The 532738-nt window shown below is 39.9% G+C and overlaps 19 protein-coding genes, 1 long non-coding RNA gene and 5 pseudogenes across 34 annotated transcripts; 15 read left to right on the top strand and 10 right to left on the bottom strand.

Annotated features, from left to right (window-relative positions):
- Positions 1-54924: 54924 nt before the first annotated feature.
- LOC148349569 (enkurin-like) lies at positions 54925-65735 on the top strand. Its single transcript, XM_088321828.1, has 5 exons — positions 54925-55151; positions 57142-57248; positions 57318-57538; positions 58713-58859; positions 65212-65735. Exons 1-5 carry the CDS (start codon positions 55078-55080, stop codon positions 65371-65373), a joined length of 711 nt encoding a protein of 236 aa, XP_088177954.1. The 5' UTR covers positions 54925-55077; the 3' UTR covers positions 65374-65735.
- An 8207-nt stretch (positions 65736-73942) lies between these two features.
- Positions 73943-74251, bottom strand: LOC148349568 (chromobox protein homolog 3 pseudogene; annotated as a pseudogene).
- A 293-nt stretch (positions 74252-74544) lies between these two features.
- On the top strand, positions 74545-82430 carry LOC148349567 (enkurin-like). The gene is made up of 5 exons (XM_088321827.1): positions 74545-74795; positions 74928-75070; positions 77855-78072; positions 78543-78689; positions 80719-82430. Exons 1-5 carry the CDS (start codon positions 74719-74721, stop codon positions 80887-80889), a joined length of 756 nt encoding a protein of 251 aa, XP_088177953.1. The 5' UTR covers positions 74545-74718; the 3' UTR covers positions 80890-82430.
- Positions 82431-90342: 7912 nt separating this feature from the next.
- On the top strand, positions 90343-110586 carry gusb (glucuronidase, beta). Its single transcript, XM_088321369.1, has 12 exons — positions 90343-90582; positions 95509-95694; positions 95773-95954; positions 97092-97234; positions 98324-98511; positions 98574-98726; positions 99513-99691; positions 103435-103581; positions 106822-106906; positions 108780-108956; positions 109040-109175; positions 110171-110586. The coding sequence occupies exons 1-12, from the start codon at positions 90373-90375 to the stop codon at positions 110320-110322; spliced, it is 1938 nt and encodes a 645-aa protein (XP_088177495.1). The 5' UTR covers positions 90343-90372; the 3' UTR covers positions 110323-110586.
- A 5687-nt stretch (positions 110587-116273) lies between these two features.
- On the bottom strand, positions 116274-129918 carry vkorc1l1 (vitamin K epoxide reductase complex, subunit 1L1). Of its 3 annotated transcripts, none has more exons than XM_088320917.1 (5): positions 129592-129918; positions 120455-120564; positions 118073-118202; positions 117560-117729; positions 116274-117463 (listed from the first exon to the last, which is right to left on the bottom strand). In XM_088320917.1, exons 1-4 carry the CDS (start codon positions 129780-129782, stop codon positions 117564-117566), a joined length of 597 nt encoding a protein of 198 aa, XP_088177043.1. In that variant the 5' UTR covers positions 129783-129918; the 3' UTR covers positions 116274-117463; positions 117560-117563. The 3 variants fall into 3 exon arrangements, with proteins under 3 accessions (XP_088177043.1, XP_088177044.1, XP_088177042.1); XM_088320918.1 differs by having other exon boundaries at positions 116274-116412; XM_088320916.1 differs by having other exon boundaries at positions 116274-117729.
- Positions 129919-136461: 6543 nt separating this feature from the next.
- On the top strand, positions 136462-141306 carry LOC148349564 (nuclear protein 1 pseudogene; annotated as a pseudogene). The gene is made up of 2 exons (XR_015847207.1): positions 136462-136790; positions 140748-141306. The product of XR_015847207.1 is annotated as a nuclear protein 1 pseudogene (transcript).
- A 2417-nt stretch (positions 141307-143723) lies between these two features.
- znhit3 (zinc finger, HIT-type containing 3) lies at positions 143724-149391 on the top strand. Of its 3 annotated transcripts, none has more exons than XM_088320550.1 (5): positions 143724-143877; positions 146540-146571; positions 146640-146699; positions 146834-146911; positions 148872-149391. In XM_088320550.1, exons 1-5 carry the CDS (start codon positions 143810-143812, stop codon positions 149072-149074), a joined length of 441 nt encoding a protein of 146 aa, XP_088176676.1. In that variant the 5' UTR covers positions 143724-143809; the 3' UTR covers positions 149075-149391. The 3 variants fall into 3 exon arrangements, with proteins under 3 accessions (XP_088176676.1, XP_088176675.1, XP_088176674.1); XM_088320549.1 differs by having other exon boundaries at positions 146810-146911; XM_088320548.1 differs by having other exon boundaries at positions 146795-146911.
- Positions 149115-168847, bottom strand: myo19 (myosin XIX). Its single transcript, XM_088320547.1, has 24 exons — positions 168649-168847; positions 166600-166747; positions 166258-166406; positions 164489-164602; positions 163663-163792; positions 163501-163570; positions 163303-163405; positions 162012-162108; positions 161849-161925; positions 161674-161764; positions 160553-160718; positions 160320-160393; positions 160104-160225; positions 158945-159058; positions 158685-158861; positions 156393-156530; positions 155840-155947; positions 155701-155771; positions 155573-155640; positions 154967-155106; positions 154752-154881; positions 152823-152908; positions 152433-152759; positions 149115-151237 (listed from the first exon to the last, which is right to left on the bottom strand). The coding sequence occupies exons 1-24, from the start codon at positions 168700-168702 to the stop codon at positions 151124-151126; spliced, it is 2868 nt and encodes a 955-aa protein (XP_088176673.1). The 5' UTR covers positions 168703-168847; the 3' UTR covers positions 149115-151123.
- A 2380-nt stretch (positions 168848-171227) lies between these two features.
- On the top strand, positions 171228-172667 carry LOC148349561 (glucosaminyl-phosphatidylinositol-acyltransferase PIGW-like). The gene has a single exon (XM_088321568.1). It carries the CDS (start codon positions 171228-171230, stop codon positions 172665-172667), a length of 1440 nt encoding a protein of 479 aa, XP_088177694.1.
- Positions 172668-182201: 9534 nt separating this feature from the next.
- LOC148349559 (glucosaminyl-phosphatidylinositol-acyltransferase PIGW-like) lies at positions 182202-187644 on the top strand. 2 transcript variants are annotated; one of them, XM_088321767.1, is made up of 3 exons: positions 182202-182331; positions 183645-183711; positions 186165-187644. In XM_088321767.1, exon 3 carries the CDS (start codon positions 186168-186170, stop codon positions 187623-187625), a length of 1458 nt encoding a protein of 485 aa, XP_088177893.1. In that variant the 5' UTR covers positions 182202-182331; positions 183645-183711; positions 186165-186167; the 3' UTR covers positions 187626-187644. The 2 variants fall into 2 exon arrangements, with proteins under 2 accessions (XP_088177893.1, XP_088177892.1); XM_088321766.1 differs by lacking the exon at positions 183645-183711.
- On the bottom strand, positions 184241-184702 carry LOC148349560 (small ribosomal subunit protein uS8 pseudogene; annotated as a pseudogene).
- Positions 186010-191135, bottom strand: LOC148349558 (uncharacterized). The gene is made up of 3 exons (XR_015847446.1): positions 191087-191135; positions 190846-190974; positions 186010-187393 (listed from the first exon to the last, which is right to left on the bottom strand). It is a non-coding gene; the product is annotated as an uncharacterized LOC148349558 (long non-coding RNA).
- A 900-nt stretch (positions 191136-192035) lies between these two features.
- LOC148349557 (U2 spliceosomal RNA) lies at positions 192036-192155 on the top strand (annotated as a pseudogene).
- A 1524-nt stretch (positions 192156-193679) lies between these two features.
- ggnbp2 (gametogenetin binding protein 2) lies at positions 193680-201081 on the top strand. 4 transcript variants are annotated; one of them, XM_088321764.1, is made up of 13 exons: positions 193680-193698; positions 194723-194849; positions 195069-195149; positions 195233-195486; positions 195661-195759; positions 196052-196165; positions 196228-196452; positions 196536-196704; positions 196806-196991; positions 198824-199136; positions 199237-199376; positions 200191-200370; positions 200448-201081. In XM_088321764.1, exons 2-13 carry the CDS (start codon positions 194757-194759, stop codon positions 200646-200648), a joined length of 2055 nt encoding a protein of 684 aa, XP_088177890.1. In that variant the 5' UTR covers positions 193680-193698; positions 194723-194756; the 3' UTR covers positions 200649-201081. The 4 variants fall into 4 exon arrangements, with proteins under 4 accessions (XP_088177890.1, XP_088177888.1, XP_088177891.1 ...); XM_088321762.1 differs by lacking the exon at positions 193680-193698 and adding an exon at positions 193750-194045; XM_088321765.1 differs by lacking the exon at positions 193680-193698 and adding an exon at positions 193751-194045 and having other exon boundaries at positions 196243-196452.
- Positions 201082-204344: 3263 nt separating this feature from the next.
- Positions 204345-243796, top strand: dhrs11a (dehydrogenase/reductase 11a). Its single transcript, XM_088320535.1, has 7 exons — positions 204345-204784; positions 230612-230821; positions 233537-233631; positions 236194-236323; positions 238176-238268; positions 238348-238413; positions 239254-243796. The coding sequence occupies exons 1-7, from the start codon at positions 204653-204655 to the stop codon at positions 239293-239295; spliced, it is 768 nt and encodes a 255-aa protein (XP_088176661.1). The 5' UTR covers positions 204345-204652; the 3' UTR covers positions 239296-243796.
- Positions 243797-245992: 2196 nt separating this feature from the next.
- Positions 245993-270943, bottom strand: LOC148349554 (sodium- and chloride-dependent GABA transporter ine). Its single transcript, XM_088320534.1, has 13 exons — positions 270599-270943; positions 265040-265174; positions 260698-260902; positions 258679-258811; positions 258463-258597; positions 256447-256550; positions 256236-256360; positions 255994-256106; positions 253428-253568; positions 253257-253356; positions 249538-249638; positions 249292-249459; positions 245993-247810 (listed from the first exon to the last, which is right to left on the bottom strand). The coding sequence occupies exons 1-13, from the start codon at positions 270723-270725 to the stop codon at positions 247658-247660; spliced, it is 1740 nt and encodes a 579-aa protein (XP_088176660.1). The 5' UTR covers positions 270726-270943; the 3' UTR covers positions 245993-247657.
- A 10358-nt stretch (positions 270944-281301) lies between these two features.
- Positions 281302-316428, top strand: LOC148349553 (flotillin-2a). 2 transcript variants are annotated; one of them, XM_088320395.1, is made up of 11 exons: positions 281302-281509; positions 291152-291233; positions 296685-296775; positions 300988-301111; positions 302878-302996; positions 303143-303256; positions 303345-303464; positions 305093-305307; positions 305413-305596; positions 308536-308685; positions 309654-316428. In XM_088320395.1, the coding sequence occupies exons 1-11, from the start codon at positions 281461-281463 to the stop codon at positions 309693-309695; spliced, it is 1290 nt and encodes a 429-aa protein (XP_088176521.1). In that variant the 5' UTR covers positions 281302-281460; the 3' UTR covers positions 309696-316428. The 2 variants fall into 2 exon arrangements, with proteins under 2 accessions (XP_088176521.1, XP_088176520.1); XM_088320394.1 differs by lacking the exon at positions 296685-296775 and adding an exon at positions 297260-297350 and having other exon boundaries at positions 281305-281509.
- Positions 316429-336074: 19646 nt separating this feature from the next.
- eral1 (Era-like 12S mitochondrial rRNA chaperone 1) lies at positions 336075-367811 on the bottom strand. Of its 2 annotated transcripts, none has more exons than XM_088321549.1 (11): positions 367791-367811; positions 346836-346991; positions 346629-346756; positions 345196-345273; positions 345075-345121; positions 344951-345012; positions 344765-344877; positions 342876-343133; positions 338310-338459; positions 338140-338220; positions 336075-337007 (listed from the first exon to the last, which is right to left on the bottom strand). In XM_088321549.1, the coding sequence occupies exons 3-11, from the start codon at positions 346746-346748 to the stop codon at positions 336873-336875; spliced, it is 1044 nt and encodes a 347-aa protein (XP_088177675.1). In that variant the 5' UTR covers positions 346749-346756; positions 346836-346991; positions 367791-367811; the 3' UTR covers positions 336075-336872. The 2 variants fall into 2 exon arrangements, with proteins under 2 accessions (XP_088177675.1, XP_088177674.1); XM_088321548.1 differs by lacking the exon at positions 367791-367811 and adding an exon at positions 350825-351071.
- A 4520-nt stretch (positions 367812-372331) lies between these two features.
- Positions 372332-438727, top strand: fam222ba (family with sequence similarity 222 member Ba). Of its 4 annotated transcripts, none has more exons than XM_088321061.1 (3): positions 372332-372465; positions 423307-423434; positions 436115-438727. In XM_088321061.1, the coding sequence occupies exons 2-3, from the start codon at positions 423353-423355 to the stop codon at positions 437617-437619; spliced, it is 1587 nt and encodes a 528-aa protein (XP_088177187.1). In that variant the 5' UTR covers positions 372332-372465; positions 423307-423352; the 3' UTR covers positions 437620-438727. The 4 variants fall into 4 exon arrangements, with proteins under 4 accessions (XP_088177187.1, XP_088177188.1, XP_088177189.1 ...); XM_088321062.1 differs by lacking the exon at positions 372332-372465 and adding an exon at positions 387781-387857; XM_088321063.1 differs by lacking the exon at positions 372332-372465 and adding an exon at positions 408530-408655.
- A 6293-nt stretch (positions 438728-445020) lies between these two features.
- Positions 445021-473822, bottom strand: trpv1 (transient receptor potential cation channel, subfamily V, member 1). The gene is made up of 15 exons (XM_088321347.1): positions 473588-473822; positions 471913-472058; positions 469653-469805; positions 467197-467334; positions 462388-462689; positions 459611-459787; positions 458258-458413; positions 456496-456591; positions 456343-456413; positions 455124-455289; positions 454870-454936; positions 453730-454052; positions 451965-452086; positions 449097-449221; positions 445021-446267 (listed from the first exon to the last, which is right to left on the bottom strand). Exons 1-15 carry the CDS (start codon positions 473794-473796, stop codon positions 446179-446181), a joined length of 2340 nt encoding a protein of 779 aa, XP_088177473.1. The 5' UTR covers positions 473797-473822; the 3' UTR covers positions 445021-446178.
- Positions 473823-483023: 9201 nt separating this feature from the next.
- shpk (sedoheptulokinase) lies at positions 483024-497736 on the bottom strand. The gene is made up of 7 exons (XM_088321562.1): positions 497565-497736; positions 497354-497495; positions 490214-490370; positions 488889-489041; positions 485522-485697; positions 484044-484244; positions 483024-483906 (listed from the first exon to the last, which is right to left on the bottom strand). The coding sequence occupies exons 1-7, from the start codon at positions 497700-497702 to the stop codon at positions 483479-483481; spliced, it is 1395 nt and encodes a 464-aa protein (XP_088177688.1). The 5' UTR covers positions 497703-497736; the 3' UTR covers positions 483024-483478.
- Positions 497737-499980: 2244 nt separating this feature from the next.
- Positions 499981-504562, top strand: emc6 (ER membrane protein complex subunit 6). The gene is made up of 2 exons (XM_088321697.1): positions 499981-500213; positions 503009-504562. Exon 2 carries the CDS (start codon positions 503033-503035, stop codon positions 503363-503365), a length of 333 nt encoding a protein of 110 aa, XP_088177823.1. The 5' UTR covers positions 499981-500213; positions 503009-503032; the 3' UTR covers positions 503366-504562.
- p2rx5 (purinergic receptor P2X, ligand-gated ion channel, 5) lies at positions 504558-526568 on the bottom strand. The gene is made up of 13 exons (XM_088321691.1): positions 526363-526568; positions 524710-524948; positions 521705-521855; positions 520486-520557; positions 519180-519255; positions 517545-517629; positions 517318-517398; positions 514320-514461; positions 512419-512552; positions 512261-512354; positions 512104-512169; positions 511185-511273; positions 504558-507282 (listed from the first exon to the last, which is right to left on the bottom strand). Exons 2-13 carry the CDS (start codon positions 524838-524840, stop codon positions 507042-507044), a joined length of 1362 nt encoding a protein of 453 aa, XP_088177817.1. The 5' UTR covers positions 524841-524948; positions 526363-526568; the 3' UTR covers positions 504558-507041.
- LOC148349547 (U2 spliceosomal RNA) lies at positions 508865-509022 on the top strand (annotated as a pseudogene).
- Positions 526569-526864: 296 nt separating the features above from the next.
- On the top strand, positions 526865-528993 carry LOC148349545 (polyubiquitin-C-like). The gene is made up of 2 exons (XM_088321690.1): positions 526865-527024; positions 527491-528993. Exon 2 carries the CDS (start codon positions 527499-527501, stop codon positions 528879-528881), a length of 1383 nt encoding a protein of 460 aa, XP_088177816.1. The 5' UTR covers positions 526865-527024; positions 527491-527498; the 3' UTR covers positions 528882-528993.
- The last annotated feature ends 3745 nt before the right edge of the window (positions 528994-532738 follow it).

Here is a 532738-nt window from a genome sequence, read left to right as displayed (position 1 = left end):
TCAGTATATAACCAACAATAATTTAATGCAGAAAATGAATTAATAATTTGAGTAAGAAAATGTATTATTCTACTTAATTATATTTGCATGTATTTTTTCTTTCCATATATAATAAACCTCATTCATGTCGAGCAACTCAGTGTCTCACAACAAAATGTTCATTAACAATATATATGATATAAGGAAACACATGTACAACATAACATGTTAAGCTACATTTGGGGTGGCAGTAGCTCAGGAGGTAGAGCGGTTGTCTTGGGATCAAGGGATCCCAGTTCGAACCCCGGCTTGTCCGTGTTACATGTCGAAGTGTCCTTGGGTAAGACACTGAACCCCTAATACCCCCAATAAGAAGGTTAGCGCCTTACATGGCTGCAAGGCCGCTATTGGGAAATGTGGAGCACATTGCAAAGCGCTTTGGGAAGTCATTGACTTGAAAAGCGCTATAGAAATGCAGATCATTTCATTTCATACAGAAATAAACATGTTTTTAAAAAGAAAATATTTTTTTGTATTTTTTAAGGGAAAATACGACAGTTTGTAAGGGCATGGAGCACACTAAATTTTAGGGACCCATAGATCTCTGTTGGGACCCATAGATTTTTGAGCATGCGAGTCCCGGGACCCATCACTTTTCAGAGGTAAAATGAACACTGTATCGGTTTGGTAATTCCGGAGCATTTTGCTCGTTAGTGTTGAATGAAACTAATAACAAATAAGACATAGACACCCATTCACCCTTTGACCGCCAATGACGTCTAAAGTCGTCACCGGCAGTCAGTTAGTAAATTGTAAGCCTTTGTTGACCCAAATTGAAGTGCTTTCCTGGTGTCTCAAACAGTTAACACCCCATTTAATTCATTACACTGAATAAACAGTGTTCCAGAAATCCCAACACCTTCCAGGTAATTAATTGCGCCGTGCTTCCTTTCTTTTGTTCTTGGCGGCCATTAAAAGAAAAAGGTTTGAGAGCTTTTGTGACGCCGAGACGCAGAAGAGACAAAAAGATGAAGGAAAGCTTCCTGTTCGTCCCGACACTTTTGAGTGCGGAATCAAAGCCGAGGATGTTTAAAACCCAGCAGAAGCTACTTGACTCAGATGTCCCCGAGACCAGCGCATTCCGGCCATAAATGTCACAAAAGACGGCTTTCATTTTGGAGAGGAAATCGAAATACTTTCTTTTTTACCCAGACGAACATCGACTCGGGGACTCTTCCTGAAAAGGAGTTCATCGCGAGGATTCTTTGTAATTTTTAAAGGGCTCCTGAAATATTGTAGTTTCGTATTCACCGAATCGGATGGGGTACTCACACGGAGAGACAACTAGTGAAAAATAAAGAAGGATAGAGAAAGAGAGAAATAAAAGAGTCATAGAAAGAAAGAGAAAGGAAAGAAAAAAAGAGTGAGAAAGAGAGAAAACAGTGAGAGAAAAAGAAATGGAGCGAGAGATAAAGAGATAAAGAATGCAGGAAAGGGAGATAGAAAGAGAAAGATGGAGAGGAAGAGAGAGAGAGGGAGAGAGAAAGAGAGAGAGAGAGTGAGAGAAAAACAAAATGAAAGACAACAAGTGGAAAAAGAAAGATAATGAGAGAAATAAAGAGAAAAAGAGGCCAGAAAGAGGGAACACAGTGAGAGAAAAAGAAAGAGAGCGAGATACAAAGATATAGAAAATGCAGTAAGAGAGAAAGAGAGATAGAAAGAGAGAGACAAAAAGGGATAAAGAGAGAAAACAGAAAAAGAAATAGAGCGAGAGATGAAGAGATAAATAATGCAGGGAAGGGATAAAAAAGCAAAAGAGAGACAGAGAGAGAAAGAGAGAGCGAGGGTGAGTGAGAGAAAGAGAAAATGACAGACAACAAGTGGAAAAAGAGAGCGATAGAGAAATAGAGAAATAAAAAGAGAGAGAGTGAGAAAAGGGAGAAAAAGAGCAAGAAAGAGGGAACACAGTGACAGAAAAAGAAAGAGAGCGACAGATAAAGAGATAAAGAATGCGGGGAAGAGAGCGCGAGAGAGAAAGAGAGAGAGAAAATGAGAGAACAAGAAAGAAAAAGTGAGACACAGAGAGAGGGAGGGAGGGAGGAAGAGATATAAAAAAGGAAACATAGAGAGAAAGAGAAAGAGAAAGAGAGAGAAAAAGAGGGAAAGAGTGAGAGAGAAAAGAAAAGACAACAAGTTAAAAAAAAAGAAAGTTAGAGAAAGAGAAAAATAAAAAGAGAGATGGAGAGAGTGAGAAAAGGGAGAAAAAGAGCAAGAAAGAGGGAACACAGTGACAGAAAAAGAGAGAGAGCGACTAAAGCGTTCTAATGGCAGACACTTGATCTTTGTTGTCACTGTTTTCCCCTTCTCCCCATCAGAGAAAGGAAATAAAACGACCAAAATCACAACAAAATGAAACGTGGTCCCTCTCAAACGCTATCGGCGCTGCGCTAATTGACCGAACAGGAAGAAGAGATGAAACCATCTACTGTTAAGGAGAGTACCATCTGTTTTTTTTCTCCTTCTTAACATTGTTTCGCCAGAAAAATGGCCCGTGAAGCGACCCACTTTTGGGTCCCGACCCACCACTTGAGAAACCCTGTTCTAAATTTGCATGAAGCAGATGACCATCAGGAACTTGAAGCCTTCTGATCTTTCAGGCCGGAACAAAGACTTGGAACCGGGAGCCGCTCGACCCTTTCACGGGCCCTTAGGCACCAATGGCGGAAGGGGTCAAAGGTCAGCGAGGTCAGGATCTAAACCGGGGTCATGTGATCTCCAGTTGACCTTTGAGCGCTATCGTCGTTCCAGTTTTGTTAGTTTGAAATAGGAACAGGCCGCAAAAATGGGATCTAACAGTTGAGACTGCAAACATCCGAGTAGGATGTCATTTTAATTGTGTCGTGCCTAGGCATAAAAGGTGCGGCCCGCGGCCCGGGTAAGGCCCGCCAATGGTTTGAATGCGTTGAGAGAAACAGAAGAGAAAGAAGACTTGCAGTTTGAAATATTCCCACACGATGCCGCCAAAGCCACGCCACCCCCCACAAAACGACTGGAGCTTAATGTCTTTTTCTTTCTCTCTTTCTGTGTTTCTTTATCCTGTTCTCACTCTGTTTCTCTTTTTTTTTTGCTCTTTCTCACTCTTTTTTCCTTGCTCTTTCCCTGTTTTTTATCATTCTATCCCTCCCCGTATTTCTTTTTTCTCTCTCACTTGCTCTCTATCTCTTCTCATTCTCTTTCTGTCTCTCCATCTCTGTCTTTTGTTTCCTCTTTTTCTCTCTCAGTCTTCTACAATTCTCTTTGTCTTTTTTTTGTATTCCTTCAACTCTCTCTCTTTGTCTCTCTCTTTCTATAGGAAACAAAGCAAGACAAAAAAGGAAAAGAGAAAATGAAAAAAAGGAAAATGAGTAGAAAAAAAGAAAAAATAATAAATAGGTCAAAAAAGAAAAAAGGCAAATCATGAAAAAAGTATGGCAAAATGGAAGTTAAAAAAGGTAATAAAGCATGAAAAGAAAATTGAAAATAGGGGAAAATAAAGAATCAAGGATGGAAAAGAAAAACAAGACCCCAAAAAAGAAAATGAAGAAAAAGGAAAAGATAAAAAGAACAAAAGAAGAAAGTAAAATGAGGATAATAGAAAGAAAAAAGAAAAGAAAATGAAAAAAGGAAAACACCCAAGAAAATGGTAGCAATACAAAAGAAGAGGAAAAAGAATAAATCAGGGAAAACGCAAGAAAAAGACGAAAAAAGGAAAAAAAACAAAAATGAAAAAGAAGACAACTGGGAAGAGAAAAACAAATGAGGGCAAAAAGAGAAAAAGAGCAGAAAAAAGGAAAGGAACAGGAAAGGAAATAAAAAAAGGAAGGAAAAAATGGCTACCTTTTGCAGCTATATAGCAGACAAAAATGTTAACTCCCTCTAGCTTCCATCCATCCATCCATCCATTTTCTGCACCACTTATCCTCAGTAGGGTCACGGGGGTGCTGGAGCCCATCCCAGCTATCCTCTGGGAGTGGGAAACCCATGCAAGCACGGGGAAAACATGCAAACTCCACACGGGGAGGTAGCTGGACTTAAACCCTGAACCTCTGCATGCTAACCACTCATCCGCTGTGCCGCCTCATGTCAGCCTCATGTTATGTATTATTAAAATCGGGGTTTTTTGTTATCACTAGGGGGCGCTGAGTAATACACCCTGCCCCTTTATTTTGTTAAAGGCACGGCGTCCCGACCGTGTTCGGAGCAGGACTGATTCGTGAGGGGATATCAGGCAAGGATACCATTAGGGGCTCCGTTTTTTCAATATATGAATGATTGAAGTGCATAAAAAGACATTCCGAAAGTGAGACTACTTTGAAAACTTTTTCACGTGCGGCGAAAAAGGAAGATGAATAATTGCAAACTCATTTGAAAAAAAACTCTCTCGGGGGCCGAACTAATGGATTAAAGAGAGAAAATTGAAAAGTGAGCGTGAGAGTTAGAGAGGGGGAGAGAGAGAAATAAAAAAAGACAGAAATAAAATAAGAAAGAGAGAAACAAAGACAGATGGAAAATAGGAAAGAAAGAACAAGGAAATGTGAGAGAAAGTGAGAGAAAGAGAGAACAGCAAGAGTGAAACAATAGAGAGAGAAAGAGAAAAAAAGAAAATAAGAAAAAGAACAAGAAAACAAGAGAGAAAGAGAGAAAGAACACAGGGAATGAGAGAACCTCAAAAAGAGAGGCAGAGATAACAAAGATAGAAAAAAACAGAGAGAGAGAGAGAGAGAGAGAGAGAGAGAGAGAGGGAGAGAGGGGGAGAAAGAAAGTACGAAAGAAAATAAGACAGAGAGAAACAGACCAGCAAAAAATAGGAAAGAGAGAGTGAACAAAAAATGTGAGAGAAAGAGTGAACAGAGAAAGAGAGAACAGAGAAGGCAAGAGAAAAATATAACAGAGTAACAGCAAACTTGAGAGAGAGAGAGAGAGAGTGAGAAAGAGAGGTATAAAAAGACAGAATGGAAAAGAGAGGGTCAGAGAAAGAAAAAGAGAAACAAGAGAGAGACAGAGAGAGATAGAGATGGAAGAAAGAGAAAAAGAACATAGGGAAAGGGATTGAGAAAGAGAAAGAAAAGGAGAAGGGGGATAGTGAAAGAGAGGAAAAATAAGAAATAGTAATTAAGAGACAAGGGGGTGTTGATATGTAATGTCCCTCTCCTCTAGGAGAGTGGAATGTCTGAGAAAAATGTTGAATCAACAAAACCAGTTTGCCTTTGGGGCATTTTTCACATCTAAGGTTACCTACTTGACTGCCTGTAGAAGTCAATTTTTAATGTCTTTCTATTCTAGGAGAGTAGAATGTCTTTCTGAGAAAAATATTGAATCAACAAAACCATTTAGCTTTTGGGGCATTTTTTTCACATCTAGGGTAACCTACCTGACTGCCTGTAAAACACGGTGTTGATATTCAATGTCGTTCCTAGTAGGAGAGTGGAATGTCTTTTTCAGAAAAATGATGAATCAACAAAACCAGATAAAGTACTAAGTGAATTATTTTTGCATTTTTCACATCTAGGGTAACCTACTTTCCTGCCTTCAAAAGAATGGTGTTGATATTCTGTTTTTCTGTTTTGGGGAGAGTGGAAGGGGAAAATAAAGTATCCATTATCTGCACCGCTTATCCTCAGTAGGGTCGCGGGGGTGCTGGAGCCCATCCCAGCCATCTTTGGGCAGTGGGCAGGGGACACCCTGAACTGGTTGCCAGCCAATCGCAGGGCACACAGGGACAGACAATTCGCTCGCTCATTCGCACCTAGGGACCATTTTGACCAGCCAATTAACCTGACATGCATGTTATTTGGAATGTGGGAGGAAACCGGAGTGCCCGGAGGAAACCCACGCAAGCATGGGGAGAACATGCAAACTCCGCACAGGAAGGTTGGTAGCTGGATTTGGACCCATGACCTCAGAACTGTGCCGCACAAGCGCTAACCACTGCGCCGCCGTACATTGAACCTAAAGTACTAAGTGAATTATTTTTGCATTTTTCACATCTAGTGTAACCTACCTGACTGCCTGTAAAAGAATGGTGTTGATATTCAATGTTATTCGGTTCTGGGAGAGTGATGTGAAATATTTTGCATTTTTCACATCTAGGGTAATCTACACGAATTCCTGTAAAAATGGTGGTTAGTCTAAACTCTTATCCCCCTTTTCTCAGGTTCACAAGCACACATACACAGAAAAATAGACAAACACATCAGTAAAGATATATACATACTCAGATCTTAAACAAAAACATTAAATCAATTTTATTTGGAAAGCACATTTCAGGCAAAAAAAATGTCCCTCAAAGTGCTGTAAAAACATTTAGAGTACAACAGGACAATAAACTATCCCCCACCCCGACAACCCAAAACCCCTCATACACATACACACGTAATGCTTAGAAAACAATACAAATAAATAAGTAATGATAGAGATAAAATATGATGACGGCAAGGCACAGAGTAACCATGTGAGGAAAGGGACCTGAGTGTGGCTTATCCACCACTATCACTTTGCGCACAGGGGATAACTACAAGCCTCTTACAGTTGGAATGGACTTACCACAATTTATCAATTGTAGTAGAAAATAAAAAAATTAAAATAAAAAAAACACAAAGACCCCCCACCACCCTGCTCTTTGATGATTGGGATCCTCATTATATTAAGTCATGGGACACTCCTTCAATATATACTTGTGCTTGGTGTGCAATCAGAGTGGTTTTACTTCTCCAAGACACGCTTCTGTCTTTGAAAATCTTCATGCCTGCGGGCACAAAGACACAAGCAGCCCGATAATCGGACCGGGCACACGTCGGACGCTATCGCTGCTATGTAAGTTTGCGTCGCGCTAAATCAAAGTGAGTCAAATAAGAACCAAATTCCAAACCTGCACTAACAAAGTAAAACACTTAAAGGGACAGTGTTTAATATTTAGTGCCTCCTAGTGGTAAAAAAAATACATTGATTTGAATGATGGGTAGGAGATAGCGTCGGAAAACCGGGCTATCTCGTCTTCATTTATTACACACTGGGGCTTTAAGGCTAAAAAAATGAACAAGTATTAAAAATGTCCCTGCTTTTGCATCAGTTTTTGTGTCGTTTGAGCACCTAGATCAGGGGTGTGCACGGGGCCACATAATAGAAAAAACTCACGGGACCTGACTAGAAAATTAGAGAGAAAGGAAAAGTGTGAAAAAGAATGAAACAAAGATAAATAGAGAAACAAAAAGAGAGAAGGGAAAAATATAAGAAAAACATGAAAGAAAAAAGAGAGAGAAAAGAGAAAGAGAGAGACAGAAAGGGGGGGGACAGAAAGAGACAGAAAAAGAAAAAGAAGGGGGAAGAGAAAACAAAAGAGAGAAAGGGAGAAAGAAGAGAGTGAAGGAGAAAAATAGAGAAGGGAAAAAGAGAGGGAGGGAAAGAAAAAGTGTGAAAAAGAAGATAAAAAAGGATACAGAGAGAGTGAAAATATATAGAAAGAGATAGAAAGGGAGGGGAAGAGAGAGAAAAAGACAGACAAAGGAAGAAAGAGAGGGAGAAATAAAGACAAAAAGAGAAGGAAAATGAGAGAACAGAGAAAGATACATAAGTACAAAGAGAGAATGGAAAAAATAAGAAGAAAGGGAAAGAATGGAAGAGAGGGAAAAGAAAAAAGAGAGAGACCAAAAAGGGGGAGAAAGAAAGAAACAGAAAAAGAAAAACAGGAGGAAGGGAGAACATAAAAGAGAGAAAGAAGAGAGAACAAGAAAGAGAAAAATGAAAAAGAGACAGAAAGAAAGAGAGACCAAGAGAGAAAAGGAGGGAAAAGAGAAAGAGGGAGAGAAAAAAGAGAAAGGAAAAAAGAGGGGAAACAAAAGAAGTGTGAAAAAGATTGAAACAAAGAAAGGGAAATCGAGAGTGATCGAGAAGGGAAAGAAAAAAAGAGAGAGAGAGAGAAAGGGAGGAGTAGAGAGAAAAAGACAAAAAAGGGAGAATGAGAAGCCATGTCACGTGGGTGAAATTTGGGAGTACCTTTAAAAAGATGGTTGGAGCAGAAGATCTTGGGACGAGGGGGGAAATGAAAAAGAAGGTCTAGGAGGAGAAGTTTAAAATGTCCAAAGGTAGATTTGGTAGTACCTTTAAAAAGATTGTTGGAGCAGAAGATCTTTCCGGTATCTTGCTCGTGTCACCAGTATCCGGTATCGATCCCGTCTGTCCCGTCCTGTCTGGTATCATACTGTTGTATCCAGTATCTGGTATTGATCCTGTCTGTCCCGTCCTGACTGGTACCTTACTCCAGTATCCGGTATCGATCGCGTCTATCGCGTCCTATCCGGTATTTTGCTCGTGTAACCAGTTTTCCGTATTGATCCCGTCTGTCCGGTCCTGTCCAGTATCTTGCTCTTTTATCCGGTATCTATCCTGTCTGTCCCTTCCTGTCCGGTATCTTGCTCCAGTATCCAGTATCGATCCCGTCTGTCCCATCCTGCCCGGTATCTTGCTCCAGTATCCGGTTTTGATCCCGTCCGTCCCGTCCTGTCCGGAATCTTACTCAAGTATCCAGTATCGATCCCGTCCGTCCCGTCCTGTCCGGTATCGGCTCGTTTATCCGGTATCTGGTATCGATCCCGTCTGTCCTGTCCGGTTTCGATCTCGTCTGCCTCTGTCTTCCTGATTTTCCGCGCCTGACTTCTCTGTCTCACTTCTTCAGCCCAGCGATCACCGAATAACTGGCATTTGTGTTGTGTTTGTGTTGTTGCATGACTTCCCCATTTCCATGAAATAAAGCTTGTGTGTGAAAACGCTACGCGTCTGGGTCTTCCGTCTGTTCGGGTTCTGACAGACTGCAGAGGGTGATAACACAGCACAGAGGATCATCGGCCGGCCCCTACTACTCCTGTCCACCATCTATAACTCATGATGCCTGGAAATGCAAGATTGAGGATAACCTGCCAAAATTTGTAATAGTTTGGGACAATATGAGTTTCTACCACTCCAACATACAGTAATAAGAGAATGGTTATCAACACATAATTCAATGGTAATGGAGTAATGGAGATGGTAAGTTTTTTATCACCTGCCTCACACTGAGATGACACTGCTGGATGTCATGGATGCAGCATGCAGTGGCATCAAAGCAGATGTCTGCAGAGGCATTCGAGAAGATTCTTACCACGGCGTAAAGCAAGAGAGGACATCCGTTGCAACAAGGAACGAATGAATGAAAACTTGAATGAATGAAAACTTTGTTTCGAACATTGAAATAAAAACAGAACAAAAACAATAACTCAACAACAAAATAATGCTACATAACATGTTCGAAAAGGGGTAGTAAGAAGCAGATGCTTATATTCCCTACCCCTTTAAATACACCAATGATAATAACAACAATAGTGATAATATTAATAATAACAGTTATGATATAACAATAGCATCAATAACAACATAGTTAACCATAGTTATAGACGCATTATTCCCAATCTCTCGTATCGCTCAAACACCATTTTCTTCATCTCTGTATTCCGCCAGTAATGTTTTTTTGTATTTGAATTGGAACGTGAATAGTAGGACATTGTTTGATCTCCTCTTGTAAATTGTTACAAAGTTTGACTCCACACACAGACACACACATACTTTTCCTGGTTGTTCTCACCTTTGGGATTAGGAACTTACAACAGCCCCTTGAATTATAATTTCCCTCTCTACGTGGGTAAAAATTTGTGGCCCAACAAAGAGAAACGTGAAGATTTGTAGAATGGGGGTAGGGGTATCTCGACAACACTCCAAATATAGTTGTGCCAATGGTCTTATGTTCACATTCATATTTTCTTTTTTTTGTTTTGATATTCCGTGTTGTCGTTTGATTTATGTATTGCAATGACATGGTCTGTCATAAATGGTAAGAACAGTAAGTGGATAGACTAAAACATTTGCACAAAAACCTAGCTTTTGCAGGTAAGCCATATTCTTGTTTGCTTCTTGTTGATGTGTTTTGTAAAATGACAAACTGTTTTGAGACTTTCAAGCCTGATCTGAAAGATGAGCCAAAGCTATTGAGAAAAACTGTAATGAGATGTTGAAAGGCAGCCTTGCGGAGCCTCTGTAGTCATAAAGATCTGGGTCCTTGCCTGGTTGTCATGGAAACAAAATCTAGATTCGCCATGAGGGGGAATGAGAAGTAGCTGATTTGCACGAAACAGAGAGGAAGTATTTTCACGTACGGCTGGAACCATGTTAATAGGACACCTGAATTATAAAAAAAAGCGCAGGGACCTTCCAAAAGGTCACCCTTATACGTTAGTACGCCAACTTTCCCACGAGAATTGTACAAAGTGCTCATTAGGTGCACACTTAACACAACCTGACTTCAGACATCCTTCCAAAACAGGAAGGTAAAAAGGAGCAGCTTCCATCTTTGTTTTCGCTGTTAATGGCATCTCAGCATGTTGTCATTAGTTCTACTGCAGCGACCTGTTTGAACAGCAGGCAGGAGTCTTGCTCACAGGTACACACGTTTGCTCTGCTGACATTGAAAGGTCCACTGAGCATCACCTGTGACCAAAACGTTTTTTCCATGATGCTCCTGAAGTAATCATTTAATGGTGGAATTTATGAAACCTTCCAATGGTTTGATGGTCAAAACATGAATGAATGGATGGATGGATGAGCATGTAGATGGACGGATGGATAGAAGGATGGATGGGTGGATGTATGTATGGATGTATGGATGGATGTATGTATGTATGGATGGATGGATTTGCAAAAAGATGGATAGATGGATAGAAGGGTGAATGGATGGATGGATGGATGGATGGATGGATGGATGGATGGATGGATGGATGGATGGATGGATGGATGGATGGATGGATGGATGGATGGATGCATGGCTTGATGGATGGATGGATGGATGGATGGCTGAATGGCTGGATGGATGGATGGATGGATGGATGGATGGATGATGGATGGGCAAATTCATGGATGGATGGATGGAAGCATGGATTTGCAAATAGATGGACAGATGGATAGAAGGGTGGATGGATGGATGGATGGATGGATGGATGGATGGATGGATGGATGGATGGATGGATGGATGGATGGATGGATGGACGGACGGATCGGTGGGTGGGTGGATGGATGGATAGATGGATGCATGGATTTTCAAATAGATGGACAGATGGATAGAAGGGTGGATAGCTGGATGGATGGATGGATGGATGGATGGATGGATGGATGGATGGATGGATGGATGGATGGATGGATGGATGGATGGATGGATGGATTGATGGATGGATGGATGGATGGATGGATGGATGGGGAAATTCATGGATGGATGGATGGACGCATGGATTTGCAAATAGATGAACAGATGGCTGGATGAATGGCTGGATGGATGGATCATTGGACGGACAAAGGGTGGATGGATGGGATGGACAGACGGACACAGAGATGACTACATGAGCAAGTGTAGATTGATAAATGACAGCAAAACAACACGATGACTCTTCGACAGTCAGCACAGACAAAATCAAAATAATAGTAAAAAGAAGAAGAATCAGACAATAACACAAAAATAAGGATTACATGTAAAAATAAAAAACAGTAACACTATAAAGAACATCTGAAAATATATATATTTTAAAAAAATCTCCAAATGATTTAGGCAAGTCATTTCCACTTTCTTTTTAACACGGTATAACAATGACTCATATTCCTCACACACACACACATCAGCAGAGCTGAGCGAGGCTCACTGGTCCCAGCCTTCCTCTCAAATGTCAGCGTATTCGTCATTCAGCTGTTTTCCTGCGCCAGGGGGCTTCTTTCTCCTTCTGCTGAATTTGTGCTGATTTGTAGAGTTACAATAAAAAAAACTTTGCTGCTTCAGGGTTGCATGACCCTGAAAAAAACACCCAAAAAGAGTAATTCAACAAACTATCGTTGCAATGTACTGTATGTACATGTGGTGAATGTAATTATTTGGGCTCTAATATATTTAATAACTTACCGAGTATATGTACAGTGGAACCTCGGTTCTCGACCATAATCCGTTCCAGAACCCTGTTCGAAAACAGATTTGTTCGATCACCTAAATCATTTTTCCCATTAAAAATAATGTAAATCGTTTTAATCCGTTCCAACACCCTGAACGTTTACCATGAACGTAAACATGAAGCTAACCCAGGCTAATCGTACGTTCGCGTTACCGTAATCTTCCGTACGAAAGATAACGCTAACATGAACGTGTAAAAATAAAAAAAAAGGATAAAGAAAAGAATTATGAATAGGATTTCTTACCTTTGTGGTGGTCAGCAGAAGGCGCAGGCAAGATCAGCAATAGTTGTACGCACTACTTTTCTTTTTTCACCTATAGCAACTTTGCTGCTTGCACTGACTTTCTTCGGAGGCATAATTAGGGGCTAAAACACGTCGTATACCTATATTAAAAGCGAAAGCAAAACGAAGCACGTCCGCACGCAATAACAGTTGGTCACAAAAGAGCGATCTACACCCGTACGCCGCTCAGCATCGCACCCTAGCGTACGTACTCACGCATTACTGGCGTTCGAACTCCGATTTTTTGACCGAACAGCGAAGCAAGAATTTCTCGAAATTTTTGGTCGGACTCCGTTTTGTCCGAACTGAAGGGCCTTCGAAAACAGAGGTTCCACTGTACTTACACATTGCTACCAGGGGGACGTCTTTCTCTTCCAATGTTGCGCTTACCCATATTCCCATCATGGGGTCTTACAACACAGAACACCAAAATACAGCACACTTTTACCATAAAGTCCGTGATCACGTTTGCCTCGTTGATTTCACTATTAAATTGTTGTTCCTGCATTAACCGTGCCCCCCTCATCACGCACTGCCTACCATTCACCACTGGTGACACACCATTAAATATGAGCATAAAAGCTGACACCCTCGATTTCAGTATTTTATACTATAGCAGGGTCAACTCTGAAAAGTTGCCTGCCCCATTTTTCACAACTTGAAACACAATAAGACGACTCATCGCAAAATAACCCATTGTTGCAAAGAATTAAGGATTGATAATCAGAATATATAACAGAACAACACTTAAAAAATAAATTCATTATAAATCTACTTATAACATTCATTGCATGGATATGACATGGCTGTTTTCCATCTGCCTTCAGTATGTATCTGTATTTACTCATCTTCATTCCTCCAATGTTTGCGTTGCGTCGTCTGCTAAAAACCACGTGAGCTCCTATTTCCACGATGCTTTTAAAGTACATTTACGTTTTGTAGCATCATCAATTTTGTTAGCTTCTTTTGAATATTTCTTCTGGGGCTGAGGTTTTGGCTTGATTCCTAACCACTTCTCCATTTTTCCTGTGTTCTCTGTGCGTCTACTTCTAAAATTGATATGCAAATGCACGACCTTATAACGCTCGGGAAAGTCCGGAAGCACGAAGTTTTTCGATGCAGTCTTCTGATCGGCTGCCGAGTATGGAAATTCCTTAACGATCCAAAATTCCGAAATTTCCAAACTGACCAAAGATTTCGAAATCGAAATAAAGCTAATGTTTGTTTTGAAAAAAAAAAAAAATCTTTCGGGTTTTTTTTTGTCTTGAAAAAGTTGTCGGCCACCTGGGCAGAGACGTTTTGTAAGTTACGCCCGACGTAAAAAATGCATGCCCCAGGTGTCCCTGCAGACGTTATTTCAGACACTGATTATTGTCATGGTTGCCATGGCGCCCACTTGGCTGCACCCGTGTGTGTCATGGTTGCCATGGCGCTCAAGTGGCTGCGCCTGTGTGTCACGGTTGCCATAGTGTCCAATTGGCCCCGCCCGTGTGTGTCACAGTTGCCATGGTGCCAAATTGGCCCGCCCGTCTGGCGCAGCTGCGGCTCCTTGAGAGATTGACTTTCTGTGTATATAAAGCTCAACGCTCTCTTGCTTGAGTGTCAGCTCGTCAAAGAACTTCTGCCCCACAAGACGTGGGTTCTGTCCGGTTTCCCTGTGATATCTGCAGTCGGGTACTGTTCCCTTTTATTTTTGTACTGTTTAATTTCGGGTTCCAGTTTTGTTGTCCGTCTATTCTTGTCCTGTTGGTTAGTTTCTCCAGTTTTGGTTCTCGATGAGTTTTTCCTGTTTATTTTTGTTACCCCTGATTCGTTATCGATCTCGTCGATCTCTGGCGCCCCTGTCACGCGATTGGGTCCTGTATCTGTTCTGGTTCTGACAGATTATAGTTGTAAATTGCCGTAAAGTCGTGAAAAAAACGGTTCATAGCCGAGATCTCTAAATTGTGATCAACACAACATAAAGCATCTCTGAAAATCTCAAGCGTTTTACAACTGCACAATAACAACTTTGAAAGATGCACCATTTGTTTTGTTTGTTCAAAGATTGAAAAGAATGAAAATTTGTCAAAGCTTGACTTGCTACTTCCATATCTTTCAGATTTAATTTCCCGCTATGTACAGGATACAGGATGCACGAGCAAGATTTTGTTCGGCCCACCACCACTCTTTTTTCTGTAAAATTAACACAGAACAGCGTGAATGGGTCAGGTACAATGGAGGGCAGAAGGGTGCCGGTAGAGCTGAAAAAGCCGGGAAAAGAAACGTGTTAAAAGGTTTCGCATTTATTTCCCATGACTTGAAAAGCGCTATATAAATGCAGATCGTTTCATTCATTTCATTTCATCTTGCACTTTTTTGCCTGTCATCTGTGGGTCCCTGGGTGTGCATGTTTGCAGAATTTAGCTATTTACTGCCTTTACCGGGTAGTTTCTCTCACTCAAATAAATGGGAACTGCATCTCTTTTACGAGAAGCGTCTCTTTCGGCTCAGCTAACTAAGAAGAGCGGGCTTTTCTAGCTCCAAGCCTCTTTAGATTGTTTATGTTGCTTTTATCCATATATTCGAAATATTATGGAACATTATATACAAATGACTTTTGGGGGACGAATAAAGCTGAAAAAAAGAAACAATGAAAAAAGAAACAACAGACAAATGAAATAAATGCAAGAATAGAAAAAAAAAGAAGAAACAATAATAAAGGAAGAAATCAATTGTCATGATTGCTGATTCAGGGCACCTGTGACAGCCCAATTGGCGCCAACAGCCTTGACCGCTGATTGGTTCAAACACTCTTTTTAAACCCCCGGCTTCCAAAAGGAAGCCGTCAGACCGTTTGCGAACCTATGCTCCCAGCTAGGCAAGCTCATACCTTTTCCTGCCCTGTTTTCTCCTGATTGATACCTGTTGCCGACCTGTTTCTGGACCCGTTTCTGCCCCGCTCTGCCATCCCGACCACCAACCTGTTTTTCCCTGTTTCCTGCCTGATACCTGTTGCCGACCTCTTTTCTGGACTCAATACCTCCCTTGCTCTCTCGTCCCGGCTAGTGACCAGTATCCCTGCTGCCTACGATTATCCTCGCTCGACACGGAAGTGCCACTTCCGCGTTCCGGGCCACCTGCTACCCGTGTCCGTCGATCATCGGATCGTGGAAGCAAGCACTGCTCTCTCTATTTATCAATATATGGGTCCTGTCTCCATTTCTGGCTTGTGACAATAAATAAGTAAAAGGCTAGAAGAATCAAAAGAATACATTGAAAATTAGAAAAAGAGGGAGAATGATAGAAAAATAAACTTGGGAAAAAAGAAACAAAAGAAGAAAGAGAAATGAAAAAGAAGAAAATATCAGGTCCTCTCTCAAAATAACCTTCTCACAGAAGCTTACCATGTCATTGGGCTAGCATAGCAAGTTCCTGTTGCCCCTTTCCTGTACTTTGGTCGCATGTGAGCGTGGCTTCTCTGCTTTGAATTGTGTGAAATCTATACTAAGAATCTTATTGTCTCAAGAACCTTTAGATGCTTTCATACTGATGTTCACAGAAAGGGAAAGGGTTTTCTCTTAACTTATCAACATATACTTGAATTTCTTCCCAATAAAATGCATCTTATCAGTTTGCTGCTGTTCCATTCATTCCAATTTCTCCTCCATAACTAAGTGGGTGCCTAAACTCATGGCCTGAAAAGGGGTCCCATTCCGGCCCTGTGCCCGACTGTATTGCCACTATTTATATTACTGTATAACATTAGTTTACTGTTGGAGTTGAGTTCAGCCCAATATTTGATTACAATACTGAAGGGAAAACTCTATTGTTATTATTTTTGCTAAGATTAAAAGAAAAGGCACAACAGAACACACGCACACATAAACACATCCCCTATATACACTGATTAAAATTTAATGAAAAGGCTTACATTCAGTTTTTAGCAGAGTATATTATCTATTCATAGGCTTTGCTATGAAGTGAATTCACTTCTCTACGTACACACAAAAGATGAAAACAAAACAAACAGATTAAATGTATTTTTATTTCTGATATCAATCGAATAAATATCCACGTTCGTTTCCCCATATTGTTATTCCCACGGCCCCGCATGCATTTTTGGAAACTTGTTTGGGTTTTCTTCCCCACCAGATGAGCGACTCTCAAAACATTAGCCCCGTGGATTATTAATATTTATCATTCAAACATCCTGCCCTCGATTATTCTCCACGACGGCTTGAGATTTTGTCTCGAACTGGAGAAAATAAAAAGCATTGTTTATTTGGGGAAACGGGGCGTCATTCAATGAGGTATTTTTTGAATTAAACAAAGATGATTGTTTTTTTCATATTATTATTAATTTTATTTTTTGACCCCCACTGCTTCCGCCTTGATCTGGAAGTTGAACTTTCATTCCACGACCGTGATTTGCTGGATCTGTGAGACTTTTTTGGCAGGAATCACGTAAAAAGGACCAAATGCATCTCATTAGCTTTTCTAATAAGATTAGATACAAACTGCAGAAGCAGGTGCAAAATAAAAATGGAGGGAGGGTGTCATCAACCAGTCAGTTATTGTAATGGATTGCGACCAAAGGCTCCCACTGTCAGGTTTGGGAAGATAGACCCAGATGCAGGGAAGGCATGAAGGCAGGTGTGCTCAGAAAAGGATGGTTTTCATTTCAAAAAATTAAAACGAACAAACGAAAATTAACCAGATCTCAAAACAGCTACCAAAGTGTGCAAACCACAAACGCAAACCAAACCTGGCATGATAACAGAAGAAGAAGTGACTCATGGCGTAAAGCACACCGGTGAACAGATACCTAAAAAAGGTTCCTACCCCCATGCAGGGTTGGGTAGGGTTACTTTAACTTGATTACTTTCAATTACTTTTGGATTACTCCAATACCAAATATGCTAATAAAAGACAAAAGAAACTAAATATGAATAAAATTATGACTCACAACACTTTGTAAGCTTTCTCTCCTGGCTTTGATCTCTTTGATCTCAGGCAAAACTAACATAAAATGCGACAGGAACAAAATTAAAATAAACCTTAACAGCTTGCCAACATCATTTTTGCCATTCCATGTGTTCCGTTACTCCCCAAGCCTGCACAAAATTTAGTAACTTTGTTCATATTTAGTTTATTTTGTCTTTTATTAGCATATTTGGTATTGGAGTAATCCAAAAGTAATTGAAAGTAATCCAGTTAAAGTAACCCTACCCAACCCTGCCCTCATGACAACTGTCAGGTTTTCAATGTAAATCTCTTCAATTTCTGTCTCAAGGTAATTAGCTAGTTTTTATATTACTAAATATAAAAACAATGTTTCTCATACACACACACACATAAAGTAACGTTTCAACAATGAGTGTAATTATATCTCTTGTACGTTTATCAATCTTGTATTCTTTTATTTTGAAGTCGTGTTCTTGTCTGTACTGATTCCTCTGACGTAAAATAAACTCCCTCTCTCGGTTTTGACTCCATCCAGAACGGACGTAAGTTCTTTGCTTCCACCATCATGTAGAATTAAACTATATACATGTATTTTATCTGTGCAAATATAGCCACTAAATAGTTTTAATAATGTCAATCCCTGACACAACACACTGCAGCAATTGGTTTTCTACCATGTAGATCAATAAATAAAACGATAGAAATTGGGTTGAACACTTTTCAGGGTAAAATAAAGTTTTCCCACTTATATATGAGGGTATCACACAAACACATCCTGAAGGACTTCTTAATTCCCAGGAACCGCCTTTTCGAACTGGTACTGTAGGGTCGCCAGTTCCGAGCCAAAAGGCCCTAACGAACAGAACTTTGAGCACAAATGGAACACAGTTTTAATTGGAATATATTGGTTGTGTATAGGTTTTATTTTGGATGTGAATACTTTACATTTTTCAGGACCAGAACAGAGACAGGACCCACTCGCGTAACGTTTCTCACAGCTTTATTGGGAAGAAGGGAAAGGAGCGCACTAACGATCCGGAGATCGCTAGTCGCGGGGAGTAGGTTGTTCGGGCGCGGAAGTGGGACTTCCGTGGCGAGCGATGGTGGGGTCGGGAACGGATAAAAGTTGAAAGCCAGGAGAGAAGAGTAGACGTGGTCAAGATAAAAAAAACAGATCGTTATTTGGGGTGGGAGAACAGACGAGGTCGAGATCAAAACAGGTCGTAATTCAGGACAGGAGAGCAGACGTGGTCTAGCTTGAACAGATCGTAGCGGGAGAAAAACAGGAGCAAAAACACAGGACAGGCGAAAAAAGGACTTGCCGTGTAAAAACGGAAATTCGCAGACGGACCGACAAAAAGGGACTGTCAGGACAGCGATTAAATGCTGACAGGGAGCTAATCAGTCAACAGGCTTCAGATGGTTCCCACGGGCGGGGCCAATTGGGCGCCACGGCAACCGTGACAACATTAGAGGTAAATACTTGTTGTTATTAGATTTTAAAATGTAGAATTGCCAACTGGAGTGCAACTCTAATTTCATTGTAGCAACACTAGGATAATAAAGGTGATTCTAATTCTGATTCTGATAAACAGACAAAAGAGAGGATCTGACTCCATTGCATTATATGAAAATGTTTACAGTATACGACCACCAAACACCATTCATGGAGTTTGATGCCAAAGTGAGATGGATGAGTTTTGCGGTCAACAAATGTGGCGATAACCTGACGACCCCAACCCTGAAACCTGGAGCCCATTGTGCAAAACGGGACCGGATCGTCCTCTCATACGGATAACATACGGTAGGCCATGAGGAGGATCCCCATAAGGGACAGGGCGGGGTGGGAGGATGTACAATAGACATTTAGAATCTTGTTTGTTTTCACTTTGAAGGGGACGTTGACGCCATACAGAGCAGGAGATAAAGAAAACAATACATCATGGGATGATTTCAGAATTTCATAACAATATGACGGAAAAGGGATCCCTGAGTGGACTTTTAATTAAAAGCGTGCATTTTTGGGTTGTTGCAAATATGGATGTTGGACCCCAGCGTGTTTATCATAAGTGGTCTGTGTTCACATGTCCAGGATTTTTACAGCTTTCAGGAAACATCTCACATCTATAAGTCAGCGGATGTTAGACCCTGGGTAGGATGTGACTTACCAAACGTAGCTAAAACTGGTTAAAATATAATAATAATCATATTTTAGGAACATAGGTAGCATCTCAGTGAGAATTGTGTAAATAAAATCTTGAAAATTAATAAATTATAATACATGAAATACAATTTTGCAGCACATTTCATACTACTAGTGATCCCAAGAGACAAGAAGAGAACTACTGGTTCAAGAGCGTTCTCCATTCGGGCCCGGAAGTTGCATAACGCTCGGCCCCTGAAATTCGATCTGCAACCTCAGTGGAAATGTTTAAATTTAAGCTTGAAACAAACTTTTACTGTATAGCATATGAACAACCTATATTTTGTGTTGACAATATATGTGCATTATTTGTTATTGCAACTGTCAGAGCCAGAACAGAATCAGGACCCAATCGCGTGGCGTTCTAACACAAGCCTTTATTTTATGGGAAATGGGGAGTTAGGTATCCAGTCTGGCGTGGAAAGACCGGAAGCCAGAGACCGACGAGACCAATTCCAATTGCCTGAGTTGATATCGGACAGATGGGGTCGGTACCGGACAGGAAGTGACAAACAGAATAGATAACGGATCAGGATATCGAAAATTAACAGGAGAAACTGGACGGGAACGAAAACTGGAGAAAATAATAAACAGGACAAAAACAGACGGAAACTAAACTGGAACCCAAAATTAAACAGGACAGCAATAAACGGGATCCATACCGGACTTGAGATATCACAGGAAAACAGGACCGAGTCAGAACCCAGGTCTTCATTTGACGGGCTGACACCCGAAGCGAGAGAGTGCTGAGCTTTATATAGACAGAAATCCAATCTCTCAATGAGCGGCAGCTGGCGCCCCACGGGCGGAGCCAATTGCGCACCATGGCAACCGTGACACAAAAAAGCGAGGCCAATTGGGCACCATGGCAACCGTGACACACACAGGTGCTGCCAATCGGGCGCCATGGCAACCATGACAGCAACATTCGTTGCAGCCTGGTCATCCTGGAATGGGGATTACCTCATGTGCGGTCCCTTCTCAAGGTTTCTTCATTTTCCTAATGTTGAGGTTTTTGAGTTTTTCCTTGCCCTAGGTTTTAGATCAGGGAATGGTGTCATAATGTTGTTTGCAATAATCTGTAGTCCGTGCAGCCCTTTGAGACTCCTTGTGATTTAAGGGCACTACAAGTAACCCCGACTTGACTTGACTTGACCTGACTAAAACTGTCTGGAGCAGGGGTTGCCAAAACAAAAGATTGAAATAGCCACATTGGAAATACTGCATATTTAAAATGTATATATTTAGATAAGAGGTACCTTTTTGAGCCCAGACTTAAGATATCAATCATTAAGTCAGGCCCCAACTGCCTTTCATCATCCCTGGCCTTTATATTCGCTGTTTTGTATGTCAGGTTATTGCTGTTGTCCTGGTTTGGTTTTAGTTTCTTGTTTCTGGTTCAGGCATTTTGTTAGTTGTCACTTGTTTGTTTCTTACTTTGGGTTTGTTATCAAAAGTCATCTTTTTTGGGCACACCTGCCTTGGTTCTTAGTTCCCCACATATTGGGTCCACCCAATTCCAAACCTCACTTTCCCCCTATTGAATGCTTTCCGTGTTTTTGTCCGGTATAATGTGTTAATTTCCACACTGCGCGGAAGAACATGGGAACTGAGCAGCCACGAGAGAATCGAAGATCAATGAATCAATGGTTCGTAAGTAGAGGAAGCTGAAAAACAAACTCCGACAAGTTTTTATCTGTGTGTTTTACCTTGTAATCAATACTTGAATAAACCACAACAAAACTCAGTTTTGCTAGCGCTTTATTTTCTAAATACACACACTTGTATGCTTGTCTGTGGTGCAGAAAAATGCCCCATGTCCCCTCTGCATGAAATGTCTCTCTTCGCGGAAACATTACTTAAACGTCTTTGTATCCAACTCTTGGTTGAATGTAATAGAACAGTAAAGCAGGGAGCATTTGTATGCAGAAGGGGGAAATTTCATGCAGGGGTCATTTCTCAGCACAACAGCCCCAGCAGGGGGCACCCTATCGTGCGGTGCGCCCTGTGTGTAGTTGAATACAGAAATAGAACCAGCTTCGGTGAAAATGCGGTATTCCATAATTTGGAAGCTTTTTAAGAAATGCACACTTGCTTTCACTAATGATTTAGCAGGATTTCAAATTGTTGTTTTTGGGGTGGCAGTAGCTCAGGAGGTAGAGCGCTCGTCTTGGGATTAAGAGATCGCAGTTCGAATCCTGTGTTACGTGTCGAAGTGTCCTTGGGTAAGACACTGAACCCCTAATGCCCCCAATAAGCAGGTTGGCGCCTTGCATGGCTGCACGACCGCTATTGGTGTGTGAGTGTGTGAATGGGTAAAGAAATGTGAAGCACATTGTAAAGCGCTTTGGGAAGTCTTCATTGACTTGAAAAGCGCTATATAAATGCAGATCATTTCATTTCATTTCATTTAGATGGTAAAGTTTCTGAATCAATTTGATTTATTGCCCGAATGAGGTCAAAACTAATGTTTAGAAAATAAAATAAAGTGGCACTAGGATGGATCCGTGGGGTACACCTCTTACTGGCTGTCTGACGAAAGTGATCCAAAAAAAAATATTTTTAGGAAGTTATTTTTAACTTTCATTTTTCACAAAGCTGTACTAGTAACCCAGTGAACCATTTCTGTGTAGCTTTTACAAAATGATCAAGGATAGATGTCGTTTATCATCTTCTAGGACAACATCTCAACCCACGCCATGGAATTTAGTAACACAGTATTGGGTTGACCGGTTTTACTTGAATTCCCGACTTCAAAAAAGAGTCCCGAAACAAGATGTATCGAAAACAGAAATACGTAAACATGAAGCGGGCTATAAATACCTTACACATTCCTATAGTAAACATTTCCTACAATGTTCAAGGTGAACACAAACAATGAGGATCAACTTGTCTCGCAAGATAAGAGCACAGGAGTCTGAAAGTTTATCACACACACAGAGTAATGGTCTGTTTCGAGGAATACAAACAAAAGTGTTTTGATCATGTTTTCTCTACATAGAGTGCCTGCAACCTCAGTGGAAATGTTTAAATCGAAGCTTAAAACACACTTACTGTATATTCTATAGCTTATGAATGACCTATATTTCATGTAGACAATATCTGTGTATTATTTGTTATTGCAACATCCGTTGCAGCCTGGTCATCCTGAAAAGGTTTTTTTGAGTTTTTCTTTGCCCTCATGTAGGTTTTTAGATCAGAAAATGGTGCAATAATAGTCTGTAGTCTATGCAACCATTTGAGACTTCTTGTAATTAAAGGCTATACAAATAAACTTGACTTGACATGACTTAAAAAGTAAGTGTAGCAAAATATTGCCCGCTAGTTCTCTCAGCCTGGTCTCAGTCTGGAGGGCAGGTTGATAGCTTGCGATAATGCAACTGAGCCATCAACATTATGAAGGACTCTTCTCATCACGCCCACCACCTTCTTGACCTGCTATCCTCTGGCAAGCGATACTGGTCCCTTAAAATAAGGACTAACAGGCTCTGAGACAGTTTATTCCCCAGAGCCATTATGACCAGTGTTTCGTGTGTTACTGAAAGAAATGATAAGATACAGTTACTAGTTAACTCATTCAACAAGTAATTGTGTTACCCCCCAGATTAATGGTTCACGATTAATGAAACTTCCTGTGGTGTCTTGGGCAAGTACAGCCTGGTGGCGCCCTTAACGTTTAACTGAAATGACAGATTAGGGTCAAATGTCACTCTGGGTGATTTTACCTTTGTCAAGGTTGAGAGCAGTGTTTGAGAGCAAGTCACCGCATTGAGATGGACCAATATTTATAATTTCAGTTTATTCAGGGTTGAGGTGCAAGAAGTTAAGTGACATCCATCTTTTGATCTCAGATCAAATTTCCACAACACAATGAATCATTTTCCTCCATTAGCAGATACAGTTGAGTGTCATCTGCATAGTAATGCAAACTAATATTATACTTACAAATAATATCACCTAATTGGAAGCATATAAATACTGAAAAGAAGGGGACCTAGTACTGAGTCCTGCGGAACGCCATGGGTGACTCTAAAAGGCTTAGCGGTCATACCACACAATGCATCCTATCTGAAAGGAAAGATAAACCATGAGAAGACAGTTACTGAAAGACCAATCCATTTTTTCCGGATGATTTAGTAAAATATTGTGGTCCACAGTGTCAATGTCTATTCTATTCTATTCTATTCTAGCCTAGCCTAGTCTAGTCTAGTCTAGTCTAGTCTAGTCTAGTTTAGTTTAGTTTAGTCTAGTCTAGTCTAGTCCAGTCTAGTATAGACTAGTCTAGTCTAGTCTAGTCTAGTCTAGTCTAGGCTCGTCTCGTCTTGTCTCATCTAGTCTATTTTTCTTTTTTAAGTCTTTATTAAATGTTTATCACGGAATGTCACGTTCATTTTGTTGCAAACAACATTCACAATGTTACTATCAATGACAATAAGGACAATTCTAGTTCTGCAGGTCATCTTCCTTACGGGATTCATGGAGCCAGTTCCAGGACTCGGGAGGAACTGCTAGGAAATCGGCGTAATTTCTTTGAGTAGAATGTGAACCTCACCTATGGACTTTCCCAGAAGGTCATCAGGTGACTAACCGCCTAAGTGATTCTTCCATTATTTGATATCGTAAAGTGGATGCTTGGCTCTCTTAAAAAAAAACAGGAAATGCGTCTAGATGTAGCTTGTATGGCACAGCCTCCTAAAATGACCAAAAGGAAGAGGTAGAGACGTTGTGTTCACTCATGGACAATGGGAACAAACCTGTGTCGCGTCACGGCGCAACCATTCATAGAACGCTGCGGTTTGGCAGGGGGGAAGGGGTGGAGGATTAAGGTCACGCTAGTTTAGCACAGGTTGCGTAGAAGGTGAGGCGCCCTTTTCAAGCCGTTCCTTGCCGGGCCCTAACTCGACGTCAACGTCCTTTGCTGCATTGTGCCGGCAATACCTGCCCGCCTTTGCTGATAAGATCACGGCACTCCTCAGGTTGCGCTCATTAAAGTTGTCGCTGGCACAAGAAATGAGTGAGAAAATCCCCACGGTAATACCAAGAACAATATCAAAAAAATATCTCATTCTTGCATCTTATATGAAAGATAGGATCACTACTCATTAATGCTCAGACATCTTGATAATTCATCTCTCGCCTTATTTTTGACGTCAATCGTCAACCCAGTTCTAGGAATAGTTTGACCTCATTTTAATGGTAAAATGTCTTTGTGCTGTAACAATAGAAATAGCCGATGTAGTATCGCGTCCACTGCGAGGTGTGCCTTTCGCCCGTACTAGAAAAGGATGCGGCCGTAATGGTAAACATCGTTTACCTGAGAAGACCTCAAAGGAGAAACACTAATAAAAGGAAAAGTGTTTCAACGGAAAAAGCTTGGGTCTTGTTAAAGCTTTGGGGAAACTTCCTTGCAGGTCTCTTTATGGGATTCATCCGGCTACTGTGGGCAGACATATTTCTGTGTACTTGTTAATGTTGAGGGTAAGATTATCTCAGGTGACATTGGCTGAGACCGATCGATGTCAGTAAGGCGAACCAAGAAGTTATCATTTACATGGATATTGAATACACAATCGATCAGTGGTGGGTTGTCAGGGCCTGTAAGGCCTCCTCTGCCGGCCTAAAAAATATCACAATCATCCATCCATCCATCCATCCATTATCCGCACCACTAATCCTTATTTGGGTCGTGTGGGGTGCTGTCTTCGGGCAGTGGGCAGGGGACACCCTGAACCGGTTGCCAGCCAGTCGCAGGGCAGACAGAGACATACAATTCTCGTCCATAATATTTCATTCCAAATTGTCTGTTAGCCCTTTCATTGCTTTCCCCCGGTTTTGCTGCTTCCAGATGTGTGCCTTTATATTCAAACGTTTTTACCAATCACATTTCAGGCATTACTTGTAGCCAGGCTCGAAGATCTGCGTTGCATAAAACAGGTGTCGATAACGCTATTGGTTTAGCTAATGAGATTTGAGTGGACAAAGTGAGGGCCTTCTGGAAGGCCTTGGGAAACATCAGCTAGGGGGCGGTTATGCACCAAAATCTAAAATCTATTATTCTCCTAAATTATGATGGCATATATTTTTCACTCTACAGGGAACTTTTAACTCATTTCAATTTAGAACTTTTTTATACTGCGCGACTTTGTGTCATGATTGCCAAATTGAAGACACCTGGGGCAATCGTTTGGCGCGCAGGAACGCGCTCTCTGATTGGCTGGCACTCTCCTCTTAAGCTGTCAGCGCCCAGAGGAGAGTGTCAGACCGTAATTGTGTCTCCCAGTGTGTTTTGCCAGATTCCAGTACCAAAGACCTTTCCTGTTTGATTCCTGCCTGCCTTCGGTGTCGACCTGTTTCTGTCCCACGCTTACGACCTGCTCTCCTGCCCTGGCCATCGACCTGCCCGCTAAGCCTTATCGATTCTGCCTACCTGTCACGGAACTGCCATTCCGTCCAACGCTGCTAGCGACCGACAATCATCGGCTTCCTAAGCAAGCTCTGTCAGCTCAATCCAATAAAGATTCCTTTAAAACGAACGCAATTGGGTCCGAGATTCCATTCTGGTTCCTGACACTTTGATGCCAAGGTATTTAGAATATCTGTAAAAAACATTGGATTTTTGTGGCAAAACATGTGGTATGTTGTTTTTTTTTCATGTTGATAATTAAAATAATACAATATGAATACATTTGCAAAATACTGAAAAATATAGCCATGATATTTTAATCAATTAACCTTGGCCTTGAGAGCAGAAATGTAAAGGAAAGTTGCTTCATAAAGAATACATTTTTTTATGCTGCGGATTTGGAACCAAGGTCGGTAATAGGTTTGTGCTTGTTATGTCATACGGTAATGTAACACGGTGACTTGTTTTTTTTTTATAAAAAAATAAGCACAATTCATTTATGAGCTTTTAAATTCTTCCAATGACGAATACGCTTGATTGTCAAAAACACTCAATTCAAACTTATTTTAAGCTAGTTAAAAACCAGCTGCTAATAACGTCATGATCGTTCTATCACTTCTCCAATCTTGTCGATGCACTGTCATCTTTTTCGTTTATCTTCTCATTTTAAATACAGGGCTTGAATGTCAACTTGAAACAGATTGAATACCAAACTAAAAAAGAAACTGATGGTACTATTTTTTCAATGCATGGAACGGACCAACAACGTTCAATGTGGTTTCGGTGTGCTCTATTTTTTGAAAATGTAGGTTTTGCAGCAAAAGGGAAAACATATTTGCAGTACTTATTTTTAACATAATATTTGCATTATTTACAATTGATGGGCCGTATGTGGCCAGCAGGTTGTAGTTTGCCCAAGACTGTGCTAAGTGGTGGGACCAAAGTGTTTCAAAAAAACAAGTTCCTGGAACAATTTCACTTTTCTCAGTAACGAGTACTGTAACACGTAATTGATATAACTGTGTAAAACTACTGGAGTAACTAGATGGTGTGTTACTTGTTAAATGCAGATCAATTATCATAACTACCTGTAAATGCTTAACACTCATGCATCTCCCATGTTGTCACATTCAACGTTATCAGAAAGTTGGGCGTGCTTACATTTAAATACAAAGTACAACAGAATAGTTATAGAGGCGCCAATGTCTGAAGCACAGAGTATGAGGACACTGAATTTCTCGTCATGAAGATATTCTCTTTACCAAATATACTTGGTTCCAAACTGGAATGAAATACTCAAATATGGGGGTCGGCTTATACGCGCATATAAAGTTGTGTCACCAGTAGTAAATGTTAGGCAAGGCGTGCGGAAGAGGGCAGGGCTTATACAGGAATGATAGAGCAACAAGATATCAATGGAGCACAGAATTTATGGTAAACGTGCTGATTTTTTGTCTTTTTTTCGGGGGGTTTTTTGTTTTTTGCAAGACATCATACCTGGAGAAAAAAATAAAACGCCTTGGTAAGTATTCACCTATGGAGAAAGATCTTTGAGTGGTATGGTATAGATATGGAGCGACTCGGCTGAATGGTCGTTTGCAAGCCAAGAAATATGAAGGTTTCACTTCTTCCACAGGTTGGTATACACGTTTGATTCTATTTATTTTACTATGTGGCTTTTAAAAAACATGTTCTATGCAAGTGTATACGGTAGTTTGTAACGTGGAACTCTTTGGTGTCAGTAATCCTGCTTCAGTGCTATATTTTGTATGGAATGTATGTTTAAGATTCATAGACGTAAGTTTTAGGCTTGTATAAGTAGACTGTATTGTTTTGTACGGAAAAATAAATTTAATAAAATAATATGCTCTATAAAGATAAATAAGGCGAAGTTTAACTTACTTTTGGAAGATGGGCTTCAAAAGTTAGGCTACTTCCTCATCCGTGATAGAAAGTGGACGGAAAAAGCAATCCAACTATTTTCTCAAGCGCATCAAGCTTTCTTATTCCACTTTCATTTTAAAAGAAATGACTTGCATCTTCCTTACACTTTACACCAACTATTCTGAATGGATGCACAAGACGTTAAACAATAAAAATGTCAAAGTTCTTAGCGCGCTGGAGATACAGTACAGTATGTTTACACACGAAGTAGGACCGTGACAGGAAGAGGAAGCAGATATTTCCACTTCCGGGTGGATGCTGGGTGAGCTCTCACAGCGCCACATGCCGGTAGCGACGGAAAGAAGCACTACAGTAATGTCCTGTACTCGTAAAAAATCTAACTGACAGCATGTCCGGATATTTTTCCACATCCCAGAAAAGGTTTTTGTATGGACGGTTGTTTGTACCTGGAATGCTCCTAAGTAGGGGAGCGTCTGTACTATTTTTCACCTACGCAACCAACACTGACTATGCTAAACCGATAAACGATCATTGATTATACAATTTTTGAAGAACAGGAAGAATATTCATACACATATAAAAATAAATTGACTCAACATCTCTCATTTCGGGGCTGTTTAGCAGTGCGGGGACAGTCTGTTCTAATTGCTAAGGCTCTGACCGACAAGAGGTCCGTTCTCCCAGTGAGGGTCAGCGTCTCTCGGGTCTTCAGCTGACAAAATAAAGCAGCGTTTCCCAATGTCCGAGCCGGCTGACAGATTCCGTCAGTCGCGTTCCCTCACGTGTCCGAATTACAACCAATGAGAAGACCCCAAGATGTTTCACCTACGATGGCACTCGACCAAATCTTATTCTCCACTGACGCATTATGTCATTTGCAGAGTAGTTTGTCGGATAAGGAGTGTTGGGAGTAACACGTACCAAAGGATCGCTTTCCTATGTAATTAACTTTTTTTGTACCGGGTACGCGTTATTAATAAAGTTTTGTAACGCAACTGTCAGTACCACTCGGGGCGTTACTCTTTTTCATTAAACCAGATCGTCAGTATCAAAGTTCTCCGTTTACTGTTATTCCTTCGCTCATGTGATTATAGCAAGTTTATTCCTACAGCGCACTTAAAATAAACCTCATTATAGTTACTGTGTTGTTTTTACGACAACTGTTTTTGTTTATTATGTAAGTTACTGTGCTTAAAATGTACAAGGCTGTCAGTTATTCAAGAAGTGTTCTGCTTAGATGTTTTGTGTTTATAAGAGCTTTGAGTTAAAAAAATATAGTGAAATAATACTACTTCCAGATTTTCCCCCTGTCACTTCCTGCTCTTTGATTTAGTTGTTTTTAGTAGTCACACACAGGCTGACAGGACAAGCGAATGTTCTAATCTGTCTCCATTTATGTTGAAGGACTAACAAAGCAATGTCGTAAGTCAATCAGAGTGTTTATATGAGGTATAAAAAACTATATCTTGTGATAGTTTTGACATATTTTAAGTTTATGTACTTTATTGTTGTTAACTTATTGGCACGTGGACTCATTGCATTCCAATGTACTTTGCAGTTTTCACCATTTAGAGGGAAAATTAAAGCTATAGTTAAACGTCCACTGTGGTAAAGTTCTTTCCTCGGGCTTGGGGTCATATTGATGACATTAAAGTTACAAGGACAGAATACAAGGACACTGAATTTTTCATCATGATATACAGTACTCTCCCGACCATATATACTCGCATTGCAGCTGTATATTCAACTGTTAAATAAAATATTAAGACAAATATTAAGACAAAATATTGAGACATCCTACTGGTCTCAGAGAGCACTAAGAACATTGTTTTGATGGAATTAACAGTGCCATGGGAGGACGGCTTGTAGGAAGTCTACGGAAGAAAGAGGACTAAGTTCGAACCGCCAGTCGTTAACTGTCGGCAGCAAAGTTGGAAGGCAAATGTATGCCCATCGAAATTTGCAGGGAAAGATTTGTAGGGCACTCGCTCCACAAAGCTTTAAGTGCCTTGGACATTACAGAAACAGCAAGAAGCAGAGCCACCAAGAAGACCACCGAAGCAACTAAAAAAGCCTCGAGATGGCTCTGGATTCAGAGAAGGGAATCATAGGGACAGGCAAATGCCACATTGACAAGTTTATTATGTTTCTACTATAGGACAAATTCAACAGCGAGTTCATAGAATGCCAGGTTCTTATTTTGACTCAGTGTTGTCCATTGTTTTTGACTACACTCATCATAAAGTCCACTCCTTCAAACTCCTGGGCGCGCACATCTCCAGCGATCTAGGCCGTGGTGGGGAAGGCCCAGCAGCGACTCGGCTTCCCGAGGGTCTTCAGGAAAAATAACCTGGAACAGAAGTTGCTGGTGTCTTTCTATACAGCTACAGTGGAAAGTATACTGGCATACGGCATCGCTGTGAGGTAGGCAGGGGAGCAGACAGGCAAAACGATCGGAGTGCAATCAATACAGCCCAAAAAATCAGCAGCAGCTCTCAGTATACTCTTGTTCTAATTCCATTATGTTATTATCGCTATCGGCCAATCATGTAGCCGTTCGTTCATTTCCACACCCTTTACGGCTGTTCTGTTTTTTGTAACCTTGAAGTTTTAATAAAAAGAGGGCGCTGGGAGGTCATTAGGAAGAGATGTAATTCTCTTAGCAGAAAGCTTCGCTCCCGGTCATCCTTGCGAGTTCCATTCAGGTTTTCTTGCCTTATTTTGATTGTCTACTAAAGTTTAAACGTAACATTTGGTCCTTCGAGCCGTATATAAACCAGCGACCTAACTCAAGTCGTTGGGTTGATCGCTCACGGATATGTCACCTGGGCGAAGATGTACAACGTTGTGAGACTTGAAACACCTCATTAACCCAAGAAACATTACAGATGATGTGTCCAGGGAATTTATTGTAAAAGTGTGAGGTTTTTTTGGTCTTTTTATTAGAAAAATTACTTTTCCAATACACCATGCCTGGAGGAAGAAAATAAAACGTCTTGGATAGTACCTACAAATGAAAAATGGATGTGGTGTGTCTCTTCTAAGTGTTTGTTTTTTAGAGGTAGGATCCCAGGGTAAAAATCCAGCTCGACCCGTCCTGTGGGTATCAAAGCCTGAGCCCGACCAATAATTTGATATCAGAGATTAAGCCCGAAACAAACCCGAATTTTCATGTTTTATTTTTGAGGAATCAAGAAAAGGGTGATTTGGGCCGACTCCAGGCTGTACTAAAGCAAGACTCAACACAGGGAGGGATATCCCGACAACCCTGTCAGTTAGAGATCTGTGAACCGAATTACTTATTAAATGAAGTAACTAGTAACTGTAACTAAGTCCTTTTCTTTCCGCAACGCGGTCAACAATGCTGATAAGCGAGCAAATGACCGCTAGCACGCCGTCCGACATGTTGCTTCCTCTTCCTGCCGGCCAGCCGATTGAGTCACCGGCGACATGGACGGAGATATTCACGAGCCACGCAAACTTTGAGGATGTTTCCTTTGTCATGGTGCTGTTGTGAACACAAACATACAAACACGCCCGAATTCTTTTGCTGGGAAAAGGCGCACGTCTTTTAATGGAACTAAATTCGGTGCGGTAGAACAATATGGAGAACTGGAAAAAGAATGCACCAAAGAAACAATCAGGATCCTTCCTAAATTCTCCGGATGTGCGACTGTGAATAAAGATGTTTCTTTGTTCATATTAGGAGTCGTCAACCTTTTTGAAGCTGACGGCAACTTCTTTGTCACCGACTAGTGTGAAAGGCTACCAATTTAATATATGCCTTTCTGAAATAAGAATCAATATCATATTAAAACTATACAGTGCCGTGAAAAAGCATCCGACCCCTTCCTGATTTCTGTGTTTTTTGCACATTCATAACTCACAAAGGTTTTAGATCATCAAACCAATTTTAATATACCACAGAGACAACCCAAGGAAATACAAAATGCAGTTTTATGACCTTGGATCAATTTAATAAGGCACAAAAAAAGCAAAACCTTTCTGTCCTTGTGTGAAAAAGTAATTGCCCCCTGAACCTAATAGAGAGTTGGCCCACCTCTGGCAGTGGTAAGAGAAATCAAACGTTTACAGTCATTAGTAATAAGTCTTTCACAATGCTGTTGAAGAATTTGGCCCACTCTCCTTTGAAAATTGTATTTAAATCTTCCATATTGGTTTTATGTAATGGACTGCCTGTTTAAGGTCACAACATATCATCTAAATTGGATTTAAATCCGAGCTTTGAATTGGCCACTCCAGAAGCTTCTATTTGTTTTCTTGAGCCATTCCGAGATGGACTTGCTGGTGTGTTTTGAACCGTTGTCCTGCTGCATGATCCAAGAGTGTTTGAGTTTGAGGGCACAAACTGATGGACGGATGTTCTCCTTTAGGATGTTCTGGTAAACACCACAATTCACAGCAAGTTGACCTGGTCTTGAGTCAGCAAAGAAGCCCCAGACCATCACACTGCCACCACCATGCTTTACCGTTGGCATCATGTTCTTTTTGTCAAATGCTGTGACTTTTTTACGCCAGATATTACTGGCAGCACACCCTCCAAAAAGTTCAATTTTGACTCTTCAGTCTAGAAAATGTTTTTCCAAAAGTCCTGAGGATTATCAAGATGCTTCTTGGCAAATATGAGACAACTCATATTTTGTTTTCTTTTGTGACAGCAGTGGTTTTCACCTGGAAACTCTACTATGGATGCCATTTTTGGCCAGTGTATTTCTTCCAGTGGAGTAATAAACAATGACCTTATCTGAGGCCAGCGAAGGCTGCAGTTCCTTGGTTGTTTTTCAAGGTTCTTTTGTAACTTCCTGGCTGAGCCGTTGCCGCAGTCTTGGAGTATTCTTCGTTGGTTGATCACTCCCGTGAAGGTTTGCAGCTCTCCCGGTTTTATCCATTTGTGGATAATAGCTCGGACAGTGGTTTGCTGGAGGAATACATCCATGGAATTAGCTTTGTGGCCTTTTCTGGACTGATAGATTATTATCAATAGTATTATTTATTTTGAGGATTGGGTAAAAAAAAAACAATAACGGTGCATAATGTGCTCCTTATAGGGGCAGGAAAAAGAGTGCAATAAAATGCAGAATGCATTTATAAAATAGCAACCTTTTGAAAAGGTAAAGTACGGTAAATAAAACAACATTAATACCGTTTAAGTTTGATTGCTGTGCAGTTATTTTACTCTTTTTACATTTTTGGTCCATGGTGGATCTCTCTCAAACACACAAACGTTTATAATTGAACCTGGAGCACAATCCGCATGGGTAAAAAAAGTATGTGCTCTATGAAGATTCTTAATTGAACTGAATTGTTGTTATTTTCATTAATAATCTGTGTTAGGAATAACGCCGTAATAAGTAACAGCGTTGTTTTTTTAAGTAACAGGGTAATCAAATTATTTTTTTCCTCCGTTATAACGCCCTTACTGTGACTGACTGTCAAAAGCGTTACTTTGAATAAAGCGGTTTTCTGCTCTTCTTTGAGTTGTTTACGTCACTTCTTTTCTGATCATGTCAATATAATATTGTGAATGTGCTTAATTGCTGTTGAGATTGTCATGATTGTTTTCTGTTTTTAGTGTCAATAAATTTGTTCAAACCAAAAAAAACAATCAAAAGAGCAACTAGGATATACTTAGATAGCAATTTTGAATGTAGTATCTACTAATACGCCGACAGAATGAGAGGACTGAGTCACGAGAAAAGAGTCACCAGTGCTTTTGACATTCGTGTATCGAGCAGCAACTAACTCGTGTCAATCGCAAACGAAATGGCTCTATGTCGGCTCTTAGAAGTGAAAGAAGGGAGCCAGCTCCCCTCCGAAACGCCTTTTTTTTCTTGTGATTGGTTCATAAAAATTTGTTGAGCATAAAAAAGGTAAAAATTGTTTTGCATTTTATCTCCTTTTTTTGTGGATTTATAAATATCTTAATTAAGCATTGTGTGTCTTTCAATGTTAATATGTTTGTATAAAATGATTCTTTTTTCTTTTATCTCTTTTTTCTTTTGTTATTGTATTGTTTCTTGTGTTTCTATTATTCTATTTTTAACTTTTTTTTTGTCAGTTTTTGTCCAAACCAATCAGAGTACTCTTACGTGCACGTGGTTATTCCAACCTCCAATCAGAATCCATGAAACAGTATAAGAAGGACGCTCACACCTCAGACTAGGGAATTCATCACATGTCAATGTAAGGGTGTCTTTGCCTCGTCTGTTGTGTTTGCTTCTCTTTAATAAATAAGTTTGTTTGTAACTCAAAAGTCTCTGACACTTTTATTCCATTTCTATCTTTTTAAGTCATTCCGTGCATAATGTTAGATAATAATAAAGCGACAAAAACAACCTGAAGGGACCTAAAAGAGCTGGCTCTATTCAACTGACTCAAATACTGCTTAAAGAATTTCAAATTCTTTGACATTCAACTACTTTTTAATGTCAAAAAATTAGCTACTTGCCCCTGGTAACTAGTAACTTTTTCTATAAAATAATTCAGTCACTAACGGAGTTATTTTTTTGAAGAAGTAGTGAGAAACTATAACTAGTTACTTTTTTATCAATAGGTATCATTCCGACAGAGTAGTCACGTCATTCTCAACAGAATGCACTGCATCCAACTTAGTCATTTTAATAGTAGGCTAATAGTGCTAATACAGATGCATACAGCATGTTTTGCGTTCATTATAATGCTTTTCGTTTTTTGCGGCTTCTGACAAATTTGTTTTTTCTTCGGGTTTTTTTTTTTTTTTGGTACAATATGGCTCTTTTGACATTTTGGCTTGCCGGGGCCTGGCCTAGCTTGTTGTTCTGCCTGCAGAGCCTGTAAAAAAAAGTATTTGGGCTTTAAAGGTGCTACTCTTGGTTAATTCATTTTTTGATTTATACTTCTTTCATCATTTATTAAATAAGTCAAGTCGAGTTACGTCATGTTTATTTGTGACGCCCTTAATCACAAAGAGTCTCAAAGGGCTGCACAGACCACAGACTATTGCAAACCACTGACTATTATTACACCATCCCCTGATCTAAAACCTACACAAGGGCAAGGAAAAACTCAAAAACCTCAACATGAACGAGAACGAAGAAACCTTGAGAAAGGAACGCACATGAACTTGAATTCACCTTGACTATGTTGATTCTTTTGTAAAATAAAAGTAATATTTTCTTGATTGGATGGACTTTGACGATTTGTTGATCAGATTAAATGGTTGTTTTTGAAAAAAAAAGGGCATTTGTAAAGTTACTCAGTACTCGAGTACTTTTTGGATGACTACTTCTACTTGAGTCATTATTCTGAAGTAACAATACTTTTACTTGAGTAAAATATATGGCTTACCCTACCTACCAAATAGAGCAGGGGTCAAATAGAGCAGGGTGCCCTCTAAGGGCACTTGAGGTGCCCGCGGACCTTATCTGAAAATAGTTCACTAATGCTGGGGCATCGTGATGTTATAGTCAAATTATTTTTTATTGATTGACTGAGTTGAAGCCTGTTTTTAATAATTAACCTGGTAATGACATAGTAATAACATAGTAGTAACATGATACATTTTTATTTTATAAGTGTAAATTAAAAAAATCCAGCGCATGGACATTAAAAATGTATTAGATTATTGATAATTATTTTTAAGTAAAATGGTCATCTATTCATGTAGTAAACAAATGTATTGATTTATCTTTTTATTGATTTATTTTACAATCTAAATACCAATGTATGGGTTTTCTAAAGCGAATGAGCAAAATCTGCCTTTTTTAGCTAGCATTCTGGCTAACTTTTTAGCTCTGTAGCAAGCTACCTTACTACATTTTAGCTATTTAGCAAGCTATATGGCCTGCTTTTACATGTCATCTAGCTAACATGTATCTGTTTGCTAGTTATTGGGCCTCCGATTTAACTCTTTTATCCAGCTATCTAGCTTACTTATAGTTTTTTACCACTTTACCTTTCTAGCTAACTATAAAATTACTTACTAGCTATTCAGCAAGCCATCTTGCTAAGTTGCTATTTTAGGAATTTATATATAACTGGGTGCCCTTGGCACTCATCAGAAACTAAAATTAGCTCGACGCTCTAAAAAGGTTGGAGACCCCTGAAATAGAGGGTAAAACAATTGCTGACCCCAGCCACTGACCCCAGCCATTGAACTCCATTCCAGGTCAAGGAGATCTTGAGACCGTTCACTGTTTAAGGGGTCGCTTGCCCGCCTACCGCACATTATTCAAGAAATATGACGTTCTTGTGGGCACGGCCTGGTGGACGTCCTGCTTTTTAGCTCTGATGTCTTGGATTTCTATCTTGGCACCGACCTTCCTGCGCCGGGTTTCCTGCATGTTTATGTTTCCTTCCTCATTCCGTGACCCTGCCTGGTAACTTAATTGAAGACACCAATTTGTCTGTTGGCTGACCAGTCCATCTAGTCAATCTTTCACCTAATTTCATCGGTGACAGGTTTCTCTTAGAGTGCGGAATATGCATTTGTTGGAATTTTAATCACGGTATTACCGCTACATACAAATTTCTCTACATACGAAAGTTTTAGGTAACTAACTACCGTAAATTCCGGACTATAAGCCGCGACTTTTTTCCCTAACTTTCAACCCTGCGGCTTATTCAGTGATGCGGCCAATTTATGTAATTTTTTTAACGGCCGCTAGCGGCGCTCGAGTGTTGCTACCATTAACTGCCCTGTCAAAGCTATATTATTATTATTAAAACTTTGAAAACTCTCCCGGTGTACCGTCTTTCTTTGTAAATATGTGTAATCCATGTATAATATGTATTTGCAACTGTATATTTTTGTAATGTATTTATTTGTATTTATTTTAGACACTTATTCTCATATGTTTTGCACGGGTGAACAAAAAATGAGGGGCGGAACAAACGCGGGGTGCCAAGTTTAAGTGGGGACCGCTAAAGGTGAGGGACAGGCAAGGAAAGAAGAGGGGGAAAAAAGTTGGTTAAAGAAAAAGGAGTTGCCTGAGTAAATGTGTTCATCTGATATATTTTTCCCACCCTTACCTTTGGAAATATACACTTTTTTCCTTGGATTACTTTCAACGGGACCTGGACTCTGCAGGTCTGCATCAAACCTTAAGTACCGATATCATTTTCCGTTCATTTTACCGGCTGTGATTTTTGGACTGCGAACTTCAATGAGGGACATTTAGTTTCAATCGCGGGACTTGAAGTCGGGTTTGGGTTAATTTTGTGTTTGTGTTACATGTTTAAATGTGGGCGCATGCGGCTTATATACAGGTGCGGCTTGTGAAGGTACAAAATCTGTTTTCTTTTTAAAATGTGGTGGGTGCGGCTTATAATCAGGTGCGCTCTGTAGTCCGGAATTTACGTTAGCCAAACAGGAAAATATTGCCTCTACTTACAAAGGCGCTTAAGGATACAAAGTCATTTAAATTTACATTCAAAAAGCGTCTCTACTGGCAAAGTATTCAGGTTACGAAGCTACTCCCAAAACTAAATAACTTGGTGAGTTGAGGTACCACTGTACCGAATTTTAAGGACTATAAGGCGCACGTGAAAATCCTGATTTGGGCAGAAATTTGAAAGGTGGAAGTTGTGAATCATTTTCACAATTCTTGGCATATGCAATCTTCAGAGCTTGCAAACAAACTCCTAGGTGAGACACTTATTAATTTTGTCTTGATTTACTTTCCCATTTCCAGGTACTGTAGGTTTTTTTTACTCTCCATGCATGGTTTATCCATCCATCCATTATCTGCACCGCTTATCCTCATTAGGGTTGCGAAGGATGCTGGAGCCCATCCCAGCATTTTTGGGCAGTGGGCAGGGGAAATTCTGAACTGCTTGCCAGCCAGTCACAGGGCACACAGAGACAGACAACTCACTCGCTCATTTGCACCTAGGAAAAATTTGGACCAGCCAAATTAACCTGAAATTGTTTGTAATGTGGCAGGAAACCAACACAAGCACAGGGAGAACATGCAAACTCAGCACAGGAAGGTTTGCCCAAGCATCGCTTATTGTAAAAATAGTTTTACAAATAAAAAGACCAAAACCTTTTACACTAAATTCTGTGCTCACATTTGCCTCTTTGATTTCCCGTGATTTCGGTACTGGTGAAAAACAAGCAAGACAGACAGAAGAGCAGCTTCTATCTATCTCTCTCTCTCTCTCTCTCTCTCTCTCTATCTATCTATCTATCTAAATATGCACGTACAAACTGACCCACTGATTTCAGTATTTTATCTTATAGTTGTAAATAAAGCTCAGATGCCTAAAAATTCCTTATACTCTGTGCCTAAGACAGCGCCACTGTAACTGTATTCAGTTGTACTTTGTAAGTAAATATAGACACACCCGTTTTTTTTTTTATGGTAAAACGAAGGTTGTATTTTAGTTTTCTTGTTACTGAGAAGAGTTACTGTATTTCGGAAATGCTCTGCCTGTGGAGATAAGATCTGCAACTTCAGTGGAAGTTTTTAAATATAGACTCAAGACCCACTTCTACTCAATAGCTTATGATTTATGCCCACCTCATACTTTTGTTTTCCTGTCCTTTTCCGAACTGCCTTCAAGATGAGTCAGCGGACCAGCGTCTGGACCTGAAGCATGTTAACTTCTGCATCGACCAGCTGGCAGTGATGGGAAGCTGGATCTTTGCTGTCAGGGACGTTCCAGACAAATTTTTACATATTACCTTTGTTTTTTTAATTGATGATTACTATGTTTTATGTACTGCTACCCAATGCTAAATCTACTGCACCCTGGTTATCTTCGAAGGGGAATTACCACTTGTGAGGCCCCTGAGGTTTTGGGTTTTTCTTTGCCTGCATGTTGGTTTAAGATCAGGGGAGGCTGCAATTGTAACCTATGCAGTCATTCGAGACATTCTTTGATTAAGGTGAATTGACCTTTTGCACACATATGATCTAACCACGCGACAACACCATGATGGACGGTAGCCGCCCCTTGTAAACAGTGGATGAGGCCAGTAAGCGGTAGACAACAACAACAAAAACAGCCATAGAGTTCAACGCCATTGACAATGGCTAGAAAAACGTTGGGCAGCTGTTGGATGAGGTGGCTCACCTTGTCGGAGATCGCAAGAAGCGCTATTTAGAGAAAATGAGGATAATTTTAGAAAGGTTAAAAAGCGAGTGATGCTGTCCTCCTCCTGACATGTTCACACATCCAAACAACTTGTGTACTCTGCCTGACTTCAGTCCACACCGTCTATAACATTATATTGTAAATGGAGTACCAGTCCTGATCTAAAACCTTAAGAAATTTTGGATACTTACCAGTTCTCTGGAGCAAGTACGTTTTACAAACGCATCCCCGGCATTCCCCTCGCTCCAACTTTACTAAACGACTTTGTATCTAAGTTTTTGGGCAATGTAATAGAACTGTAAAGCATGGGGCATTTGCACCTTGTATAGAAATCCCTTTTGAGCATGTTGAAAATATTTATTTTAAAGAAATTACGTTTCTCTTCTAATGTTCGTCTCTCATTTTATCCATTGATAATTTGGCGGTTCATTTTAGCATGATAAGCTTTGTGTCAGGGACCAGAACAAGCACTCGGATCCAATAGCGTCAGTTTTATAGTTTATTTGGACAAGGTTCGGTGGAGCAGGCTTGAGACGTCAGGTCTTGGTAGCAGAAAGCCTCTTTGGACGGAATGGCAGCTCCGTGGTGAAACGCGTGACGAGCAACGTAGCAGGTAAGTCGGTGGCCGGGGCGGGAGAGTAGATCGTGAACTTGTAACAGAAAAGGGTCAGGCAACGAGAAGCAGGCTTGGAATAGACAAAGGGATCGTGGGTACCTTGAATGTTGGAGGCTCACTCATGGAAACGAGGAGTACACTCGAACGTCCATCTCTGGACGCTGACAGCTTAAGTAGAAAGCTTCCACCAATCAGGAAGCGCAATCCAGCTGATTACCTCAGGTGGCTCCAGTTAGGTAATCACGACACTTTGTGGTAGAGCACATAACAGTTTTTAGTTCAGTGGAACCTCGGTTTTCGAACGCCTCTCGGTTCGGACAAATCGGTGTTCGACCACAAATTTCGAGAAATTCTTGCTTCGCTGTTCACTCCAAAAATCGGAGTTCGAACGCCGGTACCCTAGGATGCGATGCTGAGCGGCGTACGGGTGTTTTAGCCCCTAATTATGCCTCCGAAGAGGGTCGGTGCAAGCAGGACAGGTGAAAAAAGACAAGTTCTTCGTACAACTATTGCCTTTAAGAAAGACATAATAGCTAAATATGAAAGAGGTGTACGAATTTCCGATCTTGCTAGTGAATACAACATGGCTAAATCTACTATCAGTACGATAGTAAAGAATAAGGAGGCTGTGAAATCGAGTGATGCGGCTAAGGAAGTTAGCGCTATAAGCAAGCAACTGCCCCAAGTTTTGGAAGACGTTGAAAAACTTTTGATGATTTTTCTCTCCCCACCGTCCACCACAAAGGTAAGAAATCCTATTCATAATCATTTTTTTCATTTTTACACGTTCCGTACGAAGGATTACGCTAACGCGAACGTACGATTAGCCTGGGTTAGCTTCATGTTTACGTTCATGGTAAACATTCAGGGTGTTGGAACGGATTAAAACGATTTTACATTACTTTTAATGGGAAAAACGATTTCGGTGATTGAACAAATCGGTTTTCGAACAGCGTTCTGGAACGTATTATGGTAGAGAACCGAGGTTCCACTGTACATGTAATATTTGGAAGATGAATGTTTTTTGAATCCCTGGCTAATCACCAAAGTAGTGAGGAATAGCAACGGTAGGACGCTAACAAAGCTAGTTAGCACTAGATAACTTATTATTTTGAGTGTCGTTGGCGTGATTCGTACCTACTTATCATACAATTGCTCGGAAATACATCAAACCTACTTTGTAAAAAATGTTCGCTACGAATCCTGGAAAACTTCAGGGCTGTACCTTTGCACAACTCGAGTCTGATCTTTGATTTCACTGCAATGTTCTTGTCTCTCCAGATGAGTTTAAGTCTGGTTGTGGTTTAAAGATATTCTGTCCATGTTCTTACCCCTCTTCTGATATCGCAGCTCCAAGATATGAAAATTTGGTGACAGGTTCAAACTCTTGGTGGTTGATGTTGATGTTTCTGGTAATACCTTTGGGGTTGTATGTCATTACTTTTGTTACGTTTTCTGTGTTTATTTCTATCCCGTACCGGCTTGATGCTTTGTCCAGGCGACTGACCAGATCTCTGAGTTCCTGTTCTTCTCCTGCCGGTCCGGCAATAATCGAAATGGAGGTGATGTTATCCCCTAATGCTGACTACACCTTCATAATGGTCCAGGGCTTCAGTCATGATCCTCTCGACAAAGATGTTGAATAAAGTTGAAGAGAGAACGCAGTCTTCTCTCACACATACTGTGGTTTGAAACCACACTCCAATGGTAGCACTGATCAGTACCGTTCTGTTGGGCCAGGACTAGTTTTTGCCCCCCAAGGCGGCTTCTTGAAATCCATGAAGACGTGATGAAGGTTTCTCTGATGTTGATTAAATTTTTGCATAGGGTGCCCAGGTTAAAAAAAATATGTTCTTTGTTGCTACTTCTCTCCCTAAAACCTACCTGTTCTTCAGCTAGGATCAAACTTATAAAAAAAACGGAAAAATAAATGATATTTCACTATATGTACCCTCTTTTTTGTTACCTAACTGTAGATCATTAAATACTACAGGTTTATTCAACCTGTACTTTTTCATATAGATGATGGGCGTCCAACATCATTACCAGTGAGATCTTTTGTCTCGCCTCAGGGGTTTCTTGCGTCTTTCCATACATACATGTGAGGTGTATATATAGCATAGCAGTGCCACGCGAGGGGCGTCGCGTGGGAGGATGTAATAGTTACTTTAAACACTGGAAGCGCCAAGAAGAATAACAAGCACACTTGCATATGGATGAGCGCAGATTTTGTGTTCTTGCACCTGTACACACACTGGCATGCATATGCACTCCCACGTGCGTGCACACCCACACAAACACGCACTTTTGGCGGGGTTAACTCAGATGCTCTTTCTTACACCCTGCAGAGTAGTGATGAGAATTCCGACTACTTTTGGAGAAGCGGCTCTTTTGGCTCTGCACACTCGCCCCAACAGCTCTTATGATTGTTTCTTTAAGCTTTTTATGATCGTTTATCATACAACAGTATCTGCAAAATGGTGGGTGTGGGGTGCGGATTAAGGCAAACAATAATGAAAAAAAGGATAACATGAAAAAAAGTAACAAAAAGAAGAAAAAGAAAAAAAGACGAAAAAAAGAAAAAGAAAAAAAGAAGTATAATGCTATGAAAAAAAACAAAAGAAGAAAAAATGGAAGAAAAATGCAGTAAAAAGCCAGAGAAATGAAACAAAAGAAGAAGAAAAGAGAAAAGAAGGAAACAATAAATATAAAGTGGAAAAGGAGTATAAAAAAGCAGAAACAAAGAAAAACAGACTGGGAAAAAGAACCAAAAGGGAAAAAAGGAAAAGGGAAAAAAACTGAAGGAAACCATAAAAAAACCTTTTTTGGGGTCCTTGTTATCAGTATATAATCAATATTAATGTAGCCTAATGCAAAAAGTCAATTATGAATGATTATTGTTTTAAATCTATGCATTGTTTTTGACTCTACAGTCCACAGCCACTCTACCTTTTTATTCCAAAGCTTTAGAGTGAAGTAACTCAGAATCTCTGAAAAACACACTACCCAACAAAATGTGAACTTAAGATATCTACTTTTCTGTCACTGTAGTTTTCGCAAGAGGGCGCCAATGGACAATGTGATTGGACAATCCCCATTCTTGCCTCCAATAAACCACGTCTGACCGCCATTTAGGACCCAGTATAAAATGACTGCACTGACAGCTTCTTTAGTCAGGTCATAATATCAATATCATACTCTTTTCCAGTTCCATCCTGGTTTGGTTTATGTTTCTAATTTAGACATATTGTTGTGTTGTGACCACTTGTTGATTTGTTACTTTGTACTTCCTTTTGTTCTGTAACATTTTTAGTGAAGGAAATAAAATAAAACACGTCTTTTTAAAGAAAAAGAAATAAAGGGCTAATTAAAAAACACATTATCTCTAGAAAACACATGAATTAAAATATTTACCGAGCTACAAAATATATATTAACCCTCTTATTACAATGCCGGTGCCTCTGTTTTATAAGCACTATTTAAATTACCGTAACTCTGCGACGGTTGGCCTGAAGAAAAAATTCATATGGTTCCTGGAAGAAGAGAAGAGAAAATGGGCTTCGTAGCAATCTAAAAAAGAAAAAAAATGAATCAAAGTAATCCCCCACCCACAAGGTGGCAGCTAATTCCCACAATCGTATCTCCTAGGCATCCACATGTGGCAACGGACCAATCACAGGCAAGAAATGACACAGACTGGGTATAATAAGTAATACATGTTGTAAAGCATTGTTTGTTTTTTGTAACAAATTAAAAACATATGAATCCTTTAAACTTTACTTCATCGGGCTTGATTGTCAAAGGGGCAATGAATTGGGCTACTGATGGGTCATGTATATGTGGGTCTCTAGGATTTGCTTTACCATCTACCACACACGCCCAAAAACGCCTGGTCATGTTGAAAAATTGTTGATTGTATATAATCAATAATCTATATATAGAAGTTTGCTGATGACACTGCTATCGTGGGATTTATCAGAAGTGGGCAGGAGGAGGAGTACAGGAAATTGATTCAGGACTTTGTCCAATGGAGCGACGCTAACCACCTGCACCTGAACACCACTAAGACCAGGGAGGTGGTGGTGGACTTCAGGAGAACTAGAACTTACTCGGTTCCTGTAACTATCAAAGGAGAATGTGTAGAATTTGTCCAGACCTAAAAATACCTGGGTGTGCAGCTGGACAATAAACTGGACTGGACTGCCAACACAGAAGCTCTATGCAGGAAAGGTCAAAGCCGACTTTACTTCCTCAGAAGGCTGGCCTCCTTCAACATCTGCAAAAAGCTCCTACAAATGTTCTATGAGACTGTTGTGGCAAGCGCCCTCTTCTATGCGGCAGCGTGTTGGGGAGGCAGCGTCATGAAGAAGGATGCCTCTCGTCTTAATAAACTGGTGAGGAAAGCGGGCTCTGTTGTGGGCACAGAGCTGGACAGCCTGACAACTGTAGCTGAAAAAGCTGCGGTCAAACATGGACAATTCATCACAGCCACTACACAGCATCATCTCCAAACCGAAGAGCAGCTTCAGCAACAGACTGCTGTCACAGTCTTGTTCCACTTACAGACTGAGGAGATCATTTCTTCCTCATGCCATGAGGCTCTTTAACTCCACCCGGGGGAGTAAAAGCCCACATTAAACCACACCCCCACATTGCATATTACCCAATTTTTATTACTGTGTGTATTTTATGTAGCACTATTTAAATACTCTATATCAACCCGCTACATTGGGTATTTATGTATCATATTCCTTTTACTTTATTATTGTTTTATTTTCAACACACGGATACTGCTGGAAGTGTGAATTTACCTACGGGGATGAATAAATTATCTATCTATCTATCCATCTATCCATCTATCTATCTATCTATCTATCTATCTATCTATCTATCTATCTATCTATCTATCTATCTATCTATCTATCTATCTATCTAACCACTCATAACGTGATTTCTGACTCTTTCTCGGCCAAACTAACAAAAAAAATCCAAGTGACCTGTATGACATTTGGTCAATAAAGGGAAAAATAAAAAATATATACTCCACATATATAACAGCAACCTAGATTCCCTAAGGAAAATGCATATTGGCAAAACAGAAAAGAATGAAAAGCGTCTCAAAGGGAGCCGGCTCCCCAAAAATCAGGTGTCTCGTAGAGCCACTTTGTTCGCAAACGCCACCAGACTACTGCAGAGGGAACCCCATTTAGCAGACACGACTCTGCGTGATGCTTCTCTGATGCATTATTTACCTCCTTGAAGCCGATTCCCCTTTTTCTCTTCGCTCCCTTCATAATGGCCTTTGCGCTGATAGAGGGGGGGGACACACAAGCACGTGGGTGTACGCTCTCGCCACTTGTATGATGTAATCCATTCTTGCAGACTCTCTTTTAATATAAATGAAATAGTTTCCATTTTTGTCTTTTTGTGGGGGTCGAAGCACGCAGATAGGGAACTCGCTCAGTGAGGGGGAAGCCCTTATCAGCATGCACGCATTAATTCTTCACCTTTATTCATTATTCGCCTCCCATAAAGCGATAAATTATTCAGCACTCGTATTTCCACATGAGAACGGAGTGAGGATGTGAGGAACGCCGTTTGTGTGAATTCTGCAGGCGGGGATGCATCTCCTAACTCAACGTCACCCACACACTTTTGCACGTTCTCACTGTAGGAACAAATGGGTACAAATTACCCACCCACAATCATTCTTGCTTCAAGGAGGATGATAAAAGTACTCGTTTTTGTGTCTCGGCTGGAAGACATGAGAGTTATTTCAAACGGTAGCTGAAGGGGAAGAAAATCATCCTGGGCATTTTACAATCATCTGCAGAGATAATCATATGTGAACGTGTTCCCACAAATATTGAGCAATTATTGTTTGCATGAATTAAATACATGTTCCTGGTGGATGGGCTCTGGTGCCTTTTCGTGCGTCATCCTCAGTGTTGGGCATGTTACTTTCAGATAGGACGCATTGTGTTAGGTATGGTGATATGACTTGATACGATTATTGTCAATTTATAACGCATTAACTACAAATACTGAGCATTATAGAGACCCTTAGTATTTCCCTTGCTTCGAAGAATTATATCATGCTTTGGGAATGTGAGCTGTTCACAATGATCAACTATTTGCCAGTGGAGTAAAGCTGCATTCGTCTGTTTGATGTTCCCCTGTATACAAATGGAGTGTCCATCTGATCCTTTCCCCAATTTCCTTCCCACAACAATTCTGTGAATAAAAAGGGAGTTGGTGACGTTTTAGGCAGATGAGATCTAAGCCATGAACTGATTAGATTTCCTTCTCGTGAGCTCAAACTAAAGTTTTTAGTCTCTCATTCCGTGTTGATGGACAGACCACTAAACCCTTTACTGTTAGGCGTGGTGTTCCACAGGGCTCAGTACTTGGTCCCCTTTTGTTAGATGTGGTGTTCCACAGGGCTCAGTACTTGGTCCCCTTCTTTTGAGTCCTTATATGCATCTTTAAGATGATAATATTTGCAAGTATAATATCAGAATTGAGTGTCTCCATTCGGGCCCCGGGGCTATGCATGCTCTATACCCTGCCTTTTGAGATTTAATCTGCTACCTCAGGGAAACTGTTTAAGTCTAGGCTTAAAACACATTTATATTCTTTAGCTTATGAATGACCAATATTTCATGTTGATGTTGTCTGTGTATTGTTTGTTGATGCCCTTGCAACATCCATTGCAGCCTGGTCATCCTGGAAGAGTGTTTACCTCACGTGCAGGCCCTTCTAAAGGTTTCTTCATTTTCCTCATCCTGACGTTTTGAGTTTTTCCTTGCCCTCATGTAGGTTTTAGATCAGAGGATGGGGTATTAACAGTCTGTTGTCTGTACAGCCATTTGAGACTTCTTGTGATTAAAGGCTTTACATATAAACATGCCTTGACTGAATTAGTTATAGCTACTCACTACTTCTTCCAAAAAGTAACTAAGTTAGAAACTGAGACCGGCGTGCGATGAGTCATTCAGGCAGGTGGAAAAAGAGGGGCTATCTCTCAGCTGAATCTTTTTATACGGGCCAGTGATGGCTGACCAGATCATGCCTCTATAGGCGTGGTCTTAGATATCTGATACTCGCAGTATCGGGTGACGGTGTTTAAAATTGATAAACTTGTTAGAAAGCCAAAGAAGTAAAATATGGCGTTAAGTTCTGTACTTGAAAATATCCCTCTAATCGACACAATTACGTATGGTGAGAACATTATTTTATCAATCTTAGATGTTTTAATTACATTCAAAACTTCATGTTATCAGATTTCATTATAAATGACACATGGTGAATTGGTATATTCGGGAACTGTCCAAAGGGAGAAGCCATCATTCCACCCATTCCAAAGCAAGGCACCCAAAACAAAGTAGGTGGAAGTCATTTATTTGCTGAGCTTATTTGCTCTACACATCCATACTTAGATCCCAAACAAAAACATTATCACCATCCTTGCTTGTGTTGCAGGTGATAATTAGGAGCAGGAGAGATGAAGGAGGCTCGGGACGACACGCTGAGTCTTGGCAAAGAGACGCGTTGCTACGGCATGCTTTCCAAAATCTCCTCTACTCAGTCGTGCATCTCGCACGCAAGCAATATGCCACAAATTCACACCTGAATTCTCAAACTCACTAAGCAGTTTCGACATGTCCGGAAGAAAACTATTGGACATTATTCTATGCGAACTAACACAATAATTCAGTTTTCTTCTGGAGTCTCGCAGGATAGGACGCTTCTTACACTTGCTCATGGAGTTGTCCTTCTTACCCCCCCTCCGAAATGGTAAAATACTCTAATATATCAAATCATTTTAAATGGGTTAAAAAAACGACAGTTATATTGATGTAAGATATCATTTGTGTATATGATTGATAGAAGAAATGTCCACAGTTATCTAGGGGACGGGTCTCTTAATAATCCTTTGACTTCAATCTGTCATCCCATTTTTCTTTGCAGGTGATTTCTTTATTTTGTGAAATAATGTTAGTTGCGACAACCATCCATCTTTTATCTGCACCACTTATTGTCAGTAGGATCGCAGGGGTGCTGGAGCCCATCGCAGCTATCTCGGGGCAGTGGGCAGGGGACACCCTGAACTGGTTGCCAGCCAGTCGCAAGGCACACAGAGACAGACAACTCACTTGCTCATTCACACCTAGGGACAATTTGGACCGGCTAATTAACCTGCATGCATGTTTGTAGAATGCCGAAGGATACTGGAGTGCCCGGGGAAAACCCACGCTAGCACGGGGAGAAGATGCAAACTCCACACAGGGAGGCTGCGGTAGCTGGACTTGAACCCTGAACCTCTGCACCTTGGGGCTGGGCGCTAACCATCCATCCGCCGTGCCGCCCTTGGTTGCGACAAAAAAAGGAAAAATAAAACGGGAAAAATATACACAAATGACTAAAACTATAACAAATAATAATACAGTATATAAGACAGCTTCTTTCAGAGGGCTATCACCACCCTAAACGAGTTCACAAAACTATGAAAGCATATATCCTGCTACTTATTTATTTATTTATTTATTTTTAATGGCTGAATAATATTGCACAAACCTTTGAAAAACATACACCATGTGATGTGTTTGGGGATTTTTGTTGCTGCTCAGTGTCATTGCAATTCTTCATTTCTCAATTGTTACGATGCACTATTCTTTTCATTATCGCAACATGGGCCAGTATTTAAGTAGTACTTTGTAAATGTTTTTGCCTACTTTCTCTAACAGTCTTGTTTTTTTCTTTATTTTATGTCTTTATCACATAGATTTAATACCCCATTATGTTCCTGTCCAGAGACTTTCTTCTGAAAATGCTGGTCTACTAGTGATCGCAAGAGCCAAGAAGAGATCCGCAGGTTCGAGAGCCTTCTCCATTAGGGCGCCAATGTTTTGGAATGCTCTTCCCCCTGAGATCCGATCTGCAACCTCAGTGAAACTGTTTAAATCTAAGCTTAAAACACACTTCTACTCTATAGCATGTGAATAACCTATATATCCTGTTGACGATATCTGTGTATTATTTGTTATTGCAACATCCATTGCAGCTTGGTCATCCTTGAAGGGGGATTACTTCATGTGCGGTCCCTTCTCAAGGTTTCTTCATTTATCTCATGTTGAGGTTTTTGAGTTTTTCCTTGCCCTCTTGTAGGTTTTAGATCAGGGGGTGGTGTCATAATAGTCTGTGGTTTGCAATAATATACAAATAAAGATGACTTTACTTGACTTGACTATTTACAATGAAGTGGCACGTCTAATCCCGTTGCATACATTGTCTCAATGTTGATATCAATGACAATAAAGACAATTCAATTTAATTTAGTTCAATATAAGTGTCGAGTAGTTGTGAGATGTCATAAAAAAAGCGTTTTTGCGTGTTCTAAAAGACTAGCTTGAAATGATGACAAACCTCTGTCTGCACACTAGTGACACATTTACGCAACTATTCATAATTATCAAGCCAGAATCTAAGATGAGCTATTATTAGACACCTCATTAGGTTGGCTGCCAAATTTGCTCTCAGTGGTGGGTTCGTTATTTTCCCGGTGGGTGAGAATGTGACTTTCACAATAGGTTGATGATTTAACTGATTTTGAAACCTGAGTGACTGAAATGTTCCAAAAAAATTATACTTTTTTTATGCATCCATCCATTTTCTGCGCCGCTTATCCTCAGTACGGTCGCGGGGCTGCTGGAGCCCATCCCAGCTATCTTCGGGCAGTGGGCAGGGGACACCCTGAACTTGTTGCCAGCCAATGAGAGGGCACCCAGAGACGGCCAACTCACTCGCTCATTCACATTCTTTTTTAATTCCCAGCCTTTTTTTTTCTCATCATTAATTTCGAATCCTACTACCGTATCTTCCAGATTATATGGCCCACCTGATTATAAGGCACACTCTCAAAATTTCCCTCTGTGAACTATTTCATATATAAGGCGCACCGGACTCGATAATCATTGAAATAAAACTACCGGGTGACATCAAAGAAAAAAAAAATCATGGAATAAACATATCTAATAGAACACAGATATCAGGCAATCGGATATCACAACTTGATTGGTTCTTAAATGGGTTACTGTATGTAGAAGCATGCTTTCCTGATTTCATTTACTTCATTTCTGGTTTATAAGGCGCACTTGATTATAAGGTATACTTTTTTTGGGAATAAACTCAAACGGGACCTTTAATTTAACAGAAATGTAATCAAGCTACCTCGGTCGATGCGGGTGTCTTGCAGCTGAAGCTATCTGACAGGCCGTTATAGTAGATGTGTATAAAATTATTTCACGGGACGAATATAATTATACGCCGGGCCAGATGTGGCCTGCGGGTTGTGAGTTTGACACCTATGGCCTGGAGGAAACCCATGCAGGCACAGGGAGAACATGCAAACTCCGCATGGGGGAGGCCTCGGAAGCTGGAATTAAACCCTGGATCGTCCCAGCCGCGGTGCTACCCTATACATTTTCTAATTTTTCTTTTTCTTCTGATTAAGATGATCACTTATAATAGGGCTGCAACTAACGATCAATTTCATAAAGCGTTCCAAACATTTTCTCAACCGCATCAAGCTTTCTTATTCCAATTTGAAAAGAAACGTCTCGCCTTTTCTTTCCACTTTACACCAACCATAACGAATGGATGCACGAGATATTAAACAATAAAAATGTCAAAGTTCTTACAGCATAAAATGTTTACACACAAACTAGGAGGAGGAGGCGGATTTTTTCTTTGGTGTGGATATCATGTAACCTCCCACAGCGCCACGCACCAGTAGTGGCGGAAAGAAGCACTACAGTAATGTCAAGTACTCGGAAAAATTTGCACACAATTCAAAATCTAACTTACAGCAATGTCCGGATATTTTTCATCATCCCGAAAAAATGTTCGTATTTACCGTTTTCTGTAAGTCGAATGGTCGTAAATAGGGGAGCGTCTGTAGATGAAAAAAATTATCATAGCTTTCTAATAAAAGCTGTCTTGACGCCCTCTGCTGGATCATAGCGGTACTACAGTTCCCAGCGTAACAACGAATTTGGTGAGCACTCTAATTTGCATTGATTTAACGTTTTTGGTGGCTCATAAGTCTCGTGATACAACGAATGAGTTGCCAAAGATTTTAATCGATTTTGAGTAATATTACTGTTATGCTTATTTAAAAAGAAAACAAATTTACTTTAATCACATAGTAAAATTTGTTGTGTTTGTGTCAAAGTACGCAAAGTTTTGGATTAAAAGCTAGCTTTTCCAGTCGTCCTCTGAAGTGTGTTTTCTCGATCGTTAATTTTCCGATGAATGTCCCTGCGCGAAAAGACGGTTTCCCCCGAGAATTCAACATGACGTCATGGAACGTCGGAATGACGTCAAAATATTGTTTATAACGTCGCGAAAAATAATCCCAAACCACAATATCATCAAAAGTGTCGACTGATGTGAAAGAAAGTTGAAATGGTGCTTTCTGGTGATGGATGTTGCAATTCAATTGAATGCGTATCTAAATCAGGTCTGTGTTTCACACAGAGACAATTTCTTCCAAACAAATCTTGCTGACGTTAATGCAAGGTTAATGGTCTCTTCTTTTTTCATTTCCTGCGTTAAACGATTTCCGAGACCATTTTCCCACCCATTTATTTCAAATGCTTCATAATAAAAGGGATATTTTGAGTGTTTTTCATGAGGTTCCCTTGACATTTATTTCAGCAATTTTCTTGAACAGGATTTTGTTTCAGCGCGTACTTGTTTCAGTGCCTCCTAGTGGTGAAAACAAAAACGTCATTGTTTAAAAAAAGACACAGAATATTGATTTAACTCTTTGAGGGTCAGCCACAAGCCTTTTTTGTAAAAAAAAAAAATCATTGAAGGGACAGTGTGTAATATTTTGTGCCTCTTCGTGGTACATGAAACCTTCATTTAGTAAAGAAAAGAAAGGAGAAAAAAAGAGAGAAAAAAAGAAGGAAAAGGGAGAAAGTAGAGAAAATAGAAAAGAAAGATAAATATGGAGAGAAGGAAGAAAAAATGAAAACATGTAAAAATAAATAAACGAGATGTAAAAAGGGGAAAAGGGAAAAGATATAAAAAAGAAAAAAAAGGGAATAATACAAAATGAAAGAAATAGGGACAGACTCAATGTGACGAAGACGCACCTTATTACTTTGATAAAGGAGAAAAATAGGGAAAAAATAAAATAAAACAGAAAAAGAATAGAAAAAAAGAAAACAAATGTCAAAAGAAAAAAAAAACAGAAGAACGAAGAAAAGGGAATAAGACGAAAAGTAGAATTTAAGAAAAGAAAAAGGAAAAAAAGAAAAAAGAAAAGAAGAGAGAAAATAGCCATTGCTGTGTTCTTTTTGTCTTCGTTACTCTCTTTTTCTCCGTTTTCATTGTTTTGTTTTCTTTTCCCCTACTTATCTTTTTCTTCCCGTTTTCTATTTTGCCCCTTTTCTTATTTTTTATTTCTTTTTTAAAAATCCCCTTCTTTTTGTCTTCCTTCATGAAAGGCAGGATACAAATGTGAAGAAAAAGTCCGTTTTCTCCCTTGGACTCATTTTTAGTTGCACAACACATTACAGCAGCATCTAGTTGGCAAATATCAAACACTGTCTCTTTAAGAATTGCGGAATATTTTTTTATCAGCGCTTTTTGTGTGGAAAATCCTGTTTGGCCCAATTTCACCCAGACCCTAGCTTTAGCAGCCAGCCCCCAACTCAGTTGAGTTTGAGACCCCTGCTCATTTTATGTCAAATAAATCAAAATGTATCCACCTACTAATATTTAAAGAAATACAAATTTCTTCTCATGAGTCAAATCAATATTGTTTTTTTTAGATAAATTGTGGGGTTTTACCACCAGGAGGCGCTGAATAATACACACTGTCCCTTTAAAGGACGTGACTTGAAACGTCGGTGGACGAACGACTGGGTCAGAATTCTAATCCTGAGTCTCAGATCCACTGGCTGTTATTTTAGCTTTGGATTTAGCGCTATCTAGCGTCTAATAAATCGTTATGCAGCGCGGACTTCTTTTACTAGTCATTAGGTGACCTGACTCCCCAATTCCAACACCTAATGAAGCAGAGGCGATAGATGTGAAGTGTTAGTTTTCTTTTTAGCATTTTTTTATTTCAAAACGTATTCTTAAGCAAGATTATTTTGTTAAAACAGAAGAAGTGTCTGCTTCGATGAATAGATAAATATAACCAGGGCCGTAGCCGCGAAACGTACATAACGCGCACTGCGTAGGGCAGGGGTGTCAAACTCGTTTTAACTCAGGGGCCACAAGATAGAACAAACATTCTCCCGGGGGCCGGATTAGTATATTGAGGAGAAACAAAAAAAGAGAGAAGGAAACAAGACAAAGAGAGGGAGAGAAAAAGAGAGTCTGGGACAAGGAAAGAGAGAGAGAGAGAGAGAGAGAGAGAGAGAGAGAGAGAGAGAGAGAGAGAGAGAGAGAGAGAGAGAGAGAGAGAGAGAGAGAGAGAGAGAGAGAGAGAGTTTCCATCGTAGTATGTTTGTCATATTTCTTTAGTATTTTCTTAAAATTCAGTTGTCTTTTTTTAGTATTTTTAGTATTTTGGGAGTAAACAATTCTCTAGTAGTATTTCGTAATAAACTATTACCATAGTCGTATTTTCCTAGTATTTCTGTATTATTACAGTAGTTTTATGATTATAGAATTTTTGTAGTATTACTGCAGTATTATTTGTTTTATATTTTTGTACTATCTATGTTGTATTTAGTAGTATTTGCATTTTAGAATGTTTGTTGTATATCTGTACTACTTCTGTAGTATTTTTGTAGTACAGTGTTACTGTAATTTTATTTTTGTAGTATTTTTGTGATATTTCCATTGGAGATTTTTTGTAGTATCGCTATAGGTGTAATTTGCAGTATTTATGTTTAAACCTCTTATTGTAGTATTTTTGGAGTAATATTTCTTAAGTAGTTTTTTTTCTATTACAGTATTTTGTATTGGAATATCTTTTAGTATTTCAGTACAAGTATAATTGATGTATTTCCAAAGCAGTATTTTAGTAGTATTTTTGTAGATGTTTTTGTAGTATACCCATAGTAGTATTTTTGTCATATTTCTTTAGTATTTTTGTAATGTTCAGTTGTCTTTTTTGTAGTATTTTTTGAGTAAACAATTCTGAAGTAGTATTTCATAATAAACTATTACTAAAGTAGTATTTTTGTCGTAATTGTATATCCTAGTCTTTTAATTTTCAGAATGAAAGCAAACTCATGTGAGGCCCCTGTTTTTAAGCACCATATTTGTTATTCAGTTTTGGAGTTATGTAGTATTTTTGTTGTATTTCTGTAGAAGTATTTTTGAGTGGACACACAGTGACGTTGGGAACAATGTTGGCACTCAAAAAGTTAACTACTCATGAGGGCCACCTAGTGGTTGCGGGGCCCTAAGCAGCCGCTTATCTCGCGTATGCCTTGACGGCTCTGGGTGCTAGTCACGACCAACAGTAACTCTTGTGTGAATGTTTATACAGGCTGTTAATTTGTTATTAAATTGGCAACGAGACTTAATCAGCGACTGAGTGCTTCATTGTTTACATCGAGAGGGAATCGAGCGTAGGGAATATAAGCCCTTTTCGAACATATTTTGTAACAAACATTATTTTGTTGTTGAGTTATTGTTTTTGTTCTGTTATTATTTTAATGTTCAAATAAAGTTTTCATTCATTCATTCATTACAATAATTTGTCACTTCCGGTTTTAAACACGTGCCTGTTGTTTGTTTTTTTAAGATCGTATTTTGCCCGTAGAAAATAAATAGCGATATAACATCTATCACTTTTAAATATTTATAGGTTGAATTGTATGAATCATTTCGTATTTTGTAAAAAAACAGTTTGTAATGCCAAGGAGATTAAATACATTACTTTTTAGTGAACAAATTTATGACAAATACATGTTAATTTCATAACTTTTTGGTTTGAACAATTTTATTCACACTATTAAGAGCAAATAAACACGGTTTGAACAATTTTATCAGCAATTAAGCATATTCACAATTTCGTTATATCTGACAATATGACGTTTTAACAATTTTTTCCCGACATTTTTAACAGCAATTAAACACACAATTTCATTATATCATATCACAACAATATGAGTTTTTATCGACACTTTAAACAACAACACATTAGAAGGTAAATATTTTCGGTTTGAACAAATGTATTGACACTAATAACAGCAAACATATAATGTGAGGTTTGAACAACCCTTCTTGACAATCTTAACAGCAATCAAGCATATTCACAATTTTGTTATGCAACATCTTTGTTGGTGTCAATCGATCCGTCCAGGCCAAAGTCGATTGTTTTTTGGTCTGAACAAATCCAACTTGCAGCCCTTAATACACGTAAACTCACTATGACGTCACGAGGTGGCGCGTCGAGCCTTCATACATAGACGGGACAGTGCGTCGTCAAACGTGATATTGTTTGATTCTGAATTTTGAGATTTTTTTTTTGCGGCCTATACTGTTGGACTGTCTTTGGATCAGAACCGACGAGCTCACTCGCTTGTTCGAGTGCTTGCTTTTGGGGAGTTGAGGTGCATGGGTGAAATGTACCCGCAGGACACAATTCCTAATTTCATCGACAAGAATGTTGTCATGGAGAAGCCAAAGAGGTAAGTTTTGTGCAAAATGCATTCATTCAAATAAGACCAACATGGTTATAATTGTTGTATATTGTCGACAGCAGGGGTCTCAACTAATCGTGTTACTATTGTGTCGTTACTATGTTATTAACAGGTATATTTTTAGAAGTAGGGTTGAATAGACTCATTTATTTACTAAAATATAATAGAAAATCAAAATGACCCAGCACTGGTGAGCTATTTTCAGAACAGGCCCGCAGGAAGGCACCTCAGCTGTCCTTAGTGGGCACCAGGTTAAAGACCTCTGGTCTAAACGGTCGGTCTGGACACATTTTTGGGTTAAAAGATTTTGGTGGAAAATATAAAAATTTTCATTTTTCTACTTTAATAGTGGACTGGCTATTGTTGGGAATTAAACTATTAAAAATGTAGCGTTGACCAAATTGTTCGAATTAGTTACCTGACTCCATTAACCAAACATAACCTTTATTTACCCAACAATGCATGCTCGTTTCTTTTCGGGAAAATATGGGCAAGAGACCGGCATTTCCACACAGGGGCAGATTTAATTTCTTAAATAATAAACTAAGTGAATTCCATCGTAGTAGCCGAATTATTGTCGCTCTTCGTCGAGCCTCTTACTCGATTGTCCCTCGTGATTGATCTCCTGAAGTTCTTCTGCCCACGTCTTTTCACCAGCTGGCGTGCCGGTTCCTCCCATAGGCGTGCTGACTCCTCCCCTGGGCGTGCCGACTCCTCCCATGGGGCGGGCCAGATGCCACCTTCACCAACTCCTCGCCGAAGGGCGTCGTGATGTCTAAAAAACTCATAACAGCAGAGTTTATCAGAACAACTTCTCCAAACAATGTCTCCCCTCCTGCGCCACAGAGGCGCCTCTTGCGTCAGCCCTTGTCCCAGTTTCTGCTGTTTTCTGTTAACATCATTCTCTACTAGGTTACAATGACCTCGCCCCACAGCTCAGCCAGTGAATATCTTTTGCATTTAAAGGTAATTTGTATTTGATCGTAAAAAATCCCTTATAGTCAAAAATATATAAAATCCTTCACTAGTCACCGACTGTTGAAACGATTAGTTGAATAATCAAGTGTCGGGTTAATTTAATTAGGCAGCATATAATAACAAACACAAGAAAATGGTTACCGTGAATAATATATCTTATTGTAAGTCCTGTACTGCAGATTCATACTAAAATTAAAGATCAAAGCACAAAAATCTAAAGACAAATAGGCATTGAACTCGGTCAGTAGAGATGTAAATCCATGTATAAACCCCTGTCCATTTTTCAGAGAGACAGAAAAATAATTAATTATAATCAAGTTTACATTTTTTCAAATGCCTTTAAACCAAGAAGAGGCTCATTAGCAGCAGTAGAACAGTAAATAAACAAATATAATGGCGATTTTGTGAAGTACATTCAGTGTTCAACTTCAAAGTCTGTCACAAGAACTGAACAATTATCAAGAGTTTGAAATAAAACGGTCTTAATTGACCTTTGTTCTTCGGACGGCATGCATTTAATGTAAAATACGTTTGTCAGGTTCTGTCTGGCATAAATGTATTTGGGGTCATTGTCAGGCAGGGACATTGCCCTGTGATCCAGTCTCTGGAGGGAGGGGCTCATTCTCTGCTCCAGTATTTCACTGTACATGCTTGAGTTCATGTTTTCCGCAATGTAATGCAATTCCCCAACTCCAGAAGCACTCATGCAGCTCCAGACCATGACATACCCAACACCATGCTTGACACAAAACTGTACTCCTCTCTTGGTTGCTACCACACATGCTTCAGACCATCTGAGCCAAATTAATTAATATTTGTCTCATTAGACCAGAGGATATCTTTCCAGTAAGCCATGGCCTTTTCATTTTGTCAAAGCAATGTTTCTTCAGTGATGTTCTATTAAACATTATCCTAATAATGTAGAAATGTGTATTCACTTTTGTGACAGACTGTATGGCAGGTTTGGTCCGCTATAATTATGTGTTGTTTCTTTTCCCAGATATGTGTCCAGCTCCAGGCAAAATAACGTTACAACAACAGTAATCGAGCTGAAGCATCCAGCCAACTACTTGACAAAGTACTCCATCGAATCAAAGTTGCCCGATAGTGAGTTGGACCCGCCTTAGGTAGTTCCTCCATGTCTGAATCTTCTCACCGACTCACTCTTTTTTTCAGTCAAACCGCACCTCCGAAATGTTTACTGCACAAGCGGTACCAAGAAACCCAATTTGCCAGCCGGTACGTTTGTGCTGCCTGCCGGCTTACCGCCAAAAAGAATGTTTGCAACCGTGCCGAAAGTGGTCAAGCAGCCCATGTGCATCGTCGACTCGTACAGGGGACACAAAGAGTACCACAACACGCACTCGGGACTTGTGCCTGTGTACGTTAGGAAAAAGGTATTTCCCTGACACGAGTCCATGCAAGAACATTCAGACTTATTTTTTGGCTTGGTTTTTTAAGGGGGCTTGAAATCCATAAAAATGCTTGAATTTTCATGTTTCATTTTCAAGGAGTGAAAAGTGGGTTGTAAATGCTTGAAATCTTTGCCATGTTTCTCAACAAGTGTGCCCTGAAACCGAAGCCGACAGTGCCCTCTGGGGGCTTCACTTTGCTATTGCATTTCTCTTTCCCTCTTGATTAACGACAGCCGGCATTAGTTTGTATGGCATTGTCCTATTAACTCCATCTCCCCCTAAACACGGCACTAAGAATGTGTATAAATGCAAGGATTACATTGCAATTATGGACATTTACTATAGCCCATGCAAAAAAATACCTAGCGTTTCCCAGTGGTAAATTGTAATGGGAGGAAATTCATGCAACTGACAATGGGAGCTACATATTAGCGTAACCACCTATATGGGGAGAGATTTGAAAAACCACATTTGTAAATCGCATGTCAAGAACCGGAACAGGAGGAGAACCCAAATGCTTGACATTTCTCACACAAGCTTTTATTTTATGGGAAATGGGGCCGTCATGCACGTTAATACAAAACGTCAGTCATTCGGCGATCGCTGGGTGAAGGAAGAAAGACTGGCGTGGAACAACAGAAAGCAAGAGACCAACGAGATCGATACCAGTTACACGAGCCGATACGAGAGTGATGATGTCGATACCAGACAGAACGGGATTGAAAGGATTGATAACAGATATAGGAGACTGGAGACAGATATCAGACAGGACGAGAATGACGGGCACGATACCAGACACTGGAGACCGTAGACTAAAATCAAAACAGGACGAAATAGAGTCAAAAACCCACATCTAGGGGGTGCAGAGGTTTGTTGACGGACTGACAAAGGGTGAGTGAGAGCACTGAGCTTAAATAAATGGGAAGCCATTCTGTCAATGAGCCGCAGCTTGCGCCACATGGGCGTGGCCAATTGGGCGCCATGGGCAACCGTGACATCACAGATATATTTTTGGTTTTGCAAAACACATGATTCACACCGGATTTCTATCTTTAATGCTACTCGAGAAATCAAAAATTGGCTTTGAAATTCTTGTAAAAAGTGCTTGAATTTGGCCATGAAAAAGGTGTTCGAACCTTGTTTTTTTAAATTGCAGGATTATGGAGAAGTTCCTGGTTATCTGCTACGACGTAAAGGAAAGCATCCCAAAGCTGCAGGAGAGGAGAGTATTACCGATGAGGTGGAACCGGAAGAGACAGAAATAGAAAACCTGACGAACAGGGATTGTCGGGAAGTTATTGAGGTAAGTGATCACAAAATACTTTTTTTATAACCTATGTTAAAAGAACAGCATACTCACCATTTGATGTATGAGACCATCTCTATTCTCCCCTTATAAACGCATACCGATGCTTGACTTGATACAAGTATTTTAGTCTATTGCTAAACTGCCTCAACAGTCGTATTCGATTTCTGTTTTGCTAACATTTTGCACAAGCACTTGTCTTTTGTTTTTTTATATAGTCTAAATACAGAGTGTGTTTTGAGTGTGACATTGGAGAATATTATATATATATCTGGGCCATATCCCCCTAGTGGGATTGTATATTATAGTGCTCCCTAGTGATAAGAAAAAATACTAAACAAAAGAAGGGCCTGTTTAGTTTGAATTGTTGAAACTTTCAAAATGAGAGAAAAAGACATCAATGGTTTACTAACTTGCATGGCGAAAAGGAAGAAAAGCCTTCTCTAAAGGCCCTCCCATGGATCTATCTATCTATCTATCTATCTATCTATCTATCTATCTATCTATCTATCTATCTATCTATCTATCTATCTATCTATCTATCTATCTATCTATCTATCTATCTATCTATCTATCTATCTATCTCTCTCTCTCTCTCTCTCTCTCTCTCTCTCTCTCTCTCTCTCTCTCTCTCTCTCTATCTATCTATCTATCTATCTATCTATCTATCTATCTACAGGGAGTGCAGAATTATTAGGCAAATGAGTATTTTGACCACATCATCCTCTTTATGCATGTTGTCTTACTCCAAGCTGTATAGGCTCGAAAGCCTACTACCAATTAAGCATATCAGGTGATGTGCATCTCTGTAATGAGAAGGGGTGTGGTCTAATGACATCAACACCCTATATCAGGTGTGCATAATTATTAGGCAACTTCCTTTCCTTTGGCAAAATGGGTCAGAAGAGGGACTTGACAGGCTCTGAAAAGTCAAAAATAGTGAGATATCTTGCAGAGGGATGCAGCACTCTTAAAATTGCCAAGCTTCTGAAGCGTGATCATCGAACAATCAAGCGTTCCATTCAAAATAGTCAACAGGGTCGCAAGAAGCGTGTAGAAAAACCAAGGCGCAAAATAACTGCCCGTGAACTGAGAAAAGTCAAGCGTACAGCTGCCAAGATGCCACTTGCCACCAGTTTTGCCATATTTCAGAGCTGCAACATCACTGGAGTGCCCAAAAGCACAAGGTGTGCAATACTCAGAGACATGGCCAAGGTAAGAAAGGCTGAAAAACGACCACCACTGAACGAGACACACAAGCTGAAACGTCAAGACTGGGCCAAGAAAAATCTCAAGACGGATTTTTCTAAGGTTTTATGGACTGATGAAATGAGAGTGAGTCTTGATGGGCCAGATGGATGGGCCCGTGGCTGGATCGGTAAAGGGCAGAGAGCTCCAGTCCGCCTCAGACGCCAGCAAGGTGGAGGTGGGGTACTGGTATGGGCTGGTATCATCAAAGATGAGCTTGTGGGGCCTTTTCGGGTTGAGGATGGACTCAAGCTCAACTCCCAGTCCTACTGCCAGTTTCTGGAAGACACCTTCTTCAAGCAGTGGTACAGGAAGAAGTCCGCATCCTTCAAGAAAAACATGATTTTCATGCAGGACAACGCTCCATCACACGCATCCAAGTACTCCACAGCGTGGCTGGCAAGAAAGGGTCTAAAAGAAGAAAAACTAATGACATGGCCTCCTTGTTCACCTGATCTGAACCCCATAGAGAACCTGTGGTCCCTCATCAAATGTGAGATTTACAAGGAGGGAAAACAGTACACCTCTCTGAACAGTGTCTGGGAGGCTGTGGTTGCTGCTGCACGCAATGTTGATCGTGAACAGATCAAAGCACTGACAGAATCCATGGATGGCAGGCTTTTGAGTGTCCTTGCAAAGAAAGGTGGCTATATTGGTCACTGATTTGTTTTTGTTTTGTTTTTGAATGTCAGAAATGTATATTTGTGAATGTTGAGCTGTTATATTGGTTTCCCTGATGAAAATAAATAATTGAAATGGGTATACATTTGTTTTTTGTTAAGTTGCCTAATAATTATGCACAGTAATAGTCACCTGCACACACAGATATCCTCCGAAAATAGCTAAAACTAAAAAAGCCCCACTCCAACTTCCAAAATATTCAGCTTTGATATTAATGAGACTTTTGGGTTCATTAAGAACATGGTTGTTGTTCAATAATAAAATTAATCCTCAAAAATACAACTTGCCTAATAATTCTGCACTCCCTGTATATATCCCTTGTGCACATGGCAAAGTGATAGAGAGGAGACCAAGTATTAATACTATCACATAAAATCATTTTTTAACCATTTTTGCCATTTGTTTTGCCTCAATGGTATTTACAAAAAAATGGCAGTGGCGATATAAGAATATATGGATAGGCCTACATCATTTTTGTTTCCTCATTTATTACAAGAGTTTCAATACTGTATCGATGGACGCAACAAATAAAATCAACCCTTTTTTTCCTTCTAGACCTTTTTCCAAATTTTTGAACCCATTGCGGCCAACAACGTAAAAAGACCTTTAGAGGGAACTTACATCATTTTACATTATCTGGCTGCGACGGGTACCCCAATGATACAAATCCTTGCAATAGGCTGGGCAAAAAAAAAAAAAAAAAAATTTCCGACGTAAGGCTAATTTTTTTTTTCCTTTTTCAAATTCATCGTATATACACAAATGTAAATTATCTGCCTTTATATAGCGCTATTCAAGTCAATGAAAACCTCCCAAAGCGCTTTACAATCTACATTGCATATTATCGAATTTTATTGCAATATGTATTCTGTGTTGCACTATTTAGATATTCTATATAACACGCTACAGTGGGCACTTGCACGTCACATTGGGTATTTGTATATTGTATTCTCTTTGCTTTATTATTGTATTGTTCTCAGCTCAGGGATGCTGCTGGAAATGTGAATTTCCCTGTGGGAATGAATAAAGTATCTATCTATCTATCTATCTATCTATCTATCTATCTATCTATCTATCTATCTATCTATCTATCTATCTATCTATCTATCTATCTATCTATCTATCTATCTATCTATCTATCTATCTATCTATCTATCTATCTATCTATCTACAATCTGCTTCACACTTACCCATTCACACATACTCACATCACTTCAGTGTCTTGCCCAAGGACACTTCGACATACTGTATAACATAGAACCTGTGACCTTTTGATCGAGACGAGCGCTTTTTCTCCTGAGATACTGCAGCAGTATATTTAAGGCTATAAGGTGCATTGGACCATATGGCGAACCCCCCAAAAATAGGCTTTTGTGATACATTTTTCATATATAAGGCGCACTGGACTTTGAGGCGCATGGAATTAAAACGACAGTGAGAGGTAGGATTGTAAAATAAATGAATTAATTCAAATGAAATTTATTTATCTCATAAAACAAATTGACATTATGACAATTAATTCATCTCATCTCATCAGCTGCACCGCTTATCCTCAGGCAGTGGGCAGGGGACACCCTGAACTGGTTGCCAGCCAATCGCAAGGCACACAGGGACAGACAACTCGCTCGCTCATTCACACCTAGGGACAATTTGGACCGGCCAATTCACCTGAAATGCATGTCTTTGGAATGTGGGAGGAAACCAGAGTGCCCGGAGGAAACCCACGCAAGCACGGGGAGAACATACAAACTCCGCACAGTAATTCCGGTAGCTGGATTTGAACCCACACAGAAGGTTCCCAAGACCTTAGAACTGTGCCGCACACGCGCTAACCACTGCGCCGCCATGCTGCCCAATTAATTCATAACGTTTATTTTTCTGTCCTTTCTCCAAAGAAACCCCCTTTTCACCAGCTATACGGCTAATGGAGGACATCCCGAATAAGCAGACTTCTTTTCTTTCATTGCTATTTATTCAGACAATGGCCTCAACCATTATCCTTATAATCCAACCATTATATGAAACGCTTATCCTAATTAGGGTCGCGGGGGTGCTGTAGCCCATCCCAGCCATCCCCGGGCAGTGGGCAGGGGACACCCTCAACTGGTTGCCAGTCAGTCGCAGGGCACTTAGAGACAGACGACATTTTACTCGCTCATTCACACCTGGGAACAATTTAGACCAAATGTGGGAGGAAACCGGAGTGCAAGGCACGGGGAGAACATGCAAACTCCACACGGCGAGGCTGCGATAGCTGGACTTGAACCTTTGAACCTCTGCACCGTAACCCGTAAAAGTGTTCACCGTAAAAGCAAAGTACAAAATTGTACAGATATATTCTAAGATAAGACATGCGAACTACAATTTGAACAAGTGTATATAATTTTCCACGCAATGTTACCATAAACAAAAACGAAAAATGATTTGCAATGAGTGGTCGAAAGTTAGCATCTGAGCTGCCCTCCCAGTTTCCTTTTAGCAACAATGAACATGTTATGCCTTGGGCCGGGGTTACATTTTTCACATAGGGCCAGATATGCTTAGATTTCTTTTGTGTCTTAATACATGTAATAGACCTTTAATACTGCATTTTGTATTTCCTTTGATTTTCTCTGTGTGATATTAAAATTGGTTTGATGATCTGAAATTTATATGAAAATGTAAAAGGCGTAGCAGATTGGAGTTTAAGGCGCACTTTTAAAAATCTGCCCAATTGGGGGTTTTAGGTGTGCCTAATAGTCCGTAACATGGTTCTACAATGAAGAAAATAAGTCTTTGAACACCCTGCTATTTGGCTATTTCCCCCTCTTGGAAATCACAGAGGGGTCTGAAATTTTCATTGTAGATGCATGTCCACTGTGAAAGAGAGAAACTAAAAAGAAAAATCCAGAAATCACAATGTACGATTTTTTAACGATTTATTTGTCTGATATAGCTGTAAATAAGTATTTGAACAACTGAGAAAATGAATGTTAATAATTGGTACGGTAGCCTTTGTTTGCTATTACAGAGGTCAAACATTTCCTGTAGTCTTTCACCAGGTTTGCACACACTGCAGGAGGGATCTTGCCCCACTCCTCTACACAGATCTTCTCTAGATCAATCAGGTTTCTGGGATGTCGCTGAGAAACACGGAGTTTGGGCTCCCTCCAAAGATTTTCAATAGGGTTCAGGTCTGGAGACTGGCTGGGCCATGCTAGAACCTTCATATGCTTCTTACAGAGCCACTCCTTGTTTTTTCTGGCTGTGTGCTTCCGGTCGTTGTCGTGTTGGAAGACCCAGCCAAGTCCCATCTTCAATGCTCTGATTGAGGGAAGAAGTTGTTCCCCAAAATCTCACAATACATGCCCCAGTCAACCTCTCTTTAATGCAATGCTCTTCTCCTGTCCCATGTACAGAAAAACACCCCCCAAATCACCCCTGCGCTTCACAGTAACGATGGTGTTCTTCGGATTGTACTCTTCATTCTTCTTCCTCCAAACACCCTTAGTGGAATCATGACCAAAAAGTTATAGTTTGGTCTCATCTGACCACAAAACTTTCTTTCATGAGTCCTCTGTATCATCCAAATGGTCATATGCAAACTTAAGACATGTTCTGATTCAAGCAGGGGAACCTTTAGTGCCATGCATGATTTCAATCCATGTTGTCTTAGTGTATTACCTACAGTAACCTTGGAAACGGTGGTCCCAGCTCTTTTCAGGTCATTGACCAACTCCTGTCGTGTAGTTCCGGGCTGATTCCTCACCTTTCTTAGAATCATTGAGATCCCACGAGATGATATCTTGCATGGGGCTTCACTCCGATTGAGATTGACTGTCATGTTTTGCTTCTTCCATTTTCTAATGATTGCTCCAACAGTGGACCTTTTTTCACCAAGCTCCTTGGCAATTGCTCCGTAGCCCTTTCCAGCTTTGTGGAGGTGTACAATTTTGTCTCTGGTGTCTTTGATCTTCTCCATGTTACAAGTTAAAGTCTTATTCATTGTATGGGGTGGACAGGTGTCTTTATGCAGCTAACCACCTCAAACAGTTGCATCTGAATCAGGATGATACATGGAGTGCAGGTGGACGTCTAATGGGCGGACCATGAGGTCTTTCAGGTCATAATTCTAAATGATACGCAGGTGTTCAAATACTTATTTGCAGCTGTATCACACAAAAATATTGTGAAAAAAATCATGCATTGTGATTTCTGGATTTTTCTTTTTAGTTTATCTCTCTCACAGTGGAGATGCACCTACGATGACAATTTCAGAACCCTCCATGATTTCTAAGTAGGAGAAATGGCAAAATAGGAGGGTGTTCAAATACTTATTTTCTTCACTGTATGTCAAATATCATCTGCCAAAATAGTTACACAGACAAGTCAATGCCCTGTTTTTGATGTTATTTAATATTGATCTCCCCTGCAATGCTAGGATTTGAAGAAGAAACTTAACAAGCTGAACACGGCTTACCTGCGACTCCCGTTTGTCATTGACACGCCACACTTGAAGAACCGCAAGATCCGACTGGAGAAGGAGATGAAACAGGGAGAGAACGACATCCAACTCCTGGAAACCTTACTGCCCGTCAAGTAGCGCCTGAACAATCGCCTTGCCTTTACCCCAAAAACGAGCATATCAGTCTTTTAGAGGCTGGCCTCGATTTGAAGGGCCTCGACATTCCGCTTCGCCTCTGGCCGAATCATGCACTCATTTGCTGTACATGTTTGAAAAGTTAGAACTCCGGGTAATTTGTGCTGCCTGGGTTCGTTTGGGGTGCTTGAAATCCTTGAAAATGCTTGAATTTTACTGTTGTGATTTTATGGTTTGAAAAGTGCTTACATTTTGGGTGCAGTGCTCGTTAATGCTTGAAATTGCTGCCGTGTTTCTCGGCAGTTGGACTCTATATACCGCGCGTTAAATGAAGAAAAATAAAACGTGTCTGCTTAAAAATGAAAGACGAAAAAAGAAGAGTGTGTTCATGTGTCTCTAAGAAATGCACGTACTTGCACACGCGTCTTTAAAGAGCTGACTGAGGCTGCAATGATGACGCAAGCCAGGAGATGGCAGCAGAGTTCCAAATTCCGTACAGCTTCTTTAAACTTTAGAAGAATTGCACCTTAACTCATTCACTACCAATGACAAGTAAAAGGGTCGAAATCAGTTCTGAATAAAATGGAGAATCAACATCTAAAACCCATAATTGGGACTTAATTTAGAACTGATTTCTGACGTCTTTAGTCATCATTAGTAGTGAATGAGTTGAATACATTGTGAGTGTCGGTGGGATCAATAATAATAATGATAACTCATTGTCAGAACCCGAACAAATGGTAGACCCAATCGCGTAACATTTCACACCAAAGATTATTGGGATATCGAGGAAACAAACGCCAGCGATCCGGTGCTCGCTGGACAAGGGAAGCAAGCCGCTCACAGGATTGGAGCATGTTCGGAATGCGGAAGTGATCGTAGCGTGGTCAAACGGGAAAAACGTGTCGATAGCCGTAGCGGGGGGATCAGAGCGTGGTCGGTGGTCAAAAACGGGTCGTTAGCTGGAAACAAACGGGGAATCAGGAACAGACGAGTGGTATACGAATTGAAAAACGGGACAGACGGAAGTCAGAGTCAAAATGCTTGCCTTGCAGAGGTTCACTGACGGACTGACAAAGGGTGAATGAGAGCATTGAGCTTAAATAGGAGGGGCAACCAATAAGGTAACCAGCAGCAGCTGCGCCAAACAAGCGGGCACGGGTGAGTGCAATGAGTAATCATGACACTCATCTTTAATAATTATTGAACAATAACAATATCATGTATAATTTATTAATGGTACTGGAGAAATTTGATAATTGGCTTTAAAAGTCTTAAAAAGTGATTGAATTCGGCCATGAAAAAAATCGTACAAACCTGGGTTGCAGGATGAAAACGATGGATAAAGGGTCACACACAAAGTGCCATTTTAAATATGATTAAGAGCAACGGGTTTGTAATGCGTGTACTAAAATGCCTTATGTCAATACATTTTATTTTTACTGTGTTTGTTTTAATGAAGCATCACAAACTGTCGTTCCCTTTTCCACCCTACTTGCGAGGGGGCATCATCTTCAACCACCCCCTCCTCAACAGATGCATTCCAAAAAAATTGCAAAATGTGAAGCTTGAGAAAATCAGATTTCTTTAAAAGTTCCATTCAGGCCTTCCATGCAATTTGATGTAAATCAGGGGTGTCAAACTCATTTTCAGTAGGGGGCCACACAATAGATAAAACATTCTCTCTGGGGTCGGACTATTAAATTAGAGCGAAAGAGAGAACGAATTTAGAAAAAGAGGGAGAGAGAAAGAGAGAGAAGGTGAGAAATAAGAGATAAAAAGAGAAATAGTGAGAGACTAGGAAAGTAAGAGCGAAAGAAAGAAATCCAAAGAGAAGTAGAAAGAGAGGACAGAAAAGAGAAGTAAAAGAAGCGTAGAAAAAGAAGGGGAAAGCAAGAGAGAGAAAGAAAAGGAAAAAGGAAGAGAGAGCAAAATAAAGTAAAAAGACACAAAGAAAGAGACAAGAGAGTGAAAGAGAAAAAGGGAGGAAAAAAGAAAGTAGTATATAAGTACAGCATCTTTGTGAGAGGCACCTGGCTTTGGCAACATTAAGTGGACATATTTCAACCTGCAGCTCGTTTTTCTCTTGCGCTTCCCTCTGCGTTGTCTCTCGGGCCAGATTCAATCCCTTAGCGGGCCTGATCTTGCCCGTGGGCGCCTGTCTGACACCCCTGATGTAAATGATCATTAGCTCAGAGGTTTTATTTTATTATCAAGCATGAAATGCATCGTTTTGAAGTCAAACGAGTGATCTATGTGAATTATATAGATCAGAAGAGAAAATGTTTTGAGGCGGGGAAGAGGGTGTTGTAAAATTTCCCAGAGTTAATCGGGTGGTGTATTTAAATTAGGGAAGGTGTACTGTGTTCGTGTGTAATTCGCATTCGGTTTTCTCTCATCACATAATTTTATTCATGGTACCAGAGATAAATGTTAGAAAATGGAGAAAACCAAGTCCTGAAAGATATCAATCAATGCAAAAAAAGCACGACGAGTGAAACATCTCTTTTGGTGTATCTGATGATGAATCGGATTTTGAAGGACATTGAATAAATGCATTCTAAATTTCCCATCAGCTGCACCGCTTATCCTCAGTAGGGTCGCGGGGATGCTGGAGCCCATCCTAGCAATCATCGGGCAGTGGGCAGGGGACACCCTGGACTGGTTGCCAGCCAATCGCAGGGCACACGGGGACAGACAACTCACTCGCTCAGTCTCACCTAGGGACAATTTGGACCGGCCAATTCACCTGAAATGCATGTTTTTGGAATGTGGGAGGAAACCGGAGTGCCCGGAGGAAACCCACGCAAGCACGGGGAGAACATACAAACTCCGCACAGTAAGGCCGGGAGCTGGATTTGAACCCACTCAGGAGGTTCCCACGACCTCAGAACTGTGCCGCACACTTCTAAATTTTATGTTGGTTTTATGTTTAAAGTTGTCAATAAATGATAAGAATCATGGCCGCAGGTAATCAATAACGTTTGTCAGTTACAATGCAAAGTTTAAGCTGAGTAAAAGTCAACAAAATCTGATCTTTAATCGAAAATTAGGGGTGTGCGTTATACACAAATACGATATTTCCTCCACACCATTTCCCAAATTTTTAAGCCTTGACCCATTTTCATGCTTGTATTAATATTTCTTTTCTTCGTTATTTTTTTTCTTATCCTCGTTTTCAAATGAATTGATTATTACTGTTATTAATCATTTAATTTACATGTTTGATTATTATTATTATTATTATTATATATCCTAGTTTCTTATTTCATTTATTGACTGAATTATTTTTTTTAGTTTTCTGGATGGTGTGAATGTGTGGCTGAATGTTTTATTTAGGGGGGTATTGGCATATGTACATGCTCAATGTAAGTCCTGTGTCTCCCTCAGTTGTCTGTACCAAATAAAATGTAAATAAAAATATTTGAGAACGCTCGTTTATTGTGGGGGTTAAGTTCCAGAAAGAACCCGTGATAAACAAAATTGTCTTGTTTTTAATGGTCACATTTAAGTCAAGTCGCAATTATTTGAATAGTCCAATATTGATTTGAAGTGGCCTTGGCTGTCACGATTCTGTCACTTGCCCGCTAATTGCCCTCACCTGCGCTCACTCTTTCAGCCCCAACTGCCACTCATTCCCTAATTATCCTTCTCCCTGTTTAAGCACTACTTTCACGGTCACTCTTGGTCAGTCCGTCAGCGAATCTCAGCTCATGCAAGGCAAGCACTTTTTGACTCTGGCTCCCGTTTTGATTCCGACCTGTTCCTGCATCCTGCCTGATTCCGCCCCCTGTTTCCTGTATCGATCCCCTGTTCCTGGCTTACCTATCATCTCCGGTTACCTGACTTGCTTCCGATCCCCGACCACGCTTGCTTCTCCTGTCCCGGCTACCCGACTTGCCACCTGTCACTGGCCGAGAGGGCTTCCTGCTCCCCCTGCCCAGTGAGCACCAGATCCCTGTCTTTTTCCTCTCACCCTGACTTCTCCGATCCCTTAATAAAGCATTGTGTGAAACGTTACGCATTTAGGTCCACTGCTTGTTCGGGTCGTGACATAGGCCTCACCCTAATAAAGATTTTGTGTGTTGAAATGAGGCAGTGTGAACCATTCTCCTTGAATCCATCCACTGATATGATTAGGGTGTAAGTAACTTGCAGTTTCTCCCCCACTCTGCTACCAGCCAGGTAGCCGCAAAGGACAGATAAAAAAGTATGCGGTTGGCATCAACCACAAGCTATCAAATATAAGTGTCCTTTAAGTCTAGATTTAAACACTTCCACTGAGTTTGAAGATTTTATGTCAGAAAACAGCATTCCAAAGCGCCGGGGCTCAAAAGGAGAACGCTTTTGAAACTGCAGATTTTCTCTTTGACAGAACCAGAACAGATGGTAGACCCAAACGCGTAACGTTTCACAACAAACTTTACTGCTGAAGTTGAGAAGTCAGGTACAGGAAAGTAAGCGCCAGCAATCCTGCGATTGCTGAGCAGGAGGAGCAGGTAGATCACGGGATTGGCGCGTGGTCGGAAGGCGGAAACGAGGTGAGTAGCCAGGACGGGTAATCGGAGCATGGTCGATGGGCAGAAACGAGTAGCCAGGACAGGAGAGCAGAGCGTGGTCGGTGGGCAAAGACGGGGCGAGTAGCCAGGGCGGCAGATCGGAGCTTGGTCAAAGGAAGAATAAAGTCGGGGAGCCGGAGACGATCGGGGATCCAGGGGCAGACGAGCAGGATACAGGTAAGGACAGAACAGACGGGAGCCAGAGTCAAATAGTACTTGCCTTGCATGTGCGGAGGTTTGCTGACGGACTGACCAGGAGCGTTGAGTTTAAATAGGTGAACCAATCAGACAACGAGCAGCAGTTGGCGCCAAAGGAGCGGGCAGAGGTGAGGGCAATGGGCAATCATGACATTCTTGACTCTTGAAGTCACGAGTTATTGTTGCTGCCTTGACACAGAACCTAGCTAAAGACACTCAAATGTGTAAATTTTCACGAAAATAGGTTCAGCTGTTTTATAGCCTATAGGTCACGTATGACCACACACACACACACACACACACACGCAATAACGCATGGGGATTTCTCAAGTAGTTTAGATGTAGATACAGATTTAAAAGGAAAAAAACTGAAGTGTTAAAATAGGGCCCCTGTTCTCTCAGCTAAGCCAACTGACTCCAGAAGTTCCCTGATGATTTCTTTGACCTGGCGGGGGAATGGCTTCTTGGCCGTGCTTCTCATTTCCACTATACAGTGTCGACTTTCCCCCCGTAAAATGCCGGTGAACCAGTTTCCTCCAAGCCGTTCAGAAGTTGCCTTCCATGGCCTCGCCAAACTCCTCCCATGCACAAGTTTTTACCCCTGCGACTGTTGAAGCCCCATACCTGCCAGCTGCTTCTGGAGTCCCACAAGCAAGGAAGGCCTGATAAGACTTTGTTTTTCAGCTTGATCGCATCCCTTACTGACAGTGACCACCAACAGGTCTGAGGGTTTCTGACTTTCTCACTCCCAAAGCTCTGATCAGCCGCCTTGACTATGGAGGCACAGAACATGGTCCACTCAGACTCGATGTCCATAGTCTCCCTCGGGACATAGGCGAAAGTCTGCCGCAGTCTTCTAGAAGTTCCCAACAGACCCTCACAACAATCTTAATATCATTCAAAGTAATATTTACTACTGTAAGAGAAACCTGTTTATTTTTGGGCTTTTTATACATTTACACCGTATAATGGTGCATAGAAAAATCAGTCTAAGTATATGGCTCGTTAAAATCACCAAATATAGTTTCCAACGGGAATCGAACCTGGATCGCAGCGATGAGGGACAGAAATATCACCACTACCCCTCCAGTAGTACAGATGTCATATAAAGAGGAACTATCTCATTATCAAACTACGACAAAACAAAATAAACGCACCAATGTGGATGCCGAAAACAATGACGGTAGCGTGTAAGCTGTGCGGAACTCTAAGCAACTTCAGATATCAAAACCAGGAAGCGGCAGCTTCTGCCGAGCAAGTATCAGATACTTTTTGAGAACAAGTCATTTAAGAAAGGGGTGTGCGATACTGAGAATGTTGGTATCAATACTGATCCGATAGCGACACTTTTTGCTTGGGAATGTCATGATCATTGTCAAGAATAGGAAGCCAGAGGCCGACAAGATCGATACCAATTGCCTGAACAGATATTGGACAGATGGGGTCGATACTGGACAGAACGGGACGGACAGGATTGATATCAAAACAGGATATTAAAATTAAACAAGACAAACTAGATGGGAACGAAACTGGAAACTGATATTAAACAACGGGACAGACATGATTGATATCAAAACAGGATATTGAAATTAAACAGGACAAACAGACGGGAACGAAACTGGAAACCGATATTAAACAGGATAAAATAAACGGGAACCATACCGGACAAGAAATACCAACAGGTAACAGGACCGAGTCAAAACCCACGTCTTGTGGGTCAAAGGTTCGTTGACAGACTGACAAAGGAAAAGTGAGAGCACTGAGCTTAAATAGCCCAAAAGCCAATCTGTCAACAAGCCACAGCTGGCGCCACATGGGCGGGGCCAATTGGGAGCCACGGCAACCGTGACAATCATTGAATTATTGAATCCTCCCTTTATGCACTAAAACATTTCACTCTTAAATAAATAACTACTTTTCAAACTTTAACAGTATAAAAATATATTTTTATTACAACTGATTCAGAAAAAAGTCAATTAAAAACAGCAATATAACAAAAATAGAAATATAACAAGGTCAATATGTGATCTCTACCTTTCATTGCACAATATTTTGAAAATAAATTCTTAAAGTGCAAGTAGTGTAAACAGAACAATCTTAAAACCTTTAACAGTATGAAAATAAAATTATCTACAACAATTGTTACGGAGCTTCAGTCAAGTGAGTTGAACCAAAAAAAATCATCAATTAACATAAAAGCCTCAGGAGGTAGAGCGCTCGTCTTGGGATCAAGAGGTCGCAGGTTCGATTCCCGGCTCCTCCGTGTTATATGTCAAAGTGTCCTTGGGCAAGACACTGAATCCCTAATGCCCCCAATAAGCAGGTAAGGGCCTTACATGGCTGACTCCCTATTGGCGTGTAAGTGTGTGTGTGAATAGCTAAGTGTGAAGCACATTGTAAAGCACTTTGGGAGGTCTTCATTGACTTGAAAAGTGCTATATAAATGCAGGCCATTTACCCTTTTGGATCTACTGTCATAGTAACACAAGATTTACAGGTTTTTGTTCAGGAACAGTAACATATTTACATTTTTGTTTGTTTCCTCAATGTTGTTCTTCGCAGAGTGTATTTTTTCATGTTTATGTAAATTTGCGGATCACTTTATCACACAAATGACTCGTGGCTTTGCCATTTTATGTTGTTGATAAAAATAAGTCCACACAGCACGTGCTTCCTGTTCCCCTCTGTCATATTTAGCTTCTGATAAGGGTACGTGTGTAGATTTGGCCCTTTTTTCTGCCTGGTAGGCAAAATACAGCAGCAGACCAGGTAGGGAGAGGTGCTAAGAGTGTGCCTGGCATAAACTTAGAGCAGGGGTGGCAAACCCGGTACTTGAGAGTCTCATATCCTGCATGTTTTGGAGGTTTCCCTGCTCCAGTGCAGGCGATTCAAATCACCGGGAATGTTATTAAGCTCAAACACGGCTTGCTAATGAGACAATCATTTGCATCGGCTAAATTGGAGATGAGAAACCTTCAAAACTTGCAGGTTTTGAGGCTCTTGAGGACCAGGTTGGCCACCCTCATGAAGAGGGTGGCCGTGGGGGGAGAAGGGCTTCCCTATCTACATTGAAAGGCGGCGCTTGAGAAATTTGGTGGAAGGGTGAGGTATTAATTGCAGGACAATAGTATCAATCTGATCCAAGTATTTGCACTGTATTGAAGGATTTTATTTATTTGACTATAAGGGATTTTATCAAATTGTATTCAAGTTACATTTATTGAATGCAATGAAGATTTTTCACAGAGAAGGCTTAAGGTCAATGACAGGTCACGCCGTTCCGAATGCGAATGTTTTGTTTAGTTCTGTTGATAACAGAATTCTGACGCAGGTGCCGGGCGATGTTTGGAGAACGGGCCCTGGTGACGTGAAAGCGCTTGGTGTTGTTTTGAGTTTCTTCAGACATCGAGGCGACGAGGTGGAGCCCACATGGGCGTTCCTGGCCCGCCCATGGGGGTGGCCGACACGCCAGCTTGGGAGGAAGGCTTGGGCAGAGAAAGAACTTCAGAAAATCGATCGCGAGGGACAATAGAAAAGGAGGCTCGATGAAGCCTCGAGCGACAATAATTCAGCTAATTCGATCGAATTCACTTAGTTTATTGTTTAAGCAATTAAATCTGCCCCCGAGTGGAAATGCCGGTCTCTTGCCCATATTTTCCCGAAAAGAAACGAGCATGCATTGTTGGGTGAATGGAGTCAGATAACTAATTTGAACAATTTGGTAAACGCTACTTCTTTATTAGTTTAATTCCCAGCAATTTCAATAATATCGATATTTCCATCAATCCACCCAGCCCAAGTTTCAAGATTAGATGTTAATGTTCACGCCATAGCAGTCTCTCCTCGTAGAAGGCAATGACGATTTGAGGGCATCTGATGTTGGCCTCGCGAGCTGGCACCAAGTCACATTGATCCAATCCTTTCCATTTCATCAGGAACATCAGCTCTCCAGGCGCGTTGGTTGCATTGACGATTTTCTCTGGATGGAGTCTCCTGGCAAAGCCTCTGGGTCCCTCATCTTTTCTCTCGGTTCCCGTTTCAGAGACCGAGGACAACTTTTTCTTCTGAGAAGGCTGTTTCTCCTTGTAATTCTCACCACCCATGAATGAGCTGATGAGGTCCATACAATCCAAGTTCTCCTCAGGCTCTCATGTGTTGGCAGACTCTGCAAATCGTTTCCCCCTGAGGATAAAGCTCCACCTTCTCTGGTCCACCCAACTTCCTCAGGTTCTTTCCCCTACTTGCAAATCCTTCCTATTCTCGATATTCTGCTTTTTGCCGACTCCACTAAAATGTTGAAGGTGCGATGACGTCCTAACGTAAACAGAGTGAAGGCTGACGTCACACGACCGAGCGATGCGTTCACTGGGGAGTGACGTGTCGGAGAAGAGGCAATCACAGCCTTAATATACAGTGACTAAAATTCATGATGTCATCGCTAACATGTCCGTGGGTTTATTACATAGCTTTTACATGTGATACAGGCAAATCATGATCAATTTTTGGATCGGAACCCGTGACACTCAGCTGACACAGACTGGGACCTTCACTGCTGGCTAGCGATTAGCTCCCCTGGTTTAATAACGTAGAAATGGCTGACGAATTGTACCCACTTGAGTCAATTCACAATTTCATTGAGAAGACTGTCATCATCGAGAAGCCGGAAAGGTAACTCGTCAACTTGATCCCGACCGGTGACAACAACAAAAAAGGGAAACTGCTGGATCTAAACAGTTGGATCGTTTGTTTCTTTTAAATCTATACATAAAAAATGTTCCTGTTTCAATTCTGCTTTCCAAGGTATGTCTCCAAGTTCAGGCCAACAGTTCTTGAAGAAACCAAGTCAACAAATTACAAGAGAACGATGGGGCCAACCAGAGTGGATATGCCCACACCGACTAATTACCTGAAAAAGCACTCGAAAGAGCCCAAACTACCCGAAAGTAAGTTGTTTTTGTCATTGTTTGATTGTTGTGACATGTTTACCTCTAAAGCATGGGCTGGGAACCATTTTGAATCGTGAAAGCAAAATATTTAGAATTTTTGGAATAGCCAGGCAATATATTTTAAGACAAAACCACCAAACTAACTCTCTTTACAAAGCTAATTCTTCTGCACATTTTATTTGTGTGATGATTTGATAAAAATCTATTGAATGATTACAATTCCAGAGCCTGTGTCCCATATTACCAAATAAACCACTTAAAATGTGTCTATCTCCCTGAGCTACTTAACCCTTTGACGTATTTTTCCATATTGTCTTTTTAATCCGAACGCAGATTTGTGAAGGAAATTTAATGTTTTTGAGATGAAGTGTTTGAGGAGTATGTTAAGAGTGACAAGATTGGATAAATTGAGAAATGAAATTGTGAGAGACAGAACCTGAGTAGTAGTGGAAATGAGCAAGCGTGTGGATAAGAGAGTACTCGGTTGGTGTGGACACATGGAGAGGATGGATGAGGAGTGAACGTTGAAGAGGATCTACAGAGCAGAAGTTAATGGAAGGAGACCAAGAGAAAGACCGCAATTGACGTGGATGAATGGTGTTATGAGTGCACTGCAGGAAAGAGGTCTAAATATAATGGAAGCTAGAGCTCTTGTTGGTGATAGGAAGGAGTGGAGAGGTGTTGTAAAAGGATCGTGGGATGTTTAGATGTGTTCTAAGGGATGGGCAGGGCACCTGTATGATGCGGCAGGGGTAAACCAGTGTAAGCTGTCGGGCCCTGCTGTTGAACAGAAAGAAGAGTGTGCTGTGTCACTCTGATCCGAGTGACATGGCCGCTTTCTTGTGTCCTGTTTCATCTGGAGGGACGAAAGCATGACCAACTTGGGTGCCGAGGTGCCTAACTTGTTTGGGTGTTTGGGCATTTGGGTTGGCCATGGTCCAAAAATGTTTGTGTGTGTTTTTTTGCTACTTTTGCCCTTTTTTTATTTTCTTTGTTTTTGTATGAGTTTGTCTTGCTGTCGATCACCCCTCTTGAGGGATATGACCAGGATAGATAGTCTTTTTAATTTAATTTAAAATAACATGGAACAAAAACACTACAGAGGGAATACAAAAAATATCTGTGTATGCATAGGTAAGGTCCTCCTGAACATTTTGTGTGACAAGAGTGAAAAAAATGAAATGAAAGTACGAACACCGCAAAGGCGTGGACATTCCATAGTCAAAATACCTTGAGTGTTTATAAAGTTATTTATATCCCCACAGGTCAAGATCATTGAGGCTCATTTTAACTTTCATTTGTGTCGAAAATAACAATTTCAAAACAAGGTGCGAGCAGAGTTCTTTTGTAAAAATGTCACACAATACAGAAATCCCTCGGTTATCGCAGTTGATGGGCATCTGAACCCCCTGCCAAACGGGAAATTCTGCAAAATAGCGTCGCACCTTTATAAAAAAACCCAAGGGATACACTTACCTAGAGATGATGTCCTTTCTGACTGAAGGTATACGATTGTAACAACTATAGGTCTACAGATAAAAACACAGAACACAGAATTGCAGTTGAACAAATGGTCTTTATTGGAATTATACAAAAGTACAACGAAATTCTCTTTCAGTGCAAAAAAGCTTTTTAGAGAGCAGCTGGGTAACTGCACGCTAGCATCAGGGATTGCCGATTGAGCCAGGTCTCCGCAATGATTAAAATACAACCGTTCCGAAGGTAGTGGTTTCCCATGTAGTGTAGGTCCAGGTCATCTTTTTCATGGGTAATGGATCCTGTGTTAAAGAGATACAGGCTCGGCAAGGGTGGCTTAAGAGAGTTATTAGCCTAGGTTTAGCAGTAGGCCGGACCTGCAGCCTCGCTTCTAGCTTCCCTCTCGACGCCGCCTCAGTCATTTCTGAACCCGATAATAACCCATGCTCTTCTGACTTTCCTCACTGTCTGAGTTCATTTAATACATTTCATTTGGCGCTTTGCTGTTCGGCGGGCCCTCTCGGGGGGTTGTTTGAAGGGACGGCCAAAATCACCATTCTTCCTCACAAATAAAATGTGAAAATTCGGGTTTACTTTGGGGCTCAGTCCCTCAAATCAAGTCAATCGGTCGTTCTCGGGCTGGTTTGAGCTTTTATACGCGCAGGCTGGGTTGGGATGGGTTGGCTTTTTTAGGCCCAATCTTGAATCTAATGACAAAGCTATTCAACTGAAAATCTGTGATGCAGTGAAGGCGCGATAACCGAAGCACGAACTAGCGAGAGGTGTCTGGCCTGCAAACGAGAAGGATACGGATGTATCTAGGGGAGTGCGCTACGGTAGCAGAGATCAGCACACACCTACCTCCCACCCAATCAAATTGCCCTCGGTGCTAAGCTGGTATTTTTGGGTGTTTACAGTTTGTTTTTTGGGTTTTCGTCATAAAACATCTCAACAATGCACATAAACTGTATAATGAGCTTCCATGTGAAGGATTCTTACAGACAAAACGGGGTTTGTTGGTCTAACACTGAGAGAGTAAAATGTAGTTGATACATTGCCTTATACATGTTTGACCGAACTGAACACGTTCTGTACTTTGGCTTCACATACTCTAAAATTGTACTGGTATAACAGAAAGTCAGCATGAAAGGAGATATATGGCTCGCGAGTCATATGTTCCTAACCCCTGCTTTAGACATATTCCCCTGGTCCACTTGTGAATTAAAATGTAGATCAGATACTCACCCTATCATTCATGTTTTAAACAAAGGATCCTGTAACATTCACTTTATTTTTGTTGTTTAGTCAAACAGGTCAAGAGTCATTACATTTGTTCAGCAAAGAAACCAGCAGTGCCCACCGGTCCCTTTCTGCCGCCCGTTATTGTCAGCACCCCGACAAAGAGGAAAACAGCCACGCCGAAGGGACCCAAAATGCCCCCGTCTGTCGTGGACACTAACAAGGGACACAAGGAGTCTCATACAAGAAACTCAGGACTCGTCCCTTCATATATAAGGAAAAAGGTAGGTTTTTTTAAGGTACTCAAAGTCTGCTTTGTGTTTCTGTCTGTCTTTCTGGTCTGTCTGTCAGTGTCATTCCGTCGGACTTATAAGTTCATCTAACCATCTACAGCGGGGGTCTCCAACTTTTTCAAGCTGAGAGCTACTATTTGTTACTGATTAGCGCAAACGGCACTTAGTTTGATATGCATTTCTAAAATATCAACTTATCATGTTATTACTATGTTGTTACTATAATATTACCAGGATGGTTAAAAAGATTCAGTCAACCACTCAAAAATAATTTTACTAGAAAATCACAATGACCCAGCGTTGGTGAGCTATTTTCAGAACAAGTCAGGGGGCACCTTAGCTGTCGTTTGGGGGTGCCCAAGTTCCTGCAGGCACCACATGGAGACCCCTTATCTACAGTATATCTAACATTTAAGTAATGGCCCTTTGGAGCTAATGTTTCTTTTGTTACCTTATCACAGGATTATGGAGAAGTACCAAATTATCTGCTGCGCCGGAAAGCAAAGCATGAAAAGGCGCTGGAAGAGTACAACATTAATCTGAAAAAGCAGGAAGAGCACGAAACCATGAAATACCTTTCGGACAAGGAGTGTCAGTCCATCGTTGAGGTATTTACCACAACCGAAAAAAAAGAATACACATTTATTCAAAACATCAATGAGTATGAGTGGTAGGGAATGTCTATGTATTTTTGGTTTAACCACATACAGTGCCTAGTGAAAGTATTGCCTTATTTCAGGCTTCGAATTTATAGCTGAAAACTGAAAACATGTGAGACACAATAGGGAAGTGGAACCAAATTATTTCAAAATTTTGTTTTTTATTTGCAACGAAAAAACTGAAAAGTAGTTGTTGCAAAAATATTGCACCCGCGTTTTCTCAGTTCAGCCAAGTGACTCCCGAAGTTCCCTGATGAATTCAGAACGATCCAACGTCGACCTAAATGACTAACAATGACAGAGTACACATGTGTGTCAATAAGCCTCATTTAAAATGAACCTGCTCTTTGACGGGCTCAGAGGTCTGTGAAAGGAGACACTAGCGATATGAAGACCAAGGAACACGAGGCAGGTCAGGGCTGAAGTTGCAGATAAGTTCTAAGCAGGAATGGGATACAAGAAGATTTTGCAACATTTACACATCTAGAGCACTGTGCGAGCAATATTATCAAAATGGAGAGAGCATAAAACCACTCTTTACCTACCAAAACCTGGCCGTTCCTCTAAACGTTTTGCCTAAACAAGGAGAACTAATCAGGGAAGAGACCTGTTATTACATCGGATGACCTGCAGGCATACACAGCCTAGGTGCAACGATCTGTCCATAAGACAATTAAGAGTCGTACTCTGCCTAAATTGGCCCTTCATGGAAGAATGGCAAGAAGAAAGCCCTTTCTGAAAGTATACCATAAAAAAGCCGTAAGGCGTTTGCAAGAAGCCACAAGGGAGACACAAATAGTGTGTTGAACAAGGTGCTTTGGTCAGATGATACTAAAATTAACCTTTATGGGTTAAACGCAGTGTTACTTTTGGTGTAAGAGTGGCATTGCATATCACCCTGAAAACAACATCCCCACTATCAAACATGGTGATGGCAGCATCACGCTCAGTGGTTGCTTTTCTTAAGGAACTTCAGCTGTTTTGTAAGAAAGAATGAAAAAATAGTTCTGTCTCAATACTTGCAAAACTTAAAAAGATATTCCCCAAAAAAATGTGGCTGTGATAGCAGTAAAAGTAGGAATGAAATGCTTACACAGTGGAACCAGGAAGAAGCATTTAAAGGAAGCTGACAGACAATTTACTCAAAAGGCGTTTGGACAAAGTATTCCTTTTAAAGGGGACAATTATTTTTAAATGTCCACTATTCAATTTTGTATTTATTAACACAATATATAAAGTGTTGACCAAATTTGGTTGTCCTTTCACAATTATCACATCCAGAACAGAAGGTAGACCCAATCGCGTAACGTTTACTCACAAGTTTATTGAAATATATAGAGGAAAGTCAGTGCCAGGGATCCGATGCTCGCTGGACACGGGAAGCAAGCTGCTCACGGGATCGGAGCGTGTTCCAAATGCGGAAGTCGTTCTTCCGGAGCGGGAGTTCGTGGTGTCGAGGACCGAAAAACAGGTCGTAAGCTGGGACAGGAGAGCAAAACGTGGTCAGGGTCAAAAACCAGGTCGTACCCGGAGACAAATGGGGAAATCAGGAACAGACGGGTAGAAAACAAGTGCAAAAAGCGGGAAAGACGGGAGTCAGAGTCAAAGTGCTTGCCTTGTAGAAATAGAGATTCGCAGATAGACTGAACACAGGAGAGTGAAAGGACTAAACTTAAGTAGGACTGGGAACCAATCAGGAAGCCAGCAGTGGCTGGCGTCAAACAAGCGGACATAGGTGAAATTAATCAGTCATCATGACAACAATTGTCTCACTCGTGTTGTTGATTCTGAGAAAAGTTATATATGTATAAATGTGAAGCCTAATGTGAAAAAGTTCTTGGGGCCCAATACTTTTGCAAGGCACTGTATATGTAAAAAGCCCTTTTAATAACAACAGAAATGTTTCCATCTGTTTAGATGTAATGACACCTAAGTTATTGCATTGACTACATCAATTGAAATGTGGTTCTCTTCCCAGGACCTGAAGCAGAAATACAACGAGCTCAATGCCGAATACCTGCGCCTTCCTTTTGTGATCGATACAATTTCCATGAGGAGCCGTAAAACCAATCTGGAGACGGAATTGAAGCAGCTAGAGGACGACATCAAACTCTTGAATCGGTTGGAGTCCATCTGTAAAAACAAGTAACACTCGGACGTGCAAACGAGATGCTCTCAAGTCGACTTGCGGACAATAACCGGAGGATGACTTCAGTGTTTGAGAATCCGAGCCAGGCAATCGGAATATTCAGGTTTTGTACGGGTGCTTGAAATCCTTGAAAATGCTTGCGTTTTGAAGTTGTGTACTCAAGGATTGAAAAGTGCTTGAAATTTGGGTGAAGCTCTTGCAAAGGCTTGAAATTGCTGCCACGTTCCTCAAAAAGTCTGCTTTCTAGTGGCTTCGCTTTGCCGTTGCATTTCTTCCTTCCTGATTAACGGCAGCTGATTTAGTTTGTACGGCATTGTCCTAGGGAATACGCCTAAGAGGACTGGTGAATGCTACATCCAACAGGGCACTGTGAAATGTGTATTAGTGCAAGGATTACATACTGATTGTGGACATTTATTATGGCCAATGCAAAAAAATTAAAGGGACAGTGTGTAATATTTGCTGCCTCCTACTGGTGCAAAAACATTATTGGGTAAAAAAAAATATTTGAATACAATGCAAAAATACATGAACTATTACGCAAATATTAATTTTATAGAATAGAATAGAATAGAATGTACCTTTGTTGTTATTGTTACGAAATGGGTTGAACATATTGGACGTGGCACTCCAGTTTCACATTTAACAGTGAGGATAAAAGAAAACAAAGAAGATAAAGGAACAAAGAATATAAATATAAATATAAATCGTATGTTGAGAAATTTGTCATTCTTTTACAAAGCGGATTCCATACCTGGTTGTTGCCGCCATGTTTTTCTGAATTTTGTTCTCATGAGACAAAAGTTTCATCTAGTGGTCAAATATTACACACTGGGGCTTTAAGCTAGCAAACTTCCTGCAACTGAAAATGTAAGCTACATATTATCGTCATTTTACATACCACCAACATGGGGAGAGATTTATTTCATATTTGCACATGTGGTTTTCTGATCCACAGATAATAATAATCTGCATTCATTTAAGACCTAGAAATCATGTGTCTCCATAAATGCACACGCAAAATATAAAATCACAAAATTGTCCAGATGCAAAATACACACCAAATTTCTACTTTTAACGTTACTGGACAAATTTTAAAAAATGGATTTGAAAGTCCTTAAAAAGTGCTTGAGTTCGGCCATAAATGGTGTACGAAACCGTAAATACATTGCCGGCAAATAATTTTGCTGCCGGCACTCCCAGTCACGATACAAATATTTAGCGTGAATGAAGATGTAATCCCATTTTTTTTGCGTTTTTCTGGAAGTGGCCATGAGCTATTGTTCCTCTTTTGGGGGATGTTGTTATTCTGTTGTCATACAATTAAATCTAAAAAATACAAATGGATGACAGTGAAGCATCCATGCTGGCTTCACAGAGTCTAAGGCAGTTAGATGGTGGAATATTTTATGTTTTTATTTTGCTCCTAACAATGTTGTGTCAATGTTGTGTTTTTATAATTTATATTGTGGTCTTGAACTGTTCTCCCTGTCTGCTGTTTTGATTGACAAAACAGGAATAAAGGAATACCATTTTACCGACCCTTTTTTAAATAATGTCTTACTAAATAAAAAGTGATATCTAAATAGTTTTAACAGACTTCGTTGCGTAGCGCAAAAGTGCAGTGTTTTAACTAACGTCACGGTTGCCCATGGCGCCCAATGTGTCCCGCCCGTTTGGCGCCAGCTGCGGCTCGTTGACTGATTGGCTTCCCTCCTATTTAAGCTCAGTGCTCTCACTCACCTTTTGTCAGTCCGTCAACGAACCTCTGCACCCGCAAGACGTGGGTTTTGACTCCGGTTTCCTGCTTTGGTTTCCTGTCTGGTATTGTTCCCGTCTATTTTGTCCTGTGTAATATCGATCTCCTGTTTCGTTCCCGGCTATTTTGTTCTGTTTGTTATCGATCTCCTGTGTTTGGTAGCGTTCCCGTCTAGTTTGTCCTGTTTAATTTCGGTCTCCAGTGTCTGATATTGTTTCCGTCTATTTCGTCCTGCTTGTTATCGGACTCCAGTCTCCAGTGCCTGATATCAATCCTGTCCGTCCCGTCCTGTCCGTTATCGAACCCATCTGTCCGATATCTGCTCAAGCAATTGGTATCGATCTCGTCAGCCTCTGGCTTCCTGTCATTCTACGCCAGACTGTGTGCTTGTGTGAGAAATGTCACGCATCTCGGTCCTCCCATTCCAGTTCTTGACAGTTCCTCCTCCCGTTCCGGTTCTTGACAAACTAGTGTGCCGTGACAGCTTGTCGACTGTGCTGCTTAGAAATGTCCAGTTTTATCTTTGCAAAAAAAAAGCATGTCATTGTTCATCCATCCATCCATTATCCGAACCGCTTATCCTCAGTGGGGTTGCGGCGGTGCCAGAGTCCATCCCAGCTGTGGGCAGGGGACACCCTGAACTGGTTGCCAGCCATTCACAAGGCTCAAACAGACAGACAACGCACTCGCTCATTCACGCCTAGGGACAATTTGGACAAGCCAATTAACCTGACATAGATGAAGGAGAAAACCAGAGTGCCCAGAGGAAACCCACGCAAGCACGGGGAGAATATGCAAACTCCGCACAGGAAGGCTGGTATCTGGATTTTATCCCATGACCTCAGAACTGTGCCGCGTACATACTAACATCCCCTGTGTCATCCTTGTCATTGTTCAGTGTATTTGTTCTAACTGTTACATTCATGCATATCAGTAGGTGACAGCATAGAAGTATTTTTTCCTTTTTTATATCCAAGGAAAATGGCCCAGTGTTGCCAGGCCGATAGATGATTGGATTAGGCTGTTTGGAGTGGTCAGGTCAGGTGATGCAGTACCCAATTTAACATCATTCATCCATTTATCTGTCTGTTTATTTGTTTATCTATGTATTCATTCATCCATTTATTTTTCTTGCAAAATCTAAATGAGGTCTCTGTCGGACCTGCTTATTGTTAACTCACAGCCGGTAATTTAAACAGCAACTAAAACAACTTAAAAGGTGCTCTCCGAAATTTGAACTTTTTTATTCTTTAACACTATTTTATGGCTTGTGTCGTAATTGCAGCTTTAGTCAGCTGATTTTCGGTGTTCGTGCAAGTACCTGCATTTCTTAGACGCGCTTCAATGAACTCTTCTTTTTTAATCTTTTTGGAGTTTGGTTTGGTGTTTGGATTGCACTTGAAACAAGGCCGTTCTTATTTTTACCATTTTAATGCTTCATGAACAAAACACTGCTGTGATGTGTATAAAATCACCATGATCCCCCTCCCCTTTTCACCTACCTAATGTGTTCTGCGGCCTGGGCAGCTTTGCTAAAAATAAGAAAAGCAGGTAGGCACGGTGGCTTAAGTGTTAGGGCGCCCACCCTCGGACTAAGAGGTCACAGATTCGATCCCAAACACAGTATGGTCACTTGCCACAAGAAGGGTTAAAACTCTAAAACGGTTCTAGGAACTCTATAAGTGGACCGTTTTACAAGCTCTGGTGATGTAGTAAAGTCTTATCTTTAAAAGTACATTATGCAATATTTGACCACTAGGTGTCACTTGTGGAGTGTGACAGGTCCTACAAAGCAGAAGGAAAAACTAACTACAGAGTCTGGTGACCTTGTCCTTTAATTTACAAGGGCATGGGATCAAAGTCCAAAGCAACGAGTAAATACCTATTGTATTCATAATTTTATGTCATTAGAAATAACACTATATTTGGGTCAACATGCAAGTGCGTCATTCAATGTCCTAAAACTAATTAACTTGACCATAAATATAACATTGCAATATTTGTCAATCTCAAGGAACCGTCACAACAAACAATATGAATGAATGTCCTTTATCATCATACAAGTACAGCAAAGTTGAAGGGCTTTGCTTTTTAGTGCATTTAAAACAAAATAAAAACGTAAAAATGTTTAAAAGGGCAAAAAAAAACATTAAAGACACAATGTATTCATGATAAATAATATGTGTCTCTTCACAGTGGTAATTGTATTACACATTAGAATTAGAATCGTCTTCATTGTCATTGATACCAACGTTGTGAAACATTGTATGAAACGAGATTAGACATGGCACTCTGGGGTAAAACATGTAATATAGACTTTGAAGAGAGAAAAGAAAAAAATTAGAATAGGCCAAAAAAGAATAATAATTTCAACATAATGCTTAGAAAACTGGCCTAAGTTTTGAAGAATAGTGCACCGTGACAATAGTGCAATGAAAATAATGTAAGAACCCGAACAGACGGTGGACCCAAACGCGTAGCGTTTTCACAGCAAGCTTCATTTTACGGAAACGGGGCAGTCATGCGCGGGAACACAAACACCAGCAATTCGGCGATCGCTGGGAAGAAGAAATGAGACAGAGAAGTCAGGCGCGGGAAAACAGGAAGCCAGGGGCAGACGAGATCGAAACCGGACAGGACAGACGAGACAGATAGCTGATACAGGATACATGAGCAGATACCGACAGGACGGGACAGACGGGATCGATAACGGATACAGGATGCACAAGAAAAATAACGAACAGGCAAATACTGGATAGACTGGATTGATACCGGATACAGGATGCATGAGCAAGATACCGGACAGGACTGGACAGACAGGATCGATACCGGATACCGGACAGGACGGGACTGACACCGGAGACAGGATGCACAAGCAAGATACTGGACAGGACGGGACAGACGGGGTCGACACCGGACACTGGATACATGAGCTGGATACCGGACGGAACAGACGGGATCGAGACCGGATACTAGATACATGAGCAAGATACAGGACAGGACAGATGGGTTCAATACCGGATACTGGATACATGAGCAAGATACCATACAGGATCGGACAGACGGGATTGATACTGGATACACGAGCAAGATACCAGACAGGACTGGACAGACGAGATCGATACTGGATACATGAGCAGGATACCGGACAGAGTCAAAACACATGCCTTGCAAGTGCAGAGGTTCGTTGACAAACTGACAAGGAGTGAATGAGAGCACCGAGTTTAAATAGGAGGGAAGCCAATCAGGCAATGAGCAACAGCTGGCGCCAAACGAGCGGGCAATACATTATGATTTTTGGCGCCCGTTTACCTGATCCTGTGAATGACATGTAGTATTTGTTCATGTAAATATTCTGCATTGACTGGGTTTCCAAAGTAATTTTGATTAATATCGAAAAACAATTATTTGGTTGTAGAAAAGGGCTGCAGACTTGTTTTTTTTTTTTTTTTTTTTGCAGTGAATAGATGTACTTGTTTAATTTACCTTTTTTTATAACATTCTGAGTGTATATCATATTTAGAGTTAAGAACGCAGTCCATGTCCCCACATGCACCATTCTCACACACACACGCCAACGATTGTCATACAAATTTAAAAATGACTACATTACGTTGTCCAAGATCATGTCTTCATGTAACACAAAAGCAATATCAAGATATAACACCCTGGGTGAAGCTAACGATTAGCTGGAACATTTTAGCTTCGCGAACAAGTACTACAAAGAAAGAAAAAAATGGACTCGGAATAAAGTTGAATAATATTTTCTTCCAAAACGCAAACAAACTATATATATCAGCTTAGTAAAAATAAGTCAAGTGTGGCTGTGGGTCCCATTTATCAGGAGGCATGAAGCTGAAAACATGGCTAGCAGTAGTAGTCGGAAAACAATGCTTAAAGCATGCGTTGAAAAAAACAAAGTCAAGTCATGTTTATTTGTATACCCCTTAATCACAAAGAGTATCAAAGGGCTGCACAGATCACAGCTTATTGCAAATCACAGACTATTATCACACCATCACCTGTTCTAAAACCTACATGAGGGCAAGGGAAAACTCAAAATCTCATGAGGTAAATGAAGAAACCTTGAGAAGGGACCGCACATGAGGTAATCCCCCCTTCAGGATTACCAGACAGCAAAGGATGTTGCAATTACAAATAACACAGAGATATTGTAGTATAGGTTATTTATATGCTATTGAGTAGAAGTGTGTTTTAAGATTAAATTTAAACATTTCCACTGAGGTTGCAGATCGAATCTCAGGGGGAAGAGCATTCCACAGCACCGGGGCCCAAATGGAGAACGCTCTCGAACCTGCGGATCTCTTCTTGGCTCTTGGGATCACTAGTAGACCAGCATTTTCAGAGCGAAAGGCTCTGGGCCGGAACAAAAAGGGAAATCAAATCAGAAAAATTCGAGGGAGCAAGTCTGTGCAACTGTCATGATTATTAATGTAAATCACCTGTGCCCGCTCCTTGGGCGCCAACTGCCTCGGACTCTGATTGGCTCTCTGTCCCTATTTAAACCCACTCCTATCTGTCCCGTGTGGTCAATCCGTCTGCGAACCTCAGTTAACACTAGGCAAGCTTTTTTTTTTTACCCTAACTCCCACCTGTTTTTTGCTTTCGTCTGTCCCCCGGCTTTGACCCGTTTTTGATCCTGACCACGTCTACTCTCTCGTCCTGGCTTTCGACCTCTTTTGTCCCCGACCACGTCTACTCTCCTTTCCTGGCTTACGACTCGCTTATGACCACGACCACATTTTTGCACTCCTGTCCCGGCTACTGACCCGCTTTTCCGTTCCCGACACCGCCATCGCTCGCCACGTAAGATTCACTTCTGTGTTCAGAGCGACCTGCTTCCCGCATCCAGCAACCACTGGATCGTGGACGCAACCCTTTCTCTCTCGTCCAATAAAACTTGTGAGAAACGCAACACAAGTGGGTGCAGTCTCTGTTCTGGTCCTGACATGCAACCTTAAAATCACATGTTAAGCTAACAGGGACCCAATGCAGGTTAGCTGCAATCGGGGTAATGTGATCAAACTTTCTTGTTTTAGTTAAAAGCCTCGCTGCAGCATTTTGTACCAGCTACCGGCTCTTGATTTTGGACTTCGGGAGACCAGAGAGTAATACATAACATAGTAATCGAGACGAGGGGTAACAAACGCATGAATAAGAATCCCCACATCAGACTGAGACAGCGTAGGGCAAATTTTAGCAATGTTGCGAAGATGGAAAAAAGCTGTTCCAGTAATATTCTGTCAAAGAAGTTTCTTCAAAACAACTGTGTCAAGCCTGAGGACTTTAATAAAGTGAATTCAGACCAACCATGATTGTCATTGTCACTCGTGAGGGGGAGCCGAGCAACCCACCCAAATGCCAGCTCCTCAAATGTGCCAAAGTTCTCTCCCCCTCGTAAGCCTTTTATTGCAAAGCAAGTGAAAAAACATCACAATGGAGTTTTACGGAGTTTGCAGACGCAGCTGCATTAACTGTCAGTCTAGTATATTATTTTCTCCAGTTTTTGTTCCCGTCTAGCTTCTCCTGTTAAATTTCGATATCCTCATTCATTATCTATCCTGTCTGTCCTGTCCTGTCCGGTATCGACCGTCTCTAGCTTCCTGTCTTTCCATGCCAGACCACTCCCTAACGTGAATAACTCCCCATTTCCCATATAATAAAAGGCTTCTGTGAGAACGTTGCGCGATTGGGTCCTGATCCTGTTCTGGTTCCTGACAAAATTAGTTAATAAAATATGAAATGAAAAATCTAAAGTATTTTAGAAAAAATGAAAAAAAACTGATATAAGCCAGCAAAGTAAATAAAAAACGATGACAACATTTAGAACAGAAGTAATTAAAAGTTCAAATAAATACAAACCCAAAAAATAGTTCGAGAAGCTTTTGAAAATAAATGTAGAAGTAGAATTAAAGAGCAACCCATTAGATACCTTCTAACTCACATTTCACTTTTTAATTTTTTTTTACTATATTAATGTTCTATTCAATGAATATCTTGTTTCTATTCTCATAATGTTTTGTCTTTCATGTAAATCTGACACAAACGTTTTCAATAAAAGGCCGGTGGAGCAGCTAATCTGAGAGAAAGTGTAGGTGCGTCATGCCGCTCCTCCAGCATGCATAAATCAAGCATGAGTGTCTGTTGTCTTTGTTGTACTGGATTGAACAAAGCCCAAGCAAAATAATTTCGCGGCTCAGCTTTCTCTGCATTGCAATGAATTTCGGATATATGTCTTTTTCATATGATTATCTAGACCAGGGATCAATTGAGTTGGGGGCCGCTGAAGCCAGAATCCGGGTGAAGTTGGGCTTAATGAGCTTTTCCACAAAATATTTTTGCAATATTCTCTGCAGCCCTTTGAGACTTTTTGTGATAAAGGCTATATAAATAAGCATGACTTGACTTGACTAGTATCATTTTCACTAAAGTAAACAGACAACGCCCGCGACCCTACTGAGGATAAGCGGTGCAGCTAATGAGTATGAGTGAATGCAACGTGCTTTGAACATGATAACTCCAATAGTGATGAATTCTTTCACATATTCTTAAGGTGTGATTGGAAGGAAAGATTGGGGTCAAATATGACCCCTAAATTTTTGACTCAGTCACTCTGGGTGATATTGCATTTGTCAATATTCAGACTCCCATATCTCATCTCATCTCATTAGGTGCACCGCTTATCTTCAGTAGGGTCGCAGGGGTGCTGGAGCCCATCCCAGCAATCATCAGGCAGTGGGCAGGGGACACCCTGAACTGGTTGCCAGCCAATCGCAGGGCAGACTCCCATATCTTTTTCCTCAAAACACAAATACCCAATACTTTAAGCGAGGACCCAAAATATTTCTTTGTAGCAGTATCTCCATGTTGCAGACTAATCGCCAAACACATGGAGTTTTGCTCGCGAGACTGCAGACAAACATGGCGACGATTTCTAGACAGGGAAGAAAAAAATTTGATAACATGGTATGGTAGTATCATACCTGACAACCTGTACGATTTTGTCGTACAAAGTACGTTTTTTATGCATTTTAAGACGAGTACGACGTACAAGGAAATCTGTACGGAAAAACGCAAATTTGTCAATCACATGCGTCTGCCGCCTGGGGATTTCCCATCATGCATCATTCAAAAAAAAAAATTAAATATGGTGTATGATTGTTTTGTATTTTGTACGGGAAAATACGACAGTTTGTACGAGCATTGAGCCATGGAGCTTGACAGGTATGTAGTATATCTATTTTTGTTTCGTATTCAAACCAATGTTTTTTTAATTTAATAGATTAAAGTTTTTCTTTACCACTAGGAGGCACTAAATATTACATACTGCCCCTTTCCATCACATTGAAACAACGTAAGCCACCAAGAGCTACCGAAGCTCTCAACAAGTTTAAATAAATAAATGAATACAGCCAAAAACATGTTTTCCTGTGAAATGTTATTCCAGCTTTCCGAGACTCTATAGTAGGGCGTTGAGTGCATTCATAGATGGCAGAATGAGCCGCCATTCTAGTTTTTTTTTCTCAGTCTACACGTACTGAAAAGATTTTGATAGTTTGACCCGACTAGCTTAGGCTCTCGGTGGGCACGCCGATTGAAGGGGCGTGTCTTATCTAGTCTTGGGTACCGTATGGAACCTCAAATTGTGACATCTACCAACGTCACTTCCGGTTTGTAGTCACCTGGTATTTTGCAAGCGTACAATGCTCAATCCAACCTTGCCATGCTGCCTATGTTTTTGTGTGTTATTTTCTTCGTATTTTTGCCTCCCGGGCAAAGGAATGCTTTTCCCCCGGGAGTCGTCTTCTCGGGAGGTGAAAGACCTCAGCGGGTTGTGGAGCTTCAGAGCGGACAAATCGCCGAACAGGAAGCAAGGCTTCGAAAAAGCTTGGTACAAAAGTCGCTTGGCTGAGGTGAGGGCATTGTTACCAAATGTTGAAAAATAGAAAACATTTTGGATAATTAGTTTTTGGGATAAAAAGCAGACGTAGATCTGATTAGACTTAGAACACATGTACAACTGAACACTATGGACATACAGGTGATGAACAAAGGTTCACTTGTTGATGTGCAGGTAATAAAGTATAGTTTAAGTTAAAGCAGGGGGTCTCCATCCTGCCGCCTAAAGACTTCTGAAAATAGCTCACCATTGCTGGGTCAAATTAAGTTCACTAACTACTTCTTTCACTTCCCTCCCCTTTCCTTTCTTTTTTTTTCTGATTTTTTCCTCTCCTTCCCTCTTTCTCTCTTTCTGTCATTCTTTATCTACCTTTTTATCTCCCCCTCTCTTTCCCCTATCTTTCCCCCTATTTTCATCTTTCCCTTCTTATCTGGGGCGGCAGTGGCTCAGGAGGTAGAGCGCTCGTCTTGGGATCAGTTCGAATCACGGCTCCTCTGCGTTACATGTCGAATTGTCCTTGGGTAAGACACTGAACCCTTAATACCCTCAATAAGCAGGTTAGCGCCTTACATGGCTGCACGGCCGCTATTGGGAAATGTGAAGCACGCTGTAAAGCGCTTGGGGAAGTCTTGACTTGCAAAGCGCTATATAAATGCAGTTCATTTTATTTCTTTCCCCACCTTCCTTTCCCGCTTTCTCCCCCCCTCTTTCTTTCTTTTCCCTATTTTTCTCTTTTCCCTCTCATTTCCTCTTTCCCTCCTTTTTTCTCTCCATCTTTCCCTATTTCTTTCTCTACCCCTTTTCTACTTTCTTTCTTTGCCCCCTCTTTCTTCCATTTCCTCTTTCTTTCTCTCTTAGATCAGGGGATGGTGTAATGATAGGTTGTGGTTTGCAATAGTTTGTGGTCTGTGCAGCCCTTTGAGATTCCTTGTGATTAAGGGATATACAAATAAGCATGACTTGACTTGACTCTTTCCCTTTTTCTTTCCCCTACTACCTCTTTCTTTTCCTCCCTATTTCTCACTTTCTTCCCCTCCCTCTTTCTTTTCATTTCCCTCTTTCTTCCCCCCTTCTTTTCCTCCCTCCTTTCCCTCTTTCTTTTCGTCTCTCTGTCTCTATCTGATAATATAACAAAATTCTACACATTTTGTGTGTATCAAATATGTTCACGTGTATCTACAGAGTGGTCCTAAAATGCATACACATTTCAGAAGCAGATAAATCATTTTTTGCAGTCTTTCTCAACAGCCTGAACCCATTGCACTAAGTGATGGCAGCCAGACTTGACTTTGAAGAAAGGGAATGCATTCAAAAAGGCTGCTGCAAGTATGAAAACACAGCAGAAGTGCAAAGACCATCTAAAGTGTTTAACAAAGAACCACCAACACTAGGGTGGTCCTTAATGGGGGTCGAAATTTTTTTGGGGGAAATATTGGGCTCTGACCCCCCGCATATGTTCTTATATCGATAAAAACACACTGTGTGCAATTTTGAACAATTTGGATAATATTTAGAGGTAGCTCAACGACTTTGAAATTTCCCAAAATGATAAAATTTTGGCAATTTTCGAGAAAAAAACGGAAATCTTAACCCTATGTGTACGGCGTTTTAGAACATCCAATTTCAGTCCATTGCTTATAATTGTAACACAAGAAAAGTTACAAGTAAATATAACAATATTGTATTCATTTTTACCTCAACAGCCACCACCCTTTCGAGGTTTCATTCACTGTGCGTGATCGGCATTTCCAAATAACATCCAAATTTGGGCGTCAATAAAATGAACTAAATTTGCAACTTCACCAACACAGATCATGTGCATTATGCAAAACAGTGTGAAAACAAATCTTACAGTTTGATGTACATACAGTACAAAAACAATATGATAAGGGAAAATAGAACCAAGCCAACACCAAACAGTCTACCGAGTAATAGTCGAATAATAATTTCCAAATCACCAGTTCAGAGTTCACATAAAACAGGCCGATTGTCTTTGGAAAAACAATGCGTTTGCTCTCAGTTCAGCAATTACCTCAACGAATCATTAAGTTTATCAGTGTAACAAAGCCTATCATCAAATGTTGTGTATGTTCACAAAGTGTTCATTTCTGTTTCACGATGGTCTGTTTTTGAGTATTCGGGAACCTTTTGCGATGTTCTGCAACCACCAGTAACAGGTACTGTAATTGTTCTTCATTGTGGGTGAGACGACTATTGAAGTTTTGAATCAGTGCGACGCCTCGCTCTGCGTGGTCATTGATGACAGACAATGCTTTCACCTTGACACATGCCTCTCTATAATCAATGCGACCATTCCATGTGGTCGGTTCTGCATCCAAGAAGCTGGTGGAGATCTCGAGAAGCTGCAGCAGCTTGATGGTATAAGTGGTTGCAAAATCTGCGAGTTTCTTGTCATTGACGCACTTCAGATACACCTGGCCTTTAACTTCTGGTTCTTCCGCTCCTGAGGTTGACTTCATGGCACTCGAGATGTCAGTTTTCGTTTCATGCGATACGTCGGGATCAAAAAGGGACAAGCCAACAAGGACTTCAGAAAGATACCAGAGATGAGTTGCAAACTTTTTGCTTGTCGCTTGAGAGATGGCTTTGTTGATGTTCCCATAGTTCACCAGGTCCTTTAGAAAAGCGAGATCATGGCGAGGAGCACTGGCTGCCACAGGACACAGGAACCAAGCCTTAACATATATCCTAGCATAGAAAAGACACACGTCACGAAGACCTTTTTCCTCACGGGCAGTCAGTCGGAACTGGTGTCGAAACATCCACACCTTGAATGAATATATCACCTTGTCCATCCATCTCGCCTGATGCATCGCCCCTGGTGCCATAAACTTCACTTCTCGCTCAGGTATGCCTCAGAGATAGACAAGGACAAGCTCGAGCAACTCCCGGTAGTCGTCTCTTGGTTGGTTCGCTTGAAGGGTTTCAGAAATGAAACCGTTGAGGCTGTCTCTAACATCTGCGATGTTCTGTCTGGTGTACTCATCACTGTTTGCATTCTGAAAGTCACTGGAGTCGATGAAGCTCCATTGCGTTTTAAATCGCTTGAAGATTTGGATTTCTGGACTAGAAGACGATCCCATGCACGTCCAAATAGTTTCTCAACTTTTTTCACCATGTCTTGTGTGTGACGTACAGGAATCCGTGCTCTGAGCCAGAAAGATGTCAATTTCTCTACAGTGGCTGTTGCTGCAACTCTGATAGTCTCTTTGCATTCGATGTGTCGATACAAAAAATAACCCAAAACTTGTTGAATCGAAGGTAGTTTACACCCTGTTATATCCTCTTCATGAGGCAGAAGATATTTTTTTGATCTCTTCGATGAAGCCATCTTGATTTTTGTGACACGTTTGACAATCAGAACTCAGTGTGGTGAATATCTGAAACCACTAAGGCACTGTGATACTAATCGATAATAGAAAGCCAGTCAAAACGAATGCCACAATAATCCCAATCCATTTTGTGACAATTGTTCTCCTTGAAATCCGAAAGACAGTCAAAATTATTTACTGGTGTGGTCAGATAAGTATTTCGTTGACATGTATTTATGCAGTTTTATTATTGAACAATTATTTATTGTGCCAGTAACTTTGTACACTAGGTCTGATATAATGTGCGAAAAATCCTTATTTTTCATACCAAAATTTCAGAGGCCTTGAGCGACCTCTAAATATCCTTTGATTTTGATGAAACTTTGCCTAATTACGTTTTGTATATATTGGAACATATTCAAGGGGTCAGAGCATGAAATTTTAAAAGTCGAAAAATAAGGACCACCCTAACCAACACTAATTCCCATCACTCGAATTAGAGATGTGTTTGAAGCTGATAGAACTGTTAAGGGTCCATAAGAAGCGTTCCAGAAGACTGTGTACATCGACAGCCTCACTAAAGCAAGAGGTTACCAAATGTTTCTACAAAGTCCAAGAAAGTCTTTGCAGCAAGCTACTTGTGAGGTGGGCATTTGAAAATTCTCTTTACATGGCATCATAAAACCTTGTTATTGGAGAAGTTAGATTCCAAGATTAGTCCATGCTCTCAATGATGATGATCCACACCCAAGAGTTCAGAATTGCGAGTTTTCCAGGGTATGATGCAACAGAGTTGAACACTTTCCCACAAAAATGTGCGGAGTGATGAGGACACATTCAAATTGAATTGTTCGATGAACAGACACAGTTGGACTTACCGGGGACCACCAGGTTTTTTTTTTTACCAGGAATGAATCCGTGTTCATACTTCTAGTAATATTTTAGAATACATTTCCTAGCTTCAATGTCAAGTCTGGCTGTCCTCACTCTGTTCAATAGGTTCAGTCTACAAAGAAACCCCTAAACAACTAGTTATGAGCTGCTAAAATGGGTATACAGTTTTTTTGGGGACCTCCTGTATATAATGTCCATAAGGCATCGTAATATTTACAGATACATGAATCTACATCTTACTTAGAGTTAGACATAAATATATAAACTAGAGCTGCACGATAAACCGAAATCTAATCTGTATTAGACACATTTTAACAAATTACAAAGCCCCACTAAGAGCCTGCCCCTTATTCCCTTATTCTTTATTTTCCACTGTGCCTAACTAATTTTATCTTACTTTTAGCAAAGCAGTTCACGGTGGAACACATTAGGTAGGAGGAAATGGAGGGGGCGCTGGTGGTGGAGAAGAATAAAGTTCCTAATTCCATACAGCTTATTTAAAACTGAATAAATATAACTATTAAATCTGTTTTTAATTTTATATTTACATGATGAAGTCTCACATGCCTCCCCCGACTGCACAACACTGAGATATATGTATTTTCCCAGGGAAGCCATCACAAACATTATCACCACCACTTGCCCGCAAAGTCTCTTTTTTTTTTCCTCCCTAATTGTAAATATTCTGTCCCTTAATTTTGTCGGTGCAATAGAGTGGTCCAGTGATGGACATGGCGGTTCCTGCCAGCTTCAACGACATCACGCAAGACCCCACTCTCCGAGATTTCATTGGCTGGGTGTGGTACGAGCGAGAGGTGGTGCTGCCCTCCCGCTGGGTGACAGATAAAGGAACAAGAGTGGTTCTCCGAGTGGGAAGTGCTCACTATTTCTCCGTTATGGTATGCAGTGTGTAAACGGATTAATAGTGTATCATCTCTACAGGGACCATTGACGAATGATCCGTGTTTAATTTCCAGTGGGTCAACGGGGTGAAAGTGAGCGAGCACAACGGCGGCCATCTTCCTTTTGAGGCGGAGATCGGCAGCGTGATCCGAGGGGACCCGACTGGCCCCTGCAGGATCACCATTGCGGTCAACAACACCCTCACTCTGGAGACTCTCCCTCCTGGAACCATCCAGTACTTCAATGACCCCACCAAGTAATCCCATTTCTTTATTTTTGTACTTTTGAATAGTTACTATAACTTGTTATTAATGATGTGCATTTATGATATGATCCTTAGATTGAGTTAGGTAAAAATGCTGAAGTGATTCGATATATATATATATATTTTTTTTTTGCTACAACACTGACAAGTATACAAGTGTGTGTATTTATATACAGTGGCTTGCGAAATTATTTGCCCCCCCTTGAACTTTGTGAACTTTTCCCATATTTCAGACTTCAAACATCAAAATATAAAACTGTAATTTATTGTGAAGAATCAACAATAAGTGGGACACAATCATGAAGTGGAACATTCTTTATTGGATATTTTAAACTGTTTTAACAGATAAAAACGAAAAAGTGGGTGTGCAAAATTATTCAGGCCAATTGAGTTAATACTTTGTAGCGCCACCTTTTGCTGCGATGACAGCTGCAAGTCGCTTGGGGTATGTCTCTCTCAGTTTTGCACATCGAAAAATTTCCAGAATGGTCCTGCATTTCGCTCCATCCATCTTCCCATCAATTTTAACCATCTTCCCTGTGCCTGCTGAAGAAAAGCAGGCCCAAACCATGATGCTGCCACCACCATGTTTCACTGTGGGGATGGTGTGTTCAGGGTGATGAGCTGTGCTGCTTTTACACCAAACATAACATCTTGCATTATTGCCCACTTTTTGTTGATGCTTCACAAGAAATTAAAGTTGTATTTTGTCCCCAAAAATTTGTATTCAAATGAGAGGCCAGGTCAAACTGGCTGGGTTTTTAAACAATTGATTGATCGACACGTGCACCGATCAACTGCAATGCCTTTCCTCCCTCGATATAGGGGAAGCAAGACATTACTTGCTGATTCGTTCATTAGTGATGAACCTTTAGGTGAAAGCTCAGGAAACATGGGTGCCCTCTGATATAAATAACATTTTGCTGTGAAAAAAATAAATGAATAAATTGCACGTATGTCATACATTTCGGTATCACATGATATATTTATATCACATGATTCATTTATTTGTATGGCATGTTTGTGTAGCTATTTATTTATACATTTATTTGTGACAGGATTGGTCCCCTGACAACGTAAGGTTTAAACCTGTAACCCAATTAATTCCTGTAACCCAATTCTGCCTAGGTATCCTGAAGGCTTTTTTGTGCAAAACACCAACTTTGACTTCTTCAACTATGCTGGGATTCATCGTCCTGTATTGCTGTACACTACCCCTAAGGCTTACATAGATGACATCACAGTGGTGACTGATTTCTTGGACAGTACAGGTATTTGTTACCTCCCCAATGCATAGTTTAAATGGTAAACGAACTGCATTTATACAGCGCTTTTTAAGTCACTGAAGACCTCCCGAAGCGCTCTACAATCTGCTTCACACTTACCCATATTGAGAATAAACCAATCAATGTAAAATCATTTACTCAATTATGCATGGTGAATTTGATTGATAAGAATCCCCCTGCATGATATTGGGGTTTGACTAAACTATTGTTGCCAGAGTCATTCTAAAACCCCAATGACAATACAGTAAAGCACTGGGATACGCAACACTGTTTAAAGACATTTTCACTTTACAGTGTGGAATGTTTTTGAACCCTCTTTACAGCATTTTGCTCACTATACCACATGAAAAAACGATTTTTTTTTCACAAGCTCAAAATGTAAAATTCAAGTTTCGCATTGGTTCATATAACAAAGCGCCTATAAGTTTATAAGATGCTTGACTGGTTATTTTTTTATTATTGCAATTGATGGACACAATTATTCTACATAATAGGCAGTTGTACATGGTTTTGTTTTTCTCTCCATTGTAAGGAAAAGATAATAAAAACTTGTGATATTCAATACTCGCAATTATACAATATATTCGATATTCATAAAGAACCAACCTCCCAAGAGTTACAAGCCTCTAAAATACAAAAACTTTAAAATATATATTTATATATTATTAGGCTAGGCGTTCATTACAATTTTAATCTAGATTAATTTCCCTATACTCTATTTCATATTAATATATGTATGAAATCTGTAAAACATCAAGCTGTATATCTATGTTTTAAGTCAAATGCAGCATTTTATTGAAATTGTACGTAAAATGTTTATAAAAATGCAGTTTTGTCACTTTGAGTCTTTGTAGTTTGTATTCTTCCTTGTGCTTTTTGCACGACACAATACTCCCAACAAAAAGTGGTCCAAAAAGACACACTGTCCCTCTAAGTTTTGTGAAAAAAGTGTAATTTTGTGTTTCCTGACAATGCCAAAAAGCCATCGACCCAAATCTATTTTTTCTGATTCTTTTATGAATTTAAAACTTAAGAGGTTAGTAAGACTAAAGTATGGTGGATCATCTGTTCCAGGTGTGGTCACATACAAGATATCGGTCCAAAATGCTGCTGTAACCAGTTTGAAGGTTACGCTGATGGACAAAGATGGACACTGCCTCGCTTCCTCCAGCGAGCTATCCGGAGCGCTCAAAATTGCGGACGTCAAACTCTGGTGGCCGTACTTGATGCACGACGATCCGGCTTACCTTTACTCTTTGGAGGTGGGCGTCGCCGCCCGGCTCGGCGTTCGGCCACGCCCGTCACGCTTTGATTCCGCTCAAAGGTCCGCTTGACGGCGACGGACGAGCGATCGACGTACACGGATGTCTACGCGCTACCGGTCGGTGTCCGCACTGTTCGGGTCACGGGCAGCCAGTTCCTCATCAACAACAAGCCCTTCTATTTCCACGGAGTCAATAAGCACGAGGACTCCGACGTAAGTGCCTTTAGAGAAAGCTGAGAGCTGTTTTGGTCCTGCTTTGCAACTGGAATGCTTACATTTACAACCAAAAGTATGCAGTAAGCAGCCAGGATAGCCGGGATCCAAAAACGAAAAATGGCCTTTGAGTCGAGTAAGTCGTGGTAGCGGGGGCATATGTTTACACCACGATTCGAGCCAGTGCTTTTACATTAAACGCAGCACTTAATCTGCAACACTGTTGAAAGAGCTGCCGACATGAGACGAGTTGGGAAAGATGGAATCATGAATTCCGTATTTTACGGTAGAATCGGCTTTTTCGGCTCGGCTCACTGAAAAGAGCCGGTAATTTTGACTCCGAAATGGGTCTTCTATACCAATAATAATGAAAAATTGTGCACTAGATTAATTACTTTGAAAATGTGTTATCTTAGTATTTCAAAATAGCCTTTATTGTTTCAATATTAAGTGGTCTTTTACCTCATTTAAACTTTGAAATAGTCACGCGCTCGTCTTGGGATCAAGAGGTCACAGGTTCGGTTCCCGGCTCCTCGGTGTTGTATGTCGAAGTGTCCTTGGGCAAAACACTAAATCCCTAATGCCCCCAATAGCAGGTAGGCGCCTTGCATGGCTGTACGGCTGCTATTGGTGAGTGAGTGTGTGTGTGAATGGGTAAGTGTGAGGCATATTGTAAAGTGCTTTGGGAGGTCTTCATTGACTTGAAAAGCACTATATAAATACAGACCATTTACTAGTTATTAGTTTTGAGTGTCCACTGTTCTCTATAACGTCTTTGTATTCTAGATTCGAGGGAAGGGATTTGATTGGCCTCTGATTGTCAAAGACTTTAACTTAATGAAATGGTTGGGAGCCAACTCTTTCCGCACCAGCCACTACCCCTACGCGGAGGAGATCCTACAGATGTGCGATCGCCACGGCATTGTGGTCATAGACGAATGCCCGGGGGTGGGCATCAAAGACATGTAAGGACACTTTTTTTTCTTTTCATCACTTGCCAGGAAGCCAAACGTAGACCTCACCCCATTGTATCCCTTTTCACTTATTTGGTGAGGACAGGGGAACAATCCCTTTAAGAATTGGGAATGCTCTTCCTGCCAATCAAGTCCTCACTTAGGGCCTGGTCACACAGCCGTTTGCGTCCGTATCGCGAGTAAAATTTTGCGTTTTTTTTTTATGCCCGTGGTTGCCCGCGATGGAAAATGCGCAAAATTGGCCAACCCGCTGTTCATCGGTGGTATGCCCGCAAAACAGACGCCGGCGACTGTTCCGCTTCCTCATCGCGTCATTTCTGAGTCATTTTCTCGTGTGGACCACGGGTATAAAAGCTCTCGAGCCGGTGTTGTGCCCAAATCCGACTCCTACGCAAGCCCCCCCCCCCCCCCCCCCCCCCCCCCCCTCGCGTGAACGCGCATTCTGCTGCGATCGCTTTTGTTGGAAGCGTGCATTGACGTTGGTGACTTTTTCATCCGCGTTAACAAACGCATTTTGTAGAATACGATCGCACTTAATTGTTTAAATAAACGCGTTATATAGACTAGGATCTCCCAATTGTTATAATTAGCTCGCTTTATTGTTTTAATAAGCGTTTAATATAGAATACGATCGCTTTTGTTGGAAGCGCAGCAGAATGCGCGTTCACGCGAGGGGGGAGGATTTTATATACGGTGTGCATTACCGTTCGATTACGTTCACAACAAAAACAAAGACGGAATGGTTTAAGTTGTATTACATTCCCAACAAATGCAAGACGAAGTGGTTTTGGTTATATGTTCGCCATTACATTCCCTAAGAGTGATATAAAAGTGAGATAAAACCAGGTAAAAGTGGTTGTAGTAGCGAGGGGATGCAAATCTCGGCAGGGATGCATTTCTCGGCATAACACCGGGCTGTAGAAATCATAACCGCTCAAGACACAGTCCCGTGAAGATCAAGATTTCAAGCTATGGCACCGAAGAAGCCAATATGTTATTGTTGTAATAGTTTTTCATTTTGGTTTTATTATCTTGTTATGAAATGAAAAGAAATGTCAAGAAATAAAAATGGATTAAGACGAGGTCACTACGGTGACGGGGATCCATGTTCACCCCCTTGACGTCTCGAGCACAACTGACGTGTGCTCGGCAAATCGCGCTGTATATACGCGGAGAAAGGCGTTTGACCGTCACACGTGTAACACGCTAATTTCACGTAATAATACCGCGATACAGGCGCAGAACATGCTATGACCATGCTCCACCCACGATTACCCGCTGAAATTTCCCGTCCTACCCATGTGTAACCACGCCCTGGCCGCGGCCAGAGCACGTCGTTCCGCGTCATTACCTCGTGTGCCGCCCGCGGTTAACACGTGATCAAAGTTTTGAGCAGCTCAAAACTTTTTCGCGCGGCCAACCGCGTGTGAATTTCCAACCGCGAGTAAAGCACTGCTGTATCTCGTCTATATGGCGGTCTCAAAGCGCCCAACGGCGTCTGCTTCGCGGCCAGAAATCTCTGGCCGTGATTCAGCCTCGATACGCCCGTGAAAGGCTGTGTACCCGCGTTCTAAAGAATTGAAATAATGACTGCCCCAACGCCCGGGGCGTGCATCCTTTACGTTGGGCGTACAACTTACACAACGTCTCTGCCCGGGTGGCTGTTTCTTTTCTTTTTTTTTTTTTTCATTATTGTTTTTCAAATCAAACGTTTGCTTTATTCCGATTTCGAAATCTTCATTCGGTTTGGAAGTTTCCGAATTTCGGTTCGTTTGGCAATTTGCATTCTCTGCAGCCAATCAGAAGCCTGCATCGAATAACTTCCTGCTTCTGGACTTTCGCGAGCGTTATAAGGTCTTGTATTTGTATATCATTTTCCAAAGTAGACGCACAAAGAACACGAGAAAAACTGATTAGTGGTTAGAATCAAGCCAAAACCTCAGCCCCAGAATATTCAAAAGAAGCTAACAAAATCGATAATACTAAAAAACGTAAACGTACATTAAAAGCATCGTGGAAAGAGGAGTTCACGTGACTTGTCGCAGACGACGCAATGCAAACATTGCATGAATGAAGATGAGTAAATACAGGTACATGGCAGATGGAAAACAGCGATGTCATATATATGCAATGAATGTTATAAGTACATTTATAATGAACTCAATTTTAAAGTGTTGTTCTGTTATCTATTCTGATTAGCAATCCTTAATACTGCAATTAGTCGTCTTATTGTCTTTGAAGTTGTGAAAAATGGGGCAGGCAACTTTATGGCTGGGCAGGCAACGTTTCAGAGTTGTCTGCCCTGGTGTCCGCTAACTTTTTCTCATGTGTTTCAGACACTGCTTAGAGCCCTGCTCGTTATGACCTAACATACGCATATTTTGTCATTTTTGTCTTTTTGCTTGTCCTCCTTCATTAAACAGAAAAAAAACAATCCTAATGTGCGTGTAAACATGCATTTTTAACTCATCCAATGCCAGACATTGTGCCAAATTTGGCTATATTTACTTATTTTTGAAGGCCTACAGAAAATTTAGTTCCGTAGCTAATACAGGCATGGAACATATCAACCCTCATCTTTCATTAGAAAAAGGTATGTTTCTAGCTTTTACCAATAGTCGAGGATTGCGAAGTTTCATTTTCAAGGACAAAACGTCTTTTAGTAAAAGGATGCATTTTAAGCACAACTTTCTCTTCGGTGCTTCATCTTTGCATTTGTGATGCCTCCAACATCTAACCAATTCTTTCCATAAACACAAGGGCACTTTGTTTGCCAAAGAACATTTTATTACAAGAACACTGAATTTATGCATGAACTTTGCAAGAACTTTTCAGCGCCCAGTGTTTAGTAACGTGATCACACGATTTTGGTCATCGTGGTGCTCCCGTTCCGGCAGACTTGCACGGAACGTCGTTCCTCTCTGACCAGACCTTCACAATGGGACTTTGTCATCTTTTTTAGAAGCTCTGTTAAAGCATCTGTCTGTTTTTATCCGTACTTTCGATTTTTTGATCGCACTGCTTCACTACGCCTTCTCGGGGCCACCTACACATTTGCCGGATACAGGAAGCAAAACTAGAAAGTGGGGGTTTCCCCTGTGGCGACACAGATCTGATCGAAGCCACTCCTGCCATGTAATGGGGATTTTTCACACTGAACCCATTCCCAGAGGCTTGATACTTGCCGATGAGCTGCACTAAACCCTTTATAACAGTTTTTTAAAAACAAAATCATTTTTACGTTTTGGCCCTCGGGACAATGCGTCTGAAAACGTCTTTGTAGGTTGTGGCACTGAATGAGTTCAATACTCTTTGGATGAGAAATGTGTATTCATTTTATATTGCATGAGCCTCACTTCTCAAGGCTTCTTACTTTCCTCCATGTTGAGGTTTTGAGTTTTTCCTTGCCTGCATGTCTGTTTCAGATCAGGGCATGGTGTTATTGTGGCCTGTGCTGTCCTTTGAGACATTTTAGGATGTAGGGCTATACAGATAGACGTGAATTGACTTAGAGGAAGGTGAGACACACTTTTTATGCCATTAATTTACTAGTTTGCCCCTCTTGAGGTTTTTCTACCATGTGGCCCCTGAGCTAAAATGAGTCTGAAATTTTGCACAATTCAATTTGGTGTTTAAAGTGCAGATTCAGTACATAAGTTCATTGATAACACTACTGATTTTAATAACTGGAAAGGATTACCTACTCATGAGGTATTATTTTTTTACATCGCCAGCCGCAGTTTTGGCAACACTTCCCTGGCTCATCACCTGGACGTGATGGACGAGCTTGTAAGTCGAGATAAGAATCATCCTTCCGTGGTTATGTGGTCCGTTGCCAACGAGCCAGCGTCGGAGATGCCCCCTGCCGAGTTTTACTTCAAGTGAGTTTTTTTTTTTTTTTTTCATTCTTATTTGTGTTATATATTCAGCCCCCTCATTGAACAATATTTGAGATTTGTTTAACTTGGAGAGAAGATTGCATAGAATGTGAGACGGTTTTTATACTGGTCAACCTTGGGTGACTTAATTGTGTACAGGTCACGCTAAAACATTGAAAAAAAAAAAAATTTTTATTTTAAATGAGTGAAAAAATACTGAGGTGTTCTAAAACTTGTCCCATGGTTGCACACGGGTGAAGCTCATATTCCAAAAGTAAGTTAATATGCTCTATAAAGATAACGAGGTAAGATCATGGGCCCGGGCCCGAAAACCTGACCTAAAAATGTCAATCATTTAAGTCGGCTTCTCTCTCGCAGTTTTGTTCTTTCCCCTTTTGAGGAGGATCTCCACAGCATGCACCTTTCCCCAAGTAATTATTTACATAATGAAAATTGCTTACCACACTATCAGTTTTACTCCAAATCACTAGCTCCAAAGGAATGTTCCTCCTCAGTGTTAGGGTAAAAGACGCGCAGCTTCCTCCTTCCACCTCCCTCACATCAGACGTCATTTTCGCTTCTTAGAAATAGCTTAAGAACTTCACAGGCTTTCATTCTGCTTTTTAGCCAATTTTTTCACTGTTTGCAGCTTGTAATACGCAGAATTTGATTTTCTTTTCTGTGCCAGTTTTGTCCAGTTTCACTCTCGTTCACTGCACGTTGCCGAGATGCGTACTTCGGCGCCAATTTTTTTTTTTTTTTTCGGCGCTGCGCCTGCAGTGTAACCTTGATTTGAGGGACTTGGCCCCAAGCTGCGTAGTTCAGCCGAAACGCACAGTTCAGCGCTGAAGTACGCACAGTCGAAGTAAAGATTCATGTTTACTTTGGCGGTGAATTAAAGCTTCGGGTTTATTTCGGGCTCGTTTATCAAATCAAGTTAATCTGCGGGTTTGGGCGGGTTAGCGTTTATATACAGACGCTGCCCGACTTACAAACAAGTTAGGTTCTGGACAATCGTTCGTAAGTTGAATTTCTTTGTAAGTTGCTTCAGTGCTATATTTTGTATGTTTAAGGTTTGTATAAGTATGTTTAAGGCTTGTGTAAGTAACCTGTATTGTTTTGTACTAAAGAAAGAATAATATGCTCTATAAAGAGTAAGTTTAACTTACCGTATTTTCCGCACTATAAGGCGCATCTAAAGGCCTTTACTTTTTTCAAAAACTGACCATGCGCCTTATAATACAGTGCGCCTTATATATGGATCAATATTAGGCCGCAAAGTCCTGCAACTAAGGCAAGCAGCCGCCGACTAGATTTTTCCTCATAGGCGATGTGGTCCGCGGTGTATGCTGGGATACATATGTCCGCGTTTCATTTCCCAACCAATGTGTCAATCATCATTTGAATCCATCACTATTGGCTAAAGTTATTCGGAGGTAAAGGGAGCGGATCCTTTTTATCATTTGCAGGCTCGCATAGGCTAAAGGGGCAAAACAAAGCCTGCAATTGGCCGAAAAAGATGAATGTGAATAGCAAGTTTGGTTGTCTACGGCATAGGGGAAACATGTTTTACCATTCTGTATTTGTAAATATTTTACTCTCCTGGATTTACTACACTCACGGATATAAGCGGACCATGGTTGCACATTATTATTGAACGCAACAACTTCGGTGAGCTACTCCGGCTATATATTTTCCCAGTATCTTGTTTCAGAGTGATCTAGATGTTTCTGTGATGGGTCTTTTTTTAAATTAAACTCAATTCCAAGTGTTTATTGTCATATGCACAGTAAAGTTGCGAGCGAAAAAGAAAATAGAAACTAAGGAATGGTTGGCATTTCTTGACTTTAACCTTCCGAATGATATTTGGAACGATGCATTTGAGTGACAACGTACGGACACCGCATCCGCACGTGTCTACGACACGTATTTGCTTCTTTGCAAGCTTTGGGAATGTTAAGGGGGTAAGAAGTTTGACTGAACTATCTGACTGTTTTGTCGACGTTCCCATTGTAGCGCCTTATAATCCGGTGCGCCTTACGTATGGAAGCTATAGGACCAAAAACTATTTTTTGGGGGTGCGGCCTATAACCCGGTGCGCCCTATAGTGCGGAAAATACGGTACTTGTGGAAGATGCGCTTCAAGAGTTAGGCTACTTCCTGCTCCGTGGTAGCAAGTGGGCGAAAAAAAGCGATCTAACCATTTTCTCAACCATATCAAGCTTTCTTATTCCACTTTCATTTCAAATGAAACGGCTCGCCTCTTCTCTACACTTTACACCAACCATATTGAACGGATGCACGAGATATTAAACATGAAAAATGACAAAGTTCTTGGCGAGCTGGAAAAGGAAGCCAGATTTCTTCTTCGAGGTGGATGCTGGGTGAACTCTCACAGCGCCACACGCCGGTAGCGATGGAAAGAAGCACTAAATTAATGTCCTGTACTCGGAAAAAGGTGCACACAATACAAAATCTAACTTGGAGCAATGTCCGGATATTTTTCGACATCCCGAAAAAAATGTTTGTATCTACCGTTTATTGTAAGTCAAGTGTTTGTAAGTAGGGGAGCGTCTGTACACCAAACTTAGGTTGGGTCAAGATGAATTGTTTTAGGCCCAATCTTACCTTTAATTGCATGGGTTTTATTTTTTCCTCATAATTGAGGATTATCGATCTATTGGCGTTTTAATCAAAAGGAGCGGCCCGTACACTTCCTTTTTATAAGTTATGGTGAGCCAATTAAACATTACTTCTACATCAGTTTATAGCAAATTTTGAAATTGGCATTTTCTATAAACTACAAATAGAGTAAAAAAAGGCAGGGTTTTTGTAGTTCAGTCTCCTGATCCGCAAAAGGTCCTGGTTTCGAGGCCTGGTGGAAACAAATGTTGGCCTATAGAGAGATGGGCGCCACCGGGCTGTACTTGCCTAAGCACACTACAGCAAATGGTGCTCCTAAGACCCATGTAGTTGAGGGATCCAACCAGTGTTTATCATGCCCTGGTCATTTATGGTGAATCAGTCCCATCTGCTGGACACTTGAAGTAATGGCAAGTTTGATGTGTTGCTCCCTTTAAAGTGAACACTGTCCTAAAACTACTTTAGACATAAAAATGGCCCTCTTAGATTCTACTATGTCTAAATCTCTTTATCTAAAATTTTCAATGTTTGGCATACTTGCATTGATGATTGCGTGTATATTTTGGGAACACTAAAATGCGAAATGTACTTGTTCCATAGGACTTTAATCACGCATACCAAAGAGTTGGACCCGACCCGGCCTGTGACGTATATCACGGATAGTAATTATGCCAGAGACAAAGGGGTAAGTTTTATCCATTTAACTTTTGCGATTATGTGATAAGAGCATGACATTTGACAGTCTCTTCTCGTTGCTTCCGTTGTCCGATTGATTGTTTTGTGAGCACTTGTCACAAGTTGAGAAATATTTTGACGTTACATTCTTATGTCGAGTCTTAAAAACATCACCCAATAGAATGGTAGACTTGGATCACATTGACGGCCATTGAATACAAAGTCATTATGTAACGACTACGTAGCACCTATGCTGTTTGTCAGAGCGGAATGAAAAGCTACTGGACTAGTTCTAGGTTTGATAAGGGGTCAAATTAATAGAGGAAACACCAGAAACCATATTCATTTGGAGCACGCAGTAGTTGTTGTAAGTGATCAGAAACCATCAAAATAAATATTCGAAAATGGATGTGGGAGCTGTATAGAAGAACAATGTTAAGATCCCAAGTTCACTACTAGTGAGCAGGTTGACTCACACTAAACCATTGGGTGAAAAGCCCCGCCCCCTTATTTGAGTAATATTTTGATGTGTAAAAATATAACAAAATAGTTGTTGGAATACACAATAAAAGACAAAATTCTACAAAGTAAATGTTTAAATACACAAGGTACACACCGAAATGTCCTTGGGTAAGAAACTGAACCCCTAATGCCCCTGATATGCAGATAGGTGCTTTGCATGGCTAACTCGTGTGTGTGTGTGAGCATGGGTAAAGTGTGAAGTGTATTGTAAAGCGCTTTGGAGGTCCTCAGTGACTGGTTAAAGTGTTATAGACAGGGTTCCTATGGGTGCTTAATCTTTGAAAATGTTGTGTTAGGGTCAGGAAAAGGCTTTGATTTTGGGTAAAGTGCTTGAAAATGCTTGAAGTTGTTTCCATGTGTCTTGGCAGTTTGACTCTAGACCACGCAATAAATGAAGACATTGTTTTAAAAAGTCTGCGAAACGGACGCTGACACGCCTGCTCTGGTGCCTTATTTTAATGGCGTTGTCAAACGAAGCATCACCGCCCCCTACTGGTCGCACCCAAACGGCTCCTCTGATTTTTTTATTTTTAATGTTACATTATCAATATCAACAAACTGTATGCGCAAAATGTAGTAAAAATGTTTCCTTTGTTTTGCAGAGATTTGCTATTGAAATATTCACAGATTTACAAAAATGTTGTAAAATGTAAAATAATTTTAGCTTTTTATACGCTGAACAGATTTAAAGGTAAACCAAATCACTGGAAAATGCTCAACAATAAAATAATTATGTCAAATATTAAATCTTCAGTGTTTTAAATAAACGATAAAATATGAAAACTTCACTATTTACAATTCTGTTTTCACCAATCTAGAAAGATCCCTTGAAAAACAGGCATCAAAATATAAATGAAAATAAGTAAAACAGCAAAAAGATCAGCAGTCAATTGAAAGAATGAATGAATGCATCATTAAAATGAGTCCAAATTTGGCTCATTTTTTCAGTTTTTATACATATTGTACTTTCTATTTTGTCTTCCAATTGAACTAAGTTATTACCCAAAACCTGTAGAGCCCTTTCCATGTTTGTAAACAAGTGTGACTTAGCCAGGCTGCGCGGGCACTGTTAAGGCCAAACGGCAGAATTCATGTCAGTTCATAGCAGTCCGTTGACACAAAAAGATGGGAACATCTCAAAGTATGTGCTAGCAGCAAGATGGCGACTGGATTTTTGTCATCAGAGTCAACAACAAACAATATGTTGTTTTGGACTGTGCTGGATTTCTTCTTTTGAAGGTACTGAAAAGTGCTTGAATTTGGCCATGAAAAAAGTGTCTGAACCCTGTATATATTTGAGTCCATTGAGCTTTTATCCCCTGGCTGGAGTTGACCCGTTGTCTCCTATCTGTCCAAACGAGGCCCCTTTCGTGGACGTGATCTGCGTCAACAGTTACTTCTCCTGGTACCACGATCCGGGCCACCTGGAAGTCATCCCCATCCAGCTCAACACGCAGTTCGACAACTGGTACGCCAAGTACAAGAAGCCCATCATCCAGAGCGAATACGGAGCCGACGTCGTGCCGGGCCTGCACAGCGTGAGTGAATATTAGAACCCCCTCCTTTCCAAATATAAGGACGCAGGTGATATCGTCCCGGTTGTGTCCCGTTGTCCCCGCAGGACCCTCCTATGATGTTCACCGAAGAGTACCAGAACGCCGTCCTGCGCAGCTATCACAACGTCTTCGACCAGAAGAGGAACAAGTTTGTCGTCGGAGAGCTCATCTGGAACTTTGCCGACTTCATGACCGTCCAAGGTGATGCTCGCCGCATCGGGGTCCGATACGGATTTCAGTTGTTTCGGTCGCTTATTGCTTTCGTAAAATGGCATTATTTGTAGATAGGAGCGATTTTGCATTAAAAACAGCTTTGGACTTTTTTGTACGTTTACTTGCAGTCTACGTACAGAGGCAGGTGAGGAAGGGATTTCTGCCATTTTTCCTGTGGCAAAACTATGTTGATTTTTAAAAAAAACAAATTGGAAATTATATGGGTGAAACCATTTTATTATTAAAAAAAACAAAATACCAAAAATATGAAATAATAACAAAAAACTACCATCTAAAAAAAATCAATAAAATAAAAAAAATACAAAAGTAAAATATAAAAATTTAAATGTATAATTTAAAATAAAATACAAAAAACCTAATTGAAAAAGAATGAAAATTAAAGATTCTGAAAAAGAATTGATAAAATATTTGCAAGTTATTAATATACATAATTAAAAACTAAAATTAGATATAAAAAAACTTTAAAAAAATCCAAATACTAAACAAACAACATATTAATTGCCAGATGAATATAAATACAAAATTAAATATACAGATGATTTATTAAAAATAGCTAAATAAAAAAGCTAAAATAAAAATTAAACTAGATAATCAAACAAAAGTAAAAAATATAAATTAAACATTTTTTCATTTTATTAATAAAAAAACATTTGAATATAATGAAAAATACAATAAAAATATTGAAAATCACTTTTAAAAATGGAAAAACTACAATTAAAAAAATTCTATATATGTATGTATAAAATGTATGTTTTCTTTTAAATGCCTTTTGTAAAACCATTTATTTGCCATCTGTTTTGTGTAATGCAGCTTTCTCTTGTCAGGTGAAGTCAAACATTCTTGATCTCAATTTTTTTTCCAACAAAATCTCATTAAATATAATCGGAGGTAGCATTCTCTGACGTGGTCAGGCAAATACTTTGATTTTTGGAGCCATTCCACAATCCATGCGTTTCCTGCAGGCATAACGCGCGTGGTGGGCAACAAGAAGGGCGTCTTCAGCAGGCAAAGACAACCCAAAGCGGCGGCATTCGTCCTCAGAGACCGATATTGGACTCTGGCAAACCAAACTGGGAAGATTCCTCCTTGGACTAAGTATCCCTGTGGCCTCTGACAGCACATGTCCAGTGGATCCCACTTGTTTACAAAACGCTTCCAATCACCAGCAATGATTGTAGACAATGCACTAATTCTTGGTCAATGCTGCTTCAAAGACCCCAGGCACCTCAATCGGTTCTTATTGTACGGGAATGGTCTCGGGCAATCGTATTACATTGAAGCTTCACTTTCTTCCGCTAATTGTCGTTGTACCAATGTTGTTGCATAAAATTGTCCTGTTGCATCCAAGAGCTTAAATAAAACAGTTTTTGCATTTGTACACCGCATTCCAACTTTGAATGGATCCACACACTCGTGCACATGTATCTTTAGTTCTTGTAACTTGTTTCACTTTAGTGTTTCCCAGCTTTTTGGGTGCCAAGGCTAACTTCATTGAAAAGAATCTTGAGGCACACAGTCCACAGACAGTATTTGAAATTAAATGTTTGTTCAACTTATGAACTGACAGTCTAGAGTTCTTCTAATTTGTAGTCACGGTGGCTTGGAAGTAGTCTGTAGGTACCAAGAAGGATTTTTTTTTTATTTTTTTTTACCTATTTTACTGACACCGGTATATTTCAGACCGATTTAGTCAGCACGGCCTTGTGATTTTTTGAGCTATACAAATAAACATGACTCAGCTTGAAGCGATGTTCTGCCGAAACATCCGACCTCGTTTCTGAAACTCAGAATAATTGCAAATAGAACTTTTACTGATGTCATAAAAAGGGGGTTGGCATGCATTCATATACTGAAAACAGTATTTTGAAGCAGTCAAATATGACTAAATAAAAATTGCAAGCACTCATCGCTTTCAAAGGCACTCGTGATAGGTAGAAAAATGTATACGTTTCCCGGGAAATTACGATCAGTGTGTGTGCGCACGTGGTATTGGTATGACGCCTTGGTGATTAGGAATTTGTCACCCGTTGGATGATTCAATCCAGCCTGCCTTATATTGCTTAGTATTTCCAAAAAGGCAAGTCTCTGGCTCAGGGGTGTCACTCATTTTAACTCGGGGGGCCACACGATAGAACAAACTTTCTCTTGGGGCCGGACTAGTAGATTAGAAAGAAATAAGTGAAAGAGAGGGAGAGAAAATTAGAGAGGGTGGGACTAAGAGGAGAGCGAGAGAAACAAGAGATATAAATAAATGGTGAGAGTGAGAAAGAAATCAATCCAAAGAGAAAGAGAAAGGGGTAACTAAGAGAGAAGCGACAAAGGGAAAAATAAGGTAAAAGGACACAGAGACAAAAAGGAACAAATGAAGAGAGTAAGAAATATAAGTAGAGCGTCTTTGTGAGAGGCACCTGGCTTTGGCAACATCAAGTAGACATATTTCAACCTGCAGCTTGTTTTTATCTTGCGCTCCTTTGAGCGTTGTCCAGCAGGCCTGAATGGCCCGTGGGCCGCCTGTTTGACACCGCATCTCTAGCTCATTTGTAAAGTTTTTTTTTTTTAATAATTAAACTCCCACCGCTAGAGGGCAGTAAAGGTGTAAGAGCTGACAGACTGGTTTTATGTTAAAGACAATATTGTGCAGTATTTACCCAGCCTCATTAGGCCAAGTCTAGTAGTTTGATCTGGTGTTATTTCCCGTTCACTGCTGAAACGCTTAATTTGTATTTATTTCAAAGCAGCATGACAATTGAAATCACCATTTTTCCTATTGCTCCCAATCTAGTTTGGGTTTGCTGTTTATGGTGAGTCGGTTCAGATGTAAAGCTGAATTTACCCAACTGTTAAACATATTCAATGCCAAACAAAATCATTCTTTCCATTATTTGTGAATGTGTTGTGCTTAGAAAAGATCCCTTATTCTAATTTGTATGTCAGGCTACAAATGTCAGCTGAATGAAATCATAGTACTGAAAAAACATCACCAAAGACCATCTAAAATATTCGAAGATGAATTGACTTTCAACGAGTGCATTTCAGAGGGAATGTTTTAATGGTTGATCATTTCCACACGACAGTGCCACAATTTTCAATGTTCTCATCCAGTTTTTCCTTAATTGAGGTTTTCCTGCGCCCTCCTGTTGTAACACTTTTCCGGGTAAGAAAATAGGTTTTCAAAAACACCTTTGGCAATAAAGAAGCAAACCCAGAAGGCTTTCCTCACAGTACACAGAAAACAAAACTTTGATGACATGGTTTCCCAGTAACACACCCATAAACGTTTAAAGGGACACTGTGTAATATTTGACCACTAGATGTCAGTGCATTGTATAGTACGACGGGAAAAAGCACAAGGTAGAACACATACTGTAATACCAAATCCTCAGTGACCCTTTTTTATAAGCCCAGCCTTTTGTGAACAAGATAAAAAAAGAAATGGAAAGAGCAAAAAAGTAAAAAGAACAAAAGGGGAAACTGACTCGAGGAAAAGGAAATGAATAAAAGGAAAGAGGGAAAAAGATAAAACAAAAAAGCAAGAAGGAAAAAACGAAAAAAGTAGAAAGGAAAAGAAAAATAGAATTGAAGAAAAAGGAGAGGAAATTACAAAAAATAAAAGGGAAAAAGACAAGAAATAAGAGGAAAAAACAGCTAAAAAGATAAACGGGGGAAAAGAAATGCAAAAAATGAAATAAAAGATGAAGGATAAAAGGGGGAAAAAAGAATAGAGGATAATAACACCAATGAAAAATAAAAAGGAAGTAATGATAAAGTGCTAAATAATAGACACTGTCCCTTTACGTAAAAAAAATAGACTTAACAGTCAAAACAGCTAAAGGGCCTTTAAAAAAAAATTGATAAATCGTTTTGACAAAACGGATTTTTTTGCCAACAATAAAACCTGACAAAATGTCAACATTTAAAGGAAAATAGGTCAGGGCCATTTCATTATCAGGGCTTTATGCTCATTTGCAGTGTTGGGACATGCACATTTCCTGAAGGGCGATTGTTTACCTCCAAAGTAAGACTAATAATGGTTACAGTGGTGCCGTCTCAAGCACAGAGCACACTGAATTTCCCCTCATGTAGATATTCTCCTTACCGCTTTTACTCGCATCCAAGCTGAATTTACAGTTTATTTGTGCAGATTTGGTTGTGTGTTACCAGTAGCGAATGGTCGGCAGCGCTTGGGGAGGGGGTGTGGCTTATACAGCGACAACAAAATCAATGGGGCAAACGTGAGCAGACTTTACTGTAAAAGTGTGCTAAACAATTTTGGGGGGTAAGATTTTTGCAATACAGAATGCCTGGGGGGAAAAAAAGACCCGGACAATGCCCATAAGTCAGATTTTCCAGTGGTTGGAAACCCTGTGACAAACTGGATATGGAGTAGCCAAGAAATATGAAGGCGAGCGTACACCAGCATTTCAAACATGTGGCCCGTGAGCTGAATTTTGCAGATTTCTGAGCGTGCTTAAAAAAGGCCAGTCTCTCCTTTCGATAAATACAAACCAAACGCTCCTCTACGCCACTAGAGGGCAGTCATGGTGTAAAAGAGCTGACATCCAATCTGGTTTTATGTTAAAGACAATATTGTGCAGTGTTTTTCTCAGCTTCAGTAGGTCAAGCCTAGTAGTTTGATCCGATGTTATTGCCCTTTCACCGCTGAAACACTTATTTTGTATTTCTTTTCGATGTATTTCAAAGGAGAATGACAATTGAGGCTATCATGATTCCGGCCCCTTAGCCCAACTGAGTTTGACATCCCTGTAATAAACGTTTTCTTCCATTTCATCGATGTGGCTAATTTTAAGCAGTTCTACGGGGTCGGCTTTACTCAAGTATTTACAGTAAATTGTACCAACATAGTTATTTTTGAAGTAATATAAATCTTTTTGGTGTCAGTAATCAGGGAGGGTACTCGAGTTACTGATTTAAAGAAGTTACTGGTAACTAATATTTTCGAAGATAAGGTGCCCAACACTGGTTATTTGCAGGCTAATTTAGCCAATTCTGCCTATCTGTTGGTTATTTGAAAGTTTGTCACTTGTTCTAGAAACCTAGTAATGGAACAGAAGGCATTTGCGTTATTCTGGATGTTACGGACTACAACCCGTACCTTTTTTTTCTATATTTTAAACACTGCAGCCTACAATACGATTCGGCTTCTAAGAAGCCGCACAAACAAGGGGGATCAGAGTTCTTAATTCAACCAAGATTTCTGCCAAGTGTTCTGAATGTCACGGTGAAGAAATTTAATGAACCGCATGTAAACGGCGAGAGTAACTATGACCCACTTTGATAGCCAATCATCATTTTGGTAGCCAATCATAATCAACTCGCATCAGCAGTCAATAGTAATTACTTGGGGTTAACGCAGCAGTACAACAAAACATTCTCAAAAAAAAAAAAAAAAGCTCAATGTACTTTACTCACTAAAATTCAGAAGTCCGTAAAATCACAACAGCTATTACATTTGAGGCATATAGTCTTTTTGATGGTTTTGACGAGTTACCCCAAAATAAACATTGAATAAAAACACTCCAAAAAATTTATGTACACGTAGCTAAGGTCCCCCTGAACTTTGAGTGGTTGTTAAAAAATTCTTTGGGGAAATGAAGTTATAACATAGCAAAGGCGTGAACATCCTATGATCACAATACCTCGAGTGTATAGTAACAGTATTTCTAACCCTAAGCGTTAAGCTCTCCCATCCCTTGCATCAAAAAGTCATGATACATACCGACACTAATAACTAAGAAGGGGTACACAATAATTATCAAGCTAAGAGTCCTCTGTAAATAACGGCCTAATATGACTTTCCAGGTTTCAGCCAGGTAGGAAAAATATACCTGCTGATACAAAATATCCAACAAGCAGACACTATTTGTAAGAAATATCCCAAGCATTAGTGTATGATTTCCATATGTAGTAGCGATACTTTGTTCCCTCGCAATCACTTTATGTTGCGTGCAAGGGATGGGAGAGCTTAGGATCAGTTGCGTGGCTCAGCTGTGATCATACGGGCTTGAGAATTTTAGTCAGTACAGCACATTGAAAATGTTTTTGTTGTACTCCTGCGTACATATCGTTTCAGTTTCATCGATATCGACTTCCGTGATAGTTGATTGACAGCATTCCACCAACAAGTGTCTTAATCGCGGCCTGATAAGTTACTTTTATGTACTAAACATTTCCTCACTGATTTCCTTTTTTGGAATTAAGAAATGAACGTGAATACGTTCATTTTTGTGGCCTGCGGCCTAAAATCTGGCGTGACTTGTACAAAAAGTTGAGTTTTTTTTCCTCAGACTTTTATTTTTCTCTGATCAATTAATAAATGCCAAAACAAATAGGTGATACATCCTTTTGAAATGGCAGTAACTGTAAACTAAAAATTGGTTAGGCCTTCATTATCTTTTTCCCAAAGGTATTGGTATATAGGAAAAAGAAAAAACAAACCTTCTCTGTTCTATACGCTTTTAACGAAGTTTCCTTTGGTGAAGGGAAATTGTCCTTTATTCAAATCAAAGTGTCGCTGCTTTTGTTGTCTTTTGTACAAATTACATTCGACTTCAAAACTTTGGAAGAGCATGATCTGTGTAATAAGAAGTACAAACACGGACCACATAGAGACGTTGCAGAGATAACTAGAGTGCCTTAGCGAACTATTTGTTTTCATCAAGAAGATTTAGTTTTAAAAAAAACAATATTAAGTGCATTTTTTAATTCTCATAGGTGGAGAAACGTGAATTTATTTGACATTTTGTTAGCCTCATGTAGAGGAGGTTGACATGTTGGCAATCTTGCTCAAAAGATAGGTCTTCTTTTTTCCTCTTATATTACTTATTTCTTCGTTTGTTTGCTTTATTTTTTTCCTTCCTTATTACTTTCTTTGCAAAAGGCTGGGCTAAACAAAGAAAAAAAACTGCTGTTTTGTCATGGAGTAATGTTGGGCATTTTTGCTTGCATTACCACAATACAGTGAGAGCTAGTAGTCAGTACCATACATTGTCATTTGAATTTAACTCATGGACACTCATGCAAATTGGAAAAAATATCACACAAACATTCATTAAGGTGCTTGATTTAATTTATGTCTCTGCTTTTTATTTTCATGACTTCTTTTTAAATCAATACCATCAAATGTTTTCTGGTTGATAAATGGTAGTCCTCAAATACAGGTAGTTTCTTTGGGACTGGCACCTAGCTGTGGCGACATCAAAAGGAAATATTTAAGACATTGTCATTGTTATGCGGCTCTTTATTCCTGTTCTGCCTCTCAGCATTGACTCGCGGGCCGGATTATATCTGTTAATGGGACTGATCAGGCCCGAGGACTGTATTTATGGTAATTGTAAATCTGTATTTATTCAACTCTTAAACTAAAATTGTTAACACATTCAATGCCAATCATGAAAATCCTTTTTTCCATTTGATTGATAACAAATTTGTCATGCATTGAAGAGATCCCTTATCATCCGTGATTATAATTTGTAGGGTCGGCTACAAATGAAGGCTGGACAATAGGGCAAAATACTAAAAAACAAAGCTTAATATCTTAAATTGATCCACATTTACTGATCCGGCCTACCCGATAACAAAAAGTCTGGATCCGGCCCCCGAACCAAACAGAGTTTGACATGCCTGCTTTAGACATTTTTTTAGTCTATGGCCCAAACACTTCATGGTAGAGATATACTCTGTCAATGTATTACTTGTGGTACGATGGGAAGCATTCAGCTGTTCAAGGATCTTCAACAGCTGCTTTTGCTTCTGCGATCTGACTCAAAAGAACATTCCCCCTGCAACGTTGTCCAGTAATTGAACGGTAACTCGGCCGGGGGGCGTCACTGTTACTTGTTCCTAGGACATTGACACTAGCAGAATCTTCTACCGCGCGAGACTTGAGTAGGAACACTCGACTGGTAATTTACATTACAAAAACGGAGCATAGAAAGAAAAAAAATAAAGCCTCCGACCGTGGATAGGGGCGTCAAAGGCGGCAGGTGATGGGACGCGCCCCCGCTTTTGAATAAAATTCAAAGAATGCTTCAGGCACATTAGTTTGTCTGCAGAAAACGACGACACAGGTGAACCTTTTTTTCCTTTTGTGTCAACTTCCCTCACATGTTTTTTGATCCGTATGTCTCATTTGCTGTGTTCAAGTCAACCAATCTAGCTGGAAATATTGCTCAGCATCTATGTACACAACTGGAAAACAAACTGACCCATCTATACACGTTCATTTTAGTGGTCCTCTGAAAAGGAAATAGCAACAACAACAAAAACATAATACAAAGTGTAAACATGAAGGACGAAAAACATGATTCTGCAATTGTGCCCTCCAAACTCACCATTTCAAGACTCGTCTCTTGGCTGTACCTTGCCACAATTTTGGAATCCACCGATTTTGAGTGCATGTTCTGCCCTTTTTTTTACGATGAGATCCTTCTCGGAGAACTTCCCTCCGGCGTGCTTTTGGGCGGACGCCTCCGCACGCTCGGGCCCATTTCCTTGCCTTTTCCTGACGAGACCATTTAAACAAATTAGAACCGCTTGAAAATAAAAGTACCTCTCACTTGCAAACCCTTGCGCAATCGCGAGGCGTCAGGCCCGACATGTAGGTAAGATTTCTTCATTTTGTTTTTGTGAACACACAGCAGAATAAACATTTGTTTGGAAGCAAGGTCTCCTGGTGGTGAGTCAGATGTCCAGTAAGTCACATTTCCTTTTTGTTTGCGTCACATTTTCCCGCTGCAATAGGACAGCTTTTGTTCTGGACGGCCTGGGGATGCTCCTTCCAGGCCTCGTTCAAGTATACCAGTCGCTTGTAGTTGAGGGTCAAAAGAATAAAGTTCAGTGCGTACGTGGTGATGCAGATGATGCAAAAGTCCTTGAGGACAAAATAAAGGATGTAGACCAGGTAGAGCGAGCCCATCACCGACAAAATGGAGGTCGTCATCAAGATGACGGCCGCCACCGCGCTCACCGTCATTCCTGTGGGGGCAAAAACACAACAGTGGGATTTCTATTGATAGTGGAGAGTTTCGTACTAGGGTTTCAAATAACGACTATTTTAATAGTCAAATAGTCACTGAGTATTGAAAGGATTAGCCAAATTAAATTTTTTTGTTTCTTAAACTTAGCATGAAGTTCGGTTTAATTATGTGGCAAGTTATAATTAACACAAAAAATTGGTACAATGAAAAATACATCTTATTAAAGACTTATTCAGAAATGAGAAAAATTTGGATATGTCATGTGACCTACACGCCGTTGATAGGCGACAGAAGTCACTATTCTGCGTTCAACGAGGCAGGAAGAAGCGGAGAAATAAACAACCATGGCGGACGAAAACAGATAGCATTCAATGGAAGAAAAGCGAGGTTTTGTATTTAATTAAGTTGTACATGTCCGGCCTTTAAAATGGCTAGATACGCTCAGCTGTTAACTTCCATGAGTTCTTCTGCAAACACTGAGCGCATGTGTGATGTGTCCTCTTCTGTGCAGGCAGGACAGCAAGGCATTCACAAGGGACATCACAAGTTGCATTTAATTGCAAATTTGAACAATCTCACCAAAACATCAGATTTCACCCAAAAATCGGAATTGAGCATTAAGCTCGGCAGTGTTAACCTAGCCTAAGTTGGCAGTGCGCATGGGTCTGGCAGGAAAGACAGAGAGTTTGTTTTTCTATTTTTTATTTATTGTTATTTATTTATACATGCACAATAAACAAACGGGAAATCATTTGGGCAAAGATCTACTTTCTGTCTTTTTAGTCGTAATGTTCCTTCTTCGTCTTAGACAGTACCTACAATTGGAGGACATCTTCGAGTGTTTCGACGCCCAGGGACAAAAATTATATGAAGGTTCCCAGCCAGGTGTTTATTAATAAGCGCTTAAGATTGCACAAGCCAAGAAACATGAAGGGTTTGCAGTTTCCACAGGTTTGTGTACATGTTTCCTTCTATTTCTTTTTTTATGCAGTTTGAATGTCAGATTCAATGCGATTATATACGGTAATTCTAAACTAGAAAATTACTTTCAGAGTAACTCACTACTTTTGGGTTGCAGTATTTCAGGGAGGAAACGGAATTACTTTTTAAATGAAGTAACAAAAAACTGTAACCGATGACTTTTTCAGTAACGTGTACAACACTGGAAATGACAATCAGATTGGTTGGCGGAGAGACACATAAAGGTAACGCCTGGAATTCTGGGCAGAGTAACTACCATACAAAAAACATCCACATATCTCTGCTTATGCCAAATCCAATAGGTTAGCAGAGCTGCACTGAGTTGAGTTGGACATGTATGGTTTCCTTTAAGCAGTAGATGGGCACAGACTGGGTCTCGGAATAATGAAACAAACAAGATTGACAAGTGTTTATACAGGTCACTAAAAAAATAATTGCATAAGGCAGGGGAGCACAAACATAAGTCAACTTTAAATTCACGTCCAATCTACTCGAAACATTGTCACCGAAAGAAATGCATGACACGAGGGTTAACATAGCAAGCACTGCGCTCTTTGTTCGGTTCCCTCCATGGTCGCAGTGAAGCATACGTGTGCTTCGCCAAAATTCCTGGTCTTAACTTTTGAGTTCGGAATAATTTTTTTGTTCATCTCTTCCCCCAGTATCTCTCCAACTATCTCCTCGTCCTTGATAAATATTTTTTATGGAGTCACTTGAGGGTCTTCTCTATTTCGTGCCCACACCTCATATTCAATGCTCTTACTCTGTGCTATATGCCATATGGAGGCAAATGTAAACAAAATACTCTGCCAATGAGAGTGACATTGCTCACTTGTGGAGTGGGGTGCAATTGCGCATTAACTTGGCAGTGATAACCTCTTTGTCACTCTAATGTGTGGTATCTGCTGTAATTAAAAGGATCTCTCGTTTAATTTCCGTGCCAGGTGGCGAGAAAAACATGACGAACCAGCAAGGCGGAAAAAGCCTCAGTATGATGATCAGTATACTGACAACAGTATACTAACCATATAAAGGGCTGACAGTCCAAATGGCTCTTCTTAAAAGTGACAAATATTGTTTGATGGTCTGATAAAGTTGACCTTTCCGCTTCATGAGCAAGAACAAATGTCCTGTGTCTCCTAGATTTCATTTAATGATCATGTGAGTCAGGCCTGTGATTTTCAGCACTAACCGTTGAGTTGGCACTATTTGTGAAATGGCTGCTGACAACAAGCAGCAGCATTTATGACACTAATAATGACTTCTTACCTAGTAGGAGTTGGAAAGCATAAAAAACTATTCCATAGACACTGTTTGGTTGGTTCAGTGCACTTTCATTCCCAAATATGGAGCCCAACAGTCCAAATCCTCGACCCCACCTGAAAAACACAGATAAAGAAATTAACAAATCAAATCAGCACATTACGCATTGTCAAAGTTTGTTTTAATTAATATTATGCATATATATACACGGATAATTGCACATACTGTAAAAAAAACCTGCTGCATAATCACATTGAAATTGTTCTTTTGTGTTACAGGAAGGCTGGTGGGTTGAATACATTTGATCGTTGTTTTCAAATGTCGCATGCTTGTCCAATCACACGTGTGTGTAGGGTAGAGCTCCACGATTAACCAAAATCTAGTCGATATCACGACGTGACCTAGTGCGATTGTGTCATACCTGTGTTTTTTAGTTCCAGTTTATGATTTGAGTGATTGAGTGGTGTTAGCTGTCACTCAAAGAAGCCCTTACACAACAGACCACTAAAAAAAACATGACAGCTTGTGGCAAATCGTTGCAGTGAAAAGAAATTCATCAATTGAATTAGAATCTGAAGAAACTCAGGGGAGCACAAACAAATTTTGTTCACTGGGTTCTCCATGGATTGTTATTGTGTCTGGGAATCGACTGAGGCGGCGTCAGAAGGCAAAGCCAACAGCTAGGCTAACAACTCTTAAGCCACCACTGTCGAATGTGGATAGTACCCAACGCCAGATCCATTACCCATGAAATAGATGACCCTGATCTAAAATTTGTAGGGAAACGGCTACATTTGGACTCTTATTTTAATCATCGCGGAGAGTGCCGAGAACTGAAGTCGCTGTTACTAGCGTGCAACTAGCAAGCCATTTTCTAAATTGCTTTCTGGCACTGAAAGGAGAATCCCTCCAATTTTGTCTTACTTTAGTATAATGACTAACAACATCTATTCAACTGCAATTCTGTTTTTATTTGTAGATCTACAATTGATATTTTGTTGACAGTCGTATACTCTTTTTTGGTAATAACCTCATATAAAGGCAAATTTGTATGTAACTTAAAGTTCTCCCCAAAAAATACTAAGCACAGAAATTTCACTTTGCCTTTAAAATAAAAATTGCAATGAAATTGCACTACAGGTCTGAAAATTGCAATTGGATTTTCTAAAATTGTGCAGCCCTAGTTTAGAGTGTTGTTTATTAAAAATGGGGAAGCCAATAAATTGATAAAGCATTGGGTTATACCTTTAGGGTTAAAATATCAGGCCCCATTGTCTATATGAGTTTGGAAAGTAGCCCAGTGATTGTGTGCAATTTCTCCAAGAATTCACTGGTTGCACTCCGATGTAGATATATTTGGACAACTTATCCTGTCATTCTTTTAAGTCTTTAACATTGTTATCCTGGAGTGCCATGTCCAATCTTGTTGCTAGCTACGTTGTCATCAAAAAAGGCAATTCCGATTTTATTGACTAAGACAATACATTTTAAGTAGAGCTGCAACAACGAATCGATAACATCGATTAAAATCGCTGATTGAAAGCAGTGGCAACGCATTTGTTCATCGATAACAGAGCGACGTGGAGTGCCAACTAAGGCGCTATTTTCAAAGGCTACGGTCAATTCAACTCATGAAACATGACGGACACAGAGGAAAGTGTTCGACCGAGGTCCACAGAAGTGTGAGAGCACTCCGAACTTCAAAAAACAAAAAAAGTGATATGGCACCGGAGCATCACGACAGTGAGGTGGCAATCAAAACCAAAACATGGACTCACCGACGAAGATGAAGGGAGCTCATTAGCAGGGTAGGCAAATACATTATTTGTTTTTACTGTATTCGTTCGTTACTTGCGTTTTTAAGTGTGGAAACGTAACCTTTGTCTCTGGTAGCTAGCTGATGTTAGCGTTTCCTTTTTGCTGATTCATAACTGCAAGTGCGTGCGAGATACTTTTTATTTCAATTAAATCATCTTAAGCAGTGTTTAGTTGTACTTCATAAAAAAAACCTCCACTTTCACAAAATGGTGGTAAGATTGAGCATCAAGTTTTAATTTTTTAATTTACTGGCAAAATCTGAGTGATTAAGTGAGGAAATGTAACGTTAGTCTCTGGTCGCTTGCTTGATGTGCTAGCATTTGTTAGCTTAATAGTGACAGCGTGTGTGTGAGCTAGCCACTTTATTTCAGTTAAATAAAATGAGTTTATTTGGGCATGGCCCAAAAAAAAATAAAAAATAAAGTACCAACCACTAACAAGAGGGGAAAAACAAATAATTTGCACCAAACACACAAAACAAAATCAACAAAACAATAGAATATTATTTTTGCTAGGTGTGAATGAGCTTTATAAAAAAAAACAATTGCACACAAAAGGTGTTATAAGTTTAAGCAACAAGTTTTACTTTTCTGGAAAAGTCAGGGTGATTGTTGTGTCCTTGTAAATTGTGCCATAATACTCGTACTATACATTCTTATCTCGATAAAAAAAAGCAAACAATGACAAGCTTCATGATGAGAAAGACATCATGCACGCCACAGCAAGCAGCTGTTGTTACATTGACGTTCATTGACGTGCTTGCATTTTTGCATTGCAATGCAAAGTTCTCACAAGAAGGAAGAGTGAGTGAGTTAGCTAGCAAAGGTGATAGTGGTTACTTTTCTCCTTAAGTTGGAAATCATGTTACTGGGTTTTCACATTTGCATTCATTTCTTGTTCCAAAAGCAAAAGCTTGCGTACCTTTAAACAACAAAAATACCTTTTTATTTGCACCTTTTCACATTAAATTTTAATATTTATACGTGTCACTGGGTTTTCAGATTTGCAATTATTTCTTGTTCCAAACGCTCATGTCTTTAAACAACAAAGATGCATTTTTTTTGGCACTCAATAAAAAAAAAAATATCTGCAAGTGTATAGCATACATTTGTATGCATTTGACAAACACCAATTTATTATTGTTAAATATTGTAGAACATTCTGTTTTGTGCACTATTTTTTTATTTGTCCACAACATTTCATAATGTTTTTTAATCCAAATTATCGAATAATTGAAAAAAATAATCGTCGGAATAATCGATTATCAAAATAATCGTTAGTTGCAGCCCCAGTTTCAAATCCAGATACTAAAGCAGTTTCAATATTGGTCAATTTCTACAACACGAAAACCTATACAAATGCCATCATTTCCCTCTTCCAAAATAAATAGTTTAATAGTTAATATTCATCATGCTGAGGTTTCTTTTATTCATTTTTTTTCTAGGCCTCATGTCGGTTTCATATCAGGGGATGTTGCAATGGTGGTCTGTGCAGCCATGAGACTTTTTGTTGTCGAGAAACTTAAAAAGGATAGTGTGTAATGTGCAGTGAGTCTTAGTGGATACAAAATAACTTTCATCTAGTAACAAAATAGTATTGATTTGAATACTTGGCAAAAAACATGAACTATCATATCAATGTGTTTTTTTTTTGTTTTGTTTTTTAAATCAGAGTTTGAGAAATTTGTATTTCTTTTACACCGTGCAATCCCCACTGAAGTCGGCCCCATGTTAGTTTAGCATCTGTGTGTATTGTCCGCACAGCCTTTTGAGACTTCCTGTAATCAAGTGCTATACAATTAAACGTGACTTGACTTGCCCCCACGTTGTGCCGTGTATCACTGACCCTTCTCTCGTACCAGACAACACAGTACCAAATATTATGGTCAAATATTACACATAGGGGCTTTAAGAAACTGACTTGACTCGAATAGCTATCGATAACATACATCCATAATTATTACCGCTTTGACTGTGACATCAAAGTAGGACAGTATTTTCTTTGTAATGACTTGTATATCACACGTCGGACTATCCTGGCATATACAGAATAATCATGTTGAGGGTGCATGATGTCCGTCATAGGAATGAAACACGTTAAAAAATTGGGAAAAAGATAAGTTAACCAAACGTTAACCAAGCTTATATCTTGCCAAAAACAGCCAACTCCCTGAAAATAATTTGAAAGATGTGTGACAATGTTAAAAAAGTTGCATCTCCTCCCTAAACAAAATTACTTCAATAAAAATAAAAAAAACAAAAGTTCTATTTTATCCTACAGATTGATACAACAGCCGAAAAAGAAAAAATGTAGCCTATAGTTTTTTAAACTTTTGTAAACCTGCAACCTCAAAACTGATAGCTCTAACTGCAATACTGGTTTGTATATGGAGAGACTGAATTTGAGCATTCACGTCAACCTTATGTTTAGTTGCAAGGTCCTGTCAGGTTACATTCCAGCAATATTTGCTAAGCCTACAGATTCATTAAAGTAGTCAACTAGGTGGGGTTTTTTACTTTGTTCCAAGTTGTGCTCTCACTGCGACACACCAACGTGCCGTGGAACCTTGTCTCGTTTGCTGAAGGAAATCGTCCAATTCCACCAAGTTAAGGACAAAAAATTGTTACATTGATTAGTCAAGAACTGCCCAGAAGACATGCGTACTATTGTTGAGGAGCTCAGCTTTGCGGAAGTAGCAATACGAATAAGCTGACATGGCTCAAACTCTTGGTGTTAACTTTTATCTTATGCAAAATTGATGCTGGAAGTAAAAGCCTAGTTTCTTTCTTTCCTTTTTGCAAACAATTGCCGATGGAAAAACCTGATGTATGCCTTTGATAGGGCTGCATGATTAAACAAAATCTAATAGTTATAGGGATGTGACGTGCGATTTTGTAATCGCAAGACGCTGCTGTTTTATCAAGGAGTTATAGTTCCATGTTTGTGAATGATAGTATTAGGTCAACCAGAATTGTCAGAGTTTGGCTTTAAACGGCGACGGACAATCAGAGGCAAGTTTTAACAACAGAGCCATTAAAGGCGAGGCAAAATTAGCGAGCAGTGTATGCGTGACTGATACGCTTGAGTATGCTTTCAATCAAACAGCCAGTGTGGGTATGCACATTGGCCATCAAAACGAGTGACATTGCGATACGACACTTCGTATCCTTCGCAAGCCGTTAGATTGGGAAAAAAACCCCATCAATTAAGGCGGACTCAAAAAGACTGAAGGGCAAAGAAATTCTGGTCACCGGCAAGTGCTCCATGGATTGTTATCGCGTCTGGGAATCGACTAACGCAGCATAAAGAGAGAAACCAATAGCCTTGCTAAGGATAGGCTAAAGACTTTCTAAAGACACCCTTGCAGACGCTGTATTTCACCAACACCCATTCCCCATGAAACAGATAAACTGGAGCAACAACTCATGGGAGAACCACTACAATCGTGACTCTTAATCATCGCAAAGACTTTGCAGAAGTCACGGTTACTTACAGTTAGCCAGCCGTTCTCTAAACAGCTTTCTTATTCTGAAAGGAGAAGCCCTCCAGTTTCGTTATACTTATGTATAATGACAATAAAGACCATTTACTCAACTGCATTTCTGTTTTTATTTGTAGAGTTATAGCTGTTATTCTGTTAAAGTTGAATATTCTCAGTAGGTAACGACGACATCTAGAGGTAAGTTTGCATGTCACTATGATTGACAACAAGAAAACTACCACAGAAAATGCACTTTTCTTTGAGAATCTAATCAAATTTGCAATACAGGTCTGAAAAATCGCAATTAGTTTTTGTCCCAAATCGTGCAGCACTATCCTTTGATATATTTCATTTCTTACCTATTTGTATTTCGCATTTACCTATGATGGCATTAGTCATTAATTTTGAAGCCACTAGATATTCTACGCCACGCTCTCGTGTATGTTTCATGAAACCCCTTTAGAATTTAAGTCATTCATTTTCCAAACACTTGTGTTCATGAGGGTCCCAGGGTGCTGGAGCAGTGAACAGTGAAGCTCTGGACTGCTTGCCAGCCAATGGCGGGGCAAACAGACAAGCATTCACTTAAACCTTCATTCCTAAAGACAAATGTTTGGGGATACAAGAAAAAGCTGGAGTTTCTGGAGAAAAGCCACTTAAACATCTAAACTGAACACAGTGAGATTGGTAGCTAGAACAGAACCCAGGATCTCTGAACTGCAAGGCAGACGTGCTAACCAACGGTCCTATTTAATTCAATTCTGAGTATTTGATATTACTCCCACATTACATATATTGTCATTTAAATGTTATAATGTAAACTACAACTAACAATCTTTAAAATATACTCTAAAGGTGGTGTCCCTCTGGATTCTTTTCCAGTTAAGAAATGCTTCGGGTCAACAAAATTGAAAGACATTCAAGTAACACAATTGTTTTAAAGGGACATCGCGTATTGTTTAGCAGCTCTAAGTGATAAAAAAAAACGTTCAATAATGATTAAAATAATAAGAAAAAATACATCAACTATATAAAACAAGGGTGTCAAACTCATTTTTACTGAGGAGCACAAAATAGCTGTCCTCAAAGGACCTGATGTAACTAAATATAACTAAATGAAATTGAAATATATACAATCAATGTAAGTACTCCATGTTAAATAACTTGATTATTCAAGTCAAAAACATTAGAGTTGGATTTAGAAAGAATGTCGCTACCAGATATACCTTATTTTTCTAACTATAAGGCCACCTCACACATCATAGTCGAGAGTTATTGTGGGAAATTTAGTTTTTGGTCGAAGCACTCTTTCAACCAATTCATTTGTAGACATATTATAAGCTCTCTCATGCCACATAACATAATGTTGCGGGGCACACCTAGAGGGAGCTGACATGATTATCTGCCATCTTGCTGCTATGGGTACCCCCAATAAGTTGTGAAAGACTGGGCAAAAAAAAAATCAAGAAGAAACGTAACCATTTGGTCACTTTGAATCTCAATAGTTAAAATTCTTCCTTGTGCTTTGTAGCACCAGTTTGTACACTGGCTTCATGGCAATATTAAGCCAATTTTAAGGACTTTCAGAGATAATTTTCCAATTTCTCCAGTACCAGTCAAAGATAATACATTATTATACTGTTAATAATTATTCTTATTGATTATTTGTTGGTATGGTTATTATTGATCATACCGACAGACTAACAATGTATTTAAGGTTGGTGCAAGCAAAGAAAAACAATTCTTATAAAGTTGAACTTATGTATTATTTTTTAAATCTACATATTTATTAACTTTATAAAATTGAATAATTTACAGTATAATAAAACAAATGAGTGGGTTTGACTCCTGGCTCCTTTCAGTTAAATGTAAAAGTGTCCCTGGGCATGACACCAAACTCCTAATGCCTCAGATAAGCAGGTAGTGTGTGAAAGGGCAAATGTAAAGCACACTATAAAGCATTTTGGAAGGTTATCATTGATTTGAAAAGCGCTATATAGATGCAGACCATTTATGTGTGAACTAAGCTTCTGTAAATATGAAACGGTCATTGGGCCCACTATTTTTGTCCAATTGCTGGCATTAAAATATATTTTATTCATAACCAAATATGGACCGTTGTATATAAGGCGAATGAGTAGCACCAATGAAAACATCTTTTTTTTTTACCTTGATCACTAAAATAAAGTTGACATCTTGCAGCTTGCACATACGTTGCGCTTATATTATCAATGTTACTCACTGCGATTTTTTTCCCAGGTTCCTACAGCTTAAGGCAAGTTGAATTCAAGACTCATGATGTTTTTTCAGTGCCTTTTGAAATTAAATTGAAAATAAAAAATGGATTACAAACAAAACAAAAAGGACATAATTTAGAGGGCAATTTTAAACAAACGTTTTTAGATCACAATTTGGCCCAGTTGAAAACTTGACATCTGAAAAGTGTAACTTTCTCCAAAGTTTTAGTCATGGAAAACAATAAATAAAAAGGATGTTTACAGTACATTACGGATCATTAGTCAGAACTGGCAGGTAACTAATAATTTCGAATAACTCTTCTGCTACATTCATAAAGCATTTCATCACAATGCATGATCAATTTATTTTTTTTACCAAATCTTTTAAGTTCAAACAAATATAAGCCTTTCGAAAATTGGATTGAAGACAGTTTAATGCCAATTAAGGTCCTGTTTATAGAACAGTGTATTCATTGCCGGCAGCGCAGTGGTTAGCGCGTGTGCGGCACAGTTCTGAGGTCATGATCGAACCTCCTGTGTGGAGTTTACATGTTCTCCCCGTGCTTGCGTGGGTTTCCTCCCACATTCCAAAAACATGCATTTCAGGTGGATTGACCGGTCCATATTGTCCTTAGGTGTTAATGAGCGGTTGAATTGTCTGTCCCTGTGTGCCTGCGACAGGCTGGCAACTAGTTCAGAGTGTCCCCTGCCCAAGGATGGCTGGGATGGGCTCCAGCACCCCCGCGACCCTACTGAGGATAAGCGGTGCAGATAATGGATGGTTGGAATTCAATGCGTTTAAAGACATTTCAAGGATTTGCAGGAACAGTTTTCTTTCCATCAACTGGTATAAAGTGACTTGTTCAGCCTCAAAATTGAGACGGCAGACAGACAAGAAAAATGGCAAGTAATATTCGAGGATTTCACGCACCTGTACGAACCCTGGAGGCACTCGTTTTTAGGTGCACTACAGAATACGGCAACATCCAGTGGTCAAATATTACACACTGTCCCTTTAAGACCTAGCACTGATTCAATGGACTAAGTGCCGGTATGTGTGATTTGTGGCTTGGTAAAATAACCCAAAGCGTTTACTGTGAGGAAATTGTGTTCATAATCTCGTTTTTGAAACATTTTAGATACTTATACCGTCTCGTGAGGTCACCGAAGGGACACTTTAGTAGGCGTGTGGCGACATTAGCTTGGCGGCTAATGACAGCTAACATGAAAGCTATAAAGTTTACACTCATTCATGCCACTGCTCAATATAAGAGACGAATGGCAAGGATTTTTTATTTTTGCTAACAGAATAAGTGTGAAATAGTGAAACCAAATTGAGAAAACACAGAATTTGAGTAGCGACTAATACACAATTAGACTAACCGGGCAGTTAGCTTATAGCACTGCTAGCTTCATCGTGCTATGATAGCTCGGAAAGGCATTAGCCCTCGGTGGGTTTCATTTGGGCGCGCTTATCAAAATGAAGAATACGCTGCAGTGGAGCAAGCCGGGTGGCTAAATAGTACGTTTCTAAAGTAGATTTTAATTCATATTTTCTCCGCAAATTCATTGTGAGAGAAGCGCCATAGTGGCGGAATTTGAATTACCTCGAGCTGAAGACTTTGGAGCAGCTGATGGAGCCGCTGACGTCGCACATAGCCCGGTAAGTCGGATCCCGGGCCTTTTCCCTCTCGACGTTGAAAGCATAGATGGACAAGAGGACGCCCAGTAAGCAAACCAGGAGCCGGGCTATCCTCTCCCAGCGTGGGGTGGACACTCTCAGGACGGGCGCCGCCATCGCTCCCTCGACTAGCCTAGCCGCAGACTGGCAGACATACGCTCGACACAGCTCGGCGGGCTCGCTGGTGGGCTGTGGATACGATTGCGACGTGGAAAGTAGGGAGGGTCGTTCGTGAACGAGACGGCTCTATGAGACTGGTAGTGTGAAGTCAACTGCAAAAGGCGGATTCACATCGATATGTGGCCGACTCCTTTTAAAACGCTCGCTCTCGGTCGCTCGTTCTCTCTCTCTTTCTATATTTCTCTTTCTATCTTTCTCTTTTATTTCTCCTTTACCCCCTCCTCCCTCTCATCTTTCTCATACTCTCACACTTCCTCCTTCTCTCTTTATCTCTCTCATTCGCTTTAGTTTTTTTCCTCTTTTTTTCTCTCTATCCGTCTCTCTCTCTTTCTCCCACTCCCTCACTCTCTTTCTCTCTGTCTCTCGTTCTGTCTTTCTCTCTTTTGATTTTTTTCTTTCCCGTCTCCCCCTTGTCTCTACTTTTCTGTATTTTTTCTTCCTTTACTCTCTTTCACTCTTTTTCCCTCGTTTTTTTACTCTCTGCTTCTGTCTTTCTCTCTCTCTCTTTCTGTGTCTGTCTTATTTCACTGTTTCTCTTTCTTTATCTCTCACTCCATTTTTCCTTCTCATATTCTTGTACATATCTTTCTCTTTCTCTCTGTCTTTCTCTCTGTCTTTTTCTCTCTCTGTCACGCTCGTTCTTGTTTTCTCCGTCTTTCCCTCTATCTATTTCTTTCTTTCTCACTCTTTCTCTCTCTTTTTCTCTCGTTCTTTCTCTCTTGCTCTCTGCCGCTCTCTCTCTTTCACTTTTTTTCCCTCTTTCAGTCTTTCTTTTTCTCTCTCTCTCTCTCGCTCACTCGCTCTACTCTTCCTTCACTCCTTTTCTTTCTTTCTTTATTTAACTCATATGTTTTTTTTCTCTCTGCTTCTGTTTTTTGCTTTCTTTTTCTGTCTTTATTCTTTTCTGTCTCTTTTTCTTTTTCTCTTACTCTTTTTATTTCCCTCTCATGTTCTTATCTCTCTCTCTCTATCTCTCTCTCTATCTCTCTCTCTCTCTATCCCTCTCTCTCTCTAAGCATTTGTGACTGGTCAATATGAGCGGCGTCATCTTTGTGTTGTTTGCTCAATGTAAACAATCTCAAAGTTTAAGTTTGGTTCACTGTGTTGTATTTTGAACAAATAGTCAAGCCCTGTTTATTAATAAAGCTCTTACTCACAAAAAGTCTCAAAGAGCAGCGATAAAGCCTAATATAATATAGTTGCAGCATACATTTTCGAAATGAATTCTTTTGGGAGTTATGGGAGTTGAAGTAACCAACTCTTTTCGGTGAGAGGAGCCGAAAAAGCCGCTTCTCTAAAAAGAGCCGGAGTTCCCATCAGGAGAGAAAAGGCGTGAGGACTGAGGCGGAGGCGAAGGGGCGGGGCACGCTGCCTGTCACCGCCGCCGCCGCTGTGGAGGCTGTGGAAGGTGTGGAAGTGATGGCCCACAACAAAAACACGCCAACCTGTTCAGTCAGTACTGTATTGCAGAAGCGATCCGTTGTACAATAATCCATTAATCTACTTGGTAACTTTTTTGAACAAAGACCATGCCCAATCACTCAAAGTAACGCGCGGATTTCGGTGCCAAACAACTTTTACAATTTCGACTCCTTTTTTGAAGCCCCATGGAACATCTAGTTCTGGAAGCATAGAATGTGTCAAAAAAAAGATGTTTGTTCAAGAAAATTTCTTAGAAAAATGGCTTTTGTCAAAAAATGCATTTCAAGCAACCTACATGCTTTTTTTTTCATTTGTGATACCTCCAACATTTAAACAAGGCTTTCCATAAACACAAGAATACTTTGCTTGCAGAATAGCCTTTAATTGCAAAAACTCTGAACTCATGCAAGAACTTTTATTGCAAAAACTTTTTAGAGCCAGGTGTTTCCTGTGACATGATCACACGATTTCGGTCACCATGATCACGTTTCTGCGGATTTGCACGAAACCTCATCCCTCTCTGCCCTGACGATGTTGAAGATACTTTGTTATCTGTTTTATAAGACTGAAAAAAGCTTGGGTAAAGCGTCTGTCTGTCCTTATCCATACAGTCACTCTTTTCAACACAGTGCTTCACTACACCTACTCGGGGTTGGATACACTAGGAAGTGGGGGCTCCCTCAATGTGTGGACGAAGATCGGATCAAAGCCACTCTTTCCATCTATTGGTGACTTATTATTATACTGAAACCATTCCCAGAGGCTTGATCCTCACTGATGAGATGTGCCAAACCCATTATAATAGTCTCTTTAGATAATTGGACAATTTTGGCACTCAGACACAATGCTTTTAAAAACATATTTAAACGTTATGGCACTGAATTCTTTAAGCCCCCCCCCCCCCCCTGGATGGTAAAAAAACCTCATTCGTTGATTTGAATAATTGGCAAAAAAATACATAAACTATCATATACACATGCATTTTTTTTTAAATACTCGTAGTTCTAGAAATGTGTATTTACTGTATTTAACATAACATGAGGCCTACCTCACCTTTCAACCGCCGCAAATTGCCAACCTTATTATTAATGATCGCAATTCCCCTTATTAAGTAATAATAAACCTTACAACCACAAGGTGGGACCTATATACTCACATAAATATGTACCATATAGAACACTGTGACAATATTAGCAAGATGACGTCATTATCTGCTCGCAGTGACCAAGACGATCCGGATTAGAGCCGAAATGGCCAAGACAGGAACGGCCTAACATAAAAACACGTTTTTAAAATTGATTTTCCCCTTACGAAAATTGTTATATAGCATATCAAATTTGAAATGATTAAAAAAAACTATTTAATACAGAGAAAATTCATAAGTTCACCTGTATGTCATCTAGAGTGTCAAGAACCGGAACAGGAGGAGAACCCAAATGTGTGACGTTTCTCTCACAAGCTTTTGTTTTACGGGATATGGGGCAGTCACTCACGTTAACCCAAACGCCAGTGGTTCGGCATTCGTTGGGCGGAAAACGTAAGGCAGCAGTCTGCCGTGGAATGACAGGAAGCCAGAGGCCGAAGAGATCGATACCAATTGCACAAGCAGATATTGGACGGATGGCGTCGATACCAGACAGGACGGGACATACCGGATTTATATCAAAACTGGATATTGAAATCAAACTGGACAAAACATACGGGAACGAAACTGGAGATCGATATTTAACAGGACAAAATTGACGGGAACTATACCGGAGAGGAAACACAAACAGGCAACCAGACAGAGTCTAAACCCACGTCTTGCGGGTGCAGAGGTTTGTTGACGGACTGACAAAGGGATAGTGAGAGCACTGAGCTTAAATAGAAGGGAAGCCAATCAGTCAACGAGCCGCAGCTGGCGCCACGCGAGTGGGGCCAATTGGGCGCCATGGCAACCGTGACGTAGAGAGAACATACATAATTGTCCGTCATCTTGCTGCTATGGGTACCCTTAACAACCAAAAACCTTGATAAAAGGCTAGGCAAAAAGGAGAAGAGTAATGGTGCGTTATGGTCACTTGAAATCTATGTAGTTTGTATTCTTGCCCTACACCAATTCACAATTTGTATCGCCTATATTGAAAAAACCCACCTCTGCACTATGCAATACAGTGACATCTAGTGGTCAAATATTTCATCACGACTCTTTAAAATTACACTACGCTTTTTGCCCTTAATAGAAGTTTAAAGAAGCTTCAGCGCCATTCGATAACAGATAAGACTATAAAAGTGAACAATTATTTTTTTAAAGGAAAAAGAGGACTTAAATAATTAAAGGTGCGGTGCGTCGTCTGAGGTCTACTCTCAAAGTTAAAAGTGGAATATTTTACTTATTAAATATGTGTTAACAATGCCTAACAGAGTTCAAAGAGCCTTTATTTAAAGAAAAGATAAACTGTGCCCATCTGCTTTTATCTTTCTTCTACCAACGCTGCTCCAGGACTTGCGACACATTGGAAATAGAGGGGTGAGGGGGGGAGTTCTGAGAGGGACTTTATGCCCTTGATTGCAGATTTTTGAAGAAAGTAGTCAAAGTAAGGAAAGGCCTGTTTCAAATAAAGCCCAAATGCCAACCCAAACCCAAAACAGATCATGGGTTTAAGCCAGGAGATGTCCGTCTATTTAAGCTCAGTGCTCTCATTCTTCCTTGGTCAGTCCGTCAACGAACCATTGCCCCGCAAGACGTGGGTTCTGACTCGGTCCTGTTTTCCTGTTGGTATTTCCAGTCCGTTATTGTTCCCGTTTATTGTTGTCCTGTTTAATATCGATTTCCAGTTTCGTTCCCGTTTATTTTTGTCCTGTTTATTATTCTCTCCAGTTTCCGTTCCCGTCTAGTTTGTCCTGTTTATTTTTGATATCCTGTTTCATTATCAATCCTGTCTGTCCGTCCTGTCCGGTATCGACCCCATCTGTCCGATATCTACTCGGGCAGTTGGTATCGATCTCATCGGCCTCTGACTTCCTATCATTTCACGCCAGACTGCTGCCTATCGTGCATGACTCCCCATTTCCCGTAGAGTAAAAGGCTTGTGTGAGAACGTTATGCGTTTGGGTTCTGATCATGTTCTGGTCCATGACAGAAAGAAAAACGAGATAAAGAAAAAAGATGACAAAGGAAAGATGAAAAAGAAGAAAAACAAAAATAAAGACAAAATGTAAAAAGACAGAGTTAAAAACATAAAGGAAGGAAAAAGAAAAAGGCAAGGAATAAAGGAAAAGGAAAAATGTTTTTTGGGGGTGTACTTGTAGGCGAGCCTCATTTAATGTCAAACAAATGCAAATTTCTCAACCTAGTAGATTTGTAGTATTACTGTATTTTTAAAATTATCTTGACAGGAGTATTATTGTAGTATTTTTATTTCTGTAGCAAATTATTATTTGTAGTATTTCCTTGGGAGAATTTTGTATCATATCTGTAATGTTTTTGTTGCGATAATTCTTTAGTAGTATTCTCGTATTATAATTTTATTGTATTGATATTTTCGTTATATTTCTGCAGAAGCATTTATGAAGTATTTCCATAGGAGTATTTTATAGTATTTCTGTGGCATTTCTGTAGTATTTTTATCTCTGCAGCATATGATATATTTTGTAGTATTCCTTTGGAAGATCTTTGTCGTATATCTGTAATATTTTTGTAATACTACTGTGGATGTATTTTTGTAGTATTATTTTTGTATTATAATTATACTCTTCTGATATTTTTGTAGTATTTCTGAAGAAGCATTTATGAAGCATTTCCATATGAGTATTTTGCAGTATTTTTGTAATATTTCTCTACGATAGTAGTATTTTTGAAGTATTTCTATGGTATTTTTTTTTTATTTTCAGAATGAAATAATAACATGTCCTGGTTTTTAAGGCACTAGATTTGATATTTCGTTTTGGAGTAATTTTCTAGTAGGTTTCAGTGTTATTATTGTACTATTTTAGTTGTGACATTTCTGTGGAATATTTTGTATTATAGTTTAACTGTAGTGTAGTGTTTCTGCTAAGATTGACCCCCTATTGGTGTGTGAGTGTGTGTGTCAATGGGTAAGTGTGAAGCACATTGTAAAGCGCTTTAGGAGTTCTTCATTGACTTGAAAAGCGCTATATAAATGCAGACCATTTACCATTTAACCTACGTTAGGTGCAGCGCATAATCCAAACAAAGTCCGATTTTTTTTCACAAAACAAAAAATTCTGCACACACAACTATTGTCAATACTCCAATTTAGAAAAAGCGATAGTCATACCTGTCAACCTGTACGTTTTTGCCGAGCAAAGTACGTTTATTATGCATTTTAAGACGTATACGACGTACAAGAAAATCTGTACGGAAAAACGCAAATTTGTCAATGATGGGTACCATCCGGTAAACACCGACTATCACGAAACGGCAAATCAATCAAGGCAAACGAGTTCGCCGCGGTAGCCTCTATCTCGGTATCGCTTTTTTTCGTTGCAAACGAAGCGAGCGGTATGATGCTACTGTGCGCATGCGTCTGCCGTTGTGTAGTGAAAGGAGGTCCGTCTCTTTTTAGAGAACCGTTTTTTTCGGCTCAACTCATTAAAGAGAGCCGGCTCTCAGACGGCTCACTTTTTTAATGCATTATATTACGAATGATTATGTTGTATAAGAAGTTAAGAAAAAAAGGAAGTATAAAAGGACAAAATGAAAAAAGACAGGTTTGTGGTGATCCCTTTAATCAGTATATTACCAACAATAATTTAATGCAGAAAATGAATTCATAAATTGAATAAGAAAATGTATTATTCTACTTCAATATATTTGCATGGATTTTTTCCTTCTACAGTGAACGTCCAAGCGACTTCATCTTTGAACTTTTTTTATTATAAACCTCATTCATATCGAGCAACTCAGTATCTCACAACAAAATGTTGATTAACAATATGTATGATACAACAAAACACATGTACAATATAACATGTTAAACTACATAAATACGTTTAAAAAATAAATATGGTGTAAGATTATTTTGTATTTTGTAAGGGAAAATACGACAGTTTGTAAGGGCATGGAGCCCTGGAGCTTGACGGGTATGAAAAAGACGTTTTGCCGCAATAGTTAAAACGGACAGTGTCGCTCACGAGACAATAGTATCGATCGGTATCGATATTTGACTCGATGCCCCCACCCGAACGTAAACAATGACGTCACGTGTTGACAAAGTCACAGTCGGATCCCGCAGCGAGGAGAAGTCGACTTTTGAATCCGCACAAATGGCAACCGACGCCGAAGCACTTTTCTCTTTCGAGGAAGCTTACTACGACCAGTACGATTATTACAATTTGGTGGAATACTCTTGTCACGTTGGCGGAAAAGGAAGATCGAAGAAAGAAACGGAGCTCAACACCAATCGCCATTGCCCGGCTGGACACGAGCGAAAGATTGCGATCAAATTCCAAAATAGCGAAATGAAACGCAAGGGAACCAAAAGCTCGTCTTGTTGATGTCGCTTCATCGGTCGAATGCAGGTAAAATTGCCAAATCCAACGAGTTAAGTCAATCTCTCCAAGTAGCGCTGTTGTCAACAACAACTGAATGACGTCATTCGATGATTCCATTTAACACTGGTTTGTTTGTGGCTTTGTATGCAGATGAAGCCCCAAAAACGACACCAAACACTGATTCAAAAAAGGAAACAACCTCGTGTAATTAATACAGTAAAACGACATTGAAACACGTGCCAATATATCCCTAATTCCATCTTTTTTCCTTTTTGGAATCAAAACAAGAAAATAAAACCTTAGACCGCAAAAGGAAAATTACAAAACAAAGAAATAAAATCTCATACTTTCAGTTGTGCGACTGACTCCTAGAATATTTAACACCCAAAGGAATTCCTGATAATCCTCTCTAGCAGTGCTTTACAGCTGGTGGGTTGGGAACCAAAAGTGGGTCACTGACACGTTTTCAGTGGGTCGTGAGCTTTTGCCATGGAAGAGTAATACCAGGAAAAGACAAATACAGTAAATAAAAAACTGAGGGTCAATGACACCCCTTAACGTTAGATGGCGATATTGACCTCCAAATGTGAGTTAACACTCGCATAGTGACCAATAGTTGGTTCTGTGGAGATAAAAAAAGAAAGAAAAAGAGGAAGATGCAAGGAAAAGGAAAAAAGAAAGATAAAAAATACAAGGAAAAGAGTCGAAAAAGTGGGAAAACTGAAAAAAAAAGAAGAATAACACGGGAAAAAAAGAAGAAAAAAAGTCAAAGGAATGGATAGAAAGAAATAAGCAAGAAAATAAATGAAAGGTGGAAACCAGGGGTGTCAAACTCATTTTAGTTTGGACGCCGCAAGATAGAACAAACATTCTCTCGGGGCCGGACGTGTAGATTAGAGAGAAAGAAAGAGAGAAAGAAATAAGAGAAAGAGAGGGAGAGAAAAAGAGAGTGTGGGAAAGAAAAAGAAAGTAGAGAGAGAGAATGTGAGAAACAAAGGAGAAAAAAATATACATATATATATATATATATATATATATATATATATATACATATATATATATATATATATATATATATATATATATACATATATATATATATATATATATATATATATATATATATATATATATATATATATATATATATATATATATATATGTGTATGTGTCTATGTATATACTATGTGTATATATATATGTGTATGTATGTATATACTATGAGTATACGTGTATGTATGTATACTATGTGTATACGTGTATGTATGTATACTATGTTTATACGTGTATTTATGTCTATATATGTATGTATGTGTATGTATATATGTGTATGTTTGTATATACTGTATGTATATATGTGTATGTATAAATGTATGTATGTACTGTAGGTATATATGAAATGAAATGATCTGATATATTCTTATATATATATATATATATGTATCAAACGTATATATATATATATATATATATATATATATATGTAATATTCTATTTTAAGATCATTTTATGTATTGATTATTGATTGATTATTGCTCCAGCGAAGGTCGGGGGGTCCCGTCCCTGTGCGTTGAGCCGACCAGATGAACCAGGTTTTTCCAATGCTGGCGGTCTTGTGCCAGCTGTTTTGCATCCTCTACAGCAACTCCGTGTTGTTGGAGGTCGCCCGCAATGACGTCGAGCCATCGAGTGCGGGGTTTCCCTCGTGGTCGTCTCCAGCCTGCTGCCTTTGGGTCAAACTGGAGAATGGCTCGTGTCGGATGGTCTGGTGGTAGACGAAGGACATGGCCAAACCAGCGGGTGCGGCGTTGTGCGACCAAGGAAGATGCTCGGGGCTGGCACGTGCGGGCTCTGAGCTCTTTATTGGAGACTCGCTGGGGCCACCTGATGTTCTCGATGGTTCTGAGAGCCCTGCTATCAAAACCGTCGATTCTTGTGGCCAGGGTGTCGTTCAGGGGCCATGTTTCTGAGCCATAAAGCAGGATAGAGAGTACGGCGAGGTTGTAAATGCGGAGCTTCGTCTTGCGTGCGATGGTCTGGTGCCGCCAGAGTGGTTTCCAGAGAGACTGCAGAGCAGATGCTGCCAGGGCTCTTCTGCGGAGAATCTCTGATTTTAGGTCCCCATTGTGTGTCACCATGGACCCCAGATACACAAAGCTCTTGACAGGCTCTACGATGTTGCTACCAATTTGGATGGGAGGTGGATCTGGTCCATCACCAACATACATGAACTTGGTTTTCGTCCAACTCACTTGGAGGCCAAGGCGCGCTGCCTCTTCGCTGTAAATGCCCAGAGCGTCTCTCAGCTGGCTGTAGGAAGTGCTGAGCATGATGGTGTCGTCAGCATACTCCAGGTCAGTCAGATGGTAGTTGCCGAAAGACACTCCGGGGATGCGCTCACTAACCCTGAACATCAGATGGTCGATGATGCAATTAAAAAGGTCGGGAGCAGCCACGCAGCCTTGACGAACGCCGCTGGAGATAGTAAACCAGTCGGAGTCAATGCCGTTGATACGGACACAGCTCTCTGCGTTGCTGTAGAGTAGCTTGAACAGGGCTATGATCTTGGGTGGTGCTCCGAGAGCTTGGAGGATGTTCCACAGTGAAGAGTGGCAGACGGTGTCAAAGGCGGCCTTCAGATCAATGAATCCGATATATAGATGGCGATCTTTACGGAATTCACGGGTCTTCTCTATCAGCAAACGGACGGCAGAGATGTGGTCCGTTGTGGAGCGGTTGGGCATAAAGCCAGCCTGCTGGGGACGGCGGCAGCTTCTGATTGCTGGAAGGGCACGGCTGAGCAAGATCCTGGTAAAGACCTTGCTCGGGATGGAGAGTAAGGTTATACCTCTGTGATTTCCACAGACAAGCCTGTCACCCTTGCATTTCCAGAAGGGCATGATGACTCCTCTGGTCCAGTCGGTGGGCAGCTGCTCCGATTCCCACACCTGGTTGAATAGGCAGGTTAGCCACTCCACCATGCCATCACCGCCGGCCTTGAGCATCTCGCCGGTAATGGCACAGATGCCGGGGGCTTTCTTGGTGTTCAGCTTCTTCAGAGCAGCTCTCACTTCCTCGGGTGTTACAGGGTCTGTGCAGCAGGCGTCGCTAGGAGGTGCTGTGTTTGCAGCCACTAGGGGGGTGGGATCAGCCGGGATGGTGCTGTGCTGCAAGAGGAGGCTAAAGTGCTCCTTCCAGCGCGCGAGACAGTTGGCTTCTGTCATGATGAGGTTGCCGTCTGAGTCTTTTACCAGGGCTGTCTTTATGTGTGGGCCGCTACGGGCTTGGCGTAGTAGACTGAATACGTGGCTCATGTTGTTGTTGTTGGCCGCGGACTCAAGCTGTTGGGCTTCTGCCTGCCAAAACCTCTCCCTATCTTCAGCAATGGCCACATTGCGCAGGCGGTTCAGTCTCCGATACTCCGTGAGGTCGCCTCGGAGCCGGGCCTCACGCCGCTGGTCTATGATGTTTAGTGTCCTCTCTGATATCCAGGGCTTTCTCGGGGAGGATCGCGGGCGTCCAAGGACCTTGTGAGCAGACTGGAGGACATTTTATTTTATTTTATGTATTAGTTTTTTATTTTCTCTTTTTCTCATTTTTTTCACATTTACTTCATTTTCTTTCTTTTTTCTGTCTTTTTTTTCCTCAAACGTTTTTATATTTATTCTTGCTTTTTCCCCCCTCCTTAATTTTTCTTTCATATCCCCATTTCTTTAATTTTTTTCTCATTTTTTAAATTTGGCTCCTCTTTTCTTCCCGCAAAAAAAGTGAGGGGAAATAGTGAAGTGTTTAGGTCACTTAGAGACTCTGCAGTTTGTTTTCTTCCTTGTGCATTAAGAGAACGTTTTCGGTTGCACAACACCCTACAGATACATTTATTGGTCAAATATTACACACTGTACCTATAAGTTTTACGGTCATTTCTGCTTGCAATTCCTGTTAATTTTCTGGCTCATGTGATCAATTTTCTCTCTTTCTCGACAGGTTCAGGTCCTGCGCTGGATTCTCAACGTTTGCCCAGTTCCGACCGGAGCGAGAACAAAACCAAGCCCAATCACATGCCACTTTTCTCTCTTATTATATTTTGAAACAGGATCTGAAGATCCCAAGTTACGCTGTACTGAGTTCAAACAGCCCTTTTGCTTTTTTTCACACTCTGTCTATCTGGTTTTATCTTAGTTTTAGCAGAGCTTATTTGTCATTGCAAGATCCATTGCAGCCTGGTCATCCCGGAATGGGGATTACCTCATGTGCGGTCCCTTCTCAAGGTTTCTTCATTTTCCTCATGAGGTTTTTGAGTTTTCCCTTGCCCTCATGTTGGTTTTAGATCAGGGGATGGTGTCATAATAGTCAGTAGTCTGTGCAGCTCTTTGAGACTCCTTGTGATTAATGGCGTCACAAATAAACATGACTTGACTTGTGCAAAACAGTAACTAGGTCCAGCATATGCGCTTAATCTATATGTAAAGATGGATGTGTATTCCTTTGCTGTGGAGAATAAATAAAATTGTGTTTTATTGGAATAAAATGGATGTTGCTCAAACGTGTGAGTGAAAATGTCGATTCATCTCCAGTGCGCTGCGTTACCCGTACAGGTATGTTGCTACTAGACTAGTAAGGTCATGCTTTTTAGTGTAAAGCCAAGGCATTTACTAGTAATGGGACTCCCGGTACGTTTTAAAAATACCAACCCTTTCAGCACGGCTGACTAAAAATTGGCGGTTATTTCAACTCCCAAACGGCTCTTGACATTGTTTTTGTACTTTTAATCCATGTATTACCAATTGTTATGTAATATACCCAAAATGACTTTAAAAAGGGGTGGGGGGGATAAAGCAAAATAATAGACAAAAATAGAGGGGGAAAAAAGTAAAAAATATATTATAAAAAAAGAGAAAAACAAGCAAAAGAAAAAGCCACTGGAAAAAAAAAAACTATACGAAATGAATTTACCTGTACCGGTCTGTCGTGGTGAAGAGGGAGCTGAGCCGAAAGGCAAAGCTCTCGATCTACCGGTCGATCTACGTTCCTACCCTCACCTATGGTCATGAACTTTGGGTCATGACTGAAAGAACTCGATCCCGGATACAAGTGGCCGAAATGAGTTTCCTGCGCAGGGTGGCTGGGTTCTCCCTTAGAGATAAGGTGAGAAGCTCAGTCATCCGGGAGGGACTCGGTGTAGAGCCACTGCTCCTCCGCGTTGAGAGGAGCCAGTTGAGGTGGCTCGGGCATCTAATAAGGATGCCTCCTGGACGTCTCCCTCGGGAGGTGTTCCGGGCATGTCCCACCGGCAGGAGGCCCCGGGGGCGGCCCAGGACACGTTGGAGAGACTATGTCTTTCGGCTGGCTTGGGAACGCCTCGGGGTCCCGTCGGATGAGCTGGAGGAGATGGCTGGGGATAGGGACGTCTGGGCTTCCCTTTTAACGCTGCTGCCCCCGCGACCCGACCTCGGATAAGCGGAAGACAATGGATGGATGGATGGATGGATGAAATGAATTTAAAAAATGAAAAGGTGCACAACAAAAAAAGCAAGTTGAAAAAAATTAAAATGAACCAAAAAGGGAGGAAAAAACAGTAAAAAGCAATGAAAAGTAAAACAAATAGGAAAAAGGGAAAGAAACAAAGGACAAAGAAGGGGGAAGAAAAGTTAAAAAGGATAAAGAGAAAAAGTGTAGGAAAAAAAAGCTAGTTAAAGAAAAAAAGTCAAAAGAAAAAGAGTAAAAAGCAAGAAAAGGTAAGACGTTAGGAAAGGCTAAAAGGTAAACAGGAAAAAAAGGGAAGAAATAAGGGGCACAACGAGACGCTAGTGAAAAAAATGAACACAAATAATAAGAAAGACAGTAAAAAGCTTGGAAAAAAGTAAAAAGTAAAAAAAAGTGGGGGTAAGGGTAAGGAAACAATAAGTAAAAAGGTAGAAAAAGAGAAATAACTGAAAAAAATACATATTTTGGGGGATTTCTTCTAATGGTATATTACCAATAATGTTGTTACATTATGCCCAAAATGAGGTAATAATTTAAAAATATATATTTTACTGTACTAGTTTAACATTTTTTTTACCCAACAGTGAACTTTTAACTCATTTATACTTTGAACTGTTTAATAATAAGCAACTCAGAATATCTGAAAAACACAAAACAAAATGCAAATTAAAGATATTGTCTTTCATTACAACAAATAAACTTTAAAATACAAGAATAAACTTTGCATAAAATTAACACTTAATTGTGTTCCTGAGAAACACAGGAAGTATAAATTCAAATATATAAACATGTACAAAAACAGATAAAATACAAAACAATATCAAACTTTTTATATTTAAAACATTTAAAGTCAACAACACAGAATCAATTCATATATATCATTGACGAAACACAGAAGGAAACCAAAAGTCTCGAAGGGAACAGACTCTTAAGTGGTGGGGAGTCGGCTCATTAATTCATGTCGTTCTTGAACGACACATCACGAATTCACAAAAGTTTTAGATATTCCTTCTTGTATAATTCCACATAAGAATTTAAAAAAATATTAAATAATTCTAGACTAAAATAGGTTTTGGATAAAATTTAGTACGTAATTTGTGGTTTAAAATACGATAACAAATGCTTAGATTAATTCAAACTATAGTCATATCAATTGAAGCCAAAATAAAATCTATATTGTCGATGTTGGTTTCGTCACCATCAAAGTGAATGGTAGAAAGTTCTTTTTCGTTGCCTTTCAATGTGAAGTAAAACAATATATTTTTTAATAAAGCTTTCCCAAAATCAATATTATTTATGAACAGTTTAATTTCTAAAATATATAATTTTTAAATTATTGAATTTTATTTTCTAGCATTACATTTTCTGTACATTTTAGTTGTACTGTTAATGCAACTTGATGTGAAATTTGGTATGTTTTGTTCCTTAAAACAAAAGTAAAAAACATTTATCGTGAAAGGAAATCCAACCGGAAGTTGGAATGGAAAAGTGGTTCCGGGTCATTGTCAGACCGATCCTCAGCGTAAACAACTTTGCGTTTTTCGCTTTGAATTCACGTCAAGATGCTTCTTTGCAAAGTGTGCAGCGACCAAAAGCCCAAATATAGATGCCCAAACTGCCAAATAAGATAGTAAGTAACCAGCTGTTATAAAAAACTATTTTGTTTTGATAAACACGTGGTTGCTACCGTGATCGTTTGGCTTAGTGAAAGTATTGGCCGTCCAAGAACATTGGGTCACAAATTCACAATGCCACATTTCAGGTCTCAACATTAAAGCTAAAAATAAAACCATTTTATAAGAATCAACGAGTGAGTGAAGTGGAACCAAATTATTTCAATATTCCATATTTGCACAACAACAAAACTGAAAATTGTTGAATAAATATCCCTCCGTTATCTCGGCTCAGCCAACTGACTCCAGAAGTTCCGTGATGACTTCTAAATAATCCAATGTCGACCTAAATGGCTAATTTTGCAACATTTACATTTCCCGAATAACTGTATGAACAGTACTATAAAAACTGAGAGAGCATAAACGCACTGCAAACCTACCAAGACCCGGGCGTCACTCTAAAATTTCAACTAGTAAAAGGAGAAAATGATGAATTTCATAGGGGATGAATTGGTCGATTTTTTTTTCTTTTTTTTTTGCTTAATCAATGAATTGGATTTCGTTAACATTTTTAAATTCATCTGTTCTATTTTAGAACTAATGGAAATATCTGTGCCACATATTAGATAATTTGATCATGTAAAACAATAAAAAAAAATCCAAGTGTTGGTCAATTAAATTAACAATAAGCAAAAATTTGCGGACGACACAACAGTGGTGGGCCTCATCAGGGACGACAACGACCTGGCCTACAGAGAGGAGGTGGAGCAGTTGGTGGGCTGGTGCAGGGACAACAGCCTGGTCCTGAATGTTGACAAAACTAAAGAGATCATTATCGACTTCAGGAAAAACCAGCCCAACCATGCCCCACTTCTCATTAACAACAAGGCTGTGGAGGTTGTCAGCAGCATCAAGTTCCTAGGGGTGCACATCGCAAACAAACTCACCTGGTCCGTGAACACTGCATCACTGGTGAAGAGGGCACTGCAGCGCCTGTACTTCCCGCGGATGATGAGGAGAGCCCACATGCCCCCACCCTCCCTCATCACATTCTACAGGGGCACCATAGAGAGTATCCTGACCAGCTGTATCTCTGTGTGGTGTGGAGGCTGCAGCGCTTCCGACTGGGGTAGTGTGAGGAGGGTGACGAGGGCAGCAGAGAAAATCATCGGGACTTCTCTCCCCTCGATTCAGGACATTGGCCAGAAGCGCTGCCTATCCCAAGCTAAGAACATTATCAGGGACCCCTCTCACCCCCATCATGGACTGTTCACTCTGCTAGTCTCTGGGAAGAGGTACTGCAGTGTGCGGTGCAGGACCACCAGGTTCCACAATAGTCTTGTCCCCTTGGCCATTAGACTGTTAAATGGTCAATCAAACACATAGTAAATCTAAACTGCTGCTAAGCTGTACATCTGTTGGTTTTGTTCGACTTTTTTGCACTACTGGCAGTTCTTTATAGCTAGCCACTCCTTGCACATCTGTTTCTCTGCACTATTGTACTTATAGTGTTATTGTTGCAGTGTTATTGTTACTGGATACATTTTGCACATCTGGTTAGCTGTTCCTCTTGCACTATTTGCACTACTGTAAAATACTATACATAGCCATAATTATTTAGTACATTATTAGTACTCAATACTCCAACTCAATACAACATTTTATTTATATGTGTTCATTCAAGGAAACTGTGCGGGTCAGATGTATCGACATTTCGTTCTGTATACACGTGTACTAGAATGACAATAAAGTAGATCTGAATCTGAAAAATACCAAAATTAATCATTTCAAAATATTTTAACAATTTTTGGGGGGTAAAATTCTTTGAATATAATGAACATTCCCAGTCTAAAATGTATATATAAATCTTTGTTTCATGATGAAACGCTCAACAAAAAAGAAAGTTGAAATAGCCATGCCAACATTGTTTGTAATAATGCAATGTTCAATAATTCAAAAAAGAAACGATCACTTTTTTATAAGAATGGTTGTGGCGCCCTCTGATGGGCTTAAGTGGTACGACAAGTCTCTGCGTCATAGCGGACTTGTGTGCACTCTTATTTGTATTGATCAATGTACTTAGTCATTAATAAATATTGTGATACAACTAATCGATCTGATTAGTTGCCAACGCTTTTAATAATCATTTTGAATCTACTTTATCGATTAGTTGTTGCAGCCCTAAAAGAATACCATAAAAAGCCAGAAAACGTTTTTTTATTAATAGTGCCTTTGCTGCAAATAAATTCCTATGCCCGAAACAAAATACCACATTGTTAAAGATCGTGGTAACAATGTATACTTTCAAAATGAAGGACATGGTATTAACAAAACAACAAATGCTGAATTCTCGTGGTTTTCTTTCAAAGAAAATGCTTTTGTATATGTAAAATGGTCTGCATTTATGTAACGCTTTTCAAATCAATGAAGACCTCCCAAAGCGCTTAACAATGTGCTTCACACTTACCTATTCACACACACTCACATACCGATAGCGGCATAAGTCATGCAAGGCAACTACCTGCTTATCGGGGGCATTAGGGAATCAGTGTCTTGCCTAAGGACACTTCGACATAAAACACGGAGGAGCCGGGAATCGAACCTGCGACATCTTGAGTTCACGACGAGCGCTTTACCTCCTGAGCTACTTGTACAACATTTCTCTTTTCTCTTTTTCAGTTGCTCCCTTCCGTGTTTCAAAAGGCATAAAGGTAAGTAGATTGCAAATTTCTTAGCAGTGTTTATTTATTAATGCATCTAATACTTTTTGTATCACCAGACTCGTGTTCTCCTGTTAAAACGCCAAGACCAAATGGAAGGAAGGACTCTGTCAGCACTGGTACGATCTGTTTTCTGAAAATAAATTCATCAAATATTTGACTAGAAGAGCAATCCTATTGGTACAAAACCCAGTTCCTAAGAGGAAATATGCAGTGCCTTATTTTACAGAGAAAATGGCCGCCTCTCCCGCAGACACTTGGAGTTTGGAGGATTTGCTGTCAAAGGATGACATCGCCGATCAAGTACCCCTCCAGAATCTTCAGATGTTGGGTATCGTCATTAATTACTCGTGATATATACCCGTGTGTTGATTCCTCTGTTGTTTGAATTCGGGTTTCACATTAATGTATTTTTAGATTTGAACTCCAAATGGGTCATTTACACGGTGCAATTTATTGGTCTCAACGGGGTCCCCCCCAGAACCAAGTTACTGATTACAGATACATCTCAATGAGTTAAACTTTATGTTAACACTTAAATGCAAAATACTCAACACTACCGGTTTTCTACCATCATCAAGATCCATCACAACACTCACAATTGCCTCGGGAATTGTCTAGTTTTTTTCAAAAGCTGACCATGCGCCTTATAATACAGTGCGCCTTATGTATGGATCAATATTGAGTCGCAAGGTCTAAGGGTAGCAGCCACCGACCCAATTTTTTCCTGTAGAAGTAATTTGAGGTGTATGCTGGGATATATATATACCAGCGTTTCATTTTTTAACCAATGTGTCAATCATCATCATTTGAATCGGTCACTATTGGCTAAAGTTATGCAGAGGTAAAGGAGGCAGGTGCTTTTTAGCATTTACAGGCTCGCTTAGGCTAAAGCGGGGCAAAACAAAGCCTGCGATTGGCCGAAAAAGATGTGAATCACAATTAGGTTGCTTGTCTGCATTATTGCATGTTTGAGGGTGTAAATATTTTACACTGTTTGATTTACTACACTCACGGATGTAAGAGGACCATGGTTGCGTATTATTATTGAACGTGATGGCTGGAAGACGACTTTGGTGAACATCATGTAAAACAATCAAAAAAAATCCAAGTGTTGGTCAATTAAATTAACAATAAGCAAAAATTTGCGGACGACACAACAGTGGTGGGCCTCATCAGGGACGACAACGACCTGGCCTACAGAGAGGAGGTGGAGCAGTTGGTGGGCTGGTGCAGGGACAACAGCCTGGTCCTGAATGTTGACAAAACTAAAGAGAGCTTTATCTTTTCCCAGTATTTTGTTTCAGACTGATCTTGATGTTTCTGTGACGAGTCTATTTTTAAATTCAATTAAATGTGTTTCTTTGTCATATGTACAGTAAAGAATCCAATTCCCTGCACAATGAGATTCTTACTTTGCTGTCCACACAGTTGTCAGCGAAAAAGAAAATAGAAACTAAGAAATGGTTGGCGTTTCTTGAACCCCAAGAGTTTAACCTTCCTAATGATATGTGGATTGACGCATTTGAGTGATTAGTGACACGTATTTTCCTCTTTGTGAGCCGTCGGAATGTTAAGGGGTCAGTACGTTTGACTGAACTGACTGTTTAGTTGAGGTTCTCACTGTAGCGCCTTATAGTCTGGTGCGCCTTATGTATGGAAAATATAGGACACAAAAACTATTTTTGGGCAGTGCGCCTCACAACCCGGTGCGCTTTATAGTCCTGAAAATACGGTAGGTTTCTTTTTACACGTAACAAATTTAAAGTGAAATATAGGATTCAGCTCATTCTGCTACTGCTAGCCAAAGCACTCTGCCTTGGAAACAACAATATCCTTAAAATGAATCAAATATTTGGCTCCTTTTCCTGCTTTGACCAATTTTATTTTTACGTCCTTTTTTGTTTTATTTAAGGTGTATACCCCTGCTCCCGCTGCCCATCGCAAAAAGCAGGCAAAGATGAAGCCACTCAGTAGCTAGAAAGAGCATCTCGAAGGGAGCCAGCTCCAGTTCACTTCAGAGAGCTGGCTCATAGGGATGTTTCAGTTCGCAGATCATTTACATCAAGAGAAATCAAAATTATTTTTATTAACTTCACATTGATATGTTTTTATAAATATTATCTTTTTAAAAATAATACAAGTCGATGCGACTCGTTTAGGACCAATTAAACCCTGGCGGCTTCTGGTATGCGAAACACCGGATTTCACATGAGTGTATTTTGAGATTTTAATCCTGAACGGTTCGTTTTTACCTTGCAAATCATAGGTCTCAAATGTGTTGTCCGCAGGCCAGTCAAAGGAGCTGAAGGATCTTCTTTGCAATCCCCACCTAAGAGAACTGTTAAGGACTATTGACAGTGCAGAGTGCAAGGAAGAAGCCATGAAAGCCGCTATGCAGGAGCCCTTATTTGTTGAGTTTTCGGATCAATGCTTGAGTATTGTTGATGGCGCTGCTCACCCACAGGAGCTCAGTGATGTCACTGACTGGTAAACTGGAAAAGGTTTTAACAAATAAAATGATTCCATAAAGGCATTTTTAAAAAATATTTATAAATCATTTTTAACAAGCTGTACAGACAAGTTACAGCATATATACACATTCTATAAAGCATGCATGAGTTCAAAAGAACAATAAATGGATGAAATGTTCTAAATATTCCACTGGTGTATTTCATTTAAAGCAACAGTGTGAACTGAAGACTTCTCCCTGATTCACCAGTGATTTATTTTGGTATTGCTTGAATGTACAATAACTGCATTGGCTGTGCAAGAAATACATACCCACTTTATAAAGTATACAAAAAAATATGTTTTGGCATTATGTGTCAGTTTTTTTGATTATATAGAAAATCATTAAAAATAACTAAATTGCATTGATAGGCCTGTAGTAAAGCAAGCGTTTTAAGTTGATTTGAAGTACTTAAACTTACAACACATGGTGTTAAATACTTCAAGGCAGCAGTGATAGTACTTTCTCCATTTGGATCCTGGGTCAGTAATGAGCATTTGGCAGTTAACCTTGCAGAACATTTATATGCACTTGTATTTAATTCTAAAACAAAAATAGATTTGAGGCCCTTTAGTTGGTTGAAAACACAGCTCCGAGGTCACCGACCTCTTAGAGGAACCTTGTGCTTAAAGCTACATGGCATAATAGTTAAATGCCAACTATAAAACATCTAGAAAGCAAATGGATCTTAAAAAAAACTTTCCAGGGATTAAAAACACCTTTTGCAAAACAAGTGAAACCCCGAGCTGTTAAGACTTGTGCATTATATAGTTATGTCCCAAAACATGAAGTGTAATTAGATCCCCTGAAAAGATCCAAATATAACTTATATGTCATCCTCCCTCTATTACATTCATAGATGACTTGCTCGTTGTCCAAAAATGATCGGTTCCAGCTCACATACATGCCAACCTTTTGACATCAAACAGTAGCAGATGTTCTCGCGTAATCTATATTCATGCAGGAAACAAAATCTGTCCCGAGAATATTTATTTATAAAAAATATGTGCTTGTTTAAAACCAAAAGAGGCAAACTTATACCAAAACAGAAATCGAATGTGATCGTTTGAGTTTCTTATTTACCCACTTAGACTTGGTCTCACTTCAAAATAAAGCAGATGAAGGCTAAAATACTAGTCTTGAGTCAAGATTTTTTGTTAAATTTAATAAAAGTAGACTTAAAAGAAAAAAAGCGTTAGGCGTTTTAAAGGGGCGAAAAGCAGTAGTCTTAACGCAGTGGTTTTCAACTGGTCTGACTGTGGCACAAGAAAATTGACAAGATAAAATACACAAAGTTTAGGGTAAAAATGAGTAGAAATAAATGAAAACAAAGCACTCAAACTATTGATATTACTGCATATTCCCGTTCAAGCATGGTCACCAGTGTATCCATTTTGCAGTCTTGATAGTGATTATTCCCTTATTGCCGCATTATTTTTCCAAGACAAAAGCCTGCGATCTACTGAAAGCGGGTCTGCGACCACTCTTAGGTACTGACTAACCAGTTAAGAACCACTGGTTCAGTAGACACTCCAAATAAGGAGAGAAGACATGAATTGATTTCCAACTTGCGAGGAGAAAAGGAGAAGTCTGCACAAAACCCTCAGATAAGAAAATTCCAACCGGTTGTAAAAGGTCCTCCCCTGACCCCTCTTTATTCTATTCTAATCCCTGGTTATTATTGCACATCCCTGTTTAACTAGTATTCATGAATTGCAGTTTTGAGAGTGACAGTTGCCTTGTTATAGCATTATGTTGAATCTTAAAATATACTTTAGCGTTATTTTTTCAAGGCAAGAGACCGCGAGCCACGAGTTAAGAACCACTGGTTTTTCACATAAAGCAGAATTGGCAGGTATGCAACTAAGAATACAGTTTTGTTTCAGCACCCAATTTGGCCATTTACCCAATACTCTACCAATACAAATGACACTTGACGTGTCAAAATCAGTTGAAGTTTGTCTCCCAAGTCGCAACTACTTTTCCATGAGAGTGGCTTGTTCATGGTCGTAGTTGGCACTGCTACAGAAGTTAGAGTTTATTCTCAAGTAAGATTTCATTGAAACCAGTCACATTGTTCCTCATCCCAGGTTGCCTGTCTGCATAAAGAAGGGGTGACCGTTGGCAGTGTAGTTTCACAGATCCCTGAAAGGTAGTTGGAAAACACTTATGAGAACCCATTTCGAAAATGCTTCATTGAAGAAATGTCAAAGGTACTCCTAAACAGATTTTTAAATTTAAATAAAACACAATCCTCCCCACAATTATGGAAATAAGTTGCAAAATATCAAAGTTGAACCATCTGGCTTGTTTGCCTATAGAACTGTGACGTCATTGAGAGAACACAACACTTTCAAAATGGCCAATCCCATTAACACAACATGTGAAGCCAGCTCTGAAACAGACAGCAACTGTAGTGAGCAGCAATTGCATACCTCTCCTTTCTGCTGGAGGAAGGCAATTGTGGCTTTTCATTTGTATATTTCGCCACGTGGGTAGTGGTTGGTATAATTTTGTCGAGCTAGCTACCCTTTAACGTTGCGGCTGCTGAGGGCTTTCCGGTTTTGTTTGTTCCCTGTGGCAGGCCACAGTGTGTTCTTTGGCCGCCTAATTTGGCATTTGGGATAGTTTTAACCTGTCCCATAGTGTATTCCCGGACAGCTTCACATTTTTTTTGCTGTAGCACTTGCCACTTTTTGTTGTTGGTTCCCGGTTAACCTGGCTGTTTAAGTTTTTTTTTATCTGCTAGCCTAGCATAAGCGCCGGTTTTCCTGTGTCCCTGGGTTTATTCCCGGCCACCTTCGCATTTATCGCCGTAGCCATTGCTGCTTTTTGTTGTTGGTTCCCGGTTAACTTGGCTTCTCACTGCATGCTTTTTTGGTAGCCCTGCTTCGGGTTTTTCCGCCAAAGCCGGCTTTTGTTGATCAGTCCCAATTAGCCACCCTATTGGTGGCTCTCCATGCGTTTTTTTTGCCAGTTAGCCTTTTTTTAACAGCTCTGCCTTTGTTGTATCATTAGTGGATCTACCTGTGACACAACGCCTAGACAGTCTCACCCAAAAAACTACCTAAACTTTGCTTAAAACACTCACAACCTCTTCGACTAATCACCATGTAAAACAATTTCCGACTGACTTGCTAGGGTGCTGAAATTCCCCCGACGACGTCACAGCTCAGGGAAAAAAAGAAAAGACATGCTGTCTTCAAAAGGCGTTATCTCAGAAAATAGTTTTTAAAAACCGATGAAATATATATATAGATTTTATCCAAAAAACATAAACTAATTGCTCACATTTTGCATGTTAAAGAATTTGAGAATGCCTCTAAGTACACGTCCTCACCTTGGGTGGAGCCCGAATGGAAGTGATCCCTGGCATGTTCTGGTTGGTCTCCAACTTGTACTCTCCTCTTTTGGATGGTAGCGTCAGAGAAGCCACCACAGACATCATCTTGTGAAAGCCTGTAGCTCGCATGGACACAGTGATGGACGGTGGGGAGGGCAGAACCAGCCCCATTGGCCACGCTCGCACCGTGATGGGTTTTTGGATGCTGGACAGAGTCACTGGGCCCCGCTCCCTGATGACGGCGTTTAATTCGGGCACATCTTCCTGCCCCATTAAATTTTCTATATCGTCAAGCTCTGCCTCAGCCAAAGAATTCAGCATTGCCTGACATGAACGAAACAGTCACCAATTATTTCCAGCTCGCGTGAGGTTCAGAACACATCTTACCTTCCACTTCCTCCAGCATCTCTGAATGAGTGCAGCAGCTCTGTTCCATCTACGGACCTGCCTTCTGACGAGCCAGGAACGGATTGCTGCAATAAGCATACAAATCAGATGGAATACATCAAATAAATCCATTTGAGACAATCCCTACCGTAAAAAAGAAATGGATGGTTCCTAATCAAGTGAACTACTTCCTGGAAGAATGAGTGGTGGGGAAGATGTTAGATGGGTATGTTTCTATTGCTGTTTTGTTACACAAAATTTCCAGGCTGCGTTGCGACGATAAATGTTCACAAAATGTCATGTTCTGTAGATTTTGTATTTTTATGGTATTTCCGGTGAAATTATGCTAAAAAGAGTACAAAGAGTAAAATGCAGATGGTTTGCCTGTTGAATAGAAGTTCCGTAAAAAGTTAAAAACTAGTTCAACGGGAGCTTAAGGCTGTATAAATAAATTATGTAATTAAGCATTTCGGGTGTTTGACTTATGTGGAGAGAATCTGAGATAAGTACGCATAGGTGGTAGCTAGCCTTAAGAAGAGAGCCTTGGAATTCCCCTTTAAATGAAGTAACTAGTAAATGTAACTGTGGAAACTAGTGCAGTTTAAAAGAGCTATTTGCACTTGAGGGTGAGCGCAACCACCCTACAACTTCAGTCAATGAAAGCTTCTTCTCTCATTCCCATAATTTCAGTGCAGGAAAGTGATGCCAAAATAATGTCTTTGTAAGAATTAGGAAAAGCTGGAGGTTTAAGCGCACAAGTTATAGAAGCACTGCAGGCGGACTTGTGTAGGGGAATGATGTCAAGTGGATGGCCAATGTTGTGTCTATCAGGGTGATTAGACACCTCCTGCGGATTCCTGTTGGGTCAGACAAGCAGCCAGGACCAAGGAGGCCATTTTTCTTTGCCGAGTCATAAATTCACCTTAGGGTTTGTACGCCTTTTTCATGGGCAAATTCAAGTACTTTTTAGGGACCTTTAAACCCAATTTCCCATTTTTTCCCAGTAGAAGAAATAATACATTATTATATTGTCAATAATAATTATTGAATAATTGTCCTAATCATTATTATTAATCCACCATTAGTAACGATGTATCTAAATTGGGTCCAAGCCAAGGGAAGCAGACTTGGTTTATTTTTCTTCATTTAATGCTCGTGTGTCAAACTTATTTAGCCTGGGGGCCACATGGTAAAAGCAGGGACCAGACTAGTAAATTAATGGCATTAAAAGTGTGCCTTACCTGAAAGGCTGAGGGTCTTTTACGACGTTCACAATTAAATTATCATTCAGGGATTGTAAGATTTGATTATGAAACAATTATTGAGGGTTTCTTTTCTTCAATATTTATTTTCCTCACAAATGATTCAATCTCTTGTAGCGTATATCAACTGTGCATTTGTAAAAAAAGAAAAAAAAGAAAAACAATAATTGAAGACGTTTTCACTACTGTTTATTCAACTCCTATAAACTTCTGCAGAGACACCCACGTGCTATTTTTTCTACTTTTGTACTTTTTGTATTGCCTTAAACAGCACGTCTGTGACTTTTATTTTAAGCAAAATAACAAAATAATGGGTTTCCTCAATGTTCTCTTACTGAGTAAATGCAGCCGGCAAATTCAGGTTTGGGAGTAGCACCAAACTTTGGCGACATCTGGTGGAAATATGTAAAACTTCAAGTAATTGACACTCATTTTTCTCTTGAGCTTCTCTTAGCATTGTCCGATGTGGCAGAAAATTGAGCAAGGGGGCCATGAGTTTGGTTTGATATAATGGGAGGTCTATAGAGTCCGACTGCAGAGAAACGCTGTAACAATTTCAAGCATTTACAAGCACTTCTCCCAAAATGTAAGCCTTTTCCAAACCTTAAAAACACATTAGGATTCAAGGATTTTTAAGGATTTCAAGCACCGTTATGAACCTTATTACCTGCTTGGATAAGAATCGCAGAATGCTGTCGTTGGTGACGTTTGCGGCATTGGTAGCGCATCCAGCCGCACTGAATGCTGAAGGCACACTTGGAAAGGATCTTTTTCCTCTGATCTTCCAGTTTGTCTAACTGCAAAACACAAAACCGATGATATCAGCATCTTAAAATTCGCACATATATATATTTAGAGTAGTAATTGTTTTTAATTACAAACCATTGACTGGGTGAGAAAAACCTTAGTCCGCCCACAGTGAACTAAAGATTTGGGTTCCTTTTCGACATGTGTTGGGTGTTGAAACACCACGTCGAGTAGTGTCTGCACCACTAGATCCATATCCTCGCAATCAGCCTTCACTTTTTACACAGAGAGACGATTTAAAGTCAATTACAGTTAACAAGAAGCATTCATTAATTGTATTGAATCACCACAGACATTGAGGTGTTAAAACATGGATTTTGCCTGCAAGCATGCAAGTGCAATTTAAGAGTGCAGGTGTCAACACAAATTCCTGTCTTTGGGTTATAACGGAAATGAATTCAAGCACCATTAATATCAAACAAAAAAAGCGAAGCAAGCAGACTGCCAGACCATGCATGCATTTACCTGGAAAGTTCAAAAGAAGCTGTATTTTGTTAGACAATCCTGATTATACAAGAGAACTGTCCCTGAGAACTGAAGGCCACATTAACTAAGAGTACTAGTGAGGGAAAAATGAGAATAAACCAGAACACCTAAAGAGAGGAAATATAATTACCATTGGCCGGTAGAAAACATGCCAAATTATTTTCTCTGAACGAATTAGAAAAAGGTCAAACTCACCAAAGTTTTGAGCTTCTGAGTGTTCCAATATGCATCCATAGCGTTGTATGAAACACTTGAATGGAATCCTATGAAAACATAAATATTGAACACATACAATTCGAATCACATGCACACAAAAAAATTACCTCATAGGAAAGCCAGCAGCGCTTATATGTATTGTTTCCACAATCCCACAAGCTTCCAACTGTGAGATCACCTGTAGACACCAACATTATTGACATATTTCCTGAAATCAAAAAAATAATTTTCTATGCGCATATTTACCTCCTCCGTTTTAAAGATAAACGGCTTACAGTCGGAATTGGGTTTGATGCAGCGAGTGTAGTGAGGAGTTGTGGAGTGGAGGATGCTCATTAAGCTCTCCAGAGAGTTCTACAACCACATAAATTGCCTATTGTAATTCTAAATCGCACCAACACAGGCCATTTTATACGGGCAGTGTGCATTATTTGAACACTAGATGTCGCTGTATTGTATAGTGCAACTGAAAACAAGACCTAAAAAAACTACAGAGAAAATGACTACATTGCACCATTTTTCTTATCAGTTTTTCGCACAGCCTTTTGGGAGATTTCAGGTTTTTGGGTACCCGTAGCAGAAAGATGGCAGACAATTATGTCAGTTCCCTCTTAGAGAGGCTAATGCTATATAAAATAAATGCACATTTCTCAACCTACAAGTATTTTAAAATAAAATAGTTAATGCATTTTTTATTATTATTTAAATCCATATTGTTAAGTTTTAATTATTGAAGTTTGTTTCCACCAATAGGTGCTAAATAATACACACTGTCCCTTTAACATCTGAGTTCTTATACCTTGAACTTTGAAACGACTGTGACTTTACTAGACGCTTTGCTAGAGGAGTTTTTGCCTTCCTTTTTTGTGAAGATATGGCGAAGAAGGGGATTATCTGACATCCCAAGGAGTCTAATGATCTCGGGTGCCATTGGATCCTGAAACACAGAAGGACATTAGACCGAGAGTCATCCATTAATGTGATGCACTTAATGTGTATAGCTGATTACATGTATTTATATATACAGAGACCCCGCGCTACTTCGTGCTTCGGTTATCGCTGTTTCACTGTCTTACAGATTTTGAATTGAATTATCTTTATTGTCTCCAACCTTTTTCAAGCTAAGAGCTACTGTTTGTTACTAGTTAGCGCCAAGAGCACCCTAATTGATATGCATTGCTAAAATAACAAGTTAGCATGTTATTAATATGTTGTTAAAATGTAATTACCACATTAATCATTAGAATTAGGGTTAAACAGACCCTGTCAATAACAAAAAAATCATTTTACTGGATAATCACAATGACCCTGCACTGGTGAGCTATTTTTTTAAACAGGTCCGCGGGGCACCTCAGCCGTCTTGGGGGGCACCCTGGTGAATGATGTTGGAGACACCTCCATCCATTATTTGCACCATTTATCACCAGTAAGGTCGCGGGGGTGCTGGAGCCCATTTCAGCTATCTTCGGGCAGTGGGCAAAGCACACCCTGAACCGGTTGCCAGTCAGTCGCAGGGCACACAGAGACAGACAACTCACTCGCTCATTCACACCGAGGGACAATTTGGACCGGCCAATTAACCTAGCATGCATGTTTTTGGAATGTGGGAAGAGACCGGAGTGCCCGGAGGAAACCCACGCAAGCACGGGGGGAACATGCAAACTCCACACGGGAGGTACGATCTCATGACCTCAGAACTGTGCCGTACACGCACTAACCACTGCGCCGCCGTGCTGCCGTTGGAGACACCTGACAGTTGTTGGACGTGACTGTGTGCTTGTGTGCGCGACTGTCATATATTGGTGTATGCTGTCAGTTTAACAACCGGGGTGGGCGGGCACACAAGTCAATGTGTCCACTCAAAGCAAACAGGAAAGCATGGCGACAGCTAGTAGTTTTAGTGGCTTTTTACATCGAAAAGAAATGTATCAATTAAATCGGACCCCGAGGAAAGTCAGAAGAGCGGAAAGAAATGGTGATCACCAACAGGGGTAGTTATCGGGTCCGGGAAGCACCTGAGGCAGTGTCTAGGAGAGGGCAATACTGAGGCTGCATGTTTGGCCAACACTATGGCTAGGCTAACAACTCTCTTGAGCCATCCCTGCCGAGCCTGTATTTCACCAAAAGCAGATCCATTGATCCAACTGCTATATTCCTAACTTTTGTATTTTAATCATCACAGAGACCTGGCTCAATTCGAGGTAACCCGATGCTAACGTGCAGCTAGGCAGCCAGTCTCCAAATAACATTATTGCACTAAAAGATGCCCTCCAATTTAATTTTACATTTGCATATGGACAATAAATACCATTCATTCTACTGCAATTATGTGTTGTTTTTATTAGTAGATCTTTAGTTGTTGTTTTGTTAAAGTCGTATACGCTCAGTCAGTAAGGACGTAATCTTGATGTAAGTTTGACCCTTGTCTTTTATGGAGGTGCGACGCTACTTCGCAGAATTTTACTTTTTGCGAGGTGTTAGATAGATAGATACTTTATTCATCCCCGAAGGGAAATTCACTTTTCCAGCAGCATCCCTAAGCTGAGAACAATCGAAAATAACTGAGAACAATCGAAAATAACACGGGAGCTGATGGTCCCCATTGACCGCAATAACCAAGAAATACAGTATTTAATGTAAAAAGGTAGGAACACATGTGTTGTTGGACAGGTATCTGACCTGTAGGGGCAATGGGTTTTGACCGCTACGCTAGCGCGCGTCTAACTCATTGTTGTCCCTTTGGCTTATTTTTCTTTTGTAATAGGCATATTTTAAAGGACCTTATGTAAAAACAAATGATTGTTTAGTTAACTAGATGAAAGTTATAAGCGTGAAATCAACAGTAAGTAGCTCAAGTAATTTCAGGTAACTACTGGCGCATTTCCCTAGCTCAAACCAGTGTACGGATACTTCAGTAGTTCTGTATTTGACAAAACTCTTTTCACACTTCAAAAAAAAGTTGAAACTTCACTGCATTTAAGATATTTTTAGGTAAATCTCAACTCTTGAACATTATTATATAATTCTAAAACCTAAATCTAGCAACTACTGAAGATGAAAAAATATATCTGTAATCTATCTATTTACACACCTTGTTTTTCTCCACCATGCCTTCTATGTTGTAGTCAACTTTGCCAGCATAATGGGCCACAGTAAAGTGTGGCACCCTGCTGAATTTATCCCAGCTAATGTTGGCGTTCTCAGCGAACTCCTTCTCTAGACGAATTCTCAGGGCGTTGGCATCTGACACTCGATTAAGACGGCTCTCCTGCAGCACACAGGTAGACAAAAACAGTTGAGCTTTAGGGCGAGGGAAAGCAATATGAAAAGCACTAGACTGAAGAAAATGACCTCATCGAGAAGAGAAAAGACACTAATGGGGATCCCTTCAAGGAGGTCCAAACAGCTCTGGTTATCTTGGTATTTGACAAACGACCACTGCAATCCCTCAGAAACATATTCCTCCTGAAAGAAAAAAACATGCATTACATGCCTGTACATATTTTCATTCTAAAAACAAGATAGAAGACCAAAGTCACATGTGTGAAACTCCTGGCCCACGGGCCAAATGAGGCCATCCACATCATTTTATGTGGCCCGCGAGAATGTTGCACAAGAGAAAATCTACTTGCAGTTTTCAATGTGTAAACTCAATGTCGCCAAAGCCAGGCACCGATAAAAAGCACCCACCATAGCTGTATTAACTGACTGCCATTATTCCGATACCAAATTTATTTATATAGCACTTTTCAGACAACAAAATGCAACTCAACGTGCCCTACAAAACTAATGGACAACAGGATAGCACTAGTACATAAAGTTCCCCCTTGTCTGCAAAAATGTTGCGCATATTCTTAATGCAAGATGAAATAACGATACCACTTGTATATAAAATTCCCTTATCCACCACCCTTTTAAGTCAAATCATGTTTATTTGTATGACCCTTAATCACAAAACTGCACAGACTACCATTTCACCATCCCCTGATCTCAAATTTACATGAGGGCAAGAAAAAAACTCAGGGATGAGGAAAACCAAGTTAATCCCCCTTCCACGATGACTATGCTGCAATAAATGTTGCAAGGGCATCAACGAATGATACACAGACCTCAGCAACATGAAATGGATAATAACGCATGTCCAGTTGACAGCTTCCTTTTCCAGAAATCATGACTGATGCAGATCAGGGGTCTTTAACCTTTTTCAAGCTGAGAGCTACTTTAATCAACCAGAGAACATTGAGGAATTTTAATAATCAAATCTTACATCCCAGAATCATTATACAATTGTGAGCCTCCGAGAATACACGCCCCCCACCCCGGCTTCCAGCTAAGGATCACTTTTTATGCCATTAATTTACTCATATGGCTCCCTTAAGAATGTTTTTCTACTATGTGGCCCCCAGGCTAATTGAGTTTTACTCCCCTGACTTAAATGCTAAATATGCATATCAAAACTATCATTATTTTAATAAAAGTAGTTAATTTTACATTTTCCATTGTATAGTACCTGCTGAGCTCGTAGATAATGGGTCACAAAGTGCTGCTGGAGCTTTTCATTGGCATAGTTGATACAAAGTTGCTCCAAATTGTTATTTTGGAAACATTCAAAGCCATAAACGTCTAACACACCTGGATAAGATGCAAAAAAGACATGTAGAGATGATGAATAAGTTCAAGACTTGGGTGAGCACAACATTTTTTGTTGTGAATTCAATACACATACCTATGAAGTTGCACCAAGTGCTTTTATCTGCAAAAATGCTATTGTTGATAAACGTCACCAGCCATTCAAATAATCTGCACAAAAAAACAAGCAACATTCTTACTTAGTGTCTACTGTAAAAGGTGGAATGTTCTGGTTTAACATTTGAGCACCTGATACCAAAATTTTTTTGGCAACAAAGGAAAAACAGCATCTTAGGTGTATTATTCAATGATCCAACTGTTCCTTCTTACTCTGCATAGATGACTTTGGCTAGGCAGTCTCTACGGACGCAGCATTCTAGCTGTGAACACGGTTTGTGCACACGCTGCCTTCCTGCTTTTAATGTCTTCACACTTAGACATGTCTGAAGCTCTTTGACAGAGATTTGCATCAGTTCAGCAGCCCTTTGCAAGGATTCTAAAACACAGAAAATATGGCTGAAAGTAAAATGTATGGTGCAGAAATGTTGCTTTTATGCAATCAATACAAACTTTTAATTTAAATTCAAGTTTTTCTTTCATCCAAACCACGAGGTATTTTACTGTGAGTACCAGGCTGTACTTGCCCTAGGCACACCACAGGAAATGGTCCCCCTAAGTGGTTAAGAGATCCAACCAATCAACCAGTAAAGAAAGATTCCAAAAAATTGCCAGTTGCTGACCCCTACATTACCTGCTTTGTTTTGTTTATCAACTTCCTTCCCCGAATACCTTTTAGAAAATAGGGAACGTACTTCCTGATTAACACATCATCACTGAAAGAACTACAACATAAGTGTCTTCAGGGTTTTTTGTGTTTTGATTTTTTTCGGAGGGGGGGAAATAATTGAATTAGTGAAAAAATAATCAATAACATTATGCGCATTGCTTTTATTGTATTTGATTTTTTTCAGTTCAATCTTAACAGGTTAACAATATGTATCCCTTAACATAAGATTGGCAATGCATCATTACATTATTATTATCATTATCCTAACTTAAGCCAGTTCTGCTAAGCACTATGATGTACTATTTTTTGCCTATTTATTCTTATATTCTTTTATCTCTTTTCTCTTCAAAGTCCCTATATTACATGTTTTAACCTGAAGTGCCATGTCCGATCCCGTTGTATACCAAGTTAAACAATCTTGGTTTCAATGACGATAAATTTCAATCCTACTTCTAAAGCTAACAGCTTCATCAAAAAAAAAAACATTTGAAATACTGTACTGTGAACTACTTCATGAGCTGATGATTAGCATTTTGTATCATGATCAACACTCAAAAAGCATGGTTATCTACTGCCACCCACTTATATGGATAAATGTTAGTTACTAAGCCGATCACTGATTAAAAGCAAAAATATAGACCAAATTCTTACGATTCTGAATTACCTTTGGACTGTTCCTTTATTTCACAATGCTGAGATTCATCTGCTGCAATGCAGAAGTTCACATTTCCCAGATGAAGAATACCAGCTAGTATCTACAATACAAGCAATGGTTGCCATTAAAGAATATTCAGAACAAAATACTGATCAAAACCAGGGAAAATAAATGTTGGCCTCACTCCAAATATATCTCTTTGCCTCTCTTTATTTATTCCGAGATGTTCCATCGCATCAACTGTCTCTCGAAAACAGTCCTCTGCAAGACATTAAATACACACTGGTCACTAGAGGTGGTAAAATGAAAAAATACAAATAAACTAAGAGCAGAAACAAAAGAAATACCCTCAATTGTTTTTTCCGCGTTAGGCAGCCACACAAATTGGTGACCTCGCGGCATGTTCCAATCCTTTCTCTGCTCATTGGTAGCGGATTTCATCATCTGAAAAACATCGGATTTGATCATGAGTTGTCACTACTTGTATATGCATTAATGGCCTGGTTTAATGCATTTTAAATTGGAACTATCAAGAAACTTGGCTTTTAGGATAGTTCTATATAAATAACCACATTATGACAGTAAGAGCTAAGTAAATATTTATTGTGAATTCCCCGATTTCTAAAAATGTCTGAGTGAGCCATTGTGCAATTTTAATCAGTGGGTCAAAAGGTTTAAGAGAAAGACGCTCTAGCTGTCTTGCCCACTATATTGAGAAAAGATGGTACTTAAGTATTTGTGAACTATATTTTAAGTTAGCCTATTTAGCAGACTACGTGGAAATTTGAAAGTGCGCCTTATAACTCGGTGCACCTTCTATACCGCAGAATACGACGGATGAGTTTGGGAATGCATACATCAATTGTAGGTTTGCGTAACCATATCATGTTTTAAGCTAATACCGAATATGAGCAATGATTGATCAAATCAATATACAGCGCAGAACTAAAGTACAAAACAAAACATTTTATGACACAGAAATCCAACTTGAGTAATGGGAGTGAGAGTGCAGATATTACCACTAAACCACCAGTAGTAGAATTGACATACAACATGGCATCAGACGTGTCTGATTATCATACTATTTTTACTCATGGTGCCAGAAAAACTGATTTACATAGGACATTCTGATTAAACAGACTCTCAACCAACAAGTTTTAGAGAATGGAGAAAACAAAATATTTTAACAAAATACTGTACAAACTCTCATACATGCGCATACATATTAAACCTTGATGTTGTTGCCGCACAGGTGAAAAGTGGAGACTGTTTAACCTACCAGAATGCACTATGCAAATCAGTGTTGTGGCACCGTGAGTAAAAATAGTATGATCGTGATAGGTTCTAATGCCATTTCATATGTCATCTGAACCACTGTTGGTCTAACGGTACCGTGTAAGCTCCTCACAGCCACTATTTGGGTTTGAACAGCATTTCAAACAATGCTTTGCGATTTTGGTCAATGACACATTAATGCATTATGTTTAAATACACCAACACTTCAGAAGCTGTTGAGTCAATTTCATGCACCTTATAGTCCTGTGCGTCTTTTTTATAAAAAGTACATGACTAAAGACAATTTTCAAGGGGTGCGTCTTATAATCCGGTGTGGGATATAAGGTACATGTGTGTCACCACCTGGTAAAAGATGTGAAAATTCCTTTCATTTGCTGGTTGGTAGGCAACTCTGGTTTTCTCCAGTAAATAAGTCTGTACGGATGCCCCTACTAAAAGCTGACTCCTACAAATATTAGGAGATAAACAGATTAAAAGGTATACTGAGGTGCCATGCAGATCTCATCTGTCAAAGATTTCTTCTGAAGCAGCTGCAATTACCTGTCAAGTTGAAGCTGAATGTACTTCCCAAAACGACTGCTGTTGTTGTTACGAAGTGTGCACGCGTTGCCTGCATAGAAGATAATATAGTTATTTGTGTACTTACTGTAGCCACCAACAACAAATTTAGGATTTTCAGTAAGAGCGGCTCTGTCGTCTTACCGAAAGCTTCCATGATGGGGTTGGAGTCCAGCACTCGCCTCTCTATCCTCTCAACAGTGTCCTGACTCTGCACCACTGAGGAGGCTGCCACTGTAGCATAGTATTTCATTAGGCACCGAGAAGTCCATGTCTGTAAAGAAACAAAAAAGACTCGAGCCAGGTAAGAAAATTATTTAGTGCTTATACTCTAATGTGCAGTGCTTTGGCAAGTTGGACACTATTTCAGATTGAATTTCCCCCTATGTTCTGGTCCGGAGCCTTCGCTCTGAAAATGCTGTCTACTAGTGATCTCAAGAGCCAAGAACAGAACTGCAGGTTCGAGAGCGTTCTCCATTCGGGCCCCGAAGTTGTGGAATGCTCTTCCCCCTGAGATTTTATCTGCAACCTCAGTGGAACTGTTTAAATTTAGACTTAAAACACATTTATATTCTATAGCTTATGAATGACCTACATTTCCTCGTGATGATATCCGTGTATTAATAGTTATTACAAATTCCATTGCAGCCTGGTCATCCTGGAAGGAGGATTATCTCATGTGCTGCCCCTTCTCAAGGTTTCTCCATTTTCCTCATGTTGAGGATTTGAGTTTTTCCTTGCCCTCATGTAGGTTACACAGTAGATCAGGGGATGGTGTAATAATAGTCTGTGGTTTGCAATAATCTGTGGTCTGTGCAGCCCTTTGAGACTCCTTGAAATTAAGGGCTATTATAAATAAACATGACTTGACTTGACTATATCAGCAGATCTTAACTTAACCAGTAAACAAAAGCAGAATATAACGCCTTAGAAATATCGAGGCAAAAATCATTCATCACAAAAAGTCTACCTTTCCAGCGCCACTCTCTCCACTGACCACCAACGACTGGTCCACTGGCCCCAGCTGGCCTTGAACATTCCTGTAGGCTTCTTCTGCCACAATATAAATATGTGGCTTAGGGTCCTGCAGAAAAACACCCAGATCAGTTCATATATTGAATGTATTTGCTTTACTTTTAAACAGTTTTTACAAACACATGACTTTATTCAACTAAGGTCTGCAAAGATGGTAATACATATAATTGCGTACCTTGCCACTCACAGCAAAGCATTGATTTGTATTAACAGCTGCAACTTGAAGTCAATTAATTTGTGTTTTTTTACAATGACGCGACTTATAGGGGTGGGACAAAAGATCTATTAATGTATATTATTATATTATTGGTGGTTTTGAAAATCACAGTACATTGCTACTGAAATGCTTGCCATTCAATAGTTGACAAACAAATGTTCAGTGACATGCTATACAAGTTGGATAAGCTGTACGACCAACTAGGCTAAATAATTTTAAGTTTACAAGTTCATATTCAAGTTGATGTTAAGTTGATATAGCTTAAGCTTAGCTTATTGTTTTTTTTTTACAGTTTCTATAAGACGCTATGTTTACTTAGTTACATACCTCCTTTTACTTTTTACAATTTTTTGTTTTCAAAGCCTAAGAACTTCAAGAAAAGAGACATTTGTCTGCTGCTGTTAGCTGCATCCACTTTAATTGTGTGTGTGTGTTTAAATTAAAGTAGTTTTTTCTCATCTGTGCAACTAATCTTTGCACTTAATTACTGCAAAGTTGAGTCAAAGACCTTATGACCTGTTACCTCACCTGTGCATTGTTCCTCAAAATGTTTTAACCTAATAGGCTGAAATTGTGCACTGTGACATTTGTTTTAATAAATGAACAAAATATTAGGTTAATAAGTATTTCATGATTAATTCTTGACTTGATTTCTAGACCATTACATTGCTCTTGAATAACCTATATTTTATGTTGACAATTTCTGTGTATTATTTGTTATTGCAACATCCATTGCAGCCTGGTCATCCTGGAAGGGGGATTATCTTATGTGCGGTCCCTTCTCAAGGTTTCTCCATTTTCCTCATGTTGAGGTTTTTGAGTTTTTCCTTGCCCCCATGTAGGTTTTAGATCAGTGGATAGTGTAATAATAGTCTGTAGTTTTCAATAATCTGTGGTCTGTGCAGCCCTTTGAGCCTCCTAGTGTTAAAGAGCTATACAAATAAACATGACTTGACTTCTTGACTAAGGTGTTTAGTATTAATATTAAGCCGATATTATAATCGCATATAATGCAGAGGGGATTTTTTTTGACTGTCTGACAGACTGTTGTTCATTGTTAAACATAAATTATGATTTATTGTCCCAGAAGTGTATGATTTAAGTTGCTTGTTTTACTAGGAAAGAAAATTAAATCACAATAATCGTAGAATTGCAATTCTCGAGAATCGTGATACAAGTCAAATGTGCACCTTAGTATAGTGTTACAATCAAATCGTGACCAAAGCATATCGGCCCACCACTAGCGATTTAAGTGTCGACACGCAATGTGACATTCTGGATTCCTGTTTTTTTTCTGTCATTCATTCCTCGTCCAATAACCTCCTTACGAGGGTGGCTGGAGTTTGGAGCTCATCCCAGCTGACTTTGGGCCTGCCAGCCAATTGTAGACTACAAGTTGTTTTAGTCAAAATAACCATTTGACGCCGTTCACTGATCACAAGCACATGATAGTTACTTCTCTATGCCTTCATCATGACTGAAAATACCTTAAGCTGGCGAGCGAAGTGATACTCTTTCATCACATCCAGAGAGTAAAGGTGAGGAACAGGCTGGAAGGGGTTAAGCGCCACCAAAGTGCAGCCAGCGTGGGTATAAAATACTTTCATGCTGTACCTGGCCTGCAGGCATCTCAGCACTGTGATACAGAAATATTAGAAGCCATTAAACGTAGAAAGTCTGGTTTTGCAGTGCATTACATCATACGAGCAGCAGTAGTGCTGCGCCACAAAGAATAATAAAAAAGTGATGTGAACACTGGCTAAATTGTGGTTAGATTAAAATAGGTGCAAAGACTCTTCAGTGAAAATATACTAGAGCCATAGCATTACCAGTTGTTGGCGTCACAGGGTTGACTTTGGTCAGATCATCATATGAATGCAGTTGGGCTTCACCGTCAAGTAGGAAGTCAAGAATTTCCTCATCCAATGAGTGATTAAGACATGGGTTTGGAAAAACCTTCCGTACGGATCCTTGCACCTGCATAGAGTGAAACAGAACAAAGCAATTTACAACAAATGGAATTTTAGATACCAATACTCCATGGCCTGGATTTTCCTTTTCAGCTTTTCTGTGAGAGTCCATGTCTCGAAACATAGATTGCATGATTTTAATACAATGTTGTTGTCTCCCCACTCTCCAGATGGGCATGTCGGGTTGTGGTTTGAGCTATTCTAGCCATGATTTTTTTCCTATCCCTCTTCTGATATGACAACTCCAAGATATTTAAATTTGGTGACAGGTAAAAGTTCTTGGTGGTTGATGCTGATGTTTGTGTTGATAACTTGCGGGTTTGTTGGCATTACTTTTATTTATTTTTTCTGTGCTGATTTCCATCTCTAAATGGGTTGATGCTTTGTCCAGGCAATTTACCAGATCTCTGAGTTCCTGTTCTTCTTCTGCCAGCCTGGCAATATCATCAACAAAACCTTATGGCATTATGTCCCCCAATGCGGACTGGGCCTTTATGTTGGTCCAGTGTTTTGGCCACGACCCTCTCCAAGAAGCTATTCAATGAGGTTGGAGAGAGAATGCAGCCTAATTCCAAACCGACTGCGGGTTGAAACCATGCTCCATTTGTACCATTGATCAGTAATGCACTGTTTGTATTGGCATATAACTATACAATGGTCTGAAGTAGTTTCTGGCCCATGCAGTACTTACGCATGGTAGCCAACAAGGCGGCTTAACATAATTTGTCAAACGCCTACTTGAAATGCACAAATACAAGATAGAGGTGCCTCTGATTTTGGTGAAACTTCTCGTATAAAATGTATGGATTAAAAATCTCTTGTGTGCCTTCCCTCCCTGAAACCTGCCAGTCCTTTGGCTAGGGTGTGGTTTTAGTCCTTTTTGTAAGACTGATTGCATACCTTTACTTGCATGGCTAATGAGACTGATTCCTCTGTAGTTGGAGCATAGTAGTATGTTTCCTTTCTTTGGTAGCATAATTACTAGTGAGGCAAATGGCCACTGTTCCGTTCACCAAATCTTTTGGCAAATCTTCAAGATGTCTATAGGTAGTTCACCACCAGTTCTGACGGGACGTTGTTGATTCCAGAAGACTTTCCGTGCTTCAGCGAGTTAATTGCTACCTTTACCTCTTCACATAAGATAGGGAAGTCGTCATTTTACCCTGGGTCGGAATTTGTGAGGATATCAGGGCCTCCCTGTGTCGGGTTGTTGTAGAGTTTTGAGCAGTGTTCCGTCCATCTATTTATGATCTCCTTATATTTCCTGCTTCTACCTGAATGGTGCTGACTTTTACCTGTTTGTGTGAGGTTAGAATTACAAACTCTTAACATTCATACAGATGTATGTCAGTGACACTAGTTGGTTGGCTGGCTGCCTCTACTTCTTCTCGGAAGATAGGGAAGACGTGTTCCCCAGGGCAGGAATTTGTAAGGACCTCATGGTCTCCCTGTGTCGGGTGGTCGTAGAGTTTCGAGCAGCATTCTGTCCATATATTCATGATTTCGTTTTCTCCTGTTGGGGTATTCCCTGCTTTATACTAAATGCTGCAGAATTTTGCCTGTTGTGTTTGCGTGAGGTCTTGATTACAGCCTCTTAGAAATAATATTGGTGTACGTCAGTGACACTTGTTGGTGAGATAGGATTATGCAACTCAATGAAGCAGTTGTGATAGAAAATGGCACATTCACAAGCACTGACTTGCTCATGTTTCATTTCTTACTATTGTATCATGTACTGTCAACGAATGTCATATCTCATACACGCTTGAGCTTTTCTCACCTTGTTTTGGAGGGGGGTTCGATATACTGTTTAGCTGTCACACTTTAAGTCATATATCTTAAAATATGTTGGACGAATTTAAGAATATTTTCTTGAAAGTTTTTGAAACCAACTAAGTCGAACCTTACCGTTCCAATTCCATTGCTGTTTCCCGCACTAAGGTGGCCGCTGACAGAATTCATAGATTTGACGGTCTCAGCCAAGAATATGGAGAGTTTGACGATGCTTTTAAATCACTCTTAGTTCCAAGCTGCAATGATTATTAACTTTTTCCATATCAAAAAAATAAAGAGTACTTCAAGGGCAACTCCTGAGCCGAGCTGTACTGTCTGAACATCAATTCCCGCCCCCTTTTCTATGACGTTTCAAATGCGACTAGTTATGAGGCCGGAAGGTAGCCATCTTGCGTTGCCACTGTAGCTGACAACAGTTATTTAGTTTAGTTACGGAGCACAATTAGTGGCGTTCTGTTTCCCTGCATCTGTACCGTTCAATTTGATTACTGGTTGTAAATATGTATAGCTCTTAAGTGATAATAAACCACACAAACACTATATGGCACCTGTTTACTCACGCCAAGACAAAACTATGTAGAATAAAAACACAGATTTTTTTGTAAACAAGTTAATATTATGGACCAATAAACAACAACAAAAAATGTTTACACATCATTCTTAGTTCTTTCCCCATTTGCATTAAATTAAAAAAAATCCTACAAAAATTTGTACTCAATGTCAAAATTAGGATGACAAAAAAACATAAAATACAAAGGAAACATGTAAGTTGAAAGGTGCATATTTTGACCCGAGATGCGTATTTTATTCATGTGTTCATAGCAGTGACGTGCAGTGAGGTTAGTGTCTGGTGAAGCACAGTGAGATTTAAAAATAAATGAACCTAAATCGTTTTCATTATTTCATTAACAGACCGAGAAATAATGTGTACACTATATCATAGAAAAAAAAGCTTTTACTGTCTTTCCTGTTTTACTGTGAAATAGTGAGGCTCTGTCAAGGGAGGCGTGGGCGTGTTAGACTTCAGGGATTTTTAACTTTCCCAGAATAAAGTAAAATTGCATCTTCACTACACTAGGGGGCAGTGGCGTTGTCAGTGGCAGAGTGTTTTGGTTATATTAAGCCTCCACGCAGTACATTAGGCACAGAGTATAAGCAAGCCCTCAAGTGACCCCATGATAAAAATGTTTACATGGATGCATACACAGTCAAAGAGAGTCGGGGTGAAGAGACCAACAAAACTCTCCCCTTGTGGCACTTCACTGTGACCTTGGAGGGAGAAGACCAAAGACCTGTCTGCTTACTAAGTTAAAAATGCTGAAAGATTTAGCACAGACACGTCACGTGTTACCGTCAATATTGAGGAATCTTCGTTTTGTCCCCACCAATATTATGAGATCACCTAATAAAAAGAAAGATTGATCTTAGGGAGGGCGTGAGAGTTTTTCTTCCAAGTGGGGGCGTGATAGAAAATAGTTGAGAAGCATTGACTTAAAGGGACAGTGTGTATCATTTGACCAGTACATGTCGCTGTATTGTGCAGTGCAATTGAAAATGAGTGCTAAAAAGCACAAGAATATAATAAACTAAGGAGACTCAAATGGACCAAACTGCACCATTTTTCTCCATATCTTCTGCCCAGCCTTTATAAAGGTTTTTCGGTACCTGTAGCAGCAAGATGATGGACAATTATGTCAGCTCCCTCTGGGTTGAGGCTCATGTTATGTAAAATGAATGCAAATTTCTCAACCTACGAGTATTTAATAAATGTACATTTATATAATCGTCCATGTATTTTTTCTCATAATAAAAATCAATATTGTTTTTTAAAATTATTAAGGGTTTTTACCACTAGGTGTTCAATAATATACACTATCCCTCTAACTTATAAATGAAGTCCATGCGCTGCTTATTTTTGATAAAAGCATCAATCGAGAGGTAATCCTCCATTATGAAAAAAGTTCATGCCATGAGAAAAAAATTACTGGATGGCTGACTTGCTGTGACCTTGTTAATACTGTTCTATTGTTTTTGACTGAGGTGGGCACCAGATCATAATCATTGGTCTCTTGATTGCCCTCTGCCATGAGGCAAAATAATTGCATGCCTCACCCTGCATCTACAGAAACTCAACACATGGTACCTGTATGTTACCATACATGTCAGCCTGCCGACATTTAACACGCGAAACACAATCCGTCAACAGAATATTAAAATCAGAAAATGGCACTTTTACAAAAACGAATATTTGATGTGATCGATGGAGCGGTTTATTCACACACAAAGAATATGTCACGCTTCAACGAAAAGCAGTTGTAGACTAAAATAAGGATGATTGCGGCTGTGACAGTTATTTATGATGACCTTTTATTGTAAAAGTAAACAAAACATAATTTCTGACATTTTCTCAAGGTGGCAGTCAACATAACACGTCGCCATATATCTTCATACAGTCCTGTGTTGTTTCTTACTTTCATCAAGACTTGTGAGCCAACCAGTCGTGCTGCGAGAAGACCTTTCCGAGCCTGCGTTTCTTTGAAATCATGGTAACAATTATTTTAATGCAGAGTATAATGTCATTATTTTTCTCAATAGAGAAAGATTGCTTTCACATTTCTTTTGAATTGTAGGCTTTTTAAATTGTATTTTTTGTCATGAAACAATTTTATGTTTTCATCTAATGTTCTCAGGTAATGACTCAGGAGCAGGTGAAAGAATTCCTCTACAACCTCAATGGGACCAGTTTGCAGGAAGTGGTTGTCGGCTCATTTCTCGCCCCACTCTGCCTTTTAAACCGAGCGATCGTTTCGATCTTCTACCATCAAGTAATGGGGAGTACACCGCTTCCATTTCCAAAGATTAGTCACCTTGTTCTTGATTTCTTCATGCTGGTCCTTCCCCTCGTACTATCATGCACCGTCCTGAGTGAGCATCTTCTCCAGGTGGTTTTGAGCTTTGCCTTTGTTTTGTTTAGTGTGCTTTGCCATATCTACCGTTGTAACCATCAAGACTCTTTTAGCACGTTCCTCAACAGGTCTGTTCACTTTAAACAGGTTCCCTCAGTGACCTTCTTTAGAGTCATGTTGAATCTGCAAACAGCTATCTGTATTCTGGCAGTAGACTTCAGATCCTTTCCTAGGCGGTATGCCAAAACCGAGACATTTGGAACCGGCGTTATGGACTTTTGTGTTGGAGGGTTCGTCTTTGGAAATGGTCTGGTGTGCCCAGAAGCACGCGACAAGAGTGTTTATAGATGTAAAGCAAAACATATCAGTGAACGGCTCCTGTCCGTATGGCCCCTGGTTGTTCTCGGTGCAGCCAGGCTCATCTTTGTCAAAATGAGCGACTACCAAGAACATGTGACAGAATATGGTGTCCACTGGAATTTTTTCTTCACATTGGGCCTTGTCAGGGTTCTGGCCACCATCCTTTTAGTTGTAGTATCAGCAAGACACTCTGGGATCTTGGCTATTGTATTAAGTTGTGTTTATCAGTTTGCTTTGGAGACAACAGGGCTGAAGGCTTTCATCTTGCACAACAATGACAGAGAAAAAGACTTACTGCATGCTAACAAGGAGGGCATATTCTCAATCGCAGGTTATCTTGCCATTTATATGGCAGGAGTAAAGGTAGGATGTTACATCATGAAGCCAAGATCCCATGTCAGGGATTGGCTCAAAGCGGTGCTTAACCTCCTCATAGGAGCACTTACACTTTTTGCAGCTTTGAGCATGAGTGAGATCTTTGTGGAGCAAGTATCACGCCGCTTAGTCAATCTGCCTTTCTGTCTCTGGAGTGTTGCTCAATCTCTCATGTTTATATCATGTTTTGGTTTTGTTGATTTAATTTTACTCTTTTTTAAAATAATATCAGGTTGTCACTTAGATACATCAGACTCAGGATCCTGCAAAAATAAAGAGATAGATGACTTCTGTCTTGTTTACAGCATCAACCAAAATCACTTGTTGTATTTCCTGCTCTCAAATGTTTTGACGGGATTCACTAACACATTAATCGACACACTTAATTGTAGCTATTTATTTTCTGTGTGTGTCCTGCTGTTATACATGTTCATAAACTGTATGGTTGTATATATTTTATACATCTGTGGTGTCACAATAAAGTGTTGGTAAATACATACCTGTCAACGTATACGTTTCTCCCATATTTTATACTTTTTTGATCCCTTCAGATTGGGTATCACACACGTCACAATTTTTGTACTGAGAAAAAAATGTAAAATATACTGCTACTTATAATATGAAATAATTAATTTACTGCAAGTGAGGAAAGATGCTGAAAGAGTTTTTTTGTTTGCTTTCTAATTAAAATAAACCCATTTACAATCATGATCTTTGTTTTTTTATTCTATTTAGTCTGTATTGTTGTTAGTAAATGGGTGCTGTGTTGGGTTTGTAACGTTTATTATCGCTTGTGAAGGGAAACTGAAGTAATCTATTAGGGCAGCAATCAGATGATGTTGACAGGTATGTAAATACAATGAAAGTAGGACGTTTTTCATGTAAATTGCATGGATAAAATGTACTTTATGTTAAAAATGTCCTAATCAGTAATATTTTACTTTTCAACTGGTAAATTTGTATACTAATCAGGTAACGTTGGTAGTTTGAAAAGTGTAATTAATCTGTGTGATACTTTTGTTGCTTATTCAAAAGCACAGTTATATTATTTTTACATTGCATTTCTACTGCTTTGTGTAGTCTCAGTTTTGTTATCTAGCCTTTGGCGAATAAATGTGGGTATTTTTTTCAAACATTTTTTATTGAAAATGATTGCCAACTAACTACAAAGGAAACTTGTCTCATCTCATTAGCTGCGCCGCTTATCCTCAGTAGGGTCGCGGGCTGCTGGAGACCATCACAGCAATCATCGGGCAGTGGGCAGGGGACACCCTGAACTGGTTGCCAGCTTTGCAGGGCACACAGGGACAGACAACTCGCTCGCTCATTCACACCTAGGGACAATTTGGACCGGCCAATCCACCTGAAATGCATGTCTTTGGAATGTGGGAGGAAACCGGAGTGCCCGGAGGAAACCCACGCAAGCACGGGGAGAACATACAAACTCCGCACAGTAAGTCCAGTAGCTGGATTTGAACCCACACAGGAGGTTCCCAAGACCTTAGAACTGTGCCGCACACGCACTATCCACTGCGCCCAAAGGAAACTTGTGAAATACACATTTTCACTTTTCAAGAGATCATATTACATTTAGACTTATTGTACCAAAAAAGAACGATATTTTATGTATATGTAACGGGTGTAATAATAACTTTTATTTTATTGAAATTCCTGCTAAAATATGTGTATAGTTTTTGGTAAATGTCCTGCAATGCTGAGTCCAACAGTGCCATCTGCTGGTATGGGGTGGGGTTTGGTTTTGGCTTCTAACATGTGACCAGGAGGCGGGGTTTGTTGTCAGTTTTACCAGAGTACTACAAAGGTAAGACATATCTTTTGGTGCTCCACAAAATAAGTTAATTTTAAACATTATAACCCCAGCTGACAAATCTCTCACCATGCATAGTAATGTGATTGATATTGTCAAGCTGTTTTGATTTATTTTCGATTTGTTTCTGTTTTACTAAATCTTAATTCCCCTTGTAGAGATCAAAGAGATCAAACCCAGCAGAAAAAGCTAATGTTGTGACTCATCCATTTGCAGGTAAATTGTACCCATTTTTATACTCATTATTGTTTTTATTCCTATTTTTTCATATACATTAAAAAAGGATGATGTTGGTTAAAATTCAGACTAAAGAAAAACATGTTGAATTCATTGTAAACGTTAAAAATCCACTATACGATCTCTTGTTAAAAGTATCTTGTTAAAATGTAAAGATGTAAAAATGTATTGTGATATTCTAAAATGTATTTTCTGTAAAGTGAAAAGAAAGCTCTTTGATATGCTTTGTTGTCAGTTTTACCAGAGTACTACAAAGAGATCAAACCCAGCAGAAAAATCTAATGTTGTGACTCATCCATTTGCAGAAACTGTAATAATAAAAACCTCATCATCCAGTCCAGCGTGAATGTGGATCTTTGGTGGGACACGTACACCGCGGTTACATTGGTGCCGTGACCCGTGACTTCATTCAAACTCTCCGAACCGAGGACTGTCCTACCTGCCACATCGTTTCATGAAGTCATCAGCTCACAGTATTTAAAATTGCTATACAGTGACGTGTTACTCAGGCTACTGATTTATTTTGGGATTTTGACTCAGTTACATATTCGAAACATGTTTAATCAGAGCACGAGTGACATTTCTGAGGGTGTAGCTGATCAGATGAAAAATATTATTCAGGAGATAGGACATAAATTGGCTGATAGCATATTCTCAAATATTCAGTCACATAATATAGTAGCTCCTAACGCTGCTGCCACACAAGATGTAGCAAACAGATTGAGTCAGGTGGTTACGCAGAGAAAGGTTAAGGAACCGCCGTCATTTATTGGGGATGGCTCAGACTCAATAACAATACATGAGTGGGAAGATCTAATGAGGACATTTATTAAAAGGAGTAATGTGAGACTTGAAGAGCAAGCAGAGGAAATCCTTATACATTTGAGAGGAAAAGCTAAAGATGTAGTTAGGTTTGGCGTTAGAAACAGTAATATAGACGTCTATACCCGCCCTGACATGATTTATAGTCTTCTCAGGAAATACTTTAGCTGTACCAAGTACTCTGCTGTCCCTTTAGCTGACTTTTATTCAACTTTGCCCAAAGACCAGGAAGACCCCTATGACTACTGGCTGAGACTAAACAGAGCAGCTGACCTTGCCTCTGAGTGCTTGAGTGAGCAGGGCAAAACATTTGACAACCCTGAAATAGAGGTTACTCGCATGTTTATTAGGAACTGCCCATGCAAGGAACTGGCACTCACTTACAGATCAAAAACCATCGAAAAGTGGTCAGCATGTGAGGTACCAGAGGTGCTGAATGAATACCACGCTGAGAAGAGCTACAAAGCAAATTCCCTACAACAACCTGCGAATAGAGCGGAAATTGCAGTACACAAAGCTGAGGTGAACCATGGTCCAACCCTCGTGCACGAGCCACCTCAGACTTCGAGCCCACAGTATGTTTCTCTAACGGACGTTATTAGTATGTTGGAGAAAGTTCTGATACGTGTTACCTCGAAGCAGTTTCAAGAGAGAGGGGGAGCTCCAACCAGGCGACCTGGAGCCAGAATCAATGGTTTCACTGCCAAGCCATGTATCATTTGCAAAGAGGTCGAACACAGTGCTCTCTCTCATTGCCGAGACAAAAACCTTTGCTTTCACTGCCATGCCCCAGGACATTCTCGACGTGATTGTCCAGTGACGAAAGTTGTCCCGCTGCCTCAGGGAAACTAACTGATCTGCGCTTAGGGGAGAACAGTGCAGATCAACTGAGTATACCTCCCACCACTAATGTGAAGCCTGACATGCAAGATAATAAATCAATTTATGAGATGTATAGCAACAAGATACCTCCATCGAAGAAGCTGATCTTTCAGGGGTTTCAGAGAATAGCGGAGACTGACGAACTGTTTTACACACCTGTACTTGTGCAAGAAGGCCCCACTTTCAGAGCGCTGTTGGACAGTGGGTCGATGGCTTGTACAGTAAGTGAGGACACGGCCCTCCTGCAGCAATTCCCTGATATGATGAGTTACACGGCCGATGATTATGTCATTGTAGGCTGCGGTGGACACCAAGTTTCTCCCAGAGATATGTACGACATTCACGTCACAGTTTACGGGTGCCAAATGATAATACCAGTAATGGTGGTGCCAGGCCAGACAGAACAGATGATCCTTGGCAGCAATGCCATCAAATATATTTTGACTCAATTGAAAAGTACTGATGGCTATTGGAGATTAGTTTCCACTCCTGACAACGGTCTGTCCGATAACCACAGTCAATTCCTGTCAATGCTTTCCAACACAGAGAGATGGAGAGGTGATTGCATTCCAGACAAGGTAGGGACAGTAAAAATCAAGAGTTGCGTGACGCTGAATCCACGGACCGAGTACGTTATTTGGGGCAAGTTACCTGAGTTGGCCGGGACGTCTGCGGGAAGTACAGTGGTCGTTGAGCCAACCCAATCAAAGGCTGGGCCCAGACAAGTCCTTGTCGGACGAGTTGTTACTCCACTCTGGGGAGATGGATGGGTGCCTGTTAAAGTCTTTAATCCCACGGACAGAGTTGTGGTGCTGAGGAGAAACAGGAAAATTGCAGATGTGTCTCCTTGTATCGCAGCGCAAGACCTGCCCAATGCAGAGGAGGTCAAGTGCAACGTGCAGAGTGTACAGAGCAAAGAGGTCCGACCCAGGTCAGAGGAGGACATGATGCGTACATTGGAAGCTCTGGGACTGCAAGACATTGACCTGAAGTCATGTGAGGTTTCGCTGCAGTGTAAAGACAAGCTCCTTCATATCATCGAACAATTCGAGTCAATCTTTTCTCGCCATAAGATGGACTGTGGAGAGGCCAAAGAGTTTGTACATCGTATCCACCTTGTTGATGATAAGCCGTTCCGTCTACCCTACAGACGTATACCACCAAGTCAGTATGAAAAACTGAGGACAACTCTGAACGAGATGGAAGAGAAAGGAATTATTCAGAAGTCGACTAGCGACTATGCATCTGCGCTTGTTCTCATATGGAAGCGGAATGGAGAACTAAGGGTATGTACTGATTTCAGAAGGCTTAATGCAAGAACCATAAAGGATGCCTACCCACTACCGCATCGAGCTGATGCTTTGGCCGCACTTGGGGGAAATGCCTTTTTCTCCACAATGGATCTGACGTCAGGCTACTACAATGTCCCCTTGCACCCTGACGACAAAAAGTACACGGCATTCTCCTCACCATTCGGGCTTCACGAGTACAACCGGCTCCCTCAGGGACTTTGCAACAGCCCAGCAACATTTATGAGGATGATGATGTCGATATTTGGTGATCAGAATTTCATGAGCCTATTATGTTACCTCGACGATCTGATGGTGTTTGCCCCCACAGAGGAAGTTGCACTCCAACGCCTGCAGATGGTGTTTACTCGCCTCAAGGAACACAACCTCAAGCTCGCACCCAAAAAGTGTTTTTTCCTCAGACGGACTGTGAAATTTCTTGGGCATGTCATCAGTGAGGATGGAATTCGGACTGACCCCGAGAAGGTGAGAGCGATAAATGACGTACAAGTCGCTGATCTAATGGAGTCGGATGGCAAGACGCCATGCCCTAGTAAAATCAGATCTTTTCTAGGCATGGTGATGTATTTCCAAAGCTTCATTGAAGCATGTTTTGCGAAGGCAAAACCTCTGTTCAGGCTCACATCTGAATCTGGTGACAAGCATAAGCGCAAGAGAGCCCGCAAGAAAGGTCAAGTGAAGCTGACGCCTGCAGATTGGTCCGATGCATGCCAGAACGCCTTTGAAACACTGAAGCACGACCTTGTGACAGGTGTCACTCTGGCCCACCCAGATTTTGATGCGCCGTTTATTTTGGCTGTCGACGCATCCTTTGATGGGATTGGAGCAGTCCTGTCACAGCTGCCACCTGGTGGAAAAGTAGCCAGACCAGTCGCCTTTGCAAGTAAGACGCTCTCTCGCTCCCAGCTCAACTACCCTGCACACAGGCTCGAATTTCTTGCCTTGAAATGGGCGGTATGTGATAAATTCAGCCATTGGTTGAAAGGAAGACACTTTACCACGTGGACCGACAATAACCCACTGACATACATTTTGACCAAACCAAGACTTGATGCGTGTGAACAGCGGTGGGTAGCGAAGCTTGCTGCATACAATTTTGACCTGAAGTACATTCCCGGCCCAAAGAACATCGTAGCCGACGCTCTGAGCCGTGAGCCATTTGTACGGTCATGTGTGGGTCATCGCCTTGTTACCGAGCCCTATACTTCGCTCTTGGACCAAGTCAACGGGGTGAACAACAGTACTGTGCAAGAGGTGTTCAGAGTATCCAACAATTGTCACGCTGTTGTAGACGAGAGTGCTGGGACATCAGACGAGTCAGTAAAAAGGGCAATTCCATCAGGCTCCAATGGTTCTGTGACATCAGAAGAAGTTGCTGCTGTCTTCAGTGCTCAGTCCACTGGTGGCGTGGGTCAAGTGATGGGAACAGATGCCAACCTCAATCTTCTGCAGAAGGGAGATCAGTCAACGGCACTCCCACAGAGTCAGCTTGTTGGTTTACAAGAACAGGACAACACAATAAGCAGAACCATGTACTTTGTGCATAGACACAAGAGACCTACCAGGCGTGAGAGAGCTGTCGAGTCGCCTAGTGTGATGAAACTACTGAAACATTGGAGCAGACTTACCATACAGAATGGCATGCTCTACAAAATAAGGAAAGATCCTCACATGGCCAAGAAAATCTTCCAGTTTGTGGTGCCTGATTCATTGAAACAGAAAGTCCTTCAAGGTTTACATGACTCAGCAGGTCACCAAGGCCAGAACCGTACTTTGTCTCTGGTGAGGCAACGATTTTTCTGGAATGGCATGGAACGTGATGTTGTGAATTATGTCAAATCCTGTCAGCGTTGTGTAGTAGGGAAAACACCGGAACCACACAACCGTGCACCGCTCAAGAACATAGTCACCTCTGAGCCTATGGAGTTGGTCTGTATAGACTTTTGGACTGCTGAGCAAGAGAACAAGTCTGTAGATGTCCTGGTCGTAACTGATCATTTCTCCAAGATGGCGCACGCCTTCCCTTGCAGGAATCAAACCGCCAAACAAGTTGCTCGCCGTCTGTGGCACGATTTCTTCCTTGTCTATGGTTTCCCACGGCGTATCCACTCTGATCAGGGAGCTAATTTTGAGAGCAAACTGATCAAAGAGCTTCTAGAGATGGCAGGGGTGCAGAAATCCCATACGACTCCGTACCACCCCATGGGAAATGGTATCGCAGAACGATTCAACCGAACATTGGGAGATATGATCAGAACCCTTCCCCCTCAGCTCAAAGCAAAGTGGCCACAAATGCTGCAGCAGCTCACATTCTGCTATAACTGCACAGAGCATGAGACAACAGGGTTTGCACCGTTTTACCTAGTGTTTGGTAGGATCCCTCGTCTCCCTGTCGATGTCATGTTTCAACATGCTAATACCAATGATGCTGTTGTCAGCTACTCTGACTTTGTACGCCATCTGAAGAAAGATCTACATGAAGCTGCTCAGATTGTACAGAGGAATACTCTCAGAGAACAGACTCGTCATGCCAAGCTGTACAACCGTAGGGCCAAAGGATCACCCCTCGTCGTGGGAGACCGGGTGTTGATCGCCAACAGAGGTGTCCCGGGGAAACGCAAAGTTGCAGACAAGTGGGAGTCGACCCCGTATGAAGTCATATCACTCAAGCCTGATCTCAATGTCTATAGAGTCAAGGATTGTCTGACGGGCAAAGAAAAGGTAGTTCACAGGAATTTGCTGCTCTCTGTTAGCTTCTTGCCCTTAGAGGATGATCTGGCCAGCGAATCTGAACACTCAGAGTCTGACGCTGCTATGCATGGAAGTGATGTATGCCCTGATTTACCTGACGCGGTTGAAGACACTGATGTCCGTACAGTAAACTGGGTGATACAGGCAGGTGAAGAGCAAGTTCATCCAGAGGTAGAGGATAACTCACTAGACAGCAGATCTGATGCCCAGTCCGACTCTCGCAGTGTTGATACATCCAGTCGAGGAAGTCAGCACATCCCCGAACAAGATGTTGACCATACTTCAAGTGACAATACGGAAAGCCCATCACAGTGCTCTGAAAACATGATCCCTTTGGGTATGGGTCTCCCAGACGAGACCCCATTGAACCCTGACCATCCGGACGCAGACTCCCCTGATACTGACTGTTTAGACTTGACTGTCCCAGACCTTCAAGCTCAGGTTAATTGTGCTCAACCTGACCGTTATGGTCTTAGGGTCCGCCAGTCCATCAGGCCTCCTAGTCGTCTAATTTGTCAGATGAATGACCAGTTGGTAGGTGACAATCCTCTGTCTGCAATATCTGCTAGTTCCTAATTTAAGTTCAGTAGAGATACACTTTCAGTTTAAGTAACAAAGCTTGAGTAAGAAACAAGAATTGTGCCTATGTGAGCACTTACAACTACAGGAACAATGTTTGATATTTCAGAGATGTAACAGGCATCTTTGAGTCTGTGCTTAGATAGGAGTTTGATCGCCTCCTTTCTTTTCACACTCCTTTTTTTGGGAGAGTTTTAGAACTGACATGCACTTCAGTTTGTTCCTTGTAATACTGTACCAGTTTTCGTGTCTTTTTCATCAGTATTTGCCGTTTTGGCTGTGATTTTTTTTTCTGTTTAGTGTAGCACTCCCATATTTAGCAGAATTTCAGGGGGGTGTATATAACGGGTGTAATAATAACTTTTATTTTATTGAAATTCCTGCTAAAATATGTGTATAGTTTTTGGTAAATGTCCTGCAATGCTGAGTCCAACAGTGCCATCTGCTGGTATGGGGTGGGGTTTGGTTTTGGCTTCTAACATGTGACCAGGAGGCGGGGTTTGTTGTCAGTTTTACCAGAGTACTACAAAGGTAAGACATATCTTTTGGTGCTCCACAAAATAAGTTAATTTTAAACATTATAACCCCAGCTGACAAATCTCTCACCATGCATAGTAATGTGATTGATATTGTCAAGCTGTTTTGATTTATTTTCGTTTTGTTTCTGTTTTACTAAATCTTAATTCCCCTTGTAGAGATCAAAGAGATCAAACCCAGCAGAAAAAGCTAATGTTGTGACTCATCCATTTGCAGGTAAATTGTACCCATTTTTATACTCATTATTGTTTTTATTCCTATTTTTTCATATACATTAAAAAAGGATGATGTTGGTTAAAATTCAGACTAAAGACAAACATGTTGAATTCATTGTAAACGTTAAAAATCCACTATACGATCTCTTGTTAAAAGTATCTTGTTAAAATGTAAAGATGTAAAAATGTATTGTGATATTCTAAAATGTATTTTCTGTAAAGTGAAAAGAAATCTCTTTGATATGCTTTGTTGTCAGTTTTACCAGAGTACTACAAAGAGATCAAAGAGATCAAACCCAGCAGAAAAAGCTAATGTTGTGACTCATCCATTTGCAGAAACTGTAATAATAAAAACCTCATCATCCAGTCCAGCGTGAATGTGGATCTTTGGTGGGACACGTACACCGCGGTTACATATAGCAAAGTTGTTTATCCAAAAATAAAAAATAAATATCAAAATTGTAAACTCAGAATTCAAAATTGTGTCAATTTTTGTTGTTGTTGAACCTTTAAATATAATATATATTCCTGATGTGCAAATAATAAATAATATGCTTAAGAATCTCCCCCTTGTGTTGAGTTGAACATGCCATGATTATGATTTTCCTTTTATTTTACGATTTTTATTATTACTACTATTACTGCTACTACTACTACTACTACTACTACTACTACTGCTACCATTTAATTTATTATCATTATTTTCCCTGCATTTCTGATGCACTTTACGTTCCTTTGAAAGTTATTCAATTTGTATTGCAGTTTGACGGTTTGCAATGATACAAATTTCTATTAAAAAGCGTTGTACAGGAAAGTTTTACTTGTTTGGTCACGTGACGTTACAAGTGACAATTTAGTCCTATTGTGGCTTCCGTCGAACTCTTTCAGTTCCGTGTTAAAAAAAATCTGATTTTGTATATTTGCTGGATTCTGACCAAGCCTGACAGTCCAGTAATACAACTATATTTTTTAGTCCATCTGTAAAAAAGATCATGGTAAGTTGCGTAGTGGGATTGGTAAAATGATCGTTAAACCCTTGCTAATAGCGTACACATGCATTATTTGGGCAATATTGCCGGGTTCGGACGCAGTAGTAATGAAAGTGAAACTGTAAATTTGGAATTGGGGGATGTAGCTTTCCAACGCATAATATTGAATTCATTTTCATTTGTTTATTATTAAATATAGACGAGATGACGTGACACTGTAAATCATAACAAGGTACATGCATTCGATTTTACCTCCATGCACTGTAACAGTGTGGGAACAACCGTCTCTAAATAAGAAAATGTGATACGAAACAAACAAGATTTTTGACAATAGAAATAAACATTTTTAGGGAAAACAATGTGGACTCGGCGAGCGTCTTAAAGGGATGGATACAATAACATTCACCCTTATTGTGTTGTGAAACCTAAAACCACAACTATAAAGCTCAAAGAATGAGACGCACTACGGAGACCCAAAGTGACCAAACTGCACCCTTTTGCTTCTAATACAGTTTACTTGCCCAGGTGAGGCTCAGTTTATGTAAAGTCCAGTAAATACAAATGTCTTGACCCACGAGTATTAAAAAAAAAAAAAAAGCACGTTTACACCAATGCTCGGCAACCACCGGATCTTGGTAACGGCCTGCACAGAGGAAAAAAATTGCCAAATTTGCTTACACAGTTATATGTTTGTGTATACACGCATTTGCTTTTCACCCCCCTAAGAACCCTTACATTTTGGGTGGGCATTATACCTAAGTTTAAGGTCGTAGATCACCGTTATTGAGCATTGATTGATCAGTTGATAAATATTGCTTACCTCAGCATTGGACACAGCAGGAATAGAACCCGGATCGCTGCAGTGAAAAAGCGAAATCCTAATAATTAGACCACTAGGATTGTAGATGACAAAAGAAAAAAGCGGTAGATTTGATTTCATCAGCACACTATTACTATGCCACATTGTACAATGTTGTAACGAAGCCTTATGGGAAAGAATTCTGCCAAAACAACGTCGTACAATATGGTAGCGTGAGTAAAAACAGCGTGATGATGCGATAAAATCTGATGCATTTTCCTATATCATCTAGATTCCTATTCGACCTGTGATTGCACAGTTGATTTGGGTTTATTATTATTATTGTTGTTATTTTTATTAATATTATTGGGTTGGGCCGCGAGTTTATAGTCCGACATTAAAGAAAAGGTTGCCAACCACTGGTTCTTGTATGTTAGCCTATTATTCAAATCAATGTATACATATATTTTTATTACCAGGAGGGGCTAAATAATACACAATGTCCCTTTACAAATTACAGTTTGTCAGAAGAGTGAACGAAAGGATTTGCAGTTAATGTGACAAGCGAATCAACACATCAGAAAAAAGTAAGCCCGTTTGATGGAGCATCAGTAGTCTAAACATAGTATTGTGATGAATGTTGGCATTTGTAGAATATATAGCACCTGTTTTTCTCTATTTCAGTGGGTGACCATTTATAGACTTGCTGACCACTAAAAAAATGCATCACTTTGGCTAAAAGTTCAGGGAAGAAGTAAAGACTTACTGCTGCAATGTCATTTTAAGTTGATGCATATGGCTGACATTTAAGAAGAATTAAAATTGGTTAATTTTGCTACAAACACAACATTGATCAGAATGCTGTATTTAGGCTAATAGCGGTGCAAACATTGTTGTAAACGGAATAGGTTGATATTATTTTAACCATTAAAGATTTTACATGCGTTATAGGTTTACAGTAATCCCTTGCTTTATCGCGGTTGCACTACTACATGGATTTTCATCGTGCATTGTGTTCTGCATTCTGACTGGCTAAACAGTTCCCCAGCCCTTTTCTGCCTGTGACTGCCTATGTGTCAATAAAGTTGCAGTCAAAGTTGTACAGATATGTCAAACAGCTTAGTTGACATTTTAGAAAAATAATCCAAGGATTTTGCCTCCTGTATGTTTCCGTCTGGCCTCTTCATGGTCCATGATGCCAGCTGAGGTGGTCAGTACAATGTATCCGAACTGTCTTGAAGGCAGAAGGTTGTTCTGCCACTCGTCCAAATCCTTGAGCTGGAGATCAAAACGTGGACTGATCACGCCACACTTGTTCAGCCTTCCTGTGAGATTGACGACTATTTTCCCGGCTCTGTGGTCATCAATGATCTCAAACTCACCAATGTAACCGTGCTTCATCATGTCAGTTAAGAAACGCACTATGACCTTGTTCCTTGGAACATGGCCTGATGAGGACTTGTCGTTTCCCACGCTTCTCAGCATTGTTGATGCTTTTCAATGCATCTGCGAGAACGTTCATGCGCACCATGATGCCGGTTCTGCAATACGGCGGAAAGAGGAGCTTAACCAACTTATGTGAAATATTTTTTTCAATGTCAAATTTCTATAAAAGCAAATGTCAACAAAACACTCTGGACACACTATTGGCAGAGGAAGATGCTTTTATTGCTGACAAAGTTTCACTAAAAGCATTTAGAATGCCACATTTTTGTTTTACCAATTACGTCCACATGATGGCGAAAAAATATCATCTGACGTATCGTTTTGAAACGTTCATAACTAATCTTGAATTATTTTTTTAATGAGGCCTGACCAACAGAAATGGCCCAAATATAAGTATAATGCATCGTCACACCAAAAACATAAGTGCACAACTCAATTTTTGGGGCCAAATTGAGATTTTTGCCTAAATCAGTTTCTCATAGAAAGCGCTTTATCTGCAAAAATGCCCAAGTCGGGTAACCATTCATATTTCAGGTAACCTATCAGTAGTGCTATATAGTAGCAAGATTATTTTCAAAATCTAAATGTTATAGATCATGCATTATTTGTTAAAAAAAAGTTCATTAAGCACAGTAATTCCTTGTTTATCGCGGTTATTGGGGACCAGAACCCCCCCAGTAAATTGAAATTCCGCAAGGTTGCATCTTGCAACACCCCTCTATAAGAGGCCCCAAGGGTCAAACTTATCTCGAGATGACATCCTTACTAAGACGATATGACTAACAAAATACCAACTATGGATCCACAAACAAAAACACATTGATTGTCATTATGCAAAAATACCATGAAATTGGAGGCCTTCTCCTTTTATTGTAAGAAAGCGATAGAGATAGTGGGTGGCTAGTTTCACACGAGCATCAGGTATCTCGATTGATGAATTTTTGTGCAATGAGCTACTAAAAGCTAGCTGTCGCCATGTTTCGCAGTTTGTTTTGGTGGCCACATTGATTTGTGTGCCGGCTCGGCTGTTTGACTTATGGTATACACCAGTCTTTTACAGTCGCGCACACAGGTGGTAATGCCAATCCAACACATACAACCTGCCCATGTAATAGCATTTTGAGTCTGCTGCAGAACACAAGGCACAATACTTTGATATCAATGACCATAATTACAATTCAATTCAAAATCCACAAAGCAGTGGACCAGCAATAACCGAAGCGAAAAGTAACGAGCGATCAATCTACTTAAATTTGTGATTCGAAATGTTTTCATGACACATTTTGTTTCCCTATAACGTCCACATGGTAGCGGCAAAATCTCAAGTAAAGTGAATTGTTGTCTGAATAAGTTGTACAAACTTTTATCTTTAAATATATATTTTGACAGTACAAAAGTTACTTGTAAAAAAAAAAAAAAACATTTATCTGACAAATGTGTGAACCTGAAAATTGGGTTTATTCTTTGGTTTTGAATCTTGTGGGACATTTTTGGAACGCAACGCCACAAAAAAACGAGGGATTACTGTACACAGGTAAAGTTGTCCATTTACATGAGTAAAAGCTAGTCATCAATTATTATGTTGTGTTTGCAGGCCATGTCTCAGAGGGAGTTGAAAGAAGCATTTGTCAGTAATCTGAATGGGACCACTCTGCAAGAAGTGATCTTGGGCTCACTTATTACACCACTTTGCATCCTCAAGCGAGCGCTGATCCTCATTCTCTACCATCAAGTTAGGGGGTATCTCCCTCTGCCTTTTTCAAGGATTTCTCACTTGCTCCTGGATTTCTCAGTGCTAATACTTCCCCTCGTCCTCTCATGTACCATCTTAAGCGACCATCTTCTCCATGTGACCTTGAGCTTTGTTTTTGTTTCGTTTTGTTTGCTATGTCATGTTTCTCGAGGAAGACGACAGGTATCTCTCAGCACATTTCTGAACAGGACTGTTCATTTCAAACAGGTTCCATTTGTCACCATCTTTCGGGTGATGGTGAATGTGCAAACAGCTATCAGTATTCTGGCTGTGGATTTTAGAGTCTTTCCAAGACGGTATGCCAAAACGGAAACCTATGGAACAGGCGTAATGGACTATGGTGTAGGAGTATTCATTTTTGCAAATGGTCTGGTGAGCCCAGAAGCACGCCACAAGGATGCTCACGGATACAAGATGAAACATATTGGCAAACAGCTCATATCTGTGTGGCCCCTGATTGTTCTTGGCACTGCCCGACTTGTCTTTGTCAAAATAGGCGACTACCAAGAACATGTGACGGAATATGGTGTCCACTGGAATTTTTTTTTTACATTGGCCCTCGTTAAAGTTTCGACATCCATCCTTTTGATTGTTTTTCCGGCAAAACAATCTTGGGTTTTGGCACTTCTCATTAGTTGTGTTTATCAGGTTGTTCTGGAGAGAACAGGCTTGAAGGCGTTCATCTTGCACAACAATGACAGAGAAAAAGACTTTCTGCATGCTAACAAGGAGGGCATATTCTCAATCGCAGGTTATGTTGCCATCTATATGGCAGGAGTACAAGTAGGATGTTATGTCATGAAGCCAAGATCCCATGTGAGGGACTGGCTCAAAGCCGTGTTTAACCTCCTCATGGGAACTTTGACTGCCTTTGTCGGTTTGTGCATGTGTCAGACTTTAGTAGAGCCAGTCTCACGCCGCTTATCCAATGTGTCTTTCTGTCTATGGACTGTTGCGCAATCGCTCCTTTTTGTTTCGTGTATTGGCTTAGTGGATTTAATTGTACTGTTTGCCAAAACAGCTTCAGGTTGTCAATTTGTAGCCTCATCATGGAATTCATATTCAGGCTCCTACAAAAAGAAAGATGAAATGGAAGGACTGTGCCTCGTTCAAGCTATTAGCAGGAATCAGCTGTTATATTTCTTACTCTCAAACGTCTTGACAGGACTGACCAACAGCATTATAAACACACTTAACTGCAGTGATCTTTTTGCTGTTTGCATCTTGTTGTTTTACATGTTTACAAACTGCACTGTTATATATATTTTGCATATTTGTGGAATTACAATAAAATTTTGGTAAATAAATGTTTTTACTTATATCAGTAAGATATCTTGATTGGAAACCTCTACAAATGTTGTCTTGGAATTTTCATTTAAAAGGTATTTTTGATTTGGAAGAAAAAGGGTCAAATGGTGTTCATCAAAACCTAGAATCTCTGTGAATGTAACATAAATGATGGAACATAGAGCTTGAGGGTGGTGTCACAACGTTGTCTAGCCTCCTGCATAATTTCTGACCTGACAACCCACAATCCTAGCTTAGCAAAAACCCCAAATCGTCGAAAATAATTTAACTTCTCAAATGAACTGAATGAATGCTAGTTTACAATGGATATCATAGAATATGTTCAAGTTTTTAAGGAAAATAACTAATCAAGTCTTGATTATTTGTATAGCCCTTAATCATAAAGACTCTCAAAGGGCTGCACAGACCACAGAATTTTGCAAACCACAGACTATTATTACACCATCCCCTGATCTAAAACCTACATGAGGGAAGGAAAAACTCAAAAACCTCAACATGAGGAAAATGAAGAAACCTTGAGAAGGGACCGCACATGAGGTAATCCCCCTTCCAGAATGACCAGGCTGCAACATATGTTGCAATAACAAATAATACACAGATATTGTCAACATAAAATGTAGGTTATTCATATGCTATAGAATCGAAGTGTGTTTTAAGCTTGGATTAAAAAAATTCCACTGAGGTTGCAGATCGACTCTCAGGGGGAAGAGCATTCCATAGTACCGGGGCCCGAATGGAGAACGCTCTCGAACCTGTGGATGTTGTCTTGGCTCTTGGGATCACAAGTAGACCAGCATTTTCAGAGCTAAGGCTCCGGACCGGAACATAGGGGGAAATTAAATCTGAGTGATATGAGGGAGCAAGTCCTTGCATGATTTTGTATGCTACCAACAAAACCTTAAAATTACATCTTAAGCTATCAGGGAGCCAATGCAGGTTAGTTAAAATTGGGGTAATGTGATCAAACTTTCTTGTCTTAGTTAAAAGCATTCCTGCAGCATTTTGTACCAGCTGAAGGCTCTTGATTTTGGGTGTAAATGTATTTTATTTATACAGCACTTTACAACAATCCTTTTAGTGTACCAAAGTGCTTTACAGTAATAACAGAAGAGAAATTATTAAAAAACTAAATATTCTATTCTATTCTATTAGTTATTCCAAGAGCCAAGAAGAGAGCTGCAGGTCCGAGAGCGTTCTCCATTCGGGCACCGGTGTTGTGAAATGCTCTTTCCCCTAAGATTCGATCTGCAACCTCAGTGGAACTGTTTAAATCTAGGCTTAAACACACTTATATTCTATAGCTTACGAATGATCTATATTTCATGTTGACAAAGTCGGTGTATTTTTTGTTATTGCAACATCCATTGCAGCCTTCCACATTAACATTGAACTGACTTTTGGGGAATTTATGGGAGAATCTGTCCTGGGGTTTTTTTGCGTGCTTGTTTTCCGTTAGTTTTGATAGCTTCATACCGCACAAAACAAACTTGAGGGTTTGTTCTCCTTTTTCTCAAGATAATAAAATCCATATCTCAAAGTATATGCTGTATATGTGTTTGGCCATATTCAACATGTGTAAAGAATGTTTACTGACTCTTTTGGGGGTTATCATCGTCTACTGTTAAACAATGTATTTGACCCGCATTAAATTATTTTTCTCAGCATTATTTTACCAAGACAAAGGCCCAAAATCCACTAAAAACTGGCCCACAACCTACTTTTGCGCCGCGACACAATAATTGAGAAACACTGCTGTATATGGTGACACTGAGGACCACGATATCTTACAAGATGAGCTGAAAAAATAGATTGGTCTCTCCAGTGGCGCCTCCAGAATTTTTTCATAGGGAAGGCCAGATGGAGCCCCTTAAAACATTGGGATGGCAAAAACAAAACTAAAGCCCATAACTGATGCTACAAAAAGTGGAATGGTCAGTGGGGTGGCCAAAAAAATGTATAGGTGGGAGGTGTGGTATCATGGCCACCCCCTTAAGGTGCCTTTGGGTCTCTCAGGAACAGTCCTCTCATTGTTAACTTACCTCTGTGTAAGATGCATTGTGTTAGATATAGTGATATGAACTCTAACCCTTTCAGTGTTACCCGTGCATTCCGTCGGGCTCAATACTTGGTCCCCTTCTTTAAAGTATTTACCTGCTTCCCTTGTATATTATTCACGAGTACAATATTAGTTTCCATTGTTATACAGATGACACTCAAATGTAAATGAGGAAACTGCTCTGTTATGCATCCATCCATTATCTGCACCGCTTATTCTCAGTCGGGTCGCGGGGGTGCTGAAGCCCATCCAAGTTGTCTTTGGGCATTGGGCAGGGGACACCCTAAACTGGTTGCCAGCCAGTCGCAGGGCACACAGAGACAGACAACTCACTCGCTCATTCACACCAAGAGACAATTTGGACCAGCCAATTAACCTGACATGAATGTTTTTGGAATGTGGGAGGAAATTAGAGTGCCCGGAGAAAACCCACTCAAGCATGGGGAGATCATGCAAACTCCCCACAGGTAGCTGAATTTGAAGCCCTGACCTCAGAACTGTGCTGCAGACACGCTGACCACTCAGCTGCCGTGCCGCCCCACTGTTCCGTTATGTTGTGGAAATTTGGAGGCCTGCCTCACTGAGATAAAACGATGGATGTGCCTTAATTTATTGTGCCTTAACCCTGAAAAAACCTGAAATGTTAATTATGGGTCCAGCTCAATGACGTGACTTGTTCTCACACACTGCTCTGAACTTTGACAAATCACCCAGAGTGACTCGGTCAAAATTTAGGGTTCACATATTGACCATAATCTGATGTTTCAGTTACACAATAATAGTATTACTCATGGCTCACAGATCCCCTAACCACCTGGGTTGTAGAGGCACCACTTCCTGTGGCGTGTCTTGGAACTGGCTCACTGTCAGTATAAAATGTGAATTTAGGGGATGTTGGTGTTTTACAAAATGTTGCATGGACTTGTCCCCTTATATTTTTCCTGAATTAATATCCACCTACAGTATGTTCCTGCTCGGAACCTTTACCAGTCATTCCAAGAGCTAAGAAGAAACAGGCAGATTGGAAAGCGTTTTCCATTTGGCCCCCGGTGCTTTGAAATTCTTGATCCTCTGAGATGTGATCTGTAACTTCATTGAAAGTGATTAAATATATGCTTAAGACACCTTTATAATCAATAGCTTAGGAGTGATGCTGACCTCATGCTCTTGTCTTATCCTTGAGCGAGGGAAGGATGAGCCTGGTTGTTGCACGATGCATGCATTTCAAGCCATCGAACCGGCACTTGAACCTGATACGTGCCATCATCTAGAACAGGGGTCAGGGACCTTTATGACCCAAAGAGACAGAAACGCAAAGATATTTGGAGTTGAGAGAAGCTAAATTCTTCAACACAATCTATTTCACAGTGTGACGTTTGATGGTTTCATAAAATCTCACCTCATCTCATTAGCTGCACCGCTTATCCTCAGTAGGGTCGCGGGGGTGCTGGAGCCCATCCCAGCAATCAGTGGGCAGGGGACACCCTGAACTGGTTGCCAGCCAATCGCAGGGCACACAGGGACAGACAACTCGCTCGCTCATTCACACCTAGGGACAATTTGGACCGGCCATTCCACCTGAAATGCATGTCTTTGGAATGTGGGAGGAAACCGGAGTGCCCGTAGGAAACCCACGAAAGCACAGGGAGTACATACAAACTCCGCACAGGAAGTCCGGTAGCTGGATTTGAACCCAACGGAAGGTTCCCAAGAGCTTAGAACTGTGCCGCACACACGCTAACCACTGCGCCGCCGTGCTGCCTCAATATATACGACTTAAAAATCAACGACCTCCCACAGTTACATAAGAGTGTCATTTTTGTCCTTAAAAGAGGGTTAGAAAGTAAATTATTCCGTAATAATGTCACAAAATACAGCAAACGAGGATACCAACATATTTACCCGTAGTGCAGACGGCTCTGGTAAAAGGAGAAAGAGTGTGTTCGTCCTGTTCTGTATAGCTCTGCCCATTCCTACTGCTCACCCAATCAAATTGCTTTGGGTGCTGTACTAGAGCTTCTGGGTAAAACGGTTGTTTTGGGTTAAAGTTTGTTCTGCTAGTTTTCACCATAAAGTGTCCCAACAATGAACCTAAATTGTTTATTGAGCTTCCATATAAACGATTGTTTAGCGATTTACAGCTCAAACAGGGTCTGCTGGGGTAACAGCCTGACTGTAAACTGTGGTTAAAATTGTGTCACATATATAAGACCGAAAATTCATTGTGATTTCGCACATCTGAATGTTAGCTTTTTATGAAGTGGAATAAGTTTTAACCCAAAAATTTGTGCCATTTATAAATGATATCCTAATTGCTAGGACCTTAAATTGGCCTTGATGTTAGGTCCTTAGCTTGGCCTTAGCCATGATCTTTGATTTTTGCATTCCGGAGATGGAATAAGAGCTTGCTCTGTCCACTCCACGCATCGGCCCGGTATTGCAGTACCTCCGGGAACGGTGCATTCGCAATGATCGCAGCAAGGCTTTAGGGCTAGGACCTTAGCTTGGCCTTTTGGCTGAGAGTAAGTGTCCCGGCTCCTAGGCTTTGTAGCATATAATGAACTGACCGATAACGGATAATGGATAATGAATAACGAAGATAGATCAATAACCCTTAAAAACCCCAAAGAATAGTACAAATTGTGTTTTATCTCTGAGCCATATGTATTCATGAAAATAAGTCAAGTCATGTTTATTTGTATAGCCCTTAATCACAAAGAGTCTCATTTGGCTTCACAGTCCACAGATTATTGCAAACCACAGACTATTATTACACCATCCCCTGATGTAAAACCAAACACACGTTAAGAATATTACTAGAACAGCTTTTTTCCATCTTCGCAACATTGCAAAAATTCGCCCTATGCTGTCTCAGTCAGATGCGGAGATTATAATTCATGAGTATGTTACCTCCCGTCTCGATTACTGTAATGCACTACTCCCCGGTCTCCCGAAGTCCAAAATCAAGAGCCTTCAGCTGGTACAAAATGCTGCCGGAAGGCTTTTAACTAAGACAAGAAAGTTTTATCACATTAGCCCAATTTTAGCTAACCTGCATTGGCTCACTGTTAATTTAAGGTGTGATTTTAAGGTTCTGTTGGTAGTATACAAAATCATGCATGGACTTCCTCCCCCATATCTTTCGGATTTAATCTGGAGGAATCTGCCACACTAAAACTGTGAAAATTTGGAGGCCTGCCTCACTGAGATAAAAGAATGGATGTCACTCAACTTCTTGCGCCTTAACTCTGAAAAGACCGAAATGTTAGTTATAGGTCCATCTAAATGCTGTGACTTGTTCTCAAAAACTGCTCTGAACATTGACAAATGTAATATCACCCAGAGTGACTCAGTCAAAAAATGTGGTGTCATATTTGACCCTGAACCGTATATAGCTCGCGAGCCATAAGTTCCGGCCCCCTGATCTAGAGCCTGCAGCATTGCTCAAGATTTTGGGACAGAAATCAACTGGACAATCGGTTATTATCTATATTTTGTGTCCCTTGGTGTGTTTGGTTTTGTCTGTGAATCCCGTTGCAACATCCATTGCAGCCTGGTCATTCTGGAAGGGAGATTACCTCGTGTACCGCTCCCTCTCAAGATTTCATGTTCCCAATGTTGAGGTTTTTGAGTTTTTCCTTGCTCTTGTGTTGGTTTCAAATCAGAGGATGGTGTAATTGTGGTCCGTGCAGCCCTTTGAGACTTTTTGTGATTAAGGGCTATACGAATAAACATGACTTGACTTGTGGGTATTACTGCCTCGTAAAAACTTACATGTATACTGGAGATTGCTCTCTAAAAATGCTTATTATATAGCCATCTTTGACAAATTTAACAGAGACATGTGAAAAATCTTACTCTTTTAATTAGCAACAGTTAAATTTAACGCAATGCATAGGTGTTCGTCTGCACGACTGCATCCCGACGTGAATGTGACAGCTGCGACGTCAGAGAATGACATAGCTCTGAAAGAGCTCACCAAAGGACACACGTAACTAACAACTATGAGAGGTTTGAGTCAATTACAGCAGTTTTATTTATCAACAGCGGACAAACTAAAAGGTCGAGCCACGTGTCGATGGAGATTGAAGTTCACAGTACTGTCATTTCCCATTTTTTGTTAACTATTTTTGGGGCCATGAAAGCAACAGCTGAAGGCTAACGTCACGTCTCGCAGCCATCTTGAAAATTGACGTCACCGCATGCGATATCCCGCCCGACGTAAAAGAGGCGTTTTGTTCGCTTTCCCCCGCCTTGAAATCGGAAAATCCGACTTTTGGAAGCTACTAGAACGCAGCATCAAGTCACAGCTAGCCGTGGTTACTCAGTTGTGTTCCTAAGTAACTTTGCAAAAGCGGGTGAGTTAAAAGCTATAAATATCCCTCGTAAATAACACTATTAAAACACAAACCATGAACATATACTGCGTTTATCTTGTTGGAAAGGTGAACCAGACGCGAGTTTTGACCGTCTTATGTTGAATTCACGTTAGCGAGCTAGCTCTGGCTAGCGATACTTAGCAGCGACGCTAACAAGTAGGTTGTGAGGTTTCTTTACGTTTTACAGTGACGAACAAGTGACAGCGAAACACGATTTTCATCTGTCTACTAATATTCTGAATATATGGATACCACAAAAGAGGGCTGATTCCTTAATGTTCCCCATAAAACGAACAGTCGCTACACTGCTTCCTGGCCAGCTGGGTGAACGTTACCATAATGTCGCCTCGCAAAAATCACCTGTCTTTACGTCCACTACAAAAATCCCCTCATTTTAAAACAACCAATGATTTTCTAAAAGCCAACTTCCGTCAAGGTTATTCAGGTGAAAGCCTGTTTAAATGTTCAATTCTGAATTTAGATCAGACCAAGAGTGTTGTGACAGCGTTGGAAGCAGCCTTGAAGTTGATCATTTTTTCTTTACGTAAACACAAATACAGTAATAAGCGAAACTGAATTGATGTGTCCTTAACGATGTACGATAGATTTGTCTTACTGTCGATTCATTCACTGATGTGAAACTTCCAAACCTGCAGGTGAACTGTATTGAAAGATTTGAGGGGAAACGCCATGGCACGTCTGGTAGCTACATGCAAGGAAAATGAAGAGGACTACCCTTTTCTTGCCAGACAAATCCCCCTTTATATTGATGACTCCTTGACGGTAGGTCATTTGATGTAAATGTTTCTTTGAAAATCACTTTTTTAATTTAAATTTTATTAAAGACAAATTGCTAGATTAACGAATTCCATTTTAAAGCGATGAGAATATTCTATGAAAGGGGCGGTAATGCACCAAAATGAAGTTGCCAAACACCCCTAAACTCGAAGAGTCTTATGGACAAGGGGTTTTGATGTTGTTTTTTTCCCTTGTTTTTGACAGATGGTGATGGAATTTACCGATAACTTCCTGGACGTCGATAAACAAGCCATTAGTAGTTCCCATTGGAAACAGTTCACAAAGGTTGGTACAATAGGAATCTTGGTGCCACCACCTATTTTTTTGGCATGCCTTTCTTGCTTTAAATTTGTTCCATTTGTGCCCAGGGTCTCTCCAAGTTGACCCAACATGGCTTGGCTGCATCCTTGTCAGTGGTTTCCAGTGAGGTTTGCAAGGCATTATCTCAGCAGGTGCCATGCGTGGGCTGCAGACGAAGCGTGGAGCGTCTGTTTTCCCAGTTATTGGAATCGGGCACCCAAGACTTGGGGCCGCTCACACTCAAGCCTATGGGGATACTCTCAGTCACCAAAGCTTGTTTATCCGACATAAAAAAGCTGTATAACCTGCTTTACATCCAAGGGTAAAAAAAAAATGCTGCTTTTAATGGTCTTTGTACAAACAACAAGTTTAAACATAGATGATTTTTTATCTTATTTCCCAAATTCTTTATATATTTTATCTCCTTTTTCATTTGTGGTCAGTGTCAATCAAGAGTTATGTGAATACATATTAATACACTTTTGTCGAAAAACAGGTCAAAGTTAAACGAAGTAATTGGTGGAATTCCGAAAAGTAAAAAGAGCAACCGATGCCAGTTACACTCGATGGACACAAACAAAGTCCGACCTGTGGGGTAAGAATATTCTTGTGCATGTGCTTTACATTGATAAAACCTCGATGTGTTGCAATACATTTAGTACAAGAGAGAATACTTTCGCTAGGCACTGTACGTTCAGGGGTGACCCAGATTTTCCCTGTTATTCACAAAAACAATAGTCGAAAACATTTGTCTTTTTTGAGGTGCAATTTAAAGTTTTTAACTAATTTTGCATTTTATATAGGCCAAGTTTTCTGAAAATTCATGGTCAATTTTCCACGATGAAGTAGCTCTTCTAACCACACTGTTTTTACATTGTCATTTTCAGGGGATGCTGGATGGATGTGTGGGAGAGGATGTCTAAGGAGTGCAGGGACGAGGTGACGCTTGTTGATACTTCCCGTCTTTTAGAGACACTGGAAACACACGTGGAAAAACACGGGTAACATTTGACAAATGCATGGTTTTTTGGAATATCTGCATGCTATAATAAAGTCTTTAAAGCCATTTTCCTTTCAGGGTGTGCAGTGACTGCAAGGCCAAAGTAATGAGGGCTTACGACATCCTAATTGGGGAAGTCGACAGCAGCGAGGAGAAAGACTATTCCGCCACCCTATACGAGGGTTTGTGCTGTTGCCCCTGCGAGCACCACATCCAGGTGTGCTGCGAGACAGAGTTTATCGCTCGTCTCCTTACCCGAGCAGAGTGCGATTTCGAAACGGGTTTCGAGTAAGTGACAATGTTTGCAGTACAAAAAGCATCATCTGTCTTTTTGAGCCCGTTGTTGGTTCCTAATTAATCCTTTTTTTTAGGATGCGACATACCAAGACAATTGATAATGCACAAGAGGAAGTGCTAACGTGTCTAGGCATTCATCTTTATGAGCGACTGCATAGGATTGGGCAGAAACTACGAGTGGAGGAACAGACATGGCAGATATTGCTCCATGTGGGCATCGATGAGTTGCGGAAAAGCTTTGAGGTACTTTCTTTGATGGCCACTACGTAAGTGAGTTGGTGTTCTGTGAAGCTGAAATTCCTCATGTGATAGCACTCCTAACACTGGAAACATTGTCTCCCTAGACTGCAGTGGAGAACATGCAGGGGATCAGTAGGCTGGAGCAATTAGTCGAAGAGTTGTCTGAGAAGGAGCGGGCAAAGCAGCTTAAGCAGGAGAAAAAGAGGCAAAAGCGGAAAAATCGTCGCCAAAACAAGTGTGGCTTTGACGTCTCTGAACAGGAAACCAGTGTTATGGGGAAGTATGATGAGGTAAGAGTCCCTCCTTTTTTTCTTCTTTGCTTTGTGGATGGGTTGTCAAGATGCAGCACTTCATTTTCAAAAGTCTCATTTTTTATATTTTACTACAAATGTATAGATGATTCCAACCCTTCATTGGAGTTAAATAAAAAGGTACCATTTTTGTTGTAAGGTTGGTATGACCCGACCAGGGTTTGAACCCCTGATCTCTTGTTTTGGGATGGACTCTCTACCCACAAAGCCAAGCTGTGTTAATAACTCGAGGCTAAGTGCCTCATTAATCCAACAGAGATACCCCAATGATCTTTTCAATGTCCTCAAAGTAGTTGTTTTTAACGTTTGTCATTTTGATAATACTTCTACATGTAATTACAAAGGCTGTAACCCAAAATAGAATCGAGACTAAGGTTTTGAAAATCTACTTGATTACATTTGCTTTTATTGAGAATGGATCTTCTTGTGGTCAATTTGTCCAGTCAACCTCCCAAGCATTCCAAAGTATGCACCAGCTGGCTATGGATTGTAATGTTAAACAAATGTAATACATTGGAGTGTACATTTATGTGGGTATTCCTTCTCATGCTCCATTTAAAATGGAACACCATCATCATTGTTATGATCATAACAGAATCACCTAATACAGAATTAAGCCTTCTATTTGGAAGCAAGTGCTACTTTGCAGTTGGCTTTGTCTTTGTGGAAAACAAATACAGGCAAGCAAGGCAGCAAAGTCAGGTTCTGAACTGTAAAACCTTTTTCCCCAAGCAAGCTTCAGAGTCACACAGCTCCTTCTGGCCGGAAGGACGGTGAATTGTATCTCAAACGTATTCAATAGGTCATTTAATGCAATGTGACCAAGGCTTACCGGTAAGCTCCGCTGTCAGCCTATCAAACTCCGAAACAAATTTTTTAGATTTCATCCATTTTGGAATGCCCGCTATCACCCATCACCAGCGTTATTTCCCCGTCCCAACCGGAAACTGTCATGGAAAACAGAATAAATCTCAAACATTTGGCCTGTTATTTTTTCTATTAGGCAGCACGACAGCGCAGTGGTTAGCACGTGTGCGGCACAATTCTGAGGTCATAAGATCGAACTTTCCTCTGTGGAGTTTGCATGTTCTCCCCATGCTAGTGTGGGTTTCCTCCGGGCACTCCGGTTTTCTCCCACATTCCAAAAACATGCATGTCAGGTTAATTGGCCGGTCCAAAACTGTCCCGAGGCGTGAATGAGTGAGTTGTCTGTCTCTGTGTGCCCTGTGACTGGCTGGCAACCAGTTCAGGGTGTCCACTGCCCGAAGGTAGCTGGGATGGGCTCCAGCACCCCCGCGACCCTACTGAGGATAAGCGGTGCAGGTAATGGATGGAAGATGGATGTTTTCTATTGATGCGTTGTGTATGAATACAGCGAACACTCGGGACTAATTTGACGCAATTCTTGGGACCCTTAAAAACAAGCGATAGTTTACTCCTGCAACTGGCTGGCTGACAGGGTCAGTATTCTTACGATTCTTTTGGTTATAATTTAAGCTTCAGCTTTGTATTCTTGGCCCATTCTAAAATTGTATTCAGTGCATCCATTTTTGTAGATTTGGATGTGACCTTGAACTTTATGGTCACAGCAAGGGTATACAGTTCATTTTAAGAGTCGACCATCTTGTTTTACCAACACTAACTGGTAATTGGGAGGGTGTTTATTGCAATTACGCAAAATAAATTATGTCCCAATGCCATGGTTTAGTATAAGGATCTCAAGTAGAAGCATTTTTTTGCCACAAGCATTATACATTTCAGCGATTGCTGCACAGTCACGTGAAATCCCGTCCTTTGCCCCTTCGTTACAGGCTCCACTCGAGGCTGAGGAGGAAAGTTGTACTGCCTGTGTGAACAGCAACAAGGGTCATAATGCATCACCTAAGACGTGCAAGGCATCAAGTTGTCCAGACAAACGAGTTCGAAAGCCACACAAGACGACCGCTGATAGTCCAAAATTCACCATAGCGAGTAAAGGAGGGAAACAAGTTTGTGTCTTTCAACCTTTTTCCATTTCTGCTGGGAGCGATTGCGGCTACTCTTCAAGCATGGACAACAGTGAAAGCAGTTCGCGGGAAGGTTCTGATGTGGCATGCTCCGAGGGACTATGCAACCACGAAGCAGGTCAGATATCTGCTCTGGGTTGACACAGTTTCATCTCGAAACTCAAGACTGGCGCATCCTGAATCGTTTTGGTCATTTGATTTCCATTACTTCTTTAAAGGTCAGTCAATTGAACACGACTGCGCAGAAGACAAAGAGGAAGCAACAGATAGCTGTGTTGACTGTTGGCCACACTCAGCGAAACAGCCTCAGTGCAAGAGTAAAAAGAAAAAGAGAAAAGGAAGTGATTCAAATAAGCAGGTATGCATAGTCTAATATAGGGTTCTCAAACTCTTTATAGCACTGAGGCTACATGGTTGGAACCCATTCTCCCGGGGGCCAGACTAGTAAATTAATGACATAAAAAGTGCCTTTTCTGGAGGGCTTGAGGGTCTTTGAGGCACGCAATCAAGGGATGTTTGAATATTTGGTTATAAAACGATTATTGATGGTTTTTCTTCAATATTTTTTCCTTCGCTACGATTTTCATCGTTTTTTCAACTGTTAGTTTAAAAACAAAAAACACAACGATTGAATATATTTCCACTACTGTTTTTTTTTACCTCAGAAACTCATGCGGATACATACTAACACTAATTTAAATGATTCGTTTTAATGATTTAAGTCTTTCTGCTTTTTATTTTGTATAAAATAGGTTTTACCTGAATATGGGAACTTGGCTGTTTTGATTTCATATCCATTATAGAAAGGATATAAGCTTTGTTAAACTTCTGCAAAGACACCTAGGGACTGTTTAATTAATTCTTGTATTTCTTATATTGCTGGTGACTTAAGTAAATCATATCGTGTTGGGTTTGCTCAATGGTCTCTGGTTGATTAATTGTAGTCTGCAAATACAGCTAGAGTGGGTGCTTCAAGTGACGCCTGGCTTTGGCGACATACAGTGAATATATTTAAAACTCATTTATGCGATGGAGTTCATTTTTCTCTTGTGCTTCTCTCATTATTGTCTCTTTGATGTGGTGGGCTGCAAGTTTTACACCTGTGGTCCGATGATTTCCATTTTTCTCTGGAAGTCAGTCTACTAACACGAGTATTTGAAATATGTTTACAGGGGCACAGTGTTGAAAATCGGAGTGTAAGACCATCCTGTGTTAGCAAAGCCAAAGATCTAAATTCCCCCAAATGTTGTGAAAAGACGGACAATTTTGCAGAAAAGCTACCTTGGGCAGTGCATGGAAAGAACCTTAACTCCAGACCGTCAGAGGCCAAAATGAGTCTAGTGGACCTCCTGGTAAGTGACAATCATCCAACTTAATTTATTACTTTTAAAATTCCATACACGGTATTCAAGTTCCTCTTTTCTTGCAGGATGATTCTGATGCGATTTCAGACGACGATAATTGTCTCACGCAAGCTGAAATTCAATCATTTTTAGAAAGAAACAGGTTGTTCTACAGGAACCGTCACAAGTATCGACAGCTACTGAAAGAGAAATTCACCAGCTATTGCTGTGCATGCGAAAGGAAGAACGTACACGGCTGCCGTTTTGCTGCTGACGGCATTAAATAAGAGCACTCATCTCGTGGAAATTGATAGTTGGCGAGGGTTACTGCAAATGCAGAAGATAGAATTTTGAGTAACAAATGTTTCGGTTGATTCTTTGTCAATTTAATAAGAGATCTGCCTCAAATTTCAAATCTCATGCCTTGATTGTCATTGACCAAGTGTTATCTCAGTGCTTGTTCAAGGGCTTTGAATAGAAGCGCAGAAGGAACATCTATAGTGAAGTTGTGACATGTATACATTGTGTTATTGGAGGGTGTTAGTCACAAGATATGTTCTTCTTCGGGACACTTCAGCATGGCGAAAAGGGTCTCACTGTAGTGTTTTTCAAAAATGTTTTAAAAGATGACATGAATAATTAAACATCCTTATAAAATGAGAATTTGGTCGTGGCAAAGCACATAATGTGAACATTTAATAAAGTATTTATTAATCCACACTCTTGTCACTGATGTTATTTAGAACATTGCTTCGCAACTGGTGTGTAGCTGGCCTATTTTCGAAAAAATAACGCGGGTCAATTATATTTCTTTACAGTAGATAGTGATAATGCCTTGCAAATGTGAGATGACACCTGCCGTTTCACTCTACAGAAAAAGATTGTTTACATAAGTTGATCATGGCCAAACGTAGTTTATTTTTCCCCTCCCTTTTTGGATACCTGTAGCAGCAAGATCGGCAAAAGTTATGGTAGGGCTCACGTTATAGCAAATTAATGAAAATACCCCAAAAGGTTTTATTTTTTGATATTGGACAATGCAAAGTAGACTGAATAGGATGCATGTTAGTTATTTTGACTACTACACCCCGCTGTTTTGACCATTATACAGACGCTGCCCTACTACGAGATGAGTTCCGGACTTTCGTAAGTTGAATTTGTTCGTAAGTTGCTTCAGTGCTATATTTTGTATGGGATGTATGTTTAAGGTTTGTTCTAAGTAACCTGTATTGCTTTGTACTAAAAAATAAACATTTCATAAAATAAAATGCTCTATAAAGATGAATAAATTAAAGTTTAACTTACTCTTGGCAGATAAGCTTCAACAGTTAGGCAACTTCCTCCTCCGAGGTAAAAAGTGGCCGAAAAAAAGCAATCCAACAAATTTCTCAACCGCATCAAGCTTTCTTATTCCACTTTCATGTCAAATGAAACGCCTTGCGTCTTTACACTTTACGCCAATCAAATTGAAGAGATGCATGAGATATTAAACAATAAAAATGTTCGGAAGATACAGTATAGAACCCTTACATACGAACTAAGAAGAGGAAGCAGATTTCTTCTTCGGGGTGGATGCTGGGTGACCTCCCACTGCGCCACACGCAGCAGAAAGAAGCACTACAGTAATGTCCTCAACTCGGAAAAAGGTGCACACAATACAAAATCTAACTTACAGCAATGTCCGGATATTTTTTGACACCCCTAAAAAAATGTATCTGCTGATTTACCAAAGTCGACTGATCGTAAGTAGGGGGGTGTCTGTGCACTTTACTTTTTTATCATTGGCACTATCGGCCCATAATGTTGCTGTTCTTTGATATTCACACCCTTTAGGACGGATCTGCTTTATGTAACCTAGGATATTTAAGAAAGGCTTATGAGACCGATTTGGCGTTTGTCATTGTGAGACAATTTTGAGACTCCCATTCTCCATGCAAGTTCAAAGGTTATTGATGTCCCCTCTCCTTATCGTCTACTAAACTATAAACGTATCAGTAATATAGTACTTCCATTTTTTATGAATTAAGCTTTTGGCTAAATAATACGCACGTCTCTTTAAAGCAGAGGTGTAAAACCCCTTTTTAGATTGGAGCCATACAGTAAAAAGGAACATTCTCTTGGAAGCTGGACTTGATAGCATAAAAAGTACCTTGGCTGGGGGTCTTTCTGGAGGCCCACAAGTAAAATACGATTTATGGATGTTAGATTTGATTAGATAACGGTTATTGAGTGTTTTTCTTTTTCTAAATGTTTTTCTTTCACTAAGAATCTGTTCAACAACTGCATTTTTAAAAAACGTTTTAATTTACTTTACAGTTTAACTCCAGGAAAACTCGTGCAGACTGGAAAGTGACAAAATAGCCTACAAACACTTTTAATTGTATATCTGATTTTCATTTTTTAATGAAAATGTTTACCTTAATATTAGAACTTCACGGTTAGATTTCATATTTATTATGAGCTAAAGTTTCTTTAAACTTCAAAGACACCCAGGTTCTTTTTATGAAGTGTTTTACATATCGCCTTTAATGGCGCGTCTGTGACTTATTTTTATGTAGAATAAAATCTAGCTGAGCTCCCTCAATCTTCTCTAGTTGATCAATGTCGAAGAATAAATACATTTATAGTGGGTGCTTTGCGAGTAGCCCCTGGCTGTGGCAATATCCAGTGGACATATTTAAATCTGCAGATCATTGTGGCTCATTTGTCTCATGTTCTTCTCTCAGCGTTTTCTATTCGGCAACATCAAATAATGTTACATTTGGATGGCAGGCCTCGAGTTTGGCACATATGGTTTATAGGGAATATTTCTTAGTCTTTTGGGATTTGCTGTGTTTTTTTTTTCTTTAGTTGAATGTAATCTATCTCTAGGTTAAACTGCACACTATTTTCAATCAAAGAAGTGGAGTTTTCCTCATTTGGGTCGCAGTTTGTAATTTGGGTGTGAAAGTGAGTCCCGGGGCGATTTTAGGTTCAAAACTTTAAAGGTGCTGAGCACCCAGAGAGTGGAGCTCATTACATTTCTTTCATCTTACAGTACTTCGAGAAGCAGAAGTCCATGCTGGTCCTGGAAGGATGACCACACACATAGCTTACGCAAATACAACAATAAGCTAGGCTGATCATTGTTGCATTCCATTCAATGCAGCTGTAATAAGGAATATTATCTGTTGATGATAACAAGCCAGGGTGGTACGGTAGTTGAGTGGTTAGTGCGTCGGTGGCACAGTTCTGAGGTCATAGGTTCAAATCCAGCTACCAGCCTTCCTGTGCATAGTTTGCATGTTCTCCCTGTGCCTGCGTGGGTTTCCTCTTAGCACTCCGGTTTCCATATTCAAAAAGACATGCATGTCAGGTTAATTGGCCAGTCCCTAGGTATAATTTATCCAGTGAGATGTCTGTCTCTGTATACCCTGTGACTGGCTGGAAACCAGTTTAGGATTGCCCCTGCCCACTGCCCAAAGATAGCTGAGATGGGCTCCAGCACCCCCGCGACCCTACTGAGGATAAGCGATGCAGATAATGGATGGATGGATAGGTGGTAAACTAATCGGGCAACAGAACCACTGTATAATGTACTCTTACCGAAGTACACCGGAGGCTCCACAGACTCCGCCACTATGCTGCAGTGAAGTATTTCGGACGCTTTATTTTGTTTTTAGTTTTTTTTAATAAAAAGGTCTTTTCTTCATCTATTAGCCTATCCTGTCCTTTATTAAGAAAAATGTTACAATTTTGGAGGGTTCTTGGTTGGCTGGTTACACCAATGGAGGGTCCTTTAGCTAGACCAGTTAAAACCACTGATTTAGAGCTTTTTTTAAATCAATATTTTCTGAATTTTGTGAAGGGAAATTGTTTAAAAGAAACACTTTCCACGTTTTCTTGACGAATCAGGAGAGCAGAACGTTGCCGCAGCAGTCGAGTGTCGTAGCAACGTAGTTCTTTTTTTGTAATTCCAGTAGATGTCGCAATATCCGAATTGAGCCGATGTGTGGATAACGAGAAGAAAGTGGGTGGCGCCCTGAATGCAAACAGTTAACGCAGATCGCGGCTTGTGTCATCCGGAGGAGCGCATGGATCTGCCTTTACGCACCAGTGGCGCCGTGCTTTTGGATGCTGCGTACTCCGAGACAGGAGCTTGAAGCATCCGAGGAAAAGGCGAGGGCGGTTTCCGTTGCATCCATTTACGCAACCTTGTCTGTCGGAAGACATCCCTTCGGTAACAACAAAACAAAAAAAAAATCAGACGGTTGGTTCGTAGATTGTGCCGGTGAGGGCTTGCTTATCGGCGATGGAGCGGTGGAAAGGCAGAGTGGCCCTAGTGACCGGAGCTTCGGTGGGCATCGGAGCGGCTGTGGCACGGACACTCGTCCAGCAAGGCATGAAGGTGGTGGGCTGTGCCAGGAGCGTCGACAAAATCGAGGTATTTACTCCAAACTAATACAGTATCATCGGCCATTAATCATCGCGCCCATTGCCTCTCAAGTAGCTCAGTGCAATGCATTATCTAACAGGCTAGCGCACACCTAAATCGCTTGCTAACATTAGCTTCACAACTTTAGCTAACGTTTGGTGACTGGATATTGACGGACACAATTATAATTTATAATTTAAACATCTATTTATAAAAATATTTTCTATCGATATTGAAAGTATTGTCTTGATACTGCGTTCATTTACGTTCGCCTGATGCTCTATCTCTATATGTACGGTGTGTATAAACAGGGAGAAATTTATATCTATCTGCCTAAATTAGCTTTGACGCAATGTTTCCCAACCTTTATTAAGACGAAACAGAAAAATAATCATGTTTCATTTTTGTTTCTGTGTTCTCTAAAGGCCTAGTGGTGTGCATGTATATAAAAAAATCTTAAAGGGAATGTGTAATATCTATTGCTTCATAGTGTTACAGAAAAACTTTCATTCATTAAAAAACATGGGTTTGAATACTAGTCAAAAATACACAACTATCATACCAATGTTAACTTTTATGAAAAGTCACAGGTAGAGAAATGTATTTATTTTGCACTCTAGAATCCCTACTTAGGTCGCTGCCATTTTTGTCCGGCATCTTGCTGCCACGCTGTGCCGCTTATCATCGGCCCTTATTCATACCAGACAACACTGTGCCACCTAGGGGTCAAATATTACACATTGGGGCCTTAATTTCTTAAAAAAACAATATTGATTTCATAATAAGGAAAAATAAATGAACTATCATATAAACGTGCATTTCTTAAATACTCGTGAGTTGAGAAATGTACATTTATTTTACACAACATGAGCCTCAACTTGAGGGAGCTGTTATATTTGTCCACATCTTGCTGCTATTGGTAGCCTACACAAAATACAAAAAAAAAACTTGCTGAAGGCTGGGCAAAAAGACTAGAACAAAAATTGTGCAGTTTGGTCACTTTGAAGCTCTGTATTTTTTTTTCTTTTTGTGTGAAAGCAAAAAGCTCTGTAAAGCTCTGTTGCCCATTTGTCCATGCCTTGGTACTATCACCACACTGCTTCACCATGCCTACTCACCATATGGGGCCGCCTCCACACAATAATTTCACTGGAAAAAGGAAGCAACACTCAGAACTGGGGGAGGCTCCTCGATGTGTGGACAAAGCTGATCCAAGCCATTCCTGCCATCTAATGGTGATTTATCATTCCCAGACAATTGATACTTACTAAGACCCAACCCTTTGTAGTTTTTTTTAAATTCGACAATAAAATCAAATTTTTACGTTTTGACACTCAGGGACAATGCTTTTGAAAACCTATTTATACGTTATGGCATTTTGTTAGTTAACACTCGTTTTCGGTTGCACTGGCGACAGCAACATCTAATGGTAAAAAAAAATCACACTGTTCCTTTAAAGGTTGAATTATAATGTTGCCTAAATTGACAATAAAAGGGAGCTTTTATCATTTGTGGCAACCGTGGCTCATTAGGTAATTAATACAGGCTATTCATTTTGGTCAATAATTTTGTTATTATTTGGGAAACTGGGATATTACCATCTTTTTAATATATATATATATATATATATATGATATATATTTTGTTTTTAGAAGACTGACCAAAAAATACTTAAAACAAGCACAAATTAATTGACGTTCCGACATGTTTCTTGTAAAGTGAGAAAATAATTTGGATTATCATAATTACACTATGTTTAAAAGTTTGTGTTTTGTGTTTTCCATGAGAAAGTCACACTTTTATTTATCATGAGTTGTCCAATGTCTGTGTTCTTTTGCCTTTATTAATATCTTCCTTTTATTGGCCACTTTCAGTTGTGGCTTTTTCTTTGCAACTTTGCCTTGAAGGCCAGCATCTCGGGATGGCCTTTTCAATTTAGACGTTGACACTGGTGATTTGCAGGTACGACAAAATTAAGCTGGTAGTTGAGGACCTGTCAGGGGTCTATTTCTCAAACTAAAGACTCTAATATCATTGTCTTCTTGCTTTGTTGTATCTCACACTACTGTTTCTGCTCTGTTAAAGCCTGTTTGTGCGGTTTTCTAAAGAGAACAGTATACACCGCTACAGGAGATCTTCAGTTTCTTGGAAATTTCTCAAATGGAAAAGTCTTCATTTCTTAAAATATTAATAGACTGTCGCATTTCATATGAAAGGTGATTTTTTTTTCCGGCAATCCAAAACATCAATCACGCGGACAAGTGTGATGCTCCAGTTACTCGACTAGCTCAAAGGAAGGTCTGTTTTAAAGCTTCTCTAACCAGCTAAACTGTGCTAACATAATACACAAGGGTTTTCTAGCTATCCATTAGCCTATCAACGCAATTCCCAAACACAATGCACCATTTGAATACTGGAGCGACAATTGGTGGAAAATGGGCCTCTAAAATAGACATTTGCAGCTGAAAAAGTCATCAACCACATTAACATTTATGGGATGCATTTTTGATGATACTGATATTATTTCTAGAAAACAGCGCTTTTCCTTAAATAAAGGACATTTGTAGGCGACCCCAAACTTCTGAATGGTCGCATACGTGCAATATTCTTACTTTATTTGAATTATTTTACTAATTCTTTCAGTGTCAGGCAACTTTTTAAAACAAAACCGGTTGTTAGAAACACTGGTTGAAAAACACTGGTCAAACGTATAGTATTGTATTTAAAACGTATGTCTGTGTATCTATCTGTCTATCTGGTTTATGCTATTGTGTAACCCTACTCTAAAGAAATTGGGTAAAAAAAGGACAAATTGCATACGGACCCCCCCTTTAAACGCATCTTCATTTAAGTTTGTATCTATAATGGGGTATGTGTACCTTTAGTTTCAGACAAGCATACAAAAAAGCCTTCATATTTACATAATAAAAAAAACTATCATGTTGTCATTTCAGGAAAGTGGTAACTTCTTTAGATAACATAATTTAACAGAAAACGCTACATAATTTAAACCTCCTGTTGTCTTCGGGTCAAAATGAGCCACCATTGTATTGTTCAAAACCCAGAAAAAAAATTCATAAACAATTTTTTGTTTAACTTTAAATGTAATGACTTTTCCTAGATTGGTCCCAACAGTAAAATAAATGAAATATTGTATTTCTTCACATCGTAAGGCAATCTGTATAAAACAGTACAACGACCGCCCTTCAAATGAGGACACCACAAGCGTGAAAAAATATTTACTATGACCTGCTAATGAGGATATATAATGTTGATATAAAATGTACCGAAAAATATGGACCATAGTGCGCACCTGATTATAGGCAGCACCCAGTGCATTTTTAAAGGAAAACTTTTTTTTTGTACATATATAAGCCGCGCCCGACTATAAGTAGCATGTGCCCATATTGAAACATGAGATATTTACAAAGAAATACGGTACGCAGAAAGAGTTTTAATGATATATGGTAACTCAACGTTCCGACGACCCAGTGGTGGGCCGCCGTACCTTGATTAAGTCAAGTCAAGTCATGTTAATTTGGAAAACCCCTAACCTCAAAGAGTCTCAAAGGGCTGCACAGACCACAGACTATTGCAACCTACTTTTACTATTATGACACCATTTTCTGATCTAAAACCTACATGAGGGCAAATAATACACAGATATTGTCAACATAAAATATAGGTTATTCATATGCTATAGAATAGAAGTGTGTTTTAACATTTCCACTGAGGTTGCAGATCAAATCTCAGGGGGAAGAGCATTCCACAGCACCGGGGCCCGAATGGAGAACGCTCTCGAACCCGCGGATCTCTTCTTGGCTCTTGGGATCACTAGTAGACCAGCATTTTCAGAGCGAAGGCTCCGGACCGGAACATAGGGGGAAATTAAATCGGAAAGATGTGAGGGAGACAGTCTATGCATATTTTTGTATACTACCAACAGAACATTAAAATCACATCTTAAGCTATCAGGGAGCCAATGCAGGTTAGCTAAAATTGGGGTAATGTGATCAAACTTTCTTGTCTTAGTTAAAAGCCTCGCTGCAGCAAACAAATACGTGTCGATACAATGTCACCATTTACTGAAAAACGTCGTGCCACATATCATTTGAACGCGCAAACTCTTGAGATTCAAGATCGGATGACAACTTAACATTACGTCCGCTGGCCGTCTTCAACATCTTTGAATGTCTGTGAAAATGGCTTAGTTAAGGACAATTCATAGAATCCAAATATTTACTCCAAAACACACGATAAGTATAAACAGATGAATACAAATCCTCCTAAAATATTTCTGCTACGTTGTAGGTTGCTTCTAGTAATCCGATCGTTTTGCCACATTATTTCAGTTCACAAATAAACACTCTTAAAATTATTCCCAATATGCTCTCCCCTTCCGATTAACACCTTTTCCACTACGAGGGTCGGTTAATGCTAGTTTTATCCATGCTCAAAGCGCTAGTTACATTAAATTTGTGTCTTCCTCGACACATACAGTATATTCCACCTGTCTCACGCTCACCTTTTCTGCTCGGCCGTTAGAATAAACATATAAATTAGCCGCATCCTTGCATAAGCAGCAGGGTTGAAAGCATAGGTGGAAAATTGCGGCTTATAGTTTGAATTTTATGGTACATGCAAACACTTGAAATGCAAAAATCTTCTTCTGGTGGCATAGCATTTTGCAAATTGTATCTAAAATTGTAATTTCATTATACTATGTATAACTTTTTTCCAACCTTTCTCGTAAAACCATACCAAATGAATATATTTGAGACTATTTTGAGTTTTTTCCTAAATACTAAAATTGATAGTTAAATAAGTAAAGAAACAAGAAAAGTAAGTTTAAATGAGTGAAATTACAGACAAGATAAAAAAAGTCAAGATTTTAACTCATTCTTCTTGCTTGCAATTTCTATCGCAGTTGCTGAATCTATTAATCAATTTCTCGCTGTATATGTCAATAGTTTACCTGTAGTAGGTAAAGCTCGCCGCAGTTTGTGCATGCGCCAGCAGGCCCAGGTCATACCTGTAGAGCACCTGTTTTCCGCAGGAAGTTCGTTTTGATCGCATCTCTTTATTTACATTTTGTAGCATCTCCTTTTTGTGACCTTAGCTCTTAGTTCTGGAAAGGTAAACTGCAAGGTGTCTGAGAAAAAAAGGAGAATGGTGACAATTGAAACAAAGCAGGAAACAATAGTAAAACACAATCACGGTGTTCATGTGAGTGACCAAGCCAAGGAGTACAGTGGGAAGCAGCGAGTGCTGCTTACAAAGCCGCAGAAGAATTTACTACAATAATTTCCAAGGGATGTTATATTCCTGTTGCAAAAAACAGCGAAGAGTAAGACGAACACGAGAAGCTGGCCTCTACAAAGAATATTAGAGAGGTGCTGGGGAGGTGGTATGAAGTTGCTGTTTTGTTAAAAAAAACTGTACACTTGCCTTTGAATAGGAGGCAGAGACAAAACCTCCTTGTTTTTGTTAATGTGCAGCCTTCTTTCAAGATTTTTTCATTTTCCTTGCCTTTATGTGGGTTTCAGATCACAGAATTTTGTAATGGTCGTCCGTGCAGCTTTTTGAGACTTTTTGTGATTAGGGCTTTACGAATAAACATGACTTCAAAAGACCTGTAGAAAGTGATAGTGCTGCGAGTCCATCTGAATGAGCAGAATAAAGTGAAGAAGGAAAACAGAAACTGGCAAAAGAATATTGTGCCGTTAAATTTTCTTCACGTTCATTTAAAATTACAGTAACATTAATTTTAAGGGTACAGTTAGTGCCTACAAATTATGAAATGTCGTGTGAGGTCCCCGATCCCCGCCCCCTTCTACCATGCTATGCTGATTCTTTTATGATAAACTTGCATTTTACTTTGTTATTATTGTGTTGTATATCTTATTACTGATTTTTTTAAGCTTAATCACTATTTTAATGCGTTTCAGTGATCAGGAAGATGTGATTTATACCTTTTTTAAAATTCACTTTGATCCTTTTGGGAGGTCGGGAACGTGCCATTCGGTTTTGAATCATTTCATATTGGGGAAATTGACTCGTCAGACGAGCATTTCGAGCTACAAGTATGAGTCTGGAAAGAATTAAGCTCACATGTAGTAGAAATACCCTAGCAAAATGTGGTGGCACCCACTCTCTCTACTAGTATTTGGCACCAGCCTGCTAATGTGTTCAAGTCTTTGTGAGATCGGTTTCTTTTGTGTGACCTTCTGCAGCAAAGTCACGGAGCAGCAGCAGAGCATTGACCACAGCCAGAACACTTTTCATCCTGATCTGTCAGAAGAGGCAATCACGGTTGTCCAATTCCAAGTATTAAAGCAATTGATCACGAGTCTTCAGCAAGAATCAAATGTCCCTCCAAATCAAATCAATTTTTTGGGGATAAGACTTTCTATACGACAAATTACAACTTAAAGTGTTGTTTAAAAACTCTGTTTCTTCTCAACCAAAATCTCCTTTCAACATTCTTAAACCCTTTTCCTCTCATGACTGAACTAAAAAAAAGATCTGAACATTTATGATGTGTATCTACTTTCAGGTTTAATTTAAATAATGAGAAAGTCTATCGAAATTACACCATTTAACGTTATGCTTTTAATGCAAAAGAGGCTATCAACTGTGTCCATAATGTTAGCATTAGGAGTCCACAAAGTTAGCATTTACAAAATAGCTACAAAAGTGATGTTAGTCGCTTATGCAGCAAAAACATTAGATACATCTAGGCCAGGGACTCCCTGAACAGAATAGATTAGGCCAAAGCGATCTAATGATTTTTCTTTTGTTTTTTTTATCACAGTCTGGTTTAAGCCTGAATGTTTTCTTTCTTCTTACGCCAGGTGTTTTCCAGTCACAGCCCATGATCAAACATTTACTGGCCCGCTGACTCTGTCATAAAATTTGTAATATGTGGCCCGCCAGTAATACTGACTGTAGTATAAAATACATTTCTACCAAAAACAAATTCACCATTTCATCAGATAATGGCAGTAGCCCTTTGGCCACCTTGCCCTTGGCTTTCTGTTCGGATTTTAGCCCACCCCATTTAAAACATGGCGACTTTAAATAAAAAGAGAAGTGTACTGTGACGGTCGCCATTTCCAGGACAAGTGCAAATTGGAGCATTTTTTTCCACCGAAATCTAAAACCACTGCGTCTGTCTAATCTGCCAAGAGACAGTGTCTGTTTTCAAAGAATATAATATCAAGAGGCACTTCCAGACAAAACATGCTGACTACAAAAAGCTAACTGAAAATGAACGGCGTGAAAAGGTAAAGCAACTGGAAGTTGTTTTAACGGCATTGCAGCGGTTTTTCTCGAGATCCTGCGAGTCAAATGAAAATGCAACGAAGGCGAGCTACGAGGTCGCGACGCTGATCGGCCAGCACTGAAAACGTTTCACGACGCGTACATTTATTAAAGGATGTTCAAAGAAATCCAGGCTGAATAGTTGACCCTCACACATCTACAGTTTACCAAATCTGGCCAGCTTTCTTAAAAGTTTGGACACCCCTATCTTAAGCTAAAGAATAACATGTATGGACAGGGCGTGGTATGAACAAAGATCTGTTTGACTATGGGATGTAATCCGTCACAAAGTTACTCATCCTAATTTCACGGGTATGTCAGATATGCACACACAGATTTGCTGTTGTATGTATTTATCATGACTTACTACTTGTGAACTTTTAACTTTGCTTATGATTTGTTACATGGAATATTTCAATGTTTGCAGGCAATACAGGTAATGTTTGAAATTTTCACAATAAAATGTATTTTCCAGACTATGAGGTGCACCCAAAAACCCTGAATTTTTCAGAAATTTGAATGTGCGCCTTAATCGGGTGAGCCTTATATGTGGACCTAATTCGAAATGCATTACCTTAATAGTGCAATCATTGAACAGTCGACACATTTTATTGCTGACCCCGGTTGCATATAAGTGGTAGCAATGCTGCTCAAACTGGATAGCAATGGTTCGAGCGCTGATTTTTAATCATCAGGCCGCTACGGATGTGAATGGTTGTTAACAATTGCATAACATTGAATGCAATGGGAATCAAACCTGGATCAGGTTGGGGAGTGTGCCAATTTCTATCCACTAGACCATACAAAAGTCACACAAAAAGGCATTAGGTCTTGTTATACTATTTTTGGTTACGGGACCAGATGATGAAGGTGCTGTAACTGAGTCAGATCAGGGGGCTTCTCCTGCAACTGGTAACCATGAAAAACAGTAGTGGCTGTTTCTTGTGGGGGAAGTAACCCCTACCCCAAAAAATGGCCTGGAGAGGGATGGGCGCCACCAGGCTGTGCCTGCCCAAGTCACACCACAAAAGATGGTACCCCAACAACCCTGGCGGTTAAGGGATCATTAAACCCTAAACCATACATGTTAGAGTGGAGAGAGAATTTTGTTTAACTCTTTCGAAGATCAACTAAGCATCGAAAGTGCGATACATTTTGAATATGTGTGGCCATGCTTTTATTCATATAATTCAGGACGACCAAATTACTTCCCACAATACCAATATCTTCATTGAGCTCAGAACAAAATATTATCTGGCACATATTGCAGTTTGCCGAAACAGCCCGTTCCCATATTCCTGACCGTCTGCCCCATTCGCGCTTATGCTGCAGCATTTGCAGAAATCTGCTTCCGCGACATGTCTATGCTGCTATATGCGCTAGCTCTTACTGTCAGAACGACCAAATTACTTCCCACAATGTGCTTATCGTCATTCACTTCAGAATCTTGTGGTCTTGATAAAGACTTTGCAAGTCGGCTGTACCACGGAACAGTTTAACATCTGACAATATTCTCACGGCCTGGTCCAATAATTACATCAACAGTTTGCTACCGTGACTAAAACCATTGTGATAATGTTTTTTTATGTGTCGTTTGTTTTCCTACTTGGTGTAGTGCTGGGTCTCCAACCTTTTTCAAGCAGAGCGCTAGTTTTTGTTACTAATCAGGGCAAAGGGGCACCCAGCTTGATATGCATTTCTAACACTAAAACATTATCATTTTATTACTATGTTGTAGCTTGTTACTATGTTACTAGATTAACCATTGGATTTAGGGTAAAATAGACTCAGTCAACCATTAAAAATATAATTTTACTAGAAAATAACAATGACCCAGCATTGGTGAGCTATTTTCAAAACAGGTCTGAGGAACCTCAGGTGTCCCAAGCGGGCACCACGTTGGAGACCGCTGGTCTAGTGGGTTGGTTGCATTCCCATTGCATCCAAATCCAAGCAATCAGATGCAATTGATCAGTAATATACGGCTGATCAATCAATGCATAAATATGACAGTTTAAAAAAAAATAAAATTCAGACCTAGTTCATGTAATAGTTTTAATTCCCTGCACCTTATAGTCCGGTGCTCCTTTATATATAAAAACAAATATTGCAAAAGACTATTTTTTTGGGTGGCGCGCCTTACAGGTTATGGTGTGCAAAATACAGTATTTGGTTAATTCTTAACTGAAGATAGGAACATTTCCTCATATCAACATTGTTTGGCACCGTGACACAGACATTCTTGCCTCCTCTAAGGAGGCCGTATGGCTTTGCACCTTTCTTATCTTGTCAGCCAATAATTAAGCCTCCCTCTGTCTCAAATTGTCTTAGCGCTATCAGTGGCACTAGAGGTCAACTCCCTGTACACGAGTTACTCTTTGATGTGCATTTGCTTTTGTAAGCTTGTGACTCGCTTTGCTTGATAGCAGTATTGTATTTTTGGGTCCAAACGAGTAACAAAAGTAAGCATAGACGTGTCCTTTTAAAACAATATACTACACTTAATTTAATATCTTTACAAGGCTTTAAAAGCAGCGGGGGAACCCTGCAATAGGGTCAGATTGCTTTGCAGCCAGATAGTAAAAGTAAGCTACAGTATATTTTCCAATATCATGTGAATCTGTACTGGAAACCCTGTGTGCATTTTAATTTTATACATCCTTATTATTCACATTATGAAAAAAGTAAATAAGTAACGCCTGTTTCTGTAAGAACTACTGTTAACATGCAAACATGTCTCACACCTTAGCAACAAGCACATGCGTACTAGTGAGTGTGACTTAAGCAAACGACTACTTACCGCCACTGTGACTTTGGTCACATGTCCTCTGCTGTCAATAGTTAACTGCAGCAGCCTGTCCAGGCCTCTGTCATGTACTTCTTAAACTTACTAGCAAGTCCACTTATGAGAGGCTGTAAACCATACTTGCTCTCACATATTACACCATACTCTCAATCATGCAGACACAGACATACCCATGCACACATATACTACTATACTCCAGCACACATACTATTGTCCTCTCTCACACACTACTACAGACTCTCACACTATTAAAATTGCTATTACAATAGGGTTTTTTTCACACCTAGTGTAATGATCACCTCAACTCTGTGTGGTTTTACTTTGGGTAGTTTTGGTAACCAAGGTAATGCACACTGATCTGTGAGTATTTGTTGTACAGTTCAACGTCAAACTGGAGTTGCTCCCATTATAGTAGTTTGTGTAGATAGTATTGTAGTGTGTGTGTATGAGAGTATATTGGTATGTGTAAGAGATTGTAGTTGTGTGTTTTAGAGTAGGGTGTAAGAGCGTGTAGTGTGTGTATAAGAGTTAAGCCATAAGTGTGAGAGTGTCTAGTAATGTGTATGAGAGAATAGTAGCATGCATGAAATAGTGTGCGTAAAAGGATATAGTAATGTGTATGGAAGTATAATAGTGTGCGTTAGAGTGTGAGTGTGTGTCTGTTGCTAAGGTGGGAGACATGTTTGCATTTGTTAATTAGTTAGATTTTAGCCAGAGTATCTGTATTGTGCTTGATTGATTAAGAGTTAGGAAAGACTAAAGCACTAAAGATGATACAATAGCAGCCGATTGAAGGATGATACGAGTGATCAGTTGCTCTCTGTCTCATCCATTTTGATGGTAGCTTTGTTCTTGAAATGTTGCAGAGTTGAGATGTGAGACAAAGCCAGTATTGTACACTCTCTGCTATGTAAACTGGACTGTAACGGAGCCAAGAAAGTGGGGGGTGCAAGTGTCTGTCACTGACCAATTGTACCCGACTTCCTTTTGGTGTGCATTTCTTTCACTAATCAAAATAAGGGTGTTCTTGTTCTTTTATTGTTAGGAGGGAGCAGATGGAACCTCTTTTAAATTAGATACTGTGCATTATTTTTTTTATTACATTTAGTGCAAACTCCAAAAGAAAAGTTTAGTTTGGCACTTGTATGGTTGTAGTATTTGTAAAGCTTTTTCCTGCAGGCAGGGGGGGAGTGAGACGTGTGGTCACCATGGGCTTTCAGCAGGAATGGGAGCGATGGGGCCACATCCAAGTAGCAGCAATACACTTAACGTTAACTCTTTTGAGACCGGCAAACAAAATAAAACACAGTTGTACAGCACATTGCGGATGGACAAAACTTTGTGTGTCTTGTGCCTAAAAATAATTTTCTGGTGTTCAAAAGTTGTCCCTACATTTCAATTTTGGCACTGCAAAGTTGCAGTTCAGGACCTGAGTCGCAACCGTTGCACTCTTTGATTGAACTATTTGGTTCAGATTTAAACTGCATTTTTAGATTGGAAACCACAACCAATAACTATTAACATCAATAACTCAGAAAGTTAGGTGAGGGTTTTGAGAGAATAATTTTGATAGCAGGGCTTAAATATGATTTTTTTTTAAATAGTTTGTTTCGTAAAGGAAGTGTTCTTTAAGTACAGGGCATGATGAAACAAGTATTATTCATAAAGGACTGGGTGGATTGGTGGTGTCAGAATGTCTTTTTTGTTACTTCTTTGTTATTATTTTACAGCTTAATTGTTGTTGATTTGTAGTATCTGGGCTGTTAATCCTTTTGATTCTGCAATGAATTAATTTTATTAAGATCAAGAGAACTTTCTAATAGGGTCGGTTCTTTTCGTATATTCATTTCTGCACACAAGAGTCACGTCTGCCACTACTTTGTATTCTATTTTATCACTGAATCAATCGGGACTTTATCAACCAAAGAATAATCAATTATACATCCTTTTGAAGTTGAACATCTACGTTTACAGGAGTAAGTCCACAAGTCCTTGAAAAGTATCTACAAAGGTGTCTACTACAGTACTTTTTGTATTATCTAAATTTGAAGTTGTGTTCATTTAATCTGATGAGGTAAACACAAAGCCAGTCTGGTGACCTCTTTAAGTTATTGTACCACTGATGTGTGCTGTCTTTTATGTGCTTATCACCTTTAAGGTTTAAAATGTACTGGCCTTGACACTCCCAGGTCGGGCCTCCTGTTGCAATAGTTGAGACAATCTCTGTCCCCTCTTGTAGATGTCCACTTTACTTCCAGTATGTGTAAATTTATGTGAGGGAGCATCTTGATTTGAAGAAAAAATAAAAATTGGAACCTACCACAGAGTTTGTGGCAGATACAATGGCTTGACATAAAGCAAAAATGAATCAATAATGTTATGTCATTATATTTTATGTTGTTTTTCTTATGCTGTCATAAACTCTCTCGCTTGCTATAGATAATGTATTCGGACTCGATTAAAAACATCCCAATTGACAAATTGACAGCTTAAGCAATCACAATATTTCATACAAAATTCCAAGTTACCGCAAAGGAACATCTTGGCACTTCAAATGTTTGTTTTTCTTTGCATGTTTGCAAGCAAGCTACTATCCGCTTAATGGAAAACGACATAATACACCGGGATTAAAAAAGGACTGTAGCATGTGCATTCTTGAAAAGGGCGACTGCTCCTTTGTGAACTAATAGTATTAAGAGATGTTAAATATCTGTTCTGAAGTCTGTCATCTTAGCATGTATTTCTAAAAATAAAGTTGTGAGTATCAGAGCTGTGTCTTTTCCAAGACTCATGATTAAATTATGATTCAGGAATGTATTCGATTACAAAACGATTATTTAGGGTTTTGTTCCTGAATATTTCTTTCTTCAGTAAGATTTAATCTTATGTTGTGTTTATCAACTGTGCATTTGTAAAAAATAGAAAATCAAAACAACATTTAAATTAATCTCCACTTCAGTTTACTTAACTCTAGGAAACTTGTGTATAATGGAAAGTGACTAAAATAGCATACAAACACTAATTTCAATGACTGATTTAGTAATATTAAAGCCTGTGTGCCTTCTTTTTTTTTTCTAAATGAAAATTTTTATTTGAATAAGGAAACTTTGTTGTTAGATTTCATATCTATGATACAAGGGAGCTAAAGCTCCTTTAAACTTTGTATTGCCTTTTAAAGCCACACTTGTGACTTTTATTTTAAGTAAAATAACACCGCTATAGTAGGTGCTTTGCAAGCGTCGCCTGACTTGGCACTCATTCAGTGGACATATTTAAACTGCGGGGTCATTGTTTGCTCATTTTTCTCTTGTGCTTCTCTCAGCTGTGCCACCCGGGCCAAATGAAATTATGTGATGGGCCACATCTGGGGCACGGGCCTTGAGTTTGACACATCTGGTGTGAAGTAACAAGTGGATAATTAGTGGGCATCTTTTAAATAAAGGCATTCAGTTTGCTTAGTTTTGAGCATCACTTCAAGTGTCATGGATTCAAAAATCTTTAATTTTTGTGGTTTTACTTGACTGTCCTATAGAACTACGTTACATATACAATGGTCGATATAGTATTTCTATCCGTGAAGTACAAAATGTCAAATAACTTTTAGAGTGACATCCTTCTTTGACCCACTGCTATGAATTACATCAGGAAATAATATGAGAGAATTGTGCACATATGATATGGATAACGTGTGTGTATCTAAAGCATAGGGTTAGATAATTTTGTTTATCTGTACACATTAACTCTGCAAGGATAGGTTGAGGCCTGTGGGATCCCTTTAGAGTTCCGCTTCCATCAGGGAAACGCCTTTACAGGTATATTACATAGTACTTAAGTTCTTCATGTGAAGGTTTGATATTACACACATAATGATTCTGGGTTGGGTGGGAGTAAAGTATAGCAGGCGTCACACAATCATGAAGAGGGAAGGCACTTTCTGAAATTGGGTTAAGTTTTTCAGTCGGTGTTCAATCAGTTTCCCAGATCTTAGTGGGCGTGTTGAGGGCAGAGTCCACCTACCCTGAGTCATCTGGGATAAACTCCAGACCCTTTTATGTTCTCTATCAGGTCAGAAAATGCATGCGGCATTAGAATATTGTCGACAATGATGTACAGTCAAACCTTGTCTTATGAGCTTAACCCGTTCTAATGGCCTGTTAATAACTTGAATTGCTCGGTGAAGACCAAATTTTCCTGATGAATAATAATGAAAAACTAGCGTATTTTCACGACTATAAGCCACACCGGGTTATAAAGCGCAACCCCCCAGAATTTCTTTTTTGTCATATATTTTCCATACATAAGGCGCACCGGACTATAAGCCGCTACAGTGGGAACGTCAACAAAACAGTCAGATAGTTAAGTCAAACTTATTAACCCCTTAACATTCCAACGGCTCTCAAAGAAGCAAATACGTGTCTCAGAAATGTATGAACACGGTGTCTGTACGATGTCCCCAATTACTTAAATGAATCATTCCACATATCATTAGGAAGGTTAAACTCTTGGGATTCAAGAAACGCCAACCATTTCTTAGTTTCTATTTTCTTTTTCGCTAGCAACTGTGGACACCAAAGAAAGAATTTCATTGTGCAGGGAAATGTGGTTCTTTACTGTGCATATGACAAAAAACACTTTGAATTGAATTGAATTGAATTTTTAAATAAAGACTCATCACAGAAACTTCAAGATCAGTCTGAAACAAGATACTGGGAAAATATAAAGCCGGGGTAGCTCACCAAAGTCGTCTTGCAGCCATCATGTTCAATAATAATATGCAACCATGGTCCTCTTACATCCGTGAGTCTAGTAAATCCAACCGTGTAAAATATTTACACACTTCAAAACAGGCAATAATGTCAACAAATAAAAGAAAAATCCGCAGAGAAGTATCTGCATCGATAGACGTCGCTTGTTGCTAGCTGTCTGTTTAGCCCCATAATTCCTGTTTACAAATTCAGACAAGTAAAAAATGTTTTCTCCATGCCGTAGAGCAACCTAACGTGGGATTCACATTCATCTTTTTCGGCGAATTGCAGGCTTTGTTTTGCCCCGCTTTAGCCTATACGAGCCTGTAAATGCTATGAAGGACCCGCCTCCTTTACCCTCGAATAACTTAATAGCCAATAGTGACCGATTCAAATGATGATTGACACACTGGTTAGGAAATATAACGCCGGTATATACTGTATATATACATATATATATATATATATATATATATATATATATATATATATACCAGCATACACCGCGGACTACTTCTCCTACAGGGGGGAAATCTAATCGGCAGCTGCTTGCCTGAGTTGCGAGACCTTTCTACTCGATATTGATCCATATATTAGGCGCACTGTATTATCAGGCTTTTAGGTGCATCTTATAGTCGTGAACATACGGTAATTGGTTTGCTCCTGTCCTCCTAAAAGCATACAAGTGAACCCTATATAACTATTAAATACATCTACCTGAACACCAAAAACCTATTCAAAGAGTGATTAAACCTAAAAAATACAGTTATAAGATAAATAAGATGATCCTAACACAAAAAAGGCGAGTTCTTTATGAGCGCTTTATATGTTTTTTCATCATTTAACATTGTGTATGCCGTAAAAGAAATTTTATACAATCTCGTCTTGCCCATTTTGGCTCTTATCCGGATCGTCTGTCCCGGGCAGCAGACGACAAAGTCATTGTAGATTGCTGATATTGTTGGATTATTCCACATAGTTAGTTTTGCTGTGAATACATAGGTGCCGCATTGTGTTTGTAATGTTTACCATCTCTTAGTGAAGACAGATTAGCAATCATAAATTAGGGAAGCAATTGGCGGAGGTTGACAGGTATGAAATTTAGAGACTATTGATGATACGTAAGCACTTACTGTACACTCAAAATTAAAGTTACTGAAATTCCAAATGAACGTACACTAAATTTTTGTATTTTTTGCCCGTAGTAATTTGCATGTGCAAACTGGGCGAGCTGATGTTCGAGGCAAGCGGTCACGAGCGGTGAGCGGTCTCTAAACATAGCCTCTGGGACTGCTCGTGAACTGGATTTCCTATGTTTAGTGGGAAAGATTTAAAAAAACAAAAACTCAAAATTGGGTGTTTAAAGGTGCTTGTATAAAGAGGTATCACTGTACAGGTCTAAATTTGCAAGTACATCTGCTAATGGCAATATGCCTCAAGAATAAAAAGGACTCACAATCACAACCAATAACAGCAGAAATATCCGAAGCACCTGGGATGGAGAAAGCATGTGATGCGTGCAGAATCACCAGGGTGGACTTCAAGCCTCAGCATGTCTCTACTACAAACAAAAGGAGCATTTTTGTCACATGCTTACCGTGTGAACATACGAATAAAGACTCTCACAGTTGATCCTCCTGCTGACACTAATGTTCCATAGTGCTCTGCCGCCCTGATCACTATGACTTTGTTTGGGGAAATACAACTTCAGGCACCTGTTTACACCTGTTTGTCATATTGCATATACTCCAAGTCCCCTATCTTCTGCGTTCATTTTCTCTACATTTGCTGAATATTCTTTTTTCTTATTTACACGCAAATGGCCTGCCTTTGCTGGAAGATTAGATTGGGCTGCTTGGAATTGTCGGGAGCTGCGCTACCCAATTTTGTCACCAGAGGGCGTTAGAGACCCAAAAAAGCAGACCACATCGAAGTAGATGTTTATCAATTTTGTTGTTTTTTTGTTGTGGGTGCCTTGACACAAAACCTAGCTAAAGACACTTACAGAGGCCTAAAGTACAACTGTGTAAATTTTCACAAAAATCGGATAAGCTGTTTCGGAGCCTATAAGTCGTATACAAACACACACATCAGGATTTATAACATAGTTTTGTTTTTAATTTCATAACAGACAAAGAATCCATATTTGCAGCTACAATGCAATGGTGAAAGACTGCATTTCTATGACCAAAAGCGCACGGTGACGTCATTGTTCCGTTGTGATCCCTATAATTAAAATACTTCACATATGTAAAGGCATTTCAGGGGGGATTTGAGATTTCAAAATACATGTATTTAAAAAAGAGCATCCTTGTTAAAAGGATATACTTTAAGTCAAGTCAAGACATGTTTATTTGTATAGCCCTTAATCACAAGGAGTCTCAAAGGACTTCACAGACCAAAGATTGATGTCATTATATAAAGGAGACGGAATTGAAAATGTATTATTTCACTCAGAACAGCGACACTAAAAACAGTTGGGTCTTGTAATTAGCAGATTTTCCTGACCATAAGGTGCACCATACTAAAAGGGGGAGTCTGAATTGCATGTGCCATTGCTGTATTTGAGTCACTCATAATCGCACCCAATAATAGGAAGCGGAATTTATATACAATCCATGTACCCACACTTCACCGCTAACGTTCTCATGGTGTCCACTACTCCGCGTTACAACAGCAACAACACATATACAAGTATAAATGTGTGCGTATTAAAAAATAGACCAGGAAACAGTGTTTGGTTGTGCTTTATTCAAACAAAACGCCCAGTGACGGTTGGACACCACCTTATGACATCTTCTCCTGGTTGAAAGCTACAGTCACTTTTTTGAGTGACTGTCAAGAGTAGCACTAATTTGTGTATGTCATAACTTGGACAAGTCTGGGTCACCAGTGACTTCCATGAAAGACTGGATGGCAACCAAGGAAGATTGGTGATGCTGGAAAGACAGAAGTCTGGCACAGGTGTGAGGCTATTAACCCAACCCAGAGCACTCGCAAGAGGGCACCAACCATTGCTACAGAACAGGACAATAAGCAATACCCCCAGAGTCTCCCGAGGGGGGGCTGAGGATGAGAGACTCAGGAGGACGGATTCAATGGCAACGGCTATGGCACAAATACAGACGACCAGACGGCTTACCCAAACCACACTACCAGATTCTGTGTTAGAAGCAAAGTGCCACTGCAGGAAAATCAGCAAAAACGCAAGGCGCCTCAAGATACTTCAACCCAGGACTATCTGTGGTAAAGGGGAAAGCAGATGCAGCGCATGGTGGAAACGCTCAGTGAAACGTAGGAGGACTCCAGTCAGGAAGCACCCCACAGTACAGGAGACCTCTCCGCATCTGCCGCACCCCTCGACCACAGAGTCCCATGTTACACAACCCTGGTAGGGTAAGACAGCTCTGGATTAGGAGGGAGATATTAGCTGGGGACCAGGAGAACATGGGCTGTGACTGGCCATCACTGCCGGCCCGCCAACTTGAGGGCGTTTTGTTTCAGGGTCGAAACACCCAGTGACGGTTGGACACCACCTGATGACATCTTCTCCTGGTTGAAAGCTACAGTCACTTTTTTTGGGTGACTGTTAAGAGTGGCACTATTTTGTGTATGGTATAATTTGGAAAAAGTATGAAGAAGTACTAACATTTGTTTTATCATGAATTACTCATCAATAGTCGTGGATATGGTAAGACCCACACTTAAAACAAACAGAAAAATAAAGCGTGAATATGTCCGTAAGAAATAATGCAAGCTAAAAGATGACAGCATGCTGATGCGAAAGATACTATGGAAATTTACTTGCCCTGCACCGGCGCTTTCACTGTCGTTAATGGTGGCTAAAGCCAATTGTTAGTAGTGACCTGGGCATATGGCATCTGGTAAGGCTTGGAAGGTGATTTTTCTCATGTTATTATAGAGGTATCAGATTTAGGACTCTCTATCGGCATATACAAGAAGTGAAATACATCAATCAGGCTCCATGCATATTTTTTTTTCAACCAATGTCGCCGGGGAATCAAAATGTTTGCCCACCCCTGATATAGAATCAACTACCACACATCCCCCTTAACGTTCTCATGGTGTCCTCTGCTACGTCGGCCTTACAACAGCAACATACACACACACACACATATGGTGCACTGTACTACTGTGCTCACTGCCCATTTTGGGGGAAAAAAAAAATCGATTAATTCTATGTGCGCCTTCTGGTCGTGAAAACACGGTATTTAGAATTTGGGTTCATTTTGTGAAAAAAGTCATTTCATAACCTTCACCTCCCCCTCTAAAAAATGTGTCATTTTATTTAAAACACAAAGTGTTCTGTCATTTGTCTAGTTAACACAATTTTTTTAATGTAATTCGCTTAGGACCCCAATCTTTGGGATTGTTTTATTGTCCGAACCTAACCCTCCCCCCCAAAAAACTCTCATTTAATTTGGAGGAACCCAAAATTTGGTCTTTTGTGTTTGTACTTTTGAGAGAAAATATTTCCTAGCAGGCACACAACTAAGAAAATGGTAGACCACTCTTCTAGTTATTCTAAATGTTGAAGTGTTCATTAACCTGGAGTACCAAAAACTATTAAGAACACATACCCACATGGGAGACCAATTTAGCCACATTCTCATCCCATCTAGATTATACTACACTAAGCAAAGTGATTTAAAAACTACAGCCAGGTCCATTATCTGTTTACCATATTTCAGTATGTTTGGGTCACTAGTGGCCTTCTGGTTAGCACTTTCAAAAGTCTGTGGTTTCAATCCTGGGTCTGGCTTTCCTATGTGATGAGTACACATTCTTTCCAAATTCTTTAAGCATTTGCGTTAGGTTTACTGAAGGACATTTTTTGTCCCTAAGTGCTAGTGTCAATATTTGGTTTTCCAAACATGCATTTTTGCACTGGCAATGAATTATATTCCTTTCCATATTTTTGAATCCCCATCTTTTGGTATGCCACTTAACATTTTTGGCCTGCAAACTTAATTATGCAGAAGATGGATTCACATTGATATAATCTCTGAGTTTGTTGCTCTACGTCCTTGTTTTTTCTTAAACCTTTGTCGTAATCACATAAGCGTTTCTTACGCTGATGTTACAAGAGCATTAACGTCTCAAACTAATGATGATTAGAATCCATTGTGGCGGGAACAATGTGTTTGTTTTTGTGGTATTTTGGCTGACCAACTCTATTCTCTCAGACCTTCTCTCCAAAATGGGGTTTAAACCCTCTGAATTAGGAGAGGTCAGTTATTCCCTGCCTGTTCAAGATAAAATACTTTTATTCTCTTGTCCTTGAGGGAGAAGGACGAGCCTGGATGTTTTATGGTGCATGCATTCTGAACCGTCGTACTGACACTTGGAGCTGATCTACACCATCATCTAAAGCCTGCTGCACCGGTTAAGGTTTTGAAACGGGAAGCTGTCAACCAGACTGTTACAATTTTGTTGTTGCTTACATGTTGATGATCACTGTGTATTGTCTGTTGATGCCCTTTCAACGCCCATTACAGCCTGGTTATCCTGGCAGGGGGACTGCTTCATATGCAACACCTTCTCCAGGTTTCTTAATTTTCCCCTGGCCGAAGTCTTTTCAGTTATTCCCTGCCCTCATGTTGGTTTCAGATCAGGGGATTTCGAATAGTGGTCTGTGCAGCCCTTTGATTTTGTTTGTGTTTAAGAGCTATACAAATAAATATGACTTGATTCAAAAGGCATTGCTAGTGATTCTAATCCGACTCACCACTTGAATATGTGATAATGTTATTTCCACTTTTCTTTCAATAAGATATACTCCCCAGTAGTTGTTCAAATTCTTTCCATTCTATTGGAAGTAGTCCACCAATCTGTGCATCTCATAATGGCGAGTTATGACATAGTCAACTTACAACATTCCAACTTATGACCCAATTGGGGTGGCGGTAGCTAAGGAGATAGAGCAGTTGTCTTGGGACCAACAAGATCGCAGGTTAGATTCCCGGCTTGAAATATCTTGGGCAAGACGCTGTACACCTAAGGCCCCCGATAAGCAGGTAGGCGTCTTGCAAGTATGAAGTGTGTTGCAAACGCTTTAGAGGTCCTCGGTGACTGGTAAAGTTCTATATAAATGCAGTTAATTTACCATTCACAACACCAAATTTCATCTTTGTTAGTCGGGACACGATTCATTCCTGCTACATGATTGTCTTTCGTACAAATTGGCACTCTTGTGGTCTTCTTCTGCGCTAAATTATTCGCCTTTGTGTGATTGACCGAGAGAATGACTCAAAGGTACAGACGCTGCACTACTTAGGAACGAGATAGATGGTCGTTCATAAGTTGAATTTGTTCGTAAGTTGCTTCAGTGCTATATTTTGTATGTTTAATGTTTCTATAATTATGGGGCGGCAGTAGCTCAGCACGTAGAGCGCTCGTCTTGGGATCAAGGGATCCCAGTTCGAATCTCGGCTCGTCCGTGTTACATGTCGTGTCCTTGGGTAAAACACTGAACCCCTAATACCCCCAATAAGCAGGTTAGCGTCTTACATGGCTGCAATACAAGGCCGCTATTGGGAAATGTGGAGCACATTGTAAAGCGCTGTTGGAAGTCATTGACTTGAAAAGCGCTACATAAATGCAGATCATTTCATTTGATATAATTATGTTTGAGGCTTGTATACGTAACCTGTATTGTTTGTACTAAAAAATAACATTTTATTAAATAATATGCTCTATAAAGATAAATAAAGTTAAGTTTAACTTACTTTTAGAAGATGAGCTTCAAGAGGTCCTCCTACGTGGTAGAAGTGGCCGAAAAAAAGCTATCCAATGATTTTCTCAACCGCATCAAGCTTTCTTATTCCACTTTCATTTCAAAAGAAATAGCTCGCCTCTTCTTTACACCAACCATATTGAATGGATGTATGAGATATTAAACAATAAATATGTCAAAGTTCTTAGCGTGCTAGTATGTTCACACAAGAACTGAGACTGTGACAGGAAGAAGAAGTCTGTGGATGCTGGGTGACCTCTCACAGCGCCACACGCCAGTAGTGGTGGAAAGAAGCACTAAAGTAATGTCCGGTACTCGGAAAAAGGTTCACACAATACAAAATCTAATCTATAGCATTATTTTTCGACATCCCGAAAAAAATATTCGTATCTGCCGTTTTTCGTAAGTTGAATGGTCATATGTAGGGGAGCGTCTGTATTCCCGACACCATGTTTTGTTTCAATTACGCACAGAACGTGTAGTGTTCCTCCCGCACAATTATGCAAATATGTTGCAAAATATTCCACGTGCCGGGTGACTTAAGAAATTTAGTCTCAACGTTGACCAATCTGGCTTGTTTCCTCTCGAGGAAACGCAACTCTTGCAAAAGGGTGAATCCTGTTTAAAATGTGAGGCAGATATGAAACAATGATTATAACAACCAGTGACTGCATACTACTTATTTCTGCTTAGTGATTGTTTTGTCGAAGTTTCTTGTTTGCCTTCTCCTTCCTTTAAGTAGGCGATTGTGGCTTTTTGTTTGTATATTTTGTCGCGGTTGGTATATTAAGTCTGGATAGCTCCCCGTTAGCCTCAGGGCTGCCAAAGGCTTCCTGTTCTGGCTGCACACAGTGTGTTGTTCGGCGTTGGCGTCGGTTTTTCTGTCACTTGGTTCATTCCCGGACGGTCTCGCGTTTCTCGCCGTAGCTGTTTTTCATTGTTGGGTCCCGGTTTGTCTGGCTGCTAACTGCGTGTTTGTGGTCGGCCAGCCTCGCGTTTTTTGTCCGAGGCTGCAGCCACTGTTTGTTGATCAGCCTTGGATAGCCCCCGTTATGTGTTACGTGTGTTATTTTTGCCAGTTATGCCCCTTTTGGCTGCTCGCCATTTGTTGTACCATTACTGCATCACAACACCGAGGCATTTACCACAAAACTATCAGAACCATTCTTGAAACACTCGTAACCTCTTGGATAAATTAACACATAATCAATATGGTGACTGGCTTGCATGTGTGCCAGTGTTTCTCACATGACGTCCCAGCTCAGGAAGTCAGAGACAAGACAGGTTGTCTTCAAAATGCATAATCTCAGAAAATGATTAGATTAAACCAATGAAACATGTATAATTTCATGCTTAAAACATGTACTTTTTCCTCACATTTAGCTTGATAAAGAATTTGGCATACCTTTAAAACATTTTTATATTTTGCACACTGGTAATTTCATCCTTGACAGATATAACACTAGAAATCACCTGAGGACATTGATTTACAATGGAGATAAGTTATATGTGTGGGTGTTTTCAAAGCTGGTTGCTGCTCTGTAGGACAGCATACTCCAGTGGCCAATCAGAGCCTTGGGTTCCGACCCTTGCCGTGGTTCTTGGTCCTTGCTGTGATTTTTACAGCTTGTGCCCCAGAGTCATGCATGCACACAGTGATTCACAGCTTGAGACTTCCTAGAGTTGGGGCTAGATCAAAGCTGGGTTGCTACTCTACTGAGAGCCTTCTTAAACCCCTCTAACATGACATTTTTTGGCCAGGCCTTTTCTTTTTTCTCTTTCAATTGCGCAGATGTTTGGTTCACTTGTTTTTGGCCTTATGGAGCACAGCACCTATTTAGGGGTCCACTTTCTTCAGAGGCAGAAATCACAAAGTTCTCACTCTTTACAGCCGAAACAAGTGTGTCAGTGTTTTCACGTTTTTACAGATTTGTTGGGCTAATGCCTCCTCTTTGGATAATCCGTTGCTAAACAGCTTAGAGACAGCAAGGGATTCTGTACACTCAAGTGTGAGATGAGGTGCTTAGTTATCAATAATGGTAGCAAAAGTCAATTATTTAGCATTCCAATGCAGGACTTGTTTTGGTGTGTGGTTAGGGGTGTCAAGGTAGATGTCAATGTCCGGATGAACCAATGAGCATTGACCTAAATTTTTCTCTGGCACTTTAAGCTTAGTACAATAAAACATTACTGACTAAACAATAGGTGTCGATCCACGGATTCTCTTTGGGAGGCAAAGCAGGGCTCCAAACTGGGTGAAACATTTCTGGAATGTTTTTGGTAAATTTCAATGGGAAGCTAAGATTTTAAATGTTGGAACTTTGTAGAGATTTAAATACAAATATAAGCAGACATTTATGTAAGATAACTGCATTAAATTGAGGGAAACATTTTATAAAGTGCTTTAGTGGTATTTTTAAGCATTTATTATCACTCGAATAATTGTGTTCATGAATATACCCTCGCTCATCATAATTGTGCATTTACCGTGGTTTCCCCATGTGATTTTCGAGGGTGTGGGGAGGTTCTGCGCAACAATAGCACAACATTATCTCACGTCAGCTAATTTTCTCATTTTTTCAAATCTGGATAGTGGATAGGATAGCTCCAAGTCTTACCTTCATTACAGCCCGATATGATTTCATATGTTGAAACATTCCAGAATAGCATCTTTTTTCGCTATGTGACCATTGGTTTCAAAGGGTCATCCAAATGGCACACTTATGGTTCGCCTGGACCTGTCCTTGGAAAAGCTTGTGTCAATTGTTCTTTTTTTTTCGTTGTAGTGTTGTCGTAAAATGTAAAGTGGAGCTCAGGAAGCCTTTGGGCTGTACCCCTGTTGTGTTATTCAGGCCCAACACCCTGCTACATTCATTTTACAGGCAGATTTTGGAGAAATAAATTAGTTGGAGATTTTGTGTGTGCGTGTATTAAAACTTCCATTATCGTGAACAGATTTTGACTGTAGAGGAAACAACTTCAAAGTGTTATCTACAAAAAAGACCAAAAAAATGCTGATACTTCAAATGGTTCAAGTACGGCTTCAGTTTTACTTTGAGTGCACCTTTTAGGCGTTCAGGTAAAAATACCAGTATCAGTCTTAGGGGTCGGCTCCTAGGGTGAGGACCCGCACCTATGGTGAGGGATCATTTAGCCACTACGGACCTCGCCTATGGAACGGTCTGCTGGAAGACATCTGGTGTGCGGGCACCCACAATAGGAGATTCAAGACCAATTTTTTTAGTATGTCTTTTAATTAATCAATTTTATTTAGTTTTACTGGTTTCACTTCTAACCTTTTACTGAAACATTTATTTGCTTTGTATTTTATATTTTTATGTTTTTCTTGTGTATTTGTTTTTTTCTTTTTATGACTTCGGTATATCCTCATGTGGTAGGGTTTGGTTTTATGGCTGAAAATGTTTTCCTGAGGTCATCTGCTGCCATCCCAATTAATGTGGATGAGGCCCCCTCAGGTCCCTTTCCTCACATGGTCAGCCTGTGCCTTGCCATAATTCTAATTTTATAATTGTATTTGTCTCATTATTATTATTGGTTTTGTTTTTAACCATTGTGTGTGTCTGTATTTGGTGTTCCAGCTTGTTTGGTGGGGGAAAATGAGGGGATTTTATTGTCTTATTTTACACTGAATTATTTTGTACAGCGCTTTTAGTGGCAATTAATTGGATGTGTTTTACAAATACATTTTGATTTGGTTGCTAATGATGGCGGATCAGTGCAAGTAATGGCTAAATGATTGAACGTTGTTCATGAGTGTCATGATACCTAACCTTAGTAGATGACTAATCTGATATTAAGGCTGTAACAAATAATAATTTGATCTTGAAATTTAAAATTTTAATGCTAGTATTATTTCACCAGTCTCTCTTGCACCAGCAGCCAGACATGAGGTGAAACTTTTTCCTGTGAGGGCCGCATAACTTTTCCATTCACTGATAAAGGGCCATGGTCATTTTGTAACAGAAAATGTGTGACGATTGCAGGAGTGCTTAAATGTAAAAAATAATTATTTTCCAGAAAGCCACAATCAAATTACCCTTAAAAAGACAGAAAATAAAAAAAACGACTTCTGTTATAGTTCTGGGGGACAGACCAAAATAGAGAGAGGCTGTAGTTTGGGGACCCCTGCTTTACAACATCCAGTTTTACGTGAATCACATTTCGTTTGCATTTGTGTTTTTTAGAAGCTGGCAGCAGAATGTCAGAGCGCCGGGTACAGCGGCACGCTGATCCCGTACAAGTGCGACCTTTCCAACGAGGAGGAAATCCTCTCCATGTTTTCAGCCATCAAGACGCTCCACAAGGGTGTGGACGTGTGCATCAACAACGCCGGGCTGGCCCACAACGAGCCGCTCCTCAGTGGCAAAACGGAAGGATGGAGGAACATGATTGATGTGGGTGCTTCACACAAAAACATGCGCAACACCCATGCTAAAACAAAACCCAGGACAATTGTCAAGACCTTTTATAACTTGCGGCTTGTTGGATTGTAGTGATTGTTACGTCTGAGAACATACAGCAAGTAAATATGGTCCTTAGTTAGAACAACTTCTGCATTTTAGTTAAAAGAAAACCATCAATTATTCATGTATAAAAGACATTTTTTACCTTAAAAAAACCTAATTTGGGTGCACTTCATACACAAGGTTTTACAGTAGTATATTACTGTATTCGCGCAATGATTGGTCAGCCGAAAAAATAGCTAACCACAATCGCACAACATTGACTGGAACCACCTCTCCCGACCCACAAGACATCTATGGTCTATTTCTAGTAACAACATCCAAATCACTTCCGTAGACGTTCTATAACGCGGCAATGCTCGTGTGCAGATCTGATGCACCTGATTTCTTACCCTGCCTCTCCCACATTGAAACGTGAGTTAAACTTTGTAGTTTTGCGAAATTACCAATATCTTGACTTTTAACGTTTTAATTCAGTCTCTTTTACATGTTGAATGATTTATTGTTGCCTGTTAGATAGAAACCTGGGCCGTAAAGAGGAAACGTTTTGCATATTATGCCTCTTTTAAGCTTAGACTTGCCAATTATGCCGAAATACGAAAAAAATCAAGCAGTTATTCGAAAACTTACTGTACCAAAGAAGAATGTTAGAGAATGTAGAAAACAGAAAGTCTTCCTGAAAGATATTAATCAAAGAAAAAGCAGCATGACAAGGGAAACAACTCTTTGGCTTATCTGATGATGGATTGAACTTTGAAGTACATTAAATAAAAATTGTACATTTGTGTTTTATGGTTTACGTTGTTAAAATGATTTCTATCATGGCCGCACACATTTAATGTGTATCACCTACGATTTTTCGTTTGAGCCGAGATAAAGTGAAACCAATTTTATACCGATTTCTAAAAAAAATGAGGGGAATCTAACAGGATAAATACTGTATTGCAGAAAAAGGATAAGCACCTAATAAAAGTTCTTCTGACTAATAATAACAAGGCTATGGTACGAACGAGAGTTCCCACCGTGGAGTAAAGTTTGGAACAGAGAGGATAACATTTTAAATAAGAATACTGTCCATGAGACCCAGTTCAAGGACAAATAGAAAAAACGGATTGACTTTAGAAAAACGAAGAACACCCCCTCCGAAAAATAAAGACTGGACTTTGAAAATGACTTAATCATGGTAGATATTCCCCAATCCTGCAACGTTTTCCTCTTTGTGGTCTTTGAGTGGGTTGATACACCAGTACGCATTATACACGAATAAATACGAATATTGCCCACTACCGCTAGAAAAAAGCTCAGTTTCAAACAGCAGAATGAAAGAACTTTATTTCTCTTGTCGGACCTAACCGTTGAAGTTCTTGTTATAACATTTCCAGGATCCAGCGTTGTTAATGCTTGTCCATCTGTTGTCATGGCAGCCCAAATGACCGTGCAGTGTCAATGTATTATTTTTAGCCTTAATCTGCATGCTGACCCCATTTGGTCACCTTGCCCGATCTTGCTCCAATGTGAAATTTACCCTCGCACCTATCAGCATTGTTTTAGGTGCAGTAGTACAACATCTTTTTGCTTCACAGAGTAAAGAAAAGCGGACTGATCGACAGTTATGCAAAGTGCCTTAGTAAGATAAAAAGTAGTGATTCAGTGGAACTGACTTGTGTAGTTCAACACTTCGTTTACTAAGATAAGAAGAGAAGCAATAATTACATGAACTGTTGTGAATTCAGGACTACAAGCCGCATCTGATAAAAAGCTCCATGCTCAAATTTAAGAACGAAACTCAGTTTTCTCTTCGTACGAGCTGCCACAGGCTTAAACAATCATAAAAATGGACTAGTTCAAGTCCATTTCTTACATTTTAAGCACAGCGCACACCCGGCACCAACTGCCTAAGGAATTTGGCGTCGAAGCCCTTGGTTGCAGAATGCCAACAGCACCCGTGCCCCTGCGCAGTTGACGTTTTCAGCTGTGTTGTTTTTGAGTGTTTACGGATCATGTAACCATTCAAGATGGTGATTACATATATAAGCACATATTTAATATTGCGCCAAATGAAAGCGCAAATGAGGAGTCCTATATCTTAAGACAACAGCTCCAGGGCAACCATACCGTTGAGAATAGTTGCAGATTGTGACACAGACTCGCAAAGTCATATTTTTGTGTTGTTGTCATTGGTGTTTGCTGCAGTAACAGATCAAATTGCATTTTCTTGTCATCGTTCGCTTAGGATTAAAGGGAACTTTTGCAACCTGACATTAACTTCGATGATACGGAAATAGAAGTGTAGTGCTTATGATAAGTAACTTGAATTACTTTTAATTCGGATGTAGCGATTGAGTACTTGATATGTGGGTGCAAAAGTCGAAATATTGTGTGTATGTTATGAATATTGAATAAAGTATGAATAATGTTGGAAAAAACATGGTGTTGTGTATTCTGAGCACATTTGTCGTGGAATATAGCAACTCGCCGTTTTCTTCGGTGCTGCAACGAAAACAACTAAAAAAAGGCTGCACTGTATTAGGAGCCTTAGTGTTTAAAATGTAGCCAAAAAAGTAGCAACTTGTAGTCTGGAATTTACGGTACTTATTTTTAATCTGCTCACTTTGGTGTTTGTTTTTACACACTCCTGTTCCGTAGGTGAACATTCTTGCTTTGTCCATCTGTACCCGAGAGGCCTACAAATCAATGAAGGAGAGGAATGTGGATGATGGGCACATCATAAATATCAACAGGTTAGTTGGACTAACAACTCTCTACATTTCAAAATTTTACTAGTTGGGTTCATTGAAAAGGTAAAATTGAATCAAGACAATTTCCACTGTTTTTTTAAGTTTTTTTAAGCAAAAATGGAATTCCGTTTAGGTGAGCGTTATACAAAAGGTTTTACGGTAGTAGTATACCGTTTTTGTGAAATTATTCATCATTCGAAAAATATAGCTGACGACAATCGCAAAACATTGGATGCAACGGGAATCAAACTTGGGTCGCGGCAGTGAAGCGCCAATATTAACCGGTCTGTTGGACTATTAGCTTTCTACATTTCAGACATCAACTGGTTCAAATAATTGACAAAGCATAATTGAATCAGGATCCTTTAAACCAGGGGTGTCAAACAGGCGGCCCGTGGGCTGGATCAGGCCCGCTAAGGGATTGAATCTGGCCTGCGAGGCAACGCTCACAGAAGCAAAAGAGAAAAACGAGCTGCAGGTTGAAATATCTCCACTTGATGTTGCCAAAGCCAGGTGCCTCTCACAAACGCTGTACTTGTATTTCTTTTTTTTCCCTCTCTCGCTCTCTATCTCTATCTCTCTTTCTCTTTCACTCTCTCTATCTCTCTCTTTCACTCTCTCTATCTCTCTTTTTCTGTTTCTTTGTTCCTCTTTGTCTCTTTCCTTCTATGTCTTTTTACCTTCTTTTGCTCTCTCATCCTTTCCCCTTCTCACTTTATTCCCGTCTCTCTTTCTCTCCATCTCTTTTCTCTCCTTCTGGCTTTCTGTCTATTTCTCTTTGGATTTCTTTCTTTCTCTCTCTCTTTCTTTTCCCCTCTCTCACTATTTCTCTTTTTGTCTCTTTTGTTTCTCATGCTCTCTCCCGCTTTCTCCCTTTCTCTTTCTCTGTCCCACCCTCTCTAATTTTCTCTTTCTCTTATTTCTTTTTCTCTAATCTACTAGTCTGGCCCCTGAGAGAACGTTGGTTCTATCTTGTGGCCCCCGAGTTAAAATTAGTTTGACACCCCTGATGCTATGTGCTGCAGAGAATGTACCATATTTATTAGTGCGTAACATGCTTTTTTTAAACCCATAAAAGAACTCAAAAGTTTGGGTGAGCGTTATACACAAGGTTTTACGGTGGTTTATTACCGTATTTGTGCAATGATTGATCAGTCGAAGAATATCACTGACGACGATCCTAAAGCACTTGATGCAACAGGAATCAAACCTGGGTCGTAGCAGTTGGAGTACCGAAGCTCAACCTCTAGATCACCAGTGATTTAGATGACATACGATGAGGCATTAGAATTGATCTCATTATCACACTATTTTTATTCACTGGAACTGAGACTTATGTTGGAGAATAGAGACAACAAAGTTGTCCTGAAAGCTATAAATAAACGCAAGACGAGGGATACAACTCTTTCCTGTATCTGATTACGAATTAGACTATGAAGGACTTTAATTAAAGAAATGTAATTATACATTGGGAACATTTGTCGGCCTGGATGGGCTGTCACCAGATAGCACTTGCCCAAGACTCACCAGAGCAAATGTTGCCCCTAGTGGTTAAGGGATCCACCACCACACTGTGTTCATCGTTTACCATGTCAATAAATCATTTTAATCATGGCCGCACGTATTCCACAACGCTTGTCACTTACAATACTTAGTTTGAATATTAATCAAAAATAAGGGTTGCGCGGGTTACACAAACAAATATGGTACATTATTTGGTTTCCTTTTTTATCCATTTTATACCTGCAGGTCGACTGTGGCTCTCTGTCGCATTCATGTTTTTGGAATGTTGGACCAACCAGAGAAATTTCACACCAGTGCAGTGCAATGCTTTCACTCTTTCCGTCTGATTGCTTTCTATATTCGTGCCAAGGAGTTTTAGACTGTGACTTGCTCTAATCGTATCAATAGTATAGCTTATTTTATTTACTTGTTTTTAGGGATGGACCTAAAATAAAATTTTGGCTGAAAACCCAAAATTGAACCAGTAAAATGAGAAAAGTAATAATAATGAATTCTTCAATTCGCACTGTCTTGCTATCAAAGGTACAATACTAAATGATATATATATTTTTTGTTTCACTGGCATAATAATTTATGCTCATTTGAATTTTTTGTTGTTGTTCTTTTTATAGAAAAAGATCGAAACATAGTAAAACTTGAAAAATATTGAGGGATTACTGTATTTTAATTAATGTGTCTTTTTCAGGGATCTCATGTTTGTTTTAGCAATTTTTCACACATTTCAAATTTGAAAGTTTTTTGCTTCATAGTTTATTATGGCACTGAAGTAACATTTTGTTGTGTCATGTGTATTGAGGGATTCTGTGTTGCTTGACTTTAAAATTGCTTAGTTGCTGAATGAGGAATGAAATTCTCTTACCTGAAGGCTCCTCACCCTGTTTCTCCCTAAAAAATCCATTATTGTCTTCTTTTTTAATTTTGAGTGCTTACTAAAGTCCTCAAGCTCAAACTTAACATTATCTTTCTTTAATATGTCATTGCATTTGAGATATTGACGTTTGATATTTCAACCCTAACCTTATGTGACTCCTCCTTTTCCAGTATGTCCGGGCATCGGACGGTTGCGTGCGCAGACTTGCATTTCTACAGTGCAACTAAATATGCGGTGACCGCGATGACTGAAGGAATAAGGCAAGAATTAAGGGAAGAAAACACCCACATCAGAGCCACTGTGAGTGCATATTGCATATCCTATAAAAGTGTCCAATGGAATTAAAATACAAAATAGGTGTCAAATGCTTTTTTTAATTTTTCTGCTTGTATTACTGTACTATTTGCGATTTAAACAATTTTTTTGTATTTTTAGCACCTCTTAATGGTAAAAAACAACAACAACAAAATACCATGATATGAAAATGCATTCATTTTTAAAATTTGTATTTAATTTACATGACATAAGGCTCACCACCTACAGGGTGCGAACATGATTGTCCGCCATCTTGCTGCAACACGAACCGCTGGGGAAAAAGTGCCAAGAAAAATAGTGCAGTTAGGTCACTTTGGTTCTCTGTAGTTGGTATTCTTCCTTGTGTATTGTAGCACTCGTTTTCGGTCGCGTTACTTCAAGGGTCTCCAACAGCTGAGGACAGCTGAGGTGACCACAGAGCTGTTCTATAATAGCTCACCAGTGCTTGTTCATTCAGTTTTTTTTAGTTAAATGATTTTTTTTCATTGGTTTACTGAGTTTATTTAACCCTACTTCCAATAATTAACCGAGACATAACATAGTTTTGGGCAGCACGGCGGCGCAGAGGTTAGCGCTTGTGCGGCACAGTTCATGTCATGGGAACCTGTCGTGGGTTCAAATCCAGCTCTAGACTTTCTGTGCGGAGTTTGTATGTTCTCCCCGTGCTTGCGTGGGTTTCCTGGGCACTCCGGTTTCCTCCCACATTCCAAAAACATGCATTTCAGGTGAATTGGCCGGTCCAAATTGTCCCTAGGTGTGAATGAGCGAATGAGTTGTCTGTCCCCGTGTGCCCTGCGATTGGCTGGCAACCAGTTCAGGGTGTCCCCTGCCCACTGCCCAAAGATGGCTGGGATGGGCTTCAGCCCCCCCGCGACCCTAATGAGGATAAGCGGTACGGCTAATGAGATGAGATGAGATAACATAGTTTTAACATATTAATGACATGATGGGTTATTTTAGAAATGCAAACAGAACAGGGTGCCCTTTGAGGTAATTAGTAACAAAAAAGTAGCTCTCGGCTTGAAAAAGGTTGGAGACCGCTGCACTACACAATACAACAACAGTGGTCAAATATTACCACTTGTTTTAAATTGGCTTTTAATTATATTTCCCAAATACCCAAGCGACTCATACATTGGAAAAGGAAATTCTTGCCAGAAATACCGTTCTGCTTGGAAAAGAAAAAAACTTACACAAGACACTGGGGGTTGTCTTCTTCTACACCTCATGTGCCAAACTTATGGCCCTTGGGCTAAATGTGGCCCGCCACATCATTTGGCCCCTGAGAGCTTGAAATGTCTGATGGTCTAAAAGGTCATAAAAGTGCTTTGACCAAAAAATATATTGCCGACGATGCCTGTTGACTAAGATATCCGTGGAGTGAACACGGTTCAGCACCACTACACGGAAATGTTTTCACATAAATCAAAAAATATGTCCCAAAATATTAATACATTTATTTATTTTCTATTGACTTCTTTTGTTTGGATTGTTTTCCGTTTTTACAGTAAGCATTAGAAAGTTGACGTCTGAGATGCCGTCCAAGTCTGCGCTTCTCTCGTTTCTTTTTAGCAACAATTAACATGCTAACCACAAGAGGGCATTTGAAGATCACGCTATATGTTTCTCAGGCAGAACAGTTACTGTCGCAGTATAATTTTATTGTAATGATCCACTGTATTTTCTGGTACATATGGCTCACCAGATTAGATTATAAAGCATACTGTCAAATTTCTGACCAATTAGGGGTTTCTGGGTGGGTCTTATACTCCGGAAAATACGGCACACATTGGCGGGCTTATGATTTATTTATGATGCTTTTTGTGTGTGTGTCTAGTGTATATCGCCCGGGATCGTGGAAACAGAATTTGCCTTCCGTCTCCACAATAACGATGCAGAGAAAGCAGCTGCAGTGTACGAGAGTATGAAAGTAAGCAACAAAACGTCTTAAAATATGCATTTGGAGCACAATACCTCATCTTTGATTTCTTTACCCCTTCAATTCGCAGTGTTTAAAAGCAGAAGATATTGCAAACGCGGTAACATTTGTCCTCAGTGCCCCTCCTCATGTGCAGGTAATGTTCTTCAGCATGCAGCCCTTACAGTGCTTTGCGAAAGTATTTACAAGGGGTTTGTACGTAAATACAAATTATCAATTAAAAGCCATATTAAAAAATTGGGTCTTGAGCCTCCTCTTAAAAATATCAAGGGCCCCCGCAACTTATATTCTCCGGCAGACTGTTCCATAGACCAAAGTGGCTGAATGCTGCTTCACCATAGGTTTTGGTCCTCAATCTAGGAAACAGTCAATAACTCACTGCCAGAGGACCTCAGGGTCCGCGAGGGCTGATATAATGAAAGCAAATCAGACAGATAGGATGGCCCAATAAATGATATTTATGTTTGTATAATGCGTTTCAAGTTATTGAAGACCCTCCCATAGCGCTTACAATGTTCTTCACACGTACCCATCACCGTCAAGACAATTACAAATTAGTAAAAGCAACTTGAAATTGATACTGAAATGCACAGGGAGTCAATGGAGCGATTTTAAAATTGGTGTAATGGGATCCCTCCCCCCAGCTCCCATAAGCACACGTGCTGCTGAATTTTGTAGTAACTGCAAGCTGGCAATGTTCTTTTTTAGTCTCTTAGTATTTCTGTCGCTTTTTTGTAGTAGTATTTTTTCAGTATTTTTGTACTATTACTGTAGTTGAATTTCTGCAGTATTTCTGTAGTCGTATTTTTTTGTATTGCAGTCGTAGTATTCCTGTAGTATTATTATTGCCATATAACTATTACTGTCCTAGTATTTTGCTTTTTGCTTTTCGGAGGGGGGGGCAAATATTTTTGCACTGTAAGTCAACAACTCACCTGGTAAAACTTCTTTTGATGCTATATTTTCTTGCACACAGATCGGAGATATTCAGATGCGGCCGGTGGAACAAGTGTCCTAGCGGCAAAACCGAGGCCAAACGCTGCAGGAGGAGCCCAAAAGTCAGCCGGCATGCTTGACTCTTACCGACCCCTGCTGGGAGTTGGCCGGAGTTTTAAAAATAATAATAAAAAAAGAGCGACTGCGGTTTGGATAAGGAGGAATCACAAGGAATCACAAAGGGCTTAGAGGTCAGGAGAATTAAGGAAATGGAAGGTGTGGATGAAAACCACAGAGAATACACTACTGAATGCAGCCACCTTTGTTTGTGGAATGAGCAGACTCCAAAGTACAACAGAGCTGCGCTATGTGGTGGTCTTTATGACCGGTGACGTCTGAGGGAAAACTATGCTAGCGACTGCACATTTTTCCCTTTTTCCTTAGGTTATATTACACATCTATTTGATAATAAATACAAATGCTAATTGTGTGTATTAATTCATTTTCTTCCTAGTTTTCAGTTTCCGTAAATTCCGGACTACTGAGCGCAAAAGCCGCATCAGCAAATTTAAGTAAGAAACTCAACTTTGTTTTCGGACAAGCCGCACCGTATGTTAAGCTGCATGCTTAAACAGCCATGAAAATAAATTAATTAATGTCCATTTAAAAAAAATCAGTGGGGAAATGTCTAGTAATTCAATATTAATTGAAGTGGCTTAAACATACACTCAAAAGTCCACAAAAATCATTCTCCCTAAATTCTTGGAATCTTTTTTTAGAAGCAGTATCGGCTGACTGAATATTTTAGTGTGGCAGCAGGTGATTAGTTAATTATCAGGTATATTTTTCCCAAAACTGTGACGTCATATTATGCTGTTATCAGACCAATAACTCTCAGCCTGATAATGATTGTGTACCCCTCCTTCGTTAATAACTAGTGTTAGCATGCATAAAGATTTTTTTTAATGTAGTTGTAGCAATACTTTGTCATGTGTGCAAGGGATGCGAGCGCTTAAGATCAGTCACATGGCTCAGCATGTCTTCATGCTGTTGTGATGTAAAGGCTTTCTAATTTTAGTCGGTACAGGACATTGAGTTTTGTTCTGAGAGTGTTTCTTTCTTGCACGCTTGCGTATTTGTGAATGCCACTTTAATTAATATTGACTGCTGCTCCAGTTGATTCACGGTTGTGGACAAAGTCCGCAAATGAGTGTCATAATCGTGGCCCAATTTTGTACTTTTCTGGACTTTTCCCTGCTGACTCTGCCAAGATTGCTATCTTACTCCTTAGAGACAGTGGGAATCTCGTTCATCCATTCATGCGTGTCCCTAATTCGATGACAAGGCATTTGGCTACTGAAGGGACTTATAGTTACTCCTGCAGTTTACCCACGCTTCATTGAATTTCTTCACTTTGACATTCAGAGCACTGGGCAGAAATCAAATTGTATCATTATTCGTTAACTGATCTCGCAATAGTTTTTTTTATTCAAACAGTTGGATTCCCCTGGTTCATAGTCACCACAGACACCCTTGTGACCATCTGCTTCGTGGAAAAAAGAAAAAGCCGCATCGTATTGTAAGCCACCGTGTTTAAAATGTAAAAAATAAGAAGTGGCTTTTAGTCCGGAATTTACCATATTTACTGAATAATAATTGGCAGATTTGCTGTTATTACAGGTAACCATAGAAAGAACTATGATGTTTTGACATTTTTGTTAAACTATTTTACATTCTCAAGCCTGCAACCCTCCCTTATAAAAAAGACATTCACTTGTTTTCAAATGTAAATATATATCTGCTATTAATGTGCAGTAATGAAAAAAGGACAAATTCAAATAGCAACTAAACCTTTTTTGGGTGCTATTATTGTATAAATATTACCTTGATTTCTTGACTATAGTACACACCTTTACACTTGATCTCTAAAAATGTTAAATAATACACCCCCTACCAAATTGTTTGTTATTAATTTACCGATAGTTAACTTTTTTTGTGTGTGTGTGAAGGGATTTGCAGTGAGAAAATTAAGAGTAAATGGTTGTAGTAGCACTAGAAGCCCAGTAGGACACAAAGGTGCAAGACAGGAATTGATGCTGTTGATGTAATGTATGCAAGGGGAACACTTTCGTTAATTTCACATAGTACACACATTGGTAACAATAATTACACATGTTTTTTTGAGATTGAAGTACACTTTTTATTTCCATTGTGTAGGTACCGGTACATCCAACATTATTAAAGTGCAAGTCAACACAAAGGATTCCCTAACAATACTATAGGGCTCTAACTATTTTAAATGCAGCATTTTTTGTTAGTAAATTATGAGGTAAGAAGTATTCACCTGTTTTAATCCAACTCTGGAGATGACCATTTTGAGACGACATTGAGGGTTGATGTTAATGACCAATCATCAGCGTTTGTACGGATGCTTGAAATCTTTGAAAGTACCTGAATTTTGATGTTTTGTTATTGAGGATTGTAAAGTGCTTGATTTTTAGGTGAGGTGATTGTATATGCTTGCAATTGTTGCCATGGTTCTCAACAGGTCTACTTAAAAAAACACTGGTCTTTAGTGGCCTCGCTTTGCCATCGCGTTTCTTTTCCCCTTCGTAATGAACGGCAACTGGTACTAGTTTCTACGGCATTGTCCCATGAAGCTTCATCGACCTCTACGGCTCCCGCCCAAAAATACTAGATGTATGCTACACCTAAACAGGGAACGTATGAAATGTGTATAAGTGCAAGGATACAAATCAATTATGGACATTTATTATAACTGATACAAAAAAAATAAAGAAGTGTTCCTGTGGTGAATTGTAATGGGAAGAATTTCTTGCAACTATTTATATAAGCGACGTCATTTTTACACAATACCTGTACGGGGAGAGATTTCTGTCAAATCCGACTATATTAGCAATTCACTCAAGATGCACAAGCAAGATTAAATATCGCAGATCTATTTGTGGCGCTGCACAATTCATAATTCACCCCGATTTACCCTTTTACTGGTACTAGGGAAATTGAAAAATTGACTTTGAAAGTCCTTATAAAATCCATGAAGTTGACCATGAAATAGCTGTACAGACTCCGAATCATAGTTCTGCTTCAGAGAGCAGGTGATGGGTTGTAAGCTGTCATCCCTCGACAAAAACTCTCAAAATGGCTTTCTTGAGAGAATGATAAAAAAGGTGAAATTGACTTTGCTTTTAAAGACATTTGTTGAGAAAATAAATACTTGCAACGTGGTACTTTCTGTTTTGCTTTCTCGATTAGCTCTCAATGATATAGCAGTATATAATGCAGAATTCACAAATGGCATAATTGAAAATGTGTACTATATATACAGTGGCTTGTGAAACAATTTGGATCCCTTGAATTTTGACCTTTTGCCACATTTCAAACTTCAAACATATATATATAAAATTAATTGTTGTGAAGCGTCAACAATAAATGGGACACAATTATGAAGTGGAACACACTTTATAGGATATTTTCAACTTTTTAACAGAAGAAAGCCATTTTTTAAAGATATCCATAAAAAGTGTTGTTTAAAGTTTACCACAAGCCACCTGGAAGACACACCAAACATGTGGAAGAAGGTGCTCTGGTCAGATGAGACCAAAATCGAACTTTTTTGCAACAATGCGAGACGTTATGTTTGGCGTAAAAGCAGCACAGCTCATCACCCTCAACATACCATCTTCATCGTCAAACATGGTGGTGGCAGCATCATTGTTTGGGCCTGCTTTTCTTCAGCAGGGACTAGGAAGAGGGATGGAGCCAAATACAGGACCATTCTGGAAAAAAACCTGATGGAGTCTGCAAAAGACCTGAGACTGGGACGGAGATTTGTCTTCCAACAAGACAATGATCCAAAACATAAAGCAAAATCTACAATGGAATGGTTCGCCCAAAAACATATCAAGGTGTTAGAATGGCCTAGTCGAAGTCCAGACCTCAATCCAATTGAGAATCTGTGGAACTCAAAACTGCTGTTCACAAACGCTTTCCATCCAACCTCACTGAGCTCGAGCTGTTTTGCAAGGTGGAATGGGCAAAAATGTCAGAGTCTCGATGTGCAAAACTGATAGAGACATACTCCAAGCAACTTGCAGCTGTAATCGCAGCAAAAGGCAGCGCCACTTAACTCAATGGGGCTGAATCATTTTGCACACCCACTTTTTCGTTTTTTTTTTGTTAATTTTTTTTTAAATATCCTATAAAGTGTGATCCACTTTATGATTGTGTCCCACTTATTGTTGATTCTTCACAAGAAATTACAGTTTTTCTTTTATCTATGTTTGAAGTCTGAAATGTGGCAAAAGGTCACGAAGTTCAAGGGGGCCAAATAGTTATGCAAGCCACTGTATCAGGGGTGGGCAATTCTTTTAAGTTAGTGGCCCTATTTTGTTAAATGTAACCCAGGAGAAAAATGATTAACCGATTTACTGGGTTTTTTTTTTTCTTGGCATCTGCTACTACTTTCGAATGTGATTCAACGGCAATATAAAAAAATATGATGTTAACCTAATCATAATTTTCAATTTGCATTTAAGAATAAATTTACACCTTGGCATCTACATGAACGTGTTGTATTTCATTTGGAATTTGTTTAGAAATGGATTCATTTCATCAAATTGGTTTTGAAACATCCAGAATTATTTTTTTTTCCAAGCACAAAATTCCTTAATATTCATTAAAAAGCTAAAGAATAGCACAGAAAAAATAATACGTGAAATTTGATAAATATCTCAAGAAATAGAATAAATGAGCGAATGAGTTGTCTGTCCCTGTGTGCCCTGCGATTGGCTGGCAACCAGTTTAGGGTGTCCCCTGCCCACTGCCCGGAGATGGCTGGGATGGGCTCCAGCCCCCCGCGACCCTACTGAGGATAAGCGGTACGGCTAATGAGATGAGATTACAAAATAGCACACAAGGTAAAAATGTAGCTCGCTATCTAAAATAAGTACTTAGACCTTTGGCACCCTCTAGGGGCTCCCTTGCATCTTTTTCAAAAATGTTTGATAATTGAAAATATTGTGATTTCTGGATAATGATGACAACATGACACAAACGTTCTTTAGGTTTTCCAATGAATGTAGATATATACAGTATGTGTTGCCTTCCTTTTAGGGTTGATTGGAGCTTTGTTTTTTGCTGCTCCAATAATGGATTTATTTTCTATTTCTTTGGGGTCAAATATGGCTCTTTCAACATTTTGGGTTGCAAACCCCTGTTTGAGACTTAAAAGGAGACCAGACCAAGATGAGTTTTGCCTTTTCCCCATCAGCCCTTTCTACTTTGTCTTTTTTCTTTTGGAATTTATCATAACAGTGTATTTTAGTGAACAGAGGGGGAAAAAACTAAAATATCAATCAATCAATTATGGCCTTGAAAACAGTACACATTAATGCTTCATGAAAAGTATTTTTTATTGGGGGTGAAGACACCCAAAGGGACACTGGGGACAAAACCCAAACATTGTTTTTATGAGTCGTATTTTATCCACCAGTTCAAATAATATTATTTTATACTTTAATCACTTAAGTTTGAAGGGCCAGATTAAAAAAGCATAATAGGCTGCATATGACCCAGGACCGTAGTTTGTAAACCCACCACCCACACCCCCATGTATATGTAAACTAGTTCACACATACACACACACAAAGTACCTGATATCAATTCACTGCAAAATTACTTAAAGGGACTGTGCGTTAAAAATTCTATGCTGTGTACTATTAAAGACAAAGCGATTTTTATCACAAAGATGTACAATTATTTAATATCATCATATCTACTCATTTCTACACAGTAAAAATAACCAATGTGGATTTAACACCTAAAGGGTAAATTTTAACACTTCCCGAGTGAGCATATGTTCCTTTTTACAGAGTGTAAAATGTACGCTGAACGTAGAGTTACATATTCAGAGTTAATTTTACTCTGAACTCAAAAAGGACTCTTAGTCAAGTATTACACTAGGTGAAATTTCACACCCTTCAAGACTGAAGAGTTCCGCTTTGAGAGATAACTTGATTAGTGTAAATCACATAGAACACATTGCTCTTTATTTAATAACTCATGGTTATTAAGTGTATAATCCATATGAATTTTATTTTGTTTTACTAATACGGGAAGTTATTGAGTTTCTCTTACCCTGTCCATTGTTCGAAGAACACCAGAGGAGTTACACACTTTGATAATCCAAATTTAACTCTGGTCAATTTACTCTGTAATGGATCATATTATGTATTTTCCAACTCTCCTTCCACCAGGCCTGTTTGTTTCATCTGCAACATTCTGCTGCTGATACCCGAAGGAAACAAAATTAATGCAATTAATATTTGGTGGTAGGCTCCTTAAGTATGGGATTTCCAACATTCATGCTTGGTTCAGCACTAAATGGCCAAAGTTAGTATGCACTGGCCCTTCAATATTCGTTGCCCAGTTATATTGTATTGATACCAGAGAGTGACAATGCTTTTTAATGTGTTAGAAAAGGCATGTCAAAGATACGGCCCGCGGGCCGGATCCGACCCGTAGGATGATTTCGAAATTTCTATGGATGTCAAAAAAAGAAGCGAGTCTCTGGGTCATTTCTATCAAAAGTCAAGATTTTTTTAAAGTAAATGCTAACAAAATCCACTCTGCGACAAATAGAGGGCAGTGTTGAGTTTGTTTAGCGTGGTGAGTTGGCTCAGATATAAAACTGAATTTACTGAACTGTTAAGATAAACAATTCAATGCCAAACATCTCACAGTTGTTTAAGATTAAATGTGTTTTGTTTAGAAAAAAAATCCTTGTCATGTGTTATTATACTACGTATGTCGGGTTAGTAATTATGAAACATAATACCGAAAAACAGCTACAAATTTTGAGTTGGCGTTCTTTTACTGATCCGGCCTGCCTCGGAACAGAATCCGGATCCGGCCCCAGAGCAAAACCGAGTTTGACATCCCTGCGTTAGACTTTATAACCACTGTACTCTTTATATATGTAAAGACATTTTTATTTACTGTTTACATGCTCCTGCATGATCTGTATGCCCACCGAGAATCAGATTTATGTCATTCTAATGAATATTGCATTTGACATAATAAATGACTTGCCCGCCCTGAATTTGTACACTGCGGTTTATTCATCTTTACAGAAAGGATGTATCAAAATATCAACGTTTTTGTTCATAAAACAATCTGCTCTTGTAAAGCAATTTTGTCTTTCAAAAGACTAACGTAATAGTTAAATACAAAAAAAGTACAGAAGAACTATATACAGTCATCAATTAAGATGCATGAGCCGTAACTTAAGAGGTATTCCCAAATTCTTAAACATGTGAAATGTGAGTAAATAGTACATGGTTTTAGCATGAGATCTGTATATATTTCATCATTATAGAGCAATTATCTTCCGAGATAATGCAATTTAAAAAACAGCCTGTTTCGTCTTTAACTTCCCGAGCTGTGACGTCATCGGAGGAACACCAGCACCCTAGCAAGCCAGTTGCCATATTTTACATGTTAATTAGTCGAAGGGTTACGAGAGTTTCAAGCAAGATTTTGGTAGTTTTTGTGGCGAATGTCTAGGCATTGTGTCACAGGAAATGGTACAACAAAGGGAGAGCAGCCAAAAGAGGGCTAACTGGCAAAAATAACAGATGGAGAGCGTATCACATATACGCAGCTAAAATCGTAGGCCTACCCCCACCCAAACTCTCAGACTTGAATAAGTGGTCCATCAATCGACTGGCAAACACAATACTCCGGAATATCACTCACCCAATACACCAATACTTCATCCCGCTACTGTCAGGGTGCAGATACAAAACAATACGATTTAAGAGGGTCCTCCTCGGGAAAAGCCTGATGCCTTCTGCCATTGCCTTTCAAAAAAACAGGCCCCGCTGACCCATCCAATCAGTCAACCCTCATTGTCCCACAGTCATGCATGTTTGTCATTACGCTGTTTTTCTGTAACGTCTGTTGTTTTCCCCTGTTACAATCTGTGAAAGTGAATTTCCCTAAGGGGACCAATAAATTGAATCCAGTCTAAAAGCCACAATCGCCTACATCCAAGCAGGAATTAGTGGTACGCATTAACTTCAATCACTGTCTGTTACGGAGCTGCTTAACATGTTGTGTTAACGGGATTCGCCATTTTCAACAAGTGCTGTGTTCCTTCAACGATGTCATAACTATTTCAAGTCCCCGGCCCGTGGGATATTTTGAAACATATTTGTATAATTGTGGGAATGAACATTACACATACTGTGCCTTATTGAAAAAATATATGTTCGGGAATACCTTTAAACATTTCAGCTGCCACCTTTGGAGTGGATGCGACACTAGCAGTTTGACACTGACAGCACGGTAAAAATTAGCACTGATTTGCTTAGAACAAGACAAAAAAAAAGACCGTTCCAGTTCTACAAAGGAAATTAATCTTATTGAGTGGCCTCTTCTGACGGTTTATATTGCAGATTGATGTTGGTGCTGATGACAGCCACGGTTGGCTGTCGTTCACTGCCTCCCGTTTCGTAATACGCCATTTTGTATTCCTCATTCAGGGAGTATGGTGTGATGGACAGCTTCAGTTTCTGTGGAGGAATGTAGCAAAATTGCATTCATGTCCTGGCTTTAGTCACAAGGTCGAACGTAAAACAAGCAGAAGCGGAAAAAGTTTAATAAACAGCTCAAAATTGTATAAATTGTGTGTTTTGCCCACACGGAGGTTCAAATTATAATTAATGAAATTAGGCCACAGGTTTTGAATCTTTTGTTAAATGTAACAACAGATTCAAAACAAAGGTACGGCTCTTTGAACCAGCTCTTTGAAGTAAACGAGGGAAGCCGGCTCCCCACCAGTCTAGAGCCAGCTCCATTCGAGAAAGTGATGTGTCATTCGTGAACTTGATGGCTCTATGAACCGGCTCTTTGAAGTGATTGACGGTACAAGACTCCCGCCGACATAGCTCTAGGGGTCATGGAGACGCGCAAAGTGCCCCACCACGATAAGGTGGTGATCCGTCAAGATAGTGACACGTCGTTCGCAAACTTGACGGCTATACGGCCCAAACTTCTATAAACTGGGTCTTCTGCCCACACAGGGGTTCAATTTATAATCAATGAAAAGTTTTGAATGTGCTGTTAAATAGTGATGTGTCGTTCGTGAACGTACGGCTTCATGAACCAGCTCTTTGAAGTAAAAGAGGGAAGCAAGAGCCAGCTCCCTTTGAGATAGCGATGTGTTATTTGTGAACTTGACGGCTTTTCGAACCAGAGCTTTGAAGCGAATGACGGGAGCCAGCACCCCACCAATTGAGAGCTAGCTCTATCCAAGATAGTGATGCGTCGTTTGCGAACTTGACAGCTAAACAGGCCAAACCTCTATAAATTGTGTGATTTTCCCACACAGAGGTTCAAATTATAACAATGAAATTAGGCGACGGGTTATGAATCTGCTGTTAAATAGGTATGTGTCATTCATTAATGTACGGCGCTATGGACCGACTCCCCACCAATCGAGAGCCAGCTCCCTTCCAGATAGTGATGTGTCATTTGTGAACTTGATGGCTCTATGAACCGGCTCTTTGAAGTGAAAGAAGGTAGCCGTCGCCCCACCAATTGAGAGCTGGCTCCCTTCAAGATATTGATGCGTCGTTCACGAACTTGACAGCTAAACAGGCAAAACCTCTATGAATTGTGTGATTTGCCAAGACAGAGGTTCACATTTATAACCAATCAAATAAGGTGAAGGGTTTTGAATCAGTTGTTAAATAGTGATCACAGCTCTATAAACCAGCTTTTTGAGTGAATGACAAGACAGTTGACCGTAGTTTGCCCTGTAAAAATCAATATCATAAGTGCTTCATAAAACCAATTTTCTGTAACTATTTACATTTTAATAAGCAAATCCACTGATTGTTAAGCGAAGTGTCAGCCCCCAAAAATCGAAAGAGCCATATCTGAGCCACAACTGTCTCTTTTGAATAATCCGAGCCAAATGAGCCGGTTGTCTGAAAAGAGCCGGAATTCCCATCACTACTATACTACAGTATACCGAATATATTAACATCACCTGCACAAATGAGCCGGGCAGGACCCACAACGTGTGAATGGTGCCCAGAGGGATCCAAATGATGGAGGCCAAAGCGATCACCCAGCCGACTCCTTGAGCCCAACTAGGGAAGACATAGCCTTCGTAGCGAGCTGGTTTGAACTGAATGACGGAAAAAATGAGGATCACCTGCAAAAAAAAAAGACAAATAAAGTGAGCTTTCATTGAGCCAAGTGTGACATTGTAAAAAAAAACGTACTATCTTACAGTGATGAGAAAAGGAGCAATGATTTTCCAGCACACTCTGAAGAAGATGTTGGGCCTTTTTCCTGTCATCTCTTCCAAGTTATCACACAGCCGACTCACACCTAGATGTAAACCCCAGTCCAAAAACAAGTTACAAATAAATGAATCAAAGGATAACATCTGATAAGAACTTTGCACTTTAGTAAATCCATCCATCCATCCATTATCTGCAGCGCTTATCCTCAGTAGGGTCGCGGGGTTGCTGGAGCCCATCCCAGCTATCTTCGGGCAGTGGGCAGGGGACACCCTGTACTGGTTGCCAGCCAGTCGCAGGGCACACAGGGACAGACAATTCACTCGCTCATTCACACCTAGGGAGAATTTGGACCGGCCAATTAACCTGAAATGCATTTTTTGGGAATGTGGGAGTAAATCCACACAAGCACGGAAGATCATGCAAACTCCACAAGGAAGGTTTGATCCCATGACCTCAGAACTGTTCAGCACTAGCGCTAACCACTGCGCCGCTCCGTATTTTAATCATACAACAATGATTTGTTATTCACTGTTTAACAAAGTTTGCAAAACGAAAAAAAAGACATCATGGTAAACACCAATAGCATGTCTTTCTTCATTGCTTGCTGTGGGCATGCCAGCGTAGTCGATAGAGAGGACCTGCGATTACCAAGAGCAATTGTTAGCAATCACATTTCTTGGAAAACCAGATCTCTGCTTCTCTTCATTTTGACTCCACCCAGGGACAGTATGATTCACAAGGGACGGAAAAACACGTTTGCCCTGTCAGAACCCGAACAGACGGTAGACCCAAATGCGTAACGTTTTCACACCAAGCTTTATTTACGGAAGCGGACCAGTCATGCGCAGGAACACAAACGCCAGCGATTCAGCGATCGTTGGGCAGAGGAAGCGGGGCAGAGAAATCAGGCCCGGGAAAACAGGAAGCCAGCGATTCGCCGATCGTTGGGCAGGAGAAGCAGGAAGCCCACAAGATCGGAGCGTGGTCGGAATGCGGAAACAAGTGGAGTAGCCGGGCGATCGGAGCGTGGTTGATGTGCAAATACGGGTCAAGTAGCCGGAGCGGGAGATCGGAACGTGGTCGATGGACAAAACGTATCAAGTAGCCGGAGACGATCAGGAAGTCAGGGACAGATGAGCAGGATACAGGTGAGGACGGGACAGACGTGATCGATACTTGATACAGGATACTAGATAACGGTGCTTGGATCAGGGATTGATACAGGATTCAGGATACAGAATAGATGGCAGCCAGAGTCAAAATGCTTGCCTTGCAAGTGCGCAGGTTCGTTGACGGACCGACAAGGAGTGAATGAGAGTACTGAGTTTAAATAGGAGGGGAGCCAATCAGACAACGAGCAGGAGCTGGCGCCAACGGGCGGGCCCAAGTGAGGGCAATGGGTAATCGTGACATGCCCAGGTTTCTTTTCCCTCCCGGGAAAATTCCCCGATTCCTTTGGACAATTGGAGATCTCAGTGATCCCAATGACAAGCTACCCAGATCAAGAATCTAACCAGATCTCATTAATCATTAAGCTTCACATCAAGGTCGCGGTAGGATTTGGATTATTCCTTTGCTCTTGACTGTGGACTGCTGAACTACGAGAATCAACATGAATTTTGGATTCCCTGAATTGAAAAAACATCAAAATTGTGTTTCCTTTGCTTGCTTGATAAACCTTCTTGCTATTCATTTATATTTGTATTAAAATTTGAAGTAAATTTTAGTGTGCCTTTAAATTCTAATCCAAACAAAGATTTAGTTTGATTCTAAAATCCTATTGTTGCGTATACAAATACATTTTTCAATTAATAATAAGTTTGAAATTAGAGTAGATGACTGTTTATTATTCTGAAATAGAGATACAACCGGGTTGATAAACTAAGATTAACAAAATGAAGAATTTCTTATTCAACACCTTAAACCAAGTATGAATGTTCCTTTACTATAATTTGCTAAATGCGGACTATTTCCTTGTCCATTGTTCATTAAATTGTTCAAATTATTTTGAATTTGGTATTTCCTTAGTGAGTTCTAGCACTCATCAAACCTAGAACTAGTCCAGTAGCTTCTTCCCTCTGCCCAATAGCACGGTTGCAACATGGACAACTAATTCCAAATTTAAATGCTGACTAAACCCATTAGAGGGTTACAGAAAATTACAGTTGTAGCAATATTTCTACATAAAAGTGCCTACTAGACAGGCATATTTTCATCATATGTATTGTATGTTCAATATAAATAAATAAAATTAAACAGGTTTCGTAACTTCATCAATTCAATGGCCGGTTTACTGCTCTTTGTGGTGCGATGTATAAAACATATTGTAGATTTTAGGTCTGCACAATTATTATTGTCAATTCCGTACTACAAAGCGCACAAGATTAAAACTTTTCGGGGGGGTACATGCTGCACCCAAGTTGACGCCGCAGGCTTAAACAGCCGTAAAAATAAACAAAGTTGCGCCCATTTTTAAATAAAACATTTTAAAAATCAGTGAGGAAATGTTTAGTACAGAAAAGTAACACATTGTGCCGCAATTAAGACGCTAGTTTGTGGACTGTGGCTGCTGCTGTCAATCAACTAGCGCATCAGTCAATGTTAATCCAATTAGCATTTAACATATACGCAGGAGTACGACGAAAACCTTCTCAAAACAAAACTCAATGCATTGTACTGACTATAATTCGGAAGCCTATACTATCACAACAGCCTGTACACATGCTGAGCCATATGACTAATCTTAAGCTCTCCCATCCCTAGCACACATGACAACGTGAGACAGGAGACCAAGTATTGCTACTACTACATTAAAAAAATCGGTTGTAATAATAGTAAAGATAGTAAAAGTTTTAAGGGACATTGTGTTTTATTTAACACCTATTAGTGCTACAAAAAACTTAATTCAGTTGGTCATGGGATCAAATCCAGCTACCAGCCTTCTTGTGCTGAGTTTGCATGTACTCCCCATGGGTTTCCTCTGGGTACTCTGGTTACCTCCCACATTTCGGTCTAAATTGTCCCTAGGTATGAATGAGGGAATCAGTTGTCTGTCTTTGTGTGCCCTGTGACTAGATGGCAACGAGTTCAGGGTGTCCCCTGCCATCTGCCCGAAGACGGCTCGGATGAGCTCCAGCTCCCCCGCGACCCTACTGAGGATAAGCGGTGCAGATAATGGATGGATAACATGAGACTCTCCGCCATCTTGCTGCTATGAGTACCTCCAAAAAACAAAAACCTTGTGAAAAGTTGGGCACATCTATGAGAGAAAGGTTTTTCACGTTTTGGTCACCTCGAGTCTCCATAGTTTTTTATTCTTTTTTGTGCTTTGTAGCACTCATTGTCTGTTGCAGTACACAAACAGTGTCCGTTTCATATGAGTTCAGCCCTTGTGAATCATGGATTCATTTATTAACGATTTTTTTTTCATCCATCCATTCATTTTCTGCCCAGCCATTCCACAGTAGGGAATTTTTTTTATATTTATTGTTAATGTTTTTTTTTATGTTGTCCTTTGTGTTGATTTTTTCTATAAATATATTTGAGAACAGTGGAATATTTCTATCGGACCGTTTTATGGAAAACCGCAGGTGGACCAACCTGGCTCCGGCGGCCCCCAAGTAAATTCAGTTTAAGACCCCTGCTCTTTAGTATTCATGACCAAGCGCACCAAAACGGCAAATGCAATCGCTCTTCGACTCACCATAAAGCCAGCAAATGCCGATAACTTCAAAGAACGCAAGGAACATAATGGACACGATGGCGGTGTAATGATCCATCAGCTGGAAAACATAAACCCCTGCCTGCAAATAGAATCGAACTTTAAAAACTGCATTTGTGAATCCTGCACATAAAGAGTAAGGACATCTTTTACCTGCGTCACATTCGGGATCCCAAGAAGACACGCAATTACACAAACGACCAGAACCAAAATCTCTTTTTTCCTGAAGAACTTCAGCAGACGCTTACTTGGTTGGTCCATCAGAGTGGTCACCATCACTTCCACCATGGCAAACTGGATGAATGCAAAAAAAGAGCATCGCTTGACCATTCCTGATTCCTGCCAAGTGTTTTTTCTAGTGTTGGGCGCATTACTCAAAGATAGTAATTACAATTACTAAAGTAGCTGTGTGGGCGCTGAGTCCTAACAACTAGGCCTTTAGAGTTTTAGATTGACAAAGGAAAAGGCATTAGATTTCATCTTATTATCATTACCATTACCATTTTTACTCATGTTACCACGTTGTACAACGATGGAGCATAATGGGTCATACGATGTGGTACTGTGAGTAAAAATAGTGTGAGGTTGGGGTAATTGCGCAGTGGGTTTGGGCTTATTACTACTATATCTTTATTATTTTTAACGTTATTATTATATAATCAGACATTAAACCCTCCTTTGGTACAGAAAAGGTTGCTGACCACTGGTTGACACTATTTGTACTTTCTGCTGTCTTGTGCAATGGAGGGTATTATATTTGTCATTTTATATTTGTGTTTTAGTTAAATCGCTGTTTTTCTGGAATGACACTCTCCACTTTTGTTCTGAAACGAAAGAAATTGTCATGATTACGGATTTGGATCACCTGTGCCCGCTCATTTGGCGGAAGCCACTGCGGGCTACCTGATTGGTTCCCTGTCCTTTTTTAAGCCCAGTCCTCTCACTCTCCGGTTATCAGTCCGTCTGTGAACCTCTGTTGATAAAAGGCAAGCCTTTTTGACGCTGACTCCCACCTGTCCTGTTTTTGCACCCGTTCCTGATCTCCCCGTTTGTCTTTGGCCACGACCCGTTTTTGATCCCGACCACATCTGCTCTCCCATCCCGGCTTACAACCAGTTTCTGACCTTGACCACGTTTTTGCTCTCCTGTCCAGGCTATCGACCTGTTTTTCCATCCCTGACACCGCCATCGCCTGCTACGGAAGATCCACTTCCGTATGCGTATCACAATCCGATTGTGAGAGCGACTTGCACCGGATCGTGGGCGCAGCCCTTCCTCTTTCTTTCAATAAAACTTGTGGTAAACGTTACGCAATTGGGTCCTGATTACGTTCTGGTCGTGACAGAAATATTTGTATTAATTTGTGTTGTTTATTTAAAAAAGATACAAGATTTTACTGGCTGAAGTCTTTGTGCTGTGTTTATCGTAATTATACAGGGTGTTGCAAAAATTTTTAACATCCCTGTCCCTGCGACTAATAGAAGGACACTTGAAAGCTTCTGGTCTCTACTCTGGGGATGAGAAGGTTCCAGTCCTGGCGACAGGAAGGTCACTTGATCGTTTCCGGCCCTGTTTCCGAGGGTGAGCACATGAACCTTCTGCCGTCCCCTGTTCCGGCGGAGTAGGGTCTGCTGCAGCCTCTGTGATCTTTTTTTTGTTTTTGTTTTGTTTTGTGGTCCATAGGATCTGTCACGTAACCTTCCCCTAAAGGGGCCAAACAGGTTTGGAACTGAACACACGTGCGCCCAATCTCTACCTCTGTCTGTGATTTCCCTGACCCTTTATAAGGACTGTTTGGACAGTAGACTGCGTCAAGTTATTGCCATTGTCATCCTTTTTGCTTATTATTTCTGCTGTTTTTCACTATCATGTCAGGTTTGTAAAAGAATAGTGTGATGTTTTGGACGCGTTCTAAGGGATGGGCAGGGCACCTGTATGATGCTGCAGGGGTAAACCAGTGAAAGCTGTCGGGCCCTGCAGTTGAACAAAAGAGTGTGTTGTGTCACCCTGATCCGTGTCCCTTTTCATCTGGAGGGACGAAAGCTTGATCAACTTAAGATGCCGAGGTGCCTAACTTGTTTGGGTTTGAGGCATTTGGGTTGGCCATGGTCCAAAATGTTTGTGTGTGGTTTTTGCTATTTTTTTTCCCTTTTTAAATTTCTTTGTTATTGTATGTGTTTGTCTTGCTGTCGGTCACCCCTCTTGAGGGATATGACCAAGATAGATAGATAGATAGATAGATAGATAGATAGATAGATAGATAGATAGATAGATAGATAGATAGATAGATAGATAGATAGATAGATAGATAGATAGATAGATAGATAGATAGATAGATAGATAGATAGATAGATAGATAGATAGATAGATAGATAGATAGATAGATAGATAGATAGATAGATAGATAGATAGATAGATAGATAGATAGATAGATAGATAGATAGATAGATAGATGTCAGGTTTGGTTTTGCTTGGATATATTTTTTTGTGGCCACTTGTTTGTTTGTTACTTTGTACCTCCTTTTTGGAATTGAATACCATCCCCCTTTGTTGAGCGTACCTGCTTCCATTCTAGCTTTCCTATACTTGGGCCCACCTCAGCAATCGTGTTGGTTACAACATTTTGATAATAACGCGTTACAGTACTCGTCACTGGAACGCAATTACTTTGTAACACGTTAGTCCCAACACTGCTTATTTCAGTCTCGACTGAGTCTACCTCACTGTCGATTCCCAGGCAAAGCAGCATGCTGAAGAACAACACGGCCCACAGTTGAGGCACTGGCATACTTGCGAAAGCTTGCGGGTAAACAACGTACACAAGTCCCGGACCTAGATGACAAACAAATGTGCATAACAAACACGATCTATATTCGTTGAATATAGATCCATGAAGGATAACGCGAATATTATTCACACATTTAAAAAGCTCATTGCGATGGGATCACTTTCTTGACTTACCGTCTACAGCCAACTCAGCCACTGGAATATCCTGCAGGTGGGACATGTATCCAAAAGCAGAAAATATGACAAAGCCGGACAGAATACTAGTGAGGGAATTGACGATGGAAATAGTCAATGTGTCCCTGAATAGAAGGAGAGAGGTCATCTTTAGACTCTTATGTCTAACACCAGGATGCAGACGGGGTGGCGGTCAAACGCGTCCTTTTACTTGATGATGTTGTTGTTAAAAGAGTTATAGCTGGCCATGGACATGAGAAAACCAAAGCCGATCCCGATGGAGTTGAAGATCTGGGCTGCGGCATTCACCCAAACCTACAAAGAGTATAGCGTAGTGAAGGTTATCAGTTACTCACACTGTTTAACCCTTATCTGGTGTTATGGTCTCCAGTGACCTGTTTCAAGGTCATCATGTCATAACTAATGTGTCTCATGAGCTGTAAAATCCAATTACAATGGGTGTATATGATGATGTTTGTACTATATTGAGGGATACTCCTTTTGTTTTGGAGTTTAGGACTGAGTTAAATCCCGGGTCAAAATTGACCAGTTAACAACGGTTAGTGATGCCAATCCTGGTTGTCAAACATACGACCCACGGGACAGATCAGGCCCACGTAAAGATTTAATCTGGCCCACCTGATGATGTTGAGATCAACAAAAGAAAGAAATGTGCCATCACTTCGCATGAGTTTCCTTAAAGTTAAAGGGGCAGTGTGTGTAATTTAGCATCTCCTAGTGGTAAAAAAACATTATTCATTTGAAAAAAAACAAGAATGATTTAAATAATAAGCAAAATTAACTATTATATAAAACAGAACTTTTCAAAAACACCCTTAGGTTAAGAAATTCCAATTTATTTTGCATAACATAAGCCTCTCTTAGAGCTGACATAATTGTCTGACCTCTTGCTGGTATGGGTACCACAACAAACCAAAAAATATGACAAAAAGCTGGGCAAAGATTCGAGAGGAAATGGTGCGGTTTGGTAGGGTTAAAAGTAAGGGGTTAGTTTGTATTCTCCCCTGTGTTTTGAAACACTCGTTTTTCGGTCGCTCGTTACGATACAGGGACATCCAGTTGGTTAAATAATACAGAATGTCCCTTTAAATTAGGGGTCTCAAACTCACGCCCCCCAGAATGATAGTTTGAGGCTCACGCTTCGATATTAAAAGAATAAATAAAATAAAAATCAAAACAAGGGAAGAAAAGAAAAGAAAGAAAAAGGGGAAAAAGAAAAATGGAAAGAAAAAGGATTAAGAGAACACAAAACTGAATAGAAAAGGGGAAAGAAATAAGAACAGGTGAGAAAAAGAGGAAAAAAAAAGAAAAGAAAAATGAGTAAAAATTAAAAGGGAAAAACGAAAATAAAAGGGGGGAAAGAAATAAAGAAATGAAGCAAAAAATGAAAGAGAAAAGAAAAAATGGAAACAATGAAGGAAAATGAAAAAGGACAAAGAAAAGAGAAGAAAAAAGAGTAAATGAAATGGGTAAGAAAAGGAAAGGAATTTGGGGGCGGCAGTAGCTCGTCTTGGGATCAAGGGATCCCAGTTCGAATCCCGGCTCGTCCGTGTTACATGTCGAAGTGTCCTTGGGTAAGACACTGAACCCCTAATACCCCCAATAAGCAGGTTAGCGCCTTACATGGCTGCAAGGCCGCTATTGGGAAATGTGGAGCACATTGTAAAGCGCTTTGGGAAGTCATTGACTTGAAAAGCGCTATATAAATGCAGATCATTTCATTTCATTTCATTTCAATAAAAGGAAAGGAGAAAAAAAAGGTAGGTTTTGGTCCTGGGGAACCCGTAGCAGCACGATGGCGGAAAATGATGACAACTCCCTCTAAGTGAAATAAATAGAAAATGCACATCTATATGGTAGTTCATGTATTTTGGCTAATCATATATCCACTAATCAATAATCTTTCTTATAATGAATGGCATTTTTTACCACTAGAAGGCAGTGACTAATATACATTTAAGTGCAGCCCTAGAAGATTATGGATTCATTATTACTGATTGATGGATTCTAATATGATTCTTTTAAGCACTCGTTTGCGGTTGCACAACACAGCGACATCTAGTGGTCAAATATTTCACAGTTAATTCACAAGTGAGAGTGTTTCTTCTACCAATGGGCACCTAAGTTAAAATGAGTTTCAAGACTTCAAGTGTAAAGCAAATAAAAAAAGGGAATAAAAGACTAGTAAGAAATTCTTTTTTCTTACTTCCACTGAGAGCAGCTTGTCCCATTCGGGCACGATGAAGAATTTGATCCCCTGCGTGGCTCCGGGAAGCTGGACGTTGTTCACCAATAGCGCAATGAGGATAACGTACGGGAGCAGGGCTGTGAGGTATACCACCTGTCCGTCAACGCAAAAAGAACGATTGAGGACCGGTTGCTATTCGCTTGAATTCCCGTTCTTGTTTATGTTTCCACTCACCTTGCCGGTGGATTTGGTGCCCTTGAAGATGCAAAGATAGATGAGGATCCAAGCCAGAACAAGTATGAGGAAGAGGTCCCATCGTACCACGCCCACCTCCTCAATCCCGCCTGTTTGCTGCAGCATCCTATATCTTACCATCAAAATGCAAATGGGCAGATAAATATAGAATATCTACCTTCCTACCTACCTACCTACTTACATACATACCTACCTACTCGTCTGCCAACCTAACTACTAGCTAGGCAGGAAGGTAGATGGTCGGCCGCAAGGCAGACATTTTCTCGATAGAAAGGTAGGTAGGTAGGTGGGTAAGTAGGTAGGAAGGGTAGATGAGTAGGTAAGATCAAAGAGGTAGATAGGTAGGTAGGTAGGTAGGTAGGTAGGTAAGTAGGTATAAGACAGTTGGCGGCCAGGAGGACATTTTTTCTAGATAGAAAAGCAGTCGGGCAGGCAGGTAGGCGGGCAGGAAGGTAGGCAGGTAGGCTGGCAGACTAGCAGGCTGGCAGACTAGCAGGCTGGCAGGCTAGCAGGTATGTAGGTGGAAACAGTTGGTGGCCAGGCAGACATTTTCTAGATAGAAAGGCAGTTGGGCAGGCAGGTAGGCGGGCAGGCAGGTAGGCAGGTAGGCAGGCAGGCAGGCTGGCAGGTATGTAGGTAGGTAGAAGACAGTTGGCAGCCAGGCAGACATTTTCTAGATAGAAAGGCAGTCAGGCAGGCAGGTAGGCAGGCAGGCTGGCAGGTATGTAGGTAGGTAGGTAGGTAGGTAGGTAGGTAGGTAGGTAGGTAGAAGACAGTTGGCAGCCAGGCAGACATTTCTAGATAGAAAGGCAGTCGGGCAGGCAGGTATGTAGGTAGGAAGTGGTCTTTTATCCTGTGAGCCACAATTGGCCCTGAAGGCGAGTTTGAGACCCCTGCTTTAATTTAACAGAACATTCCTGAAACGCATATAGCTCCAATTGTTTTTCACCCAGAGTGTTTTATCTCCTTTCCCTTTTCACCAACAGCCAGCTACACACATCTTTTAGTCATTAAATATTAATTCAGTCATTTGAATAAAGTAATAAATAAAAACTAAATAATATATCGTGTTCTCAAACAAAACCTGTTTTATTACCAATAATATAAGAATTCAGTAGCGTAGAAATCAGTTTGCTAGAAATCAAATGGAGGCAGTGGAATATTCCTATTCCTTTTTTAATCTAGCACCTTTCTTCCTATTTAAGCCTGTCCAGTCCTTTATTAAGGGAAAGAGAGTGATAAAAATGCTATAATTTCTGGGGGTGCGTGGGTTGAGTTTGGTGGTGCTTAACACCCCCCCAACACAGCCTGGTTACACCCATGTTTCTACAAAAATATTTTGGAAGATTTCTCTGATTCTCATCTCATCTCTCATCTCATTAGCCGTACCGCTTATCCTCAGTAGGGTCGCGGGGGGCTGGAGCCCATCCCAGCAATCATCGGGCAGTGGGCAGGGGACACCCTGAACTGGTTGCCAGCCAATCGCAGGGCACACAGGGACAGACAACGCATTCGCTCATTCACACCTAGGGACAATTTGGACCGGCCAATTCACCTGAAATGCATGTCTTTGGAATGTGGGAGGAAACCGGAGTGCCCGGAGGAAACCCACGCAAGCACGGGGAGAACATACAAACTCCGCACAGAAAGTCTGGAGCTGGATTTGAACCCACGACAGGTTCCCATGACATGAACTGTGCCGCACAAGCGCTAACCACTGCGCCGCCGTGCTGCCCAATTTCATAACCGGTAAAATATATATGTGTATGTATATATATATATATATATATATATATACACACACACGCATAATAATATATTTTTGGGGTCCCAGAGAAATTGGAAAATTCGCTTTGAAGCCCAAAAGAGTGCTTGAATTTGACCATGAAAAGGGTGTAAAAATTCTAAATGTTTTAATTTTTTCTCTGATTAGTCATAAGTATTTCGCATTCTAACAGGAATTGGGTGTCAGACTGAATTGCGTCCAATATTTCCTACTTGAAAAACTCTTGGCTGGCTGTAGAGGAGTGAGTGCCGTTGATGGCCCGATGGGTACAGTTTGCTGTGTTCCAGGTGTTGTTGCAACCTTCCCACGGTAGAGGCGATTGGAAAGAGCTGAACAGGTAGTAGAGGGCCCAAGTGATCACCACGTTGTAGTACGTGCACATGATGAAGGCGATGGCCATCGATGCGATTCCCACACCTGTCACGCAAAATGCAGACCGAAGGATTTTATACATTTGACTATAAAGGATTTTATACAAGTTACATTTATTGAGTTTAATGCTTTAGTTATTTACTGACTGGGCCGTTATTCAATGAGCAGTGAAAGTTCAGGGCACCCTGGTTGGAAATATTCTTTACAGGAATGGCGGGAACGGGACGTAAGGCTGATAAGCTAATCAGCACATCCGATGACGCAGAAAGGCCTTGATGACGGAGGACAGCAGGTAATATTTTGAGAAACGCTCGGTGCTGTTTTGAGTTTTCCAGACATCGCGGCGAGGTGGTGGAGCTCACGGTGGGCTTCATTGGCACACCCATGGGAGGAGCTGGCAGACAAATGTCTGTTTTTAATGCAGTATCTACATAAGTGAATAGAGGCCTGTTTCTACCAATCGGCACTCCAGTCTTCTAATAGTACATTGTGTTTGCTAATTGTGCAAAAAGCTGATGGATGATTAGCTTTGTGCATTTATTTTAGCTGATAACCGTTTAGCTGGTAGGAGAAGGTATAAAAAGAACCCTCCTTTGAGCTGGTCGAGTATCTGGAGTAAGGTTGTCAGACAAGGGGTCGCCAAGCCGCATCAGGTCGCCGGGGGGTTTAATCTGGCCCACGAGACAATGCCAAGAGAAGCGCCAAGAGAAAAATGAGCTGCAGTTTTAATAAATGTCCACTAGATGTCCCCAAAACCAGGGTCTACTCATAAAGCAACTGAGCTTTCTTTCTTTCTTTCTTTCTTCCTTTCTTTGTCTTTCTTCTCTCACTCCCTTTCTTTCTTCTCTCTTTCTTTCCCTTTTTCTTTGTCCCTTTCTTTCTTCCTTTCTCTCATTCTCCCTTTATTTGTCGGTTCTTCTCTCTCTGTCGTTGTCTTTCTTTCTTTGTCGTTCTCCCTTTCTTCCTTTCTCTCTTTTTCTCTGTCTTTGTGCCTCTCTTTTTCTGTCACCCATTCTTTCTTTCTCTCCCTCTCTCTTTCTCTCTATTTCTCTTTCTTTCTCCCTCTTTCTCTCTTTATCTCTCTCTTTTTCTGTCTTTCCTTCTCTTTGTCTCCGTCTTTCTCTCTGTTTTTGTCTCTCTCTTTTTCATCCTCTCTATCTTTCCTTATTTCTCTTTAATCTATTAACCTAACCCCTATGGAAGATTTTTTTTTCCCTCACATGTGGCTCCCGAGCCCAAATGAGTTGGACAACCGTGATCCGGAGCATCACATTTGTAGGTGAGATTAAACCCTCAGAATGGCCAGAAAAAAGATAACTTTCATGTAAAAAATTCTATGCTGGTTGTAAAAAATGAAGGCTATTCCATGCGATAAATTGCCAAGAAACTTAAGATCACCTACAACGGTGTTTACTGCTCTCTTCAGAAAAGCACAAACAGGCTCTAATCAAAGTAAATGGAGAAGTTGGAGGCCCCGCTGCACAACCAAGCAAGAGGTCCTCAACAAGCAGCTTTGTAGAAGAGTAACCGCAAAAACACAATTGTCAACATCTATGGTGAAGAGGCGACTCCGAGATGCTGGTCTCTAAGGCAAGATGGCAAAGAAAAAGGCATATTTGAGACTGGTCAACAAAAGAAAGAGATTCATAAAGGAAAAATAACAAGAAGCGATTTTGAGTTCAGAACTTTGGGGAAGCTGAGTACCCAAGCCAGAGGTGGGCAAACTAAGGCTGGTCTCATGCGGCTCGTCAGGCTTTTTCATCCGGCCCACCAAACTATAATGACAATAAATGTAATAGTGAATACAGTATTACTAATAAAAACGTGTTTTTCTTGGTGGCAACCTTGACCCCATTGTCATTTTGTGTGTCTGCAACAAAACTACTAAGACAGAAATACTACAAAAAAATCTACAAAATGACTACAAAACTGAATCGCAAATTTAGCGCTTGAAAACGGGGACCTGATAAATTATTTGGTCTTCATTCTGATAAGAAAACGATACGACAAAAATACTACTACAGTAATACTGTGATACAAAAATATTACAGGAACATTACAACAGAAATGCTAAAAAAATAGAACAACAGTAAAAACACTAAAGTAATACTACAAAAATACTAGTATGGAAATACTTCAAAAATACTTCTACAGAAATACTACCAAAACACTACAGTAATAGTATGAAAGAAAAATACTGCTACATAAGTATCAAGACAGAAAAACTCCCCAAAATATCTACTTAAGTATCATACAAGAAATGGTACAAAAATATAACTACAGTAATGTAGAAAATTACAAAGAAATACTACAAAGATACTCGTGTGGAAATAGTTCCAAAATACCTCGACAGAAATACTACCAAAACACGACAATAATACTTTAATACAAAAATACTTACTTTCATAAATATAACGACAGAAATACTACAAAAATAATTCTACAGAAGTGTCACGACAGCAATACTACAAAAACACACCTACAGTAATGCTAAAAAAAAGCAATACTACAAAGATACTTGTGTGGAAATACTTCAAAAATACTTCTACAGAAATTCTACAAAAACACCTCAGTAATATTATATTACGGAAATACTGCTAGATAAATATCACAACAGAAATACTCCAAAAATACAACTATAGTAATGTTAAATATAATAAATAAATAAATATAAAATACTAAAGAAATACTACAAAAATACTAGTATGGAAATATTACAAAAACACTACAGTGATACCATAATACAAAAACACAGCTACCTAAATAATATGATAGTAATACAACACGGCGGCGCAGTGGTTAGCGCTTGTGCGGCAAATAGTCTGTGTAATATAGTGTAATAATCTGTGAAGCCCTTTGAGACTCTTCGTGATTTAGGGCTATACGAATAAAGATGACTTGACTTGACTTGACATGTCATGGGAACCTGTCGTGGGTTCAAATCCAGCTCCAGACTTCCTGTGCGGAGTTTGTATGTTCTCCCCGTGCTTGTGTGGGTTTCCTCCGGGCACTCCGGTTTCCTCCCACGTTCCAAAAACATGCATTTCAGGTGAATTGGCCGGTCCAAATTTTCCATAGGTGTGAATGAGCGAATGACTTGTCTGTCCCTGTGTGCCCTGCGATTGGCTGGCAACCAGTTCAGGGTGTCCCCTGCTCACTGCCCGGAGATGGCTGGGATGGGCTCCAGCCCCCCCGCGACCCTAATGAGGATGAGCGGTACGGCTGATGAGATGAGATGAGACAACAAAAACACAACTACAGTAAGGTTAAAAAATACTCAAGAAATACTACAAAAATACTGGTATAGAAATACTTCAAAATACTTCTACACAGATACTACAAAAACACTACAGAAATACTATAATACAAAAATACAGCTACCTAAATATTACGACAGAAATACTACAAAAATACAACTATATTAATGTTAAAAAATACCAAAGAAATATTACAAAAATAGTGGAATCGAAATACTACAAAAACACTACAGTGATACCATAATACAAAAATACAGCTACCTAACTAATACAATAGAAATCCAACAAAATTACAACTACAGTAAGTTTAAAAAATACTCAATAAATACTACAAAATACTAGTAGAGAAATACTTCGAAACACTTCCACACAAACACTACAAAAACACTACAGAAATACTATAATACAAAAATACAGCTACCTAAATATTATGACAGAAATAGTGCAAAAATACAACCACAGTAATGTTAGAAAAATACAAAAGAAATAGTAAAAAATAGAAAAAAATACTAGCATGGAAATGCTTCAAAACTACTTCTACAGAAACACTCCAGTAATACTATAATACAAAAACACTTCTACCTAAATATTACGACAGAGATACTACAAAAATAATTCTACAGAAGTGTTACGACAGAAATACTTCAAAAATACTAGAAAAAATAGAACTAACTAAATATGGAAAGCGGTGCTAGGAATCAAATGGACTGAATCATTTCACGGCAGTGGAGTATTTCCGACGCTGAGTTGTTCATATTTTGTTTTTTTCTTAATTTTTTGGGGGTGCTTGGGTTGAGCCCATGACACAAACATTGCACAATTCATTTAATGACCTAAAACGTGACACCAAAATTGTCTGGGTGACCCCAAGTTTTTGACCGGTAGTGTATCTACACTGTATTTCTCCTGGGACGACCCGTCCTACCTTTTAAAAGAGGACAGAATTGAGCCATAGCGTGGACCGGCCCTCTTTTCGTGAATTGTCCAACAGTCAACTCCATATGGAGGAGGGGGATCCCCAAAACCACCAGCATAAGAAGGTAAGGGACCAGGAATGCACCTGCACACAAATGATAGCATGTCAAACCTTGCACATTCATGCCAAGCAACAAAAAGAGAGGAGCATGAATTTACTCATCGTTTTCAGAAATAACGTCATATTATTTCAATGTATTAGTGAAAGTTACAATGCTGGTAAGTTTTTTTTGCTTCTTTTGTGTTTTACAAATCGGACGCTTGTAAAGAAGATCGCATGGGCTCATCATTTTGACTAGTATTCATCTCTGTTGTTCAATTTATGGACTGTCATGATTGCTGATTCAGGGCACCTGTGACTGCCCAATTGACGCCAACAGCCCTGAGCGCTGATTGGTTCAGAGACTCTTTTTAAACCCCCGGCTTCCAAGAAGAAGCCGTCAGACTGTTTGCAAACCTATGCTCCCAGCTAGGCAAGCTTCCGACACATTCCTGCCCTGTTTTCTCCTGCTTGATACCTGTTGCCGACCTGTTTCTGGACCCGTTTCTGCCCTGATCTGCCATCCCGACCACCAACCTTTTTTGCCCTGTGTCCTGCCTGATACCTGTTGCTGACCTCTTTTCTGAACTCGATACCGCCCTTGCTCTCCCGTCCTGGCTAGTGACCAGTATCCTTGCTGCCTACGATTATCCTCTCTCAACATAGAAGTGCCACTTCCGCGTTCCAGCCACCTGCTACCCGTGTCCGTCGATCATCGGAACGTGGAAGCAAGCACTGCTCTCCCTCTTTATCAATAAAACTGAGTAAACAAACGCTACTGGGTCCTGTCTCTGTTTCTGGCTTGTGACCTGGACTATCATGCACTATCACATCTCTAAGTCAAGGCCTGGGGGCTTGATGTGGTCCAAGAGAAGGTTTTCTACATTATGACCTTTAGGAATCAGTGTATTATGTAGCAGGAATCATCGTTTATTAAGAGCCTGGGTGGGAACATATGTCGGCCTGAAGAGGGATAGGTGCCGCCAGGCTGTACTTGGCCAAGACACACCACATAAAATGGTGCCCCTAAGACTTAAGTGGTTAAGGAATCCAACCAACCAACATTGCTAGAATAGCGTAGCATACTATACTATATATACTACATGATACTATACAGTAGTCTATAGTCTGTAGTCTATACTATAGATGATATAGTATAGTATAATAGACTATTCTATACTATACTATATCGTCTATAGTTTATAGTCTATATTATATAGTATGTATACTACTGGTATATAGTCTATAGTATAAAGTATGTAGGCAGTGGTTAGCGCATGTGCACAGTTCATGTCTTGGGAACCTCCTGCGTGGGTTCAAATCCAGCTCCAGACTTCCTGTGCGGAGTTTGTATGTTCTCCCCGTGCTTGCATGGGTTTCCTCCGGGCACTCCAGTTCCTCCCACATTCCAAAGACATGCATTTCAGGTGGATTGGCCGGTCCAAATTGTCCCTAGGTGTGAATGAGCGAGTGAGTTGTTTGTCCCAGTGGGCCCTGCGATTAGCTGGCAACCAGTTCAGGGTGTCCCCCTGCCCACTGCCCGATGATTGCTGGGATGGGCTCCAGCACCCCCGCGACCCTACCGAGGATAAGCAGTGTAGCTAATGAGATGAGATGAAATAAAGTATGTATACCATACTACAGTGATTTTCAACCACTGTGCTGCGACACACTACTGTGCCGTGAGAAATTATCCAATGTCACTTTTTAAAATCTAGAATTTCATAAAACATTTAGGAATCATTTTCTGCAAATATTATGTCATTGTCAAGTGTCTGTGCTTTAAAAACTGGGGGTATCATAAATTATATTGTAATTAAACATACTGTTCAGTGTCATTTTATAACATTTTTGGTTAGTAGTGTGCCGCAAAATTTCTCCGATGTAAAAAAATGTTGAAAAACACTGCTCTAGCTTATGAATTACCTATATTTCATGTTGCCTATAGTATGTAGTATATATAATATATAACCTATTGTATACTATACAATAATATACTATACATGCTATACTATATACCACACTATATAGCATATACTGTAGTATATACAATACTGTACTATACAGTCCATTGTATATAGTCTATAGCAGTGTTTTTCAACCTTTTTTGAGCCAGGGCATGTTTTTCACATTGGAAAAATGTTGCGGCACACCACTAACCAAAAATTACAATATAATTTTAAAAAGTGACGGCACACCTGACGATCTCTCACGGCACACTAGTGTGTCACGGCACAGTGGTCGAAAATCACTGGTCTGTAGTATATAGACCAGGGGTGGCGAACACGTGGCTATAGATCCGCATGCGGCTCTTGGCCAAAAAGAATGCGTCTCTTTGCCTCATCATATTTCCTATATACTGTGGCTTTTTGCCCCGTTTCATGTTTAGTTTTTTTTTCTTTGTATTGAGGGTGGAATCAACACAAGAACAACACTTGTGTCAGGTCCTACACGGTTGTCATGGCGCCCAGCTGGCCCCGCCCCTTGACACCGGCTGAGACGCATTGGACTGATTGCTCTTGGAGTACTTAAGCGTGCCTTTTGGAACTGCCTGCTGCCAGATCGTTGCTTAACCTTGTTGAAAACCTATTCATGCCTGTTTGATCTGAGTAATGCCTAGTTTGTAATTTCGCCTGCCTTTGAAACTGCTTTGTTTTGTTTTTGGTCCGTTTGTGTGTTGGACAACTTTACTTTCTCAATTAAAGTGACGGATCGTCTACGCAAATGAGTTCCGACTTCTTGCTCCCCGGCCCGTTTCGTGACAACTTGTTTCATTGTAAGGAGAGAAGTGTTTTATGGGAAATAATGTTTTTAATTGTGACGTGTTTGTGTGTGTCTGTCTGTCATGACAGGTCAGTGCATGGTGTGGCTCTTTGACTCTCACAGTTAAAAATTTCGTCTCTTTGTGTCAAACTTGTTCACCACCCCTGCTATAGACTGTATAGTATAGTATAATAGACGATTCTATACTATACTATATCGTCCATAATATATAGTCCATAATATTTAGTATATATATATATATATATACTATAATGTACTATACCATCTATAGTATATAGTATATACTGGACTGTCTCAGAAAATTAGAATATTGTGATAAAGTTCTTTATTTTCTGTAATGCAATTAAAAAAACAAAAATGTCATACATTCTGGATTCATTACACATCAACTGAACTATTTCAAGCCTTTTATTATTTGAATATTGCTGATTTTGGCTTACAGCTGAAAAAAACTCAAAAATCCTATCTCAAAATATTAGAATACTTCCTCAGACCAAGTAAAAAAAATAATTTTATAACAGCAAAACTAAATCAAACATTTGAAAATGTCCATTGATGCACTCAGTACTTGGTTGGGAATCCTTTTGCACGGATTACTGCATCAATCCGGCGTGGCATGGAGGCAATCAGCCTGTGGCATTGCTGAGGTGTTATTGATGCCCAGGATGCTTCGATAGCGGCCTTCAGCTCATTTGCATTTGTAGGTCTGGTGTCTTTCATCTTCTTCTTAACTATACCCCACAAATTCTCGATGGGGTTCAGGTCAGGGGAATTAGCAGGCCAATCAAGGACAGTGATGCCATGGTCAGTGCACCAGTTACTGGTGGTTTTGGCACTGTGGGCAGGTGCCAGATCATGCTGGAAAATGAAATACTCATCTCCATAGAGCTTTTCAGCAGATGGAAGCATGTAGTGCTCTAAAATCTCTTGGTACACAGTTGCATTTACTCTGGACTTGATGAAACACAGTGGACCAACACCAGCAGCTGACATGGCTCCCCAAACCATTGCTGACTGTGGGAACTTCACACTGGATTTCAAGCAACTTGGATTTTGCTCTTCTCCAGCCTTTCTCCAGACTCTGGCGCCTTGACTTCCAAATGAAATTCAAAACTTGCTATCGTCTGAAAAGAGGACTTTGGACCACTCTGCAACTGTCCAGTGCTTCTTCTCCATAGCCCAAGTCAGACGCTTCTTCCGTTGTCTTGAGTTCAGAAGTGGCTTGACCATGGGAATACGGCTATTGTAGCCCATTTCCCGGACACGTCTGTGAACTGTGGCTTTTGATACCTGGACTCCAGCTTCAGCCCACTGTCTTTGAAGCTCCCTCAAATTCTGGAAGCGGCTCTTCTTCACAATTTTGTTAAGGCTGCGGTCATCTCTCTTGGTTGTGCAGCGTTTCCGGCCACATTTTTCCCTTCCAACAGACATTTTGTGGATATGCTTTGAAACTGCACTCTGTGAACAGCCTGCTCTTTGAGAAATTTATTTTTGTGTCTTACCCTCCTGATGGAGGGTATCAATGATGGTCCTCTGGACAGCAGTCAGATCAGCAGTGATTTAGTTTACTGAACCAAGCTGAGTGTTTTTAAGGCTCAGGAAACCCTCGCAAGGTGTTTCGAGTTAATTAGATGATTCAGGTGATTAGTTGAATAGCCTACTTGTATACTTTTTCATGATATTCTAATATTTTGAGATAGGATTTTTGAGTTTTCTTAAGCTGTAAGCCAAATTCAGCAATATTAAAATAATAAAAGGCTTGAAATAGTTCAGTTGATGTGTAATGAATCCAGAATGTATGACATTTTTGTTTTTTTAATTGCATTACAGAAAATAAAAAACTTTATCACAATATTCTAATTTTCTGAGACAGTCCAGTATATACTATATAACCTTTACTATACTATACTATACTATACTATACTATACTATACTATACTATACTATACTATACTATACTATACTATACTATACTATACTATACTATACTATACTATACTATACTATACTATATTATACTATACTATACTATACTATACTATACTATATATACTATACTATACTATACTATACTATACTATACTATACTATACTATACTATACTATACACTGTACTATATAATATATATTGTAGTATATACAATACTATACTATACAATACAATATTGTATATAGTCTATAGTATATAGACTATACCATACTCTATAGTTTATGCTATACTATAAAATATATACTGTAGTACATACAATACACTATACTATACTATTCTTTACTACTTTGAGGTCAATTTTTTTTTAATGAATGAAGTTTTTGTACCAACAATAATACACACTGTCCTTTTAAAACCAGAAGTGCTTAAGTTTGACCAAAATAGAAATCTAATGATATAGTCAAAGCGGTTTATTCATACAAAAAGACTCTCTTTGAAATAAACTAGCCGTCTACTAAAATACTAGTCTCAGGTCAAGATTTTTTGGTTTACTTAAATTTAAGAAGCAGTTGATTTAAAGGGGGGGAAAAGTAGTAGTCCAACATAAAAAACTAGTATTGGTACATATGAAATCGGTGCCCCGTTGTGTTTATAAGGTTTGTTATAGCTTAATAATTGAAATTATTGATAAGGAGAGCAATCGGCTGAAATATGAGGTATGCACAAGCTAGTTCTCCTTCATGGGAAGGACTCACCTCCTCCACTCCTGAAGCAGAGGTAAGGGAACCTCCAGATGTTGCCCAGGCCCACAGCGGAGCCGATGCCCGCTAAAGTGAACTCAATTTGCCGGCTCCAGGTCGGTCTGCTCGCCTGCTTCTCCATTCCCGCTACTAGTGACCAGAACTCACTCCTCTCGAACCCGAATCCAAGGAAAAGGAAGCCAGAGTTTTTATTATCTTTAATGATTAGCCTACAGGATAACCTCGCTCAGGGGGATTACGTGTTACACGTTTGCCATCAAGCTTTCAGAATCTTCCATTTTCTTTAGCAATGATTAAACAAAATATTTTTGCTGTCTCTGTGTCCATTTCAAAGGACGCTCGTAGAATACTTCCACTCACTGTTTTTAAAAACATCGTTTTGTGTACTGATATGTAACATTTGCACAGCGTGATACAAAGTGCATTATGACACGTGAGCAACCGCAAAGGCATCAAGGTGAACACTTGATAAGTAGAACTACTTGATAAGTATCTAACCAACAATGAGATAGGAGCAAGAAGCAAATATTTGATAATGGATTTATACAAATGCACTTGTGGCGAACTCAAGGCCCGCGGTCCAAATGTGGCCCTCTACATCATTTTAAGTGGCTTGCGAGACAATTTTGAGAGAAGCTCTTGAACAGGGGTGTTGAACTCACTAGCGGTCCTAAACCTAGACTTTGAAAAAGCCTTTGATCGAGTCTCGCACCAATACCTCTTCAGGGTATTGCAAAAATGTGGTTTTCCCCAAAAATACATCAAGTGGGTAGGACTGCTATACCGAGACATCTACAGCAAATTCATGATTAACGGGAATTTATCGGAAGCAATCGAGATCAACTGCGGTGTACGTCAAGGTTGCCCTATGTCTCCCCTTCTCTATGTTCTTTGCATTGAACCTTTGGCACAAATGTTAAGAAAAGATAGATTTGTCGAAGGCATCAATATCCCAGGAAGTGGGGGACAAATTACCAAGTGTGTTTTGTACATGGATGATTTTAATATTTTATGTACTGACCGCGCATCTGTTGGAAGAGCCCTTGACTTGACTGACCTGTTTGGGAGGGCGTCTGGGTCAAGGCTAAATAGAGAAAAATCACAAGTGAAGTTTTATGGAATGTGGAAAGAGACAGAAAAGGCAGGACTCCCGCTGACGGTGTTAAAGACAGACCAGAAAATCCTAGGGATAAAATTCAATGTCGATGGAGGAGGCGAGACCAACTGGGATGACGTGACAAGGAAAGTTAAGCAAAAACTTGTTTTTTGGTCACTAAGAAAACTGACAATAGAGGGGAAGGTCCTAATCATCAAAGCGATCATCCTCCCAATGCTTTTGTCAATCAGTTTAATTTTTATGCCTAAAAGAAACGTGCTGTTACAACTGGACCGAGCCATCTTTCGCTTTGTCTGGGGCTCAAAGTGGGAAAGGATAAAAAGAGATACAATGAAAAAGAAAAAGGAAAAAGGGGGGAAAGGAGTGCCTGACCTCCAGCTTTTCCTGGGAAGCAAATATGTCTCTCTCCACTTCCAAAACGCTGTGGGCCCACCCAACAACCCGAAAAGTCAAGCAATGACCCGGTTTTGGATGGGCTCATATTTGCGGAAGCTAAAGCTTGTACCAAACAATCGTTTGATTCCAGTTTCATTTAACTTGCCACCAACACATCTCTTTATTCGGGATTTTTTGAAGAAGTTTGATTTGGAAACACAAGAATGTCACACTTTACAAAACCACAGGGCCCTTATTGCTATTGTGCAAGAGTGCGCAACAGTAAGCCCTGTGCGGGGCTTGCGTTTGGCGAATCCACAACGGTTTGGAGCAACGTCAATCATCCTGCCCTCCCAAACAGACTACGAGACTTGTCATGGATGGTGGCTCATGAAGTTCTCCCAGTCAGAGCCGTAATGCACCACCGAGGAATGTCAGCGACTTCGACGTGCCCTCGACCTGGCTGTGGCACCCAGGAGTCGGTGAGGCACCTTTTTTGTGAGTGCAGCGCTGCCCAGGTCTTGTGGACAATGGCCGAACAACTAGGAAAGTTCCCGGACTTGCCAGCAGGAGAGGTCCCTGATGCACAGTACGTGCTTTACGGGGTGAGTCGGTCGAAGAAGCCTCGGAACGACTTTGCCAGGGACTGGCTCACTCTCGCCGCCATCAAGGACGCCATCTGGACCTCCAGAAACCTGCTGGTATGGAGGTGCAGGCAGATCCCCCCCGTGGCTGTGCTCCAAATGGCTGCAGATACCATACAATCTGCAAGCGGCGGGCCTAGGACGCGGCCATAAAGAAGACTCGTCTGCACCCACCCGGAGGGGGGAGCCGGAGCTACACTGTGGGAGTCCCGGCAGCAACGGCCTGGGTTGTGGAACCCAGAAGGGAGAGGACCCACGCAGAAGGGAGAGGACCCACACAGAGGACTGGAAGAATGCTGCTTGGGAGGGTGGGATGGCAGAGCTATGCCCTTGCACAATAGTATTGCCTTTTACACGCTGGTTAACTACTGTTAAAAGAAAATAACTCTGAAATTGTTTAATTGATGTTGAAAATGTCAGGAAAAAATGTTAAAATGTCATATCGTCACGTCATATTGTCAGATATAAAAAAATTGTGAATATGCTTGATGACTGTGTTTTGCTGCTGTTGGTGTCGGTGGATTTGTTCAGACCGAGGATAATCGACTTTGGCCTGGACGGATCTATTGACACTAACAAAGATGTTATATAATGAAATTGTGAATATGTTTGATTGCTAATAAGATTTTCGAGAAGGTTTGTTCAAACCTCACTTTGTGTTTGCTGTTAAAAACATAATATTGGAATATAATATTGTGAATGTGCTTAATTGCTGTTGAGATTGTCATGATTGTTTTCTGTTTTTAGTGTCAATAAATTTGTTCAAACCAAAAAAAGAGTAATAGAAAAACAATTCTTATGGGGGCCAGAATGGTAAACAAATGGTCAAGACAAGTCAAGTCATGTTTAGTTGTATAGCCCTTAATCACAAAAAGTCTCAAATGTCATGAACCACAAGTGAATCAGGACCCAAACGCGTGACGTTTCTCACACAAGCCTTTTTTCTTTACGGAAATGGGGTGTCATGCACGTTAGGCAGCAGTCTGGCATGAAATGATAGGAAGCCAGAGGCCGACGAGATCGATACCAATTACCCGAGTCGATACCGGACAGATGGGGTCGATACCGGACAGGACAGGACAGACAGAATAGATAATGAAACAAGTCAAGTCAAGTCATGTTTATTTGTATAGCCCTTAATCACAAAGAGTCTCAAAGGGCTGCACAGACCACAGATTATTGCAAACCACGGACTATTATTACACCAAACAGGATATCGAAAATAAAAAGGACAAACTAGACGGGAACGAAAACTGGACAGAATAATAAACAGGACAAAAATAGACAGGAACTAAACTGGAAACCGATATTAAACAGGACAAAAATAAACGGGAACAACACCAAACAGGGAGTACCAACAGGAAACAGGACCGAGTCAATACCCACGTCTTGCGGGGTAGAGGTTCGTTGACGGACTGACATAGGAAGAATGAGAGCACTGAGCTTAAATAGACGCAAAGCCAATCTGTCGATGAGCCGCAGCTGGCGCCACACGGGCGGGGCCAATTGGGCGCCATGGAAACCGTGACATCAAAGGTATGTACAGAAAATACACAGACATAAAATATAGGTAATAACAGAGTTTTTAGAAATCCCTCAAGCTCACAATATTCATAAACATTATCCAATAAGTTGAAACGTTACTACCTTCAAAAAACTCAGGTCAAATAGTGTTGTGGATTGCCCAAGATATACATTTTTATTAACTACAAAGTTAAATTCTCATCAATGTTTGCACATACTTTATTGATATTTTTAAATTACTTTAATATACGGCTATTTTAAAGCAGTTTGATAATGGTACTTATATGCGATGTAGGGATATATGCGGGCATCTACGGTACTTTAAGTCATTTTCGTTTTTTAAAACAAGGGTGAATATAGTCTAATATCTTTGTTTTAAAGGGCACAATCCTTTCCTTGGGTAAATTTGAGAAAGGGAATGACATAATAGTCACGAGGCCCACTATCAAATTATGATTCCGGGATGGAAAATTTGATTATAAAACGATTATTAAGGGTTTTTCCCTTCTTCACTAAGATTTAATCTCTTGTAGTGTTTATCGACTGTGAAGTTGTAAAAATAAAGTAAAAAGCAAAACAACAGTAGAATTCATTTCCACTATAATTTATTTAACCCAGGGAAATTCGTGGAGAATGTATAGAGACAAAAATAGTCAAGTCAGGTCAAGTCATTTTTATTTGTATAGCCCTTAATCACAATGAGTCTCAAAGGGCTGCAAATAAAACACAAACACTAATTTAAAGGATTGACTGATTAAAAGTCTTTCTGTTTTGTATTTTCATCAAATTATCTGCCTGATTATGAGAACTTTGCTGTTAGTGTCAAGAACCAGGACGAACTCTCGGATCCAATAGTGTTAGTTTCAAAAGAGATTTTATCAGAAAGAGTTGTTGGAGCTGGTTTGGGACGCCGGCGCTTGTCGGTCATCAGCCTCTTCGGGCGGAATGGCAGCGGCAGGTAGTTGGAAGGTACAGCTTAGTAGGTAATTGATGGCCAGGGCGGGAGAGCAGGTCGCAAAACGTGGGACGGAAACAGGTCAAAAACTAAAGGCAGGCATGAATCAGGCAAGAGGAGTCGTAGGTACTTTGTAGTCTGGAGAACACACAGGGATACAAAAAGTACAATCCGACGTCCATCTCTGGACGCAGGCCGCTTAAGAGGAGAACGTCAGCCAATCAGGAAGTGCGCTCCAGCGCGCCAAACGATTGCCCCAGGTGACTTCACTTAGGCAATCAGTTGTCTTGCGGGCCGGATTCAATCCCTTAGCGGGCATAAGCCTGTTTGACACCCCTGCACAACGCCAACTTGGCAAGCCAGCAAGCTCTATTTTTGTTTGTTTTTTATTTGTAGGGTATCCCAAACTCGAGGTGAACCTCAAACATGATAAAAGAAATACACATTCCTTAACCTATTATTAATTTTTAAAAATGTACATTTATATGAAGTGTGGGCAAACTACAGCCTGTGGGCCACATACACCCCACCAAGCTTTTTAATCCGGCCCGCCGAAAGATGGTAAAAATATGTCAGTGCATATGAGGGTGAAAAAGTATTATTGTCCCAAGTGCCCTGTTTTTGATTGTGTGGTATTTTATTTATCAAAATATTTCTTAAATGACATGCAAAAAACAAGGTGCACCTTTTAGTCCTGAAACTACGGTAGTGTAAGCCTTTCCAATTTTTATAAATAGATATACATACGAACAACTACAGTTACGTGTATTTCATTTTAGATTTATAAACAAATGCTGGATCTCAGTGCTGCTTTTGATACTGTCGACCAAAACACATTACTTGTTCGTCTGGAATGCATCGGTATCTCGGGAACTGTACTCTCGTGGTTTAGGTCCTACCTGTCAGACAGGATGAAATGTGTTAATTACGGCAATCTAACCTCTAAACACTCTAAAGTCCCCTGTGGTGTTCCACAAGGCTCTGTACTTGGCCCCCTTCTTTTTAGTATTTATATCCTTCCGCTTGGTGACATTATCCGCAAGTAATATTCGTTTCCATTTCTATGCAGACGACACTGAACTGTGTGTGCTACTGGGGACAACTGGACAGTTAAGTTCTAGAAATCTGGAGGCTTTCCTCACTGAGATTCAAAGATGGATGTCACTTAATTTTTTGCGCCTTAACCCAGAAAAAAACTGTAATGTTGACTATTGGTCCAGCTCATTGTTGTTGTTGTTTTCAAACACTGCCCTGAACCTAGGCAAATGTAATATCACCCATAGTGACTCAGTTAAAAATCTAGGTGTTATATTTGATCCTAATCTGTCGTTTCAGTCACATGGGAAAAATATTACTAGAATAGCTTTCTACCACCTCAGTAATATGGCGAAGATTCGTTCGATGCTGTCCAAATCAGATGCAGAGGTTTTGATGTCTAGCATCAAAAGTTTGCAGCTGGTTCAGAATGCGGCAGCTAGTCTTTTGACTAAAACCAAAAAGTTTGAGCATATTACTCCTGTATTGGCCAACTTGCACTGGCTCCCAGTCCACTTAAGATGTGACTTTAAGGTTCTCTTATTAACATAAAAATGTTTGCATGGACTTGCACCCTCTTATCTCTCTGATTTGATTTCCCCCAATGTTCCTGCACGGAGCTTCCGCTCAAAAAATGCCGGTCTACTTGTGACTCCGAGAGCCAAGAAGTCTGCAGGCTCGAGAACGTTCTCCATCCGGGCCCCAGTACAGTGGAATGCTTTGCCTCCGGGGATAAGTTCTTCAACCTCAGTGGAAGTTTTTAAATCTAGACTTAAGACACACTTCTATTCAAAAGCATATGATTGATGCCCACCTCATATTTTGTATTGTCCTGTCTTTTTCCGGCTGCCTGCCTGGTGGTGATACGAAGGAGAAGGATGATTTGAGATGAGTCAGCAGACCAGCGTCTGACCTGGAGCATGTCAACGCCTGCATTGACCAGCTGGCAGAGATGGGAAGCTGCGCCGTTGCCGTCATGGACTTTTTGGACTAGTTTACGGGCTTGAGGAGTCGTTGCTGTCATGCAATTTCCGGACAAACTTCAACATGTTACTGAGTGTTCTCTTTTATTGATGTTTACCATGTTTGTGTACCGTAACTCAATGCTTAATCTATTCCACCCTGGTCATCCTGGAAGGGGGATTACCACCTGTGAGACCGCTTCTCAAGGTTCTTTTTTTCTCACGCTGAAGTTTTGAGTTTTTCCTTGCGTGCATGTTGGTTTAAGATCAGGTAATGGTGTGATTGTAATCTGTGCAGTCCTTTGAGACATTCTTGTGATTAAGGGCTACATAAATAAATGTGACTTGACTTGATAAATTTCATTAAATTGTTTTAAAACACCCAGATTGAAATAAAAGTGTCACAGACCAGAAACGGACACAGGACCCAATAGCGCTCGTTTTCTCAGTTTTTGTTAATAAAGAGGGAGAGCAGGGGTTGCTTCCACGATCCGATGGCTGACGGACAAGGGGAGAGGGCGATGCGGAAGTGGCACTTTTGTGTCTAGTGAGGAGAATCGGAGACAGGCGGGAATTACAAGTCGTTGGCCGAGGCTGGAGAGCAAAGGCGGTGTCAAGTTCGGAAACGAGGTCGTCAACAGGAGGCAGGCAGGTAACAGGGCAAAACAGGTCAGGTAACAGGCAGGCAGATCAGGGCTAAGTCAGGTCCGGAAACAGGTTAGCAACGAAGATCAGGCAGAGAAAAGCAGGGCAGGAACAGAGTCGGACGAAAAGGCTTACTGAGCTGGTGGCAACAGTTCGCATAACAATCTGACGGCTTCCTCTTGGAAGCCGGGGGTTTAAAAGGAGGGCATCAGCCAATCAGCTGTCGAGGCTGTTGGCGCCAATTAAACAGTCGCAGGTGCTCTCAATCTGTAATCATGACAAAAAGTGATGGTAAAAGTGATAGTATGCCCTTTTTAAGGACTTCATTTTACAATATGCAACAAAAAAAACTCAAAATGCAAAACACACATAAACAACGAAAATATATTTGAAATATTCTTGTAAAATACGGGATTACTTTAATTTAAAAAGGAAGAAGTGACATAATTGTGTGAGAGGGAAAATCCCAATAAGAAGCCTCAGAACATCAAAATTCACTGAAATGCAAGCAGGTGTAACTTTCTCAGGCTTGCACAGAATTGTGGTTATAAGATGTTGGAAGAGGTGGGTAGAGTAGACAAAATATTTACTCAAGCAAAAGTACTGTTACATAAGAATACTCTAGTAGAAGTAAAAGTAGTAATCAAATACTTCCCTGAATAAAAGTAAAAAAGTACTCGGTGAAAAAATGACTTAGGTGCTGCGTAACTGTCACAACGTCGTATTTATTATTGTTTTTAAAACAACCAATCAGATCATCAAATTATAAAAGTCCATTTGAACAACAAAAAATACATTTAATTTAAAAGTATATAAAAAATAATCAACGTAAATTTAAGTGCTTTGGTTAATAGTAAAACAAAAATAGTATAAATCAAATAAATAAATTAAGTACATGTGGCACGTCGTATTTATTATTGTTTTCAAAACAACCAATCAGATCATCAAATTATAAAAGTCCATTTGAACAACAAAAAATACATTTAATTTAAAAGTATATAAAATTAATCAACGTAAATTCAAGTGCTTTAGTTAATAGTAAAATAAAAATAGTATAAATCAAATAAATAAATTAAGTACATGTGGCACGTTTATAGCCGCAATACTTATCTTAACAGGCTCTGCAAACAGAACAAGCAGCTAGCTCATTAACTCAAATAAAGAAGACATTGCATATTGTAGCTGGTGTTTTAAGGGGAACATTATTTTAATGGGAGGCCAGCGTGCTCATCCTCTTCTGTGTTTTCATAGTCTGTATTGCTAAGCGACAATTTCCATCCGTTTCATCCGTAAACAAAAATCCCCCCGCTGTAGGTGGATATGGTCACCCGACAAGGCTGCTACGTTTGATTGGTTGAACATGGTGGAGTCTGCCGGAGTTTTTATTCGATTTATGGCTAGAGAAATGTCTGTTTGACAGAAGCAATGAACACAGGATACTGTATTTTTCCTCACCTTTTCCTTGTGATACTTCCGTTATGTTTCCTCACGCCTTCTAGAAGGCCATGGTGTCCCCAACTTGAAATCTAATTGGTTAAACCAACAGGTTTATCCACATTTATGATATTCTTCGGGCTCAGAGAAGTGATTATGAAGGCCTCCAAGGACATTTCTTACCCTGCAGTACCTCCGGGAACGGTGCATTCGCAATGACCGCAGCAAGGCTTTAAGGCTAGGACCTTAGCTTGGCCTTTTGGCTGAGAGTAAGAGTCCCGGCTCCCAGGCTTTGTAGTGTATTATGAAGTGACCGATGACGGATAATGGATAATGAATAAAGAAGATAAAACAATAACCCTTTAAAAATCCCCCCGACCCCACCGTGGCATTAGGTAATGGCTGATTGAGTAATTTGTTCAATGCTTAAATATGAACATGTTATGTTATGTGACATTATTCTGTTGTTGACTCATTGTTTTTGTCCTGTTTTTATTTTTATGTTCTAAATAAAAGTTTTCATTCATTCATTCATTCAAAGTGCACATCTGGAAGGAGCACGATCAGTGGAAAAGCAATTAAGGAAGCTGAAAAACAGTTTAGAAGTGTTCACAGACAAAATGTAATTAACATAACATGATTTAGATGGGGCGGCACGGTAGGTGGATGTTTAGCAAGCAGCACCACAATGTGGAGGTTCAATTCCAGCTACCGTGGCCTCCACGTGAGGAGTTTGCATGTTTTTCCCGTGCCTGCGTGGGTTTCCTCTGAGCATTTTGGTTTTCTCCCACATTCCAAAATCATGCATGTCAGGTTAATTGGCCGGTTTAAAATTGTCCCTAGGTGAGTGAGTTGTCTGTCCATGTGTGCCCTGCGACTGGCTGGCAACGAGTTCAGGGTGTCCCCTGCCCACTGCCCGAAGATAGCTGGGATGGGCTCCAGCACCCCCGCGACGCTACTGAGGATAAGCGGAAAAGAAAATGGATGAATGATTCAGATATGTTCAGGCCAGCAGAGAAGGCCTTGCAGGCCCTGACAGCCCACCACTGTTAGTAATACAGATATAAATATTGACAAATACTGTATATTTCATATAAATAAATGAACACAGAAACGCAAAGCACAACAGCAGTATATGTGATATAAATACAATTCATATATTTATGCATTTTCTCATTTATTTTGTCCTGTATTTTATATCATGCCTTTATTGTGTCACGTGTTTATTTTATTTAATCATACGGCATATATTAGCAGCTATTTATTTATTCGTACATTTATTCCTTGATATGGTAGGATCAATCTTACTTAATAAACAGCTACTTAGAACATAATTCAACCCTGTTTTTATTTAGTTTAATTTCCGTTACTTGATTTGTCTTAGAAAAGACACCGAGTCTTTATCGCTTTACGTCATTTCCCATTTGGGCGTTTTTCATAGCATATCCGGTAACTATATAACAATAGTCGTAAAGTTACCTTGAAACGAAGAACATTGTCTGCAGTAAAATAAAAGTTCAACGTTGACACCAGGCTAAACCACGCGTGCTAATGTTAGTTGGAGCTTTATTTTGAAAGGTCAAAAGAGAAGCGCATTACGCTTTTCCTGAGTGGAAGGGAAAATCGATACAGTGTTCTGCCGAAACTTCCTACCTTGTGGAGACGCCCTACCGTAGGTTAATCTGGCAGCGAATTTAGGTTTCTTTCTTATCAAGTAAAATTAGCAACACTGAAAATCAAAATTATTGAAAAAATAACTTTTATTGAAGTCAAATAACGAGGGTTGACAAGCATTCATACAGTGCCCGATTACCGTAGTCCACAAACACCATGCTACAAAGCTACAACAGAAAAACACGCCAGGCTTTAAAGCTACGTCAGAAAACAGTGTTTTGAAGCTTTAAAAAAGTCAAATAAGTATCAATCAAAACGAAAATTGTTAATACTCTCCGTAGGACATCGCAATCCGCCTTGTGCGCATGCGCACTATGCATTGGTAGGGCGTCTTTACACGGTAGGACATTTCGGCAGAACAACGGTCGTGGGTGTGACTGTATACTCTTGTGTTGTGATGAAATAATTTCGAGGGTTGTGGGGGACCAGGGGGCACGTATTATTTGACATCTTCTTACTTGATTAATTCTGTCTTCATATTCGTCAAAAAAATGGGAAACTGTCACACCGTCGGACCAAACGAAGCACTCGTGGTTTCAGGTAAAACTCGCCTTCGAGTGTATATATATGTGTGTGTGTTCTTTTTCATTTAAAGCTCGGCGGCCTTTTCTTACTTGGAGCTCGACGGAGGGATTTAAGAGGCGGGCCTCGGTGGGCGTTTTCTCTCGATGATTTCTTCTTTAAAATACATATTACAAATACGAAAAACGCACTTGCATTTTCATATAGGTTACCGCGTTAAACCAGTAAACGAGTCGAACAAATATGTTTAAACATCATTCTCATGACCACTGATTACGTAACACCCGTTTGCCACTATATTCAAATGCATACTGTTTGCGGTTTTAGGTCCTGCAAACGTGCTTTGCTTTCAAAGCACTTGTATATTAAAACAGGGTGTTTTTTAAGAGAAGGGTGTCCATCGACCATTGGTTGCAGGAATCGGACGATTTCCTGCCCCGCGTGTGCTCCGAGGAGGACATGGCGGTTGTTCCCTGCAGAGGGAACTACAGTCGATTAAATTAGATTACATGGGAGAGGCCCGTTAAATCCTCGTACTGTTATCAGTGTGGTTGACTGTGCTCGACACATTACGAGAGACGATCAACTGAGGTTTATGCAGATGAGCAGGAATTACCGGTTAACAGAGGACGTTATACACTTCTTCCCATACTAGTGCATTGATACTTTGAAAAAGGTCTAGTTGGGAAATGTAAAAGGCGTTGCATTGGTTAGAACTGAAATACAATTTAAATACTTTACTGTATTTACTGTCTGTGAAATGACAGCTTCGTTTGTCTTTTTTAGAAAATATTGCTACCTTCTTTGGCATGTCAAACATTGACCCAGTCGGTGATTTAAGATGGCTGCTATAAGTTTCCGAGTATGTCAAAAAAAGTGAGTCTCTAGGTTAGTGTCAGTGTCTGAAACTCATAACAACAAGTTACCAAACACCAGCAACTTTTCAGAGTTGTCTGCCCCATTTTTCACTACTTGAAACGCAATAAGACGACTAATCGCAAAAAAAACTCATTGTTGGAAAGTATCAAGGATTCATAATCAGAATATATAACAGAACAATAGTTTAAAATTAAGTTTATTATAAATCCACTTATAACATTCATTGCATGCATGTGACATCGCTGTTTTCCATCTGCCATCAGTATGTACCCATATTTACTCATCTTCATTAATGCAATGTTTGCGTTGCGTCGTCTGCTACAAGCCACTTGGACTCCTCTTTCCTCGATGCTTTTAATGTACATTTACGTTTTGTAGTGTCATCAATTTTGTCAGCTTCTTTTTAAAAATTCTTCTGGGGCTGAGGTTTTGGCTTGATTCCTAACCACTTCTCAATTTTTCTTGTGTTCTCTGTGCGTCTACTTTGGAGAATTATGAGCAAATGCACAACCTTATAACGCTCAGGAGAGTCCGGAAGCATTAAGTTTTTCGATGCAGGCTTCCGATTGGCTGCCGAGTATGCAAATTGCCAAACGAACCAAAATTCCGAAATTTCCAAACCAAACGAAGATTTCGAAAATCGAAATAAAGCTCGTTTCCTTTTTTTTTTTTTCTTGAATAAGTTGTCTGCCACCCGGGCGGAGACGTTTTGTAAGTTGTGCGCCCGACGTAAAAGATGCACGCCCCGGGCGTCCGGGCAGACGTTATTTCAGACACTGGTTAGTGTCCAAACCTTTCGGAAAGCGGGCCAGATTTGGTCAACTCAAAATGTGTGAGGGCCGACTATTCAATCGAGCATTCTTTGAACAATCTTTTATTAATGTATCCCACGTGAATGGTTTGCAGTGCTTGGCGATCAACATCGTGACCTCGTAGCTCGCCTTTTAGCATTTTTGTTTGATTTGCAGGGTCTCGTGAAAAAGTGCTGCTTTGCTGTTAAAGCTGCTTCCAGTTGCTTCATCTTTTCACAGCGTTCGTTTCCAGTTAGCTCAACGTAATCGGCGTGTTTCATTTGGCAGTGCCTCTTCATATGTTTTATTAGAAAACAGACACTTTTTTGACAAATTAGTCTGATGCAGTTGTTTCGGATTTTAGTGAAAAAAAATACTCAAATTTCTACTTGAACTGGAACGGGCGGCCCTCACAGTCACCTTTCATTTTTTTATTTGCAGTCGTCATGTCGGAATTGTGATGGGCTAAAATTCTTACAAAAAGTCACGGGCAAGGTGGCCAAAGGGCTACTGCCATCATCGAGTGAAATGGTAATTTTTTTTGTACAACTGTATTTTAGACTTCTGTCTACATTACTGACAGCCCCCATATTATTAATTTCAACAGAGGCTACCAGTTTTAGCTTTAAGTTGCGGTCAAGGTTGCAATTATCAAGACAGGCTTAACAGCAGTGATTTACAGTTCCTTTAATAAGGATGTAAAACCTAATGCTATAATAATTTGTTGATAATTTCACATATAATTCTCACCGGAGTATTAGTTGCACCCAAACGACGAAGAAACTGCAACTTATTGTCCGCGAATACGGTATTTGACATCACAGTAGATATTTAAAATTAATAAAAATGTTTTACTGTACTTTTATTTGTTAAACAAACAAAATGTGTTGCTCTTTGGTTTCAGTATACAATAAATTATTTAATTGTAAAATAATTGTACAAAAAAAAAATTTATTCCATGGGTTTTACCTATCACGGGGTATTTCAGACCCCTGCAAAAATTGAAAAATTACTATTCTTAAAAAAACACGAACTATCATATAAACATGCATTAAAAAATACTAATAAGTAAAAAAAAAAGCATTTATTTGACATAACATGAGCATCACCTAAAGGAGCTGACATAATCGTCTCCCTTGGTGCTGCAGTTACCCAAAAAAGGAAAAAAAATAGAAGGGAAAGTGTGCGTTTTGATCAATTTGAATCTTTATACTTCATGTTTTTCCTTTTGCTTTTTAGCACTTGTTTTTAGTTGCCCCATTGAACGGCAACCTTTTCTTTACCAAAAAACAGTTTAGTGTCTGATATTATTCTCACGGCCCGGCCCCACCAATACAACGTTCTTAAACGTGGCACCGTAATGAGGTATTATGGGAATTGATTCAGCCAAAGCTACATTGTACAGCGATGGGCCAACCTTCAAGATAAAGGAAAGACAATGTTTTACTGAGAGTAAAAATTGTGTGGTGTTTTGATAAAATTGATTGTTTTTTTCCTAATTAATCAATGCTGCGATCTGGGCTTAATACTGACCTGTGGCAACCATTGCCCAAATACTATAATTTATCACTGTAAGACCTCTCAAGCTGTGAGGAATTGGCATGTATATGTGAATAAATACGGTATAAGCAAGGTGATTGCTGACCACTGCCCTAAACCATAAGGATACATTAATTAGTCAAATAATACACACCATCCCTTTAATTAAACCCTGTGAATAAAACAGCAATGCTCATCTTTTTCAAGGTGACATGAACAAATTTATCAATATTATTCTTGTCTCTTCATGTGAACCTTGGAAAAAAATGTTAACACCAATAAAAATGTCTTTTAATTTTCTTACACAATGATTTATAATTCAGGAACCTGAATTAGCCTTCTTGTTCCCCAAGCGTTTTTGAGAAGCGGCACACTTTATATCGAAAATGTTTATTAATTACCACGTGGCACCTGTTTCATGTTTGTATTTTTAAAGCTTAAAGGTGCGGTTCCTTGAAAAAGTTTCAAGTTTAATATTTCGAATATATCGAATGTTAACAATGCCCAACTGAGTTCAAAGAGCCCTTGTGCTTTATTTCCCACAGCGCAGGTCTACTATCATCTTACTTTTTGCAGAGTCAAGTTATTTCTATGGCCCTTTATCACAAGGAGTCTCAAAGGGCTGCACAGACCAAAGACTATTGCAAACTACAGACTATTATTACACCCTCCCCTGATCTAAAACCTACACGAGGGCAAGGAAACATTCAAAAACCTTAAGTCAAGTCATGTTTATTTGTATAGCCCTTAATCACAAGGAGTCTCAAAGCTGTTGTTTTTATTCTAGTAACAAAGGTAGAGTGTCAAAGAACTTTCATTTTAAATGAATGAACTTTAATCGCTGTTTTTGTTATTTATTTATGAAACTCGGGCAAGTGTTTTAGAATGTCATATCTTTAAAAATAGCTAAAAATGTAAAAATTGTTCTTTTTTTTCATGATTTACCTCGTTTTTTTTCTCAGTTATCGACCTGTAGCTAAAAATAGAACGTTGCGACTCATTTTGGCGGGGAAGGTCACATTTATTGACAGATGCTTGTATTCTATTATTTTTGGTAGCTTGCTACTAAAATAAATATGCCCGTGATGTAGGAATTACTGCTAGGCAACAGACAACTGGTGTGGTTGAGTTTTAGCATTGGTGTTGTCCGTAAGACTTTATGTGAGGTTGTTTTTTTTTCCCACGGCTGTGTTGTTAAGGCGGATTTCCAATTGGTGACTTTGGTTTTCGGAATTTAGTTTCCTCGTTGATCCTCTTTACGCAAAGAAAAAAATTCACATGAATAAGCTTTTGAACTTTACCTTATCGCAACCTAAAGGCAATCTGTGACACACATCTTTATTTGAATAACTGGTCGGTAAGCAAGTTTATACTTGGGAGTGACCCAGCGCCGCCAGTTTTCTCTTTCAATCACGTTTAACGGTGCAGAGACAAACTTTAGATTTGAATCCAAGCCTCCCCGCCCCCACTTTAATACAACAGAGTCAGGAATGTCAGATATGCAAGTGCTAGCCAGACATAAAATGTGTTCCGTATTTTGATTTTATTCTCGTTCTGTTTGCCATTGAAAGGCAGTTTATTTTGAATACAGAGCATGCATAACCCACATCTGTTTAAATAAATACCACAGTAATAAAATGACACTCTTTATCACTTTCATGGTACACTACTTTTTTTTGAACGGCTTCTCTATTTGTTCCAATCGCTCAAAAATCTGTACTTTTTTTCTGTTGGGAGGCAATGAATAAAGTGTGTTTAAAACGTTCATAGGTATAGAACAGAATAGACTCATCTTTATTGTCATTGATATCAACGTTATGAAATCTTGTATGTAACGTGATGAGACCGGGCACTCCAGGGTAAATCATGTAATGTAGAGACTTTAAAGAGAAAAGATAAAGACTAACAGCAGAATGAATAGGCAAAGAAGAAAATAATAACAACGTAGTTCGTTTAAAAACTGGCATAACTTATAATAATAATAATGCAATGAAAATAGTAGTGCAGTTTAGTAATGGTGCAAAATCATTTAGCAGCAGCAATTAAATAAAAAACAATAAATTCACAAGGCACATACACACACACACATATATATATATATATATATATATATTTATTTATTTATTTTTTTCACAGTTTTGTGCAATAGTGTTTATTTTTTCTCAGCTTCCTTCAGCAAAAGTATTTACAACCTATACATTTATTTACAATGACAGATTTTTTTTAGCGACCTTTGTTCCAAAAAGTCAGTGTAGTTTTGCAGTTTTATTGCTCTCAATGAAAATAAAACTCATTTATTTCGTGTGTTAGCTAGTGACAATGTAGTACAAAGCTAAAAGGTTTGCACTGATGTTGTAAGTTTAATCATTGGCATATGAAATCAAAGAATGAGTGTTTTAATTAAAAAAACTACTTTTGTAAAAGGCACCCACCAAAGTTGTCCGTCATTATTGCACAGGGTATTTTAAATCGAGGGTTTGGAATATTTTTGCTTTAAAGGGCCATTAAAGCATAATATTTGATAATTTTTATTTGTTTTCAGTGAGAGCCTCTCTACAAAATTAAAAAAACTGCCAAACTTGATCTCCAGACAAAAACTAATTATTATGTGCATTTTATTTCCCTGAGTGATGTTTGGTAATTTTGTAAAATGTATGAAATAATAATAATGCTGGAACTTGTGCCCTATATCAACAAATATCCTAAATACAATTTATCTCTCTCCCACACTTATTTATTTAAGGTTGTTGACGTTCATTTATTTCATCATTGTTGAAAAATAAGGCTTTCAAAACAGACTGCGAGTTCATGTGTAAAAATGTCACTTAATACCGAAAACGAGAAGGATACGGATGTATGTATTAACCTATGCGATGTGGTCACTCTTCTAACCTCGGTAATCGAGTGGTGATGATTCTTCCTTAATTCCATTTCATCGATACATATCTTTGAAATCTACAAACACTAAAACATAAGCTTGAAGAAATATTCAGAACATGTTGGAGGCGGACAACTCACTCGCATATTTCTTAACTTTTGCAATCTTGGTGCTTCCAAATGAGACACGCCTATCCACTTTTTTTCTCTGGGTGCCAAACCACTTGTAGATCTCCTTTTCCATTTCTGGGCTGGACTGTCCAAAATGTTTTCCTTTTTTTTCCCCAGGCATGGTCGGGAACCTATGGCTCTGCTTATGAGTACATATGGCTCTGAGATAAAATTGACCATGTGCAATTATTTAATATATTGATAAATGCAGGGCAAATTGCAGCACATGCAAAGCCGAGACTATTGATTTAGAGATGGTTCGGTATAGTATATATATGTATATATATGTATACATATGTATACATATCTCTATATCTAGATATAGATATATATGACAATTTTAACTACAGTTTACAGTCAGGGTGTCACTCCAACAGACCCTGTTGTGGCTGTAAATTGCTAAATAATCCTTTACATGTGCACTGATAAAATAATCCATGTTCATTGTTGAGACACTTTATGATGAAAAGTCACAGAATACACTTGGACTCAAAACAAACTTTTACCCTAAAGCTCTTGCAAAGCACCTAGAGTAATTTGATTGGGTGAGGGGTAGAAATAGCCAGAGTCATACACAGGACGTTCGTGGGTATCCTGGTTTGCAGTATTGTTTGACATTTTTAGAAAATAACCTTGCTTGCACCATTTAAAACCATTATTTAGGTCAACGATGGCTATCAAAATGAACCTGAACACGCATAAGTAACTGCAGATGGGAGACTTATTTTTAAGTGGTATACTTGTATTGATAAAGGACACAGGCTCTGGCATTATTATCATTATTTCCTAGTTTTTATTTAATCGTCAAACAGCACACGGTGAAATAGGATTTGCTGAAGAATTATCTTTTGCCTGGAGAGCGGGTTTGGCGGTTTTATTGAGTTTTGTATGGTATGGCTCTAAAGAAAAAAAAGTAATATATTTTTGGTTTTATGGCTCTTTGAGTCAAAAAGGTTCCCGCCCCCTGCTCTTCAGCATTGACCAACCATTTTATATAATTCTCACTTTGCACTTCAATGGAAATGTTAGTTGACTTTGTATTTGTTTCTGCATGATTAAACCGGTTTAAGCTTTGTTGTGTAAACACGAGACATGATTGGGAAATATGGTTGTAATTCAACCTTGCTAAAGTCAATGTTGTACAACTCATAGATTGTTTTTTGGTAAATATAGGCCACACATGTGTATGCATCGGTAAATAGAGCATCTCCTCCCCCATTTACCAGTGACAGCTGAGAATGTCGTCTGAAACGATCAAATTGGAGAGGAACCAGACACAGACAGGCCTGTGCCATGTCTTGCTATGGCAAGCTGCACCGTATTGTTCCCTCGGTTTTACTTTGTTGCTTGAACTCAGTCTTGTTATTTCTAATCTGGAATGTTTCCTGTGCATTCTTACTTTCTCTAGCTACCATTCACTTAGGAATTATAAACAACTGATTATTAGGGCTGCAACAATTTAGTCGACTTTGTCGACAGACTTCAATAGTTAAACCTATTATTGACTATTTTTACTACCAACTTTTGTTGCCAGACACGTTTTCCAACGGAATGAGGCATCTTTACTTGAGTATAATCTTTTGATGAGGGTTGCGAATGTGCAATAGCCAATAGCATCTCTGTCTGGAGTGGTAACATTAACACAAAAATGGCAGCATCAGCATTAACTACGACACCAAAAGTTCTAAAGTTTGGGAGCATTTTAGCCTGGATATGGCCAATTAAAAAACACTTGTAAAGTTTACCAAAAAAACCTTGCTTATCATGGCGGTAGATCAATGTCGCACGAACATTTAAATGTGAACATTGGACTTTTATCGAAAGGAGGCTGGCTCTCATCGGTAAACTTCTAGTAACGTTCAAGTCAATATGGTTTTGATGGACATACATTGAACATTTTATGTGTGTGATATTTATATTTTGCTATAAGCAAGAGCTTGAGCGTTATGCCAAACTGTGCCCAACAGACCTATTTGAAATCAAATGCATGCAGTCCAAAGAACAAACATCAGTTGTTGAAACCTTTGATTTCAAATTGTTGAGAATCATATAGTACTTTTGTTACAAACTTTGCAGTTGACGACAGAATGCACCTTACAAATATACATAATTTTTGTCTTATTTACTTTTCTACTGCTGCTAAGGTGTCTCTTCTTGGTTTACAGGGGGGAAATGTTGACTTGATTTTATTTTATAATTTATTTTATTGCCTCTAAAAATGGACAGAAGTTTGATAGATGATCTAGGTCTATACTGACAGAGTTCTCTGCCTTATTTGTTTTATTTAGATGGGGCATTTTTTTGTACGTGTTTATGTTCAATAAAAGATTTTTAATTGTACTCGCTTTCTTGTGTTTATCATATGCCACTTAATTAAATCAATTTATTGCTAAATTAATAAAATAAAATAATATACCTGATTAAGCATTTCAATAGTTAGTGACTAGTTGACTATTAGAATAGTCGTTAGTTGCAGCCTTACTGTTTATTAAGGATCCACGATATATATTTGGCAGCTAGTTATCAAACCATGATGATTAAATATGACGTCACCGTCGCAGACGCCACATAGAGAAAAACACATGCTTTTTATATTCACCTTCTTTTTTTACTGATATTAACAGTATTTTTATTTTAAAATCAATATTTGGAGCACTTATTTAATGTTTTCAATTGATGTATTTCCACATAATGAACACACCCATTATCATATCCATTTTCACTATTTGCGATATCTACAGGACTGTCTCAAAAATGTGCATTTGTGGTAAAGTTATTGGCTGTAAAGCAATTTAAAAAACAAACAAAAATGTCTTAATTTTTGGATTCATTACAAGTCAACTCAGATGTTTAACGTGTTTTATTGTATCAATATTGGCAATTATGGGAAAAATTCAATATCTCTCCTCAAAATATTAGAATATCATGAAAAAGTGTACTAGTAGCCTGAATGAATCAAGGATGTATGACAGTTTTGTTTGTTGCATTATAGAAAATAAATAACTGTCATTCTATTCACATTTTTCTGAGACAATTCTGTATATGTCAGTTTTATGGAGCTTACAGCAATATAATGCTATTGTAGTCATTGTAGTTATTATTGACAGAAAGTAAGGAATGATTAAGTCGGGCTCCAGTCTCGAATACTACTTTTTACCCCTGTATACCGAAGCTGTATCATGTTATTGTATTTATAAGAAAGGTAAGGACACACACAGAAATAATTGGATTTGGTTTTCTGTGTTGGTTTTTAGAAGGAGTATTTTATCGGTTATCGGTATTGGGAAGTACAAAAACAGTTCTAATCAGTTATCATGCATTTATGTCATCGTCTAAATACGGGTATTTTAGAGTCCCATGTTCACGTTGTTTTCAACTTCTTCTGTCATTGTGTTTGTTTAAGGTGGCTGCTGCGGTTCTGATCAAAAAACGTATGTTGTCGGAGGCTGGGCTTGGGCTTGGTGGCTCATCTCGGACATCCAAAGGTAAGAGCCTTTTTGCAGGTTGTCTCTAAAACGGTACCAGTTGACAAAAAAAACAAAACGATTTTATTACACAAGCGACATGTAATTGTGAACGTCTCTATGCCAGAAAATGGGAACTACTATTTTCCAGGTTTTTGGCTAAAGCATTCAGCGAGGACATTCAAATGTAAATGATGGTGGAGTCATTATTTGGACTGGTCACCCTTTGTTGAGTACCTTGCGATGCTCAATTGCCCCAGTGTTTTAATCACTCTTGATTGATTAGCTCATGAATTCATCCGAATGGCCAATGTGCACGTCACAGCTCATCCGCTCACTGTTTTCCTGTGTATTCCCAGCTGACAATATCCACATTCTATTGTGACTGAAAGGTCTTGTATAAACACACAGTGTGTTTATTCAAATATTTAAACATTCCAGGCCACTTCCCATCGTCACATGGATTCAAGCTCCAGAAAGGAAACGTCAGTGATTACCCTGGAATATCAGTATTGCAAATGGTATAGATCATTTTCAAATAGTTGCAGCAACACCTTAGGAACCACCATTCCAGGAATCTTAGAATTATCAGCATTAGATTTAAATAAGAAGTCATCTAATTACCGTAAATTCTGGACTACAGAACGCACCTGATTAAAGGCCGCACGCTCATATTTAAGAACGCAATTTCGTCTTAGTACAAGCCGCACCAAAATTTAAGTTGCAGGCTTAACTATGTATAAAAATGAAAGAATTCACGTTGCATGTTTTTGGATCATGTGACCATTCAAGATGGCGATTTCAATGACAAGCACATATTTACTACTACGCTGAAAGAAAACGTGAATGAGGGCTGCATCGCTTTAAATGTAAGTCATATATTTCTAGACAACAGCCCCAGGGCAAACATACTGTGGAGAAAAGGGCCACATTGCAACACTGACGTGTGTTTTTTGTTGTTGTCATTGGTGATTACCACAGTAATGGACCAAATTGCATTTGTTTCTAATTGTTCCTCGAAGATTAAAGGAATCTTAGCTGACATTGACATTGATGACACAGAAAGAGAAGTGCAGAATTTATCAAGGAGTTTATTTCTCTGTGAAAAGTAGAAATAACAGGAGTACATTGTAAATTTTCAAAAAAGTAGTTTAACCTCCCTTTGTTCTCTTGTTATGTATTATCTGAATAATGTTGGCAAAAACCTGGACTTATATCTCCTGAAGGGAGTTATAAATATTTCCAGAAATCACAGTGTTTTTTTGTATCCAGAGCGCCTGCATTCTGGCAATGGGCAGCTGGCAGTTCTCCTCTGTGCAGTGCACAATTAGGGAATTTGTGACTATTTTACTATAAGGGAAGTTGTTATGGATAACAAAATTGAGATGGACTTTTATTTTATTGGTCTACTTTCGCTGAGCAAAATGTTTTTTCCTACCATGAAAGAAAAACCCAATAGTCCACACTGAATTAAAAGCCAGGACTTTGTGTTTAGAATGTAGCATAAATGTTGCAGATTTTAGTCCAGGATTTTCAGTACTTATTATCTCTTCTCTTAATTTCCTGACACGAATCAAGTTAAGCATTGGAACTTGTAAACACAACTGACTGCCAGTTTGAACATAGAGTTAACCTTTTACATACTTTGTTGCTGTTGAGTGATTTTGAAAACATTCATTCTTCTCTTCATTCATTATTGATATGTATTCCAAATTCTTAAACATGCAAAATGTGTGGAAATAGTATTTTTTTTTTTTGCATCAAATCTTTTATTTTATCTGTAATTTCCAGTTATTTTTGAGAAAAATGCATTTTGAAGACAGCATGTCTTGTCTTTGTATTCTTAAGTTGTGATGTCATTGGAGAAACACCAGCACCCTAGCAGGCCAGTTGCCATATTGATTGATGTGTTAATTAGTCCAAGAGGTTACAAGTATTTTAAGCAGCATTTTAAAAGTTTTTGTGGAGAATGCCCTAAGTGTTGTGTCATATGTGGATGCAGTAATAGTATAACAAAGGGCAGGCATCCAAAACAGGTCTAACTGGGAGCGATCAACCATACGCGAGGCTGTCCATTAAAAAACACTTTGTTAGCAGCCATCCCACCTGGAAGCCAACAACGATAAACGGCTATGGCAACAAAACGCCACATTGCTGAAAAAAATCTAAGAGAATCGCAAAACCGTCGCTAATGCCAGACTAGCCCGCAAAACAACACATGGTGGACAACTACCAAGAGCCAGCAAGGAGCAAACTAAACAAGAAAGCCCTCGGCATCCCTGGCGCTAACGGGCCCTAGCCGGACAAAATTATACCAACTGCGCCATATGCGGCGAAAAACACATTTGAAAAGCCACAATCATTTACTTAAAAGGAGGCTAAAGCAAGCAAGGAACACGCACTGTAAGGGCAGCAGGTAAACTTACCCCATGATGCTTTTGGAGGTTGAAGCATGCAACTCTGACAAAAGTGTCTCAAGGCCCCCAGTGACAGGGTAAGTAATGTTCCATTTTCTTCAGCAGAAATGAGCTGTATGCAATCGCTGTTCACTACAGTTGCGGTCTGTTTCGGAGCCAGCCTCTTATATTGTGTTATTTGATGCGCCATTTGGAAGGTGGTGTGTTGTTCAATGATGTCGAGCTCTAGAGAAAACACGGCAGATAGGTCAACTTTGATATTAAACTTCTTGAATATCAGAGCGCATGGCATATTTGGCAAAAATTTACATAATTGTTGGGAGGAAAACTACACGTTCTGTGCCTAACTGACAAGAACATTCTGTTTGGAAATACTTTTGAGTGCATGTACTCAAAAAACTTGATTGAGAAAAGTTCATCTGTTATTTTAACTAACGAAATTTAACTTCATATGCTTATGGACAACCTGGTTTGAATGAACTGATGATCTTATGTTTACCTGTCTTAGAGAAGCTTTTTTCCCCTCTTCATGCGCCTCAGTTTGACTGCGTCAGCTTCAGGTTACCCATTGCCAATTAAGAGCCGCGCTTCAGTGTTGCTTGGAGACATAATGCTAGACCACGACAACAGAGTGGAGTCAAAGTATGGATGTGCTTATAAATTGACCAAGGGCTAACCGGTCATTGCTCAGTATTATGGTCTCAGTCTTTTATTTTGCCTTGGGGGACGTAACCAAAAAGAGAAATGACTCACTGGCTCATCTCCAGTCACATGTGCTTGGATTAAAAAGAGTGGCACCTAGTGGGGGAAGGCCCCACCTTCTTCCCGCTTGTGATGCAGCAATCAAGTTAATGTTTGGGCCAATGACTCATTGATCCAGCTCTCCTTGAGAGACGAAGGGGGTGACAATGCCATAAGATGGACAGTCAAATCTTTCTGTAATGTGCATTGGGGTGCAAACATGAATGTCTAAGTTGCCTTTCAAAAACTATCATCGTTTTTTGTGTTTTATTTTAACTAGTAGGGTCAAACGATCATTATTATATGATCCTCCATTATATTATCCTGTTATGATTCATGAACAGATATAATTTAATTTTCTACTTCCTTCATAGATTTATGAGGAAAAAAATATTTTTTAAAACGTGCTTTTCTGTAAGCATATATACTGTATTTAAGTAATTTATACAATAATTAAGGATTTTATGTATTTTTATTATTTAACAAACAAATGATAATATAACAAAAGTAAATTTTACTTATTACTTTCCCAAACTACTCAATGTAGTTTTTTTGTCATATCTTTAAATTAAACTATTGTATTTTCTGGACTGTAAGGTGCACCTTAAAACACTAAATTCGCCAGAAATTTGAAAGTGCGCTTTCTAACCCAGTACACCTTATATTCCACAGAATATGGTTAACAAGATAAGAATTGTGTATGGTATTTAAAGGTGTGAGTTATTACACAAGTTTTTACGGTATACTTCTATATTTGAGCGATGGTTAATTTCATCATTATCATCGCTGACTGAAAATAATCAGCGTAATTCATCGAATGCCTTGAATTATCATATGGTGTAAGTGTATAAAGAACCCATTGGTGGGACAGGAATTAACACTGTAGCTCTAAATGTAGTCTGTTTCTTGTGCCTTATATGAAGTGTATTAAATGGACAGTGTGTATTATTGAGTGGTAAAAATAATCTATTAATAATCTATAATCTGTTAAAAAACAATGTTTTAAATAATAACCAAAATTACAGGAATTATTATATAAACATGCATTTAAAAAAAAATACTTTTAGGCCGGGAAATAAGCAATTATTCTCTGTAACATGAGCCTCACCTAAAGGGTGCTGACACCATTGTCAATTATCCTACTGCTACGGGTAGCCCAAAAAACTCAGAAAGGATGGGCAAAAGAAAAGAAAAGTAAAATGTTGCTGCTTGGTTATTTTGAGTCTACGTAGTTTATATTATTACCCATGCTTTTTTGCATTGTTTTTTCTGTGGCACTACACAATACAGCACATCTAGTGGTCAAATAATACACACTAGATCCAATAACATTAAAGTCAAATTGAAAAACTCTTGAATCGATTTTTAATTTCTAGGAAATCAGTTTCATTACCTACCTCTATAAATAAGTTATACTATATTTTAGCAATGTTCCAAATTAATAAAGATACAACTGTTTTGTATAAAGCATTTTTTTCCTGTAGAGCCCCATCATTTTTCCCTTTTCTGACAAGGGGCTAATGTCAGTTTGTAGCAGAAAAAGTGTGCTGACTGCAGGAGTGCCTAAGTGTAAAAATGTATGTTTTCCAGAAAGCCACAAAAAAACATTTTGCGAATGAAATAAATAATAACCAAAATACCCTCTTTCGAAAAAAGTCCGTGGAACATAAACTTTCTGTTGTGCCATGATGAGTGTTAACAGGTCAGATATCAGCACAACAAAGTTAACATTTGTCCGTGGTAACATGAAATAAAGACGGTGTGAGAATAAGATATCACCCAATGCCTTTTCATATGTAATACATATCCTCTGTAGTCCAGTAGTAAGAGCTCTGTGCTCTCACCGCAGCGACCCGGGTATCACGCTACTACCCAAAATGCGCACCCAGACATCGAGTTCTTTTTTAGGTCTTGTTCAGTGGGGCCGGATCAAATGTGGAGGCAGCCCATATCTGGCCTGTGGATATGTAGTTTGGGGACTACTGATACAAAGCCTAACTTGAAGCCAATTACTGCCAATGATAGCCAGACATGGCAGTAATTGTTGTATATGCGTAAAAGTTGATGGTCACCAAAATCTCAGACTGAAACACTATTGAGAACCATTGGACAGACAACCAGGGAAGGTTAGACACTTTGAAGAGACTTTACAAAAGCAGTAACCCAAATAACACTCGGCGTTATGGCTGAAGCAGGGTGAGCAGGCTTTTTACTAATCTTTTTCTCCTAACCTTGGTGACTGACCTTCCTAACAGCTTTTGTCCAACTTATTGTTTTGCCTCTGCTACTCCGACCCGCCTTGCTGTCTGCGTAGAATGTCTCTGGAGGTTATGACCATCCTCTGTCGCTGTGAGAATATCGAAACTTCGGAGGGTGTTCCCCTGGAAGTGACTGGGGTGGCCCAGGTAACGTATTTTCCAGAGACCCCCCGACCATAATACAAAAAAAACAAAAAACAAACGGCAGCGTCTGGCGTTCAAGACCAAAGGAAGATGCTGGATATTGCATAACTATTATCTATCTAATTAAAAAAGTGTGTGTGTTTGAATGAGAATGCAAGTTCTCGCTTTCCTCGTTTGACGGAGGCAATCAGCAGTCACTAACTTAGCTGTGAATTTACCCTCTGAGCGCTACGCAGTGCTGATTTCTATAGGACCGGTTTGGAAAAAGGTGCAGTTTTAAACCAATATTAAAGACCAACTCGATGTGAAAGTTGGTTCCTGGAAGCATCACATACTCCATTGTTAGTGCTCTGGAGTCCTTGGGTGAATGGTTTCACTTTGTCGTAATTTTTTTTCTTCCTCTTTGTGTTCTGGCCCCTTCCTTCATTTGCTTCCCCTCCGAACATGCCTGTTTTTATTTTATATTTTTTTCCCACATTCTTCACAGGATAACGCTTGAGATTATGACCCTGCAGCCCAAGTGTGAGGATGTAGAGACAGCGGAGGGTGTAGCTATTACTGTCACAGGGGTGGCTCAGGTAAATCACCACACTGTTTGCTTTGGGAATGCCAGTTCGGACTTGCCACGCACTCCTTATTCACCCTGTCTACCCTTCCTTGCATCCCAGCAATTTGTTTTTGGTCTGGCATCACCTCATTATCACGCCAAAAGTAGTTTCATGCAGAGGGGCTCAGGTTATGACACGGGTATTTATTGTTTTGTTTTTCTCCAAGTCGTCAGGTCTGCATGTTTTGGCCAATGGCGTGGTTTTGGCCAAGACCGATATTAGTTCAACAGTAGCGTTTGTGTGTCATATTGTGGTAATTTTTCAGATCTTCGACAATCTAAAAGCCGAAATTAGTCCTTTTGTTGAAAATTACTTCGTAAACCCAAATTTTTATGCTACCGATTCGATGAGTCCTTAAAAGATTTAATTGCCTTACATGCATGCCAATCCCTTACAATCGTCAAATCTGTGTGATTCAATTTGTTTGTACGCTCTTTATTTTTCTTTTGGTAGAAATAGAATCTTATAGAGAAGATGCCATAAAAATACACAGCTTAAAACTGTATTGCAGCTCGACGCACAGGGAATCATTGAAAAACTATAGTTAAAAGAATAAAAGACAACATACATTTATATAAACACATAATGTTATGTTATAAACCAATTCTAAAAAATTGTCAATTTCAATTTTTCTTTTCATTTATGTAAGCTTTTAAGAGCTACTACAAGTCTTATCATGCTATTTTATATAATATTATGTTATCAGAAATGTATATCAATGCACATATTCCTTATGCATTATATCCACCTCAGGGGCCTGATCTGTTTGGCTGCCTGTGGTCAGTTTCGTTTCGTTTTAGGAGCTCCCACAGGTCTTATCATGCTATTTTTGTAATAATGTTCAAAAACTTATATCACTGCACCTATTCTTCATGATTATATCCACCGCAAGGCCAGTATCCCTTTTGCTGCCTGTGGTCACCTTAAATATATCCAAGTTGCCCAGTGCTTAGATCATTTGATAATCAGGTGGGCAACCAAATCTCATTGCAATTGTGGTGTCATCTTCAGATCGATTACAAGTGGCAACGTGGATGAAAACATTAACATTTTGTTGCCTTAATTTATATTACACAAATTATATTTATAAGATGGGCATCAAACAAAATACTATTGTGGAGGAAAAATTAGGTAGACTTCTTACTAAGGACAGGCATGACAAACAACAGCCCCGTTGGATGATTTAATCCAGCTCGTCATAATTTTCTGAGTGTGTCAAAAAAATAAGCTATGTCATTTCAATCAAAAGGAAAGATTTATTTTTTTTAAATCAAAAACAAACTTAATGCTCTCTCCGGCTGTTAGAAAGCAGTGTTGAGTTTTTATAGCGTAGTGAGTTGGTTCAGGTGTAAAACTGCATTCACTCAACTGTTAAAATGAACCGCCTGAGAACAGAAACTGAGTTTGACATCATTGGTTTAGAAGCTACGTTCTGTTCTTCAATTTTTACTGTTATTTTATTTTGTGTGCATGCCCTCTATGTGTCTGAGAGTTGATGGCCCCATTTTCATTCATGTAAGGACTTTTAATTTTGAACCATCCAGTCTTCCTTGCATGTTGACAATGAGCCCACTGTCTCGAACAACCCTTCCCCTCACACTTCATTTGGCACACAATTCCTGTCTAGGTGAAGACAAATTTATAACCGGGCGTCATGGCAACGGATTTACCCCTGAATTATAACTTTTACTTTATTCGGGAATTGTTAAACTAAACCATAGTGAACTTCAGACGTAATAATATAGGACTAGTATGATATTCCCAGCTGTTCTGATTCTGTTGTGCTAAAGGGGAGCTTAAAATGGAGTTAGGTGGGAGATTCGAGATCTGCAATTTGGAGCTACTCTCAGTTTTTCACCATGCTTGTTTTTTTTAGGTTAAGTCTTAGCGCACCTGCCCCTGCTGACTCTTTTTAGGTGGCCTGTCGTGTGGTTTTCATTCATGCACTCTTTATCAGTTTTCATGTGGAATGTCGGTTGCCTCCACCCCCTTTACATTGTGTTTCCTCAGATCCTCTCACGAGTGCATGTTACCGAATCAAAATGGTGTGTGACCACTTGCCTAAGGACCCAGTTCACTTCTCTCTCTTCTGATAAAAGTGGAGTACAGCATTGTCCCCGACTTTTTTTTGTCTTTTCATTTTGTCACCATATGAAGAAGCTCCTACTGATAATCTACCCATTCCCCTTTTTTCTTTCGTGTGCATGGGTAATGAGCATGATATACGACAGAAAAATACATGCAAGAAACCATGCTGTAATATTCCATACAATAAATGTGTTAAGACTCCTGTAATGTGTTTATCAAGAGTTAAACCACAATGACAGAGGCCATGTTCACATTTATGTTTTTAATATTTTTTTCATTTGTGGTTCAAATTTGTTTACAGTAATCCCTTGCTGTATTGCGGTTTTGCTATTTGGCGAATATACATCGTGCTTTTTGTTCTGCATTCTGATTGGCTAAACGGTCGCCCCGCCTCTTTTTTGTGCTTGTTTTTGCCTGTGCTTCAATGATGTTGCAGGCTCAGTTGTACACACATTTAAATCGACTTTCCTACATTTTGTACGAGGAAAAACCTTTTCAAGTTCAAGTTTCTTTAAAAGCCATCATGTCAACAAAACACTCCAGACTGACAAAAGGCAGAGGAAGATGTTTTCTATCACCAACAAAGTTGGACATCTCGACCCGCTAAACTTGCTCCCTAGTGGCTCTGTGGCGTTTTTTTTTCCCTACAATGTTTAATAATGGAAAAGCAAATCCCCAAAATGGAAGTTGGAAACATTCTCAACAATTTCCAATGAATATGCTGTAGATACAGTATTGTTTCTTCCTTATGAGGCTTCTCATTTTTATCGGCTCCAGACAAATATTTATAATTTTTTGGTCCAATATGGACTGCCAACATAAATACAAGTATTGCGTGAAGTAAAGTGGATCGTGTCCTCTATCAATACAGTTGCGCAATATTGTGGAATTTTAAAAAAATTATAATTTGAAGTTATTTGTAAAAAAACATTTTTAAAGTACTTTTGTTTGTTAAACAAATACATTAACCTGTAAACTGGGTTTGTACTTTGGTTTCAATGTATAATGGAGAATGTAATAAATAAATAACTAAATGTTTCTACTTTGCCGATTTTGGCTGTCGTGGAAGTTTTTGAAACGCAACCATTGTGAAAAAGGAGGGATTACTGTTCAATCAGCACAAATGAGAACAACATCATTGGATTCTATTCATAGAGTTTATGATTGGTTGGAATAATGTTACATGTTTCAAATCATTCAAGCCAGTTATCTTTGCATATTAGACTATTATAGATTCTATGTGTCTGGTTCTATGTACATGTGGACATGGCCTTGGTAATAAATGAGATAAAGATTGATAAAAACCAGCAGCTGCTGTTCTCTGTAGTAATGTTCATAATTTTTAATTTGTTTAAAAAGACTAACAAGTACTTTATAGTAAAAAAGAGTAGTTAGGGATCAGCCTTAAAAGAAAAAAAAACACCTTTTTTCTTAACTTTCTAATCTTTAATTGAGTTTGGAGTGTCTATTGACAAGTTGCGTTTGCTCATTTGACAATGTTGTTCCACACCGATGGCAGGTCAAGGTGATGACTGAAAATGAACTGCTGGGTTACGCCTGCGAGCAGTTCCTAGGCAAGTCGGTCGTTGAGATCAAGAGTGTCATCCTGCAGACACTTGAAGGTCACCTTCGCGCCATCCTTGGTAAGTACCAGCTCAGACGGGAAATCCTCCCAAGTTCTCCTTCCTAAAAGTGTTTTCCGATTGCTAAGAAGTGAAATGAAGGCTGTGTTACAAGTTTTCTCTCTCAAAGAAATGTCAACACTGTATTTATCATTTGAATAATGTGTAGCCTTTTTATCTTTAGAAGGAACAGGATTTGTGTGAATGCTTGTAATCCTTAAAAATGCTTGAATTTTAATGTTGTGCTTTCAAGGATTGAAAAGTGCTTGAATTTTGGGTGAATTGCTTAAAAATGACGCCGACACTACTCTTCGATGGCTTCGCCATTGCATTTCTTCCCTCGTGATTAACATCATCTTATTTAGTTCGTATGGCATTGTCTTATGAAGCGTCATCGCCCCCAATGGGTTGTGACTAAGAGGACAGGCGCATGTTACACAGGGAACTATGAAATGTGTATTAGTTCAAGGATTAGGTATCAGTTGTGAACATGAAAAAAATTAAGGTTGCGTTTCCCAGTAGTAAAATGTAAAGAGAACAACTTCCTGCACCTGAAAATGTAAACACAGTCGCCAGCTCCCGGCTTGTGTCATCATTGCAGCCTTAGCTCATTCATGATGGCAAATGCAAGTACGTCGGTACCTCTTTAGCTGAGAACCTCAAAACATCATATAGGAGGTTTTTTTTTTAAAAGAAAGCTACCTCGCCATACAAAGGAAAATCCAGTTCACAAGCAGTCGCCGAGGCCACCACTAGAGACTGCTCACCACTTGTGACTGCTTACCGCCAGCATCAGCTCATCCAGTTTGCCCATGCAAACTACTACAGGAAAAAAAGTAATAAATGTGCCGCAAATTTTTTTTGAGTGCAAGTTCCTTTAAAGTTACAGTAAGTGTAATTTTGAGTGTACAGTAAGTGCTTATGTATTATAAACAGTCTCTCATACCTGTCAACCTCCACCAATTGCTTCTCTTAATAATGATTGCAAATCCTCCTTATTAAACAATAACAAACTTTACATATGAACCCCCATTCTTCCTACCTAATGTGTTTCTCTTCAAACAGTTCTGTTTAATGTAAGATAAAAGAAGATGTGAGCGAGTGAGTTGTCTGTCCCCGTGTGCCCTGCGATTGGCTGGCAACCAGTTCAGGGTGTCCCCCTGCCCACTGCCCTATGATTGCTGGGATGGGCTCCAGCACCCCCGCGACCCTACTGAGGATAAGCTGTGTAGCTAATGAGATGAGATGAGATGAGATGTGCAGTCAAAACTGAAGCATTTTTGACTCATTTGGGCATTGTTAACACCCACTAAATAGAAAAATATTTAACTTTCAACTTGTTTGAGGACACCACAAACAACGCATCCCACCAGGGATCTTGGAATATGTTGGATGAAATAGGAGGAATAAAAAATATACTGAAACCCAGCACCATTCTGCAATTATGCTTTTCTTCTGTGGACTTGTCCTGGAGATAGAAGTATTGCTTTGTTCCTTTAAAGCCTGCTTGTTTCAGACCCAAGGCTGACATGGGTAGGGAGATGGGGTTGGAGAAGAGGCCTTGTCTTTAAAGCGTTTTTATTTTATTGCGCACTTTGCTTGAGCATGTGCGCAAGTGTAGTTCTCTCCAACAGGGGGCATTGGTACTCTTATAAACAAGGGGCAGAGTTCTTTCTTTTTAGACTTCTTGTTTGTCGGTGGTCCAAGTAGCTGAAGGCACCACTCTACAAATGATTAAAGCAATACTCTATAGTCTAAAGAGACCCACATTTGTATTCTTGTAACAGGTACCTTGACTGTGGAGCAGATTTACCAAGACAGAGACAAGTTTGCCACCCTGGTCCGAGAGGTTGCGGCACCTGACGTCGGCCGCATGGGCATCGAGATCCTCAGTTTCACCATCAAGGTGAGGGAATCTGAAAATGTGTGATTGACATTTCCAATGGCTCCTTATTTAGTTTCACCGACCTCTGCCGAGATTTCTCTATATTTTTTTCATATATCTGGTTAAAACACAAAATAAACCAATAAAAAATATGTTTACATTCTTAGGACGTGTATGACAAAGTGGAGTATCTAAGTTCATTGGGCAAAACCCAAACGGCCGCAGTTCAGAGGGATGCTGACATCGGGGTGGCGGAGGCAGAAAGAGACGCTGGCATCAGGGTAAAAAGAACTCCCAAATCATCCAAAAAGCTGATTTCAAGAACAGAACTAAATGTTATGTTTTTTTTGTTGTTTTTTTTTTTAACAGGAAGCTGAGTGCAAGAAAGAAATGATGGATGTCAAGTTCCTGGCAGACACGAAAATGGCGGACTCGAAACGAGAGCTGGAAATGCAGAGAGCGGCTTTCAATCAGGAAGTCAACACGAAGGTATTCATTTGAAATTTGTCTGAATCAATTGGCGTTCTGCTTATGAGGTGACATTTTTAACCATCCTACAATGTATAGATAAATGTATAGAGATGAGTATCAGTGTTTTTCATTTAAGGTACTAAAGGTGCATTCCTGACCAAAAAAAGGTAAGTTTGCAAATAAACAAAATTCAATAAACTATGCTTACACACTTATGGTGGAAGTAAGAAACTACAAACTCTAGTTCTGGTTCCTGATTATCCAAGCAAAGTTACCATTTTGGGCTCCATGGCAGCTTGATTGAACTCCATTCATTTATGTTAGTCAGAAGTTTGTGTTATAAAATTCGTGGATTTAGACATGTCAAACAGAAATCTGTTGTTGAGGTTTTGTAGTACTACTAAAACGGATCTAGTCCTTCCTTGCTCTGCTCTGTCATGAAATCGCCTCTGTAGATGGCACATCCACAAAGGTTGCCCTCTGGTAGGTGCTCCAGATCCCTTAGAACAAGGACTCACAGGCTCAGACAGTTTCTCCCCATGTACATCACCACCCTGCACAAGCACGCAAAACTGTGAGAAATATGTATTATTTCACCAGTTGGGAATTTTTGTGTCTGTTAAATGCTATTGCTCTACTTTTTTGATTGCACTGTTTTTACAACTAAGGCCAGCATACAAGAACTACATTTAAAAGAAGTCTTGCCTATCTATCCTGTCTTTTAGTCTTTATTACGTGTTTATCCTGGATTGCCATGTCTACTAATGTTGCAAACAATTTTCACTACGTTGTTATCAATGTCAAAAAAAAGACTATTCTGATCAATCAATAATAGAAACGCCACAAATTAGTTTTGCTGTAGCTTGGCATAGTTTTATTATCCAACCTTTGATTTTTATTCAGTACATGATTGCTTTTGTCGGGACTCATATTTTGCAATGTTTTCCCAGGATCCTGAGTTTTTGGAAATCTGTCCCCTACAGTGGCTATGTCCATTGACAGAAATGATTTGGAGAACTGTTGGAATTCTTCAAAACCTATAGATAATATCCCAAATTTGTTTTCTGTCAAAACTGTGTTTAGATCTTCCGAATTATTCAATTAGGATATATCTGCTTTGCACCTTTCATACATAACTGATACATTTATAGTTTAGTAAACACTCAAACTAAGGAAGAAGACATCAATGGATTTTGATCATGCAAGGGGAAATGGAGAAAACCCAAATCTCTTATAAGAAGGTCTAACCTGTTTTAAAAGCCCATCCTTGAGCCCTTTCTATTTATGAAATCTCCTAGGTCCCAAAAAGGGTGTGAAAATCAAAGAACAACAGCAGTATTGGCCAATAGTGACAATGATGCAAATAGTCAAAATAACAAAAAACAGTGAGGTATAAGAGTCAAAATAGAGAACTGTCTTCCTATGTAATCACGTTTACTGGTGTAAATAAACTTATAAGAAAATCTAGCTCCCACATCACCATGTATGCTTCAGCCAATAGAAGGTCTCACAGGTTTGGGATTTAACAATACCCCTAAGGCACACACACAAAGGTGTTAAGAGCCCTGGTGCACTGTTTTTTTTTTTTTTATGACAACCTAATTTGGTAGGGAGAAGTCGTTTTAATGAGCATCCCTTCTCTTTAGAAAGCAGAAGCTCAGCTGGCTTATGAGCTGCAAGCAGCCAAAGAACAGCAGAAGATCCGCCTGGAGGAGATCGAGGTGGAGGTTGTGCAGAGAAAGAAACAAATCACCATCGAGGAGAAGGAGATCGATCGTACAGAAAAGGAGCTCATGGCCACCGTCAAGATGCCCGCTAAGGCCGAAGCGTACAAGATGGAGCAGCTGGCTGAGGGCCACAAGTGAGTACCTCCCAACTCTGTCATCTGTAGCACGGTAGAAAGCACTGGCGGGCGCCCATCGAGTCACAAAGTGTATGGGTAAAACTTCGTTTACCCCTACGCCAGGATCAAAAAGGTGCTGACAGCCCAGGCCGAGGCCGATAAGATCCGCTTCATCGGAGAAGTGGAAGCTGCCTGCATCGAGGCCGTGGGCAAAGCGGAGGCTGAGAAAATGAGGCTGAAGGCCGAAGCCTACCAGCAGTATGGCGAGGCCGCCAAGATTGCTTTGGTTCTGGAAGCATTGCCCAAGGTCAGTGGCGTCACGGTTCAACAGTGTTACAATATGTTTCTTTGTATTATGACATTTTTGATTCCCCTCACTGATTTCTGTAAATTCGGGATTACAGAGCATACCTTGATTTAAGAACGAAACTCCATTTTGTCTTTGTACTAAATTTAAAGCCACAGGCCCAGACAGCTAAATAAAATGAACCAATTCACATCTTTTACCTATAAAGCCCAGCACACACCTGGCGCCAACTGCGTGGGGAACTTGGCGTCGATGCCTTTGGGTGCACAAAACCAACAGATGCATTTTTCAGTTCTGCTCCATGTCACATGTATGTCATGTGACCTTTTAAGATGGCAATTTCAAAGAGAAGCAAGATTTACCACTGCGTTGAAAGAAAAAGCCAATGAGGAATGCGTTGCGTAAAACGGGAGCCTGACATTTCCAGACCACAGCGCCACAGCCGCCATACTGTGGAGAATTGTGACCTATTTGCACACAGATCTTGATGTCTTTTAGTGTTGTTATTGATGGTTGCCGTGGTACCGGATTACATCGCATTCGCCTGTTATCTTTCCTCGAGGATTGAAGGAAACCACAGTGACTTGATATTAATGCCGGTGATACGGAAGGAGAAAGTGTTTTTGATCGATTACTTTCACCGCTGTTCAATTCAGATGTATGAATTGAGGACTTTGGCGTTTGCAAAGAAGAGTGACAGAGATCCCATAACTGTCAATCTACACATGTTCTTAATATTTCAAATAATTTTTGATCATTTTGTATTGGTTACGTCGTTTGAAAATAACTAAAAAAAGAGCGACCCCGTTTTGCCCATTTCAGCTCTAATCCGGAACGGCTTGGTCACTGGTAGCAGATGACAACGTTGTCATAGATTGATAATATTGTCGCAGTATTCTACTAAGTTTGTCTTGCTGTGAATAAATAGGTGTTGTGTTTGTAAGCTTTACTATCACTTAATAAGGGGGGCAATTGGCAAAGGTTAACAAGTATAAAGAGATTATATGAAACCACTTACCTTACACTTAAAGTTAAAGTTACTGTAAATTTAATTGAATAAACACAGACATATTTTTTCAACACATTTTACTTTTTGACCTGTAGTAGTTTGTATATGCAAACTGGACGAGCTGATGCTGCTCAAATCACAAGCGGTAAGCGGTCTCCTGTGGTAGCGTCTGGGAATGCTTATGAATTGGATTTTCCTATGTTGACCAAGACTTTTGTCGGGAAAAAAAAAATTGCTATTTAGAAGTGCTGGTATAAAGAGGTACCGCTGTACATTGTAAATATTCAATATAGTACTGTTAAACCTCCTGTTTTGCCCCAGTTATGTTTTAAATAATTATAATGTTGGCAAAAGATTTGAAATGATTAAACTAATTTCTCCTCCAAAAGACAGCGTCATAAATGTTTCCAGACGGGACTGCGGTATCTTGTATTTAGAGTGCATGTGTTTTGGAAAAGAGCAGCTCGCCACTCTCATCAGTGTTGTCACAAAAAAGGGAAAATCCCCACTCTATGTAATGCTGCAGTGTTTTAACTGTAACAAAAAATTAGCGGCTTATAGTCTAGAATTCATGGTCATCGCATTATTCCTGCAGGTGCTTAAAATCTCAGAAAATGCTTCAGTTTTAAAATTGTGTTTTCAATGTCAGGAAAGTGCTTGAAAATGCTGGAAATAATTGCCATGGCCATCTTTTCGGCAGTCTGACTTTATGGACCGCACAATAAGTGAATAAAAATGTTTAGAAAAGTGCGTGAAAATGACTGTGACACGCCTGCTCTGGCAGGTTGTGACGTCGTCATGTGAAGCCGTCATTGCCTCCTACTGGTTGAACCCAAGAGGCCAGCTCTATTAAGAAAACCGACTCTTTAGGATTGGCCCACTGAGAAGAGCCAGCGCTTTCGGCTCTCAAATGACTCCTTAGATTTTTTAAATTTATTTTTTATCATTTATTATATAATAACCTAACATTACGTACCAAAATATTTAGTAATTTGTCATTTCATGTGTCTTGAAGGAATCCCTGAAAAACACATGAAACATAAATTAAGGACTAAGGTTCTTGTAAAATTTGCCTAAAATACCAATCCAAGACATACCTAAACTGTTTTTGGTCTCTTTTGAAAGGTAAAACTTTAAAGTTTTGTCCCAAACTGAAATAGTCATTGCAAGTGCTACTCACATTGAGTAATCTGAGTTGGAACTCACAGTAATAAAAGGTTTGCATTCTTGCCTGATTTTTTTTTTTTTTTTTTTTTTTTAGTTTTGTTTTTTTCAATTACCGTAAATTCCGGACTATAGAGCGCACCTGATTATAAGCCGCACCCACCACATTTTAAGAGGAAAACCGATTTTGTACCTACACAAGCCGCACCTGTATATAAGCCGCATGCGCCCACATTAAAAAATGTAACACAAACCCAAAATTAACCCAAACCCGACTTCAAGCCCCGTGATTGAAACTAAATGTCCTTCATTAAAGTACACAGTCCAAAAATCACAGCCGGCAAAATGAACGGAAAATGATACTGGTACTTAAGGTTTGATGCAGACCTGCAGAGTCCGGGTCCCGTTGAAAGTAATCCAAGGAAAAAAGTGTATATTTCCAAAGGTAAGGGTGGGAAAAATATATATCCACTATTGTCCGCCGCGTCCACAAACAGGTCTCACCTTTACCCCACTTCCCGTCACCCCGCGTTTGTTCCGCCCCTTCTTTTTTATTCGCCTGTGCAAAACATATCAGAATAAGTGTCTCAAATAAATACATTACAAAAAAATCCTAGGTCAAATTTGATCACAATCTGAAAACCTAAACATTGTATTTTAAAAAAAAATTCTAAAGGTATGTCAAAGTGCTTGAATTTTGCCATGAAAAAGCAGTACAAACCCCGGTCCTGATGCGATTGAAACGAGCGTCACTGTTTCACATTAGATCGCCGGCAAAGTGGCTGCCCCATTGGCCAGAACCGACGAGATTGTGATCCTGACTGGCGAGAGCAACCGTGTGACGGGCGAGGTCAACCGTCTGCTAGCCGAACTCCCGGTTTCTATCAACGCCCTCACCGGGGTGGATTTGACCAAGGTAAGACCCTCGCCAACTTCATTTTGCATGTCTTTATTACATGTCGATCTTGTGCCATTTTGCAATCTCATTGCGAATAGGGCAACTACTGAGTAATGAAACTATTAGTCGGATGAATGGATAATTATTGTTTCTTAAACATAGCATGAATTTGATTTAATATGTGGCAAATGGTATGAACAGAATAAAAAATGGGTAAAATGAAAATACATCTTTTATTGAACAATGAAATAAAATCGCCCTATCTAAAACCAATTAGGCACAGTGCTCGGTTTGTAGGGACCTAAATCCATAAATAAACCTCTGTCCATTTTTATGGAGCCATTTAATAATACATTAAAATTAAGTTAACCTTTGTATCCCTGTTAACCAAGAACAGGCTCATTGGCAGCAGAACAGGGTTTACTGTCGTTGGGACACCACGTTTTTAGTGGGTCTTGGGCGAGTACAGCTTGGCAGCACCCATCCTTTTCTTTTGGGGGGATGGGTTTTCAGGCTCTCTTTTTGTAGCAAATACATGCGTATAAAATGTACAATGCATGTCATCAAAACCGCATTAGCACGAATGTTACTTGAATCTGACTGAGGCAAGTCAGACTTTTTTCAACTGTTCGACGGTTCTCTTTGAATGTTAGTGCATCACCATGATACGCAATATCTGCAAACTTTGCTAGAAGTCTTTTTTTTGGGGTCGTATCCAGGCTGAAATGCTCCCAAACTTCTGAAGTTTCGGTATGCGTTATTGATGTTGACCCTGTCAGCACAGATTGTAATCATCTAAGATGCCTCACTCTGTTGGAAAAAACGTGTCTGGCGAGAATAAATGACAACGTGATACAGTATTCCTTTTATCGATTTTTGTCAACATCGCCGACTGATTGTTGCGGCCCAAGTCGCAAACAATCTTGGCTACCTTGTTATCCGTGACAATAAAGACTATTCTAAGTGTATTCGTTGTGTGTCCCCAGCTCCCACTTCTCCAGAAGATGAGCGGCCAAACAGCCATCTGATAAAACGCAACCCCCAGCCAACCCCCTTCGGACATCAACAGTATCTGCCTCAAGCATGACAACACTTTCTCTCGCCTCTTCCCCTTTTATGCAAAACTGCCAGAAAACATGTTGGGTCTTTTATGATTTCGAATTTTTCCAGCAAACTAAAAGAAAAGGAATCGTTGTTTATTTTTCTAGGGGGGTGTTTTATTAGTAATTGCTGATTTCCATTGAGAGTCCCACCACCTAACAATTGATTAGAAATTCTCCCCTCTGTTTCCCCTCTGTTACCATTCACCTACTGTGACTGGAATATGGCTGGCATTTATACAGGTTGTCCCAAAAGATGTTTGCACATTTCAGCAGCCGATTACCCAAATTATTTACTCTTTAAATACTAAACCTATTGAACCAAGTGATGGCAACCAGACTTGGTATTGAAAAGTGGAAATTTGGTCTAAAATACTACTGAAAGTATAAAAACGCAATTTATACCTGGTTACTTAACATTGTGGTCAACCATAACATGTGGATTTTCAGGTCCCTGGTAGGTGCAATTGTGTCTGTTAACGGAGCAATTTCTTTTAAATGTGGCTTCATCACTCCACGCAATCTTTGTGGGAAAGTCTGCATCTTCGTTGCATCGTTTCAAGTACGACTTGCAATACTGTACTTTTGGGACCGGATCTTCATCATTGAGAGCATGGACTGATCTTGGAATCTGACTTCGCCATTGAATTAGTTTCATGATGCAATAGACAAGAGTATCTTCATCTTTAGGGAAATGTTACCCTTAATGCAGACATCAATTGAATTTTGTTAAAATCTGGATACAGGAACTATTCCACTCAAAGAAGTAAGGTGATATTATAAAATAAAACAAAACCGAGGTTACATATTTACAACTAAATAAATGTAGAAGTTAAGTGCATAATCATGACTAAATATGGGCAGGGGCATATTTCGGTATTTCATACTTTTAGCAGCATTTTAGAATACATTTCCTGTCTTCACAGTCAAGTCTGGTTGCCATCACTCAGTTCAATGGTTTCAGTCTTGAAAGAAAGAATAAATAATACTTATCAGCTGCTGATATCTGTACACGTATTTGGTACACAAGCTTGCAGTTCAAGGATGAATAGAATCGAACCACTACTACCCCGTCATGCCCTCGTGTCGACGACGTGCTCGTGACAGTCGGATCATCACTCAAGTGCCCAGAAACCTTTTTGGACAACACCCAGATTCTCTTTCCCCCGGCGTCACGTCCGTCTTTTTACTAACTCGCAATGTTTTTTTTCATTGCGGCCGCGCTGAGGATGGGTCGCCTTAAATGAGCCCCCGGTCACGCGCCAGGCTCACCCATCCTTTGTGTCCTACTTTGCAGGACGTTCAGGGCCGTTCTCGCTCTTCAATATGTTGTCGTTATCCTCCCCACGTGAGCGTATTTCCTTTATTCATTCTTTTAATATCACAGGAATGTTTACACAGTACCACTGTTCTGTTTTCTTTTTTTAACTGATCCCAAAAAAAGAATCGTGCGGTTTGTTTGGAAACAGACCTTTTACTAACAGTAACTAAGATTTTGCTGCATGTGTAATCTCTGACACACTAATTCAGGGATAGGGAACCTTGGTCCTCGAATATGGAGCACAAAAAAAGGCCTGAATGAAAGCGAGAGAGAAAACTTGATCTAAGGGACAGTGTGTATTATTTAAAAGAGTCACATCCAATGCGGTGCCCACCAGTTAGACCTTTAAGAAGACCTGAGTAACCCACGAAAAAGTTCTGAAAATACCGCAGCAGTCATTGCGATTTTCTAGTAAATTTCGATTTCTAACCGACACGATATTTCAGTGGTTCACTTCTGATAATTACAACCTAGTAATAACATAGTAACACTGGAATGGCTGTGCGCCATTAGAGCATTACATGCAATGGGACACAAAACCATTTTGTACCCTCATTTCAAGATTTAAGTCTCTATCTGGACTCAGTCTTTGGGTTTTCCATACTGGCCTGGAAGAGTAGAATGTCCTTCTGGGAAAGCTACTGAGTCAGCTAAGCCAAAAATGCCAAGTCGTTTTTTTTGGTAGTTTTCTTATCTTGGGAAACCTACCTGACTGTCTGTAAAAGACTGTGTTCACATTCAATGTTGTTCTAGCCTGGGAGAGTGGAATGTCTTTCTGGGAAAGCTGCTTAGTCAGCTAAGCCAAAACTTCCAAGTAGGTTTTATGGCAGTTTTCCTTTCTGGGGTAACCTACCTGACTGCCTGTAAAAGATGGTGTTGATATTCAACGTTGTTCTGGCCTGGGAGAGTAAAATGCCTTTCTAGGAAAAATGTCAACAAAACCAAAAGGGCTTAGTCAACTTATTTGATGCTTTTAACATCTAGGTTAACCAACTTAACTGCCTGGGAAAGATGGTTTATTCTAAATTCCTTTTACCTTTTCTTGGGTGGACAGACACACAAACGGATAAACGTATACAATTATATACATATACATACACACAAAAGTAAACATCACCATCTTTGCTTTGCTAGGATGTGATAAACACAAGTTATTTTAGGAATGCGTGTAAAATCTTGTAGCCCTTTAAGCTAATCAGTCACAAAAAATAGCCCTCAGTTTCTAAAAGGTCTATGACCCCTGCACGACACAATACAGTGACATCTAGTGATCAAATATTACACACTGCCCCTTATATCAATGACTAGAAGGCATAATAGTCATAGTCAATGTCCCTTTCATTTCCACGTCTTTCAAAATTTGATTTTTTTGTCATTTATCTGTACTCTTATCTGAATTCCTAACTTTGTTGTCTTCCATATTCGGCAGTCGATGTTTCCTCCTCCATTATAGCTTCAGCTTATTGTAAGCCTAATGTAGATCCTTTCTATCAAAACAGTTGTTCTGGGGAAGGAGACATGGAAAATTTAGCTTTGCTAGCAAAGTTCCCTACCCTTGCACTAATTCCTTTTTAGGAGAGTTAGGTCAAAACTGTTAATAGGCACCGTTCTGTCAGTCTCTCAGATACCGGACTCTCCGGATTATAAAGCGTCAAACTTGTGGTTTTTACGCGCTCCTTATAGTCTGGAATTACGGTGCATTTTCAGTCCGATATCACCATTCACCCATTGACGGTGAACTTCAATATTTGCGTTCCTATCGAAGCGAGCGAATCTCGCCGCATGCGACCCGAGCGGTGCCGGAAACGAGCGCTCTTCCTGTTTTCGTTTTCAGGGTCAGGCGTCATGACCACGCCCGAACCTACATCATTTATTGAGCCGGCTGCTAGCTTAGAAGTGGAGTATATCGATGGTAACATTTCTATTTTTTTTGTACACAGTGCCTTTGTCAAAGAAGAGGTCATGAGTGTGCTGTGCTGATTTCAATCATAAACGTGTAGAGCTCCTCGCGAACCGCTGTCTTGTCTCCGCCTCAGATGGCTATTGTAACCCGTCAGTGTGAAGTTTGTACATGCATTATCTGGTTTGGTTCACTTTTGTACTTGTTTAGCTTCATGTTGTTTATATGAAGGTAGTAACGGCATACATGGGAACAGAGACACGCACTGCTGTTCAAAAGTTTGGTGTCGCGCAGACAATTGTGTGTTTTCATGAAAAAGTCACACTTTTATTTAGCAAATTGTCCAGCGTCTGTGTTCTTTTGCCAGTGTTGCCGTTAATTCTGGACGACGGAGAGCACCCGGTTAAAAGCCCGGCAGGTTGCCTCAGCCAGCCCCTTGAAACTGGTTTAGAACAAGCCCAGACCAGAGGAATCCGACTTTTTATTACAAATAAAGCATTGCGTAGTAACGCGGCGGTTGATGACGTGACTTCTGCCAAGTGCTCTATATGTTAGGGTGAAAAAGTTCAATGAAGCATGGGTAAACGGCGAGAGTAACTGTGGCTCCCTTCGGTAGACAAATGTCATCTAGTTAGATGCATGACATTCAAACCGTCCCTTTGGAGTAAGATCGGACTTGGTATGCCAAAAGGGCCAAAAGGTTCTTGTCATTGATGTGACAGTACGATTTGAAACAGATATGGACACTCTGGAAAAGGCACGATGTGAAAAAGTGAAATACTATGACCCAACAAGGGAGAGCATTGGCAAACTCCTGGGTGCTCAGCACGTCGAGGTTATGGGCTTCCCAATGGGAGCAAGAGGGAAATGGCCCTCAAGTAATTTCGACGCCCTGAAAGCCATAGGGGTCAAAGGAAAGGAACTGGAAAAAGTGGCAATGAACATGAGCAGAAAAACCCTGCTTTTCTCAACCGAGATGGTGAAGTGTTTTTTGAAAGGGAAAACACGATAAAACAAGAATGGAGCATACGAATAATCACCACTCCAAAGAGTCCCAAATTGGTGCGTCAAGATAACGAGTATAGGATGACATAAACAAACGATGCAACATACGGAATGGAAAGTAAGCCCGAGCGGGGTGGGCGGCTTTCCTCCAGAAAAAGGTGGGAACGGGGGCCCGCTCGGGCCGAGAAAAGCAAAGTAATGGCTGCCAAGCGCAGGGGCTGTCCTGAGCGCAAAAGCAGTATAGCTTGCAGGAAAGGTGGGGGGGCCCCCGCCCCACCTATGGGGAACACCCCGAATTAATAAGCGCAAGTAATGGCTGTTTAACGCGAAGACATTCAAACCTTGTGACAAAACAGCTTGCGCCGAAGGTTATGGGTTGGCCCCATCCAATGGGGTGGAAGGATATCCGACCCAAGTCTGACAAACAAAACATCACAAATGGGTACTGGGATAAGTCCCCCCAGAAAAATGACGAAACCATAAGGGTGTAATGCGAAACTGCAGCAAAAGCAAAGAAGCAACTGTCCTGTCCGATCGACCATCTCAATGGGGTCTTATCACTACCTGTCAGAAAAAGAAAAAGGGGGGAACCGAGAATCCAACAATCCCTTGACTAAGGATCGAGCGGGAGTAGGCCCAAAAACGGATGTCAAAGTTGTCAGCCGCTAATTGGTAACGGCCTGCTCCAACGCTCAGGTGTCGTGGTATCAGCCGATCACACTTTGGCAGACTGGGAAAAACCGGTGGGATACACCCGAGGGGGTGGGGTGCCAGTGGGTGCACGACTGGCCTCATCGACGGCGACCTTGTTGGCTCGGCCCACCCGCGCAACCGGTGTGGTAACCGGGTCATGGGTCGACGGCGGTGCGGGGGGCGGGCACACCACGATCGCACTCCCATCGGGCACGACGAGGTAGATAGGTCGCCACCAGCCGGAGCCGACAACACAGTTATTGTGGCTGGGGGGTGTCCCGGGGTTGGTCCGTTCTGGTCCAACAACAAAAACCCCTGATGGCTGGACGGTGGGGTGGGAAGGGTCGGCTGAAGCAACGGGGAAATGTCGAGTACAGAAAAGTAACACTGCAGCAATTAAGACACACGTTTACACAAATTTCAATCTTGATCGATGTTAATTAAATTACATGTACACAAGAGTGTGACAAACAACATTTCAAAACAAAACTCAATGTACTGTACTGACTAAAATTCAGAAACCTGTATGATCACAACAGCCTGTACACTTACTATGCTATGTGACTGATCTTAAGCTCTCTTGTCCCGTGCGCACATGACAAAGTGATAGAGAGGAGACCAAGTATTGCTACTACTACTTAAAAATATATTTCTATATGCAGAAACTAGATTATCGGTCTGACAGTTATTAGACACAACCTAACATGGCGTTACATTTTTTGGCAGGATAGAAAATATATACTGGATGATTCATCACCTGCTGCCGTACTCATTTATTCAACCCTGCGTATGTTAATGCCAATTTAATTCCTATTGACCCCTTTCCTAGTTGATTGAATGTAACAGCTACGGGAAAAAAAAATCGCAAATGAGTGTCTTAAACGTGCCACAATGTGTTTTTTTTTCTTAACTAGACATTTCCCTGCCGATTTTTTTTTTTGGGGGGGGAACAAATGGACGTGGAATACTTCTTTTTTATGGCTGTTTAAGCCTGCAGTCTGAAATCTGGTTTGGCCTTTACAAGAACAAATTTGAGTTTCTTAGTCAAATTATTTTTATCGGGTGCGCTCTGCAGTCTGGAATTTACAGTACTTGTCTTCTTACGCAGTTGTGCAGTGCGGCCTCCACCTTCTTTTCCTACTCTGTGCGGTTTTCTGAAGGGAGTAGTACACACCATTGTAGGAGATCTTCATTTTATTTGCAATTTTATCAGAACAATAATGGACTGTCAAGTTTTTCTTTCTGGCGATTCAGAAAGTGAAACCACACTAAAAAATGTGATGCTCTAGATCAGGGGTCTCAAACTCAATAGATTTGCAGGCTGTAGATATTTTTGTTCAAAAATTGCTTTTCTTTAAAAAATTCTGACATTTATAAGCGACCCCAAACTTTTGAACAGTGGTGTATGGAGCTGCCTGATTTAGACTGTTTCGACATTTCTTGTTTGTATTCGATTCTTTTATGGCTATGGCATCCTAACATTGCAGCTGTTACTCCATGCGGATGAAGACCAAATCTTAGACCGACGCCTTAAAACATCTTTTCGTTTGTATGTCGTAGAAGTTACAAAAAAAAAAAAAACGAGAATAAAAATGAGTTTCTATTATCACTAAGATTTCTATTTACGCTTCTAACTGATGTTTGGACAAACTGATGCAGCATGCCATTTGGAGCACGTGTTCATAATACTCTGTGTTTTGCGTCATCCTCTAATAAAATGTATACATACTATCAAACGGGAACGGCTTCTGTGTATTTGGGATGATTACACAAAGGAACGAGTTGTGGCATTGGGGTTCGTAGAGCAGGGGTGTCAACCATGATACCCGCCGAGTGTTTTAATCAGACGCGAGAGTAAAAGGAGCTGCAGTTTTAAATATGCCCACTGGATGTCGCTGAAGCCAGGCGCCGCTCAGGAAAGCAACTGGAGCGGTATTTTTCTTTCTTTCGGTCTCCCTTTTATACTGTCTCCCTTTCTTTATTCTATCCTTTCTTTCATTCTCTTTCTTTCTGAATTTCTCCTTTCCTCTTCTCTTTCTTTCTGGATTTCTTTCTCCTTTCCTCTTCTTTGTCTCTTTCTCTGTTCCCCTTCTCATTGTCTTCCTTTCTCACTTTCCTCTATTTCTTTCTTTCCTTCCTTCTTTCTTTCCTTTCCTCATTCTGTCTTTCATTCTCCTTTCCTCTTCTCTCTGTCTTTCTTTCTCTGTTCCTCTTCTCTCTGACTTTCTTATGTTCCTCTTCTATTTCTTTCCTTCTTTTTTCTGTCTTTCATTTTCCTTTCCTCTTCTGTCTTTCTTTCTCTGTTCCTTTTCTTTCTGTATTTCATTCTCCTTTCGTCTTCTGTCTTTCTCTGTTCCTCTTCTCTCTGACTTATGTTCCTCTTCTCTTTCTTTCCTTCTTTGTTCTGTCTGTCATTCTTCTTTCCTCTTCTGTCTTTCTTTCTCTGTTCCTCTTTTCTCTGTCTTTCTTTCTTACGTTTCTCTTCTCTTCCTTTCCTTCTTTTTTCAGTATTTCTTTCTTGATTCCTCTTCTTTCTGTATTCCGTACTCCTTTTGTCTTTCTGTCTTTCTTTCTCTGTTCCTCTTCTGTCTTTCTTTCTTACGTTCCTCTTTTCTCTAGCCTCTTTTCTTTTTGTGTTTCTCTTCTCTATCTCTTTTTATGCAGTTCTCTTTTCTCTGTCTCTGTATTACTGTATTTTCCGCACTATAAGGCGCACCGGGTTATAGAGTGCACCCTGAAAAAAATAGTTTTTGGTCCTATTTTTGACATACATAAGACGCACCGGATTATAAGGCGCTACAATGGGAACGTCGACAAAACAGTCAGATAGTTCAGTCAAACTTATTACCCCCTTAACATTCCCAAAGCTTGCAAAGACGCAATTACGTGTCGAGAACACGTGCGGATGCGGTGTCCGTACGATGTCACTCAAATGCATCGTTCCATCATTCGGAAGGTTAAAGTCTTGGGATTCAAGAAATGCCAACCATTCCTTAGTTTCTATTTTCATTTTCGCTCGCAACTTTACTGTGCATATGACAATAAACACTTGGAATTGAGTTTAATTTAAAAATAGACACTCCATTCCATCCATTATCTGCACCGCTTATCACAGAAACATCAAGTTCAGTCTGAAACTAGATATATAGCCGGAGTAGCTCACCGAAGTGGTTGTGTTCATAATAATGTGCAGCCGTGGTCCTCTTATATTCGTGAGTGTAGTAAATCCAGGAGTAAAATATTTACAAATACAGTATAGTAAAAAACTCTTTCTGTATGCCGTCAGCCACGTGCTAGACGCAGTCATCTTTTTTGGCCAATTGCAGGCTTTGTTTTGCCGTTTAAGCCAATGCCAGCCTGTAAATGATAAAAAGGATCCGCCTCTTGACCTCCGACTAACTTTAGCCAATAGTGATCGATTCAAATGATGATTGACACATTGGTTAGCCAATGCAACGCCGGTAAATAAATCCCAGCATACACCGCGGACTACTTGGCGTTCGGGGGAAAATCTAGTTGGCGGCTGCAAGTTAGTTGCAAGACTTTGCGAATTAATATTGATCCATAAATAAGGCGCACTGTATTATAAGGCGCATGGTCAGCTTTTGAAAAAAATAAAGGCTTTTAGGTGCGCCTTATAGTGCGGAAAATACGGTACTCTTCTTTATGTCTCTTTATCTGTCTGCGTTTCTCTTCTGTCTCCTTTTTCCATCTAGATGTGTTGGCATGTGACAATAAGAGCTTGCTCTGTCCACTCCACGCATCGGCCCGGTATTGCAGTACCTCCGGGAACGGTGCATTCGCAATGATCGCAGCAAGGCTTTAGGGCTAGGACCTTAGCTTGGCCTTTTGGCTGAGAGTAAGTGTCCCTGCTCCTGAGCTTTGTAGCGTATTATGAACCGACCGATAACGGATAATGGATAATGAATAAAGAAGATAGAACAACAACCCTTAAAAAAAACACAATTTGTCTTCAGAATGATAAAGACAACAGCATGTGCTTGTTTGGAACCGGAAATGGCAAACTGTTACCGAAACAACTTAATCGCTTCAAAACAAAGCAGATAGGGTAAAGTACTAGTCTTTAGTCTACGTTTTTTGTTGTTGTTATAACTTAAAAAAAAGGGCTTACGTTTTTTTTTTTAAATTTAATCGGTAAACGTTTTTAAGAGGACAAAAACAGTAGTTTGTAGCGGTAATATTATTGAAAATGAGTGCACCCGGAGACGTCCAAGTTTTGAACAAGCAGTTTCTGAAAGAATGAAAAATGGACTTGTATGGTTTGAACAAATTTATTGACACTAAAAACAGAAAACAATCATCACAATCTCAACAGCAATTAAGCACATTCACAATATTATATTCCAATATTACGTTTTTAACAGCAAACACAAAGTGAGGTTTGAACAAAACTTCTCGAAAATCAAACATATTCACAATTTCATTATATAACATCTTTGTTAGTGTCAATAGATCCGTCCAGGCCAAAGTCGATTGTCCTCGGTCTGAACAAATCCACTGACACCAACAGCAGCAAAACACAGCCATCAAGCATATTCACATTTTTTTTTATATCTGACAATATGACGTGACGATATGACGTTTTAACATTTTTTCCTGACATTTTCAACATCAATTAAACAATTTCAGAGTTATTTTCTTTTAACAGTAGTTAACCAGCGTGTAAAAGGCAATACTATTGTGCAAGGGCATAGCTCTGCCATCCCACCCTCCCAAGCAGCATTCTTCCAGTCCTCTGTGTGGGTCCTCTCCCTTCTGCGTGGGTCCTCTCCCTTCTGGGTTCCACAACCCAGGCCGTTGCTGCCGGGACTCCCACAGTGTAGCTCCGGCTCCCCCCTCCGGGTGGGTGCAGACGAGTCTTCTTTATGGCTGCGTCCTAGGCCTGCCGCTCGCAGATTGTATGGTATCTGCAGCCATTTGGAGCACAGCCACGGGGGGGATCTGCCTGCACCTCCATACCAGCAGGTTTCTGGAGGTCCAGATGGCGTCCTTGATGGCGGCGAGAGTGAGCCAGTCCCTGGCAAAGTCGTTCCGAGGCCTCCTCGACCGACTCACCCCGTAAAGCACGTACTGTGCATCAGGGACCTCCCCTGCTGGCAAGTCCGGGAACTTTCCTAGTTGTTCGGCCATTGTCCACAAGACCTGGGCAGCGCTGCACTCACAAAAAAGGTGCCTCACCGACTCCTGGGCGCCACAGCCAGGTCGATGGCACGTCGAAGTCACTGACATTCCTCGGTGGTGCATTACAGCTCTGACTGGGAGAACTTCATGAGCCACCATCCATGACAAGTCTCGTAGTCTGTTTGGGAGGGCAGGATGATTGACGTTGCTCCAAACCGTTGTGGATTCGCCAAACGCAAGCCCCCGCACAGGGCTTACTGTAGCTCGCTCTTGCACAATAGCAATAAGGGCCCTGTGGTTTTGTAAAGTGTGACATTCTTGTGTTTCCAAATCAAACTTCTTCAAAAAATCCCGAATAAAGAGATGTGTTGGTGGCAAGTTAAATGAAACTGGAATCAAACGATTGTTTGGTACAAGCTTTAGCTTCCGCAAATATGAGCCCATCCAAAACCGGGTCATTGCTTGACTTTTCGGGTTGTTGGGTGGGCCCACAGCGTTTTGGAAGTGGAGAGAGACATATTTGCTTCCCAGGAAAAGCTGGAGGTCAGGCACTCCTTTCCCCCCTTTTTCCTTTTTCTTTTTCATTGTATCTCTTTTTATCCTTTCCCACTTTGAGCCCCAGACAAAGCGAAAGATGGCTCGGTCCAGTTGTAACAGCACGTTTCTTTTAGGCATAAAAATTAAACTGATTGACAAAAGCATTGGGAGGATGATAGCTTTGATGATTAGGACCTTCCCCTCTATTGTAAAACAAGTTTTTGCTTGTCACGTCATCACAGTTGGTCTCGCCTCCTCCATCCGCATTGAATTTTATCCCTAGGATTTTCTGGTCTGTCTTTAACACCGTCAGCGGGAGTCCTGCCTTTTCTGTCTCTTTCCACATTCCATAAAACTTCACTTGTGATTTTTCTCTATTTAGCCTTGACCCAGACGCCCTCCCAAACAGGTCAGTCAAGTCAAGGGCTCTTCCAACAGATGCGCGGTCAGTACACAAAATATTAAAATCATCCATGTACAAAACACACTTGGTAATTTGTCCCCCACTTCCTGGGATATTGATGCCTTCGACAAATCTATCTTTTCTTAACATTTGTGCCAAAGGTTCAATGCAAAGAACATAGAGAAGGGGAGACATAGGGCAACCTTGACGTACACCGCAGTTGATCTCGATTGCTTCCGATAAATTCCCGTTAATCATGAATTTGCTGTAGATGTCTCGGTATAGCAGTTCTACCCACTTGATGTATTTTTGGGGAAAACCACATTTTTGCAATACCCTGAAGAGGTATTGGTGCGAGACTCGATCAAAGGCTTTTTCAAAGTCTAGGTTTAGGACCGCTAGTCGCATGTTTCTGTCTCTTGCATAACAAATGGTGTCACGGATCAGCATGAGACTGTCGCTGATCTTCCTTCCCACAATGGCACAGGTTTGGTCTGGATCAACCAAGTCTCCCAAGACAACAGACATTCGTGTTGCTAGAAGCTTGCTGAAAATTTTACAGTCCACGTTTAAAAGCGTTATGGGTCGCCAGTTTTTTAAGTCAATTTTGTCTCCTTTTTTGTGCAATAGAGTAACTATCTCTATTCTGAAACTGTCTGGCATATGGTCTCGACTGGAAAATTCGTTAAAAACAGTTAACAGATCTGGTGCTAAAATATCCCAAAAAGTCCGGTAAAATTCGAGGTTGAGTCCGTCCTCCCCGGGTGATTTGCCTTTTTTCATAGTCTTTATGCAATCATTCAGTTGGTCTTGGGTAAAGTCCGATGTTAAAAAGGGGTCTTGACGCACTGATCTTGAAATATGATCTAATACATGCCCCATTTCATTCTCATATGTTTCTTTCTTTTCAAATAATTTTTTGTAGTAGACTTCGACCAATCTGGTTATTTCACTACTTTCCTTTGTTATTTGCCCGTTTTCGTTTTGAAGTTTAAAAATCCCCTCATTTTTGCCCATAATTTTTTTTAAAAAGTAGCGTGTACATTTTTCCCCTTCTTCTATTTCTCTTTCTCTGCTTCTTATTATGATGCCTTTGCTCTTTATTTCCGCCAAAGCGTTTAGTTCTTGTTTGGTCTCTTTGATTTCATCATTAAAGTCCATCCCCTTTTCTGTTAGGATGAAATAGCGTTGGAGTCTTCTTTGTAGTCCCGACATGCGTTTCATCTCTTTAAGTTTCTTGTTTTTCCCTGCATTTTTAAAAAAGGTCTGTGTTCGTTTCTTTGTCATTTCCCACCATTGTGCTCGTGAATCATACGAGTCTTGAAGGGTCTGCCAGTCTTTGTACAGCTCCCTGTATTGTGCGGCTAGAGCCTCATCCTCCAGCAGGGAGCAGTTTAACTTCCACAAACCCTTCCCAACAGTCATACCTGAAGGAAATGAGAAAGAGCAGGACAGTAGCAAGTGATCCGAAAAAAAAAACTGGAATTAATCTTGCATCACTCTGTGCTAAACCCCTCGTAAATATGTAGTCTATTCGAGAGGCTCTGGCATTGTCACTACTGAACCAGGTGAAGCCCTCCTCTCCTGGATGTATGGATTTGAAACAGTCCACCAGTTTAAATGTCCGGCACATGTCTTGTAATAAAGTTGATGTTTTTATCTACTTTAAACTCCTCATCGTTCCTCTTTCTATCCTTCCTACTTAGGATGCAATTAAAATCTCCTCCCACGATTAGTGGTTGATGGCCTAGCATATGCGACTGGATTTCCTCTAAAAGTTCGTACCTGAGTTGTCTGTCGGCATGGCCGTATATGTTAATGAGGTTAAAATCATTCCCTATATAAGAAAGTCTTGCTAAGATTGCGCGTCCGTCTCTCTTCCAGGCCCTTCCTGATTAATATGTGTTTTCGGAGTGGCAGTTGCTTTTTCTATTCGTTTGTCATGTCCAAATTCAGGTATTTTAAGAGAAATCGAATTAGAATTTCCAGGTTCTTCCTGTTTCAATTCTGATTCTCTGGTCTCTCCTCCAGGGGTTTTGGTAGGTACATCTGTTTTTTCAATTTGTTTGTCTTGTCCAATTTCTTTGTGCATTTCTTGATCAATTTCATTGGGTATTTCCATAACTTTATTCATTTCCTGTTCATCTTCATTGGGTATTTCTATAACTTCATTAATTTCTTGTTCATTTTCATTTTGTATTTCCATGACTTTATTAATTTCATTGTCTTTGTTATCTTTATTCATTTCATTGTCTTTGTGACATTTATTCATTTCATTATCTATGTTGTCTGACATCATTTCATTGTCTTTGTTGTCTTTGTTAACTGCCTTCCTAGCTTTCAATTTGATAGCAAACGAATTCGGGCAGTTTCTAAAGAGGTGATTCGTTTCTCCACAGAGATTGCATTTTCTGCTATTGATACATTCCTCAAAGGAATGTCCAATTGTTCTGCACTTTCCACAAAAAATTCGATCACATACCTCAGCCAGATGCCCATGCTCACCACATTTGCGACAGAGTTTCGGTTGCCCTTGATAAAGCCACGGTTTTCCCCCAGGAATATAGTCGACGGGATTTGTTTCAGTCCCTGAAAGCCCTGAGGATCTTGCCGTAGTTGGACTGGTACCCTCCAGGCACCAGTCCAATAGCCTTTCTCACACCTCACCTTCATAGCCTGGCCTTTTACTGAGCAGTATCTACTCAACCAATAACAGACGTCATCAGCACTGATTATTTCACTAAACATTCTAACAATGACAATCTTGTTAGCATTATCAGTCAGCTTCTCCACTGTAAATCCTGAAAACTGGGACCTCACTCCCTCAAAGCGATTCCAAAACTCTTGATAAAGAGCTGCCGTTTCAAAACTCACATCAAAGCCTTTGCCAGAAGTCATTTTTATGACAGCATGTACCTCCTCCTTTTTAAACTTCAGAATCTTTTCAACAAACTTGTTAATAAAATCCGTCCTTGACATTCCCTCCGCAATTGCCACAACATCTTTGAGCAAGAATCTCACGCAGTTACGTCTCCGCCCGCCGGTATAATGCCCGGCAATGGCAGGACTCGGCTGCTTTACTTCTAACTATGTTAAAATGGTTAGAATTGTAAAATTAATAATTAACAATACTCGTAAAACCGACGCCAATGACAGTATAAACGCATAGAACGAGCAGTGCTAACCTGATGCGTCCACCATCAACACAAGGTAATGTACTACTGTTGCCAGTGCGGGGCGCAAAAACAGTAAATACGAAAGCTGCTGCGTCAGGCCATTATCAGTCATCTCCATTCAACAAAAGAAGGGGTGTCAATTCATTTTAACTCTGGGGCCACGTAACAGAAGAAACATTTTCTCGGGGGCCGGACTAGTCGATTGATAAAAAGGGAGATAAAAAGGGGGTGTGTGAGACAAAGATAGAAAGGGAGGAAAGAGAGAGAGAAAAGAGAGATCGTCAGACAGAGAATGTGAGAAAAAGAAATAGAGAGAGAGGGGGAAAGAAATCTAAAGAGAAATAGCAAGAGAGAGGGAGAGAAAAGAGAAGGGGGAAGCAAGAGAGAGAAAAGGAAAAAAGTAAGAGCGAGCAAAAGAAGTTAAAAAGACAAAGAGGCAAAGAGACAAAGACGAAAAAGAAAGAGAAAGAGAGAGCGTGATAGAGAGTGAGAGAAAAAGAGAGGAAGTGAGAGAGAGAAAGAAATACCACTACAGCGTCTTTGTGAGAGGCACCTGGGTTTGGCAACATCAAGTGGACATTTTTCAACCTGCAGCTCGTTTTTCTCTTGCGCTTCCCTCGGATCCAGCCAGCAGTCCGCCTGTTCGACACCCCCTGAGCCATAACTCAATTTATGTATTTATTAAATGAACATTTGGGAAAAAAACTAAATTCATCATGAGTGCACCTCAGTAAAATCTCATCTCATCTCATTAGCTGCACCGCTTATCCTCAGTAGGGTCGCGGGGGTGCTGGAGCCCGTCCCATCATCGGGCAGTGGGCAGGGGACACCCTGAACTGGTTGCCAGCCAATCGCAGGGCACACAGGGACAGACAACTCGCTCGCTCATTCACACATAGAGACAATTTGGACTGGCCAATCCACCTGAAATGTCTTTGGAATGTGGGAGGAAATCAGAGTGCTCGGAGTAAACCCACGCAAGCACGGGGAGAACATACAAACTCCGCACAGGTAGGCTGGTAGCTGGATTTGAACCCACACAGGAGGTTCCCAAGACCTTAGAACCACTGCGCCGACGTGCTGCCCCCTCAGTAAAATGTATATTGGAAATATAAAGTCAAGTGGAGAAAAAGGAAAGAATAAAGCGCAAAATTAATTTGGGATTCCCTTTTTATTCCCATTAAATGAGAACTGCGAGCGTACGCGTTTCGTTAAAGAGTAAGCAGTACTTCTAAGATTTTGAGATATTATCTTCAAGGGTTTTACTTCTGAAGGACAAATACAAGGAATTGTTATCCTGCTTCGATCAGGGGTCTAAAACATACTGCCCGCGGGCCGAATCAGGCCTGCCGGCAGATTGGATCCACCCCGCATGAGACAACGCCGAGAGAAGCTCAAGAGTAAAAAAAGCCCCAATGGCCTGCAGTTTTAAATATGTCCACTTATGTCACCAAAGCCCAGCTAAGCAGCTCCCAAAGAAACTGTAGCTGTATTTGCTGACTACCATTTATCAACCAGAGAACATTTGAGGTTATTTACCTAAAGCAGGAAACCAATTTTCAATCATTCAATCAATCCTTTCAATTACTTGCACTCAAATTAGTGTTTTGTGCTATCTTTCTCACTTTACAGTTTGCATGAGTTTCCAAGAGTTCAGGTAAATAAAAGATGTATAATATTCGTCCGCTAGATGTCACTGTACTGTATTTTTGTAGTACTTCTGTAGTTTTTCTATAGTACTTCTACAGTATTTTTGTGGTAGCGTTTTCGTCGCAGTATACAGGAAATGGTGCTCTGATGACCCTGGTGGTTAAGGGATCCATGAACCGTCATTTTTGTTGTATTATTTTAGTATTACTCCAGTCGTATTTTTTTCTTTTTCAAAATGAAAGCTAAATAATATATTAGGTCCCTTTTTTAAGTGCTAAATTTTTTATTTAATTTAATAATAATCCGGTAGTATTTCTGTAATAGTATTTCTGTAGTAGACACACAAAAGGACAATGGGGACATGCAATGTTGTATGGGGCATTATGGGAAAGAGTTCAGCCAAAATAATGTTGAACAACGTGGCACCATGAGTAAAAATAGTGTGATAATGAAATAATATGTAGTGTGTTTTAGTATGAGATCTAGATCTCTTATAGTCTAGTGATAACACAACGGATTTAGGCTTATTGTTATGTTATTACGTTATCATTGAGCCAAGCAGTTAGAATATATAAAGACAGTAGAGCGGTTTGTGGTAAAGAAAAGTTTGCTGACCTCTGGTGTAGTGTTTAGGATTTTGCACTCTCACTACCGGGACTCGGGTTTGATTTCCGTTGCATCCAATGTTTTCTAATTGTGATATATTTTGACGGATCAATCAATACACAAATTAATTACTTCTTCCATTTTTCTGCAACCCTAACTAACCCTTCCCATAAGGGGGGTGGGGATTTGCGCCTTATAACCTGGTGCAATTTATAGCGCAGAAAATAAGGTACTAAAAAGTTTTCATTTCATTTCAGAGATGAAAAATAACAGGGGGATCATGTTGGGGAAGGGGAGTTAAGGGCATCTGGCTTATCAAGGCTGATAAGTGAGTAAAAGAGCAAACCACCCTGATAGTCGGACACGTTTCTTTATCAAGAGCAACAGATTCGCGAAAGCAAGTGCCGCGCCCTAACTAGTTTTTGACCCAAGCAACAGCCATGTTCTGCAGTGAGCTGTCGTTCCCGAACATAACGGCTCTTTGAACCGGATCTCCACCAATCAGGAGTCAGCTCCTCTACCAGATCCAAATGAATTTTTATAGCGCTTTTCAGACATCTAAATGCAACAGAAATCATAGGCGTACCCAGTCCATTTTGGGGGGTGCTCAAATTCAACACGATAGAACAAACATTCTGTCAGGGGCCAGACTAGTAGATTTAAGAGAAAGAAAAAGAGACATAAAGAAATAAGAGAAAGAGGGAGGGAAAATGAGAGAAGGCAGGACAAAGAAAGAAAAAGAGAGAGAGAGGGAGAGAGCGTGAGAAACAAAAGATAAAAAGTCACGAGAGAGGGGGAAAGAAAGGGAGAGGAAGAAAGAAATCCAAAGAGAAATAGAAAGACAGAAGGAGAGAAAATAAACTGCGAAGGGTATGAAGAGAGAAAGGGGAAAGAGAGAAAAGGAAAAAAGGAAGTTAGAGCAAAAGAGGTTAAAAAACACAGAGAGAGAAAGAGACAAAGAGCAACAAATGAAGAAAAAAAGAGAGACACAGAGAGTGAAAGAGAGAGAGAGAAATAAATACAAGTACAGTGTCTTTGTGAGAGGCACCTGGCTTTGGCAACATCAAGTTGACATATTTCAACCTGCAGCTTTTTTTTCTCTTGCGCTTCTCTGAGTGTTGTCTCATGGGCCTAATCTGGCCCGCGGGCCGCCTGTTTGACACCTGTGCCCCAAAGGGACAGTGTGTAATATATAGTCCTTCCTAGTGGTACAAAAACAAATTGATTTGAATACTAGGCAAAAAATACATGAATTCTCATACTAATGTTAATTTTGATTAAAAAAATCATTGGTCGAGAAATGTGTTCTTCTTTTACACTGTGGAATCAATCCCCACTTGGATCGGCGCCATGTTTGTCTGGTATCCTGCCCTCGTGCTATCACTATCCCTGGCCTTCGCTCATACCAGACAACACAGTGGCATCTAGTGGTCAAATATTACACATTGGGTCATTAATAAAAGACAGGATAACCTTAAATATGATGGAAGATGCTAGATCAAAAAAAAGAAAAAAGAAAAGAAAAATGTCAACAATGCAGCGTCAGAAATACTCCAAAGCCTTGAAATGGTTCGGTCCATTCGATTGCGGTCTTGAACTCCTCCTTTGCTCGGGTAGTGTGGCTTGTCTTTTGTATAGCCCTTAATCACATGAAGTTTCAAAGGGCTGTACTGACTAGTATTACACCATCCCCTGATCTAAAAACTACATGAGGGAAAGGAAAAACTCAAAAATCTTTGAAGAAACCTTGAGAAGGGACTGCACATGAGGTAATCCCCCTTCCAAGTGTTAGGAATTAAATATATTCAAACGTACCGTTTACCAAATTGTTCGAAATAGTTATCTGACTCCATTAACCAAACACAACCTTCATTCTCCTAACAATGCATGCTCGTTTCTTTATGGGAAAATATGGACAAGAGACCGGCATTTCCACACGGGGGCAGATTTGATTTCTTAAATGATAAACTAAGTGAACTCCATTGAATTAGCCGAATTAGTGTCGCTTGAGTCTCCGTCAAGCCTCCTTTCTCGTTCTCTCTCTCGATCTTCTGAAGTCCCCCCGGCCCACGCCTTTTTCCGCCAGCTGGTGCGCCGGCTCCTCCCATGGCCGTGCCAGGAAGAGCCCCCTCTTGGCCCCACCATCATGGCAGTGAATATCTTTTGCATTTAAATGTAATTTGTATTTGATCGTACAAAAATCCTCTATAGTAAAATGTACAAAATCCTTCACAGGATGACAAGGCTGTTTAAGAAAATACAATGTTTTCCAATTAAGGGAATCCCAAATCCATGAATATCACCTGTTTCTCAAAGTTCATGGGTCCACAGTGAAGATCAAAGAGATACTCCAATTCCTCCCGCGACCTTGATGCAGAGCTGGATGTGAATCAGATCCTGGCTGGATTTTTGGTCCGTGGTAGCGCACCAATCGGATCAGCGAGATTTCGAATCACCCAAATAATTTAGGAATTTTACCGGAAGGGAGAAGAATTGAACTGAACAGTGTTGAATGATCCTTAATTACTTTAAGACAATATGGCTGCCCAGCACCCCCATAGGTTTTAACCTGAAGTCGCCCCTGACTAAAATTAATGAATACTGTAATAGTGATGTGTCGTTAGCAAACAAAACGGCTCTATTGATGTGTTCGATGACAGCGGACTCCCTCACTAATCGAGTTTTCATTTTTTGCTTTTCCCAAATAAAATGTATTTTTACAGTGCTTTTCGCACACGGAAATGTAACGCAAATTGCTGTACACTAATGATGAGTCGTTGGCGAACGAAACGGCTCTATGAGTCGGCCCACCAGCAGTAAGGAGAAGGTTCGCTTCAAGAAGTTTTCTCTCTGGCTGCTTCGCGCTGCTGCTTTGAGTTCAACACGTCGGAACACCCCCAAAAAGGTACTGCATTTAAAAAAGGAGTCCAAGCAAAAAATGATTCAAATTTAGATTCATTTTAATGATATTGATGGTTTCAAAGCAGAGTGGATTGTATAAGTGTATAAAGTATGAATAAAGTCTCTCTCTCTCTATCTCTCTCTCCCTCTTTCTTTCTCTATTTATCTAGCTAGCTAGCTAGCTAGCAGAAGAAGCCCAATCAGTCCCTCAGAGCTGAAGCACTTTCCAAATGCCAAGCTTCATTCAAGACAACCGATCAATTTTGTTTTTGTTTTTTGTGTCTTTTTCATGGGTTCCGTGTCTAAATTGGTTAAACTTTGAATTATACATAGTTATTTTATTGTTTTTAAAGTTCATACCACTGAAGAGTTCATATATTTTATTTATATTTGGTTCTTTTGCATTTTTTTCAGGGATTCTGTGTCATTGTTTGAGTTTAAATCCCTTCAGTGTTTAAAAAGCCAATTCATTTTTGTAGAGCTGTAAATATATTCATTGATATTTCTTGTGTTTTCCAGGGATCCTATATTTCATTTTGATTTTGTTAGCAGTGTAAACAAAACAAAAAACTAAAAGTTGATCCATGTCATACTTTATTGATTGACTTAAAATTAAATATTTTTACTCCACATTTTGTTGTGTTGTGTCTTTGTCAGGGATTGTGTGTTAGTTGACTTTAAAGTTGATTTAGTACAAACCACTTGAAAGTCTAAATCGGGTAAAAGTTCACTGCAGATTGAAACAATAAAGGCTGTTATAATATAGCAGCATATTATATTAAAAAAAATAATTATTAATCAATTTTGTACATAATGTTTCATTATTATTGGTAATATATCATTAATAAAACCAAAACATCTGAAGAGCCATTGCGAGCTGAAAGAGAGATGAGCCGGAAAAAACAGTTCACTAAAAAGAGCTGGAGTTCCAATCACTACTGTATGAAAACATTCAATAATAATAATTGAAAAAAAAAAATACTACAACATTGTAGTATGGCAAATATACAGAAATACATACAAAATGGGGGAATAAATACATAAATAAATGAAAAAAATTAAAAATAACAACCCAATGGCAACACACCAACTATGTGAGGAAAGGTGGCGCATGTTTATGCTAACATGTAGCCGCACTACCCAATAGCATCACTTTGGTAGCTAACATCACTTCAGCCGTTAGCATCACTTTTGAACAGGTTTTCAAACTCATTTTAGCTGGGGGCCACATGCCAGAATAAAAAATCTCACGGGGGCCAAACAAGTAGGTGTAAGAGAAACAAAGAAAAAGAGAGGGAGAGAGAAAAGAGGGAGACAGAGTGAAAGAAAAAGACAGAGTGTGGTAGAGAGAAAATATGTAAAAAGGGATAAAGATAAAAAAGACAGAAAGGTACTGAAAAAGAAATAAATAAAGAGAGAGAAAAAGTGAGAGAGAAAAATCAAAATAATGAGAGAAAACAGAAATAAAGTGAGCATGAAAAAAGAGAAAGTAAGAAAGGGAGCGAGAAATAGATAAAGTGAGAAAAAAACGAAGGAAAGAGTGAAAGAACTGAAAAAATATAGGGCAAATTGGGAATAATGTAACAACATCCAAAATATAGTCAAGTTTATTTGGCTAGCCCTTAATCACAAAGAGTCTCAAAGGGCTGCACAGGTTATTACACAGACTATTTTTCAGACTATTATTACACCATCCCCTGATCTAACACCTACACGAGGGCCAGGAAAAACTTAAAAACCTCAACATGAGGAAAATGAAGAAACCTTGAGAATGGACCGCACATGTGGTAATCCCTCTTTCAGGATGACCAGGCTGCGGTGAAGGTAGCAATAACAAATAATGCACAGACCTTGTCAACATAAAATATAGGTTATTCATATGCTATAGAATAGAAGTGTGTTTTAAGCTTAGATTTAAACAGTTCCACTGAGGTTGCAGATCGAATCTCTGGGGGAAGAGCATTCCACAGTACCGAATGGAGAACGCTTGCGAACCTGCGGATTTCTTCTTGGCTCTTGGGATCACTAGTGGACCAGCATTTTCAAAGCGAATGCTCCATGCAGGAACATAGGGGGAAATTAAATCTGAAAGATACGAGGGAGCAAGTCCATGCATGACTTTGTACACTACCAAACAGAACCTTAAAATCACATCTTAAGCTAAAATCGGGGTAATGTGATCAAACTTTCTTGTCTTAGTTAAAAGCCTCGCAGTAGAATTTTCACCAGCTGCAGGCTCTTGATTTTAGACTTCGGGGGACCGGAGAGTAGTGCATTACAGTAATCGAGATAGGAGATAACAAACGTATGAAATATCATCTCCGCATCCGACTGGGACAGTATAGGGCGAATTTTAGCAATAGCAAAATACAATATATATATATCAATACATACTCAATATATATCGATATATATATATATGAAGAGACAGGAAAATCCAGGAAAAAATAACTAATATGACAAAAACTAAACAAATAAGATTATTTTGCAGTGTATTCTGAAACAGGAAAAAAATGGAAGGACATTTTCCAATGAACTTGTATTTTAATATATTTAAGGGGGGTGGGCTGCCAGTACGCACTGTATTTTTTTCACCAAGGACAGGGCGTGGGCAATGGCAAGCAGGTTAGGACAAGATAAGACAAAAAGAAAAAAAAACAACTCCCATGTCATCACCGTATGCTAATGAGCAGGCAGAAGCCTTCTAATAGAGGCGGAGAATATTTGGGGGGCCCACATGCCAGAAACCAGAACTGTGCAAGAACCCAGATCCACGCAGCCTCCACCAAAACAGTGAGTATTTTCCACCCAATATTTGCTCATCTTCAAAGAAGCTTGTGCCCTGGACAGGATATCATCTTATACTGTAAGTTTAATAAAGAGACACTACAGTATAGATGATGTACTATCCAGGACTTTATTCCGTCCTCGCACTGGGAAACTAGTGGAATCCCAAGAACGGGGATGGCCGTCAAACCGTTACCATTACTGAGTTTCAGTAATGGTAAGGGTTCTACGGCTCTCTCTCATGAGCAGCGGGACCACCAGGAAATCATCCAACCGGAGAGTTTGTGGGTTTCTTTGCCAATAAAGCTTCGAAGGCAACCTGTGTTTTGTGAGTGATTGTTTTTTTCGGTGTGTCAAATAAAGGGACAGAGTGTAATAGTTCAGGACAGTTCTCTTATACCTAGCCACTCCTTTGCACATCTGTTCTCCTCTGCACTTTCGTACTCCAGTGTTATTGTTATTGTATAATGACTTGTTTACCTGACTGCCCATTTTGCACATCTGGTTAGCTGCTCCTCTTGCACTCTTTGCACTACTGTATAATACTATACATAGCTATAAATTATTTAGCATATTATCAGTCTTCAATACTCTAACTCAGTACAACATTTATTTATATCTATTCAAGAAAACTGTGCGGGTCAGATGTATCGACATTTCGTTCTGTATACACGTGTACAAGAATGACAATAAAGTATATCTGAATCTGAATTATTCGATCACTAGATGTCGCTGTAATGTGTAGTGCCATCATAAAATAGAGCCTGATTCCTTAAAATGCCAGGGTAGTTTGTTATTTTGACACATAACTGTCATCCTCAGCCGATTTCTCCCTTAATAATGATAGCACTTCCCTTACTGGGAATTGGGATTAAACCTTACAAACACAACGCGGCACCTATTTACTCACAGCAAGACAGACTATGTAGAACGGGGCCGTTGCCAGACCGTGTTTATGACTACCCCCATTCTTTTGCACAGCACTGTTTCCGGGATTTCTCAGTGATTCGCTTTTTTTTTCAAATGTATAGTTTATTTTTGTATTTTGGAGTTTGTAATTCTCTGTATTTATTGGACGTTTTGTTGTGTCATGCAGGGATTCCAATTTAAAGTTGCTCAGCATAAAACAAGTTTATGAGTTAAAATTTGACAGCAGAGTGAAAAATAATTGCTAATATAGTTTAGTAGAATAATCGATTAAAAAAAAACATATTAATATATTTGTGCAGAATATCACATTGTTATTAGCAATATACTGGACATAGAGACCCTCCAAAAGCGGTATTTTTTGCCCCGGTCTTTTTTCTTCCTTTTTTATTTCCTTTTTCCTTGTTCTTATTTTGTTCCTCCCAACCCCTAGCTGGACCAATTTTTCCCAGCTTTTTGCTCTCCATTTTCCTTTTTTTTAATTCTTTGGGTAGGCAGAGTGCAGCACGGCGGGGCAGTGGTTAGCGCGTGTTCAGCACAGTTCTGAGGTGATGAGATCGAACCTCCTGTGTGGAGTTTGTATGTTCTCCCCATGCTTGTGTGGGTTTCCTCCGGGCACTCCTGTTTCCTCCCACATTCCAAAAACATGCATGTCAGGTTAATTGGCCGGTCCAAATTGTGAGCAAGTGAGTCGTCTGTCTCCGTGTGCCCTTCGACTGGCTGGCAACCAGTTCAGGGTGTCCCCTGCCCTCTGCCTGAAGATAGCTGGGATGGGCTCCAGCACCCCTGTGACCCTACTGACGATAAGCGATGCAGATAATGGATGGATGGGTAGGCAGAATGTGTCCGTATTTGCCTAACCTTCAGCAAAGTTTAAGGGTGTATTTTTGCTTATTTTTTAAATAAATATTGTTTACTGTTACCACTAGGAGGCGCTTAATACGACACACTAGGTCAATCTTCAAGCACTACCTTGTAAATATTTCGTCTATTCATCCTGAAATGATTTTCCTCATTTCAGTCTCTATTACATGTTTGTCTTGGAGTGCCATGTCTAATCTCAATGTAGACAATGTTATCAATGACAATAAAGACAATTGTAGGACTAAAACAATTCTTACCTTAGGCTAAATGGTGAGTTAATGAGACAGCTTATAATAATAATAATAATAATAATAATTTCCTTGTATTGTCATTCTGTGTAACAATGTACACAGAACGAAATGTCGATTGCATCTGACCCGATGCAGCCGCAGCCAAGAGAGGGCGCCGCCGACCACTTTTTAAGTCTTAGGAATGACTCGGCCGGGGCGCGAACCCGAACCTCCCAGTCTCAAAGCGGGCGCCTTACCATCTAGGCTACTATTATTATTATTATTATCATTATTATTATTATATACTAGTGGTGAAAAAAAACTTCATTAGAAGAAAAAAACCCAATATTGATTTAAGAAAATAAAGAAAAACACACAAGATGTGATATAAACGTGCATTTTTTTAAAAAAGTTCGTTGGTTGAGAAGTTTGCAGGGTGCTGACACTCCTGTCTGCAATTTTGCTGCTACGGGTATACAAAAAAACAACCCACAATAGTCAAGGCAATATATTGAGGAATAATGGTGCAGCTAGTCTCCGTAGTTTGTATTCTTTCTTGTGTTTTTAGGCACTCGTTTTTGGTTGGACTACACACTAGTGTCATCTAGTGGTCAAATAATACACACTGGCCGTTGAAAAAGTAAATAATAATTATTCTTACAACTTTTTGGTGAGTTTTATACCTATGATAAATTGTACTTGAAAATCATTGGCATAGCTGATAAAAAAAAATTAGTTTAGTTTAAGAAACTGTCAAAAAAAAAGATATTCCGTTATTTCTAGTGGGAAAAAAAAGCAACTGAATTTATATTTGATCAAAAAAAAAATATTTTAATCATTTCAAAACTGGGAATTAGCCTGGAAACCGTTTTGAGAATTGATGCGTTTAGGTGCGTCTGTGTTTCTGATTATAGTGGGCAGTGCCAAGTCAAGCCTGCTGAAAGTCACTGATAAACCTCATAAAAGCGACCTACGTCGAACATCTCCAACTACTAAACCAAAGCATTTCACCTAAAGACTGCAGTTTGTTTTGAGAGCAGTTTCATGTTTTAGACCTTTGCTCAGTTTAAAATTTAGTAGACACTCAAAATAAGAAGAGAAGACGTCAATTGATTTTGAACTTTCAAAGGGAACAAGGAGCAAAGACTTCAGAATTTCCATCTCTGTTCTGTAGCCACCTGGGGGGGGGGCTTTCTCTTTTTATCAAATATTCAAGGTTATAAAAAACAGATCAGCCCTAAGGGGTTTGAAAATTTTAGGACAGCAACATGATTTCCCAATGGTGACAATGTTATAGTCAAAACAACAAACAACAGTTCACAATAGTCAAAATAAGGAACCGCATTTTATGAAATCTTTTTTGCATTTGTCCATTATTAAAAAGAGAATCAGCCTTCCAATGTTTATATAAGTGGGGTGCAGTCAGGAGAAGAGGCTAGGCTGGAAATATAAAATTCAAAATATATTGAATGAGTATATTTATTCAGTGTTCTTTCTCATTTGACTTCCCAATTTGGGGATTTTCTTCTTCAAAAGAGCTGAATTTTTAGCTTATGAAATGAATATTACTTTTACAATTAGTATGTAACGAATTACCGTGTAGTCTGCAGATGCAGAGTGAGGCACACTATTCTCTTGCTTCGTAGATGATGGCGATAGTGAGACCAAGGTTTCTGATTTGGAACACACATCAGCCGCAAACGACAAAATAAGTGCTACTATAGAGAGCTAACAGCAAGTCTAAGCCATCCAATATTTTTTTTTCATGTTGCATGGACTTTTTTCATAACTGAGAATAATTTCACGGTTCAAAAAATTGCTTGACCACCTGGGTCGCAGGGGCTCCATTTCCCGTGATGTTTCGGCAAAGTACAGCCTGGTGGTGCCCATTCGCACCATTTCCTGTGGTGTGTCTTGGGAAAGTACAGCCTGGTGGTTGTTATCCCTCTCCAAGCCCTTTATCTGTGTAGGGGTTTTGCTCCCTTGCATGAAATAGATTTTTTTGTGGCGGCACCGAGGAAAACGGCAAGCTGCTCTTTTCCACAACGCATGTGCTTCAAATGCAAAACATCGCGGTGACGTCTCGAAACATTTACAACACCGTTTTAGGGGAGAAATGAGGCCATGATTTTGCCAACATTATTCATATGATACATACAAGAGCAAAACAGGTTTAACAGTACTTTATTTAATATTTACTATGTTCAGACACTGACCTACTTTCAGGACGATCGTTCGTAAGTTGGATTTGTTCGTAAGTTGCTTCAATGCTATATTTTGTATGCTAGGTTCTGTCACGGTTGCCACGGCGCCCAGTTGGCCCCGCCCAAGGACACCGGCTGAAACGCACTGACAGATTGCTCCTTGAGAGTACTCAAACGCGGTCCTTTGAGCCGTCAGTTGTCAGAGCGTCTGCAAGACTCCCGTTAAACTCTGTGTGAAATGCCTACTTTTGTGAATTTGACTGCATTTGATCCCGTTTTATTTTCGGCCTGATCTGTTTGATTTTGACCACTCTTTTGTTCGGATTTCAATCCACTTCCGCGACCATCGATCCTACTAATCTCACACTGTCAGGTTGCCCTGGCGCTGTAGTCTAGAAATATAGGGCTCAGATTTTACGTGACATGACCCTTATTGTTTTCTTCCGTCTTTGTAATCGCCATCTTGAACAGTCAATTGATCCCACAGCAAAACTGTAACGGGACACGGCGCCGTTAGCGTTCTGAGGCCAAATGTATAAATGGCTGATTCCCAATGCGGTTAGCGCCAAGCTTAAAATGTAAGAAATGGACATGAATGAGTTTGTTTCTATGGTTATGTAAGCTTGTGGCTATAAATCCAGTGAGGCTCGTACAAAGACAAAATTGAATTTTGTCATTATTTTTGAGGACGTGGCTTTTAATCAGGTGCGCTTTGTAGTCCGGAGTTTACTGTCACTTCATTCCTTTTCTTCATCATCATCATCGTCGTTTTGGCTTTTGAATCTTGACCGAGAGCCTCAGCTTGACCTGTTTGAGGAAGATCCGAGTGAGCTGTTCGCTGGTTTCTTGAGCGATGCGCGAGATCATTTGGCCTGACGTGCCGATCGCCAGCCTCTGCTCGTGCAAAAAAAATGAAAAATCCAATTAGAAAAACGTTTTAAAAACGTTTACACCTGAAATGGCATTGAAAGTGACAATGCCCAACATTCCACGTAAAAAAGTAATCCCTCGTTGTATCGTGAATTACACTTCCCGATTTTGCTATGTTGCTAATTTTCAAAGTGCAATGTGTTCTGCATTACGATTGGCTAACCAGTGACCCCGCCCCTTTTCTTCCCGTGCGCCACAATAACGTTGCTGTAATTGTGCACGTATGTAAAACAGAGTACCCAAATATTTTTCTATGTCGAGTTTGTCTAAAAGCCATCCTGTTGACAAAATGCTCTGGACCCACAAAATCACCAAAAGGCAGCGGAAGATGCTTTCTATTGCCAACAAATCTGCACTTCTCAACATGTTAAAGGAAGATTAAAACATTTTTTATGCCACAATTTTGTTTTCCAACAACCTCCGCATGATGTTGACAAAATATCATCTGAATGAAGGTGGGCAGTTTGAAACCTTCAGAATTCATCTTTAATTTTGTTATGGGACGCCAAACACCAATGGCAGAAATATCATGAAAATATATCACAAGTCCATGACTCACTTCTTTTGGGCCAAACTGAGAATTCTATTCCTAAATCAGGTTCCCATAGTAAGCTGCTTTAGCTGCACAAGTTCAGATCAGTCATATATAACCTACCAATAGTGCAATATAGTCGCAGGCTTATTTTTATCATTATAATTTTACAATATAGAATTGAAAAAAAAAAATCATTAAGAACAATAATTATCTTTGTTTGGAATGTTCTTTTTACGTCACATTTTTGTGGTCCGATAACGTCCAACAAAACATCTGAAGTAAGGTAGCTTGTATCCTGAATAGGTAGTGCAGCAAGATTATTTTTTAAATTATAACTTCACGGTACAGAACAAAAAACAAAAAACATTTATTAAATACATGATTTTTCTGTTAAACAGATACTGAAACCTGTAAATTGGGTTTGTTCTTTGGTTTCAATATATAATTGAGTATTAAAAGGTAAAAGTTTTCTAGTTGACGGTTTTGGACTATCGCGGGACAGTTTTGGAACGCAACCCCGTGCAAACAAAGAGGGATACTATACAAAGACAAGCGACCCACCATGTGAGTTTCTTTCATGGCGTGAAGTTTCACCGAGATGTTGAGCTGTCCGTCCTCATCCTCTTCCCAAAAGTCAAGCGACTGGGAGCGGGAAGAGATTTACGTCCCCACATAAATACTTGGCAAAGGAACTCAAAAGTGCGTAGGAACTGTTGTCGCTCATTTGTCACCTGTTTCATGGAATACGGCACCTCCTGGGGTAGGTACTCTAAAAGCTTCTCTCTAATAATGCTGGTGCAAATTTCCTCTGGGTTTTGGTCCGTCAGCACCTCGCTGTGGTATTGCCACGCCCCCGACTTGGCTGCCGTCATAAGGTAGCACTGCGAACGGATCATAAGAGAAACATTGAGCTACTTTTTAATTTGGGTTTGTCAAACGGCGGTGTTCCTCAAGTGTCCATCCTCAGCTCCCATTTGTTCTTCTTTGACCTTTTTTTCTCTCATTCGTAAATACAACATTCAGTTCAACTGTTACAGAAATTATAATTTTGGAGGAAAAAAACTCAAGTGGCACTGGAGTATAAGATGATTTTTTTTAAAATTCACAGAGGAAGTAACAAAAAAGACGTCAAAGTTGCAAATCTTTGACCAGCTTGTGAAATATTTTGGGTACCCCTCACCAGCGCAAAAGTTTTTGGGTTGGGATTAAAAATAATCCTAATGACAATTCTTCTTACCAGCTGTAAAAGGTAGAGAAGCGCTACAGCTCTCCTGCCGCAAGTGGTAGAAACCCGGTGTTGCACTCCTCGCCACACACACACACAACACATACAAGCGTAATTCGTTTCAGAGTAAGGCTGAGTCCCATTCTTCGCACTTTCACTCGCTATGTGCCCTAGTCACTCGGTTTGCGCGTTCACGTGAAAATGGAGTGTGTCCCGATACTCTCAAGTCCGAGGCAGAAGTGACCTCAAACCATGTCGTAACCACTTCAAGACCGAGGGGGCTCCCTACCTCACTTGGCGGCGAAGTGACTACCCAGAAGGCTTTGCGAATTCTCAATATCAACAAACATGCCCGGAAAGGAACCGCACAAATGTAAGTAGTTTTCCACAACCACGCATGTATTTGCAACAAAATGTATTGAGATATCTTAGTTGGACGTAAATGCAATAGAAAATCGTATTTTCGCGTTAAAACATGAACATTGCAAAATCGCTACTTTACGAAGTGCACAAATCTACCAAGGGAGCTGCCAAAAAATAATCTTCACGCTACAAACTCTAAAGTAGGATAACTGCAGAAAATCACGGTTCAGCCCATCCCTGTTTGTATCTTAAACGAGTCGTGCTTTTACATGTACATGGCCAGTCGCTAAAGGAGCATAGTCAGAATAACGTTCTGGACATACGCGCTTGTTTACTGCACACAATTTCGGGTGTCGTGTTTTATTTACAATATGATTATTTCATGTGAGATCAGAATGCATTAGTTTTCATCATGCATTATGAGTAATGTCTCCAAATTTCACGTGGAAATACAGTTGAAACAAATTACTATCACACAGTCCACTGCCTTCTCTGTAAACACATATTAAGTAAACTAATTACCTTTTCAAAATGTTGTCCAAATGTGGAGACAATTCTAAAGCATATGTGATGCTGGCCAATAGAAGGCTCTTACAGCCATAAGAATAACATGTCAATTTTGTGTATCTATTCACTATCAAATAATTATCCAGAACACATCCTATAATTTCTCACATCAACTTGTTGAGCATCCTATACACAGTTGTTTTTGTGCAATACACAAGCATTAAGTAATTCTTGTTTTTTCCACCCAACCTAAAGGCCAATGTAGAACGTCCCGTGGAAGAGCTGGCCACCATCACAGCTACCACGCCATCCACACCGACGGGCACGTCGTTGGCATCTTCTAATCCGGCGCCAAACCCCAAATCACCCAGAAAAAAAAGGAAGCACGATACACTCCTTGACTTTTTGAAAGCGGAGTCTGCCGGAGTGAGGAAAATGCTCGAGGAAACTGTGGCCAAAACTGAGCGGTTCCCGTCCTTTTTGGGAAGCTCGTGGACAAATTTCCAGAACAGTGACATCCCTGCAATGTTTCCCTTTGTTTTATAAAAGGAAAATATTTTATTTTATTAAGAACTCAATGAAGTTCCAGTTTGTGTTTTCCAGCTTTATGGAAGTATTGGTATATTTTTGTTACAATTTGTGACATATTATTTATTTACTATTATGTATTTCGGCCCAATGTGATTTTGTTTTTCTGAAAGTAAACTATTATTTAAACTGGAGTGATTTGTAGTTGTTTTCTGTCCAACAGTCACATAGTTCACACACAGTATCTCACATCATTACGAAATAAACCACCAAGGTGTTACTCAAAATAAAGATGTTTATTGAATAGTAATGCAGAAAAGCACGGAATGCAAATGTGGGTCTGACTTCCAAAGCCTCAAACATGGCTTTTGGGCAATTTATTCCATATTAACTGTGGACAATTCTGTGTATTGTGGACCTGGGAACCCTGAAGACCCGTGACACCACACGGTAGGACAGACCGTGGGCCAGCCAGTATAGGCCCTCCAGCCATGGCCCTGTTCCCTCTTTTGCAGCTCCTGCAGGGCCCACATGACCTTCTTGCTCAACCTTAAGTCCTGAATGAGTTTTGACTTCACATCGAACCATAAGCACAGGATGGGAACATTCCTGTCCAACCTGTCCACGCTTATGGGACAGCCACTCTGGAACACAATAGATAACAAACAATTTAGACATAAATGTGGGCATAGATGATGTAAGCATCATGAAAAAATGTTGAAATGAGCTTTTTTATATCCAATGACAACTCTTTTGAATTAAATTCCTTATGAACTAAGGTTTTTGGGTCGTACAGGGAAGTTTGGTGACGATATGTCAGCTTAAGGGTCAGGTGGACTGTTCTTGTTTGTTTACTTTTCATCATGTCACACACTAAAGACCCCTACTATATGTCATAAAATGGCATTAAGATACTAATAAGTAGATTGCCATTTATGTCTACACAAACATAAGGTATTATGTGAACGTGCATTGTATGCTAACTTTTACTGTATTTGACCGAACGGGTCATTTTTTTTAATGAGTGTACGTACCTTGTAAAGATGAATCAGCACTACATAGCGCCGAAGCTGTCTTCAGTATAGCACATTTCTCCTCCGTTGATTGGAGACACGGAAAAGATGAAGAGCTTTCAGGCAATCGGTAATAACACAGCTGTAGCGGGCATTTTTAACGTTGCACGAACTCTCCAACTGACACACCACAGGTTGAGACTCGAGTTGTTTACATGTGACGTAGACCAATACGTCACTGAGGTCTACAGCCAATTAATATTACCGCCATCTCCTGGACAGGGGTGGAACCTTGCAAGTCTTGTCCAAACCGTCTCCGCTTTGCACTTCACTCGCGGAGGGCACTCCTCTTCGAGGGACCTCACTGGAGGGTCCTCAGGGCCGAGTGAGAGAAATGGGATTGGGCCTATGACTTTCAATGATGCGTAGGCACTTACTGTACACTTAAAATTAAAGTTACTGTAACTTTAAAGGAATGTTAAGACACACACATTCTTTTACATTATTTTTTGGGGTGGCCTGTTTAAGTTTTCACTTTCTTTTGCCTTTTTAGCTTTCTTTTGAAGGAGAAAAAAATAACTTCCATGTATCCAAGGATACATGTTTTTGCCTCCCCTTTAAAATCTTAGGGAATATTTCAGGCAACAGTCATTAAAGAGATCAGTCGCACAACCAACTACCACTTTTTCTGGATTTTTTTTTTCAAGAAAAGTAGCAACTACCTCCCGCTTAAGCCAGCACCTCTCTAATCTCCCTTTTAGACGCCAGCTTCTCTGGTTCGTACACCTCTTTGCAGTTTTGTTTTTCCAACAAGAATATAAGCTCCCTTGGAAATTATTGTAGTAAAGCACTGCATAAATCCTTCCGCGGCCTTGTGATCGGCACTCGCTGCTTCCCCATTGTACTTTTTGGCTTGGTCACTCACGCGAACACTGCGCTCATATTTTTCTATTACTTCTTGCTTCGTTATAATTGTCATCTTTCACCCTTTTTTATGACACCTTGCTGTATCCCTTTCCGCAACTCACAGCTACAGCACTTAAAAGAGAAGCTATAAAATGTGATTAAAGAGATGCGACCAAAACAAACTTGCAGCGGTACTCTAGAGGTATATCCAAGGGTGCAGAATCAGGTGCCTGACGGAGGCAGGCGTATGCGCAAACCGGATCAAGCTGATGGCGGTGAGTGGTCACAAGCGGTTAGCTGTGTTTAGTGTTAGCCTCTAGAACTGCTTGTGAAATGGATTTTTCTTCGTAAAAAGGACACCATTTTTGTTAAAACTAAAAACTTGTGTATCGAAAGTCTCACGTGTATCGGTGCTTGTATAAAGAGGTACCACTGTACACATTGATAACCAGTTGGAAACGTCGATTACTGTATACTGATAGGTGGACATTGATAAAAGTAAGTGAACGTAAGTAGCATTTTGCGTCACTATTGTTCAAACTTCAGGGCTTCTAAAATGCTCCACAGATGCTTACATGTGAACAAAAAAGTAAGCAATGGCAAGGGGCCATTTCTCGAACACGTGACTGAACCAATGTGATTTCTGCATTCAGCACAGCAGATTTACTCTAAATCAGCTGAAAAAAACAAATTTGTTGTTGACCAGTGTGTATTTGATCTGAGGAAAACAAAGAATGGCTAAATTTTCTACAAACCTTGAGAGTTTCCACATCCTCTCTATCCAGAGAATTCAGCATGAAGACATCTTTGAAGCCAGGCCAACCCTTCTGGCCTCTGTGGGTCTTCAGCACAGACCCGCCCCCATCCTCTGCGTTCTGTTCCTTGGGCTCTTCTACATCCCCATTCGTACTCTTGATCACCGGCTCGTTGCGCAATTTGCGGCCATTTACGATCCCGCAAGTCAGCTCCTCTGTGACATTAAGCAGCTTGTCCTTCATCTTCACGTCGTCAACCTGTGCAGTCGAGAGTGTTTGATGACTGATGTGTTTATTCTGCTTTTAATATTGGACACCTGCAAAGGCGATTGCATAGGATGCCGGTTTGACATTTGACTAAGACTAGAAAAGTTTAGTCTATGTTGTTGACAAAAATCGAAGATTATGGAAATAGTAAACAATTAATTCATTTGTCGACTATTGTCACCAGACACATTTTTACAATCTTTACATGAATAAATTATCTACCAAGTGTCACTTAAGCACAATAGCATCTATCTCGAGTGGTAACACACATAAATGACAGAATTAACATCACGAACACATACCAAAACTTCTAAAGTTTGGGAGTATTTTAGTCTGGATACGCCCTATAAAGAGACTTTTTATTACTTTTTATGCCAAAGCAGACTTTGCGTATCATGGCAGGACCTCAGTGATGCGTTAACATTTAAAGAGAACAGTTGCACTGTTTAACCAAACAGAGTCTGACTCGCCTCAGTAAAATTCAAGTCACATTCAAGCCAATACGGTTTCGATGACATGCATTGTACGATCTCTCACATATATTTCACGATTAAAGTAAACTTGAGTGTAATGCCTGACCGTGTCTGAGAGTATTTGAAATTAAATGCATGCAGTTTAAAGAACAAACGCCAGCTGATAAAATGTTAAAAACGACAAACATCAGTTGTTTAGACTGTTGGATTTTTAAGACTTTGCAGTTGACCACTGAATGTACGTCACAAAATGCACATATTTGTTTTATTTACTGTTCTACAGTTGCTTATAGGGGATTTCTTGGTTTACACTGATAAAAAATGTTTACTTGATTTGAATTTCTATAGTATTTGTCTGCCACTTAATAAAATGGACAGAGGTTTATTTATGGATTTATACAAAAAATGTGTGTTATACACGTATTTGGTAAATCCTGTTCATTCTTTCAATCCGCCTTCTATTTATACATATATTTAAATGTACTTATTTCCTTACTTTACTTCAAATATTATCAAATTCTAGCCTCAATATATCCATTTATCTAGTTTTTATAAAGTCTCTACTGTCTCTCATGTCGCTACTGACTGAGCGCTGTTCCTAATGGGTTTTAGTTAGGACACTTTGATTTAATCTTTGCAAAAATCTGCAATATGTTTAAAAAAACTGTTCATTGTACTCATTTTTTGTGAATTATCGTTTAACATAACTAAAGAAACTTTATGCTAAATCTATGAAAAAATGGATAATCATCCGATTGCTTGACTAGTCGATTAAATAGTCGGTAATAGTCGGCTTGGTTGGGGACCCAATTTTGACTATTATCCCATGCTGTTGTTGATTGTTTTGATCATTTTGCACTGTTTACATCATTGTCACTATCAACCAATCATTCTCTGGTTAGGGTGGATCAGCTTTTGTAAACTAGGAGATTTAAATCAAAAAAGGGCTTAGCAGAAGGCTTTTAGAACAGGTTGGATTTTCTTATCCGATGTCTGTGGTCTCTCCTGTTCTCCTTGCTATGTGAAAACACATTGATGTATTTCCTCCTTATATTGAACGTCTACTAAACTATAATCTTAACAATAATGCATCGAGTGATTTCAGTAATGAGACGAGTGAGCGGAATTTGTCGTTCTACGAGATTCTACCTTATTGAGGACAAGAATGGCTGGGATGCTCGGGTGGCGTGCCAGACATTTGAGCACTTCGATGTCCAATCGTTTACACATCCATAAATCTGACACGTCAACCATGACCACCACTGTGAATCAAAATGTATTGAGGTTAAACTTTGACATCTTGTTAAAAATAAACAAAAGAATGGTAAGTCATACTGAGGTCGGCTTCTGCCACTGTGGTCCAAGGATCCAAAAGCAAAGACTTTTCAAGCTTGTGCCTGTCGGAGTGAATGTGAGCAAACAAAAAACGGCTGACAAGGAATTTTAAAAACAAAGTTACCTTTTAACTTTTGATGGCGTGGTGAGGCCTGGCGTGTCCAGTAAAATCTTAAGTAATATTGAAAACATCTTTTAGCAGTGGGCTTTAATAAATTACATGAGGAATCGATGTTCAGTCTTACAATCTGTGTATCATCTTCTGTTAGGACTCCCAAGGCTCTTTTACGTGTAGTGTGAACTTTCTTGGAGACAGCAAACACCTTCAATACCACAAGATATATGAACGTTAAAGCAGGCATTCTAAACATTTGGCCCGCGAGCGCGATCCGGCCTGTTGGATGATTCATTCAGGCCCGCTATAAATTTCTGAGTTTGTCAAAAAAGAAGAGAGTCCCTAGTTCATTTCAATCAAAAGGTATGTTTTTTTTGAATAAATGCAAACCAAATGCTCTCTCCAGTCGCTTAAGGGCAGTGTTGTGTTTGTATAGGCTGGAGATTTGATTCAAGTATAACTGCATTTATTGTCCATGCATTGCTAAAAAATAAATTTTGGATTTATTTTTGTTATTTAAGCAATAAAACAATTAAGGCAAACGTTACATTATTTTATAGCCTGAAATAATAAAATTAAACTCAAAATGTACATTTTTGGACAATAAGATTAGACTTCATTAGATCAAACTACTTGACTGAGCCGACTGAAGCTGGTAGTTTTGCACACCTTTTTCATAGCCAAATTTAAGCACTTTTTAAGGACTGCCATAGCCAGTTTTCCAATTTCTCCAGTACTATTGTAAAAAAAACAAAAAATCCGATGTGAATCATGTATTTGGCAGAGCTAAAATATATCAGCGATTTTGAATCTTGTGAGCGCACTTATCAAGACAAGATGATCTTTAGATGTTGAGTAAACCACAATATATTTTGTTTTAATGAATAAATAATCATGACACTAATACACATTTCATAGTGCCCTGCTTAGGTGTAGCGAGGACCTGCCCAACTAATGCCATCTGCAGTTAATCAGGAGGGAAAAAGAAATGCAATGGCAAAGCGATGCCACCAGAGAACAATGTCTGCGTAATTTCTAAGCAGACTTGTCAACAATTTTAAGCAATTACAAGCACTTCACCAAAACTTCAAGCACTTTTCAACCTTGAAAACACAACATTATAAATCAAGCATTTTCAAGGACTTCAAGCACCTGTATGAACCCTGTGAGATTATATCCTTTACTGTCCTTTAGCAGCCAGAGGGAGCATTTAGTTTGCGTTTATGTTAAAAATCACAACTTTGGATAAAAATAAACAAAATACTTGCTTCTATCTTTGACATACTCATAAATTTATGGCGGACCAGATTAAATCATCCAATGGGCCAGGCCTGGCTTCCGGGTCGTATTTGGACACTATTGCTTTAGGTTTCTAAATTGATCATGGGGTTTTTCAGACATTTTTTTTACCTGATAAAATTTTAAGACTGCTGTGGTACTCCAAAAGGCGAGCCGAAATTGAGTATAACACAAAATGCAAACTTTAAGTCCCCTTCGATTATTTACCCAAATGATTTATTGACCTCCTAAATTTGCTACAGTGATTAGATGAAACAAAGAGACCTTTCTTCCAAGGAGCTGGTTGGACAACGTGGACTTCCCGGCATTCGGAGCGCCGATGATTGCCACTTTCAAAACTTTAGCGTTCCCTGGTTGATCAGGATGTCTCAGCAGTAATGACATGTGGTCCCCTGTCATGACAACACAAACAATGGATGATAGGAAGATTGCCACTCTCACTGATTGGGATGTTCATTTTGGAGAAATTACCTTTGTCAGGTGGAACGGAGGCAGAGGGAAGATAACGGCTGATGTCTTCCTCCGCAGTGCTGCCTTTTAGCAGGTTGTTTACAAATGTATCGGAGGAAATTGAACAGAATGGTTTGAAGGACGGGTCTATCCTTCTGCAGCTACATGCAGCTTTTCCTGCATAGACACAAGCATCTGCATGATTGCATCAACGAGAAATTAATGTACCTGTAAAGTGACACGCTCTTCTATTTGCACGCTGTGTAAATAGAGCAATTAGTTTACTGTATAGATGAAAATCAAATTGATGGAGTACCACATAATATATTTGGTTACAAGCTTAAAGCCAGACTGATTGAATGTTGAAACATTTTTTAAATTATGCATACACAAACCCAATTGAACTTACTGAAAACCTAACAAAATATATTCCATTACGGTCAAATAGTTAAAGCAATATTCTCTCATGGCTCAGTTAGAAATGCTCAATTTGCTACAGCCACAAATGGATAAGTTTACTTTATATGATAATCCTCATAACAAACATTAAACTTAAAGAAGACGATATATTTCAAGCACCATTAGTCTCTATTTTAGCAAAAGTGGCCAAAATTTACTTCAAACAAAAAAATAATAGCATGATTTACATTATTACATTATTATCATAATTCCAACAATTCCAGGTGTATTATACAATAATGTATTAAGATAAACTCAGGGGGCTGTAGAAAACCTTCAAGCTGGCCTCGACTTTGACCTGAGTTGGGTCTCCAATTGGCACCATGTAGCCCCCTATGACCACCCGAGTAGCCCACGGATTGGTTCTGAAAATATATCTTGAGTAATGTAATTTTCCTGGAAATCATACCCTAGTAATTAACATAATAATAACATGTTACTGTGGCAATGCATCCAAAACTGGTAGACTTTCGCGTTATCAGTAACAAAAAAGTAGCTCTAAGCTTCAAAAAGGTTGGCAACCCTGATATAGATGATACTACACATGAGGGTGCCACAAAACACCAAGCTGTTTGCCGGTGGTTTATGTCTTACTAGTTCCCAGGAACAACACAACACCAAAAGTTGTTGACTGTCATGTAGGCCGAGTGATTATTAAAAAAAAACTAATGTCTATTTTACGTAAACAATTTTTCATCCAATTGTTGTAATGATTATTCCAGTCCTGTATTTTTTATTTTTTTTACAAGGGGTCTTAAAATGGGTTTAAGGTGTCTTCTAGATTATGTTTGAACACACCCATCGCTATGGGCGGGCCATAGAGCTCATGACCACCCCTCACTTGAAACCTGATCTTTTTTTGTGGGTAATAATACTTGTGCCGCCCTCCCATGTATTTGATATAACCCCCTTGAGACTGATTTCTGACAACGTAGTTACCCTTAGGATTACCCTTTTGCAAAACAGCTTATCTTAAAACCTAACTAAAAAGGTTGAACTTCACGACACATATCTGCTGAAAGTATTTTCAGGACCATAAATGGAACTCAGGACAAGGATTTTGTTTCTAGTCCTTATGATTTGAAAGAATATTGTGTTATTACATGATAGCGTTTTAGGTTTTCAGCTGATGGTGAGAGCATTTTTGTCAGTTTTGGCAGCCGGCTTACACAATGCAAAACGGCTCAAAATTGAAAAGTTGAACCTTTTCCAACACGTATCTGCTGAAACTAGATTCAGAACGTGAAATGCAACTTAGAACAGAAAGAATTTTGTTTCCAACCCTTATGATTGGGAGAAAAATGCATTCTTACACGATTGCGTTGAAACCTTTTCAGCTCATGTGGAGAGAGCCCTTTTTAGAAGATTGGAAATCCAGATTACACACTGCAAAACAGCTCAAAACTAAGAAAGGTTCCCATTTTACAACATAGTTGTGCTAAAACTAGCTTCAGGGCGTCAGATGCAACCCGGGGAAGCAATGATTATGGCTCTAACCCTTATGGTTCAGAAGAAAATGCATTATTGCATGATTGCATTTAAGGTTTTGCAGCTCATAGTGAGGGACTTTTTTCCAGTTTTGGCATCTAAGTTACACTATGCAACACAGCTCAGACCTAGAAATGTGCACTTTTTACAACATATTTTCGCTGAAACTAGCTCCAGGGTGTGAAATGCAACCCAGGATGGAAATGATTTGTATTCCAGCCCCTACGGTTTGAGAGACAAAATGTGTGCAAAACAGCTTATCTTAAAACTAATCTAAGAATTGTGAACTTTACAACATATTTCTGCTAGAACGATCTGCAACCTCAGTGGAACTGTTTAAATCTCGGCTTAAAACACACTTCTATTCTCTAGCTTATGAATGACCAATATTTCATGTTGACAATATCTGTGTATTATTTGTTATTGCAATATCCGTTGCAGCTTGGTCATCCAGGAAAAGGGATTACCACATGTGAGGTCCATTCTCAAGGTTTCTTCATTTTCCTCATGTTGAGGTTTTTGAGTTTTTCCTTGCCCTCATGTAGGTTTTAGATCAGGGCATGGTGTAAGTCTGCAGTTTGCAATAATCTGTGGTGCAAGCAAGCCCTTTGAGGCTTGTGATAAAGGGCTATATCAGTGATTTTCAACCACTGTGCTGTGACACACTAGTGTGCCTTGAGAGATCGTCAGGTGTGCCGTGAGAAATTAGCCAATGTCACTTTTAAATTATTTTTTTTTTATAAAATATTTATGAATCATTTTCTTCAAATATGCCATCGTCAAGTGTCTGTGCTCTAAAAACTGGGCATATTATAAATTAGATTGTAATTAAACATACTGTTCAGTGTTATTTTATAACATTTTTGGTTAGTGGTGTGCCGCAAAATTTCTCCAATGTAAAAAATGCTGAAAAACACTGCTCTAGCTTATGAATTACCTATATTTCATGTTGACGATATCTGTGTATTATGTGTTATTGCAATAACCGTTGGAGCCTGGTCATCCTGAAAGAGCGATTACCTTATGTGCGGTCCCTTCTCAAGGTTTCTTCATTTACCTCATGTTAAGGTTTTGAATTTTCCCTTGCCATCATGTAGGTTTTAGATAAGGGGATGGTATAATAATAGTCTGCAGTCTGCAATAATCTGTAGTCCGTGCAGCCCTTTGAAGCTTGTGATAAAGGGCTTATTTTTGACCACTGTGCTGTGACACAGTAGTAGGCGTGAGAGATGGTCAGGTGTGCCGGGAGAAAATATCCTGTCTTTTTTTTTTTTAAATTAAAAATTTTATAAAACGTTTATGAAGCTTTTTTTTGCAAATATGTCATTGTCTGTGCTGTAAAAACCGTGGGTATTATAAATTATATTCTAATTAAACATACTATTCGGTACCATTTTATAACATTTTTGGTTAGTGGTGTGCCGTAAAGTTTTTCCAATGTAAACAACCTGTCCTGGCTCAAAAAATGTTGAAAGACACTGCTCTAGTTTATGAATGACCTATATTTCATGTTGACAATATCTGTGTATTATTTGATATTGCAATATCCGTTGCAGCCTGGTCATCCTGGAAGGGGGATTACCTCATGTGCGTTCTCTTCTCAATGTTTCTTCATTTACCTCATGTTGAGGTTTTGAGTTTTTCCTGGCCTTCATCTAGGTTTTAGATCATGGGATGGTGTAAATCTGCAGTTTGCAATAATCTGTGGTCCGTGTAGCCCTTTGAGATTTGTGATAAAGGGCTGTACAAATAAACTAAAACTAACTCCTGGGTGTGAAATGCAACCCAGAATAGAAATGATTATGATTCCAGCCCCTGTGGTTTGAGAGACAACGTGTGTGCAGAACAGCTTATCTTAAAATTGAACTGAAAATTGTGAACTTTACAAAATATTTCTGCTAAAACTAGCTCCAAGGATGTAAAAACCAAACCAAGATAGAAATAATTTTGGTTCCAGTCTCTATGGTTTGGGGGCCTTTTGGACAGCTTTGGCATCCAGTTAATAGGTTAGTAACAATCTGTATGTCTTCATTCAGAATACAAAAACAAGCAAAAGGGCAAACCTGTGGCGAGAAGCCATTGCGCAGGTTCTTGTCGAGCAGACAGGACGATTCGTCTGTTGAAGGCCAACGAGTGCCTTAAAAAACGCATGCACGCAAGAGCCATAACACGTTTTGACGAATACCTTTTCTATGGAGGTATGAATAATCATGCCATTATTTAAAATTTGAGTTGCTTTTTCTATCACGCTTGAACGTCAACAGGGCACCGCCATGTTTGTTTGACCAAAGAGTCAACGCTTCCGATTTTCAGTAAAAGCTTGTACATTAGTGACACTGCCATCTAGCGAGCCTAAAAAATGAAAAATGGATGGGTTGACTCAAATTCATTAACGGTCGTCGTGGAAGCTTCAGATTCCCTGTGGACCTCAACTTTACATGGGGGATTTTAGGTCTAAAGACATGGGAATTTTATACGTTTTTGATCATTTTTTGTATGACGTATAACAATTTTTTTGTACGGTAAATAAACAAATACACACACACACACACACACACACACACACACACACACACACACACACACACACACACACACACACACACACACACACACACACACACACACACACACACACACACACACATTATTAAATAAATCCATCCATCCATCCATTATCTGCTCCGCTTATCCTCAGTAGGGTCGCAGGGGTGCTGGAGTCCATCCTAGCTGACTTCGAGCAGAGAGCAGGGGACACTCTGAACTGGATGCCAGCCAGTCGCAGGGCACACAGGGATAGACAACTCACTCACTCATTCACACCTAGGGACAATTTGGACCGGCCAATTAACCTGACAGCCATGTTTTTGAAATGTGGGAGGGAACCAGAGTGCTTGGAGGAAACCAACTCATGACCACAGAACTGTGCCGCACACGCGTTAACCACTGCGCCACCATGCTGCCCTATGTGTCATGTCCAGCATGTTCGCCGTGGCGACCGGCTGGCCCCGCCCCCTGGGCACCAGCTGTAGTAGATCATCTAATCTGCGTGTGTGCTTTTTAAGGGCGGGTTGTGGGTTTTGCCGGTGGCTGGTTCATTGCATTTTCTGTTCTGTTTTGCTCTGTCCTGTTTTGTTTGTCTTTGGACAAATCAACATGGCGGCGCGTGGATGCATGCTTGCGGCCCTTTGCTCTCCAGCTAATCTTCTATTTATTGCCGTTCTCTTGTCTTTTTTGCTTTCACTTTTGGACACATGTGTGGCCAAAAACACTTACAGTAGGGACGAACTTATTCGGTTGGGTGGGCGTCTAAATTTCGACTTTTCGGGCACTTTTTATACCGCCTATGATATACCGAGCGAACTTCAAAGAGATCCGGCATCCTTGTGGACCGCTATTCCTCTTAATAAACGACGTCAGCGGCGCCGTAAGGACAGAAAACAGAAGCGTGGTTGCCGTGCAGGTAGATGTGTGAAGCGTGCGAAGTCTAAGCAGCAAGATGGACGCGAGGATGTAATTTATTCCACCATTCATTCCTCGCCGGACAACCGAAGCTTTACACTCAGCGCGCACGAAAAGCAACAACCGCGGCATCTTTCGAAGATCTCGACAAAGACTACAAAGAGCTCAGCTAAGTCAAATGATTCAGCAAAGCTAAAATTTGGTCTGTTAAATATTAGATCGCTTGCTCCAAAAGCTTTACTTGTTGATAACATTATTCGTGATTATAAACTTAACTGTATGGGTCTTTGTGAAACCTGGTAACGCCCGGATGAGTATTTAACGCTAAATTATGCTTCTCCCCCAGACTACGAGAGTAGCCATGTAGCACGCACGTCAAAAAAGGGTGGCGGTGTCGCGCTCATTTCTGAAAAAACGCTCAAATTTAATCCTCGAGCTCTAATAATTACAAGGCGTTTGAGGCTCTTGTGATGCGGTCCTCTCTATTGTCAATTTATGTAATAACTATCTATCGCGCACCTGGGCCGTACACAACTTTCTTAGACGAATTTGCTGAACTTTTGTCTGAACTAGTAACCTATGCAGACAAAATTATAATTATGGGGGACTTTAACATTCATATGAACTCCCCACTCAGTTCACTTACTATTGCGTTTAATTCTCTAATTGATGCATTTGGTTTTAATCAACTGGTTGATTTGCCAACCCATAAAGATGGGAACACGCTAGACTTGATTCTGAGTGACTCGAGGAGTTTTAACCTCAAACATCAACCGTTATCTCGGATCATTATTTAGTTACATTTGAGGTGCTAGCTAAAAGTAGTGTTAAAAAAGCTGAAGGATTTAGCGGACGCAATATAAGCACTGGCACAGTTTCTGAGCTCTTTGAACTACTTCCTGGAGCAGTTGCGTCCTTTCCTTCATACAATGGCCCGATAGACTCACTCATAAATGATTTCAATACCACCCTGACTAGTGTCCTGGATTCAATAGCGCCCATGAAGCTAAAATCACGTCCTAAAAGACGCACGCCTTGGTTTACTGATGAAACTAGAACCCTTAAACAAGAATGCAGGAAATTGGAAAGAAAATGGCGCACTACCAAGCTTGAGGTTTTCCATCAAACATGGTGTGACAGCTTGTTAAAGTATAAAGCGGCCCTTGCCTCTGCAAAATCGGCCTATCTTTCGAAGGTGATTGTGTCTCAAAAGAACAATCCCAAAGCACTTTTTGAAACTGTAGCATCGCTTACAAGGCAACAGACTACTGCAGATAGTTCGACGCACTCTGCTCATGACTTAATGGTCTTCTTTACTAAGAAGATTCAATGCATACAGGAAGAAATTGCTAAAGAAATTATTAATACCACACATACTAAAGGGGCAGCACGGCGGCGCAGTGGTTAGCGCTTGTGCGGCACAGTTCATGTCATGGGAACTTGTTGTGGGTTCAAATCCAGCTCCAGACATCCTGTGCGGAGTTTGTATGTTCTCCCCGTGCTTGCGTGGGTTTCCTCCGGGCACTCCGGTTTCCTCCCACGTTCCAAAAACATGCATTTCAGGTGAATTGGTCGGTCCAAATTGTCCCTAGGTGTGAATGAGCGAATGAGTTGTCTGTCCCTGTGTGCCCTGCGATTGGCTGGCAACCAGTTCAGGGTGTCCCCTGCCCACTGCCCGGAGATGGCTGGGATGGGCTCCAGCCCCCCCGCGACCCTAATGAGGATAAGCGGTACGGCTAATGAGATGAGATGAGATGAGACATACTAAAGGGCTGAAATCTACAGATGCACGACAGGGTGGCTGTCCTGGGAAATTGTCCCGTTTTAGTGAACTGTCACTTGATGATCTCAAACAGGTGGTGAATGCGGCCAAACCGACAACTTGCCAGTTCGACCCGCTCCCAGGTTCACTTATTAAAAGTCTTTTTGGCGTCCTTGGACCTTCAGTTCTAAATATTATAAACATATCACTCTCCTCAGGTGTAGTTCCAGCAGCTTTTAAGTCCGCCGTTATTAAACCCACACTGAAAAGACCCAACCTTGATCCAGAAATCTTAAGTAATTATAGACCTGGGTCAAACCTACCTTTCCTCTCTAAAGTACTTGAAAAAGTAGTGGCACAGCAGCTAAATGTTTTCATATCCGAGAATAACCTTTTTGAATCCATGCAATCAGGATTCAGGGCTAACCACTCTACTGAGACAGCTCTGATCAAGGTAACAAATGATCTCCTACTGGCAATGGATTCTGGCGCTTCATCACTTTTGCTGCTGCTGGATCTTAGTGCTGCTTTTGACACAGTGCGCCACAATTTCCTACTAGAACGGTTGGAAAAATGTATTGGTCTCTCAGGAACCGTCCTCTCGTGGTTCAGATCCTACCTCTCAGATAGGACGCACTGTGTTAAATATGGTGAAATGACATCTGAGCCCTTTAATGTTACCTGCGGTGTTCCGCAGGGTTCAGTGTTTGGCCCCCTTCTTTTCAGTATTTACATGCTTCCATTAGGTGATATTATTCGCAAGTACAATATCAGCTTCCACTGCTACGCAGACGACACTCAACTATATCTTCCGTTGGAGGAATCTCACACACTAAACTGTGGAAATTTGGAGGCCTGCCTCATTGAGATAAAAGAGTGGATGTCACTCAATTTCTTGCGTCTGAACTCTGAAAAGACCGAAATGTTAGTCATTGGTCCATCTAAATGCCGTGACTTATTCTCAAAAACTGCTGTGAACATTGACAAATGTCACATCACACAGAGTGACTCAGTTAAAAATTTAGGTGTCATATTTGACCCTGATCTATCCTTTGAAATGCATGTAAAGAAAACTACTAGAACCGCTTTCTTCCATCTTCGTAACATTGCTAAAATCCGTTCAATACTGTCTCAGTCTGATGCGGAAATTATAATTCATGCGTTTGTCACCTCCCGTCTCGATTACTGTAATGCACTACTCTCTGGCCTCCCGAAGTCTAGAATCAAGTCACTTCAGCTGGTACAAAATGCCGCAGCGAGGCTTTTAACTAGGACAAAAAAGTACGATCACATAACACCGATTTTGGCTAACCTGCATTGGCTCCCAGTTAGCCATAAATGTGATTTCAAGGTTCTCTTAGTATTGTACAAAATCATACATGGACTTGCTCCCTCTTATCTTTCAGATCTGATTTGCCCCTACGTCCCGGTCCGAAGCCTACGATCTGAGAGTGCCGGTCTTCTGGTGATCCCAAGAGCAAAGAAGTGTTCTGCTGGTTCGAGAGCGTTCTCCATCCGGGCACCGGTGCTGTGGAATGCTCTTCCCCCTGAGATCCAATCTGCAACCTCAGTGGAAATGTTTAAATCTAAACTTAAAACTCACTTCTACTCCATAGCATATGAATAACCTACTCTTCTCGTCGGCTGAAAAAATAGTCTGTGTAATATAGTATAATAATCTGTGAAGCCCTTTGTGACTCTTCGTGATTTAGGGCTATACAAATAAATATGACTTGACTTGACTTGACTTGAGAGGAATCCTGTGTTGGCATGTTTTGAGTAAAAGCCTGTTTTGTGAGTATCCCCAGTCTTAGTCCCTGTTTGCCTGTAAGCCTGATTTTGTTTTGTTTTGTCCCTGAGTGTTGGACGACTTTTATTTCCTTAATAAAAGTATCTGATCGTTACCGCGAATGAGTTCTCCCTTCCTGCCTCCTGCCTCCGATCTGGTCCGGTCCTCTTGACACTATGAAATAAATACAGTACATTAAAAGAAACTCTGCTTTTTTTTGGACTGATGTCGTCTTGCCCATTTTGGCTCTAATCCATATCGTCCCGGTCACTTGTAGCGGACGATATTGTCATTAAAGATTGGTAATTGCAAATAAGTTATAATTAAATAAATACAGTTAAGCTAATAATAGTTGATAATAGTAATACATTGATTTTCACTAAAAAGTTCATACCTACCAACACTACCCTGGGCAAAACTCTCACAAAGGGGGCGCGGGTACGTTTTACCTCGGGAATCTTTTCTTTTCTTAACTTTCCCAAAATCAAGTGCAAATGCAACTCCACTACACTAGGGAGCAGTGGCATTCTTATTGGCAGGGTTTTTCCACACTTACCACCACGTCAAGCATATAGCACAGAAAATAATTGAGAAGCACTGGCTTAGAAGAACCCACCCTGTTTTAAACAAAAAACATCTACCACTTTTTAAATTTTGAGACTAGTATGTTGGCAGCAGTGGGCCATCAAGGCCTTCTCTGCTGGCTTAAAATATCGGAACAGTTTGATGTCAATATATTTTGTCCATGAATATTTATCAAATGATTCGAAATCGTCTGTCAGCTTCCTTCCCTTGCATTTCTCCTGGTTTTGCTGCTTTCAGATTTCTGCTTTTAAATTTAAGCATTTAACCAATCACATTTCAGCCATTACTAGTTGCCAGGCTCAGGGCCTTCACAAAGGCTTCTGAAGGCCCTGAGGCTTAACGTCAGTGTTTGATAAGCTGTCGGTTTAGCCAATGTACTTTAGTTTACAGCTGCTTTATTTTGAAGAGTGACTGAGTCTTCACGTGTGAATAAATCGCTCCAACTGTCACATTTCTGTTTTTGTAAGTTTACCACTTCCAGTTTTTAGACAAGGACATGTGTTGATGGTTGTTATTGTGTTTCACACATTTAAATACACAATAAGTGCACAATAAAATCTGGTTGTCGTCCAAATTTGGAAACCTTTTACTCGCCAGCACCATTTTCTGGCTCAAATCATAATTGCAGTCACTGTCAAACTTCTTTTTGTGGTGCATGAAAGTGCGTACATTTCTTTGACATGCTTCACCTTGCCCCTCCTGAAAGGTGAATTAAGCATTGCTGTTTTGTGCAATTACCAATATCTTAAAGTACAAAGTTTTAATTCAGTCTTCATATTTATATAGATATATTTATACCTGTTAGATTGCACCTCGGGCAGTAAAGAGGAAACATCCTGCATAAGAAACCTCTTTCAAGCTGAAATCGAGCAGCTAGCCGAAAATTCACCAGACCAGAGACAAAAATTTGTGAATAAAAAAAAAAAAAAAACGTAAAATAGAACTGAAAGATTTAGATAAAACTAAAAAAGCATAGTTAGGTAAACAATTCTTTGGTGTATCTGATGATGAATCAGATGTTGAAGGACATCATTACAATAATTACTGACCACTTCTTTCCATCATAGTTCCCAAGTGAATGATGATGATTGGCAGACACAATTGTACTTGAACATTTACTGATTTAATTATGCTGCTATTGAGTTTTTATGGTAAAATGTCTTCATTTTTTATTTGTATATTGTGTTATCTGTGGGTATTGGGTTTTCATCTATATTTATTCTAAATATTTATGGATCTTTGTATTTTCTTTTAACAATGAATGGATGACTTGATGCTCCAAAAAGTTTCGTTGTTCTTTGACAATGACAATACATTTTCTGAACTCATTAAATAAATATTGTAAATTGTAATTTGGTAAAGTGTTCATAGTTTACGTTGGAAAGAAATATTTTTGTTTAATCATGGCTGCACCTATTAGAATAGAATAGAATAGACCTTTATTGTCATTGTTACAAAATGGGTTAACATATTGTGACAACAAAATTGGGCATGACACTCCAGTTTTACACATTCACAGTGAGGTATGTGCCAGAAGATAAAGGAACAGAGAAGATAAGGTTATAAAACATGGGGGATAAGGCTATAGTTATAATTTACATGGTATTTACACAAGAAATGTAGGCATGTGGGATGTTACATAGAGTTGTTATCGTGATACCGTTGGTATCGTAAGGGTTGTGCAATATTGCATTTGGTGCAAAAGTCATCATGGTCAAAAAAGTTGTCACCAACAATGCTTAGTTTGTGTCGAGAAAAGGTGAAACCAAATATCATATTGATAAATTAGTGCTGCGCTTTATACATGAGTGCCCGTTATGCTGTTTATTTTATTAAGTTGCTGTTTTAAACCAGTTTTACGGGGTCAGCTTCAATGCGAGTTAATATGGTAATTTCTAATTACAGACGCTCCCCTACTTACGAGCATTCGATTTATTTAAAACAGTAGATACGGAAAAAAAAATTCAGGATGTCGAAAAATATCCGGACATTACTGTAAGTTAGATTTTGTATTGTGTGACCCTTTTTCTGAGTACAGGACATTGCTGTAGTGCTTCTTGACGCCGCTACCGGCGTGTGGCGCTGTGAGAAGTCATCCAGCAGCCACCCGGAAGAAAAACAAATTGCTTTCTATTCTTAATTTGTGTGTAAACATTCTGTCAATAATATCTTCATTAGGCTAAGAAATTTGACAATTTTGTTGTATAACATCTCATGCATCCATTCAAAATGTTTGGTGTAAAGTGTAAAGAAGAGGCAAGCCGTTTCTTTTGAAACGAAAGTGGAATAAGAAAGCTTGATGCAGTTGAAAAATTGGTCATAACGCTTTTTTCCGGCCACTTTTTACCAAGGAGGAGGACCTCTGTTATGATTTGCCAATTGCCCACACCTGCGCTCACTCGTTCAGCCCCAGCTGGCACTCGTTGCCTAATTAGTCCTCCTTCTATTTAAACATGTCATTCTCGTTCATTCCTGGTCTGTCACGGCAACCCGTATCCTGATTCCGTTTCCTGTATCAATCCCTGATCCAAGCTCCGTTCTCCTGTTCCGGTTAGCCATGTCCTGATTCTGTTTCCTGCATCGATCCCCGAGATCCAAGCTCCGTTCTCCTGTCCCGGCCACCCATATCCTGATTCTGTTTTCTGTATCGATCCCCGATCCAAGCGCTGTTCTCCTGTCCCAGCTACCCGTATCCTGATTCTGTTTCCTGTATCAATCCCTGATCCAGGCTCCGTTCTCCTGTTCCGGCTAGCCATATCCTGATTCTGTTTCCTCTATCGCTCCCCAATCCAAGCTCCGTTTTCCTGTCCCGGCCACCCATATCCTGATTCTGTCTTCTGTATCGATCCACGATCCAAGCTCCGTTCTCCTGTCCCGGCCACCCATATCCTGATTCTGTTTTCTGTATTGATCCCCGAGATCCAAGCTCCGTTCTCCTGTCCCGGCCACCCATATCCTGATTCTGTTTTCTGTATCGATCCCCGATCCAAGCGCTGTTCTCCTGTCCCAGCTACCCGTATCCTGATTCTGTTTCCTGTATCAATCCCTGATCCAGGCTCCGTTCTCCTGTTCCAGCTAGCCATATCCTGATTCTGTTTCCTCTATCGCTCCCCAATCCAAGCTCCGTTTTCCTGTCCCGGCCACCCATATCCTGATTCTGTTTTCCGTATCGATCCCCGATCCAAGCTCCATTCTCCTGTCCCGAATACCCGTATCCTGATTCTGTTTCCTCTATCGATCCCCGATCCAAGCTCCGTTCTCCTGTCCCGACTACCCGTATCATTATTCTGTTTCCTGTATCGATATCCGACCACGCTCCGTCTCCCATACCTGTCAACCTCCAGGGCTCCATGCCCTTACAAACTGTCATATTTTCCCTTACAAAATACAAAATAATCTTACACCATATTTTTTTTTTCAAACGTGTTTATTTATGAAGTTTAACATGTTATATTGTACTTGTGTTTCGTTATATCATTTATATTGTTGATTAACATTTTGTTGTGAGATACTGAGTTGCTCGACATGAATGAGGTCTACTACAAAAAAAGTTCAAAAATGAAGTAGCTTGGACGTTCACTGTAGAAGGAAAAATACATGCAAATATAATTAAGTGGAATAATACAATTTCTTATTCAAATTATTAATTCATTTTCTGCATTAAATCATTGTTGGTAACATACTGATTAAAGGTATAACCACAAATTACGTTTATTATGCATTTTAAGACATGTACGACGTACAAGAAAATCTATACGGAGAAATGCAAATTTGTCAATTATGGGTACCATCCGGTAAACACCGACTATCACGAAACGGCAAATCAATCAAGTCTAACGAGTTCGCCGCGGAAACCTCTATCTCGGTATTGTTTTTTCTCGTTGCAAACGAAACGAGCGGTTTGATGCTACTGTGTACATGCGTCTGTTGCCTGGGGATTTCCCATCATGCAACATTCCGAAAAAAAAATATGGTGTACGATTATTTTGTAAGGGAAAATACGACAGTTTGTACGGGCATGGAGCCGTGGAGGTTGACAGGTATGTTGTCCCGGTCGTGACAACCTTTATTTATCTTCATATACAGCATATTATTTTCTGAAAAAATTATTTTTTATTACAAAACAATGCAGGTTACTTATAAAAGCCTTAAAAATACTTATATAAGCCTCAAACACACAAAATATAGCACTTAAACAACTTACGAACATATTACCAAGACTATTATTTCTGTTTCAATCCCTTCCAATTCTGATCCCGGCATCCACATTTAAAATGTTAAATAAATTGATAACAAAATTCCTTTGGCAAAACAAGAAACCTAGAATAAAATACAAAACCCTGTTAGCTCCTAAAGAAAAAGGGGGCCTAGACCTACCCAATATTAAATATTACTATTGGGCGGCTCAAATTAAAGCACTCATCTTGTGGATTACTACAGACAAAGATACGATATGGGTGGACATGGAGCAGCGATCTTGTCCAAATATGCCTTTGGAATCATTACCATACGTATCAGTCACGAGGTGGAAGAAATCAAAAACCCAGAATGAATGGATTAAGGGAACTATTAAAACTTGGTCAACAATACAAAAAAAATTAAAAATATCAAGATCTGTGAATAGGGCTACCAAAATAGCAAAAAACCCAGACTTTAAACCTGGGGTTATGGAGGTAGGGTTTCAAAAATGGGCCCAAAAAGGACTGATGTTGATTATCCAAGTATTGGAAGCACAGGCAATGAAATCATTCGAACAACTCCAACAAGAATTTGACCTACCCAGAAATGATTTTTACAAATATTTGCAACTAAGGCATTACCTCCAGAAACACGAGGAATGGGGGAAAATATGTAAGGAGCCAACTAAGGTAGAGGAATTATTAATATCATATACAAAAGGACAATCAATAAAGGGGGTTATATCAAAACTATATAAAGCCCTGAGAATGGATCTCAGTAATGAGGACATGGCAGTTAAGGAAAAATAGGAACAAGAAACTAATGTAGCGATAAAAGACAACGAATGGGAAAAAACATTGAAAGAGGGACACAAAATAACCAACAGCCCGACATGGAGGGAGTTTGAATGGAAAGTAAAAATGCGATTCTTCTATACACCCTCTATCACTTCAAAATATAAAAATACCTCAAATCTATGTTGGCGTAACTGTGGGGGGGTCGGAGACTTTACGCATATTTTCTGGAATTGCCCTGTAATATTAAATTTTTGGAGAAGTATCCAGAGAGAAATAAAATTAATTACTGGCTGGGAGTTGCGGTTGGACCCAAAGGCTTACGTAATAGGAATTTTGCCAGAAGAATTACTATCAGGTCAACAGAAATATATACTAAGGGTAATGCTTCTGGTAGCAAAGAAAATGATCACAGTGTCCTGGCTGAAACCACAACCTCCTGACATAAAACAATAGAGAGACAAATTAAAGCAAATGTACATTATGGAAAAAATCACTGCAAGACTTCAACTGAAACTTGACCAATTCGAGAAAAGATGGAAGCCTATCACACAAATTTTACTTGATGTCTAAACACCTCCCCCTATTTTTTTTTTTTTTTTTTTTTTTTGGGTGTATATTTTTATTCATTATATTTTCTTATATATATATATATATATATATATATATATACATATATATATGTATATATTTCTTTTTGTATGGATGTATTGTATGAACATTTATTCTTCTTTTCTATTAATAGTATCTTTTCCTCTTTGTTGTTCCTTCTGTTATTTATGAGTGTGTCAAGTGTATATATTTTGTGTTGATGTAAGATGGTGGAATCAAACCTCTGTCAAAATTGGTGTGAGAAATAAAAAGTTAAAAAAAAACTTCAACTTACAAACGGTCTTGTTCGTAAGTAGAGCAGCATCTGTAAAGACATGGGGGAAAAAAAACGTCTTTTTGGTGTCAGTAATCTGGATGTGACTTCTTAAATGAAGTACCTAGTAACTGTGGCTAATTCTTTTTTCCAGTAAGGCGCCCATCACTGTGGGTGACAGAAAGGGGGGGGGAGGCTCTCACCATGTCTCTGACATATCTTGAATAAACCAATGCAAATCCTTTGCCCGGCACAAAGGTTTGCCCTTCAAGTATTCTAATGCGCCTGCAAGATTCCGTCTGCAAGCCTCGCTCTCCACATCAGCGGGTAAAAGAAGGCAAAAACGCGGCATGAAAGCCCAATCACACGCAGCGTTTAAAGTTCAGCAGGTGGGGAAGCTGCAAGAGCAGCGGGCCCATCAAGAAATAATACAAAGTTAATGATGCACAATGGTGCCCTCTCACTCCGCGACACAGAAAACGCCAATACTGGATGTTTAACAGAACGCTGCTCCTTCCCAATTACGCTTTTTATAGTCATCAGTGACATGAGCGATGATTTCAAAGCCAGGCGCTATCGATTCCCTCGGCGGACGGGTCGCATCGATGGGAATTCTTTTCTTGATCTCTCGTGCGGCGAGAAAGATTGTACAATCAGAGAAGGGAGTGAGATCGCACACTTATGTGTTTTTTTTTAGGTGGGGTGAGGGTTCAATTGTATTTTGAATGAGGACAGAGAGGACAGAGCGCTGATTGGGGCCTTGTGGGGAAAGGGAGCACCCGTCGTGCACGTCCATTGTGATGTTGAGCCGTGTCTGATTGATAAGCAGTCCAAACTCACATATCGGTTCATTAATCTTGACACGGGAAGAGTGAAGGCTGTGCGCCTGTCGAGCCTTTCAATGCAATCATCGCCTGATGGATGCCCTGAAGCATCACTGTCTTGCATTTTTTCATGTTTTTTTACACCACCAGTTTTCACTATTAATTTGTCCAGTGTTGGGTGTGTTACTTGAAAACGGTATTTAGTTACAGTTACTTTGAGATAGGTAGAGTAGCCAAAAATTGTACTCAAGTAAAATTACCGTTGCTTCAGAATATTTAAGTAGAAATAAAAGTAGTCATCCAAATACTTTCTTGAGTAAAAGTAAAAATGTACTTGGTGAAAAAAATGACTCAAGTACTGAGTAACTGTAGCAACGTCGTATTTATTGATTTTTTTTTTTAAACAACCAATCAGACCATCAAAGTCCATCCAATCAACAATCAAAAAAACATTTAATTTAAAAGGATATTAAAATAATCAACGTAAATTCAAGTGCTTTAGTTAATAATAGAATAAAAATAGTATAAATCAAATAAATAAATTAAGTACATGTAGCATGTTTAAAGCCCCAATACTTATCTTAACAGGCTCTGCAAGCAGAACAAAAAGCTAGCCCATGATCTCTGAACAAAGGAGACAGTTTCAGGACCAGAACAGGAGGAGGACCTAGATGCGTAACGTTTACTCACAGGTTTATTGAGATTAAGAGGAAAAACAAGCGCCAGCGATCTGGTGCTCGCTGGGCGAAGGAAGCAAGCCGTTCACAGGATCGTAGCGTGTATGAAATGCAGAAGTAGATCTTCCGGAGCGGGAGATCATAGCGAGGTCAAACGGGAAAAAAATGGGTCGTTAGCCGGGACGGGAGATCAGAACGTGGTCGGGGTCAAAAAACGGGTCGTAGCCGGAGACAAAGGGGGAAATAAGGAACAGACGTGTGGGAAATGGGTGACAAAACGGGACAGACTGGAGTCCAAGTCAAAAATGCTTGCCTAGTGTAAACAGAGGTTACCTGACGGACTGACAACGGGCGAGTGAAAGCACTGAGCTCACATAGGAGGGGGAACCAACCACCTCTCTCTCTCTCATATATATATATATATATCAGCACAGTAGCGCGTGTGCGGCACAGTTCTAAGGTCTTGGAAACCTCCTGTGTGGGTACAAATCCAGCTACTGGACTTCCTGTGCGGAGTTTGTATGTTCTCCCCGTACTTGCCAAGGTTTCCTCCGGGCACTCCGGTTTCCTCCCACATTCCAGGTGGATTGGCCGGTCCAAATTGCCCCTAGGTGTGAATGAGCGAGCGAGTTGTCTGTCCCTGTGTGCCCTGCGATTGGCTGGCAACCAGTTCTGCGTATTCCCTGCCCACTGCTTGCTGGGATGGGCTCCAGCACCCCCGCGACCCTACTGAGGATAAGCGGTGCAGCTAATGAGATGACATACATACATACATACATACATACATACATACATACATACATATATATATATATATATATATATATATATATATATATATATATATATACCCGTGTTGAGACGCATAACCATTTCTGGGTGGCATTTCCCTTTTTGGCAGGATCATCCACCTCTAGAGTGACCTACCTGATTGTAAAATATTGTGATTCTGGACAAACCTATTCTTGCCTGAGAGAGTAGAAAGCTGCTTATCGGGAAAGCTGCTGGGTCAGCAAAAATAAAAATTTTGTCAGCTTTTTTGGGCAGTTTTGATATTGCGTGTAACTTATTTGACTGCCAGTAAAAGTTGGTGTTTAAATTATTTTTCATTCTGGCCAGGAGAGTCGAACATCTTTCTGGGAAAAATGCCAAGTAAACAAAATCAAAAGTATTAAGTCAGCTTTTTGTTGGCATTTTTTTTTTACATCCATGGTGGCTTGGATGTGAGTACATGTGATAAGGGGGGAAATCTACATGAGGAGAAATTCAGCGTCTTCGTACTATATGCTTTAGATGGCGTTAACATAACTGTATTCGGTTGTACTTTGTAAGTAGACATAAACATCCCCACCCAATGAATGTGGTGGATTGAGGGTTGTATGTGAGTGATGCAGAATTGTTCAGCAGCCTGAAAACATACTTTTCATTGTTAACTATTCAGAATAATATCAAAAATGTAACAATTAACAATGTGTTACAGTACCTGTTCCCAAGAAAAGAAACTGCGTTTCAGGGACGCGTTTGTCTGTAACCTGGTAGCCCTAACACTGAATATGCCCCTGTGGATCATGTGCTAGTTATTCTGTGAACTTTGTTAATCCTCGTGAGCAGCCAGGTTTTATTAGTTTAGACACTGCGGGTTGTTGGCTCGTGTTAGCACCAGAGTGTTAAATCGGATGCCTGGCGTCACCTGTCACGTCCATCTCATGTCGGTTGTTAATTACATGGCAAAAAGGCCAGCTCAGTGGCCTTGTGGTAGAGTGTCCGTCCCGAAACTGGGAGGTCAGGGGGGGTTTAATCACGGTCATACCAACGACTTACAAATAATGATAAATCATTGCCTTACACTAAAGGTTGGCAAACTAAAATGTTAAAAGAGCCATACTGGATAAAAAAGGAAAGAAAAACAAAACAACATGTTTGGAACCCCCCAAAAATAAAAGCTGTTTGTAAGCCTCATAAGGAGGCAGCACATACTGTACATTTGTGCTGTTTGTATCTACGTTCATTGGAAAACGTTAAAAGGACAGTGTGTGATATTTAGTGCCTCCTAGTGGTACAAAAAAAAAAAAAAACTTCATTCTATATATATATATATATATATACAATACGTACCCAATTGGGTAATGTTGTTTGGATCAGTGTCTTACAACCATTGCATATGGGCACACCAGAATGCTGTGGGAAATTGCCAACTTTGTCAACTACTTACTGTATATTAGGCATATCAAAAATCAAGCCTCAGCATTGCATCCTTGCTTTTTGCAGATGATGTGGTACTGGTGGCTTCCTCAAGCTGTGATCTTCAGCTCTCCCTTGAGCGGTTTGCAGTCGAGTATGACCCGTCCAGAAAAGAGATCTGCACCTCCAACTCCGAGACCATGGTTCAAAGCCGGAAAAGTGGTATGCTTTGTTGGGGTCAGGAATGAGATCCTGCCCCAAGTGGAGGAGAATCTCTTCACGAGTGTGGGTAGGATGGAATGGAAAACCGACAGTTTGGCGTAGCAGACCCGGTACTGGTCAGTCGTGGTGAAGAGGGAGTTGAGCCGAAACGCAAAGCTATCAATTTACAGTTCGATCTACATTTCTATCCTCACCGATAGTCGTGAACTGTGGGTCATGACCAAAAAAAAAAAAAACAATATTCCGGATACAAGCGGCTGAAATAAGTTTCCTTAACAGAGTGGCTGGGTTCTACCTTAGAGATAGTGTAAAGAAATTCGGTCGTCTGGGAGGGACTCAGCTGCTGCTCTTCTGCATTGAGAGGCGGCAGGTGAGGTAGCTAGGATCATGCTGTGAGAAGGTGAATGAACATTTCTAACAGATAGTGTGCCTCAAGATTTTATAATGAAAAACAAATGTGCCGTGGCTCAAAAAAAGTTGAGAAACACCTGTCTAGAGAAACCAAAGAGGAAATGTCATGCTTCCACTCACTTCTACTTGGAGGAATCCGAAAGTGGCTTTTTGTTGGTGGTTTTCATCGTGTATGCGTCATGGACCAGAAACAGAGACAGGACCAAGTAGCGTTCGTTTACTCAGTTTGATGGATGAAGAGGGAGAGTAGGGCTTGCTTCCACGATCCGATGGTTGACGGACAAAGGTAGCAGGTGGCTGGAAACGCGGAAGTGGCACTTCCGTGTCAAGCGAGGATAATCGTAGACTTGCAGGAATACTGGTCGTTAGCCGGGAAGGGAGAGCAAGGGCGATATTGAGTTCAGAAACGAGGTCAGCAACAGGAGTCAGGAAGAAAGCGGGGCAAAACAGGTTGGATGTCGCAGAACAGGGCAGAATCGGGTCCAGAAACAGGTCGGCAACAGGTATCAAGCAGAGGAAAACAGGGCAGGAAAAATGTCTGAAAGTATGAACTTGCCTAGCTGGGAGTATCGGTGTCCACCTGAAAGTGGTTTTAATAAGAGTCTCTCAGCCAATCAGCTCTCAGGGCTGTTGGTGCCAATTGGGCAGTCACAGGTGCCTTGAATCGGCAATCATGACAGTTTGTCATTGTAGGAATACTTTTCCTGTTAGCTCCCCGTTGGCAAGACAATATGCCGACTGGATTGCTAGGGTGCTGGTGTTTCTCTGGTGACAGCTCAGCATGACACAGAAAAGACAAGAGATTTTATGCAAACGATACATATTTTTTTCCTCACATTTTGCATGTTTAAGAATTTGAGATTACCTTTAAAAGGGACTCTTTCGCTTGGTGCTACTGACACCTGGAAACCTCAAAGCTCCGTTTTACCTCGAGCGTTACCGGATGATTTTGTGGACTGCAGACACAGCCATTTTTAGTGAGTGCTCATCGTGAAGGCCAAAGTTAATGCTGTCATAGAGACTTGTCAGATACATGCCCATGTGAAATGGCCATGTGAGGAAAGCCCAGGGGGGAGCAGGTTGAATATTTGTAAGGGAGACGGAAGGAGGCAAAGTGGAAGACGTTTAGGAGGGGAGTTTACTGATCCTCAAATATCCTTTTGGTGTCTGCTTCACTTTGGATCATGCAGTAAAGTGTCAGGTAAAAGCTCAGTTTTTGTCCCGCTTGTCCACGGTCAGAGAGCTTTTAGTGTTTGATGATGACAGATTGGGAGCTACCTGATATCCTTCATCATCCTTCCCTCCTGGAGGTTTGCACTGCAGGAGAAGCAAGCAGCCGGCGTGTTTCGTTGAGGAAGAGACATCTTCTCAGCCTGTCCCTAAGACATGCAGCAAATTAAAAGAGCTTAACTCAATCATGCAGTTTACAAAAACATAAATGTTTCTTTACATTGGATCCCTTGAGCAGCAGAAACTATTTTAATTTTAGAACAATTTAATTTGATTTTGGAGCTAAATCTGGTCTAGTGCATTTTTGACATGATATACTCTAAAAATGGATCTCTAATATTGAGCTGTGTTTATCCTACATTTAGTCAAAAATTATAATCCAAAATGAGTGTTTACCTTGTCAAATATGGTCTGAATTCAGTCTCAAAAAGTCATTTTAAGTTGACTTTTGAACACCTCGAAAAATATGGTATTTCAACTTCCACTTTTCTATTACATACCCTGAATCACTTACATGCGGTAAGGTTAGTGTCTGGCACAGTCAGATTTACAAATGAATGAACCTAAATCTTTTTCATCATTTGATTATCAGAACAAGAAAGCAATATATAAAGGGTAGCATAGAAAAAATATTCTTATTGTTTTACCTTAACTCTTAAGGGAGTAATGTATATACACTGACCCTTTTTAATAAAAGCATCAAAAGTTACTGCTACAAGAAGGAAAATACTGAATGTCTAGACTCACTGTTCGCTTACTAATACTAGCAGTAATTTTATTGTTTGGGGCTAAAATGTGCACCAAACCAGAATCCTTGGTTTCACTATCGCCCTCTGCCTTAAGGCAAAAGAATTGCATGCCTTACTCTGCATTTGCATACGTTAAGTAGAATAATATGTTACATACTAATTGTAATTATATAACGTAAAAATTCTGCAATTTTGAAAGAAAAATAAAAAATGAGGAAGTTTAATTGAGAAAGTTCTTTCTTCATTTTTTTCTTGCGTGATGATGAGATGCATTCAAATTACATAAAATACCTTGCTATAATAATCTGGTTACATGATTTGATCAATATGAAAAGTGTTTGGAATGTCAAGGGGACGGGACCAATATAAGCTCTGTCTTTTTCCATAAGCCTTTTATTTACCTTCTGTTTTCTCAATTGTTTATCAAAGTTGTTGATTTTGAATTGATTGAATTGTAATGCTTGGAAAATTCTGGTCTCCTTGTGACTCCGAGAGCCAAGAAAAAAGCTACAGGCTCGAGAGCGTTCTTCATTCGGGCCCGGGAGATGTGTTTGCTCCCTCCCCTGAAATAAGATCTGCAACCTCAGCAGCAGTGTTTAAATCTAAACTTAACCCATAAAAACCCAGCCCCATTTTTTGTGAAAATGAAAATGATGTGATAAAGTCAGATTTAATGTTTTATGACAAAGAAAATGGGGAGTTTTAAATGTTTGTTAAAATAGCGGCACTGTGGGTTCCTAAGGGGCTAAGACTAACTTATATTCTATAGCTTAAGATAGATGCTGACCTCATACTTTTCCTTCCCTATCGATTCCGGCTACCTCGCTGGTGACAAAGTGAAGAAGGAAGAACCTGGATGAATCGGCGGACCAGAACCAAAACCTGAGACGTGTCATCATTTGGATTGACCAGCTGGCTATGACAGGAAGCTGCGTCGTCGCTGTCTTGGACTTCTTGAACATTTCTTCCTATTACCTATCTACCTATTTAACTATCTACCTACCGATCGAATGTTGAAGAGGATCTACAGAGCGGAGGTAAATGGAAGGAGACCAAGAGGAAGGCCGCGATTGACGTGGATGGATGCTGTTATGAGTGCACTGCAGGAAAGAGGTATAAATATAGTAGAAGCTAGAGCTCCTGTTCGTAATATGAATGAGTGGAGAGGTGTTGTAAAAGGATAGTGGGAAGTTTGGATGCGTTCTAAGGGATGGGCAGGGCACCTGTATGATGCGGCAGGGGTAAACTAGTGAAAGCTGTCGGGCCCTGCTGTTGAACAAAAGAGTGTGTTGTGTCATCCTGACCCGAGTGACATGGCCGCTTTCTTGTGTCCCGTTTCATCTGGAGAGACGAAAGCATGACCAACTTAGGTGCCGAGGGGCCTAACCTGTTTGGGTGTTTGAGCATTTGGGTTGGCCACGGTCCAAGTTTGTCTATGTGTGTTTTTTTGCTATTTTTTCCCTTTTTTCAAATGTTCGATGATATTGTATGTGTTTGTTTTGCTGTCGGTCACTCCTCTTGAGGGATATGACCAAAATAGATAGATGGGTAGACCTATCTTTGTAGTTGACGTTGACTATGTTTTGTGTAGTGTTACCCCAATAACATCTATTGCAGCCTGGTCATCCTGGATAAGGGATTTTCCTCTTCAGTGGCACCTTCTGCAGGTTTCTGATTTTCATCATGCCGAGGTTTTTGAATTTTTCCTTTCCTGCGTGCAGGTTCAAAATCGGGGGATGTTTTAATTGTGGCCTGTGCAGTCCTTGTGATGATTACTGATGCGGGGCACCTGAGTCCGCTCCTTTGGTGCCACCTGCTTCGGACGCTGATTGGCTGCTTATCTCCTTTTAAACCCCCAGTTTCCTGTCACCCGTTGTCAGTCCATCTGCGAACCTCAGCTCCTGCTAGGCAAGCCTTTTCGACCCTGACTTTCCCCTGTCCTGATTCCTGTTTGATTCCCGGCTCCAACCCCTTGTCTGAACTCGATTACGTTCTGTTCCACCGTCCCGGCCATCAATCTCTTCTTCCCCGCTCTCGACACTGCCTTCGCTCGCCACGGAAGTGCCACTTTCACGTTCCGAGCAATCTGCTACCGGTGACGGACGATCACTGGATCGTGGGTTCAAGCCCTTTCCTCCTTCTAAATAAAACTGAGAAAACCGAACGCAAGTGGGTCCTGTCTCTGTTTCTGGTCTTTGACAGTCCTTTGAAACATTTTGTGATTAAGGGCTATAGTACCTTTTACATAGAGTAAAACACTTTCACATTTTAGGAAACACGTATCATCATAAAAAAAAAAAAAGTTTTGGAACAAATGTACATTTCAGAGAACAACGTGACAAGACATAAAACACTTTTACAAATCCCAAAACACTTTTACATCTCAAATTATACCCTGCAACTGGCTGGCAACCAGTTCAGGGTGTCCCGTGCCCACTGCCCGAAGATAGCTGGGATGGGCTCCGGCACCCCCGCGACCCTCCTGAGGATAAGCGGTGCAGATAATGGATGGATGGTAATGTCTGGACTCTAGGGCTCAACCGGAAGTGACGGCGAGAAGCGGCTGATACGAGGAGCTAATGTTGATGGAGCTAATGCTCTCGCTATGATCTGCGACAGTATTTAAAAACTCTAAGGAGCGACCACACCAAAAGCAAAACCGCGTTAAGCGGCTCATGTGTTCAAAACATAACACGTCCATGTCCTCGCGAGTCGTGTTTCACCTTCAACATTAGCTCCTCATATAAGCCGCTTCTCCCCATCACTTCTGGTTGAGCCCTATAGAGTTGGGTCATTCCCTTTCCAGTGAAATTTGAAATGTTTTGAGATTTGTAAAAGTGTTTTGTGTCTTGTCAAGTTGTTCTCTGAAATGTACAGTATATTTGTATCAGTACTTTTGTTTTATGATATGTAAAAGTGGTTCCTAAAATTTAAAAGTGTCAGGACCAGAACAGGGACAGGACCCACTTGCGTTGCGTTTTTTTACAATTTTTATTGGAATAAAGAGAAAGGGTTGTGCCCACGATCCGGGGATTGCTGGATGCGGGAAGCAGGTTGCTCTGAACGCAGAAGTGGATCTTCCGTGGCGAGCGATGGCGGTGTTGGGAACGGAAGAATGGGACAGTAGCCAGGACAGGCGAGCAAAAACGTGGTCGGGGTCAGAAGCGAATCGTAAGCCAGGAAAGGAGAGTAGACGTGGTCGGGGACAAATGAGGTCAAAAGCCAAGATGGGAGAATAGACGTGGTCAGTATCAAAAAACGGGTCGAAGCCGGGGGACAGACAGGAGCAACATCAGGTGGGAGTCAGGGTCGAAAAGGCTTGCCTAGTGTTAACGGAGGTTAGCAGACGGACTGACACAAGGGGACAGGTAGGAGACGGTATAAATAGGAACAGGGAGCCAATCAGAGTCCAAGGGAGTTGGCCCCAAAGGAGCGGGCATAGGTGATTCACATCGGTAATGATGACAAAAAGTGTTTTATACAATGGAAAATTGTTTTCCTCAATGTAAAAGTGTTTTGCACCTCTCGGCCACTCTAAGATCCCAATAAATGTGACTTGACTTGTAACGTTGTATCTGATAAATAGTGGAAAAAACAAAAATGTCAATCAATCAACCATCCATCCATCAGTTATTCGTGTATTTTTTTCTCATTACTAAAACCAATATTGTTTTTTTTTTACTGAAAAAGAAGAAGTTTTTTTAAACCACGAGAAGGCGCTATATAATCCACAATTTCTCCTTAAATTTTCTCCCGGGCGCACTTGTTCCGACATCAACCGGACTGTACCTTTAACTAGTGGAAAGACGTAGCGTGTATACAGCGCATGCGCCGGAAGTTGGCTGCTGCAGACAGCAGCAGCAAGCCAACAAGCCAGCAAGTGTGATTCGGCGGCGAGGAGCGAAGGGGAATAAATCTCCGTTTTCGAGTATGGCGAGCGACTAAATGATGTCCTTTGCAGAGGTCGACGGAGGGTAAGCGACTGTGCCTTCGCTACGCGCCTCCTTGCCCTACTCTCAGTGGCACCTGCGCTACATTTCGCTTGCGCGTAGTCGGGAAAAGCGACTGAGGAGGAGAGGGGCAACAATGGGACTGAACGTTTGAGACGTGCTAGGAGGTTAAGCTAGCCCGGTGCTGGACACTCAGCTTCTTCTTCTTTCTTTCTAGCAACCTGCGGCTTTGTGGTTCCGGCTTGACGATGAGCGATTTACTCACACTCGGTGAATTGAATTGAACCGGTTTTTGTTACCAACACTGGCAAGGTCTTGATGCATAGCTAGTGCTTATGACAACAGTCGCATATTTATACGACAGATCATGATCACAATAATGTCGTTCTCCCAGGGCACATTACGTGGTTCAAGTTGTTAAGGTTTTGTTGATTTGAATTGTCTTTGCCACCCTCCACGCAGGCCAGTAACCGTCAACAGTGGATAAATCTGTCCAGAGTTGCTCCCTTACGGTTGACGGCAATGTTAAGGGTTAATGTGCACGACAAGGGTTTTTAATCATCCTGCAAAAGCAAATGCATACCTGTCAACCTCAGCCAATTTCCCCCCCTTATTAATGATTGCAATTTTCCTTATCAAGCGATAACATACCTTCCAAACACAATGTAGTACCTATTCACTCACTGCAAGATAGACTATGTTGAACGGGGTCTCAAACTTGATTTTCTTGGGGACTGCCGGACCTTGGGGCTGGGTGATCGTATGATCACCCACTGTAAAATATATTCTTAGAAAAAAAAACTTCCTAATTATATACGAAAAATAAAATATTGAGATTGTTAGAATATCATTCAGGAAATACTACATATGTGAGTGTAACAATTTAATTGTTATTCAGATTCTAATGTATGTCTTTAGCCTTTAATTTTCTGAACACTAACTGTTCTGAGGGCAGCATGGCGGCGCAGTGGTTACCGCGTGTGCGGCACAGTTCTGAGGTCATGAGATCAAACCTTCCTGTGTGGAGTTTGCATGTTCTCCCCGAGCTTGCGTGGGTTTCCTCCGGGCACTCTGGTTTCTTCCCACGTTTCAAAAACATGCACTCCAGGTTAATTGGCCGGTCTAAATTGTCCCTAGGTATGAATGAGCGAGTGAGTTGTCTGTGTGTCCCCTGCCCACTGACTGAAGATAGCTGGGATGGGCTCCAGCACCCCCGCGACCCTACTGAGGATAAGAGGTGCAGATAACGGATCGATAACTGTTCTGAACATGGCTTCTCGCTAAATAACAAATCGGAACATTTCACTTCTGTGAAGTAGAATAGAACAAATCATAAACCTCATGCAAAAATTGGGCTACGAATTTTGATATTTATTCTTATATATATTATTTATGATGAAAAAAACACTTTTTAAATACAGTAAAAATGTATAGGTTGAAGGGCAAGGTCTTAATGCCTAGATAGTTCTTGTGACAGCAGTCGCAGATTTCCAACTATTTCTAAGTCAAAGGATCATTATCGTCATAATGTCATTCTTGTTTTTGATTAAAGTTGTTTAAATGTTTATGGTTAATGTGCACGTGAAAGCATTTTTTTAAATTCCACTTGCAAAGGCAAATACTAAAGGTGATTGCTAAAAGTTGACGTCACCAAGTACCGCGTCAGTCACCACAGCGTGCCATGGTTTGTGTCTGGACGAAAGAAGTGTGTCTGATCAAATTTCGGCTATCCTGAGGGCGCACTTAACTAATGGGATGCTATCGATGTTTCTTCCCCCTCTGAGTCTGATCTTTTGCACAGCGGAATGTAAATGCCGCTTCTTGTGTTGTCAAATCTCAAGTCATATTTATTTGGAATGCCCTTAATCGCAGAGTTTCAAAGGGCTGTGCAGACATCAACAGACAATACACGGTCAACATCAGTTTTTTTCATGATTTGAAATGTATGAACTATATACCTGTCAACCAGTTTCTTAATTTTCCTCATGTTGATATTTTTTACTTGCCTTCATGTAAGTTTTAGTTAAGCGAATGTTGTAATTGGTGTCAGTGCAGTCCTTTGAGACTTTTGTGATCAAGGGCTGTGAAAATAAATGTGACTTGACTTAAGTACGGACTGTGACTGCATCGGAATGATCGTCTCATGTTTATAACAGTCATAGAGCGTCAGTAGAGAATTTGAATTTTCTTTAATGTCATTGATAACAACTTGGTGAACATTGTTTCCCAACAAGATTAGTCTAAGCTCAAGGATACACGGTAATTAAGTTTTAAGAGAAAAATAAGATTAAAAGAATGTCAGGATAAATAGGCAAGCTAAGTCGGGATGAAAAGTCTGCAGAAGATGAACGATAAGAAGTTTAATTGCCAATCAGTGCAAGTGCAAGGTCTGATGTTGTTCTTTGCTGCTGTCTTACGTTTTCTTCTTCGTAGATACTTTCATCTTCATCCTCTACTCAGCAGGTAAAACTCATGTGATTAATGGGAGCTATCATGAATTGAGAAATCAAATCGATCTTCAATGGATACAAGTCCAAATTGTTCTCTATGGATATTATGCAAATATCACTTGTAATTTGCAAAAAAACATGGAAATGTAGTTACTGTTTCGTTTGACATATGACGAGCTGGATGTGGTCAGATGGTCATACCTGTCAACCCTGAATGAGCTGAAATCATACAGGTCAAGCTAAAAATGCTTATTTTTTACTTATAAATGACACTTTTTCCTTTTTAAATAACTCCAAAATACTGTAGACTAGCACTAACAGTCATGAAAAACTCCTTCACTTGTTCCATCGCAGGCTTGTCAAGGATAGATGTTTTGGTTCCATTACTTATCTCAAATTTCCAACCAGCACCACAAGGCGCTTGGCAAACTTCATGTTGTTTTGATGACTTTATCATTCCTTTGCACTTATCGCCCCATTTCTCAAGATATTCTCCAGTTTTGTCAAATGTAGATATTGTATACTAGTTTTCTCACTCTTCTTAGCTGCTGTATCTCTTGATGACCAAATTCAGTGCCAGTCATCACACAAACGAACAAATGCACAGGCGAGATTTTGTAAACAATGGGCAAAGAAATGACCTTTGATGAAATCAAATACGTAACACTTAAGATAGGCAAAAAATATATGTTATAAAAAAATCGCATTTCATTACGAATATGACCGGATTGAAATATTGTTGAAAAAAAACTTTCTAAAACAAGATAGTCCGACCTTGCTTGTCCAAAAGCGCATCTTTTTGATGTAGCTTACTTAATTAAATTTTCTGAGCATTTCATCACCCCCCCGACTCAGTGCAATTATCGAGTAGAAAGAAGCCATTTTGCAACTGGGTGCTATGTTTCCCAGTGTAATAAAGATGAATAAAGTCTGGAGCGTAAGCCACCCCCCCTCCTCCTCTACCTTTGAAGTGCACTGACACCTATGCCAGAATAAAGCTAGATTATATTACATACTTGGTATTGTGATGCTAAAAACTTTGTGTAGTAAACGCCACATAATTGCAGCTCATAATTTGCAATTCTGCCTTTTTCCTGTATGTTTTTTTCCCAGCAATTTACAGTTTCAGTTATTTTTAAATTTAGCACCATCTTTTGGCTCAAATAAAATGAGGCAAATAATGAAGTCAGGTCATGTTTATTTGTATAGCCCTTAATCAAAAAGAGTCTCAAAGGGCTGCACAGACCACAGCTTATTGCAAACCATAGACTATTATTACACCATCCCCTGATCTAGAACCTACATGAGGGCAAAGAAAAACTCAAAAACCTCAACATGAGGAAAATGAAGAAACCTTGAGAAGGGACTGCACATGAGGTAATCCCCCTTCCAGGGTGACCAGGATGCAATGGATGTTGCAATAACAAATAATACACAGATATTGTCAACATAAAATATAGGTTATTCATATGCTATAGAATAAATGGTAAATGGTGTGCATTTATAGCGCCCAAAAAATCAAACCGATTTAACACTAGTGCTGCAACGACTATTTGAACAGTCAAATAGCCACTGACTATTCTAAGGATTAGTCGAAAAATCGAATAATTTATTTTTTTCCAGATAAGCACAAACAAATGGGTACAATGAAAATAAAACATCTTTTATTCAACAAATTGTGGAATTGTACAAAAATAAATCCGAAACTAAGAAAGCACAGTGCTCAATCAGTAGAGACTTAGACCCATTAATAAACCCCTGACCATTGTTTTTAAGGACAGGTAAATAAATAATGAACTAAAATTACGTAAAACATTTCTCCCTAAAACCAAGAACATGCTCATTAGCAGCAGTGGAACTGTAAATAAAACAACTATGATGTGCATTTTTTGAAGTACATTCAGTGGTCAACTGCAAAACGTGTAACAAAGGAACCTAACGATTCTCAACAGTTTGAAATCAAATGGTTTTAGCGACCGGAGTGTGTTTGATGTAATGGTCCTAACAACTGCCGTTTGTCTTTTTTAATGTTAAACCAACTGGCGTTTGTTCTTTGGACTGCTGCATTTAATTTCAAAAATGTTTGTCAGGCAAAGTCTGGCATAATGCTCAAGTTCTCTTTACAGTGTAATATATGCATATAAAATGTACAATGCATGTCATCAAAACTTTATTGGCTTGTATATTACTTGAATCTTTCTAAAGCAATTCAGCATCCATTTTGTTCAACTGGCCATGTGTTCTCTTTAAATGTTTGTGCATAACTGATGTACCAAGGTCTGGTTTGCAAATGTTCTAAGTTTTAGTATGTATACTTGATGTTGATGCCGTCATTTCTGTATGTTACCGCACGAGACGCAGACTCAATTGCGCATGAGCGACTCTCAGCAGACATTATTACCCAAGATGCCTCACTCTGACTGAAAAATGTGATTGGCCACAATAGTCGACTATGGTATCTATTGTCCACCGTGATTTATGTTTTCGTTTTTCGACATCCATCTCAAGTCCGAAAACGCTTTGCACGTATGCTTATCATCTGCAAAGCTTGCAGACAAGTCTGAATGTCAGAAGCACCTGGTTCATTTGGTCATGTCATGCTGGTCAGCACACAAGAAAATGAGAACTGTCCACTAAAGGGAAATGCCACTCATTTATGAGTCATGTGCTGACTCTTTGACCTGTCACCACAAACTAAGAGTCTTTGCTTGAGGGCCAAAAAGCAAGTTTGCCTTTCGGCTTTTCTGCCTGCTGCTGATGAATGTGTTGAAATGTATTGATTTACAGCGGAGGCAGAACCAGCCTATTTGCTTTTTAAAGTAAGTGCAATGTCTTGTTTTGTTTTGTTTTTTGGCCTTGACTCCGTTGTGTGTGCGCGCATGCATGACTAGGTAGGGATAAAAAGAAGTATGAGCAGAATGCCAAGGTTTAAAAAACACCATTCAGGCAAGATTTTATCAGCGCCCGAAACTTTTTGTCACCTTGGATCTAAACAAATGTATCTATGATGAACCTTTACCCCCAACTATAGTTATTAAGATAAGTGTCACAACCTGAACTTGGCAGTTTTGGATATGATTTCTAGTGTTTTGTTTTTTTCAAGAGTGTGAGCTTTGGCAGGTAAATGTCATAATATTGAAGATAGCTTTCATATATTATTTAATGCAATTGATGCTTTTTATAGAGAATGACATCAAGTTAAACAATTCTTAGTCTTTCCCTTAAAGGAAATCGGTGATTTATTTGACCACTAGATGTCACCGTATTGTGTCGTGCCACAGAAAACCATAGCTAAAAAACACAAGGGCATAAACTCAAAGTGTCCAAAGCGCACCATTTTTTGGTCGCATTTCTTTGCCAGGACTTTTGCTCAATCAGGCGTGGCCAACCTGGTCCTCCAGAGCTGCATGTCCTGCATGTTTTTGGAGTTACTCTGTTCCAATACAGGCGATTCCAATCACCTGGATCATTATCGAGCTTCCACACTGCCTTCTAAAAGCATTAAAATTGCGTCCCCTGAATTGGAGCAGAGAAACTCAAAAAACTTAAAGGACATCATGCAGCTCTCGAGGGCTGGGTTGGCCAGTCCTGTACACTGTCCCCTTCAAAACATGAGCATTTTACGTATTATTTGTAATACTTCTTATGAAATAAAATGTTGTTTTCTAATTGTAATGTTATAGATTACAGGAGTTACTGATGTAGATCTCATTTGCGTTCCTCACCATTAGTCATATTTTATCGTTAATACCAAATTTAAGTTATTAAAAGGACTGTTACTTTCAGTGCAAACGTGTTTAAATTGATATCATTTTTTATAGTGATACCAGAATCATGACTCAACATTTGAAGTATTGAAAGTTTGTTTTTAGTTGTATTTTGAGTTGGTACCTGATATTTCATGATTCCCTTTTTGAAGATTTCTACCCTTCTAGGTTCTGATTAAAAATAGCTGTGTATAGCAATACCTTAAAGTGACGCTTGGTATTGGCTCAATATTATACTTGGTATTGATAATCCTACCTTGTTTTACAGGCATTATCATATTTAAGGAGATCTTCCCAAATTTTCATTGAAATGTCATTTTAAAAACGGATCTACTAAATACTTCTACTACTAAAATATTATTTTGTATGATGACTTTCACTTGTGCCAGTTGAGAAGGAAGTAGAAGTGCTGGGTGTGCAATGCGAAGCCGCATACACTTAAAGCTTCCCAAATGCTAAATTGACTGGATTAAACTCAGAGCGACCTATGATTGGCCTTGCCAAGTAAAAGCAATTGTTCTTAAGTGGCTCCCGTTGAGGCTAGCATGCTTTATGTTGCAGAATGTCCTGCACTTGTCAGCAGAACAATCTGCTCCTCAACAATAAGACTGAAGCAATAAGAGGATAATATCAAAGCCCTTCTTTATGTCTTGGACGTCACTGCACGGCTGTGATTCAAAGTGGTGAGAACTCGCTAGCACTCTGCGCTCATTAACGCTAATAACGATCCTTTCGTCATCTTCCCTGTAATTGTTGACTAAAAAAACCCTATAACTAGCACATGTTTTTGGGAACGAGCTCCGTTAAAAGTGGTATTTGAATTGGAAATGTGAAAGCCCGGCTCCCGCCTCAAACCTCATTTCCCTGCAGGGCTCAGTGGATGGTAAATCTCCAGCAGGTGTTGCCTGTGAATTTTATGTGCATATATAAGATATTTTCATTTTCCGCATATTGGTAGTTTTTCAAGTGCAGGTTGTCCCCGTATACCCCTTTTTTTTTGCCTGCACGTGATCTCCAGGGTGGAGTGGGGGATAAGAAATGGAGCAGATGCTCTAGTCAGTGGTTTTTACAAAAAAATGTGGCGGGGTTAACAAAAGAGTCAGGAGGAAATGCAGAAAAAGGGTGGCTCGATCTTTGAAAATGAGATGTTGTGGATGCCATGACCCACTTTATGCCTGAGATTAAGAAAATGACCTGCAGGGCTGCGGGTCGTATGGCATTTGCGTTGTTCGAGATATTTAGCCAAATGACTTGAGGCAGCAAGTCTGCTTTGACACTCCATGCCTTGCTTTTTATGCATGTTGTTGCTTTTTTAAATTTTGTTATATTAGAATTGACATCAGGGCCATGATATATGGCACCATTATAGAATATCTGATTTTGTAACAACTGAATGGGTGCAAAGCGAAGATTATATGAAGGGGTGGTGGAACTGACAGTGATCTATAGCTAAAAGCTGTGGGGTTTGAGAGTAAGTGAGGATAATAAGTCAAATGTCTTCGAAATTAGATATTTGCGTGGTATGTATGTACGACTGGATAGGTTAAGGAATGAGGAACTAAGGTGAAGAACTGTTGTGGTGAGAGGGCTTGCTGAAAGGAAAGATGATAATGTTCTGAGATGGTGTGGACATATTGAAATAATGGATGAAGGCCGTTTAACTATAAAGAGTTTGTAATGCAAATGTAGTAGGAAATAAATAAAGAATATGGCCCAAATATGTTTGGATTAATTGGGTTAAACATGCTAGGTCGGTTAATGTAATGGATGCAAGCGTGTGTGCTAGGGATAGATGTGAATGGTGAAGGATAATAAAGAATGACTGATATCAAATCATTTGATCCAGAGGGGGTAAACCAGTGTATGCTGTCGGGCCTCTTTGCTAAAGAAGCGTTGCATGCCACAGCAACTCACCCTTTGTTGTGCTGTGGGCTTAATTTTCGGTCTCAGGTTGGGAAGAGTAATGAATGTTTGGTGAACGTGTTCTTGACTCTTGCCACCTCCCACTAGGGCAGGGGTCGGGAACCTTTTTGACTCAAAGAGCCATAAAAGCAAAAAATATTATTTTATTTTGGGAAAGAGCCACACCTTATATTATGAGACAAATTTACTAAATTGCTAAACCGGCGCCCCAGACAAAAGCTTAGTCTTCAGCACATTTATTTTTGATGATTTGATAAAAATTATGAAAAGAGAATAATGCCAGAGCCCCTGTCCCAAATTCAACAAACAGACCACTTTAAACTTGTCTCTTTCTTGCAATTACTCAAGATCGGTTAAACTCCTTTTGACCCTTTTTTTCATACATTTTTTGGTTTGAACAAATTTATTGACACTAAAAACAGAAAACAATCATGACAAACTCAACAGCAATTAAGCAAATTCACAATATTATATTCCAATATTACGTTTTTAACAGCAAACACAAAGTGAGGTTTGAACAAACCTTCTCGAAAATCAAACATATTCACAATTTCATTATATAACATCTTTGTTAGTGTCAATAGATCCATCCAGGCCAAAGTCGATTGTCCTCGGTCTGAACAAATCCACTGACACCAACAGCAGCAAAACACAGCCATCAAGCATATTCACATTTTTTTTATATTTGACAATATGACGTTTCAAAACCAGATGCAAGCATTTATTTTGTAAAAACGTCACAACATTCTGAGAATAGGGAGCCTTATGTGCTTACCTTTGGCGAGAGATGGGAGGGAATGCTTGTAATGCTTTGCATAGCTCCACCCATCCCTCCCACTCACCCAATCAAATGACTAAGTTCTCTTCCGGTGTTTTGGCGTATTTACAGTTCTGTGGATTCATCATAAAGTATCTGAACACTGAACACAGATTATATAGTGAACTTTTAAATAAAGGATTCTTTAGCGTTGTACAGCCAAAACGAGTTTTTTTCCCCCTTTTTTTTTGTGACACCTTGACTGTAAATTGTAGTGAAAAATGTGCCCTATATATACTGCAAAGTGTTTCCTTTGAATTTAGCTTTGGTTTGGCTTTACGTGTACCTGAATATGATAGACAACTCTGGTTTTGAACAAGATGGAGAAATTTTGCATGCAATCAAATTGGTCTCTGAGCCACAGATACTCATAGAAAGAGCCATATATGGCTCGCGAGCCATAGGTTCCCGACCCCTGCACTAGGGGATATGACTTCGGTATATAGTGCCGATATGTAGATGGTAAGAAAACAATTCAAACTTTTTTTTCTCCAAAATTAAATAGACTATTCAATACAGTTTGGATTTTATATTAATATTTTTCATTTAAAAAAATTCTTCATGAAATTATAATTATTACAAAATGTAAATTGCAATAAATTTATAAAACGCTGCCAAACTACAACAGCCCAAGTAAGAAACTACTCTTATTGAAAAGGTCGGCAACTATCCGATATTTATTTATTCAGATGTATAATATTTTTGTTAGTTAAAAAAAGCTACAACACATTTACTTAATGTGCAACCAACTGCTTTTCATTTTATCTTGTTAACAGTTTACAGACAAAGCAGCATTCACGTCATTGATACTAGCTGCTGATGTTAGCAGTTTCTTTGGCTAAGCTCGATGGTAATGCTAGATGGTGCATCAATGAAGATAGTGGTTTATTCTTGCAATGTAAAGATCGTCACTGAAGCTAGCATCCTTGATAGTTAACAATAACAGCTGTTTTTTTTTCTATTAAGATGTCCATTAGAATAGTTAGTAATAAACTGGTTTTCATTTTTAGTCACCATTATACAGACAAATTCGTCTGTCAGTGACACTAGCTGCTAACTTTAGCGACCGTGTTGGCCAAAGCAAGTTGCCAATGGTAGCTGCTGTGTCAGCAAAGAAACTCATTATTTCCTGTGTTGTCAAAGCTAAGGCTGAATGTTAGTTGCCACAATTGTGAAGATGGTTGCTTATTCTAGCTGTAGGGAAGCTAAGCGCAAAGACTAGTGGCTATATTTGCTCAACACTGCATTGAATCCAGGTTGATTATGGCCCCAAACTCTAAACATATTGTTCTGCAGTGTTGGGACAAACACCTTACTAAGGAACGCATTCCTGGAATGCAATTTTCTCTAACAAGCACCGTAAAAGGTTATTAACTAAATTTTGTAACTCAGCTGTCGTTACAACATGATGCGTTACTCCGCTACCTATTAAAAGCACATCATAAATTACATTGTCCTTTGAATGCCAACTGCTCCTTTGCACACGATGTAATCAATCTGCAAGAAGCATGCTATAAAGGGTACGCGTGTTTATATTTACATACAAAGTATGAATTTACACCTATAAAATATATTAATAAAATCATGGGGTCTGCTTGTACTCACATTTTGTTGTGTGTCATTAGTAGCGTGGGGTAGGCAGCATGTGGGAAGGGGGGGGGGAGTCTGAATTATACAGAACGACTAACAACCTGGTTAACTAAGCAGAGTTTACGGTAAAAGTATGCTGAATTTTGGTCTTTTTATTTTTTAAATTATTTTGGCAATATTCCGTCCCCGGATAAAAAAAGAATACGTCTTGGACCCATAAATGGAGAAGATCCTCGAGTGGTTTGAAGCCCAGAGACAAAATGGATATGTAGTGTTTTAGCTGATTGTTGTTTTGCAAGCCTTCAAGATTGAAGAAGCCAAGAAATGTTAAAGCTTCACAGCTTATATTTTATTATGTCCCTATTTTAGAGCAGTTCTAGGGGGTTGGATTCATATGGTAATTTGTGAATGGTTACTTTCAGAGTAATGCGCTACTTTTGTGTGTCAGTAATATAGGGTAATTGATTTACAGTTACTAATTACTTCATTTAAAATTTAACTACTGTTTTTCAGTAATGCGGCCAACGATGTTTATTGCTTAGTGGTAGCCATGCTGAGCTACAATGAATGCATTTTATCATGTATTAAATCGTCTTGGGGGCAGCACGGCGGTGCAGTGGTTAGCGCGTGTGCGGCACAGTTCTGAGGTCATGGGTTCAAATCCAGCAACCAGACTTCCTGTGCGGGGTTTGTATGTTCTCCCCGTGCTTGCGTGGGTTTCCTCCGGGCACTCCGCTTTCCTCCCACATTCCAAAAACATGCATTTCAGGTGAATTGGCCGGTCCAAATTGTCCCTAGGTGTGAATGAGCGAGTGAGTGGTCTGTCTCTGTGTGCCCTGCGACTGGCTGGCAACCAGTTCAGGGTGTCCCCCTGCCCACTGTCCAGAGATAGCTGGGATGGGCTCCAGCACCCCCGCGACCCTACTGAGGATAAGCGGTGCAGATAATGGATGGATGGATAAATCGTCTTGGTAAAAAAATGAATTCATGAAAAAATAAATTCGATATAATAACAAGGCTCACTCTAATAAGACGCAAAAACGTTTTTGCTTTTCCATGCAGATTGAACGATCACCCAAACTAAAGCCCTAAACCATGCAGCATTGCAAGCACCCGAGACCCGGGAGGGCTTTTTAGCCATTGTTGTGTCTTCATCTGGAGGGCAATCGAGGAAGAATGCACGGCTCACCGTGACATTCACAGCAGAAAGAACAGCAGCAGCAACGGGGGGGGCACCAGGATCTCCGTGCGATCAGCCCTGACAGAGCCACCGGAGACAACAGAGCTGTTTATCCGCCTGCATCAGCAGCAGAGGAGCGGGCCAGATGCGGCGTTCTGTTTATGGCACCAGATAAGGCTGTCTCAATCAGATCACAGGGCATTCTACACCCCCCCCAAAAAAAAAAAAAAAAAAAAAAAACGCTCTCATAGGAGAAGGCAAGGGAAGCAGAGTATAGTATCCTAGGCATTGCTTATAAATGTCATTATGGCGTCTGTGGCTGTAATGTTGCTTCCAATCGCACATATCGGTATCATTAGCTTAAGCAACAGTGCTCGGAGGGTGACCCAGTCCGCCGGGTCACAAACAACCCCGTCGAAAACCAGCCACCGGTGAAGCTTTACATATACGCTCACAGTGAGTTCAATGTGGTATACTTGGAACAAACATTAGATAAAGCTTGCAGGGGAGTTGAAGAAGAAGAGAGGTTGTGGGCTAATTGGGCGTTATTTTTAACATTTCAAACACTTTCTTTTCTCCTCTGTTTGGAATTATTTTTGGGACAGGCCTTACAGGCACGATCACAAATGTTTGCTTGGATCGTCACGAGATTATGGTTTATTAGAATGGAAGGCCACTTTTGTTTGAGCCACTCGTGTGGCTTTGTATAGCTCATCCTTCTTCATTCCTTCAAATGTCATGGCAAAAGGCCCGGGGTGTTAACATGAATTATATTTGTCGCTTATTTTGGGGCTGATTTTTATGGATGATCATTTATGTAGTGCCATCGATATGACACCGAGCTAAACTACCAAAGAAGGACCGTGACCACTGGGGACGTGTAATTAAAGCTTAAATTCCTCCTGATGGTAAAAACTGCAACGGTGCATTACAATGCCTTGAGCTTGTGTTCCAATAACTTCACAAAAAAAGTTTACATCTGATGAAATATTTACAATATATATATAAATCTAATATATACTTACAATATATATATATATCTAATATATACTTTCCCCTGAAATATGCACATTATACACAAGATTTCACAGGTTTTTGCAATGATTGATCAGTCAAAAATACCAGTGACCACAATCATAAAACATCAAACGCAATGGGAATCATAACCGGGTTGCAGTGCTCTCAATGCCAAATCCTCACCAGTGGACAACCAGTGATATAGAGAACATACGAAAAGGCATTCGATTTTATTTTTGTATCGCACACTATTTTTAGTCATGTTATCCGAGCCGAATGTTAGGGAATGGGAAAAACAGGAAGTCATCCTAAAGATATATCACAAAACTCAAAAAATTACGATGTATTGAGAATAAATCAGAATTTGAAATACATTATTTAAATACATTGTAAATATTATGTTGGTATTGTGTTTATAGTTAATGCTCACATTAAATCGTTTATGCACATATTGAACAATGTTTGTCATTTACAATGCTTAGTTCGAGCTGATGAAAAGTGAAACAAAATTTAGGGTTGAGCGTTGTTCACAAGTTGTAAATTATATTTGCGAGCCAAAAGAACTGACGTGTAATTCTTGGTTAAAAAAAAAACAATTGAAAAAGCAGTTAAATCTTCTATTCTAGAGAATTTTGACACTGCAAATTAGTTGACGTAATGTGTGATGTATGAGATATGAGATGCAGTTTGTTCTTAATGCAATATTTAGTGTTGAAAAGCTTGAATTCTGCTGATTCGTACAATTTGTAACCCGACCGACATCGACATGGTTGTTTTCTGAATGACGAATAATTGAAATTAAGTTTTTCTGTTGCTAAATTGTTAACCTGTGGAGGGCTGCATTTTTGGGGGGTAAAAACGATTTGCTTTTTTTAATGTACTATTTCAGTAATCCCTCATTTTTCACGGGGTTGTGTTCCAAAAATGACCTGCAATAATAAAATTCTGTTAAGAAAAAAATATTTATTTTTCAAACACTGTTTTTCGGAATATAAATTGTTCTGGATTATAAATCGCACCAGCCGAAAAATGCATCTTTAAGAAGTAAATAAACATAAGTCATTTTTGGGGAAAATTTATTTGATAAAATCGAATACCAAACTCATACATGTCATGTATGATAGGGGGGCATTTTTCAGCACAACACCGGTAATGTTGAAATTTTTAACACTGGCCTAGAGCACCCGCTAGCTGTTTAGTGTGAAAATAACGTGAAACTATATACCCGTTAATAATTTCACCTGCAAGTCGCACAACTCGGTCAACCACAAAAAAAAAGTGACTTAAAGGCCGAAGAATACGGTACTCCTATTATATATTGAAATCAAGTCAAGTCCTCTTTATTTGTATAACCCTTAATCACAAAGAGTCTCAAAAGGCTGCACAGATCAAAGACTATTGCAAACTACAGACTATTACGACAAAGCTTTTATACAGGGTCAAACATTTCTTTAACAAATAAAAATACTTTATAATTTTTTTTTGTTTTTTTACAATAACATCTGTACCTTCAAATTTTAAAAGTAACCTTGCTGCTATATTGTATTGCACTATAGCGTTAAATGATTTCAGAACAATATCCTTACTTCAGATGATATTTTGTCGCCATCATATGTACATTAATGGGAAAACACAAATCAAACTTTATCCTTGATAGACAGCATCTTCCACTGCCCTTTAATTAATTCATTTATCAATTCTAATGATGCTTTTGTGGGTCTAGAGCAGGGGTGTCAAACAGGCGGCCCGCAGGCCGGGTCAGGCTCGCTAAGGGATTGAATCAACGCTCAGAGAAGCGCAAGAGAAAAATGAGCTGCTGGTTGAAATATGTCCACTTGATGTTGCCAAAGCCAGGTGCCTCTCACAAACACTGTACTTGTATTTCTCTATATCTCTCTTTTCCTCCCTTTTCTCTCCCTCTCTTTTTTTGATTTCTCCTTCTCACCTCGCTTTCTCTTTCTGTTTCTCTCTGGATTTTGTTCTCTCTTTTTTTCGCCTTCTCTCACTATTTCTCTTTTTATCTCTTGTTTCTCATGCTCTCTCCCTCTCTCTCCATTTGTCCCACCCTCTTTACTTTTCTCCACTTCTCTTTCGCTTATTTCTTTCCCTCTTTTTTTTTTTCTTTCTCTCTGCTCTACTAGTCCGGCCCCGAGAGATTGTTTGTTCTATCGTGTGGCCCCTGAGTTAGAATGAGTTTGACACCCCTGGTCTAGAGCGTTTCGTTGACATGATGGCTTTTAGATAAACTAGTAATTGAAATAGATCTGTGCATAAGTATTGTGGTTTGCTCAAGCTGTTTGGGTACAACTTAGACCGCAATACCATTGACGCACATAGAGAAAAGGGGCGGGATGACAGTTTAGCCAATCAGAATGCAGAACACAGTGCAAGATGAAAATCTGCAAAGTAGTAAAACCACAAAAAGAAGACTGTTGTATAACGAGGGATTAATGCTGCCGGAATATGCAGTCTTTGTCCATATTTCACAGTCAAGTATTTTGCTCTGTTTTGCCTTGATATGTTTTTGGATTTGCAGCTTGGTGTGAAGAAAAAAAATACCCATCCAAGTATGTATATTGGATGTATACAATTTGGATTCTCAAAAGGAGGTGACTGGTGGAGGAGGCTGTCTGCCAGGGAGGTGTGCAGGCTCCTTTGACAGGGTTGCAGAGGTGAGGAGTCAGTTGGCCCCTTTCCCTGACCTTTCCCCTGGCCCGTTTGCGTGGGTGTGTTTTTATTTTTCTGAGTGCGTGCAGCACGCCAGAGCGCAGGCGGCACTTAGAATGGAACTCTTTATAACCTCCTCACCCTCTGGTCGTGTTTGCACCCATTGTCGGCCACGGTGAATGGTATCTCCGTGCCTCGAAAAGTAACCAGATGACATTCTTCCTGTTGTTGGAAAGGGCCTGGGGGTCGTGTTGTGAAAAGAAGTTGAAAAGATAGGCTAAGATTGTGACCTTCATGGCCTAATCTCTGGCATGTCATTTACTGGGCTGTTGGGAGCTAATGCAAGCTGGAAACCTAGCAAATCAATATGCAGGTTTAACCTAAAGGAAATATTTTGACGAAGTCAAATATTGTCTTTATGTAGTTTAGGGCTGCAACTACAAAAGAATATTAAAAAGATTACTTGAATAATCGTTAAATTATAATTTTTTTTCTTAAATTTACCATGAAGTTTATTTAATTAAACACAAGAAAAATGGGTACAATGAACAATACAGATTTTGTTGAAATTAAACAATTAAGCACAGTTCTGTCAGTAGAGTCATAAACCCATAAATACACCTCTATCCATTTTTAGGGGCAGTCAAAAGATTAAATATGAAGCCAACATTTTTTATCCCTGTAAACCAAGAACAGACTCAATAGCAACAATAGCACAGTAAGTTAAACAAATATAATGTGCATTTTGCAAATTACGTTTAGTGGTCAACTGCAAATTCTGTAAGAAAAGGACTAAACAATCCCCAACAGTTAGAAAATCAAACTGGTCTAATAACTGCCGTTTGTCAGTTGTAACGTTTTAACAACTGACGTTTGTTTTTTGGACTGCATGCTTTTAATTTCAAATATGTTTGTCAGACAAATTCTTACTTAATGCTCAAGTTATTTTTATAGTGAAATATATGCGTGTAAAATGCACAATGCATGCCATCAAAACCATATTGGCTTGAACGTTACTTAAATCTTACCAATGCAAGTCAGGGTTTGTTTCATTGAACTGTTCGGCATGCTTTCTCTTTAAATGTTGGTGCAACTTCGAGGTACTGCCATGATACGCAATATCTCCTTTACAAGTAGTCTTTTTTTTTTGCTGTCTCCAGGCTAAAAGTCTCCCAAACTTTAAAAGTTTTGGTATGCATACTTGATGTTGACTCTGCACATGAGTGACACTCAACTGAGATGATAATGATTTAAGATGCCTCACTCTGTTGAAAAAGGTGTCCTGAGACGATAGTTGTCCATAGAATTAATTGCTGAATATTTCCATTATCGATTTTTGTCGACACCGTCGATGAATTGCTGCAGCACTAATGTAGTTTGTACTTAGGATAATGAAGTGTGCTCTAATTTCCATCCATCCATTATCTGCACCGCTTATCTTCAGTCGGGTTGCAGGGGTGCTGGAGCCCATCCCAGCTTATCCTTGGGGAGTGGGCAGGGGACACCCTGAGCTGGTTGCCGGCTCACTTGCTCATTCACGAGGGACAATTAACCTGACATGCATGTTTTTGGAATATGGGAGGAAACTGGAGTGCCCGGAGGAAACCCATGCAAGCTCGGGGAGAACATGCAAACTCCGCACAGGAAGGTTCGATCTTATGACCTCAGAACTGTGCGGCACACGCGCTAACCACTTTTCTGCCGTGCTGCTGCTTTTATTTCCAATTTAATACATTTGAAGAAACCAGTAAATCATATATTCTTGATTGGACCAAACTTGCAAGGAATTTGGCCATTCAGCATTCGAACTATCTCTTTGACGTCACCAGCAAGCGTTTTTTATTTAGTTTGAAATGGTATTCAAGACAGGTGATGGGTATGGTCTCATAATTTTCTTGTCAGTCTCCCTAGCATGTCAGTGAGACTAGCAGCATGAGCAGCTCTCCCATCTCAATGCCATCCAGAAATACTAGCACTGCCGTGAACTGAAAAACACTTAGTGATGCTGGGAAGCATCGGTTTGGTCTTTCCACTAGCCCGTTTTGTTTATGTCTTTGCAAGTGTCGTTTCCTGGAATGTGCCACGGCGCAGTTGTCACTCCGCGGGGGGGATTCTGGCTCTAATCACGGTTCATAGTTCAGCTCCTCTTAAAAAGAGATGGACCACACACAGTAGCAGGCTTAACATGATATTCCGCTGCAGGATACAAGCATATAAGGTTCATGAATTCTTGGATGGGCTTCATTGTAGGACTATATCAGGGGTTGGCTAGTCAAAATGTTAAAGGGCCATATTTGGACCCCCAAATACGTTTGGGGCAGCAAAAAAGAAAAGCTTTGTATAAGCCTTATAAGGAAGGCAATGCTTACTGCGTATCTATTTATATATTTTATGTATCTAAATTTATTGTAAGTCATTAAGAATGTTTTCGTCACATTTTCATTCCTGAAAAAACCCCACATCATTTTCCTTTTTTTTTTTTTTTTTTTAAAGGCAAGGGTGCGCTAAAGAGCTGAATATGGCTCCACAGCCCCTTTTTGCTGACCTCCGGCCTGCAGAAGTTATTTTAAAGGAACAGTGTGTATTATTTAAAACCTCCTTATAGTTAAAAAGACCTTAAAAGTACAATACCTAATTGAATAATAAGCAAAAATACATGAACATCTATAAATGTGCATTTTATTAAAGTCTCGTAGGTCGAGAAATATGTATTTATTTTACATAACACGGGGCTCACCTAAAGGGTGCTGATATAATTGTTGCTGCAACTGGTCACCCTAAAAACCTTGTGAAAGCTTGGTAAAAGAAAAAAATGAGGAAATAAAAAGTGTGGTTTGCTCTAGTCGCTATAATTTGTATTCTTGTGCTTTGTAGCACTCGTTTTTAACTACACTAATTAGTTGAGCGACATCTAGTGGTTAAAAATTATAGTGTCCCTTTAGTATATTTATTTAAATCGATACATCGAAGTAGTTGAGAATAAAGGATTTTAATTCCTGTCTTGTCAAACCTACTTTGAATATGTATCGTAGAAAATATAAATCCATCATTATTTTGTTCAGACTTTGCCATTACCACATGGGAAATATGCAAAAAGGCTGAGCATTATTTTCCGAAATAAAAACGTTACTTGTGTCAAGTCAAATCAATTCACTATCAATATCGTCACTTAACAAGACCTAAAAACGGTCGGTAATTCTTAAAAAATTCGTAAAGACAAGCAGCTCAATTACGGGTGTACCAATAATATAATATTTTTGAATAAATGGGAAATTTACCAAATTGTTGGTTCAGTTACAAGGGGAAACATTTGAATGGGATTTACACAAACTTAATTGGTCTTCTGACGCAAAGTACATTTTCAAAAAGTCTGCAAATATTTATATTTGAGAATCTGAAATTCACTTGAATTGGAGAATCCCTTATCCAAGAGGTATCCAAATAATTAAGTGCTTAGACCAGGGGTGGCCAACCCGCGGCTCTCGAGCCGCATGCGGCTCTTGAACTAGTTTCATGCGGCTCTTTAGGAGCTGTTATAAACTTGTTTAATGCGGCTCTTTCGAAGCTGTAACATGACATGCATCAAGAATGTTTAGCCGGCACTGTAATTTGCCTTCCCTACAGCTAGATGGCACTCCGACAATGAATGTCTGTTTTAGTGACGTAAAACGAGCGACGAGAAAATATTTGTTTGACAAAATGTATTGTAATAATAATAATAATAATAATAATAATAATTTCCTTGTATTGTCATTCTGTGTAACAATGTACACAGAACGAAATGTCGATTGCACCTGACCCGTTGTAGCGAGCCGATGCAGCCGCAGCCAACAGAGGGCGCCGCCGACCACTTTTTAAGTCTTAGGAATGACTCGGCCGGGGCGCGAACCACCGACCTCCCAGTCTCAAAGCGGGCGCCTTACCATCTAGGCTACTGAGCTGGTAGTCAATTTATGTGAAATTACCTCTTGAAATGGCAGGTAAAAAGGCACAGCCAAACTAAAATATGAAGAAGAACACAGGACGTTTTTGCCAGAATGGGATAGTTTATATTATTTTATTGAACGTAATGGCAAGCCTATCTGCCTTATACGTAACGCGGCATTAGCACATTCAAAGCTTCAAATCTTCAGCGTCAATTCAGCTCACTCCACCCTAACATCGAACAGGAATTTCCAAAAGGGACTGAACTTAGTAAGAAAAAGTTGTTGACTACGAAAAGCAAAGCAGAAAAACAGTTGCATTTCTTTCAAAAAAATTATGAAACACTCTGAGACCGTAACGCTTGCTTCGTATCAGTTAGCTTGGAACATAGCACGGGCTAAAAAGCTATACAACGAAAGAGAATTCATTAAAAATGCGTCATTGACGCCTTTGAAATCTTGGCTCCTGTAGACAACAAACTAAAACAGAGCAAATCAGATGTTCAACTGTCTCGCCACAGTATGGAACGAAGAATATCCGATATTAATGCAGCTGTTGAATAACAGTTGCACACTGACCTGCAAACAAACTAACTGCAAGAGCTACGGATGGAGCGCCAGCCATCATCGGATCAATGAACGGGCTTGTGGGACTGTACAAAGCTGATCAAACATTTCCAGACTTTTGGGATTTCCACTGCATCATCCACAGGGAGCAACTCGTGTCTAAATCACTCAAATTTGACAACGTCATGAAACCTGTGATGGAAATCGTCAACTTCATCTGCACACATGCGCTTAACCGGAGGATATTCAGGAATATCATCGCTGAACTGGACCAAGGACTTCCAGGTGACCTGCCGCTGCACTGCACTGTGAGGTGGCTGTCAAAAAGCCAGGTACTATCTCGCTTCTTTGAGCTTTTGGATCCAGTGAAACTGTTCATGGAAGAGAAGGACAAGGACTATCCCAAGCTCTCAGACCTCAAGTCGATAATGGATCTGGAACAGTGCTCACAATGTTAACTGTTGAAAATTATTGATATTATCATGTTGGTGTGGTTATTTTCATCAAAACTAGTCGAGTAGAGATTTGTGTATGCGTGCGTACATGATTAAAAGATGTTTATGTGTATAATGTGGCATTTTTAGTAACAAAGAAAAAAAATAATCAACTCGCCCCCGTTAACAACTATGATGTGGCTCTTTGTAGTAACACAGACGAAAAATTGGCTCTTAGTCGCTGAATGGTTGGCCACCCCTGGCTTAGACTTTATATTTCGACTTCATTAAATGGGCCGAACGATGGGAAATTTGGGGAATCATGGATGGCCTAGGAAAAACCACAAAATTAGTAGCAAACAATTTCCTCTTCCTTTTAGACAACAATGCCAATTTTTGTTCATTTGTGATCATAATGTAATGGGATTTTCTCATTCTTGGCTGTTGAAATCCAAGCTGGCTTCCCGTGTTAAGGCCAAGCCCCTTCCATGGGGTTAAGATTTAGGTCAGATCCCTCACAGGACTCTCCGGGGCCCCTTTTTTCATGGCAGAAGGGACTGACGTGGAACATGCCACAGAAAGAAAAGCTGTCAAGTTCTTTACGCTTCTTTTGTCTGACATCTTTCAACGATAAATGATTGGCAAATCTCCTGCCATTTCCCTCTTTTGTTTGCAGCCTTTCAGTTTCAGAGCTGATAATAAAATTGAACGCCATGTGTAATGCCCTCGCTGCCTGCGAACACACAAAACCGTAAGGTTGTTTACAAAAGACGCATTGAGTTAGAAAAAGTAAATGTCAAATTTTATCGAGTCGCTGCGCAACCACTTTGGATTTGTCAGAAAATATCCTCTCAAGTACAATACATTCGTAGAATTGGAAGGGGGTGGTATTGCGGTGGGAACCCAATTTGAAAGAGATTCTTGTAAGTATTCCTGTCTAAGCAGTCCTGGGACAGGTCATGTTGCCGTGTGACAGGCAAGCATGAGTAGCTCACCCCCCTGGGTCTCATTGCGGGGATTTGAGTTTCACCTTTCTGTAGTTAATAGGCAATAGGCCCTGCACCCTATCACAAGACCGGGGCCTGATTAGAGTTGTCAAAAATGGAGATATTGAAAAGCATACACATTGTATCTGACTACAAGACTAATGGTGCATTCCAGAAAAGGGGGAAGTCAGATTTCTCCCACTCTTATGGTACCAGATCCGACATCAAAGCGTTCCAAGTGAATGTAAACAGCAAGGATGGCTGATCACGAAAAGTTGTTCTTTATTTTGTTTATTAAAGGACACTTGGACCTCCAGCAAACTTGCCTTCTCGCAAGCGCTGAGGTCTATAGCACACACTGTAATCGTGTAAATTATTTACCATTCACCATATGTTTGTCCATGGGCATCACCATTTTGTCGAGTGACGTCAGATTGAAGTACTCGATGAAGTCTAGTCATTTTTTTTCTTTGACCTCGAGTGTTATTTTAAGGAGGTTGGAAAATTCCCACTTTTCTGGAATGCAGCATAACTAACAGACTTTGTGCTATGTTGCACAAAAAACAAAACAAAAAAAAAAAACAATCCCTCACTTCTCCAGGTTCCCTTAAAACCTGTAAAACAAGCATCAAAAGGAATTAAATCCACTGAATATTTATTTACACACTGCTTTAAAAACACTGCTAGCTTAATGCTAATACTAAAGTAAAAAAAAAAATCGAATCGATGACATTGATTAAAATTTATTATTAAAAGCGTTAGCAATGAATTTCATTATTGATTCGTTGTGCCGCGCGATTTATGGGCCACTCAGCACGTTAGTTCAATGAAATTAAGAAAGTGCAATTAATTTCTTCTGGATCCGGTGACAAACTTGTATTAGCACTTTGGTCTGGCAGAGGGCGCTTAAGACAAGGGCTGCAACTAACTTATTTTAATAATCAATTAATCTGACGATAATTTTTTCGATTAAGCGATGAATTGGATTAAAAGAAAACATGATTAATTTCCTCTTCTTTATTCAAATATTTAAATTTTGTGGACAGATAAGGAAATAGTGCACAAAACTTAATATTCTACAATTTTAAATAATTTTTAAAAAATCTGTCAAGACGAGCAAAATACATACAAATGTATGTTCTATACCTGAAAATATACTGGACTGTCTCAGAAAATTAGAATATTGTGATAAAGTTCTTTATTTTCTGTAATGCAATTAAAAAAACAAAAATGTCATACATTCTGGATTCATTACACATCAACTGAACTATTTCAAGCCTTTTATTATTTGAATATTGCTGATTTTGGCTTACAGCTGAAAAAAACTCAAAAATCCTATCTCAAAATATTAGAATACTTCCTCAGACCAAGTAAAAAAAATAATTTTATAACAGCAAAACTAAATCAAACATTTGAAAATGTCCATTGATGCACTCAGTACTTGGTTGGGAATCCTTTTGCACGGATTACTGCATCAATCCGGCGTGGCATGGAGGCAATCAGCCTGTGGCATTGCTGAGGTGTTATTGATGCCCAGGATGCTTCGATAGCGGCCTTCAGCTCATTTGCATTTGCAGGTCTGGTGTCTTTCATCTTCTTCTTAACTATACCCCACAAATTCTCGATGGGGTTCAGGTCAGGGGAATTAGCAGGCCAATCAAGGACAGTGATGCCATGGTCAGTGCACCAGTTACTGGTGGTTTTGGCACTGTGGGCAGGTGCCAGATCATGCTGGAAAATGAAATCCTCATCTCCATAGAGCTTTTCAGCAGATGGAAGCATGTAGTGCTCTAAAATCTCTTGGTACACAGTTGCATTTACTCTGGACTTGATGAAACACAGTGGACCAACACCAGCAGCTGACATGGCTCCCCAAACCATTGCTGACTGTGGGAACTTCACACTGGATTTCAAGCAACTTGGATTTTGCTCCTCTCCAGCCTTTCTCCAGACTCTGGCGCCTTGACTTCCAAATGAAATGCAAAACTTGCTTTCGTCTGAAAAGAGGACTTTGGACCACTCTGCAACTGTCCAGTGCTTCTTCTCCATAGCCCAAGTCAGACGCTTCTTCCGTTGTCTTAAGTTCAGAAGTGGCTTGACCATGGGAATACGGCTATTGTAGCCCATTTCCCGGACACGTCTGTGAACTGTGGCTTTTGATACCTGGACTCCAGCTTCAGCCCACTGTCTTTGAAGCTCCCCCAAATTCTGGAAGCGGCTCTTCTTCACAATTTTGTTAAGGCTGCGGTCATCTCTCTTGGTTGTGCAGCGTTTCCGGCCACATTTTTCCCTTCCAACAGACTTTTTGTGGATATGCTTTGAAACTGCACTCTGTGAACACCCTGCTCTTTGAGAAATTTCTTTTTGTGTCTTACCCTCCTGATGGAGGGTATCAATGATGGTCCTCTGGACAGCAGTCAGATCAGCAGTCTTCCCCATACTTGTGATTTAGTTTACTGAACCAAGCTGAGTGTTTTTAAGGCTCAGGAAACCCTCGCAAGGTGTTTCGAGTTAATTAGATGATTCAGGTGATTAGTTGAATAGCCTACTTGTATACTTTTTCATGATATTCTTATATTTTGAGATAGGATTTTTGAGTTTTCTTAAGCTGTAAGCCAAATTCAGCAATATTCAAATAATAAAAGGCTTGAAATAGTTCAGTTGATGTGTAATGAATCCAGAATGTATGACATTTTTGTTTTTTTAATTGCATTACAGAAAATAAAGAACTTTATCACAATATTCTAATTTTCTGAGACAGTCCAGTATACTCGAGTTAAGTTTAAAAAAGGCAGCTTTGTTGTTTAGTGGACAGGAGCTTTTGGAACAAACAATCATTGCAAATCTAAAAACCCAATGACACGTATCAACATTAACATTCCAAGTGTATGTAAAATAACTTGACAATAAATGAAAACACATACAAATCTATGGTATACACCTGCAGATGTGTAAGATAGTCTTTTAAAAAGTGCAGAAAATATGTATTTTTAATGTTTAAAGGGACATGAGCTCTTGGAATGAGAAATAAGTGCAAATGTAAAAACCCAGTAACAAGATTTTCAGCATTGTCAAGCAAAAAGTAACCACTATCACCTTTGCTCACTAACTCATTATCAAAATTAAAAAATTAAAACATGATGCTCAATCTTACCCCCTTTGGGTCAAAGTGTAGGTTTTTTTTTTTTATGAATCACAATTAAACAGTGCTTAAGATGATTTAACTCGAATAAATCACACGCAAACGCGCACACAGTCAATCAGCTAAAAAGCAAATGCTAACATCAGCTAGCTGCCAGAGACGAAAGTCAGGTTTACACTTAAAAACACAGATTTTAAATGAGTTAAAACAAATAATGTAGTGGCTTATCTTTGTCGGTGACTTCATGATTTGGTTTTTGATTGCTGCCTCAACATTACGGTGCTCCCTTGCCATATCACTTTTTTCTTTTGTGCAGTGTGGAGTGCTCCCACACTTTTGCAGACTTCGGTCGAACTGTTATCTTTGTGTCAGTCATGTTTCACAAGATGAATCAACCGAAGCATTTGAAAATGGCACCTTAGTTCGCACTCCACCTCGCTCTGTCCGTTATGCTCGGCAACTCCCGCTGCATGTGACGTCACTTGCTCAGCGACGTGTCGAATGACGCATAAAACCATTTGACACAAGGAATCGTTGACCTAATGTGTTGCCAACGCTTTAAAACATCGATTTTATTGATTCGTTGTTGCAGCTCTACTGAAGACTATGTTTTGATGCACAAGGTCATTTTGATCCTTATCCAAATTTATCTATATAGCACTTTTCAGACACCGAAATGCAAGTAAAACTGCGTATAAAAACATTCCAAGTACTATAAGAAATCATATTTGCAGGTGTATAGCACACATTTCTATGCATTTTTGTTCATTTTTAGGGTATCTGACAAACACTCGGATTTTTTATATTACAGAATATTCTGTTCATCTGTGCACTATTTTTCTATCAATTCAAAAACGTCAATATTTGAATAGAGGAGGAAATTAATAATATTTTTAAAAAATCTGATTCATCGAATAATCAACCTATTCGTCAATTATTAAAACACTAATTAGTTGCAGCCCTTGATCCAATTCAAACTCTAATTGAAAAAAGCATAGTCTTTGGGAGTGTTCATACTTAAATTCATGAAACTTAACACAAATATGTTGTAAGAACCAGCGGTTTAAAATGGCACGTTTCTTTTTTTTTCATAAAGTAGTAGAAATGTTTTTTTGTAGTCGATTATTTGTCACATTGACAATCACTGGGTGCTATTGTTCAGACTCACATTGTATATAAGCCCGGTCCACAGGTGTAGAACTTTCCCAATCTGCAAAACTTTGGCTGAGCAACAACACTTTCAGAATTATTTTGGGTGTTATTTACTCTATCAAGCAATCAATAATGCATGTGTTGTTGTTTTCTTACTGCGGTATAAACATTTGCAGCTATCGGTTCTGACGAATACAACTACCCCACAGGAAAATAGGTGCCCCATTGTACCAGTGATGCAAAATACAGCATTTTTATGAAACTATTCAAAAGAATTATTGCAAACATCTCATTTTCATCTCTGAAGGCCTCCTACAATGCTAAGTGGTTAAAAGACATTTTCTATTTTTCTGCATCTGGGTCTAGGGTTAATGACACATGCACCGTAAAGATAACATCACTCTACTTTGCAATATAGTTGCCTTTTTCTTCATAACTAACTACTCACAGCATTAGTTTTCTCATTTTTAGCATGCACAGCAAATGCCATCCCCAAGAGAACATAAGGCATTAATCCTTCTTTATTTTCTACTCACTTTGTATTTCCTAAAGTTTTTTTTCAACCCCAATGTTATCAAAATTATATCAAGTTTTTTCCAGGGTAGAAATATCAAGTTTAAAATTCTAGATTCCTGACGACCCTTCTTTGTGTACACATCGGCTGACTGTGTAAATAGAAATGCTCAGGCTCGGCACCAAAACAAAGAGCGCTTCAATCATTTCAATGCCATGCTGCATATAGAGAGCTTATTGGTAAAGGATGCGCTTGGCTCAGGCGACTTTGTGTCAAACGCCATTCCTTTTGTGTCCCGTGCTATTTAACAGAGCTCGCGGCTCTTGACAGATTGCCGTCCCGATGGGGAGATTCATCTAGCCAGTACTGCCAAAGGCACTGACACCATCATTAGGCTTTGATCAGCTGCAGTCCGCAAGAGGAAGAGGAGAGTAATATTCTTGATCTAATTACTCTGAGACATTTCAGGCAATGTAATATGTGATTTAACCTCTTCTCAGAGGCTATAAAAGGAAGCTGGGTTAATCTTCCTGGCAACCTCGTTTCCACGCAGGGGAGAGTGCCTTAAATTCCCCTTTCCCATGAAGCTGGTAAAGAGCTACAGTTTGTGCAAGGGAGTGCTTCGGCATTGCATTAGTGTGACCTTTCTCTTAATGTGAACGTCAGAGGGATGTTTTCCAGGGTCTGTTTCCCAGCTCCGTTGTTTCCTCTCCATACAGACTAGCGATGAGCTGCGAATATTTGATCGGACAAATAGATTGCAACTGGAACAAAGGGCTTTTAGTTAATCAGTCAAACATAGTTAAACAATTCCTGGGACATGAAGAGATTAGTCTCGCTTGCCCTGAGCTCATCAGAGGCTTTTTCTCTCCAGTGCTGGCTGGGCTTTTAGGGCCAAAGGGCCACAGGCTGTGGCCTAGCATGGCCTGCTCCATGGAGAACCACACACTCAACTCCACAGCATGCTCCATTGCTTCTCAATGCCCGGCGATTCTGCTCTCCGCCTTTGTAAGCAGGCACAATTGCAGTGATGGATTAGCAAATCAAACACAGACCTTTCCATTCACGGCCACCCTCTTTGCAAAGACTTCTCAGGATGTATCCCACACCCATTTATTCCAATCGTAATAAATGCTTGTATTTTAACTGTACTAAAAAGTATTCAACTGAGTCTTGGACATCATAAAGCTTCTGGCATTTTTTGTGCTCTTCCTGAGATCCCTGACATTTTTTGTGACAAAGCATTGATGACACTGATTGATCATGTGTATGACATGATGATGAGTGACTTCTGCTGGTTTTCTCCCATATGTGACCACACAAAGGAGGTATTATGTGTCTCACTTAGTGGGATCCTGGTTAAGACTAAAAGGGCCTATAAGAATATATAATTTATTAGGAAATTCTCTTGGTTGACTTCAGGAAAAAATGTTAAAACGTCATATCGTCATGTCATATTGTCAGATATAACAAAATTGTGAATATGCTTGATGGCTGTTGAGATTGTCGTGTTTGTTTTGCTGCTGTTGGTGTCGGTGGATTTGTTCAGACCAAAAACAATCGACTTTGGCCTGGATGGATCTATTGACACTAACAAAGATGTTGTATAACGAAATTGTGAATATGCTTGATTGCTATTAAGATTTTCGAGAAGGGTTGTTCAAACCTCACATTGTGTTTGCTGTTAAACGTCATATTGAAATATAATATTGTGAATGTGCTTGATTGCTGTTGAGATTATCAAGAGGGGTTATTCAGACCTCACACTGTTTGTTTTCTGTTATTAGTGTCAATAAATTTGTTCAAACCAAAAAACCCAAGTACATTCCTAAGTAAATCTCTTAACTTTTTAAGCAACAGTCACAAAACAACTCTGGTGGCATGACTTGCATTCTTTGGACTGTATCCTTCACACAAACACTTGACAGTGTTAATCACTGCCTGACCCGTGAATGTGTTTATGGACATGGTATTACAAAGTTAGACATTCATCCTCCTCTTAATAATATTCAACGTTACAAACAGAGAGATAAGCCATTTAGGAAGAACTGCTTACTTCAAATGTTTGCCTGTCATGGGTCGCCATACAGTAAGTGACTTGCACAGTTTATTTCACGCTATGTTCACACTGCATTCTGTTTGTAAACATTCACTTGTTCGTGGGTAATGATTGCCCTCAAACAGGCAACATTTGAGTAAACATTTATAGAACTGCGTTGATATATCTTTTCCTCAGTTTCCTGTACGGCTGCAACTAACGACTATTCTTCAAAGTCGACTGGTCACCGACTTTTGAAACGGTTGGTTCAGTAATCAGATTTTTTTCCCTCCTCAGATTAGCGTAAGCGTTAAGGTATCCTTATGTGGCTAAGGATAATAAACACAAGAAAAATAGGTACAATGAAAATACACATTTTATTGCACATACTGCAGATTCATACAATTGAATATAAACAAAAATGCTTTATCTTAGACCAATTAGGCACAGTGCAGTAGAGACATGAATCAATAATTTTCCGTCCAAACAGGAACAAACAAATAGTGATGATCAATATGCAAGTTTAACCTGAGGGAAACATTTTGACAAAGTCAAGTATTGCTTTTATGTCGTTTAGGGCTGCAAATATGAGAGAATGATTAGTCGACTAATTTTTCTTAAATTTAGCATCAAGTTAATTTAATAAAACACAAGAAAAATGGGTACAACACAAAATGCATATTTTGTTGAAATTACTGTGGATTTGTATAAAGGTTTCTTATCTAAAATCAAGCACAGAGCTCAGTCAGTAGAGATACATCCATAAATAAACCTCTGTCCATTTTTAGGGACAGGCAAATAAATAATAAATATAAAGTCAACATTTTTATTCATGTAAACCAAAAATAGATTCATTAGCATCAATAGAACAGTAAAATCAACAAACATTATGTGCATTTTGTTAAGTACATTCAGTGGTCAACTGCAAAGTATGTAACAAAAGTACTTAACGATTCTCAACAGTTTAAAATCAAATGTTTTTTTAAATTGATGTATGTCATTTTTAACGTTTTAACAACTGACATTTGTTCTTTGGACCGCATGGATTTAATTTTATATATGTTTGTCAGGCACAGTTTGGTGTAACGGTCAAGCTCTATTTTATTGCGAAATATACACGTATAAAATGTACCATGCGTGTCATGTAAACCGTATTGGCCTATATGTTACTTAAATCTTACCGAGGTGAGTAAGGAATTTTGTTCAACTGTCCGATTGTTCTCTTCATATGTTGGTACATAACCGAGGTACCAAGGTTTACTTTGCAAACTTTGCAAGTGGTCTTTTTATTGGAAGTGTCCAGGCTAAAATACTCTCAAACTTTTGAAGTTTTCATATGCTTACTTGATGTTGACACTGTCATTTCTGTATGTTACCACTATAGACAGAGACACAATTGCGCATGGACGACTCTTACCAGATTATAATCATGTAGACTCTATTGAAAAAACATACCTGGTGACCATAGTCGACAATGGAATTAATTGTCCACTATTCATCTTCATCAGTTTTTGTCGACACTTTAACTCATTGTTGCAGTCCTAGTTTCCTGCCTTATTTCCCTTAGGTTTTTTAGCAGGGCACAGGCAAATTCTAACCCTTTCCTTTTCTCTCAGTCCCTCCTCCACGCTTGTTTGGAGGGTCGACCTCTGTGGTCTGAAGAGGCCCCAATTAGTAAGACTAGTGGGCTTCCTGAAGGTCACTCCCAAAGTCTCAGTGTGAGAACAGAAGACTTTTTGATGTTTTAGGATTCGTGAGTTATCCTGAATGACCAAATTTTTTTTCTGCCAGTGTTAAATGCTTTTAAGAATCTGTGTCTTGACTTAGCCAGTGCATTTCTTTTCTGCCCTTATTAGAAGGGCGAAGACGCGATAATATCTACAAGATCCATGTGTCCTCAGCTCCAAAGTCTCCCGCTTTATCACCCCCATATGCGTCGGCTATCTAGTCCTGATTGATGGCGCCTTCCTTATTGCAGAAAACGTGGGTCGATGTCAGAAATTTGCTGCTATGTGCATTAATGCACTGCTCACTGGTGTAGACCTTTGAGCATGCCTCATCAGTCTTGAGTCACTAGATGGCTGCTGGAGATCTCTGTGATGCAAGGAAGTGGGGGGCGTTGTATATGCACTTTTTTTTAATTAGCCTAGCTTCACAAGGGAAAAGGGTTTCATTTGAGATGGGGGCTGATGAAAAAGCTTGACAAATAATTAGTAAGATGTTTCCATGTCCTAGGAAAATAAAATCAAGTTCAATTTATCGGCAAACTGAATTTAAAATCTCAGAGTTAGATTCGAAATTGGAGTTTGGACCTTTTTGACTAAAGGAGCCATGAATTAAAATGTTTAGATTTTCTTTTCAGTGATTGCCACAACATATATTTTAAGACATAATTCAACAGAGCTGCTAAACCTTATCTCTACACAAAAGCCAATTATTTCATATAATAATGGTTGACATTTCATTATTTTATAAAATATATTAAATAGTGACTTCAGATCGTTGATTCATTTTGACTATCATTTTTCCTCAAGTACAGTCTAAATGCCAACCCAAACACAAAGAAAAATGAAAATTTTATTTGAGCGTGTCTAAGATGCACATAATGGACGCGCATGATGACCGAGATAACAGAAGCTGCAATGATGACACAATCCAGGAAATGGCGGCTGCGAGGGAAAAAGTAAAAAATTCTGTACAGTTTCTTTAAAAGTAGAAATTCGCAACAGTGCTCCTGCAAGCTAGTGCTAGCAATGCAGTGTTGCACTCCCGGCCAAAATTTGTTATTTTTATTTCAGAGCCCGATGTTGTCATGAAAAGATCCACACCTGGCTCGCAAGATATTTGTTCCCGACCCCTGGTCTAGATCATGCTGCCGTGAATCTTACGTTTAGGAATTTTTGAATCTGTGTTTGTGAAGAAGTCATCACTATGGCACCATGACAACAGCATTACACAACCAAGTGCTTGTGCAGGCCCAAAGTTCAACAAACTGAGGGCCTTCAGAGCACCAGATGTTCCTATACAGACACGGGGGTGCGATATTTGCCATGCATGGCATGTGTTTGCCTGCTTTTTCTGCAGTCATTAGTTGGCTAACCATTGCATTGCCCCTGCGACCCGCTGACACTTGGCGTAAGAGCTGAGAGCTGGGAGAAGCACCCACAAACAAGCGTGTGGTGAAGGGAAAAACATGTTGTATGATTTGCCAGGGGCAAAGAGAACATTGCTCATATACAGGCGCACTGAAACGTTCTGGGAACTGGTTGGGTCCGGCTATACGCTAGACTGAATGTCAGAGCTGATACAAAAGCAGCTGACATTACAAATCGTTGGTAGGCCCAGTAAAGAGTTTGATCAGCATTTATTGAACACATGGATCAGGATTTTGATTCGGCATAGGCAGATTTGTTCGTCTTTGGCTGCAGGTCCAGGAGCAGCAAGTAATTTTGAAATTGAAATGTAATTTTCAGAAAGCAACAAAAATGAATCCAGCAAAAAATTAAACTCATAAAGTCCTCCCGCACATTAAAGTCAATTAGCACGGGGAATTTGTCATCAACGCCATTGGCAGCCGGCTGCGCTTTTTCAGCTTTTCTTTAAGTTGCCTAGGTCACGTGTTTTTAGATCATGTGACCACTTCGAGTCAAACAGCGATTCCGATGTCAACCACAAATTTACTACTGCACCAAAAAAAAAACCACAAATGAGAGCTATGTCATGTAAAACGACTTGGATGATACGAAATGGAAAATGCTACGTGTTTCGTAGATAACATCCCCTGCTGTTCAATTTGGTTGAGGACTTGATTTGAAGCTAAAATATTTTAAATATGCCGAGTGCGTAATAAATATTGAATAAAGTAATGTCAACCCTCCCGCGTTGCTCATGTTAAGTATTAAATGAATGATGTTGGCAAAAACATAACTTATTTCTCCTGTAGAAAAGCGTCTGAAATAGACTTCACTGCTGTGTTTTGTATTAAGAGTGCATGAATTGTGGAAAAGATCAGCTTGCCGTTTTCCTTTGTGCCCCACACACTTGAGGATTTTTTTGACTAACTCAATCATGTTTGACACTCGAAGCAGGCAGTATTTCGCCGATTTTCTTACAAAAAGTGCCCGTGCTCACCTGACGCCAGAAACAAAATACCGATCGCCAGGGGTAGCGCACGCCAAGGCCAATGGCACCAGGTATCCGCGGTGCTTAAGGGCTCGGAAAATTTGACAAGAGTATTTGATTTTCAACCTTTCATCAGTCACTTATGTTGAAAGATTTGAATCCATCCATCCGTCATCTGCACCGCTTATCCTCAGTAGGGTCGCGGGGGTGCTGGAGCCGATACCAGCTATCTTCGGGCAGGGGACACCCTGAACTGGTTGCCAGCCAGTCGCAGGGCACACAGGGATGGACAATTCGCTTGCTCATTCATACCTAGGGACAATTTAGATCGGCCAATTAACCTGATATGCATGTTTTTGGAATGTGGGAGGGAACTGGAGTGCCCGGAGGAAACCCACGCAAGCACGGGTAGAACATGCCAACTCCACACAGGAGGTTCGATCTCATGACCTCAGAACTGTGCCGCACACACGCTAACCACTGATCCGCCTTTCTGCCCAAGATTCGACTCAAGTTTGAATAATGAACCCCACAGGATACCAGGGCTGCGACTAAGGACTATTTTTTTAACAGCCGACTATTGAAACGATACGTTGAAAAATTGGATAACAATTGATTAAATAAAACAAAAATTACATGCACCCGATCAACTTACTGTTAACACTATCATTTCTGTATGTTGCTGCTCAAGACAGAGATGCTATTGCGCATGAGAGACTTTAAGCAGAGATTTTAATCATATAAGATGTCTCTCACTCTTCCCGTAATAATTTTCAAGCAAAACAAAATTGTCATAGAAGATTGCCATACTACATAATATTGTTAGGAAATTGTTAAGGATTGTTAAGGTTGACTTTAACTTTAAGAAATGTATATGACAAGCTACGTTTATTTTCATTACCCACCCCAGTTAAATAAATGTGCACTCTGATAAGAAACATCTGGAAAGAAAGGTGGTCTTTGTAGTGTCTATCTGTGGATTAGCTAGCTATGGGAAAACGGCAGCTTTGATAGTGTGTTTATAAAGTACTCAAAGGATAGACATAAGCTGTGGGAACACCTGGACAGAGAGGAAATGGTACAGGAGGTATTGGTGGTGTCAGTTCTGCTTTTGGATCTATACCAAGCAAACCACACACGCTTGTGATGTGCAGGCAAACAGAGAATAGCCCTGAATCTCAATCAACAGCACTTAACAAAGAAGTCCTGTTTCTCGCTCTAACCGGAGACTCAATTTGTCACATTCGGTGTTCGATTTCTCATAAGCACTTTGACTGAGCGAGGCGAAGCATGTTGAAGGAGAAACGCAAAACGGATGCGCTTGTTAACCAATTAACTCATTCCCATCATGATTTAGGCCTTCCAAATGGAATGTTTTCATTTTTTATTTCCATTTTGTTTTTGTATTTAGGGCAGGATGGTGGGTACTGAAGTCAGACCAGTTGAGAACCACACTAGTAGACCATACGTCTCATTTTAGTATTTTTCAACAATTGATCAGGTAGGCCCTCAGCTTGTAGCTTATATTTTTATTTGGCCCTTCCACCTGTTTGACTTTGTCACCCCTCTTGCAGAGCATATTTCTGAGAGTTGAATTAACAGCCTGGGGAAATCAATATATTATTATTTTCTCTCCTGGTGGATCCAAAGGCCATGTGCCGTATACGTGTTTGCATGCTATTTCTTTTCTTACACAAACGGACGTGAATTTACTTCGATTTTTTTCCCTTCTGCTCCAACTGCAATTAGGCAATCCATAGAAGCACATTGGAGTTGTAAACAAGTTTATGAAACATCCGTCTGAAGTGCGGTGACTATATCACGCAACACTCCTGTGCACACACTGCAGCATAACATCTGTTCACCGGTGTTGCTGGGAACATGGCCTTACCAAACCCCCTCAGTCCAGCATCTGACACCATGTGACTTGGCTCATTGTTGTTCGTTGTGATGGTCGTTTTGAAGTTGAGACAAAGCAGTTTGCTGTTTACAAAATAACCGGGTTAGAATGTCAAAAGACTGACTAATTGGTATTATAGCTTGCAATGTGTCTAAGAGTAATTGTTATCTAAATAGCTGTCACCAGCTCGTTTTTTTTTTCCTCAGAAATTTATTAACAGGTCAAATTTCCCCTAAAGGGCATTGAAGCTAATCACGGGCGATAGCACCGGTACATTACAGGATGGAGAAAAGTGTTATTGATATGCTTCCACCATGTTTAACGTCATCTTGCAGTAACAATCAGTGAGATGTAAACTGATTGAACTACAAATATTACAGGTTTAGCATGCTAGGACTTTCCTTACTCATGCTTTGTATGTTATCTTGCTTGCTTTATTTATGCATGTTTTCAGGGCTCTTGGTGATGCTTTTTAAGTGCAGTCACTTAAACGCGTATGAATATTTTATTGCCCAAGATGTGTATTTCATTTTGTTTAAAATGTTTTAGACGCCTAAAACTTGGGCCGTTTTCCTAAACCCGTTTCAAATTACTTTTAAATTGACCCCAAACTGTTTTTGTCTACCTTATTAGAGCAACCTTTAAAGTTACGTCGTTTTGTACAAAATTACCTCTAAAAGTGAGTCACATTCCCATAAAAGGTTTTTTTTTTTTTCATTTGTAGGGTAAACCCCCACAAATTGAAAAGAATAACACAAACACTGACATTTAACAAGTTGTATATTTTCAAGCTGTTATATATACACAAACTATTTGCGGGTTAGTGTTATAACCAATGTACCACATTTTGGGTTGATTTGTTTCTAACCACAGAATATATTTTTTGGACAAAAAAAAAATAAAAAGCTAAAAAAAAATTGAACTTGTATGTTTGAGACAACCCCTCCAACATGTATTTATTAAAATAACAATTTGTTTTAATGTCGCACATAGTCACGTACTTGGTTTATACAAACGTAAAAATATGTTTTGTAATGAATAAAACAGCCGTCAGAATAGCTGTACTTTTGCCAAAAAGAATATAAAAAGAAAATATTTTGTTAAATGTATTGTTTTTATCTCACAAAGTCCATTTAGTCAGTCCGTGTTCTTAGTTTATTTTTTCAAGGATTATGGGTCGTAAAATGGACGAGATTCAAAGAGTTAACCTGTGCTTATTCTGGTTTTGCAACATTTTAACTTCATTTACCCTGCTTGACCTAAAGGGATGGGCGATTATCTTTTTCTTCTACACCCAAACCCAACAACCGTTGAATTCCCTCGCCAATTTTCTGGGCTACAATGCATTTTAGTTTTAAAAACGTCTCGTTCTCAGATGGGGTCATCTTGACGACAACGCTAGCACTAAAAAACATCCCTTCTGTCCGTTTGGGACGGGTCATATTCACGTGTCAACACCGAACACTTAACAGACGTAAGCATCTGCATGTGTTTTCACAGATAACCACTTCATTGTTTACATACAAATGAGACACCCCGTTCAGATGTTTGTGCTTTCAGGCTGCAAATGGAATGTCTGTTCAGTCAGTTGTAAACTGACCCTCAGTGTGATGACTGTTGTGTTTAGTTCGGGCTATTCAAACCTGTGACAACTCCCAACTATTTTCAAACACAGAACCTCAGGCGTCAGGAAAGATTCAAAGACTGACTGTCCTTTTCTTTCTTGTCACATTTTTGCTTTTAAAGTGAAGTGTACATTTAATTTAGGGGGACTTCTGCGATCATGCTCGCATTCTGGACATAAAGCAATGAACCTTTTTTCCACTCTTGAGTCTGTCCACCTGACCTTGCCCAGAATGCATTTCTGAGCACACTTCCTTTGCCTTCTACATTTTCAGAAGACATTTGCTCTATTTAAGTGGCGATCATGTAGGCGAGCCAATGTTGAAGAGAACACCACAAATGGCTGTCCAGAAGGGTTGGTCTGAAAGAAAGGGAATAGAAACGTTCAAGAAGGTTTTTACGGTAAGCATTGAGAGCATGGACTGATCTAAAATAGAACTTTTTAACATTTTATTATGTTATGGACATATATTTTTGAAATTCTTACCTCACGACAAGCTTGCAGCAAAGACTATTGGCTGTGCTTGAAACTTTTCCAGTTATCTTTTGAAAGCCTTGTATATGTAAGTGGTCTTCCGGAACACTTCTTATGGACATCCTGAACAATTTAATCAGCTTCACATGTACAGTGGTACCTCCACTTACAAAACTCTTACATACAAAAGTTGCAGGTTACAAATCACCTTAACAGGAAAATATTGCCTCTTGTTACAGATGCGTTTCAGAATACAGTCAAAAATACAGTCCAGTACGCACTGTCATACGCCACTTCCAGACCTTTACCTGGTATTCCGATGCGTATGCGTGAATCCCTGCATGCTGTTCGTTTCCCCTTCCCGCTCTGTAAAAAGTCTACTGTATGGTAGCGCTATGAAGAACTCACTCACAATAGACACCACGAAAGACATGCAGAATAGTGGACAAGGAAAAAATGATTAGCACATTTACATTCAAAAGGCATCTACAGTATACTTATAAATGTTTCAGGTTACAAAGCTACTCCTAGAACGAATTAAATTCGTAAGTAGAGGTACCACTGTATCTCGAATTCAAGTGATGGTAACTTGTGTTGTTCGTTTTTTTTGTTAAACTCCCTCTTAAATTGTTTTATTTTTTAACTTCAACTGCTTTCTCATACTTTCAGTATCATTTTAGAATGAATTCCCTTTCTTCAAAGTCAAGTCTAGTTGCCATCACTCCGTTCAATGGGTTTAGTCTTTATAGAAAGAGGAAAGAAATTGAGTAATCAGCTAGTAAAATGTGTACAGATGTTTTTAGTACACCCTCTATAACTTGTCCTACTCAACTCTTTGCCATTCATCCAAGCTGCACCCCAAAACGCATTTTATCACCACAGTCATTGCTGATCAGCCCCTCCTCTGCACCTATTGATGGCGTAACTGCAAGCCTACGCTCCACAGTGCTCTTGCACACCGTAATAACAACAAAATATACGGAGGGCTTTACGTGAATGTGCCGACAACCTTTATCGATGCAGTTGAGAAGCTGAGAATCACCAGCATTTTTCCCAAAATATTTTTTCCTTGCATTGAACCGAGGTCCTGCAGGAACCATGCTCTCTTGTGTTTTCGGCAATCCCTTGTAATACTTTAATTCGAATTTTTTTTTTAAGTTTTTAAAACTAAAGCGCATTGAGACAAGTTTCCATCAGATATGTTTGGACCTCTCCAAAGTGCATCTTAACGATTTGTTCAGTGATTCTTTATCCTACGTTGTTCCTTGGTTGTAGTTGTTTTGTGAACGGAATTTGTTTTTCAGAGTGGTGATATGCGTAGCAATGACATTTTATCAGGTCGGGACCTGTTAAAATCCAGCAATTTTTTTTTCACCCAAAATTTTTGTAGGATCTCCTAAAGGGATTACAAAAGACTCTTTTTATTCAATTAGGCATCGAACGTTTAGTGTTCCTCCCCATGATAATGCAAATATATTTTTTTTGTGGTTTGAACAAATTTATTGACACTAATAACAGCAAACAAACAATGTGAGGTTTTAACAACCCTTCTCGGCAATCTTAACAGCAATCAAGCATATTCACAATTTCATTATGTAATATCTTTGATAGTGTCAATAGATCCGTCCGGTTTGAACAAATTCATTGAGACTAATAACAGCAAACAAACAATGTGAGGTTTGAACAACCCTTCTCGACAATCTTAACAGCAATCAATATGTTCCAAAATATTACATGTGCCATGGCTCTCAAGAAATTAAATTTCAAAGTAGACAGTTTGACCTCATAGTTCCTAGAGCTGTGATGTCACTTGATGACAAAGAGAATCAAAACAGACAGCAATTGTAGTAATCAGCGAACGCATTTAATTTCCGCTATGAATTATTGGAACTTGCTCTCTGTTTCGCTGGGGGGCTGTTAATTGTCAGAGTTACGCGCTTTCATCCTCAAAGGGTAAGTTTACCTGCCGTCTTGTACAGCGTGGGTACCTTTTATGCCCTCGCCTCCTTTTATGCATGTGATTTTGGTTTTTTTTGGCTGTGTCTTGCAAATAATATAATATTGCCTGGATAGCTCCCCTTTGGCGAGCACGCTCCCTAAGGCTTCCAGTTTTGTTTGGTCTCGGTAAGCACCGTTAGCAGTCAGCTAGCTGGATTGCTTGCCATGCTCATTGTTTTTTTTCTCCCGAAGGGGTTTGTTTTTTTGTTGGTAGTTTGTTTGTTGTTGGCTGGCGGTTATCCTGGCTGCTTACTGCATGTTTTCAGTCAGCCATGATCATTTGGTATATTTACAGCTCAGTTCATCTTTGTTACCGTGGTAGTTTTTTGTTGTTGTTTCCCTGTTATCCTGGCTGCATACTATTGGTCGGCCAGCCTTCCGTTTTTCTGCCAATCTGTCCCGGTTAGCCGTTTTTAGTAGCCAGCTAGCCTGCCGTGTCCCACTTGGTTTAGCCTGTTAGCTCTGTGTTATTTTTGCCAGTTTGCCTTATGATAACATTGCCACCACCTGTGACACAACACCTAGGCATTCTCCCCCCAAAAATACCTGCACTTGGGTTAAAACACTAAAAACCTTTTCCGCTGCTTAACATGTAAACCAATATGGTAACTGGCTTGCTAATTGGTGCTGGTGTTCTTCGCATGGCGTCAAAGCTCAGGAGTTCAAAAAGGAGACACTGTACACAAAATGCGGAAAATAATTAGAATATACCAATGATGTTTATATCTAATTTTATATATATATATATCTCATCTCATCTCATCAGCTGCACCGCTTATCCTCAGTAGGGTCGCGGGGGTGCTGGAGCCCATCCCAGCAATCATCGGGCAGTGGGCAGGGGACACCCTGAACTGGTTGCCAGCCAATCGCAGGGCACACGGGGACGGACAACTCACTCGCTCATTCACACCAAGGGACAATTTGGACCGGCCAATTCACCTGAAATGCATGTTTTTGGAATGTGGGAGGAAACCGGAGTGCCCGGAGGAAACCCACGCATATGTACAGTGCATCCGGAAAGTATTCACAGCGCTTCACTTTTTCCACATTTTGTTATGTTAAAGCCTCATTCCAAATTGTATTAATTTAATCTCTTATCTCAAAATTCTACACAAAATACTCCATTATGACAATGTGAAAAAGGTTTTTTTTTACTTTTTTTGAATTTATTAAAAATGGAAAACTAAGAAATCACATTTACATAAGTATTCACAGCCTTTGCTTAATACTTTGTTGATCCACCTTTGGCAGCAAATAGAGCCTCAAGTATTTTTGAATATGATCCCACAAGTTTAGCACACCTATCTTTAGGCAGTTTTGCCCATTCTTCTTTGCAATAAGTCTCAAGCTCAATCAGGTTGGATGGGAGACGTTTGTGCACAGCCATTTTCAGATCTCTCCAGTCTGGACTCTGGCTGGGCCACTCCAGGACATTCACGGAGTGTTTCTGAAGCCAATCTTTTAAGATCTTGGCTGTGTGCTTTGGGTCGTTGTCCTGCTGAAAAATGAACCTTCGCCCCAGCCTGAGGTCAAGAGCGCTCTGGAGCAGGTTTTCATCCAGGATATCTCTATATATTGCTGAATTCATTTTTCCTTCTATCCTGACTAGTCTGCCAGTTCCTGCTGCTGAAAAACATCCCCACAGCATGATGCTGCCACCACCATGCTTCACTGTAGGGATGTTATTGGCCTGGTGATGAGCGGTGCCTGGTCTCCTCCAAACATGGCGCCTGGCATTCACACCAAAGAGTTCAATCTTTGTCTCACCAGACCAGAGAATTTTGTTTCTCATGGTCTGAGAGTCATTCAGGTGCTTTTTGGCAAATTCCGGACGGGCTTTCATGTTCCTTTTACTAAGGAGTGGCTTTTGTCTGGCCACTCTACCATACAGGCCTGATTGGTGGATTGCTGCAGAGATGGTTTTCCTTCTGGAAGGCTCTCCTCTCTCCACAGAAGAATGCTGGAGCTCTGACAGAGTGACCATCGGGTCCTTGGTCACCTCCCTGACTAAGGCCCTTCTTCCCCGATTGCTCAGTTTAGAAGGCCGGCCAGCTCTAGGAAGAGTCCTGGTGGTTCCAAATGTCTTCCATCTATGAATAATGGAGGCCACTGTGCTCATTGGGACCTTCAAAGCAGCAGAAATTTTTCTGTATCCTTCCCCAGATTTGTGCCTCAAGACAATCTTGTCTCGCAGGTCTACAGACAGTTCTTTTGACTTCATGCTTGGTGTTTGTGCTCTGACATGCACACTCAACTGTGGGACCTTATATAGACAGGTGTGTGCCTTCCAAGTCTTGTCCAATCAACTGAATTTACTGCAGGTGGACTCAAATTAAGCTGTAGAAAGATCTCAAGGATGATCAGTGGAAAAAAAGATGCACCTGAGCTCAATTTTGAGCTTCATGGCAAAGGCTGTGAGCACTTGTGTAAATGTGATTTCTTAGTTTTCTATTTTTAATAATTTCAAAAAAAGTAAAAAAAAAAAAAAACTTATTCACATTGTCATAAAGGAGTATTTTGTGTAGAATTTTGAGATAAGAGATTAAATTAATACAATTTGGAATGAGGCTGTAACATAACAAAATGTGGAAAAAGTGAAGCGCTGTGAATACTTTCCGGATGCACTGTAAATATATATATATATATATATATATGAGAGAGATAGATGGATATATATATTATGCAAAAAACATGTATTTTCTCACATTTTGTATGTTTTAGAATTTGTGTATCACTTTAAAGTTCATCAATACTTGACTGGTGAAGAACGAGATGTAAGTGAATGATTTTGTCTAAGTAGCTGTCAAGGTGGCTTACTTTAGTTCAGGCACTGTTTCTTTGCCTCTAACTTTTTGTCAACAGTTCCTAATCTGCTATTTAATAACTGAAACTTAAATGGTAATTGGTAAATGGTTTGCATTCATATAGCGCTTTTCAAGTCAATGAAGTTAACAGTTTAACAGCATGGTTGTTTGATCACTCTGTATGGTGGAGAAAGTGCCATAATATGATTCCACATTCCCTCATTTTCACATGACTTTTTCAAATTGAATTTAAGTAATTTACAACTTTTTAGATAATCATGCTGTAAGTATAGTTTGAAAGCAAACCTTTAGTCAGGGATATTTTTGAATGTGTGCAAGTCATCAAGTTTTGATTTTTTTTTTTTCCATATTCAGAAAACCCTACCCTGCTTTGCCTTTGACTGGTTTGAAATTTATTTTTAATTACTGCTTGAAAAAGACGACCAAAGCTCATTGTATTGTATTTTTTTAACATACTCCAAATTGCAAGTTATTTCTATTTTGATATAATATTTGAGCGATCTAGGGACAGAAAAAAAAAATCTTGCTCCCTTCCTTTTATTACTATTCACAAAGCAGGCTGGCAAAGAAAAAACTCCAATTTCTTTCTCTGCGCCTGAGAGAATCAACACACTGTAGTTGTATTGAAGTCCTGCTTTTTTCTTGGCTCTTTTTCAGACCTATAACCTGGGGGTAAACATGCAATTAAAATAACATTGGCCTGCTTTCTACCACTCTCTTCTACTGCAGCAGCAGGAGTTAGCACAACCACTGAACATTGTGACCCGGTCCTCTTAATTGCTGGTGCGTTTAATTGGCAAAGATCACCACAAATATTGCTCAGCAGATAACTTCTCCACTTTTAATATCTATTTATATAGCTGTTTGTCTTCTTAGGATAAGGTCCTTTGTTTTTATGTTATTCATAACGGCTGGTGGATTTCATCACTTTGATTTCCTCTAATGAATATCAAAGCTGGTTCCCTACATTTTTTTCGAATCAGCAGTAATTTCCCTTCTTAAATTCGTACCTTTGTTCTTTATTTTGTGAAAATAAGGAAAAATATAGGTCAGCTGCCATGGGAACAATTTGAAACAATACAACATCGTTTCCAAGCCTTGCCTCTCGCATTATTGAAAATGCGAGCCTTAGTTATTCCGGTTTTAAGTAGCCAGTGGCCACTTGCCGAGTCACAGTCCCCTTCTCTCCCTCCTCCAAAATACTCAGAGAACACTTTTGTTTACAGTCTGCATGGTGCTGATAGTGTTGGATGACTGGCTTAATTCCACCAAAACAGGGCCTTCTCTGCCTGGCTGGGACCTGGTCCTCCACAGATGAAGTTCCGTTTGGACACAGGGTAGAGGGAGCTGTGTCCCCCGCATCACAAAGGCTACTGAGCGCCCCCCCACCTCTGTTTGTCTGGAGGGTTTGATGGCAGGAGGCTTCAGAGCAGATAAAGCTCCCTGCCTGGTGGTCAGAGGGCAAAAACAAGACTGCAGTCAAGCCACTCAGATGCTGACTACCACCTGCGGAGTGGTGCCGGTGACGGCTCAGCCCTTGTCTGGGTCATCTGAGGCACATCATTAGGAAACGGGTCTCGCTATAAAACTGATATATTTAGGTGCCACAATAGCCTTTTCTTCACATTCCGGTTCGGCATCTATGATTTACGAGTACACAATGGGTGCCCTAAATGGAAGTTGGGGGGGGGGGGTCATTTTTACTTTCTGTTTGGTTCTAAAACTCACATTAAATGAATGCCAACATGAGCCACGTGTAACACATTTTGTTGCCAATGTGTATGCTCGCTTGTTTACATTAAAACAGGATGAGATGGTGATCTACTAGATTTCCATGCAGTTGTGATCGAAAGAGAAAGGGAAACCCTAATCACCATCAATACCGGTTTACGCTTTAGACTACTGCTTTTCCCCCCTTAAAAACTTCTACCATTTTTTTGTCCACCTCTTTTTTTAAATTTAAACCCCAAAATTTGGAATTGGGACTAGTGTTTTAGAATGCGGCTGCTTTATTTTGAAGCAACATTAAATCTTTTTGCAGATTTCTGTTTCGGTAAAAACTTGCCATTTCGGTTTTAAACCAGCAGATGTTGTCGTTTTATTTTTATTTTTAAAACTCTGGAGAGTGATTGTAAAAATAGAGTGTATGATGAAATCTACCGCTTTTTAACATCAAAAGGTAGACATGTATGAGTATAGAGGTGTATTGAAGTGATGACTGCAACACAAGCGAAAGTAGTCATGATGGTTACACGTAACTGCGGGACTCTTTCCAGATGCTGCTGGATTCTGTTCTTGTCGAGACTGTTTAAAAATGCCCAAATCTCCTTTATTTATCATCATCGGTTGCTCTGTTTAGTTGGGAGGACATTGCCGGCTTCCAATACCGTAAAAGTCTTGTAAAAGACTTCTCTTACCCCGGTCACCACCTTTTTCATCAGTTACCCAGTGGTAGGCATTACAAGCACCTTAAAACAAGGACTACTAGGCTCAGAGTTTTCCTCCAAAGGCCATCACTACCTTAAACAAGCATGCAAGACTGGAAAAAATACATATCTTGCCTGTTGCATTGAAAATTGTCATTCATGTCTTATTTGTTGATTTATTTCGGATTGATGTTTCTTCTAAATGTCTTTTTACTATTTTTTTATTGCACTATTGTTTTGATACAAAGCATTAATTTGTAAATATTTTTACCCATTTATCCCGAGATTGTTTTCTCTTCTCTTTCAATTCTCCATTTCGTGGAGTGTCACGTCTAAACCCGTGAACAATGTTCGTTAAGTTGTTAACAATTACAAGGACAATTTAAATTCTAGTTTGAGCAAGTAATAATTGTTACATTCGCCATTGTACCACAATTGCTGAGAATAAAACAGAAACCAGCCCCCCCACAGGCTGGAACATAGTGACCTGCCACGGAGCAGCATTAAAGCCTGATACTGTGGGCATACTGATTTTTCTGTCCTGTTACTTATATAGCAATGGCTGTTTTGTTTATTTGTAAGTTTTCTTAAACTGAACTGATTTTATTTTGTCTATTTTGTTAACATTGTACGACACCTTAAGACTTAATGCACAAAAGGCTTTTACATGTTGCTAAGTGTAAATCAAAATTAGTTTGTATTTATTGTTGTTTTTGGTATTGCACTACCTCAGATTATGTGCAATGGTCTGTCTTTCGATAACCTCATTTTATCAACTTTTAATTTTGTTTGATAATGCTCATACTGTATTTATAAAATGATGTGTTGTAGTTTGTCATCATGGGTCTTTGTTCTGACAGTAATGATTGGTTAAAGCAGCATTTGCTTTTGTCAACTTTCACTCTTTCATATCGCACTCTTTGACGTCTGCAAGCAGCATGCAATGCCACACACGTGTGAGCAGATAGCAACTCTAACAAAGGTCTTCAGAAGAGAGTGCTGTTTTCTTAAGGTTAAAGCATGCCTCTATCATTAAGTACTCACAACAAACCTTAAATGCGCTCTTCTTTTAAAATTGAAAGTCACAAAGAAACTGCAATACTGGTCTGAAATATTGCAATTAGCTTTTTTTCTAATTCATGCAGTCCTACATACACCCAATACACATATTTGCAATGAGTATATTCATGCCGATTGTGCCAGTTGTAAGAGAACAAAATGCTGCTTGTCCTGTGTCAACGTCACGCTATCTTCGTTGCACCAGCTTACCCTTGACAAGCTCTGGTGCAATGTAAGCCGTTCCAAAGCGTCACCTGGCCTGCTGATTACAGGACGGCTCGGCGCAAACGCGTAAATGCACGAGTTGCTGTGACAGCGGGCGCCGGGACAGATGACCGGCTTCCCTCCTCCCTGCTTACTCGGCGGTGCAAGGCGGGAGTGTCAGCTGGGGCATTACCATAGGCTGACCTTTCGCTCCCCGCTGCAGCGTTTTCTGACATTCAGGGGCGCCGTGGGGGGAGACAGGAAGGGGGCGAACCGATGGCCCGATGGCTGTCTCTCGCTTGTGGTCGGTTAGCTAGTGAGCTGGCATTTTAGCTCCCGCAGCATTCATTAAAACAGTCTCGTTGCCCGTTATGGGATTTTTGCATATTCAGTGTTACCTCTACTTACGAGCTTAATTAGTTTCAGGATCGTACCCGCAACTCGAATTGCGTGTAACGAGAACATTTTCCAATAGGGAAAAATAAAAAAAACAATTTGGTCTGCTTGTGTCCTCCCAAAAGCATACAAGTTAACCCTAAATAGCTATAAAGCACATCTTTGTATTATTGCGGTATTCTTCATAGTCGCTATAAGTAGTTTCTGCATCGTGTTTGCAATAATCTGTGGTATGTGCAGCACTTTGATACTCTTTGTGATGAAGGGTTATACTAATAAACATGAATTGACTTGTAAGGTTTATTATCGTTTAATAGGGGAGATTTGCAATTATAAGGAGAGCAATTTGGCGGGGATTTAGATAAGGAGACTGTTGATGATATGTAACTACTTACTTTACACTTGGAATTGAAGTAGCTGTAATGTAAAAGAACATACACACGAATATTTTACAGCCCCCCTTTTTTTTTTCTTTGCCCATAGTAGTTTGCATGTGTGAGTTTCCTCCCGGCCACTCTGGTTTCCTCCCACATTCCAAAAACATGCATTTCAGGTTAATTGGCCGGTTTAAATGTTCCCTAGGTGTGAATGAGTGAGTGAGTTGTCTGGCTGTGTGTGCCGTGCGATTGGCTGGCAACCAGTTCAGGGTGTCCACTGCCCAGTGCCCGGAGATAACTGGTATTGGCTCCAGCACCCCCGGACCCTACTGAGGACAAGCGGTGCAGATAATTGATGGATAGTTTGCATGCACAAACTGGATGAGTTGATGCTGGCGGTAATCATTCTGTAGTAGTGAACTGTCTCAAGCGGTCTCTAGTTGTAGTCTCTTGGACTGCTTGTGAACTAGAATTTCCTTTGTGTAGCGAGGTAGATTGCTTAAACCCGTTTTTCGTAACGCTCATGTTTAGAGATGCTCATATAAAGAGGTACCACTGCAGATGGTTCTTATCACGTGATCTGCATCCTGACAACCTGAGTACAGGGTTCGTACATGTGCCTGAAATCCTTGAAAATGCTTGCATTTTAATGTTGTGTTTTCAAGGTCAAGTAAATGCTTGAATTGTAGGTGAAGTGCTTGAAAATGCTTGAAAGTGTTGCCATTGCCAGTCCGACTCTAAAGACCATGCACTAAATTAAGAAATGTTTTTAAAAGTTTAGGTACACAGCGCCTTGAAAATGACGCTGACATGCTTGCTCTCAGTCATTACGGCGTTGTCATGTGAAGTGGCTCTGCCCCCTACTGGTCGAATCCAAGAGAACAGCTCTATTTAGAAAACCAGCTCTATTGGCCCCCAATGGCTCCTTAGATTTTCGTATTTTTAATGATGTACTATCAATAATAGTAAAACATTATGCACTAAACTATTTAGTAATGAGTCCCTGAAAAACACATGAATTATCAATTAGAAAAATTCACAGATCTACAAAAACATTGCAAAATACAAAACAATTTTAGCTTTTAACACACTGAACAGATCAAAAGTCGGACAACAACAGAAAATCTAAGATTGAGAGATTGAATGCACTCTCCTTCGTATCAATCAATATCATTGAAATTAGTCCAAATTTGGCTTGTTTTTCTGCTTTTTATGCAAAAAATACTTTCTTTTTTGTCTTCTGTATTGAACTAAATTATTACCCAACACCTATGGCGCCCTTTCTGTGTTTGTAAACAAGTGTGATGTAGCAAAGATGCTCGTGCATTGATGAAGCAAAATTACAGAATTCATATCATTTTATAGCAGCCCATTGACACGAAAAGTTAATCGATAGGAACAGCTCGTATGTGCTAGCAGCAAGATGATAACTTTGTTTTAGTCATCAAAGTCAACAAACAAATGTTGTTTTGCCGCTGGATATTTTCCTTTGAAGTTACTGAAAAAAATTTTAAAAATTGGCTTTGAAAAGTGCTTGAATTTGGCCATGAAAAATAAAAATCTCACAAACCGTGTAGTGGCGGCCATGATGGATGGGTATCCACCCATACATACATACATACATACGGCCTGTGTGAGTTTGAGCCAAAATAATTTTTGTCAAAATCGATTGCTGTTATGTCTGTGAAATTTCAATGTGCTGTTAAATGAGAACTGGAAATAATGCCTCCTGACATCAAGGCGCTGTGCACCTAAACGCCTCATGAGTCTGTCGGAAAAAAGAATAACATACCAGAGAAATTCATGTTGATGCATAGTGACACTGTGAATTCAGAGCAAGGATAGCTGCCATATGGTGGTCCAGGCTGTGAATCACAAATCCAGGGAAAGGGGGTGTGATACAACTTTTTCCTTTTTTTTGTCTCTTAATTCCCTTACAGTGCCCCCACAAAATCCCATGGTCCAATGCTGGCAGGTATCTGTGTAGAAGTGGCAGCTTCATTAAAGCTGTTTTTTCCCCCTTCTACCTCTCGCCAGGAGGATTTAAATGAGCTGTCGCCCTGACCTTTTTGAGCTCCTGCTTTTTAAAGCGGATTCAGACCCCTCCCCCCTCCCAAAACCTGACACATGCCCTTTCTATCTTTCTACCTCTCTGTCTCACTTTGTCACCCTTCCCTATACTTGTCTGTTTTCCCTGCAGGGGGTTGAGACGCCTTCCAGGCATCACAGGCGCACCAAGGCTGTTTTGTGGGTAATTGCTTCCCTCATAGAGTCTGTTTGACTGCAGACACTTGCCACACTCCGCCGACACCACGCAGTAAAATGCGAGAGGGCAGCGGCCCCTTAGACGTAATTTGCTCCCCGACTGTTCTTTAGTGCTGATGAAGCAAGCGTCTGTGTTGTTTTGAATCCAGCTTTAAGCCAAGTGGAGCGCGGCTAACGTTCTCTCCTCCTCGATCACGTCGAGGTTATTGCACTGGGTGGCTGGCATTTATCGGAGCCATCGCCTCATTTATTCGTTTCTTTTCACTTCCAACCCTCTTCTTACGACTGTGAAACAGTCAATAAGAGATTAGCTTGTTAGCAAGTTGTTCTTTGTTAAAGAAGACATCAGCTAGATCAACTATTGGAAGCTTTTGGCCCTTTAAAAAAGCAGTAAAAACGTGTTCTTAATCTTTAACCACTTGCCTGTCAGAATTCCAGCACATTATTTGCTTCAACCAGCACCCCTTTCCTAGTTTTTGAAAACGCCTGGGTTCAAAGAAAAGTGAAAGTGATACGACTAAAGGTGGGGTGTGTTGTTTGATGTGCCCTAAGAAGTTGAAAGAATATTTTTTTCTCTATCAAGTATGTGTTAACAATGCCCAACTGAGTTCAAAGAGCCTTGAAATGTGGTTTTCTACTGCTCGTATCTGCTTTTAACTTTTAGCAACGCTGCTCAGTATTCCTAACACATTTGGAAGCACGGTGGTGATCAGGGAAGTGGTTGGACAGTGATTTCACGCTCGTCTCCACGTTTTTTGTTAGTGTACATGGTGGAAGTAAGAAAAGGTCTATTTCAAATACAGCCCAAATGGCCACCCAAGCGCATCTAAAAGAATGCACATACTTCCATGCGCCACAAAAGGAGCTTGACAGAGGCTGCAAAGATGACTTAAGCCCGAAGATGGTGTCAGTGAGTAGAATATTTCCAATTTCTGGAAAGTGCTTTTAACATTTATCAAATGAAGCTTATTCGAAAATGTTATTTTAAATAAATACTGAAACATCAGATATCTGGAATACAACATGAAAAAAAACATTCAGACGAATTTTGCACGCACCATGCAACGCTGGTGGTTGCTCTTCTTTGAAGAGGTGTTGTTTCATTCTAGTTGAGATTCAACTCTGCTAAAATAGCTTTTATTTTGCAAATTAAGTTGTCACCCTTGCATCTGATGTAAGATATAATTGTATATATGTCTACTGTTTACTTATGTTAGAAAGTGCTTTAAATCAAAATATCTTTGTCTTTTAAAACAGTGGTTCTCAGGACACAACGTCTAGTTGCAAGCAGAGACCCAAATCAAGAAAATATTACTCTCCCTAAATGTATTAAATGAAATATTGTGCAGTTTGAACCAGCGTTAGTAGGATATAGTTAGTTGTGTAAAACAAACAAAAACGCCAGCAAAACCTGAACAATTTTAAGTAATTATATTCCATTGAATGCTCAATTAGCCAATATTAACAGACTCGCCATGCACAAACATAGAATTTACATTGCAATTACTGAGGTTTATATATATTTGAAAATATTTCAAATTATTTTATGAACTTTGCAATGTGATGTTCCACTTGGTAAGATGCAGGGAGTGCCTGTTCTTGATTTAACTCGAAGAAGTAAGGCACTTTTGTAATATCCCCATGTTTTAAAATTGTTTTCTCAAAGAGTTTATTTTTCAGAGACTGTTTTGTTTCCAAAGGCTGCTTCATTTTCACTGCTTAATGCTTTCTTGTGCCAGGACCTCGCTGCACAAAGCCCACTGAGCCTTTTGTCCTTCTTTGTCTTGAAGATGAAAAAAATCACATATATTCTCTGTATTTGCGTTTCTCCATGCTCTACATTCATAAACTCACATTTGCAGGGCATGATCTCTATTCACTGTTAAGGAGTGCAATTGGTGGTCAAGTTATATTTCTTTCCTCAACATTACAGTAATCCGTACTTTTTTGCGGGATTTGCGCTCCAAAAAGGACCCACATTTGTCGAAACCGTCAAGCAGAAACAATCATTTATTATTTTGTCAAATACTTTATTACACATTGAAAATAAAGAATAAACCCGGTTTACAGACTCAAACGTTTGATTTTTACAAATGATTGTACTGTACTTTGTAAACTCTTGTTTTACAGACTTCTGTACTGTCAAATTATATTTTTAGAAATAATCTCGCTTCTACAGTCTACTGTACGGCGCTATACTTAGTCTGTAGTGTTAAATCATTTCAGGACACTGTCCTCCAGATTAAATGTTGTCCCCATCATGTGGATGTCATTGGGAAAACAGAAATGTGGTGTAATAATGCCTTTACTTTCCTTTGCATGAGGATAAGTCTATCTTTGAGGGCGATAGAAAGCATCTTCCCCTAGCTTTTGGTGCTTTTGTTGGTCCAGAGTTTTGGTGACATGATGGCTTTTAGAAAAACTCTAAATTAAAAATGTTTGCGTGTTTGTAGTGTAGGTTTGTTACGCTGTTTGTGTTCAACTTAAACCACAATTTTTTGGGGGTCACACAGTTATACAGGGGTGGGGCAACTGTTTAGTCAATCAGAATACAGAACACAATGCAGGATAAAAATCCGCAATGTAGTAAAACTGAGAAAAGTAGTCTGAAATACACAAAACAATTACTGTATTTTGCCAAGGCAAAGGCCTGTGACCCGATTAAAACAGGTCGGCGCCCCACCAATTAAGGAACACTGCTTTAAAACGCACTGGACTCGTCCATTTTCTAAAGACCATGTTGGGCAAGGTGATGAAGGGACCGCATTTAGAATCGCTTCCTCTCCTCTCCAGCGCATTTTCCTTCAGAGGTTTGATGTTTAATTTAAGTTGTTAACAGCATAGAGTGTCACCTTACCTGACGCTCCAGGTGTGAATCAGTATGTAATTCAACAGACTTCCTAAGGTGTCTGCCTGTGGGGATAAGTTCTTTTAATCAGCGCTGCTTGAGTATTGCTTAGCAACGTAACACCCCTCTCCTACCCCCTGGACACACTGTAATATTTTCTTTTTTGCTTTCTTTCTGCAGTGTGAGGAGAAGCACGTGCCCCATGTTGCATTAACGTCTGTGTGAAATGCTGGCCTGTCTGCCAGGGCCAGGTGACCTCCCCCTCCAACTTCTCCCCCACTCGCAGATGAACACTGGACTTCAGAAATGTAAGTGTAGCGTGCAACCAGCAACTCAAGGCCCACACAGCAAGCCGATCCATTCTGATGGTGCCAAAGCCATAGATTCTCAAAATCCAGATTCTTGTTTGGTCAACATAAGTTGAGCATTTCCCAAGTCATTCCTTCCTGTCAGTTTGTTACAGAAAAAGTGTGACGATTGCAGGAGTGCCTAAATGTAAAAATGGGACGCCATAATTAAATAACCTTTCAAATAACTTCGGCGTCAAGTGTGCGGTTTGGCACCGAAATGCCATCTACAGCTTAAAGTGCATGGCGTGCAGATCCTCCACAAAAAAAAAAAACAACGGCTTGGCCCGACTTAATAATTGACTTAATAATTGACTTAATAATTGACTTAATAATTGACTTAATAATTGACTTAATAATTGACTTAATAATTGACTTAATAATTGACTTAATAATTGACTTAATAATTGACTTAATAATTGACATTTAATGCCCAAACCCGGCCTGGGTCCGGGCCCAACATATTACCTCTACTACTGGCTGATGGTAATAAGGCCTTGTTCACACTGCGGAGCTTAATGCTCAATTCCGATTTTTTGGGTGAAATCCGATATTTTTGTGAGATCGTTTATATTACCAACTAAATGCGACATGATCTTCCCCGGTGAACGCGCCACAACTGTTAGGCATGCGCACAAGAGGACACATGACGTCAACACGCAATGCATTAATGTTTGAGGAAGTACTCATGGATGTAAACCGCAAAGCGCTTTCCCCCAAATATCAATTCATTCCAAAACCCACTCCCCCATTAAATACTGTCGGTGTGTTGGTAATGTAAATATTGTCAACGACCACTGGAAAATATTAACACTTTATGAATGAACCTGAGCGACATGTTGTGACATAATCCGATCTTGGCCATAGCATTAAAGGGTTTAATTTGAGCACGGCAGAACTAATTGCATTTCGTCAAACTACCACCCTTGTTTTCGTGGACATTACCACAGCTTCCAGAAGGCCAATCATCGTGGTCGTGTCGTAGCACGCCGGTGTTTTCAAATCACTCACATAATCATTCGCTTGTCAGACATGAATTACATCTCATGCCGTGCTTTATTCAATCTTAAAAAATACCTCAATTCCCCCCTTCTCCTTGATCTTAAGAATCCAGCATGACCCATTCCAATTGCACTCTTTTTTTTTTTGTTAAAAAAAAAAAAATGCTGTTGCTCATCAGTACTGTAATTTCAGAATGCGAGTAATCAGCCAACCCCCCGGGGAGATCAGCAAGCATGAGGGAGTCCGTTAAGTGCCAGTTTCTGCCCCTCACATGGGCGGGCTTGTCATCAGCAAGACCGTTTCACTCTTTCCTCTTTTGCGCCGCTCACCAAGACCTACAATCTCCCGCGGTTAAAATCCAAGTTGTTGTTTTTTTTTTGGCCTAATTTTATGGAGGCCCAATTCTGCCATACGTAGAAATGAATGGATACTTGAATAAATAAGGTATTTATTCATGTATAACACATTTTTTAAACCTTATAAAGAACTTCGTCTGAGTGTGCGACATACACAAGGTTTTACTGTATCAGTCGGAAAATACTGCTGACCATTAATGACAAAATATTGGATTCAATGAGAATTGAACCTGGGTTGCAGCGATAAGAGCGCCTACTCACTTGTACCACTTGTACAGGAGTTGTATAGACAACATACGAAAAGGATTTTATCTTATCACACTATTTTTATTCACTGTACCAGAGACGAATGTTAGATAATGAAAAAAAATAGAAAGATATGAACACAAAAGAGCACGACGAGAGCAACAACTTTTTACGTGATGATGAATCGGACTTTGGAGGACATTAAATTAATACAATGTAAAGTTTATGTTGATATAGTGTTAATATTTTTGTAGGGGTTTTGCCTGATTTTAATTTATTGCGTTTTAGAATGTAATTTGTGGGCGTTGGTCGGTTTAGCAGGCGGCTTAGGTAGTTTAATAACCAGAGAAAAAGGATGTCTTGGGGGACGATTGGTGACTCGTTTGGGGTTCCTTCTTTTGGACGGACTAGCTGGAAAGGGAGAAGGATGTTATTTGTATTAAGTGGAATAACCCTACAGTTTACCTTGTTAATGAATAATTTTAATCATGACTGCACATATTCAGAGTTTGGCACTTACAATGCTTAGTTTTAGCTGAGAAAAAGTAAAAAATAAACAATTATACAGTTATTTAATCAGAAGTTAGGACTGCAGCTTATACGTGAATGAATATGTAAGGTACAAATAAATGCCATATAAATAATTAAACGTATAAAACTATCAGAACGTTTCACCGACTCTTTAATCAATGAGTGCACTGATCGTTCATCACTGAATAACCAATAGTTGAAAAGTTAAGTCAACTGTGCCGCCACATTTGAATTATGAAATAAATGACAAAATACACGAGGAGATAGGAATAGGAATTTATGATGAAATGCACGACAAAATGCATGACTGAATACAATAAACGAAGTAATACACGGTGAATTGCGCGACAGAATACTCGAAGACATAAGCAAACTGCACGACGAATTGCATGACAAAATAAATAACAGAATGAATACATATAGGAATATTACTACAGAAATACAAAAGAAATTCAACGACAATTATACTACAAATATACAAAAAAAAAACTACAAATAAACTACCACAGTTATATTACAGAAATACTACAAAGAATGCTACAGAAATACTACAAAACAAACTATAACATATGTGAAAACTGGACTTGTTTTATTATTTTGCTTTATAATAAGTTGAAAGTTTAGTAGCCACTAAAATAAGTAGAGAAGACATGAATATATTTTGGACAAGTGACCCCAAACCCTTGATAAGAAATTCCAACCTCTTCTAAATTTTCTCTCCTGAGCCCTTTCTTTTTTTAAAATCTTCTAGATTACGAAAGCAGATCCGCCCTAAAGGATGTGGATATCAAAGAACAGCAACATGATTGTCCAATAGTGACAATAATATAAAAAGTTCATAATGGTCAAAACAACAAACAACAGCGCACACGAATAGTCAAAATAATGAACTGCTGTCCTATGCATTCACTTTTTCTGGTGTCCAATATTAAAAACTGAATAAATGTGTCAGTTTAATTCTGACATTTTAAAAACAATTTGAATTTATCTGAAAATAAATGGAAAAAAATTAACTTGTAGATATCTGCATGTGCATTTTTTTATGAATACAAATTAGAAAAATATGGTAGGCCTTCAGGCCTGGGCCCCTGGCCAAATTTTTAGCAACCTAATGTAGCCCGTGACTCCAAAGGTTTGCCCACGTTTGCCTTAAAGTGATCATCAGATCATGACATTCAATTTTAGAACATCATTCTTGATGTACTTTTTGCACCAGTATACACAAACGGGCACACCATCCTGATGCGTCTATTTCCACCTATCTTATTCTGTTAAGGATCACTTGAGAGCAATAAGCAAACTGCCGTATGAACCATGACTCTGCCATTGCAGACTTAAGTTACACTGTCCCTGTTTCTGAGCAGTTTACACAATAAATTCCTGGCCTGGAACATTTGGTTTAGAGCGAGTTGCTGTGTTAGCCGTCACAAGGAATCAAGTTAATCAGCTGTTATTTCGTTGCCATACAAGCATTCCGCTTGTGTCCTCCAGCAATGTGACAACATGGGTTGAAAATGAGAAAAACATTAAGTCATAAATAAGAAAAAGAAAAACTGTCTTGCAAATTCAAAGTGCCGTAAATTCGGGACTACAGAGCGCACCTGATTAAAAGCCGCATGGTCAGATTAAGGTTGAAACTCAATTTTGGCTTCGTACAGATTTAAAGCCGCCGCTTTCAGTTGCGTCTATTTCGGTTCTGCTCGGAGTTGTTTACGTCCAGTGTTTTCCGTTCATGTGCCCATTCAAGACGGCGATTAAAAAGACGAGCACTTTTTTATAACAGTGGGACCTCGCTACTTCGCGGTTCGACGTTCGCGGCTTCAGAGCTTCGCGGTCTGTAATGGTTTAAAAGAATAAATAAAATTTTAAAAAAATGTTGTTTTTTAAAAAAAAATTTTTTTTTTTGCGGGAATCCCCCTCGGCCGACGACCCTAGCACGGCGCGCCGTTCTCGTTTCCCGTCGCGCAGTTTTGGTGCGGCTTCCGCTTCACCTCCCCCCTAACCCCACAGGTCCCCCCTACCCCTTTCCCCTGTGGCCGCCCGTCCGTCGGCCGGAGCCATCGAGGGTCGTGTAGCGCCATTTAGAGCCATCGCGGCCCGAGCAGGAGACGCCGGGCGCCGGTGTTGTGCCCAAATCCGACTCCCGTACAAAATCCTCCCCCCCTCGCGTGAACGCACATTCTGCTGCGCTTCCGACAGGCCGGCCTCCGCGCGGAGTGCCCGACCTGTTTGGCTTGTCGCGGTGTCATGCGTATCGCGCCCGAAAGTACCCGCGCCTCGGGTTAGGGGCTCGCTTGCGACTCTAAAAAGGATAAGCGATGCAGATAATGAGATGAGATGAGATTTTTTATTTTATTTTTTATTTTTTGAAGGGGCGTCGCTACTTCGCAGATTTTCACTTTTTGCGGGTGGTTTTGGTCCCCATTAACCACGATAACCGAGGTCTTACTGTACTGTGCTGATCTAACCATAAATGAGAGCTGCGTCACGTAAAATATGAGTCCTATATTTCTAGTCGACAGCACCAGGCATACATACTGTGGAGAATGACAGATTGCAACACAGATGTATCATTTTGTGTTGTTGTCATTGGTGGTTGCCACGTCAACAGACCAAATTGAAATCTTTTCTCATCCTTCCTCTGGGATTAAAGGAAACCTTAAGAACCTGACATAAAGAGAAGTGTGGTGTTTTTGATAGATAACTTGCACTTCTGTTCAATTCAGGTGCGTGAATTGAGTTAACAACCTGGATCCTGTAGTTTTCACTGTCTCCTCTTTCTCTTTGCTAAATGCTCCAGACCAGTATGCTAGCCAAGTCTGCGCATAAAGCAAGTCATTTAAAAGTTGTGAGCTTAGCGGGTTGCCGTGAGAAGCATGACTGGAGCGGTTGCTCTGTCATTGAGGAATTGTCGGTGTACAGCTGATCGCTGAAATAGCCGACTGGTGTCTGAGGAATGTCAGGGGCAGATACAACGGGGGTTCCCTGCTAGTTTTGTCCTCAAATCTCAGTATATGGCCCTGCGCCAACATTCTTTCAAACCAGTGGTTCTTAACCCTGTTGGAGCTACCCGACCCCATCAGTTTCATATGTGAGTTCATGGAACCCTACTTTAGTGTAAAACAGAATGTTTTTCTTTTCAAATTAAAGACATTAAAAAAAATTTAGACTGCTGCACAAAATGAAACTTTAAAGAACAAAACTGACAAAGTGCACGAACTCACAAGAATTTACAGAACTGCAAATCCGTCGGATTTCTGCTGTTGATTTTGAGAGACCAGTTCAAGAATGTGTGGCTTCACCTTGGCAACTGCTACTCTCATGTAATTTACACAGCAAAGTATTTTCCTTTTTGTTGTTTTCATGTCCATCTTTCTCGAAAAGGGTTGCTTGCAAAGAACTGTTGTAATTAAAACTCTGAGGCATTCCTGGCTTTAACTGCAGTATTTCATCAATATTGTGTGGCTTGCTATGCTTTGCATCCATGTATGCAACTTTATACAATGCTGTGCGGATCGGTTTAATGGGTTCAAATCCGAGAGCAAACAGTTTGACCTTATCGTCGAATGTGGTTCTTTTTCACTTGGAATTTAGCAAGTGTTTTTGTTCTTATATTCCCCATCTCAGTGCAGCTTCACAAAGTGTTCCTTTAGTTTTGCCAATGTGAGGTTAAAGTTGATAAACTTGTCATTGCAAGCTGTGCAGATAGGATACTGACTCCCATCCTGTTCTGTGATACACGAGAATCCATATTGTACATATTCGTCTGACCGCTTTTTTTCTTTTTCTCGACATAGTATGGATTGAAATATGAAGAACGTAACTATACGACATACTACAATGACATTTGAACATTGGACCACTCCTAAGTGAGCTAAATTCTGCGCAGCACTAATTGGCGAAGCAATGTCATCTGCAGTTAATGATGGCTAAGCAGGGCTTGTCATTGTGTATGTGGTGAGTTTGTGTGTTTTACCTCCGTGGCAGAGGCTCCACAGAACCCCTAAGATTGACTCTCCGAATCCCTAGTTTGATCAAACCCAGGTTATGAACCACTGTTCCAAACTGAACAAATATGGAGCTTGGTGGCGGGTAGGGTTTGTCAGGGTGCTTGAGATTCTTGAAAATGCTTGGATTTTAATGTTGTGTTTTCATGAGTTGAAAAGTGCTGGAATTTCAGGCGAAGTGCTTGTAAGTGCTTGAGATTTTTGCCATTGCCATGTTTCTCAGAAGTCTGACTCGATAAAACCACGCATTGAATGGAGAAAAATAAAACAAGTCTGCTTAAAAATGATGCCGGCTCGCCTTCTCTGGTCCCTACTCGTTACGGTGTTGTCATGTGAAGTACCACAGCCCCTACTGGTTGCATTCAAGAAGAACGGTGCATCAAACCAGTGATAAGAATTCTAGCTCTTTTTAGCGAACTAGCAGTTTCGGCTTGGCTCCCAAACGGCTCCTCAATTGTTTTTGTTTTAATCATATATTAACAATTATCAAGCATTATTCACTAATTTAATTAGTAATTCATTTTAAAATGTTATTATAATATTGATTAATAATATAATCTACTTAATTTGAATTTTTAAGTTGTTTTTACTGAGAAACCTTTAAGTAAAGCAACACAGAATCCTTATAAAACACATCACACAACAAAATATAAAAAAAAGATATCTGCAACAACAATAATGTATGAAATACAAAGATATTTATAATGGGCTATGCAAAAAATTCATGTAGCGTTTCACAGGATAAATTGTAATGGGAACAATTTCCTGCAACTAATAATGTAAGTTACATATCAATTTCATTTTACCGAACATTGATATAGGAAAGATTTTGTTTCAACTACAAATGTATTCGCGATTTACTTAAGATCTAAAAATCATGTCTTGTGGAATGTGCACAATAAACTTATTATTACAATTATTATTACATTAATATTAAAATGGGCATATATAAATCGTAGATATGTTTGTGGCTCTGTAAAATACCTAATCACACTGGATTTATTTTAATGGTACTGGAAAAAATTGGAACTTTGGCTTTAAGTGCCCTAAAAGGGTTACCCAAATTTGAAAATGTAATGAAAAAAAGGACACAAGAAAATAATCATGTTTTTATAAAAAGCAAATAGAACAACGTAAAAGAAAAGAAAATGGGAAAAAAAGAAAAATATTTTTTGTTGTGTTTTGGGTGATAACCATAGCAGCAAGACTGTCGGCTCTTTGTAAAAAATAAATACAAAATTCTTGTTTAAAAAATGCACATTCGCTTATCAGTTAAATCAAAATGTTCTTTTTTAATGAAGTTTTTGTTTACCACTTGGAAGGGCTAAATAATATTCACTGTCTTTTTTTATTTAAATAATTTACTACCGATTGTTTTTCAAATTGAATGTGAATATTATTTTAGACCTTTTTTGTTTATAAAACTTCTGAAAAAGACATTTAAGAATAGCAGATTTTTTTTGATCTGAGGTTTTTCTTGTGGTAACCCGATATGGCCAACCTCAACCAGGTCTAAGCTTACGTGGCCCCCGACTCAATTGAATTTGAGACCCCTGGTCTAATTCCATACTGACGCTTCAGACTCAATTTCCTGCTCCTGAGTGGAAATCTGCAATTCGCAGCAGCATGAGAGAACAAACTCATTCCCCCCAACCCCTTACTCCCGCTGCTTAAAACCATGTTCAATAAAAACAGTAGTTTGAATAAAAGCAGCACTAATGAGAGCCTGCTGACTGCGCACAGCAGCGGCGTAATTAACATGGCCCAAGCGGCCATTCTTTCCCTGCTCTCCTTGCTCTCCGTTGGCGCTGAGGTGGAGATCGTCCACGTTACTCGCAAACTTCACTCATATCCTCATTAACCCCGCTTTCATACGAGCCCTTCAATTAATTCAGGTTTGAGGCGAAGGTTGAATACTAACAAGCTACGTTTGGAGCACACACAAATCGATGGCCTGGCCCTCTCAGGCAGGAAATGCAAAGAAGGGGTAGATGCACTGCCATACAAAATGTATTTGACCCCTTACTGTTTTTTTTTTTTTGTTTTTTTGTTTTTTTTTTACTTTTTGTATGTTTATCTGTTACAAAGGTTTTCAAATTATCAAACCAATTTTTCTATAACACAGGGAAATACAAAATGCAGTTTTGAAATGTTGATTCCATTAAGACACAAAAAAATCAAAACCTATTTGGCCCTATTGGAAAAAGTAATTGCCCACTGAACCTCTTAAAAAGTTGGGCCACTTTTGCAGGCGATAAAGGAAATGCAACATTTACGATAGTCGTAATAAGTCTTTCACCACTCTGTGGAAACATTTTTACCCACTCTTCTTTGCATTTTTTTAAATAAATCTGCCAGATTGGAGAGTTTTCTAGTATAAACTGCCCGGTTAAGGTCACCTCACAGATTTAAATCCAGACTTTGACCTGACCACGCCAGAATTTCCTTTTTTTTTTTTTTTTTTTTTTTTGCTCAAGTGATATGACCGGGGTAGATAGATTGACCACAGGAGTCTGAAAAAGAACGTCCGGCCGTCAGTTTGTGCCCTCAAACTCAAGCATTCTTGAATCATGCAGCAGGACAGCGACCATGAACTGGCAGTTCATGCTAGAACACCCTCCAATCTGGCAGATTTTAAGATTTTCCGAGGAAGAGTGAACAAATTCCTTCTCAGCATTGTAAAAGACTCATCACTGATCAATTATCTTAAACTTTTGATTTATGTTATCGCTGCCAAAGGGGACCCAATTAGCTATTAGGTTCAGGGGGCAATTACTCTTTCACATCGGGGCCAGATAGGTTTTGATTTATTTGTGCCTTAATAAATCGAATCATCATTTCAAAATGTCACAAAAATGACTTTATCTAATTTGGGGAGATTTTACATCTTGCATACCTTGTAGAAATCACTTTGAGCAAGTTGAAAATATTGACTTTGGCATAATGACGACTAAAAGTCACTAAAACGACTCCACTGTTTCTTACCAATTGATGCACACGAAAACGAGATGCTTTTATTGCAATCAACCAGTGATTTAAAACGGTAATCTTTCAAATATAACGTGTAATGGAAATAATTATGTGCTCTACCATGTAGCTTATTATGGTAAAATGTTACTGTATTTTCACACCAATTAGGCGCACTGTTTTAAAGGGCGCACTCAACTTGGTTCGAATTATTTTTTTTTGGCTCATATTAGATGTGAGTGTCACGCGACTGCCTTTAATACCACAAGTGTTCGCATCAAAGAAAAAAGCACCGGGAACAAAACTGAGTTTGATTGTGATAGTTATTTAATAAACTGCAAAGCAAAACACCAGAATACAACAAAATTGTTAAAAAAAGAAAAAAGGCCCAAACAATTTGGTATTCACATTTTTACACAAAGCCCTAAGAACTTCTTATTCCCCAGACATGAAAAGCTGCACCAAAGCTTCATTGTCCGAGCCACTTTTTGTGCCATGTGGTTCTTCGGGAATTATGCCGGCTTTTGAAAACAATTCAACATATGTCCGAGCCGAAACTCATGTTTTTACAATAGTTATGTTACATTTTACAAATCCTAAATATTGAACATTCCATCATTTTTGAACAAAATTGGCATTAAAGTTTCCACTTTGTAGTGTTTGAATGTTTAATTGTGAAACAAAGTTAACAATTTCCATGGGAACAGACAGTCCTGCAGAAATGCAGAGAGAGAAAAAAACTGAAAATAAGTAAATAAAATAAAGTAAAAGAAAATAATGACATGTTTAATTTTACGCAAGGAGCGAATTATTGAGCAGATATAATTTTCATATTAGAAATGTTTATCATATTCAAATTTTACCCTGCCGGCTGAGTGGTTGGAGGCACAGTTCTGAAGTCATGGGATCAAATCCAGGTACTGGAGTTTGCATGTTCTCCCTTTGCCTGCGTGGGTTTCCTCCGGGCACTCCTGTTTCCTCCCACATTCCAAAAACATGCATCTTAGGTTAATTGGCTGGTCCAAATTGTCCCTAGGTGTGAATGAGCGCGCGAGTTGTCTGTCTCTGTGCTCTGCGACTGGCTGGTAACCAGTTCAGGGTGTCTTCTGCCCACTGCCCGAAGATGGCTGGGATGTGTTCCAGCACCCCATCGACCCTACTGAGGATAAGTGGGGCAGATAATAGATGGCTGGATGGAGGTTAGTTTACAAATACACGATAGCGGCAAGGCTTACGATTCAAACGATAGCGGCCCACCATTCAAATTCTCGTGGATAAACCCACACTGCTGTCCTCTGTTACGTCCGCCGAAAAAGGCACGCTGTGTGATCGGGCGCGGCTTACATTTTGAATGAAATCTGAGACTACCAAAGTCAATATTTTCAACTCACTCTAAAGTGTTTTCTACAAGGTATACAAGATGCAAATTCTCCCTACTTTACTGTTCTATTACATTCCCTCAATATTAGATACATAATAGGTTTTAGTCAAGTTTGTGCTAGGGGGGACATCTCATTGCACAACACGGTCCTCATCACCTTCTTCGTCTCCTAAATGTTGCGTTTTCATCACATTAGCACGCCCATTTCCTCCGGTGGTCGGGTGGTAATTAGTTTTAATGAAATCGACTATTGAAAGTTTTATTATTTGTCGAGTCAAAAATGATATTGTGACGATTATTGCTCTAGTTTTATCGCCCAGGCCTAATTCCAAGTACGCGTTCCTTTTATAACAGATTAGTCTTTACACTGATAAGAACACACAGTTTGCTTTTGCTTGTTTTATTTTCCTAACGTTGACATAAAAAAAAATCTGAACAGGTGCATCTGGACAGAAAACAGAAGGTGTCATCAAGTTGTCAAATATTTATATAATTTATTTTCTCCTTTTTTTGCAAAGCGTTTAAAAGGCGCCGAAAAGCGAGCCACCTTCACACTCGGTCGTGCTCACACTGTCACTGTGACAGGTTAAATTTAGTCCGCATGCTTAGCAGGTGGAAGCGACGTCTTCAGGCAAAGACTCCCCGTTGATCACAGCATTCTCAATTCTGATTACTCGTCTGCTGTCACGCAGCGCTCTCCGCATTGTTTTCTTAAGCTTTCTTTAGCCAGACGCGGTTAACAGTAGCCACTTTTTACATCAACCCCCCCCAAAAGATTTTCCGTTGATTGTTTAGTTGCTTCACCACAGGGATGGGCAAACTTTTTGAGTCGTATTATAAGATTTAGAAAATTGAAGACTGAGTAAAGATTTTTAAAACTGATTTTATATTTTTTGTATCTGCTGGCAATACATGAGAGTAAAAGATAATATAGTATGTGCAAGACAGGTGTGTCAAACTAATTTTAGTTCACGGGCCACGTAGTAGAAAAAACACTCTTTTGGGGCCAGACGAGTAAATTGATGGCAAAAGAAGTGTGCCTTATCTGGAGGATTGGGGGTCTTTTTTTGGAGGCTCACAATTAAACTGTAATTCAGGGATGTAAGATTTGATGATAAAACTATTATTCAAGGGTTTTTTTCTCAACATTTTTTCCTTTATTGATATTTGTATCAACCAGTTTAGGATGTCCCTCACCCACTGCCAGAAGATGGCTGGTATGGGCTCCGGCCCATCCGTGACTTTTATTTTAAGTAAAATGACACCAGTATAGGTTTCCTCAATGTTCTCTGGTTGTTTAATGGGAGTAAGTAAATAGAGCTGTAGTGGGTGTTTTGCGAGCGGCACCTGGCTTTGGCGACATCCAGTGGGACATATTTGGACTGCTTGTCATTGTAAGACGCAGTGCTTGCGCTTTTTTCAGAGTGTCTCGCGTGCTACATAAAATTATGTGGCAGATCATATTTATTCCAATATTTTAATTGATTTTAAACAGTAGTATTGTCTGTTTTGAATAATGTGGCAGATCATATGTAGCCCACGGCCATTATTTTACCTCATGTACACTAAAGTAGTGGGCAGCAACCACTGGGCCGTGCGTTGTTTGTTACTAGGCCACACAGAAAGAACCATATTTATTTATGTATACACGCAAATAACTCGGTTTGGGTTTGCGTTATACTCAAGGTTACGGTGGTTCACCACTGTATTTGAGCAATGATTGCTCAGTCAACAAATACTGATGACCACAACAAGAAATAAACCCGAATCGCGGGGGTATCGATAAGTTCCCTATTAATATAGTTGGCATATGAAAGGCCACTAGATTTTATCTCATCATCGCACGATTCCTAATATGGGAACATTATGGTAAAGAGTTCAACTACAATGTGAAAATAAATTGTGTGTTGATGAGATAAATTTGAATGACTTTTCCTATGTCATATAGATCCCTAATTGTCTAGTGATTACACACTGGATCTAGGTTTATCATTATCCTTAGTATTATTAAAATCTTTAAGACAGAGCGGCAAGAATATTATCAGATATTGAACAGGTCCATGGTACTGTAAAGGTTTCGTACAACTGCACTAGAGATGGGACTAAAGAACTTTTTCTTTCACTGACCTCCCTTCATTTTTTCCTTCTTAGGGGACACCACACAAAGGATAAGATCTACTCCTTTCCCAACCCCAGCAGAATTGGATGCTTATGCTAAAAAAGTGGCCAACAACCCGCTCACCATCAAAATATTCCCCAACAGCGTCAAAGTACCGCAGCGGAACCACGTGCGGCGTACTGTCAACGGCTTGGACACGTCAGGCCAGCGCTACAGCCCATACCCACCGTCTCAGGCCAGCACCAAGTCCGGACTCCTCGCCATTGTCAGGGTGCCTGCCGTCAAGGGCATTCTCAAAGACTATGCTGGCTGTCGCGCTCGCTTCCACCATGAAGTCATCATGAGCCACCTGCGGGAGCCAAACAAAGCCACCTCTTCCAGCACTTTAAACCACCGCCTCCCGACCCTGCAGCAGGGCTTAGTGCCCCACGCCCAGAACGCACCTCATACTCTCCAGATGCCGCTGGCTCAGCAGCATGCGAGCCACACCCAGCACTCTCAGGGCCTCGCTAGACCGCAGACCGCCTCTCATCACCCGGCCCTCAGCCACCCTTCGGCGGCACTTCTTCGGCCTCAGCCGGGAGGCTGGAATCCGCTAGAGGCCCCGGAGGCTCCGCCCAATGTGACCGTCTCTACCTCATCCATTCCCCTCCCGATGGCCTTCGGGCTGCAGCACAGTCGCCAGCCTGACCTGAGCACCATCGTGCAGCAGATAAACCAATTCTGCCGGGCCCGAGGCACCGGTTCGGTCTCCACCTGCGAGGGTCAAATCGCCAACCCTAGCCCAATCGGCCGCAACCTGCTTGTCAGCGCTTGTTCCAGGGTGTCCGTGCACAACTTCCCCACGCACAACTGCGACAACGCATCCCTTCCTTTCCTCGGCGTCAGCATGACCCACTTGCCTTCCAGCCACCCGGATCTCAAGCAGCAACAGGGGCAGTTGCAGGTCAACGGGCCACAACCGAAGATGTGTGCGTGGGACCCGCATCCGTTAAACCACGTCCCTCGATGTCCCGAAGGTTCCAAACAGCCAAGCAGGGAAGCCTCCTTCCACTTTAAGGGACCGGGCTACCCTGCAGACATGTGTACGGGCCAGCCGTACATGCTGAAACCCCCCGTGGAGAGGCCCACGCCCTCCCCGCCCCTCAACAACCCAGTTGCACACTACCCCAACAGTCACTACTTCCAGTCCCACATCTGGAACAATGGCATCCTTCCCACACCAAACAGCGACAGCTCGGGCTCTCAAGATGTAGCGATGCCATTCCAGGGGGCGGTTCCGGTAGGGTGCGCTGCACTAGAATGCGGGCCCCTGGGGGTCCCTCATTACAGGCTACAGCCTAGCTCCTCCAACTCCTCTGCTCAGACTAATCTGATGCAAATGGTTGATTACATAGGCGGGGACTTCCAGACGCCCTACTTCCGTGATCAGAATCTCGGCCTAATGGGCAAGATGCACAGGCCCCCCATGAGCAGGGTGGGGCCGGAGCTCATCGATGGTAGAAACGCTCTCATTCAGCATCCAGGGTACAGATAAGCTATGGCCTTGTCTCTGCAAGTTATCAGTCCCAATCCCCCAACCCTTTTTTGTCTTAACAACACATGCACAGAAAAATACCCTTTGTTAGATTAACACTAGTTAAGTGTTTCAACATCCATGACTTTTTAGTTAACACTTTTAAAAGTGCTACAGAGAACCAGGGGTTACCAACCTCTTTAATGCAGAGACTAGCGCCACTGACGCAGCTGCTGGCATTATCGGCTAGCCTTAATGATGCAAACCTTAGCATTAGCGGCTACATGGCAATCAATCGCCTATTGATTGTATTTTGCAGTGGCGTTCGGTGAGGATGGTGTCTGGTGAGGCACAGTCGCATTTACAAATTAATTAACCTTTATCTTATTCAGCATTTGATTGGCAAAGTAAGAAAGCAGTATATAAACTGTTGCATAAAATAAATATATTATTGACTTAACTTATAACATATTTTCAATCCTCCATTGTGAAATGAAGTCCATGACACGAGAAAATAATCATGGATGGCTGTTGGCGTGATAATGCTATCAACTATTCTTCAGAACTAGGGTGTGCGCTAAATCAGTATTCTCTGTCTCACTATCGCCCTCTGACAGGAGGAAAGAGAATTGCAACCTCACTCTGCATCTGCAGACACTCAGCACAGTAACGACTTACATCCTAATTGTATTAATCGAGTTCATAATGTGAAAATTCAGCAATTTTGAAAAAGAAAATCCTAACATTGTGAAATTTATATGAGAAAGTACTTTAAAACTGACCTCACCTGGCTCCCCTGACTCCACGTCACTGGAATATTGGTGAAAAGGGACCTCGTCCTTACTGTTGGAGCACGTAAAAAGGAAACTTGTTGATTAACAATAATGCGTGTTGACAAAACACTTTTTCGATTGTTAATCTAACATTGGCGATTTGGGTGTGAGAACTTGAAAAAACTGATCATCTTAAAGAGGGCGAATGGATATATTTAATTCATGTAGAAAAAAAGTTAAGATTTTTTTTTTAATTGAAAAATCTTGCAAGTGATCAATTGTTTTAATTTGTCGACTTTATGACAAATGCTTCTACTTGGAAGTTTTCAGAATCATGTTCCCAAACGTGTTCGCTACTGTCGTGTCATTCCTGCTTTCGGCGCCAACATCCTTGTGTGTCGCCCAAAATCCTGTGTAAGTTCCTCAACCACTTTTTAAAGGTATTCCCAAATATTTAAGCATGCAAATCGGAGGAAATAGAACATGTTTTCTGCATGAAATTAATATATATTCCATCAGTGTTTTCCAAATATTTCTTCAGTTAATGCATTTTGAAGTCAGCTTCTCTTGTTTTGTTTTTCTCGAGCTGTGACATCATTGGAGGAACACCGGCAGCCTAGCCATCCAGTCGCCATATTGTTTTTGTTAATTATTCGAAGAGGTGGCGAGTGTTTTCGCAAAGTTTTGTGTCGTAGGTGGATTCAGTAATGGTTCAACAAAGTGTGAGAAGCCCAAATGGGACTAACTGGCAAAATAACACAGGAAGAGCTAAGCAACTGAGACCGGTCAACGAAAGGCGGCCTTGGGAAGCCAGCTGTGGATAAACCAACCAAGGAACACGGCAAAACCGGCACTTACACCAGGCTAGCTGATTAAAAAAACAAGCAGTGAGCAGCCAGGCTAACAGTAAGGCAATGATGAAAAGCGGCAATGGCTACGGCAATAAAGGCGAAGTTGGATGGGAATGAACCAAGGGACGGGGCAAACAGGTTTCATACGGGTGCTTGAAATCCTTGAAAATGCTTGAATTTAAACAGTTTGTTTCTAAGGATTTAAACGTGCTTAAATTATAGATGAAGGGCTTGTAAGTGCTTGAAATTTTGTGCTTGTTTCTCAACAATTTGCTTAAAATAAAGCCAACACCTGATCTCTGGTGGCTTTGCTTTGCCATTGCATTTCTTTTGTCATCGAGATTAACAGCTGCGGGCATTAGTCTGTATGGCATTGTTTATGAAGCATCGTCACCACCTGCTGGTTGTGCGCAAGAGGACAGGTGTATGCTAAACCTAAACAGGGCCCTATGAAATGTGTATTATGGTCATTTATTATGGGCCATGCAAAATTTAAAAAGTGCAAAAACCTCAGGCAAGACCAGCCAACAAGATCAAACAAAACAGGAATGCTCTCGGTAGCCTGGACGGGGAGCTAGCTGGACGAAATGTTACCAACAGCGCCACACGTGGTGAAAAGCACAACTGAAAAACTACAATCGCCTACCTCCAACCTGAAATGAACGGGATGCAATCGCTGTTCACAGTATGTGTCTGTTTTGGAGCTCCCCTCACATGTTGTGTTAATGGGATTTGTCATTCTAAAAGTGTTGTGTTCCTAGAATGACTTCACAGCTCTGCAGGACACGAGCCAAATCACTCAACTTTGAGACAAAATGTATTGAGTTTCCCGGTGCGTGGAATATTTTTCAACATAATTCCATAATCGTGGGGAGGAACATAACACGTTCTGTACCTAATTAAAAAAGAAAAATTGTTTGGGAATACCTTTAAGGGTTACTCAGGCCCCGCCCCCTATAAAAAGGGGCAACTTCTTTAGTTGCGTGTCTGGTGAGAAACAAGAAAGACAAGGAAAGACGTTGTGTACGTGTGTTTTTGTGTGTTTGTGCAAAGAGCTTTTACTATTTTGGGATGTGATTATTTATTGTCGCTGTAGGTGGAATGAAACTTGACAAACGCATTCAGGTTGTTTGTACAAAGCGCGGACCACAGCAGGAGATTGTGCGTGTTGCCGTGACAACGTGCTTTGTCCCGCTTCAAATGCTGCAATGAATTCAGGTGAAAAAAGAAAAAAAAACGGGGAAAGCTCTTATTTTGAAACGTTCCGAGTACATGTCATAAACTACAAGATAGATCAGGTAAAATAAATGCATTCTACAGTGCTCAACATAAATGAAATGCCCTTTTTTTGTTATAATTCTTACTATAGCTATAGTGGGGGGAAAGAAATCAACTACCAATTGTGCAAATTCACCCACTTAAAGGGACTGTGTAATATTTAGTTATTTGTAGTGTTAAAAAACATGTATTTTAAAAAGTAATTTGGATAAAAAGCCAAAATACATAAATTACTATATAAATGTGTGTTGTTTTTTTTTTTTTTTTAATTGTAAAATTACCTTTTTTAAATTTTATGAGCCTCATAAAAGGAGCTAACATTATTTTCTGCCATCTTGCTGTTCGGGGTGGCCAATAACTTTAAAAGATCTTGGCAAAAAAAAAAAAAGTAGTAAACTGGTGCCTTTTAGTCAGTTTTGGGTCTTAATAGTTTGAATTATTCCTTGTGCTTTTTAGCACTTGTTTTCAGTTGGACTACACCAAGGGTGGGCAACCAGCAGCTCTGGAGCTGCATGCCACTCTTTAGCGCTTCCTAACAGCGCTTTTTTTTTTTTTTTTTTCAAAAACGTTTGATAAGGGAAAAATATGGCACACATTTTTATGTTTTTAATGAATATGGATGTATGCAGTTTGTGTTGCCTTCCTTATAAAGCTCATATGGCTTTTAAGTTTTTGCGGCTCCAGACAGTTTTTATTTTTTTGGGTCCAATATGGCTCTTTTAACATTATGGGTTGCTAACCCCTGCATTACACCATACAGTGACATCTAATACATAATGTTCCTTTAAATAATAAGGTAAAATACATGAATTATGATGTAAACATATTTTTTTTTAATACTCTGTCAAAAGTTTTATTTTACATAACATGAGGCACACCTAGACATTATTGTCGGGTATCCTGCTGCTACACATACTATAAAAGCCAAAATGTTTGGCAAAACCATTAGAAGAAAAATCGTACAGTTTTGGTCACTTTGAGTCTGCGTAGTTTATATTCTACCTTGTGCTTTTTTGTCCTCGTTTCCAATTGCATTGCACAATTAATTGACACCGTGTAGTCAAATTTTGCCCACGGTCCCTTTAAAAAGATGATTGACTTGTGTGCTGCATAGGTATATGAGAATCAGAAAAAATTAGGGGAATATGACATCAGATTTTTCAATAACATTTAAAAATTATAGCTGAGAATATTTGGTCATCTTAGTACTTTGTTATATACCCTTTGTTGGCAATGACAGGGGTCAACCGTTTTCTGCAAGTTTTTACTGGTTGCTTTCATCTGTTCTGTCCACTCAAAAATTGAACCATACTCTTGGCCAAGATCCATTATCCCACTACATATTGTTGCAAGGAGGGGCCAGTAGAAGCATACCTTTACCGGGCCTGGCGGCTCCTTTATTTTCCGCTGCTTTGATTCAGTCTTAAATGAACTGCACTCATTCGGCCACAATCCATTATCCCACATCCAATATTGCTGAGAGCAAGGACCAGCACAAGGCACTTTTGTCAAGAGTTCTTGCCTGCCCAAAAATGGAATGCAGAGTTGTGGCGACGATCTATTATCCCCTATCAATAATTGCTAAAGCCAGGGTCCAAGTGATCAAATTTGTGTCATGCGCAGCGGCTTTTTATCCACTTCTTACCGCCAAAAATACAGCATCCGTGCAGCCACAATCCATTATCCCAGGTCAAATTAGATTGCAATCTTGAAAACTAAACATAATAATAATAATAATAATTTCCTTTGTATTGTCATTCTTTGTAACAATGTACACAGAACGAAATGTCGATACACCTGACCCGTTGTAGCGAGTCGATGCAGCCGCAGCCAGAGGGCGCCGCCATTATACCAATTAGGTAAACATGGTACTTAATGCATTTTCACGTCTCCGAAATGGCTATTTGGAGACAGTTTCCTGCTGTAAACCTCTGCAACAGTGCATTTTACTTTGGCCATTGTTTAGACAATGTGCAAGAGTTGTAAATGTTTCACTCACATTCCGGTCATGACCTACTAGTTGAAAATGGCTGGACTACACAATACAGTGACATCTAGTGGTCAAATATTGCACAATGTCCTTATGAATTGAAGATCTTGCACTTGTCATGGTTGACTAAATGATTTCCCCTCCCGTGTATGGAGTAAATGCTAGAATAAACATTAAAAACTGCTCGATTAAAAAGGCTTTGTTTCCAAATGTGGCATTTCCATTGTTATTGAGCACTGTAATAAGATGATGTGCCATTTCCCCCCCCCCCAAACCATTTACAAACTTATTACTTGAATGCGGGGATGATTGGCGACAAATTGGATGCTCGCTACCGATCGCCGCGCGAAGACCGGATTGATCACTTGCAAGACATCGCAGATGGTAAGCAAGACGAACATTTGACATTAAAACGGCAAACGCATTGTTCATTTTCTTTTGTACACTGCTTACCTACTAGACTACTGTAACATTTGAAATGAAACGACTACGGCAGTGTGATGACAACGTTTATTTTCACTTATCAACCCCTAAAAAGCCTTAATTGTTTGCTCCTTGGACTTTCTACGAGCATGGTTTTAATAATAACCCCCAGACAATGAGGAAAATGGTAAGGATACACCGTTTTAATGTTTTTTTTGTGTGTGGGGTATTTTACTTAATTTTCAATTAACTTGTACTGACTAGAAAGAGTAATTCTTCATAGATTTATTTTGGGAAGCAAGAACAGGAGTGATAATTATACAGTATTTTAGAAATGTGTAGTTACCGAGTTTCCCATTAGTTTCGAAGCTGCAATTTTGCAGCCGTGGCTATTTATACTTGATTTGTTATTTAAGTTTCTCCCCGCTCCTGTTCTATTTGCTGTGAAAATGAAGAAGGTCCATAGCATCTTTTCTCATCTTTCAAGACTGATAAGAAGCAAGCCCGTGAAAGTTGTGCTACTCTTTTTGTAATATTGTAATAATAAAATAAAATTCTAATTTATGCTTTCAATTGTCTGAGCCACCTTTTGTACTCGTGTCCCTGCTAAAGGTTTCTTCATTTTCCTCGTGTTGAGGTTTTTGAGTTTTTCCTTGCCCTCATGTAGGTTTTAGATCAGGGGATGGTGTAATGATAGTCTGTAGTTTGCAATAGTCCGTGGTCTGTGCAGCCCCCTTGAGACTCCTTGTGAATAAAGGGCAATACAAATAAACATGACTTGACTTCTTTAGGCGAAATACACCGTTTTCATGTCAAGTCAGAAAATTCAAGTTTAGTTAATTCATATTTTTTTTTAAAGATCTGAAACAAATATTTGCAAAATACAAACGGGTCTTGCCTGTGGATTTTTAACATTTTGTTTTTGTTCATATAGATCTAAGGATAAAATGTGGTAGAGATTGTGAGATCTCCTTGAATGAATCAGGTGTTTGAGGTGGTGCGTATATAGTAAAACTAGTGTAGTTTACGTGGGCAGGATTAGTTTTTATTCATGTGCAATGCACATTTTCTCATCACACTGTATTCATGGTACCGGAGATGAATGTTTGAGAATGGAGAAAACGGAATGGTGCCCTAAAAGGTATAATAAACAAATTAAAAAAAAAAAACAGAGGGAAACAAGTGTATATGAAGATGAATTGGACTTTGAAGGACATAAAATAAATACAATGTACATTTTATTTTGGGATCGCGTTCATAGTTGTCAATAAATAAAATCATGGCCACCTGTATTCAACAACGGTTGTCCCTTTTGATGATTAGTTTGAGCTGAGATAATGTCAAACAAAATGTTTCATCAAAAAATTACTTCTTATACACAAAATGCAATATTTCCTTTATACACTTTCCACCTTTAAGCCCTGCCCAAATTTGCCCTTTGTAAACGGGTAAATATATATGCAATAAACCCTTGTTTTTATTGGGGGTCGCTCTCCAAAATAGTCCGGCAATGATCAAAACCTGCGAAGGAGAATTATTTACTTATTAAATATTCTATTATGCATTGAAAGCAAAGAACAAACCCCTACTACCGGAACCATCATTTGTTTAACAAAAAATGTGAATGTCTTTAATAAATAACGTCTGTATTGTTAAATTAAAATCTTGCTGCTTTATTGAACTACTGTACTAAGGACACAATCCAGATATTTGGTCTCCATCATGTGAATGACAAAAAATCTGCCTAGGGAAAAAACAAATTAAAGTACTGTACTTATCTATCTGAATCAGTACAGTTAACTATATATATATATATATATATATATATATAACAATTGTGTATGTATCCCTAACAGTTTACATATGCATCCACAACTCACAATACTTAATCCATGTTGCAGCTTTAATGATGAAAAGATGCTGTTTGCTGATGGTGCATCATGTGCGCTCATATCCATCACAGACACACCCTTCCATTATCATGTCAAGAAAAAATAAACATGAGAAAGGATACATAAAGAACAACATACATTCGCATAATTGAGTTGCTATCGAGCAAAAATGGTGTTGGCAAACATGTATGTGTAAAATGTATTTCAAAATTTAGGTTAGGATTATTCCCTCTATTTTCAGTCTAAATCTGTTCCTTCGTCACCCAAATTAGGTGAATTTGCGCCAAGTAAGAATAATCTACTGTATATCCATCCATCCATCATCTGCACCGCTTATCCTTACTAGGGTTGCAGGGTGCTGGTGCCCATCCCGGCTATCTTTGGGCAGTGGGCAGAGGACACCCTGAACTGGTTGCCAGCCAGTCGCAGGACACACAGACGACTCACTCGCTCATTCACACCTAGGGACAATTTAAACCGGCCAATTAACCTGAAATGCATGTTTTTGGAATGTGGGAGAAAACCAGAGTGGCCCGGAGGAAACTCACACATGCAAACTACTATGGGCAAAAAAAAAAAAGGGCTGTAAAATATTCGTGTGTATGTTCTTTTACATTACAGCTACTTCAATTCCAAGTGTGCCCAAAGGAAACCCACGCGAGCATGGGGAGAACATGCAAACTTCACACGGGGAGGTTGGGGTAGCTGCACTTGAACCCTGAACCTCTGCACCCATCAGCCGTACTGCCCTTGTATATACATAATTAACCATTTTATTGATTTATTTTTAATGGACCCACCTTATTGAATTATTTACAACTTCAAAAATCATTTGTCTTTTGCAAAACACAAGTCCTTTACTGGACAAAAAACATTTTGATCCTTTAATCTGTCAAGAGCTAGGGAATATGAAAGCCACAAGTGATGCGTATTGTACGATTTGCTACACAAAATTCTAGAACAAAATATTTTTTTAGGATTTAGGATCTAGTACGAGTATTGTCACAAGCCGTTGCCAGTCTTTGCTGAAGTCCGGGTGATCTCTGAAGAGCAGGATGACGTTTTACACCGAAGAACAATGATTTCAGTTTCTCATGATACTGGTAACCATGGAAACCAGTAGTATCCTTACCCAAAATAATGGAATGGGCGCCCCCAGACTACTTGCCCACAGCAAGTGATGGCCCAAAAAGCCTACAGTTAATGGAACAACTTAGACTGCAACATTATTGACGCAGTGGTCGAAAAAGGGGTGGGGCGACTGTTAAACCAATCAGAATGCAAAACACAATGCATGATGAAAACATGCACCTTTTGGTCACCAACAATAGATCTGGGTATTTTCTGGATATTGCTAACAAAAAAATCTATTATCAGTCATTTTGTGTGTTCACGCTGGAAAGTTGCTCAGTGGACAGTGTTCCTTTTCGGATTTCAGCAAACAAGCCTCTCCAGCTCCTACCTGTGAACGAGAATTAAATACAGTAGTACATACTTATACAAGCACCTCTAAACACGGGTTTTATTTGCAACAAAGGTTTTGCTCGCCATATGAAGCAAAGTCCAGTTCACAAGCAGTCCCAGAGGCTACCACTAGAGAGGGCTCATGACTGCTTAGAACCAGCAACAACTCGTGCTGTAAATGTTTTTTCTGACTGCGTTCATTTAAAGTTAAAGTAACTTTAATTTGAAGCGTACATTAAGTTCTTAAGTATCTACAACAGTCTATTGATCTCATACCTTTCAACCTCCACCAATTGCTCCCCTTACTAATGTTTTTATTAAGCGATAATAATTCTTACAAATACAACGTGGGACCTATTTACTCACAGCAGGATGGACTATTTAAAAACCGTGACCATATTGGCAGACAATGTTGTTTTTTTTTTAAAAATTTAATTTTTAATTTTTTTTTTTTTTTTTAATTTTTAATTGTTTGGTATCTTGCTACCAGTGACTGAGATGACCCAGATTAGAGCTAAAGGGGCAAGACAAGATCAGTCTCTCTCTCGATCTATATAATTTATATATCTATATAATTTATATATCTATATAATGAATATATATATATATATATATATATATAAAGAGAGAGAGAGAATTAAAAGTACCCTAGCACCCAGCTAGGAAAACCTAGGAGTGGCTCCGTGAGAAACATATCAAGGCTGCTATTTTGCTATTTCTCCCACTTTATCATGGAAATCATGGAGGGGTCTAAAATTTTCATCGTAGGTGCATATCCACTGTGAGAGAGATAAACTAAAAAGAAAATCCAGAAATCACAATTCACGATTTGTTTAACAATGTATTTGTCTGATACAGCTACGAATAAATATTTGAACACCTGTGTATCATCTCGAATTCAGACTCTGAAAGACATTTTAGTCCGCCCATTTGAAGCCCACCTGCACTCCATGTATCATCCTCAATCAGATGCACTTGTTTGAGGTTGGTAGCTGCATAAAGACACCTGTCCACCCCATACAATCAGTAAGACTTTAACTTGTAACATGGCGAAGACCAAAGACACCAGAGACAAAATTGTACACCTCCACAAGGCTAGGAAGGGCTACGGAGCAACTGCTAAGCAGCTTGGTGAAAAAAGGTCCACTGTTGGAGCGATCATTAGAAAATGGAAGAAGTCAAGTCATGTTTATTTGTAACGTCCTTGACCACAAGGAGTCTCAAGGGGCTGCAAAGACCACAGATTATTGCAAACACATATTATTATTACACCATCCCCTGATCTAAAACCTCAAAGAAGCTAAACATGACGGTCAATCTCAATCAGAGTGGAGCCCTACACAATCACCACACGGTGAAAGAAAGGTGAGGAATCAGCCAGGAACTACACGACACGAATTGGTCAATGACCTGAAAAGAGGTGTGACCACCGTTTCCAAGATTACGATAGGTAATACACGAAGACGTCATGGTTTCAAATCATGCGATGGCATGAAAGGTTCCCCTCCTTAAACCAGCACATGTCAAGGACCGTCTTAAGTTTGCATATGACCGTTTGGATGGTACAGATGAATCATGGGAGAAGGTTTTGTGGTCAGATGAGACCAAAATAGAACTATGGTCAATTCAACTAAGCATGTTTGGAGGATGAAGAACACATCCCTACTCAAAAGCATAGGGGTGGTTGCATCATGCCTTATTTTTCTGCACATGGGACAGGACGAGTGCACTGCATTAAAGAAGGATGACTGGGGCCGATATTGTGAGATTTTGGGGAACAACCTTCCTTCAGTCAGAGCATAGAAGATGGGTCATGGGTGGGTCTTCCAACACGACAACTCAAAGCACACAGCTAGGAAAACCAAAGGGGTGGTTCCGTAAGAAGCATATCAATGTTCTAGCATGGCCCAGCCAGTCTCCAAATCTTTGAAGGGAGCTCAAACTCCGTGTTTTTCAGCGACAGCCCAGTAACTTGACTTATCTAGGAAAGATCCGCGTGGAGGAGTGGGCCAAGATCCCTCTTGCAGTGTGGAAAAACTACAGGAAACGTTTGACCTCTGTAATCGCAAACAATGGCTAATCTACCAAATATTAACATTCATTTTCTCAGGTGTTCAAATACTTATTTGCAAATTCATTTTCTGAGGTGTTCAAATACTTATTTGCAGCTGTATCACACACTAAAATCTTTAAAAAATTGTGCATTGTGATTTCTGGATTTTTCTTATTAGTTTATCTCTTTCACAGTAAACATACACCTATGATGAAAATTTCAGACCCCTGTATGTTTTCTAAGTGGGAGAAATAGCAGGGTGTTCAAATAATTATTTTCTTCACTGTAAATATATCTATATATATATATATATATATATATATATATATATATATATATATATATATATATACGGGGAAAAACGTATTAGTTAAAAGGTGTTGATCTCTGTCACGCTTCCTTCTCACCACACGCTTTGTTAAGGCAACTGTTTCTGAAGTAAGTGCTCATAATTTACTTTCAGTTTATTCCGTTAAATCTTATTTATCTTATTACTGTTTTTTTATGTTTAAATACTATTTCAATGTGTTTAAGTGATCCATCAGCAATATGTGTTTGCTTTTAGGGAGGACAGGAGCTCACCAATGAGTTTTTAATAATTTCATACGGGAAAAATGTGCTCGTTACACGAGTAATTCGAGCTGCAAGCATGACTCTGGAACGAATTATGCTTGTATGAAGAGGTACCACTGTAGGTGAAACTATTCATGATCATATGCCAGATCCCACCTCCAAAATATTAATGTACCCATTGAGCGATTTGTTTTTGAGTACCTCTGTTTTCCCGAACCGGCGCATCATCAGTTGAAGTTTTTCGCCGATTCCAGTCCGAGTAGCCCGGCTCTTCGTGGATTTTGCCTAAGTGGACGTTCCATTTGTTCCAGTTGACTTCTTCAACCCTGCCACGAAAGAAGGAAAAATGCTCAGAGTAAGAGGTCACTCATTGTTGCCAATGTCAGAAGATGCAAAATCTCTCCGCAGGGCCGATATTCTGTGTCACTCGTGGCCTGCCACATCAATTCATGTGGCCATCGAGAGCTTAAAAAGTTGGAGCGTCTAAAAGTAATCGAGTCAAAAGACTGAGTTTGTTCTTGAAACTGGTTGAATTTTGTGTTTTCAAGGATTGAAAAGTGCTTGAACTTTGGGTATGGTGCTTCTAAATACTTGCCATGTTTCTGCTTGAAAATTACACTTTGCCATTGCATATATTTCCTCGTGTTTAACGCCAGCTGGTCTTAGTTTGTATCGCATTGTCCAATGAATCATTATTGCTCCCTACACCTAAACAGGGCACAATAAAATGTGTATTAATGCAAAGATTACGAACATTTATTATGGGCTATAAAACACACCTTGCTGATCAATAGAAACACATTTGAATAGAAATTGACCATACAAATACAGTAATGAGATGAATAACATTATATAAAATTAAAGTGGTACTGTTTGGAAATTGTCGTACCTTAGATTTTCTCTCGTATGTCGAACAAAATATTTGCTTAAATAACATCTCATATCTTGAATTTGCTATAGCCTGGATGTAGAGGTATAACTGTATAATTTAGAAATGTGAATTTCCCTGCTGGGATGAATAAAGTATCTATCTATCTATCTAGAAGGGGGCGGTAGTCCGAAGTCAGAAGTATGAACGTTTGACGATTTGTACACAACACGTTAGTGCTGCATGATTAACCGAAATCGAATCGACATCACGATGTGACGTAGTGCGGTTGTGAAACCGCAAAGCACTGCGGTTTTTCAAGGTTTTGTAGTATGTGATGGAGTTTTGGCCAACCACAACTTTTACTGTTTTAAAAGCATCGACCAATCAGAGGCAAGTTTGAATAATAGCATAAGCCAATAAACGCAATTCAAAGTTTGCAAGTACCACATTATGCCACACCCACCGTTTGAGCTCATTGAGTATCATGGCGGACTCCGTAAACACAGTCCCAGAGTCAACAAACGAGAAGGAAACGAAGCTTGCACCAAAGAAGGGCAGTACATCACTAGTTTGGACCTATTTTGGTTTTGACAACGCGGACGTGGAACAGAAGAAAACGCCTGTTGCAGAATTTACTTTTGCATAGTCAGAGGTTCAGAAGTAACACAAGAAATTTGTACCAGAACCTTAAAAAATATCTCATATTAAAATACACGGCATGCAAAAAAGGATTACAAGTAAAGACGAAAAAGGTGCATCTACAATTGGACTGCGAGGTAAACAAACCTCCATCGAAGCGACATTTGCGGCCTTCACAGTGTAGGAAAAAAGTTTGCAAAGGCACAAAGAAATAACCAATGCTGTGACTGTAGCTAAAAATGTCTAATAGTGTCCAACCCCAAAACTGCATTGACGATTAGAGGTAACACCTTTTATTTATGCAAGTTAATAAGTAATATGTTAGAATAAGAGTAATAAATAGTAGTAGCAGTAGTGTTAATACTTTAGCAGGAATAGTGGGTTTAAATTAATACCTTTCTTCCACTGATGAACAAGCTGCAGTAGCACATGGTAAATTTTATATTACACTCATTGCAGACATGTCATGTTTACAGCCTTAAAAGTATGGGGATTTTTTTTGTGTGCAATGTTTACCTTTTTAAATTATTTTTGTTGGTGTTTACTTTGTTTGGTGTGGGTTATTTTAAGTGCGTACATTTTATCTTTCATACTGTGCAAATGTTCTTGATTTTTTAAGAGTTTATTATTTCCTTTTTTTCAAATGTTATTTATGTTAGATATTGACTTTGTTTGGTTATGAAGACATGCCAAAATTAATAATTGGAATGTTATTTTGTGACGGGGGGCTAGGATTTCACTGGAGAGAACTATTGCTTTACATGAAGTAGTTACATGTATTTTACATGCCAATTACATTTAGTTACAATTAAAAGTGACATCAGGCTCTTTGAGGACAGCCATTACGCTCATGTGGCCCTCAGTGAAACTTAGTTTGACACCCCTGGAATATAAAATCAATGCAACCAATCACAACTCTGTAAAAATAAAGTAAGCTCCGATTGGCCAGTTTGAGCAGCTGATGTATTTCTAAGCGACAAAAACTCCCAATAGCTGCATCTGGAGATGTTTTGGTGCTAAACTCATCCAGTGCCATGGACCAGAGAAAGACATTTGCATGTCATCCAACTTTGGTAAAACTGTATTTATTTTTAAACGCAGTAAAACCCTTTTAGCAGCTCACCACAGCTTCAGTTTTAGTATTGCTGCCGAAAAGGAAAAGGTGTGTGATTATTTCTACATAGCTGATCCCAAAAATGGCCCCAATATCTCCCAAAACATTTTAAGGGACATTTTGTATTATTTAACACCTCCTATTGTTAAAAAAAACGTAATAAACAAAACCTTTTGATTTAAATAATACCTAACATAAGGCTCAGGTAGAGGGAGCGAAAATAACTGTCAGCCATCTCTCTACTACTGGTGCTCCAAACAAAAGCCTTTTGAAAGGCCAAGCAAAAAATGAGAAGCAAAATTGTGCAGCGTGATCCCTTTGAGTCCACGTAGTTCGTCATCTTCCTTTTGCTGTGTGGCACTCGTTTTCAGTTCTACTACACAAGACTATGACTTCTAGTGGTCAAACAATAAACACTGTCCCTTTAACAAGAAATAAAACTGACCTGAAACAGCGACGACGGTCTGGTTCCGTGGCCGTGCCCAGATTTTTGTTTATGCCACAGCGGAGCCTCTTCCTGGCGAAAGTCGGAAGCCTCTTTTCCATGTCCAGGATAGTGATGGCCCTCTGTCCAAAAGAAACAAAAACTGCATCGAACTCGCAGAGCGGTTCAGAGCACTGACGGAACGGCCAACCTGTAGCTAGCTAGGGCTGCAACAATTACTCGATGTTGTTAGTAAAAATTGATAACAGAAATAGTCAACAATACATTCTATCGTCGGGTTGCCAGACATGGTTTTTCAACAGAGTGAGGCATCTCTGCACGAGTATAATCTCTTGTGAGAGTTGTTCATGTGCAACAGCGTCTCAGTCTCAAGTGGTAACATACAGAAATAACGCCTTCTGTATAACTATTGGTACCAAAACTTAGCAATTTAACCTGGATACGGACAATGGTAAAACTACCTGCAAAGTTTGCAACACGGATCTAGCATATCATGGCAGTACCTCGGTGAGGCACCAACATTTAAAGAGAACAGTTGGATGGTTGAACAAAATGGAGTCTGACTCGCCTCTGTAATATTCAAAGAACGTTTAAGCCGATATTGGTCTGATGACATGTATTGTACGTTTCATACGAGTATATTTTGCTATAAAAGAGCTTAAGCCTTATGCCAGACTTTTCCTGACATGTTAGTTGGTTGGTTGGATCGCTTAACCACTAGGATCGTAGGGCCACCCAGTGGCCAAATAGTAATAATATGAAACGGGTGCTTGTACTTCTTCAGCATGTAAGAGATACTTGGTTGGTTGGTTATTTTGGTTGGTTTGATCCCTTAACCACTAGAGTTATAGGGGCACCATTTCCTGTGGTGTGTCTTCGGCAAGTACAGCATGGTGGCAGGCATGCAGTCCAAGAAACAAACGTCAGTTAGAAGAAGAATAGAACCAGCTCGGTAGCCTAGATGGTGGGGCGCCCGCTCCGAGACTGGGAGGTCACTGGTTCAAGCCCCGGCCGAGTCATACCTAAGACTTACAACATTGGTACTCATTGCCTCCCTGCTTGGTGCTCGGCATTTAAGGGTTGGAATTGGGGGATTTGGTCACCTAATGACTCCCAACACAGCAAGTTGAGTCTAAAATGGCGGCGCCCTGTTTGGCTGCGGCTGCATCAGCTCGCTACAGTTTAACTGTACGGGTCAGGTGTATCGACATTTCCTTCTGTGTGCATGGTTACAAAGAATGACAATAAAAGTAAATTATATTCTTCTTCTATTTTAATGTATTATATTACGAATGTGCAGTATGTTCGATAAAAGATATTTTTCATTGTTTCCATGTTTCTCATGTTTATTATCATTGACCACATAATAAAACCAATATGCTAAATATGAGATATCGCCTAAATAGTCTATAACTAGTCACCAATTTGAATAGTGTTTAGTTGTATCCTGGCCACAGGGAGGCGGAATGGTTAGCGCGTCTGCGGCACAGTTCTGTGGTCATGGGATCAAATCCAGCTACCAGCCTTCCTGTGCGGAGTTTGCATGTTCTCCCAGTGCGTGTCAGGTAAATTGGCCGGTCCAAATTGTCCCTAGGTGTGAATGAGTGAGTAGTGTGTGTCTGTGTGCCCTATGACTGGCTGGCAACCAGTTCAGGGTGTCCCCTGCCTATTTCCCGAAGATAGCTGGGATGGGCTCCAGCACTCCCGCAACCCTTCTGAGGATAAGCAGTGCAGATAATGGATGGATGGATTCTTGCATCCTTACCTGCAGTTTCCAAATACTGGCGCTCTCCATGGTGATCTTCTCCACGGTGCGGTTCATGAGCGCGATGAGCATGTTGAGCAGCAGGATGTACGTGAGGATGATGTAGAAGATGAGCAGCACGTAAAAGACTTCCTTGTACTGGTAGTGCTCAGTGAACTCCATGTCGCCCATGCCGATGGTGAACTTGAAAAGCTGCAGCGTTGTGTAGGAAATGTTGCGGAAGGTTGGTTTGATGCACTCCACGTCGGCCGACAGGGGTCCGTAAAGGCGACCCCTATTGGTGGTGTTCCGCACGGGGGGCTCGATGAGGAGCGTGACCACGGCTGAGCAAAGTTGAGGATGTTAATAACGATAATGTAACCTCTAGAACTGTAGTATCAAACCTATGGATTTAATCAAATTCCTTTTTTGTAAAGCATTTTAAGGCCATGAATTGCCACTCAAAGTGCAAATCCATATTGAATGGATGCACAAGATATTCAACAATTGAAAATATTTAAGTTCTTAGTGCGCTGGAGATACAGTATATAATGTTTAAGCACGAACTAGGAAGAGAAGGCCGGATTTATTTTTCGGATGTGGATGCTGAGTGACCCCTCACAGCACCACACGCTGGTAGCGGCGGAAAGAACCACTACAGTAATGTCCTGTACTCGGAAAAAGGTGCAGACAATAGAAAATCTAACTTACCCGGATTTTTTCGACATCTTGAAAAAAAATGTTCGTATCTACCATTTTTTGTAACTCAAATGTCCATACGTAGGGGAGCGTCTGTATATTTTTGTTTCTGTGCAACTGTCTTCATTTTCTAGTTTGCATGAGTTCACCGGAGTTAAATGATTTGTAGTGAAAATGAACTAAATTGTTAATTTTCTTTTCTTCTTTTTACAAATGCACTGTTGATAAATGCTACGAGAGATTATCTCTTAGAGATGAAAAACGAAATTGAAGAAAAAAAACGCTCAATAACAGTTTTATAATTGAATCTGACAGCCCACGTAATCTAAATGTGAGCCTCCAAAAGTTCCCCAAACCTACAGCTAAGACACACTCTTGAATATGTTTTTTTCTACCATCTGTCCCCGAGCTAAAATGAGTTTGCTCTAGAAAACCATACACCGAGAAACGTTGCTGGCTTACCTGCTGAAAATCCGAAGAGGAAGACGACGTAGACGAAGAGGAAGCGGAGGATATCACTGAGGATCATCTGCAGGGGGGAAAACAATAGTGATGGGAATTCTGTGTCTTTCTCGAGAACCGGCTTTTTTAGCTCAGCTCACTAAAAAGAGCTGATTCCTTAGGCTCCAGTACGCTTTGTCAGATATTTTTTGTTGCTTTAATCCATATATAACCAATCATTCCCTTCACTATTTTGCAGTATTGATGTGTTATACCTTCTGTATCATTACGCTGTAGATTCCCATGTGTTTGCTTCCCCTGGCAAAGTAGAGCAAGTTGACCCAACTGAGAGCCAAACAAAGTACCAGGAAGCCCAAATACTCCTGGCGACCAAAAACGTAAAGGCCAGCAGAGGCCAGGAACAGGATGGCCTGCAAAAAGCTAGCAAAGGACACACAGTAAGACTTGAAATATCGATATTATCCATACTGAATGAGTACAGGTTCTCCCCTACATACGAATATTCAAGTTATGAAAAACGGTAGATACGCAAAATATAAATTTTGGGGATGTCGAAAAATATTCGGACATTACTGTAAGTTAGATTTTGTATCGTGTGCACCTACAGAACAGTACTGTAGTGCTTCTTTCCGCCGCTACCGGCGTGTGGTGGTGCTGTGGGAGCTCACCCAGCATGCACCCCAAAGAAGAAACCTGCTTCCTCTTCCTAGTTCGTGTTTAAATATTCTATACTGTATCTCCAGCGCGCTAAGAACTTTGACATTTTTATTGTCTAATATCTCGTGCATCCATTCAATATGGTTGGTGTAAAGAAGAGGCGAGCCGTTTCATTTGAAATGAAAGTGGAATAAGAAAGCTTGATGCGGTTGAGAAAATGGTTGGATCGCTTTTTTTCGGCCACTTTCTACCATGGAGGAGGAAGTGGCCTAACTCTTGAAGCTCATCTTCCAAAAGTAAGTTAAGCTAAACTTTATTTATTTTTACAGACCATATTCTTTTAGGAAATGTTTATTTTTTTAGTACAAAACAATAGAGATTACTTATAAAAGCCTTAAACAAACTTAAGTAAACCTTGGACATACAAAATATAGCACTGAAGTAACTTACAAACAAATTCAATTACGAACGATCTCGTTCAAAAGTAGGGCAGCGTCTAAGATCAAATCCGTACTATTGTCTCAGGATCGATAGTATGGATCTGAATAAAATTGTTAAAAGGGATGGGCACTTAAAATCTTCAGCTTCAGCCTTTCCCCTTTGGGTAAATATCAAGTATTGTATTATTGTATTGTACAGCTATTTATGTGCAAATAGTTTTTTTTCTTTTCCTTTTGCTAATTTGATGAACACACTTTACTTTTCTGCCTGAATAAACTTTAATGATTTTTTATTCATATTTTTTAATCAGATTTATTTTCGTTCTTTTTGATCCTCCACAGTATCCCACTAACTCACGCTAACTGCGATACTTACAAAAGAATATCGTAATATCCATCGATCAGCAAGGTCTGCAGCTTGGGTCGCTTCCTCTTCATATCTAATATCTAAGTTTAAAAAATGAAAATTAATAATGGTTGCATGCGCACAATCAAATGATGTTTGAAGCCTGAGTGGAAATTTACGTACCCCCATGAAAAAGAAATAGCAGTTCGCGACTGTTATGAGTATCTGCCCTGAAACGTAAAGGTAACCTGCAGTGTCGTGCTCCAGAGGGAAAGGTGTCTGAAAATGACGGCAACATTTTAAAGTCAGTAAAGAAGGACAGACTTTTCTTCCTCCCCATGTTTAAATCAACATCCAGGTTGCGAGACAATTAAAAATTAGCAGTGGCGGAGTAGTTCTATTGAAATTTTTGTTATAATTAAGCAAATAAAAAATAATATTTTGGGCTTGTGAGATCAGAACGAGACTGTGAAGGTTTCTCAAGTGTGCTGACAAAATGGCTGACCATCATTTACAGTAAATTCTATATGGGCGGGCACTGATGGAAGCGAAGTCAATGGAAAATCCCCAAAGTCATAGCTTCATACCAGTATTTTTGTCTAGACCGTGTCTAAATAGTATTGTTTAATCTTAAAGGAAATTTTCAGTTATTGTTTTTAAATTTACATGGTATTTTATTTTTAATGTAATATCACTAAATGTGCATACTATTGACTTTAGTGCATCATTTTAAACTGTAGTATTTTATCCTGTGAATGTTCTTGCAGATTTTTGTTGTTGTGCATTTTAAATGTTACAACGACAATAAATTATATCCTAACCTACCTTACCCTAACCCTACCAAACCCTACCCTACCCTTTCCTGTCCTAAGTGCACAAGTTATGTTTCATTGCCTGTTTGCGTAAACGGGGATAATTTCTTCCAGTTGATTTTAAAACACCTGAAAAATATAAATAAATTCTTTGAGAAAGTCTATACATACAAAGCTAATAACAACTTTAATCAAATGCAATAGTCAAGTAATATTTAATTTCACTGAAGTGGATCATATGTGTTGAAAAGATCAATGCAATAGGGTTACTTCAGAAGTATTTAGTTTGCATGAGATTTATTTTCTCGATCAATAAAATTTATTTTAAAAAAAAAAGCAAGTATGGAAAAATGCAGCTAGCTATTTGATTGTTGGTGTTAGATTATCAAAATAGGTCACTAAGTATGTTGTCACCTTAACATGAGTTTTCCAGCTATATTAAGTTTATTATTTAATCATCACGGAATTACTTCAATAATAACATTAATTATTTAGTTGTTATAATTGCACTTATGTTCATCCACATATTTGAATTAAGTATTTACTTGCTGAATCCTTTCATATCACTACTAATCTTGTAGAGGGAGTTCTTGTTCATGGCAATGGTCTTTTCACGCAATTTGGAAGATTCAGCTTTTTGCAGTTTTAACTGGTCTCTTGTTCATTAAGATCCTTCCTTTATCTTCTAATGCGAGTTCCCAGGAGAGTCTGATAGTGTTACATTTTCTGAGACTATGGCAGTGCAGGTGCATTTACACAGAGACTTGATTAGACACAGGTGGATTCCATTCATCATTGTTAGTCATTTAGATCAACATTGAATCATTCAGAGATCCTCACTGAACTTCTGGACAGAGTTTGCGGCACTGAAAGTAAAGGGGCTGAATAATTTTGCACACTCGCTTTTTCGTTTTTTATTTGTTAAAAAGGTTTAAAATATCCAATAAAGTATGTTCCACTTCATGATTGTGTCACACTTATTGTTGATGCTTCACAAGAAATTACAGTTTTATATCTTTATGTTTAAAGTCTGATATGTGGCAAAAGTTCACAAGGTTCAAGGGGGGCCAAATAGTTTCGCAAGCCACTGTAGATAACAAAATACTCCACAAAATACATGACCTACTACTTACATTTCCGTCCTTCTTGTTGTAGGCCACCGCAGTGAAAATGAGCAAATACGCGAAGTAGAACAAGAAGTTGACACAAAATATACGGCCGGCGAACCTTTTCCATTTGTCTTCGAGCAGTTGGCGCAAAGGTTCCGTCTGCAGCATCGCGTGCCGATTCTGAAATCAGACGCGTAACTTTTAAAATTGGTCTATTTTTGTTTTCTTCATATTCATCTATAGATGGCAGAAGATTACTATTTTTTCACGTCATATTGTGCCGTAAATTCGGACTACAAAGCGCACCTGGTTAAAAGTCGCATGCGCATTTTTAGGGAAGAAACCCAATTTTGTTTTTGTACAAGCCATAAAAGCTATAAAGGTGAACTAATTCAGGTCCCTATGTTACATTTTAAAAAAGCGGGGAAATGTCTAGTAAAGAAAAGTAACACATTGTGCCACAATTAAGACACCCGTTTTCAGCATTCAATATTAGATGGCATTAACCGTGCGAAAAAAAATTCTCAAAACAAAATTCAATGTACTTTACTGACTAAAATTCAGAAGTCTGTACAATCACAACAGCCTGTACACATGCAAAAACTATCCGACTGATCTTAGGCTCTCCCTTCCCTTGCGCACATGACAAAGTGATAGAGAGGAGACCAAGTATTGCTACTAAGGGTTGGCAGATCACTACAAATATTGATATAATCGAGACTAAGCAAGTACTTTATATTATTATTTTGGGCTTAATACTTTGCTCCTACACCCAATTCCTTCAAGTCCCGCTTCTTTATGTAGAAAGCGCAGCTTCTCTCTCTCTCACCTAGCGCCCTTGGCCACTCCCTATGTGTAGTCCCGAGAGAGTGTTAGACAGGCACACTTTTTGCACCCCTATTATTCATATACTGCACAATAGGTTTGATAGTATTTAAATTCAATATTTACTACATAATCGTGATATTTCAACTTTTTCACCCAAAAATTAAACAAAGTCCGCAATTTATACATTCAAATTGAACAGGAGGGAAAGTCATCTATCCAAAACGCTACACTTCTTTTTCCTGTATCATCGGCATTAAGAAAGGTTGCTGAAGTTTCCTTTAATCCTCAAGGAGCGATGACAAGCAAGAGCAATTTGGTCGTACACCACAGCAACCACCGATGAAAACAACACAAAAGATGACTTATGTCTGTGTTGCAATTTAGCACTGTTCTCCACAGTCTGGTTGCCCTGGGGCTGTCGTTCAGAAATATAGGGCATACATTTTTCGCGGCACAGCCCTCATACGTGTTTTTTTTTCCCAGGACGATAGTAAATATGTGTTTGTCTTCCTTTAAGAACAGGGGAGTGTAAGCAGGACAGGATCTTACTGGGATGTCGCTGCCGTAAACCAGAATTTCCAGGGCGGACTTGCTGTCTGCCGAGTCCACTGAGGCCAAGTCGTACAAGGAGCTCTGGACAGGTCCATAAACCCACTCAGTGAATTTACGAGACAAATGTTTGGTGTGCCTCTCCTGGAACGTGCGCTTCAGAATGTGTGCGAAAAGCTGCAAAGAACCACAAGACATATTTGGGAAAGTGGATACATACAGTATAACATTCATTTAATCATTTCGATATACAACAATGGTCTCAATAAGTTGCTCATTTTGTTATGTTTGCATTGTATGTATTGTATTTATAGACAAAGGTGGGCAAACTACAGCTCGAGGGCCACATGCAGCCCCCAGGTTTTTTAACCCGGCCCGCCAAACGAAGACAATCAAATAATAATGACCATATATATAATAGTAAATAAAGTACTATTAAAAAAATAATAATAATAAAATGTTTTCATGCCAATGCCGTTGTATTTTTACAACAAAACTATGACAAAAATACTATAAAAGTACGACAAACTTACTCCAAAACTAGATATCAAAATTAGTGCTTAGAAACAAAGACCAAGTATATATATATTTTTTTTATTCTGAAAAGAAAATATACCACAGAAATGGTACAAAAATACTGGTGATATAATAATACACAACTATGACTACAGAAATACTACTACAGAAAAACTACAAAAATACTATAGAAATACTACAAATACACCTGTGGGATTATTCTTATAGACTTAAAACACACTTATATTGTTTAGTTTATGAATGACCTATATTTCCTGTTGACGATATCTGTGTATTGATTGTTATTACAACATCCATTGCAACCTGGTCAGCCAGGAAGGGGGGTGACCTCATGTGGGGTCCCTTCTCAAGGTTTCTTCTTTTACCTCATGTTGAGGTTTTGAGGTTTCCCTTGCCCTCATGTAGGTTTTAGATCAGGGGATGGTATAATAATAGTCTGTAGTCTGTACAGCCCTTTGATACTTCTTGTTATTAAGGGCTATATAAATAAACATTACTTGACTAGACTTCTGCTGAAATACAACAAAAATATGACTACGGTAATACTACAATACAAAATACAAATACAAAAATATTGCAACAAAATACTACAAAAATGCAACTACAGTAACATTACAAAATTCTACCATTGGAATACTTTAAAAATACTACATAAATACTACAAACATACTTCAAATATACTACCAACAAAATACTGCAAAAATACAACTCCAGTAATATGGCAAAATACTACAGAAATACTACAAAAATACTCCTATAGAAATACTTTAAAAGTACTTCCAAAAAAAATACTTCAGTAATACTATTATACAAAATACTACCACAGAAATATCACAACAAAAATTCTACAAAAACACTATGGACATTCTACAGAAATTCTACTCAGGAAATATTGTACGTTAAAAATATTACATACATATTGCAGAAATGAAAAAAATAAAAACACTGCAGTAATACTATCAAAAAATACTACAAAAATACAATAAAATAATAAAAAAACAACTATATTATTGCTACAAAACTAATTATCAAATTGAGTGCTTAAAACAGGGACTTAATATATTATTTTTCTTTAATTGTCAGCGTTTCAAAACCAATTTGATGAAAGTAATCTGTTTGAAAACAAATATAAAGAAACATAACATGTAAATGTCTGCATGTATGATTATTAGCAAATGAAAAAAATGGATATGTCTCCAGGATCTGTCCCTTGGCCATATTTTTTAACCCCAACGCAAAACAATTGCCCATCCCTGACATAGAAAAATCAAAACTTGAATTGAAATCGTCGTTGTTTTTATCGATAACAACGTAGTAAACATTGAGTAAAGTACACCGCGATACACTGTGTAATTCATCCATATAATTGTTCACCATTTGCTAATATTCCATCTCACGTATTTACCTACTGTTCAAAAAAGCAACCCATCCTATAAAACAGGGGTGTCAAACTCAATTATACAAAGGGCCAGAACTCAAACCACACCTTTGGTCGCGGGCTGAATAGGATAAATATTTATTGAATACACTTTCCTTTTTTTTTTAAAAAAGAAAAGAAATATGAATTTAAAACAGTCAGGAATATTATTCCAGAATAAACAAACTCAAACATTAAATGAATTAAAAATCGTTGCTTTCCACGAAAATGAAAGTATGAAAAAACGGAAAATATAAATAAAATTTGTGCTTTTCACTTTGGGAATTTGCTTTAGTGAAAAACATCTTCATATTCTTCTTTAACTCTTCAACTTTCTGTATCCTTTCTCCGGATTCAAGGTTTTTCAGCTTACTCTGAAGTTTTGTCTTGTAGTGCCGTTTTACATTTAATTCCTTAATTGCGGCCACAAAATCTCCACAAATAAGACACACGGGTTTACCGGCAATGTCAGTTAACATAATTTTCTCGGCCATTGTGGTTTTTAGTATCCGAGTATAATTTGAAAGTTATAAGGTTTATAATAGATGTATGTAAAAGGATTTCACGCGCCGGATATAATTGTACGCCGGGCCGGATGTGGCCCGCGGGCTGTGAGTTTGACACCTGTGCTATAAAAGATGGACTGTGTGCTCATAAAACCCAATATGAACATTGTTTATTTTCAAATTAGTTTTTACAAACGTCCCCCCGACTCTCGCTGGGTGTCTACCGTAATAACTGGTCTGCTGCGCAGGCCCACTAAATTACCGTATATGACACATCCTGCACCCAATTTCAATCTTTTGGCGTTCTCGATCCTTACCCCGCTTTTCCCGAGCTTGGCAGCCAATTTGAGAGGCGTCAATCCATTGTTGTTCTCCACGTCCTCCAGGTTGAGCTTGGGCCTTAGCCGGGCCGTGGAGGTCAAGATGCGGTCGTACATGCTAGCCACGAACAGCTCGGTGTTTTCTCGCGTGTTGTCTGCAACCAGCACCAAAGCATGCAAAACCGTGTTGCCGTGAGAATCGGGTGCGTTGGGGTAGGCTTGCATGTAATCGTTATCCAGGAGGAAGTCTACCACGGCAGGCTGATTTGTGCAGGCGGCCAGTGACAGCGGAAGCTCACCTGGTGGGGATGGAACAATATGCGAAAGTTACGATAGGATCGTTAGCTGTATCGCTGTTTACTTTTCGCGGTTTTGCTACTTTGCTGATTTTCATTGTGCGGTGTGTTCTGAATTCTGATTGTTCCGCCCCTCCTGTGTCTGCTGTGCGTCTGTAACAGGGGTTGGGAATTCATGGCTCGCGAACAGTATGATTAGTGTTGGGAACAACGTAACAACATTTTGACTATAAAGGATTTTATACGATTGACTCATAATGCAATGAAGATTTTCACCGAGTGGGCTTTAGTTCAATGTACAAGGTCAGGGCAGGCTGTTCGAAATGCAGGATATTTTGTCTAGGGAATTTTGACAACAGGACTTGCGGAGGCGACGTTGTTTTGGGAAGCCAGACATCAAAGCGCTCGTGGAAGAGATTGTGAAGCCCAGGGGGCTTCCTTGGCACGCCCATGAGAGGAGCCGGCACACCATCTTGCGGGAGACGAAAGATGAAGGACTTCAGAAGAGGGCTTCCTACAGACGCCAACGTCACCATTTCCGCCGTCTTCGATGGAGTACGCGTAGTTCTTTATAAATCTGCCCCCGTGTGCAAATGTCGACTTTCCTGTTAATTTTTCTCTCAAGAAACGAGCGCGCATAAATTGTTGGGTGAATGTAAGTTGTGTTTGGTCAATGGAGTCAGATAACTAATTCGAACAATTTGGTTAACGGTACATTTTGATAATTAATTACCGACAAAAGCCATTATAAATAACGTAACACTGTTGTGTTGTTCAGTAGCGGGCTTATATAACTCATGTTAGGTTAAAGGTCTTTATCACGAAACTCATATTGATAATCTGACTCCAAATTATTGAAAATAAATTTACCATTCAAACCGATATTAACCTTACCTTCACCTTTCCTAACAATTATGCACGCTCGTTCTGCAAGAGAGAAGGCCAGGAAATCAGCCGAATCACCCGAGATTTTATTCCTAAAAGCAACAAACGAATACAGTATCAGGGGCTCGGGTCCCTCTCAATACAATCTGTGCTTCCCTGTGGCCATCAGGGAGAGACACTTTCCCCGAGGAGCCCTGAAGAGTTATCTATACAATATTCAAATATTTGTAGATATTAAATATTTTAATTTATGTTTCCTATGTTTTTCAATGTTTACATTTAAGTGTTATTTTTGCTTTGTTGTTCCCCTTTTCATGTCATTCATAATAATACATAGTAAATGGTAATACATGAATTAAACAACAAAAACAACCTGAAGAGATATTTGGAAGCCAAAAGTAAGCCAGGCCAAAAAGGCTGGTTTTCTAAAAAGAGTCGGAATTTCCATCTCTACAACTGACCATTCGAGATCGATTTAATTTCTTCAACTCCTTTTATATTGTTTACTACTGGTTGACATTTTATTAACTGTTTCTTTTTGTTGCTTTTTAAGTGTGGGCTAAATCTGTTGCGGGTTGGGTCCAATAAATATAACAAGGTTCTATCACACAACTACTGTTCTTCTCTATTCAACTGAGTAACACTGCTCAGGAAATTTCAAATTCTTTGATACACAACTCCTGAGCATCTTTCTGACCAACTCCAGATCCATCGCCCACAAAATGGCAAATTCGTCCCCAATCTCGTTGCATACAATGTTTCAGAGCGTCTATATAAGTGACAATTAGGACTATTCTAATTCTAATTTTTGTTTGTTATTTAAAGCAATATAGTTTTTTATTGTTATGAATGACGTATTCTACCACTAGAAGGTGCTAAATAATACAAACTGTCCCTTTAACATCGAGTATTTACTCTTTTCTTTTAACCGTTATTTATGGTGGAGAACCAAAATCAGACATTTTGCTGATATCATTTATTAGTCACAATTTGGTAAAACTTAAAAAGAATCCTTAATATTAGTCAATACAAATATCCTTTTTAAATTATTGAACACTTTGAGGAGGAGTTGATATTTCAGTGGTAATTTATTACAGCCTACATCAGCAAATTGTTTTATTTTGGAAAATATTCCAAACCAGTAACTAAATCCTGTGCAGGTATTTACAAGTGCAGTACTGTATAGTATTTGCTGCCACCTAGTGGCCAAATAGTAATAATCTAAAACGGAGTGCTCGCACTTTTTCAGCATGAGAGATTCTTGGTCGGTTGGTTGGTTGTTTCACTTAATCAGTAGAGTTGTAGGGGCACCATTCCCGTGGTGTGTCATGGGCAAGTACAGCCTGGTGGCGCCCAATCCCTCTCTAGGCCTTACAAAATGATCCATGCAAAATGGGGATGCTGGCTGGCTGGTTAACAATATTCGTAACAAATAATCAAATACAGTACTAAATAAATAATTGACCCCTGTGTTCTCAAACACAAGTTGTTTTATTACAAAAAATCCGTATCAGGAAAAATCTGTATCAATTCATAACTTTCCTTTTTAAATGTAAATAGTTTGAATAGTTTGTGAATAAAGTTATCTCTCTCTCTCTCTCTCTCTCTCTCTCTCTCTCTCTCTCTCTCTCTGTCTGTCTGTCTGTCTGTCTGTCTGTCTGTCTGTCTGTCTGTCTGTCTGTCTGTCTGTCTGTCTATCTATCTAGTTCATAGATAATCCTTCAAAATGTGATGGCAATGTGGTCAATTGATTGAAAATACACAATTCTCAGAATACATCTGAAAATTGATTCTGGATGGGATGTTTATTAGAGAGCAGTGCTAGTAATCAAGTGGACTGAACCATTTCGAGGCAGTGGAATATTTCCAACGCTGCGTTGTTCACATTTTGTTTTTGTTTTCCTTTTTTTGAATCTAGTGTTTTTTTTTTAATCATATTTAAGCCTTTTCTGTCCTTCATTAAGGAAAAAAAGAGTCTTAGAAAATGCTATAATTGGTGGGTGCTTCAGTTGATTTTGGGGGTGCTTGAGCACCCCCTAAATGTGTCTGGTTACGCCCGTGCTATGCACATCAAAAACAAAACAAAAAACATTTAATGATTTACAAGTATGTATTTAGGATTATTTCTTCATTCTTTAATTACACTAAAAACAAACTAATGAATGTAAAGTCATTAGTATTAGCAGAGGTTGGACCGAACCAAGTTTGCCACAAGAAAACAAATAAAACAAATATATTTTTCAAAAAATGATGACACAAAAATAAGATCTAAAAATAAAAATCATCAAGACCTAATATGAAAACAATCAATAAACCACTAAAGGAATCCATAATTTGCGTGTACTGCACATACATCAAAGGGACAGTGTGTATTATTTGATCACCAGTTTTCTCTGTATTGTGCAATTGGCCCCCGGGTAAGTTTCCATGATTCAAACCATTTTTCGACCATGTTTGACCGCTAGATGTCAGCGTGACCCAACAAATACCGAGCACCTGGATCTTAACCAGTTCTACCTCTGCAATTGACTGATAGATCCAGATCGAACTAATGGCCTGAAGGCCTGCAAGGCCTTCTCTGCTGGGTGAACAAATATCTCAATCATGGGATTTATACTTTGTCCATGAATACGAGTTCAATTTTTCCAAATTGTCTGTCAGTTTCCTTTCATTACTTTTTGCCTGGTTGCGCTGCTTCCAGATGCATGCTTTCATATCTAAGCATTTAATCAATCACATCTCGGCCCTCACTTGTTGCCAGGGGTCAAAAATCTATCCGGTGGCCCTGAAGCGTAAAACAAGTGAGCTGTTGGTTTAGTCAATCCGTTTTTGAGTTGGCAACTCCATGGCCTTCTAGCTGGCCCTGGCAAACGTCAGTGTTTTCACAAACTATGATTGGTTAGGGGGCGATAATGCACAAACGTGATCGTGCCAACCGATTGATTTAATAGTGTTTGTCAACTCACAATGGCTGAAGGAAGAAAATAAATTGATTTGGTGGCAGATTTGCTGTCCACAACAAAAAAGTGGGAAAAAAACTAGGGAAATCTTAAAAAGACAGTGTCATTTTTGGGGGGGGAAAGGGAAACTTCTCTCATTGCTGAGAGAGACACAGATTCTCCTATCAAATAAGGAAAGAAGGATGGACTTTGTGAAAAAAATCTAAAGGATTTTTGGTGAGTTATTGCAATTTTATGAGGTTATTATTAATGCTTTTGTAAAATGTGTTGCAGTTGTAGCTGCAGTAAAGGTTTTATAGCCATGAAATAGTTAATGAGGTTTGGTTTCATTCAAACGTAAAACAACTTGAAGCCTAGGTGTGAAATGCACGCCCCGCAACTGCAAACAAGTCAAGTCATGTTTATTTGTCCAGCCCTTAATCACAAAGAGTCTCAAAGGGCTGCACAGACCACAGATTATTGCAAACCACAGACTTTTATCACACCATTCCCTTATCTAAAACCTACACAGGGGCAAGGAAAAACTCAAAATCCTCAACATGAGGAAAATGAAGAAACCTTGAGAAGGGACCGCACTGTACACCTGTACATTAGAACAGGTTCATGAGTTATTGAACACTAGACATTTGAGGAGATGATTTGCCAAGTCGCTTTCATGAACTTACCAAAATAGAAATTGGGGCCTTTATGTGGTCGAAAGAATTTGCCACAAGCCTTGGCATGGACATCGGCTCCTTTGCTCAGCAGAAGCTTCACATAGCTCAGACTCCTCCGCTCAATGGCAATGTGCAGAGCTGTCTGCCCTGTACCAAAGAAAATTTGATATATGTAATTATATACATAAACTGTAGTTCTCTCCGTGCTCTTGTGGGTTCCCTCCACGCACTCCGGTTTCCCCCCACATTCCAAAAACATGCATGTCAGGTTAATTTGCCAGTCCAAATTGTCCCTAGGTGTGAATGAGTGAGTGAGTGGTCTGTCTCTGTGTAACTTGCGACTGGCTGGCAACCAATTAAGGGTGTCCCCTGCCAACTGCCCAAAGTTACTTGGCATGGGTTCCAGCATCCCCACGACCCTACTGAGGATAAGGGTGGATGGATATATACTGTATAAGTGGTGTCTATTTGATCCTCACTCGGGTCTTTTGGGAGTTCGAAGGTTTTGCGCAGTGTCTAGCGTTTCCTAGGACCGTGCGCTTCTAGACAGAAGTGGTTCCTGGGATCTGTTGGAGCCATTTTTCCAGTTTGAGGTTTTCCTGCCCTGGGTGCCCTCACTACTACAGGGACCTAATGGCTTTAAACCTTATACCATCTGTTCCAGGTGCTCTTTCATACCTTACTACTCCAGTTTCTTGTGTTCCTTTTCCAAATGTGGGTGTCAGCTGGGATCACCACATCTATTATCATCACCCTCTTCTGTCTGGTTGGTTAGCCAGGAACTGTTTGTCAGTCTGGAAGCTGAAGTCCCACAGTATCTTGGCTCTGTAGTTTTCGGTGACCTTTTGTGATCATGCACATTTGTATTTGGGTACTTCAATGCCATACTGGTTGCAGATGCTTCTGTGTAGCTACTTGGTTGTACTTCTCCATGTACGCGGATCCAGTTAGCATCTCTTCCCAGCCCTGATGTGCTGGACTGTTTCAGGGATATCTTTGCACAGACTGCATCTTAGGTCGGATCTACTTCCCTGACTAGACTTCAGTGGTGTATAACTAGCAAATGTTCGTTACAATTTGGGACTTTTTAACAATTGGTCAATTCATTTTGAGACGTGTTGCTCTTGCTGCTACGTTGAATGACGGACAACCTTGGCTGGAGGCAAGTTTAATAAAAAACCAGGAGACAATCTTTAAGCACGCATTACCAACATTTTCGCTTTGGTTTGGGGCATTATAGATTTATTGTTGATTTTCCAGATTAGAATTTAGTGTAGCTGCTCTTGTTGGTCTACTCGATGTTCTCTTCAGAGGTTGTTTCAAAGAAAATGAGGTGTGCTATATCAAGCGTCACCTCTCTTGCATGCCGTTTGTTTATATTTGATAAATTTTTTTACGGTATAATTTTAACATAAATTATACTGTAGTTTCCGGAGTGCAATGCGCACTGGATTTTAAAGCGCATTCCCAAAACAGTAGTTTGTAGGATTTTTTTTTTTTTATAAATGAGCCACATGAAATTGAAACTACTGTAAAAGCCAGGGTTGCATTAAAAGAAACTTCAGAAAACTGTCATGAACCGGTACAGGATCAGGACCTAAATGTGTGACATTTCTCACACAAGCCTTTTATTTCACGGTAAATGGGGAGTCATGCAAGTTAGGCAGCAGTCTGGCGTGGAATGATAGGGAGCCAGAGGCCGACGAGATCGATACCAATTGCTCGAGCAGATATTGGACAGACGGGGTCGATACCGGACAGAACGGGACAGACAGGGTTGATATCAAAACAGGATATTGAAATTAAAAAGGACAAACTAGACGGGAATGAAACTGGAAATCGATATTAAACAACGGGACAGGCAGGTTTGATATCAAAACAGGGTATCGAAATTAAACAGGACAAACTAGATGGGAACGAAACTGGAAATCGATATTAAACAGGACAAAATAAACGGGAACCATAACAGACAGGAAATACCAACGGGAAACAGGACCGAGTCAAAACCCACGTCTTGCGGGGCAGAGGTTCATTGACAGACTGACAAAGGAAGAGTGAGAGCACTAAGCTTAAATAGACGGAAAGCCAATCCGTCAATGAGGCGCAGCTGGCGCCATACGGGCGGAGCCAATTGGGCGCCGTGGCAACCGTCACCAAAAACTAGTTACATAGACCATAGTTATAATAAAATCTCGTATCACCACTCCAATTAATTTGGTTTAATGAAATGGTTACCGTATGTAGTAGCAAATCATTAACTATGCATTTACAGTTGTATGCATCGTACATATCGGTCTATAAAGCGCACAAATTATGAAGTGCATCTTGGATTTTTCTGGAAAATTCTACAGGTTATAGATCGGCCTTCTAGTCCGAAAATACAACACCTATTTATTAATATATGTTCCAGTTAGTTTGCCTTTACTGGGGTTGTGCTAATACAGAAAATCCAGGTTTTTCTTTACCTTTATAGTAACTGTCAGTGTAAGCTGCATTGACAAACTCTTTAATGTCGCCAGTCCTCTCCGAAACGTCCAATAGTAACTCAACAGTCGGGTTTTTGCCGTCCCGGAGGTGCAAGAGAGCCTTCATCAGGGCGGTTTTACCGTATGACTGATCTGCAAGAGAAATATCAGAATTTCTTTATGTGTGTAAAAAATGTGGTGTGTCTTAGGCAAACACGGGCTGGCGGTGCCCATCCCTCTCCAGGTTGTGCCTTTGGGTAGAGGGGTGCTCCCCCACACGAAATAGATAGTATTGTTGTCCATGGTTACTGGTAGCAGGTGAAGCCTTCTGATCCTACTCAGATACAGCACCTTCATCATATGGTCACTGTTTGAATGATGCGATACTAAAAATTTCAGAACAAACTTGTTTTTCCCAATGATTCAGGATCAAGTCTCAGTATTGTCACATGCTGCTACCCCAAAATGCCCAATCCACCTTATCTTTGAAAAGCGTGGTGACGCTTTACATTAAAAAAACAAAAACAATGGTGACCAGATGATGAAAGTACTGTATCTGAATCAGAATCATCTATTACACGTGGGGGAGATAACCCCTACTTGAGGAATGGGTGACACCAGACTGCACTTACCCAAGACAGCCCACAAGAACTGGTGTCTGGTTATTAGTGGTACAGTGTTTAATATTTGACCACTATATCTGTCTCTCTCTCTCTCTCTATGATGTTGTGCAAGTGAAAATGAGTGCTAAAAATGACAAGGAGCAATACAAACTATGGAGACTCAAAGTGACCAAAACAGATAAGATATAAAATAAAATAAAAAAAGGTGGAAAAGAGAAAATAATGAAACAACTAAAATAAAAAAGTACAAGAAAAAAGGAAAATGTTTAACAATAAATACGAAAAAATGTAAAGTTAAAGTAAAAAAGACAGAAAAGGGAAAAAAAGAAATATAAAATATAAAAAGAAGTCAAAATGAAAAAAAAGAAAGAAAACATTTAATAAATTCCTAGAATAATAGTTAAAATGAGCAAAAATTGTGTTGAAGTAGAACCATTTTTCTTAAGTTTTAAGTGTTTTATTAATTTTGGGGGTGAAATAATTAAAGCAATCATTAAAACAATGGGACGGGTTTTTGAGGGTAGCCTTGGCAGCAAGATGTCAGCTCCCTCTGGGTGAGGATCATTTTATGTCAAATAAATGCTCATTTCTCGACCTAAGAGTATTTCAAATACAGTGGAACCTCGGTTCTCGCCCATAATCCGTTCCAAAACCCTGTTCAAAAACCGATTTGTTCAATCATTGAAATCGTTTTTCCCATTAAAAGTAATGTAAATCATTTTTAATCCGTTCCAACACCCTGAATGTTTACCATGAACATAAACATGAAGCTAACCACGGCTAATCGTACGTTAGCGTAATCTTCCGTACGAAAGATTACGCTAACATGAGCGTGTAAAAATAAAAAAATCTGGTCGTTTACACGTCATTTAGCACCCGGATCTCCACAACAAGTGGCTAGTGCTTCATTGGAAATGGGGCTCCGTTACAACACCCTGAATGTTTGACGTAAACAAAGCTAACCCAGGCTAATCGTACGTTCGCGTTATCGTAATCTTCCGTACGAAAGATTACGCTAACATGAACGTGTAAAAATAAACAAAGGGTAAAGAAAAGAATTATGAATAGGATTTCTTACCTTTGTGGTGCTCAGCAGAAGCCATGCTGTATGTATAGCAAGATCGGAAACTCGCACACGTTCTTCATATTTTGCTATTATTTCTTTCTTAAATGCAATAGTTGTACGGACAACTTTTCTTTTTTCACCTGTCCTGCATGCACCGACCTTCTTCGGAGGCATAATTAGGGGCTAAAACACTCCGTTTACCGATATTAAAAGCGAAAGCAAAACGAAACACGTCCGCATGTGATAACAGTTCTTCACGAGGGGTGGGGCAATCTACACGATCTACACCCGTAGGCCGCTCAGCATCGCACCCTAGCGTACCGGCGTTCGAACTCCGATTATTTGACCGAACAGCGGAGCAAGAATTTCTCAAAATTTTTGGTCGAGAACCGATTTGTTCGAACTGAGAGGCGTTCGAAAACCGAGGTTCCACTGTATATGTATTTTTGCTTGGGATTTAAATCAATATTGTTTATTACCAGGGAGCGCTAAATAATACACACTGTCCCTTTAAGGGATAGGTAAACCGCGATCGGGAAGAAAGCAGGTGAAGGGAGTGAGTGACACTCACACAGAGAGTCTGTGAGTTTCTTCATGTTTTGGTGCAAGTATGGAGACAGGCCTTCCAACCTGGTGACGTCGCCGCTAGCCGCCGCTTCAAACAATTTGTCGATGTTAAAAGCGGGACGCTCATCCGGTTCCAAGCCTCGGATTCCCCTGGTTGGGTGAGAACAGGGGCGATTATTAGGTCCAGAGCTTAGCCTGTCTCCAGAACTAAACCCAATAAAACATCTTTGGGGTATCCTCAAGCAAAAAGTGGAGAAGCACAAGATCTTAAATATTCCTCAGGTAAGTCATGTTGTCAATGAGTCAAACTGGATTCCAGTGGCAATTTGTGAGGCTCTGGTGAAATCCATGGCCTGGAGGATTAAGATGGTTCTGCAATATGTTATTGGCTACACAAAATATTGAACTTCAGGAACTTTTACATTAGGGTGTACTCACTTTTGTTACCAGGGGTTTAACTATTATCGGCTATATTTTTTTGAGGGGTAAAATATATTTACACCTATATATACCAGTAAGCTTTACACAGCCTACCTTTAATTGTGTCAAAACAATGTTTCTTCAGCTTTGTTAAATTAAACAAAATAATGAAATACCTATAGAAATATGAGGGGCGTACTCACTTTTGTGACATACTGCAGCAGCAAAATAACAACTGAAGTAAAGTGGATGGTTTCGAAAGTTTCAGAATTGATCTTAAATGATGTTTTAAGACGCCCTGCCAAACAAAAATGACAAATATATAAATTTGATAAAAAATAATGTATTAAAATTTCTCAGACTAATAACATAGGTGCATAATTAAGTCTTATGTTCTCATAAAAAGCTGCTTTATCAGCAGAAGTGTCCTAGTCGGTCAACCACTTGTATTCCAGATAACCAATTAATAGTGCTATATATATATATATAATAACAATAATGAAGTATTTAATATATAATAGATAAAATATAATGAATAAATCTTATGTCCATGCATCCATCCATTATCTGCACCGCTTATCCTCAGTAGGGTCGCGGGGGTGCTGGAGCCTATCCCAGCTATCTTCAGGCAGTGGGCAGGGGACACCCTGAACTGGTTGCCAGCCAGTCGCAGGGCTATATAATATGTAAAATAATATAATAAAATAAGGTTTTCCTACCTGACCATTGGTGGAGCTTTTTGGAACGTAAGCTTTTTGAGGTATTTGATCATTTAAGGCCCATTAGTTAAAAGGGACAATGTGTACTATTTGACCAATAGATGTCACTGTGTAATTTTAAAACAAGTGTTTAAAAGCACAAAGAAGAAAACAAACTACGTAGACGCAAAGTGACCAAACCACCCAGACATGCATTTCAGGTGGATTGGCCGGTCCAAATTGTCCCTAGGTGTGAATGAGCGAACGAGTTGTCTGTCCCTGGCAACCAGTTCAGGGTGTCCCCTGCCCACTGCCCGATGATTGCTGGGATGGGCTCCAGCACCCCCGCGACCCTACTGAAGATAAGCGGAGCAGCTAATGAGATGAGATATGATATTTAATGGATTTTTGCTTATTTTTAAAATAATTATTGTTTTTTTTCAAAGAATGACATTTTTTTCCCCACTAGGAGGCGCTCAATAATACGCACAGTCCCTTTGAATCAGTAACAACAGCACAAAATCGAGGGGTAGTGTACTAGAGGATAACGGAAAGTCTCACTTGTCAAAATTGAGGTTGAAGCGTATTTGGGGTTGGAGATCTTCCATTTCCTCCTGGTAGTCCGTGTCCATGGGAGCTTTGGGGGCCTCGTGGCCCACCTTTAAAACCATTTCCAGGACGTCCTGTTGGGCCCCGTTGCGTTTTCCCTTCTCCACGTCCGTCCTGTCGTCGGCCTCCAGAGAAAAGGCCGACTTCTCTGACTTCTTCATCGCTGCGTGTCTTTGGCGACCACAAAAGCAAACGGATTTAGAATGAAGTGTAGAGCGGATCTAAGAGAAAAATATCATGAACAAAACATAGTGAATGTAACGAAATGTTTCTTGGAGCAACAATATGTAGACAATAGTGTCCTCTAGTAGTGAATATATTGAATAAAAGACATGTTCGTCTATGTCACATATCTCAAACTCATGGCCCGCCACATAATTTTATGTGGTCAGCAAGAGCTTAAAATGTCCAGGCGTCTAAAACTCAATTACCGTATTTCCCAGACTATAAACCCCAAACTGGCCAGAGATTTCAAAGTGAGCCTTGTTATGCAGTGCGCCTTATATACCGGAAAATACAGTGGTTACTATTAAATTATATTGCATATGGTAACTGTTCTGCCTTTGAGGAACATATAGCGTGTTCTTTAAATGCTCGCATGTTTTTAGCATGTTAAATGTTTTGCGAAAAGCAAACAAAAGAGGTGCGCAGAACTTGGAAGAAAACTTTCAAACACTTATTAGAAATCGTCTTTTGTTGTTGCTCTGGACAGTAATTGTTCACAAGAATGTGATCACTTGAATGAAGATTTTTATTTATGGTAAGGTTGTCTTACAACATTACATTTAAATTGTGTCATGATGACTGATTGATGACTGCGGGCTACCTGATTGGTTCCCTGTCCTTTTAAAGCCGAGTCCTTTCACTCCCCTGTTGTCAGTCTGTCAGCGAACCTCTGTTTCTACAAGGCAAGCACTTTGACTCTGACTCCCGTCGCATCTCCCTCTTCGGAAGATCCACTTCCGTATTCGGAACACGATCCGATTGTGTGAACGGCTTTTTTTTTATGTTTATAGTTTAGTAGACACTCAAAATAAGGAGAGAATCAACAATGGGTTAAGAACTTGCAAAGAGAACAGGAGAAACCCAAACCTCTGATCAGAAATTCCGACCATTTCTAAAAGCCCTCCATGAGCCCCTTTTCAAATTAAATCTATGTTAGAGCAGATCCTCCCTGAGGTGTGTGGAAATCAAAGAACAATAACATAATTGGCCGAGCGACAATGACGTAAACAGTGAATAATAGTCAGAACAACAGAAAAAAAATGAGATGTAATGGTCATTAACTCGAGTTGGCATCATATACAATCTTCTTTTTGCAGGTGTCCAATATTAAAAACAGAATAAACAAATCAACTACATTCCCTACAATTCCTTTCCCACAATGCCTATCGGATCAGCGCCACTACTCAACAGTGATTCCAAATCAATGTCAAAAAGTAGCATTGAGAAATAAATCATCCCAAAAATGTCCTATATTTTGTGACTTTGATATATTTGATTTATAATGTATATTTTATACGTGGAACACCATTTTATTCAATTTAAATATAATGTGTGGAATGACTTACTTAACATTAAGCAGTAGTTCCTTTACGTAGCATTAAAGTACATTTATTTACACTTATAAGTTACGTCAGGCCATTTGAGGACAGCCACTATGCTGATGTGGCCCTCGGTGAAAATTAGTTTGACACCCTTGGTATATGTGAAATGCTACATTTTTAATATTTTATTGAAATGAAATAGTAAGCTTCTCAAATTAAAGACATAACAGATAAGAAGATGGCACGAAAAGAGTGTAAAAAGTTAAATAGTATGTGTGGAATGTGAGAATAGCGCATTGAAGCGAGCATGACTACAGGGAATCACCTCTGCTGCAGACATGTGATGTTTGCCTGCCGTTGACTAACAAAGAGTTGTTTATGTATTAAAAAAAAGGAAAATATTAGTGGCTGCTGCAGCCTGGATGCAGCCATCTCTATGCAATCGAGCTTGTTAGATTAAAAGGACAGTGTGTATTATTTAGCGCCTCTTAGTGATAATAAACTTAAAAAAAACAATATTGATTCAAATAATCGGCAAAAATACATGTACTATTATAGAACTTTTATGTATGCCATCTTCCAACCATGGGTGGAGTCAGAAACGCCTGACCCCAATCTCCACACACTTGTGCCTATTTAACCCAAGACTTCATATAGACACTTAGACAGCACACTGCGTTGGAACAGGTGACAGGAACAAAAAGCGGCTGAGGGGCAAGGACCTTCAGCCGACCCGTTTCGGAGGAGAAAGGCCCTCAGCAGCTTCTGTTTCCTGTCTCATTGGCGTGAAGAAAGACCCTCGGCTGCTTCTGGTCCCTGTTTTGGCAGAGAGGAGAAAGACCCTCGGCCGCTTTTGGTTCTTTGTCTCCTGTTCCGGCGCAGTTTGCTGTTCAGGCAGTCAATATAAAGGCCTGGTGATGAATAGGCACTCGTGTGTGGAGATTGGGCTCAGTTGTGTCTTGCTCCACACCCGGTTGGGCTGTGGGAAGGTGGCTTGCCCGATCCTGACAGCACGTTTCTCAAAATACTTGTGGGTCGAAAAAATTTGCAGGAGCTGACACAATCATCCGTCAACGTCTCGCTATGGATACCCGAATACCCCCAAAACGGCTGGGCAAAAAAATGTAAAGGAATATTGTGCTATTTGGTCACTTTAAGTCTCTGTGGTTTGTATTCTCTTGTGCTTTAAAGCATTCCTTTTCGGTTATACTACACATTGCAGCGACATCTAGCGGGAAAATGTAAATATACACACTGTCCTTTTAGTGGGGGTAAACAATGCTTCAAATGACTTTGCCTGGTTATATATATTAATGTGTATGTATAAGCCACAAAACATATAGACATACAACAACGGGAAGTACTAGTTCCGTTTTCTTTTTTTAAATAGCTGACTCATCACAAACACTGAAAGATGCATCAGTGGAACAAGAAGGGATTTAATGGAGCAAGCCATTAAACATTGGAGCCAAATTTACACAAGTAATTAAGCATTTATAAACCATAAGTGGTTACGAGCATTTCTGCTTTGCATGACTTGTTGTCTGGGCGGAGGCACTTTGTTTTTTTGCTTTTTCAATCACAACAAAATCACATCAAACATGACTAGTAGCTTTCAGGAGACTGTTGCAAATATTCAATTTACGTTTTTTTCGGGTGCTCCTCACGAAACACATAAACAATGCAATGGAACATGATCAAGACCAGCATCACATGTCTCAATAACAACATAGAAGTGTCACGATTTACGTTGGCAGCTCAATTTAAATATCTTAAAGGGAATTAAATAGCTTCAAAATTGTACTTACCAAGAGAAATGTGAGATTCAGCTTCCAGATGCAAGTTTTTCTGGCATGGGAATGAAACAATGGGATTGTCGGCTGCAGAGATTGTGTCCAGAGATGCCTGCTTAATGGAAGATGGACGAAAGGAGCACGAGGAGGCGGGATGGCGAGTCTGGGAGGAGGGGGTCATCATTGACCCCACCCTGGAGAATAACAGAGCACATTAGCGTGGAGCTGTAAGTGCTTGAAATGAGGATGTGTTTCGCCGCTCTGCCCTTGCCCCACAGATGCACTCACACCATAAAATCATCTGGTGTCAGCTGCCTCCAAGAAAAATGTTAATGTAACGTAAAAAGTAAACCATTTTCAACCTTTTTTAAAGAGACGCTGTGTAAATTTTGATTACCAGATGTCGCTTTATCGTGTAATGCTAAAAAGCACATGGAATAATACAAAATACAGAGATTCGAACAGCACAATTTTTCTTTTTATTTTCTGCCTTTCAAAAGGATTTTGTATTTGAAGGGGGTGGGCAAAATCGCTAGTAATTATGCTATTAAAGAAAGGAAACCTTCAACTACGCTCCAACTACAGAACCATTAGTCTCATCAGCCATGCAAAAAAAGTTATGCTCAAGGTCAATGTTCCCTGTAATTTTCCACGCGTCTGAGCGTTCACACAAAGTCGGTGAGCAACGCTTGAAACAACAGTGAGCAACGGCAATCCCAAGTGTGGCAACTAATCCATTATCAAACATGTCCAAAACATCATGTTACATTTTGCTGAGTTTCCAGCAATGCAAAAAAAAAAAATTCACTTTTGAATGAATTGACTAATGTATTATTGCAAAGGTTGTACGGCCTACAAACGTCATTTGTTTTTACAACAATTCTTTCACAAGATTTCCATTTCTTTTTTTTCCTGGTATCTTTTGTCGCATAATACTAACATTTTTGGGGGCTTATTTAGTGGGTTGCACGATACACTGTATTTAATCACATTTTTGAGTGGAAGTACAATGTTGGCAACAAGATTGACTTCGTATAGTTGAAAATTATTTGAAGGCAACACAAACTTTTTCTTCTTTTTCACAGTTTTTTTTTCTTTTTTTTTTGAATTCCTTAAAAAAAATCTCATTGTGTTTATTTTTTCCTAGCTGTTACTTTTTTTCTTTTTGTTCTATATTTACTTTTCTCCTTTGTTTGTTTCTTTTCTTTTTTTCTGGCTTTTTTTCTGAATTTTTCCTTCTTCTCAACTTTTCACTACTTTTTCATGTTGGTATTTTTTACTTTTTTGTTCTATCCCCCCTTCCTTTAAGTCATTTTGTGCACAATTTTACATAATATTTGGTTGTGTAGGGATTAAAGAAGCAAAAACAACCTGAAGAGCCGTTTGGGACCCGAAAGAGCCGGTTCCTATTTGGTGAGCCCAGCCGAAGAAGCCGGTTCTCGAAACACTCTACTGACTTTACTCAACTCCGTTCTACTCCGGCCTTGACTTCAAAATACCGCATTTAGAAAACAGCGTCAGGGGAACCCGTGTATTTTACCTTCATGCACTGTAAGTTTGACTTAATTAGCTTCTTAATTAGCAATTTTCGAGCCCTGATTTTTGTGAGCTGGCTAGATTTTCTTGTGCGCTGAGAATGTGCGGGCAGTGCGCGATTGCGCACGCGCGCAGCTTAGAGGGAACATTGCTCAAGGTCCTAACGAATAGACTGAAACCACAGGCTGAAAACATCCTCGCCGAAGAACAGGCAGGTTTCAGGGAGGTAAGGAGAACGACAGATTTTTAATCTACGCATCCTATGCAAGACGTTTAGACAACACCAGAGAAACTTCTATCACATCTTCGTGGATTTAAAGAAGGCGTTTGATAGATTATGGTCAGCCGCCTTGTGGGCAACCATGCGAAGTACAACATGGGCCAAAATCTAGTTCAGACCATTGAACAACTGTATGCCAATGCCAGCAGTGAGGTACTGATCAACAGTACCATTGGAGCCTAGTTTCGAACCACATACGGTGTGAGAGAAGGCTGCATTCTTTCTCCAACTTTATTCAACATCTTCCTGGAAAGGATCCTGACTGAAGCCCTGGACCAACAAGGAGGTACAGTCAGCATTGAGGGACACAACATCCCCAAGATGATTTGCTGCCGATATTTCCAAACTGTCAGGAGAGGGACACAAACTCACAGATCTGTTGAATCGCCAAGAAAAAGTATCAACCCAGTATCAGAAAAAAACAAAAGTAATGACCAACAACCCCCGAGGTATCACCACAAACATCAGCATTAACCACCTAGAGCGTGAACCGGTCACCAAATATAAGTGAATACGAGCTTTCATATCAGAAGAGGGTTCAGAACCAGAAATCATGGCCAGGATAGCTCTAACCACAGCCGCAGTTGCCAAAATTCAATCCATCTAGGACAAGAACGTAGCAGTTAAATCAAAGATCAGACAAGCGCTAGTTACAGCCATCTTCCTCTACGCTTGTGAAACATGGACAACCACAGCAAAGCTGGAAAAGAACATCCAGGACACGGAGATGCGATGCTTTAGGGAAGTTCTACGCATCTGCTACTCAGCCCATGTAACAAACGAAACAGTGCGCAACGACATTACAGGGCAGATTGGATCATGTGAAGAACTGTTGTCAACTGTGCCCAGACAAAAACTGCAGTGGTACGGTCACAAGATAATCAGGACTGGCCAAGACAATTCTCCAAGGGACAGTCCAGGGGGGCAGGAGGAAAAGTGTGGAAAGCTGTCCAGAGTTGTGTCCTCAGTAGTGCCCTGACGGCTGAGGCGGATACTAGAGCTGAGAACCATGAACCCTAAGAAAAAAAAGAGGAAAATGACAATTGAAGAAAAGAAGAAAAAAAATGAGAAAAATAAAAATAAAAAAAGGACAGTGTGTAATTCTCAAGAAGAAGGAAAAGAAGAGAATGTAAAAAGAAGAAAACAGAAAAAGGAAAAAAGAAGTAAAAAGTGAGAAAAAAAAGAAAGGTTTTTGTTTTTTTTGGAGGTACCCTTAGCAGCGTGATGGCACCCTCCAGGTGATCATCATGTTATGTAAAGTAAATCGAAATTTCTCCACCTACAATTCATCTCATCTCATCTCATTAGCTGCACCGCTTATCCTCAGTAGGGTCGCAGGGGTGCTGGAGCCCATCCCAGCAATCATCAGGCAGTGGGCAGGGGACACCCTGAACTGGTTGCCAGCCAATCGCAGGGCACACAGGGACAGACAACTCGCTCGCCTATTCACACCTAGGGACAATTTGGACCGGCCAATCCACCTGAAATGCATGTCTTTGGAATGTGGGAGGAAACCGGAGTGCCCGGAGGAAACCCACACAAGCACGGTGAGAACATACAAACATACAAAGTCTGGTAGCTGGATTTGAACCCACACAGGAGGTTCCCAAGACCTTAGAACTGTGCCGCACACGCGCTAACCACAATTTTTTTTTTAAAAATGCCTCTTTATATATAATTAGTTCGTAGATTTTGCATGTAATCAGTGTCTGAAATAATGTCTGCCCGGACGCCCAGGCCATGCATCTTTTATGTCGGGCGTACAACTTACAAAACGTCTCTGCCCGGGTGGCCGACAACTTTTTCAAGAAAGGAGAAAAAAAATTGTTTCCATCCATCCATTATCTGCACCGCTTATCCTCAGCAGGGTCACAGGGGGGTGCTGGAGCCCATCCCATCTTTGGGCAGTGGGCACCCTGAACTGGTTGCCAGCCAGTCGCAGGGCACAAAGAGACAGAGAACTCCCTCGCTCAGTCACACCTAGGAACAATTTGGACCGGCCAATTTACCTGACACGCACTGGGAGAACATGCAAACACCGCACAGGAAGGCTGGTAGCTGGATTTGATCCCATGACCTCAGAACTGTGCCGCAGACGCGCTAACCGCTCCGCCTCCCTGTGGCCAGGATACAACTAAACACTATTCAAATTGGTGACTAGTTATAGACTATTTAGGCGATTTCTCATATTTAGCATATTGGTTTTATTATGTGGTCAATGATAATAAACACGAGAAACAGGCTCCGTCCCCCCTGGCCATTAGACTGTTAAATGGTCAATCTAACATATAGTTAACTTAAATCTAAACGGCTGCTAATCTGACTTTTTGCACTACTGGCAGTTTTTTTTTATAGCTTGCCACTCCTTGCACATTGCTCTCTGCACTATTGTAATTACAGCGTTATTGTTACAGTGTTAATGTTACTGTGTACCTGACTTGTTAACCTGACTGCCCATTTTGCACATCTGGTTAGCTACTCTTCTTGCACTATCGGCACTATGGTAAAATACTATACGTAGCCAAAATACAATACAACATTATTTATATCTGTACATTCAAGGAAACTGTGGAGGTCAGATGCATCGACATTTCGTTCTGTATACACATGTACTAGAATGACAATAAAGTAGATCTGAATCTGAATCTGAATCTGAAACATGGAAACAATGAAAAATATATTTTATTGAACATACTGCACATTCGTAATATAATACATTCAAATCAAGTCAACATTTTTTATCCCTGTAAACCAACAACATGCTCATTAGGTTCGTGCCTCGGCCGAGTCATACCTAAGACTTATAACATTGGTAAAATGGCGGCGCCCTCTGTTGGCTGCGGCTGCATCGGCTCGCTACAACGGGTCAGGTGTATCGACATTTCGTTCTTACAAAGAATGACAATACAAAGGAAATTATTATTATTATTATTAGCAGTAGAACAGTTAATAAAACAAATATGTGCATTCTGTGAAGTATTCTACATTCAGTGGTCAACTGCAGAGTCTTCAGATTCAGATTCAGATCTACTTTATTGTCATTCTAGTACACGTGTATACAGAACGAAATGTCGATACATCTGACCCGCACAGTTTCCTTGAATGTACAGATATAAGTAAAAGTTGTATTGTATTATGGCTACGTATAGTATTTTACCATAGTGCCGATAGTGCAAGAGGAGTAGCTAACCAGATGTGCAAAATGGGCAGTCAGTCAGGTTAACAGGTCAGGTAAACAGTAACATTAACTGCAGAGTCTGTAAGTAGTTCGAAATCAAACGAAAATAATTTAGCTGTATTTTAATAAATTAGCCCTGTAAATGAAAAAAATTAGTTTGTTTCAAGAAATAATATTAAGTTACTCATAAATGATGACAATTTTTGGAGTTGATTAAGAAGTGTTCTACATAGATATTCTGGGTTTATTTGATCCTTAAGTTGAAAAACAGAGTGAAATAATATTACTTCCAGGTTTTCCACGCCAGTTCTGCGATTTGGTTGTCATTAGTAGTTTCACACAATGGCTAACAGGACGGTTGGATGTCCAATTCATCTCTATCCACGTTGACAAATTAACAAGGCAATGCTGTGGGTTACTAAAAGTGTTTATATGATATATAAACAACTATATCTTGTGATAGTTCAAACAGATGTCAAGTTTACAAATTTTTTGTGAACTTATTGTCACTTGGTCTCAATGTGTTGTATGGTACTTTTGCAGTTTTCACCATCCAGAGAAGGGAAAGCTTCAATAACATGTCCCCCTGTGGTCAAGGCCCCTCTTTGGTGGTTTAGCTCGGTGTCATATCGATGATACTACACCAACTTTTTGACATTAAAAGAGGTAGATGTTATCGCGTACTATAGTTTTACGTAAACATAATCCATCTCCAGAACAACAACAACAAACTTGTTTAAAACCGGAGGTGGCAAACTTTTACCAAAACTGATGGCTAATGCAACCGTTGGAGCGGTTTATTAATCTTTGGCCGTAAACATACAATATTCAAAGGGAATATTTTTTAATTTCCAGTTCCTATCTGTTAAGTTTCACTTCAGCGTGTGTGTGATCACTATCCCGTGACTAGCGTGTAATAGTTTCTGCCACTGAATGTGGCAACAGGCTACTTCCTGTCCCGAAATGCCTTCAACACTTTAAGCTAGGACTCCACCAAGTGCGAGGAAGCGACAATAAGTGAGGTGCATGCAAACTCAAAAAAAGAATAGTTACATTTCAGACCAACTGATCCCTTTATTAATTCATTCAGTGCCAAAGACGGATTTTCACAGTTCAAGTCACATTTTTATCGATTCTGCAAATGGTTTTCTCTGTAACAAAACATGTCACATTATTCAATTTTTTGCAGCTACAAAGTTGTTTTTTGGTCCAATATGGCCCCTTTAACATTTTGGGCTGCCGACCCCTTGCCTTGGCATTCTCCACATAAAACACTCGTATCCTCTTTGACTAATTAACAAGTAAAACAACATGGCGACTGGTTTGCAAGGGTGCTGGTGTTCCTCCGATGATGTCACAACTCCGGATAAAAATCCATTATCTTGGAAAATAATGGGAATATACAGATGAAATATAAAACCATGTACTACTGGCTCACATTTGGCATGTTTAAGAATTTGGGATTTACTTTTAAATGTCCTCAGTAATCTTCAGGAAGCAATAAAATTGTCAGTGGACCAAAGACACAACATCACCAGTGGATCGTAGCCGGTCGCAAAGCACCAAAGCGACGCCCACCGCCGAGTCTGCGTTCTGTCCGTAGACCACCGGTAGAGCGAAAACTCTTTCCACTTCTTGTCTGAGCGCCTGATTACGGGCTAAGGCGCTACCGCTGGCTACCACCCTTGAGACCCCGGCCTCCTGCAGGCGCTCGGAAGGCATCATGGAGGCCAAGTTCTCCAGGATGCCGCGGAACAGCGCTCTGGTTACGTGACCAAGAGAGAGATTGTGGGTGGAGATGTTGGTCACCTGAGCCCGGACAAGGGGGTCGTGTCTCTCCCCCAGGATAGTGGGGATCACGGTGAGATCGCTGCTGTCCTGGTTCAGGGCGCAAGCGATCATCTTCTCGTATAAAGATTCCTCGCTCAGGTACACACCTGCATTATAGGGACATCTGGGCAATCAGGTTGTCCTATTTCAAAAACTCATTAGTATTGCCATTGCCTGATATGTGCATCATCACTATTAACTATGATTTCAACGAAAGCCATCCGAAACACAAAAAAGTACATACCTAGTTCTTTCATCCAGCCAGTGAGCATTTCCACAAAAGTGGCTAGCACGTTCCCGCCGTTGAGGGCCGCTGCGACCGCCAAATATGAAGAGCCAAAGTAAGGGAAGAAAGCCACTGAAGATTTTGGTTCAGGAGATTTAGGAGGTTTGAAGTCAGCCGGCATGGCAAAGGTCAACTGGGCCGAAGTGCTTATGTTAAGAACTAGGACGTCAAAGGAATAAAGCATAGCGTCATGATCGTGAAATCGGAATTCAAACAGTTATCTTGTTTTTTTGGACTATAAGGCGTACCCCAATGTGACCAGAAGTTTGAAAGTGTGCTCAATAACCAGAAACACTTTATATCCCGCAAAATATGCCAGATAAGATAGGAAATGCATACATTAATTTCAGTAATTGTGGGTAAGCTTCACCATTCAAGGTTTCATGGCAGCGGTCCCCAAACTACGGCCCGCCTCCACATTTGGTCAGGCCCCCTGAACAATACCAGAAAGCATTTTGATTTTATTTTTTTTTCATATATTTGTATTTGTATTTGATAATAAAGTTGGACTTCTGCAATAAAATTTTCCTTAATTATGAACTATTTTGATTATTAACTATTATTTAGTAACTATTTTATACGGCGCAACAAGGGTTGCTGACTAGTTAAAATGTTATATTTTAGGATTTTGGTGTTGTTTTGTAAAGCAGACAAAGTGAAGTACCAGTATATCACCACTAGATGACATAGTCTCACAGGTCAGAGAAGGGTGTTTGGGGCAAGTCACACGGGACCTCACGTGATTTAATGAAACTTGTTCAATAAATCACTCATAATGGCAACAAGTAAATGGTGTCGTGTGAGACTGACATTTACCATTTATTTTGCAGGTGAGATGTTTATACTGGTAACACACTTAATGTGAGGAGGATAATATGTGAAAATATGTTTGTAAAGGTTGTTTGTGATGTCTGTAAAGCTTACAAAAAGTGAAATAGTACGAGTGAGTCGTCAGTTAGCATAAGCATTGTGGCTTTCTGGAAAACAATAATTTTTTACATTTAGGCTCTCCTGCAATCATCACACTTTTTCTGTTACAAACTGACCCCGGCCCCTAATCAGAGAAGGGAAAAGTTATGTGGCCCTCACAGGAAAAAGTTTGGGGACTCCTGTTTTATGGTAATACCGTATTTAAGCAATGATTGTGCAATGATTAAACAGAAGGGTAAATATTTCTGACCTAAATTGCAAACCATTGTATGCAACGGGAATCAAATTTAAGCAGTGGCAGTGCTGACACATTACCACTAGATCATCAGTGGTACGAATTACACATAACAAGGCATTGGACCTAATCTCATTATCACACTGTAACACTCAAATTTAAGCACCTTATAATCCTGGGCACCTTATAGTCCGGAAAATACGGTATTGTAAAGATTCATTTAAGTTGTATGTGACGGTGCTGATTTAGATTCTAAAAAGTGCGTTTTCACCTGCATCTGTTTCTGCGGTCAAACAAGAATAGACAGCGCATTGGAAGTCTCCCAGGGCGGCCCCTACTGGCGTGCCCGCGGGGATGCCGTGCCAGTCGTAGCGGGTGCGGCCCGCTAACTCCCCCGAGGGGATGCAGCAAGGCAGCAGGTGCACAGGGAAACCAACACTGTTCAAACTGATATGAATAGAATAGAATAGAATAGAATAGAATAGAATAGAATAGAATAGAATAGAATAGAATAGAATAGAATAGAATAGGTCTGTATTGTTATTGATAACAACGTGAACATCGTTTGCAACAAGATTAGACTTTGCACTCTGGAATAAACACGTCACAATTTAGGGTATACTTATAAGTCCAGTAATTAGGTCAGTTCGACCCAAGTTTTAGGATTATTTTACACAAAAAACTAGAAAAAAATTGTCTTTTTTTTTTTTTTTTTTTTTTTTAAAAGAATGAATACAAATTAAAGTTAAGTGATATAGACCAGTGGATTTCCTTAGGAATATACACCTATTAAATACCCATTCAGGAATAGAACCCCAAACCTGATCAAATACTTTTTTGAAGATATTGGAAAAATAATAACCAATACTTACTATATCTAATGTATTAAACGTGGTGGCTTGATGAATAATACGGATAGAGAAAGATAGAGAGCGAGGGGGGTAAAAGAAGCGATAGAACAAACAATAAAGCGAAATATTGATAAAACGATAGAACAAACAATAGTACAACAGAACCAACAATAGACAATAAACAATAAAACAAACAATAGAACAATAAAATGAACAATATAAGAACAATATAACCGTAGAACGATACGACAAACGATAAAACTTACGATAGAACAAACGATAAAACGAACAATAGAACAAACAAAACAATAAGACAATAGATAAAACAAAAAAACTGTAGAATAACAATAGAACAATAAAACGAGAGTAAAATGATTTAGCAATAGAACGAATAATAGAAAAGACAATAGAATGAAAGAATGAACGAAAGAATTATAGAACAATCGATAGAAAGATAGACAAACGGTAGAATGAACGATGGAACAAGCGGTAGAACGACCAATAGAGCAATAGAACGATAAAATGAACAATAAAACAATCAATGACATAGTAGAACAAACGGTAGAACAATAGAACAAACAATAGAATGATAAAACAAACAATAGACGATATAACAATAGACCAAACAAAAGAACGATAGAACGACAGAAAGATAGAAAGATTGAACAAAGAACGGACAATAGAACAAACAGTAGAACAAACAATAGAACGATAGAACTATCGACAGACTGGTAAATGGTCTGCATTTATACAGGGAGTGCAGAATTATTAGGCAAATGAGTATTTTGACCACATCATCCTCTTTATGCATGTTGTTTTACTCCAAGCTGTATAGGCTCGAAAGCCTACTACCAATTAAGCATATCAGGTGATGTGCATCTCTGTAATGAGAAGGGGTGTGGTCTAATGACATCAACACCCTATATCAGGTGTGCATAATTATTAGGCAACTTCCTTTCCTTTGGCAAAATGGGTCAGAAGAGGGACTTGACAGGCTCTGAAAAGTCAAAAATAGTGAGATATCTTGCAGAGGGATGCAGCACTCTTAAAATTGCCAAGCTTCTGAAGCGTGATCATCGAACAATCAAGCGTTACATTCAAAATAGTCAACAGGGTCGCAAGAAGCGTGTAGAAAAACCAAGGCGCAAAATAACTGCCCGTGAACTGAGAAAAGTCAAGCGTACAGCTGCCAAGATGCCACTTGCCACCAGTTTTGCCATATTTCAGAGCTGCAACATCACTGGAGTGCCCAAAAGCACAAGGTGTGCAATACTCAGAGACATGGCCAAGGTAAGAAAGGCTGAAAAACGACCACCACTGAACAAGACACACAAGCTGAAACGTCAAGACTGGGCCAAGAAAAATCTCAAGACGGATTTTTCTAAGGTTTTATGGACTGATGAAATGAGAGTGAGTCTTGATGGGCCAGATGGATGGGCCCGTGGCTGGATCGGTAAAGGGCAGAGAGCTCCAGTCCGCCTCAGACGCCAGCAAGGTGGAGGTGGGGTACTGGTATGGGCTGGTATCATCAAAGATGAGCTTGTGGGGCCTTTTCGGGTTGAGGATGGACTCAAGCTCAACTCCCAGTCCTACTGCCAGTTTCTGGAAGACACCTTCTTCAAGCAGTGGTACAGGAAGAAGTCCGCATCCTTCAAGAAAAACATGATTTTCATGCAGGACAACGCTCCATCACACGCATCCAAGTATTCCACAGCGTGGCTGGCAAGAAAGGGTCTAAAAGAAGAAAAACTAATGACATGGCCTCCTTGTTCACCTGATCTGAACCCCATAGAGAACCTGTGGTCCCTCATCAAATGTGAGATTTACAAGGAGGGAAAACAGTACACCTCTCTGAACAGTGTCTGGGAGGCTGTGGTTGCTGCTGCACGCAATGTTGATCGTGAACAGATCAAAGCACTGACAGAATCCATGGATGGCAGGCTTTTGAGTGTCCTTGCAAAGAAAGGTGGCTATATTGGTCACTGATTTGTTTTTGTTTTGTTTTTGAATGTCAGAAATGTATATTTGTGAATGTTGAGCTGTTATATTGGTTTCCCTGATGAAAATAAATAATTGAAATGGGTATACATTTGTTTTTTGTTAAGTTGCCTAATAATTATGCACAGTAATAGTCACCTGCACACACAGATATCCTCCTAAAATAGCTAAAACTAAAAAAGCCCCACTCCAACTTCCAAAATATTCAGCTTTGATATTAATGAGACTTTTGGGTTCATTAAGAACATGGATGTTGTTCAATAATAAAATTAATCCTCAAAAATACAACTTGCCTAATAATTCTGCACTCCCTGTATAGCGCTTTTCAAGTCAAAGAAGACCTCCCAAAGCGCTTTACAACGTGCTTTACACTTACCCATTCACACACACACACACACACACACACACACACACACACACACACACACACACACACACACACACACACACACACACACACGCAAGGCTGCCGACCTGCTTATTAGGATTCAGTGTCTTGCCCAAGGACACTTCGACATATAACACGGAGGAGCCGGGAATCGAACCTGCGATCTCTTGATCCCAAGACGAGCGCTCTACCTCCTGGGCTAATACAGATAGAATGAACTAGAACTAGCAATATAAACATAGAAGAAACAATAGACCAGTGATAAAAAGGTAGACAGCTAAAATAAACAATAGAACAGACAGAATGAATGATAGAACCTTTTGCCCCTCTTTTAGAGAGCTTAATATTTGCATGCATGGTCACCTTGAGCAGATAAATCCCTCGTAAAAACAATTCCATACATCTCTACGTTCCACTGGCTGGAAGACGTGTTGAAGAAACCCCAGCTGGCTGCATTCTGAGGTGTCATGAGACATCGGTCTAGCCCACACAGCATGGACACCACATAGTCCTGGATGGTGCCGGCCACCTTGAAGTCCTTTAGGAACTCGGGCCTGCAAAAAAAAAAGCATGCTCGTATTCCCACTCGTTCGTTTGTACAGTAATGCCTTGTTTTATGCCGGGGTTACGATCTAAAAAGGTCCCGCAAAAGTCAAAAAATGCGAAGATTTATTTAATAAATACTCTATGAAATACTCACACTAAACCAAAGAACAAACCCAATTTACAAGCTCAAGCAGTTGTTGAAAACATAAAAGTAATGTATTTATGCATATTAAAGCCCGACTCAGCTTGAGCCGAACCAAGTAACTTCATTTTCAGGACGGAGCCTGAAGCAAACCTAAAATTTCACATTTTATTTGTGATATTCGGGAGGAGGAGAAGTGATTTAAGGTAACAAATTAGAGCCTGTTTTAAGTTACAAAACTACATTAAAAAAAGACTGTATAAAAATTCCCATCTTTTCACTATCTGTATCTGCGGAGGTTACTATATTCAACAATTTTCCATCATTGACAAATAAAAAGTTCTTTGACGGGTTGAAAATTGGCCGTAAACCACAGCAGCAGTAGAGAATTTGAAACTTGTTTACTCTCTGTCGCCATCTTCTGGCTTGTGTCAATTACCGCCTCAGCCAGCTGATTCATGATGCACCTGCAAGTACGAGCATTGCCTAGATGCGCTCAAATAAACCCCCTTTTTTTTTATCTTTCTTTGTGTTTGGGTTGGCGTTTAAACTCTACGCAATCCTTTTCTCACAATTTTCATGCTATTCTGACAAAAAGGAAAAAAAACTGCAGGGAAGAGCAGCATGTCACTCTCCAGCACTCTCCTACTTCACAGGACAATGCCATACAAACAAATGCCGTCTGCCGTTAATCAAGAGTGGAATAAAAAAAAGCAAAGGCGAAGAGACGCCACTTGGAAGCAGTGTCGGTGTCATTTTTAAGCAGACTCGTTCAGAAACATGGCAACCATTTTGTGCATTTAACCCAAAATTCAAGCATTTTTCAATCCTTGAAAACACAACATTCAAATTCAAGAATGTTTAAAGATTTCAAGCACCCGTACGAAACACTGAACACTACGTTATTGACGCACAGGCAGACACAGGCAGAAAACAGGCTGTTTTTAACCAATCATGAAATCTGCAGAGAATTGAAACTGCCAAAAGTAAAACAGCGATACAGCAGGGGACTAATGTATTGGTGCGCGTATGGCTAACCTGTACTTGTTGTACCAAAGGATGGTCGCGCAGCCGAATCCTGTTGCTACGCTAAGGTGCGAGTCTGGTCCTGGGAGGGAGGACAGGAAGCTGTCATCGCAGCGGCCATCTTGCCAAGTGATCAGTTGACTGAAGCTGCCTTTGGACCAATCACAACCTTCAAGCAACAAAATGTTCATACTTTAGCATCCATCCCAAGATCCAGTAGTAACTTTTTATACAAGCACCGCTAAACACCAGTTTGGTGTACGAATTTTTTTCAAACAAACCAAGTTCATGAGCAGTCCCAGAGCTACACCTAGAGACCCCTCAAGACCACTCGTGACTACTTAAAGTCAGCATCAGCTTGTCCAGTTGGCACATGCAAACTACTACAGGCACATTGTGTGTAGGTTGATTTAAAGTTACAGTATCTTGAATTTTATACGTACAATAAGTGCTTATGAATCAACATTCTCTTGATCTCGTACCTCTCTACCTCCAACAATTGCTACCCTTATTAATGACTGCAAATCCTCCTTATTAATTGATAATAAACCTTTCAAACACAGCGCGGCACCTATTTATTCACAGCAGGACATACTTTGTAGAATACCTTGACAATATTAGTAATCAATGATGACGTAGTCATCTTCTACGGGTGAGACAGAGGCTCTGGATTAGAGCCGAAATGGGCAAGACAAGATCGGTCTTATTTTTACTCATGTAAAATTGTTATTCGGCATAAACAATGTGAAACGATCGAAAAATGTAAAAAATACAGGATATTTAGCTTATTATTGTCGGTTTTATGTTTAATTACCATTTGAATGTGTTTTAGTGATCACAAAGATGTGCTTTATGTGTTTACTTGGATGTTTTTGGGAGGTCGGGAACGGATCAGTCAGTTTTTAATGATTTCAAATCAGGAAAATTCGCTCAATACACGAGCAATTGGAGATCCAAGCAAAATCCTGGAACAAATGAAACAAGAGGTACGACAGTATTGTGGTTTTCACTGTTGTGTTTATTCAAAACACAGGTATCAAACAGGCATGAAAAAACACATCCCTGCCACTTGTGATTGGTATGATAAGGACAGAACTACAAAATTGTGAAAATAGAATTCGACCTGTACAAACATATTGCACACAGTACTAGATTTTTGGGGGATGTTGGATTTTGGGCTAAATCTAGTCCAGTCTGTTATAGACATAATTCAGTTCAGTGTTTTTCCAGTTTATTCTAATACCTTCATGCATTCCAAGTTGCCAACCATAGAAAAGGTTTTATAATTTGATTTTTGCATCTTGTTAAAATGTAGTGAGGTATATCCAACCGAGCCACCATAAATATTGTAAATCTGCACTATAAATCGCACCGGATTATAAGGCACACCCCCCAAAAATAGTATTTTGTAATATATTTTTCATATATAAGGCGCACTGGACTATAAGGCGCATGGAATTAAAATTACAGTAAGATACCATTGCATAAAATGAAAAACTTAAACTTAAAATTTACTTCATAGAACATAAATCTACATAATGGCATCTACCACTAAAAATAGTTTTGGCAACAATTAACATGTTAACCACAAAAAGGCACTCAAAGACCACTCTATATGTTTCTCAAAGGCAGAACAGTTACCATATGGAGTATAATTTAACAACAATTAAAAAAAAGAATTGTACAAAAGAGTGTTGTACAAAATGGTACCCTAAACAAAAGCATCAAATTACGTTTCATATTTACGAACAATTATTATCGAGAGAAAAAAAAACAGCGCTTGTAAGTTCAAAGTTCTGTGCTTATATTTTGTTTCCTTTAGCAACACAAAATGAACATGTTGTCCAGAGGGTGCTCAAAGGCTACTCTATATTATTCTCAATGTCATGATTACCGATGTGAATCACCTGTGCCCGCTCTTTTGGCGACAATTGCTGCGGGCTCTGATTGGCTTCCTGTCCCTATTTAGAACCCAGTCCTGTCACTCTCCTGTTGTCAGTCCGTCTGCGAACCTGTGTTGACAAAAGCCAAGCCTTTATTGAGCCTGACTCCCGCCTGTCCCGTTTTTTGCTCTCGTTTGTCTCCGGCTACGACCTGTTTTGATCCCGACCACGTCTGCTCTCCCGTTCCGGCTTACGACCCATTTTTTAATCTAAGTCTACTCTCACTTCCTGGCTTACGACTCGTTTCCGACCCTGACGTTTTTGCTCTCCCAGTCCCAGCCACCGACCTGTTTTTCCGTCCCTGACACCGCCATCGCTCGCTACGGAAGATCCTCTTCCGCGTTCAGATCCTCTTCCGCGTTCAGATCACAACCCGAATACGAGAGCGACTTTCTTCCCGCGTCCAGCGAACACCGGATCGTGGGCGCAGCCCTTTTTCTTTCTTTCCATAAAACTTGTGGTAAACGTTACGCAATTGGGTCCTGATTCCATTCTGGTCGTGACACTCAAAGGCAGAACGGTTACTGTATAGAGTATTTCTAAATTGCAACAATGCATTTTATCCACAGTATTTTCTGGTATATAAGGCGCACTGGATTATAAGGCGCACTTTCAAATTTCTCAGCGGGGTTTTTAAATGCGTCTTACAGTCCGGAAAATACGGTACACTTCAGTAGCCTTAATTGAAAATAAACATTTGTTCTAATCAAAGTTTCTCCAAAACAATACATTATTTGTGGTGGCCATAGCTAAAGAGATAGAAGTTTTAGTAACTAACCTTGGTGTATTTCAATTTTTTATTCCTCTATTCTGTATACTATGTTTTAATTCAATGATTATCTTTTTTGAGACAGAAAAAAACATACTTATAATGACCAAATAAAATACCATTTTAACACATTTTTACAATATAACTGGAGTTTGTTTTATCTTGTAAAAAGGAAAATAATGCGCAAATTAGAATTGGACAACATCCTCTGGCACACCAAGTGAGGCACATACAGTATCTGATGAAAAACACTCAAGTAATCGAAAAACAAAAATCTTAAATTTGGTTGTGTTTAGACCATCCATTGTGGACCAAATGTAGTTCCAAAATAATATTTTTGTTGACCCTGTCAAACGTGCTCCAGTTTTAGGAATAAGAAAACCTTTTAATTGTCTTTTCAACAGTTTTTGCTGAGTGGGTTTAGTTTGGAGATTAAACAAAAATGAAAACGGGTTTTGTTTTCAGTTTGATGGGTGAAACTGGTTTGAATTTGCCATGTGATCAGCTTAATCTTTAACTCGTCTGCATGCCCAAAGATCAATTATTGAACGAGTTTGGCCGCATTTCCATTAAGTCAAATGTTATCTTAGTCTAACTATCTTTTTGGAACTACTTAATGTTTTTCCAGTTTGTGAGGCCTGATTATTATGCATTTGTAGGCATTTTCTGACATTTAGTTACAAGATGTAATGGTTCACAGGTATGCATTGGTTTGCATGGTTTTTCAAACTTTTGCTAAAATGTGCTACCACTGAAAGTGAGCGGATTATCCAAATGTCAAGGTTATCGATAATCGGCAAGAACCTGGATCGGATCTATACTATTGTTTAACTATCTCTATAATATTGGAATATTATACATACATTATAAGTTTCAAATTTGATCCAATTGTGTTTTCACTTTAGTGCCAACTTCTGACTATCTTTTCAATTTTTTTTGCAATGGAAGGTATTTTAGTTGTCTTGTGGACATTGAGTATTTGTATTTTTGTTACATAGCTGTTTTTGGGGGGGTCAGCGTATTGACTTTTGTTCCAGAATCCGTTTTTAGTAGAGGGACTGTATTTTAACTTTACAGTGTTACATGTTTGTTTTATATTATATTGTTTACACTATAGCACTTTCTGACCTAATATTTGAAGAATTGTGTAATGTAAGATACTATATTTGTCATGTTGACATTATTATAATTGTACCTTAATGCTAATTTTTGGTTTAAGCCTCTTGACTTTTGTTCTGAAACAGCTGTCATAGAAATATATATACATATATATGTATGGCAGCACGGCGGCGCAGTGGTTAGGGCGTGTGCGGCACAGTTCTGAGGTCATGAGATTGAAACCTTCCTGTGTGGAGTTTGCATGTTCTCCCAGTGCTTGCGTGGGTTTCCTCCGGGCACTCCGGTTTCCTCCCATATTCCAAAAACATGCATGTCTGGTCAATTGGCCGGTCCAAATTGTCCCTAGGTGTGAATGAGCGAGTGAGTTGTCTGTCACTGTGTGCCCTGCGACTGGCTGGCAACCAGTTCAGGGTGTCCCCTGCCCACTGCCCGAACATAGCTGGGATGGGTTCCAGCACCCCCGCGACCCTAGTGAGGATAAGCGGTGCATATAATGGATGGATGGATTGATGGATATATATATATATATATATATATATATATATATATATATATATATATTGTACTGTTAAACTTAGCAGAATAATTATTTAATAAAACTTGCCCAAGACACAACACAGGAAATAGTGCCTCTATGACCCCAGTAGTTAGTGCCCCTTTCACCCTAGTAGTTAAGGGATCCAACCCACCAACCAACTGACCAACCCAAAACATTTTAGTGCCTAAAGTCTTTGTTCTGTGTTTATCGTGATTATAAACTAATGCAAGGGGGGGTCAATTAGTCAATCATCAAGACATTTCCAAGCAAAGAGAACCGTTATCAGATCAGTATCCGATCGATACTACCCTGCATTTACCTAGATCTGATCAATACCTAATTTCCTAGTATCGCCCACTTGCTGTTACCAAATTTGTAACATAATAGTTTCCCAGAAAATGTTTTAGTATTAGAATGAGAAAACAATTCAAGGACATTAAAAATCAACTATGCGACTAAAACGATCGAAAACATTTTTATGACTAAAAATGTCAAATAATTGGCTCAGGAAGCGCTCGTCTTGGGATCAAGAGGTCGCAGGTTCGATTCACAGCTCCTCCGTGTTATATGTCGAAGTGTCCTTGGGCAAGACACCTCAATGCCCCCGATAGTTGACGCTGCTAACGGTTAGTTAGTGTGTAAAAGGGAAAAGTGTGAAGCACATTGTAAAGCGCTTTGGGAGGTCTTCATCGACTTGAAAAGCACTATAAAAATGCAGACCATTTACATTAATAAGCTAAAGTCCACCATCTAATTACAAGAACACTATGGGTCTAGATGATATAGGAAAAGGCATTTGAATTCATATCACCCTCACACTATTTTTACTCACAGTATTAAGTTGTACAACTTTGTTTTCGCGAAACTCTTTCCCATAATGCTTTATTTCATCAGGAAAGGGAGTAAAAATAGACTAGGTCAAATCGAATGCTTTTTCCATTGTTTTCTACAATCCTAATGGCCTAATGGACTAGTGGTTAGGTTTTGGCGCTCTCACCATCGCAATCTGGGTTAGATTTCAGTTGCATTCAATGCTGAGCAAACTAAATCAGCAATGTGTGTTGATTGCTCAATTAAAGTAATATACTACAGTAAGACCTTGTTATAACGCATACCCAAACTTTTGGGGGGTAAAGAAAATGTCGGTATTCACGGATAAATACGGTTCAAGCAAAAAATAAGCCTTTTTTTTCTATCGGATGGTGCCAAAATATCCACGGCTAGATACCGGTTTGTGGAATGGTGGGTAATTTTGACCCGAGGACAACACGAGGGTTAAACAAGCAATGTTGTTGTTTTTTAAACTCATTCAGCATAACGTGTAAATATGTTTTCAGAAAAATTGCCTCTGAGTGCCAAAACGAAAAAAAAAAAAGACTTTTCAGTGTGAATGGGTAAGTGTGAAGCACATTGTAAAGCGCTTTGGGGGGTCTTCAGTGACTTGAAAAGCGCTGTATAAATGCAGATCATTTACCATTTGATGTTTTTTTAATTATTTAATAAACGTTTCTAAAGGCTTTGGCGCTGATGATTAGCATCTGGGAATGGTTTCAGTGTGATAAATCACCACTAGATGGCAGGAATGGCGTTGATCAGATCATTGTCCACACATTGAGGAGCCCCCACTTGTTTGTGTTACTTTGCTTCCTCTATACAGCGATTGAGAGTATGTGGGCTGCCCCTGAAGGGCTAAAATCTTGTGATCATGTCACTGTAACCATTGGCCGCTGAAAAATGATTGCAAAGTTCATGCATCTTTCATGCATAAGATCTGTATGTGCCCTTGTGTTTATGGAAAGTATTGTTTAGATTTTGTAGGTATCACAAGTGCAAAAAAACGAAAACAAATAAACACTGGAGTGAACGTTCTGTTTGAAATGCTGCACCCTTCAACAAAAAGGTGTTTTCTCAGAGGTTTTCTTGAAAACAAGTATAAAGAGACTTTTTACTAAACAATGGTAACTGTTCGAAACATATGTAAGTTGTACCATGACTATAAAGCTATAACTCCAATTTCAGTAGGCCTTCAAAAATGCTTCAAAATGGCTAGAATTGCATACCTGTCAACCTGTACGTTTTTGCCATACAAAGTACGTTTATTATGCATTTTAAGACGTGTACGATGTACAAGAAAATCTGTATGGAAAAACGCAAATTTGTCAATTATGGGTACCATCCAGTATACACAGACTATCACCAAATGGCAAATCAATCAAGTCAGACGAGTTCCATTTGTGTAGTGAAAGAAAGTCCGTCTCTTTTTTGGAGACCGGCTTTTTCGGCTCAACTCATTAATGAAAGCCGGCTCTCAAACGGCTCACTTGCTTTGATGCATTATATTACGAATGATTATGTTGTATAAAGAATTTAAGAAAAACAGTAAGTATAAAAGGAGAAAATGAAAAAAAAGACAGGTTTGTGGTTATCCCTTTAATCAGTATATTATCAACAATAATTTCATGCAGAAAATGAATTCATGATTTGAATAAGAAAGTGTATTATGATATAACGAAACACATGTACAATATAACTTGTTAAACTACATAAATAAACACGTTTGAAAAAAAATATGGTGTAAGATTTTTTTTTTATATTGTAAGGGAAAATACGACAGTTTGCAAGGGCATGGAGCCCTGGAGCTTGACAGGTATGAATTCAACATAAAGATCTGCCATTAAATGAGCTAATATTCTGCAGACAGCTTGTGTTTCGCTTTTTAACGTCAAAGGGTCGGCATGCATGGAAGACATCTAGAAATATGGTACAAAGGGGAAAATGATTACCACTTCCTGCATTCCAAAACAAAACGCCATGCATCTGCCCAGATACCCCGATGCTGCCCACATGTTGCAGTTTCTCTCTGGGTAGCAGCCCGACACACCGCTCCAGAGTGTCCAAGATCCGGGTGGGATCCTGCTCCTTGGCCTGAATATCGAATATCACAATTAAGCATATGTTTTTGGTTTCGCCAGCGGATTCATATCATGCACTCGCCTTTATTCCTTCAACATCGGCTATGTCGGAGGCAGTAGGCAAACTTTGGCTTGCAACAACGCTCCTTGATTGACTTTCTAATAAAATGGCTTTAATGGATGTGGTGCCCACGTCTAACCCCAGAATGAACGTCGACATGACAGCTACTTAACCAAACTTTGCCAGCTCCTGGTCTAATGATGTGTCGTTCGCGAACGAAACGATTATATGAGCTGGCTCTTGGACGTGAACAGCCGTGAAGAGAAACTCTCTTTCTCTTTCTTTCTTTCTTTCTTTCTTTCTTTCTTTCTTTCTTTCTTTCTCTCTTTCTTTCTTTCTTTCTTTATTTCTCTCTTTCTTTCTTTCTTTCTCTCTCTCTCTCTTTCTTTCTTTCTCTCTCTCTTTATTTCTTTCTCTCTTTCTTTCTTTCTTTCTCTCTCTTTCTCTATCTGTCTCAATTTCTCCTTTTCTCTATTTATCTTTCTCTCTTTCTCTCTATATAATTCTATATTTTCTTGTTCTAGTCAAGTCATGTTTATTTGTACAGCCCTTGATCACAAGGAGTCTCAAATGGGCTGCACAGACCACAGATTATTGCAAACCACCAACTATTATTTAACATCCCCTGATCTAAAACATCATGTTCGCTCCCCCTTTGTTTCTCTCTTCATTCTCCTGTCTTTCTCTCGTTCTTTTTTGTTTCTTTGTTCCATTCTTTCTTTCTTTCTTTCTTTCTTTCTTTCTTTCTTTCTTTCTTAGCTTCATTGTTTGTTTGTTTGTTTGTTTCTTTCTGTCTTTCTTTCTTTCTCTGTCTCTATCCATCTCTCTTTCTCTAATTTTCTCTCTTTCTCTCTCAAGCTTCTCCCTCTTTCAGTCACTATCTTCTATCTTACATATTTTTCTCTCTTTCTTTATATTTGAATCTCCTTCTCTCTCGTTCTTTTTTATATTCTGTATAACTCTTTCTCTTTCTCACTTTCTGTCTCTCTCATTCTCTCTTTATCTGCCCCTTTATCTTCCTATATTTATATTTTCCTTTCTCTATTTTAATATTTTTCTCTCTCTCACTTTCCTTTTCTGTATCCAACGGCACTCGTTTTTTTTCAATTTTAAATTAAAACGAATAAAGGCTATTATACTATCGTTGAATAATACAAAATAAAACAAAAACAACCGTTTGGGAGCCGAAAGAACCGGCTCTTTTTAGTAATCCGAGCTGAAAGAGCCGGTTCACTGAAAATATCTCTACTACGGTTAACTTACTCTTCTTCTTTGATGCTTGACAAACCTACAAGGCATTACTGCACTCCTCTGGATGTACTCACTCACTGAAGTCACTGTTGTAGTACTGTACTTTAGCTGTACTTTGTTGTTGATCAGTTTCACATTTTCAATTATTCTTCCCACAGTAAAGAAAAATCCTACATTCCACCTTGGGATGAATTTAAGCTTTCCTGTGACTGGAGTCTGGAGTTGTGGATAGTCATGAGAATTTCGCCTCTTTTGGCTCCTAAAGGGTTCTTTAGAGATTTCTTGTTTGTACTGATAGGTTACAACTAACAATGGAAAAAAACACCAAATATATTTGTTTTAAAAATTGATTATGCTACTATATTACAAAAACATGTATTGTTTCAATATACAGTGGACTTAATATTTATACTAAGCAAAATAACATAGAAAACACGCCACTCATATTGACCTGTCACAATTGACTTCAGAGGAAGAGAGAAAAAGAGAGAGAGAGAGAGAGAGAGAGAGAGAGAGAGAGAGAGAGAAGGAGAGAGAGAGAGAGTAAGAGCTAAAAATAAATATGTAAAAAGAGAAAGGGAAAGAGCGAAACAGAGAAAGAGAGAGAGAAATAAAAGAGAGAGAGAGATAGGGAGAGAGAAAGAGGGCAAAAGAGAGGGAGAGAGAGAAAGAGAAAAAAAAAAAAATATATATATATATATATATATATATATATATATATATATATAGAGAGAGAGAGAGAGAGAGAGAGAGAGAGAAGAGAGAGAGAGAGAGAGAGAGAGAGAGAGAGAGAGGGAAAGACAGAAAGAGAGAAAATGAAAAAAGTGAAAGGAAGGGAAACAGAGATAGGGAGATAGAGCAAGAGCGAGAAGAGAGCGAGAGAGAGTTTGTGAGAGAGAGAGGGGGGTGGGAGAGAGAAAATGAAAAAAGTGAAAGGAAGGGTAACCTAGCTAGGGAGAGAGATGAGAAAGTGGGCGAGAGAGAGAGAGAGAGCAAGAGAGGGAGCATGAAAGAGAGAGAGAGAGAGAGAGAGAGAGAGAGAGAGAGAGAGAGAGAGAGAGAGAGAGAGAGAGAGAGAGAGAGAGAGAGAGAGAGAGAGAGAGAGAGAGAGAGAGAGAGAGAGAGATTTTCAAGTGAGCCGGATAGCGTTGATCAATTCAACGAGCTAGCTTGTAAAGCCGTTTCGTTCTCGAACGGCCCATCACTAGTCATGGGCCCTTTCCCCTGTGTCCCACAATCCATTGCGAAATAGCATGGCTGGTGACTGATCATCATTCAATACTGTTTCCTGACGGATAAAAGAACAAGTGTGTATTTCGTTGCAGCAGCTTCGCGACGCTTACGTTGATTGAACAATAATTTCCGCACGATGTGTCAGTGAATACGCTGCGAAGAGACAAGAAGCCTTTCGTTATCCCGGTAAGTGTCACACTGCAGTTAGCATTAGCACTACACAGAGTTAGCATTACGCAGCGTTAGCACGGTGGGGCTAGCGATGCTTGTGCAGTGCGCGGATGTCGACTATTTTCCTCATCATTTATGATAAATTCGTGCATTTATTTAATATCTTAATGGGAATTTCTACCATTTTTGATGCTCAATATAGATGCATATCCTTTCATGATACTTGTGGATACAAACACACGTATTTAATTTTCACGTATATACTGAATTACAGTCCAAATGAGGTTTAAACTTACCATACATTTACCTGAAATATCAAGGCAGAAAGAAAGTTTTACAGTGTAATTAAAGAAGTCACACAATTACAAATGCCTTTCTTGTGACTAATACAACACGCTAATACAGTCTAAAATTAATTGAAGAGGTTAAGTAAAAATAATTGGTTATAGATCCAAGTGTTAGGTTGTATTAGATATGCCTGCGTTGAGAAGCAAATGCATGCGAATTACACACTCCTCCAAACACGAATTATTTATGCTCAAGTAGTTTTCTGTGTGATTTTTGTGGTCACTCTTGCAGCACAAAGTGCAGAGTGATCATTTAGAATATGGTTTAAAACTCTAACCAAAGAAAAAACAAATCATTATTTGGAGCAAATGTGGCACCATTCTACATTCCCCAAACTGGGCGTCCAGCCAAGATTAGTTAATAAGCAAGAAGAAAACATGCCAGGTAGTAAAATGGAACAAATTGCAGGAGTTTTTCCAAGTGCCGTCAATTCTGGACTCAAGAGTGGACCTGATTGTTTTTGTACAAGCCACATCGACCTTGAAATCCATAAAATTCATATAATTTACGACCATTTCTCAAAGTAAAAACCATCGGGGAAATGTCAAGTACAGATAAGTAACACATTGTGCTGCGATTAAAACGCACGTTTGCGGACTATGTCCTCTGCTGTTAATCTTAATGAACTACCGCAGCAGTCAATCTTAAATAAATTGGCATTGACATATACACAGGAGTGCAACAAAAACGATCTCAAAACAAAACTCAATGTACTGTACTGACAATTTACAAGCCAGTACAATCCTATAGGTTAAGTGAGCTAATGCAACAAAATGAAAAATGTGTTATGACCAAACTAAGATTGAATATCATTGCCATTAGGTATATTTGACACAAACAGAATAAATTCATTATCTGCATTAGGAGGTGTATTGAATTATATGGTGCACCCCTCAAAAATTTGCCTTTCATACATAGGGTGCACCAGACTATAAGGCGCATAGAATTCAAACTGAAGTAAGAGCTTAGGTTGCTGTAAAAATTAACATAGTTTTTGTGCATTGGTTGATCAGTTGTAATTTATCGCTGATCACGATTGCAAAAATTGGATGCAACAGGATTCAAACCCGCATTGTGACGGAGAGAGTGCCTGATCCTATCCACTACACTATTAAGAGATGCAGCAGACACACGAAAAGGTAATGGATTTCATGTCACCCCACACGGGGCTGTTTGAAGCAATGAATTGACTTTTCATTATTGTCATTGGTAGCAATGTTGTGAAACATTGTATGCAATAAGATAAGACATAGCAATCCAGCGTAAAAGATGTATTTAAGACTTTTAAGAGAAAAAAATATAAGACTATCAGGATGAATAGGCAAAAAAAAAATTACAATGTAGTGCTAAGTTATAATAATGAAAAAGAAAAGTGCATCGTAACAATAGTGCAATAACATTTAGCACCAACAGTTAAAAACCACCAAATAAGTCACAAGATATATATTCACAATTTTGTGCAATAATATACATTTCGAGTTTTATTTAGCAACAACAAAAAAGGAAGGGGGGAAAAAAGATGTGTTTTCACATTTTTGTGTGTCTGTTTAGGGTAGTGTTGCCCTTAGAGAAGAGGCTGTCCTTGAGCTTGTTTGTCCCAGTTTTGAAGGACCTGTCGCACCTACCAGAGGGCAACCGGTCCAAGAGATGGTGGCCGGGGGCAGAAAATCTCTTTTCTAATGTTAAAGACTGCTCTGGCTCTTATAGCGTGCTGCTACCAAACTTTGTCTCGCCTTTATCGGCGAGTGCCGTTAAAAATTGGCCAACGCTGATAAATAACCCAAACTGTAACAATTCCTGTTGGCTATACACTCCCATCACTCAAATAATAAAGGGGTAAAAGATCACTAACACAGAACTATAATTCCTAGAAAAAAATGCAGTGTCTTGCGATTACGCAATCACACTACGGCATGTCGCACTCATGATTAGATTTCGGCCAATCATGCAGCCCTACTGCACATATTCAACGTTTGTCACTTACAAAGCTTAGTTTGAGCTGAGAATAATGAGACAAGATTTTTAAAGATTTTTTATTTCTGTTTTCTCATTTCTCTAACGCTTGTTTCTCTACTGTGACAAATGATAGTGTGATGATGTGGTATGTTCTCCTTTTTGCTACGTCATCTATGTTCCTATTGGCTTGGTGGTTGGGACTGTCATTGTCCGGGTTCGATCACCTTTGCCACCAATGTTATGCGGTCGTGGGAGCCGATAAATATCGACTGACCAATAATTGCACATATACAATAATACACCCATTTCCAAATTTTTCTGTAAGGCGCACCAGATTATAAGATCCATTTGGGTTTTTTGCACGCGCCTTAGAGTCTGGAAAATGCTGTCTATCCACTTCAGTGAACATGTACTTGACTATAAAGATTTCAAAGTGTTAAACTCCTCAGCATCCAGTTTTGCATGTATAATCTAAAATTGAAAAATGGATTGTTTGCCGTCTGCAGAATCTTGCCTTGACCAGAACCGAGATGGCAGCCGTGGTCGCTAAACGCGAGGGGCCACAGTTCATCAGCGAAATTGCCGTAAGGGGAAACGCCGCCGTGCTGGACTATTGCCGCACTTCGGTCTCTGCGCTGTCCGGGGCGACCGCCGGTATCCTGGGCCTGACTGGACTCTATGGCTTCATCTTTTACTTTTTGGCCTCGTTCCTTTTGTCTCTGCTGCTCATTCTCAAGGCCGGACGACGATGGAAAAAGTGCTTTAAATCCAGACGACTGCTCTTCACCGGCGGCCTGGTCGGAGGTCTTTTCACCTACGTCCTCTTCTGGACTTTCCTTTATGGAATGGTGCATGTGTACTAGAATGAACCTCAGAACTAATTGTGTTGATGTTTGAGCTGTAGATGAGCCCAAAGTAGGTTTTAATATTGTTCCACTAAGAACTGCTGATGCAATGGTTTCTGTACTCACACAATTGGTAATACTGTATTTTCCGCACTACAAGGCGTACTGGATTATAAGGCACACCACCCAAAAATTATTTTGATATATTTTTTTTTTCATTTCTATGGCTCACTGGACTATAAGGCTCCGGAATTGGAACTGGAGTAAGGGCGAGGGTTGCACTCAAAAAATAAAGTACCAGATTTGTGCACTGACACTTCAGTCGGATGACTGATCACAATTGCATAACACTGGGTGTAACGGGAATCGAACCCGAATTGTGATGGAAGTGCGCCAGATATTATCCACTTGACGCCTAGGGACACGTACGGCACATGAAAAGACATTATGTTGCAATGCCAAATTGTTGAGGTTCATTCAGAGGGCCGCAAGACTCCAGTCCTTTGTACAGAAAAGGTCGGGTACCAGAGAATGAAATTATTGCGTCACTGACTCGCACAAGATTCGGAACTGAATGAAAAGAAACCCACTGTGAAAAGTAATTTTGTTGTTCTGATTTGAATGAAGAGGAATACATTGTGGGAAGTAATTCAGTAGGCTTGAAAAATATAAATACATAGCTTCACCTATTAAAAATGTTTGTCACGATGCTTAGTTTGATAAAGGAACTAATGCCTTTTCATGTGTTGTCTCTATTTCTTATGGTCTAGCGATCCGGGTTCATTTCAAGTTGCAACCACCATCCGTGCCTCTAGCGGCCTGGTAGATAGGATTCCGTGCTCTTAATTTTGATGTCGAGTTCGATTCCAGTTGCTGCATTTTGTTATGCGATTGTGCACAAATATGGAAACGGATTTCAAATTTTTTCCGCATACAAGTCACACGTTAAATTTTCTGGCCACTTTGGGGTTTTCGGGGTGTGCCTTAGTGTCTGGAAAATACGGTACATTTTTATTAACTTGTGTTTTCTCATTTATAATCTCTCCCAGGATTATATTTGGGTTTATTATGTGACAGACTGTAGCACACAAGAACCCCCCCTCCCCCCACCAATAAAAAGGTGTAACTACTTGATGATGCACTTTTACGTGCACTACCTTTAGTCCAATACAACTAAATGTGATTATGTACTAATTTGAATAAATACCTCTTGCATTTACAAGTACTTTATTTTTACTCGCTGTCAAGACGGCATACATTCATTTGCAGCAATAAGACCTTTTTTTTTTTTTTTTTAAATAAATAGGAATACACATCTGAACAGAAGGAAGTAGTACAAGACTTGATGGTTTTATGACAAAAAATGGCGTAATTGAAGTTGATGCTGGGTAAATCTGATTTGTGTCTCAAGGTTTTAAATCAGGCATGTCAAACTCAGTTTGGCTTAGGGGATGGATCAGTAAAACAAATGTCTATCTACCCTGGTCATATTCCTCGAGAAGGGTGACCGACAGCTAGACAAACACATACACAACTAAAGAAGATAAAAAGGGGAAAAGTAGCAAAAAACGCACACAAACATTTTTGGACCATGGCCAACCCAAGTGCCTAAACAAGTTAAGCACCTCGACACCCAAGTTGGTCATGCTTTCGTCACTCCAGATGAAACGGGACACAAGAAAGCGCCCATGTCACTCGGGTCAGGGTGACACAACACACTCTTCAGTTCAACAACTTTCACTGGTTTACCCCTGCCGCATCATACGAGTGGCCTGCCCATCCCCTAGAACGCGTTTAAACATCCCACTATTCTTTTTACAACACATCTCCACCCATTCCTATCACCAACAAGAGCTCTAGCTTCCACTATATTTAGACCTCTTTCCTGCTTTTGTTTTTATCCTGAAACCAGACAAATCTTATTTTTACTGATCTGTATAAACAAATGTGCCATTACACCTTTATCCTCCTTATCTCACTGCATTCTTGCAGACTACTTGCTGCTGCTGGCTTTTGAGACTTTACAATTTCATCAATATAAGGAGTCAGATCCCGAGTAGTAATACATTTAACAATGCCACGTGTTTGTTCCTCAACCTTCAGCGATGCTTTGTGTTATGATTGTTCATCACCGAGAACACCTGTTCACAAAGAAGTCCCAAACATGGATGGAACTTTTGCTCCACCTCAGCTGTTTTACACCTTTACTGCCCTCTAGTGGTAAGGAGGCACATTTGGTTAGTATCTGAATTGATAAAAAAAAAATCACAACCTTTGATAGAAATGAGCTAGGGAGTTGTTTCTTATATTGACATACGCAGAAATTCACGACGGATTAAACCACCGGCCCGTGGGCCATATGTTTGACATGCCTCTTTTAAACAAATTCAATAGTCGTTGTTTGGACAGCAGTTCAAACTAAAAATTCCAAGTAGACCTTCCTGTTATCAGGAACAACTTTATCAAGTCAGTGTGTGTCACTCACCTGAGACATGCTTAGTGTTGCAGTTTGCGTTGCAATGTGGTGCTTTCACTGTAATGCCCCAGTTGTCCGTTCGAGGGTGCCAAAGCCCAATCGTCAATACTAGTATGTGAGCTGGTGCAAATCCAGCAGCCGACTTTCGAGTTCTGCCGCGAGAACAAGGGGTGGGCAAACTACATCCCGCAGGTCAGATCAGGCTGACAAACTGCTTTTAATCTGGCTCATGAGACAAAGCTGAGATGAGCACACGAGATAAATGAGCCGCATCCCCATCAAACAATGACCTGCAGTTTTAAATATGTGCACTGGAGGTCACCAAACTTAAGCGCAACAGACGACCATTTATCAACCAGAGAACGTTCGAAGAAACAAATGTTAACATTCTGATGATTTTTAAAGAATAGAACCTCGGTGTCTTAGCAGAAGTTTAAAGAAGCTTTAGCATCCTTCTGTAGTAGAAATTAAATCTAACACTGTTAGATCACAAATTGAGTTTCGAAATTCAGGTAAACAATTTTATATGAAAATACAAAGCAGAAAAACACTTTAGAATTACTAAATCAATCATATGTTGCTAACATATGCTGTATGTTAAAAAAGTACTAATTAAAATGTGCTGTTAATTTGGTGTCTTTCCTATGGTGTTTCCCTTCGTGTGCCCCCATAAAAACTATAGTTTTCATTGTGCTTATGGCCAACATTAAAATAGCCCGCTACATTTTTCTGTACTTTCTTTTTTAATATCAATTTAATTTATCAAGATGTCCGATTTCATGCAATAAAACACCTCTGAAGTAGCGCTATTACATTGAATTTTTCGCTGCAAATGATCAAATTTTAGTGCCTTAAAAAGGGGATATTACTTTGTTACTACTGTTACATTTTTAATGTGTAAAAATCTATATTTAATTCGTATATGTTGAATGTTTCAAGACCAATTGGATGAAATGGTCCCTTTATAAACAAATAAATAATGAAAGATAACTGGCTATGTTATCTTTTTTTCCTCATGTATTGCCGAGCTATACGATTTAAGACTCTCTATCGGCATAAACAGAATTGGATACATGGATCAGCCATTTTTTTACTTCCCCCGGTCCGGGCTCCGTGCACATTTTTTCAAACCAAAGTGGCTCTCACCTCCAAAAGTTTGCCCAACCCTGCTCTAGAACATCGCTGCACATCAACTTCTGTCCCTTTTGTTCATTTGTGTTAAGCAAAAGTGATATGATGCTTTGGTTCCACAACCTGTGGCGAGAGGGCGTAGCGTTGGCCTGTGTTGCGTGGAACGGTCGGACCTCGCTTGTCCTCGTTGGGCTTGTCCTGACCCTCCATGACTTCAATGTCATCTGACATTTTCACAGAGTTTGCTGTTTCTTTCGCTGACGTTAATTTCCGGGATCTTCTTTCTCTTTCTCGCATTTTCTTTATTCTGATGGTGTTCCGCTCTTTCCTGGTATCAGTAAACAAATAATTTTTAACATGGAAGAACATCAACTTTTTAAGATACAGTGTGTATTTTTGACATATTGATGTCACTGTATTGCAGGGGTCGTCAACCTCTAGTTACTTTTTGGTTACTGATTAGCGCGAGGGCTACCAGTTTGATATGCATTTCGAAAATAATAGGTTATTGCAGAATTTTCCACACTAAATGGCGGGGGCCTGTCTCCCTTATTTATTAAAACACGCACAATAGAAATTCAAATTTATTCGAATGTAAACAAAAATATCATTAGTCTCTACTGAATATTGGCATTTAGGAACACAAAGTGCTAAGATTTGAGGGACTGATTCTTCTGTCAGTGACAGTGTCATAATTACTCACTACACTCACCTGTGCCCGCACGTTTTGCGCCAGCTGCTGCTGGTTACCTGATTCCCCGTCCTACTTAAGCTCAGTCCTTTCACTCGCCTGTTGTCAGTCCATCAGCAAACCTCTGTTTTCACAAGGCAAGCATTTTTGACTCTGACTCCCATCGGTCCCGTTTTGTCACCAGTTTTCCACTCGTCCGTTCCTGATTTCCCCGTTTGTCTCCTTCTACGACCCGTTTTTTGACCCCAACCTCGTTTTCATCTCCCGTCCCCGCTAACGACCCGTTTTTTTCGACCCCGACCACGTTCTGATCTCCCGTCCCAGCTAATGATCTGTTTTGCCGTCTAACTACGCTACAATCTCCCGCTCCTGAAGATCCACTTCCGCATTCGGAACACTTGCTTCCCGCGTCCAGCGAGTACCGGATCGCTGGCGCTGCCTTTCCTCTATATTTCAATAAACTTGTGAGTAACGTTACGCATCTGGGTCCTACTTCTGTTCTGGTCGTGGCAGATAGACGATGCAAAATGTTTTGGAGCCATTAATAAAATTAAATGATTCTAAATGAGGATCATTTTCCTGCTTTGAATCCTTTTTAAAACTTTCCTTTTGTCCTCCGTATCGGGAGAATATTGTTAGACATTAAACCAGTCTGTGTTACAGAAAACGTTGAGGAGCAATGAAATACAGTATCGTAAAGTCTGTAAGAATGAGCATTTGAATTGAATGAAGAGAAAGGTATTCATCCGTTATCTGCGACTCTTATCCTCAGTAAGGTGGCAGGGATGCTGGAGCCCATCCCAGCTATCTTCAATCAGTGGGCACGGAACACCTAGAACTGGTCGGAGAAATGTTTCCACCCGGTCTCAAACCTGGGACTTTTTGCATTTTAAGCAAATGTGCTAACAACTGCCCTACGAAGCCTGAGAAAGGCGTTATGGCAAACATTTAGTTCTTCTTGAAGGCTATAAATGAGCTGGAGCTGAACATATTCAAAACATTTTTGATCATTTTGTTTTCTCATTTTCTAACATATCTGGTACCCTGACTAAGAATAACTTGATACTGAGATAAGACCTAATGCCTATTTATGTGTTGTCTGTAACCCTAGTGGTCCAGTGGGTAGGATCTGATGCTCTCCTCATGATCATTAAGTTGCCGGCCGTCGTTTTTGGACTGCTAGGACCTTAACTTGGCCTGCTAGGACCTTAATCTGGCCTTAGCTTGGCCTTTTAAGTCTTTAGCTTGGCCTTTTGTGTACTTTCTATGAAGTCACTATCTTTGATTTTTGCATTTCGGAGATGGAATATGAGCTTGCTCTGTCCACTCCACGCATCGGCCCGGTATTGCAGTACCTCCGGGAACGGTGCATTCGCAATGATCGCAGCAAGGCTTTAGGGCTAGGACCTTAGCTTGGCCTTTTGGCTGAGAGTAAGTGTCTCCTAGGCTTTGTAGCGTATTATGAACTGACCGATAACGGATAATGGATAATGAATAACGAAGATAGATCAATAACCCTTAAAACCCCCCCCCTCCCTGACATCCATCTTTGATTCCACTTGCATCCAATTAAATGTGATCGTTAACTCCCATCCATGTCCCTGGTGTTCAAAATCTGGTGTTCATACTATTGCTATCCGGTAATATAATAAGGCACACGGTCAAATCTCTGGCCAGTTTGGGGGTGCGCCTTATAGTCCAGAAAATACTGTACTATGTTATTACCATGTTATACCAAGTTGTAATTATTAGGGGTTAAAATATGCTCAGTCAACCACTAAACATCTTGCCAGTTAAAGATCACAATTCCTAGAAAATCACAATCAGCTATGATATATTTTCAGAACCATTCCTCAGGCCAGTGTTTTTCAACCCTTTTTGGACCAAGGTACACTTTTATCTATAAAAAAGTTCCGAGGCACACCGTCCGTCGAAAATGTTTGAAAATGAAGTCATGTCAAATATTTCACTGTACTACCTCATAAGCAGGTAAATAGTATATAAAAAGAAGAAAATAATACGTAAAATACAAAACAATGACGTGCTTTATTTTTTTTATTTTTTACAGTGCAATTTGAAACCGCTTTGTTAAACAAATTAAGTTATTAAATGTACTGTGCTACCTCAAGAGCAGATAATTAGTATAAAAAGTATATAAAAATCTACTGCCACCTACTGCTATGGATGACTATTACAGTTCCTCGTCTGAAGATAGCAAAAATTGTCATGATTACTGATGCGGGACACCTGAGTCTGCTCAGTTGGCGCCAAAAGCCGCGGACGCTGATCGGCTGCTTCCTCTTTTTTAAACCCCCGCCTTCCTGACAACACTCGTCAGATCGTTCTTGAACCTGCCCTACACGCTAGGCAAACTTTTGTGACTCCTGACTCTATCCTGCCCTGTTGTTATGTCTGATTCCCGTTGCCGACCTTTTTTCTGAACCCGTTTATGTTTTGCTCCTCCGTCCCGGCCATCGACCTGTTTTTCCTCGCTCTCGACATCGCCAGCGCTCAACACGGAAGTGCCACTTCCGCGTTCCCAGCGATCAGCTACCCGTGACCGACGATCCCCGGATCGTGGGTGCAAGTCCTTTCCTCCTTCTAAATAAAACTGAGTAAAACAAACGCAACTGGGTCCCGTCTCAGTTCCTGGTTTGTGACAAAAATACTGAATAATGGCCTGATTTTTTTGGAAGGATAAAATTGGGCAAATTCCAGCGGCACACTAGACACGGTCTCATGGCACACTGGTAGAAAAACACTGCCTCAGGCTACTCAGGTGGTCTCGGGGGCTACCTGGTGCCCACGGGCATCACATTGAAGATCCCTGCTGTATTGTGTCTTGCAACCAAAACAAGTGCTAAAAAGCACAAGAAAGAATACAAATCTATGACATCTCAAAGTTCAACAAAATATATTTTTTTGCTAATATTTTTTTTATTATTACCACATGTTTAAATCTAAGCTTAAAACACACTTCTACTCTACAGCATATGAATAACCTATATTTTTGTTGACAATATCTGTATTATTTGTAATTGCAACATCCATTGCAGCCTGGTCATCCTGAAAGGGGGATTACCAAATGTGCGTTTTTTTCATTTTCCTCATGTTGAGGTTTTTGAGTTTGCCCTCATGTTGGTTTCAGTTTAGGGGATGGTGTAATAATAGTCTGAAAAAATAACCTGTACAGCCCTTTGAGACTCTTTGTGATTAAGGGGTATACAAATAAAAATGACTTGACCTGACTAGGAGGTGGTAAATAATACACATTGTCTCTTTTACTTGGATTGTTATCTATAACACCAAAAACTGGCCCTTGTAACATTTTTTCAGATAATGTAACACTATATGAAAGACTAAGTTACTTATTATTTCGATAAAAATAGTTCTGTCTATGAAAAGAATGTGTGGAAAATAATATCCAATCGTAGAATGCTATTATGACAAGCACATAAAAGTACTGAGTGAAAATTTCCATGCAGTAAAACATTGCTGCCCCACACCACGAAAGCACCCATAAAAAGAATGAACCTTACTTGAAATTGATGATCTCAAATTTCTTGTTTCGATAGAAGGAGCTGGTGTTCATCATGTAAAGCATGATCATATCACATACGAAGACTCCCTAGAAGGAGAATTTTGATATTTCAGGGGAAAAAAACCGAAGAGTGTGTATGTGTGTTTGTGTACAATACATGGGGGTGTCTCAGAAAATTGTGATGAAGTTAGATATTTTTTGCAATGCAAGTAAAAAAAAATGTATATGTTCTGGATTCATTACAAATGAACTGAAATATTGCAGGACTTTAGTATTCCAATACCTGGCTTTCTGTCATAATTACTGATGTGAATCACCTGTGCCCGCTCATTTGGCGCCAACCGCTGCGGGCTCTGATTGGCTCCCTGTCCCTATTTAAACCCAGTCCTGTCAATCCCCTGTTGTCAGTCCATCTGTGAACCTCTGTTTTTACATGGCAAGCCTTTTTCGACCCTGAATCCCGCCTGTCCCGTTTTTGCTCCCGTTTGTCTCTGGCTACGACCTATTTTGATCCCGACCACGTACGCTCTCCAGTCCCAGCTTACGACCCATTTTTGATCCCAACCACGTCTACTCTCCCGTCCTGGCTTACGACTCATTTCCGACCCCGACCACGCTTTGCTCTCCCAGTCCCGGCTACCGACCAGTTTTTCCGTCCCTGACACTCCATCGCTCGCTACGGAAGATCCACTTCTATATTCGGATCAGAATCCGAGTACAAGAGCAACTTGCCTCCCGCGTCCAGCGAACACCGGATCGTGGGTGCAGCCCTTCCTCTTTCCTTCAATAAAACTTGTGGTAAACGTTACGCAATTGGGTCCTGTTTTCGTTCTGGTCCTGACAAGAGTAGAAGTGTGTGTGATTGGGTGTGTGGAGTGTGAAAGTGTTATTATAACTTCAACGACAGCAGAACTCACTATTCCGATAAGAGCAACCCCGGAACCAATGGAAATGAGTGTAGGAATAATGTTGAATTTTCCTGCCTTTAAGGGACAAATGAAACAAGAAACATTCAGTTCAGTGAGTTGAACATTACAGTATATGAATTCTGTTTTGTTTTCAATTCTCCATCACCTTGCCATTGATCATGATGTCAAAGCGAATTCCATAGACTTTGTATAAAGTGCGAACTGTTTCACCGTTTTGATCCTTGTAGTATCTGGCGTAACTGCAAAGCAATCACATCGGAAATTTGAGTGAGAACAGTAAGTGGGAGGATCGAGGTGACATACCGGAAGTTGTATCCTGAGGTGACAGAGCTGTTCAAGTTCATGTCCAAACGGGTGAAAGTGTACTGCGGATTACACTTCGAGTAGTCCTTATCCAAATCACAGTACCACTCTATTAGGATACCGACAGACCCACCCTAAAGACAAAAAAGGAAAGAAATCAGAAAAGAATCATATATTTTGTAAAAAGGAAAGGATAAACAGATAAAGTGGATGGTGAACAAAAAGAAAATTAGCCCATTGGTGGAAAAAAATTCAAATCTACGGGATACAGTTTCATATGAACTTGGAAGTTTTGCAGGTTTCTTTTACTTCCTGCCAGACCCTTCTAGAGTGTTACAGATTAGGTTTAATTGTTCATTTTTCCTTATTATCAGAAGTTTGTGAAAGATATTCTATTGGCTTGGAAGGGGAAGTAATCACCTGCTTGACAAGAACCCATTTAGGTTCAGCGTTATTTCCAATACAATGTTTTGCAGGTTTACACATTTTAAATGAAATACTATAATAATTAAGGTTAGGCAGCGACAATCTTCAGACAATCTGCAGCCTGGTCATCCTGAAAGGGGGGTTACCTCACGTGTGGTCAATTCTCAAGGTTTCTTAATTTCGTCATGTTGAGGTATCAAGTTGTCCTTGCCCTCATGTAGGTTTTAGATCATAGATGTAATAATAGTCTGTAGAGCCCTTTAAGCCTACTTCTAATTGAGGGCTATACAAATAAACATGACTTGACTAGAATAGCTGCGACGATATTCAATTAACGATAAATGCATGTGCAGAGTGCGACAGGCTAGCAACCAGTTCAGAGTGTCCCCTACCCACTGCCAAAAGATAGCTTGGATGGGCTCGGCAACCCCGCGACCCTACTGAGGATAAGCGGTGCAGATAATGGATAATGGACATGTGCAGACATTTCATTTTTTATTTGTCAGTAAATAGGCTGTTTCATCAAATTGATTTTGAAAAATTCAGAATTAAGGCAACATCGTATTTTATGTACGTAACTTGGATCTTTGTTACTCTCTGCTGCCATCTCCTGGCTCGTGTCCTCATAGCAGCCTCATTCAGCTCAGTCATGATGCGCGTGTAAGTATGTATGCTCAGATTAACTTTTTTTTCATCGTTCTTGGGGGTTGGAGTTAACATTTGAACTTGAGGCAGGCCTTCTTTAACTTTCACTATTTTCATAAGACACTGACAAAGAGAAATTGAAATAACCTGCTGGGACAAGCATGACCTCACTTTCCAGAACTCCCCCACACCCCATTCCTCGAACCTGATGTGTTCTGCCCCGAACAACTCTGATGAAAGTAAGATAAAAGCAAATAGGTCCGGTGGTAAATGAAGCATAACAGAGTCTTTAAATTAAGGTGGGCAGTGTTAAAAATACTCAATAGGGAAAATATTTAACTTTCAGCACTGCATTTGATAATCTGCATCAGAAAAACCAAAATATATTACGGTAAGCTCTGAAGTGTATTTTTTGCATGAAATTTGATGAATATCTTGATAAATAAAATGAATACATGATCAAAAAATAACAAGGACAGCAAAATATAGCCAGCTATTTGAATGTGGGGCTTGTTCACTCCAGAAAACTAGATTTTTTTTATGTTGACACGAGGGACAAGAACGGCAACAAATCAACGTTTCTTTAGTAGTCGTACTATTTTTGTTTGACCAATTCATAAAATATTTCTGTTTGGCTGGCCGTAATAGAAAGCTTGAGGGGCCAGGTCTGACCCACGGGCTGTAGTTTGCCCAACCCTGTGCTACAAGATACGTTGACCTTATGCAAAAATGGCATTCCGCACAATAATTGGGTTTAGAGAAAATGCTACAAACAATACATTTAAAAAAAAACCTGCATTTTCTGCCCCTTTTTGTTCTTTGCATCGTACCTTTCCTGCCATGTCATGAAAGTCGTGTCCGGTCCATCTGACCAGGTCTCCAAGCCGGAAGATAGGACAGTACGGATGGTCAGCTTGGTCATATGAGCATCTTTTTAAGTAGCTGTCGTCCGCTGCGTCGAGAACATTGGACCTATAAATAAGTAAAGACGGCAGCCACAGTCATTTCGACCTCCTTAGCTGTCCAAGGCAGTGAATTATTTTTAGTTTAATTTGTACTTGACAATCAACACATCACGGACAAATGAGTTTGCATAAAACAGTCTCTTCCAGAGACGTTAGAGTCAAATGGATAAAGGGACTGAATAAAAGATTAAGTCAGAAGCCGTAGACAGCACTCATAAAATTTAGAATTTAATAAAATCACACTTTTAATCCAGTGAATCTGATTAAACCTACTGAGATTCCCTGAGTTAAAATAAACAGTAAATTGAGTCGCTGTTTTGCTTTATTTTATTCTTTAACTTTATTTTTTTATTACTAATGCACAAATGATAAAGATCTGGAGAGCGATGGGCGCCACCAGGAAGTGGTGTCCCTAGTGGTTAAGGGAGAACCCTACATCTACCTACCTACAGATAATAAATACTACAAGATATGAAATCTAAGACAAAAAGCAAACCCACTCAAGCACGGGGAGAACATGCAAACTCCACACAGGAAGGTTCGATCTCATGACCTCAGAACTGTGAACGCGCTAACCACTGCACCGCCGTGCTGCCCGCTTGTGTAACTTAGTAGATTTAATAAAAAAGAAAGGACTCGGGAGGGCTTTTAAACCGGGTAGGAATTTCTCTCTCTCTTTCTCTCTCCTATTCTCTTTGCAAGTTCAAAATACATTGATGTACTTTCTCCTTATTCTGACTGTCTACTAACCTATTAACTTATCACGAACAAATATATTTTAATATGATCAAAAAACAGTCCTTAAAGTTTCTTTTTAAAACAAAAATCTACCTCGCTATACGAAGAAAAATCCAGTTCACAACAGTCCCAGAGGCTACCATTAGAAACTGCTTGCCGCTTGTGATTTCCTACCGGCAACATCAACTTGTCCAGTTCGCCATGCAAACTAGTGAATGCAAAAACATTAAAAAAAATTGTGCTGTGAATAGCTTTTGTGTGTAAGTTTATTTAAAGTTACAGTAATTTTTTTTTAAGTGAACTGTAAGTGCTTACATATCCTCAACAGTTAGGGCTGCGTCCCATTCTTCGCACTTTCACTCGCTATGTGCCCTAGTCACTCGGTTTGCGCGTTCACGTGAAATGATCTCATACCCGTAAACCTCCGCCTGTCAGAACCAGGACAAATGGTAGACCCAAACGCATTTATAGGAAATTTATTCATTTATTTGTTTATTTATTGGCGTTTAAAGTTTATTGGAATATTGAAGAAACAAACGCCAGCGACCCCGTGCTCGCTGGACGTGGGAAGCAAGCAGCTCACGGGATCGGAGCGTGATCGGAATGCGGAAAGGGATTTCCCGGGGCGAGAGATCGGAGCAAAACGGGTCGATAGCCGTAGCTTGGGATCAGAGTGTGGTCGGTGGTCAAAAACGGGTCGTTAGCCAGAGCGGGATATCAGAGCGTGGTCAAAAGGACAAAACGGGTCAATAGCCGGAGACAAACGGGGAATCAGGAACAGACGAGTGGTATACGGATGAAAACGGGACCGACGGGAGCCAGAGTCAAAGTGCTTGCCTTGCGTATGCAGAGTTTCGCTGACGGACTGACAAGGAGTGACTGGAGTACTGGGTATAAATATGAGGGGAATCAATCAAGCAACTAGCATCAGCTGGCGCCAAACGAGCGGGCAAAGGTGAGTGCAATGAGTAATCATGACACCGCCAATGGCTCCCTTTATTAATTATTTCAAATCCTCCTTATTAAGCGTTACTTAACCTATTAAACACACCTATTTACTCACAGCAAGACACACTGTATAGAATACCGCGACAATATTAGCAATCAACAATGACGGCTTAGCCGAAATGGGCAAAACAATATTGGTCTTTTTTTATTTCATTTATTTCCCTTATAAAAATTGTTATAAGGCATACACAATGTGAAATGATTGAAAAATTTATAAAATAGAGGGACAATGTATAAGTTGGGACTTATGCGATCTCTGTGACTTCTTGCAAACCTTCCCCCTTTTTCCCCTGCACATTTGTTACGGCACCCACAATAAACTCGCAATTTATTTTGTTAATATTATCTTATTTATCTTATTATTGTATTTTTATCTTATGTTTAATTACTATTTGAATGTGTTTTTAGTGATCAGGAAAATGTGTTTTATAGCTATTTAGGGTTCACTTGTTTTCTTTTGGGAGGATGGGAGCTGACCAATTCGTTTTTCCAATTATTTCATTATGCGAAAATGTGCTTGTTACACGTGCAGTTCCAGCTACGAGTTTGATCCTGGAACAAATTAAACTCGTAAGATGAGGTACCACTGTAATAAGTCCGAGCGGCTGGCACCGAACGACATGAAAAAAGCTTTTACCGCACACATGTCTGTCATTGGGCTGAGAGCATATCACTGGAATGCCTGGATTAATTTTAACCATATTACGAGAGAATGTGGGCTTTGGTAACAACACATAACAACACAATCCCCTTACGATCCCCCGACATCACGTCAAAAAAGGATGTCGGGAAACCGAAGAAAGGTCCATGCTTTATTCGAAGGAGCTCACGGCATACGTAATTGCTGTGAGTAATGCCATCTGTCCGCAACACATGAAAGCCGAGAAGGGTGGCAGAGAAAGGGGTCCATCTCGTGTGACACCTGCCAGTTTAGGCTCGCCGTCAAGGGCATCTTGCATGCAATGCACAGGCCTTATTAATAGAAAGCTCTCTGCGCCATAAAACTATCTCAAACATCTGCGGGCTGCATATATTTCATAGTACACCGATTGATCTTTTGAATGATGCCTGGCAATCTACGAAATGCCACCACTCACCGCCAGTTCTCAATACTTACTTCGAGAATTCAAACTTTGGGAATCTGATGAAGTTCTTGATGTAAACGGTGAAGTTTTCAGCTTCGCTCAGTAAGGGCACCCTGAAGGGTAAACATAGGAAGTTGAACAGTCATTTATTTATGAAATACATTTTAGCTGGCTGGAAGATGATTAGTTAAAAGCAATGGCAGCTTTGTTTATATTGTATAAATAAAACAATATATAGAAAGTGTCTTGAGACGCTCACATGGGTCTTTTGTTGTATTCTACAGGGCACCAGGTGTGAATTTCGCAGGTGCTGGTGCTATTTATGCACAAGCCTGTTTTGATTCCTAAAGGAGAGAGAACATATACCTTGGCTGACGGAGGCTTGGAGTAAACACAATAATTATGTGTTATAAAATGTCGAAAATGTAGTAGCGCTGTCAAAGTTTAAGCTTCATCTAGAACAGGGGTCAGCAACCTTTTTGGTCTGGAGGGCCACTTTTAAATTCCCTTGTAAATCAGTGTGCCAGTGTGTTTTTTCAGTGTGTTTTATATCCAACAGAGCTGTAATTTTACACCAGTCCAAATATACAACATGGATATACATTGAAATCTTTTAACTCACCAATTTATCTTCCACTATTCTTGTTCATCAAAAAACTAAAAATAGACTGTGAAAAAGAAGTGGAAAGACCTGTAGCCATCCATGACTTCAACTTTTTACCACAAGAATTTACCATTCTTCATCAACAATGAACTACAATCAAAAAACAAGTGATATGGACCGCCCCTATACCATTCATCAATGATATCTTTTTGCAGAAACTATCAAAACTTGAAATAACAGCAGCAAAGCAGAAGGCACACACACGCGCACACACGCATACGCGCAAACGCATACGCGGACGCTTCTTAAAAATATTCGCCATCAGTAAATGGAATTCTGTGCTTTGCTATGCCGTGAGCAATGTGATAACTTGCTTCAGTGGTGGTGTTTTTAGCGGTGAAAAAGTTTTCAGGGTCTGCGTTAAATAGCTATACCTGGACACTGCGCGTTTTAATGTCTTCGCCATGTCAGACTCATCCTTGAATTCATGTGTTTCGTCTCGTAACGACGTTTAACACTTGCTGTGCGAGGTACAACGCTCTCGAGGCATAATGTACAAACAGCACGGTTATTTTTTGCACAAAGCCCCATTCGTCTGTCCATGCTGGCTGGAAAGAACGAGATGTTTTTGCTAGAGGAGCCATCGTGATTCATTCATTTATTGCGCGCGTGTGTTTCGTTGGCTGGTTAAAAACACGGAGCTCTCCTATGCGAGGCGCTGCGCAAACACACACTCAAACACAAAGCCCGGCGCGCAACTGAAAAGGTCTAAATTTCAAGTAAAAATGTGCATTTTTTAAAAATAATCATTATTATTTTGCTGTGCGCTCGCATGCCACTGGTTAAGCCCTGCTGGCACGCGTGTGATAAGTTGCCGACCACTGATCTAGAATGTATGGTACAAAAATAATCATGTTCTGTTGGCAGATATTTCTTTCTCATTTTGAGAAGTAATTTCTTTATTTTATGTATTATTTAGCGCCACCTTGGGGTAAAAAAAAATAATTCATTAAAATATGGAATAATAAGCAAAAACACATAAACTGTAACAGGTTACACTCATAGGTCAAGAATTTTCTATCTATCTCATATAACAAGAGGGTCCCTTAAAGCAGGCACGTCAAACATACGGCCCACGGCCTGGATCCGTGTCCGATACAATTTTCTTCCCCAAGTGCATACCCAACATCTTGAGTAGTTAACCATACCAATACCACAGACTGATGCCGTTTATTTGTAAATCCATTCACTTCCCTCAGCAAAACAATCTTGACAAAAAATGTTCCTCACCGTGGCCTGCTGTGACAGCCTCTCCCTCGTTGCAGTCTTCATCACTCAAGCATCGTCCGTTTGGTACCTTAAAGCTCTGTGATTTATAAATGAAGCAAATGTAGGTTATGCAAATATATACATGGTAATATTTAGACTGTTGCAGACCATTGTCTGTCCCACTCTCATCAAAATATCTCAAACAAAATACAGAAACACAAGCATGTGTGTCAGTGATTGTTTTCCTTAGACAGAATGTCTCAAATTGTGTTTACTTAATATAATTTGAAATAGATTACCAAGGAGCTAAACCTAAATGTATGATACAGTATTTTCATCTCGACCCACGAACATACATTACAGCTAATAACGTGATGGAGCTGTCCCACTAAATTTTAAATAGAATTTATCATTAAAGTTGTGTCTATCTGAGAGCGCAATGTTGCAACTACACTGAGAAAAAATAGAAAGCTTCATGATCCAGAAGAAGTGACATTATGCAGACATATTTTCAGACTGTATGTTTAACTCCCAAACTAGGCCCTTTATTTTTCAAATATTTTAATATTTTGCTCTTGTCAAATAATGGCAAAAACATACAATTTGAAATATTTTTTTAAAGGAGACCACTGCATGTCATAAACCCAAAAAAGTTTAAAAGCACAAAGAAGAATACAAACTACAGAGCCTCAAATTGATCAAACTGGACTATTTTTAACGACCAGTACATTTTTTGTCCAGTCTTTCACGAGGATATTGGTTTTTCAGGTATCCATAGCAGCAAGATGTCGCTCCTGTATCAAGGTTTCTTTTAATCAAAGAACGATAAAAGGTTAATGCAATTTGATCTGGTACAGTGGCAACCACCAATAACAGCAACACAAAGACATGTCTGTGTTGCAATCTGGCACTATTCTCCACAGTATGGTTGCCCTCAGCGCTGTCATCCAGAAATTTAAGGCTCACATTTTATGCGACGCAGCCCTCATTCACGTTTTCTTTTGGCGCAGTAGTAAATATGTGCTTTTCTTTGTAATCGCCGTCTTAAATGGTATCATGATTTGAAAACATGTGACGTAAACAATATAAAGCAAAACTGAAAATTTCGCAGCTTCTTCTTAAATTTGAGCATGCGGCTTTTAATCAGGTGCACTCTGTTGGAATTTACGGTACAAAGCAAATGATATTTAGAGTTGAAACACATGAATAATTATTAGTTTTCTTATTAACAATAAATGTAAATATACCAAGCAAGCAAATGGTTTGCGTTTCAAACTGTCGTTGCCTATACTGTCCTCAAATTCTCTAAAATTCTGTGTGTGCTCACCTCAGCACAGAAGCCCAGTCTCTGATTTGGGGTCTCAATGTAATTTGTTACCACGAAGAAAACCTGCTCTCCCTGCACAAAACAATCAATTCAATCAACAATAAATCAATTTGAGCCATTAGGTAAAAGGTTAAACAGATCACAACCTAGAGAAAATCAACCCTGTTAAATCTCATCGAGGAAATAGAACTGCTACGAAAATTCCCCTCGACGGGGGGCAGTATTGGGAGTAACGATTTCCTGGAACGCAATTACTTTTCTCAGTAACTAGAACTGTAATTTTTTTTAATGATAAAACTTTTGTAGTGTTTCTCAGCTACTTTTTAAAAACATTTCATAAAATATGAGGCCTTCTCAGCTTCAACTGTTTTTTGATCGTGAAGTAACATACGACTCCCAATATTGCCCGCACCACAACGATGATCTCAATGTTTGAGAGGTTTGTTTATAACTAGTTACAAAGCAGAACTGAACACAGTTACAGTGGCAACGTCTCAAACACAGAGTAAGAGTAATTTCTCCCTACTGATATTGATATTCTCTTTATTGTATATACTCACATTTAAACTGTATTTACAACTATAAAATCAAATACTGAAATCAGGGGGACAGTTTATATGCACAAATTTGTTGTGTCGTCAGTAAAGAATGTTAGGGGGCGTGCCTTATACAGAAACAACAAAATCAATTAGGCAAATGTGAGCAGTGAGCATAGAATTTAGGTAAAAGAGTGTTGAACTTTGGTCTTTTTATTGGCAATATTATTTTTGTATTATCCAGATATGGAGAGGGAAATATTTGAGTGGTTTGAAGACAAAAGACAAAATGGATATGGAGTGCAAGCTCTTAGGATTACAAAAGCCAAGAAATATGAAAGCTTCCACAGGTTGCTGCCTCAACTTATTCTATTATGTGACTATTTTTAAGCATTTTTTGGGGGTCTACTTCAACGTGAGTAAATACGGTAACTTGTAACTGGATACTTTCAGAGTAACACGCAACTTTTGAGTGTCAGTAATCAGGGCGTAACGCAATTACCTTTTGAATGACGTAACTTGTAACTGCAACTGATTATTCAGTAATACGACCATCACTGAGAGGGGGCTACGTTGCAGACGGTTCTGAACGATTTGCCAACTGGAGTGAAACCCTAATTTTGTTGTAGCAACAAAATGATAATAAGGATAATTCCGATACAAATGAGGTTTCCAAGACGTACATTTGGCGGAATGACGTAGTCCTCGGCACTCCACAGGTGAAGGCCACTCTCTGAGCTGTTGGTCAGCGTGACACCTTTGAGTTTGGTGATCACAGACGACTGGATGGCCTCTTCTCTTTCTTGGTAGCCCTTCTTCATCACAAACACCCACCTCATACAAGAAAGAAAACAACTGAATTCAGACGTGTTTTTATTATAGGTGGGCGATACTGGGAATTTTGGTCATGATCTAATCCATGTAAAAATAAAGTAGTTTGAATCAATACAGATCCAATACTAACATATTTTGACGGAAATGTTACAATCAATGAATTTGTCATGATTACTAATGGGACTCACCGGTGCCCGCTCATTTGGCGCCCATTGCCGCGGGTTCTGATTGGCTCCCTGTCACGATTTGAACCCTGTCCTGTCAGTCCCCTGTTGTCAGTCTGTCTGCGAACCTCAGTGAATACTAGAAAAGCCTTTTTCGACCCTGACTCCCACCTGTCCCGTTTTTGCTCCTGTCTGTCTCCGGCTACGACCTGTTTTGCTCCTGACCACGTCTGTTCTCCCGTCCCGGCTTACGACCTTTTTTTGTCCCCGACTACGTCTACCCTCCCTTTCTGGCTTATGACTCGCTTCCGACCCCGACCATGCTTTGCTCCCCCAGTCCCAGCTACCGAACCGTTTTACGTCCCTGACATCGCAATCGCTCGCTACGGAAGATCCAATTCCGTGTTCGGATCACAATCCGAGTACGAGAGCGACTTGCTTCCCGCGTCCAGCGAACACCGGATCGTGGGCGCAGCCCTCCCTCTTTCCTTCAATAAAACTTGTGAGAAACGTAACGCAATTGGGTCATGTTTCCGTTCTGGTCCGGACAGAATTATTGAACCCCACACCCCTTGATTCAGTTTATAATTATAATAAATATAGCACATATATTTTGGGCAACCAATTTTTATCAATTTCTTTTTAAATAACTGCAATGCAAAGTTTATCAGTATGAATATACATATACATATTTCTATGACTACTGTTTCATAACCAAAGTCAAACCAAAAATGCAGCAATGTAACCAAAATACAAATACAGTAATCCCTCGCTACTTTGAGCTTCGCTTATCGCTGGTTAGCTGTTTCTTGGATTTCAATTTGAATTGTCTTTATTGTCATTGATACCAATGTATTGTGCATTGCGTTCTGCAGCAGACAGCAAAATAAATCACAGGGGCTAGTTGTATGTGTCTGTGTTGGGGTGGGCGTGACTGTCTGCGTGCACAACTGTAACAAGCTGGTGTATGCTGGCAGTCAAACAGCAGGTAGGGCGCCCAAGCCAATTTAGCCACCAAAACAAACAGCAAAGAATGGCGACAGCTAGCTTTTAGCGGCTCGTTTTATCATCAATCAAATCGGACTCTGAGGAAAGTCAGAAGAGCACAAAGAAATGGTGATCACTGGCAGGTCCTCCGTGGATTATTATCGGGTTCGGGAAGCGACTGGGGCGGTGTCGGAAGAGAACCCAAGAGCGGTGCTGAAGGTCCCACCTACTGCGGCTACGCTATGTAACAACTCTCACAAGCTACCCCTTTCAAGCCTGAATCTAACAAAAGCCAGATCCATTACCCATGAGCTTTTTGTGGGCGGCTGACAACCAACAGATTACTGTATATCACCTGGTACAAAATGCTGCAGCGAGGCTTTTAACTAGGACAAGAAAGTCTGATCACATTACGCCGATTTTAGCTATCGTACATTGGCTCCCTGTTAGCCTTAAGTCCCACTTCCGGATTCAGAGCGACCAACTTACAGCGTCCAGCAATCCCCGGATCGTGGGCGCTGCCCTTTCCCTTTCTTTTAATAGGACTTGTGAGAAACGTTACGCGAGTGGGTCCTGTTTCCGTTCTGGTCCTGACACTACATGTTGCGTTACTGCGTTATTCCGCTTCTCATTAAATGCATATCATATATTACAATGTCCTGTAACTGCTGAACACTCTTGCATCATTCACGTTGTGACATGCAACCCATCCATCTGCAATATTATTTAAAGGGTGGGCGTGTTTATATATACATACAAAGTACAACTGAATAGTTATGATGGAGCCATTTTAAGCACAGAGTATGAGTGTGCTAAATTTCTCGTCGTCTCGTATATACTTGCATTCAAGCCGAATTCACAACTATAAAATCAAATAATCAAATCAGGGTGTCAGCTTATATGCACATATTCGGTCGTGTGTCACTAGTAGCTAAAAGTAAGCAACTCGCAGGGAGGAGGTGAGGCTTTTCCAGGAATTCCAAACCAACCAGAAATCAATGCGGCAAACGCAAGCAGAGAATTTAGTGTAAGCATGTGCTGAATTTTCATCTTTTTATTCGTACAATGTTTTTCCAATACACCTGGAGGAAAAAAAACGTATTGGACAGTACCCAGAAATTAAGAGAGAGATCTTGGACAGGTTTGAAGCCCAGAGACAACATGTATATGGAGTGTCTCTGCAAAGTGTTCGTTTGCAAACTCTTGAGAAGGCACGAACCAAAAACAATTAAGGCTTCACTGCTTCCACAAATTGATGTTCACTTTTTTTCTACTTTTTTAAGCAGTTTTAGGGGGTCGGCTTCAATGCATGCTGTAATTTTTAACTAAAATATTTTTATTCGGAGTAACATGCTACTTTTTGATGTCAGTAGTCTGGGAAGAGGGTTGCTAGGGGGAACTAAGTAACTTTTAAAATTGAGGTAACAAGTAACTGTAACTAATTTTTATTTTTCAGTAACATGCCCAACACTGGTGACATCCCACAACCATCTTGCTCGTGTTTCCTTTCATCTCACTTTGAAGTCTAAGTATCTATAATAAAATTACCTCCCCCAAACACATGCTCTGCTGTTTTAAACTAGTAAAGCAACCGGACAGGACTTGCACAGGCACAACTATTTTTAACTTTGTGATTCACTTTGTCGAAGGTTAATTCATGCAAAGGCACAATAGTGGGGCGGAAAGTCACCATTGCACCTTACCCGATTATGTATCCCAGCACGGCCAGTTGGTAGATTCGAAACAGTATTCCGAGCTTTCTGTTCTCTGCTATGACAATCTTTCCCGTCTTGTAGTTGAGGAGGGAAATGAAGAAGGCGCCCCAGCCAGCCATGTCGGCGTTTTGAGAGGGAGTGCGGGAGCGAAACCGGGCAGTGCATGTCCCCCTCCTCAGCTGGTTGACTTGTCAGGACCACTGTCACTCAAGAGTCCTCCAACATGCCTGAAGGCAACATGAGTATGTGTCAAATTCAAACATTCAACGGCCTTTTTCAAATGATTTTTCAACTTTGTGCGCACTTTTTTCTTTCAATAGTGAGGAACCTCCTTTATATAATGTAGGGTGTCACAAAAAAGGTAGCCTATACACATTTTAGCAGCCAATAACTCAATTATTTATTCTTTTTTATAGACTGAACCTAGTTATCCGAGTGATGTCAACCAGAATTGACTTTGAAGAAAGGAAATTTATTCTAAAAGGCTCCTGAAAGTATGAAAACACAGTAGAAGTGCAAAGAAATTTTGAAGGGAGTTGAAGAAAGCATTACCAACACAATTTAACATCACTCAATTTAGATATAAGTTTGACACTGATGGAACGGTACCAGACGTCCAGAAGAAGTGTTCCGGTAGACCACATAGATCAAGGGTGGGCAAACTTTTGGAGTGGCCGGTCACACCGGGTATAAAAATCTGGCTAGGGGGCCGGGGCTCAGGCTTCGGGACCTATCTAATTTTTCTCATTTGCTTTTATGAATAAATATGCATACAGACATTTACATGTTAGATTTCTTTTCATATTTGTTTGAAAAAAAATATAACTTTCATGAAATTTGTTTTGAAACGCTCAGAAGTAAAGCTATATATATATATATATTGAGCCCATCCCTGTTATCTTCGGGCAGTGGGCACGGGACACACTAAACTGGTTGCCAGCCAGTCGCAGGGCACACAGGGATAGACAATTCGCTCGCTCATTCACACCTAGGGACAATTTAGATTGGCCAATTAACCTGACATGCATGTTTTTGGAATGTGGGAGGAAACCGGAGTGCCCGAAGGAAACCCACCCAAGCACGGGGAGAACCTGCAAACACCAAACAGGAAGGTTCGATCTCATGACCTCAGAACTGTGCGGCACACGCTCTAACCACTGCGTCGCCGTGCTGCCACAAACATACATATACTACAAAAGTAAAAAAACGAGTAAACGGTTTACACCCGTGGACACTCGAAGTAACCAAAGTGCCGTAGCCTATATTTGCCCAGCTTTTTTAAAAGACAAAACGGGAAAAAAATGAAGGAAAAAAATACCCGATAAGAAAAAGGGACATAAAAAAGGAAAGATAAGGGGGAAAAGAATGGAAAAAAAAATTTAAAAGGGAAATGTTAGGTTTTGAACCAAATGTTAAGTCAAATTAATACTAATTTCTCAACCTACAAGAACTTAAAAAGTGCACTTTTATATAATTGTTCGTGTATTTTTGATTGTTGTACAAATTAATATTTGTTTAAATGAAGAATTAGAGTGTTTAACCACTAGGAGGCGCTAAAATATACACACAGCCCCCTTTGAAGGTGAAATACTTCAAAGCAAACATTTATAGGAACAGTTGTACTAAAACATTGGAACTTACTTTAGAACATAGCAGTGGGACTTGGTTTGAAAACATGGTCCTTTTCAAATACATATATTGTTATACAAGCTCTTAAATTTGCCTGGCTGTGGAATGGCCTTCTTTCGTCATTCTTTCTTATCCTAACTATCTGTAATTTAAGTTGATAAATGAAAAAATATGTTGATCAAATGAATGAATAGATAAAAAAATAGATAAAAAGTGAGGCGAAGTGGGTGATGGCCGCGCCCACTTTGTTGGTGAAACTGGTCGACATTTGCTCACACGTGATCAACAACCAATGGCAAGGAAACTGACAAAGCGGTTGGCCAACCAAAACTGGAAGATTCGAGTTGCTGGGTGAATTCTAGATAAACCTACAAAAAGGCATTAGTGCCTGCACTGCCTCGGAATATTATTTAAAAGGGCAATTATCAAAAATATTGTTGATATGATTTGAAATCATTGATTCTAAATGTTTATTAAAATTCATTTTAAAATTATGAAGCGAGTGAAAAGCTTTTTAGGATTAAAGGAAGGAACTATTTTTATGCGGAAGGATTTTGCCTTTGACGTGGCAGCCTTCAGCTTATAAATAGGTTTGCCACCGCATCGATCCCATATTTCCTGTTTCTCGAACCACTGGAAGTTTATCGTCAGCGATAAGAAATTGCCACTTTATCGTAAGTTAAACTGCTTTAGTGTTTGGTATTCATTCAACTGTTTTGTGTCGTATTTTTGTGATTGTAAACATTTATGGTTCGATTACTTGTCTCCTTAAAAACATTACCGGCTGTTGTTTTCTTCGTGGTGACGCAACGTTTGAACAATGTTTCATAAGTGATTTCTCTTGAATTAAAAGGTTGCCAAAATGAAATACAATGACATTTAAACGTCGCTGATGTGAAAAATTGGAAACGTCTTATAAAAAATAGCCGTGATTTCACATTACCATTGGTGACGGCCATTATGTGAGGAGCAGTCTAACAAAAAGGAGTCAATAAGGTCTTAAAATGGCGCTTGACCGTTGCCCGACTAAAGCGTATTTGTTTCTATTGATGAAAATACTTGATTTCGTTTTTACTCAATTTTCATACTATCAGACTTTATTAAACTATATTTGTTTTATTTTTGGTGAATTCGTTTTAGGTGTGAACATGCAGATCTTCGTGAAGACACTCACTGGCAAGACCATTACCCTTGAGGTTGAGCCTAGTGACACCATTGAAAATGTTAAGGCCAAAATCCAGGACAAAGAAGGCATTCCCCCAGATCAGCAGAGGTTGATCTTTGCTGGCAAGCAGCTGGAAGATGGCCGCACCCTGTCAGACTACAACATCCAGAAGGAGTCCACCCTCCATCTTGTCTTGCGTCTGCGAGGAGGCATGCAGATCTTCGTGAAGACCTTGACCGGCAAGACCATTACCCTAGAAGTTGAGCCCAGTGACACCATCGAGAATGTCAAGGCTAAAATCCAGGACAAAGAAGGCATTCCCCCAGATCAGCAGAGGTTGATCTTTGCTGGCAAGCAGCTGGAAGATGGCCGCACCCTGTCAGACTACAACATCCAGAAGGAGTCCACCCTCCATCTTGTCCTGCGTCTGCGAGGTGGCATGCAAATCTTCGTGAAGACCCTGACTGGCAAGACCATCACCCTTGAGGTTGAGCCCAGTGACACCATCGAGAATGTCAAGGCCAAAATCCAGGACAAAGAAGGCATTCCCCCAGATCAGCAGAGGTTGATCTTTGCTGGCAAGCAGCTGGAAGATGGCCGCACCCTGTCCGACTACAACATTCAGAAGGAGTCCACCCTACATCTTGTCCTGCGTCTGCGAGGTGGCATGCAAATCTTTGTGAAGACCCTCACTGGCAAAACCATTACCCTTGAGGTTGAGCCCAGTGACACCATCGAGAATGTCAAAGCCAAAATCCAGGACAAAGAAGGCATTCCCCCAGATCAGCAGAGGTTGATCTTTGCTGGCAAGCAGCTGGAAGATGGCCGCACCCTGTCAGACTACAACATCCAGAAGGAGTCCACCCTCCATCTTGTCCTGCGTCTGCGAGGTGGCATGCAAATCTTCGTGAAGACCCTGACTGGCAAGACCATCACCCTTGAGGTTGAGCCCAGTGACACCATTGAGAATGTCAAGGCCAAAATCCAGGACAAAGAAGGCATTCCTCCAGATCAGCAGAGGTTGATCTTTGCTGGCAAGCAGCTGGAAGATGGCCGCACCCTGTCCGACTACAACATCCAGAAGGAGTCCACCCTTCATCTTGTCCTGCGCCTGCGAGGAGGCATGCAGATCTTTGTGAAGACCTTGACCGGCAAGACCATTACCCTTGAGGTTGAGCCCAGTGACACCATCGAGAACGTCAAGGCCAAAATCCAGGACAAAGAAGGCATTCCCCCAGATCAGCAGAGGTTGATCTTTGCTGGCAAGCAGCTGGAAGATGGCCGCACCCTGTCCGACTACAATATCCAGAAAGAATCCACTCTCCATCTTGTCCTGCGTTTGCGAGGTGGCATGCAGATGTTTTAAAGTGTCAATGCTCTTTATTCTGAATTGAAATAAAGTTCCATTTCTTTGAGAGGTGATTTGCCATGAAGACCAAATGTTACATGAATATAGATAAAATAAACGATTAAAGATTTGTCGATTTGATTTACTTCTTCTGGATTTTGCATGTTCTAAACCTGACTCGTGATAGAACTGTCCAGCTCACACATCAATGATGTTCATTAATATTAGTTTGATTTAAAATCCAACTTATCGTATTTGGAGTTGTCTAAATTACTGCATAATAAAACAATTACATGTCAGCTAACATAATTGAAGAGGTACTCAAATTAACATTTAGGGCTGTAAACACGTTTAAGCACTGAGATGCTTTAAAAGCCTTAAATAATCTGACTTAAATTGATTATTAAGTAACATTTTTTTCAACACGCAAATATACTTTATGACAAGAGAGTGCCCGATATATATATGTATATGGGGGGAAAGAATGCAAAGACCTGTTGATTCAACAAAAAGACTTGAATAGTACAATAACATTTGTTCATTATGCATCTAACAATCTACCTGTCATTAGTTAATAGGACAGTGAAGTGACAAAGCAGGAGTAGTACCTAATGTATATTAATATTAGGTTTCGTCCTGGCAATGGTGGGGAAAGTGCGCTCTGAGTGATCTCATTATATTGGTGGGGACCAGGATCACAACCATCCCCATTAACACATTCTGCCCACCCAAATTACAATGTAGTGGTTTGGGCAGTCTGGGGGAAAAAAGACAAAAAAAGTGATACATAAAAGGCAAAATGAGTTTAAAAGCCAGGGGGAAGAAAAAAAAAACAAGCAGAAAAAAAATTAGTCATAACAGCAATTTTTTCAATATAAAGCTAGGGAAATATCTAGTGAAAATGAAATAAAACAAAATGATAACCAAATAAAATAGTGGGAATAAAGAAAAGCTAGGGAGGAAAAGAGAAAATAAAAAAAGGAAAAAACGTTTGTTCAGTACATTACTCATAAAAATGTAACATTCTGCACAAAATATATTTTTAATCTAATTCTATTAGATTAAAAAAATTTTTTACTGTGCCCTGAACTTTTACCAATCCATCTACCCTGGTCATATCTCTCGAGAGGCGTGACCGACAGCAAGACAAACACATACACAAAAATAAAGAAAAGAAAAAAAGGGGGAAAAGTCACAAGCAACACACACAAAAATATTTTGGGGACCATGGCCAACCCAAACAACCAAACAGGTTAGGCACTTCGGCACCTAAGTTGGTCATGCTTTCGTCCCTCCGGATGAAACGGGACACAAGAAAGCGGCCATGTCACTCGGTCAAGGTGAAGCAACACACTCTTCAGTTCAACAGCAGGGCCCGACAGCTTTCACTGTTGTAGTGGAACGGAGCAAGCATGAGGATAAGAGAGTACTCGGTTGGTTTGGACACATGGAGAGGATGGATGAGGAGTTGAAGAGGATCTACAGAGCAGAAGTCAATGGAAGGAGTCCAAGAGGAACGTGGATAAATAGTGTTATGAGTGAACTGCAGGAAAAAGAAAAGGTCTAAATCGAGTGTACGCTAGAGCTCTTGTTGGTGATAGGAATGAGTGGAGAGGTGTTGTGAAATGATGATGGGATGTTTGGACGTGTTCTAAGGGATTGGCAGGGCACTTGTATGATGCGGCAGGGGTAAACTTATTCTAAGCAACCCTCAAAGTGGAATCCCCACATGACACGATAAAATGTCTGCTATAAATATAACTATTTACTTTTCAGTGCGACAACTAATAAACTACAAAATACAATAATAAACTGTAAATTTTAAAAAAAAATATTTAAATGCACTCTTAAAACATTTGAAACAGTGCAGTGCACAAATTATTTGGGGGTAATACTAGTTGTGTCCCCCCGTGGGTTTGATGTGACCAGGATGTGCCCAAGCCTTCATGGGGCCCTAAGCAAAATTAGATTTGGGGCCCCCTATTATTGATAATTTGCATACCCACTAGAACTCATTCCATGTTCTACTCCAGAGGTGGGGTACTATTTGTAATCGGAGGGCCACATGTGACTTGTTATACTTCTTTTTAAACAGTTCAGTTTCATCAATATGGTTTTGAAACTACAATTACAGCAAAATATTATCTTAGGTCCCTGTTTTAAGCACTCCATTTACTTTTTAAGTATTACTGTAGGTTTTATCAGGTTTTTTTTTATATATGAAGTTGGATTTTTATTGAAGTTTTGTAGTTTTTTTTTAGTGTTACTGTAGTTTTATTTTTGTACTATTTTTGTACTATTTCTGAAGTAATTCTTATGTAGTACTGACATAGTAGTATTTGTTAATTATTTCTCTAGTACTTTTGTTGTATTTCGAAGGTAGATTTTTTTGTTGTATATCTGTAGTATTTTTATTGTATTTTTGTATTAATACAGTTGTTTTATGATCATAGTATTTTTTTAGTATTACTATAGGATTTTTTTTTTGTATTTTTGCACTATCTCTGTTGTATTTTGTAGTATGTTAGTAGTAGTAGTGTTTTTTGTACAGCTGTAGTATTCCTGTGGTATTTTTGCGATATTTCCATAGGAGAAATTTTGTAGCTATAGGTGTAATTTGCAGTATCCCTGATGTAAACCTCTTGTAGTAGGATTTTTGTAATAATATTTCTCTATTAGTTTTTTATATTATAGTATTGCGTATCTGTATTTTTTAGTATTTAAGTAGAAATATAATAGATGTAGGGAAGCAAGTTCTGAGGTCATGGGATCAAACCTTGTGGAGTATGCATGTTTTCCCCGTGCTTGCGTGGGTTTCCTCCCACATTCCAAAAACATACATGTCAGGTTAATCGACCGGTCCAAATTGTCCCTAGTTATGAATGAGCGAGCGAATTGTCTGTCCCTGTGTGCCCTGCGACTGGTTGGCAACCAGTTCAGGGTGTCCCCTGCCCGAAGATAACAGGGATGGGCTCCAGCACCCCCGCGACCCTACTGAGGATAAGCGGTGCAGATAATGGATGGATGGATGAATAATTGATTTAAGTGTTCCTCATTTTCTTGACCCTAACCTGAAAGTGACATATTTTTAAAAGAAAGGAGAGGTTACAATTCACAAAAGAGGAATGCTTTTCCCACTTATCGTTCCTGTGGACCAACCATAAACTTATCCGAGGGTTAGGTCTTCAAAAATGAAGAGGTTAGTGTCAAGTCATGTTTATTTGTGACGCCCTTACTCAGATTATTGCAAACTATAGACTATCAGGACAGCATCTGATCAAAAATGACAAGACACTCAATCCCTAATGCCCCTGATAAGCAGGTAGTTGCCTTGCATGGCTGATGCTGCTATCAGTATATGAGTGTATGTGAATGGGTAAGTGTGAAGCACATTGTAAAGCGCTATGGGAGGTCTCCAGTGACTTGAAAAGCGCTATATAAATGCAGACCATTTACATTTAAAACATGAGGAAAACTAAAAAAAAAAACTCAAAACATGACCCTGAGAAAAATGAAGAAACCTTAAGAAGGGATCGCACATGAGGTAATCCTTCTTCCAGGATGACTAGGCTGCAGTGGATGTTGCATTGACAAGCAGTTAAAATACTAATAAAAGGTAAAATAATTTAAGTATAAGTTGTCTGCATTTATTTAGCATTTTTCAAGTCACTGCAGACCTCCCAAAGAGCTTTACAATGTTCTTCACACTTACCCTATCACTCGCACAACGATAGCGACGTCAGCCATTCCATGAAGGAGCCAGGAATCAAACATGCAACATCTTAGTCCCAGGATGAGCGCTCTATCTCCTGAGCTATTGCTACCCAAAAAGATGCAGGACATTACCATCTTGGGATCCATCAACAAAGCGCAGA

This window comes from Urocampus carinirostris, chromosome 17 (assembly GCF_059441175.1).
Source record: "Urocampus carinirostris isolate Australia breed hairy pipefish chromosome 17, RoL_Ucar_1.0, whole genome shotgun sequence".
In the NCBI taxonomy this organism is placed as follows: Eukaryota; Metazoa; Chordata; class Actinopteri; order Syngnathiformes; family Syngnathidae; genus Urocampus; species Urocampus carinirostris.
Note: the sequence above shows the minus strand (reverse complement) of the source record. Positions and strands in the feature narration are given on the sequence as shown.

What these genes read in the sequence shown, in the direction of transcription:
- LOC148349569 (XM_088321828.1), top strand. Translation starts at nt 55,078, where the DNA reads ATGGGTGAAATGTACCCGCAGGACACAATTCCTAATTTCATCGACAAG. An exon ending in GTCATGGAGAAGCCAAAGAG is followed by an intron (nt 55,152 to 57,141) that starts GTAAGTTTTGTG and finishes TTCTTTTCCCAG; the next exon opens with ATATGTGTCCAGCTCCAGGC. An exon ending in CGAATCAAAGTTGCCCGATA is followed by an intron (nt 57,249 to 57,317) that starts GTGAGTTGGACC and finishes TCTTTTTTTCAG; the next exon opens with TCAAACCGCACCTCCGAAAT.
- LOC148349567 (XM_088321827.1), top strand. Translation starts at nt 74,719, where the DNA reads ATGGCTGACGAATTGTACCCACTTGAGTCAATTCACAATTTCATTGAG. An exon ending in CTTCATATATAAGGAAAAAG is followed by an intron (nt 78,073 to 78,542) that starts GTAGGTTTTTTT and finishes ACCTTATCACAG; the next exon opens with GATTATGGAGAAGTACCAAA. An exon ending in AGTGTCAGTCCATCGTTGAG is followed by an intron (nt 78,690 to 80,718) that starts GTATTTACCACA and finishes TTCTCTTCCCAG; the next exon opens with GACCTGAAGCAGAAATACAA.
- gusb (XM_088321369.1), top strand. Translation starts at nt 90,373, where the DNA reads ATGCTCAATCCAACCTTGCCATGCTGCCTATGTTTTTGTGTGTTATTT. An exon ending in CTTACCTTTACTCTTTGGAG is followed by an intron (nt 98,512 to 98,573) that starts GTGGGCGTCGCC and finishes TTCCGCTCAAAG; the next exon opens with GTCCGCTTGACGGCGACGGA. An exon ending in ATTATGCCAGAGACAAAGGG is followed by an intron (nt 106,907 to 108,779) that starts GTAAGTTTTATC and finishes TGTCCAAACGAG; the next exon opens with GCCCCTTTCGTGGACGTGAT.
- vkorc1l1 (XM_088320916.1), bottom strand. Translation starts at nt 129,782, where the DNA reads ATGGCGGCGCCCGTCCTGAGAGTGTCCACCCCACGCTGGGAGAGGATA. An exon ending in TCCAAAGTCTTCAGCTCGAG is followed by an intron (nt 120,565 to 129,591) that starts GTAATTCAAATT and finishes TGTGTTTTTCAG; the next exon opens with GTGGGGTCGAGGATTTGGAC. An exon ending in TGCTTTCCAACTCCTACTAG is followed by an intron (nt 118,203 to 120,454) that starts GTAAGAAGTCAT and finishes TTGCCCCCACAG; the next exon opens with GAATGACGGTGAGCGCGGTG.
- znhit3 (XM_088320548.1), top strand. Translation starts at nt 143,810, where the DNA reads ATGCTTCTTTGCAAAGTGTGCAGCGACCAAAAGCCCAAATATAGATGC. An exon ending in CCAAACTGCCAAATAAGATA is followed by an intron (nt 143,878 to 146,539) that starts GTAAGTAACCAG and finishes TCTCTTTTTCAG; the next exon opens with TTGCTCCCTTCCGTGTTTCA. An exon ending in GTGTTTCAAAAGGCATAAAG is followed by an intron (nt 146,572 to 146,639) that starts GTAAGTAGATTG and finishes TTGTATCACCAG; the next exon opens with ACTCGTGTTCTCCTGTTAAA.
- myo19 (XM_088320547.1), bottom strand. Translation starts at nt 168,702, where the DNA reads ATGAATTCTGTCAGCGGCCACCTTAGTGCGGGAAACAGCAATGGAATT. An exon ending in ATTATCTACGAGCTCAGCAG is followed by an intron (nt 159,059 to 160,103) that starts GTACTATACAAT and finishes TTTTTCTTTCAG; the next exon opens with GAGGAATATGTTTCTGAGGG. An exon ending in CAGTCGTTTCAAAGTTCAAG is followed by an intron (nt 155,948 to 156,392) that starts GTATAAGAACTC and finishes ATGTGGTTGTAG; the next exon opens with AACTCTCTGGAGAGCTTAAT.
- LOC148349561 (XM_088321568.1), top strand. Translation starts at nt 171,228, where the DNA reads ATGACTCAGGAGCAGGTGAAAGAATTCCTCTACAACCTCAATGGGACC.
- ggnbp2 (XM_088321764.1), top strand. Translation starts at nt 194,757, where the DNA reads ATGGCACGTCTGGTAGCTACATGCAAGGAAAATGAAGAGGACTACCCT. An exon ending in ACACACGTGGAAAAACACGG is followed by an intron (nt 196,166 to 196,227) that starts GTAACATTTGAC and finishes AAGTCTTTAAAG; the next exon opens with CCATTTTCCTTTCAGGGTGT. An exon ending in TGAGTCTAGTGGACCTCCTG is followed by an intron (nt 200,371 to 200,447) that starts GTAAGTGACAAT and finishes CTTTTCTTGCAG; the next exon opens with GATGATTCTGATGCGATTTC.
- dhrs11a (XM_088320535.1), top strand. Translation starts at nt 204,653, where the DNA reads ATGGAGCGGTGGAAAGGCAGAGTGGCCCTAGTGACCGGAGCTTCGGTG. An exon ending in GGAGCGTCGACAAAATCGAG is followed by an intron (nt 204,785 to 230,611) that starts GTATTTACTCCA and finishes TGTGTTTTTTAG; the next exon opens with AAGCTGGCAGCAGAATGTCA. An exon ending in GATGGAGGAACATGATTGAT is followed by an intron (nt 230,822 to 233,536) that starts GTGGGTGCTTCA and finishes CCTGTTCCGTAG; the next exon opens with GTGAACATTCTTGCTTTGTC.
- LOC148349554 (XM_088320534.1), bottom strand. Translation starts at nt 270,725, where the DNA reads ATGGAGAAGCAGGCGAGCAGACCGACCTGGAGCCGGCAAATTGAGTTC. An exon ending in GGATCCCGAATGTGACGCAG is followed by an intron (nt 253,357 to 253,427) that starts GTAAAAGATGTC and finishes TTCTATTTGCAG; the next exon opens with GCAGGGGTTTATGTTTTCCA. An exon ending in TGCCCGGCTCATTTGTGCAG is followed by an intron (nt 247,811 to 249,291) that starts GTGATGTTAATA and finishes ATTCCTCCACAG; the next exon opens with AAACTGAAGCTGTCCATCAC.
- LOC148349553 (XM_088320395.1), top strand. Translation starts at nt 281,461, where the DNA reads ATGGGAAACTGTCACACCGTCGGACCAAACGAAGCACTCGTGGTTTCA. An exon ending in CTCATCTCGGACATCCAAAG is followed by an intron (nt 291,234 to 296,684) that starts GTAAGAGCCTTT and finishes CTGTCTGCGTAG; the next exon opens with AATGTCTCTGGAGGTTATGA. An exon ending in ATCAGGAAGTCAACACGAAG is followed by an intron (nt 303,465 to 305,092) that starts GTATTCATTTGA and finishes CCTTCTCTTTAG; the next exon opens with AAAGCAGAAGCTCAGCTGGC.
- eral1 (XM_088321548.1), bottom strand. Translation starts at nt 350,927, where the DNA reads ATGGCTCTTGCGTGCATGCGTTTTTTAAGGCACTCGTTGGCCTTCAAC. An exon ending in GCAATGGCTTCTCGCCACAG is followed by an intron (nt 346,992 to 350,824) that starts GTTTGCCCTTTT and finishes GTGTCTATGCAG; the next exon opens with GAAAAGCTGCATGTAGCTGC. An exon ending in AGGATGTGGAAACTCTCAAG is followed by an intron (nt 338,460 to 342,875) that starts GTTTGTAGAAAA and finishes ATCCGTTCGCAG; the next exon opens with TGCTACCTTATGACGGCAGC.
- fam222ba (XM_088321061.1), top strand. Translation starts at nt 423,353, where the DNA reads ATGCTGGCCTGTCTGCCAGGGCCAGGTGACCTCCCCCTCCAACTTCTC. An exon ending in GAACACTGGACTTCAGAAAT is followed by an intron (nt 423,435 to 436,114) that starts GTAAGTGTAGCG and finishes TTTCCTTCTTAG; the next exon opens with GGGACACCACACAAAGGATA.
- trpv1 (XM_088321347.1), bottom strand. Translation starts at nt 473,796, where the DNA reads ATGAAGAAGTCAGAGAAGTCGGCCTTTTCTCTGGAGGCCGACGACAGG. An exon ending in GCTATTTCTTTTTCATGGGG is followed by an intron (nt 456,414 to 456,495) that starts GTACGTAAATTT and finishes TTTTAAACTTAG; the next exon opens with ATATTAGATATGAAGAGGAA. An exon ending in ACAGCGTAATGATACAGAAG is followed by an intron (nt 454,937 to 455,123) that starts GTATAACACATC and finishes TCCCCCCTGCAG; the next exon opens with ATGATCCTCAGTGATATCCT.
- shpk (XM_088321562.1), bottom strand. Translation starts at nt 497,702, where the DNA reads ATGTCGACGTTCATTCTGGGGTTAGACGTGGGCACCACATCCATTAAA. An exon ending in CCGATGTTGAAGGAATAAAG is followed by an intron (nt 497,496 to 497,564) that starts GCGAGTGCATGA and finishes TTCGATATTCAG; the next exon opens with GCCAAGGAGCAGGATCCCAC. An exon ending in CTTTGGTACAACAAGTACAG is followed by an intron (nt 489,042 to 490,213) that starts GTTAGCCATACG and finishes TTTTTTTTGCAG; the next exon opens with GCCCGAGTTCCTAAAGGACT.
- emc6 (XM_088321697.1), top strand. Translation starts at nt 503,033, where the DNA reads ATGGCAGCCGTGGTCGCTAAACGCGAGGGGCCACAGTTCATCAGCGAA.
- p2rx5 (XM_088321691.1), bottom strand. Translation starts at nt 524,840, where the DNA reads ATGGCTGGCTGGGGCGCCTTCTTCATTTCCCTCCTCAACTACAAGACG. An exon ending in GTGCTGGGATACATAATCGG is followed by an intron (nt 521,856 to 524,709) that starts GTAAGGTGCAAT and finishes TTCTTGTATGAG; the next exon opens with GTGGGTGTTTGTGATGAAGA. An exon ending in TTCATGACATGGCAGGAAAG is followed by an intron (nt 512,553 to 514,319) that starts GTACGATGCAAA and finishes TTTTGTCTTTAG; the next exon opens with GGTGGGTCTGTCGGTATCCT.
- LOC148349545 (XM_088321690.1), top strand. Translation starts at nt 527,499, where the DNA reads ATGCAGATCTTCGTGAAGACACTCACTGGCAAGACCATTACCCTTGAG.